At 36.3% G+C, this 466,658-nt stretch overlaps 3 protein-coding genes and 1 long non-coding RNA gene across 4 annotated transcripts; 2 read left to right on the plus strand and 2 right to left on the minus strand.

Moving 5' to 3' along the window:
• The first annotated feature begins 17,189 nt into the window (after window positions 1–17,189).
• cpo (RNA-binding protein) lies at window positions 17,190–269,633 on the plus strand. The gene is made up of 10 exons (XM_073076555.1): window positions 17,190–17,332; window positions 29,289–30,065; window positions 261,487–261,564; window positions 262,157–262,210; window positions 262,718–262,780; window positions 263,810–263,954; window positions 265,043–265,170; window positions 265,618–265,868; window positions 266,840–267,044; window positions 267,519–269,633. Exons 2-10 carry the CDS (start codon window positions 30,006–30,008, stop codon window positions 267,552–267,554), a joined length of 1,020 nt encoding a protein of 339 aa, XP_072932656.1. The 5' UTR covers window positions 17,190–17,332; window positions 29,289–30,005; the 3' UTR covers window positions 267,555–269,633.
• An 83,535-nt stretch (window positions 269,634–353,168) lies between these two features.
• Window positions 353,169–353,612, plus strand: LOC140744678 (uncharacterized). The gene has a single exon (XM_073076288.1). The coding sequence runs from the start codon at window positions 353,169–353,171 to the stop codon at window positions 353,475–353,477; it is 309 nt and encodes a 102-aa protein (XP_072932389.1). The 3' UTR covers window positions 353,478–353,612.
• A 24,974-nt stretch (window positions 353,613–378,586) lies between these two features.
• LOC140744863 (uncharacterized) lies at window positions 378,587–380,650 on the minus strand. Its single transcript, XR_012102594.1, has 3 exons — window positions 380,503–380,650; window positions 379,479–379,668; window positions 378,587–379,349 (listed from the first exon to the last, which is right to left on the minus strand). It is a non-coding gene; the product is annotated as an uncharacterized LOC140744863 (long non-coding RNA).
• Window positions 380,651–454,366: 73,716 nt separating this feature from the next.
• LOC140744864 (uncharacterized) lies at window positions 454,367–461,114 on the minus strand. Its single transcript, XM_073076556.1, has one exon. It carries the CDS (start codon window positions 460,862–460,864, stop codon window positions 455,141–455,143), a length of 5,724 nt encoding a protein of 1,907 aa, XP_072932657.1. The 5' UTR covers window positions 460,865–461,114; the 3' UTR covers window positions 454,367–455,140.
• Between the last annotated feature and the right edge of the window lie 5,544 nt (window positions 461,115–466,658).

The following is a 466,658-nucleotide window of genomic DNA, read 5'->3' on the forward strand; positions in this document are numbered from 1 at the left end:
AGCGCCCGTAGCATCTGTATCACAAATGTAAATAAAACTTATGTACTCGTACTTATGTTGTGCTCAAATACTGAAGTACCGTAGCGGGTCACGTACCAAACGTTCTTATGTAGACGAAACTTTGCCAAATACAAACTTACTCGGAGTAATAAGCTGGCGATTCAGACTGTTTTTAGACAAAGTGGCCAAATAAGGATGTTCTATCTATAGGAAATTATTTTGGTATAGTTTGTAAATTGTGAGTGACATGATTATTTTGAGGCGATTAATATTTTTGATGTTAATGTCCTTCCGTTGTTTTAGATTTCAAGTTTAGAAGTTTACAAAAGCCAATACTGTGCTGAAGTATGGATTGACAACTGAAGAGACTTTAAGAAAATTGTAAGCAATGGACATTTTGAAAAAAAATCGGTAAAGTTAAAACAAAAGATAATTTGATTTCAATATGTACTAACGCTGTTTGTTAAAGTTGTCTCGGGTTTCGTATTCAAAATTCTGGCAAAACTTGATACCACTGAGCTATCGCAACTTATTAAATAAGCATTTTATAAAACGATATAAGCACGACTGTTTATGTGTTGGGCTTACTTTATAACCGTAAGTAAATGTTTTCACATGGGATATAGCGAATAATGCTTCAAAAGTCTCAGGACGTTAATAAGATATTTTTACTATAAACATCTCAAAAATAAAATAGGCAGTTTCAATTAAAATTCTTTTTAAAACGTTACTTTCCGTGTAAAGTGTGAATAAATCCGCCTGAGCCCATCAACGGTCAGTCAACACGGGTCCTAAAAGCCTAGACATGAATATTAACCAACTGGCGTAGTTTGAAAGAGGCTTTAATTAAACTCCTATGGTCTGGTAAGCTGACAGCCCGTGGTGCGAAGTCTACACACGCCAACCTTACATGTAAGTAACACGCGTGTGCTCTGTGCTTTTTAAATATTAAAATGTGTACTATTTACCATGCGCGTGTATGCATTATACATATGTTGCAGTCCGAGTTACAAGCAAACTCATAAAACATACATAGCTCGTGTATAGAGCGGTCGGCGCCGCCGCGGCGTGTTGTGGGGCGCGTCGCCATGGCAACACCCCCTTCCTCCCTCGCCGGCTTTCAGCTGACCTGCCGACCTCTAGTGACGAGTCGTATCTGTCAGTTCTATAGGGCTTGGGCAGGTCCTAATTCCTTACCCGGCGCTACTACGCCGCGAAGTTTTTACTCTAAAACTCTTATTGTTTACTAATTAATTGCGATGCGACAATCTACGGTCGGGAGTAATAAATGACTCGTAATTTTATTACGCTGTGGCAAGGGGGCCTCGTCCGGATTTAACTAGAACGTTGGGATAATGGTCCAAATTCCTCGACTAATTGAGGCAAGTACTGACTAAAATTGGAAAGGTTACGCCGAAAGTAGCTTAACGAGTTATTACAGATTATATTATCATTGTATTAGAATATCGGTACTTTTGGTGTTAATTACTGAAAATACCTCCGACGATATTATATTGTTACGGTCTTATTCATAAAAAGTTATAGCACACTTATAACGTTGCTATAGTACGATTGTCAAAAAGTGTTATTCATAAACGCATTTTAGGCACTAAACCGTTCTATAAACCTTCTATAACTTATAGAGGCCAGAACCCTACTATAACAGTGCTATAAGGCAAAGATGGCCGACTCTCAACAGCTGATTCGTGATTACTAACCTAATTTGACAATACGTTTTTAATAAATTATGTCAATGTCCATTTTGTATACAAATTTTAAATAATTTATTTTAATATCCGATAAATAACATTATTATATCACTATTTTAAATTACAATGCAAATTTTACAAAGCTTAGATTATTAAAAATCTAGAAAACCGTCCACTTCGAAGAACATTGCACCAAAGAGTGATCTGTTTTCATTAGACTATAGGAAGCGTTATCGCTTTAATAAATCGACAGTAAATTTTATAATTGATCTCGTACGTAATGATCGTAAATTAGATCGCAGAGGTCCTGGTACACCTTCTGCCATAAGATATTGCGAATGTTTACAAAACGAAACTTAATTAAATTTAACTTTATATAATTATATCAATATTACATAAAACATTAATATTCAACCAATTTTCACTCCTTTATCTTTTAACAACTTTTGCTTCACATCTCATTTTAACAAATAAAATATTTTTAAATTCGCGGTATTTACAAATACAATGACACTGACATGTGATTTGGTTTTATCGACAACCCATTGACAAGAATGTCAAGACAGAATATTTTTTAGTACGAAATAATGTCATTTAATGATGTTTATCTATGGATATTCGTCAATTTGTTCGCCGAACTTCACTATAATGGCAACATTTTCATTTATAGTTGACTTTAGCGACACATTAGTTATAGAAGGTTTATGGAACGTTTATGAATAAGCAATTTTATAGAACGTTTTATAAGCTTATTGAACACTTTAACTAATGAGTCCTTAAAACCTTCTATAAGCATTTTTTATGAATAAGACCGTTAATCTTTTACAGAAGGCTGTATTTGAAAAAAGTGATTAACACACTTACTTTGTTTATACGAGTCGTCGTCGAGTGAAACAGTTAATGTATGTACATTCTAGTAATAGAGAGCTATAGAATTATATTTGTCCTTGCCAAAATAATAGGAACGACGAAAATACTGTATACTAAATAGCTTGTTGAAAATGAGTATATAATAGTTGTAATTACGTAAACTCGGCAAGATAGTGATGTCATGGTTCAGTAAAAACAAAATGTTTGTTTAAAGTTTACAGTATTAGGTACTTAGTTTTATAAAATGGTTTATGGTCTTGCTGTTCTACTTTGTATATTCATAATTTGTGTATTTTTTTATAACAGAGGAGTAGCAGACCAGCTTGCAGTCCACCTGATTGTAAGTGACAGAGATCTGTAATCAATTCCAGATAGGATTAGACACCTGAGGTCGACCACAGATGCGCCGCTACTCCTGAGGACTAAGCTGGAACGCCTCAGAAAAGTATGTCTCCCTTACCAAACCCTTCAAACTAAAACACAACAGCGTTTAACACTGCTGTTATTAGGCAGAAATAGGTGTGGCGGTAGTGCCGCCGGAGTCGAACCACAATTGGTTCTACCACCTTCAAAATGGTAATAAAAGTAAGACAAGGGTGTGTCTACAACTTTTTTCGTATCTTACTGCTGTGTAGTGGCGTCTTTTCCCACCAATTAAGGAGCTAATACACTAGCGATAGACGGACGGCGGATTGTTTTTTTCGCCTTTGGTCGCTAATTGTCGCAGCGCGATACGTCACTCGAATATTAGCAGCTCACTATAGCGCATGTTTTTTCTTAAAGGAGGTTTTGGGTATCGTATTAAACCTATCTGGTTTGGTGGAGTAGGGTACTTACAACCATGTCAAACGTTTTTAATCATTTAGTTATAAGGACAACAACATTTGACAACTGCTATCCAGCTTGGTTGATATCACCATGACAACTGAGGCACAGGGTTGAACGTGCTTTCCAAAGCACGAAAGTGCGCATGGTAAATGCGAGGGGTATATTATACAATTCTTGATATTATTTCACTATAAACACACTCTATGGGATAATAGTCTTTATCAAAAACTGATGTATGTGTGTGTAATACCGGTAAAAATAAAACGGTTTTAAACAGCTAACACAACAATCGAAATAAAAGTGCATATAAAAATGCCACGTTGATGATAGTAGATAATGCAGATGCTACATCCAAATCTAACCATGTGCAAAATAAGATCCTCAGTTCAATATTAATTATTGAAGGTGGAAGGACCCTTTGTGGTACGAGTCCGGAAGCACCATCGCCACACCTTACTTTGCCTAATAACAGCGGTGTTCAGCGCTGCTGTTCTTGTTTGAAAGGTGTGGTGGAGTCATAGTTATAGGCATTACGGATACGATGCGATACCATTCGATACGGTACATAACGTTACGTTATTTTCAAGTGACATAGTATATGTAAAAGTATAGTTATTCGTTGAAAACTGACGAAGATATATTTTCTACCCGTCACATCCCTAGGTTTCAAAGCGTAGTCTAGTTCTTGACGTTCTCACGGTTATGAATACTTCAGGCCTTAGGTGCTTGTGTTTTATACACCTCAGGCCCGGCAAATGTATCATTTTTGTGTCTATTTTTAAAACAAATTTCTTTAATATTCCATTCTGTGTTTTTATGTTGATTAGTAATACCTATGATGTCTTAGATGTAGAGCAAATAAACAGTCTAATAACCTGGTCGCATACTATCTACGTACATATCTACTAACTTGAAATCTGTTCAATTTACATATATATGAGCACATCACCACCATAGTGAGGAAAATGATAACGCATGTAGTAGATTTAATGGGTTCTGCACCTATTTAACACATGACGATGGAAACAATGTTTCCATGTAACATTTTACATGGAACCGTTTTACGTCATTTAATCGTTTTAATGACTTTAGAGTCATGTATAACTTTTTTTTTCTTTTCGATGGGGAAACCTTCAAAAGGTACCCGACAATGGGAGCGACGCTGGGTTATGTGGGATTTTTACCGCACTAAAACCCCCCCGGTGGCCATCCTCAGCGCTTGTTGGAGAACTCCGGGATCTTCGACGGAACACAACCGGAGTCCTCCAAGCACTATGTCTCTGCCCTGGGGGAGTGTTTGCTCCTCCCACAACATCTGGTGATTACGATGGTATGCGACCACACATACCGCCGTCCTTCCCGGGGTAGTTTACTTAACGGTTCGAGCTCCCACTCTTACCACCCGCAACCCCGGAAGCACCCTTTTAGTCGCTTCTTACGACAGGCAGGGGATATCGTGGCCCTATTCTAGTCCTGGAACTACAGGGACAAGAGTCATGTATTACCTAGAAAACTTTGTCAGTTTATTTTTCCAAAATTTAATTTTTTTACTACTTTTAAAGTGGCATGTATGTGCGTACAAATATTGACATCTATCTCTTATACATTTATATTTATCTAAACAAAAAATGGGTGATTCTGAAACTCATACAACATATTATATTTACTCGTCAGTGTAGGAGAACTTTTTATACTTTCCACCGGCAAATGAGTGACTCACGTGTTAGAGATCAAAGGGATAATTATGTAGGGAGCAGTACGTTTTCATGCAAAATTTTATGTCCTACAGAAAGGGCCTTAATTATTATCTATGCAGTTGCTTTTATTTTACATTTCATTCATTAGAAATGCGTTTTCTGTATAAAAATAAAAATAAAGCCACAATATGAGTATGATGTTTTTTCAAAAGGGCATGAAATGGTGATGGATTTTCCGCTGTAAGCAGTATTGTAGAGATTGCAAAGTGAAAACTATTTATTATAAGTATTCAATAGCGGCGTTGGTTAAGTTACATAGTAGAATAACACAACTCTTTCTCTTCTCGTGAATATCGTAGAAAGTCGTGAATTTATGGGTGTAAATCCCTGAGTTAGAGAAAATGTCTCCAAGGAATGTATGGTTACAAGTTCCCGGCACAAGGGAGGTTTTCAATATTCTTAAGAACTTCCTTAGAAGTCCTAAGAAGTCCTTAGAACAACAGGAAGCTGGTAGATTAAATATCTTACATGGGTTTATCAGAGCAACAGTTATATAATTGATAAGCTTACTTTTAAACGACGATAAAATATACAAACATGTTATATTTGTACTAATATTGTTGCAGAGAAAATTGTGGTTCCAAACGCCAATATAATTTATGAATAATAAAAGAACAGCCGGTACTTCAATAGCTAGGGTGAAAAAAACTGCATTTCGAAATAATAGGGTGAAAAAAACTGCATTTCGAAACTTTACGCAGCGACAAAGCTTTACAGGGTACAACATAAGTAGGCACATAACTTTTAATAGCAAAAATATTTAGAGTTCCCGCATAATAATCGAAAAACCGTGCCAATTCGGACAACACCGCGCGGGAAGCTCGTGTAAAATATAAAAGGCTTTCGCAAAGGATTTTATACACAAAAGGATAATTTTGCTTTTAGCTTGCACTATGTGTGCCGGCGGCCGCTATTGTGCGATCCGAGCCTTAAGCGAGTAAATTTGCAAATGAACTATTTCTCGTATTTCCTACTAGAAGTTATAAATGTAAGGATATAATCTTATTTATCTAAAAACAACGCAAACAATAAATATAGTTATTCGTAAACAATATGGTACTTTGTAAAAAAGCGGTTTACAGACCTCTAGATGAAGGTCTGTGATGCGGCCCTTATTAATAATAATAATAATCTGTCAGTCTAATGTTTTGCATTTTAAACATCTACATTTGACAATATTTACCAACTACAAACTGTCAAATTTTATTTTTATAAGGCCCTAGAAAGAGTATGGTTCGAATGAAAATTTACCAGTGCTACAACTTTTTCTAAACAATATTTAATATCACAACTTAAAGCTATTTGTGTCCTATCTGTACCCTTACCATGAGTTTTTACGTTTTGACAAATATGACTGTTTTGGTATTTGTTTACGTATTTGCCCATACAATTTCCAATCAGCGCCCCTAGCAGATTATATCAGAACTATATAGATATATACTAGCAGATTATATCTGAACACTCTGTATCTTAAATGCAGTGTAACCTCGGCTACAGTTATTTCTGCCATACAATAGAAGTATTTGCGCTGTTGCATTTCGTTTATTACTTGCTAAGTAGGTCCTCTTTTGGAGACGGGGAGAGGTTGTGAGCATAAATTCTACTTTGTAGTCAAAATTCTTAAAACCACAAATGTTTTCATTACAGCGCATATGGTAGTTTGGTTACAGTAGCTAAATGATCATTAAAAATAGCGCCAATAATAGGCGATTAAACGGCTCAAAGTTATTAATTCATCCATATTACATTGTCAACAATTGAACGAAATAAAATAAACCCCAAACGTGTTAATATTAAAGCTGTATAACATTTTGGTAGCATCATTAATGTATTAAAGCGTGCCCGCGTTGCAAATTGTTGCCTTTTATTCTGCATTGCGGGTGGTTTTTTGACATTTATCATATCGTGGCGGCCGCCGTAGCCTTAATAGGCTTTTTGGAACATTACCAGGTTACCTACGCCGTTGCCGACGACTGTGCCGCGCCTGCCATACGATATGTCGCAGTCGTGTACAAAAACTTCTACGCTCGGAGTAACCGCTCGGAATTATCCCTTTAGTCCGAAACTGAAGTTGCATTTTCTGACATTTTGATAATGAATAATAAATTAACATGTTACCATTGTTAATAGTTTTTGAACAAGGAATATTTAATACGCTTTTAAAGCGAGTCAATCTAAACTAAGTGGTTATTCTTCACGTATTTTCTTCCTTCTTACTGACGTGACAATATTCTTCTATAGAAAATTTATTACCTATACTATTTTTACTATTTTTTCTTCTAGAACGCTAGAACTATATTATGTACTTACAGCAAAATTGTCTAATGTGGTGATAGCTTGCCGTTACCTTACCGTTCCAATCCGTTGTATTTGTTTTTTTAATTTTTACGACCACTTATATTTATTTTTTAATTTGTATGACCGCTAAAAGATAATTAACTGAAAACGGATGAAATTTAGCCTATGTCACTCACAATTTAGATCATCATCATCATCATCAACCCATTACTGTCCCACTGCTGGGCACGGGTCTCCTCTCATAATGAGAAATCACAATTTAGATAAAACCAATGATATTTAATGTTTTGAAAACTGTCGAGCCGTATGAGCTGTAAGGCGTGCCAAAGAATAAGACATAAGACCGTAAAACATTCGCCTCCACAATCGGTCGATAAAAAATGTGTTTTCATACTGTCTAAAATTATCACATCAACAAGTTAGCGTAAATAACATGACAGATTACAAGCAACTAGTCAAAATAGAGAATGGCCGGTTTATTAAGCGTCCGCGGCTTGTAGCATGCTTGCGCCTGCCGTGAAAAACGGCCTACACCGATTTATCTAGTGCCCGTTTTATGTATTCGCGGGGCTTTCTGTACTGTACTCGCTTTTTGACTTCTTTTTTTAGGTTACGCGTTGCATGTATAGAATAAACGTATGTAGAAATGTGTAGAGTAGATATTATTTTTATTTTGTGAAACTGCGTTTTTTGGGTATTTTATCAAGGGGTATTCGGGCATGTTATGAATATATGAGTGTCGTTTTTATTACAGTTTTAGATTTGTATGCTGTTCAATAGGTATACGCCAAAATTATTTGAGCGACAAATTTTATTTTTGTGGCCCCGGGGTCGAACTGGAAATACTCGTAGCTCTACCACAATTATTCATTATGATATGATACTTTATTTTATGTTCAATAATATTTACATGAGATATTTCTTTATGACTTTACGGACATTTGTCACTAAATTATGTCTGTCTTTTGGAGTTTTCATTATTGTTTGAGAAGAAAATATTCTTACGTTGATCACCCGGCTGACATGTGAAATTTACATCCGTTAAATATTCATTCGTAGAAAACGTTGCGAAGTGTTAAAATAATGTTTCCCCAACAAGAAAGACTGTAACATTAATAAAATTCTTCAGCGAAGAAACGCAAAACTTTTTATTTTTTTTTACCCTTAACCTTCTTGTAACAAAGTCGGGCATTTTTTCCTTTTCCAGATAATGCACGAAGAATTTAATAAAAGCATTGTTTTTTTGAGCACACTTCGCTTTTAATAAGAAAACCGACTTTTGTTGAGAATGACTTTTTTAAATATTTTATAATGTTAATTCATTTTGAATTCTACCGTAGTTATGTCTAGGCAGTAATTAACACATACCATTTCAAACTTCTTTTTAATAATTTAGATACCTAATGAATCTCAGTTATTAAAAAAAATGAACTATTATCACTCTTACTCGTAAAAAGAAATGTCTTTTTAATAACAGCTAAAATGGAAAAATTCAACAGCCACCTGTAATCCACTAGGTGGCTGTCCACATACATTAGGTGACTACACTACAGTAGGCAGACAAATTGCCACTCCTGAGAACTAATTTGGAAAACGCATAGTCTAGAATGATGGCATGCAACTAAACACGTCACAATACAGACTTCTAATCGTGCGTTTGGACGCTGTATTTTCAGAAACGTTGATAATTGTACAGTTTCTAGATATACAGTCATATCCGCAAATTGCGTCCCATCGCCCAAAGTTGTTCAGTTTCTCTAAAAAGCGTTGCCACGAATTGCGAATAAATTATATGGTGTTAAACGTATACTCTGCCTTCTATTAAAATAATTAACATTCACCCAAAATTTTGTATCACAGCTCCCCTCCGCATTCGGGCGGCTAATATAAATCTCATTGTCGAAACTTTTAAAAGCGGGTAAGCCTCGATGCCGTACGAACCAAATCACGGCCTTCTAAAGTATATTTCACCCTTTTGACGACACATTATGTACATTTGCAGCGCGTAACGACACGGGCACGGCTCACAATTTCCATTAAGGAGACTCGGAATAGGAAAAGCCCAAAATTTATTTTGTGCATCCGAAATTGACCTGTAATCGTTGTCGGTGAAAGATGAATATGCTTTGAGGTTAAATGTCGGTTAGGTTGAATCGTTTCTGGTGCGGCGGCGCGCCCCGTGTAACACATATCGTATTAGCAAAGGACGGTATCTTGCTGCAATTAGCTTCAGCTTTTTAGGAGTGCCGGTTGTGCGTTGTCCGTCGGGCTTCGTTTAGTCGCAGCGTGTCAGATAATAAAACGCTCATATGAATATTATTACGTTTTATTCTTTGAAAGTATTTATAGACTTTGTGAACTCTACTTCTATACTTTGCATTGATTATAAATTATGCCATAAATAATTTACAGAAAATGAATAAACTTTAAAACAGATTTATATTTTGTGTACTGGAAAGTAAATAATTAATGTAAACAGCTTCTTTAATAGATAGACTTTTTGATTAGGTACGGTTATAAAACGTTACGTAAAAGTTGGGACAAAATTTTATATTCTACAAGTTTCTCCTTAAATATTTTAAGAAATAAGAAAGATTCCTCTCCGAACTATAACATAAAGATTGTGGATGAATAAATTATTTATGACACACCCGAGAGGAAAGCCGAATCCAACTAAACACACGACTTAACCGTGTGTGCGGCTGTAGGCAATATTAAGCCTGCCTGCTTATCCCGGCGAGGCACCGGGGAGGATAATTATTTATTAAAATTGTTACCATACCGCCCGCGAGCCGCGACTGTTTCACAACATGTTATTAGCTACCGTGAAATTCTCGACAGAATGTAGGTTGGCCATTCTACAGGCAACACTCAGTGGAAATAGATTTCTCTCTCAACCCCGAATACTTGTACCTACTCGCTTCAGATTAAGTAGCCAGCTGAGATTTTTCAGTGCGAATATTTCTACCTAACTCTTTTGCCTTTAAAACTGTTTGTGTAAAATATATTCTGGCGTACGTTCCGCTCGTGTCTTAAAGATATATCGTGATAAAATGGTGAAGCTAAGTTCGAGGAATACGTAATAGAATATGTTATTTAGTGGTCCTGGTTACCGTACACAGCAAACAGAGTACAATCCTGTCACCTCGCGGCTGACACGTTGTTCGTTGACGAAATATTTTAACAAGTTTATTAGCGCCCGCGTTTTTCGACTCGGAGTTACGAACATGTGTTCGTTTAGAAATTTTGGTAATTTTAATTATTAAACGTCAACGCGAGGATGCTTTTGAGTTAGTTAAAATCTGTGCAAGATGTGAAGTAATAATTAGATTAGTTTGTACTGCGTAGTATCATGTTTTCAGTTGTCTACAAACAGTAGATGATAAGTTACAAGAATTTAACAAGTCAAGTTGATAACTTGTTTAGTGGGCTCTTTTATTTGGATTTCATGTTTTAATAAACTTTATTTGCATTTAATCGCCGTTGAGGTTGCTCTATAAAAAGGATAAAATCCTCAACGATACTGAAAACAGCGGACTGAAACCTTGAAAAAATCGATAAACTTGGCAAGGCTTTACACATATTCAATTCATGTTGTAAAAGCTTAACATATTATGTACAAGGGGAAATACTGTCAGAAGTATACTCGTACGTACGACATGATAAAGTAATGGCGGTAATATTTTCCACTCTGTATTTATTGCATTAAAATGCGTGACTTTCATATACGCCCCGAATAAATAAATCAAAGCATTTAGTATGCTTCCACGCACGCTACGTTTAAATCCCAATGGTGCTATTCTTTAAGGATTGCATTGCCTATTGTTAATATTATATAGCTGTCTTTGTTCTTATTTAATTATGCCAATATGACCTCATGCGTGCTGATTTTCAACTGGTCATTAATGTTGTAGAATTAATTAGTGTGGAATTTGATTTGCTTTTGCAACTTGTTTTAAAGATTTGTGGGTATTTTATGAATGTTTTACGAGAAGGTAGTTATAAGTTGAACTAATAAATTGTATACTGTATAGATAAAATATAGATCTATATTACTAGATCCTAACAGTTTTAGGAACGTAGACCTTAGTGCACTTGAGGTCTTAGTTGTAGGGACTAATCTGTATACAGTAGACAAACAAATAAGTAAGAAAATTACTCTTGCGAAAAGATATTAAGATAATTGCCGTAATAATTTTATTAACTTTACATTTACAATAAGTATCGTAACTTCGCTTGCTTAAAACATCCTTAAATATAATCTTTTAGTAAAACACATTACATAAACTGAAAGTAAAGTAAAAGCCTTAAATAAGAGAATGAAAAACGAGCAAGAAACTCACACGATAAGCGTTTTAATCTCTTTAAGTGTTGCCAGAGTTCGGATGGGTTCGAGTCTACAACAACCTTTATATCCTAGCTGAGTACATGCGGTTTTGCTTGAAGTATAAATATTAACTTTAATTTTATGAGAGCACTAGTTTTCTGTTAGTGCAGACAGTTAGCAATATTGAAATTCTTAACGTTTCCCATCTTTCGATTGAGAATATTTACTTTAGGCAATGCTAGAGTAAGAAATTTATTCGGCAATTTAAAAGTAATACAAACCAACAAGGTTCATAAATTTTTCATAAATATATTTTATTATATAAATATAATAGAAAGAACTTGAACATAGATACTATGTTTTCGAGCTTTTTAATTAAAAATGCGTTAAGATTGGATGCATATTAAAAACTCAAGTATTAATTAGTATTTAATCACTAGACCAATATTAAATAAATAAATAAATAAACGCTTTCTACACTCACAGCCACACACTAGGATTCCCTGTGTCCTGGGTGCCATGAACACACACATAGACAAATACAAAAACACCCAGACCCAGAAACAGAAATCTAAATTCATCATTTAGATATCTGTCTGGCCGGGGATCGAACCCGGGACCCTTTGCGCGTCAGACTGGCATGGTGACCGCTCCGCCAAGCGGGTCGTCATATTAGAAAAATACTGACGATATAAAGTATATCTTACTACGATTAAATTAAATTAACCAGTATTTGTAACAAAGTTTTTATAGTTACGAGTTAAGGCTGCGCTGTGGTGCAATAAAAGCCACAACTTATTACTTTTCCACATATAGAAGTACTATTAAAAGACTGTTTTCAATTTGCTTTATTCCTCATATTTATTTACCAGTAAGTATACGTGCTTACTCAAATTACATATATGTGAGTAAATGTTCTAGTATATTCTTTATTTATTTTAAAATAAGTTATCATTTCAATACTACTCATTTCGGAAAGCAATACCTATATCTTGGAACATAAGACGTTCTAACTAAGTCTAACTTCCAGATGTTTCAAGTCTTCAAACCAACTCTATTTGACGACGTACAATATCGGAAGGATACAATTGGATAATATTATTTAGATTTGTGTTTTAAAATTTGGAATTGTGTCTAGTGATAGTTCAGATTTCATAGGATATATCTTATAAGTACAATGATTAGCAATAATTTATACGTGAATTCGTCATGGCATGTACATTTTTTAAAAATAGTGCAGTTATCTGCAACGGTACTCATACCATGAGTTTTTACGTTTAGACAAATATGACTGTTTTGGTATTTATTTACGTATTTGCCCATACAAATTCCAATCAGCGCCCCTAGCGGATTGTATCAGAACTATAGTGTCGGTAACATAACATTAAATGTCTACATTGACAAAATGGCGCTTTATGTTTTGTCTCTCTTTTTTGCGAACATGTGAGGCAGACAAAAAGACTTGAGCACTTACTTATTGTTACGTTTACTGAACGGCAAACGGAACAGAATAATGGATTGAGTAAACGTAACGTAAAATTGTGGGATGTTTTGAAAACCTATGGTCAGGGTACTGTACGTTGATTACTGATTACTTCTGTCAGCATATTGCATAATAAGACTACCCAATAATAATCGCACGTACGGTTATGTATAGGATCTATATGACTGATACAAAACCAATAAGTGTACTTCTTGCATTAGATCCATTTACTTATCTTCTATAGTCGCAGCCAAATTGTCTTCCAAAGTAGAATGGTTGTTCACTAAAACCGTTATGTAGTTCGGTAAATTTTAATATCCCCTGGTTTCGAATATACTCGTTAAACCCGAAACTACGGGAAGATCGTGCATACAGCGATAAAACGTTGCGATTGCAAACAGTGGAGTAGTGAGCGAACTTGTAAACAATATCGTAAGAATGCACAAAGAGCTTCATAGAGTCACGTTTTTATAGCAGCGACTACACAGCGCGCCTGTAGAATGGAGTTAGAATAATTATGTTGCTATTAATTATTCACAATTTTATGGTTTTTGTGTTTTTTTAAGCATCAGTAGCTTATCGCTATTATACTGTTCTTAGTTCCATTGTTACAGAGGCGTAAAAAAGTGATGATGAAAAAACAGTAATATAAACAAAAATAAAATTAATTATTTTTTAATTCCATTAACAAATATTGTAAATAATATTTTAGTGATTTAAAAATTGTTTTTATTTCCGGCAGCAGTTATACATTCTAACGCGATTTCTAAAAACTTCAAATAAACACAAGTCACTAATGAAAGATGCCCTGTTTCAAGTGTTGCTATTGCGCCGAGTATGTAGGTCATCCATCTGAGAACTGACCGCGTTTGTTGCAGCTTAATTTGGCTTATCCCTTATAAACGCAAGCACTAAAGAGCTGTGTTTTTGCCACGCCATATTATCATCTTATATATAAAATTCTCGGGTCACAATGTTAGTTACCATACTCCTCCAAAACGGCTTTACCGATTTTCACCAATTTTATATGCATCTTCAATTCAATAGGTCTGAGAATCGGCTACTATCTATTTTTCATACCCCTAAGCAATTGTTCACCCTTAACATTTTTTTATTTATATGGCAACACAACGTTTGCCGGGTCAGCTAGTACCTGTATGTAAACTGGCACGAAAAAAGTATGATTAAATTTTCCATAATACCCTTGTAGCTCGCATTTGTTGAATGCCAACAATTCGGCTACGTAACCTGGGTGCATTACATTAATTTCTAGCTGAAAGCTCGGCCATTAATTTGTGTCTAGCTCCAGAGGGAAACCACAAAATACTAGTTCCGTTGCTATTCATAATAAAACCGGCGCAAGCCGCTAAGTGCTTCAACATCTGGGCACAACGAAATACTATTATGATGACAAAGACCCGTGAAATAGTGCCGACGTACTCGTTGTTCGAGTTATATGCTCGCTTTAATTAAATACTTAATAGGTACAAGGGAACTTTTTATTCGATTCGATTTACATGCGAGCTTTTTGCTTTAGTACCGACTTTGTTGGACGTTATGAGGTATTTGTATGTGTAGCAGTGATAGTTTGTTTTGAATTTAATTTAATTTTAATTTTGAAGGTGGTACAACCCATTGTGGTTCGACTCCAGCGGTACCACCGCCACACCTATTTCTACCTAATAACAGCAGTGTTAGGCGCTGCTGTGTTCCGGTTTGAAGGATGTGGTAAGGGAGACAGACTTTTCCGAGGCGTTCCAGCTTAGTCCTCAGGGGTAGCGGCGCATTTGTGGCCGACCTCAGGTTGGAATATCTAATCCTATCTGGGGTTTACAGTAAGATTAGATATTCTGGGTATTACAGATGTCTATGGTTGGCAGTATATAATAAAAAAAAATAAGCCTCTCAATTTGCGGATGGGGGAGGTTCAAATTCGAGTTAGTATAGCTCTGATGTTTTTCAGTTATATGTAGCATCGTTTTCAACCCATTATTGGCACAATCTTGGGTCTTTTCTCAGAGTGAGATTTTTAGGCCATATTCCACCGCGCTAAAGTATTATCATTTCAGTCAATCAATGATATCAAGTAGCTTAATTCTTAAAAATAGTTATCAAAGTCTTCCAATTTGCACATGGCCTTAAACTATGACAGTATTTTGGCAAGTTACATTCCCTCGCTTATCTGTCCAACTAAGGGAAGGTCAGTAGCATACTTCACAACTCTGCTCTAGTACAGATTGTAAGCAGTCAGCTCATCTATCTACCTACCCCCTGTGATATATCACAGGCTTGTGTTCTTCATTGTTAAAGTGTAGCTCGAACAAGAATATCAGAATTTTGCTTTTACCTTTGCATGCCCTGTGGTATGCAATATCAGCAAAAAGCTAATTTGAATCGTAGTATTCGTAGTACCGTATCTAATCGTAGTTCTATGATGCCCTAATCAACCCTATTTACTATCACCGCAGATAAACAAGAAACACAATGGAAATAAAACAAGTAAATTGATTTATTTTATTTAAAAATCAACCTACCTTTATTGTTATGGCCAACCAATTTCATTATCCATGGATATCATCGTTTTTAATCAAAATTTTTCAACTATTATGATAACCTGGACATAATTTTTTCCGAGGGTCTAAGATCGGGATTTGTAATCCACCATGCATTTTGTATGGCAAGAGTCATATCCTATAACTGTGTAGAGTCTAGATAACAATGTAGAGTCGGGCCTATTGCGTTTGGTTATTAATATAATTGTATGAATTTTCATGTATCCAAATATGTTTAGATTTATAATTAAAAATAAACAAATATGAATTCATGTAAACATAATATACATTTTAAATAACTGTAAGAAAGAGGAAAGCTGTATATATTTTTGTAAATACCGACAGAAACCCACTCTCACTATTAATATAAATAATATAAAGTTTTATCGAAATTTCTAAGCAGAAAAGATTCATATTCTGGTACGCATAAATCGTAAGCCACATACACAACAAAAGTCTGGAAATTCCAAATCTTTGAAAAGTTTTAGTCTTGTCTTACAAGTTTTGTCGTTTTCATTGCAAACAGTTGCCAGCTTGTTCGTTAGGCGATTGTTATGGTTTTATTTATTTAATTTATATCTAGTACTTTTAAGTTTAGTATAAATTATTTCTTTAAGTACTTTGAACAGTATTGATCATATTTAACCAATGTACTTAAGTCTTTGACCTTTTTTTTTCTTCAGGATCAAAGTTTTTATGAAAGTATCCGTTAAAATATTCCCGATAAGGTGGGCAAGTTATGCTGTATAAAAGTGTGGGCCAAGTTATAGTGCGCGGCATAAACTAGGGTCAAACTTGTGGACGATCGATACGCAGGTTTACTTATCCACGGACGCACGGGCCGGACACGTCGCGTGCCACCTTTAATACAAAAATATCGATTTTTCCACAAAGCCGCGTCACCGCAATCAATATGGCTTTCCGCCCCATGCCTAATTACGCCCACCTACATCACGCAAACATCCGTAAAAAGCACCGTAATCATTCCGCCGGTGTTGTCTCCGTGAATATTCACCCTGAAAAATAGCGCACACTGAATCATTCAAAGCGCACAGGAAAACGCTTCATTGTAAACGTTTTATTTAATTTTCCCTCCATTTACTTTTTTATAATTTCTGCCGGGCATAAAAAACGATCCGCCGCCGCAGGAAGGGCGCATACACGCGAGGTCTGCCATATCGGGACGCACACAACGACAGGAACACCTGTCTCGGGAACGAAAGGTGTGCTCGAGCGTGCGGGGGAGAGACGACTATATGTAAAAGTGTAGCGTGAGAGTGAGAGGGCGCATGCGCGCGCAGCGTGTCGGCACGCCCGCCGCGCGTCCCGCTCGCTCGCTCGCCCGCCTGAGCGCCGTCAGTCTTTCGCGCGCAGAGGTAGCGCTTGTTTGTGCCGCCCTTTGCTCCGACGCGACCGACGCAGTGTCCGTAACTGGTGTTCGGAAAATTGTGCATGTGCGTTTTCCGACGAGCAGTGTGTGTGTTGTGAGATGTGCTATTGTTTTCTAGGTAACGGTGATTATTGTTGAAAAAAGGCGGCCCGATGCTTCGTTAATAGCTATGAACTTGTCTGCAAATTAATTTTCTGTTATTAAAATTTACGTGTATGTGGATGTAGAGTTTTTATTATGTTTTAGTAATTTTATTTGTATCAACTGCATTTATATTTAATTTATTAGTAGAGTTTTCGCTTAAAACTAGTGCATGTAGGTAACTAACTCTACTGGGTACGAATTTATGATCCGTTAATTGTTCGCGCCGGCAAGATAAGCATAACAAACTGAACGATACAATGTGTTTAAAAAGTTAAGAAATGAAAGTTACTCCAATTCTACACAAAATGCATCAGATTTAGATCCCCTAAATTGTTTTAGTAAACTTTTATAAAGTTTTTTTTGTTTAAAAACTTATGTGTATATTACTTTTGATAAACTCTACAAATAAATTACAATGTTGTTGTTGATACAACGTAAATAAGATAATAAGCTTAAATAAATAGGTAATATTTTATTAAACTTCTTTTCGAAAATTTTATTAAACTATTTTCTGTTAAACTTCAAAAAATGGTAATGGTTAAATATAAAAGCTAATACATATTTGTATAAAGAGATATCTAGATAGGAAAACAGAGTTTCTTTATCGATCAAGTAAACAAAACTTTGTTCGGCTCTGTAAATATTTAAGGAAAGCATACTTTCTGGAATTTAAATACTGTAGTAAATGTAAAAATACTGAAATTAAACAAATGACGGTAGGGGTCAATGTATTGAGTAAACATGCGAACAATTGAAATCATAATACGCAATAAAATAGCGCTATTTCTGTGAAAATACACAATAATACGATATTCAATATGTTATAATACTTTAATGTATACATAACATTTAAAATGTAAATCTACATGTACTACAACAATTAACGGAACCTATAATCATGATTATCGAAAACGTTCGATGTATCAGGCGCTTTCTGCCTTAAAACAACAGGACTTGATGTTTCTGTGTTTGCATTTAACGCTTATCTTAGAACTAATGACCTCAGATTAAAATATAGTGCAAGAAGCACTTATTGGTACTTTAGCAAAAACCACGTGAAAAATTATAGATAGACCTGATTATAAGGTCCGATGCGATTAAAAGTACATCATCTATTCCTTTGATATTGGTTAGGATTTTTCCCATGCTGCATGACATCATATAATTTACATCTACGTTTACAGTCGAACAAGTCGTTCCTTAGTTTTGACGTGAAAAAGGTAGTAGAAAATAATCGACAGTGTTCAACAAACTACTGATTAATGTGAATACACCTCAGCTGTTTGAAGTTGATACACATGGATGATTTTTCACGGTTTATGCTTGCAAATGTACTTGTATAAGACAGGTGGCTCAGTTAACTCAGTACACTCACCTGTCACGGTCGAATTCTTCTAATATTCTTAGATGTTCACGTATAAATGTCAGAAGCCGATCAAACTAATATGTTCCAAGGCTTATCTACGATCGCATTGCCATAATTTATAGTGCTGCCAATCTTGATAAGATTATAAATGAGAAATTTTGTATGAATATACACAAGTACACAAAAGAAGCTAAAATTTGTATTACAAACGCAAAACTACTAGAATTAAATAAACATTTAATATCTATTAACAATGAAGCTAGCATAGAAATGACCTATGAACTTCCATGCATATTATACACGGATAAGATTCAATAATTGATGTCGTTGATGTCAATTGATGTCAATGAGTAAAATGGATTCCTGCATAAGCGTGACTGTGAAGTTAAGTAATGAAAAAGATTAGAGGTTAATCGAATCATATTAAAAAGCACTTAGGCATTAGGTCCTTGTGCATGGTAACATAAGAGTTACTTTGATAAATTTGACTATTAAGTAAGGAAATAAAAATATGTAAAATTAATGATATCAAACAAGATGATGGTTACAACGCAATCATACAATAATTAAAATAAAAATACTACATCGTCAAAAATAAGCAAAAGTCATTTCAACGAGTTATAAGTTTAGTTTTCTCGGTGATTTTTAAATGTTTAGTGCCCAAATTAATGTATTATTAATAAAATTCTGATTCCATACATAGGTATAACTTTAATGAGTTTCTGGGGTATCTGTTATTAAAGACGCAGCCATAATGTGATTTTTTGTCTTTTCATTGAAATATATGTTTTTGTATCTCATTATTAAAATACATGTTACTCATTATGATGCAATTATTATATTTATTTATGATAAACCAACAACAGGGTCCATGCAGAAGCTGTGTTTTTATAAATTTTATCGTAAACAAATATAAACTCTTAAAGCCGTTGCTCCATCTTAATTTTAATCTACAATTCATTCTGATCCCTGCTGTAGATTAACGAAATTATTTTTGTTATCCGATTTTCCATTTAGAGTTATTTTATTTTGTTTAAATCTTATAAGATTATCAGAACACGGAGTGCATCTTTCTACAACAATAATTTTGTTACAAACATAATCAAAAACTTACTTATATCAAAATGTATTCACTCATAATATTTATTTTGTAAAGCTATGACGCAGTGCTCAGTCAAAACTCGAAAGAAACGAAGTTTCATTTGTTGTAATTTAGTAACTTTTTGTCGCACGTCCGCCTGCGTTCCTCGATTCTGTTCCACATACACCTCTGTTATTACACTTTTTTGTTGTCAATCCGTTCTTCTATACTTCGGTGCCGTAATTACCGCGAGCCCGTTTCGAATAGTCACTTGTACCAAGGCCTGCTATTGTGCCGGTTTCATTGCGTCACGACATGACAGTACCACAAGAGCGGCTATCAACGTGAACGACTAATAGTTTGGTTGTTACATTTATTACTGTCGATGTTTAGATTGAAATCTACGGTGCTTAGACCTTGGTTATACGGATTCTTATGAAATTGTCCATGTATCATGATGATTACTATAATTATTGCTCATTGTAAAATATATCAGAGCATGCTTTTCATACAAATAAATCATTAACCGATTCACGGTTGGATACGATTCTCCCAGAATGATAAGGGCTAAGGTTTGAACTCCACTTCTTTGAAAACATAATAAAGACCTCTCATGAATATACTTTTTCTCACGTTTTTTCAGTGTTAAAGTAATCGATAAATAACTATATTTATTGGGAAATAAAAATCCTATTTGTGATTATGAGCTTGCTTACTGTTTTATAAATAAGTGCAAGTTCTCGAATTGCCAATACTGTTCAAGCAAAATAAATGTCAGTGAAAATAAAATGTTACTCAAATTTACCTTGCAAAATTTTAACGTCAAAGCGGCCACATATGGAGGTATAATCTGCAAAATTGGTGTGATGGGATTTACGTCGACTACTAATTTGTTTCGTGTTTCGCAAAACAATCTGCAACATTGGTTTGCGCTAAAAATATTACTATTTTGATAGCAAAAACATACTACTCGTACGTTGCTTAACTTTGTTACATACATATCTATTTATAACATTCGCTCTTTTACGAATTTCAATGATTGTAAGAGGCTCGATTAATTTAATAAAGCAAGAATATTTTGTATCGTACGATTGTATTTTAATAAATAATACGAAAATTTCGAGCACAACATGTAAACTAGTTAAGAATAACTCAAGAGCACTGGCCGACTAACGCCCGCTACTGAGTAAAAGTAAATATTTCCCGCAATAAAAGGAGAATGCCCATTCTTGGTACTGATTTTTCTCATGCGTCAAAATGAAAGTAATATTAAAATTATTTTTTGATTTTTTTACATAATTTGTCGATCAGAATAGTTTCTTTGAACAGGGGATTCCATGTAAGATAAAATAAGACGAAATATTGATTGTTGTTCTTAAAAATTAAAATGGCGGAATTGTTTACTCGGAATTCAATAAGATCTATTAGTGTTTTGACTAATGATTTTTCTCATGCATCAAAATGAAAGTAATATTAAAATTATTTTTTGATTTTCTTACATAGTTTGTCGATCAGAATAGTTTCTTTGAACATGGGGGTTCCATTTAGGATAAAATAAGACGAAATGTTGATTGTTGTTCTTAAAAATTAAAATGGCGGTATTTTATACTCGGAATTCATTATTTTAGGTTTTTAGGATTATTTTAGGATTTTTTACCTACTACCTTTAAAAGTAAATGGAATATGTTAATCGAACTACATTATAGGTACCTACTATAAGTTAAAACCGACCATCAATCTGTCGTCGGATATTTTCGATTTTGAGGTTATGAAACATTTCGGTAAATAACTTCAGAACCCGGGTGCTGATTTAAAAATAATTATTGGTGGTAGTATCTGGTTAATTATACATCGTCCACAACAAGTTTCAATTTGATGCAACTCTGGACGGCGGTCCATACTTTCATGGGCATTGTCCTTTATTTGGGTGATTAATTAAATGGGACATGACTTGTTTTATTTTGCATGATTCTACACTGACGCTGTCAGCGTTTATTTCAAAATGTAAGATGAGCGAAAACGATGATAGTTATACAGTAGTTCTTGCGTGTTCAAATATCTTAGACGTACTTGCTATTATCAATACAGTCTGCAAATTCAAGGAACAATTTGGATCCAAGAATTTAATTTGTGGTCTAGAAACATTTCAACTAAGTCAAGGCGGCGGCGCTTTAGCTGATGTCACCGTCTCGTGAAAATTCATTCCATAAACAGGTGGTCTGTGGGTGTTCTCATCCTAAGTGGGTAAATAGGTGCAATTTAGGCCGCCGAGGCCCGCTCAGTCAGACTGATTCAACACTTCGTTGTGGCAATTAGATTCAATTTGCGGCAGCGCACTATGAATATGGTCTTGAAACCAACAAAGCTACAGTTCTTCTGAAATTAGATCGAACACTCATTACGAAACGACTCGCAAGTGTTAATTTTCGTAGGCACTTTCGTAATTAGAGAGCAGCAGAAAGAAAGTCCTACTAATAACAACGGTGTCGAGTAGAATGGAAGTTAATAATGTTACCTACGGGTCCACGACTTAATAGGTTAGTTAGCGCATTTAATTTAAGGTCGAGAAGTCGTTCGAATTACCTGCATAGTAAACTTGACTTTAATAACTTTGGTGTCGAAAGATGAAAAAAACAAACGATGTTCGTCATTTTAAAATGTTAGGGCGGTTCTGTAATGACTATGCAAAACTAGTTTGTAACATTATATCAACTTGTATACGTATGACGGCAATAATAACTGGGGTAAACCTATTTGAAATTATAGACGCTATATGTTACTTACCGCACGCGGTTGTGTCGACCAGTTTATATTTCTGTCGAAATTTCATTACGCGAATGGTTCCATTGGTCGTCGGACCGACGTAGTTAATTGAATGGGTTTGTTTTGTTAGCCACATTTATGGAATAGCGATTCGGAAACTTCACAAAGCTACAATGCATGCCATTTTAATTGGATGTGTATCATTATTATGAGCTGCTTAAAAGATGCGAAAGGTTACTTTTACCCTTGATCAACAACTGAAAAGAGTCATATTATTTTAATTAAGATTGCGTGGAAAAACCAACATCATTATTGGATCCTCAGATTACACAATCTTAGCAATAAGTCGTATAATTTCAAATGCAATGTTGTTTTTTTAATAAATATTACTTTAACTGTGTTAACAGCTTATATACATAAATACTATTATAGCAGTAGAATTTGAATGATATCAGCCGATTTTATCAGTTGCTTCCACTTAAGTTTCGACAAAGGTATTACCAACCCCTTTGCCCTTCCCATCTTCAAATAACTCTTAACAATCTGCAAAACTATTTCTTTGTACCCGACTTCAAACTTTTCAATTAAAGTACATACTCGTAGTTACAGATAACTATGTTTATGTCCTATGATTTAGCTTTTGCAACTATTTAAGGTATTTGACTAATAATATTTTTATTTCATTCAAACAAAAATTACTATTTGCAATAAATTCTTGTTGTGTAATGTCTATAACTTTATTACTCGTTATTACTTTATCTTCCATTTTTTTTTAATTTCTTTAAAAATCCATTAACATATTAACAGAAAATATTATATTGTTCCATTAGGAAAATTCATCCTCTTCATTCATGCAAGGCATAAAATTAATCCAATATAATAATTATCATAGCAACGATGTTACGGTTAATCATCTTACTTGTGAAATTATATGGCTTCGGCCTGTTTCAGTAGAATATGAATTTGGAAATATGTACTTAATTCCTTTTGTTTCAAATTCTACATTGTAATAATTTTGTTGATATCAAAATACAGAACTCATTGTCAGTACAGAAAATACAGATTATTAAAAAAAATTACACGCTACACGACCATATGACAAATAAGTATTGAAAATATGCTTTATTTGGAAATAATTTTCTACTACTTAACAATGGATTTGTATTTAACGATATGAAAACATGTGACAATACAGATTGCTGATTTCTTAATGGTCGAAAGGTTTTATGCCTTGAAGAAATGATATAAATAGATTCCTCAATATCGAATCTAGATAACTAGGTACGAAAAATTACAATTGCTTAATCGACTCAAGGGCGGGTTAAATAAAAACAATACCTTATAATTTAAGACAAACTTGTTCAGTTTAAAACCTCACGCTTAATCCGCACGGTGTCCACTTTATTAGCGGAAATATTTTCTCAGTGGTATCAAGGGATCGCTTTTTGCTTAATAAATCGTGCACTTGTCGAAGACCCGTCGATGCGATCTCCGGGGACTTAGCAGTTATAACGGATGGAGATATAGACGGATGGCGCACGAGGTGGAGCTTGTTTATCAGACCCACCGCACTGCTAATACCCCCACGGATTAAAGTATTCACTGGCTTCGAAAATATTGGAAATAGTTATAACGTTGACTGTCTTTATGTGTGTATCAATTCAGATTTTGCTTTCTTTGATGACGATGATGAGAAAATATAACTTTAGGAATACCCGAAATAATGAAATCAATGTTTGTCAATAATTTAAAAATTTATGAAAGATTATGTATTTTGAAATAAATTAACTCGTGATAACGGTGAAGTTAAAAGGATAAAGCTACATGAACGATCTCTATAATGTCCTAAAAGTTGTATGAAGTCTACAGATTTGCACTTAAAAAGTATCTGTAATCTGAATACTTATCATACAGAAACACAAAAAGACGTATAGTGATGGGCTCATAATAATCAGTGTTTACTTGGTAGTCAAATTGAATCGAATTAGCATTTTTTCTATAGTTAGAAAAAAATGATTGACAAGCAAAGCAGAAAAAAAAACCTACTGAACTGTTATTTATCTTTGCCTATTTATATATTTATGAGTGGATTAGTCATCCAATATTTACTCTTAACGTAAGAAAACCAGTTATCGTCATACGTATGCAGTACCAGTCTAATGCAACTAGTATTAGCATGCATAAAAATACATAGTAAGAATTAATTATTTAGGTATTTTAGATACACGAGCATTTGTATGGTCTCATACACTAGAACTAGTTTATGAGCCCCACCGCAGCGTAAATACACGGATGGATTAAAGTATTCAGCGGCTTTAGAAATATTGCCGGCTGTTTTCTTCGCGACTGTACTTCCGTAAGCGTTAAAGTTTGCCCATTTCGTGTAGATGCCGTATTTTACAAATAGATGCGAAATTTACGTTTCAAGATCAAATCATAGATTAGTAAAGATTACTCACTCCTAACAAGAAAATGTACCCAGTTTTGAGAATTGAAATGGTTGCGTAAAAAAGTTTTGCCACGTCTCCGTGCTAAAATGTCCCTAAAATATTTGAAATAATTATTTATTTATTACGTAAATTACGTAATTATTACGAAAATTAGTTATTTATTCGTAAATTTTCTCTAAAAATGATTTTATTTGTCAAGAATTCAACAAAAGAACTTACTAAAATAAGCTTCATTCAATTTCAAGGCGGCGAAGTATCTTTACTAATCTATGGATCAAATATATAAAATCTAATTTGTGGAATCTGCTGAAAACGTAACGATTATTGCTATGCGTGTTAAGATATATTTTACATCACGTTTGTCTATTATAGATGTATCTATATTTATAAAAACAAGTACGCAGAAATCAATCTACCTATAGATTCCCACTAGATTATAAGTTAGCTTACATCGTGTAATTAGCAGCATGCACTTGGTTAGAACGGTAAATAAGACCTGTCTGATGTCAGTGCTTGTTTGATGATGCAACACGGCAAAGAAATGTTACACTATACCTGTACGGACACGTGCTACACTTTTGATTTCGTTCCCATTTCGCCTCCACATTCCAACAAGATGACACAATGATACAGAATCGTGTGATACGGGTACCGACTAGGCAAACATTTGCATGCTTTAAAGCTTCCTCATTCAAATGTTGCTCCGCTGTTTTGAATCTAAACGGCGGAAAAAATTCAGCCCGTTTTTCACTAGATGCTAGATTCTAGAGGGTCGTCGGAAGTATGTATGATTCAACATTAATACTTCAAAAAGTGATTCTGAATAAAACTCTTCAAATAAATCGAAGCTGCTTTGATCTGGTTAGAAGACTCAAGATGTGTATGGTACTAACGAATGAATGACCTCAATAGAGAAAAATACCAAAATGAAAATTAGGTAGTCAGTATCAGCCATATGTCTACCATCTTGGATATTCATTCTTATATGAGATCGGTCATAAACGTCCATTAGTGGTAGTGACTTATTTAAAAGAAGTAGCTGGGAATTACGAGCACAAATAATGGTGTAATTTCATGTTTTTTAGAAAAAGCGATTAGTAAAATCTTCAATTATTACATCAATCTGCAAAAAGGTGTTTAATGTAAACTGAAATATAAATCTTAGAAGTCCCTACATAGCTATCTGCGATGGCAAACAAATAGTCAGAAAGATAGGCAAAGTTTGCGTTACGTGCTTGAAAATATTTGTCTAGCTGACATAATTAAGTTTCATCGCGAGATGTTCCTGGATTGCGTCAGCTGAACACACCTCACACCTCATTACTCAGTGCCTACAGGTACTGTCTAACTTCAGCTAACTGCACTTGGTCTTGCACAGCTTAATTAAAGCTACACTACATCACTTCATCTCTGCTTCCGTGCGCAATCTTTAAGAACTCCCATCTTAAACATCATCATCATCATCATCAACCCATTACTGTCACACTGCTGGGCACGGGTCTCCTCTCAGAATGAGAAGGACTAGGCCATAGTCCACCGCGCTGGCCAAGTGCGTATTGGTAGACTTCACATACTTTTAAGATTTTTTTTTTATAAATCTCTCAGGTATGCAGGTTTCCTCACGATGTTTTCCTTCACCGTTTAAGCAAGTGATAATTAATTTCTAATACGCACATAAATTTGAAAATCAGAGGCCTGGGATTTGAACCTCGGACCCCTCGATCGAGAGGCCGCGTTTCTTAACCACTAGTTTATCACTGCTCTTAAACATAATCTTAAACATAAAACTACTAAATATGCAAAATATGTACATAAATTGTGACCATGAGCACTTCATGTTAAATTAAAAAGTTATTATAGAAGATGAGAAATAAATTGAAGTGTGTTATTATTAAGTTGAACGCGATCCAAGTGATTTAATTTTTCATTTCACTCATCCACTGTATAAATTGTGAAGAGTCATGTTATGTATTGCTTCTTTTAGGGTAGATATTGATTGAGTTCAACGCTGGTTTCATAATGTTTTCACAAATCGATGTAAGAAAATATTTAATTAAGGTATCTTATTTATGATAATCGCACACGTTCAAATATATTTCCAATAAGAAAATATTAGGAACTTTACTTCTTTTGATTAGATATTATGATTAGATTTTTGAATCGCGTTTTCCGTAAGACACACATAAGGACAAGAGGTTACACTGCTCCTAGACTGTATTTCATTTACCTGGCGATAACATGACAGGATTGTTTAAATCAAATGAAAATAATAATAAAGTTAATTAACATCGCCTCAAGGTATCTAGAAGAGTAAGTTACAAAAAGCGGTTAAGTGTCAGACCACCCACAGGTAACGCTTTTGTAGCCAGAATGAACGTTCATGGTTAAAATCCAAAGTTTCTTTTAATAACTTTTTTATAATGTTTCTTTTTATAAAATCAAATAATACACCGAGGTTTTCTATTTTCCCATTAAGTCTCTACCTCATTATAATAATAAGTACTTCATAAAAACATTTGATATTTATACAGTTCAAAAAGTCTTCGAGCAAAACAATTGCCATATATGTGTTCCATTTTTTGCCATTTACGGAACCTCAAAGTACACACATGTGGTAATGAATATGTTTAACTAAGGTATAGGTATTTTGGAAACAGAAACAAGCATATTTAAATTTAAAGCGTGAGACAAGAGATGTGTTGCTTTGTTATAGAGATACATTTAAGGTTTTTTGTGGCCACCTTAGTCACGCTATGTGGCAAAAACATTGGCCTTGGCGCAAACTAGCCGATGTGGCTACACGTGACTGTTACACATTGAGTTCCTCCATTTTATTCTGCGGTATTTGTTTTTATAACGCAGATATGACTTTTCCTGTCACCAAATTTATGTCGTGCGCAAGATATATCCGGTGAGATGCTTGATATTTTTTTATAAATAAATAATCTAAGTGTTTATGATGCAGCTATAAATGGTTGCCAATTTCTTCCAGAATAAGTGCCACGGTTTCAATGTTTATTATCAGAAAGCTTTTAAAAATAATCATCCAAAAACACTTTTAAATTAGTAGCTTGGCATGAAAATTATACTTCAACTGGAAAATTGCTATTTACTTTTAAAATACCAATGTATTAAGGAAGTTAAACAATCTCAAATACCTACTGAACCATATCGACAAATTTTAATAAAATTGACACCGGCGATATTTTGAGTAACACAAATAAACATTTAGTGACAATGGACGAAATTCTTTACCGCTACTAAGGTGTAAATGGAAGTGAGGCACGCTGTATCGAAGTGGTTCTAGAATTAGATAGAAAAAATCTGGTGATATTCTCAAATAGGCCTCAAATTAGCCACTAAACCGATACATGTGATATCATCAGTCTTGTCTCTAAATTAGATCTACGTGTTTATTGCTATGAGTAACAATTTAAATGGCGGACCAACACCCACATGTGTGCAATCGTTCGTTTGACATTTTAAAATAACATATTTTATACAAACTAAAATATACTCAAGAAGCAGCGTCTTAAGAATTAGTTTAGTTGAGAGCCGTTTCCAAAATCATCGGCTTAATCACCGACATGAAGACCAAGGACGTCATAATGGCAATTAAAACTTAACTAGTTGTCTACTTATTTATATTATGCTCACTGTAGCAACAGCATACCTAAATAAAAAATCTTTAGTATGGGCAAATTTATCCCTAATTTCAACTATAACAATAGAATTCTCATCTAATTTTTTGTCTATAGACAGACAAGGGTGTAACGATAACCTTGATACAAATTACCTTACATTTTCTAGACTAATAACCACTTAAACATTCAATCCTTGTTGATTTTAAGAAAATGGTTCGACGGCATCAATTCTACACCACTTACCTAACGTCATTCGACGATTTGAAAAGAAAATACGCCGAGTCAGATTTTTATCGCGATTTTTATTGCAACCACTAGAATTCCCATTTTGTTCATTATTTTCGTCTGATATCGTAAATCTTGGTACCCCAATAAAATTTCTGAGCTTAGTTGAAATGTACCGGAGGGTACTTATCGATTTGACGTTGGAACCATTAAAGTGATTCTCTGCTAATTGGAGTCAATAAGGAAAGGAAATGTTTAGAATTATCATGGCTTTATGTGCAGATCAAACTCGTGTATCGTTGAGAATCGGGCTGCCTTTTGTGTTTATCTATTACCATATCAATGACTATGCATGAAGTTACGTCAGCACCATATTAATGTGTATTTTTTCTTCTTTTCAGGATTGGTTTACGAGCTGAGCACTAACTCAGACGAATGAGAACACAAGTGCCGAAGCGTTGAGATAATCAATAAACATTCGCTTTAGGCGCGCAATAAACCTTTATTGTAACAACGTTTAAATTGACAAGTCAATTAACTTACGTACCGCAACGAGCGTAGTGCAGCGCCGTTGTCGATGCGCTGATATCGATTACACGTCGCGTCGCGCGTGTTATCTCCCCTGTCACTGAACAGTCGGTGCTCGCCAGAGTCAAGCGACTCGGCCGGCACGCCCCGCCATAGCCGTGGATAACCTCGGCCAGAGCCCCCTACCGGTGAAGAGGCTGCACGAAGCGCTTCAGAGTGCGCAAGTGAAGCGCCAGCGGCTCTCCCCTCCATACCCCACACCCCCCGCCACCCTGCACCCTATCCATCAACTCGCCGTGCACCAGCACATCAAAGTGCAGCAGAGCATAGTTCAACAGAGCATCGTGCAGCAGCACCAGTTGAATCTGGCTCATCAGTCGCTACAGTCGCTCCAAGCTCAACAGAGTCTTCAAGCGGCGCAGAGCTTGCAAGCGGCTCAAAACCTGCAGGCAGCGCAAGGACTGCAAGCAGCTCAGAGTCCCGCGGCTACGGGCGGCGCAGGCACGCAGCAGGCGGCAGGAGCGACACAAGGCGCGCTGGTGCCGCCGCAGCAGCCTTCGCCGCGGGCCTCTTCTCCACAACACAAGAATATGGAGCTCGCGCTTTGTCAGAGCATGGACTCCGTCAACACCGCCACCACCGAGGAAGAGGTAAGATTTCAAATTTACTTTATTCGCAAGCGTGTCTTATACATTTATATTAACTCTTCATTAATGTTAAATCTATATAGATTCTAGCTTCAGTAGAAACCATTTATTTCCCAGTTCACACCCAGTTAATATTTTAACAATAGAAACTAAAATACTGGGAATGCTGTGAATGTTTTGGAATGGACTTAATGTATCGCCTTAGCGATTTATCATCTCACAATTGTAAAGTAATACCGAGGAGGCGCGGCTTCATAGCCTTACAATGGGGAAAACGTTCGGATATACAATAAGCATTCGCTAACACAATAAAAGGAAAATTTCCTCGCGACGATGGCAACTGCGATCCGAAAGATTATATTGGATACATCACAGGTTCTATTCTAGTTCTTATTGCTGTGGCGGGAAGGTCGTCTCGGTTACTTTGGTTAGTGTTTATCGATATGTCAAAAACAGCTCTAGGGGCAACGCGGCGCCATGTCACTTCCGAGGAGAGTCGCGAGTTTCCTTCAATCGTTTCGATAATCGGAATTGCTTGTATAAATTACATCTTGAAACCTTTGTTCTTTTCGATCATTTTACAGTCTACAGACAACGTTTTAATTTACCCCTTGTTTTACGTACATACCTTAATTAAAAATTGTATGATATTATGGTTGATGGCGATAATACTTATATTTGCTTGGATATAAAAACTTAAATAATATAAACGCTCGTCATAAATATTTTGTGGATAGAGCATAGTTCTATATTCACGGAGCTGAAGGAAAAGCGATAAAATCCTTAACGTAAACGACAAGGAGGCGGCGGGCGGTGGGCAGCGGTTGTTGGATGTTTCAAATAAAGTACAGACACTTCTTTAAATAGCTTACAAGGCTTGCGGTATAGATATATCAGGGCTTCGTTGCTATGTGGATAAATAATGAATAATATAATAAAGTAGGTTCAATGGTATTCTTTTACACATTATCAGTTTGTTTCATGTTTTTTGGATCTGCAAATATTTTCTGAAACAAAATTATCTTACGTTGATCCGTAAAATAAGGAGTACGTTGATAGAAAATTCTATGACGATCTGAGAAAGAGGATCAATCAAATTTTAATATTAACAAGGATGACGATAAAAATGAAGATAGGCATATGCGGATGTTGTAATGTTTCCTTTTCCTGGTAAAAATATATTCTTGTTCAGTAAATCAAGTCAGTGTTCAAGAGCAGCCTAAGCGATAAAATCCTTAACGCAAACTGCGAGGAGGCTTCAGCGGGCAGCGGTTGTGTCCGCCGAGAGCCGAGACAAATAGAGTGGGGACAGCTTTTGTAAATAGCTGTTTATACTGCGCGCTATACTTGCTACTTGTTTACCCTCTTATTGTACTTGTAAACAGGAAAAATATTGAATGAAAAACTTTTAAATACCAGTTGAAAGAAACGACAATTAGGTATTTGCGGCGTTTTTATTTAGTCCTTGGGTGTTGCGTTTGTGTTATTTGCAAATAAATAATAAGTTTTGACCTATTTCAATTGTATAATTTGAGTGATATTTCAAATATTGAGTATTTAAACTTTACTATTCATTGTTTTATATTGAAATAAAACATAATATTTACTTTATTAAAAATAAAATGTTTTAAATGGAGATAAATTTCCAAGGGTTTAAAAATAAGGAGGCTTTCAAACACCCTTTTGTTGGGTTAATCTTCCACCTCATAATTTAAAAACGCTTGTCTTTAAATGTTACTCTCAATAAAAGAAAAAAAAAACAATTGAATTGGAATCAGAACATTTCAGTGTTCTGATTCCGATATATGCAATCCGAAAATCATTGAAAATCTTCTTTGAAGTCCGTTAAACTAGAGGAAATTCAGTGAATACTGTAAACAGTAGCGGTCAGCAAGGATTTGTCGTCGAAGACAATAGAGCTTTGGTAAATAGTTATTTATTCTCTACTTTTACCCGACTGCCGAGGTTGATGTTATTCGAGCAAATGTACTCGTATGTCTAATTCTTTGACACGCCCTGTTGCTTAAAAGGCTTGACAAATTTTAAAACAAGAGGTGTCGTTGGATTCGTCTAAATTGTACAAGAGACTATATTTTTATGCAGTTCGGTTTTCTGTTTTTTTATAATTAATAGAATATTAATATTAATTAATTAATAATATTATTTCTTATTCCAATTTACAATTTTTATTATTCCCGCGCAATATACAACTCAAACGTCAAGAGCGTTCTTTTTATTTTTTAGGCTATCTCATACAATCGTACCAGCTAGTGACTGTATAAATGGACAATTATTATTATAAAAATAACACATCATGAAAATAACACAAAATAATTAGTTAAAATAATACTGTAATTAAATAATTTGAATATATTTCTAATGTAAAAATTCTCTAGTTATATATTGGGATAGTAGTACCGAGCTGTCCGAGTTTTAAGAATTCTTAATAGGATTTTTTTTAAAGAGCGGAGAAATAACGTGTCCCCAGACCACTTATAATATAGTATAACAGTTTTATTAATAGCTGTTTATGCAGCTCTTAACGTCCGATTTATGAAGAGTTGTTTATTTCTATAAAAGGTAAGGAAATAAGAAAAGTGATAAACCCCTTATACCGAAGAGGCTTAAGAGGACAATCGTTGTTTGTTGAGAGCCCAGATAGAGAGGGGAAGGTTTCCTAAATTGTTGCTTTAATTGAGGTATTACTTATCTTAGATAACGTTTAATTTGATCGTAAAATATATTAAATGAAGCGTCAGTTGCTAAATTCCAACTTAGTCCTTAGGTGAAGCAATGCGTTTGTGGTTGACATCGGATAGGATTTGTGTCCTATCTTGGGTTGATTATATAAGTTCATGAGCGGCATGACATATCATCAGATGTACTCACTCATCTGCCGATTTTAAGCTCTTTGAAATATTTATCGTACATTTAATGTTACTATACCTTCATAATATTATGTACTTCATCTATCTCATTTCGCCTATGTTCGGTATCACAAAATATAGGGTTTAGCGTCTCACTAAGAGTGTGACAAAGTAAAATGGAGCCCCTTGCTAGTGCAAGGCTAGATACGATGATCTGAAAAGTAATTGGATAGCTCTTAACATCGTATTTAAACAGAATTGTGCGTGCTAGTTAGCTCCTAGGCAGTACGAGGAATCTGTCTAATTGGGCACGTTTCATTACATTCCTGGCGTTCGTAGGTAAGTTATACAGATGTATGTATGCACTTGTGTTTGCCTGAGTATATTTACCTATGGGAAGGGGTAGGATAAGCAAACTAAACCGTAGCACCCCCGGGGACGTGCGAAACTCAGACACCGCTTTGTTTAGCTGTAGCTGTATCAACGTACTGATTCTCTATTCCACCTCTATTTACTTACGGCGACATCTTGATATACCTTGATTTTCAAATAGATTCCTTTATAATCGTAGTTAAAGATTTTATTTTAAAATGAGTATTATAATTTACTAGTGGTGCCCGCGGCTTCGCTCGCATTTTACAGAAATAATATGACATACATAAAACGGAAAATTTGTACCTACATTGGAATGACAGTGGTGCCATCTGTCGAAAATTGGTCTTACCAGCTCCCAAACCCTTTTGGGCTCTTGGACAACAACTTTGCTAAAGATCATCACTTGATCAAATGCATAGTTTCCGATTTTATAACTACTTACGAATTAAAAATTAATTAAAAAAACCTTTTCCCACGGACTAAATCGTGAATCTTAACCATTCTCAAGTCCCCTTGAACACACACAACAAATTTTATCAAAATCAGTCCATTAGGAGTTCAGTGACATACACACATAAGAAATATATATATAAAGATGGTGTATTGAAGTCTCCGAGAAAAAGTGCCTACGCACGAAATAATATGTGTACGCGGCCTTAATATATGAACTATGTCAAGTATTTTAATGTGTAAAATATTTGACTGTTTAATTTTATTGTCGCGCTTTCGTCGCGCCGTCTGCATGCAGTTTTTACATTGTTTCAAAGGGGTGTCCTGGCTTGTGGATGCCATACATATGTATGTTGCAGCTTAATAAGCCGTTCGGTAACAGCCTGAATGATATTCAGCCATTTAATTAAATAGCTAGGAATGCGACTTGGATCGATACATTTTTGGAAGGTGTAAGAACCCTTTGTGGTTCGACTCCAGCGGCACCACCGCCACACCTATTTCTGCCTAAGAACAGCAGTGTTAGGCGCTACTGTGTTCTGTTTTGAAGCGTGTGGTAAGGGAGATATACTTTCTCGAGGGGTTCATAGTCCTCAGGTAGGAATATCTAATCCTATCTGGGGTTGATTACAGATGTCCATGGGCGGCAGTAGCTACTTAATGTCAGGAGGACTGCATGCTCGTCTGCAACTGCTATATTATAAAAAAAACCTAGTCATTTAAATATAGCATTGGATGAGGTCCAGTTAGGAATACCCACAATATAACAAAACATGTTTACCTTCTGCCATTATCATATTTTGCGAATGTGGACGTTCTACTCTGTTAGTAAAGGGTCGTGTTAATATTAGTTCTTCCCTTTGCTCAAAGCTTGAATTTACATCATAGAGTTGAGGAAGATAAACAGTAATTGCCAAATATGGTCTCTGTATTTAACGTAGAGCAAACTATTTCTATCTTATTTACACGTCTGCCTCTATGCTGAGGCCCCGGTACTGGAAACCAGGCTTGCATCTTATGATTTGCTTTAGTGACAAGGGAAAACTTAAATAAATCTGTTAGGACTTAAAGTAAATTTTCCAAAGTTATGTTAAGATTTTTTTAAGTTTTATAAGAGGTTTCGTTAAGAATTCCTTTATCGTTGTAGTAAGTGATAATTTATTTCTAATACGCATATAACATTGAAAAATCAAGTGTGCTTGCTTGAAGTTTGAACGTCGAACTGCCTCACAGAGATGCCGAGTTACAATAACCAACACTAGTTAGCTATCTCTGCTACCAGAATTATAATGTATATGTTCCTATCATCATCATCATCATCATCATCATCTTCTGTTTCTATAGTCATCATTTTTAAAATAGTCCCGCCCATAGAAGTAGCTAACGTTTGAGACCCCGTCGATCATGATGACCCGTAGTTACATTATATACATTAAGCAACATACAGATAGTACATAGTAATCTTACTACATTTATACCTACAGGCGTTTGAGTAAACAAATTACATATGTCAATCAGCACAAAGACGTAGTGTAGGAGAATACTAGTACAGTAAAATATAGTAAACCCGCTTGTTAATTGGCTTCATAACCATTGCAGTTTACTGTGGCCATTGTCCGTGGCAAAGCGTGTTCGGCAAGTTAATGTTGACCCGCTCGCCTTTGATGTGAACTCATGCGCTTACAAGGGAAGGATTATGGTCAGATTGGTCGGCTTTATGTTACAGTAACTTTAGTCTTGTCTTCGGGCGGGACGAATGTTTATGTTGCCGACTGTATGGTAATTATTAGCAAAAACTAGGGATTATTTAGATTCAAAGCCTTACCAGTGTTTTGTGTGTGGTAATGAATGTCTAAATTAATATTTCTTGGGTATTTTTGATAGTCATAATCAAATCACATGGCCTATAATTGTATGGAAGCCCATATGGATGCCATATTTTGTATGATTATATAGTGACTTAATTAGCCTCAATAAGATATCCCAGGTATTTTAACCCCCTACTTATGTTGTTTTCATATATAGGTACATATTTATACCGAATTCCCTCCACCAATAAAATTAGGTGAATAATTAATTAACTTTAAAGTCTAGTTATACTAATATAATTAATAAACGTGGTAATGAGTATAAATTTAGGAAAAACACCATCGCTCTATAACTTTAATTATTAATTAACATTCAATTTATTTGAGCAGGTCTAATGAATTTGCTTTGCAATTAAACGCGTGCTCTACATTTAAACATTGATTAGTCGAGGTTTTAAAACGACGGTGGATTTTGTACGCTTCAATTTTATACAGAACTAATATCGATTAGTCAACATTTCAATCACTATGAAATATTAATGTAGTGTGTTGTGTTTTAGTTTTTTGATCAAATATTGCCTTACTTATTTGATGTAACAACGTCTTATAATTCGATGGAGCCGGCTGCACGCATCAAAAAACATGACTCATGCGGCGTTACCTCGTTCTGAGGCGTTCTGTTTGAGGCTTGAAGTGCAAGCGAGAGCGCGGAATGAGCGACAAAGAGGCACAATCGGGCTTCGCGTTCGGCAGCGTTCGACATCTGTCTCTCTCCTATTTGCAACCATTCCATCAGTATTTTCTTATGATGTTGTCACGTTCAACTATAGTCTGTAAACCGACTTTACAGACAACCGATTTTTTTGATCAAATATTGCCTTGCTTATTTGTGTAACATGAGTAATAGTAGGTAATAATATCGACCCCTCCTACGTATAATATCGTAACCCATAAAAGTACCTTTTCGTTTTTATTGCATAAATTACCTTATGTGTTTTATCGACATAAGTAATGTTATAAAGCGTATAAAATAAAATATATATACCAAATTTTATAGAGATAACTGAAGAAATGCAGATATTATGGTGCGCATTTTAGCATTTTCGAAACTTTGATACACTCTACAGTAAAGTTTTCATTTTGCAGTTACGATATTAGACGTAGCAGGGGTCGATATATATATTTATATAATAACATAGATACGTATAAAAGTAATTATATTCGATTTAGCTAAAAACTAAGCAAGCAACTTAGCGATTAAGTCATCACTTTGGTCAATACTAGAATGGGAGAGTTTTGATTCCACTGCGAGTCTTACTACGTATTTATTTTTGTAATTTCGATTTTGAGATATCAGCAGCAGGAACACAGCAGTGCCTAACACTGCTGTTATTAGGTAGATATAGGTGTGGCGGTGGTGCCGCCGGAGTCGAACTATAAAGGGTTCTGCCTTCAAAAATATACAGAGAACTCAAAAAATCCTCATAAAAATCGTTAGAGCAGTTTTTGCGTTACTCAAACAAACAAATAATTTACAGTGTTGTGAACTATAGAGAAAATACATTTGCCAACACATAAACGGGGTGTGTAGTATGGGAATAACGCTAGTTACGTTCAATCAATATGGGTAACAAATGGCGGAACTAAATTCGGTTCGAATCGCACAACAGTTTATAATTCGCCAATAATAATTCATCGTTAAGCTTATCATTGTCAGAAGTTGAACACGTATGAACAATAGTGGTGCCCGAAATGTAACTTAAGCCTCCGAGACATAAATTATACTCAAGTCTAGACGAAACAACACGGTTAACTATATGAGCTACTGCTTCGCTCAAATAACCTTAACTGCTCAATTACAGGGCAATAAAACGTTTGCTACAAGTTTTAACGATCAGAAATGTACAATGCACTCGGCAAAAAATACAAAGTGCGGTCATAATGTTTAGGTTTTCCAAATTGATTCTCAGCCAGTGTTTGGCAAAACAAAATAAAATAATCCGAGTTTAATTGTATATCAGTAGGTGCGTGAATATGCGCTAATTTTATAAACGGTCGACAAATTTTGACCTACTTTTAATTTTCTATAATTTGAAAGTAATTCAAAATATTACAATAAGAAAAGAACGCGTTTTCTTAGTCATTAATAAATAGTGTAAGCAATAAATTACAAATTACAAACGTTATCCAATTTACATTAAAGATTTTATTTTAAAATTTACTTACGCAATTACTTTTTAAATGTACTAAATATACTTTGTTGTGTTTTCATACGGCTTACTTCAGTTTTCATATTCGTAAAAGGAAAACGCAATAACCGGTCCCTAATGTTAATATTTTATACCGCGGATGTATAGGGCTGCTACATTTACAATATTCGCCTTACCGGGTATTTATTATTTTACGTATCTTGGTCAACAGATTGGAATAATATTCAAACAATTGATTTAAACTTATTTAACGAAGTTGCTGGCTAACTGAAACTTTTTATGTGTTACATATTGGCACTGGGGAGGTCTGAAGTAGGTTCTCTACAGCAATCTGTTCTCATTTAGATTAGTGAAGACAGGTACGGCAAACTCATGTCTGATATTATCAAACCGCTTAGAATGCCTCCCAAAACTTTAGTTACTGTTTGTCAGTTTTGTTTGTTTGAAATCACGGTAGAAACCAGCCACTAACAGCCACCTATGCAATTTATGATCGCGATCGATATTACTTAGCTTGTACATCACTCACTATAAACATATGCCGCGGAGCTAAACCCTCAGCATGACTAACCTTTGACTACTTTGCAAGCGAATTGTCAACGTATAGTTACTACAAATGACACAGTTGTCATAAAACTGTATTAGAATTAGGGTTGTGTTCAACGCTAAGTTATACCGTTAAACTTATAACATACCCAACCCTAAGGGTGCACGGCATCAGGGCAGGGCGCGCCGCGGCGTCGGCGTCGGGCGCGGCGGCGCCGGCGGGTCTGGCGCCCAACGTGGTCATACATCGATATACGACAGATATCACGTTATACGATTAATGATGCACTGTTATGGAGGCCAATTGAATATACACTTTGATATTGATTTCTGGTTGTAGGCGTTAATTTGTATGATATACCTTTTGTTTTGTTACTTTACAGTGAAAATTAGTGGTAAAAGGTGTTGTTAGGTTTTAACAAATACTACTAAATAATATTCTGGTATTGTTAACTTCTTTAATAATATTAATATTATATTCTTAAATAATCATTTATTTGATTTATACAAATTATAAACTTTGATTGAATTATTACGTACGTTGTTCAAATTCATGTGTTCAATGTCATTAAATTTTCAATTACATAATTATTTTATTTTTTTATAAGGAAAAGTGAGCACTTTGATAAAAGCTAATTAATTAATATTAAAAACGACAACTCTTTTCATTAATGTAAAAAGTAATAGCTATGAGGAGTTTGAGTTTGTTTGTAGAGAACGGAGCTGAATTAAATTTGTTTACACTGAGATTTCTTTGACATTGTCATTTTTTATTTATGAAATAATATGGACTTCTGAAAATTAAATTCTAACTTTACCTTTATTAAAGAAAACTACGTTTATTGTCATTTACATTCATAGGAGTCAAACCTACCCAGTAAAGCTACCTGAGCTACCTGATAGATATTTTGATCTAAAAATATTTAGCGAGCTTTATTTATTTTTACTTTATAAACTAACTTGGTAGCATTACTTAAACAGTTACGCCGTGGAAGTCGAAATACGTGTAAGTACACATAAATACAATTTTCTCTTTATCTCGCGGATTAGAAGGATTACACTCAAGTCGTGAGTCGGCACATAATCTTTATATTTCCTTTTGTTTCACCGTTTTCCCTCGAACGACCGAGTGTCCGACAGATCAGAGGATTTGTCACGTGGATCGGGTAACGACTCGCGCCACCTGTACGGCTTCGTGAAGCCTACGACTTCTTTTGTTCGTTTCGCGTTCGTGTTTGGAGTTTTCGTGGTTATTATCATGCACGGACTCGAAAAAGACGCAAAAGGAACTCTGTTTTAAAGCCGATGCGTTGATGACTGGCTCTGAAAAAGGCTCCAAAATAGGTGCGATTCTCTCATCGATTTTCGATGGTACTTTAATACGAAGCTTAGGATTACTTATACTGCTTAGACGGTGCATATCTGTGTGTATTTTTACACGTAATTTTATTCGTAGATCACAAGTAGGTAAGCAGCAAGAGCCGTAACTCTAAGCCGCAGTAATTTTGGTAATGTCTACCCTCTGTAACGTTTCCCAACCATTCTATTGTCATCATCGATGAATTATGTGAATTTTGTTTTTGTATAACGCATTGTTGGTGTTCGAATAGTGTGTATTTGTTTTGTTTTCAATAGACCGATTTAGTACTTAGTTTTTCCTTTGTTAGTGTCTTAAGAGCCACTCGGCTTGTTCAACTTGATATGAGAATAATTATTGTTTGTGTTAACGTCCTACTTACAAGTTACAGGCATTATGTATAGTTTATAAAGCACACTTTGTATTACGTCAAGTTACCTAATTTTTCGTTTTAAAAATAAGTCTTAATTTTCTATAATATTTATTGCGTGAAGGTCTCGTTACCAGTTCAGTTGTTTTCAAGATACAGGTGAGCGAAAGATAAATATAAAAAAAAGTTACTACACTTATATAGTACAGAATATAGTCATTACTCTACTTTTATTAATGTACTGAAAAGTCATACTTGGATTTACAATAAACGAAATATCTCCTGCTAAAAGTCTTCGCGCGCCAGAATATAACCATCAAACGCACGATTCCTTTATTGAAATCGAAGTGAAAATTATTACCTCACTCGAGTTCAATCGGCGAGACACTCGTCGAACGATTTTAAGAGAAGAATTTTCGCAGAGTGGAATATAGACACCTCGACCGCTTCAACAGTTTGTCCACCTAATTTGTTCCTCGGCGCTCGACTGTAAAAACAAATAGCTGCTCTCGCATTTCCCCTTTTCCGGGCGATAGGGACGGGTATACACAAACTAAACGGAGAAAAAGGACGGATAGTTTCTCCCGGCTCCGGCCCCGGAGTCGCATGAATGAGCGATTGCTGGTTTACGTTCAAGCTTTTGTCTAGTTCGAATCTTGTTTGTCTGATGTTGTAAAGAGCTGCCTTTGTAATAATTAATTGAGCTTTATCTAATGTTATACGGTTTGGGTTACTCGTAGGAAACTTTTAATTGAATTTGTTGGTCGATTTTGGCTTTTTGACGGTAGGGTGTGTGGCTTTCGAACAATTTTTAGGTAACGCTTTACGAAAGTTTCGCTTATGAATTTACCTGTCGGCAACTTTAGAAGTACGTGAACATTTCAGAGCTATTTCGGTCGTCTCATCAGGTTTACTTGGTATAATATTTATGAAAATTTCCCTCGTAGAAAATTCCTTTTCTTTTTAATTGTAATATTAAGTTTTTTTTTATATGTACCTCACGGTAGGCATACGGGCATATAAGGCAGACGGGCTACCTGGTGGAAAGCAATCACCGTTGCCTATGGACATTTGCAACATTACAGGATGCGCTTATGAATTGCTGGCGGTAAAGGAGAGCTTTTTTTGGACCTAACAATAATAAGTTCAACATTTTTTCTAAAAAATAAAACGACTCATTTCGAAGTATACCTATAATAATAAAATGCATATAAGCCGGCTATGGCTGGATGGTTTTATTGAGATAAATTTGGTCGTTGTTCAAAATTCACATCGTAATTAAGCGAACCGCACTTTACTGGACCCATATTAACACGGACGCTAAAATCTGCGCCGGTGCCTGTGGCCGGTTCAACCTTATTATGAAGGCTCGATGTCACAAACTCTACGTAAAAGTAATAAAGGCTTAATTAGGTGCTATGTAGTTTACAGCCACATTCTTTAGCCTCACCAGCTCTCGGTTAGTGAAACGATTTTGTTTACAGCGCATTCAGTATAATAATTGGAATTTTATTTTTTAAATTATTGTTGTCTTTTTGTTTTTTTTTTCAATATTGTGTTTTACGACGAAAAGTACAAAATAATCTTAGGTAGGTATTTATTATTATATTTTTTCATACGTTCTAAGTCCCCCAAACGTTACAATTACAGAAGATTTAAATGTTCTACTCGTATATATTTAAAAGGAAATCATTGGATGATTCTGGATTCGATTCTTAAGTAAGTACGTTTTAACTCTAAGTACCATGGACTTCATAGAAAACTGGAAAAAGTCTCTGTTTTTCATTTTGATTTCTCATTACATTTTCATGTTTTCTACTCACCTGCCATTTTTATTTTAATAAAAGCGAAGAGGATGCAGTCCATCTGATATAATTAATATCGCGGTCACTGCCGCCCACGACCATCTGTGAACAATTTCGCACAGTTGCTGTTCCCGATGACTAAGATGGATCGTGTCAAAAATGTGAATCTACCTAACAATAGATTATTTTTTAATATGACTGCAAAACGTATCAAATCGAGTTCGCTGAAATACTAAAATCTGCATGTAATAAAGAAAATGCTCATATGCATAAATCACATGAAAAACCCTATTATGAGACATGGACATCTGTAATCAACCCCAGAAAAAAGAAAGAATCTGTTACATTTTGAAAATCTACTCCAATTTAAAAAGATGGCTGTTATCATCCATACCTGATATGACGGACATAAGAAGCAAGCTGCTACACAAATAAATGTGAATTATGATAATTGTTGTCGACATTTAGCAAAGTTTTAGTGTTGTGTGATTTTCAAATATAAAATTATTCGTTATAAAGTTATTCGTTATTCACAAGCAAATTACCAAAAATATTTTACGTAGTTTAAACAAGATAACATAAAGCGTAAACAATTAATATAATAATAACTAACGTTTTTTAAATTTATTGAGTACTTTTGTCAGTAGAAATTGTTTTTCTGGTAATTGAATATTAGTTATTCACGAGTTTGCATATGCCTTTGGGAAATGCACGCGTTAATATTGATGTACGTGTTTTTAGAGTTCTGTACTTGAATAGAATAAAATGGTCCTGTCCGTATCGTGTCTATCCGTCTGCTCGTTTGTTTGTCTATCTGTCCCTCTATCTGTCCCTCTATCTTTCAGTATGTAACAGATGTTACACCGAGAATATTTTCTCCATCTATTGGTAACTATATCTATGAGACTTTTTTTTTTCATCGAAAACCGATTTGATTTAGATATGCTGTGTAGTTTTGAGATGAGAAATTAACAAACCGCTCTTCCTAATTTATTGGTCAGTTAATTTGTTATCACAACTCATATTAAATACTAAGCTTTTGCGTTAGATTTATGCCATGTAACACACGTATAAATTGACGGAAAATTAGTCGAAGGAACGTAGAAATTTGTTATTGATATATGACGACACGACGTTTGAATATTTGACGATATTTTGAGTAACGACACATCACTAACGACTTGTAATAGGCACGTTTTGATGTATGGTGGTACTAACGACCCAGCAGTGTGTACTAGCATTCCAGTAATGGCAGTGAAGTAATTAAGAGTAGTCGTAGTAGTAGGTATTTATTGTGCATTGTGCAAGCGACTTGGCGACGTGCCAAAGTAGACGTAAAGCTTTATGAATCAGAACAATGTATTAATTTGACGATATTTGTTGTGAGGCCCGACAAATGATGTCGTCAAGCCAACTAAATGGAGTTGTTGAAGGTGGGTTAATTTTTATGGGACAGATTAAATTGAATTAGCTTACCTGATGCAATATTAGCAGTACCTATTGTTTTCTTGAAAATTCTGATGCACTCAATGGTACCTACCATACTTGCGTAATCCAGGTTAAGGATTCTTACTTTCTTTTGTTACCACAAGACAGAAATAACGATACTTTGGTCTTGGTGTTTACGAATATGTAACACAGATGAAATAATCATATGTGGCAAATATTGAATATAATTTCATCAAAGACATCTTTTACTTTTTCATACTCGAGCTCTTCTCATGTCTTAAACGACGATGATTTACAGTTACCATTTGACCATTGAAAAAATATAATAGCAAAGTGACAACATGACTGTCAATGATTTCATAATGCGTTCTTTTATCTTTACGATGCGCAAGAGTTGAAACACAACACGTTGCGCTCACGTCATTAAGATACTACAAACGCTAGTACTACGACCGTACCTCCGAACAAGAACTAAGCTAAACGGACGGAAGGAACAATGTAAAGTAAGACCGAATGAATCGTGGAACTATAATCCAGAATGCAAGAGGAAAAACGACGCCCGCATTGTGAGCGGAAAATCGAACTCGAATGTCGCGAGACGAAAGGCTCTTTGTGCACAATCAATGGCCCCTCGATTGCTGATAACTTTCTTTGCAGTCTACAAGTTTAAGTTCCAAACTGCTCGCGGGTATCCATTTACGGGTCTACTAGACATGCTACTTTTGCTGATTCATTACTGATTCGCGTTTTGGCGACTGTGTTAATGCTGAATCGTGTTTTTTGTGTTAATTTGGTGTCTCAACCGTTCAAAAGTAGCTGCGACCAGCATTCAAGCCAGTGTGGCATTCGGAAATTCGGAAAAGCAGCTAAAGCGTTGATGGCGATGCTAAAAGTCTGCTCGGGCCCTTAGTATTTAGTTCTTAATAAATCATTGAATCCGAGATCGTCGTGAATCCACCAATATCTTATCTCTGATGACGCTTGTGGGCAAAGAATTGGCTCTATTGTTTCCGAAACAAGATTTGTAAATTAATTTGAATCTGAAATGGTCGTCACGTTCGGAATTACGTATAACTTTGTTCTTTGTTGGTTTTTAATCGAATTCCTCAAGTTGTGGTAAGAAATGTGGAATATTGAAAAGAAAACGACTTGGCAATAAGATTTAATAAAGAATAGATTGAGCTTTTCCGATACAAAAATACGTAGCGTAATATAAACGTTTTTGTTCAGCGTTTGTTAAAAGTATGGAATGGAGAAAAGGAACAATTTATCAGCTAAAATCAATATCAAATATCCTGTCGGCAAGGTAATTAAATGTCTTTTTATATGGACATGTCTGTGTAAGATGGTAAATTAGAATGCTGTCTTCCTGCTCTAATGAGTCACTGATACCCGTGGACTTCTGCGTGTCAAATATATCTGGAGTTCTGTCTTTCTATAAGATACAAATATTACGTTAATGTAAAAGTTAAACATTTCAAATAAGCTTCTCCATGATTTTTCTCCATACTACTTTATTTAACTTCACATGAAGTACGTAAGTTTACGTCAGCCTAGCGATCTCCCTCATTTGACCACCCCACCTACTAACATTGAATATTTTCCACAACAACAATCACATCCCGCCACTGCCTGAGCCCTCCAACGTCGGGCATTAGCGAAGATAATAATTCACAATCTCCCTGTTACTGCAGAAATTAAGATGTTGCCTCGTGGCGGTCACGTACACGGTCGACTTGTTTGAAATACGAAGGAGCTCATCGGTCTAGCTCGTTAAGCGTCGGAGCGTGCTTTTATTACAACGAAGCGTGCGCCGCGGATGCGACTCTTGAATATTAAACCGACGGCACTAGGTCATGCATATTGTCCCGTGGCTGGTTGTAATCGAGCGTGCCTCCGACGCCATGCACGATTCGATTAAGGTGCCCCCGACAATACCTCGCATCAATCGCACCAATCTATACTGCCTGATGAACTACAGATTACGCAATCGACAGAGGTTTCCTCTACGCCTATCTGAGTTTTAATCTTGATTTCTATTTGGTGGGCTTCCGTTTTACAATTAAGTTGTTGGATGATTGGAATAAGTAAAAAGATAGCGATTCTTGCGAATAAGACTTTCAAATTAGGTAGACTGATTAGAATACCGCAATTCCTCGTATTTGATCGGATTGGGAAATGACACAACATAAAACTTTATGTACATGCTCAGTTCTATTTGTGCTATAATCGAAAATCATTATTCTACTAATATTCCTATTTCCCAACGTCGAACAATCGTTATGAGAGTGAGCCAATCGAATATAGTGGTAATATATTCTAACAAATGTTGTCTATAAGAATTAACCGCACTAATTACTTGCGACGAGCTTACGAAATGTGCCAATTTGAGTTCAGCCCGAGCACAATACTGGATACATATTTGATCAGTTTGTGCGGTCAATTTGGTCGGTGTTATTCGATAGACCTAGATACACAAGGCTTTGTCCATATGCGTGGTTAATGATGAATCAATATGCTGTTTGAATTCTTGTTTGCAATTGTATTGATCATTAAATATTTAATTGCTTTTATAATTCATTATAATGTTTAGTTTATCCTAAATAAATATAATTATCCATTGAACTCAGATTGGTTTTCAGTTCAAAACACTATATGTAAATATTACGGTTTTGGATAAAACATTATTTTTGTATAAGAATCTATGTAGTTAAATTTATAACATGCGGATTTTGTATTACTAATGTATATGTGTATACTACATAGTATGATTACTTACGGGAATGTGGTAGATTTTTTGAGGTTACATTTTAACCTAGGATTAAACGTTTACAATCTTATAGATAACCAAAACGCTTTCATAATGCAATAGCTGAATACAATCCTGTAAAAATCAAACACGTTTCACCCTGCTGTATTAATGAACGTTCGCAAAGAGGTTCTCGATCCAACAATAAATCGAAGTGGATGCAATGCTAATTACTGCGTTTTCCTTTTGTTGTGATATTGGAGCGCGTTTTAAATGCGAGATGCGTCACATACGATCTCGGCAGTAATGATTGGAATGAAGTCATGCCACCTATAGTGATCGGATTGATCTACCTACTTTTTATTGGATGGACAGCAAACGGACGGATGTCCACGTGATGTTAAGTGTGTATGTAATGGACAGTAACCACCAAATTCGACGATCTGTCGTTGATCAGTCGTCGAATTTGGTGGTCAAATAGTGGTGGTAGGTACTTTGAAGTCAGATTTTGAGCACTATTACATTGACTGGTAAGGAAAAATATGTACAAACCTACTATTTTGAAAAACATTACTTCCTGGAACAAACATAGTTAATTATTTTGTGAAAAACAAATAAAGGTACAACATAAACTGATTTAAATGATATAAAACGCGTTTTTTTCGTTCTAATTAGGGATACAAATATTTTATTTAATTCTTGAGTAAATAATAAAATAATGACCTTGACCATAGCCCCATATTAATATTGTGAAGTAGCGAATAACATGAACACACAAAGACAAATACTAAAAATCTTCTCTGTATTGCAGAACGGTACGACGGAATGCCACTGATAAGGTCATTTAATTAACTCATATCATAAATAGTCCACATATGGAATCCACCATTATTCACCAATGTGTACTATTAATGTTTTTAATAAATCTAATCTACTGCAGTGTTAACGTATTGCAGACAGGGCTTCCGGTTCAAATCCTCCCGATAAGTAAATCCTCACGTAGCCGCTACCTGACCATATTGCCGCCCTACACAATGCAAATCCCTTTATTGATACAAAATTTTATAGAATACCAGCCCTTAAGCTTCAATAAATACCTCTAGTAAATATTTTAAACAATCTTAAATTCTTAATATTTAATAATGATTTGTAAATTTAGAATAATTAAAAAATAACCATAAATCGATGTTATACATAATGTATACTTGTAGAGACTATTGGAATAAAACGATTAACAAATTTTTAACTTTATATTTTTGTGATTATCTTTTATACATGAATCGTACCTAATAGTGAGAACCAAGTATCTAAATAGTACCTACTTTTAGTAAAATATTACTACCAATAGTAAATCACTATTACCATCGCATAAGCATGTTGATTAGTTTTTATTTCTTTATATTAAAGTCTGGTACGTCTTTTTCATAATAAAAGTCGAATGACATAAATCATACGACATACGCAACAAGATGCAAGTGTATAATTTCTCAATGATAAACATTAAGACATCATAACACGTAGCTGAGTGCAAAAATAAGCACCGATCAACATATAATGTCTTAAATGTCTCCACATTATAATAGAAAGGAGCACGAAGCTAATACAATAAAAAGGCGGACTGCAAACGTATTTACGACAATATTAAATTTAATCCGAGCATGCGTTGCGGGATCATCCGGTAGTCTTGTGCGGACGTTGGCGGCCCACAAAAGGTGCTATGATATATGGCGTATTCACGTCCAAACTTACGTGTTGTGGATATACAGAAAATAAGTGCTATTTATGAACTGTCTAGACGCTTTATAGGAATTCTAAGGTTGTCGTATATATAAAGGTTTTATTGTCATACGTAAAGACATTAAAAAGCGCAGCAAAAGTTTCGTAAAGTTTTTGTTATAATACTTTTTTTTTATTTTATTGACCTTATATTTATGTATCTTGTGTTGAAATGTTAAGCTTAAGAAATACATACACATTTTATTTATATTTTATGTGAATAATCATTACGTGTGGGTTAAAAATAATCATATAATCATTGTAATGTCATTAAAAAGGTGCGTTGAAAATACCATGTTAAATTAATATCTTAATAAATTTAAAAGCTGGGTTTTAGCTCGTATATTTTTATGACCGTACAAGTATTTTAAATAAGTAATCCATTAAAGGAAATGATGTTTGTGACGCATAAGCAAACGTTGTGTACAGTTTGACAAATTCGTACATCTACCCAAAATGGTTTGTCTTTAAACATTCCAACATTTTACGTATCGCTGCGTTTCATTATTCGTCGACAACATGAGCACGACCGTGTATTATATTACGCGCCATAGTTTCTATACGTGCGTATTAGCATTCAAACTGCGTTCTGCCTCTGTACAACGTAGGTACTAGGTAGTTAGGTACTCTCGGTGGTCACTTACGAAAGTCCACTAGCTGTTTAACAATTGTGAAACCGGAGTACGATTATATTGCATATCGGTATGCGATAATGAGTAGGTAATGTGCAACGGTCTATGTAGCGAATGTAATTATTTCGCGTAATGGATACGGCGCGTACGGTTCTGGTAATGCTGCATGGGTCGTAACGTTGGTCGTTGGAGTCCGAGTCCGTCAAGCGAAGTTATTTTTATTTTTAAATTCTTTGATTTATGTGAAAATGTAATTTTCTACACTCGCAATAATAGGTGACTTGTGCTTTTTAATATGTTAACCTAAAACAACGCTGAATCGATTTTAAGGAGAATTCGACGAAAATGTTGTCTAATTAGTTTATTATAAAAATATTTAGGGTTCCTTTGCGAAAACTCTATCCATTTATTTTATGCAGGTTATTAAATTACTCAGGCGAATACAAATCTACGGCAAATTGAAGTTTAACATTCCCGCTCAGTAAAAACAATTTAGATAAGTCACGAAACATTTTTAGTATATTTTACTACATTTTACTTATTAGGTAATATTGCCCTCAATACTTTGCCACGCAACATTGAATAGACTTATCATATACATAATACATCATGATTTTTGCATGTACGATATTGCTGATTTAAAAAATATATAAATATGCAAACGTGCCACTTATGGCCATCACAAGTCAAGTATAATAAGCCGTAACAGGTCAACATTCGCAAACTTAGTTTATAATTTATTAACAGTCCCTGTTTAGAAATTGCTATTTTTACACTAAGTAGGAAATGCCAATTAGTTGCAATTGGTGGCGCCACAAGTGCTTGATAAATAATATTAATCCGTCACTTTTATTAATATGAATGCTACGGCTGGTTGCCCTATTTATCAATCTTGCAGAAAATATGTCAAAATGAATTATGCTTATCCTGTATACATATATTCAAAGACGCTTTCTAATGTATAACATTTTAGTAATTTATGTTACAGTACAAGAAATTACTCGCTTAAGACTTTACTAACAGTATTTTTCGTATCTGTAATTAATATAAGTTACTTATAAAATAAAACTGAGTTTTTAGGGTTCCGTATTAAAATTCCATGCACCTATTACCTTATAATAACCTAAAAATCAATAAAGTTACAACTTAACCTATCAATAATCAGTGATCAATCGCTAAAATTAAAATTGCGCATAAAAACATATAAAAAAATATAATTGTCATTGTTTGGTTATGTATTCCATAGTGATTATCGCGAACATATTTTACACCGCAGCGTGTGGCGCTAAGTGAAAACTGCGCCGACATCGGGCGCGTGCGATGTCGCGCGACAGTTGGCCAGCGACCAACACTGTGTCCGCTTCATTTTATACTCTCGTCAAAAGATCTAGCTAGGATTGTTGCTTGTGATAAAATTAACTGGGTCTTAATGCAGACAATGTTATTATATCTTCAATACACTAAGATAAGTAGAATGTGTAGTACAATGTTCGAGCTCAAAGTATTATTAGATGTGTAGCTCTTTTTAACATGCGATATAGCGAAAGATGGATACGTTATTCACAGCGTCGCGTGTGTGTGACGGTAAGAGAGAATGATTCTACATGAGATTGAGTCAAAGTCTAGCGCGTGCGATGTCGAGCGACAGTTGGCGAGCGACCAACGCTGTGTCGACGTGCCCCGACTGACCATTCCGTTTTATTTTATGCTCTCGTCAAACGTTCTAGCTAGAATTGTCGCTAAATTCAGAGATAGAAGTAACAGCGTCCAAGTGCAGATACAATTATTATGTTATTGAGTCTATTAAGAGGCTTAACAATAAATTGAATAGATGATGTCGACATCTCACTATTAGCATCGCTCTTATCTCATGCGATATATTGAATAAAGCAGACGTGTTAAATGTATATTTAGTAAATGTATAACAACTTTGGTTGAAATGGTAACTAATATTTTTCGCGCTATAATATAACATCGCGAGTCATAAACACCGCTATCGGTGTGACACACAGTCTTCGCTTACACGTGAATCCGATTATCTCTTATATCTGTTGACACACAAACCCCGCGATGAATATTAAATTTACCTTGTTGTTATCAATGTGTTTGATTCAACCCCAGAACATAATTTCGGAACGGATTGAATGAGGTAAAATAATAACGAAAATCTGAATATATTGCGCTCGGTGCGTATGCGGGCGAGAGCTTATTATGTAAATTTGATCCTTTATGTATTTTGTTGATAAAACTGTAGGTACGCCGTGGTGTAGACAACACGTGCTCTGTGATTGTACGTTATGGTGCAATATCTAAGGAAATTGAAAGTAGTTATAGGCAGTAGTTATAGTAGGTAGAGTCGTGTGCTTGGCGCTGGTTAAAGAGATAACCAAATAACAAAAGTGCAAATTGATGGTACTAGTGGGTAATTAGTATAGATACCGAGATAATCATTTGCTTAAATGGCATATACTTATAAGTATGTTACGGTACGTTTTATAGGAATTAATTACATATGTAATGTATCAAAAATGTTTTCTATATCGTATCTAAAGATTGTAGTGTATACAATATTTCATTGGTGATAGGATATTGGGTATTTCGATATTTGTATAGAAAATATTTTCGTCCAAATAAATGTATATATACAATAGAAAACGTTTATGTAAGAAATAGTGTAACAGGTTAACGTTATGACCAAACCGATGACAATAACACAGTCTATAACGTGTTTCGAAAATTGAGTTCCACAATAAATATTTAAAAAAATACACATTTTTAACCCGCAAATACTCCATTAATCACACGTTCATTCATTTTGTCCTGATATAAAGGTATAATCCGTGACTCATCGTACCTTGTTCGCGTTGTATAGCGAGGATTATACGGGAAATGGAAACCTGCAGGTGCAGTTCTGGCAAAGTTTTTCGCTTTGTCGTTACGTTTATGACGACCGAGCCCGCTCCGCCACCGCAGTGCCTCAGTATGAAATATTCGAGCGCAAGTCCGCAAAATTCAAATATATGACGCAATAAACTTCGCACGACTTGATTCAATTCGAATATATACATTACTAGGCTTAAGCAAATGAGTTGAGACGTAATTTATGACGATTGCATAGTATAAACTGTAAAGTCTACCCAAACGATCCTCACTATTTCCAAGAATAATCGTTTAGATCATGAAAATCATATATTTATATTTTACACTATATGATGACGATGAATTGCTCATATGATCTGAAGTGAAAGTTATGGTAAATCAAACATTATATTTACGTCTGAAGACAAAACTTATCTAATATTAGAATTTAAAATGTTCATAGACAGCAATGTCGTTTGTACTAGAGTTATAAGGCAGCCCTTTGAATATTTTATTCTCCTGATGTTAAGGAATTTATGCACGCTTGTTCGTGAAGGTCAATCCTCCAGAGATCAGAGTAGTTTCGAATTAGGTCGGTTTCTGAGCGGCCTTAAAGCTTACACGAAACACTATTGTATTATAATAGGTGATTGTGTCGATGCATGTTGAGTTATAACACGCAACGGTGCGTCCACTCAATTGCCCGCAGCGCTCGCGTGACCAGCAGTGCGTCTGAAATTTCCCACATCGCGAAATCGAGCCCGAATGTGAGCGCGTAATTGCTTATTTGCCTCATTTCAGATTCATTCGCGATCGGTGTCCGCGGCCCGGGTAAATATGACCAATATGAAATATTCCATCGGCCGCCGTGAGCGATCGACGGGTTATATGAGTGTTCGATTGATGTTGTTGCACGCGACTCAATATTTGCATTTTTGTCGTCGTTCGTATTTATTGCAGCTTCGTAATTTATGGAATAACGGAAGCATAGAACCGTTTGGAGTGATAAAAAATATGCATAGTTCAAGAAGAATTCAAAATAACTGAGTTATAAAGGGCGCCATCTTGCGCAGCTGTCGTCTACATCGATTAGTATTACTGATCTATTTTGAGTAGGGTACATTTACTTCCACACCTTTTAAGATTGACTGGACTCCAAGAACATTTATTTTTTCTATACCACATTAATCATTCAAAAGTTCCAAATACCTCAATTTCGTGAGTAATTACTGTCCATACTGATAACTACCTAACATACATATTGATAAATGTAAAGCTATAAACCTATTCTTAAAGACCATTGTTCTGTGATTTTTAAGTACTTCTAGGTATGGGTCCTTTATTATAATACCATTATAATACCTTTACCATAATTAAGTACAGATTCGTACACATCATTCACCTTTTAGAAAGTTACGAAGTCTCATAAATGTAGGTTTCTCCACCGTATATTCCTTCGCCATTAAGACAAGTGATAACTTCTAAAAGCATGGGAAAAAATCTTATATTTGGGCTATAATACTGCTTGACTTATTTTGCGTGGCGATGATGATTTTATCAGTTTTAAAATAATAATAATTTAATATTGTAAGTTATTTTCACATCAATAAATTTCACTCCAGTGGCTGTGTCTGGCGTAATGACAGCGAATTGTGTTTGTGAGTTAAATTGTTTTAATTGTATTGCCATCGCAATATTTCTCGACGCTTGAACACAACTTTTAAGTTTGTTATTACTAATAGAGAAGTTGTGTAGAAAATATGTTTTTACATTTATCCTAATTTATTTAGAATATTTGTTTTATTAGTCTGACAAATTTATACAATTATGTTTGTTTTCTTTTCAGGTAAGACACTTGATTTTTTCTGCCTACCCTCAATTGGTAAGTTATAAGCTTATAAGATTGAGAATTCTCTACAGAAGTGGTCTAAAAATATTTTCATATTAACAAGCAATGCCTATTGGATAGAGGTAGTGTAGGTAGGTTTTGATACTATAACAGCAAACTAAAGTAAATTATACTAAGGTTCTTGTTATAATTTTTATATTCATTCTTATTTAGTAGCGGTCTTTCAAAGGTCTAATGTGTACCAACTTACAAAAAAAAAGATCTTTTAAATCGTTTAACATTATATAGGATATCTGAGTGTTGCTCATAAACACAAAAACATTATCATTTATTATATCTCAAGATGTGTCTATGTTTATTATGGACTGAGGAGATATAATATTAACCCGTGTAACATAATAATCAACATAATATCGGTAACCCTAAAATGTCAAACACATATTTGACAAAGCCGTAATAATCCAATTACAAGATCATGTTCAGATTAGAAATTAATTATTATGATTAATTATGATTATTACATATCTTAGTGGTGGATTAAATCTACATGTTTCATAATGTTCCTGTAGATGTGTGAAGTGTTTCACTTCTCAACTGACCAACGTTGTTGTATGTAACGTTAGTTCTGGTAATTCTGAGAGATGTGAGAAGAGTTACATATTGCGATTGGGCTATCAAAGGGTTATTAGATAAAGTTCCCTTTTAATAAGATTGGGACAGCGAACGAGATTGGAGTTCACCTGATGGTAAGTAGTTACTGCCGCCCATGGACATTGAACATCTGTGACCATCGCCATACGGTATAGATTCTACCTAAAGCTAATCACAGATGAGTTGTTCATCTTGAGGACTACGATAGTCGCTACCCAAGCACAGAATTGCTTCAAGCAAAAATATGTAGGTGTGGGTGATGGTGCCTCACCAGGCGAACCATAAAAAACGCTTTCTGCACTCACAGCCCCACACTAGGATTCCCTGTATCGCGGATGCTATAACACACACAGAGACAAATACACAAACATTCAGACCCAGAAACAGAAATCTAAATTCATCATTTAGAATTCTGTCTGGCCGGGGGTCAAACCCGGGACCCTGTGTGCGTCAGACCGGCATGGTGACCGCTCCACCACGTGGATAGTCATAGTATTCTGCTTTTCAAAGTTTCCAAGTTAAAAAGCTTTTAAGTTTTAGTAGTTAAAAAATTAATACCCACCTTTCAAAGTTTTAAATGGATAGACAGGATGAGTCGTTCCATTTCGTTGTGTGTTGGAAGGATTTTTTCCAATTCCATTCCAGTTTAACTACGTACGTGTATCGACGAGGTCGGGCTATGAAAAATGTTCAATGATTTTGCGTTCGAACCCACTCCACTGGTGATCAACTGTTTGAGTTGCAGAGTGCAAAAAAAGTTTAGAGCCTCCCAATTTATTTTGTTGCTTTGTGGAGTACGCTACCACAAGCTTTACGTGAACTATTTTTTTTATAAGATTGAAGTACTCGTAGCATTCGAGCATACTGTCCAACTGATTGTAATTGTCACTGTAGCCAATTAACATCTTGTAGCCATTGACGATCATATACCTAAGATGTTACTGCTGAGAAATAACACGGTCACCATTTTATTTTTGGCAAGATATAAAACTCGTGTACATACATAATTATTAGATTTTTTATCATTATCCATTAAGTATTGATTAATTTTACGTAAAGATAATAAATATCATTAATTAAAATCTCTGGACGACCTTCAAATGTTTTTATTTATTTTTATTGCCTTGTTAATTGTAACAAATTACCATTAACATATTCAGGAAGCAATAATGTTAAAATATTTGCACGATATGTCCTTGACTCAGTTTCAAAGTTTAATAACTAATTTTGAGAGTAAAGTTGCAGTTGATTAAGATTATAAAGGAAATCATCTATTTGACGCACGATTTTTAAAAAACCTTGTAAATTTTAAAGTAATGAATAATTTAATAACATCAATATTTAAAACTATTACTCTTATCACAAAGTCTATTTAACTGTATTTAATACTTTCAATTTGTGGACAAATGTTATGTACGAGCGGAAAAAATAAATATTTAAACAAAAGGTAACCCAATTGATCGTAACGCCGAATCGAAAAATGCAATCAACAATTGCGAGTACCATAACACATGACGATGCAAAAGGACAGACCGACGGCCGAACGGACGTACGAGCCACACAAAAGTTTCGCAACGTTGCCGATTTCAGCAATATTGCACAAGAACAACATTGTGTTTGTAACAATTCCCCAAGTACTCTCAACTAACACGCGTGAAATATTTCCACTAGGGATGGCAATTTGAGATCGATTAATCGAAGAATCGGCCTTTAAGGCCGAAAAAAACGATTAATTTAATCGATCTCCAGCAATGAATCGATTCAGTGAATCGAGCTTTCATCCTAGAAGATCGAAAGTCGATCTTTTCTAAGTTGTTTGAATGTATTATAAGCATTTTTTGCTGAAGGATACACATTTCAGTGCTTGTTTGGTCCTGATGAACTGAAGTCAAAAGATCGATCTTCAATTTTTGAAGAATCGATGCTTTGGGCTTCCATTTTTTTGTTAATCGATTTATTGTACTTCTATTTGAATCGATTCAAGAATCGATCTTTTTCGGAAAGAATCGCCATCCCTAATTTCCACTCCATACAGCGCACTTTTTGCATTCATTCTTCTTCGATATTATACCATAAAGCGCCTTTTGCGCTATACACACAATAATCTCACCCTATATTTAACTTTAAAGTGTGGATATGCAAAAGAAAAATCCTTTTAACGCTTCGTTGAGATCAATTTATGTCCTCTCGGGTCTGTCCCGGAAACTAGGATAGATCCGGAGAGAGACATTTTCTCCGGCTGTTAAATAATTATTGTGAATCATCGCTTTTTATATGTAAGAAAAACTCCAGACAGTAACTTCTACTTAAAGCTAATTGTAAATGGATTATACAGGCAATGAAAACGCCCCATTTAATTATGTCTGCTCTATATTCACACTTTTTCAAACAGCACAATAGTGCCATATACCTTAGTATTAGGCCAATCAATATGTAAATGTTTTCATTACATATAGAAAACTTATTTCATATATTGTAAAGAAAACGCAACATTGATATCTTTAACTTTAAAGAAATTGCAAGAGCAAAATGGTTGACGAGTTTACAGCAATATGTAAAAATTTAACGAATATACGTAATAAGTACAAGAGTAAAGTAATTTGTTCAAAAGGTATAACTTTACCTCAATACGCTTTTGTAGAGTAAAAACCCATTATACTCACAAGCTTAAGATATGATCCTCTTTAAAAAGTTAGCAGGTGTCGATGAAGTTCCAAGAAAAACGCTTCTTTGTGAGTGGTCTTATACTGACTCAGTATATTGCGTAATTATATGATTTACAACCATTTGTTAATAATTTGCCGACTTTGTACATAAAATTATCTACTCGAATTACTTCATGCGATATAGGGCTGAGTTTATTTGTATATATTTAAAAGGCATTGACTTATTAGCTATCTTTACTTACATGTCTTATTAGCTATCTTGTTACCTATTTATTATTATTGGGACTCTACCAGGAGGCAGTGATTTGGACTCATTGTTTCATATTTAAATTTTTATATATTACCTTAATCTTTATTTTTTTTGTTTCAAATATATTTTTGTATTATATTGTATATAGATTTATAGTTAGATTTTTTAAAATATAATTAATTGAGATAAAAAATAATTGATATTATTTTATTATTTCAAAATTAACTTAAATATAGATATATTAATTTTAATAATTTTGTAAATTTGTGTATGTCTTGACTTATTTTTTTGTAAGAAATGTGTTATTGTAAAAATGTCAAACATTCTGTTCGTGTGTCTCAGCTATGGATCTCGCAGTTCAGTGAATGATTTAGCACAATTGTGAGAAACAAGTGTATAATTTAATTTAGATTTCAATCTCTTTCGGCCTTAAAGCGTTGTTTAGGTTGTGGTTAGCGCTATTTGTGTTACATTGTAAAACAAAAGAGATGAATTCTTAACAATACCCACGTGAGATATGTATTTCAAGATCGCTTCGAATGTGGGTTTATTTATCTCATGTAAATGAAGTTTGATGGATACAATTGCATTTTGGTAAACAATATGTCGTTTAAAAGCGGTAAAAAAATTTAAAGGTGGTGGTACCTTTTTGGTGCATTTATGTGTGTACGATGTCACGATATCGTGGCAAAACAACCTCACATTTTTCTATTAAAAAAAAATATGATTTTGTCTGACACGATACATTGAATGTTTGGAGATACAATTGGTACCTTATGGTTTGCTTGGTGAGGCATCTTAGTTACACCTATGTCAAAAAAAATCCTTCAAAAATAAAAGTAGAGCGTTTATGTGAGGCGTTAGAAGGTAATCCTCAGAAGCAGAAAATCATAGCTGTCGATCTTAGGAAAGATTCCAGTTCTGTTTAGGGTTTATAGATATCTAATGGTAGTACTAATACGTTTCATCTAGATAAAGTTTTTGTTTACAAATAATTTCATAAGAAAAATACACCATTCGCAAACGAAAAGGGTTTTATTGATTACACATATTGCCATTGACAATAGATACGACTACACGAGGTAGGAACATGATCCCTTTTTGATCCTAGAAAATTGTACAAATACTGAGGGAATAAATTATAAAATTATAAATTAATTATATAAAGCTATAGGTGAAACTAGTTGATTCTGAAAGTCTCAGCTGTTATTAATAATCAATCTATCTATTTTTACCTATCCAGGATCGTAATTTAACAATGTCTAGTATGAAGACATTGTCAAATATCGCTCTTTGGTAGTCTAGACATTGGATAGATTGCTTATTAATATAGGGCGTAAGTATATTAGGCTTAAAGTAACGTCTTATTTATTTTACTGTGTAATCAAATAAAATTGTAATACCAAATTATAATAGTATTTCAGCCTATATAATATTTTCTTATTCTACTCTGGTACTTGTTTATACATCTTTCGTATATTATTTCTATTTATATTTCTTTCTATCTATTATTATGTACCCGTCACCCACATTACCTCAGCAATCGAACAATGGCATCGATCCACCGGTTACATTATGTGGTAACCTTGTATGACCTCGGTAATACTCGGTATTGTCAACCGAACCATTGTCATATCCAAATACTTTAACCACGTAATAGTATTAAAACATTCATTTGCTATTATTATGGTTTGTAATGTTGTTTTTTTATAATATGTAACGGTATGAACGTGGCTCGCATATCTGTAACGTCAGATAGGATTAGAGTTCTGCCTACGGTTAGCGCCAGCTGCGTTGCTTGAGAACTAAGTTAAAGCCGCTTGTATATATATTTGTAACATACCACACCGTTCAAAGATTTACACTGCAACTTTTGATATTACTGCTCGTAGACAGAATTAGGTGTGGCTGTGGTTCTTCCGACGTAGCGTCGAACCGCGTAGGGTCCTGCTACCTTCCATAATACCTATTAAACATTTAAATTTACAATTGAACTAATAATAATAATAATAATAATGTAATTGTTTATTTAAAGTAACAAAGACTTATTTATTTAATTACAATTAATTTTTTTTTGGTACATTACAATTTTATATGTAGGAAACTGCAATGGGAAATAAATCTACAGTCTACTCTATTGCTTATCATCTTCAGGATGCTGTTGGTGCTATCCCGGACACGGTACATCAGGGAGCCGCATCTTTTTCTCATTAAGGTGTAAAAACAGTTTACATGAGCTTCTGCAAACATCCCTGATGCACTACAGTACCTTGGTAGTCCCATCAGCATCCTGAAACCATTATTATATTGAACTCTAAGAGCATTGTAAGATTTTTGGGTGTAATTGGTCCAAAGGCTGCTGGTATAAAAAGACGTGGAATAAGCCTTAAATAATGTAATTTTAACTTTAGGCGTGCAGCGAGCAAACCTTCGAACTAACATGTTGACCCTCACTGACAATGCTCTTCTTTCTCTTTCAATGTCCAAATTGATTATCATGTATACAGATGTTTTTGATTATTTCTGTATGTAGTAAACTATCTAACACTTTTCCAATAATTGTCCCTAATGATATAGGTCTATAATTATTTTTATCTGTCAAATCTCCAGTTTTATTTTTTGCTATAGGTACTACAATTGTTCTTATCATGTCACATGGTAAGTAAGAATGACTTATACATAGATTAAATAATAATTTCAAGATCCTGGGTAAGTGGGGCCCTGCGTGTCGTAAATGTTCAATGCTAAGGCTGTCGTGCCCAGGAGACTTTCCTGGGGGCATGCATCTAATGACATCAATAACATTCTTTGTTGTGACTCTAGTCAACACTTTACTAAAATTGAAATCACTAATAATTTTGAAATTTGATGATCTTCGTGGCGATTTTACAATGAAATGGTCTTTAAAAACATTGGCAATATCCTTTCCATTAAAAAAGCCATTAATATTAACAGGACATACTGTTTTTTTATTACAATCAGCAGTATTTTAAATAACATTAAAATTGACAATTTTTTTTTGACATTTTTTTTTTTTTATATTTTTTTAACTAAGAAGCAGAAGTACACGTTGGAACAATAAATTGCCGACCGTCCCTAATATTAATCATACCTATAATAAGCATTCTACAAACATGTCACAACATAAATAAAGGAGACAGTACTCTCCTCCACACTTCAGATAGTCATGTAACAAATCTATTTTCTATCCTAGCAGTGTTCCAGTGACTACATTAAACTGTCATACCTGGTGTAAGTTATAAGATGATAACCATAAAGCAAGGCAAAAGGTCACTACTGAAATATTATTTTGGCGAGTAGCCCAAAGAGCCAACCAACTTATGGTTTACGTGGTCGGTGAGATATAGGGTCAGGTTTAGTTAAATATAGGCTCTAAAGGAGGTATACTGCTGGTATCTTAATTAACATTCTGATAACTTTTTACTGCGTTCTCTATGTCTCGTATATATACAATTTTTTTTTGGTTACGTGTAATATGTGTCTTTCTTTATTTAATTAGTAAAATGTAGTAGACATTTCTAAGTAGCGTTCCTTACGCACTTCCATATTTTTTTTTATAAGAGAACCCGTTCGTATAAACATAAACTCATAACAAGGTGTTAGAAAAACATAAAAGTCTATTTGTTACCTACTTTAATTAATATATTTTTAAAAGTATATTTGTTACCTAATAAGTAAGAATATAAGAACTAAGCAATTCATATATTTTTATTTTATTACAAAACAAACAGCGAAATAAAACGCACACGAAACCTCGGTATTACGAAACGCGAGAATAATATTTGGAAGTAAATTACCCAATTTTTTAATTTACTATGAATTGTTTTGGTTTAATGATTCAACACTATAGAGGATGTGATAACGGCTCATATCCGTTTATTATCGTCTATGATATATAAACTGGCAATTAAATGTGAAATTACGAGGTGAAATATAGCCACGAATCGGTCACTAATATGTTTATTACCTGAGCTTTCGCCAGCGCTAAAAGATAGCGCAGACTTGCTACTTTTAGTGCGATTTGATCCTGATGCGACTGTACATGACGGTTATAATAAATAAAAGAAGATAATTATGGTAATCACAAGTACAGTTAAGTTGAACACCTTATTGGTATTGTAAAAAGTTAAAACATGGCACACTTTTTGCAAAGTAAAGATTAAATAGTAGGTATCTGTCTAACTATTACTATACTATCGTTACACAGAGGATGTTTTTTTTTACAATATGGGAGCAGACGAGCATGCAGTCCACCTGATGGTAAGTGGCTCCTGCCGCCCATGGACATCTGTAATCAACTCAAATAGGATTATATATTCCTACCTGGAGTGGGCCACAGGTGGGCCGCTATCCCTGAGGACTAAGCGGCAACGCCTAGGAAAGGTATGTTTCCCTTACCACACCCTTCAAACCAGAATGTTATGAGACATAAATAGGTGTGGCGGTGGTGCCGCCGGAGTCGAACCACAAAATTTTCTACCACTTTCAAACTATATAACTAAAGATACATCATGTATCATCATCATTAGTCGTCTTATAAATCGTCTGTTAGCGGAAAAGAGGGTAATTATCAAATCTCAAGTGGTAACAAGCTTAAAAATCAGCGTTTAAAAGCAGCCAGTCTGCACAAGCACTAAGTGCGGAAGTTAATATGTTACCCTTGAAGACATCGGGTGCCTTCCTTGAGAAATTTACCGCTTCTAAAATCCCACCGTCTTTCCTTTTAAATGTTTCCACTCGTTACTCTTGCTTACTTGAACTAATTCGTTTTCTCGTTTTGAAATGATAGTGTACCAACGTAATAAAGGTGGGCGCTCTATTTTAATCGTCCTCTTAATGGGCTAGTTAATAGTTAGTGATATTAGTGTTATCGTGTTAGGTGATACTAACATTATTAATGGATTATTAGGGTACAGGCGTTTGTAATAAACTGTGTTGAGTAAATGAATAGAGTCCTATCACTTTTAAATCTCTACTATAATAATTATGGAATAATGAATACTGTTGCTGCGTACAAAAATATACACAAATGAGCTTTTGCCCGCGGCTTCGCTCGCGTTACGAAGTAATATTTTCATCTCCTATTTTATCCCCTTGGGGGTAGAATTGAATAAAATCCTTTCTTACCGGATGCCTACGTCATAACATCTACCTGCTTGCCAAATTTCAGCCCGATCCGTCCAGTGGTTTGGGCTGTGCGTTGATAGATCACTATGATCAGTCAGTCACCTTTGAGTTATATATATTTAGATAGGGAACATGTACTTGGGAATTAAACAAGGAACGTGACGTTGTGTATGACGTTGGTTGACAATATTACATTCGTTATCTGAAACTGCCTAAATTAATTTGATATTGCCACTCGAAATAGCCGCTGTAAGTAATTCGAGTATATCGTAAACTATTCAAACCAATTGGTAGGATAAGTATCCAATTGTTTGTCGATAATATAAATCGTTTTAAAGCTTTTTCTATTCAAATTTGAGTGTTAATTTCCCGTAATTTTTTTGTCGATGACCAAATTTTTGTGTAATATATTTTTCTTTCATCTTTTGTGTCCCGGTCATTCTTGAACCTAGATTTAGTTTCGCCTTAATGTTGATAGGTGCTTCAGGCTCCATTCAACTAAGAGGCTCTGGTTTGTACTTCCATTGTTAAAATAAATTGTTTTCTAACAAAAACGACAGCGTGGACTTCACTTTACATTGCACAATATTTCTCCTCAGCTTCGCCAATTCATATTTGTATCTACACTATTATAAAGCTGTTGTTTGTCTACTGGACTTACTTTAAATAATAGTTATTGAATTTATTGCTTACTAGTTCTTGTCCAAGCGTTCGTATGCGCAGCCCTTAACATAAAATTATACAAACATTATACCCCCATTTGAACCCCTAAGGGATGGTATATACAAAAAAAAATTCTTAGTGCATTAGACACCTGTTTATGATTACATCATAAAATAAACCTTTTGTCCAAATGTCACGATTCTAGGTTTAGTAGTTAAGATTGTGCGCCAGAGTATGATTCCGTTTTATACTTATTAACTTGTAGATATAAGAACTTCTATTTTAACGATATTGACAGTCGAAGGATTCAACAAAAAACTCATTACAAGTAAATTATTATAGAAAAGGTGTTAATGTTAATGGTTTATTCCACTAGATGCTTTATGTTATGATGCAATATAGATAAAATTAAACAAATAGACGACATTTAATAGATTCCCAAAAATATTTTAATTTTTGACGTAATAATCCGTGGACATGAAAAAAGCCGCGCGGCTAAGCGTTGTAAATAAATCCGTAACATTGGTTTCATTATCGAAATGCGGCTTAATGACATTAATGACCACTTATTTTAATTAATACACTCGTTAGTTGCATTTTTGGGTTCCGTTTTTAAACTTTATCAGCAATGTAGTGTAAAGGTGTGGTCACATGCTAGCGTAAGGGCGCGCCCACACGCGAATCCCCCATTATTAACGTTAACAATATTTCATACGAGCTCATATAATATGCAAGTGACGTGTCCACATTTATGACACTTTGTCGGCTGACACGGAAAAAATATTATATTCGTGACAGCGTTATTTAGTGGTTCCCCGTAAAGGGTAGAATGTTTAATGTATTTTAGTTTTTATCGTGCGTTTTGCCCTATATTTGGGGATAGAAATTGACGGGTCTAATGTGATCTATTTGGCGATAAGGCTATAATAATATAGTATGTACCCCTTTGTGGGTAAGATTTGAATCGTAGTAGGTACTATGAGATTCCAAAATACAGCGTAGTGTGAAAGACCGAGGTACGACTATAAATACGTTATATATAGTTTTAGCAATGATTGTTTTCTTTTTCAATAAATTATAAGTGTCATATACAAATCTAAAAAAGATTTTTTTTTACGAAAACTTCGATAGTGATCTATCTGTCAAGCGGAGTAAAAATCTTAAACATACTTTATTTTATACCGACAGTAATTTTAATACATTAAGAAAAAAAAGTTGTAAATATCCACTTTTGTTTCTGTGCCCTTGCCATGAGTTTCTACGTTTTGACAGATATGACTGTTTTGGTATTTGCTTACGTATTGGCCCAAACAATTTCCAAGTTCTGATATAATCAGCTAGGGGCGCTGATTGGAAATTGTATTGACAAATACGTAAACAAATACCAAAACAGTCATATTTGTCAAAACGTAAAAACTCATGGTAAGGGTACAGTTACTAAATTTTATCAACATGCCACTTGTACTATTTTCATTTACTACTTCACCCAGTTTCCAAGTAAGAAATGTCATTCGCGTCTGATGTATGGTGCAGTATAATATCTAAAATCCAGAATATTCGCGAACTCGGCTAATTAGATGGTGCGAATAAATCGTTACGATTATTTACGTTCAGTCCACTTGCCGGTGAGTCGTGGATCTATTTATTGAAATGAGAAACCGTGACCCCACTGAAATAGATCTCTTTAAATATATACTCTTTAAATATATATTTGAAGGTGGTAGAACCCTTTGTGGTTCGACTCCGGCGGCACCACCGCCACACCTATTTCTACCTAATAACAGCAGTGTTAGGCGCTGCTGTGTTCCGGTTTGAAGGGTGTGGTAAGGGAGACAGACTTTTCCGAGGCGTTCCAGTTTAGTCCTCAGGGGTAGCGGCGCATCTGTGGCCGCCCTCAGGTGGGAATATCTTATCCCATCTGGGGTTGATTACAGATGTCCATGGGCGGCAGTAGCCACTTACCATCAGGTGGACTGCATGCACGTCTGCTACTCTTATATTATAAAAAAAAACTTTACTGTTAAGGATGAACCCTTCGTGGGTTGGGTACAGCGGCAGCACCACCAAACCTATTGCCTTAACTGCAGTTAAGCGCTGCTGCATTCTGTACCCTTAGTATGAGTTTTAACGTTTTTACAAAAATGACTGTTTTTGTATTTTTTACGTATTTGCCCATAAATTTCGTGCAGGTTTCGTACAGGGCAATACGTAAACAAATACAAAAACAGCATTTTTTGTAAAAACGTAAAAACTCATACTAATCTGGTTTGCCAAAAACGAAAGGTCCAAAAGTATTATAGCCACACAAGCTGACCCGGCAAACGTTGTGTTGCCATATAAATAAACAAATGTTAAGGGTGAACAACCCTTATCACTTAGGGGTATGAAAAATAGATAGCAGCCGATTTTCAGACCTACTGAATATGCATATAAAATTTGGTGAAAATCGGTAAAGCCGTTTCGGAGGAGTACGGTAACTAACATTGTGACACGAGAATTTCATATGTAAGATTATTACAATGTTTGTTTTGATGCTCAGCTATTCTTAAGCTTGAGTTGCATGCGTTTAACTGTCCTTCAAACTAACGCGGAAACAACATATAAGGTACAGTAGCCGTAATGGGCGTGAAAGATTTGTAACAAAGCTATCGCCCTTGTGTGAAGTTGCATATCTTTGATAAAGTCTAATTAAACTCCACATTTAACCATTAATTCTTTTCATTGTGAAACGAAACCGGTGCCTAGCAGTGAGACAATAATGCCCATCAAAAGCATAGCAATAGAATATATATAGAAAAGTTTTGTTATTCATATAAATTACGATACTGCAAAACTATATTGAATTAACTTTTATTATTTTATCTAGTTATGAGGCGAACCGTTGCAATACTAACCCGATACGATTTATTGATCCATTGATAGCTTATCGTTTGCTTTATCTATGAAACATATAGCGAGCTTTTATATTTCAGTATATTTAAATTGTTGTCCTATGTAGCATACAAAGTAAAGAGTCGTTTGTTTGTCTGTCTAAAGTCTTCAATAGATAATATAGTAACGTTTGCTGTAGTGTAGATGTAGTTCAGAATGATTAAGTTATAGCATCTAACTATAGGTGTGTTTTTTTAAGTAATGTTCTTGAAACATGTCGGTTTAAATGTTAAATTTTGCGCAATAGTTTCTTATAAACCAAACTTGTAAATAAGCCCGAGAAAGAATTTTCATAAGGTCTTAAACGGGGATACTAATAAACGCATATATGCTGGATAAATGACGTCAATTCAATACTAAGTGTAGGTTAAAACAGTGACTAATAAGTTGATAATTTAAGAAAAATATTATGCTACATTACAATATATAATTGTCCATGTATATTAAAAAGATATAATTGCCATAAAAATACAGATGTAAAACCACATTTGCCAACTAAAATAATGCAGTTTGTATGATTATGGGATTAATGGAAATATAATTGACGTCAGGTAATTATAACACGTGGTGCGGTGCAAACTTATAAAAAAATACCTAATATATATTTATAATTCAGATGGTTAGGAAAAAATAAACTATTAGGTACTAATAGAGTTACTGTGGGATTTTTACTTTTAATTTTTCTCTCTATCTTTTAAATCTCATAGATCATACTGGATAAAATAATATGTGTTACATTAATAGGTACTTAGTATTTGCAATAAATATATTCTGATACTGTTGAAATGTATCCTACTCTATAGTAACAAAGACTACGTAACTATGTACTTAAATTATAATATGGTGGAAGTTTTTAGCTCTATGTTGTTATCAATCATATTTATTAACGGCATAAGCTAAAATAGAATAGGTAGATAGAGACCACAAACACACATGGGCGCTAGAAAGTAGCTTACGTAAAGTTTACTTTAAGTATAAAGTTTCTATATTTATATTGTTGGCTTCACTTTTGAGTTCCAAATTCATTTTCCTTTTGTCACACAATTTACTCCAAGTTGTGACAAGAGGAAATTTTAGCCGCCATAATAAAATGTACCGGACCGTTAATATAATACGAAGTGTCTTATTCAATAACGTCAGCACTCTCATCCCTATCTTAACAGGATCAATTTAAATAATTTATTTCGTTTCGTCACAAGCGCAGGTCACCGGGTAATGTGGGCAAGTTCACGATTGGATTCGACTAATTGTATGATCATTTACGACTATTGAATGCTCTCATAAACAACATACGATTTATAAGGGTCGTAAGCTTGTTGTTAAAATAATTATTGTGAATGGAGATTATTAAGGAAACAATAGATGCTTGTTTTTTTATTTTGTTTTTTATCCAATTTCAGTGTTATTTTATTTGAGTATGTCTGTCTTGAAAATTATGCTAACAGCTTGAATTAATATTCTTCAACAATCTTTAATAAAAAAAAAACTACATATTTTAAATTCAACACCGGTATATACTGGATGTAGTAAAAAATAACTGAAGGGAGAAAACTACCATCTGGTTTTCTATTTAACATAGAAATAACCGCGGAGGCTCGTTACCCCAGTCGCGCTAACCGTCAAGTTAAAGTGACTTTGTAGGAACAAAATTCGTTCGCAATCATACCCGTAGTTACAACTGACGACCCCGACAGAACCTAATCAAATATGGAAGAGGCCTGCGCCAGGTGAGGGCTCGCAGGTGCATGACAGCACTATCTGTCCCTCTCACACCAAAGGCCAACTCGGGAACCAATATCGCCGTCTCTTACGTTGACATAATGCTTTTTTCCCTCTGATATAACGTTTTTTTCGGGGGCAGATACGCAGATATGCATCGGGTTGATATACCGCGGTCTTATTTGACTTTTCGTCCGTTCGTGTCATGCATTTAAAAAAATTGGCTTTGAGTTAGTTGGCTGGGTGGTTATTGTCGTTTTGTGCCGCCCCAGTTTCGCGTGGTGTATTCGTATGGTAACTAGGCGACGCGGAACTTTCGTGTTAATTGAATTTATTTTTATTTAACTTGGGTAAACTCGGCTTAAGAGTTAATCAGCATAACGTATATGTAGAAACGTTTTTAAGTTTTGTTGAACGGTATGAAACTTTGTTTGAATATAATTTAATAATAGTAGAGGCAAAATAATGAAGTAATGAATGTTAAATTTTTTGTCCCAGAGAAATGTATCGTATACAATCTTTCTATTTGGAACTATTTATTTAATTTAAAATAGAAGTTTTGTGGACACCAACGCAGAGTCCAAATAATAAGATATTTAAAATATTACGTTTCGCAAAAATAAGAATTATTATCTCTATGACATGTAGAGTCGACCATATTTTTTTTAATTTTCAAATAAATATAACAAATCGTTTGTCAAGTGCAAATAAGCCCTTAAAGCGAAGGATGCATAGCGGCGCTATGGATATATATCAAATATCTGTGAACGGAGTCAATATTTGTACAAAGAACCCGATATAGTTGTCAAGTGGCTAATCCGGGGTGGAGGCGGCGCGGCGGCGCACCAGACCGCAGGCTCGCCGACTCTCACGATCACGAGTTTTGCTGTGACCGCACTAACCCCATCTCACCCATTGACCAATTCACAATAATTTAATGATTAAGATTTATCTTTATTATAGACTTAATCTAAATATATATAACTCAAAGGTGACTGACTGACATAGTGATCTATCAACGCACAGCCCAAACCACTGGACGGATCGGGCTGAAATTTGGCATGCAGGTAGATGTTATGACGTAGGCATCTGCTAAGGAAGGATTTTGATCAATTCTACCCCTAAGGGGATAAAATAGGGGATGAAAATATTACTTCCTAACGCGGGCGAAGCCGCGGGCAAAAACTCGTGTGCTCATATATTTTCTGACCGATATTTCTCATATAAATATCATTAGCCTTATTTGAATTGGGAGAAATTTTGGATATCGTTTAAAATGAGACCATATTGCTAAACCTATTCTTATCTTTAAGTTAGTCTCTGTATCCTTATAATAAAGAAATAATTGTTGTCACAAAATTTTATCTTAAATTCTTAATCTTAATTATTTACGGTTTTAGCACGAAGTTCATGAAAATTGTAAAAAATATATTGGACTAAGCTTATTTCTTTAATTTGAGAAGTGAATTAATAATAGTCAAGTATGGGAGTTACAAATAAGTCTTATTATACAATTTGTCCTAGTTTGTCTTCGGTCTTTCAAATTTATTGAATGACCAAAGACAACCTAGTGAATTTATATCAACACAACTTACAACAGTTCAATAATTTTACATAATCTTATAATCAATTAATCATGGACGCGCCAAATTTTTGGTCTGTCTGATAAATCTTGATTGATTTTTTATAGAAGAGGATTTAATTACCTCCTTACCATATATAAGCGTCCCACGCGTCTATTGTATTCAATTGTCTTTGATTACATGGCGTCTCCTTGGCGGACTCATCTAAAAATGTTTTATAAAAGTTAAGAATAGATTTACGACACTTAGAACGACATACTATACATAACAACCGCCAAAGGAAACAATTCCGCCTTGACATTAATTAGAACGTTCAAATGCCGTGTGAAATTTTAAATCGTTTAATTTTATTGGATTGGTTAGATTGATAATAAAATTTTGGCTAAGTATTTCGCAATAATCTCTGTGGTAATGTCGGTTAACTAGTCGAAATATCAATTTCCTTCTGAGTACCTAGTAAGTAAAGTGTTGAAATTTTTGTGCTAAATTTTTTCAACTACGTCTGTCAACTTTTTATCAATGTAAAAATATGGAAACTATTTAAACAAGATTTTGCTTATTACCTCAATACCTATTTGTCAGCGTTTTCCATCGTAAGAAGCCTTTGTTTATCTTCACAAGATTTGTTGCATTTATTAAAAAAATAGTATTAATTACCTATTAATTTGAATCTATTTCAAAATGTTTACTTGTGAATACTTTTCAAAAGTCAATTATTAATTTATATATAAAGATAATGAATATATTCCATTAAATGCCGAATGCGAAGACAGTGTGTCTAATCCAGTATGTTACTAACTAAAACTAAAACATTCCATTAAAAATAATGTTCCCGATTTAACGCTGGTGATATAGCGAGTGTGAAAACTATATGTAAACACGGGCATATACTAACATTTTTAGGGCGGCTGGTATGAGCGTCAGTGTATTGGATTTATGGGTAAAGTTGTACACGTAAAACCGTTATTTCAAAGTAAACGCAAATAAAACGTACCAGTATACAGTGCAAAAATGTCTACGAAATAAAATTTTCCTCTTACGAAATTACAGATGCCGGCAACTCCGTCTGTTTAGTACCGGATTAAGCGTGCTATAATTTTTTGTGAACGTTGTTTATCATATTAGCCTTTATTTGAGGCTTTAACTATACGAGTTTTTGGCAACTGGCAACCCCGGAGTTTCGGTGACCGGAAGTGCTTGTGGGTTGAGGCGCGGGATTTGACCGGAAGTTGCAGCCCGAGCCTGATGTGTTAAGCTTTAGTAGGGGCTTAACTGAGTTATTAATTAATGGCCACGAGTATCCGGCGCCCGGTATATGTGCGAAGTTTTTGCGATGTGGGTTTTTTGTTTGAGTTTGTTTTTTCATTGTTTTTGGTCTCTTTGTGTTTACTAACGCCAAACGCTACCTGGCGTTAATGAAGGATAATCAACTGTGGTAGTGAAAAAGTTAGCAATTGATGGATGGATTTAAGTTTTAATATTTTCAAAATCTACCAATACATTCAAAATATATGTTTTGATTAGGATCATTATGATAATTTAATTTGGTAAAATACAATTCACAACCGTGTTAATAATAAGTTAAATGTAACTCTATAATGGAAATATATTCTAAACATTTATAAGTTTACTAGCTGACCCGGCAAACGTTGTGTTGCCATATAAATAAAAAAAATGTTAAGGGTGAACAACCCTTATCACTTACGGGTTTGAAAAATAGATAGAATATTTGAAACTGTGATGGTAGCGAAGTTTGTCGAATCCAATGTGAAACATTCCAAAATCAACAACTACTTACGAATTAAAAATTAATTAAAAAAACCTTTTCCCACGGACTAAATTGTGAATCTAAACCATTCTCAAGTCCCCTTGAACACACACAACAAATATCATCAAAATCAGTCCAGTCGTTTACGAGGAGTTCAGTAACATACACACGCACATAAGAAATATATATATATATAAAGATATATTTTTAGGTCTAAAATAACATAAATGAAGCATGTAACAAATAAATTACATTTAAAATTACAGTTAATAATCTGATGTTCACATGTTCAATGTTCACATATGAAAAATAAAATGTTCAAAGTGCATAAGCTCTACTTGTTGACTCTATAGATAGACGTTGGATGAAAATGTCAGGTAGGTATTAACAGTTCTCTTTTATCGCGTGAACACTCCTCGGAAAGTGTCAGAACAGGTGCCTGACGGGTATGTCTTAAGCACATGAGTTATTTACATATTTCTGAATAAAAGTCAGCATATTCTTCAACGTAAATATGATTTATTAAGATTTTTTTAATTACTATTTTGAAATAGGTGTAGCAGGGGAGTTTGTAGTCCACCTGATATTAAGACACTGCCGCCTGTGGACTCTGAAATCAATCCCAAATAGGATTGGAATCCAACCTGAAGTTGGAACACTTCTTATAAGTACATATTATAACTATTATGTTATACCTTTGTTGTTATTAGGTAAATAGACTGAATGGTGGCGATGCCTCCGGAACTACGAAAGATCCTACCTTAAAAATAGAATTAGAAAATATAAAATAAATATAGATGACCTATAAAAGCTTTTAAAAGCTCTTTAAATTATAGTTTGCGATATTATTTTTAGAATGGACCTAAATAATTTTACCTGATAAATTCCTCTTTTAAAATATTACCCTTTATCCAGTCTGTACGAGAATAAGTACTGAATAGAAATCTGTTCATATTTTAATACTATCCAGGGTTATTTGGTTACGTGACGTCACGTTACGTTACGTCACTTCGTGTTACGACACTTGGTTTATTCCGGTGTATACCTATATTCATTTAAATATGCGGTATGAATGACACAAAATACAAACATCTCGTATTCGCGTTGGCTCTCTTGATTCACCTAATACAGCTTCACTAAAGTTTCACGTAATTTATTTATGAATACTGATTATATTTGCGAGCGAATTAAAGTTGTATTTTATGCAATGTAAATTTTGCAAATGTTATTGCACTTTCTCTCATTAAGAGGAAATAATGTAAAGTTACGTGTTCGTTACAAGTGTGTGGATGCTGCTACCAGTTATTTATTATCTTCGGATATGATCGTCATATGGTTGTAAACCTTTTTATGTGCCCATTTCATCAGATCTTCTAAAATGTTGTCGACTTCTAACTAATGATAACAATTCAGGTTATCCATCCAAACAACTATGGTCCATGTCTTACCGTACCTTACGAAGCATGGAATCGCACATATTTTATTCAGCCACTAGCGGTCACCCATCCAACCGACCGTGACGAACGTTGCTTAATTTTGTAGATTAGTTACAATATATACAAGTCGTATGCCGCACACTAAAATTAATTGCATTAATTATATTCCTTAAATTTGTCTGCATATTTTAATTGAAGTAACATTTGAGTTTGTTACCTACAATTAGAAGATATGCAAATATTATTAAAGTCGTCACTCGGGGCGAAACTGCGGACGAAAATCTAATTTATTATATTACGGTTCAAACAAATATGTTTGCCATTGTGGGATTATATATATTTCTCTGGGACTTGTTATATATGAACATCGGAAGGAAATAAATTGATCCAAAATTACATTCACCATTACAATATAAGTTTGAACAAACAAAAACCGTGGTTAGAATGTTAACCGTGTTTGCTTTTCATCAGTTAACTGCAAATTAACGGTCGCCAAGATTTCTACCAGATAAGTACTTGTCTGACTGTTAGCTAGTAGAACAAGAATGTTTATAGAGCGAGGATAATACACAGAATGTAAGATGAATCGTTTCGTTTGATTAAATATGTTACAAATGTGACTAAAAAGGTGGAAAATATACTAATGTACATTTTGCTATGTGACACGACATATATTTTGCCTATATAGTATGCCAAGTTGGAAGTAACTGCCTAATTTTAGTTTTATAGTAGACAAAACATTTGATAGATTTATAGAAATACAAAAATTTTATAATCTATAGAATATGACCGCATAATGATTTTGATAGTTGTCGTACATAAAGATTTCATCATGGACGACTGTTTATTACAGAGATATGACATAATTTTTTCATAACAATACACACAGACCTGTATAGATTGTGATAAATATATCAAAAGATTGATTTTAATGACGTTTATTAAAAACGTGAGATTTCTAAAGCAAAAATGCAATTAAAAAAATGAAATGTTCGTCAACCGCTTTCTCGCTACTAATGAGACATTCCCTCCATTCGCAAACAACGCGAGACCGTGTGTTTATATTAGCACTAATGTTACAAGGCGAATTAGTTAATTAGACATTATGATGTTCCTACGACCGTCGCTCGGTAGCCCCCGGGAAATATATCTAGCGTCATTGTAGTATGAAAGCTAGAATAATTATGTATCTATGAATAATTTATGAAATGTACACACTCAGAGTCATATGATTTCTAAAAAGCATTTTAATTTACAATGTTTGTTAGTATTTTAAAATATCGTATGATGTTGAAATACACATTTGCGTTTTCCAAATGAATAAATTACATATTTTATGTTAGATTGTAATTGAGGATATTATTTGAGACCTTGCTGGTATTATATATTCAAAATATTATATTATTTTTATAATGTTAAGGTTACTATTTAATTTATACTTAAAACCATGGTTAAAAAATATACTAAGGAATTAAATATTTAAGTAATAAGAAATTATTTTTAATTTGGTATTTTTGTTACACGGAAAAACGGTGCAAAAAATTCAATAGAATTTCTTTAAATAATGTATCTATTTATTTATATACTTAATAACAAAGTCTTACAAATATAGTACAGATAATTACATTTAGTGTTCTTATTGTTATTGACTTGTTAAATTTTTGTACATTCCAATAATATCCTTTGATTTTACTCGGCCTTCGGGAAACAAGTATGTAAGTATATCTGTGTCTATGTAGATATATGAAGTAGAGTTTGTATTAACTCGTGTATTTCGTGTTTTAATGTAAATACAAGTAAAATGTCTGAAGTTCGTAACATGCAATAATGTAATATTCAAATGTCCTTAAGGGGTTAACGAACGTACATCACGTAAATTTTATAAAGTGGTGATAAGTAGCTTAAGTTTAAGTCTTATAAAAAAGAAAGTACACAATCCTGTTACCTTTATTTTACGATAATATTATGGACATGATAGAATATATATCATGAACTCTGTCAAATAAAAGACTTAATTTTACAATTTTTATATTTTCTTATATTATTTTCGTAAAATTTTTGACTAAGTAGGTACGTCCGTATAAGGTATATGTCCGTTTATTTAACGTTGCTACAACCGACGAATTAAACAAAACTATATCTAGATACATATACATTGAGACAAACGCCATACTTTTATTTTAATTAGTAGTTTCATATTCTTGTTTGTTTGCTAATATGCGCAGTAATTTACGTTGACTTGCTCATTTTGTATTCACGGTCTGAAATGGTCACGGACAGTCATACCTGAGATAATAGAATTGTAATAAAGATAGCGTCCGCCCATAGATTAATAAAGATACTTCGCCGCGTTGAAATTGAATGAAGCCACAAACGGCTTATTAGTAAGTTCTTTTTTTGAATTCTTGACAAATAAAAACATTTTTAGAGAAAATTTACGAATAAACAACTAATACTGCGTAATTTACGTAATAAATAAATAATTATTTCAAATATTTTAGGGACATTTTAGCACAGACACGTGGCAACATTTTTTTACGCAACTATTTCAATTCTCAAAACTGGGTACATTTTCTTGTTAGGAGTGAGTAATCTTTACTAACCTATGCGTCCGCCAATAAAATTGTATGAAACATCGGTCCGATGCATTCCGCGTCAAACTAGCAGTTCACCTGTCACATTATGACAGTTTTGCTGTCGCGTTATTATGACATTCGAAGGAAAGTAATTTGAATGTACGCAATTCTAAGCTTATTTATTATTGTCTGTCCGTCATTTCTTGTTATATCCGGGTGTACTTTGTTTGTTAATTTTGTACAGAAGGGCATGAGTCTAAAATATTAATAATTTTTTTATTAGCCTACATTTGGAAATCTAATGCACGCCGAGCCGGTAACCTTATATTGTGCGAAATTGATCATAAGGTATTTTTCTATTATTTTATCTACACATCACTTATTAAATTGTAATCTGATAAGCAAACATACGGTCAACATTTTTGTAATAAAACACATACATATATCCACCTCATGTTACATTATCAATAAAAGGTGAATGTTTTATTACCCGGGGGTCGTTGGCATTTAAAGAGGGCATATGCGACCTCACCTGCCAGTAGACGATCCCCTTTAGTACCGATCACCTCCCTCGCTTGGAAATATTAAATGTTACTTGTTTGGTAAGCTGCGTTCTGTCAAGGGAGGGTTTCGACGGGGTGTTATTTAGCGCCGAACCTACACTGGGTACTTCCATCGATCAACCTTTCTAGCTTTTAATAAGCGTAATGGCTGGAACGCGTCGATGCTGACGTGGCGGTGTTTTGTTGATGTGTCGGCGTAATCATGTTGTATTCGTAATTTACTTAATTCGGTGTTGACTTTCAGCGAAGGTTACATTTTTTGTCCGCTAACTGACACGTGGATTTACTAGCTATCTTTTAAAGGACGATGTTTTTCGTACAATATGCTAGATGTAAGCCAATTCCATAATAAAGATAAATTGTTGTATAGACGTAGCTCGATTTTATATATTCGTTTTTTGTATTATACGTCGTCCTCGATTCAATGTTCTGTAACTCTAAATCATCATTTAGTTTGCTTAAACTTTTGCCAAAAATATACAAATATCTGAAATACAAAACTGAATTTCAAATAAATCTTTCTACTTTCACCTCAACTTTCAGGAGAAACTTAGAAGCAAAATATTTTCATCCTTTTGAATAGCATTACAAAAGATATAATGAAAATGCTGTATAATAGTCTATCTCCATATAATGGTTTGTTCGTAATTTGGCGAACTAAAACAGTAGCGGTTCGACAGTTTCAACAACGAGACTAGTTGAGTTCAAACTCGACTTTAACGATAACTTTAGCGAGCGTTTCCTGGTAACTGTGTAATCAGAATACTAGATAATCGCGTCGGTGACTCCGCTTAGGGCGATTACGCACACGGCGTCAGAACGGCTATATTACAATCCCAACTTTGTGGAGTGACTGTTGTCTTGATTAATCACTGGTACTTAGAATTGCTGGGTATTTATGGTAACAGAAACAGTCGGTTTGGTATTCAACAACAAGATTAGCGAAATACAACTGGACTTGTATAAGTGAATTTATCTTTTGTAGGCGTTTCGAGTTAATAATAAGAATAAGTTCTAGATAGTCGCATATTTGTCTTATCGTATAATCGTAAACAATATAGTTACCCGGCGGCAAACATTGTGTTGCCATATAAATAAAATAATGTTAAGCCCACCCCTTCAACATCCCTTATCATTTAGTGGTATGAAAAATAGATAGTAGCCGATTCTCAGACCTACTGAATATGCATATATAAAATTTGATGAAAATCGTTTCGGAGGAGTACGGTAACTAACATTGTGACAGGAGAATTTTATATATAAGATATTGTCATCGATGCCTGTCACATTTATCTTTTTATTAAATTGGTGGATAAAGCTAATGAAATATTCATTAGCTTTATCCACACTTAAAATAAATGATGAGGTTTATTGTGGATAAATAATAGAATTAATGACCGACGTGTTAACCTAGTTTGATTAAAAATATTCCCTTGCTGGTAACTTTTCTAAGCCGATAGTCGTCTTTGAATACTCAGAATTCTCACAATACATAAAACCTTAAGAATTTTATCAAAAACATGATTAAAACGCCTAGTTTGAAAATCCTTACAGTTCGAGTTATGTTTCAAGGTCTTCAACTAGTATAGATGTACGTAATATATTAGAGCACTAAGTCTAGAAACCCACTGAGTTTCTTACCGGATCTTCTCAGTAGAGGTCGCGTTCCGATCCGGTAGTAGTTTAAGAAAATATTGTAACTGACAATTTGTAAGTGCCGCCGTTGGCCCATACAAAATAAATATATTTCATTTCATTTCATTTCATTTCATTTCATTTCATTTCATTTCATTTCATTTCATTTCATTTCATTTCATTTCATTTCATTTCATTTCATTTCATTTCATTTCATTTCATTTCATTTCATTTCATTTCATTTCATTTCATTTCATTTCATTGTATTATGTAATTTTCGATGAGATCTCTAGATGTATGTAGTTTTAAAAACTACATACGATTTACGGCTGTAGCTCTGGGCAAGGACAGATTTGGAAAGGTGAAGGTGAAGCTACGGATGTTATTAAATAGAGATTTTTGAAAAATTTAGCATAGAGTTTTTTTACGAATAGTATAATATGGATATTTTATCTACCTATTAATTAGGTCGGTTGAAATAAATTACAATCACTAATATTTCCTGTGTATCATTTCTATGATACCATGGTTTACATATATGTATAAGAGAATTACAAGTAGATTTGCGAAGAGGAATATTAATATTTAAACCTACAGGTACCTCCGCCTACTTCTATAAAGTATTTTTTCGTTCATTCACTCGGAGAAGATTTATTTTTAATTATGATCCAAATAAGGTATGCTGATACTGTCTGTGAATAAAATATTATTGCTAAATACATTTTCAAGCGACTTGGTGATCGAGCGATTATTGCAGTTTAAAGAAGCGAAGTCGGGTACTACAAAAGTTTACAAATACGACCGTAAGCTGAACATTGTGTATGCGTATCGCGAGCGAATACGCAAAAGTGCATTCTTTCCACACACAGTTTCTAGGTGCGTCACGAATGTTTCACCGCGCGCCCCGAGAGGTATGCGATGCGATATGCAACGAAAAGCATTAATTTGCACGCCGCATGCGGAGAGAGTCTGCAATCTGCATCCGACAGTAACAACGACACCTAGTTACAAATAGTGATGTACAATTTTGAAAATATCGATGTGAAAGTCGATCTTTTATCGAGGGCTCGAAATTGTCTTGATTGATATTATTTAAAATGTTATATTGATTATTTATAAAATATTTAATTAACAGGATTGCTTTTGCGAAAAAAAAATATTTAGACGAACTTCTGTTTCCGCCGACTTAACCTGTTACTTTATAGAAAAAGAACAATATTGATATTTCATTTTTCTTACGATTTCATAATATTCTATCGACAATGGTCTCTATTTTGATCTAAATATCGATATTTTGGGTTCAATATTATCGAAATTTCTATATATCGTTGCATCCCTAGTTACAAGTGCGTGGATAAAGCGCCTGTCGCGAATTGTTTCGCACGCCGCCGTGCTACTTCGCAACTATATAACTAGACTAATTTAAGTGAAGTGGATAGGTAGAGCCGTGATATGTAGAGCCACTGCCATACTTATTTCTGCCTTATGACAGCGGTGTTAAGCGTTTGCGGTGTTCTTGCTGAGGTAGACACTACCTAGGAACGATCCATCTAACGCCCTTTATTAATAATCAATCTATCCAATGTTTGACTAATAAATATGGAAATAATACACTACTAGAAATTGACAAATACTTACTTTCTTGTTTTTATATGCGAATAGGTAATATGCAATTTAATATTATAATTTTTTCACGGACCGATGAGTCAGTGGTATTTTTATATCAGCTAAATTGCCACATGTCCGTGTGAAGCGCTTTATATATGTAACAATAATAATATGTTACATGATCAGTTTATTTATAAACTGTTCTAGTTAATAGTATTGTTGAACATTGGCAAAAATTGTTTTGCGATATTTTGTTGGTCATCTAGATTTTTAAATAAATTTGATACTCTTACTCTGTAGATTTTTGAGGTTTGTCAAAATTGAGACTAAGGATTCCAATTAAATTTTTATCTTAAAAACATGTTATCTTCACTTGCATAGTATGATTACAAACGGCCTTTGATTCATAAGGAAAGAAAAAAAGAAACCAAAAAATATTTTCACTATACCGTAATAAGAAAAGTAAGTATTTCCCGCATTTCATACACGTAACAAATATAGGAGCTAAGTATTGCGGCGCAACAAAACAGGTACGAACGTAACAGGTGCTATTGAACAGGGCATCTGGTCAGCCGGCTCACGAGCGGAATGAACGCCGGTCGAGATATTCGCAGTATCGCAACAGCCGAATGCACTTTCACTTGTCATACGATAAGACACGCGACGCGTACGCTCGTATGCCTATTGAGTTATATATCACGCACTTCTGTCCGCCTGGTACTCCTGGTAGTTTATGAATTTATTTTGAACGCATCGAATTTTGGGATCAAACGTAAAGGGATGAAGCAATGAAGACGAGCTCCTGACGTCTTACAATTATTGAAGAAATTTTGTAAAGGGATGAAGCAATGAAGACGAGCTCCTGACGTCTTACAATTATTAAAGAAATTCGTCACCAATTATTTACATAAAAAGTTATTTTGAAAAATCGATATAATTTTTGGAGACCCATCTAAAGATACGCTATGCTGTGCATGTAATCATTCCCTCTTTGTATGACTGTCACAATTTATTGAATTTCATTACACCATTGTATATCGGTTCATTGAAGGCGCTTACCTTCTAATTTATTCTAATAATAAAAGGCTCCAAGAGCCATTTATTATACCTGCGAGATAAAACAGACAGACAGTCACACAGATGGTCAGAGACAGACGGACCGGATGAAATTATGTCGTTTCCGTTTAAGTATAATCTACTTAATTTAAATATTTACGGGGACGTGAAAATGTAACCTCGCTTAAAGCGCCAAAAGACTAACTAACTAACTAACTAACTAACGCGGAGGCCGAACAAATACCGAATAGATATCGTAATTCTCGTAATTGCACCAGGAGACAATAAAATAGATACAAACGTAATGGGTGCAGAGCGGAGCGCACGGATCGAGATATTTACCGTATCACAACACGACAACTGAATGCACTTTCACTTTACATACGATAGGTACGGCGTGAACTTGTGAATGGGATTGAAGAAACTTGAGCGTAAACTTTAAAGGTACTTTTAAAGGTGTCAATATGTATTTAAATTTACTACGTCGTGTTCTTGACATTGACAGTCGTTCTCTGTATACGTTTATTTTGTGGGGATTCATGACAGTTATCATTTTTAATGAAGTAATAGTACTACGACTTGATTTAGTAGTTCTACTACTTGGTTTAGTAGTTGAACTACTTGATTTTAAGTTGTGAATTAGAGTAAATTTAGAGTTGTGGTTTAAATAAATAATGCTGCCGTGTTTTGGTTATGAGTGCTATAAAGTGTGAAGGTACATGAGGTAATGCTTGTTCCAGTTCTATTTTCGTTCGTTAAAGTTGATAAACTTTATGTGACTGTCTATGCTGTAATATTTTAGAAAGTAGTTCTTTTAGTTCCATAATTCTAAAACATACGGGAAAATATTCTCAAACGTAATGCAGAATGCTGTACTGTCTTTCTAACTGTTGATTTTATTTTGCCGTATATTTACACTAGCAATAATTAATTGCCCCATAAAGACATTTTCCGCTCAAACGAAATGGCGGAGTTAAAAGGAATTCTTGTTTGCTCGAAAGCAAACAGAAGTGCAGGAAGTATTTGAATTTCAAGAAAAGCAATACTCTATTTTCAATTTCCCTATTTAGTACCTTCACTACAGAGTAAGTATGCAGCCGAAAGATGCGGAAGCTTAAGGGTTATTGTAAAATCGCTTAAATCAAATTAAATTTTCTAAAGAAGAGGTAAAAATGACAATAATTGTATTATAGTGACTGTTTTGAACTCTGTACATATATGTAGTATAGGATAGTAGTGAGATAATGTCAATATTTAGTGCCTACGAGGTACATCATCGTATATTAACCTTGATGCTACATTCCTTTCATAAAATATGTTACTCGTAGAAAATTTTACTTGAAATAGGCAATGCTCTCCGCTTCTATGCGAACCAATACCGCAATGGCCCAATATTAAAGTTTTCCATTACTTTAAAAGTATCAATTTAATATCAATCGCGACTCCACCTTTAAAAATATAAACTTCACAAGAAATCCGAGAATAAAATACTTTTCTTTATTCTCGATTTTCGATAAACGAAAATCTTTTCCTCGAATCGAACCCTCCGCCAATAGCTGTCTAATATTGTGATTAATAGCCTTAATTTTTTATAAAGCGTGATAAACTGCCAAGTGTTTCGCTTATTTGATTGGAAAATTAATTTGAAAACTGGCTTTTTACGTCAAAAGTATTATAGTACCTTGGGGCGTATCGGATTTGTAGATTTTCTGTTTGGTAATTTTATAGATGTTGAACTTATTTATTATTAGTTCAATAACACTGAATTTGGAAATATGCGCAATACACATTTATGAAATACAGCAAAGGAGGGAATATTATATCGATACTAGACACACACGCCAAAGGTGGTTTTGTGTTTAAGTAGAAATTCTAGACATGTATTGCTAGAAGAAAACCGTTTAATAATATTTTAGTAAAAGCTCATCATTATAAAATAAACAAACAGATTAAATCAGACAAATAAAACAATCTGACAACGATGACAATAATATATTGAAAACAAAGTGCAAACAAACTGAATTTGATTTTACGCTAACTATCGCGTTGATTTTAATGACTGTTATTTAATTAGAAGCGTACAAATATTCAGCGCAAATTGACCGTATAGACAGTAACGGCAGGCCCGATGATCATTTGCACAGAGGGCAAACAATCAAGTGAGCTTTAACAATCAAACATTTCCATTATTCCACCGCTTCGGGTTGTAAAAATCACCTTAGCTCGGGATTTACGCACTATAATGCCGTTTCGTTTGCGAGCTCATTTATCTCTCTAGGTTTAGGGATCGTTAATTCGAGAGGGAATTAATGAAAACATCCTCATTTTGTACGCTGTTTTCCTTTATATTTAGCTTGTCTTTATTTTTAGTGAACATTTCACTTTTCAGCGATACACTTTTAGCATAATTTATGTTAATTCTTTTTCTAATTAAATCATCCACCTGTTGTACTGGTTCGGTGTCTACCCTTTTATCAGGATTATTTATGTGCGTGTTAAAATGTTAATTTACTCGAGATTAATATGTAAATATGGTTAAAGTTTGCAATATTTATTTTGTTTATAGTTAATTAAATTAATCGGTGATTTATGATGCTTTTGATATTTAATTAATTCTTTCTGGTAATGCCTTGCTTATTAAGAATAAGTAGTATTGTTAGATATCATAACAAAACATAACATCGCCCACCATTCTGCCCACGTGCTTTGCTTGAGTTACCATTCGAAACAAACAGGTACAACAGATAACATCATATTTTAAAATGAATAGAAATTCCATTCTAAGTGTTTATACGATTGACGAGATCGTAAATTATTCTATTGTTCAAGTATTTTTTTCGATTAATCAACTATTAATCAACTATTAATCGGTTAGTAATTTTGTAAAGCACTGAATACTACAATAATGAAATATAAAAGATACCAAACACAAGGGAGTCAAACTAAGTAGAGATACGGATAAAAACCGGAAGAATTACATTCGTTACGTAGGCAGTGAATAATAAAAAACGCAAGCTTGAGTACGAAAAACCCCAATTAAGCTATAACCCCAGAGATACAGGCGCATAAAATTAAAGCACGTTATTAAAAAGAGTAGCAACGGCCAAATGGACTCGATAAAGAGACGTTATAATGCGCGCCATATTGCAAAATGGCTGCCGCAAATTAGTTTACTTACACTGGGCCACCCGCTCCCTTGACCATTTCACGGAAGCGAATTCAACGTTTTGTGGCGATTTACTTTAAAAATAGGCACAGCTAGCCATGGCATTGGCCGCGGTGTATTCGTGGATTTTTTAATATCACACGAAAAACTAACCGTCTTCTCTGATTTGCATTTTTAACTCACAAAAGTATCTACTTGCGGTGTACCTTCGACTAGCGTATTCACTAAGCTGTGAAAATTAGTTTTTACAGATTACCGTTGCTTTTGGTTGTAATAGATACTGATTGTTTATTTCTTTTTGTTTCAGGTAATGTATCATCAGATCATAAATAACTATGAACGACTTTATTAATGTGTTTATTAAGAAGAAGATTACTAAGAGATCTTAGGATTTCCATAAAATAATCAGTTCTTCTGAGTGAGAGATCTTCTAAGAAATGAATAAATATTTTAAGAGAGATCTACGTATTCTACAACACATCATTGGTAAGTTCCTACTTTACATCGACGACAACATAGTAATATTAATGATATGAAAGTTCATATCGGATGATATAAACAAGCCAGGAATCGTTAGTTCACCCCATTCTAATATAAATTTATGATACCGATAAAACCAGATGTTTCACTGCTGATGTCGTATACACGTTTGACAAACAGATAGTTGTGTAATTTAGCACGTTTAATTGTGTCATCAAGAAGGCGAATAAAGCACACGACAGTAATTGCTCAGTTGAACCGGTACGATTTATCGTTATCGCGTTAAGCTAAACAACTCAATTTCGCGTCGTGACGCTTAGCTGCATGTACAATGTACATCCTCTTTCGATAAGTGAGCGAAGCGCACTGTCGGAGCTAAACTAGCGCTCTTCTGTTAAACACGTTGTTCGTCTTTTATTTGAGTTCATGCGAGTGCCTTTTTATTATTCTACAAATCTACATCCTTAGTTCTTTACCGGATTGTTTATCTTTGAAGAAATCAGTAAACTAGTTTGAAGTCAAATTGATAGTACGTAAGATTTTTTTATGGAGTTTGGAGACAGTGGAAGAAGTTTCATATTTATTCTATTTCAAAACATCCGGGTTCGATCCTCGGATCTGGGTCTGGATACCTGTAACAACTTTGTTGTACAGTAATATTTCTAGAGTTATGAATATAGAGAGAATTAGTGAAAAACAGCTATAATTGCTTTTAAAATTGGAATTGATCAGGGAAAATGCAAATCAAACACATTTACAACTAAACTGAGAAGTCGTGGTGGCATTCCTTTCATCTTAGATTACGAATACAATACATGTGAAATATTCATGGTATAGCTACTTAGATATCTCACGGGGAATATGCTCATAGAGGAAGATTAATCTAAGGGTAAGAACGTTTTATTTAAATATTTTAGCTAACGTACACTAATTCAACCCTTTCTATAAACTCTCGAAGTGTAATTAGTCTAGTTTCCTCCTATGTCCACAGTTCCTGTTAGCTAACGCTAACTGCATTTAAACTCACATATTTGGACTTATAAACGTTCAGTTTACGTAAACAAATTCTATTTCCAGTACATTTAGCAAAATGGAATGGTTTGCATAGTTATTTTTGTCTTAAAGAAACTGCTCATCAAGTAATGAACACCTACGTAATAGACCGCGCCCTCCTTCGCTCCTCTCTCGGTTCTCATCAATTGTTTCGTGTGTTTGTTTGTGTTTGTTCTCGGTTGCTTGTTTTCATAACACAGTGTCTGTCTTTGATGACGGCGTATGTTTGCGTAGCGGTCGGATTGCTCGGGAACGTTTCTTGCCTTCGAACGAAGCGCCCAATTTTTCGTTGACGTTTTGTTACATAAGTGGCACGTTGCCTGCTTCAAATAACTTTTTTTCATCTTGTGTTATACTTTCAAATTCTACTTGAAATCCAAATTTCTCGCTCCATTCTACTTATAACAATTATAATACGGACAGAGATTAAATTTTAATTTGGTAATCATTTTTATAATTAAAGCTTGGTGTTCGCAGTTTCGTGCTTGTTTACTAAATTGGTATTTTTCATAAGTAATTTGTGAAGCAAAATTAGTCTACGATAATATAGGTGGGGATATAGCTGTTACCTGGAGAAGTATTGCATACACTCGTATAAATATTATAACGGTTGTAAATAAAAATATTCCAGCTTTAAAATGCTCCCAAAAATACATGAAAAACTTTAAAAAGCAAAACCAATGGACATAATTTGAGGCTTTTCCGATCGTGTGACATGAACGTGATGAACGACCACAAGCCTGAATCAGTTTGATGCCGTTCGTGCAATATATTTGTTTGTTGCTAGCAATTAGCGTGGCACTAAAATGCCTAAGGCAGAAATACGGTCGCCGCACTTTATTGGTGGCAGATTTTACATTCTGTTTTCGTATAATAAATTCATTGTCGGAAATGTATTCCCGCAAACAATCTGCTCACCAAATTGTTAATCCCGGGGTGGGCCGGGCGCGAATTACTCGCTCGACTGACTTTTGGCCGCCGTCCACCGCATGCATCTTACCGGTCCATGCTCCTCGCATTGTTAATCCATTGTTGTTTATAGTTAGCGAAATACATAATTATTATCTAGCATGCGATGCCGCTATGTTAATTATGGAGGGCACTGTTAGACGGCTCGTAATGCTCGGTGCACACGCGCTCCACTCGCTGAACTCGAAGCGGAACGTCTGCGACAGCTAACCGCCTCACACGGGCGACTTTAAGCGCTCACTGAAATATATTCTCGGTAACTGTAGAGCGTTATTGCATAACCTCACATCTAATTTCTAGTGCACTTAAAAAATGTGATTTACCGTTCCGACGCGGAATTCCACGTTCCATTTTAGATGTGCTAGACCTGCTGCTTTTGAGTAATGTTCGTCTCCTCTTTCAACTCGTTAAAACGAGTGAAGAAGTTTTAAATACCTGTATTTCATTAAAGCGAACGTTCATTATAAAAGTTTTTTCTGAAGCATTACGTTTAATGGTAGCTACAAATTCAGTTGAACCTTTGTGACAAAATATTTCGACAAATATGGACGTTCGGTCAGATATATTGTAGTAGTTAGAAAAAGCGCAGCTGAATACACGCGTTGAGATGCTCTGTAAACTGATTGAATTCGACGGCGGCGTGGACGTAAAAACGCAATCGCTTTTGCCTCGTTTGATGACCAAAGCGACAGCATCCGTGACTAGAAAAATAGAAGAGAATAACGTCGATTTGTTTCGGTTGACGAGTACTAGAGCAGATCGTGTACGCCGCGATTGGCTTGGTGGGTCGTTGACTCGTCGGGGACTGTTGTGATTGGCTGAATGAATACCACGAGAGCATAGATAGCTCCCGTGCACCCGTTAACGCTACGCATTTTTAGTTACTTTGAGGTACACCTTTTTTAGTCGCCATCGTTGAATTTTAAGTAATAGTGCAGAATAAAAGATCTTTTAACATAAATGTAGTAGAAGGCAACTATAGGACTCAATCAAGTAAAAGGACAGCATTGTATTCCTTTGAAGTTATTTATCTACTATGATCACTGACACGCGCAACCAAGCCAGAACCCCTCTCTTCACAGTGGCCTAAGAGCTGATCAATAGACTTACATCCTAGACTCCAGTAGCAGGTACATATTTCACTTGCATATGGTATAGTAATAGTTACCTTTCCCTTTTCTGAAATAACTAGAGTTATGTTGCCGTGATCGTATCACATTAATTACAGAGAAACAGACTCTATGCAATTTGTCAAACTGTATTTGATACAAAGTAGCATAATATGCTATTAAATATATTAGGCGTCGTAGAAACTAGAACAGGTGGAGTGTTTAAAATACCATTACACTGCAGATCGTAAGTAAGACACTGGGTAATCGCTAAAGGATAAGTTTTTGCATTATTCTCTCGTAGCGAGCACTCTTCCGGTATTTTCTTCTCCGTCCGCTGGGTTGAATCCATCAAAGGATTAGGGTGGTGTCTCGGTGACGCGATCGGTTCATCGGTATTTCCTGGATGTGGAATAAATTATCCGGCACTTAAACGACGTCGTGCAGATTTCAGACACCCCCGACATTTCTGCGCGACGTTAAATGGATTCTGTTTGCTGTCATGATTAAAATTCCATGATAATTGTTTACGCGCGAAAAGGAAAGGTGAGGCAAGGGGTGGCACGTACGTTCGGGGTTACCGACCCGTAACACCTTGACACGGAATAATGTTCCCGACGTCAAAATGCCATTTATTATGTTGAATTCAGTATGTGATATTAGACGCAGAATTTTACGAGACATTTCCCTAATTGATATCACATTTCATGTTTTTGGGATTTCACATGCGTCTCGGCGTGCGGAAGTTTTGGACAATTGGCTGATGGTTGTAATAATTGGTTGGTTCTCTGAAATTATCGAAATTCCGATCGGGCAAACATGACCCATTCACGATTCACAGGAAGTCAAAGACAATATTTAAAAATCAAAAATATCAAGTTCAAGCTTAAAGATCAAGCGCATGAATAACAACGATGGGTTCAAGATAAATACGTTACTATCCTTTACATCAATTTAAACACGAATTTGAAGACGATCTTTATAAAACCATTTTAAACCCTGTTAGACAACTCTCTAGTGAGTAGACAAGCGCTTGCTTCGCGAGCACAAATCTGTTCGTTTCAATCAACATTGAGTGGGGTCCGATTTGCGTGGAGCAGAGTATGAGGTTATACTCGTACTCGTAGGATGCATGACGCGTCATTAGAGACGTCATTAAGACCTCACTTCATGTCGATGGGAGTTTGGGATGTCTGATTGAGTTTCACGACATGTATGTGATTAAATTTAGGTATTAACATGGATTTATTGCGCGTTAGTTTTCGATTGTAAAAGATAGTGTACTTTGACGGTATTTCAATATTAATTACAACATTTATTATGTTATATACATACATAATTATTGTATTATTTGTATTTTTGTCATGTAATTTAAATTAGCTCATGAAAATCATCCAAAAATGAAAGCTGCAGATGCTTTTTTTCAGATATTTGCGAATCTCACAAATCGAAATTATTTTAAAGTGCAGATAAATTTAAAATCCCCGTGTTTGTAAATCGGAAGTGTGTCAGTAAATCCGCAGTAGGTACACAAGTAAAGCGCATGGCAAGCACAAATCGGTCCGTTTCAATCAGCACAGATCGAGGGCCGACCGCCGCATTCTGCGGAGTGCCGGATTATAGAATGCATGACTCGGCAACATTAGGCACCGTCATTGAAATTTCATTTCATATGAGATTTACACGGATATGTGCGAAATAAAAAAATATTGAGTATACGAGTAACGAACAATTCGCAACAATTGGATCTTAACTGGGAATAGTGAATGTAAATTAATATGGAAACAAGGTCGATAATTAGTGTATAGTGTTGAATGAAGTCTTTTGTCAGTTATTTCTTCTGCTGTCTTCATCTTATCAACAAGCTCTTCAACCTTGCGCTGCAGACGACCTGCTGTGTCGGTTCGGGAATTTGGTCTTGCCGATAATAAATTCTTTGACAGGTGTATCTAGCCCACGGCCGCGTCAGATTATCAATCAATCCTAAGCTCATTGTTGGTGGCCTTAATTATTCACAAAACACCACGGCACTGGTCCTTGTTGGTTACCTTTCTTGTTGACTAATCCCATTGCTCAACTCCAATGTTTTGGTAGGTCAAGATCAATAGGACATAATTTATTTATTTATTCGGTAATCCAACAGAGTAAAACTAATGATAAGAGTAGGATACAAGTTGATGCCTTTAATATGGAAGATATGGCGTGTGCATGTGTAGTGTGTACGTTTGTGTGAGTGATGTGTGTGTACGTGGCGTATGTGTGAGTGCACAATATTAACAACGTTTTATTCTAAAAGTATATCCCGTATAAGCTTTTGTTTTTCGCATTGTAGATTAATATTTATCACTGCGAGCTTCCGTTAAGCGCGATATCTTCCAGTATCAATGTTTAATCAAAGATATAATGCGTTTGTATCACTGATTGACGTCACGGCGTCATTACACAGTCCTCTGGTAGCGACAATCGGTCGCTGTTTACGCGGATTTTCTCTGTTTTGCACCGTCCCAGCCGTTTCGATCAAAGTGATTCGGCCCACAAAGGCTTATAAAACGTCTACGTCACCCGAAGCCCCCAATTTTGGCATTCTCATTAATTGTAACGTTTGTTTGTGTGACCAGTGACGTTTGGGGATAACGTCTTTGTTTATTTACGCCTATGTTGTATTTGTTTTAACGTGGGTTATAAATCCATGTGGACTTATTATTTTCATGATATAAATATAACAAACAAGTGTGAAATCCACCTGTTAAGTGACCTCTGCAGACAACGAATTTCTTAAATCAACCCCAGATAGGATAAGATAACTACCTGAAGTCGGTCGCAGTTGCGTTGCTGCCTTTGGAAACTTCTTTGTGGTCTTCTTTCTTTTTAGGCAAAAATAGATGTGTAAAATATTTTACCATCTTAAACTGTATCGTTTAGTATTTCAAATATGTCACATAAATACCACTTTGCCATCTCTGTCGTTACAGCTTATTAGCGTTGCATTCTCTAGAAACAAAACATGCCTTAGGCATATTTCGTGACTGCTAAAATAAATTAACATGCATGTAGGTCACATGCCCTTTTAGCTAGGCGCATGTCAAGTTGTACGATAAGAAACACATTCGGACGCGTGTATAGGCAATCGAGTCAATGCGATTCGGTGCGCGCGCGCAGGAAAGTGAGTGGCCAGTTTGAATATGGAAGCGAGAACGCACTGCGCTGCGTGTCACCAGTGCAGTTGGGGCATAGGGATGTCTGGCCTGCCTGTGCGACTTATAATGGCTTATTATCTATACTTAATATTATAAAGAGGTAAAGTTTGTAACTTTGATTGTTTGTTTGTTTGCAAGGGCTTATCTTCGGAAATACTGAACCGATCATGAAAATTCTTTCACAATCAGAAAGCTACACTATTCACCATTCAGCACATCACTGAACAAAAAGCGGGTGAAACCGCGGGTACGGTAGTATAAAATAAGCCAAGGAATATTAGTATTTTAAATAAAATGACTAGTGCTTGTATTCGATTTTGTTCTCTTAATTTTTATCTTGAATACTGGAAAATACTGTAAAACATCGAAAAACGCTCAATATTTTTAAAATTTCATTTTTATATAGACACACACATACACAATAAAATATTTTAAACTTTTTATGTAAAACGTTTTATTACCATTAAGCATTTCAAATGATCATTGCACAAAAAAACAATCAAAGTCAACAGGGTCGAAAAACAATTTGTCCATCGAGGTTGTAATTTGTTTCCAATCATCACAGCAATTGGCCAGCCATTGACGTGGCGTTAATTGAATCAATCGTGTTCTGTTAACGGTGGTTTAAATCGTTTTATGTCCCCATTATGTCAGTGTGTATGTGTTTGTATGTTTGTCAGTCCTTGAGCTAATGCGTGTTAAGCACTCGGTGCACACATTCTACTTATATTTAAATGGTGGTAGAACGTTGTGGTTCGATTCCAGCGGCACCACTACCATACCTATTTCTGCCTATAAAAGGAAGCATACTTTTCCGAGGTATTCCAGCTTAGTCCTCATGGTTAGCGGCGCTTGTGAGGCCGAACTCGGATAGGAATCTTATCTTATCTGGGGTAGATGTCCATACAGGCGGCAGTAAACACTTACCATCAGATGTACTACCTACACGCTCGCTTGCTACTCCTATATTATAAACAAAATGTCTGCTGTTCATGATTGCTGTAAGAATATGCAGCATATGTAGTAGATAGCATTATTGGTATAACGTTTATAGCGTCAATTGAGTTTTCTTATAAGCGGTTAAATATTATTATGTCCCTATTATGTCAGTCTATACATGTTTGTAAGACCAAAATATAGTTCATATTGAGCACTTCAAAATATACTGCATATTGAGTACGCATTCTTTCTTTTTGCGTCTATTTTTATGCGCTAAGACTGTGTTTTGAAGATACCTACTATAACATAATCTAGGAGTAAAGCAATATTGATATGAATTTAATCGAATCAATTGAGTTTACTTATCAGCAGTTTAAATCTTTTTATGTCCCCATTATGTCAATATATGTTTGTTAGTCTAGCACTCAGAACTCAACGCACGAATTCTCTTTGTATGACCACTATTATTGCACTAAGACTATATTCAAAATAGACACCATACAGTATCATAGTACTCAACCAGCATTGACGTGACGTTAATTGAATCGATTTAGTTTTCTTATCGCAAGTTTAAATCGTTTCAAATCCCTATTATGTCAATTTGTATTTTTTATGTATTCATATTTTTGACAGCCCTATATCTAACGTATGGTAAGCAGTCGGCGCATTCTCTCTTTGTATGTCCACTGTCATTGCGCTAAGAATGCGTACATTGAAAATGGATACTCCTTGCTATAGGTAGGTTTAGGTAGAGACTCTTGAGCAGCGTCCAATAAAACTTTATTCGAAGGTACGTTAAATAGTAATGAGCATTGCATTAATAAGATTTTCCCATCGCTTTAAAGCTACTATTTACCTAGAAAAATAATAAGACTGATACAAGTCACACATTGATACGAGTAAGTATTGATAGTAACTTTTTCCATTTTATTAAAAGAAATTTATAAAATGCATTTTGTTATTATAAAAAAAAAAAATAAGACATTCATATATTTTTAATTTTTCGGCTGCACGCCTTTTTGTAATATGTCACTAGCTAACACGGCATACGTTGTGTTGCCATATAAATAAAAAAATGTTAACGTTGAATAAACCTAAACACTTAGGGGTATGAAAAATAGATAGTAGCCGATTCTCACACCTACTGAATATGCATATAAAATTTGGTAAAAATCAGTAAAGCCGTTTCGGAGAAGTACGGTTACTGACATTATGTCACGAGGATTTTTTATATAAGATGTATTCAACTACAAATGTTACGTGGGTTACGGTAAAATAAAGTATCTAATGACGCGTAACATAGCCGTTTTGCGTGTACACGCTATGTATGATAGATGCCTTTTAATTAATGTTAGTCATGTAGCTTCCACTTATTTGAATAAGAGAAAACCCAGACTTAGGCCGACAGCTTTTTAAACTTCTAAATTAGATAATATTAGTATCTGAACTAAAAAGAGAAAGTAACTATGTTTTATTACGAGTATTCAATGCAATATTTTTATAGATATCTATGTTGCTACAGGTAGAAACAGGTGTTGTGGTAGAAGCCTTTCAAAACAAAATAATTGGTAATTCTGTTTGTCCGAAACTTTAGTGGCTCTATTTTATGGCCCTAACAGCCTTATACTACATTTATAATCCCCCGAGGGGTTATAAAATGTCTACCGAGATTTAAGTGTAGAGCCTTCGAGACTACTCTTATTTCCTTGTTTGTGTGGTTTTATTTCGTAATCAAAAAACAGTTTCAAATTGATTCAAATAGGCCACTCAATAAAAATAAATTATATTGAGGAAAACTTTATGACTTTCGTTGGTAATCCAGAAGTCAACTTTAGTAAAATTAAAAGAGACAGACTTAACTGACCAATTTATGGTGAACACTGTGAATATAGTTTATCAAGAATTAAGAAAAACTAGTATTTGCCTGCGGCTTCGCCCGCGTTTAAAAGAAAATGATATAACATACTAACATACATAAAACTGTAAATTCGTACCTTCAACTTTACTAAAGATCATCACTTGATCAAATACATAGTTTACGATTTAATCCTTACTAATATCGATTAAAATAATCGATGTTTTAGGTCCATCCCTAGTTCCATGGATGGGGGATTTCCAGGATAAAAACTATCCTATGTCCTTTCTCGGGTCTCAGACTGTCTTTGTACAAAATTTCATTAAAATCGGTTCAGTGGCTTAGGCGTGAAGAAGAGACAACCAGACAGACAGTCAGACAGTTACTTTCGGATTTATAATATTAGTAAGGATAAGGATAAACAAATCAAATTACAAACATGTATGTACACTGCACTGCGTGTATATATATCCTTTTAAGTTTTTGTTTAAGAAAAAGATATGACATTTTCATTCTGAATAGGTTTTCATTTTATAGAACAAAATATATGACCAGCAAACTAAACGTAGATCTCAAACACCTATCAATACACGACGGTCTTACCCATCGCATCGGCGGCAAACTTTGTCGGCGTGCAAACTCATGTAAGTGCCGTTAACGAAACATATTAGAAATTACTCGCGTTACTTACCCTAATCGACCTGTACACCAACTTCGACTATCACTTTGATGCTTGTCACAAACAAGTTGGTTATGTTGGCAATGTTTTGAGCCAACTACGGACTTGCGAAGAACAGTTTTGGTTCAAACTTGAAGCTCGCGCTTATTGTTGTATTGAATGTAAACGTTGGATGTTTGAATCTATTTTGGTACGTATAAGTAAATAGTAGTTGGTATAGTAGTAGAAGATCGTAGATCTACCATTTTAATTTGAAATACTTATTAATTGTTAAGAACTATTACCAATATTAGTAGATCTAGATTACAAAGATCATGCGTTTTAGAAAAAAATGTCATTGAAAATTTATTTTGTGTGGTAACATTGCGTTTTACGATAACTTTTAACTTAAGTGTAACTTAACTTATTCAGCTTAATTTTATGTACACTTCCTTATACTAAATGTGCATGCAAAAGGAATTAATAGATAAGTGTCGATAAGCTTTTAAATATTATACGTTTGCAATTTTCTAAGTATACCGTTAAAACGAAGTAACATTTTAACAGCTTCTTTTAATTGTGCAAGAGCTATAAAAATATTTTCTTTGCCGTGTACAATGTACCTACAATAATGTGAAAAATAAGAGCTGCGTTGCTTACAAAAAGAATTGCTTCCATTGTTGTATTTACAATTGTATGTTACTTCAAGTATTATATTGGCTACAATCCTTTTATGTTTCACTACTCAGTATTGGTCTCTTCCCACAAATTGGATACCACTTGAGCATACTCATACTTCAATTGGCTATTGTGTAGCTTAGCTAATAACATTATATTTTTTGAAACGTATATTATTTGTCCGATTTATTGATAAGATTCCTCAATCTTTCATTATAACGAACTAGCGTGCAGATCACCTAATGGGAAGTATTGTATATAGATCTACCTGATGCCGACTACAGACGCTTATTGCGTTGTTACTCCTAAGGACTATGATGGTTACCTGAGTTGTGATTTGATATATAAGATAAGATACTTGAGATGTATTTTGTTGAATAGAAAATTATTGACCATAAGTCCATATGTTACTTTATACAGGTCAGCCCCGAAAACTATAAAACCATTTTCGACGGAACTGTTACTCTAAGATAAACAAATTTAGGAAGTTATGTGGGAAGGTATAATTTTGATCTCGTATACATTTGAACTCAAATGATGAAAATAGGATACATAGGCACGAGAGGGCAAAGAGAGGATATTTGATTAAATGTCACCATTTTAAAAAAAGGTGTGTTTACTTCAAATTTATATCCCTGGAATGATTCGGAGTCGAAAATGGAATTGTATCCAAAACGACGGCGTCGGAGTAAATAGAAATATTGTACAAACATTTTTACAATTGGATTTATTAAATCCTCGCCGAGGTGCGACGAATCCGGTACCAAATCTGCTTTTTATTACGTAACTGTTGTATTTACACGCGTTGTCGCTTCTTTGGCTTGTAACTGTATTGATTCGTGTACAGTACCCTTACCATGAGTTTTTACGTTTTGACAAATATGACTGTTTTGGTATTTGTTTACGTATTTGCCCATATAATTTCCAATCAGCGCCAATAGCGGATTGTGTCAGAACTTGGAAATCGTATGGGCCAATACGTAAACAAATATCAAAACAGTCATATTTGTCAAGACGTTAAAACTCATGGTAAGGGTACTGTGCATGTAGAGTTACGTATTTTAATTGTTATCGGACTTCTCTGAAAGAAGGGTCTTGTTTTTCAGATGTATATACAGGTTTGGAAATGCCTGTGGCCTAAACAGTATTATACATTTTGAAGTATGTGTAAGGCAACACCCTCCCAAGATTTGTCTTAAGAGTTTTAATGAACTATATTTTGAAAGACGGGAGTACACTAATTGCATAATGAAAATTACTAAACATTTAAAACAGTCGTTAAAAGCTTTCTGAGGCTTACTGCTTTATTAAAATAATTATTTTTAAGTACTTTAAAATTTAATTCAGACTTAGAACAATAGACTTTAAAAATATATATTCTCACGCAACTCTTAATTTCTCTTTTATGCATATGAAATTATATTACACAATTAAGATAAGTAGTTACGACAATAACCTAAATGTTTTGACTAAGAAAGTATTTCAAGTATAAAAGCACTCTGTATATTGTTCTTCCGTACCTTGGCTGAAAAGTCTACCTTAAACAAGACTCAAGTACTCAACTCGAAATTAATTTCTGAACGCTTTAAGGTTTACAAAGGATTTGTATGATATTTAAACTTTTATTTGTAAATGTCAGTCGGCTCTTTGCAATTCCGTAAACAACTGCGCTGAAATACAGGAGTATGAAAAAAAGATAAAAATCCACAATTGTACAAGAGCAATCATCTGGAACTGTAAAGGGCTATTATTTAAAGAGAGGTGAAGTAATGGCAAAGGCGAAAGATTGCGTGTGTCTCTTGCACGGCATTTTGTTCAGTAATCCAATAGTGGGGAAAGATAAAAGGGGAAAAGATAAAAGGGGTGGTTTAATGGAATTAAACAACGGCGGGAGGGGGGAGACACGTCGGTCGGCCGCCGCCGTAAGCCGGACTTGCGGAATGTCTTTGTTCGGTCGCTTTATATTTGTTTTATACGTATCTAACAGCTATTCGCCACTTAGAACAATAGATTTTTTTCTCCCGCGTCTTAAATGCACAACATCTTGTTTAGTTCACGTCGATATGGTGATGGGTGAAATAAGAATATATAAATTACAGACTTCTATATTTTTCTTTTTATTAACTTGTGATACATCTTAGTATCTTGAAATTAGATAGTTAAAGAATTAGTCCAATTATGTGATTTTTGACCTCTCAGGAACGCGACCTGGGTTCGAAAGAACCTTAAAATTAGTGGTTTTATTATTCGTTAATTCATAATTATGCGTATAAAAATTATATCACTCAATTAATGAGACGGAAAACGTCGTTAGGAAACATAAAACTTTGCTGTAATATTTTCATTAACGGTAACCCTTTTCATTCTGAGAGGAGACAGTTAACTTTATTAATGCAAAACCAACTGCTCCAAATGCTTAAAGTAACGTAAATTTGTATTTTAAAAATTGTAGCTCAAAATTGTTGGTGCAAGGTGGGATCGGAGAGGCAAGCTGGGTATTTAGTCGCCGTTAATTTGCAATAAACGGTGCCTAACACAAAGGACGCGAGACTGCCCGATTAGTGTGGTCGATTAGCACGCGGCCGAGAAGTGCGCGTCGACAATCGCCCGATTATTGTATCAGGGCTGTAACAATTTTTAAAAATATCTTTATTTTATGCTTTTCGAAGTTTTTGGTGCGCGTAGACAAATAATAAATAATCACTTGATTTAAAGATAGTGGTAACAAATTTGGTGAAACCCTGAAAGTTATCCATAATGGTGTGGACTATGGCGCAATCTTTCTTATTCTCAAAGGAGGTAACTTGATTAACTTTTAATTAAGTTCTAAAAATATAAAATTTTACACGCATGTAAAAGTTTTCTTGCGAACGTGGAAATTTGTAGGGCTTTTCGTAGTAGTATCTGAGTGTTTACATATTCATATAATTAATTTATCCGATACACTCGTTGTTGGCTCCGCCAATAAATCTGTAAATACATCCGACCTTGTACAAAAATACTTCAGTATTAATTTTATACGAGTTAAATTTAATAAAGCAGATCTCTAGCGGAACGAGCTTCGTAACTCAGGGTGGCAATCGATGCGCAATAGTTGCGTGGATAATCTCATTAGTTGAAAGCAGTTGTGTCAAGTGTCGAGCCCGTGGCGCGTCATTTGTGCAAATTGTCGGGAAACTATAGCGATTAGCGATAATTGCTCGGTTTGCCAAATTGTCGGATCTATGGACCTTTAAGGGATCGGGATGGCATTTCGCAGAAGTGTGATAAATCGTCTCGTAAATCAATGGATAACTTGCTCTGGCTACGTTGCTCACCTATGGAGCAGAAACTATTACATTTACAGTCGGAAAGGGATAATGCCATAAAGGTTTTACGAAAATTTGGTGTAGAATCAAACTAAAGTGTCAATAATTTGATAAAATTGTCATTGGATGCTTGTGCTCAGTTATGTCAAAAAGATTTTTCCAGATTAACTGCTTAGGAATATTAGTTACTAAATTTCAATTTATAACTTCAGATAATCTTCAAAATCTCTCGACACATTCTCTGCATAGCATTGGCTTAATTGACACATAAATAATTTGGCACATAACGATGCGACCACTAAGAAAGCGTGGATATATTGTTTTGACAGTGAACTTTATTATAATGTCTATTGCAGTGTGTATTATAAGACAAGTGTGTTTTAAAATTGACTGCCTTTGTTGTTTGCTATTAAAAATTGTTGTTTTAATGTTTTCGTTATGTGTTACTCTTATTAAACGTATATTAATTTCATATGGGGTACTAAAATCAATAAAAACCGGGAAGTAATTTACATTTTAAAAATGAAAAACTAAAAAATGTTTATGTGTTTACTTATACATGTGCCTCAAAAGTTTTACTAGTTAATAGTTAAAAAAATAAGATTTGGTGTCTGACATTTTGTGTGTGTGTCAGATTGGCGTTTTAATTTTGTTCGTATCCTTCTTATTTTATAAGTTGGTAAATATACATTGATCAGTATCTCCCAATGCTATAAAATTTAACTTCAATAAAAAAATACAACGATTCCTTATTATCGTGACAGAGGCAGCCCTAGCCGGTCGGGTCTCGGGCACCTGTCGCGATCATTCAACGCCGCTGCGCCAACATCTGTCGAGGGCATGCACTTTTGTCTTTTTTTATCGTTTTTGTTATTTTTTCTTCGCCTCCTTAATTGCATAGTAACGGCCGGGCGGATGAGTTACGGCATTTCGAGGATTTACGCTTCCTTTTTTAACCCTCTACTAGAACGAAACGTTTTTATGAACTGACGTCCGATCTACGTGTTTATTTTGATATTTGAGATTGTTATGATAAATACTCTGTTAATTGTGGATTACGATTTAATTATATGTACATCTGCTTAATGGCGATTATAGGAAAATTAAAATATAAATATAATATAATTATCCTTGGCTATTTTTAATTTGTCATTAATTTTGTCTATTTAAATGATATTCATTACAAATCATTCTTAACATTAACATCACAATCGATTTTTACATTTCTGAATGTATTATACTAGTCATAGAGTTGTTTTAATCTCTAAACTCTGCTACCGTTCTTGAAATTAAGTGTCCGTGCATTAAGGTCTGTCGTTTTTGAAATACCTAAATCTTATTTCCTTTAATTAATCATTGTTTCTATTTTCTCCGATTTCTTAAAAATATTTGTAAACTAATTTACTAACTACTTAATTTTACTACTTAATTTGGACTAATTCGAAATTTTAATTTCATAATTGTTTCGTACAGTAATGTCAAATTCGCTTTTGGGTTGATCCGAAACTTCGTTGATGGATGTAGAGCAGACCTCCTGTTCAGCACGCACTGTATCATTTAGCACCTTGACAGAGCATAATTATCATCAATCTTATTTATTGTATTACTAATGGCTTAACCAAATATACTTGTTCGATGACTAATTCATTTTATCGCTTACAAATATGTGCAAATCATTTAATTATATTGTTTGGGGTAGCACATATAGTAGGGGTAGTAAATATGTTTATGTACTATATGGAGGTTTTTCTTGTGACTTGATTATTTTTTTTTAATTCTTCATGCATATACTCTTATCTACACTATGCTTATTTTATTACGTTACGTATAGGTCAAGGTTAGCAATTTCTTTTAATTACTTCCGCTTAATCGATAGAGCTAAGTCTGGCGTAGATTTCATTAAATTAATCAGAAATATTATTACTATTAAGCTGACTTGATTATGAATTCGCTTGCCGAAGTATCAATTAATCCAAGATAGTAATATACAGGATATTAGGCTTGTTAAATTTCGAAAACAGAATCTAATACAACGTTTTTTACAAATCTTATTAGATATATTTAAATCCTATTTAGTATGGATAGGTAGTATTTAAACTGCAGTAGTAAGTATTATCACATATTGTGTAATCTTTGCAAAAGCGGTTAACCCTTTAGGACGTTAATTTTACTGGACGTAAATGTGATAATGGGCTATAACAAATTCGCTAACAGTAAAGCCACTTATTATGCAGCATTGGCTAAAGTTTGCTGATAATAACTTACAAAGTAAAATGTTACATAATAATAGTAAGCATGTACCTATGTATCCTTAATTATCTTTATCAAATATTATTATGATATAATAATACTTTATATTTGTATTTAATTACAGATTGAAATATAAAATATACCTATATTTTTATCATGAACATATAAATGTATCATTTGAAAATGGCCGTTGAACATTTCTAACTTGTCATTTTAAATATGTAAAAAAGGTAATAATAATTAATAAGAAAATTCTTCACCGTAATTTTATTTCTAAATTTAAAACAAATTGAATAACATTGTGTTTTAAAATTATCGTTAAATATTATCATTGTTTTTATGAGAGACAACTGTTTTCCTATCATTTATTCCGACGCAAGTCACAATATTGCGAGACGTGCTCTGTCTCGGCGGCGCAAATTTAATATTCGGTCGCCATGACAGCTATGACGCGAGGGAAGGATCAATTGAAATATTTTTCTTTTTCATGTTTTTTTAAGGTGATGGAACTCGATGGATGGTCACAAATATATCAGCTACTTCGATTTGGTTGGAATTGTAGTGTTTGGTAAAAGCAGACTGACCTGTTATTACTTAATTCTTATAACAAGCATAGCGTCTGTTTTTGACTTCAGATGAAATTCCTGATCAGTTTGATGTTGGTTGCATCCAACGTTTCAACAATGTTCAACAACATCCGCTCTGCACTGCACTGTATGTTTTACTCGGAAGGAATTTTGTATAATATGCATACTTTTTACCATACTTTTCTTAAACTCTTAATTTATAATACACCTTACCGCGTGAAACCGGACCATGTCACTAGTACATTAAATTTCCACGCACATAATTTTGCGTAAACCCTAACAGTAAATTATTTTTCTTAATTATAAAAGTTAATTAGCTAATCCAGCCGTGAAATTTAATTTAGGCAACTTTTTGCATGTTATAAAAAAGGTTATTCCATTTTTATTTTTATCTTCGTTTTTAATTAAGTAGTATCTTCTGCGAAAGTAACTCTATATTACTAGCATAAGCGGCACAGTATTCGTCATATTGAAGCTGGACGCGCGATTAAAAAGAAACGGGGACAGAATTCGAAAATCGAACGCAGTATAGCCAATATCGGAAATTGAATAAAGAACAAAGTGGCGTTCGGAAATTAGCTCCAAGAGTTTTGAATTTGGAGCGCAGAACTCGAGATCACGGCCGGAATTGCGTCAGTCGGCGGAGTTTCTCAGAAGTTAGTGTAAACTCAGTGCAAGGCTACCTGTTATTTAGGTTTATCGTGGTATCGGGCAGGTGCAGGCAATAAGAGATGTATTTGTGACTTGAAATGGATATAAATATTCAGAGTTCAGTCGGAAATTTCGTCAATTCGTGAGAACTGTTTAGGTATTGTATACAATAGCTGATTCTATGAAATGAAATTAAACGGAGATTGGATTTCTCTTAGGTATACTTGAATTAAAAATAATGACCCCATGATAGTTAATGAAATTGTTTTTGTTTAGAATACTGGGATAATAAAACAAATGAGCCACGAAAAGAGGTCTTAATTTTTGACGTGACAACGTCTTAAATTAGGTTGCGGCTGGGAGTCACTTATGAAAAAGTGTAACGCCCGGTAACGTTACGATGAGTCACCGAACGAGAGAGAGGCCCGCCGAATGCCTTGCGTCTCTCTCCCACTCAACTATGATCGGTCTGCCGCGCGCGCAGCACTAGAGAATTAGGCGCATTGAATCGGCGCATGCTTGTGTCTCTGTCTTTGTCTTTCTCGAACGTTCTTGGCGTTGGAAAAACAAGAAAGCGTCACAATACAAGTTCACACGTGTGGTTAAAGTATCGTCAGCTGTGTCTGTAGTGAAAATATGGAGTGCTTAGATTCGTCATTTATCATTTACAACAACTACAACAATAAAGGTAAATAATTGTACACTGATATTTCATTATCGTAAACTATGATTGATTGATTAATTGTTAGATTGACACAAAAGTTGAGAAACTGAGTTTATAGGTTATGTCATACTATTGATAAATGTTGATAGTGTTAAGTAAATTATTAGTTTAAAATTAATTAATTAATTAATTATTATTTTACAAATTTCTTTTGAAAAATGCAACCATTCCATCAGTATTTTCATATGACGTTGTCACGTTCAACTATCGTCAGTAAACCGACTTTACAGACAACCGATTTTATTAGTTTTTTTGACAATGTCAAGTGTTTGTTTATCAATGTGACAGATGCTTATTTATAATAATTATGTAAAGTCTTAACTGTATCTATGCGCACGATCATTTATGTGATCACAGAAAGTACAAAAGACAATTTGCACTTTCTGTGACTGTGGATTTTATTTAATGTATTTTCTTCATCTTTCTGTCAATTAGATATTACATAAATTTATTTTCTAGAATTCTAGAAATCATAATATTGCATAGTAGATGTAAGTATCTACTAATGGTATTATTTACTAATCCAAAAAATAAGATTTAATTTATTAATAGTTTCATCTTGATAATTGATTCTATACTGTTCATGAATACAACCTTCATCGAAACACAACACGTGGCGGAGTGCAACAGTTTTACATATTCGATTCGCATTCGCCACATGAGATAATGTTTGTTTACGAGTCGAGTGTGAAGACCGGCCGTTAAACATGGCGCTCGTTCAAACAGTTCGATGGTGAAGTATGCTGCTTAGTGAATGAGTAAAAGTCTAAACTTTATATGGAACTGTGCCCTTACCATGAGTTTTTAAAAAAATCCCACAATTTTACGTTACGTTTACTCAATCCATTTTTCTGTTCCGTTTGCTTAGTAGACTGAGTAAACGTAACAATAAGTAAGTGCTCAAGTCTTTTTGTCTACCTCAAATGTTCGCAAAAATTGAGAGATAAAACGTAAAGCGCCATTTTGTCAATTTAGACATTTAATGTTACGTTACTGACACTACAGTTCTGACACAATCCACTAGGGACGCTGATTGGAAATTGTATGGGCAAATACGTAAACAAATACCAAAACAGTCATATTTGTCAAAACGCAAAAACTCATGGTAAGAGTACTGATTACAACACGTGGCGGAGTGCAACAGTTTTACATATTCGATTCGCATTCGCCACATGAGATAATGTTTGTTTACGAGTCGGGTGTGAAGACCGGCCGTTGAACATGGCGCTCGTTCAAACAGTTCGATGGTGAAGTACGCTGCTTAGTGAATGAGTAAAAGTCTTAACGTTCTATGGGACTGTGCCCTTACCATGAGTTTTAAAAAAATCCCATAATTTTACGTTACGTTTACTCAAGCCATTGTTCTGTTCCGTTTGCTTAGTAGACTGAGAAAACGTAACAATACGTAAGAGCTCAAGTCTTTTTGTCTACCTCAAATGTTCGCAAAAATTGAGAGACAAAATGTAAAGCGCCATTTTGTCAATTTAGACATTTAATGTTACGTTACTGACACTATAGTTCTGACACAATCCACTAGGGACGCTGATTGGAAATTGTATGGGCAAATACGTAAACAAATACCAAAACAGTAATATTTGTCAAAACGTAAAAACTCATGGTAGGGGTACTGATTACAACACGTGGCGGAGTGCAACAGTTTTGCATATTCGTTTCGCATTCGCCACATGAGATAATGTTTGTTTACGAGTCGAGTGTGAAGACCGGCCGTTGAACATGGCGCTCGTTCAAACAGTTCGATGGTGAAGTACGCTGCTTAGTGAATGAGTAAAAGTCTAAACGTTCTATGGGACTGGTGATATATTGTTTTAACACAGAACTGTTTATGATACTAAATTATTATGATATAGGTATTAGCTAAAATAGTGTGTTTTCAAGCATGTTAGGTAAATATTTGAAGGTTGTAGTGCTCTTTGTATGATGTTGTATGTTGCTTTGTGTCCGTCTTCAGGAAATAATCTAATAATTAAACGAGGCTTAGTTTTGTTTGCGTATTATTTAACTTTGATCACAAGAATATTAATAATAATAAAGTCTATTTTTATCTGGACAATAAGAAGAATACTTTAATTACTATATATCGAACCAGTACTTTCCCATATTTGTCTCAAAATCACAACGCGTCTTATTATAATGTGGTAAAGTAACGAAAATCTTATTTCAGCGACCACTTAAAAAATTGGCTTATTTCTCTACACAAACTGCAAATATTTTTTGGGGCGCTTTAAAAATACGATAAATTACGCAACGTTATCCCAGTTGGCGTTCCGGAGACCCATGTTCAATTTAGGGGCGAGTTTTTCGGAACAAACGCCTCTTCGTACCAGCGTTTATCCCTCGGCTTTGCGGCGAAGGAAAATGCCGTAAAAATCTGCATGTCTGAGGCGAATATCTGAGCCGGAAGCCCGATAGAGACGTCACCCATTCCAACGAGACACGGATCGTGGTCCGATTTAAAAATATTCGACACTAACATCGGTCAATGATTTTCAATATGGGATTTTGCTTTTGGGGTTTTCGTACCTGTAAATAATTGAAAAGTGCTTATAATATGAGGGCGTTCAGCTTAGTGCTAAGTTTATCAAAGCATCCGTAACGGAATTTAAGTAGGACTCCTTTCCTATTTAGAGTTGGAAATGTCTCCATGGGTAAAACCATTTAACATCAGCAGGATTGCGTGCCCACTTACTTTTTAGGAGTTACCGTAATAGTACCTCAATGATGATTGGATATATCTGCAATTTAAAATATCTCCTTTTATTTATATTTAAGCAATCAGGGTGAGAATATTTACAATATAAATATTACGGTGCGATATGTAGGTATTAGTGCCATAGAATATTTGATAACGCATGCATATAAAAATATTAATTATTTTATATGTTTCAAAACGATAGAAATGCTTTCATATTTTCCTTAAAGTTGCTATAACATCATAAACATCAAGCGATCGATCTAAGGTAAATCGATTTCTCCATTTTGTAAAGTGCCTATGATTTCTTGTCATTATATGTGCGAGTATAACCACTCAACATGTGAACGGATTACGAGTAGCTAGTAGCTACACACTTTATATAAAGTACAGGAGTGAATATTACTATGGATAGCGTTTAATACTCGTATTCTTATTTGGAACTTTCTATTAAGACTCGAATTAATTACTTGAATTAGTATTCAAATAAACATCTAACACCTCATATTAAGATGATCGTGTGAACACATGATTGAACTTATAATGATAGTTATTCCAATTACACTTTTGTAAAGTAGCAGTATTTTACGCCGTTATGTTTTATTTTGAAAGATTACCAAATATATTCACAATATGCATCACACATGTCTTGATGACCATGCCTTAGGTATTGAGACTTTGAAGTAATTTATCCGTTTCATACTATGTAGCACCAAAACCATAGAAGATAACATCAAACAAATGATTCATATTACAAAAATATACTAAAAGTCACTTCCCGTCATTATTTTCATAATTATTGTTTGATGGATAACCGCTACACTAGTACTTGATCGGACGTTTCCTATAAATATACGACAGCATTCATCTTGGACACGTTCATCTTTGAAGTTGCAAACAATTTTTTTTCGCGGTCTCTATCTAAATCTAAATAGTAGAGATGTGCCGACAAATATCGAGTATTAATCGGATTTACTTTTATTGAACTAAATACTCGGCCGAATAACTCGGCTCAGTTATGGTGCGAAAATACTTACCTTTCATAGCGGGTAATGGGTATAAAGACCAAAGGAATAATATCAGAACGGACAAAAACAGTTTTTATTGAATTATAACTATCTATAAATTATTATTTTCTTATATTCGAATGTTAATTGTTTAACTTTCTTACGGTTGCTACCTTTTTAAAGGAAGAAATGTACCTTGTATAAGTGATGTTTCTGCTACGCATGTAACCTAATTGTAACACTTTATTTAAATCGAACACTCATCAGTTGAATCGGGCTATTCGGCGGAGTACGAACTGAAAAAACCCCGAATTTGCAAAGTACCGAGCAATAATCGAGTACTCGGCACATCTCTAGAATGTCTACTAAATAGTAATCAGTAGGTGTAGCGTACGTCGATATTAGATACGATTCTATTTCTATAATGTGAGCGCGACAGATAGCCAACTTTCTAGGAATCGCGGCGTTAACCGACTCGATCATTACATTTCTTGACTTTGTTGCATGCTCTATTTAGATAAAGAAAGTAAGACTAAGAAAGTTAATATGTTTATCTGTGGATAAAATGTCAAATATATTTTTATTTACATCTGTATTGAAAACAAACTATGTACCGCTAAAATATGAGTAAGTTTAAAAAATACATTTGCATTTAAAAACTGCTTTAAATATTCATTCTTAACTTTATTGTTTAAAAAGGACACATACTAAAAATATTGAGTAAGTCATAAAAAATACAATTCTTAACAGAGTTATTTAATAAAACATAAAACGTTATGTAATGCCTATACTGAATATTTTACGTACAACAGGTAAAGAGCTTACAAAGACTTTGTCATGAATACTATGTATTATAGAACCTTATGTAGTTTCCAAAGTGAGCTACCGTGACCGCTTAACATATTGCACCTCCATTTGCTACGTCTATTATGAAAAAATGTAACCCTAATTTGGAGGGTTCGGGGAAAAGTGTCACGTATCGCGAGTCTGGCGGGCGCCGGTTAGGGCCCTTCCACATTTGACTCGCACGGGTCAAAAAATTATGTTCATAATCAATTCACATCAAAAGACTCAGTACTTGGTAAACACGTACCAATAAGGATATTAAAAGATACAGTATACATACATATATTAAATATTGATACATATATATTATTAATTCACGTATATCTATATCTCTCTACTGTACGTACGTACGTACGTACTGCATTTACGTGAAGCGGATCCGCATAGACGTGGAATGTTTTCTCTGTCAATCAAAAACCTATAAGACGTACGTATTGCCGATACTGTTTTTCTTTTATCAAAATGAAATTTAAAAAGCTACTAAAAGAAGCGGGTGCACTATGATTTGTTTGACAGTGTTCTTTTAGTAGGGGTATCATTCAAATGTTTATCGGTAGTGACGAAAACTTGCGGTTGAGCATATTTTACCATCTACACGTGAATAGGGCTTACAAGTATAACTGACGTCATCCCAATGTATGTGGCGAGACCTTTAGGAATCGGTCTAGATGATACCCGTATTATATCGTCGTCGATACGAAACACACCCGATCGTTTCGCCATGTGAGCCGGATTACGCTCCATAACGTCTTGATGTCCGACATCTGTCGTATCCTCGGGCCAGATGCCTTTATATTTTTTAGTAATAGCCGACCGGAACTAGCCTTAGCTTTACCTTCTCGCGTAAGGCACTTCTTGTTAGATTCGTCTATTACAAAGTTTACTGGGTAATTTTTATAATAATTATACAAATAAAAAAATTCATTCAATTTGAAAGTCGCCGATGTGTCCCTATCTTGTGTATTGCTCTTTGTATTACTATGGGTGCCGTTCTACTAGAGATGTGCCTATTTACCAATCTATATTGAAACAGATTAATGGAGTAAATTCTAGGGTACTCTCAATTGCACCGAAAAAATGTTGTAGCAATAATATGCTGGTAAATAGCGGGTTGGTAGGCTTCACACCCTTTGAAGACATTTCAGACATTTTTGTCAATTTTATTATTTTTTTGTTTACAACAAAGCAAAAGAAGATGTTTTTAAACACGCACAATTAATAGCAAGAAAATTTTAATGTTGATAAAAATCAGACATGCGTATTCGAACCCTAATCTCCAGTTTTCGTAGTCGAATACACCGTTGGATAAGCCCGCCAGTAGTTTATAACTGCCCTACTTGTTTTTAGTATTTTCTTAGGATTCGCGAACTAAAAGGTCTCTATTATTGCTCCTCCGACCCACTTGTACGGCTCGTATAAAACAGCTGGTGTTATATCGGAAATTTCACAGCCTCTTAGTGTTACAATCTGTTGCGGGGGATTTATTCCCACTCCACCATTTAGTGTACAATTTATCTTGCCCGGTAATGTGTTCTTGCTACATGTACTTGCAAATTAACTTACTAAATGGACACTCGTTAGTGAAATAATTAATAAACCAACGTGTACTATTTACTAACATTCAACGATAAATGAGTATTATTACTAACTATTTGTAAATGTAAAGCAGTAGTAAAATTAGAAAATTATTAAATAAAATATAATATCTGTAACATTAATACAAAGTAAAGATAATAACGTATAATATGTAACATGTTTTCCAAATAAATTATTCGCAGTATGGATACCATCATAGAGTTTATAGTTCGTGTGACATTTATACCACATTAAAACTTACAATGATAATCGTAGCATAAAATTAGCGAAATAATGACCGGGTAATAAATAAACTATGATGCCATCTTGATATTTCGAGCAACAAATGCATTGGGTGCAAATTGCAACGCTATGCGTGTATCACCGCACACCTGTGCCACACATTGGCATAATGATCTGTGATGTGCTGAAATTACGTCAATTTATCGTAGTTTTTGAAGGTGGTTGTTCCGTTTTGGAAAGGTGGCGAACCACCACCATACTCGTAAGTATGCTACTGCTAGGACTAGCCACCGCCAGCTAGTATGAAACAGTTTTTCGTTTCGGTGGTAGAGTTTCGATGCCGGATGTGGACTCTTAGGCAATAACATTTTATAGGCAAATAATATTAATCGACATTTTCATGCTTTTTGTAAGATAAATATAATTAGCGTTACATACCTAAATAAACGGAATCCCAAAAATATTATTGTAAAAATATAACAATATTACTTAATAGTTTATATTTAAGTTGCAAAATATCTTTTCAAGGGATGTTTTGTTGGGTAGTTATGAATATTGTGATTTCGAAACTAAAAGACAATAAAGAAATATGTATTTTGTTAAATCATGTATGAGATGTTAAGATTTTACCAACATGTGTACACAGTACCTTGCACGATGCAATTAAAGTATGACGAATGATTTATAGTAAGTATCCGCGGTATGTCCCGATGAAAGTAGTGATGCCGCAGTTTAGATTCCGATTGCGACATTAGTTATAGAGTTATGAGGGGTCAACGAGACGTCGCGAAAATAGACTTCGAATAAACGATTCGCTATGTTCAGGTGCATTACGAGTAGGTACCTACGTGTTTTAAAGGTGCACGTGTTTGCAAGTGGTATAATGCTTTGTTGCTTGATTCAGAAGGCACCACAGCCATATCTATTTCTACCTTAGAACAACAGTGTTAAGCGCTGTTCAGATTTGAAGGGTATGGTAAAATAAAACAAAAACGCTTTTTACACTCATAGCCCCACACTAGTATTCCCTGCATCGTGGGCGCTATGGACACACACAGAGACAAATATACAAACACCCAGAACCAGAAACAGAAATCTAATTTCGTCATTTAAACCATCATCATTAGTCATCTGTCTGGCCGGGGATCGAACCCAGGACCCTCTGCCCATCAGACCGGCATGGTGACCGCTCCGCCATGCGGGCAGCAAGGCATATGAGACCAAACTCAAATACGACCTTTACCTTATCTGGAGCTGATCACAGATGGCGACAGTAGCCACTTACAATTAGGCGGACTGTATGTGATTGTGACATGACAGAATTGTGACGGAGTAGCAACGCGTATGTGATTATGTCAATGATATTTTTATGTCTATGGATTATGTAGCACTGCTGACCTATTTGGATTTAGTAGCAGGATGCAGTGACTTATCTGCGAACGCAGTTATTAATACAATCTTCCACAATTTTGATTATCAAATATTGGTTTGTGCCAATTTTGTACTATGCAGAAGTTGTCAAATGTCGATATTTGGTAGGCAAATCATTGGATAGATCGATTATTAAGAACTCTAGTAACTCATTTGCTATTTTATTATAGTTTCAATAGTTGCACATGCATCTATCGACCGTACTGTCGGACACTGCACATCGCTACACATCCCGATGTGTCCGTTTCGGTGACGTCACGCGGCTAGTTTAATGGCGAGGGACATAAAATAATTGTACCGTACTAACTTTATATACCAAGATAATTTTGACTGTTTTTAATAGGTATGCAGAAGTTGTCAAGATCAATCTTTAGTAGGCAAATCATTGAATAGATTGATTATTAATAATGGGAAATAATTTGTTACTTCATTATAATTTCAATAGTTGCACATGCATCTATCGACGGTACTGTCGGACACTGCACATCGCTACACATCCCGATGCGTCCTCTTCGGTGACGTCACGCGGCTAGTTTAATGGCGCGGGACATAAAATAATCGTACGGTACTAACTTTATATACCAAGATAATTTTGACTGTTTTTAATATGCAGGCAGATCATTGGATAGATTGATTATCAATAACGGGAGCTAATTTGTTACCTCATTATAATTTCAATAGTTGCACATGCATCTATCGACCGTACTGTCGGATACTGCACATCGCTACACATCCCGATGCGTCCGCTTCGGTGACGTCACGCGGCTAGTTTAATGGCGCGGCACATAAAATAATCGTACCGTACTAACTTTATATACCAAGATAATTTACGAACGAGTTGTAAAATTTTCACGATATCTCCTATCTAGCGGTGTAAAAATGTAACGTGTTTTTGAAATAGGAGAAAACGCGATTAAGTTAAGTCTTGCTCCTAGGTAAGTAGTATTCGCAAAGGATGGGTGTTATCAGAGACTTGAAAAAATGTAAATTTCAGAATTTCTTTGCTCAAAATATCTACTTGGAGATACAAATTTTAAGAGATTAAAGGAATAGTATTTAAGTAGGTACTTGTACTACAATTATAGGGGTTACTAGGTATTTTCAAATTCGAAATATGTAGGTTTTACGATTTTCGGGAAATGTCTATTAACGAAGGAACGATTTTTAAATCACAATTTTTCATAATCATACTAGACGATGTTACAGACGAGATATTCAACCGCTGATCGTTTTTTTAATAGAAGATTTGGATCATCTCCAACTAGAAGCAGGTGAAAAAAGAGATAATGTAATTTATAAGCAATTTAAAATCAAAATTTAGTATCAGTTTCTCGATATAAGACGTTGCTATCACACTTTACTCTATTGTACAAATAACTATAGCTTTGATAACTATAGCCTATAACCTTTAGGTTTGACTCCGGCGGCACCACCGCTACACCTATTTCTGCCTCATAACAGCAGTGTTAAACGCTGCTGAGTTCTAGTTTGAAGGCTGTGGTAAGGGAGACATACTTTTCCGAGACGTTCCAGCTTAGTCATCAGGAGTAATGGCGCGTCTCTGGCCGGTAGGAATATCTAATCCTATCTGGGGTTTATCACAGATGTCTACGGGCGGCAGTAGCCACTTACTATCGAGTGGACTGCATGCTCGTCTGCTACTCCTATATTATAAAAAAAAATATAAGGAATTTAAAATCAAAATTTAGTAACAGTTTCTGTATATGAAACGTTGCTATCACATTCTACTCTATTGTACGTACAAATAACTGTAGCTTAGTCTTCAGAGGAATAACGAAAAGCGGCGGAGGAATTTTATTCTCATTCAAAACAAATGATTTAATAAAAAATACTTGTTCCATTACCGCTCGCCCGGAGTCCACAGAGAGCCAGCCGACCGGCAACAATAAAAAGTTACGATTTAACTTAAAAACAAGAAGCTCTTTTCCTTATTGCAACACTTATTAAAAATAATAGAGTAACAGTGGAAAATATTACATCGTTATATATATTCGTTTTTACTGGTTGATTTCGGTTTTGACAGTTCTTTCTTATAAGTTTTTTTTAAAGATTTAGAGCCTGTCAGATGCGTGATGCGTCAGATAAAAAGTATTTTTGAAGTGAAAACTTCTTTAGCGACGTTGTGCATTTTTGTGACGGGTAAAAAATATTAAACTCGCGTCAGGACACGTGGCCTGATTGAAAATTCGTAAGACGGACAAGCAAACTGCAAAAGTCAAGATGTCATCTGGTGTCAGCATAGAAAAAATATGTCAATGGGTGTCATATTCATTTTTTATATATTATATTTTATTAGTCAGGTTAGGTTTCGAAAGTTTTCACTTCTGCCGGCACTCTCGGAGTGCAACCCGTTGACTTTTTTCTTTTTTAACCCATGTGCATCAACGTATTAATATCTACCGCACAAGCTGGTCACTCATGGGCCGTGCTCGCCAAAATTTTTCATAGAGGATATGATTTCGACTGCCACGACCCGTGTCTGACACGTTCATTATCTGTTGAGATAATGGATCTCTTCGATGAAAATAAATACAACACATATTCATATTATACGAGTTTGGTGATGATATTTCCTAATGCATGACAATATTTATCTCTACATCAATAAATAATATTGAAGTGTCTATCAAATCTGTCTATCTATTCAATTTACTGTTACTTTCTAAGCTCCTAATGCTTAAACATAAAAACCGGTATTTTATATTTGTCTATCTTTATAGGCTAACTTCAAAACTTCCTATCATGATTACTCGTTATATGTAATAATATTTCAATTCCTTTATTATAATATTAGTTTAAATCATCTACGTATGAGTGTAGAAAATGTTATCAAATAGGAAGTGTAAGGTGGAATATCGCATTTATCTTTTCGATTTATGTCCTTATATAATTCCCGAGTTCCATAGACACCATCTAGCTGTTTACTACACGAGCAGATCTATGTTTTTTCTTTATTATTTATTTATTTATTTCTTGTTTTTTCTTTATGATAAAGTAGAAGAAATTGAGGATGTTGTTCACCTGGTGGTAAGTGGCAATCCATGGACATCTGTATAATCCTTAGAGATAGATAGGAGTCCTGCGCAAGGTTGGCAATAGATGCGTCGATAACCATGAAGACTGAGTTGGAACGCTTCGTGTAAATTACTATCTCCTATTACATCTTTCTCTCTAGAACACATCAGTGCTTTCGTAATCGAATCGAGAGGGGCTCTACCACCATACAACTGAGAAGACTATAAGCCTCAGGATTCATTACCTAAATTCGGGGTAAAATTTTATGTTGTTGTATTTTATTTCAGATATGTTTAGACAAACAATGCTCACAACTAACAAACAGTTCTTGAAACGTAACGCCGATTTTTAAAATTCACCCACAACTAACGAACCACTTTGCATATCGCAAACTTCTTACTTTTCTCTGCAAGATAAATAGCTTCACCATTCACGTACTAATTGTCATCCATTTTTAATTGCCCTCCTCATTAAATCCGTTTACATGTACGTATATAGATTAAAATGTACTTTACAATGTCTATTGTTGGTTTAATTATAGAGACAATTGTATATCTAGTCGCTTTTTGTAGTAAAACGTTTGGGAAAGTATTGTTTTAACTGTTGAAGTACGATGCTTACTATCAACGTTTCATTAGTATCTATAGATATTTGTTTCTATTTTTTTTATATTTCTTTTTATTTAACATTGTCCACCAACGATGTGAGTTTGCTGTTAACGCATCAGTCAATGTAAGCTTATAAATAAGGCCAGTAATAACTCCAAGTCTAATCTGTCTCTTTTAAAAACTATCAACAAACAAGTCTTCATTTTATAGGTTAAGATAAAATGAAGTTTTGTTTTAATACTAAAGATATGCAGCTACTGAGCTAGATATCATCACCGCTAAGAAGTAATCATCACCACTATTGCCGTCTGATAGCTGGGGTATCGGAAGACGGTCGATAACGTAAATTAATACGAGTATTTCCAAGCATCTGATGAACATTAGTAATAGTCTCTAATATTATTTTAAGGTAAATGTTATAATAGACCTCAAGACTCCAGTTCAAACAGAACCACGAATTTAACAGACTGCTAATTCGAAATAATACTAGAAACAGCGATTATAGTGAGAAATAGTTTAACAACTCGCTAAGCTTTTTATCAGTGAGTGTTGGTATATGTCTCACGTTCGAGTACGTATAGTGTCGTATAGACCGAGAGTCGTATTCACCGACTATTCGTGTGTGTTCACTCGTTCGCGGCCGCTGATGTTTGTAAACGTTGCACTGCAATTAGAATAGGGCTTTAGATATTTCCGCTTTCTTACGACTATCGATATCGATAGTTTGCTTTTAGAGCTGTTCTTTGCATTAACTGTTGGATGATGTTATTTTTTTTGTATTTCTTGAATTTTATTTTAAAAGTAAGTAAGTATTAATCGTATTTAATGGATATATTATATGGATATTTTTGTACAAAGGTCGACGAGTGGGTTTAATAATTTTGTACTATTTTATTATGTTTAGCGGTAAGAAGCACCCAAGGCAGTTATCATCATCACTATTGCCGTTCCATAGAACATGCTTTAGAGGAACATTAAATAGTCTCGTAATGTTGTTTTCAGGTAACAGTAAATGTTTTAATAGACCTCAAGACTCCAGTTCAAACTGAACTACGAATTTAACAGACTGCTAATTCGAAATAATACTAGAAACAGCGATTTTAGTGAGAAATAGTTTAACAACTCGCTAAGCTTTTTATCAGTGAGTGTTGGTATATGTCTCACATACGTACGTATAGAGCGAGAGTCGTATTCACCGACTATTCGTGTGTGTTCACTCGTTCGCGGCCGCTGATGTTTGTAAACGTTGCACTGCAATTAGAATAGGGCTTTAGATATTTCCGCTTTCTTACGACTATCGATATCGATAGTTTGCATTTAGAGCTGTTCTTTGCATTAACAGTTGGATGATGTTATTTTTTTGTATTTCTTGAATTTTATTTTAAAAGTAAGTAAGTATTAATCGTATTCAATGGATATATTATATGGATATTTTTGTACAAAGGTCGACGAGTGGGTTTAATAATTTTGTACTATTTTATTATGTTTAGCGGTAAGAAGCACCCAAGGCAGTTATCATCATCACTATTACCGTTCCATAGAACATGCTTTAGAGGAACATTAAATAGTCTCGTAATGTTGTTTTAAGGTAACAGTAAATGTTTTAATAGACCTCAAGACTCCAGTTCAAACAGAACCACGAATTTAACAGACTGCTAATTCGAAATAATACTAGAAACAGCGATTTTAGTGAGAAATAGTTTAACGACTCGCTAAGCTTTTTATCATTGAGTGTTGGTATATGTCTCACGTACGAGTACGTATAGACCGAGAGTCGTATTCACCGACTATTCGTGTGTGTTCACTCGTTCGCGGCCGCTGATGTTTGTAAACGTTGCACTGCAATTAGAATAGGGCTTTAGATATTTCCGCTTTCTTACGACTATCGATATCGATAGTTTGTTCGTAAAGTTGTTCTTTATTTTTACTGTTAAGTAAAGTTATTTTAATTCTGTATATTTTTCACGATTATGTTTTTTGTTTCTTTTATAAGTATAATTTTGTTTTTGAAATCATGACTTTATTCATAAATATTAATTTAAAAGTATATTAATTGTATTTCTTGTTGACTGTTGGCTATGTTGTAACGGTCGAAGGTCATAAGTAGGTTTAATGATGTTATAATATTTTATTACAACCATAACGATTACTTATATTGCCAAATAAAACCTACTAAGCTAGTAAGTGATTTATTTGTAGTGGTCAGTGTCACTCAAAAAACTTAAAACAATACACCTAGGTGTTGTAATTCGCCAGTTCCATAAAACTATGGGCCTTTCGACTTATTCATGAAAACCTTGAGTTTGTCACGAACTTTCCGGATATATAGCGACGATGCGCTCTAAGATGAGGCACACTTGTCAACGACATGGCCTATTCATTCTTGCTGTAAAGAAACTCCCTCGAGGTTCCCGGTTGCCTGGTAGGCTTCAAAATAAAATGGTGCTTCTGGTTCGGTTATAGAAGCACCAATTTGGGATAAAGGGACGCCTATATTCTCTGCGTGGGCTACACAAATAAATAATAAAATAAATTAACTGAAATATATTATAAAAGAAAACAGGTGTTCGTAGTTGTGAATAAGTAATTGATGCGATAAATATTTTGAATTTGTCAACGATCAAAGTAATGTACGTGATGTAGATTCGAGCTTTGAATATATTTCTAATATTTGTCATAATTGTATGACGACTTTCATATTTGTTTATGAGCTTTAATTTCAAAACACTGTCTTAAATAATAGCCGTTAAAGTAATAATGTATGCATATTACATTATTATTATATTCAGAAAATATTATTATGGTCTAAGCAGTAATAAATAATTTATTTAATGATTATGTATGTAAATAAATTAAATTATGTATGTAATAAAATAAATAATGATTATATTTTCATTTAAAAGATTGATGTATGATAATAGTCATATAATTTTATTTTAGTAATATTGCGCATATTTGAATTCAGAGTAACTCGGAGTTTCTTAATGTTTTAATATCTGGGTGTTATTACGTAATATTGTTTTGCATATTTAATTTTATTTAATAAACAACCATTACTAATGATTTAAGTACTTAAAAGTCCTTAAAATTTATAATGACTTTATATAATAATTATTTATTTTTTATGACGTCTGAAATATTCAATGTTACTTAAATATATCCATCAAATAGTAATTTATTGGGTATCAGTAAGTACATGTTTTTTAATAAAACAATATTCACCTACATGTTACAAGTAAAAATAAATTGATTCATAACTATCGACAATATTTATTTATGACAAATGGGCACGTCACTACGTCGGCTGCCACTTCCCACGGCCCGTTTCTAATGAGCCGCGTTCAGTAGTGTACCCTAACAGAGGACGTGAGGTAGAGATTTAAAAGAATTACTACACAATAAAATGTACGAAAGCTCGTATGCTTATTTACATGAGAGAAAACATATTTTATTGTTTCTGTACTGAATTAACTGTAAAGCTGTTTTTATGTATTTCAGTTAGAAGTAAAAAAAATCACGGGCACTTACAAGTAGGTACCTATTAATATAAAAGTGACATTTTATCATGAAGTGAAACTGGCTACTTTTTCAAGTAAAATATTTAGGGTTCCAATCAAAACTGTAACAAGAAAAGAATTAGGAACAACGTAAAAACATACAATGGGAACCATACTGACAAATTCTCTTGTTGTTGCCAAAAATAACTAACTGGTACAAGTGCGTACACGAATGTTACTAATCCAATTTGTTCTGCAGTTCTGTATGCAATATTATATTTCATTTCAGCAAAAATAAAATCTACAAGCCTCTTTCAAAATTGAAACTGAAACTTTCAACCGAATTAATTTCAACCGCCGGCGAAAATTTTATTTCACTCGAAAACGTTAACTGAATCTAAACTTTTATAACTACAAGTATTCTCCTAAGTAGTGAACAAACAAACATATAATTCACAGACAGGGCTGTTCCCGCTCGAAAAGTTGAGATTTTATCAAAACACGCATAAATTTAAAGTCGGAAGTTAGTTCGAGCGTATTGCCTTAAATGCGAGCCGGAAAAGCGTCCACGGCAAATATTGCCATTGCAAAATAAAGCAAAGCAGCTCGTCCTTTGTTTGTTCGGCGCATGTTGACTGTTCCTTATCAACTATCGCCTGAACTAAAACTATGAGGTACGTCGACCCCGCCCCGTACTACGGACCCGCGCGAGTCACGCATGCGATCCATATCCCTCAACGATATGTCATTCAACTCTCAAACTCTCGCGCATCAATCTAATACTCACGAAGCTATGGTAAGATGACGGCGTTGAGTGATCGGAATGTTATTCTAAGTGATTTTGCGGAATTGGCATTAATGTTATTATTTGTATATTGTTACTAATTTCTTTGAAAAGCAGTGACAGCCAAGTTGTATAAAATTCATCCTCTCTAAAAAATGTTATGTTCGTATAAAAAATATTATCAGTATCTTATCGAGAAACGAAACGCTTGCGAGTTCTGCTTTAAAAATGTGTCAATGAAGAAAGATCGCACTTGGTCAGCATGACAGACTTTGGTCTAATCTTTTCTCAATCTGAAAAGAGAAGAGATCCATGTTTAGCTGTCAGACAGTCCACGACTAATAATATAAAGATACAGATTTATTCCAGTGTGAATAAAATTAATTGCTACCAACGAAAGAAATTGAAGGTAAACAACAAAAACAAACGGACAACATCGTGGTAGTGGTTTTAACTTTCTCGACCATTGTTCGAGTTTCCTGAGGCTGCACGGCTGAAGTGATTAAGCGCATCTTTTCGTTCGTTGTTGTTTTTTTTCAACTATTTTAAATTCACAACAGTGACTGCCTTTTAAAAAGAATAAACAGTTACAATATGTTTAAAATTGTAAGTGAAAATACATAAAAAACCGCTGTGACTCAATCGTAATTTTATCTGTTGGAAGTATGACGCAATGTGTATCTTTTGTACTTGACCCGTTCGAAAAGGAATCCATCTAACAATACAGAGTATAAAAGATCGAGAAATGAGTTTAGAAAGTGGTTCAATGAGTGATGTGGTCGTTTTTTCGAGATTGCACGATGTTGAAACTAGTCGTGGTTCGTTTCTGGTTCGATGGAGTGCCGCGGGGCGTGACGAGTTATTACATCTCGTCGATGGACACACTAACATTAGCCTTCGTGTCTTCAAGTACAGGTTTGATACGCTAGCTAAACTACAAATTACAAGTGTTACGATTGTTGCCGGACGTCGTAATCAAAACACGTTATTATGTTAATTCGTAATAATATTTGTATGAGCGTAATTGTGCACGTCATTATTTATAATGTATTCAAATTTTAGAATACTACAATCTAATATGCAATACAAAATTCTCCGTTCTAATTGCTAAATGTAGCGATAAAGAATATCAATAAACTCCAACCCCAAGTCGTCGAATTGGTGGTTCAAGTTGAGTCCGTAAGCAATTACTTGAACCGACCATCTCGTCACGAAAATCTCTTATAATATAACGGTTCACGCAGATTCTTGGGCAGCGTCAGCGGCGTCGCTCGTAGTAAAGCCATTTGCTCTAATGGTCTCTCCGTTCAACGCGTTCACAGCGTAACACCGGATTAGGTACTCGTACAATTTTCGTCCTTATTCAAACACACCAGAGTGGCTGATTTGGTACACAATATGAGTGGCATTAAACTAAATTTATGCGGTTGGCCGTACGTGTGGGATGGTTTGCAAGTTAAACAGTTAAAGAGTCATGAAGAAGTAGCTCGATTTTAGCTCACAGCGCGATGGAAGCGTTATGATCGCAATTAGTGGCGACGAAGTATTCGTTAGAGTGTTTGCTAACTTCAAAATCACGTAGACAGCTGTAATTACTTCGTTAACAACTATTTGGCTTATCGAAAGTGTATCACATTCTGGAACATTCCTGTGGAAACTTATTTAGTTGAGCGTCGTGGCTGTCCCGGCGGGTCCCGTGGTTGAAATCTCTTAACGACCATGACTCGCCGTTTTATTGTTCTTCGGTCTGATAATGACTGATGACTTTCCCGTGATGTCTTTGTTTGGGGTTGACACTGACGTGAAAATGTAATCATGGCCTGTCGCTGAGCCTGAATGCTGGGGAGAAATAAATAATGAAAACTGTATTGGTGGGACTGGAGGCGAAACAATTGCAAAAGCTGGTCTTTTGTACCAGAATAGGGGCATTAAGGATGAACGAGACAAGGAACGTGAAATAAATCGTTTGTCATTCCGATATTTTGCTTTTTAATCGTCTTCTTCATACCAAATCAGAAGAAATGAACATACTTCTTCGAGGAATACGAATCTCGTGTAAATAATATGAAAAAGTATTATTGAAATACTTTGTAGAATATTTCTATTTCAGAGTACTGAAATCATCCGATCTAAATAATATCAGTTGTAACGTCAACGAGTTTCCGCCCATGAATCTCCGCATTTATATCTTATTTACAAGAGTCTTTAATAACAGTGTTAAGTGAACACTTTGAAGATCCCTTTGATATTCGCGGAGGAGTCAGCTTATGATTTATTATTCAGTGGCCCAATGAAACATTCCGTCTAGTTTTCATCGCATTGTTTCCAGATTTTTGTACCTATCTTTTCATCATGGCTAAGTCTTGATTTCTTTTACTTTTTTTCCTAATTAGCTCTCTAGTTCGTTTCTATAAGGAATCTTTGAGATAAATTTTAATATCTATCCTTATAAAAATCTTTTTAAACTTCAATATTAAAAGTTTCATCTCAGTAATAATACTGGAAAGTTAATTAGTTAAGTAACTTTTTCCACTGTCCATATTTAATAAAAATCTGTGAAATAAAAAAGTTTTCTAAATCTTCCAACAAAAACTCCAACCGTGACTCGGATTCAATAAAATAGTTTGAAACAGCTCAAAGACACTTTTTCTCCGGTCGATGACGTCTAGTCTAGTGTTCTAATTTAAATTTTGTTCAACGCTTTCACGTTTTATCAGGTAAAAAGCATGCAAAGTGGACGAGGTCTCGTTCTAGAAGAGATTAGTCGAAGCGGTAACGGGACGTTGCAATGACAAAAACAGCATCAATTAACCTTTTTTTATTTCAATGTTCGGGAAAGTATTTCCAATGGCTCGGAGCGTCCGAACATTCCGCCCGAGAGAACGTCTTTAGTCGCGTGATTTGCTCTCGATACGATAGAGATCGATTCGTTTTGCTCGTTTTAGTCCGATTTAAATTGTATCGATGCTGGAGGCGATTAAGGCTTCCGCGCTCAGAATTAGTTGCGCGACAAGTCCGCAATTATTAGCCCTCGGGTTGTTTGATTGTCTTTTACATGGGACGGTTCAAAAGAGACCCATAAAGTATCGTAAAATAAATCGAAAGAGAAAAAAGTTGATGGTGGTGATGAACTTTTAAAAGTAAGTTTTACTAATAAAAACGTGCTTAGTTTAGAAATCAATTACGTCGTAATAGCATGACTACTTCTTAATAGTACAACTAAGCCTGTGGACAAAATTCCAACACACTCCTTCCAGTAGTTTATCGGTTATCGGATTAATAGAATTTAATGTGTTTTCAAAGTACGTTTTCGTAATCATACAAATAGCTGTTCGATAGCTCGTGATGGAGCTTAAATTTTGCTAGATTATTATAAGTGTCTGTTCCTTAATGGTCACGTAATATATAAAAGCTATGAGATAAATTATTATAATAATATTATAATTATAATTATTAATTAGTTGATATAGGGGCACTTAAATAATAAGTTTAAGTATACTTTCCTTTTAAAAAGTAATAATATTAATATGTAATCTATGAGATTGGTTAAGTATAAATAGTGGTTTCAATAAACATATTAATTAGTATGTTACATATTAATTAATCAGTACAGTTAATTTAATTTAATTACACAAATACAATTTTCATCATACTTTATGATGTTTATCAATTAAAATAAATGAAACAGTTCAGTTGTTATCAAAATTAATTTTATTATTGTATTCAAAAATAAATCTACAAGCCGTCACTCACCTTTATTACTTATCATATTCTACTATTTGTTAATCATTATTTTATAGATTATCCATCTCAGTTATTAAGTAACCTTAGCCTATTTCGCTGCCGAGATCTAAACAATAACAATTGTACTACAAGTATTGTGTTATAAAAGAACATTAAAGTGTAATTCATTACGAACAAAGAGGCTATCAGCAACATTTTAGCGTTCCGACCGCGAACAATGTAGTTTACAGTTTCCAACGCAGATGTTTAAAAAGAATCAACAGTTAACAACATCGTAAAAAAGGTCGGACATAAACAGCTACCGTTGAAATTTTACAGTCACTCTTGTTTCCCGTTCTTTTTTCTCCCTTTCGAGATAGAGTAAGCTTAAATAATGTCCAACGACAAAACGCGCTCGGATGTACTTCAAAATTACTACGGGAATATCGCCATTGAATTCTGCTGAGTTCGCAAAGACCACTAAATATTCGTGTTTATAAAATTCGCTCGAAATAAGTCTGAATTATATCGCGTTCGCTTTAAGAACTTCCAAATGAAAGATTTGATTTTCGAAGATATTTTTGGCGCTGGTTGTACGATGAACGTCCATACTTCGCATACGCTTTCAATTATTATTCTTATTAGACGAGTCGTTATGATACATCAAGGTCATATTATAATAGTACCACGTTTAATTTGTTTACTTATTCCATACAGTATTACAAGAATGCAGAGGCATTTAGACGCTAAACGTATGCAAATATTTCTGCAATTACGTTACGAGTATGTTCAAGGGTCACCTTCTAAATATTTGAAGTGATATTAAAACTAATGCATCAAATAAATAATTCGCACATCGCGCATAATAAAGAGACTAATTCGAATATTGTGTACAGAAATACCTGTGAAATTGTAACAGTTGCAAAACATTTTAGTGACTAACACACTACATATTAGAATAGCATAAATTTGTTGCGTTTTAGTCGGTTACAATGAAAAGATGCTATCGTGCGATTTGGCTTGCGGATTTTTGTTTTATGTAAATAATATCTTTTGCAATGTGAATTTTATAATGGAATACTGCGTTCTACTAGAAGTTTGCACAATGATGAATAAATACGAGCATTTTGTTTGAGGCGCTAACCTAGAATTTTATTCTCTTTTTGACACCTACCTATTTATTATACTATTGTTTATCGTTGAAGGGTATCTAGAATTTAGTTAAAGATAAATTTCTCCATATGCACAGAAGGATTCAAATAACAACTATAAAATAATGCTATGTTTAGAATTCTAGAAATCCATACAATGTGAAATTATCCTTGTCTATTTCATGACGATTCATCACGATAGGCTTAAAATCTATGCTTACCTGATATGAAAAAATGTTGTAATGTTTTTTCCAATATATAAAAAATACAATATAAATAAGTTAGAAATTATACCTTTACTCGGGTCTTTGTAAAAAATCCTAATTGTATAAAATGTAACATATTACGAGATCAAGCTTATTGTTCCTTAATATCCACGTTTACATAAAACATACAGTATAGTGTAGTCAAGACTTAATATTAGGTATAAACAAAATTATAACAACTGATTGTATCACAAGTTTATGTCTTAAAAGTCGAAACAAAGTGGTTAAACTGGCGAACAAGCATAAACTCAACCGGTAGCTTATCTCGTAATTCACCTGGCGCTTCGAACTGCGTTAAAGTCGGAGGTGTGACTGTTTACACTCAATCGGCACAAAGGGCTGTCTGCACGATTGATTTACAATAAAATCGGTGGCCCGGCCCACACGCGAGATAAATCTGTCAATGGCGGCGCAAGACGGCGGTAATTTGTCGGTGTGCGCGGGAGTGCGGCCAATTGGTAACCATCAGACGATGTTTCATATTAGCATGTATTAGCGTCGTATTGTATAAATCCTGCGCGATTAAAATTGTTACACATCGCGCTCCAAGATAAATAGACGCCAAGGTCGATACGCTATCAAGTGCATCATTGTGCATTCCACCGTGCTCTGTTTGTTATTTTATTGGAAACCATTTGAAGCATGGAATTCGATGTATGCCGTCTTCGATTCTTCGGTTAAGTGGCGCCTGCACTCTGCTGTTTACGTTGTAGGGAGTATTCGGCGTGGTGTGTCAATCAAACCGTTATTTACGACTTTATTTATGCCTCTAACATAAACAGACGATTCAGTTTTCTCGTAGTTTATAGAAAGAAAGAAACAAATGAATGAAGAGCACACTGCTGTGCTAATTAAATTATATGAACATATTTTTAATCTAAGAAATATCATAATCATAAAACTCTATATTTTTGCTGTGAATTTTATTAACTTTTTATTTTATAAAACCCAAACTTAGCTTTTTTTTTTATTAAATGTTGTTCATTTTGTTTCAGGTATGTATCTACACATTATCCGATGTCTACACCATCGCGACTGGTATGGATTATTATATTATTTTAATACATTTAACTGATAACGAATAAACTATGAATAGCCATAGACCGTACATTATGTTCAATGGCTTAGCTTTCGGTGCGTGTTTTGACATTTTCCTTTCATCGATTTTCCTACTGCGACACCGCTGCAAGCATTATATCATTTTTATATCGCTCCCCCGAGAGTTCGTAACGTCGTAGGTCCCTCTGTTCATTTGCCGACGGCACTCGGTTATGTATTTTTTATTAGGCTTTCGTAACTCCCTTACAACTTGTCTAGGTATGGCCTTATAATCCCCCTCGCGTTTTCCTTTCGCTCTTTCCAGGGACCTTATTAAAGCTAAAGTTATGAATTTTGTAAACGCGTTATCATAACGACGTAAAAATGAAGTTAGTACATCCACTTTTGTACAAAGTGGAGAATACTTAATGTAGTTACGCGTTTCGCTTTGGTTTTTATATCGCGTTTTCTGAAGTGACGTTAATGATTCTTAATATGTCTAATGATTCTTATTATGTCTTATGATTCTTAATATGTCTAATGATTCTTAATATATCTAATGATTCTTAATACAACGTCTTTGTAGCTTGCAGTAATAGATTAAAGTCACAATACGATAATCGCTTCAGTCTCCAACGTCAGCAATTGAGCGGGACAGGAGGACACTGGGATTAGGGGAGGATGTGGACGTATGACGTAACGCTAAGTCAGACGGACGTGTCTGACCACAACATCGGCCGGTCGGTACCTTACTGGCGGTCATCGGATATCTAACATATTGTGGACGGAAGTTGCATAGTATACGGTTTCACTTACAGTAACTACGGAGTGCGGTCTCGATTTCACCGAGTATTGGATTGCACCGTGTCGGTTTTGTAAGCTTGCTGATTGAGTTTCTGATTGAAATCTCCTATCATTGACGAAGTAACCATATGGACTCCTAATGTAAGGCACCTTAGCAATACGTCAGTTAAGTAAATTTTATCGAAAGTTACCCCTACACAACACACTAAATACCCTTGAGAACCCGCGTGGCGGAGCAGAAAGATACCGACTCTGGATTCGATCCCTGGCCAAACAGATATCTAAATGACGAATTTTGATTTCTGTTATGACTTTAGGTGTTTTCATTGTGAAGCACTTACGAAGTAGGAAAAATCATGACCCAATTCACTGGCAAGTTTCTATCTTGTACTCACCTGTGTATGAACAATTTTCTCTTCTGGACTCTATTACATTAATTCGTCCATGACTTTAATAAAGTATACCGCCGCCCCGACACATGTATGCCACTAATACCACTCGCAAAGCTCCACAAAGATCGATATTCAATCTATTTGAATAACGCAAGCGAAATATTTATACCGAACGATATGTATCTAAAGTTGCGCGATAGTTTTCCGTCGAGATCGCCCTTGGGACCAAGTTTTTATCGTAAAATCAACTATCGACTTTCGATCGAATTGAATTTTTTATGAATCGATTCCCAATCGTAACGGTTGTTTTACGAGTGGCAATAATTTTAATTGCACGCATTTGTTTTATCGGTGTAAACTGTATTCTTATAAGCATTGTATAGTTGTCTATTTTTATTTAAAAGGAATAGAAAATCAGTATCTAGTTCAATTGACATTAAGAGACTAAAAACACCTAGAAGAACTCTAAAAAAAATCGGTAAGGAAATTTACTTGAACTTTATCACTGATTCACTGCCGTCGTAGTTGTAAAAGACTAATGTGTTGATAAAAGATAACATTCTTGGCGAATTGAGAATCGAAAGTATAACTCGTGTAATTTTTAAAATCAAAAGAATACACGACATTTTTTCCATAGTGTTATATATATGTTATAGTGTTGCTGTGATACCTCGACCGAATCCCGAAGTTTTAACAGCTCTAAGGCCTATGTACCTACATAGACAAAATACTAACACGTAGCACCTCAAGATAGTGCATTACCTGTACTTAATGATCGTTGTCAAGATTAACTGTGAACTAGTTCAGCGGTTGGATCTGCAGCCTCTTGCCCAACGCCGGTTCTCACGACATTGGATAAAATTACAGTTATTTGCGGGCCGCTGCGTAAACACAGATAAAACGTGATTGTTACAATGTCGGTACGCAAGTTTATATTTATGTATAAATTAAATGACGCGGCGTTGTGACCTCACCGTGAAAATGCTCGTTATTACTAAGTTGGGTTATGATTGAGGTTAGGATTAATTGGATTGGATGTTTAGACACTGGTAGTTATAATGGTTATTATGTCGGTTTGTCGTGCATGAGGTTTCGGATTCGAATCCCGGTAGAAACTTGTTGATGAATAGAGATTATTTTTTCTAGATTTTTCGTAGTTTTGGTAATTTGTGTACTTGTGGTCATACTTATTTGTCACCTATGAAACGGAAATTTGAACATAATCTATTTTTGTATTTGCAACTTCCTTCAAACTAAATATAGCTACTGAATATGCTAACACGATGTTATAAAGCTTATAACAGATTAATGTGTATGGGGAGACCATTATAATTTATATGAAAATAAAGCACTCGTTTATTCCCATCATAAAGATATTGTATCAAGAAGAAAGTCCTTTGAGAATAGAGAGTATCGCTCTCCGAGCGCTTATCTCATTAAGTACCAAACAGATTTCGATAGAGCTTTAAAATTGTTATAGTTCAGTTCTTGAAGATTTAATCCTTTTTTAATCCATTGGACACATCTTCATGATATATTCGTTTAGAAACACGCTTAGAAAAATCACCAAAATTGTTTTTAGTAATTTTTAAAAACTTTGTCCCAATAATGGTATAGCTTAAATAAAATAAGCGCTCTTTAGCAAACAAACGTCTCTTCGGATGTATATAATATGTGTGCATATTAAAATGCTCTGACAGCCGATATCATATTGGCACCTTGACATCCTTAAGATGTTACCTATTAATGAGTCATTTCTCTTGAATGACTATCATTTATTAAAATAAAAATAGGACAGAATTTTGCATTAAATCCAAAATATTTATCCGAACAATATAAAAATATCTTTGTATTGTCCTTTCGGGAGCGGAACGCAACAAAATGGGACGTCAGCAAGTGTTCTGGTCCGGGGGCGGCGTGCATTGTGAGAACACTAGAACAGTGATTACTGCGCCGCCTCAAGGCCGACCATTGTTCCGCGCCGGATTCTTGCACGCAATCCTGTGTTTTCTAAGATAGATGTACATCTTGGGCATTTCATTTGTCTTAAGCCACGGCGTATCTAGACAAAAATACTCAATATTCTACAATAGCGCTAGTGTAAAAAAACGAATGTATTCTAATTTTGTTAGTTGTAAAAAGGTTTTGAGACATTTGGTTTTAAAAAACTAAACAAGGAAAATGCCAGATTAGGAGTTCCGTTCCAATATAGTCAGGAGCTGATTAAGGGCCTCTTTAAGGTTATTGTAATCAGTATCAGTCGCATGGCTAGTAGAGTTGTAACAAACAAATTGTTCAGCTGTACGCCAATATTACAAGTTAAGCTTTGCACTTATCAAGCCCAAAATATTTAGTCGGACAATAACGAAAAACCATTTGTTTTGTCCTCTCGGGAGCGGAACGCAACAAAATGGGACGTCAGCAAGTGTTCTGGTCCGGGGGCGGCGTGCATTGTGAGAACACTAGAACAGTGATTACTGCGCCGCCTCAAGGCCGACCATTGTTCCGCGCCGGATTCTTGCACGCAATCCTGTGTTTTCAACGATAGATGTACATCTTGGGCATTTCATTTGTCTTACGCGACGGCGTATCTAGTCCAATATTACGCGTGTTGTTTTGTCTTAATAAAAGCTTTAAAATATGTAAGCGAGTTAATGTGTAATGAGTACAACTACAGTGATAGGTACCACCGCGACATCTATTACAGCAGCAGTAATTGCGGTTTTGTGTTCTGGCTTAAAGGTGTAGTAAGTCAGACTTACTTTTGCGAGGCATTTTAAGAAGTTTTTAGGCCAATATTTAAAAGGGTGGTGACTGGTGACAAAATCGCGCCATATTTTCAAGTTACACTTACATGAATTTAGTTTCATTCAGTTTGTTATCACTGCTTATTAAAAACAAATAACCGCAATAGTTCTTCAATCTATTTAAAAAATGCTACATTTCACTGCTTTTCCGATAGCGAATGCCGCGAACAATTCAAAAACGTAGAAACTGAACTGTCACTGACACCGTTACGCTGATAGCCTCCACTGAATCACGTTCATCAATTTTTAATATTAAGTCAACCGGATGAAGCAAGTAGGGCGATTAATGGGGAATAAAAAATTCATCGCGCTACTAGCCAACGGTGTTTCAACTGCGGATGCTAGGGCGTGACGGGGCTATGCTGATTAGGGATGGCGATTCTTTCCGAAAAAGATCGATTCTTGAATTTCTATTCACTTGAATCGATTTATTACACTTCTGTGTAATAAATCGATTCAAAAATCGAGGCCCAAAGAATCGATTCCCCAAAAATGGATCTCTGATCTTTTCAGCTAAGAAAGGGCGATATTGCGAAAAAAGTCATCAAGCCCAGACAAGCACTGACATACGTATCCCTCAGAAAAAAATGTCTACATAATACTCGTACATTCAACCAACTTTGAAAAGATCGACTGTCGATCTTCTAAAATGAAAGATCGATTCACTGAATCGATCCATTGCTAAAGATAGATTAAAATAATCGATTTTTTTGGCCAAAAGTTCGATTCTTCGATTAACCGATCTCAGATCGCCATCCCTAATGCTAATGTATGCGCGACGGGTTAACTGTAAGGGTATTTAGAAGGGGTCGGACGATTGATGTCCAAAACGCTAATTGTCTACGTTATAGTTGATTCCTTATTTGGATAAAGACAATTGCTGCATAATGTTTGGTTGCTATGTGGAATGATTTTTAAGTTATTTGTGGTGACACTGTGGTGACCGTAGAGTAGAGCATGCCTGATGGTCAAAACAGTTACTTCTTGGTTGATGATTATGTATGATTAAGGTACATACAATATCCTTTATATCCAGAACACATTCCATTCGAAGTTGAAATGGTAAAGTCCGTGTAAAACTGCTAGTCCGCTATGAATATAGAAATAAATCGCGTCGCTATAGCAAATTGTATTACTACCTGCTCGCAACAATTTCAGAGCGGACTAGCAGTTTGGCGCGGACTATATCACACTAATCGATCTATAAACGGTGTACATACCTACATACATAGAAAAATATCAAGGTAAACGTATAACCCCTCTTTTGTATTGCGTTAAAACAATGTAATCAATTGAATGGCTTCAACACATAATCGAATCGGACACAAACGCGTGTCGCACCTTGACGACAAGCGGGACACGACCGGAAGGGAACAGTTTGGGGGCAGCCCGCTTCCGGTGGTCGCGCGCCGTTGAATGCAAAATGGATGGCGACCGTCCACGCCGCAGGTGCGGTGGTGCCAGGAAAAATAGAACGTGTGTCGGTTAATGTTAAGCGAGTAATGAACGAATAAGCATATAGTTCAATGCTTTTGCTTCATTTACATTTCTGTTTCATTTATGTCTGGCTATTGATTGATGTATAGACTGTAGAATATGAAAAAGATAAACATGTCTGTGCCATATAAAAGCGAATTGTATTTTACAACAGATAAAATTAATAATCCATTTTTTTACTAAATAGTTAATGTTTGTGTCACTTTCAGTGTTCAACTAATAAACTCAAGAATTAGTTGAAGAATTTTGGTAAACAAATACAGTGCAACCTTAATATAACGTACCTCAATATAACGACTTCCTCGATTTAACAAATTCTTCGTAATCCCCTTGAATTGTCCATAAGAGTCAATATAAAATATACCTTTACATTGCGAACATTCTTTGCGTACAACCTCTTAATAACGAATTTACAACTATCAAGAAAAAGTATTCATACCTCTAATTAACGAATTTTGCCAACCCAAAACCTTTATATAAAGTTTCCACCAATAATATAACTCTTGTAGTGAAATCCATCACGAAATTAGATTGCGCTTTGGATGTCATAACTCATACCGATGGTAAACAGACAAATATCAATGACTTTTTTTCTAATCAATGAACAAAATTGAGATTAAGCTACTATATAACCACATTGTTAATTGTTTTTGATTATTAATGTAAGAAAAAAAAATTATTATCTACCTAATTGTTTTTAAATACATAGCAAATACATATAGTAATTTGATAAAAATGTGTTATCATTTATTAGTAGAAGTTGTTCGCTATAACAAGATAAGTACGTAATATTGAGGTGAATAAAACTATTCTTTTACCTCTTTATAACGAATTTTAGACCAATCTAACCTCAACATAACAAACCTCAGTTCAACGAATTACTTGATATAACGAATATTTTCTTGTTCCCCTCCGATTTGTTATATCGAGGTTGCACTGTAGTATGTGTCGTTGAGATAAATACCGCATACTTTTGGTATCAGAATTCGTCGTAATTTTCCAGACTATATTGAATAACCATGTATCACGATATAACGTTTTTAAATATATCATTACTCTTAAAATATGAAAACAAAGGAATGCCCATACATATAGTTTATAGCGAATTTAGTTTGAGTGTACACCATAAATCATATTTTATGGTATCGTGGCCACCCAACGGCTTAGTTGCCGCGTCGACGTTTCTAATATCAACAACAACACATTTTTCACAAGATTAATGTAACCGCTAACACTACGAGTATGTATCCGCTGACCGTGACTTCTTTTATATCTATAAATCCCACGAGAACTATTTGATTTGTGAGATTCAAGCAAGCATGTATTTATCCGCGACATGGACTGCTAGCATGTTAATTTAGATTTAGTTCAGATCCGTTAAGCCGTTTTTATTCGGTATCGGACACCGAACATTCGTAGTTCGTGCTCATTTATCAATGTTATGTTGTACATATTGCATATGTCACAGCTACGCCAAAAGTAATGAAGTGGTGTTATAACAAAATCGTTAGCGGAATCTTGTCATTGTTATTAATGTATCTTGGAGATGTTATATGTACGTATCTATTAATTTGTATGTCAAAACAATTCGTTATGGAATTGTATGTCTCTGTTATCTTTTCAGTTTGATTTAATAGTACAGTGTATTGTTGATGTATTCATTACGAAAAAAAATTAGTTGTTAACATTTTTGTAATCTTTTATTAAGATTGTATTTACGATTAAAGGTCACTAATGTCAGTTTAACGCACACTCTCGTCATGCTCGTGTGACCACTAGTAGCTAATTTGTGTGGTAATTATTAGCTCTTTGGGCACTTAAGTAGCTAGTAGGTATTAGCTATTATAACCAACCAACCTAATACACTGCTGACCATGTATTTTTGTGCGTGGACCATGTTTTGTAGTTAGCGTCGTAGTTCGCTTTAACTACCAAGATTTTACCTGTTTAGATAGTGTTAGAAGTCTTTCTACAGTGACTCCATATTCATACATGTCCCGTATGTTTTCAATCTATTTGTCCCTACTTTGTTCTTCTCAAATAAGTATGGTCAGGCAGATGTACCTAGATAAAGCCTTTTAACTTAATTATCCGCAATAGGAACGCATCTGACCGATTTGAGATAACACCTGTACCTTATTTGGTGTGGATCACACATACCTATAGAGCATGTGAGAATGTCTACATATGCGTCTAAAAGTATTTTTAAGACACCAGGTGTACGTGTTTAGATAAATATAAATTACTATACTAATGTTTAAACATTCATTCATTCATTTATTCCATTTTACTCACAGAAGCACACTTACCTATAATGTTTTTTCTTCAACAAATTGGTTTAAGAAATATTTGTATTGTTTCTTTAATGGTGAACCTTGACGGGTATTTAAAAATTATTCTTTAAAATTAAATGAAAAGATGCTATGTCAAGGTAACGAATGATTTGTTAATTAATTGTTGCGATAAATATTAAGTAAATTGTAAGTTAACTTGACGTTTAAAAGTTAATGGAATAAATATTAATTAAATGGCAAAGGACTACCTCGAAAGGAATATGAAAGTTTTGCTTATATGTATTATACTATTTTTCACCATAAATAAGATTTGATTTTGACGACCCGCCCGGCGGACCGATCACCATACCGGTCTGACGCGCAGAGGGTCCCGGGTTCGATCCCCAGCCAGACAGACATCTGAATGATGAATTTAGGTTTCTGTTTCTGGGTCTGGGTGTTTGTGTATTTGTCTATGTATGTGTAGTGTGGGGCTGTGAGTGTGGAAAGAGTTTTTTTTTATTTGATTTGATTTGAACGTCTAAAGATGTGTCTTGTAATCAGCCAAGACTGATTTGGTGATAGATTCAGAATAAGAGCTGTCTCATAACAAGCAGTGTTAAGCGTCGCTATATTCTGGTTGGAAGAGTGTGGTAAAACACAGTTATATACTACAACTTTACAACGAAGTCCTCAGGGGTAGCAAACATCATTGTCAACTTGCGGTCACACTAGTAAGATCCCAATCCTATCTGGGTTTTATTATACAGATGCCTTGTCATACATATGGTCAAGGTCACATGTTATAATGTAGAAGCAAATTAGTAAAATACTGTAATATAAATTACTCGTTCTGAAAAGAGACTCGTCTCCAGTAGTACAACAGTAAGGATTGATGATCATGATGAAGACGTTAAACATAATGTTACCAAATCTAAAGCAAGCTAATCAATACCAAGGTATCTCATAAGGCATGCAATTTCCTCCACTGAAGTGAATTAGTGGGGAAATCAAACGGTAGGATAATTAAAGGATTATGTCGAATAGTTGGTAATTGAAATTGATCGAAATTAGACATATGGAATAGTGGCTGAAGGTTATTAGACGTTAACTATCCAACTAACTACTGTTGCTAGAATTAGATATTTACCTAAGTATATTTGTTGCTTCTGTTTATTGTAGCAGCAAAAGCAGTGATAGCCTAATAGTTTAAAAACTCGGCCTCTCGGATTATGGGTCCGAGGTTCAAATTCTAGGCATGCACCTCTGATTTTTCAAAGTTATGTGCGTATTAGAAATTAATTATCACTTGCTTAAACGGTGAAGGAAAACATCGTGAGGAAATCTGCATACCTGAGAGATTTATATAAAAAAAATAATCTCAAAGGTATGTGAAATGTACCAACGTATTTGGCCAGCGCGGTGGACTATTAGCTAATCCTTCTCATTCCGAGAGGAGACCCGTGCCCAGCAGTGGGACAGTAATGGGTTGATGATGATGATGATGAATGCATCTGTTCTCTGTTCTATATAGAGTTAGTTACAGATTTTCATGAGCGGCTGTGATTACTTTATATTGGATGGATTGCATGCTCATTCGCCACAATTTTATGAAAAAACTCAATATTAGCCCTTTTGAAAACTATTGTCAAGTTGTACTTGAAAATGCTACTTGTCTTTCAATCAGAAAAGTTGTAATCGTAAAAATTGACTGTTTATATTATGTTCCTGACGTAAAGCTTGATGTGGGGCACTTACTAACTAGTGCGGAGTTAAGCCGCGTATACACTGCCTGCGGTCGCCTGTTACGTAAGATGACATCCGAGCCGCAGATTAGCATGACGCTAGACATGTAGCTGATTGTGATGTAAAAATGTTACGATATCGATAAAAATATCCTTAAATTATTTCATACAAAAAATAAAAATCGTTAAATCTTTATAAAATAATTTTGTCTTCGGAAACGTATTTTTATTTAACTTTTTTTTCGACTAGCATTATTATTTTAAGAACAAAAATCTGACGAGAAAAAAATTCGCTTGGTGGCATAGGTACATACATACATACATAAATACATTTTATATTCTCGAAATAATTACCCTCCGTAGTCGTTTAAAAATAAAAAAAACTCCATAAACCTCCACTACAATGTTAGTGGAATTTTCGACAATACGCTCCAGTAGTTGGTTTATGAAATATTAAATGTAGCTTCAAATACTACAAAAGTAAGTTCGAAATAAATCCTGACTAATCGGATGATCCCGGTTTATCCGAACACGTCGGTTTGAATCAATTTTGGATATTCATTTATATCAGTTTTCATCCACGGTAATTTTCTCTACTCAGATTTATATTATTAAATACAATACACATTCGCGTGTCGTGTTTATTTAAAATTACGTTTTTAACTTTATTATTGCTATTCCTGTGCTTGTATTTCTGTTGTGTAATATGATCTACGGCTGAGGCATAGTTAGTAAGTATAAAATATAAATAAAAGTAGGATCTGATGTTCTAATTATGCTCAGATCATCTAATTAAAAAACATATCTGACGCATAGTACGATTAATCGAATGATTTACTTGTATTCGAATAAGTTGATAAAAATATTCATTTTACACCTTCAATGTCTAAACTATGCCCAAAACCACAAAATTTGACGTGAAGTCTTACCGTTGAAAGTATTGAATCAGATAAACTGATTGATGAATCGATAGCATTTGTCGATATTTATCAGCGCGGTTGTGGCACAACACTAGCTTTAATATTCGAGGTCGTAACATGACATGACGGAGCGGGCGCATGATTCACCACTGAGCGCGCGTCTCTGCGCGTGCGTCGCATAACTAGATGGAATTATACCATGTATGTGTATAGGCACTCAGCCATAGTAGGTGGAGACTTGTTATTCGTTTGCCTAAAGATAGGTATCTATATAAACATATAGATACCTATCTTTCTTTCTCCAAGAGCTAGTAAACACTAGCACTAGCACTAGTAAACACTAGCTCTTGGATGTGGTTTTGATTTTCGAGCTTTAATGAAATTCTCATTAAAGCTATAGTAACTGCGTTTTTTTAGAATTCTCTGCCATGCAGTTTCACTCATAATGTTTCCTTTATCGCAAATGACAAATGACAAATGACGAAACTCTAAGGTACACACCTCGGCCTGCCTGGGATACAAACCTCGGATCTCTCGATTGACAGATCGAAATTTCCAACCACTACGCTATCACTGTTTCTTTTGAGTAGATATAGGTTATTTGTATTGAATGAAAAACTTCATTTAAATCTGCTTCGATTTTATCGGAACAGAATTTTGTGAGTTAGGTCTAATTATAATTAGAGTTAAATGATTTATAATCAAAATGTCCTAGACCTCGTTACTAACAACGTTCCAAGTCATTTATTATTTTTGATTGTCAATAAAAATGACAATAAATTCTGCTGATAGTCACGCGGAGAGTTGGTATCCAATAAAATCATACCTATCAACGATAACATATTCCTTGAAATTCCTGTGTAGATAATAAAAACTCTAAATATGTGTCAAACAAGGCGATTAGCCCATTATAAGGTCCCTCATTCACATTTTATGTCCACTTACGATGATGTACTAATATCAAATTGTGTATAAATAATGCGAGCTGCGGTAATATTCCTCGGAATATGTTTTGAAAAAATTATTTATGTGAATATATTCAGCGATCCGTATCACATTTGTCATAGTTATTTTTGTAATAGTCTGGTAATTTTGATGGTTTTTGGTACATTTTGGGTGCGACAACACGGGAAGTCATAAATGCGATGCGATGTACAGGCTATCGTGGTTACGATGTATGTGTAACTAACGCATATAAATGTTATTCGTGTTACTCCTCAGAACTCTGCGTTTTATTGTAACAATAATTCACAGTCGATTAACCGAAGTATCAAATAATTGAGCTGGTAAATAATGCTGACGATAATCGTATAAACTTTATTTTCTCTTGCAAAATGTTCCGTTACCGTTTTCTTCCTTAGGTATTTCTAATACGATTTAAACTGGGATTTGAATCTTGGACCTCATGATACAGAACACAGATTCCAACCATTACGCTATCACTACCAGATTTATCGTGTACGAGATCTAATAACATAGTTCTCGTCATTAGATCATGTCAAATCAAATCAAATCAAAAGTGTCTTTTGTCGAAGGTTTCTAGAGTGTGACGCGGCACATTACTCGTGTCTAATTGCGTACCCGATGACAGAATAACTTAAAAAGTATTTATTTTCCGCTGTTAACGTTACGTAAATTGGTTTGTAAATACCCGGCTGATCCATTGTCGACTCACTAATTGCAAGACAATTATTAGACAGTCATAATTTTTATGGCATTTGTAGTAGTTAAAAATATTTGTCTGTTACTTTATTTCATTCACTATATTCACAATACCATAGTTCCCGTCGCTCGATCATTTCAAATCAAAAGAATATCTTCTGTTATTATCGAAAATTTATAGATTGTGACGGATTGCATGTCCGATGACAGAATTATTCTAAGAGGCTCGATATTTATTTTGGGTGTGTATCGTTACCTAAATTGGTTATGAAATGAGCGGCTCGTCATCACAATCACTTATCATCTTCAATAACTACCAATATTAGACCGTTATTACATTCCTGGTAGTTGTAATAGCTGGAAATATTTGTCCCATTGTGTACCACATTCATAATAACATACATCCCGTGATTCGATATAATCAAAAGTGTCTGTTGTCGAAAGTTTCTAGAGTGTGACGGCGCATCACTCGTTGCTAATTGTGTGCCCGTTGACAGAATTACGTCGATGATGATCATACTTATATTCTAGAACGGTACCGTATTTTATTTTTGGTGATTTGACGTAATCATATTGATATTTTGGTGGGTTTCGGCGTTACTTGCGTGTATCGCAAACCGCCCGTGATATCAAAAATGTGGTGTTGAATAAGAAATATCAATTTCCTATTGTATCTAAAATTATTTTGGAATGACATGTATGGGTTCAGTATAGGTACTCTACACTGACTTAATTTTTTAATAGCTGTTGAAGAAATATTTATATACTTGTGTGAACATTTGTCTCGTATCAGAGAAAATCGTCTGTTTCCGTAAAATATTTAGTCTGCCACGGTCTGTCGGACACATTACAGTCGGTATAAATTTGACTTTAATTGTAATGCTGTTAAATTTCGATGTAAATTGATTTTTTATTATTATTCGGAAAACCGAATATAGTATAATGACGAAAGTGTGGTACGAGATACTTCTTATTTTATTAAGTATATGTTACGTATAGTATCTAGGTCTAAAATAGAACTGACAGATTGATGTTAATGCATACGAAACATTTTATAGCCAACGACATCGCGTTGAGGGAATATCGTAAAAATAAAACTTTCATATTTTTATTAAAAATTTTATGGGTCAAGGGAAGAATTCGACACGGACGATGCCGAGCCAATCTTGTTAGAAGCTTAATATTTTAATCGAGTTTCATAGTCCACTCGTTTCACCGAGTTACTTCACATTTTCACGGACGTGTTCAATCATTCCTCATTAAGGTATCTCGACAGATATATTACCGTTGAGTATTTTTCAGGTAATAACGTTGTATTCACTGACCGTTAACATTTACAAATATGATCGTGCGGATTTATTTATCGTCTGAACTCGTTCCCAGATAGTGCAGTTATGAGTGACGTTGACTGACGATATCCATAATAATGATTTATGATACGCCTTTGTTACGCTAGTTTTCAACTATGATGCCGCTTCTTTCCGTCTGAAATGGGTAACCACGAGCGATGAATTATAGCATCTCGTCCCAAGGTTCAGTCACCCATAAATTTTACTCTGGGTTCGACATATTTACGTGAGATATGCGATATTGACTCAGTAGGCAGCAGCGCGATGGTTATTCTAACCCATTTGAATTCGATCATCAGAAACTCAAATTTAATGGCTACCTCTATCAGGTTCGAGCTATTTCCTGCATATGTTTTATTAGAAAATTATGCCAGTGAACGTTTAGACTGCAATTTTACGTTAAACCCAGAATATTTTTGAGACTAAAATAGCTCCTATTAGTTTCATTTTACAAAGAACGTTAGTGTATAGATATGGTTACAAATTGAACGTTGAAACTTGACTAGTGCTGAGTAAATTCAGAATATTTTATAGATACATCTGATCTGCTTTATAGCAATTTTATTGAATATTCGACTTAGACTTAGATAGACGCACCTGTGTGAGAATAGTTGAAGAGTTGCGAAGAAACGGAAGGTCATACTGCTTTGCAATTGTTGAAAGAATAGCCGTAGTTTGAAAGTTATCAGAACGAACTATCTGCGTCCGGCCTCCGAGCAAATCGCGCGCTCGCAATCGCAAACGCCGGCTCTGTAATCGAAACTGTTTTTATTACAATCTTTCGTAACCACGATTTAACTGTTCGTTAATATTTCGTAATGTTATCAGACCACGCTTTATTCCGTTTCATAATCATTATAAAGATCTCGTTGAAATTTTTATAATTCCGCAAAATGAACACAACCCGCAACTTCCTAACAAATATAAACTAAACTAACAATTTTATGAGGCTCGCCGGAGTTATGGTAGAAGCTTTTAGAGTTTATGTTATTATATGTAACGTGAACGTTTTACGTGTTAAATACGTTCTAAATGATTCATGGAACGTTATTTCATCTTCTAACAAAGAGACGTCAAGTGCTATGTAGTAAATGTGTTCATCCACTTAAGCGAACGCTTGTTAGGTTTCGGTGACACTTAATGCTCTAGCAATTAAGTAATTAAACACTTAAATGTATTATGATTGATGTCGATTATAAATCACATCTTCGAGCAACTGACAAACTGGGGATTGAACTTGCTAGAATGGTCCAATGCCTACAAACTGAATCTAGTAGGCAAGGATAGATTTAACGCCTACACAAGATCTGTGGAGGTTAGTAGGTGAATCATTATCTATCTACGTAGGTCATTGGAAGATATTGTAAATTTACTTCCTTATTATTGTCGAATGAATAATATGAATAAATTTTGATTTTAAAACCAATATTCTATTTGAAAGAATATAATGAGCTGAGTGTTTTTGGGGTAATTTACGAAATAGGTTTCAGATTAAACTTATTCGATTAATTAATTGATACAGTCGTCTTGGTGTTTCCCGCACCTGAAACATAGAAAACTATAAAGCTGTGGAGTCGGTCTATACCAATATTTTATTGCTTGTTTGATCTTGTAAATAATAGCTATCATATCGTGTCAGGCAGTCGTACGTGTTTTAGACGTTATTCGTCCGCGGTGCAGTTTTGTGCATTGCGCACTGATTCGCTGATTTATTTATACCCGCATACCGCCGCCACCGCATTGGTTTAGCCCAATTTCAACACTTCAATTGTTAAGGCACTATACCTAGGTATACACTGGCCGTACAACCCACGAGAAGTTTCAGCCAGGTTGAACTTTCTTTTCAATGTACCTTCGGTTTCAATGGGTAAATTGTTAATGAACTGTGGAATATTGTGGCGCATATTTGTAGCTTTGGAACTGCTGGTGTATATTTCTTAGTCTGGTTTATTTTTCACTTTTTATCAAAATTGATAAAATGTGAATTACAACTTTTGAAGGTAAAGTAACATTAAACAATGGTTTCTAAACCTTGAATGCACCTGCCATGTACGTAATAAAATACTTTGTTACTTATTTACACATCTCTTTGTAGCTTCGCGAAAACCCTCGCTCGATATACGAAGCCCTAGTGTTTTGCCGGTCACATTACAATCCCACCGTATAATACAATAAGCCAAAACGCTATGTATCATCGTCGTCACACGCCATACATTTCACTCGAACACTTCAATACGTATCCGACGCCGGAGCGACGACGTCCCCGGATTGATTAATATATCATCCGTTCACCTACTCTCGTCCCTTTTACCCCGTTTTTGCGTATCACCGTTGAAGTAAAAAGGGCTCGATTTCAATGGCTATACGGAGCGGAACATTTATCATGGCGGTAATGAATTATCGGAAAATTTCCAATAAGCTCACCGAGGTAAAATGCTTACCCACCCAAAACTCAACTGTACGTTTGGATATCAAATAAAATACGTACGAATACAAACTGTTTCTAAGATTTCTCTTGAACACGAAAATACTGAATTAAAATCATCATCTCTCACCTACTATACATGTACAACTGTCCTTAGTCATAATGAGAAGAATTATAACATACTAACATATAATCCATTCTGGCTAAGCGCGGATGATATTTCGTGACAACCTTCACAAAAAAATCGCAAAGAGTTCAGTAAAAATAAAAAGTGTGTGTGTGTCAGCTACGACGCACGATTGGAGTTTACTCCTTACGAATGATAATTATGATATATATCGAATAGAAAAAAGGGTAGGTAAATGAACGCATCTGCTAAAATGATAAGAGAAACAAACATATATCTGTAATTATTCGGATTATTTATATTACTTCAATAATGCGTATTACATAAAGTATGTTACAAAATAATATAAAATAGCGCCATCTAGTGGCAAGTTTTATAAATTGTAAGTTTGCAAGTTTATCAATCTATGTATTTTGGTTCCAAATATTATAATGGTAACTTAATATAATTGTTTATATTAAAGTAAATTTTAATATAATATAATTATTTATATTTAAAAATGTTAAACGTTTTATAACTTAAAACTTAATAATTATAATTTCTTTGCCATCTATAAAATATCCTTGTTGCAATTTACGGATGAAATTTATATGAGACTCAATAAACGTGTTATTATATGTAATTTGGATTGTTTCTGAATGTTTTATAATTCTAGAATTCATTTAAAACGTATTGCTAATTTTATATAACTTATTTTGAACATAATTCATTAGCAATAATTCTGTAATAAATATTAAATAATACTGTTTTGATTTTGCCCGTTTATCGTTGATAGATGGTGCTGATCAATAATGCATCCATTTTTATAAGTTAAATTAATATATCAGTAACTTACAAAAGCCTCTTTATGTTAAAAACTTATTTTGCTAATATTATATCTTATTCAATTGCTTACTGATTTTATATGTTACTCTTCTTTAAAAACGTTCTTAAAAGATTGTTAATCATATTATGGCGCCAATGTTCCTATTTTTCACAGTGTTTATAAATGATCAAACCTATAACTTAATTTATGCAAAAATGTAAACAAATTAGTTAATGACGTTTTAATGTTTTATATATTGCTAATTATTTTTATTGTAATAATTACTTTCATATGGGATTTGAACTTACTGCATTTTAAATTAATAAAAGCACTCTTGATTCATATTTTGGTTACCGTTACGCCTCAACTTTTCGTGTTACACTTGATTTTACTCCTCATAAAATTTCCGTACCGGGCCTTATAACTCAAATCGTTTCTTAAGGAGTAAACTCCAAATATATGTTTCAAAATAAAATGCAGTCTAATTGAACAACAAATTAAATTATTTAAATATTCAGTTTATTTAATAAATAAATATATTTTACCGTCAGCAGATGCGTCGCTACGATGAAATTTGTTATAACGGCTTTAAAATATTTAACGTGACTTTTTATTTAAGCGGTGCAGTTGTTCAGGTGATAAAGTGCGGATAAAGCGGACCTAAAATCATAAACTGCTATAAAACTCAACGCTATTGTAGTATGCCGCTATTCGCTCGAGCTATTTAAGTGAGTGCGCTGCTTTTTGTGAGAATGTTCTGATTCTAAAGGTGATAGCAGTTTTTGTTGTTTGAATGTGACGGGCCATCACTAACGCTTCAAATTCTGTCTTTGGTATTCGTAGATTTAATGTAGCATTGCTGCTTTCTGGTTTGAAGTGTGTAATAAGATAGGTATGTGCTTTGACATAGCGTATTCTACATTTCCATACTAGGGTTTAATAAATAAATTTTATTTGAAGCGGAATTTCAGTCCTATGTGGATGTGATGTCATGTTTTTATATATGTGGGTTGCAGTGCCTACTAAAAATTGACGCTGGTTTGTTAAATATATGTCATAAAAGGAAAATAATAAAATACCTTGCGAGCTATTTGAGTGAGAGTATTTTTACCGGTATATTCGAATTCACTCTAGACTGAAAGGTATTTTTGACGAGATTCAGCTTAAATCGGAATGGCCACAGTTGGAGTAATTCTTTTTGGGAAAAGTGTGTCAACCAAACAAGCTTTTGTATATTCTGTGCATAAAGATGACAAAGATTTTCCACCCGCTTTTGTCCAATTTTTTGCGAAACTGCTTTTTTGCAACAACGCTCCGTATAAAGTTGTTTTACGCGATGAGTTTGTTTAAAGTTGAAATAAGCAAGAAATTTCGCGGAACACGTTATGGCTAGCGACATGTTTGACGAGAGATGATTATATTTTTTACTGGGAATCGCATATAAAATAATATTGAGCGGGTCATCGTGTTTCAAATTGAAAGCAAATGTGTAATGTAGCATGAACTGCTTAAAAATATTCATAGTTAGGTTACGTCGACCGCTCGGGATTTACGACGGAAAATATATCCAGCCACACGATACCCGCCTTTGTGAAATCCCCACGAAAACTTGAGAAATGTAATTTTTGAGATGATGGCTTTCCTCGAGCACATCGTGGAGGACTTGGTAGAGATTCAAAGGTACATTTCGCAACATCCCCTTTAATATGGCCATACAATTCTGCGTCTTACTGCGATATGATAGTACACACGTTGAAATAAGCGATATTACTTTTTTCCCGAGTTGCGGTTTAACGAGGAAAACAAGAAAGTTTCGACCTTCCCTCGAATTGTATCGTCTTTAAACATGAGATACATGATAAGTGGTGGTCTGGATATATATGATACGCAATTCCATAATTCGCCTTTAGTATTTATACGAGTTAATAGATAAGTCCCTGGAGTTCTCTAATCATATTAATTCATTTTTGTAGTAGGTATGTGTGTTCAAAATGAGTCTGATATTTTTATACATGCATTAACGTTATAAAAAAATATGTTTACAATGTTATGTAACGGTTGTTACGGCTACATTTGTCAGTGAAGTTACTCGTGAATTTATAAGGGAAACGTTCCAAGTGAATCATAATAAAAGATAAAGGAAAAAAATATTATTATAAAGGCATTAAAATAAGTAGATTAAATGAAGTGAGTATCACGAAAACATTTCATACATCATTTTATATGTAAAAATCGACATATCGATCGTGCAACTGATAATTCTTCAACGAACAAATAGAGTCAAAGGTCGTCAAAATATTGTATATAAAAATACCTTTTCTTTTAGATAGAAGGTGCGTAAAGTACGTATACAACGGTAATAGCTTCCACCGAAATAAACAGGTACAAAGTACAAACGCCCTCATTATGTCGCCTTACAGTCTTTGCTAGGTAAGTCGCGAAAATATTTGTCAAGTGTTTTTTCTTACATTCAATTCACGAGTCCGTGAAAATACTGATAAAATATTTTTTAGTGTATCATTTACTTCTAAGGGTTGATTCGCACTTGGCAGCGCGGTAACCTAATTTTACTCGTGTTTATAGGAGACTCTTGTCCAGTAGTGGGAAAGTAATGAGTTGATGTTAGATTATGCTCTACATGCTCGTATGCTACTTCAATTTTATAAAAAAAATCAATAAATTAATTTAGATAACTCCTAGATACGAGTTATTCCGCGTTTTTCTTCGCAGTTTAAATATTTAAAATATTTTCGTAATCAGATGTGTGAGGTGTTCCTAGGATTTGTACTTCGGCCTAGAATTTGTAAGTAGCATGAGAAGCCGAAATTGGTATGACTAATAATACGACTATCACGTTTTGCTTATTTATTTTCATTTAAAGTCCACTCATAATTTCTGACAATACGTGAAGTGAATCAAAGGGTGGCTCATGGTTAACTCAATCTATGCTTGAGAATACGTACTGTTTAGGCGACAAAGCATCGTACGGGGCAGAGCGGTAGATTGTTAGCGGAGCCCATACTAAAGTTCTCCATATGAATGAAGTTCTTTTAGCTCGCTGTAAATGCAAAGCTTGCTTTCTTGATGAACTCTGGAACGTTGATGTACGAATGCGACCAGAATGGACGTGACGATCTGAAGAAACAAATCTATCATTAAATCGATCCAAGTTAATTAACTTGAAGTTTCTGGCTGTTTTCTTCAATGATTCCAGTTTCTTAAGCTTGTTTCTTTTATTCATCACACTTCATTTTTTTCCTTGGTAATATGGTTAGATCCAAATAACTTTTGAAGTATCCGAACCGAATTTGTTGGGTTTTTAATAATTTCTCGTACTGGTTGTCGTAAACAGAATGGTCGACTGTCACCCAATCATTCCCAATCGGAAAGATACTTGCACCCATCAATGATAGGTCGGTCGAACAACGAGGTATACAGATCTGCGGACAGACGCGTTAAATCTTATGCATGCACAGCATAAATATTCCTCACTTTTGCTTATGAAATGACATTTTAATTAACACAGAATATAGAACATCATTAGAATAAAACACACCGCGCCGTCTTGAATGTTTTCATTTATGAACACGAGCCGGTTCTATGTATAAATAGTCGACAAAGCGTCGCGCGGGTCAGAGGGCGGGCGCATTGTTAGCGCGACCCATGCTCGAGTGCTCTGGATGACGAGTCGCGCCTACGTGGTGACTGGTAACAAGGCCTCTCTCAACAGGTTAAGGGATTTACTGTTTCACTTTTACTATCGCGATGAAACTCAGGTTTCTTCTGTTTTCTGTGAGCTTTTAATATATGACTTGCTTCAGTCGTCATAAAAGATAGATAGATATTACTTAAGTGGTTTTTTTTATAATGAAACAGTGTTATGTCAATGTAAATAGGAATACATTCTACATGAAATTAATTTTCTCATTATAGGTGTGTGCTATAAAAGCTAGTCTGCCATATGTGTACGACAAAGCGTCGCGCGGGTCAGAGGGCGGGCGCATTGTTAGCGCGACCCATGCTCGAGTGCTCTGGATGACGAGTCGCGCCTACGTGGTGACTGGGAACAAGGCCTCTCTCAACAGGTTAAGGGATTGACGGTTCTGCTTATGCTTTCGCGATGAAACTCAGGTTTCTTCTGTGTTTCTGTCAGCTTTTAATATATGACTTGCTTCAGTCGTCATAAAAGATGGATAGATATTACTTAATAACTTTTTTTTATAATGAAACAATGTTATGTCAATGTAAATAGGAAAGCATTATACATGAAATTAATTTGTCGTCATAGGTGTGTGCTATAAAAGCTAGTCTGCCATATAGTGTATCACAAAGCGTCGCGCGGGTCAGAGGGCGGGCGCATTGTTAGCGCGACCCATGCTCGAGTGCTCTGGATGACGAGTCGCGCCTACGTGGTGACTGGTACCAAGGCCTCTCTCAACAGGTTAAGGGATTGAAGGTTCTGCTTATGCTTTCGCGATGAAACTCAGATTTCTTCTGCGTTTGTGTCACGCCTAATAAATAACATACGTCTAGTTTTAGTTATTTTTAGAGATTAGTGTAAAAGTATATACTGTCACCATGATATTAAATGGGAACCACACCAAACAAATGATAATACGTACTGAAACGCTACGTCGGCCTTACTCTACTGCTATGAAGCAGAAAACATCGAATGATGTACAGAAAAGTCGTAAATTGAACCAAAGGTATGTAAATTGACATAGTAAAACAAAATTACATGTTTTTTTGGTCAACATAAAAATTGGAGATTATATAGAGGTTATATACCTATGCAGTCTGGATACGATAGAAATCTCAGGTAGAGTAATAAAAGTGGACGCATAAAACACAAATTCCGTGCCGACCAACTTCCGTTGCGAGTCCGACGCTATTACGTCCCTTAGGGGGTACCCGCCTCTATAGTCTATGTCTATGGACGGCTGAGTTTGCTCCCAGCTAATGGTTTCTGTTGGACGACAAGTAGAGAAACGTGTGTGGGATTGCAGGCTTCCTTTTTCGAAAATTTTAGAAAATTAGGAGTTTCCATGCTTTGTATAATAGCTGAATTATACGAAAAATAACAAATATATAGATAACGCGTCTCTGAACAATTAGCAATTTATAAGCGCCGTCATATAAAATAAATCCATCACTACTCTACTTTTTTTAAACATTGCATTCTCTGCGTCTTCGTTGTATGTTGGCTGTATTATTCGAAAAATAACTTCAATGAAGATTAACCGTTTTGGGACACAATATGTGACATTTTGTCAACTTAAATACATCTCAATTTAAATCCCAGACAAACTTTATATGTAGTTCGGATATAATAACAAACTCATCGTATAAATTTACAATAGAAATGATAGATAGATCATCCATACTTATTACGTACGAATCACATTTTGATACATACAACATACCCACGTATTCATTCATTTGGACTATGCAAAGGGCGATGGAATTACGTCCGCTGGGAGCAGTATCCGCTTCTAGTCTTCCGACAGTCAAGTTTGCTCCTTACTAATGGTTTCTGCTCGTCGCACTAGGAAATCGTTTAACTATCCGAACGGCGAACGAACGCACGTGTGCGCTTTGTAAAGTTCCGTGCAACTTTTAAGCCTTTGTTGAACTTTACAGTTTGTGCGAGCTGAAATCTTCCGTTTTTTCTTGGTCAATGCTTTGTTTGTTGTATTCCTTAGTATTGAAATAAAATAAAAAATACGAGTATTTAAGCGTACTTTCATACTTATAAACACATAAGTTAAATACCAGATGATACAAAACATACGAAAAATTTCAAGGTTTTAAAAAACACGTTTATACCTAACAATACCCCACAACTCCTGCTTTGGATTGAAAAATATAATTTATTACAATGTATGTCCTTACTTACAACATGATTTGCTAGATTTATAATGGTACGACACCAGTAATTGCGGTCTACAGTAGGTACATAGATAAAAACGATGCTAGCGAGTGAGGTTCAAAAGCTTTTCATGGAAATGTTGACGCCTTTAACACAGGTCTCTGAAGGGTAAGCAAGTTATATTCAGAAGGTGCTATTTTTCACTTTATCAAAGGAAGACGCCCTTCCTTCCTGCTCCGAATGAAAGAGCCGAAAGGGGAACACGCCGTAAAACACTCCCTTCGTGGAAATCGAACCGGTGATAAATATTTGGGACATCCATTACGTAAAGTTAGTGATCGGAACTGTATTATGGTTTTGGAGAAAACTTTCATAAACTATAATTTATATACAAATAGATGATTATCTACAAATGGATGGTGACCAAATGCCATGCAACTTGGCGTATCTGAGTGTTTTATCATGAAAGTTTTAATGCTATCAATTTTACTTACCGTAACTGGCAATTTTATGACTACTGGTTATTTGGACTACTGGACATTTTATGGTTAAACTCATAAAATGTATAAATCCATGTGAATGGACTGGCAGACATAAGTTTATTATGTGAAGATTATTATAAGTAATTAAAAATGGGTTGTTGACTTTTGGAAAAAAATATTTTGATCTATTTGACCGTAAATAAGTGCATGTTTAAGATAGTATATCATTACTTTATTCAGGTTACTGAATATACTATTGAACTACGAATATAGGTACATACCTACTACATATTTTTCATCGTAAACTTTCGTCGATTTCTCTTCTCCCATCGCCTAAAGTCTAAACTAATAAATGAATGCCGAGTAAGTATTCGAATATTCATCAATTTAGTCAAATGAACATAATTTATCCTCAACTCCCCCGTCAAAGTGTATTCTCGAGACTAGTTTCAATCGCAACTCGGTCTCGGAGCGAGCTAAAGTGGTATTTTCGGCTCAACTCCACCAGATAGATCTCGACTTGACTGAAATTAATCTTCTCATTCAATAGAATAGTGACGGAAATGTATTAATGTTGTTGTGTTGTATGAACCTGTACCCTTACCATGAGTTTTTACGTTTTGACAAATAAGACTGTTTTGGTATTTGTTTATGTATTTGCCCATACAAACTCCTATCAGCGCCCCTAGCGGATTGTATCAGTACTATAGTGTCAGTAACGTAACATTAAATGTCTAAATTAACAAAATGGCGCTTTATATTTTGTCGCTCTTTTTTGCGAACATGTGAGGTAGACAAAAAGACTTGAGCACTTACTTATTGTTACGTTTACTCAGTATACTAAGCAAACGGAACAGAATAATGGATTGAGTAAACGTAGAGTAAAATTGTTGGATGTTTTGAAAACTCATGGTAAGGGTATTGTACGGATGTGAAATGGTTTAATCTCACGTGTTTCTACATAATTCCTTGGTTTCGTTGCTTTTTAAATACTGTATATAGTTTATTCTTTTACATGACTTTTGGCATATAGTAGCAGTGTTCGTGATACTATTATCTAGTTTAAAGACAAATAAGGTGAATAAAATACAAATGTAATGTAAATGAACATTGTTCGTTTTTGGACACATTGTTCAATGTTCGATATCTAGTACAAATAAATTGTTAATGTTGAACAATCAAGAGTTTTTAGAGAATTATAAATGAAACCTGTTTTTAATCCGTTTAATGGAATTCACGATGGAATCCGTTTATTGGAGAACTTATAGTTACCAAACCGAAATATGCCATTTTCTCTTTGTACATATTTCAAAATAAAAATTAGATATCAAGTAATTATTTATTCATTATTTAAACATAATTACTTCAGTTCATTGAATTTAATTAAAGTTATTTTAAAGTACTTCCTCCCTTAAAATGTGGCAAAAACAGGAAACTCCTATTTAAGTATGTCAGCACAAGTACTTCAAAGTGACATATATTTCAAATATTTCACCGCCGGGGAACCCGCAAAGGACTGCACTAAATTTCAATCTGAAAAGTTATTTGACTGTTGGTACCGTCTCGAAATCCTTTCAAACTTATTGGACCAACTTCCCAACTACTTCGCGGTTCTGAGAAATTAATAGATTTAACTACGAAGGTAGGTAAATACCTAGTTATTCGCACGTTGCGAATTTAATTTTATTTTGGACTTAGTAACTTATTATGTCAGGTTTAAAAATATGTCTATTACGTATTTTTATATTAAACTAGTTGACCCCGCAAACGTTGTGTTGCCATATAAATTAAAAAAAAATAAGGGTGAACAATCCTTATCATGGGATATGAAAAATAGATAGTAGTCGATTCTCAGACCGAAAATCGGTAAAGCCGTTTCGGAGGAGTACGGTAACTAACATTGTGACACAAGAATTTTCTATATAAGATATACACATTCGTACATATTATTCTCGTAGTTTATCAAAAATGTCATAGTATTCCTTGTTTTTAAAGTAAAATTTTAATCAAGTAAAACAATATATATTTACCAGTTTTTATATATTTTACATATTTTCAGAAAATGAGTAACATAATTTTCGCAAGTAATTTTCATTAATTATTTAATGAAAATAATAAGTATTTTTCATTAATTATTTACTACTTAGCGCTTAGCACATAAATTCCTAGACGTTCTCAAAGGTTTACATTTGTATATTGAATTCGTCGTCTGGTACCTAGAATTTATTTAAATAGTTTACCTCATCTTCTACAAACTGTTTCTCAGCTTTGTGTAAATTATTTTATATTCTTGTACCAAACTATACCTATTATATGAGCAATACTCGTATACGTATGTATTAAATTCTTTATATGACAGGTAAAATATAAATTTGTTCCAAAGTCTTCCCAAGCCTTCATTTCAACATGTTGGAAATCATAAAACGCCTGCCTTCAAGGTATCGTGTAAGCATTTTATTTGAACCGCGCAATATTGCTCATGATATTCAGGCAGGCGTTGGATTATGCGACGTCTCCGTTTCGCCTCTTTTAGTTTTTATTACTTGAGGACGTTTAAAAATAAGACATTTTTATGGCGTGGTTATAAAACGCTTTTAGTGTAACATGTGTTTACTCTTAAGGTCGTTAATTTCAACTTTGTATAACAACAAGCGGTTGATGGGTCGCGAGTAGGTACCGAGGAAAATAATTATAGCAAAGCACAGCTTGTAAACGATACGATGTCGTGGAGTATTTAAGTAATTTTCCGCGTTTCACCGCTCGTAATCAGCCCGAGCTGGGAGACTGGGTGCTTTCCCTAATTTTCGCGACGTCCTATTAACCAGGCAGGAATTATTGCACGCTCCGGAGGGATCGTAGCCTGGTTGCCTTGGCGACGGGCGTATGTGTGCGTGAAAACAATGTTTGCTGTTTCCGTCGCGGGTGAAATAATACTAGTGTGTGGTTACTACAACTTTTTTGTGGGCTCTTCGTTCTTTTATATCGGTTTTCTGTATAGCGCGTACAAAAGATTTTAATCCTTGTAAGTCTTAGTACTATATTAGACAAGTAGCACTATATTGAATTTCGATCTTAATGTCAGATTCAAATCATTTGATTATCATCCCCTGCTGGACACAAGTCCTCTCATGTCACAAAAGGGGAAAGGTAAGTGCACCTTGTCAAACTGTGGATTCGTAGATAATTATGTTTTAATTCAACATTAATAGAATAAATTACTATCATAAATTAAATAATAAAACCCAAAATGGAAGTTTCTTGTTTGTTTGTCGTTCACACATTATAGATAATGAGCAATCTTAGTAGAAACAAATTGTGATATATTTGCCGGCATTATCTCGACAAAATCTTGCGGCTAATACGACACTCGTGTTGAACTTCGTCACATACAAGATAAAATCAGAAACATCGGTAAATCGTCGAAACGGCAGTATCAAGAAGCTTAAGCCGATACGGAATTATAGGGCGGGCGGGGCGCGGCCGGGAATTGGGGATGTATCGTAAGTGTTGAGACGAGCAGTTTCTGTCCCCGACGTGCTCCCACGTAATGTGTGCTCGCTGACTCCGCGTCCGTGACGATTTGGACTTTATCTTTGGCTTGGGTTCGTTTTTTTGGGCTGTTCGTTAAGGGAAAAGAAAGCTAGTGGTAGTGATCTACACAAGAAGGATCCTTCCTATCCTTTCTACCACTAGCTTTCTATTTTATGGTATGAAGTGGTTTTGCGATCGTTTGACGGTTTGACCGGTCTGAGGCGCAGAGGGTCCCGGGTTCGATACCCGGCCAGACAGATTTCTAAATGATGAATTTAAATTTCTGTTTCTGGGTCTGGGTGTTTGTGTATTTGTCTCTGTGTATGTCCATAGCACCCCACGATACAGTGAATCCTACTGTGGAGTTGTGAGTGTAGAAAACGTTTATTTCATTTTGCATTGGGTGGAAGTACGTAGATACCATCTTTAAATATGAGGCGACTACCTGAGTTGTCAGGAGCGACAGCATATGTGAATTAAATATGTTTTTATTCTTCAGCAGACTACTTCTTTCCATTTCAAGTAGGACTCCAGTTCTATAAAGAGTTTGCCACAGATGTCCATGAGTGGGAGTGACCATATCATTAGGTGGCCTCCTTTGTTTTCTTCTTCAATAAAAAACGCTCTAGAAATAATCAAATTATGCATGCGGCAGCTTTATCGTTTCATCAATTCTAAGTGACTACTATGTAGGCTTGCTGTGGCTGCCGTATTCTGGTTTAAATTTGTTACGCGGTTTTATTTAAAAAGGCATTCCAATATAGTCCTCAGGAGTTGTAACGTATCTACGATCAACTTCAGTTGTACGGGAGTATGGAGCGGGCGGAGCACTGCCGGGAATTGAACATGTGTCGTAAGTGTTGGGATGTGCAGTTTGTGGCATCCGCTGACTTCGCATTCGTGACAATTGGGACTATCTGCCTTTCTCAAAATTTTACTATAAATTTTATAAAAGATACGGAAAGAATGTATGGAATTTCGTGTTTAGAAGGATGCTGGGTTTATTTTTTGAAGATAATGTTTATACTCATTATTATGTGTAACATTTTCTTTTACGGAGAAGAATATCATGATAAGATTAAGTTATATAATATCATGATAGTTTTCTAGCAAATTTAAAAAGTTATTTTGCCTAAACTCAATCCCTGATGAAGATTTTCCACATACCACAAGCATCTATTTGATCTTATTTAAAAAGGCCCTAACGCAGTATTTTTAGCATATATCCATTTCCAAATGAGTTGGCAACAGTTATTTCAAAAATAATCACATGTATTTGTCAGATATTTCCCCTACAGAGATTTCATTTTAATTTTCAAATTATGACTCACTAAGTACATGCTCTAGAGTCATATACATTGGTGCATGTAGGTTCGTATTTATCCTTGTTGAGCTATTCGAGTAAGGATAAAAGAGGGTAAATTTAGATATATCTGCCGCACGGGGGCGCTGTACTTCCGCGTGGGTACTCCAGTTTGAATGAAGACTCCCAGGGCAATTCGAATATCTGAAAGGAAACGATTTGATTTAGTAGATCCTAAATAGGATGATGTTAAAACAAGCTTTAGCTAAAATTATTTTACAAATTTTTATTTGTGAGACTGGGCGTTTCGTTGACGTGCCTATATAATATAGTATGTAATTATTGAGACAAAGTACATATTGACATTTAATTAAATGTAGAAAAGAAAGGGAGATAAAATACTTTTATTTAAAAAAATATGATACTGCTTTCGTTACATATTCATTAAAATTTTGTATCACTCTACCTTATTCTGCTTTATAGAAGGAGCTTATAGATGTGCTTAGGTGGCATTTGTCAGATATAATCAGGTAGGTAGACTGCATGCTCTACTTTGTATTTTTTATAATGCAAGAGTAACTCTTGCATTATAAAAAAATATAAAGTTGATAGCTGCAGTCTGCAAAATATTTCATCCGACTGATGATGATGGTTGAACCGAGCAAAATGATTGTGTAGTTTCCTTGAGCAGCATTTTTCTATTCGTAGGTGGGTTGCCATTGGCATCATAATAAGCGCAGCGCTTCGAGCTCAGAATCACATTTGAAAGCATCATAAATACATATTTGCTGCCACAGTGAGCGGATATTGGGCGGAAATTGAACGACAACAACATTGACTTTTATTGAAAGCAGCTGGAATGTATTGGCTTTACAGAATTTAACTAAAGATGCTAAGACACGTATTGTAACGTCTACATCAAAAAGAGTAGTATGTATTTTGGCGAATTTGGAATAGTAATCTCTAGAATTCCAGAAGAATTCTAGAAGTCTAGTCCAAAAATCAGGACGCGAAAACACCTCAGATTTTTCAAAACGTGGGTGATTTATGTAAACTTGTTAAGAAAGAAAAACATCAGAATACTTCATATGTGATATAAAGTTTATAGTTTTCAAATGTCCGTGCAGTAGAAGTGGACTTTAATTAAGCCATTCTTATTTTGGCTCAGAATTAAGTCCACTAAAGATACGATAATAAATTGATAATCAGATCAATTCAAAAAAATTAAAACACTGTACAGTAAAGTTTAGTTTTAATCCTACAAACAAGCGGTTGGGTATTACAGGCTTTGCCTTCGATTCATATACACAGGGTTTCTGGTGAAATTCGGTCAATTTTATCGAAAAATCACCGATTATTCATCATGTTTCTCCAAAACTATGAAATGACAGCAATTTTAATTTTTATGTTGCCGCAGCATGAAAAATTACAATGGCTGCCATTTCGTAATTAATTAAAAAAATGATAAATAAATTCGTTGGATTGTTGATAAAATTGAGCATATTCCTCAGCAATAAAGGTTCCGACATCGATGATCAGACAGTCCTGTATATAATACAAAGCTAGCCAACAATACATAAACGTTTCCATCAAACAATGATCCACTTTTTTGGTCACCTCGCCCGTCGAAAGCTGATTAATTTCGTTGGGAAAACTAATAAAAAATTAACTGACGCCAGCCCCACGGACTTGCCAATTAGACGAGGGGATACGACAAAACACTCTCATGTCCATTAAAACAACAGTCCTATCCAAACAGAACGCGCGTGTGGTCACCCTGATAAGTGACGCTGGGGTGACAATGTTGTGTCGTTGAATAATTGAGACTGTGTCCGGAATAAAATTGGATAATTATATTTTTTGAACGGTGATGTCTGTTTGACCTGGTGTACCGGACTGATATACTGTTTAAATAAGGTAATGTTGGATTTTATCTTCGATCCAAAAATATTCATTTCGTTACTTTTACACAATAAGTTTTTTAAATATTCATTCTTTTGTGTTGTTATTTTTTCTTAATGCTGATAATATATGAAGTGGAATCAATGTTGATGTATTTATTAATCGTTTTTTATAGTAAATATGACATTTATCTTTACGATTGAAACATGTATTGTACTCTTTTAAGGGAATGTTAAAACAACCATATTCATTTTTCTTTCGTTTCAACGTATACGATGTTTATAACAAGAAAAACTGAACGTAGCTCGTATGGCCACTCTGATAAGCGACGCTCGTGCGACCATATTTTCTAATTAGGAAATCGAGGGTTGTGTGCTGAATAAATTAGCTAGCTAGCGCGTCGCCACGTTATGTGGGGGGTGGCGGGGGAATTGTTTAGATTAGTTATACCGCTAGTTATTTGATGTTTTTAACTAACTTCATAAAAGTTTTGTGTAGTTAATCGACATTGCATCTGCAATGAGTGTTTCAGCTTAGTGCCCTTTTGATAGTCATTTCATATAATTATTGTCTACCTATATAAGCATAAAGGCTTGGTCTGAAATTACGAATAATTTCTAATAATTTAAAGGTTACAAAAAAATATTGTTCCTGAAAATACTTTTAGCCTGGTTTATAAAACTGTTTGTGCGCCGAAAAAATTAAAATGTTCGAGTAATATCTACTTTTCCGTTTATTCTCTGGATACATACATTTATAAGTAAAGTTACTTAGAGTTAGAGCATTAGTATATGCAAGAGATTAATCCGTTAGCTCTCTACAAATCACTACCACTAAGTAGCATAACTAAGTCTGTGATGAACTGCAAAATATGACTGCGAAAAGAAAATGGCATCATAAAAGCCCATTTCAATAAGAGGTAACGCGAGAGAGATGGGGCGAGGAAATTGTGACCTTTCCAATAAAATTCCGCGATGTATGAAATTCAGTGGAATCGTTTATAAAGTAAGCTTCATTACTTCCGAGAGCCGTCTATTTTTGAATATTCAACGAGAATGTTCCCCGCTGTATCAAACGGAGGGCACATTCGTTCATACGTGGTTTATGTAAGTACGTTAACACTAAAACCGTCTACCTATTTAGAAAACCACGGTGACGTTCAATTATTCCGTTCTAAAAGACTAAGTTGATACTTATACAAATTAATTTCTTATAATGAATATAATGTGCCCTCAAAATACGTCAGACGGTATTTAAGAGACTTAAAAGTTTATAATAGACCAATACATGAAACCAAGTAAACAAATGACGTTTTCTTTTAATAATTTTGTATTACAACACATTATTTACTTATTATATACGTACGCTAAGAAGACTAGACACAGTTCTTATTTAAGACTAGCTGACCCGGCAAACTTTGTACCGCCTGAAAATATATTTATAAAATATATTTTATATGAAATATATTTATAAAATATATTTCATATAAAATATAGCCTATTTTACTCGTGGATAATTTTGGTTTCGAATGGTGAAAGATTTTTGAAATCGGTCCAGTAGTTTTTGAGCCTATTCATTACCACCAAACAAACAAACAAAGTTTTCCTCTTTATAATATTAGTGTAGAAAAAGAGCCGAAGAGTCAGAATTGATAAGTATGTTAGTGGCCGCAGATTATGCAGATTAGACAGAAGAAAATTCAGTGATACGTTTTAGTATTTATTGACCCATTATTCATTCCGGTGAATAGTTTAGTCAACAACAAGAACGTCAGCCGGTGCGGTGCGACTTTGCAAATATTTCCCATACGTCTAAGCAGGAAACGCGGACAAGTGATATATGGCCACCCTAGTATTGCCATCCCGTAAAATGATTCATGATTTACGAGGCACGCATCGCTACCTCCGTAACATGTATGTTACGTAAGTTGTATATAAGTATATGTATGTGTGAGCGATTTGTACTAGGTGACGTAAAATTGTGATTGAAGACATCTTTAACCGACTTCAAGAAGGAGGTTCTGTTATTTTAAGTATTATACATAGATTAGTCAAGATAACTCACTCCTAACAAAAAAATGTACCCAGTTTTGAGAATTGAAATAGTTGCGAAAAAAAGTTTTGCCACGTCTCCATGCTAAAATGTCCCTAAAATATTTGAAATAATTATTTATTTATTATGTAAATTACGCAGTATTAGTTATTTATTCGTAAATTTTCTCTAAAAAGTTTTTATTTGTCAAGAATTCAAAAAAAGAACTTACGAATAAGCCGTTTGTTCAATTTCAAGGCGGCGAAGTATTACTTTACTAATCTATGGTATTATATTAAAATCGTGATCATGAATCATCAGCGAAATGAGTAAATCACTGAAATATGTTCAAAATAAAGTATTTTTATGAGACTTAAGTAACAAACGAGCATGCTGTTACAAGATTCACGACCACACATTGTCGTTTGTAATCAACCGCAAATAGGATCGAAGTGTAGCTTACTCGGTCACCCATACATTGCTATCCCTGAAGACAAGGCAGAATTCCTCTTGTAAGCATCTCTCCCTTACCACCTCCCCTTACTCTTCAAACTAGAATACAACAGCGCTTCTCATCTGTTCTTATCTAATATATAAAATTCTCGTGTCACAGTTTTCGTTGCCATACTCCTCCGAAACGGCTTGACCGATTTTGATGAATTTTTTTGTGCTTATCCGGTATCTATGAGAATCGGCCAACATCTATTTTTCATCCCCCTAAATGATAAGGGTTATTCACCCTTAACATTTTTTAATTTATATAGCGCATTATATGACAACACAACGTTTGTCGGGTTAGCTAGTAATTATGTAATAGAGGAAGTGGCGGAGAATTACAAAAGATTCGACTATTTAAAAACTAATCTAAAACATATTGTTAAAAATATAGAGGGATATGAATTTTGAGACTTTCTGTCGAATGGTTGGATTCCAATACGTCTTTGACTTCGATTTACGGTCCCTCTTAACAAATAAAAAGTAAGTATTCTTTTTTTAACGGTAAAGGAAAAATATCCTTAATATGATGATGAGATTGCCTCCTACGCTCATAACAATAGATATAGTATCGACCAACTTTTTACATTATATTAGAGACGCTTGACCTACGGGGACCACTTGTTACTACACGAGAGCCCTCACGGAGGTTTATCGATAAATCTATACGGGTTGCCTCAACTACTTTACTTGATAACTTTCTTGATAATCGTATACTAGAATCTATATTATAGCTGTAGGAAATTGAACTCAGTCTGTGATTTCAGATGGTAACCTTAGTTCGTAGTGCCGAAATTTAAATTCTGTTATGTTTAAACTTATTTTCACGAAAAGTTAGATGAATTTACTCTCCTTATTACAAATACCCGAGTGCGGAAGATAATGTTTCATAATGTCTCATTCTTTGGAATGCCCTGCAGCATATGTGGCTTGATAGATTTTAACATATGAGGTGTCTGGATTCGTCTTAAGTGGGCTAACTTCCATTTTCAGTTATTTTTTTAAACACCCGACTTTTTTTTTTTTTTTTAATACTGCGTTAAGGTAGAAAACGAAACAAAATGAGACCTAACCGTTTTAAATGACAACAACAGTTCCATTCTTATTACGGTCGATATTTCCGAACAACATACAAAACATAATACGATCTAATCCAATTCCGGCGATCTGTTGCGGGGCCGCAAAAATAATATGTTCGTGGAAATTTCGCGGGAGACGGGTCAATATACCGAGGAGATAGTTTCAGTAATAACATTTGTCGCGGAATTCGCGGTGAGGTCGGCGTAAGGACCTCCGCAGACATGCTACTTTTATTTACGTCGATTTACGATTTAGCTGTGTTTCGGGTGATGATAAATCAAATAGGCAGTGACGGATTAAGAAACTTCTCAATCGAGGGGTCCGAGGTTCAAATCCCAGGCACACACCTCTTATTTTTCAAAATTATGTGCGTATTGAAAGTTATTTATCACGTGTTTAAACGGTTAATGAAAATATCGCGAGGAAAACTGCGTACCTAAGAAATTTATAAAAAACATCACAAAGGTATGTGAAGTCTACCAATACGCATTTGGCCAGCGCGGTGGACTATGGCCTAATCCTCATTCTGAGAGGAGACCCTTGCCCAGCAGTAGGACAATAATGGTTAATGATGATGGAGCAATGTAACGCACAAACTCTGCAAGTGTTTGAGCTTCGGTCGTAGCTACTTTTGGATGTTCACTGTTGCTGCTAAATGCAAAAAACGCGATGCAGTGTTAACGTAGTCTCTACAACACACGTTTTCGATATGGTGACCAACCGCAGCAAGTTACAATAACGTACATCATAACGCACAGATACAATCGCCAAAACGCGTATCGCCGTTGCCAAAAGTAGCATGTCTGCGACGACCGTAAGGGTGAGGGGGAGGGGGTGACCGGAGTCCGGAATCAATCCACTCGCGTCAGCCCCGTTGTCACATGTCCAATCAACTGACACACTGTTCACTAGGGATCATCGGGCTCTCGGCCACCGAAGTACGAAACTATCTACAGTAACTAAAACTTAATAGAGTTTCCATTATATACTAAATCCGATACCAAGAGCTCTTGTATGTTTTTGGGAGTCGAATGTTTTCGTTCTGTAAGTATGTTTGAGGAAAAAGTACATTTTAAGGTGTAAATTACTGAAGACAGTCACGTTAACACCTTTGTCCAATTATGTAGATCATATTTATTTCGTTTAATACAATTCTAAATTGTTTATGCGCAAATCAAGTGTTCTATATAAAATAACGCTTAAGAAGACAGTTATTACATAATTTTGGCAATAAATTACAGTGTAATTAACTCGCTTTGATCAATATGTATGAAAATATGGCCATAAAGTGTAGCCTATTAGCCTACATAATCAGTAATCAGCATGGTTATGTGAATTTCAAGAATGATGCCCGACAAAATATAGTGAGGAAACATGCATACCTGAGAGATCATAAAAATGTTTCCAAGGCTATGTGTTTTCAAGGCTATACGTTTACCGGCGTAGCTGACTAAAATTTGACTGAGAGGGGTTTAGGTTAGATTAGTCCACTTGGAGACCCATGCCCAACAGTGCGCTGTAATAGGTTGATGATATGATAAAACACGACAAAAAACATAATAGATTACTTTCTATACCATTTAAAAAATACAGCTTCCCGTTACGACCATAAAATATGGAAGAGTATTTAACACGTAAGTATCGAAAATTGGAATTAATGTTAATGACGAAATAAAAAGGACTTTTCGGAGCAATCAGTATCGACGGGTCACGGCTCGTTGATGCGGGACGTTGATAAGTTCCATAAATCATCACCGTTGAGTGTCCTGATCGAGCTGATGGAAATGCTGAAAGTCGCGCAAATATGGATATCGGGATCAATTTATTGTTACACTTCAAGTCTTTATGAGATTCGTTGTTATTTTTTACATTTTTAAAATGGTAATGTGGTTCTAGTGTATGTATTATATTCGTGTATGCATGTATGCATGCATGTATGTATGTATGTATGTATTATTTGGCACGCCCTGCAGCCCAAATGACTTGACGGATTTATACATATGAGGTGTCGTTGAATTCGATTTTAAAGCCATCGGGTTTTTGTCTTCATAACAATTCTCAAGATTTTTTTGCTACATAATATGGACTATGATATAATCTTGTACTTATTAGCTTGTGTTTATATAATTAAAAATATTTTTTTATTTTTTTCAGGTAAGCATACAAACGCAGTTTTTCGAGGTACCTTTAAAATATATCGTAAGTGAAGTTTTCAAATTTTAATTTGTTATGCCATTAAAGTTATACAATATGACTTGTTATGCATACATATATATCATAGAAACAAATACAAAAGACTTTTCATTTTCATACACCAATTAGCTACAACATTTGGCGCTAACTACTCTCTTCAGCGTTATAATCGTACCTTCTCGGAGAATGAAATACCGGCTCATAGTAACATTTCTTGCTCTTTGGAATATGTTTGTCCTAAGTGTCATATCTAAGTGATTCATATCTGTGTAATAGAATTTGACAGATTCATACAAAAAAATGTACTATACTTGGAGCCACCCAACCAAAACTGTGAGTTTCTCTTCCTAAAGCGGTATAATAGTAGCTTCGTCGCTTCTTGGTGATCATATTGGCTCATAGTAAACCTGCGTAGCCATTCACTCATCATTGTGGGCGCAGTAGACTGACCTCCGGGAAGCAATTAACTGTCGTAACTGACGCAGCGTGAATGGGTTTCTGGAATATCCATACATGTTGGAATATCTATACGTCTTGGGGGATTAGACTACTAAAAGTCACCTATTTATTCCACATTGCCATTATCTTTCAGATAATTCATAGGTATTTATTAAGATTAGTTTTGAGATTATTTCAAAATCATTTGAAAACAGTATATTTTATTCAAAGTAAATAATTTACGGTATGAACGTCAGTAATAATCTATTTATTACCGCTGCAATGTAGAGCGTGCGGCTACAGAAACACAATAGAATTAAATGACGATAATTGCTAGCCATGTTAGTTTCGTAAAATTAAATGAAATAAATCTCATACCATAACACATATGGTAAACATTTAATAGTTCTGATAATACAAAAAACTTATAATACTCATAATATAACAACTGACTTACGGTTTAGCGAATCTTTCTTCCAAAAGCTCTAATGAATTTTAATAAAAGCTCGATGTCACCAAGATCCAACACATCTCAGCTTCACGCGTGTAGTCAAGTAGTGTTACCCCGCGCGGCCGACTGACCCCACAGACAATTAACTGTCCAAACTGATCTAGTGTGGACGTAAAACTAAGGTTTATTTTTATACGTTTAGTCTCTTTTGTTCTTACTTTCGTAATATCATTCTGTAGATGTAGATGCTAGTCACTATTATGTGCTGGAGACTTATTGTTTAATTTAAAATTCCAGTTAATACTTCTATTATTAAAATATTCCTTCTACATTTAGTTATTTTAGTTAAAAATAACTTGTCTAGGTATACCGATTTAAAAGGTTAGGTGAGTTAATTATCCATTCGCGACATAAATAATAATAGTCAAATAGTATTATAATGTTATTTTTTTTATATAATTTCATATTTATAAATGTGAAGGTTACTTTATCGATAAGTTACGCACACAAACGCACAAATGATATACAATTACCCATACATGTTTATGCCGTCAAACTAGCGAAGTGTATTCCCCGGCGACGGCAACTGACCCGGCAAACAATTAACTGTTCACACTGACGTAGTGTAGTCACGATACAAGGGTAGTGTTGTTACGTCACTAGTGTACCGTAGTTCTGACCCTATACTACTATATTTAAGGATTTTTTATTCCCTTCATGTTAGTGACGTCGATTGGGTTATAGCCACCCGAAGCGCAGATTAAATTTGTCGCCCGGGAGATAGATAGGTGAAATAAAAATAAAAGGTACCGCGAAAATAACAATATTTTCATAACCTTTCCAGTACAAATATGCAAAGCGTACTTTGTCATGTACCTCGCCAATTCAATTATCATGACATTTATTTTCATTTTACGCGTCGCTTAAAATATGATTTTTTAAATATGCCGCCCCCTATAACGTTCCGTCCGGGGCACTTGCACAGCGTCTATCCTATCTTACTTAGATACAATTGTCCCATATAGATTTATAAATTAAAATATATGACATAAAAAGAAATAGTAGAGTAAATATTTTCAATACTTCTATTTTAATTTCATTGCATAAAGCTAAATAAGTTCGTATGATATATGGATAGGTATGTGTATATCTGTGTAGGCGCACACGAGTGAGCACGGTGTATTTATTCCCTGGCGCGGCCAACTGACCCGGAAAACAATTAACAATGCACATTGACGTAGTGTAGTTAAAACACAAGGGTTTATTCCTGTTTAAATTCTTTGTATATTAAAGAACACAGACATTTATTTTTAATATGTTGTAATCGCAACAAATATAGTCGTGAAATTATTAAATATTTATTTATCTTTCACTGCTGTTTCTAGTTGAATTTCTGCGACATTTATTTTCCTATTCAAATGACAATAAATGCGTTAGTTCAATCCTCAATCACTCTAAGGCAAATTACACTTCAATAATTTCATGTCATTTTAATTTAATTATAACAGCAGTAGTGCACATAGTAGATGTACCTTCCGTTAAACTCGGATGCACTACATGGATCAGCGTTTGCTACGAGGGCACTCCATTGTACGGGTGAAAATATTAAATTAAATCATAAAATTATCATAAGTGTACATCAAATTCATTTTAATTTATATGTAGTAGCAGTACAAGTATACATAGCCGTAGCTCTATGCTAAACAACGTCAACGTAGCTCTTGGCTCAGCGAGACTGTGTTCTGTACTATGTAGTTAAGAAATAAAATGATAGAAAATGAAAATAATTTTACAGTAAATTCATTTCAATTTCATTATATTAGCAGTGCTACTAGGGACAGGTATACAGTTTTTGTTACAGTCGTAGCCCTACGTTAAACACGATACTACTTTGTTGAAACGGTACGATAGTAATTTGTTGAACAATATATATGAAATGCAAGAAAAATTATATAGTAAATTGTGCAATAATTTCATTATAGTAACAGTAGAATTACTTACGTTGTAGTATTCGTAGCTCTGTTAAACAACGCCGACGTAGCGCATGGCTCAGCGTTTGCTACGAGGGCGCCGCTCTGTGCGGCCGACTGATCCGACAAACAATTAACTGTCCAAACTGACGTAGTGTAGACACAATACGTAGTGACGTAGTGGAGGGTTACTTTTGAACGGGGAGACTAATGATTTCTTTTTGTTGTTCACGTCTTTGTTATTTTCGGATTGAAGTATTTAGTTTTATTTCGTGGATTTACACGTGTAGCTCAGTTGGAGTGATTACGTATAGTTTGATATTTCATTATAGCTAACTTTGTCTGATTATTCACTTGTAAAGAGAAGGATTTTTTAGCCCAAATTATACAAAATGTAAGTTAATAAACTTCACATCTGTGAGGACATTTTCATGAACACTTCGACATACACGTTTTTTCGGGTTATTTTAGTCAATCTAAAATATATACTACTTAATACTGGCATGACCTGCGATGCGAATTTGTACCCCATTGAAAACAAAATATTTATTATGACCGCATACCTTACATACATATAGTATACCAATGTCCATTATTTCATTACTATTTTAGCAAAAGTTACAAAAAACTCGTGTAAAAAACTATGTGTTAGCTTCTAATAACAAAGTTTAATGAAAGAACCAATTGGATTATTGAAGGTCGCGAGTGAAATTTTCAACTGCACACCGTTTGGATAGCGACAGAATTTTCCCCGAGGCATCCGGCCGTCCCCGGGGGCCTGAAACACCACCCGTTTGGAAAGGTAAAAGGAAAAACCAATCGAACCTATTCTCTCTACTCACTTTTGTTTAATTTCGACACGATCCTATCTAGTTACTCTCTGTCCACGGTGGCAGTCCATTCTGAACTAACGGTCTAACTTGTGAAGTGCCTAAATTACTGAGTTGTTTACTTTTTCACCTATTTCCATTTCTATTAATTCTGTATAGTAACGTAATTTGAAAACAATAAAGACTCATCAGTATTCGTTCCATTCATTTAAGGCACGTTCAAAATTGACATTGCTTCAGTATGATATACCCTTTACAATAATAAAGTGTCACAATATTGTGTCGACCCAAACGCCTCAGGTTCTAAGTTGATGATAAATACACGATCGGACGATGTTTGTCACCAGCAATATCAAGCAATATCGTTACATGTCCCTTTACTGTACTACACATTCTATGCCTCCTTATATGATGGAATCTGCAAAGTTTGGCAAAGAATAATTTGCCAAAAGCTGAGCAACGAGCATATCTTTCATATTGCTGATAATTCTTACAGTAGACTTTCTTGAATGGCAGCGTAAGAATTAATCGAGTCTTACAGATTTTTTTGAAGGTGGTAAAACCCTTTTTGGTTAGACTCAGACGTTACCACCGCTACATCTATTTCTGCCTCATAACAGCAGTGTTAAACGCTGTTGTGTTCTGGTTTAAAGTGTGTGGTAAGGGAGACATAATTTTTCGAGACGTTTCAGTTTAGTCCTCAGTAGTAGCGGCGCACGTGTAGCCGATTTCAGGTAGGATGGTAGGATATCTAATCCTATCTGGGGTTGGTCACAGATGTCCATGGGCGGCAGTGGCCACTTACCGTCAGGTGGACTGCATGCTCGTCTGTTACTCCTATATTATATAAAAATAGCTGTTAACTAACCATTCAGTGGGATTAGATTTGGTCCACATGATGTTGGTAAAAACAATGTCCTCACTTTGTCCAACAGTGGGCTATTAAAGGTTACATACGGGTAGACACATTTTCGTTTAACCTTTATCGCTCAGCACAAACTATTAGGTATTGGTGAGTCAATGGCTCCTACGTAATAAATCTGTCAGTGGAGCGAATGACAGGTCATATCCGGGGACAGCGGGCCACCGCTGTGCCCGTCTATTTTATAAGGTTACGCTCGGCATTTTGAGGCGAGCGGGGACACTGTTACAGTTTTCTGTTTATCGTTCTAAACAATGTTTGGTTTGTTACTTCGCGACTATTTTTAAAGGTTTCATAATAATACACTTTATTTTTATACGCTAATCTTCGTAACAGTTCAAGTTACTTGTATTTAATTTTTTTATGTTTGTCTATTTGATTCCAGATTGAAAGATAAAATGCATTTAGAACCGTTAGGTGTCGCTTTGGTTGATATATATTTAGTGTGGTGTGGTACTCCATGTAAATTTCTTAAAAAAATAATGTACTCTGAGTACCTCGACAATTACACGTTAGTTAAGCGGATAATAGGTTACTTCCTGAGTCAGTTATAACGGGCAGTCAGTCGGTAAATTCATCGACACTATGTACTCAATGGATATTGTAAATACAGTATAGTCGAGTACGAAGTTCTAGTAATATTCCAGATTTAGTTCAATATGTCAATGATTTGAAAAGAATAAGTTAATCGCACGATAGCTTATGTAAGGTTTTAAAAAGTGGGAGAGCTTTTATATTTTTATTCTGGTAGTACCATCGTTATACCAATTTGTGAACAGCACTCCTTTTCAATTTAGATTGGGCCGAAGTGGCCACTTACCACGTAAAGTATATATCCATTGTTCTTTTATTCGATAAAAAAGGTATTTGGACACTAAACTAATTGTTCGAAAATTGAGTGTGTCGTCGAGGGAAACCCTATTACCCGGAACACAAATCTGTCACTCAGGCGAATGACAGGTTACGTTCGGGGACAGCGGTCAGCGGCGCTATTGATTCTATTAGCCCCCGACGATGTGTATGTATAAGGACATATGAGTTCTATGGTATCCAATTTTCCGGTTTTTATATAAAGCTACTTGATCATTTTTGACTTATAAAAAGTTATTTGGGAATATTTGTGTTTGATTTGCAACCTTACTCTCTATGGATATAAATAGAGAAAAATTGGTAAATAATAAAAAGTCGCAAATTGAGAATCTGTTATTTAATTCTCTGCCGAAAGGCAGGAGTTTTAGATGTCTGATATAACGTCCATCTGCTCTTTGAATTAAATATTTAAAATTATAAATTTCACGTCACATAAAATTGATTAAAAAGTACTTTTAGTATAGGTACGTTTATATTTGATTGGCAATTCGGCATCCCTTTATCAATAACTATTCATCAAAATTGTGTTTCGATTAAAAACCATATATGCCGAAAAATTACACAGTCGTAGCTACCTTAATAATCACATCGGGTTTAGATATCAAAATGTTAATAATAATTTTAAAAGTATGATTTTAAAATGTTATATGAATACAAAAGAAAAATATCTTTCGATTGCATTGCATCTTTTTCTTTTTATACCACCCATGAAGGGCTGTAATCGCGTCTTTTTGAGCTCTCGAGACGCAAAAACGTGAACATCGTATAAAAACACGTCATTAGGTTTTATATTGCGACACTCTTTGATAAGATTCCTAACAAGGTACAGTACATTTACAAGTTAACAAGCGCTGACGATAAATTTTACCTTGTTGCTACAGCGCCGTCGACTCGCTCCAGATAAGGGAAATACTGCTTAAAAAGAGTAACACAACACAATAATTCGCCAAGTACTACTCTAATTCGCACCAGGCTTCCGTACTGTCAAATGTTCATTATATTTAACTTATTTTTATAAAATAATCATGTTAAAATATGTTTTCTTATTCTTATTTGTATTTATTATAATAGCATTTATAGTAGTAAACGGATTGTAAAAATTTTAACTGTCTTGCTAGTACGTTTTAACAGATAGATTGAAAAATGCCGAAAAGTACCGGTTTGTTGTATGGAGGACCCCTATAATATTCAACTTTATAGGGAGTCTCCATACAATAACCGATATTTTTCGACATTTTTCAACGTTATTCTATTTTTATCCTTATTTAGTATTTGTTGTTATAGCGGCCTCCGTTGTACATTCTCTGTAAAAAATTCAAGTGCCTATCTATTACGGTTCCAGAGATAGAACCCTGTGATGGACGGACAGACAGCGAAGTCTTAGTAATAGGGTTCCGTTCTTACCCTTTGGGTACGGAACCAAAAAATATATTTCAGCTTGGAACGACAAGCCGGTTGTAAATAGGAGTTTTATAATAAATCTCTACCCACTTTCAACCTTTATGCTTATTCAAAATGCCTTTTAGCTGCTAACTTAAAACTGTAATTTCAGACATTCCCCCTTTCACTTTACTCGTAATTAATTAAAAGCGCTTATTGAGAAACAAATAATGTTTCGAAATTTTTAACGTCATTACGTTAAAAATTTCGCAATTAAATCAACGGACACGAATTACCTATTATTCAGTTACGTGAATGAAATTTTCGTTTCTTTCTTCAACGTTTTCGATGGGGATTGTGTATTATTGTTTTAATTAGGTGTTGTAGATATAACTCTTCGAGATTCAAGGGACTCTTTTATGAGGAAAGCTTAAGCTCATTTCTCAAGGACTTGAGACATTATCCTAGTCATACTAGGATATCGAAATGATAACAGATGTCTATCGATGGCAGACACTATGGCATCGCAGACAGCATGTTTGTTAGCTATATTGATTTCGTAAAACATAAAAATAATCAACAAAGAACAATACGACAAACGAACGGTTTTTTTGTTTAACGACGATCCTAGCTATACTATGTACTAGTATCGTGATTATGGTGGTTAATACAGTCAGTTATATCAATCCCTTCTACGCAGTAGCGGTTAACCGCGGGGACGACACCGCGCGGCTAGCGGCTTTTCCAGTTAATATGCAACCGCTTGTAATTGTACGATCTTATCCGCCGCAATTTAAAAAAAGCAGTGATAGCCTAGTGGTCAAGAAACGCGGCCACTTGATCGAGGGTCCCAAGGTTCAAATTTCAGCTGATTTTTAAAGTAATGTGCGTATTAGAAATTATTTATCACTTGCTTACCTGAGAACGCTTAAAGAAAAAGTTTTCAAAAGTATGTGAACCAGTTAGCACTTGGCGCGGTTGACTATGACCTAATCCTTCTCAGTTTGAGAGGAGACCCGTTCCTTGTAGTGGGATAGGAATGGGTTGATGATGATGATGACCGCGGAATATGAAGAGTAGATGATGGCAGCGCGGTTAGACGCTCGTGCGTAGGAAGTGTAAGGCAACGTCCAATAAAATACTACCATTGGATATAGTCAAATCGGACGTTATATTTCGTATCACAAGTTAATTAAATTCTTAACAAAATCTCCCTTTTGCAAAACCCGTTGAATTTATTCTCGAGTCTAGTTCCGATTTCCTGTGTGCTTTAAATAGAGAATCACCGTTTGTACGAGCCGAAGTTATTCTGAATATTTGCTTCGTTTTCCATCGCTCTCTAATGTATACTGCCTTTACGGAATTGGAAGTAATCTCATTGGAATTATAGCATTTAGAATTTGAAACCATTCCTGGGCAATATATTTACGTAGTCTTCATTGAGTATGGATCTATCTACTTTATGTGTACTGTTTGATGGGATAAAGTTAGTAATGGGTTTGGAAACTTTGAACCTTATTATCTTCAAACTTTATTATTACAAAGTAAAAGTAATGATAATGTTTCGATAAATATCAGTGACAATAACTTCGTAAATTTCAGACGCTTAGTACCTGTTCACACGAACTACAACCACAGCATACTATGCCTCTGTATGTCACAAGTCACAACGCTCACAAGACTATTTTTTTTAAACAGTACTAGTTAGACACTTGAAATTTTTAGTGTTTAAAAAAAAGATGGTGGTGCCTATCCCGCCATGTACGAGTTCGACTCGTACTTAGCCAATTATTATTTTTTACCTCAACCTAGACAAAAAGCTGTAGCAATTTTCACAAATAAATATTTTAAGCTATATTGTTATTCACACGTTACTGCTTGCATACCTTTTGTTGCTGCAATTTAGAGTAGCTGCGGTACGTGTGAATGGACACTTAGTCTATCTTCGTCTAGTCGAGCAAGTAAGCTAGGTAAATAAACGACCGCCTTAGGATGCCATTTCTCAAGTAATACTAAATTTCCCCAGCGATTTGTCTCTTAGATCTCTGTTAGGTACTAAATAGTTAAAGTTACGCAAAGTTGCAGTCGTAAAGATAAAGTTACACTATTTTGCTGAATGAACATTGAAGTCATAGATGAATACATACTACCAATCCGCATTGGTGCATCGTGCAAAACATATTTAAGAATGGGGTTATTTGTTTTTTCACTAGTTATTTCTAAATCTATTAAAGCCATTCAAGTCTTATTACTGTTGATTAGAAAAGTTTCTACGTTTTTACAGAAAAACATTAAGTAAGTCAATGGCCTCTTAGTAACATTCAGTCAGATTAACTAAAATAGTTTCGGTTATTTATTCGTCTTATAAACGTTTTTAACTTTAAAATATTTCGTGAAGTCGCACTATCAGGTCGCGTTACTGTCGAGCTGTTTATAGCAGGGGTGGCAAAGCAATCATTGTATAAAAGAAATAATGTACTTATCTAGTTAATTCAATATAAACACTATTTATAGTAACGCTTTACGCCTTAAAAAGTCACAATATCACGCCAGTCACTACTTTAAACAGTATAAAATAGCGTGAAACACGCAACTGTGTCTCAATCACGGCAACGAAACGACAATTTTAAACCAATTTCAAGATTTAAACCAGTTTTTTTAAGTAATAAAAGAGCGCGCTATTCAGGGCAGCAGTTGTAATTGAAAGAATCACGAACTTCATGTATAGTGTAACCTCATAATTTTCCCTTATAACACTAAGTACGAAAGTTATTTGCTTAATTATACTGTTACTGTTTAACTCGTTTACTTAAAACAGCGCTTTTTAACCGCAACGTACTCGTACTTCTAAAGCAATTTTTAATTGAAATTAAGTTAGCACTAAAGAGAACAACTCAATTTTAACGTACTCCCCGCTTCGAGAAAAATCGTAAAGCGCTCTTCGAACATTCGTTACCTTAAAATTTATAATTCATTTAATAGTACCGCCAATATCTGAGCGGATATTTTTAGGGTTCCGTAAGAGTAAAAACGGAACCCTATTTCTAAGCCTCTGCCCGTTTGTTCGTCTGTCTGTCTATCACGGGATTGTTTCTCTTGAAACGTAATAGATAGACACTTAAAATATTTACAGAGTTTGGATTGCTATGGTCGCTATAACAAAATATACTAACAGAAAAATAAATTAAAGTTCAGGAGGGTCCGCCAAGACACGATGTTTTTCGGAAATTTCCACTTGATATTAGAGCGAATAGGTAGCAAATTTAAATTTAAACAAAGTACGTAGATGCTACAAAAAAATGCTAAAAATAAAAAGTATAAAAAATTGATGGTACGGAATACGGAGAGTATGTGAGTTCAGCTCGTGCTTGGCCAATTATTCCTCTCATTCTCCGCTCCGAAAATATGAATATTGTTCGGAGCTCCCACCTGTACCTAAATATAATGTAAGTAGATACAGCCTATTATATTCCGTGCAGCAAAGACGAAGCCACCGAATTATTCACGTAAAGCGTGTTTCTCCGAAGCTATTTCTTTATTACATCCATTCTGCTCGCTTTCCAGCCTTATTTCACATGTTTTTATTGTTCTCTAAGCTTTCCGTGGCATAAACAGAAATGCCCCGAAAGCTCCGGCCGCTATATTATTTTGTTATTAACGTTATGGCTTGATTAACCGTTGCCAATTGTTAATTACGCAAGCAAGTATTAAACATTAATAGAAAGCTGATTTTGACACCTTTGTTGTTCTAAAGGAATCGCACCGATTATTAGTTAGACTGTTTGTGTGTGTGTGTGTTTGTATCTTATGATAATTAATATATAATCAGAAATTTTAACACACAGTTTAGAAATGACGCTTGAAATATATTTAAATCAACGCGATTTGTACAATAATATTCTATTATGCTTTGTTGTTCTTTAGACAAACTATTTAGTAAAATAATAATGAACATCATAGAACTAAACGTAAAAGTATACACGTTTATTTAACAACAAAACAAAATAAATTACACTACACAAATACCCGTATATAAACATAATGCACTATTGTTACATTTACATTATGTATAATCGGATACAATAGAATATAACCAAGTATTCCATTTATGTGGAATCAGCATTGGTTGTGTAGTGGATCGATCGATATCCCCTAATTGTGGAGCCTTGTGCGATATATGATATTTGGATTGTTAGTCCTCCGACACTGATTAGAACATTCTATTAATTTGTGCCGTGTATTGTGTTACTGTCTGTTGAATATGGATGGCCAGATTCATGTTATAATACGAATTAGCGATGACAAGCCACAAACAAAACGATACTGAAGGTAATTTAATATTAAATCTGTAATTTATATAATTCAATTCTGAATTCTAGAATGAATTATTCATTTGTAAGTCAGAGTGTAATTCAATGGCTTCTATCGTTTGTCTAAATATTATTATTTGAATATTCGTAAATCAATATCGAATGTTCGTATATTTAGTTTTGGTAAATGACTCGATAAAGGATATATATTGTATGTTGCTCTATTAATTTGCATTAAGTTATTTATGTGAATGACCAACAGTGATTACCAGCTGTGAAAAAAGTGTTTAACTAATAGAGAGTTAGTTATGATTCAAGTGTGAAAGCACCCAATGTCGTAAAATTTTGAAGGGATCACAAAATTAACTTACCCGAGACGTTTCAAATTAGTCTCGAACACGAACTAGCATTTGTAGTCACTTTCGTACAAATCACCTAAATTAGATTGAGAAAAAAATAAAAAAAATATATGTACGCGACAAAAAGATAATCTCTTTTCTATTCGCTGAAAAGTCTGTTTAAAAACGTTTATAAAGTGCAGTAGCCACATTACATCATATAGATAGACTACACAAAAGATCAAATATAGTATACTTGTTTCAAAGCTCTTTGTACTAGAATATAATAAATCATTCTCTTTAAAAGTGCATCTCCAGCAAGTGGGCGCAGTTTGCATGCATTACATGTTGCGCCGCGCACGGCACGTGCTTGCATAATAATGCACTTTACGTAAACACTGTTTTTACTCCGAGTCCGCTGGAAAGATTGGTATTTCGTTCGTTTTTAGACTTTTCTACACTTTCTGGTTTTATATATACAAAGACATTAAATACAGAAGAGATATGTAAATTATTTTATTATTGACAATATATATTTTATTAAGCACTGTACACATTTTTACAACAACGTACTGAAAGATTACAGAACCATCAACTTGAGCATTTTAATTTAACTATATAAATCAAAAATCCAAAAACGCATAGAAAAATACATGAATAAATAAAAATCTTACCGTCGTTAAACCTTCTTAGAATATTCTAACAAATAATAAATATCCCGTTTTGAAGTGTAGCTTCGAGTTTCCTGCATTAAAATTAACAACAACAACCCTATATTTTCCGGGTTAAGAGTAATGTTACTCTGGGGTACGATCCATCTTTATCGGCCAAATCGGCTAAGCCGCTCGTAAGATTCGAAAAATAGAAAAACTGATTTTCGTCCTATCCTTATAATAAGAACATGAACTTAGAAAATTGTTCATTATTTTGAAGTTATAAATAAGCGATTATATTCATAGTCTATAAACTCGTAGCTACACAGGTACTATAAGGGCCTTTTCACATTATCTATGGTAAAGCTATTTTAAACCAAGATTAATAAATCATTAAATAACAGTTTGGCTTTAGATTTTAAAACTCAATTAACATTTATATTCAGTATACGAAGTAACTTATTCGGGACTTTACTCGAACATTGTAAAATAAGCTTTAAATCAATTTACTGACAAATAAACGAACGGCGATTTTAACTGAAAATCAATATTAACAGAAATTGAAATGGTATACAAAAGAATTATTCGCAATGCGTCACGCCGTTCTTATAAATAATTATGAACACTGATTTCTAGAGCCTTGAGTAGAAATATCAGCCGCTTTCTGATGAATACAAGGTCTTAGCAATGAATAATAGCTGTCGCTTAATAACAGGGCCGTAATTGCGTTATCTAGCCCCCTGGCGGGCGGGGAACCTCTGCTATCCATATTGCGTACTCTCATAATTGTCAAGAACACACTTGAATATGAAGTGATCGTAGCTAAGTTACTGTGACGAAATGTTGTGAACAGAATGTAGGCGAAAAGGTAGGTACCTCGTTTTTTCGTTAATGATGCATTGTAACTGAGCAGCGTCGAAGCTAGGGTCATGAGCGCCTTTGGCAAGATATGAAGATGATTGAGTTTGAAAATATTGACAACCATTTTTTTTTCTTTGACTTATTTCAAAAACTGATATTTTAGTTGTATTATACTAATATTCTTAATTGTATACTCGAAGTAATAATTACAAATACGTATTTTTTCTTTATGGGGGTCGGCAAAATATGCCCCCTAGTTTGCGTCTTATCAACTCCTACTTATAATACTGTCAAGCGTAAAATATATTAATCCATTTCTTTCTTTAAGTTACAAAAACTCTACTAAGACTACTGTTAAAATTGTATTCATTGGCTTTTGTATTAAACAATTTCATTAAGAGTTAAATTAGCTCGTACCTTTAATTAGAGACCGCTTCAGTCGTGAAACAATTGTCATTGAAAAAATGCGAAAATAAACGAGCAAAGTTCGTTCATTCTGCTTTAATCCCGAGTAAAAGGAGACAACTACATCGCTGCCGAAGGGAAATAGATGAGGTTAAGATGAGCCGAAGAGGGGAATTGATCACGCTAATTCACGGAGCGGAGGGAAAAAAAAATGTCGCCAATTTGTCACGTCATAACGAGGAGTGGATTGACTGCGCTCTCAGAGTGTGTTCAGTGATAAAATGATGCTTCATCCGGCCTATTGTGACTACAAATGGTAGTTATGCCTCTCGATATGGTACATTGATTTCGTATTCCGTCTCATCTTAGTAAGTTGTTTTTATTGCTTTCGGAAATTGGCAGATTTATAATGATAAGTTTCAGAAGTGGCTCCTGCCCTGCGTCCATGGATTTCTGTAATCTACTTCAGATATAACTGGATTCTTGTCTGAGATTGGCCACAGTTGCGTTGCTACCCCTCAGGATTTAGTTGGAACGCCTCGGATAAGTATACCTCACTTACTACTATCTTCAATCCAGAACTCAGCAGTTGTGTGTGAGATGTGAAGTTCCGTAAATGGCTACTAGCGCCCATGGACATTTGTAATAAATCTAGTCTAAATGAGACTAGATTCCTATCTGACCGCACGTTGATACCCCTCGGGATTAAATTGAAACGACTCGGGTAAGTATGTCTCCCTTACCATATTCCTCAAACAAGAACACAGCTGTGCGTATCATTGCCATTGCCATTGATATTAGGCAACATAGATGGCGCTCCTTGCGCCCGAATCAAACCATAAAGGAATCTACCACCTTCAAAGTGTGTTCAGTGATAAAATGATGCTACATCCGGCCTATCGTCACATACATGGTAGTTATGGATCTCGATACGCCACATTGCTTTCCCATTCCGTTTCAACTTAGCAAGTTGTTTTTATTGCTTTCGGAAATTGGTGTATATCAAATGTTTTTCCTTATGCATTACGAGGAAATAGAACAGACTATACGGAGAGGAAAATTTATGGGGCTCGTTGAATATTAGAAAAAATGTGCTACAGTTGAAGGTACAGAAAAATATCCAAGCATCTATAATTATCAAAACTCATAATTTTCTTTCTTTATATTTTATCCATACGGGCACCGTATTCGCACGCAAGATAACGCTCTGTAAGCTCGCTTAGTACGCTACGAAGCTTTTAAATTCTCATTTAACAGGATCGCCGATATTAAACAATATGCTTCTCTAGCTCCCAGTAAATCGATTTATACTGAATTATCAGGTACACCATCGTCTCTGAACCGAATTTCCTGGTAGCAAATTTTCCTATGTTCGTACCGTAACATTGTATTAGTTACACAAAAGGTTTATTCCATCCAAACGGAGCTCTAATCTACGGAGATAGAAATGATTTCGAATTGTACTCTGTTACTGCACTCGTAGGTGCGTTCAGGGGTAGGTGGGTGAAATATGAAGGCACAAAGGAAGAATCTCATTCCGTTCGTGCCCGGAGCTACGCTGTAGGAGCGAATACCATGTTACTCATATTGAATAATATGAATATACGACGGCACAAAGCAAATGACGTACGAATCTTGTTTCAAACATTCCGACTGTGCCCAAATAATTTACATTAGTAATAATATTGACGGCGTTTCACGTTTGGAATTAAATTTGTGTGGTAGGAACTTTGAACTTAGAAATTCGAAGGTGCAAGAATAATACGTGTATTACAACAGATTTGATCACATTATTTTCTGTCACTAATAAAGCAAGTGATAATCTATTTTTGATATAAATATGTCTTCGAAAATCAGATATGTATCCCTGATATTTAAGTATTGAGATTTTCTAATCGTCTGAATTACATAATATTGGGTTATCACAGCACATACGTATTTGATATATCACATTGGCCTGATACGTCACACGGATCTGATATGTTAACTTATTACTATATGTCAGTATATATAGTAATAAGTTAACATATCAGATCCGTGTGACGTGTGTGTGAAGAGACTGCTCTTTCACGTTATTTACTTTCAGGACCAACAAACAAAATCTTTCCGATCATATCTTTTTGAGTTGTTCGGACAAGCCACAACTATTTTAGTCCTCGTATGTTTCCAGTAAATTCAATCGGGGATAAAACGTTAAAATCAGATCAGTTTTGATTGCGGGGACAGAACACAGTATAGCAATACACAAGGAAACCCACTACCCTTTACGAGCGGCCCAATAAAGAAACAAAGGAACGTAGTAGTGAATCGTAAAAACAACACTAATCCCAATGTGTCCCAAAAAATCCCGCACTGAAAGTGCCCGCCTCGCGTTATACCGAAAATATTGTCCGTGTTTTGATTTATGGGCCTTAAAAGCGGCCCTTGCGCCTCGCCTCCAGTTATTGTTTTTCCTCTTTATAAAAATTGCGGTATACTTTCCCTCGGTTATAGTACGCCGATTCGAGTCAAATCTAATCTTGATTTATTCCCCGTGTGTTATTCTTCGTGGTTAATGTGCAATAACTTGTTAGATTTCTGGAAAACTCGAACGAAGTCGGCGGTATACATTATCCACATTTTTAAACTTCTATTACGCTCTAGTGTATTTTTAATGTACCTTATTTCTCGATCCTTTTATTAAAGTCAGGATAAGATAATAATTTATTCACTGCTCGTTTGTTATATTTCGATTCTAAGTATAATTAATTAAATTTGTAAATGTAAATGTAATTTGTAAATGGTTTTAGAAAGTTATTATCTTTTTGAAACCTAGTAAGGTAGGTATCACTTTGTTTTTCCCTTTCGCTTATTTTTCATCCGGTAGACTAATGGATCCCAGGATAACTGATGAATCATTGTCTTGTTTATAATAGTATTCTTTCGTGCCGCGTAATTCATCCTAGATTATTTGGGTTAAGCAGTCTAGCTAGCTACACTGACTAATGACACCCAAGAGAACCTCTTTACTTAGCTCGCCTGGTTTTTTAGAATTTTAAATGAATAAAGACTTGAGTGTTCTTTTATGCATATATCTTAAAAACTGTATGTTAATTTAGGGTTTTTAATTTTCATAAACAAAAGTACATTTTAGCTGGTTTTAGAATGCTTGGCATTTAAAGAATAAAAATAAATGAAGGAGGGTAGTGATACACTTGAAGATGGTAGAACGCTTTATGGAGCACCACCGCCACGCCTATTTTGTCCCAATAATAGCTGTTTTAAGCGCTGTTGAGTTGGCTTGGAGGGTGTAGTAAGTGATCCATACATATCCGTAGCTTTCCAACTTATTAATCATGGGTAGCGGCGCATCTGTGATCGACCTCAGGTAAGAATCTAAGATTATCTGGGATTGTTTAAATGATTAGTGCCTACCATGAGCTGTACCCACTTATTATAAGGTAGACTGCATGGTCGTTTGTTATTTCTATATTATAAAAAAATACTACGGCGTTCTGGTGTAGAGTTCACCGCCCCGTCTATCTGTTTCCGTAGTTCCCGCCTATCTGTAGTTTGTAGAGCTCTCGTATTCTGGATTGAAGTGTGTGGTAAAGAAGATACACAGTTTTGCTTATGGCACTGCAACTTAGCAAAAGCGTGTAAAGCCCCGCAGCTTGCGTAGAATCTACAAAGTTAAGCAACGTCAGGCGCGCTTGGGAGCAATAGGGGACTCTTTTAGAGGGTACGGTAATACATTGGTCCCGATTATTAGTTTTGAATAGAAGTCGTTAAACCTTCCGTCATTAATGTCCATTGGAACTGCGTGGTTAAGTAGACACGACATCGTCCCCTGCATCTCATCCGACTCTAACCGTATCCTGTAATGGGACATAAAATGTATTGCAAGAAAAGTTGTAAAAAACAGGTATAAAATTTGCCAAAAAAACTGTCGTCCTATTTTTAAATTTTGCCGCCCCTTAATAGAGCTCACTTAGGGCGCACTTAAGTTTGAAAGCTCTTCCCATAGGAAATACACATTATATACTACAAAAAAACTAATTTGTAAGATTTTGCCGCCCTACAAAAATTTCCCAGGTCAAACTGCCTCTCTATCATCGGCACGCTACGCCTCTGGATTGCAGTCCTCATACTTATCAGCAGCCCCTCAGTCAGGATACTTAAAGCCTTAGACTAGCCCTGTTCTATTTGCTGGATCTTATGATAGATATCAAAGGACTGTAGTGACCATAATATAACACGAACACTGCACTACGCGTTTGCTATTTCCTTAACATAAAATAAAAGTTCCAAAGCATCGTTGTTCATTAGCTAATCTATCTTTCGACTATGTATCTCACTTCTCGACCGTACTAATTCAATCTGTACGTTGAACTTTCGCAAAGCTCCCGCAAAATGTTTATTCCCGCTCTAACGATCGCAATGGAACCTAAATCTCAATACGAGGGTCCGCTGACTAATTACTGTTTGCAACTCTAATCTTCTTACAGTATCGCATACGTATATCTATAGTTAGTAAGTGACGCGACGCGATAAATTCCTTTGCGTAGCGTTTGTATGGACGGCAAACAAGTTTGATCAATGACGTAGTTTTCGTTTTAAACTTACCTGTTTATTTGTTTGTGGTTTTCACGTAACTGTATTGATTTCTTTTTCTACACTAATATAATAAAGAGGAAAACTTTGTTTGTTTGTTTGGTTGTAATGAATAGGCTCAAAAACTACTGGACCGATTTTAAAAATTCTTTAACCATTCGAAAGCTACATTATCTACGAGTAACATAGGCTATATTTTATACGAAATAAATTTGATAAATAGATTTTGAGGCGGTACAAAGTTTGCCGGGTCAGCTAGTTGTGAAATAAAAACAAGTAACTAGGCTAATTTTTATAGGGTATAAATGAATATTAATTATTTAATTCTAACCAGATAAGCTAATCTATTACTTATCCACCACTAACTCCTAAACTGTGATTTTAAAAGACTTTGAAACTTGCATTAACCAGCTCTTTCCGTCCTCTATTAAAACAGCAAACAAATTAGTTATATTAATGATGAAAATTAGACTTATCAAATTAAATTATTGACTTTGAATATGGAACACGAAATGAAAAAAATATATTCCACAGCTATTAATGAAATCTATAGATATAATAAAAGTTTTAACGTCCATTCTGCAACAGCAAATGCTTGTGTAAACATTTCGTGTGTACATAAATAAATTAAAAATAACGACTATTTACGGTCCTAAATCGTGTAGGAAAACGTAATAAATAAGCTAATTTCACTTATCGCGAAAGCCATTTACGTAAGTGGATCTTTTTTGTAATGTCTGTCACGGTGGCGTGGAAGTGATATAAAATGTTGAATTCGGTCCAACCCTTCCTGGCTTCGCTGTGAAGTAATTGTGTCTTTTGTGGTTTCCGGCGACGTGTGACCCTTAATAGGCTTGCGTTTTTCGCCTTTGAATCGCACCGCCTCTATACAGTTGTCGGTCAAGCGCGGCGAAATATGCGCTGAAATACAAATATTTCAGTGACATTCTTTTGTTCTTGCTTCCTTTTGCTGGGAGCCTTTACGTGTGTAAATAAATCACTTCTGCGCCTTTTAAGCTGCATGTATATTTAAAAAAATGTAAAGTATCAGACAGGGGCCGCGAAAAATAACACACTTTATAGAAAAATATTATTTTGTATGACAACGCCTTCAATATGTGACACAATGCCTTAAATGGAAAAGAAGCCTAAATACCTTTATTAATATAACCAGTTATATCAATTTATACCAGCTCTATCATTATTCTCAATCTGCGAATGTCTCGGCCGGATCTGAAATTGGACTTATAAAATATCTTTGAACCTTTGTAAAGTTGGAAGCCTTGAAAAAATATTGTCCTTGTCTATTGGAATAATATAGATTTTTACAGTAAACGAATCGTTAGCATCAATTAGTTTTGAGATCGTAACCAGCTTATGAACACCGTGTATCTTTATGAAAAACAAATAATATATACCTACACTTATCATTTCTAACATCGAGGAAGCAAAAATCATGCTATCCACTTGATAGTAAATTATCACTACGACTCTTGGACATCTGTAACTAACTTCATAAAGATCAAGGGTTCTATTTAAAGCTAATCACAGACGCATTGCCGCTTCTTTGGACTAAGATGATCGCCTCATAAGTACGAGCATAACTTTAAGTCGGCAAAAAAAAGTCACTGAATCGCAAAAATTGCTTCAATTACATGGAGGCAATACCTCCCCGGTTAAACCGTACCTACTAATTGTAACAAATTTCAAAACCTAGTACTTTAAATGAACCGTTAATAATCAAATAAATATACTCATAACTCAAGCTACACGATCACAGAATAGACGAAAAGGGAATAACATATATTCGTTTAAAATTGTAGTTACTTCTAGGCACGTCAAATCGCGTGTTACGAAAGCCCGCGAGCTCTGTAATTACGTTACATGCGGCAAATAACAGGTACATGTAACAGGGCGAAATAACTGTTATCCCTTACTCCAGTCTCGTGTACTTACACCGGCACTTAGACTTTCCTTAGATGGTTTACAGCTCGCCGTAAGGACGAATTATAACATTCCTTTATGAATAAGCGTCTAATGTTAATGTTTGGTGGTTATTTGTATAAAATTTGAAATAATATTTTTCGTAGTTGGTAGTGATAGCATCTTGAAAGTTTATCACACAGTTGGTGTTCAACAAAAAATGTGTTTAATTTCACTAAAAGAAAAGAGCCTCGTCCTTCACTTAACCACAACCGAAATGTAGAATATCACGGCTTCATCATCATGATCAATCTATCACTACCACTCTCAAAATAAGAAGGATTAGGCTATGATCTAGCACGCTGGACAAGTCCAAATGAATAGATTTCATATACCTTTGAGAAGTTTTTTTTAAAGATTTGTCACGTACGCAATTTCCCTTATAAGTCTCCCACGCCTTTAAAGCAAGTGACAATTTAAATATCACTGCTAACCTACCCTATCATGGTATGTCATGTGAATCCAGCAATGAATGGTCTGTTATTATATCAATTTTCCTTTACTTACGCTAGTTTAATAGCGATGCGGTATACTTAACCGTGTCAGTTGTGTTTGTACTCCGTCGCTAGGTGACAGCCGTCAGGTGCGTCCATACCATCATGTATTGATTTTTTATATTATATAGGAGTAGCAGACGGGCATGCAGTCCACCTGATGGTAAGTAGCTACTGCCGCCTATGGACATTTATAATTAACCCCAGATGCGATTAGATATTCCTACCTGGCGTCGGCCACAGATGCGCCGCTACCCCCCTGAGGACAAAGCTGGAATACCTTGGAAAAGTATGTCTCTCTTACTCGTACCACGCCCTAAAAATCAGAACATAGCCGCGCGTAACACTGCTGTTATTAGGCATAATAGGTGTGGCGGTGGTGCCACCGGAGTCGAACCACAAAGGGTTCTACCACTTTCAATATAATATTTATACGGTATAATTTAACCGTGTCAGTTGTTTGTGCTTCGTCGCTAGGTGACAACCGTCAGGTGCGTGCCATCCCATAATGTATTGATTTTGTTTCATGGGTACCGCACTATTTCTATTATACTGTGTTGCTTTAATGCCGCTGTATAAAGTTCGTCCTTCGACTCCGATCGAATTTATTATACATGATTAATGTTATGAATCATTTCATAGGGCATGTGGACTGTGTACCTTTCTGTGTAATAAATGAGCTTCAACTATATGATACACCTTATTTTTTTAGCTGTGAAGTACCAAATCATTCACATTAAAACGAACTTCATATGAAACAGGGATTTTATCTGAAACCGATCACAGATGTGTTGGCATTCCGGAGGGCTCCGACGGTCACTATATATTTTTGTGAGTCATCGTCAGTCAGCCCTATATCTATCCATACCCTTCCATCGGACTTCAAGGACTGCTTTAAAGTAGAAATAGGTGCGCCGGTGATACCTCCTATAAGATTGCGAAAACACTTTATCAAATTTATTAAGAAAACTAGCTGACCCGGCAAACGTTGTGTTGCCATATAAATAAAAAAACATGTTAAGGGTGAATAACCCTTATCACTTACGGGTTTGAAAAATAGATAGAATATGTGAAACATTCCAAAATCAACAACTACTTACGAATTAAAAATTAATTAAAAAAACCGTTTTCCCACGGACTAAATTGTGAATGTAAACCATTCTCAAGTCCCCTTGAAGACACACAATAAATTTCATCAAAATCAGTTCAGTCGTTTAGGAGGAGTTCAGTGACATACACACGCACAAAAGAAATATATATTAAGAAAATATAATATTAAAAGTACATAATATTAAACACATAAGCTAGCAAAAAATACATTTATTGAATAACGGAAAGTATTCCTAAGTGAACTCTCTTCTGTGATTTTCCTCTGACCCCAAAACTGTTAGTTCGCGGATCAAAACAATAGTTACAGTTCATTCGACATGACGGGAACATTAGTCGCTATTTTCAAGATTTCGGGTAACATCAAAATAAGAAAAGGGATTGGCATGAATATCTATTTTTATACACGTTAAATAACACTTATGCTAGCATTTGTACCTGCTACTTGGTACTTAAAAGCCAATGTGCACATGCAGTGGCGAGTATTTTAATCCTTTACCTACTTTAAATCATAGCATCATGGAAAATAAATTTTGAAAAGTTATTTTAGATATATTTGTTGTTTTAGGTTCTTTTTATTGCCAATGGATATGTTAATAACTTTGCTTAAAGTTACATACGAAATAGGAGTCCTATATGTGACTAGTTATAGGGGCAAAGTTAATTTAAGTATGTGTCCTACTCACTTAAAACCAAAACTAAGTACCGCAGACAGCTGCTATAAGCCAGATATCGATACCATTGTAGAACATGAACCGATGTTCACAATTTTTTCCACATTTAACCTAAAGCCCCCACTTAAATCATGGATAGACCTCATCGATCTACGAAAGTCCCGCTAAGCTGAGGGTCGAGGAATAACTTTTGGCACCATACATCACGTTTTATACGGGACTGTCCCATTTTGAACTACTCGGGGACAAGAAAATAATAAATATCCCGTTTTACTTACTTCCCGCGTGGATCTTTCAATATAAGAAAATAAATTGCGTTCACATGTTATGTTAGTTTTAAATTTATTTAAAATTTAAATTATTACTGTAGGTATATTTAAGCAAAGCTCATCAATATGTTTCGCATACTTTCATTTCCTACTCAAAATACGTTGTTATTAATTATGATCACAAAATTGCTTACCTACGTAGCAAACATGTCCCGTTTTAGAGTGTAAAGAAAATGGTCATTTCAGTTATAACCCGCGGATATTCCGTATTTCCCGTAACGAGAGCTACAAATACGCGTCGGCCATTTCTCAAACTTGCGAGTTTCGGTCGGAATAATGGAGACTTAGAACGCTAGTATGGACAATGCGTGATATGTAGGCTCTTACTGGGAACATATTTATCTTCACCGTTATTAATGGATTTGTAACAATTTTTCTATCAAGGAAAATAACGATGTATCTATGTGAAATGTTCTAGATAATTACAATTAGTTGGTAATGTGTATAAAAAACACGCTTTTTGAATGTAAGTATCTATTTTTCAAGTATTTTGGTAATATCTATATAGGGCAAGAAATAAAAAAATGTTTAATATTAGTATGGCAGATTAAGTGTGGATACTGATAGGAAATTTTAAAAAATCGTGTGCTAAACTCTTTTATAATACATAGCAAAACGTTTTTATTTCTCTTTACGATACTATATTAACTACCAAGCGTCATATTTGTTTTTTAACTTTAATAAAAGAAACATATTTTACGAATGATTAATGAAAACGGTGATGTAAAGATTAAATTGACAAAAATACTTTTGGCCATAAATACCGAGGGGCTTGTACCTTATAAGTAGTCGTTATATTTATTTACGTGTACAAATTTTCCGCCGTCATCGGTCATATAACACTGGCTTAATACCTCTATTCTTGCGAAGCGAGGAGAAAACACGAACGGGGCCCGTGTAACAAAAGAAATACCTACGGGATAAACATCGAAATGTAAGCCATTTTCACGACGCTCAAGCCGGGATATTATGTATTTTGTAAATACGTGTAGAACAATTGCGGCGTTTCATCTTAGTTGGTACAAAGTGTATTTGTTTGCGATGTTACCGTATCGGAGAGAGGAACTTTCGTTTGTTGACAGATCACGCGCGGTGGAAAACATTTGCAGTGCGTTCGCTCCCCTCTTCACGAAATTTCTTTTGTAAAACATCTCTCCCTCAGCCAACGGAAGTCCGACGTCCTCCAAACATCGTGTCGCACAATACGGTTGATGTATACGTTGGAGTATACAGGATGATCTATTAGGCCCTATCTATTACACATTTGTACTAAGGAAAATGGTTCACGAGAAAAATAAAAATGAATTTGCTTTTGATCATAAAAATGAATCGCACCGTGTAACGTGATACGAATGTTTGAAACATGGAAAGTATCACGCCATGTTTTTCCCCGTTGTGTAGATGAGTATTATGGATTTGTGTGAAATTGTGACTGTTTAAAGGTAGGTATGTATATTTCAAATTAATTTCTTTGTATTCGATTTTATATGGTAGAAGGACATGTAAAAATGCCTGTGTCACTCGCGAAATTTAAATACATCTAACGGCATCTTATACCTAATGCCAAAGAATAAGACATTCATATATACGCTCGAATAAAATTACCCTCTGCTGTCGGATCAAAAATTATCTATTCAACGAACATTTGTATGAATACATTATGTATTTAACTTTTTGGTAATTCCATTCTAACTTTGCAATTTGATACCAGGAAGAAGAAGCGGGAATATCGGTACGCCAAAAAATAATGTGAAGACGAAACATCAATATTCAGGCTTAAAAATCGCAACACACGGATACGTAGTTAATTTGGCCGACATCGTGCGCCGCTAAGTATTTCGAAGAGCCCTTTTGTTTCGCGGGCCATTGTTGCTCGCCCTCGATCCGTTGTGCGCGGTCGGAGCAAGTCGGGCGATCGAGCAAAGTTGCGAATCAGCCGAGTTACACTGACTTCGCTTCACGGTGTCTATTGTGTGACGCTGGTTCAATCTCGAATAAAACTTTGTTGTTTATCAGTCAAGAGTTTAATTATGACGGGATAATGTCTTACAAACGCGGTGGTATGTGTGTATTAGCTTAACCTCGACGATCGGAGTTATTGCCGACACATTATTCGGCTGCATTTATGCTTATAAGAGTTCTTGTAGACAATATTTCACATCAAAGTACACCAATAAGTTTATCGAAGAGCCCTTTTGTTTCGCGGGCCATTGTTGCTCGCCCTCGGTCCGTTGTGCGCGGTCGGAGCAACTCGGGCGATCGAGCAAAGTTGCGAATCAGAGTTACACAGACTATGCCTTAAGTTTATTGTGCGATGCTGATTGAAACTTAAATAAGACTTTGCCGTTTGTAAGTCAAAACTAAATGGGAGGATGTTTAATAGATATAGTTTACAATAACGATGCCAGAACAGTTTTATTTGAGACGTAAGATTTATGTTCATAACAATTTAATAAGTCAACAATTTTGTTGTTACGTAGAGATAGATTTATGTATCGGCTGGGAGATTAATAACTACAAGAGGCTGGAATACCTTTTGTCTGGAAGGTAAGGGATTTGGTTCATAATTATTTTGACTGTCTGAATACAAATAATAATTCGAATTTCTTAAATGCGCCGGTTCTATCCCTAGTTCTTACCTACATTGTTGTAAGTTGTTTAAGGCACTATAGTATTCCCTTATATAATTACATATATTTCGAAAATTAATTGTAACTCTTACCGAATAAATAGCGCAATATCCAATTACATATGAAACAATTTTCAACCGAACCTGGTATTAATATAAGCGGAGTTGTAGCAAGTCGGTCGATTGACGCAAGTTTCCTACGAGACGAGTTACGGCGGCTTACCTCCCCCCAACTTAGCAGTTGCGTGTTGCTGATTCGACCTCAAACAAAACTTTGTTTATCAGTTTACAGTTTAATTATGACGAGGGCGAAGTCTAAATGCGTACGATCCACCGACTGCTTAAGTAACCTTTTATGATTGAAATGGAGTAGCTTTTTTGTAAATTGTTAAGTAACCGTATTACAGTTCACACAACAATGTACCTACGTTACTATAGTTTTCCCTTATTTAATTATATTTCGAAAATTAATTATCAGGAGGCACGGCAGTGCCTCCGCCAAGTCGAGCCATAACTTTTAGCGGCTAAATAGTGTAATATCTAATTACATATAAAACAATTCTTCCACTGAACCTGGTATTAATGTAAGCGGAGTTCTACCAAGTCGGTCGATTGACGCAAGTTTCCTACGAGACGAGTTACGGCGGCTTACCTCCCCCCAACTTAGCAGTTGCGTGTTGCTGATTCGACCTCAAACAAAACTTTGCTTATCAGTTTACAGTTTAATTATGACGAGGGCGAAGTCTAATACATACGGTTCGCCGACTGCTTTCAGTAACATTATATCATTGAAATGGATTAACTTTTTTGTAAATTACTCAGCGATTAAAGTGCACTTTTCTTAACGGAATACTAATCACAAATATTATCGTCGAAAGTTAATGTGATTTTTCGGAGTTCGTGTGTAGTGGTACCTTCATAATTATCTATTTCTATCTAATACGAACCATATTTGCATTGCATTTTAACCTTAGACGCAAAAGTGTTCATAAGTTTGAAGCCTATATACCTAAAAGACTATGTATATTTTTTTAGTATCGTAGAAAACAGGAGGAGATATTTAATATAGCATAAATATGGTGTACAAACACTATAATGAAGGCTTATAATATAAAAATATCAGAAAATAAATGTAGAAAAAGTATGTACGAGTATACGCAATATCAGATTAATCTCAGAACAATAGATAAACATAATATTCTCTAGCAATAAATTTTGTAGCACCTTTATTACATTCATATCTCTCGTATGAGCAATATTACGCACACTCTCCATATTTACTTGTAAACAATATTTTGCTTAGTAATAAAACTAAACCAATAAGAATTTTATTATTAGATTTAGTTTTCGTAAAGTGTGTACCTACCTATCTATTTATATTTTCCTACCTTTTAGCTTTCTGCAAAATACAACTTCGAAATAGAATACATGAGCAATTTGTATTATTTAAACATAAGTATAGAATATAAAGTACACTAAAGTTTGGGTTCTATTCAAAGTAAAATTTTGTTTTTTATTCTTAATAAATCACCAAAATGCTCAACACTCGCTGCCACCTTTAGGCTACTATCCGTGAGGACTAAGCTGGAACGCCCCGTAACCGGTACTGTTACAAGGTGTTTCAGCTTAATCCTCAAGGTACTAGTCCAAGGTCCTAGACAGGATCTGGACAGTGCGTACATAATGACATCTATTCCACTTTTATAAAGGCGAAATACGTGATAAAGTTTGTGCTATCATCAGTGTATCAGTTATTCTACTGGCAAGTTTTACCTTTAAATCTTCACAGAAAACAGAAAAGCTAGCTTATTTAACAATTTAACAGCACAAAATAATAAACAGTTACGACACGAATAACTAAGATAAACAATGGAGCTCTAATTATAAGCTTCCGCTCTTCCTAACCCAATGTTTAGTTATCATCCCGAATCCCGTTTAATTCTTCTTGTTGTTTCATGTTGTTCTGGTTGTTGTATAATTGTGTACTTGATGCAATTGTCACACTAACCTGGACAAACAAACTTACCAGCCGAATTTGCATAAACATACCGTGTTCCTAATCAATGTACGACAGATGTTTGTGTCAGTGCTACGTATATATATACATTGATATTGGGATAGTTAGTTCAATATTTTTGTACTCGAATATAATTAATATAAATAAATTATGAAAATAAGTTATTTTTAATGTGTATTCTTTACAGTTTACATTTTATCGTTTTCAATTTAATAATTGTATTGTTAAAAAATATGAAAGAAAGAAAGAAGAAAGAAATAACTTTATTACGAAATGCTTTGTACACACACATAACAACGATAAATTATGTTAATTATTTACAAAATAGTGGGATATAGGTAAATAGAAAACTTAAGATACATAAAATGGCAACACATCCTAATAAAAACAAAATATATATATAATAGTTAAATAAATACGTTACAGTATATCCCTATGCTTATATGTATACATTGCATACGGAAAAGGTACTCACTCAGCATTAATGCCATGGTGTGTTGCACCACGGCGCTCGTTTTCAGTAAGCCCTCAGAGTGACTCACGGATATTCGTACAGCGAAGAGAAGTAAGGGGTAACACGTGATCAGCCGAGTTCCCAATATTTTTTTATGAATTTAATCTTATCACCAATTAGATTAAATTCTCATATATTATTACTAGCTGACCCGGCGAACGTTGTGTTGCCATATAAATTAAAAAATGTTAAGAGTGAACAACCCTTATCACTTAGGGGTATGAAAGATAGATAATAGCCGATACTCAGACCTACTGAATGTGCATATAAAATTTGGTGAAAATCGGTAAAGCCGTTTCGGAGGAGTACGGTAACTGACAATGTGACACGAGAATTTTACATAAAAGATTAGATCCAACTCCGTGTTTATACCCATTACATATTGTCCGAACCTTCAAGAAACGACTCTATGATCAGAACTAAGATATACTAATAGTAAAAGTAATTTTATAATCCATCCAGAGTAAGCCTACGCATTATGATATAACAAAACAAGACCTCGCGCCAGTAATGAATTTCTGGATATAATTATACATATAATACGTGCTTTCGTGTCTACCAGCCAAGTACTACTAAGTGTCAAAATATTTCCCACGCCTCCAACCCTGACACGGACGGCAAAAGGCTGACAATAAATAAAGCAGCGCCACCCACTAAATTATTTTAGCCCATTAACGCGACAGGGCCGACACAAATTAATCACTGGAATGACAGCAAAGGCGCTTAACACTTTACTCTTGGAGTAAATCGCTCGCAAACCTCGACACTGTAACAATAAATTTACAACCTTGTGAAGTATCAGTATTAGCTTAGCCTTGTTGACTTAACCTTAGCTTAACCATGATATGCATGGTATCCTACATAAAGATTGTAATAAAACACAACTTTTATATTTAACTAGTAGTGCCTACGGCTTCGCCCGCGTTTTAAAAAAAATAACATGACATACTGTAAATTTGAAGTGAACTGAAATTTGTACCTTCATTGGAATGACTGTCGAAAATTGGTCGTACAGACTCAGAAACCTTTGTTTGCGCATCCACAACAACTTTGCAAAAGATCAAGTGCATAATTTACGATTCTATAAAGGACATACAGACAACATTCATTTTTATATACATAGATTTTTAATACTCGAAGTTGATAGAATTCTTATTGAATTGGATCCAGCATGACCTTATGGCAGTAATATTTTAATCACTGCGTTCTAGATTGAAAGGAATAATTAAAAGCGCTTGAATTACGGTTTCAAGTTCTCAGCAATAACTCTGATTCTATGATCGAATTCAAATAGATCTCTCACTCAGGTATGTATAACTTTAGGAAATATCTAAAGTATACACTTCGTGAATTGGACTCCGATTCACGATAATTCGGACCTAAACTATGTGAATCATAGTTACTGTAATACAAAACCAAGGTGACGCTGATATAACAGAATTCATCATTAATAATTTCAGTTAATCTTAAGATTTACCGAACTTCGGCCTTTATAATAACATATTTATTAATTAGACTAACTTTAACCGGCTATTATATATAACAGCCGGATAAAGTGATTAACTTATCACATTGTCTGGACAAATTAGTTATTATATATAATAACCAGTCATTATGTATAACAGCTATTTGATCACTTTGACTGTAACATACACATATATCTATAGTGCGATTCATAATTAGGTGTCCAAAATATAAACAAAGAAATGTCATTGTCAAAATACGATTACAGGTATTGCAAACCCTAACAAATTAACAAGAAACGAAAACTTCATCAGACATCAGACTATAAAGTGCTAATATTAGGCTATTAGGTTCAACAAAAATGTATTCACTCAATTTTCCAATTATCAAATTAAATCATTTAACGTTACAAAATCGTAAAGTAAACCTCAAATACTATTAACTGCCACGAATTTAAACGATAGTTAATAATGCAGCTGAATTGATAGCTTTTACACTCCATAAACTATCTTTGTGGCTTATCCATTAATAAAATCAAATATTTGGTATTGGATCGGTTAAGAGCTGCTAATTGAAACGCGTACGTTATATATTTAATTTAGACAATATTGAATATTTGATGCCGGTATAATCCGTTACATTCATCTTTATAACGTTAATTTTGAATATACGGGTTTTAAAACAGACTACTACAGCTTATTTGAAGGATTTATTGATATTTATAGGAAGGATTCCAAGGCAGTGACACAGTTATGATAATGAAAAATGATGGGGGTATAGATACATGAAACATGCATTTTACCTGATGTGATGTGGACACTGTCGATATATGTGCCGATATATGTCATATCCAGAGAATTTCATGCTTACATTTAAAAAAGCTATGGTATATTTAAAATTCCAACATCAAAATACTTGCGTTTTATGGTGACTTAAAAATCTACGACAAAGAATAAGTACTTACTACTTGTACCTAATAAAACTTTTATTGAGCTACTGTTCGGAGAAATCACTAGATGCATCTCTCGAGTAGGTACTCTAAGGGGGAGACATAGAAGTTTGTAGGAAACATCCAATAAAACGAAGTACTCTATACGTCAGTTGCACCTAAAAAGTTTGGCCCGATGAGACGACCTATAGATCTTGTTCTATTCACAACGAATAAAGAGTAGCGAGCAAACGAGTAGAGCAACGTTAACTAAAATTAAAATTTAAAGTTGGTTTCACATTTTCTTAATTTTTTTAATGACTTATTGCATTCTGTAAAAGAAACCAACCAACCAGATGGACGGATGCTATCTGAGTGTCTTACAGTTATAAAATTGAAGAGCGACTGTAGTAGATAGTGTTTTTTTTTAAATATTCTTACGTGACTCGGCCACAGATGCGCCGCTACCCCTGAGGACTAAGCAGGAACGCCTCGGAAAAGTATGTCTCCCTTACACACCCTTCAAACCAGAACACAGCAGCGTTTAACACTGCTGTTATTAGGCAGAAATGGGTGTGGCGGTAGTGCCGCAAGAGAACCACAAAAAAGTACTTGTTTCTTAGACGAAAAAACTAAAATTAGAACTAAACTACAGGCCACGTGCAACCCGTGTTGAGTTGTCTACGTCGCCTGTGGTCATCTTTAAAATTGAGAAAAGTTTGTAACAGGAAGAACTAGGATGAAAAGTTTTGAAGGACTTCTTATTGCCTTCCGTTCTTATTTTATTGAAGAGCCTCATGCCATCGCAGCCCTCTAGAATCACTTCAAAAGTTAGCTGATTCCACATTTTTCATGTAGGTAAAAAGAATAATGAAATTATATTATTTATTACCATGAATTTTAAATAAAAATGTATAACTTTCGAGACCCTTTTAAGGTGGTAGAACCCTTTGTGGTTCGACTCCGGCGGCACCACCGCCACACCTATTTCTACCTAATAACAGTAGTGTTAGGCGCTGCTGTGTTCCGGTTTGAAGGGTGTGGTAAGGGAGATAGACTTTTCCGAGGCGTTCCAGCTTAGTCCTCAGGGGTAGCAGCGCATCTGTGGCCGACCTCAGGTAGGAATATCTAATCCTATCTGGGGTTGATTACAGATGTCCATGGGCGGCAGTAGTCACTTACCATCAGGTGGACTGCATGCTCGTCTGCTACTCCTATATTATAAAAAAAAACCTACTTAGTGTACTAAAATTAATTTGTATCAATAAGTACCATGCCTCACACGGCAATTTTAGATGGCTTATTTTACTTATAATTTTTAAATTTGTAAATAATTTCCTTTTTTTTAGTGAATATTTGTATAATATCTTGATGGTATACAAAGCGTTTATTTATTACGATGAAATATTTTTTTTTTGTTGAAAATTCCGACTTATGAAATATCTTTATTAATTGATGATTATTAATGATTGTATTACTACTATGATATTTTCCGGATTCCTAGGATTCGAACCTCGAACCGGTGGTCCTAGGTCACTAATTTTTCTTAGTTAAATTATCATTAAAGAATCTACACGTCTGTAAGTACTTAAAAAAAGCAATCATGTATAAAGTCTACCAATTCGTTCTTGATTAACGCGGTGGACTAAGGCCTAAGCCCTTCACACTATAAGAGAAGAGCCCAGTATTGGTACTGTCATAGTTTGACGACATTGACTATGACATTTATGTTGAAAATCGTTTAAATCTTATCATTCCTCTATTGTCTATCGGACGAGGGGGTATAGGTCGGCAAACTCCGTCGACTTGTCGTTGCAACTTCGATATTAGTTTGCGCGTGATCGATTTAGCCGCCCACTTTGACAGTTGCGATCGTGACAGATGACGGCCGACGCCATATCGCTCGGGTGATTTGTCTTTTACTTAAGCTATATTGGGAAGTTTGCGAATTTCGCAATAGAAACATTGCTCGACTTTCGTTTCGTTTACGAACAAATAGGGAAATAGGGTGTTATGTAATGCCAGGTTTATATACTTGCCGAGTACAGGCAAATAGAAACAAGTCGGAGTATGTGGATTACCTACTCGGTTCGCGAGTATATCAATGAGGCATAATAATATTTGTTCAAGCTTTTCTTGTTTTTGGCAATATGACGATGTAAATGTACTTAATGTAATGATATGTGATTCTCGTACATATTAGCCTATAAAAAATAAATACATTGAATGGAATGGTCGTACTGTGCCAAATTTTGATATATTCGAGACATTAATCTCATATAGCAAAATTTATATACAACTTTCTAAGTCTACATTGCTTTTTGTTATCGCAGACTGTTTCCATTTAAGGAATAGATGCTTTAAAAATATTTCATAAGATTTCAGAAGACTATGTAGAGTATAGAAACAATATGAAGCAATAACAATCTACACCCGACAATAACGCGGGTCGTGTATGAGCGTTGAAAAAAAATCTTATTTATATTTTCTTACCCTCCGGCAACTCGACAAAGCTCTTGAGTAAAGGTCTAGTGAATCTCGGGTTTCGTCGATGTTTACCGAAGGATATCCCGGGACAAACGAGTCCGGGGGCCGCCGATCCCGGGATCATGGCCGCGTTTAGGGACAACAATAGCGATGGAGACACCCCGATATCGCGATATACATTATCTTTGTTGACACCACATCATGTAAGGTCGTTTTTGTTGCCAATTTTCGCATTGTTGTTGTAAAATAACTTTAGACCCACGACCCGCTTTGTGTTCGAGACGCGAGCGGTCCTTCCATACTACGATGGCGGATGAAAATGTCCTTTTTTGTAAATTTTACGAACAAACATTACCATTAGGATAATGATGTAACCGAAATTATGTGGGTACATCCCTTTGTTGTGTATTATTAAATTATCGCGCTAATTACTGAGCTCATTTACATTGTAGCCGAATTGTTATCTAGTAATTGACCATATTAACAAACGTATCAACAAATGCGCAGTTAAATTTATCGGCAAATTTACCTACAAAACAATGTTAAAATTAGATACATTTAATTAACGTTTTTATAATATAGAAGTATAGCTACGAGTAAGTATAGTGTTAGGCGCTGCTGTGTTCCGGTTTAAAGGGGATAAGGGAGACAGACTTTTCCGAGGCGTTCCAGCTTAGTCCTCAGGGGTAGCGGCGCATCTGTGGCCGACCTCAGGTAGGAATATCTAATCCTATCTGGGGTTGAGTACAGATGTCCATGGACGGCAGTTGCCACGTTCTATCAGGTGTACTGCATGCTTGTCTGCTACTCCTATATTATAAAAAAAAAACCAAGCGCGCATGCAGTCCATCTGATGGTGAGTGGGAACTGGCGCCCATGAACACCTAGAATCATTTCCAGATAGGATTTAAGTCAGTCAAAGATGCGTTATTACTCCCCGAAGACTAACTTGGAATGCCTCATGCTTATCTCCACGCATAAACGAATAAAGTTAAAATTCGAGCCAATATTCACACATGTACGTATATACAAGGTAAACATAAAGAAGTTTTGTCGATCCGATCACACAATGTTTACCTTGAGAGATTTGCAAACACCCTTTGTGAGGAGCGGACGTGAAATAGCTACAGTAGTTGCCAGTTTATCTTTTTAAAGGTTTACAGTGTAATAAATTTGGTTTATAGTTACAGTATACACTAAACAACGGCGAGAAGCCTCGTTATCTAGATCGTTTAATCAAATGTTGAAGGCTGAATCAGTAAAGGCAAATCGACTGAAGCCAATGTGCCTTAGAAATGTTTATATCGTTGTAAAAGTTACGTGGGAAGGTTGATATAGAATCATAATACAAGTAAATCTGATGTTTTTTAACTTTTTGTAATAATAAAGTAGCAAACGACCACCTGATTGTCAGTCACTCTATTGCCACCCATGAATATCTGTAACCAATCCCAAATAAGATTAGATCCGTTTATAAGGCTGAAATAGGCACGAGGATGGTACCGCCGGGATAATATTGGTACAGAATCATAATATAATTAACTAATCTTACCTATTTAACTTACATTTGGATAATATAATAATTTTTGTTATTTAAAATTAAAAATAATTTTAAATTCGTTTGACGTGTTTGTATGAAATAGAATATTCTGTTAAACATGGAATATTATTTGTATTGTTTTGTTTTAAAATAATCTCAGCCTTAATTAATGTGTTGAATATAATTTTCAAAAAGGATTTATTATCAGCGTTGTATTAATTATCATTCAGTATCAAGTTACTCAATAGATTTAACGAAAATGTTTACAAAGGTTTACTTTAGCACCGTGTCAGACATAGCACAAACATTTGAACACATATTTGAACACATGTTTGAATACAGTGAAGCACGGATATTTGAGTATCTGTTCAAAGCTTGCTTCAAATATTTGCACTTTGCCATTTGTTAAAAAAATTAAACAAATAAGTGTTCAAACGTGTGAGCAAAGTCTTTGTTCAAATATTTGTTTATGTCTGGCACGGGCCTTACGCCAAGATTATTAATTTGATGAGCCGCATGTCATAGCTGTCACAATATATGGTTTTAAACACGGGGTCTCGGTTTATATCACCGCTAAGACAAACAATTTAAATACCAAGGTTTTTATTCTGGGTTAAGAATTCGTGTGTATTCTGGCGGATTAGGTTTGTAAAAAGAATAATTTTCGGATAATTGATAAGTAGTATATGTCACGTCCTCCTAATGGTACACGGCTTCTGCCACCCATGTATATCTACAATTGATCCCAGATAAAATTAGAGTCCTATAAGGCTGCCCTTATATGTGCTACTATCCATGAGTACTAAGACACATGACACTTGAGACATTGGAACTCAAATAAGTGTATCTCTTCATCTTTCAAAATAGAACTTCAAAGCCTCATTACTAATGTTAATACAAATAAATGTAGAATGGTTACACCCGAGTCAAATCACAAACGATTCTACTGTTTTTATATACTGATAATTTCGCTTAATCGTTATTTAGAATCCCTACGAACAAATTTAAATAAAAACGTGTAGGTTCTTGCAGGTGTGCGTGACGTTGGTCACAGTACGAAACTCATCAACTAAACGGCACTAATAGTATGGTCGCGTTTACTCGTTGACACGTCGTAAAGCGGGCAGACAATTAAGGCACTTGACCCCATTGAGGAGCGGGCTTGATGTGCGCCGTAGGGTCAATGGAGTCAACAGTCAAAATGACGTCGTTATTACGTTTTTATAGTATAGATTTAGCCGACAAGCATGGTAATGGCCAAATGTTAAAAATGCCGATAATTGCCGACGTGAACAGATTTTTGTCCCACTGCTGGGCACAAGTCACCCCTAAAAGTGAGAGGAGTTTAAACTATAGCCCATCAAGTGGCTAAGTGCAGATTAGTGGACTTTACACGCCCTTGACAATTGTCTTTTTAAGAACTTTTTTAAGAAGGTTTCCTCACGAGGTTTACCTTCTCCGTTAAGCAAGTGATATTTAATTTCTTATCTCCAATACGCAAAAAAAAATTAGAAAGTAATTAATATCTGAAAATAATTTGAGTGATATAGTTCCTGAGTGACAAATCTCGTTACAATAAAAACACCAAAACCTGCAAAGCACTTGTATTTTCAAACTTCACCTTCAAGTCATCGCTGAGTTATTCTGTACCAAGAATTCACTACATCTTCCATTCTCGCCGGTTGACACATCGTGTCTCGTAAAGCGGGAGACAATTAAGGCACTTGACCCGTTTGAGGAAGGTGATTCAAAGCGCGGGTCAATGAAGCGAGCCGGGTCAGATGCGCGGTGTTCGTGACGTATGTATGTATGTTCGAGCGGTTTACTTTTGACGGATTTGATAAAGTATTTGTTATGTTCGTGGGATGTTTTATTATTTTTTGTACCATGAAAAATTGATATGAAATACGGTGTTAATGCGAAAGCCAAACAAAACTTAAACAATCTTCCGATCAAGCAAGTTCCATTGACGCGTAAATAAATAAAGATCGGTATAAATAAATAAATATTGTGTACATTTTTACGACATCTCCCATTCTAAATAGCATTGGAGTCTTTAATCGTCACACATTCTACTACACAGGTCTAAGCCAACTTAGACCTACTTTTGACTTTTGGTACTCCAAAGGAAGGGTTTTTGATTGACCACAATCTTCAAAACACACAATAAACAATTTGCTTTGCATTGCTGTTATGAAGCCGAAATAGGTTTACCGCTACCTCTACAGTCGAACAACGAATGATTCTAATACTTTTAACTATTAAAAGTTTATTATATTATATGAGCATATTTGATAACAGTATTATGTTATAGTAAACCTATTAGATTATCAGAGTGGAACGCACTAATCAATCACTTATTAACGTTAATTACACTACGGTAATATTATATTGCACGAGCGTCTTAATTATCACATAGCTATTATACTACAACTACTCACTAATTAATCAGTGTAGGTAACTTCTTTTTAAAATTTCATAAAAGGTGTCAAATTAAATAGACCATTCACAAAATAACTGCGAATAAACTTAAACGTCCATTCGCAACAAATCTGTTTCTTTGAAAAAATACTAATGAGCGTTTCTCTTCGCTTTCAGGTAATGCATATTTGAGTTCTTGACTTACGCCGGCTATGAGCCCCGGGGGCATGAGTAAGTTACAAAAATACTTCACCTACTTTCGACAGCGCTACCCTCTCCCTCCCCTTGTGTACTCCGCCGGGTATAACAGTGGGGCTTATTCTTTTCTCGGATGAAGACATTTTTTTACAAGTTATTGTTTAATTTTTTATGTGGATGAAATTCACGCGAATGGATCGGTTTTGTCGTAAGATTTGAGCAACTTGACTAAATATGTTTTTGTTTATGGGCAATTGTGTGATACAAGCTATTTATTAACAACAGGGGTAGAAACAACTGCTTTACCTGTCAAGATTTTTTACTTTTATCTGCGATAATGCATTATGCACTTGTATTTACAATAGCTGACCCGGCAAACGTTGTATTGCCATATAAAAAATGTTAAGGGTGAACATCCCTTATCACTTAGGGGTATGTAAAATACGTAGTAGCTGATTCTCAGACCTACTGAATATGCATATAAAATTTAATGAAAATCGGTAAAGCCGTTTTGAAGGAGTACGGTAACTAACATAACACAGATAAACAATCCATAAAATACAAGGCAAATGGTGATGCTAAGCCGATTAATATACATACTTTAATTATAAAGACAAATCTGTACGTATTTTCAATAATGTATACAAGAAGTTACGCTAAGATACTTTCGAACGTTGGACCTCGAAGTCCAAATTACTTAACACAAAGTTATGAAACACCAAGTTAAACATGCTACTTGCTCTACGTAGATACACATTTGCAAATAAAACTAAAACGCCTTAACGAAATATTTTGGCTATGATTTCGGACTACACAATAATATAAGACCAAAGCGAAATGTTTGCAAGTCCGGCCGAACGCAAAAAGTTGGCAACCCCGACACAGGGCTGCCCCTTCGACAGGGGCTACAAAAATCTCATTCATAAAAGATTTGTGTATTATTGTGAGACGTATTCACAAAGTTATGTGCCCGAAAGGAATGAAGAGGAATATTCTATGTTTGTACAGAAAAAAGTGTATTTTGCGAGTCGTAGATCAAAACAGCGGTCGTCTCCCTTGAGTCGGGGAAATATTAAAATATCTGTCTTTAGGGAGCGAAAATACACGATGTAAGAAAAGATGAGGCGAGCACAATTTTGTCGATTCGATGTCCCCAATTCGTTTGCTGAATTCTTAATGGCGTCACGGGGTCGGCTCCGTTTCGTAATCGCGTCGTTTTCGTATTTAATCCGCGTTCGCCCGGCCGAGAGGGCACAGCATACCACAACACGTACCTAACGAGAATTCAATTGGTCCGTGCGAGCTCCTTATATCAATTAATAACGTATCGTTAACCTTATTTACACAACGATTCCAACTTTGTGTGCACTGTATTCGAAATATTGATTTTATGGTACGTTGAAGTCCTTAAATCCTTTAATTTATTACATATAGAATCTTGTAATGTATGTCCATATGCCTACTCTCGTACCCTCTAGATCTTTATTTTGTAGTCATCTTGTAAACTTCATGCAGATTATCTACTAAAAGGTCAGTGCCGTATGTATGACTGACTACAGATAAGACAAGAATCCAAGTAAAGATTTATAGAGATTACTTTACTTAAATTACTGTTTAACACGGAGTTTGTTACGGATGTCAATGGGCGATATTGACAATTTTTCATCAGATAGACTGAACGATCGTTTGCTACTTCAGTCTTATAAATCTTATAATTTAGTACGTATAGACAGTTAATAGTTTACCTTACAACACCCTTCAAACCAGCTAGTACCTACTTACACTGTACAATCTAATTAGTTACAGTCGAACCTCATTCTATTATCTCTAAAATACTTGATGGAAAATTGTTTCTGGCGTTTATAAATATTCCTAATTCCGAGTGTGCCACAGAGCCCTAATACCCAGCTCGTGTAATTAATCCACGCTCCCGATTCCTGTCTTTGTCCTATTGCTCGTGGATTGCCGGGGGCTCACAAAAATGTCACAACAACCCACGATAGAATTCACACAGCAATGTTTATTGAAAAACCGGCTGACTAACTTTGGCTTTATTATTTTACGTATTTATTTCAATCAATGATGTAACTGTAGGGTGGCAGGCTGGCGGAGTGCCACAAGCCCACGGCCATGGAGGCTCAGCCGAAAGAATATTTTTTAATGGAAATAAAAAATAAATTTATTCTTGAAAGTTTATTTATAGTTATTATTTTTACTTGAGTTAGGATGCATAGGAGATATTATGTTTTTAAGGTTAGCTCTTTAGTGGTAGATAAACATGAAATGTAATTAAGTATATTTAACTTTGAAGACACACACTTGTGTCACATTCGAAAAGACAAAATATTTTAGGATCAAAATCAAAAATTTGCCAAAGACCTCGTATTATAACTACCATTTGTAGGCATATGTCATACTCATATTTCGTACCGTATTTATTATTTTACATAACATTAATTGATTGATATCTATAGATAAGTGAAAAAGTATAAATTTTTAAATAAGTCACAATTGATACTAAAACCAAAGTCCTATAGACCATTCCTATTTAGACAAGCGTTCTCTTCCTAATTCCAAGTTTCATTATACAGCTCTAATTCCCGGTCCCGTGTAATTGATCCATGGTCTCTGCCCTTCCTGTTTTATTGCCTACAGTAAAACACAGCCGCGGATTGCCGGCGTCTCGCGAAATGTCACCGCGCTGAACGATAGAGTTTGTGCAGTTAATTCTATTGGACAACTTGCTTTTCCCCCCTTTGTTTTCTTATAATCAGTGGGTTGTTGTCAATGTTATGTTAAAGAATAGGCTCATTGAGATTATTTGGAGGAAGTATTACAGTATACTGTACTGTGTTTTGTTTTGAAACATGATTATAATGATTTGTTTCTGGTTTGGGTCTCTTTTGTATTTTTCGCTTATGAAGGTATTGTCATAGGTAGGTTTTTAACTTCCCTTATTATCTTCTTCTCAGTTTATCAAATTTTTGCCTTCCATCTGTCAAATTTCGATCTATGGTACGTAAAAATTGTATAGATTGATTATAAATAACTGGCGTAGATTTATGCGCTGCGCTTTAACATGAACATTGATCAGAACGTATATCAGCTCAAAATAAAACATACAATTTCTAGTCAGCATGAATGTGTACATGTACAACATCGTGCCAAGTGCTTAAAAGGATTTTCGAAAATGGGTGCATAAGGGAGCTCTCTTACGAATCAATTTCGTACAGGCATTGTCCATTAACGTCGCTACGTTAGTGAACAATGCCTGTACGACAAAAATCAAAAAATATTTTAATTATTAATAATTATAAACATAATGGAGAGTGTATTAACCAAGTGTAGCTATTTAATACTTACATTTTTTAGTATTGAAGTGAAGCAATCCCTATTTCGTTATATATTCGCTGCGAGCATCATCTGATACTCGGTAATTACCAGCCGTTGGAAATATGGAAATGGTAATGATATTAATTACGGCACCGGCTAATTTCCATGCGATATTGAAAGTAATTAATAGGGCAACGTAGCGTCAAACGCGTAAACATCAATAGTAATTTCCGTTTATACTGTCGACGCTAAAACATTGTATTTTCGCTAAACGTTTTGAGTGAACGGAATTTATATTTTCAATTGGGAGTCTTAATATTTAATTTGTACCAAAGTTCTATCTATTTTATTAAGGGTATTATTTTCCTTATATATAGTACTAGCTGACCCGGCAAACTTTGTACCGCCTCAAAATCTATTTATCAAATATATTTCATATAAAATATAGCCTATATTACTCGTGGATAATGTGGCTTTCGAATGATGAAAGAATTTTTGGAGTTTACCCATTTGTATACCAAGATTTCTTTTTGCATTCACAATGACTTTTACATTATGATTTCCCACAAAACGAAGTTATTGATTGCGATTTGTAGCTCTATTAATTCCCACTATTATCGAACTAAGTTAGGACGAAAAAGATTCCATATCCTTCCTTTAGTTTGTTTCTTTTATAAACAGTAAAGGCTCACATTTATATGATACGTATTACGTAGAAAATCCTGACAACAAAGCACAAAAGCGATTGCTTAAAAAAACAGTTTAAAGGACGTCGTTACTGAAAATCGATCCGTATCTATTCCAATCAACGCGAGTTTGTTTTGCATTTCCCTTGCACCGGGCGAGACTCGGCAACAAGGAGGTAAGAACGTAATAAAACTGACACAACAATGCGGATCACGTCACGAAGGAATTATCTCGCCGCGGCAGAGACGATCAATTTACACTGACAACGGGTGCCGTGGAAGAAGGGAATAACTCCTAAGGAGATTTTTATTTATTTACTTTGGCGTAGAACAGCGGTCTTATTTGTGCTAAGACGCTACGAAGCTACGTTGCGTAGGGCGCTACGGCGTAGGTATTCGCTAATGTTACACTAATCTGGCTTAAATATTTTTGCTTTTGGATATTTTTAAAGACATTTGTTCATGATTGCTCATGGTTTATTTTTAGAGGTTTATGAACACTCAAATCGTAATTTGTTATTTCGTGTGCCTTATGTGTGGAATGGCACAACCATGCTCTAAGAGCATTGGCACTGAATCGCGCACTTCAAAGTTGTAAAAATATTTCATCATCATAACCTCTCCTTCTCTGAATTATTTACTACCAGCTACAAATTTCTGAAACAATTTATGGTAGTAAAACTTGAAAATATTTTCAGTAGTTTAAGAGAAGTTTATGTACCCAACATGATATCGGTATCAAACGCAAGGATTTTTTGTGAAAAATATGAAAAATTAAAAAGAAATACTAAACACTCACTAAAACATTTTGTTAAAAACTTTTCTAAAATTGTAACATTGTGTACAATCCAATTTGTAGACACCGTTTATTACCAAGATATTGTTAAGTGTAAGTACAAGTTTGTATCGTAAAATTACACGAGCCAGCTGTTGGGAGTAACTCTCATATGTTTACGGTGCCTGAGTGCACGGTTGTTACACTAGCTTAAGTACTTAGCTGGGTTTTGGACGAGGGACCGAGTTTGAATCCCAGGTCGTACAGGCTATGTTTAACTTTTGTTCCATGTTTGTTTTGGGGAGTGTTTTTAGTCGATAGTTGAATTTAGTTCTTAACTAACAACGTTGCCGTGCAGGGGGGATTACGCTGAACCTTTGTTCATAATGGACTAATTTAAAGTGAACGTGTTGTGTTCTTTCAATTTAGCTCGTGAAGCATTGTAGACTTAGTATTTTTTTTTATAATATAGGAGTAGCAGACGAGTATGCAGTCCACCTGGATGTTATGTGGCTACTGCCGCCTGTGGACATCTGTAATCAACCTCAGATAGGATTAGATATTCCTACCTGAGGTCGTCCACAGATGCATCGCTACCCCTGAAGACTAAGCTGGAACGCCTCGGAAAAGTATGTCTCCCTTACCACACCCTTCAAAACGGTACACAACAGCGCCTAACACTGCTATTATTAGGTAGAAATAGGTGTGGCGGTGGTGCCGCCGAAGTCGAACCACAAAGGGTTCTACCACCTTCAAAATATAATGGTTGTAATAGAATATTTAAATTTGGAATTAAATTATGGCTATATTGACCATAATACCGATAGTATTTAGGCCATTACGTAAATTGAGCGGCTTAATTTTAGCTCGTTTGCTAAGCTTTATTTTTTTTCTTTCTTTATTTATTTCGGGGTATGGGTACTAGTTGTACATGTCAACCCCATATTACCTAATAAAATATATTTTACCTACATTTTAAATTATCCTATATTATTTACTTCTATCTTTGAGAGATGCATTGATGAATGCATAAACACATCTCGCTGTTTCAGAAAACTGCTCCGTTAAGATGCATAAAAAAGACAAAAAATCTTACCAATGTATTATGCCGCCTATCAACCGTGTGCGAAATGCGCCCAGTTTAATATAAATACTTATAGTCGTCACAATTTAATAGGCCCATTTTGACACATGCCATAGTAATGTCATTAATGTCTTAAAGTAACTTTTTAGTAGGCAGATTACGACCACGTGACGGCTGGAGCTTGTAGCTTCAAAGTATTCGGAAGAAACCATAATCGATTAACTTTAAAATAATCAAAATTTAGAATTACCAATAACTAATTATTTATCCCTTTTTCATTATAACAACAATAAAGTAATCAAGACTTTGTTTCCTCGTGAATGTTAAACCGAAAAAAATACAGTTTACGAGCGATGCGATCTTCTAAACATGATTAAATGTTTAAATTACAGTATAATGTATTTTCTTTTCCTCTTTTTATTAAGTATTTACATGATGTAAAAAATAATAATTAAATATTCTGTTTATAAAATATCAAGTAATCTATACAATATGATGTGGGGTTGTAATCGATTTGTCGTAAAAATCGGTTTCTTTGGTTATCGATTTGTATGTCACATGCTTACCGCCTAGCGATGGCATGTGTCAAAATGGGCCTATTAAATTGTGACGACTATAAAGACATTAATAATTTCGTCTTTAGATTTACGCGTATGTTAAAGAAATATTTCACACTCGAGCAAACCCATCATATCGCGGATGACGCGTATTACGCTACACCAGGAAAATACGTGGCAAGTGATAAATTTAGAATTAAATCATTGGTATTTAACTAATATTAACAGTTTTTAGCCATCAGGTGTATTTTAGTTGTTTGCCACTTCAATCTTATAAAAAAATATTTACCAATGTACTTCTGCCTACCAATCATGTGTGAAATGCGCCTAGTGTAATTTTAATGTTTCAAGGCATGTATAATTTCGTATTTTAGAGTTATGCGTACATTAAAGAAATATTTCACACTCGAGCAAACCCATCATATCGCGGATGACTCGTATTACGCTACACCAGGAAAATACTTAGCAAGAATTAAACCATGCCCACATTGGTTTTTGACTAATATTTACAGTTTTTTAAGCCATCAGGTGTATTTTAGTTGTTTGCCACTTCAATCGTATAAAAAAAATTAATAATACTTACCAATGTACTTATGCCGCCTACCAATCGTGTGTGAAATGCGCCTAATGTAATTTTAATAATTCAAGACAGGAATAATTTCGTCTTTAGATTTACGCGTATGTTAAACAAATATTTCACACTCGAGCGAACACATCATATCACGGATGACGCGTATTACGCTACACCAGGAAAATACGTAACAAGTGATAAATTGTCACAATGACGTCGACGTAATCAGGCCCGTCTATCAATCATTTCGTGAATCGACGATTTAACCCTTTGAGGTTTCCCTTATTTCGGCAACATGAATGCGAACAATCGTCTTAAAGGGCTGAATGTAAAGTTGCGCCGATTGAATTAATTCTATTGCTCTGTTCTGTTCGCGTAGTAAATGTAGAGTTTAACATTCCACTCGCGGGGAGCCCTTTTCGAGGATTTGTTGGGCCGGAGTTTGATGATTTCCCTTCACACACTTAACCCGGATTGGGTATAAGATAGAACCAACCAGATAATTTGTTTCAAACAATAAGGCGATTGTTCTAGAATTTGACTTTAGTTTAATCAATTTTGACTTTATATCTTTTTACTTTTAATGGTTATATATTATAATTTTGCGATTGATATTACTGAGAATGGTACCTGCGGAAAGTAAGTATAAAACCGCCAAATTTGGCAGTAAGGCAAATAAACATTAAAATTAAAAAATATATTGAACCGTCATCTTGCGGCGTGCGCTGATTTAGAATGATATCACTAAACTTATCATGTACTACTATTCCAACCAATCGTGTACGCAAAATTTCAGCTCAATAGGTTGCGGTTAACTGGTTTAAATTTCTAGGTTAAAATTCTGCTTACAAGATTAAATCACGAACAGAAACAAACGAGTCAAGTTAGGTTAGGTTAGGTTAGGTTAGGTTAGGTTTAAATTTCTAGGTTAAAATTCTGCTTACAAGATTAAATCACGAACAGAAACAAACGAGGCAAGTTAGGTAAAAAAGTTTAATAGGAAGAAGCTATAATACTAAACACAATCTCAGTAATTCCCCCCGCAATCTGCGAGAACATATTTTCAATACCCACCATAGCACACTAGACGGTGGTCCCCGGGGGCGCGGTGGTTTTCATGAATTATGACCGTGGAGGGTTTATCCGAGATAAAATTAAATTCGGCAAACGCTCGCCCGACGGAATTACGCTCGCTAAATTACCGGTCATTGTGGATCCGCCCCATTGTTATTGTCCCGATTATTCACGATGACGATTGTGACCCCAAATATTGATATTGATTTGAACCTCAATTTCACTATTCGTGTTCCCGTATCTGTGCTATACCTGTTTTATTTTTTGTGTACTTTTATTTGGAGCTGATGATAGAAAGTGTTGTACTATGATAACGTTATATTTGATGGTAAGCAATCTCTATCATGGCTTTATAGCAATGTGGATACCTCTGTAAATTATCTAAAATAAAGCTGAAATACTAACTGAATTTTATCTATTTCTGAGGATTAAGTTGGAACCCCACGAAAATATGTCAACCTTCCTACACCCACAAACTGAAACATAACATCCACTTAATGTCGACCATAAATGCTTCACTATTCTCAGTAACTGTGATGGAATCCTTTGCCTTACCACACCCTCAACACACACAGCTACATAAATCCACGTGTCTTAAGTGATTCCAGGTCTGTTAAGTGTCTTTTTACCATAATACTATGTGCTGATACCTATTAGCTAGCAATAAACCTAGACCCTCCCAAAATATTGTATAATAAAATCAATAAGTTTCATAACATAAAACATAAGCAAAAACTTGTGATGCAAATAGATATGTGATGAGATTTTTCACAATTCGTAAAATATATACCGAAAGGTAAACAGGTAAAAAATCGGACAATTTAAAACATAATACTAAACATTGGTTTTAAATAACAATATTACTCGCGCACTGTTAAATTCATTCATAGTATAATATTGCAAAGTTTAAATATAATTCGCTTTTAAGTGAGTTCGTTCGAATTCACATCGGTATGTCGGATGGCGGCCGCAACTTCGAAACCGTGTAGCAATTATAATAATGGGTAACACATAAAGTAAATTGAGCGGAAGTTTATTTGATTGTTCGTACAAATGTGTTTACGGTGAGTCACTTTCGACCTACATAACTAGTTACGTATGTAATTGCTATTTTCATGTATGATTACATTGTATTAGTACCATGGACCTTGCGCTAGATAAAACATAATTCCAGTTATTGTATTGCTTGTTTAGTACCTACAATGTACGCTTTTGTGAAAGGACAATTTGTAGGAATTGATAATTGTAATTATAAAAGCTACAAACTTTGTATATTGTTTTGTTACCAAAAACCTTGTACCGCTGTCGATTATAACAATTATCTTCTATTTGGGTAACAGAAACGAAACACGATACAAACAATTATGAGCGTGAAACACGAGAACTCCCGAATTGGGAGCGTGAATATTAGAGCAACAGCATTCTAAAATTACAAGTTCAATCCCGAGGAAGTTTCCCCATGTTGAAAACACCTGCGACAGTTTTCCTTAAAAGTCTCACTTATGGCCGCTACGTACGCCGGCGCCGAGGCCCGGAGTAATGGGGGGGAATAAGTCGACGTTTCTCGCGCCTAATTTGGCAACCCGACGCGCGGAATTTATGGGGGTGGGGCCTCTACAGCTTGAAATATTCGAAGGCTCCACTCGCCCGTGAGTTATGAATGAAACCCGTTAAAGAACCCGGAAAATTTTTAACGTCACCCCCGTCCCGGATTTGACACGGAACGAGATAGTCGAACGCGATTGATGCCGACATTTGTTTTAACACGACCACCGTTAGATCTCATCGGATATGTTAGGTAAAATGTTATAACTAATAGGAAATCATAAATTATATTAGATTTTTCAACGCATTCAACTTAAGTATGTCTTTGTAAGGAAACACTTGTACTCAGATCTATTTAATAAATTTTATACCAATCATCCGTTTTGAAGTATCATAGTAGAGTATGCTTCAAGTTAAAACAACCTAGTATCTAGTAGTAGTGAACCTTAGCTACGGATTCCTGAACGAGCACTTGAACTCAGATCTATTAAATTAGATTAGTACCAATCATCCGTATTGGAGCAGCATGACGAAGTACGCCTCAAGTACTCCTCCAATTCCGGGGAGAAATGCTCCGAGAGAAATGGTCCGATAGTGTGTTAAAGACTATTTAAAATCTAGTTGTAATAAAATTCCCTGTGATTTATTTTAAAGAACAATCCGTCAACAGTAAAAATCATAGTCACCCTTTTATCATAAAATAATCGTTTTGTACATAATGAATGTAAGCATACAACTGCCATGTGATTTATTTTAAAGAATATTCCATCAACAGCGAAAATCATAGTCACACTTCTGTCATAAAACAATCGGTTCGTTCAGAATTAATGCAAGCAAACGTTTAGCGTGAGACAGTGGTCGATGAAAAATGGTAAAGTGCGAAGGTTTAATGGGCACTACATCGGTAACAGGTCCGTGCGCTGTTCGCATTCAAATCTGTTTGATTTATGCGGTGCAATCGCTGGCCCCCACACCGCCTTCTCTACCCCTTTTGGCTGCGTCAAGAAATATTTAGATTTCCACTTTTTGTTGTTCTGGAATTATAGTACTGAAATTTAAGAATAATTTCAGGACGTGGTTTCGATTAAAATTTTAGACATCTTTCTATTTTCGACAGCTCTTTAACATTTCGAAAATTCAGATATAAATATGAGTAGCTTACGACGTGTTCTTGAAAAAACAATCGTAACTTCTATTCGACGTTTTTCTGTATTTATTTTGACAGCTGTTTATTTTGAAGCTGAATTGAAAGTGAATATTTAAAAAAAAACTCCAATTCTTCATCCGAAAAAAGAAAAAATAATAAAAAAATGTTGTCAATAGCTGGTGTGAACATATTTCTCAAATTCTATGCAAGGTCGATCAACAAATATAAACAAACAACTTTGGATGAGCTAACTCGACACACTTGTAGCTTTATAAGTAAACAAAAACAAAAAGTTTTTCGCAAATTATAATATTTAACCGACCGGCTTACTGTAAGCGCAGTGAAAGCGGGTAAATACCTTCGGGGTGGAAACTACAAATATAATTTCCAGTCGTGTGAATATTTAAATGTGGCTGTTGTTTACTTTAAAACGGTTCCCTCAACTGAAACATACCGTTTGGTCAGTTAGTACGTAACTCGTACCAGCATGACGTACTACGACAGTCTACTATTAACAGTTATCCGGGTTCGATTTTCGGTGAAGTGCACATTAAATTTTAGTTTCGATTTTGAATTCGTGAGAACACTCGCAACCAGTGTTTTAATTCTCAGACAATATATAAATATATATATATATATATATATATTTTTTATAACATAGGAGCAGCAGACGAGCATGCAGTCCACCTGATGGTAATTGGCTTCTGCCGCCCATGGACATCTGTAATCAACCCCAGATAGGATTAGATATTCCTACCTGAGGTTGGCCACAGATGCGCCGCTACCCCTGAGGACTAAGCTGGAACGCCTCGGAAAAGTCTGTCTCCCTTGCCACACCCTTCAAAACGGAACACAGCAGCGCCTAACACTGCTGTTGTTAGGAAGGAATAGGTGTGGCGGTGGTGCCGCCGGTATCGAACCACAAAGGGTTCTACCACCTTCAGCATGACGTAGTGGCTACTATGACAGTCTACTAATAAGAGTTATCTGGGTTCGATTCTCGGTAAAGTACACATTTAATTTTAGTTCCGATTCTGTTCCGAATCCTCACATAGGAAATGAATTTTATAATTACAATTAAATTTAAAATAGTGTAATATTCACTACAAGTAAGGCTAACCTACTTCCCAATACTAGTTGATAGGATTTGTAATGAGGGCGTTAGATCGATTTCTCTTCAATTTGTTAATGGAAGGGAACACTCAGCTCACGTTTTTATCCATGAAGGTTTAGTATCTATAGACATCTTCGCTTTGAAACGAATAGTTTGGAACCTTTTAGAGGTCCTTTTGATTTCGGATCGGTCTCTGAGTCGTGACTCTGAGGATACATCGATAATTCCGGTAAAATCATTATTCATCCTATAAAGTAAACTCTATCGGAATGAAAGGTCATCCACTATGCTAACCAAGTGTGGCTTGTTAGACGTTACATATATTTCAGAACATTATAAAGAGTTATATCGTTCATTGGGTCACGGTATAACCTGAAGATGTATATTTTGAAGGTGGTAGAATCCCTTGTCATTTGTCTCCGGCAGCACCACCGCCACACCTATCTCTGCCTAGTAACAGCAATGTTAAGCGTTGTTGTGTTCTGGTTTGAAGGGTGGAATAAGGGTGATATACTTTTCCGAGGCGTTCCAGTCCTCAAGGGTTGCGACGCATCTGTGGCCTGCTTCTCCTATGTTATAAAAAATAGCCTACGGCTACACTACATTGCGAATTAAGCCATTAAAAATCAAAGAATATATACATGTGCGAAACGTACTCAGAGTACATAAATTAAGATTCAAATTTAGTTAACAAACTTATTAGCTAAAGTCTCGCGTTAACATTGCCGTAACGACCTTACAAATCTATTTTCCGTACGGATCGACTAAAACAACCCCCGGAACACGTTTTACTGAGCGCATATCTTCGGAATCAAGTCACGTGTCGGCCTCCCAAGCATAGGTACTTTCTGCGATTGGTTGCAGATCTATGGACCAGATATAAAACTAGATAAGGAAAAAATTGAAAACGTTTTTTCGCTGGAAACGTGGCGCCTACGGTGCACGTATCATAATGTTTTATACATTTTTTAAGGAATGAAATCGTTCACTTTATGTACCTGCTATTTTAACACTAACAAAAATACTTACTTTTCCTTTAATTCGTATAAGTTCTTGTACACATTTTGGAAATTTTGAATTTAGCCTTTTGATGTAGCGTCTATGAGTTTATGTCTCGAAGTTTATATATGATTAAAATTGTGTTTAATAAACACTTCATTGACCATACAATACAAGATACTTGAGCTAATGCTTTATTAATTATATGTAAAAATGATGGCATTTAAAAAAAAAGATAATAATTATTATTAAAAAAATAAAGACAAACCTACTGAGTTTCTTACCGGATCTTCTCAGTAGAGGTCACATTCCGATCCGGTAATAGTTTAAGAAAAATATTGTAACTGACAATTTGTAGGTGCCGCCGTTGGCCTATACAAAAAAAAATATATATAATTCCATAGTATACCTAAACAATCACCTCACTATTTATTTCAATTTTATGACAATAATGTGCTTAAGTTGCTGAAGTCTAGTTTCAAACGCTTGTAACGCTAGCGATTTGGCACTCTAGTCTAGAACCTTAGCGTGTCAAACCAATACACTGAATAACCATTCAGTGTATTATATACAACCGTATATACGTTCTACACATATAAAGTATATCTTCATTGGAAGAATGTCAAACTTTACTGACAAGCGGTGCTGCGGGCAAAATGTTAGTCTTTTCCATTGAGCTGTCCTTTGGCAACCATTATTATCTTTATGAATAGATCGTAAATTTTCAAAACAATGTTCCCTTTGAACTTCGTGACTGACAAGGTTTTGAAGATTAATTGTTTCACTTCTTAGCTAACCTTTGTGTCAATAATAATTAACATTCTCTCCCTCTATGAATTACTCTCCACGTTTCGGAGTTCGGAATATATTCCCGAGGTGATACGTGTTTGTATACGAGTTATTTATAGTGTCTGTTATTTTCCAGTAATTACGTGATAGAATTGGTTATATAAGGGTCGTGACATACTGTGACATTGCGACAGTATGTCAATACATTAGCGATAACTTGTGCTGGCTACTGTCGTCGACAGTAGTCGATTGTCGTGTCGTTGTAGCCAGGTCCGCGCCAACAGCAACAGACAGGCAGTTGTCGGCTGTTGTTGGCGGTTGTCCTTTTATAAAGAAAGGTGTTGATTATAAAACATATGATATTAAGGTGTGATATAACATTAATTTACAGATAGTATTTTAGTACAATATGATTATTGTGAATACCAAGAAACTGACATATTAATTAAATATTTGCACCAATAAGGTGAAGGTATAGAAGGTATAGAAGCGTTCTTATTAAAATTCCATAAAAATTATAAATTAAAGACGATGATACGAATAGTTCAAATTAGTGAAGATACTGCCTAAGAACATTGCTTGTAGGTACATAACACAAATATGTAGTTTTGGCGTGATATTGGCATATGAAATCAGTAAAGGTACTATCACCTTCAAAGTAATTATTATATACTTAATTATACGTATATGCTTTGAATGTGAACAATATATTTGGAAATTGGATAGGTTTTGGCCTTATCTAGACCGCACAAGCCAGTCAAAGGCTTACAAATGAGTTAAGGGTTGGGACTAATCTAGCGGTTGAAATAAACCGTATTCGGGCCCAGTTAATTGCGGCTTCAGAGGTCCGATGGCAGACTTCGCAGAACACTGACCGTGTATAAATTGATAGCAGTATGATCTTTCTATCTCTGTCTCACTTTAATGTTGCTTAAAATAACGAAAAATGTCAGAGCGAGACGTATAGATTATGTTAGTGTGGTCAGTTATAAAATAATTTATTTGGCTAAATTTTGTTTATTTTTACGATGCTGATAAGATGTGTGCTATGGAGTTTCTTCTCCATAACGAAACACCTTGTGAAGTGGTGGTAGTTGTATTGACATTCACAAAGTGCTCTGTAAAGAACCTATTTTGAATTAAAAAAAAATCATTTGTATTTGATTTCATTTGAAGTAATCAAACCTCATTTTGAATCAGTTAGCACATAGTTGTAAGCGTCTAATTTTTTTCTCAATTTGTGTTTAGGCTGGCGCTCTATAGTACTCTCCTAATTTCACTATTGACATTTACATACAACTAAGATATAGATATATCTTGTACGCTTTCGTGCATCCTTATGATTATAATAGTTTTCCCTCTAGTACAGGATCCCTAGTATAGTTTTCATCATTTATTAATAACAAGCTGATTTTTCGTGAGTAGCTTCGTTTCGACAAGACGCCCAACATTTTTCCTTACAGCAATGTTGGTAAATGGTAGCTTGATGGGGCAGCAAGGATAAAATATGTTGACCGGACGAATTCTAAAAATTTATTACTAACCAAATTTTTCTTTGTTAATTATCAAGATTATTATTTAAATAACGTGAAAAAATATTTGTCCTACAAAATATAAGGTTTTTATTAAGGCGTCCCCCCTCTCCAACATGTATCATAAACAAGGCCATGAAAAATAATTACTAACCAGCTGATTTTTTTTTTATTGGCTGTCTACCATTTACATAGTCTACCGTGCACATTGTCCTACAAATTACATGGTATGTCATCTCGGACCTACACTTAAAAGTTGTAGTACTAATACTTAATGTAAAAATAATTAGTATCAAGCTGAGTGTTCCAGAATAGCTTCGTTTCAATGAGACGCCCAACAAATTCTCGTACGAAAGTTCTCGATTGTGGTTTATAACTAAAATAATAGGGATGAAATATGTTGATTTGACGAATCAAAAAAAAATATTACTAACCGAATTTTTTTTTATTAATTATCGAGACAATTATCTAAATAACGTGAAAAAATATTTGTCCTACAAAATATAAGGTTTTTTTAAGGCGTCCCCCCTCTCCAACATGTATCATAAACAAGGTCATGAAAAATAATTACTAACCAGCTGATTTTTTTTTTATTAGCTGTCTAACATTTACACAGCTTACTACCCACATTGTCCTACAAATTGCGAAGTACGTTATTCCAGTCCGCCAGTTTTATAGTTTATTTATATTATATTATAGTTAAATTACAAATCTTGTAGGATTAATAAAAGTTACCCTTTTTTTTGTAGGACATTGTTTTATTTAGATAAAAATTATATTATCCTATCACGTGATAACTTTGTCCTACAGTTACTAATAAAAAAAATAATCCTGCGGAATTAACATCTTTTCAGCGTAGGTCCGAGATGACATACCATGCAATTTGTAGGACAATGTGCATGGTAGACTATGTAAATGGTAGACAGCCAATAAAAAAAAAATCAGCTGGTTAGTAATTATTCTTCATGACCTTGTTTATGATACATGTTGGAGAGGGGGGACGCCTTAATAAAAACCTTATATTTTGTAGGACAAATATTTTTTCACGTTATTTAAATAATAATCTTGATAATTAACAAAGAAAAATTTGGTTAGTAATAAATTTTTAGAATTCGTCCGGTCAACATATTTTATCCTTGCTGCCCCATCAAGCTACCATTTACCAACATTGCTGTAAGGAAAAATGTTGGGCGTCTTGTCGAAACGAAGCTACTCACGAAAAATCAGCTTGTTATTAATAAATGATGAAAACTATACTAGGGATCCTGTACCACTCCGTTTTAACACTATATTTAATTGTTACTTTTATTTATAAACAGTTAAAAACAACAAACAAATTGCATTACTTCAACGATAAAAATAGGATAGAAATAGCAACGATATTCTTTAGATGTATACCAATGATCATTAATTCAGATGACAAAAAAAGTTTAACATTAGCCTCAGTTGAATATCCAGTGAGCGTGACTCAAGCAGTCAGTCGCAGCGGCTTTCACACAGATATGCGTTAGAGCTCAGCGCCCCGTCTGTCTCAAGTATATCTCAGGTGCGTGTCTAGCCCCCAGGAATTAGCTAGTCTTCTATGGCGGTAATTACTCCGGCTCTTCTTGCCCTCAAACCGGAACACAATTGTGCGTGCGTTGAAGTTCGTTCAGGTATGCGCATGATTACTACTATGTAAAATATCTATAATATAGGTACATAACTTTAGCAGTTTGTATATATGTATGATGTATATAATAAGTATTAATGCTGTTATTATAGGTTTCCAACATCATGATAAAAGAGTGTATCTATTTTTTAAACGTATTTATAAAAAATGGTAGTGTAAAGGTACGCGTAAAAATTGTTATGACAATTATATTAGCATTATAGCACGAGCATAAACAACAACGAAAATCTATTGTTCCATAACTAAACTAAACCATCAAAACTTCCGAACGTTTACAGCACGTTCAGGAAATAGTGCACGAATACATTAATGAAATCACCAGGTGTCTACATCCAACAACACGTAACATCATTAATGTAACAAACGGTGTCACCGGCGGGCCGCTGCACGCCAGCTAATTTTCATTCATCTCAATTTCATTGAATATATTTTACTTATCTGATACCTTGGTGTCGACGCATCAGTGTTTAAGTACATTTTCATGTGGATGTTTAATTTTGTCCACTACGTGTATGTGAAAGTATGTTTTCTAAAAGTAAACGTAAAATAAAACTTGTTATTACACTGTTAAATTGAACTAAAAACCTATCTAATAGTATGTGCATACACAACAACGTCCAATCTATTATTTCGAAACTAACGTATCAAAACTTCCGAACGTTTACAGCACGTTCGGGAAATAGTTCGCGAATGCATTAATGAAATCACCAGGTATCTACATCCAACAACACGTAACATCATTAATGTAACAAACGGTGTCACCGGCGCGCCGCTGCACGCCAGCTAATTTTCATAATCATTCATCTCAATTTCATTGAATATATTTTACTTATCTGATACCTTGGTGTCGACGCATCAATGTGTAAGTACATTTTCATGTGGATGTTTAATTTTGTCCATTACGTGTAAATGAAAGTACGTTTTTTAAAATTAAACGTAAAATAAAACTTGTTATAACACTGTTAAATTGAACTAAAAACCTATCTAATAGTATGTGCATAAACAACAACGTCCAATCTATTATTTCGAAACTAACCTATCAAAACTTCCGAACGTTTACAGCACGTTCGGGGAATAGTTCGCGAATGCATTAATGAAATCACCAGGTGTCTACATCCAACAACACGTAACATCATTAATGTAACAAACGGTGTCACCGGCGGGCCGCTGCACGCCAGCTAATTTTCATACTAAACGAGCGAGTGCATTATTAAAACACTCGGTGGCGTGACGACAGCTTTCGACCTCCCTAACCATTTAAACTTGCCAGCTATCGTCGCTGTTATTATAAAGCGCCATCTAAATACTAGATTCTAGATGCGTTCTACGTTAACAGATTAACGTGTTTTGTTACGATTGTACGTTTAAGACTGCGTTTGTAACAAACATACTACTGTTTTAGACAGAATCATATTTTTCTATACAAAATTCTACAGGCAGCACAGCACGAGTGTTTTTGACGGTTTTACGGTAGATATATGTAAATACATTGTATAGGATATTTTTTGTACCACACCACGTGACTGAACTTTGTCTGTTGATGTAAATGAATCATATTGTGGTGGACATTACAATTAATATCATCGATACAAGCACTGTCTGTTGACATGATACTGATCTACACGTACACAACAGTAAACACACTACAGTAAACAAGCAGATCTAATTTTAAATAATTTATTTCTTTATCGCAGTCAGGATGTGATTGATTTTCCATCATTGTATGTGTCTAAAATACCCATTCACAGCACAGATGGCCTAAATATAAAGTTTATGTATTCATCACAAATACTTGTTATATTCAAAAACTTTTATCATCTAAAATTATATCAAACATTTATCAATTACGCCGAAATTTCACCCACAGTTAATTCCCCTGCTTATTTTATTGGTTTATTTCGTTGATTTTAATCTGAGTTGAATTAAACACATCAAAACAGCATTAGGAGAGCGAGTCAAAATTATTTGAAAGTATCGTAATGTTTTCCGAGGGGCCATTATACGCGTACTTAAAAGCTTTCGCGGCTGCCGTCTTCGGGGAGTTCTGGAACATTCGTACCTATATTTCTTCTCTGCGGAGTCTAAGTTTGAAACAAGCGCCTTTATTCGTGACATGTTTGTGCCATCCATCTAGCCGCAACGTTTTCATAGTATGCGGAGAGCAGGTGTCAAAACTAAGAGACGTTAGGCTAATGTATGCAGATTGCATCTTTCGCTACTCACACGTCTGTGTACTGTGAATGTGGCCCGTCTCGCTCGGAGTACGAACATAACCCCATTAGCTTTACCTCGTTTGCTGGTTGGATACAATGCGGACTCTCAACGTTTTAATACTGCCACGGAACTTTAATTCCATATTACTTGCACAACTCCGATGTAGTTTGCGGAGAGTGGATGAATATTTCTACTGAAATATATGCGCGTGTTTTGTGTGATAGAATGTAGGTGCTGTCTGAAATGCATTTTTTTATAATATAGGAGTAGCAGACGAGCATGCAGTCCACCTGATGGTAAGTGGCTACTGCCTCCCATGGACATCTTTATTCAACCTCAGATAGGATTAGATATTCCTACCTGAGGTCAGCCACAGATGCGCCGCTACCACTGAGGACTAAGCTGGAACGCCTCGGAAAAGTATGTCTCCCTTACCACACCCTTCAAACCGGAACACAGCAGCGCCTAACACTGCTGTTATTAGGTAGAAATAGGTGTGGCGGTGGTGCCGCCGGAGTCGAACCACGAACGGTTCTTCCAACTTTATGTGTAAGTTGGATTATAGCCACAATAGCTCACAACAAAGTATGTGTATAAATATGTTATAGCTACAAACTCTAAGTACAGGTCAAGAAACATTTAATGTTGTAAATAAAATAATTGTTCACAATTTAATGAGATTAAGGGAAGTTACCATCAATGATTTGCAATAATTAATAACTTATTGACATTATAATACCCGTCTTATGATTTAATTTTCATTTCGGGCTCAAATAACGCTTCATGCCGCATTCCAATATTGTCTGTTTCAATATTATTATATTTAAACATGCTCAATTTTTATCGCAAACAATAATTTTGCTTGAGTATTTAAATTTATTCTGTGAACGTAATTAGCCTCGCAGAATTAATTAAATGTTTATCGAAATAATTCTCTATCTTAACAGTATTGTATTACGACAACTTTTAATGACTGCTCTGATATTGATGGTCATTAAAGTAAGTAAAGGAATCAAAAAAAATACTTGTGTAAATTATAACTATTTAGAATCGATAAGATGAAGAAATCCGTGGTTTAGCTCCAACCACCGCCATTTCTATTTGTACCTTATGACAGTGTAAAGTTCTGTTATGTTCTGCATAAAATTGGGTAAATTAGACACTCTTAGACGAACTAGGTATTTAATTGTAGTTTTCAGATGCGCCAAGGCATATGTTACCAACCTTACATAATAATTAGGTACTTCAATTTGTCAAATATATCAGTCAGAGGCATTGACCACTTATCATGTGGAGTAAATTCTGATTTGCTGCTCCAATTTAATAAAAAAATGACTATTGTGCAATAGTAATCAGAAATCCTATTAATTTGCAAATTTCCACACGAAGCATTCCCCAAGGGTAGTCTCACGGATGGCTCCACTCAGATAGGTACATAAATTATTTAGTTTTGTGAAACTTTTAAAACAAAGCATCCAAGCTTGACTGTAAAACGGCAGTAAATTCCCTTGTAGCATAAGTTTTGCTTTTGTTTCTTACAATGTACGAGTGAAATAAGATATGAAGATGGGAGAACCCTTTGGGATTCGACTCTGGAGGGATCACGGTCACAGTGTCTTGCGCCTAATGACAGCAATGTTAAGCGATGCTGTGTTCCGCTTTGAAAGGTAAGAAAAAAGAAGAGGTATTTATCTCAAGTATTTCAACTTAGTTCTCGGAGATTTCCACGCATTTGTGACCAACCTCAGCAATCTAATATCATCTAGGATTGATTATAGATTTCCATGGGCGGCAGAAGCCACTTCTAAACAAATGGACTGCATGCTCAGTTGCTAATATAATACTACTTTACTTTTTTACTCTACTTACTTTAATATAATAAAAAAGATATAAAATCGAACTGTAATTTCGCAACTTAGGCGCAAGAAGATCTCTCACGCTGCCGAAATTGCGTTTCGATTGGAGTTCCCTTTTTTAAATATTCAACAAGTGCCAAGGCACTTTTGAGACACTTTCCACAGTTGAGATGGAGCGATGCATATTTAAAACAAAAGAGCGAGAGGGGGAAGAGGGTCCGTAGCATACTTCAATAGGATAAATGGCGAGAGATGTTCTCATGTTGAGTATTGCAACTCAGTGCTGGAAATTTGCAATATTCCTCTACCGCTGAGCGTCGATGCAATCGCTTTCGCCGTTGTAAATTGCGCTAAAATTACGCGTTTAACAATATTTTCCATAAAAATACGAAGTATTCTGTCCCAAAAAGAAAACAGAAAATCATTTCTGGTACTTCTGTTTACTATGAATTTTGTCTGACTGTCTCTATTATTATTGTTACAACATTAAATCGAATATTACGAATTAACTATATCCTTATGTGATTACGTATAGAGGTCTTATAAAACTTTCACGATTTTAATTTATTTAATAATCAGACATAAGTTAATTCGTATTGTTATAAATTTACCTACATACGTATTTTAACATTACATTTGCATGCGACCTAAAATGTACACATTTTAAAAGATATTGAAGGCGAAAATACTTTATATGTTCTGTAAAACGTATCACTCAACCTATAACACAAGGTAATCAATTTGAACCGTATTAATATGTGACGTGACGTGTGGTAAATAATTTCATACTGTCTCAATAAGCATATTCGTCAAGCGATTGTGATAAACGCGTCACATCACAATAGGCTCTTGTTTATTGGGACGACACGACACGTCTCGGCCACGACACCATAGACATATATATACACGTACCTAAATAGACGCCGCGAGTTGTAAAAATTAATTTTCTGATTAATTCGTCTCAGGTCTATATCCTTATATTAAATCTATTTCAGTTGGACAGAAGAAAGTGTCTCTTTCCGAGTAAATCCGATTTAAGGTAGGGATATCAATCTGAGATAAATTAACTAATCGAAAAATCGATTTAAAAAACCAAATAACGATCTGTACAATTTGTCATCTATAAATAAATATATCTTTAAGAGATTTGCTCTCCCTTTTATGCACCAAGCAAGTACATACACTGCCGGCATTTATTTAGATACTTAATGTCTCCCGTGCCGGTGTCGTGTCGTCCCAATAAAGAAGATCCAAAGTTGCTTTGCATTCGCAATTTATCTACGGATAAATCCGACCACGCGTAAGACACCTGTCAAATGGCAAGACGGGCGCCGCGTCGTCTCCTCCCGACCATAAGCTTCTGGTAAATTAGAATATTCCCAACATAAATAAAACGGTAATTAGCGTTTAAACAAAACCCCGTTGAAGGGATACATTCAGACAATTTGTCTTCCCCCGACTTAGACCTGTCGTTTTAATTGAATAATTAAGACTCCGAACGGCGCCGGTAAAGTTTGGAAACTAAATAATCCATACTAATGGTTGCGTTAAAGTTTGCTAACAATTGAGTGATGGAGGGTTTGTTTTTATTCTTGTATACAACTATGATATGTAAGGTATCACTGTTTAGGCCCTGTTTATATCTACTGTAGAAATTAAAAGTGTCAGACAGACAAAATCATATTTTTGCTATATAAAATTATACTTAGACAGGTACGGCCGCTGTCTGTGCTGCGTAGTAATTCGTCAATGTGTATTGGCTTATTTATATGACATTGACGTATTTATACGACGAATACACAATGTATAGAAGGATACTATATCAGATATGACAGAACTCTTAATCGTAACTACAATGTAATGGTTCGACTGCAACAAAATATTCTTTATATTTTCGACTCGGGTTGGTGATTGCTACGGCTCTAAGACTAAGTTGGAACCCCTCGGACCTCGTATATTCAAATAGGAACACAGCTGGTCTTGACACTATCGTTACAAAGGCAGAAATATTTATTGCAAACATTTTTACACGAATTTATCTCCATCTTTCATCATATCTAAATAACAATTTATGCTGTTATAGTATTCGCGAGGGTTTTGAAAATTTCGCACACGAACAAATAACAAAATGGATATTTAAATGATAAACAAATACTACGAGTGTTATATTAATGCGCTAGTAACGGCAGACGGTACAGTGATAATGCATATTTAAAAATATGTAAACACATTAATCCAGCTTGCTTTGTTTGCATGCAGGGTTGCATCGTCGATGTTGTGCATATAGGGTCGGCACTATGTAAATGTTGATCGTTTATCTATTTCTAGTTTAATGTATTTCCTTTCCATGTGACCTTGGAAAAGACATTTTATTTTGTAATTCATTAATTTTTAATAAACAAAAATATGAATTCGCTGTTACAGTACAGTATTGAAACGCACAATATAAATTAAACTGTTTTGTATTAAATTGCTAAATACATATCCAGGAATCAATGAAAACAAATTATTTGAATTTTCTTTAATGTGTACCCCGTCGCTCTACAAATGCGCAATCTATTTATAAAATTATTTAAAAAAAGAACATTTATAATTCATGCAATAGTACTATATAAAAATATAGAGGCAGCCCTATTCGTCTCATTAGCACAAAGGTTGCGTGTACCGTAGCCGGACCGCACGGCGAGGCTATTCTGCAATTTGTGCCGAGGCGATACTGCCCGCAGATGGCCTACAACTGTAGTAAACTTTGCAGTAAACTTCTCATGCTACGCCGTTTAACTAACTAGACTAGACTTATACGACTTTCTCGTATATACTATGATTTTATGAGTCACTGTTATGTTCGTACCGTCTCTCTACAAACGCGCAACCTTACCAGAAAAGCAAGGTCATACACAAAATAAAAGAATAATATTAACAACAAAAATACTATACAAGACTATTTATAAAATTATTAAAAAAACATTTTTAATTAATAAAATAGTTCAAATATAAAAATATAGAGGCAGCCCTGTTCGTCTCATTAGCACAAAGGTTGCGTGTGCCGTCGCCGGACCGCACGGCGAGGCTACTCTGCAATTTGTGCCGAGGCGATACTGCCCGCAGATGGCCTACAACAGTAGTAAACATTGCAGTAAACTTCTCATGCTACGCCGTTTAACCAACTAGACTTATACGGTTTTCTAGCGTGTATTATACTTTTGTGAGCTGTATAGTCGGCGCCAAACTGCTAGTCCGCTCTGAAGTTGTTGCGAGCAAGTGTAGTCATACAATTTGTTATGGCGACGCGATTGATTTCTATATTCAGAGCCACTGATTAAATTAGTATTTTTAGTTATTACTGAAGTTTTTAAAGGGTTTAAAGTTTATGTTTATCATGAAAATTTATACTGAGAATTCGCGTTTGAAATTTAAACGTAAACTAATTTTAAAGTTGTGGGAAGCTGTATATATTGTAATTAAAATATTTGTGTGTTTACTTGTTTTATTAACAATATTTTTTTTCTTTTCAGGTAACGTAACTATTTCTGGCGTATGCGACACCACATTGCGGTATGTTATTGGAACATTAATCTCGACAGGAGCATCGTCGAAACTCGTCATTTTGGCCACTGAAATAGAATGACGATTATTTTCTAACACTTCAAAGGGGATCATTAAATGTTGGACGTGAATATATGCCACGAATGGACGAGTGGGGACGTGTGGCTCGCGCGAAAGCCACCTGGCAACTGTCAACATTAACTGCCAATTTGAATTCGTATCCGTCTAATTGGTCGACAGCTCGTTCCAAATATAAATATTAAAGGTCGAAAACGGAAATGGTGTTACGTGGGAGATTTATATGGAACGACACGGAGCGATGCGGGTATTCGAAATTAGGGCAATTTAGCTAGTGTATTTTAAGAACAAAATAATTTAAGTTAAAATGCGATGTCTCGTCTTAAACATACCCAATACATGCATCCATAAAAGAGTCTTAAAGCCCAAATAGAATTATTTCTGATGTAGGACCGTGTCGACAAGAAATGTACTAGAATACACATGTATCCAGATTTAGAGCACATATTGAAAAATTAAGAGCGATTTTTACTTGTCACGCGTGTTAACGTCCGCATGCGTGTCTCATCCATATGCGTGAATTAAAACGATGCAGTCTTCTCGCAACCAGCTTGCGTGTGATATACATCACAGGAAAGTATCTATGACAACAGAGTGCAAGTAACACGCTGCAGTCCAGCATCGCATGCGTGTTAAGAAAATGTTCTAAGTAGATGTTTTTTACATTTAGAAATTACGACACATCCAAACAAATTTATACCGATTTTATTTTACGATGTCGAGCGACAGAGTCCAAAACGAATCCACTTTTAGAACGAACCCTTCACGGACATTACTTGAATCCCTCAAATTATGTACCATATGCTTGTGTTATATTTCACGTAGACACGGGTCCGAGTAGGTAACCTTTTCGATTCCGTACGAAAACCGCTCGTAAAACTCGGGACGTATTCGCCACGTCATGAATACGTTACTTTCTTCGATCCACTTTAATAGTTAAACAGTTGAGACAACGAGGAAGTAAAGGCGTATCTAAATTGATTACCGCGGCTACCAGCGTATTTTTTATCATTGAATATTTTTTTGGTATCGCTTGGTAGGGCTCCTATGTGGTTTAACTCCACCAATATTATCATTAAATCCATTTCTGCCTTATAGCGGCACTTTTAGTTTTCCGACTGAATCCTCCAGAATAGTGAAGCATCTGTGATTGAGTTTTAATTCTTATTCTTATAACCGGCATACTTATTTTCTTCCTAATAACAGCAGTTTTAAGCACTACTGTGTTTTGGTTTGTAGGCCATGGTAAGGGCCATGTAGACCATGATACATTTGACGAGGTGTTCCAACTTAGTCCTCAGAAGGAGCAACGCATCTGTGGTCAACCTAAAGTAGGGCTCTAATACTCTCATCAGGACTACATACGTCTACTCGTATAATATAAAAGATAATTTAGAAAGACCGCCCTGGATTCAAATCCGCACGTAGCGACTCGAAAGCCGAAATTTCAACTCACCGGTTAAATTTTAATCACTGACATAGATGTCACAGGCGAAGTTATAATCTAAAATTCAGCGAATCCATGGGATGTTCTAATAACATCGTAAGTATCTCCGAGGGTCGTCTCAAGATTAATGTGTTACGGTTCCATTTTCGGCACTTACGTAAATTGTAATGTTGTTAGCAAAGGATTACTGGTGACGGACGACACACAACTCGCCTTATACTGGATTACTAGAAAGCCGATCGCTCGATCAAGGCATTGTATGCTCTATACATTTATCAGTATGCTCACTGAGAATTGAGCAGTGATAAACTAGCGGTTAAGAAACTCGGCCTCTCGATCTAGGGGTCCGAGGTTCAAATCCCAGGCACGCACCTCTGATTTTTCAAAGTTATGTGCGTATTAAAAATAATTATCACTTGCTAAACGGTGAAAGAAAACATCGTGAGGATACCTGCATACCTGAAAGATTTATAAAAAACTCAAAGGTATGTAAGGGATACCAATACGCACTTGGCCAGCGCGGTGGACTATGGCCTGATCCTTCTCATTATGAGAGGAGACCCGTGCCCAGCAGTGGGACAGTAATGGGTTGTTGATGATGATGATGATGATGATGATGATTACTGAGAATAATAGTTTATTGGTTTTTACATCGTGAAAACATCGCGAAGAAAGCTATAATCCTAAGAGTTATGGAAAAAAGATTTTATATGTATGTAAACTCACGTACGCACTCACATACGCATTAAGCCTGTATGGTCTACCTATAAGTCTATATGAGGCTGCTAGAACTAGAATGCCCTCACTGCATTTTAATGATTTTTGACCTATCTGTATTTTCGTAATTTAAAAATGTTGTATACTCCGCATAAAACTGCTAGTCCGCTCTGAATATAGAAATGAATCGCGTCGCCATAGTAAATTGTATGACTACAGCTCCTCGCAACAACTTCAGAGCGGACTATACACTTTTACTTTTCTCCATATTGTAAATCGTTTTTTGTAGTTAGGCTACTCTGGTTCTAACAGCCTCATATATGATATGATTAGTCTGCCCTGTAAAATTTTCTAAGTTCGATCCCCGATCAGGGAAAATATGTGTAAATAATAAAAGATATCGGTTCTAGGTTTACCTATGACACCTATATCGCAGAAAAACCTATGAGTATAAATTTACAAATTTAATCTAAAATGATTTCCTATATCTGTACAAGACAACAATTTTCTTGTATGGTATCATTGCTAATATCAACCTCGGATGTACATAAACGTAGAGATACCAAAGGTAATAGATAGTTGAAATTCCAAGCATAACGCAAATCGATTATCCTAACAAAACTTCCCTCCCAGTCTACATAATGGTTCCCTTTTACAATATTATCTATATCTAATCTTGGGAAATCGTAAGCACGCAAATCGGAAGATCAAAATGCGTAGGCGGTATCACAAACAAACCCTTTCGGGACCCACGATATTGGTTATCGGTATTCTATTTGCAAAGGGAAGAGTGGGCAACGGCCTTACCGAATGATCTGCTCTCATTCAAACATCGGACATTATGTATTCTCAAGTAGCGATTTCAATGCGTCTCGAGACACCACTGAGGGACTATACAGTGGATATGGCATATTGCTAGCTTGCACAACTTCATTTTACATAAATAGAATACTCTCCTTGTTGAATAGTGTTTATTGACTATCAGTAATTCGATCTCAGGTAGGCTTGCAATCCTATTTGTGACTGAATTCTGCATTCAACTTTTACTGCGTTTACTTTGTGGGTTGCAGTTATTTATTTCATAGCTCAATTTCATAAAAATATCTAGTTATGAAAATATCTCTTACAAGAATTAATGTGTTTTATTTCATCCGAAATTTTATATAATAAATACATATTTTCCCATCCATGAAATATTAAAACTAATTGCAAAAGAAAAACAAATTTTACAGGAGATACGTTGAAGTTCTTTTTTAATTGTCTTCACTTTATTTGAATACGCATATATAAAAAAAAACTATTCCTACAATTGTAATGAAATTTGTAAACCAAGGGCTCAATTGGAATAATGTTACCCACAGTGGAATCACTCAATCTGAAGATATGCAAATTCATATTTTGAAAGTCCATATTTACACTCGGTCAAAATTTCTATCACTGGAAATTGATTAAATTGAATCTGTATGTAAATATAAAGTAACTGGCATAGTTTAAGCTTATACAATTTTCGCAATTTCAAAATGTAAGTGCTTAATTTTAACAAGTTTGTCTGTCTGACTTTCTGTACTGACTAAACGTACAAACTATGCAAGTTACTTGAAGGGATTATTCCTCAAACAGGTTTTACAGCAAATAGATAATATAGGCTAATGTTTAATCTATCTTCATTTCTTCCTATTATACTTCTATCAACTTAATTAATAACAATCTCTCAAAAAAAAATAATATCGTAATCCAAGGTTCAGCGCGGAACTTGTATAAAATAAAACGCTGGCAAGATACTCATATTTTCAATTCTACTTAAGTGTATTTTATGTATGACGGAATACTTCTAATAAATGCATCGAAGCAGAAATTTAATATTTGAACAGAGATAGACGTCGGCTCTATGGGCGACCTAGTTCCTATCCTGCCTTTACACGATGGAGTTTTTGAAACTCGCTTATAATTCGTATTGCTCGTCGTTACGTGAAGTGAAAAAATCAAGGATTTTTCATCAAAGAGCTACGAGCCCCTCGGAGAAACTCAGCATTTAAGTAATGATATTAAGAGATAGCGATCTAAAAATATCGCGAATAAAGCTAAATAAAACGATGACTAACTCTGGACTGAAATCTAGAGAACATCTCTAGTTTTTGCACTAACGAAGTATGGAAGAGCATTCGAGCTGCTGTACCTACTACCTACTGTGTCCTGTAATATTATTTTGCCAATGTCATATAAATATTCTATAATGTACATTATTTCAATACGTTCGTAATAAAGTTCCCAAGCGTTTGTCAAAGGAACCTTATGTTTGTTAGAAATGTATTATTGCGTTATATGCAGGTTTTGGTGGAGATCTCGCGACATCCTGCGTTCGTTTATACGCTTGTATCGGGTACTATTTGCGACAAACACGATAAAGCATAAACGCGATTTTGCAACCTAGTCACTAGTCTGCTAAGGTGGTAAGTCGAAAGGTGTAAGAAGGGGCTACATGTGAATGGTTTTTCGTCGGCACTCCTATTATATACCATGTTAATAACTACGATGACTTAACTACAACGCTGTCATCGTTATGTTAAATATGAATGATGGCCTTACATCTACATTTTAAACATACATTTTAAAGGTGGTAGAACCCTTTGTGGTTCGACTCCGGCGGCACCACCGCCACACCTATTTCTACCTAATAATAGCAGTGTTAAGCGCTGCTGTGTTCCGGTTTGAAGGGTGTGGTGAGGGAGACAGACTTTTCCGAGGCGTTCCAGCTTAGTCCTCAGGGGTAGCGGCGCATCTGTGGCCGACCTCAGGTAGGAATATCTAATCCTATCTGGGGTTGATTACAGATGTCCATGGGCGGCAGTAGCCACTTACCATCAGGTGGACTGCATGCTCGTCTGCTACTCTTATATTATTAAAAAAAAAAAAAAAAAAAACATCACTTAGCGCAACAGCGCATAATGAGTATAGTAAATGAGACGGTATAGGCTAGTGGAAGCAATCTGTATAGTCTGCGTGTAACCACTAGAATTGTGTAGCTCGCGAGTGAGTGATATAAAAGATATATATCTTCACCAAAGAGCTAATCACTCATCAACTCCGACGGATTTGAATTATATCTTTATATCCGCATCACATGGTTTAGTTCATAGATTCAAACGATTCCGGATATAAGATCTTCTTCAACTCAACAGTGTTATACTAGCTCGCGAGTGAGCGATGAGTCAAATGAGCGACTGACTGAGAGTGAGTAGTGAGCCTGATTCGAGTCAAATGCGTTGATTGAGATATATAACAGTTACGGTTACGTATTAAACACTAAATTAAAATATTTTATTGCTAAGATTGGCTGTGATAATTCATATATAATTTCTTGCCAGTTTTGTATTAATTATAGGAATCAAAAATGTTGTCAAAACATTTTGATCTGATTCTCTGATATACTGATATAAAATGTCGCGTATCTTTACAGAGCTACTGAGCTAAAGTGAGCTATTGAGCTACAAGAGTGATATATATCACTGAGTTCAAAAGATATATATCACTCTTTTCACTTTAGTGATACATTTTGCGCAACTCTAGTAACCACCACACCTACGAGTATGTCTAGACTGTTTCCGCAGCTGCGTTTGGGTGTGTAGTTTTATGATAAGGTTTTAGCATATCAAAACGTCGATTTAATATGCTAGTCTAGCTTTGGCTTAGCTACTTGTTTTTAAAATTCATTCTGTTCGTGACTGTATTGGTACTGTGACATAAAACATGGATTACTTATGCGATTTTAAACTTCGAAATATTTCATGTTGTCACTAAATTTCTTTTGATTCATGTTAGCTAATATTTAACTGTTTGCCTGTAATGTTACTAAGGTTTAAATTATATATACTTACTAGCTGACCCGGCAAACGTTGTGTTGCCATATAAATAAAAAAATGTTAAGGGTGAACAACCCTTATCACTTAGCGGTATGAAAAATAGATAGTAGCCGATACTCAGACCTACTGAATATGCATATAAAATTTGGTGAATATCGGTAAAGCCGTTTCGGAGTTGTATGGTAACTAAGATTGTGACATGAGAATTTTATATATAAGATTTAATATTAAGGTATCTCTCCTTTAATGTTATGTTATAAGGCTCTATACAAATTATTCCACTTCAGCTTTAAATAAAATACTTATTCTATTTGAAGATGAGAGTTTCTTTATGACGTTCTTAATTTTAATTGATACGCTTGATGACGTCACTGAAAGGTATATTTTGAGTGGGTGGCCAGACAAGATCGTCATCAAAGAGAAACTGTGAGCGTGTAGGGTATGTCAAGTGTGGGGGTGGTAAGACAATGATCGTAGGGCCGACCTTCCTTCATCTACTATTCGTATAGAGAACTGTAGATAGCGAGTTATTCATAGATTTTTATGCCAGTGCCGTAAATGGATATGAGAAAATCTTTTATTAACCCTAGATAAAAGAAGAAACGAATATAAAGAGTCCTATGTGAGATCAGCCAAAGATGTGTAACCCCTGAAGACTAAGTTGGAACGCTACGTTTCGTATTCGTATATAAGTATGTACTCGTATCGACTATCAGAATACAACGACACTGATGTTATACGGCAGATATATATGATATGATACGGTGATATATATATATGATACGGTGTACTGTAGAATCGAACCACAAACGGTTCCGTCACCATAGCTTCAAATAATTTTAACACGTATAGCTCAAAATATAATATAGCCAGTATTGTCTTATAATACTGTATATGACAATAAAAACAATTGGAGAAATAATACTCCCTAAACTTAAACCTTCTTGTTTTGAGAATCCAGTTTATCAGAAATGGATTGACACCTTATACATAATGTGAATAATGTATATTATTATGTGCCACGAGACATTATAAAGAGGGCTGAGTCGCGAAGGGCGAGAAGCGAGAGGTCAAGTCGTGCCAAGTGCGCTACACGTGAGACTACTCAACACACTCTTAGGGCTAAACATCATACACTATTGTTAGAGATTTCTTCGTAATTTTCTATACTTATAAGCCTTATAACCCTGTTAAAGATACTATAAATAACACGGTGTAAAATAGTAAAGATGAAGTAGATTGACATAGCAAAGGAGCAAAGTCAATAAATTTGGCAACAATGACCACTTACCATTATAAACTTGGCGGCAATGATGACTTACTATCGGTGAATGACCATTGCCATCCATGGACATCTGTAACATGCTCAATATAGAATATAAACATAACAGCAGTGTTAAGCGCTGATGTGTTCTGATTTGAAGGGTGTGGTAAGGGTGACATACTATTCCGAGGCGTTCCAGCTTGTCAGGGGTAGCGGCACATCTGTGGCCGACTTCAGGTAGGAATATCTTATCCTATATGGGGTTGATTACAGATGCCCATGAGCGGTATACTTGTCATCGCGTGGTCTGTATGCTCGTCGGCTACACCTATATTATAAAATAAACATAATTTATTTCGGACTCATTGCTCGAAATCGATATAGTCATTTAGCAATTCTATAGAAAATCCTAGTTCTTATCAACAACAAAGGCACGTGTAACGCGTACACGTCAATTCTATTTGTTTCATCGGTGTAATATCCAGATTATAAACATGTAGGCGTTAAGGTTACAAGTGGTGTGATATGCTACTAGCCGAGTCGCTACTTATCTGTTATATTGTACAGGTTATTTTTAGGGAAATTTATTTGTAGCATGTTTAAAATAGATCACCCATTATTAGAATTTAAATAACGTTTCGCTTAATTTAGTTGTAATATTTGTAGAATTCATTAAAGTCTCAAACCTTACTAAACTCAGTGTCTTACATAAGATTTTTCCTGAGTCGTAATATTCCTTGAACGAAACGAACATACTAAGACGAATAAACAAACACCCAATCCCAAAACATAAATCTAAATTCATCATTTATGTGTCTGTCTCACCGGAGATTGAAGCCGGAACCATGCTGTCCGACCAGTATGGTGACCGCTCCCCTATGCGGATCGTCACTATATTGTCTTAAGAGACTTTTCACATGTACCATTAAATATTAATAAATACTCGAGATCAAGATTTGTATTATTAAATGAATTAAAATTAACGGCGTCAACGTGACATTTGAACATTTAACCGACGATAACCGGAGAACTACTGTAGCACTACCATGAGTTTACAAAAGTATTACTCGCTAGCGACTGCGTAAAATAAATGTATGAAAAATTGTACAGCGCCTCTGGTGGTTACTCGTAGAAGTAAAATCCGTAGTGGCGTAACTCGATACGTAAAAAACCTATCGAAATCAAATCGCTAACGAATGTCATTATGATCTATTGCTATACAAATTCGGTCCCATGAGTCATTAATTTGACAGACGTTGTCAAGAAATACCGTGACGATAGTAGTTATGTTATTCACTATCAAAATGACAATAGTTTTCTATTTACAATTTCTATAGTGGCGTTTCTATGCCAACTCATGGTAGTGCTACTGTTTTATGAAATCAGAACAGAACAATTTGCCGTTCCTGGCGACCGCAGTAAACGTTGTTATGCTACATATAGTTTCAAAACTCCTACGCCACAGAGCTACGAACGCTACGCCCAAATATAAACTCCTATAGATCGGCACCTGCGTAGATTGACCTCTCGCAGACCGCATCGTGTATGACCTGCTTTACTAACCTAAAATAGCCTATACAAAATTCTCCGCATACTTTTAAACTGAGATTCTGGATCTTCTTCAGCATACTATTAAAATGTAAATCTTAATCGTGTACTTCTAGTATGTTTTTACTATTTACTCTACTTCGGGGGTAATCTTTTTTGAGCGATTGTAAGCTCATTCTTTACCATGCCCTGTACCCTTACCATGAGTTTTCAAAACATCCCACAATTTTACGTTACGTTTACTCAATCCATTATTCTGTTCCGTTTACTCAGTAGACTGAGTAAACGTAACAATAAGTAAGCGCTCAAGTGCCGATAAACTTTTTGTCTGCCTCACATGTTCACATAAAAGAGAGGCAAAACATAAAGCGCCATTTTGTTAATTTAGACATTTAATGTTACGTTACTGACACTATAGTTCTGATACTGTCCGCTAAGGGCGCTGATTGGAAATTGTATGGGCAAATACTCAAACAAATACCAAAACAGTCATATTTGTCAAAACGTAAAAACTCCTGGTAAACTTGATGGATTTTAACATAGGAGTAACATAGAGGTGATGTTCGTCAAAATTGTTTGAGTGGCATAGATTTTTTTAACAGTCAGGTATTTATTATTACAATTATAATAATACTCTAGTACTAATGAGTACAATAGAAATAATGGTCACTAATTAATTTCACGATTCGTTGAATAAGATCTTTTCTCAGTATTTTCCGTATTATTATTATACTAAAACTTACTTATAATGATACTAAGAACAAAGGAGTCTAATTATAGAATAATCATTTATGACTTCCAAAGGCGCTTTGGAATACTTTGTTATTATTGTTATGTAGATGTGTATGTTGTACTTATCTTGCCTTTTAATCAATTTTCATTGTAGTGTTTGTTTAAATTTAATTCATTGTAGTGTTTGTTTTACGCCGCATTTTTTTACTTGAAACTAACCTCGTTTTGCTTATGGATTCTAAGCCTAGGCTTAAGGCGGTTAGTTCTAACTAAACCTACATCCCTGGGAACAGTTTAAGGACATCAGGCATAGCAAAGCAAAGCTACAATCGGTACAATAAATTCCAAATTCTGGCGCTTAATTTCTTAAACGAATTTTAGTTCACCGATGCGATATTAGCAGTCTAAAATTTTGCGTCCCAACAAGTAGTAACTTGTCCAAGTAGATGTGACTTTTTTTTTATAATATAAGAGTAGCAGACGAGCATGCAGTCCACCTGATGGTAAGTGGCTACTGCCGCCCATGGACATCTGTAATCAACCCCAGATAGGATTAGATATTCCTACCTGAGGTCGGCCACAGATGCGCCGCTACCCCTGAGGACTAAGCTGGAACGCCTCGGAAAAGTCTGTCTCCCTTACCACACCCTTCAAACCGGACCACAGCAGCGCCTAACACTGCTGTTATTAGGTAGAAATAGGTGTGGCGGTGGTGCCGCCGGAGTCAAACCACAAAGGGTTCTACCACCTTCTGACTTACCACATACTAAAAAATACACCACTGTCTCGAAAAACCAGTTACCTACACATAGGCATGAGTTATCGCGGCTCTAAATCTAGAAGTTCTATCACCATTTCTATTATGAAAAAGAAGCAGAATAAAAATTAATTCCTACAATACAAAAGCTTGAATTAGTATAAATTATATATTATACATATATTATACGTTCTTGCGCAAGAAAACTTCCACAAAGCACAAATTCAATGCGATATGACATTCATAAAGTTCTACCGTGTTGCGTGTGCGTTTTATATTAAAGTCGGAAAAAATTTTCCACTTCTAAATGGTCTGCTTATTTTGCACGCGCGAACCGCTGTTTTCATTTAGTTTTATTATATAGCCAGCTTTGACTGCGCTCACCAACCCGATGTTTAATAACTTCCTCCGAATACTTCGCCGTGGATGAGTTTTTAACGTAAGTTCGTTTTATGCGAGCGCAAACAAATGATGAAAAGTTAATATCTACGCTCCAAGTACTCGTTTGGTGAGGCGCGGATTAAATTAAAATTGGGATGATGACACGTGTGCTCTTAATATGTAGTGATAATTCAGAGGCAGATAATTCTGTACATGTAACTCTATGGGCTGGACCTGAGCTCGGAAGTACAGTACCCTTACCATGAGTTTTCCAAATCATCCAACAATTTTACGTTACGTTTACTCAATCCATTATTCTGTTCTGTTTGCTTAGTAGACTGAGTAAACGTAACAATGAGTAAGTGCTCAAGTCTTTTTGTCTACCTCACATGTTCGCAAAAAAGAGAGACAAAACATAAAGGGCCATTTTGTCAATTTAGACATTTAATGTTACTTTACTGACACTATAGCTCTGATACAATCCGCTAGGGGCGCTGATTGGCAAAATTGTATGGGCAAATACGTAAACAAATACCAAAACAGTCATATTTGTCAAAACGTAAAAACTCATGGTAAGGGTACAGATGTGTATGAGTGGCAGTGGCTACCTACTTGATAAATATCATCATCATCATCATCATCATCAACCCATTATTGTCCCACTGCTGGGCACGGGTCTCCTCTCAGAATGAGAAGGATTAGGCCATAGTCTACCGCGCTGGCCAAGTGCGTATTGGTAGACTTCACATACCTTTAAGATTTTTATCTCTCAGGTATGCAGGTTTCCTCACGATGTTTTCCTTCACCGTTTAAGCAAGTGATAATTAATTTCTAATACGCACATAAATTTGAAAATCAGAGGTGCGTGCCTGGGATTTGAACCTCAGACCCCTCGATCGAGAGGCCGCGTTTCTTAACCACTAGGCTATCACTGCTTTTAATATAAGATAAATATCAGGTAAGCTAAATGTTTGTTTGCTGCTTTCAATACCACCAACACTTAATTATACACTGGCCGTCCAAACTCAGTACAACAGTATTCATGTATCTTTAAAAAGTTCCTGAAATATGCTATAAAATTTTTCATTCGAAAAGTTCTTTAGTTGATGAAAAAGGTCATTTTTAAAAGTGGTACTTATTTAGTTTTCAAGGGTATCGTATAATGCCTCTTAATTTAAAGTAATTATTTAGTTATATCATCATCAACCCATTACTGTCCCACTGCTGGGCACGGGTTTCCTCTCAGATCGAGAAGAATTAGGCCATAGTCCACCGCGCTGGCCAAGAGCGTATTGGTAGACTTCACATACCTTTAAGTTTTTTTGTTTTTTATAAATATCTGAGGTATGCAGATTTCCTCACGATGTTTTTTTTCACCGTTTTAGCAAGTGATAATTATTTTTTATTAGTTATATCATATTCATGTAAATACGTGATGTCAACCCATTTTCCATTGAATGCTTTGAAAATACTGTTGTTTACTAAAACAGTTATGTTATTTTAGCAGTAGTCTGCCGCTTATTCTATTTTCGGATTTTATTTTTATCACAAAAACGAAATGGCGTTCAACAGTAAACAACAGCTAAACTTAGTTTTTCTTTCTAAAGAAATTTCAATGGCTTCCCACAAAGGCCACAAACGCTAAAAATATATATTAAAAGAATTGGTAGTAAAATTTATAACGTTGAAATAATAACAAACGACTTAAGTAATGTCGCCAGTTATTTAAATATTGTTGGAAATTCCAGTTTTTGGAGTTTACTCCTTAAGAAACGATTTGAGTTATAAGGCCCGGTACGGAAATTTTATGAGGAGTAAAATCAAGTGTAACACGAAAAGTTGAGGCGTAACGGAAACCAAAATATGAATCAAGAGTGCTTTTATTAATTTAAAATACAGTAAGTTCAAATCCCATATGAAAGTAATTATTACAATAAAAATAATTAGCAATATATAAAACATTAAAACGTCATTAACTAATTTGTTTACATTTTTGCATACATTAAGTTATAGGTTTGATCATTTATAAACACTGTGAAAAATATGAACATTGGCGCCATAATATGATTATCAATCTTTTATGAACGTTTTTAAAGAAGAGTAACATATAAAATCAGTAAGCAATTGAATAAGATATAATATTAGCAAAATAAGTTTTTAACATAAAGAGGCTTTTGTAAGTTACTGATATATAAATTTAACTTATAAAAATGGATGCATTATTGATCAGCACCATCTATCAACGATAAACGGGCAAAATCAAAACAGTATTATTTAATATTTATTACAGAATTATTGCTAATGAATTATGTTCAAAATAAGTTATATAAAATTAGCAATACGTTTTAAATGAATTCTAGAATTATAAAACATTCAGAAACAATCCAAATTACATATAATAACATGTTTATTGAGTCTCATATAAATTTCATCCGTAAATTGCAACAAGGATATTTTATAGATGGCAAAGAAATTATAATTATTAAGGTTTAAGTTATAAAACGTTTAACATTGTTTTAAATATAAATAATTATATTATATTAAAATTTACTTTAATATAAATAATTATATTAAGTTACCATTATAATATTTGGAACCAAAATACATAGACTGATAAACTTGCAAACTTACAATTTATAAAACTTGCCACTAGATGGCGCTATTTTATATTATTTTGTAACATACTTTATGTAATACGCATTATTGAAGTAATATAAATAATCCGAATAATTACAGATATATGTTTGTTTCTCTTATCATTTTAGCAGATGCGTTCATTTACCTACCCTTTTTTCTATTCGATATATATCATAATTATCATTCGTAAGGAGTAAACTCCAATCGTGCGTCGTAGCTGACACACACACACTTTTTTCTTTTTATATCCGCGACCTAATTTATTTTAATTAAGGAACGAACGAGTTGTTTTTTAAACTATGCCCCTAAGATGTAGGTATATTTATTTCGGTTTAAATAACTTTCTTGTCATAAAAAATTGCAAATTTTTATTTAAAAGACAAACTTAATAAGCGCTAAAACTTCTTGCATATATGTAAAAAAAATATACGTAAATTTAATTCTATTTCAATATAAATGAATTCCTTAAAAACAGATCAAATATTATGTTAAAGTTTTATCATGCTTTAATATTATTTATTAAAAAGATACATTTTCATATCAAAATGTTGTATACTGAGATATTTGTCCCACTTTCAAATATTATAAACTTGGCAACCCTACTCGCGCAGGGTCAGATATCTTCAATAAGCGACACCACTCTCCGCTACTCGAGGGATTTAAATGTCCTAAAATTTATTTCGAGTTGGCAAAATTTCAGAGATTAAATATTTGGACAGTTTTAAATTTATGTAAATACTCAATAATAATACGTTCTCGATTGATTTTGATAAGAAGCGTTTAATGTAAATTATTTCCAACTTTGAGACTTTTTCATTTAGATATCTTATTTCTCACTGTGTTCCAAACAACAACTTAATTTTTCGTGAGTTATTATTATTATACGCTTTACGAAATCTCGTGAGCAACACAAGCGGATAGCAAAGAATTTAGTGAATTTCGTGCTAATTGTTAATAATTTGTAACGCAAACAAAACGAAATTGTATTTGTATAGAAACGTTATCTCAACAACAATTAGCGCGAATTTAACAACACCCCCCAAAACGCCGACTCCGCAATATTACCGAAATCGTCTCTAATTGCGTCATTAATCTGCCGTTTCGCGACAATCCCGGCTATCATAACAACAATATTGGCTCAAACGCTCTAACTCGACGTGTTCCAGTTAACAAGCGGTGCCAAATACCGTTTCATTTCCATTAGTATGTCTCTAGGATAGGTAGAGTCCCGAGATCCATCTCATGTGAATGATGCTGAGTGTTCCGAGCCGTGTTGTTAAAACTCAAGCCGTGTCGAGTCGCGCGCGCTAATTGTCCCCTAGCTGGAGAATAACCCACCCCCTACTCTACCTAGTGCTCTACACTCCTTGTTTGACTCATTGTACGTGGAAAAAACTTATAACTGTTGACATTGAGCTCATGTACTATGCAGCGTGGGGTTAACAAGAGAACTTCCTTTATGTTTCTGTTTTAATGCGCCAACTTTGCCCACTTGTTATTTCTCTTTACTGAAGTTTTAAGATTGTGCCAATTTTTTTGGAAGTTGTGCACTCATAGTCACTAGTTGGTTACATTAAGGTAATACGTTCAGTCATAGTCTACGCACCCTTTTTATGAAAATGAGTACTTTTTGAGTTTTGTTCTTAAAGTGTACAAATGAACTTTACAGTGGGACAATGAAACAACGACCACAGTATAATCTAAAAAAAACGATTCAGCAGAGTATTTAGTACGCCTTAAACGTTTTAACTAAACCTGGTTCAGTTAATTTCGTCGAAACCGTACCAATATCGAATAGTTTCGAAATGCACTGCACCACCGCAGAAGAAATTTCGCATACGTACCGGAATGTTGATAGCGAAACTAATAAACGCCGGACAAGTATTGCTAGTTTAATCGCAGCTGCGCAAAACGCTGGCGACAAAACCAACCTCGGATCCCGTACCACAACAACCGTGCCGAAGTTTAATTCAATCGCTGTGCCTCACTGAGTGTTGCGAGGGAGGAGGGAGGGGGGCGTGAGGTGGGGGGCGCACAACATGTGGGCTGGTGGCACGCGTACACGAGTTAAACGTATAGAGGCCAAGCTTCAAACAACGTCGTGAAATGTGAACTGAAACGCTTTGAGGGCTTAACGTCACGCGAGAGATTAGTGACGATTCGTCAGAAAGAAATTAATATTCAAAGTAGCTAGCTTTATATAGTTTAGTAAATACACGGGTGGACAAAAATTAGCTAATCCTATTTAATTTTTCCTATTTTCATTGTTGTAGTATATTTCGCGCAAAATATTTTACAATCAATTAATAATAAAGTATTCTAAACTACAATATTTCTAAACACAGCTAAGACACTTGATTTAATAGGTGGTCTATTTTTATTAAATCTATAATAAACAACCTGGGAAAGGATTTTAATACTACCTCTATTAAAGCGCCTAGGCTTTTCTGACTTACCACACAATTCAAACCAAAATAACGTAGCGTTTAAGACTATTTGCCAGTATTATTATAGCGTTACTGTATATAGAGTAGGTAGGTAGAGAGGTGTGGTTACGCTGCACCCGAACATCAAAGGATTCTAAGGCCTAGTTACCCATCATATCAAACACGTTCACTAAGTATATATTTATTTTACAATAGGCATTTAAGTCCGTCGCTCTCTAACAATCTCTGTACAGATATTTACTCGTAGGAAGGCACTCGGCGGGGCGGTGTTAATTACTACTCATGCGGCAGGCCACATTTCGAGAACTTTGGCGCCCAACGTGGGCCTCGTACTTAGGGTTGCCAAATGAGAAGATTAAAATATCCGGACAAAAATTTCAACACGTCGTTTTAAAGGATTGTAGTTGTTATTTAAAAATAATGTATTTTGTTACCGCTGTCGAGACAAATCATAACGCTTTCTACTCTCTAGCCCCATACTTAGATTTTTCCTATGTCGTGTGTGCCATGTCATACACAAAGACGAAGAGAAACACACTCAGAAATTTCGTATCATCATTTAGATATTTATTTCACCATGAATGGAACCTGGAACGCACTGCGTTTATTGGTATGCTGATCACTCTGCCACGCGGCATAAATATTGCAAAAAAACTACCTTTGGCCCATTTTATCGAATACGTAAAGTGATTTTTGGTAATTTAAATTTTTATTTTTTTAAATTGACAAAATAATCTTTATGTACACTGTATGAAATTTCTGGACGATCCACATAAATCTCAGCCGTCTGGCAACCCTATCCGTACCACCATATTTATCTTTTAATACTGTTAACCGAGACCTACACAAATTGTGAATCTTGTTTGCTAAGCTCCAAATAGTTCTGTTTGATTACTTTATTCGCACAGACCATAGTTTGGAATCAATCAACGCATGAATTGACCTTCTATTGTTACGGTAATGGGATCATTTGTGTTACGCGAAACATAATGTTCGTCGGGATGAATTGGATTTGTTTATGTTTTGTGTTAATGGTTATAATTTATTTGTAGTGACTGTGTTTGTTTTGGAAATGTACTAATTATTTTTCTTACTCATTAATGTGTTATTGTCTCACTGCTGGGCACGGGTCTCCCCTTACAGTGAGAGAGGTTTAAAAAATAGTCCATATTTTATATCTTCACCAAATGACTATCTGTACGCTAGACAAGTACGTATTGGGAGACTTCACATATTTTGAGAACTCTTTTGAACTCTTTGGAAACCTAAATAGTTTCCTTACGTTATTTTTATGCACAAGAAAGTTATAATAAAAACCTCAGACACCTAGACTGGGAGGATTAATTTTAAACTAGACAATAGTTAATGTCATTTCCATTAAAACATTAAAACCGTATTACTTTTGCCAACTAATAAATACAAGAGCTTTTAAGTGAATAAATTTAATCAAAATCCGCCAAACGTTGGTATGAGCGGAGAACTAATTCAATATCGTATAAACGCGTCGGCGATTTCAATTTAAATGTTCGCAGTCGTATTCTGCATGTCCGCGTCGATACCTCAAATATTCCGACCCCTTGTTGGGTGCTAGACATCGTACCCTCAGACGGGGTGCCGTTTTTAACCAACTTTCCCTTAGCAGATGATTAATTCGTCGCGTTTAGATATGTATATTTTTGATAAAAATTAAAATACTGAAAAAATAGAATATATTTTTTTAATCAAAAACAAAAATACGTAAGAAGTAGAAGTAAAAGATTATTTTTGTCAAAAGATTATTGTTGTTTCAAAATATTACTATTTTGCGAGTATTAGTTAAGCATTAGTTAGTAGTAGCTATAGCATTTCTTTGTCTATTCCGTATTATTGTAAAGTAATACATTATTTGGATGTTTATTAAATTTTAATTACGAATTCTTAAAAATATACTAAATAATCTATTGATTACATTTATATTTACATATTTAACGGATTAGCATTGTATTATTACAAAACATTTTCATAACCAATTCGAAGTAGAACAAAATTCGACCGCAAAGTCGATCACAGATGCATTGCATTTGCTACCAACACTTGTAGACAAAGTTGCAACACCTCGAATAACACGTTTCCTATACCACCAAATTCTTGTTCGTATTAAATATTTTCGTAAAATAAAATTTTTGTTTCGATAGCAATAAATTGGCTTGGCGTCCGAAATTGAAACATTGCTAAATAGGCTATTAAGGGATCGATACCGGCCTGGCGCCTCCGTGAGTCCGTCGACATAAATTCGCATTACTGCCAAGTCTGGTCGACTTTACGACGCCTCCAGTACTTATTGGTACCGAGCCGGTGTCCAAGTGCGCCCCAAGGGTATTTATTGAAATATTGGTCATTACAACACGTATCAATCGACGCTACGACGCTAGGCGGGTACTTTATGTTTTTGTAGTGACTTCTCCATTAAGCGTAACGTAATGTAATGTAATTTAAAAGTAAGTTATCATTTTTGTGGATCAACTGATTTGATGCGAATATTGGTCACTCTAACACGTATTAATCGACGCTACGACGCTAGACAGGCACTTTATGTTTTTTGTAGTGAATTCTCCATTAAGCGTAACGTAATGTAATGTTGTAATTTAAAAGTAAGTTATCATTTTTGTGGATCAACTGCTTTGATGCGAATATTGGTCATTCTAACACGTATTAATCGACACTACGACGCTAAACAGGTACTTTATGTTTTTGTAGTGACTTCTTCGTTAAACGTAACGTAATGTAATTTTGATTACAATTGTTGTTATCAACATTACATTACGTAAAGCTAAGTTATCATTTTTGTGGATCAACTGCGGTGATGCGAATATTAGTCATTATAACACGTATCAATCGACGCTAAGACGCTAGACAGGTACTTTATGTTTTTGTAGTGACTTCTCTATTAAGTGTAACGTAACGTTGTGATGTAATGTAGTTTAAAGTTAAAATTAATGTAATGTAGGTTTTTGTGGATCAACTTCGGTATATCATCACTAGAGGGTTTATTTTTCTTACACAGCAGCAATGATCATTCAGCTCTTCAATAACGAAATTTACAATTCTGAATATTTAGAAACATTCTAGTTTTATTTAGGTTAGGTTAGGTTACGGTGCCCTTAAATTAATGCAAACCTATTTATTCTGATGTACTTTCTTGGTACTTTGTAATTAAAATAGGTTCTAGGACGTGTCGCGCGTACACCTCCTCTATTTCCCTTTGCCGTAAGTTTTTCCCGCAAGTTTCTTTTAACATGCACGTACGGAAAATTAAATGACTTGAGAAACGGGGAAGTTTTGAAGTTAATTTCGTCCTACAGATGAACTTGTAAACGAAGAAAACATCGTTAGAGGTGTCACAAAGTTTCTTCGAATTTAATCAAGAATTTCAAAGGAAAAGGAATTTTTGAGATTAAATATTTTGATAGAAATATTTAGAACGGATTCGTTTCTATATTTGGGATTGAAGTTTCGGAATTTGTTTTCTCTTTATTGTAGGATCAATTATAAATTGAAGTACTGTAGAAAACTATACGCTGTTACCTTGTTATTTGTTATTTTGTGATAGACCTCACAATAGTAAGAAATTTAGGCCTTTCGATGGAAAAATAAATTCTTCTCATTCGCCATATCTCTTTAATACAAATTATTTTTTACTAAATTTAAGATTAATGAAAAATATCGTGAAAATTCTTCATGTCTACGAAGTTTCCATATTATATTCAAATATTTGTAAACTATTCGAACATATTGACAAGAGACCCTTAAACGGTATCGGAGTAGGATTTTTTTTAGAATTAGTAATAAGTGCTCAGAATTCGAACACATTACTGGCAATGCAGTATTGACATTGTCCACATGTGATGTGACGCACTGACGTCTAGCACCAAATTCCAGACGTCGTGAGACGCTTCTGGGATATCATAATAAATATGACAAGATCGCTATCTCTACAGAATGAAGTTTATGAAGCATTCCAACAGATAAACATTGAGAGAAGCCGCGTAACCAGTAGTGCAATAATAATTGATTAAGAGTTATGCAGAGTTCAAATAAATTACTATCACTGCAGAATCGACACGTTCCACATGTGACATGACGCACTGACGTCTAAGTCCAGACGTTCGTGTGACGCTTCTGGGATATCGTAATAAATATGACAAGACGGATGTCTCTACGAAATGAAGTTAAGGAAGCATTCCAACGCGCAACCAGTACTGCAATAATAATTGATTAAGAGTTATTCAGAGTTCAAATAAATTACTGTCACTGCAGAATCGACACGTTCCACATGTGACATGACGCACTGACGTCTAAGTCCAGACGTTCGTGAGACGCTTCTGGGATATCGTAATAAATATGACAAGACGGCTGTCTCAACGAAATTAAGTGAGTTTGTTGAGTGTAAACAGGGATAATCCTTGGCTTGACTATGATTAGCATATCGCGGGAGTCGGCGCTCGTTCCCGAGGGGCATCTGCAATTTAAATCAGGGACTTGGTCGGGCCGGGCCGGCTCCTTAGCTGCGTACTCGGAATTTGAGATTTACCACGATTGGATGATTTGGGGTTCGATTTTCTGCTTGTTCGGACTGATTGTGTTCCGCTCGTGGAATTGACTCTGTGGACTTTTTTTCATGTTCAAAACTAACTTTGGAATTGGAATTAGGATGTCGTAATTGTTTTATTCAATTTGACAATTTTATGTTTTCAACGTCTTTGCGGATACAATTGATTTTATAGCACTCTGTGACCTAAACCCGCATTTTAGCCACGCATTTCTGTGTCCAAAGTAGCCGATTTTTACACCGTACGAATATTAATACACTACCCTCACAGTTGAAAAAAATAAACATAGCTATGAACGTTTCATACTTTTAAATGCCATTTAAAAATTAAAAGTGAGTAATGAGTATTTTGATTAAAGCTATAATTATTTTAATATTTTATTTTGGACGTATTTATAAATGTTTTTGCCATTGTGTACATACTAAGCAATAGCATCACTATAAGACTAACTATTGGGCTTTATCGAATTTTATTGTTTGTTTTGACTGTGTTTGTTTTATTTTCGCTACACACCATAGTAGGAGATATTTAAATTAGGAATCGTTATCAAAATTAGCCATAATACTACTCCAGTAGAATCTCGACTAAGCGACCTATTTGTTGTCGTATTTGTGGCATTCGGATTATCGAAAATTTGGATAATTGTGTTTATGAAGAAAAGCTATTTAAACCGATTTAGGTGATGTTTTTCGACTATATGTTTGTTACGTATGTATTTTTCATTCTTTTGCAAACTTAAACGACTTCATTAATTTTGATACATGATGTGTCGCTGAATTCGTCTAAATTGTGGCGATAACATAGGTTATGTTTTTAGCAATCGGGTTTTTGTTTTTTATAGTAACTATTTTGTTGCGATTTGGCGACTTTCCGGAATTTAAATGCACAAGTCACACAAAATGTGGCTGATCTGTAAGGGTTATTACAAAGTTACTTGTTCTCGTTTCACAATCCGAACAATCGCGAATATTTATAACTAAGGTCCGGATAATCGATTTTCTACTGTATCACTAGTACCTATTAGTTATGTATTAGTACATTATGTGATTGCTTATCATATGTTTCTTTAATACGCCTGTATGTAGCCTAAATGGCTTGATAGATTTAGACGTATGTGTGGTGTTAGATTTGTCTTTATCACAAGTGCAGAATAATTACTGAATTTTCTAAATTTCAATGGTTTTGGTTGTGTCACATTTTTATTACTTGTTAGTTCATAATTTTTAGTTTCAATCATTTATAAATTTCAAAATAATTATCATATTTTTTCATATTTCTTCACAAGTATAAGCGGGTTTATGTCACACGAGCTATAAAATAGTATACGATACTTGTGACAAAAGTAGCCTATTATCTGCACGGCGATTAGCACCCTCGCTGCGCTCGGGCGCTAACTTCACGCCGTGCAAAAATAGGCTACTTTGGCCACGCGTATCGTAATGTACTATTATGCTTACTGACACTTAATGGTACTACAAATACTTTAGAGTACTATCGTGAGTAACTGGTACTTATATCGAAAATCTACTTATACACTAATTAATATTAATACACCAAGAAGGTCTTAAATTATATTGTCATTTTAATCATCATAGTGGTGCAATGAATCATTTCATTATTTCACATGTCTTGTTCTGTCTGTCTTATCTTAAACATAGCTTAAGTGCATTGACCCTACAACTTTCTAACTACATATTTGAATAATCTGAAGGTAGTTTAATATTAAATTAGAGTACAAGTAGTTTAAGCAAGTATTTAATAAGACGTCTTATTGATTACTTAGTATCATACTTGTAGGGCTAATGTTCACTTAGCTTACTTATCAATCTCTGTATGAATAGTGTGGTTAAAAAGATTAGAGCCATCAATCAGATAGTCTAGCGGTTGCCGGGATCCTACTTACATAAGGTTCAAGTTTTGAGATATTGGCGTTTGAAACTAAATCATTGAATACTATCGGTTTACTTGTATACTTAGTGTACTTTACAAATATAATTGGATATCCCTAAGTAAACGATGTCTTATATAATTAAAAAATATAAACCATATTCCAAGATTTATGTAAATTGTACATTTTACAAACGGAGGGACAGTAACAATTTGTATTATAAGAATATCAATCTCCTACTTTGTTCAAGAACAAACTTCTATTGACCAATAACAAAAGAATATACTGTAGGCTTTTTATTACTAGATTCAACCCTAGACATAGATCAATAATTTATTAGCAAGTTATGTTTATTTTTTTAATGGTATATGCAGAATCTTATAACTTTCTGTCAATGGTCAAAACTGCTCAGTAACGTCAAATGGTAAGACACTCGTTATCAATATCCTATATCAATAATCAATTTAGTAAGAAATTGAAATTAATTGTATAATTTTATGAATTTTTAATATCTTACAAAAGTATGCATTAGAAATACAGACGCTTAAGTTTCAAAAAATGCAAATGATTGCCGAGGCATACGAAAATAATAAGCGAAAGTGGAACCATAAACAGAAAGTACTTTTAAATTTTGCACCACAGCACAACCTCTAAAGATATACTTGTGAAAAATTGCTCGAGATGTAGACGTCGAGTGAAGGAATTCTTTCTCCTTTCTTGCTTCGAGAATACAGAATTTAATCGACCTTATGGGAACGTTATTTATGATCATTTTCATTTATTCTCACAGCTTATTTATAAAACGATATGTTTTTGGTGCTTTTCTCGTCGGAGTAGCTTTTACTTTAATGATAAAACACTAGCTTGAATTGAGTTACAGAAAATACGTTTCAAAATTTGGTACTTCTACGTGTAAATTCGGTGTGATTACGAGATAACTTCAAATTTATATTTCACTGTGTATATAAAATACGTACATTCAACAATAAACTTAAACAAGTTTAAAGATTGTGGAACTCTTTGTGTTTTCGCCACACCAAAAAAAAAGGAAATCTATTTTAATCCTCATCGGTAAAGCGTCTCTGGTCGACCTCGGACAGGTGTTTAATCCTATCTAAGGTTGAACAAATGTCCATGGGCAGCAGTTTATTGGTACGTCAGATGTCTCACATGCTCGTATAATTCCAAAACATAAATGAAATTGTTGTGAAGGAGACGAATGATTTTGTATTGTCAATAATTATTTTTTGTTACTGAAAATTAGTATTAAAGGTATATTTCTGTTTTCATCCAACAACCTCCACCGTTTATGTAGATGTCGTAAAGCCGCCATTATTTACAAAAGAACAAAGTTTTATGTCGCGCATTTTTTACCACGCAGTTTGGCGGTTTAAAATAATGAGGAACATAAAGTTTTTTAAATTCGCTATTAATCTCCAAATGGTAGGTACTTTCTCTAAGACTTGATCGATCGCAAAAGATTAAAGTAAAATGAATAAGATTTTTCCACAACATTATATATAAAATTCTCGTATCACAATGTTAGCTACCGTACTCCTCCGAAACGGCTTTACCGATTTTCATTAAATCTTATATATTATCATATTCAGTAGGTCTGAGAGTCGGGTACTATCTATTTTTCATACTCCTAAGTTATAAGGGTTGTTCACCTTAACATTTTTTTTTATTTATATGGCAACACAACGTTTGCCCGGTCAGCTAGTCATTTTATATGAAATTCTGTCGTTATATGTCGATGAAAAGACATGGTTTAACACTCTTGGTACTTACAGGATTTTCTGTATAGAGAATGCTAAGGATAAATAAATAAATGCATTGATTAGGAACAAACGTATTTCATTATTCAGAATTATAATATAGCCCTTTTCTCCTGGCTACAAATCCAGCTTCGGATTCTCTTATCACATGGACCTGATCTGCATAATCATTCTAACAGCGTTTTTCGATTCATATAGCATTTGTAAATGTAGAAATTGTTCTCCGCTTAGTATCGTGGCGATTATTTTTTTGGCCAAGAATGCGTTCACCCTTACGGTGCATGTGAATAATATTTATTTTTCCCCTACTGCGGTGACTCATTCTATGGCACGCCCAAGAACCTAAATGGATTAATATACGAGTAGTATGAGGCTTCGTTGGATTCGTATAAATGTTGGATTTACATAGGCTACATTACTTTCCTTCAATTAATTATTTTAAAACACTATGATTATTTTTTATAATAATCACTAGTTTAAACGACTTTAACAGCATTTATTTCGCGAATTCCTCTATCACTAGACTGTCGCAGTTAAACAATTGCCTCACACAAGGGGATAGCTGAACAGATGGATATATTTCATAAGCCAGTTTGCCAACTGGTGCGAGTTCAGTAAGTTTCGGCGCCAAATTCAATTGAGGTTCGTACCGTTGTCGGATCTTAACCGTACGGAGTGTAGGGACCCAATCGCGTTCTCACCTGCAACCGGATTTGAATTTCAAATAAGATGAAACAAACCGACTCTGTAGTAATGTTGTAAGCTGCCAGGTTTATTGTGGTCGATAGTTGCAGTTGTTTCGTTGTAGTCGGTAAAATAATGTATGTATTGGGAGTAAAATCAGTGTTTACACTGTAACGTAACGTTATTATGTAAAAATAAAGGTGGTAGAACTCTCTCAGTGGTTCGAGTCGGGCGGCACCACCGCCACACTTATTTCTGCCTAATACCAGCAGTATTAAACACTGTTATATTTCGTTTTGTAAGGTGTGGTACGAAAGATATACTTTTTCGAGGCATTCTAGCTTAGATCTCTGAGGTAGCGGCGCGTCTGTTGTCGAACTCGGGGAGAATCTGATCTTATCTGGCTTTGATTATAGATGTCCATGGGCGGCATTAGGCACCATCAGGTGGACTGCCTACGTGTCTGCTACTCTAATATTAGAAAAAAAATCACGTCACTTGTTGTCGTCGTCAATCCATTACCGTCCACATCTGGGCATGGAACTCATTTCAGAATGGAAATGGTTGATACCTTTTTATATAGAACTCTGTGCGATTATATTTCCTTACGATGGTTTCCTTCGCCGTTTAAGCTAGTTATAAATATATAATTTTATACTTTTTGTTTACGTATTATTAGTACATTTACCTTTGGATCTAAGATATGCGTGTGATCCTCTACACACACCTCCTACATCCTCCCACATTGAGGATTTAATGGAAACTTAGAAAAAATAAGATTTATATTTTTAAAAGCTTTCTCCTAATAATATAATCCAATTAACAACAGATTCTTCTTTAGAACTTCTCCTTTATATTTCTACCTATCCACAGAGTACATTTCGCGGAAGTAAGTTTATTTGAGAAAGGTTAACAAAGATTCTATGAAAACATAAGCCACACTAATTGCCATAAACCTGTACTACAAAGAAGGATTTCTATGAATTAAGTAATTCATGTACTAAAAATGTTATATAAGTTAGTTCCAACCGTCTAAATTCAGTGTCGATTTATATAAAAAACAACATGACCCAATAAACCGGTATACCTACCAGAAAAATGTTTCCGTACATTCATGTACATACACCGGATAAGCTTTAGGTTTTATAGCGCCTACCGTATGAATCCCATTTCAATTTATTTTTATTCCATTCGGTATTTTGTGGTTTCTTGCTTTATATTTTTCAATGGGTAGCTATTGGAATATCGAGTAATATATACCGCAATATTTTAACTTTCAATATCGAAATGTTGCGCTCAAGTAAAATTTAGAATAGATTTTTTATTACATGCTATTCATGTGGAGTAAAATTAAAAGAAAATGAGTATTTTATTTATTTTACCACAATCTGAAAGCCATGATTCCAATTATCAAATATATATTTTTACGACGTAGAAATAGTAAAAAAACATTTAGTCCACCTGTTGATCAGTAGTAACTGTCACCCTTAGACATCTGTAATCGATCCACGGTACTAGAGTCCTACCTGAGATCAGCCACAGATATTCCTACTTACCGCATTGACAATAATCTCTTTCCCTTTCTTGGAAAGTCGATTAAAAAATAGCAACATTTGAAATAGCGCATAGAACACCCAATACTCGTACCATAGATTAGTAAAGATTACTCACTCCTAACAAGAAAATGTACCCCGTTTTGAGAATTGAAATAGTTGCGTAAAAAAGTTTTGCCACGTCTCCGTGCTAAAATGTCCCTAAAAAATTTGAAATTATTATTATAAATTGTTTATTTATCATGTAAATTACGCAGTATTAGTTATTTATTCGTAAATTTTCTCTAAAAATGTTTTTATTTGTCAAGAATTCAAAAAAAGAACTTACTATAATAAGCCACTTGCGGCTTCATTCAATTTCAAGGCGGCGAAGTATCTTTACTAATCTATAACTCGTACTAACAAACAAAAGAACGGTCACATCACTAGCATGCAATATTACCAACATAATGGCATACCTACAGATCATAATGATCACGTCGATTATGGCCGCTATTGTTATTGGAGTGAACAGGCACGATTAATTATCCATTGAACATAATTTGGGCGGACCAGTGAGCCAATGCCGTAATGGATCGCTCCGTCTGATTTGAATTGATATCGAATACAGTTGAGTGTGAACGATTGGTTCCATATTTAAAATTGCTTGCGTAAACGTCTTATTTGTTTTGATTTTTTATTTATTGCAAAATTTTAATCTGGTCTTTTTAAATTAATGTTTTTTTAAACATTATACTTAAATAAATTACTTAAAATGTTGTAACGTTTTTTAAACATTATAAAAATAACGTTTAGAAAACTTTAAACGGTATAAAAAAATACGTTTAAATGATATTTTTTTAAATAAATAATTTCTGACAAATAACGTTGAAACGTTAATTTTTCTTGTCTTGAGTTTCGTATTTTTAGCACAATAGCAATGAGCAGTTCTTAAGATTTTTGTTAATTAAGAATTGCCAACAAAACTTCTCCAATGTTTTCTATGTTACGTGTACTCGGTTTACTGTAAACCACAATACGTCTCCACGTCTCGTTCAAAGATCAAACTGGGAGTTGAAGTGAAAACGTTTTTAAGAATACAAGATTATGATTAATTGTTTCCTTCCAGCCACTTCCCAAGTTTCGTCGGGGACGCCGCGCTGTTTCGTAGTGATAAAGCGGGAAGGCATCTTTATCTAGAAACTTTTTCTTCCTTCACTGAGAGACTTGAACCCCTTTTAATAGAAATTAAACCAGTCGTCTGCCATTAAGATAACTATATACCTTCCCGCTTACCATTTAATTTAACTTCGGTCATCTACACGTTTCAGATAAAACTTACTTATTTCTTCGTTTTAAGTATTATTATTATGTAAGTTGACTTTGGAGTACATATACAAAACATATACATAAAATCACAACCCCTTTTGTATTTTCACTAATGCTTATCGCCTACCCATTAGCCGGCCTGGATTACGGGAATATACTCGTATCATACACGGCGTATGTTAAGTCTTTTAGATCACACGGTTTTATTACATCTAGATGTGGTGTAATGTGATAGGTGTGACGTCACAAAACATGAAAGACTTCCATGTTTTAACGATTAAGCTCATGTACAAACAGGAATTCCATTTTATTTTAAACTACGCTAATACAAGATACCTACATGCAATGTGGTTTTATAGCAAATTAAAATAATACCGTCACGAACAATGGGATCCTTCAATATCACAGCATGACCTTTTTGCGAGACAAACAAAATAATATGCAAAAAAGTATTACCATCTGACAGTTTCCAAGACGAAATACAGCATCTGTGAACAAGAGGCATTGGAGCAAACTTAAAATAAAGGGTTAAGTACTTAAGTAATGTTCCGAACGCGTTTGTTAACTTTCCTGTCTTGTGATTTTCTTACTTTTTGCCCCCAAACTCGCTTCCCCAGATATTTATAGTCAGCAACTTTCCCCAACTGAACCGTCGGCGACGAAATATCCTTTTAATGGGCGTCGGAGTGTCGGGTCGTCTGCAATTTAGATTAGTCCTTTAATTAAATTAACATTATGATCCCTATCTTTGTGGAGCAGGTGGTCGGCGATATTGCTCCGTTGGAGAATTCTTTCCACTCTTTCCTACCCTTTGGGACTTTAAATTGTTTCTCCTAAATTGTTGCAATGCGAACGCTCCCGTTGAAATTAAGGATTTTACGACGGCGCCCTTTTCTTAATAAAAATGGCCGGTGAAAGTGCCTGAGATAGAAGTTTCTCGTTAAATTTGTTGAGACAATCTACTTATTGTGTAAATAATGGTGCACTTTATTTATAACTTGATGTGAATGTTAAAAATATGTTAATTTTAAATTTATATCAGTGGTTTGGATTAATCGATTTCTTACATGTCTGCTCATGACTCTCTTATCAATGTTGCTTTGTTTATAATTTTTGTGTGCTTTTATGTTGTTTACAGCATGTAAAATATACAGATCTTAAGCTTCAATCTATCCTTGTCCCACTGCTTGTTACGGGGTCACCTCTCATAATGAGAAGGGTTTAGATCATATAAAATACCACTACGCTACCAAATTGCGAAAAAGTACTTAAAAAATTAACTCCTATCCTAACTTATTAAAATAATTCATCTTCTTAAAAAGTTTACATTAAAAAACGTTCAAATCGATAAACGTAAGGTCCATTGCACAGATTCTAATTGCCGACCGAAGAACCCAATACTGAAAATCATCAGCGCCGTTCCTCCAACCCCTTAACTACCGGTTTCAATTAGCTCGAACGTCTCGCTCGCTCCTCTGACAAATTTAACCGACGCTTTTCCTTTTCCAGTCTGTTAGCTAGCGTTTTATCTGTTTTTCTAGAGCGGCTGGTGGGTATTGCGGCGCCGGTCGACCGAAAAATTAGAAATATCTCTATCCGAGTCTATCGTTCGCGGCGCCGAGGAGATCGGATGGTTTCTGCGCGATTGTTGGTTTAAATATCGAATGTCTTTTCCGAGCTGCCGATTGTGATATGTTTGTATTGCGTCATGTGTGACGTTATTTAGAATTTGGATGTGAGTTTGATGTAAATAGAGACTAAAAGATTTTCTAATTATATTTTTATATTTAATTATATTTTTTTATAATAAACGAAATCGAACTTTATAGTCATATGGAGCCTCAGTGGTTCGAACCGCAAGGGATTCCACCACCTTCAATTCACCTCCAAGCTTCTAGACTAACTGACATGATTTTAGTGATAAATATTTATTCAGTACATTTTATTAAGCAGAATATTAAGCTTTTAAAACATTATCAGCAAGTAACACGTAATACAAATAGTAGAAAACATACGAGGCCCCGTATCACTTTTGTTATCTTGAAACAACACGACATGTTCGCTAAATCCGAGTCTTATCGCCGAAGGCCTGTTACCCGCTATCGGACTTGGTAAAGCCTACCTGCATTGTAATTTTGACGGGAAACATTTGAATAAAGGTACACTGTGTAGCTACGTAACAGTTTAACAAAGAGACAATATGTCCAATTGTCCAACAATCGATTTCTTTATTTCTAGAAGTTTTAAAAGTCTGCTAAAATTCGACTATTCTACTCATTTTTGTTTTGGTACTTGTATTAGACGGTAGAAACACTTTTCGTGGTTCTACTCAAGACTAACACCATACACACACAACACGTCGCGTCCCAACTTATTCCTCATATAGTGAAGCATCTGTATAGCGACTTCTATTCCTAGGAATTTTGTTTGAGATTAATCACAGATTTTCATGAGCGACAGTGTCCACTTAACATCAGGTGGAATGTATTGAATATACAGCTCTACCGGTACTATATTATCAAAAAAACTTTACTTAAAGTAAGAGCCTCGAAATTACATACCATTACACAGTGATAAAATTTCATAAAAACACTTAAAAATGAAAACCTTACTTTAGACTGTGCCCAAATATTTTTCCTTTAAAAAATCTTGGTGGCAACGTCATTAGTGTGTTATAAATGAGGGGCAAAGTGCGAAACTTGGTCTCATTCTGAGTCTCGCCCCATTCACCGCCCAAACAGCCTCCAAACTTGAATTATTGCCTCTGACATTGACGCCGCCCTAAGAAAAATTACCCCCACAAAGTAGTAAAGTTTTTGAATATGGTAGCTACACTATATAACTTTGTAAAATAAGAGTATTTGGACTATTAAACTAATTAAATACGCATCCACGTGTACCACATAAGCCAAATATTATCTTAAAAAAGACAACAAATTCTAATTTTTCTTTTTTTGTTTCAAAAAGTGTAAACGGTTGAATTTCGACCAGTAGTTCGTCCACGAAAACATTATAATTGACGAAAAAATACTGATAATTAATTACTATATTCTTCGATAAATATAAAATTAATAATTCTGCATCAAAATGCTTTGCTTCAATTCAGTATATAAAAAAATAAGTAAACCACGTAACAACAAAAGCTCGAACGGGTAAAAACATCCAACCTGAATTGTATTTATCCAATAAGAAAACACATATAGGCATTTCTACTAAATAAAAATCATATACAACCGCTCCCATATAAAAACAAAGAAGAAAGTGCGAAGTTCGATCTCATTCCGGTCTCATTTCGCGTGTAAACAGCCTGAGACCAACGATACCCGCGCGGCAGTTGCGAAACTCGTGAGTTATTGCCGCTGACATTGACGCGTCGAGAAAAATTGCCCGCGGAAACTTCGAGAAGCCGAAGAAGTTTACTTTCACAACGTTTTATTATCGCGCACTGACAACGCGCTATTGAATAGCAACGCGATATATTTGGAACCTGTTTATCGTAAAACTAACGGCGCTAAGCCCTGTTGTATTGAATAGTTGAAAAATTAAACAAATGCCGAAGCGCTATTGTAGTTAATGTTTGAAAGTTTGAAAATAAAGCCACCGTGTGGGACTTATTGTTTAAACTTTTCTTTTATTTTAATAAGTTTCCAATAATTGTTGATACATAAACTCTATGGCCAGTAGCCATCAATAAGCAATCACTTAACATCTTTAACGTGCACCCATCGCGGTGGGAGCGACTTTTTAAAAATCGCTTAACTTTCCATCATCATAAAATCGCGTTCCACGAATTACATAGTAATCGGATGCCTCATTTGAATTTCAAAACGGCGTTATGGTAATTGTAATCATGGTTTACAAACACCGAAACGCCACCGGCGGTTTGGTGTCTCATCGTGACTATCGCGGAAACCAACTATACAATCGAATTTGGCGATTTAATTGCATTATGAATTAGGCTCTAAATCGATACTGTTCCGTTATTGATTCAAGGTTTGTTATCTGAGGATGAGAAGTTACTTTGTATCACTGCTACCAAGTGTCTGTAGTTTGAAAAATTTCACATAGTCTCGTGAACATAATGGAGATGTCTCAGCTAATGTATAATTAAAAACCACATAACCAAGAATTAAATCCTGGTGATGAAATAGCCTATGTATTTGAACATTAAGGACATGTGTACATCCTTATATCATGATTTAAAGTATCGTTTATGTTTATGAAACATTAACCTTATAGAATATATATAGAATTTCTAAAATGTAATGTAGATCTTCTACATGACATTTTAGAAAATGAGAGTAGGCGTTTATAATCCCATCATATTCACCCACGTACTTGTAACAAATTACTTAATCGGTAATCAAATACTTATAACCTATATAAATTTTAATTACCAGTAATAAACGAAAACACAAATCACTATATTTACCAAAATATATTTTTCCCCGAAAAGAATGGTAGAATGAATACTTCATAAAGTCCTGATAAGAAAAATTGAAAACGAAGTGAAACAACAGATCAAGTTAAATTGGTGGCTATGGAAGTTACCGCTGATTTTCTATTCAGATGGAACGGTATTTCAATCAGGGAGGAAAACGGAAACAAAATAAGACCACGGGTTGCTACTTGTTAAATCTGTAACAAGTTATCTGATATCTCAATTGTGGACGAATACAATCGGTGGTTTTCGTACATAAACCGAGTTTTGAGTTAGTATTGCTGTTTGGGCTTATTTGTTTTTTTTTACCAGACTTGGGGCAGTAATGTTTTAGTGTATTATTTACTACCTTCTACAGCCTGTACAAGTGTACATATTAACGGATTTAAACATATGATGTGTAATTAGATTCGTCTAAATTTTAGGATATTTAAGCAACTGAGTTTTTTGTTTCTATGATAATAACTAATAGATAATTTAGGAAAGCTGTTATGGCCCTGTTCAATAATATATCTAATATTTATTTTATTATAATTAATACTTTATACTTAACACACATTATAATTATTAAGTTTTATAATTATAATTATTAAATTTTGCGGACACAAATACGTATATATCCAATCAAAAAAAACAATTAAACTATCTATGAAACCATTTAAACTTATCTAAGAAAACCATTTAAACTATCTACTAAGTTAAAAACCTTCACAGGTATTATAGAGTCATACAGTAACAAAGTGCTAATTAAAACTGCACTTGATTTGGTAAAAAGGTCAAATCTGTATCCATACGAGCGAACATAACAATAAGAGACACAAAACGTTCCCATTTCCACTCAGGTGGAAAATAATAAATCTTTGATTATTATTTTTTTATTGGCGGCTGCTAGACGGCTGACATTTAATTTCAATTCCTCTTTGTTCCGTTGTTTCGAACGTAAGAGCCTTTTTAGGGTTCCGTAACCAAAGGGTAAAAACGGAATCTTGTTACTAATCCTCCGTTGTCTGTCGGTCTTTCATAGGACTCTTGAACCATAATGGACACTTAAAATATTTACATATGTAGTATGAGGAGTATGTTTAACGGTGGCCGCTATAACAAAAATATTTTTAAAAATCATGACAACAAATGGGTAGCGCCATACAACAAACCGCTATTTTTCGATGATTTTCGCTTTATCTATCGAATCGTAATATGTAGGCTGCTCAATGGATTTACTTTTATGCCTGCTACGATAACACATTAAAATTAAAAAACAAATGAAAATTTGTTGGTACGGAACCCGCCATATGCGAGTTCGACTCGCACTTGCCCATTTATTCATTTTGTTCCATCGCCGTCCTTTTCGTGCATGTGGAAACGATAGCCCCAGTGGCCACTGTCAATAGACATTCGACGGGAGCGGTACAGTTTGATTAACTTTCTGTGTACGGGACGGGGCTGTATTCAATTATTTTTGCTTCCACGGCTAATTAGCCAATACCATGTTAATTAATTTAATGAACGAATTTACGTACAGACTACATATAGTACGGGCGCTGATATTCTCAATGGTGTCGATCGTATAGTTCGTTGAAAGTAATTAAATGTACGTTCGCATCGGTTCATACGTATTGTTAGTTCTGCCTCGTTTATAATTATGAATCGGTTTATGTTTTCAATTTGCATTTTCATTTATTGTTATGTTTGTTTTAAATTTTACTTTGCATTTTTTGGTTGTGTTGTCGTTGTGACGACTGGCTCTGCGGGAAGGTAAAAGCTTCCGGCAAATGAATTATATGGTTATGTTTTCTGTATGGATTTTTCGCTATGAATAAGTTTAATTCTTTAATTATTTGTCTGTTTAAGCAATTTTTCTGATCTTCTTTCTCTTTGTCATATTATATCCACTACTTCTGTCTCTCTAACTCTCATCGCCAAACTTGTGAAAAGTCACTAGTCCTATAGTACATGCAGTATGCAAATATGATCATAGGCTAATTTAAATGCAAATTTTAATTTCTGTAATTAATGTGATGTCACGTACGTTAAATATCGCGTCCATAGTGCCTATCACGCCTCCAGGATTTACGTGGAACGGCGTATCAGCGTATTTACGGTGCAGGTATCATAATATTTACACTTGAGCCTGAGCTACACACGGCGTATGATAAATTCGCTGTGCACCACCCCGGGTGTTTCCGCTCCACTCGGTTCGGATGCACGCCGGTGCGATCGATCGTGTGAATACACCTTTATCCGTCGTCTTTTTTTTTTCATTTTACTTTCCATTTATTTTTAGCCCTATATTGAATGTCGCTTCCATTCTCGTTTCAAGCCAGCTATTGAATATTGACGTGATACCTAAACAAACAAACGACATATACATTATTTATGAGATATTTTCGGGATTCCCAATTCGAAACTTTGTTGGCTGGCTAATTTTGTAAAATTGAAATTTATGTCATATCGAAACTATATTTTCGGCTGGACGTGATCCAATCGTGTTTTGAAACATGGCCGTGATAAGACAGAGGTCTAATAAATTCATAACCCTCAGAATAATTAAGCGATCGTAACAAATCACGCTTCCCTTTACGCCGGGATCTCTGGAGTACAATTTGATTCATTTCAGGGCGAAAGATAAATTCTTTATTAACGGCCGGAGTCTGATTGGAGAGCTCATTATTATTACTAATATTACATTCATCAGCGCTCGCAGCCATCGGTAAATTACTTTGTATGATTCGGTTAAACGTGGAATTTTCGACGATCCGATAATAAGGCTGCATATTGAGGTTGTGAATTCTCGACAATTGTATCATTGATGCGATGTTTGTTTTTCAGTACTTTTCAGATATGATTACTAATTACGACACAATACTTTAATGCAATGTCGATACAATTTACAATGCATATTTCAGTTTCAATTTAAATATCTGGAGTGGTACCCCGTTACGTTTATTCATATATTGAGGCAGTTCCTTAGACTTAGTTTTATTTCGCTACGCCATATTGTATCTATAGCCCGTTCTGTATTTAGTGACTTACATATGAGGCGACCATTTCACTCAGGAACTAGCTGTGTTTTCCATGCAAGTGCGACAGTGACCACTTACACGAGGTCGACTGCTCGGTTGCTCCTTCAATCCTATGAAATTGTCCATTAAACTCTTCAAACTGGAACACAGAAGCGCTTAACACTGCTGTTATGCGTCAGAAATAGGTGTGGCGGTGGTTGCACCGGAGTCGAACCACAACGGGTTCTACCGCATTCAACATGATTTCGTCAATGCCACAACATAATATCGTGATTATACAATAGGATATAATACGTATTTATTGTTCTACCGTTACAGGGATCACACAGTAATCCCTCTAGTTGGTCGTTCACTGTATGTATCCAGTCGATTGGTTTTACAAAACCGACCCATTGAACCAGCTCATTGTTATTGCATTCAAACGATGCGGTTCTTTGATTAGTCAGTTATGAACTAACGCTCGTTATCTGTATGGTACTTTTATGATATGTTCTACGAAAAAATGATAATTTTATTTAATTTTTGATAATTTAATCCGCGTCGTAATGGGTTGTGGAATTGTATTTTCTATGAAAACGGACTGATATACAAATTTATTTATTACACTTAAATAAAAGATACGACGATATTTTAGGAATGAATATTTTTCTTTTAATGTCCAGTAACAAGCGTATAAGCTTTATAGCAAAATGAAATATTTAGGTTGTTAAAGTCACATTTTTAAATAATATAGATTCCATTAAAATGAATAAAAAAATAACATATAAGCGTATAACGTCAAGATGTATCTGCGGAATGATATACTTGAGAAATCTTTGAAAATATATCAAAGAACTCTCAGGCAGAGTTTTTCGTAACGTTTTCCTTATCATTAAAGCACGTTACAATTGTGTATTTTATAACTTCAAAAATCAGAGCGTGCCTGAAATATGAACCACAGATCTCCAATTAAAAGGCTTACTTTTAAACTACTAGGTTTTCACCGCTCTACGCGAGCAAGAAAAGCATATCCGCTTACGCTCGCAACAAGCGTTGCCTCGAACGACTCCTTACGGTTCCCCGTAGGAAACTAACCTAGATTCCGGCTACACAAAATAATTCATAAAGCGTAACATAAATTGGCGAGTTCACTAAAGTGTCGCCCAACAGAATACTTAATACACTTTTTCGTCGCATTAATGTCAACCGGCAGATGTTATCCGCCTCCCTAGGCAGATCAAATATTCGCTTCGCTTTTGAAGTTATGAAGGCGTAAAATTGAGATAAGCTTCCAAAGGCACCATGTATTTGTTTTATTTATTTTCTCCTGTTTATAATAAACATAATAAAAAACAAACTCGGTTGTTGTTACCGAGATTTATTTTTAATAATGTTCCTTTTACCGTTGATTCTTTTTCATTTTAATATTTAACCTGAATTACTGAGAAGGCCGCCTGAAAATATTAAGCAATTTCCTAATAACTTCCATTCGTTTGGTTTGGACTTGTTTAATTTACTTCTTGTCTTATTTTTGCTCTATTTTGTCTACGGTTTGTTTGTTTATGAACAATTTTGGGACGGTTATTAAAATTCTAGTTGTTTGCCCTAATTGGAGAGTCGCAGCTTTAACCTACTTGCTACGGGCGGATTTAAGTTAAATCAAATAAAATAGCTTTTAAGCTCTACTTTACTATTTTCAAGTTTCCTACAATCTATACTTATGTTGTTGCAAATAATAATTCTCATGTGTAGAAAGTTCCCACTTCGAAAAAAACTAGTACTTACCTATAATTTTTTGTTGATGTATAGTATAATACATACACTTGATGTTTTAAGTATATTCATGTATATAACATGAATACTCTTCTTGAGTACAGTCAAGAGTCGGAACCTTACGTGTACGCAATAAAAATGGGACATCCCGCGAAAATAGGGACATGTGGTTACGCTACACGTCCATACACAGACGTAGCGAATAATGAAGTAAGGTATGACACGCTTTTGTACTTCGCTATATGTCCCTTTAGCATCAGCAAACGAATTAAATTATGCACGTACATTTTGTGAGCCTCATTAACACACACTGGCGACGTACATGCCACTTGCAACTGTCATTACAACGTACGCATATATGAAAAAAATATTCACTTTCTTTAATGGTGAAGAGTTTTCAACCCTTAGTATGATTTTTTACGTTTTGACAAAAATGACTGCATTTTTGTATTTTTACGTATTTTCCATACATTTCCAATCAGTTCTGATACACTCCACTAGGGGCGATGATTGGAAATGTATGGGCAAAAACGTAAACAAATATTTATTTTATTTATTTTAGCAGCAGTGACCATACCGGTCTGAAGCGCAGAGGGTCCAGGCTTCGATCCCCGGCCAGACAGAAATCTAAATGATGAATTTAGTTGACTGTTTCTGTGTCTAGGTGTTTATGTATTTGTCTCTGTGTGTCCATAGCGCCATACAGAGAATCCTAGTGTGGGGCTGTGAGTGTAGAAAGCGTATGAGTGTAGAAAGCATGCATTATTCCTGTTGCTCGTTTAATGCTCAAAACTTATAAGAAAAATATAAAATAGAGCGTAGCTGCATATAAACAGAAACAAATTTACAAAGTTAAAGTTTTCCCTTTGAATGTACTAAGTTTCTGTACTCCCCTATGCAAGAGTTTCCATAGGTAAGGGAACATCATTACACCAAAGTTTGTCGTAACAACTATACCCCTCTTTGCAGAATTTGTTGGTCTCGAATATTAATTTAATTTCAGTGTAATTCGAGACGTCTTTAGAACCTGGAATCATGCGAAGCTGGTATAAGTGGAAAATGTAATATTACTAAGAATAATTCAGTTTTGAATAGGAAAATAAATATTATGAAAATAAATAATAATATGACGTTGTATGTTGTTGTTGTACTTTGTTGTATTATGTACTTCATTTAATTGTTATTGTTCAGAAAAAAAACATTGTATGAAAAACGGCTAACAAACACGTTATGAAAAACGGCTATAGGTATCCACGATGAAACATTCTGATTGCGATAATTGTTGGCAAACTCCCTGCTACAACAAAAATTCCATCAGAGGTAATTTACTCCGTAAAAGATTAATTGACCCCTACATATAAAATCGTGGGAAATACGACTTACTTAGTTTCTTTAGTTATACATGTGGGCGCGCCGGTAGATAGATCTACAATGGTAGTTCGATTCAACTAATTTAACCAATATTTATAAAAATATAGTTAAAATAATTAAACGAATAAGCGTTAATGCCACCATAGTAACAATAACACCCAAGCAAAATACCAAACAGTTCAGAGCACCACCGTGCCGTGCTCACTATTGGACAACTACTGATGTGATGACAGTTGCGCGCCCCTTTTTATACCATGATAGCCAATCGTTAATACGGAGCGGTAGTTTGAAATGAATATCATGTGATTTTAAAAACGGAATATTTATATATAAAACCCACATGCATACATATTTAACGGTGGGATTATAAAGAAGAGACTGGAAAACAGATCAACCCGTAATAATTTAACGAGCATACGAGCCGGTGATCCGAGATTTACACTAGACCGCAACGTGAAAATCCAAATATTTATCTAGCGAAATCCCCGTACTCTTATGAGCGTGAGTATGAAACATAACTCAATAGAGGAGAGTGGGGATTCGAGCGTAACCGAGTGTAAAATGTCGACATGGAGGGCATTTTCAAACCGACCGGACACAGGTTCCGTTAGGGTGAAATATGGGAATGACGCTAGTGTTTCTCGTTTATACTTCGAAGGGATCGCCTAAAGAATGTGTTGAATTGATATAAAGGTAAAATACGAATTCTACAAAACATTTCTTAACTTTTGATTAGTTATGTTCTGTTGGATCAGTCATTAAATGTCTTCTAAGTTTAATGAATAGAAAAGGACTTAAAAAGTGTACATATAACTTAACGAAACAATATGTAGATAAGTATTTTTTTCTATTGCAATTAAAAGCTGTTAATGTTAAAGTGGTCACTGCTACCCACGAAAATTTAAAACCAACTCCAAATACTCACAAAGATAAACATTTTCGTGACGTTATTTTGTTTTCTATATTCTCCAAAACTAAAGGATTTAAGTATAACGTCACTATATGCTAATCGTGCATGGTCATCCAAACTTGCATGCAAAATTTTAGCTCAATCTCGATTCACTCAAAGGCAGATATTTCAATACAATCCGTCACATGACAGAAAACGACCATTACAAAGCAAGTGCAGTATACGTTATCAAAGTATTGAGACCCTTCTCTCAATTTTCTCTTTTTCTTATGAACGGAGGCGACCGAGCGTGAAATGGTCGTGACATGGAGGCGAGTTTTCCCACTGACCGGCCAGAGGTTCCGCTGGCGTGAAATATGAGATTGACACTGGTGTGTGACGTGCATATATATTGTACCCGTCGTCCGGGAAGAAGCATATTTGTGTAATTTTTGGATTTTGAAAATATTCCTACATCAAAAGTTTGAAAATAAATTTGCTTAAGTAATATGGTTTTACAAGTTTTTTATTAACTTCTAAGATAGTAGGCACAAATCTTGCAACGAAAATTCGATAATTGACCTTTGATATACATTTCAGAACGACTTATTGCCAATTGGTTATAAGTCATTGATGATACTATTCGTCCAGAATGTCCAGTCTACTTATAGTTATAGTATGGTATATATTACTACTATATAGTTGAATGTCTGTGGATGAATGTTTTGTTTGATAAAAATGTTATCATTCATGCGACACAATAACTTTCGAATTTTCTTATTATGGAACCTACAAACAGTATGTATTTTCTTTCGTAGTAAAATATTGTTCATAGTCAAAAGAGAGCATTCGGCTGGAAAATGGCAAACCTCTTTCGTTCATATTAGCGGTTATATTGGCCTCTTGCACACTACCTACTTGTAAATCGGCTTTAAGATTTTCTATTCAGTGAAATTTACTAGATATTTGTAACTTCACTTTTAAGTTTTAATTTTACTAATTTATTTGAACTTATTATATTCTATATAGTGTTACTAACACCGCTTATACTTATGGAATTGAAATGTATAAAGAATGTTTGTAATGAATCTCAAATGGTATTGAAGTCTTTCATGAGATAATTAGGTTACAATATTTAGTTAATTAAAGTGTCACTGTCTTACACGTTTTAGACTACAAAAAAGCACAAGTAAATGCTCTTATTACAGTGCGAAAATTGGAATGGTCGTGTCTCCACAGGTGCTACGAATCGTACTATCCTCATAGTAAAAACACATACGTGTCACATTACTTGTGTCTTATAACCAACTACAGAGTTAAAATAATAACCCAAATAATATGTTTGCGTTTGTTCAGTTAAGTGTTATTTACTTTAAATTCCCTGTTATACGAAGTAACTGTTCTATTATAATATCGGGAAAGTTGCTTATATTCCACAGCCAGACAAAATATTTAAAGAATATAACGTTCGAAAGTCGAAGTATCACGTAGCTACGATAGCGCTACGGGAGCATTCTGTGCGTCCGCGCGGAAAATAGCCGACATAAAGGTCCGGCGGAGCACCGATACGATATACGATGACCGCCGCCGCAAGTGCCGTGATGTCGATAAGGAATGCAGACTCCGAATGCTCCCCTATTTTTGAGGAAACTTTGCGTTAGATTTAGTGTTTTTCTGAAAATGTACAGATATAAAGTATTTTTTTGTGGAGTTATAAATTCTACCTGATGTAACAATTTAGGTACATGTTGAGTTTGTACGCCTCTGTAAATTACAATAAAAATAGGTTACACAGCAGACATTCATTTTATATTAAACAACAAGTTGCGAATGTAAACTCAATCTCCTTAATACATCCTCTTTAAACACTAACAACAAAACAAATATCACAAATTGAACTTTCACTCTAAAATAAAAATCGTAGAACATCCTTCGTTCCGGTCGCTCCTTGGAAGCAATAGCGATCCTCGTAAAAGTGAAACTCAGACGCATAAATAAAGTGCACAACAAGATGGCGCCGACGTTGGCGGCGGCCGGTGTTACCAGCAATTAATCTCCATTTCCCGCACGCGCCAAATCGCGCCGCCATTACGAGCTCTGTTTTATTTCATTAAATGGACCCACCGAATTAATGCGATGAAACGTTTACAAAAGCGGCCAAGGAATCGGGAAAAAGCGAAAGATCCCGCGCTCCTTTGTGTTCGCCTCTGATAAATGTCGATGCTTTGTGTATAACGATGGAAAAATAAAGTATGTCGGTACACAAAACAATAATAGAGGTGGTTATACAAATATTTTGGTGAATGTATAGAATAGGATTAACGCGGACTAGTTCGCTATTTTGTTTTATATTAATTGTGACGTAATTAATTTTTATTATCTCGTTTGTTACAGGTGCGGACATTGTTCGTAAGCGGATTGCCAATGGACGCCAAGCCTCGGGAACTCTATCTGCTGTTTCGAGCATACGAGGTAGGTTGAAAATTAAAATCGCAACATACATACATATGTACCTACGCGCGAATAAAAGATGTCAAAAATATTTATTAAAAATAGTGCACGTACACTCAAATATCTCGTGCCACTGAATTCTTTGAAATCCAGATACATTTCATCGCACAAGAAAGTAATACACAAAGCACCTACGCTCCCGTCACGCGACGTTCGAGAGATCTCGATTTGGATTACTGCGTCGTAAATATCAAATGTCGTGCCCCGATATGTAATATTCGGATTGAATCGATTCTGTCTACCGATAAGGGGGATTACACTCGATTCTGAGCTGGCACGGATGGCGCCGGAGGTATCAAGGTGGCTGAAGTTAAATCGGGGTTGGCTCAACGTATCGCGTGATAGCCACGGTACCTGGCACCATTGTACACCATTTTTAAATCGTCTACCCCATTTTCTCCGAAATGAAATTTGCTATGTCATAATGACATACACATTATTGGGGCGAACGACTCTATACAAACACGATTAAATTGACGATGGAATTATTATTTATGTGCGTAGAAATTAATACACTATAGCGTGTAATAACTTCCATGTTATTTTTGTCCAGGGCTACGAAGGTTCTCTCTTAAAAGTTACCAGCAAGAATGGGAAAACCGCATCGGTAAGTCAACATTTATTTATTTTCTACTTTATTTCCAAAACGTTTGGGAAAAATATTTAAGCGGTTAAAACACATACCATATATCTAAAGTTATTTGACATTTACTAAGCTAAATTATCATTTTGATTCATTTAATATCTTATATTGATTGAATTGAACTACTATTCAATTATAATTTTATCGGTCGTGATGTTTGATACTTTACTTGGAGCATAGAAAGTTTATTTTATAGTTTTTCAGCTTTCACTAGCGACTTCGTTCACGTGAAGTTACTACCAAGTTATGTTAGTAAGAGGCAGGCTAGCAATTTTCTAACTTAATGCAGGACTTTATTACAATATATCAGAGGTTGATTTTTCGTGATATAAATTTTATAACATAGTCGTCCAAAAAATTGGAGATTCATTTCTTCAAAATCGATCACGGGACTTTGTCGTAAAAGTTGACAGACTTACATATCACATCTATTAATTGGGTATGGATTTGTATACATTTATATATTTGCAGCCGGTGGGTTTCGTGACGTTCCACACTCGCGCTGGCGCGGAGGCAGCTAAGCAAGACCTTCAGGTTGGTACACCGTTACACTTGCGATACCAAAACTAACCAATTATCATCACTAAAAATGTTCTTGTAATTCCATTACCGAAAATGACTAGTTTATAGTGGCAATATATTTCGGTTTAACGATAGATCATATTTTGTGCGTTACAGATATCAATATGTAGACAAATTAGGGTTATACACTATAGATAGGAGAGGATGTTGCAAAATAAAAACAACACAATAACAAATAAAGGAAATCACTCACACACGTATATCGCTCAAGATTACACAAGTATCGCCTATTTATCAAAACGAAACGCTTCAGAACACAATGAGATGTAACAGAACGCAACGTATATATCTACGATCTGAGATAACCAGATACGCAAAATTGAATAAGCTATTTGTAAATACTAATACGAGTACAACGCACGGTGTTACTAAACCTCTTCTCATCACATGCCTCAACACAGCCAATAAAGCACTATAGTTAATATTCTCATTGTAGTCTTGATATAACATTTTCCTGATACGAGTAACCGCATCGTAAGTTATGCTAAACCCATGCACATATCAAATAGACGTCGTCGAGTTATCAAGTCGGGACCACTAAGCCGGCCGATAGCGGCGTGTGATCGATATGTTACGGTGTAAATAAGCAACTGCATGTCACTGTTTGACAGGTTTTGATGTCACACCCCCGAGCACTGTGTTCAGTCACCATAGCAGGCGCAGGCGCGAACTTCGAACAGTAAAAATGGATGCGGAAAATCAATTTCCATTCATGTCAGTTGCAATCCTCAATCTTTAAACTGTCTCGTATATTGAATGCAAAAATTCGCTCGTCGACGTTACGTTGAATTTTCAGACTTTACCAAAAAACAGTGCAAACCCAGTATAAGATCGAAATAAAATAGCAACGCCCTACCCTAACCGTTTGAGTGTCCACTGCTTCTTCTAGTGGACGTCGATCCGAAGTCCACTAGGGTCGTACGGCACCCGACTTCCATCGTCATTATATCGGAGCGCCGCACCGCTCGCGGCTGTTCACAGCAGGGCGTCCGGTTCGACCCCGACATGCCGCAAACGATTCGGCTGGAGTTCGCTAAAAGCAACACGAAGGTCAGCAAGCCGAAGCCGGCAGTTGCCACCGCCGCGCCAGCCGCACACCCCGCATTGATGCACCCACTCACTGGACGTAAGTACAGCCGAAAGCACACACCGCCCGGCGCTCGCTCGAATGCTTCCGAACCCCCTGAACTCATCTGTGTACCTGACTAATGTATCCTTGAATATTACGTTGCCTTACCTTGAAACACATCGCGAATAACGAGCGAATATTTATAAGTTGACAAGAAAAAAAAAAGAAAATGATTCAAATTAAGTATCTCAGACCTTATGGAGTGGCAACGCGTTTGTGACCAACCTAAGATGGAACTTCTGTTTCATTTCAGATTGGCTGCAGATGGGCTGCAATGGCCACTTACCATCAGGTGGACTACTAGTTTGTTATTTACATTCGCATAAAAACCCAAAAAGTGCTTTCACCACGTCCGTGTGGTAAACCACCAGAACTATGGCTATCAGTACATTAATACTTATTATACCTTAAACGCTTTACATTTACTAAATAAATCTATGTATTATTGTCTCGAGCGAACGCAAATTTGGGCAAGTATCTGTAATAGCTTACACACGAACCACGCAAGCCTAGCTCCGCGAAGCTATACTACCTGTCAATTGATCTGTTGGTTTCTTTGCCACTACTCTCAACTAATTCATCGTACATGTTTTCATGCAGAATATGTTAATGTAATTCTATCCATAGCCTTGTTAAACTTTAACAGGGACTAATTAAATTACTACACCATTCAAAGCGTGTTATTTAATTAACGTTTATTAACGAGTTAATCAAACTCGAAATATCGGTATTCGTGAAAACATGTCATGAACACACTGTAAATAACTTATACGTCAGTAGGTGTTCTAATTTCACAATGATGTTAGATTTTCAAAAACAGCTAACAAGCTACAATTTGTACCAAACATGAATGGACTTAGAAATATAACTGACAGCGAAGATACCAAAAAATGAAAATCAATAAATAAACGCAACGTAACGAAAAAAATCGAATTACGATATCTTCGAATAACGGTTTATTTGTTAAATATATTCGTTATGGTCCCTTATTATATTCCCAAGTCCATTCCATAACGACACAGCTTACACATTTCTATAGTGTGTTGGGCTCGATCACACGTAATCACATTGGATTGATAACGCAGACTTAGCGAGCCCGTTCTTCCCGGGCGGTGGCGCGGAGCTGTGGCACCATCCGCTGGCGTATGGCGGCGAGCTGCCGGCGCTCTCGCACGGGCTGGTGCACCCCGCCATCCACCCCCAGATGGCGCCAGTCCGTTCTTACCTCTGACTAGCTGCCGCCGATAGGCCACACCACGTGAGTATCGTACAAGCAAGTATTTTGGAGGAATTCGGTCTCTGCTACATTTATTCAGATTTCTGTTGTATTTTATTTTTTAGATTAGTTTACTCTTTTAAGTTTATACAAATGTTGTATTTGGAGGTTTTGGAGGAGAAAAATACTATTGCATATGCATATTTTTAAAATTTGAACTGTTGTTTCCATAAAAATGACCATAGCTTACAAAAATCAAAACCCGATTCTAATTGGATGATTGGATTTTTGAGAGAAAAGCGGACATACAATTTTACATATGTACATAGCAGCCGAATACAGAACCTCCTTTTTTAAGGCGGTTAATAAATCTGACTTTTGGAAACATTTGTAAAAATAAGTACAAACTTTATTAATAATTTTAAATCTACTTCTATATCATAGACCCCTCTGACGCTGGGCGCTTGCGTGCTACCCGCGCCGGCGCTGGGGTCGCCGGGCGCCGGGGTGCCGCCGCACGCGCCCGCGCCGCCCGCTCACCCGGGCCACCCCGCGCACCCGGGCCACCCCGCGCACCCGGGCCACCCCGCTCACCCGGGCCACCCCGGTCACCCTGCCCCGCCGTGCTCCACGCTCTTCGTCGCTAACCTCGGACAGTTCGTCTCCGAACACGAGCTAAAGGAAATATTCAGCAGGTATGTATAGATGCAAAAAATCACGCTTCGTAACGAGTCTCGACTGGAAATTTTCTTTTAGTATCGTATCAATTACATTGAAATACTATTTTTCATATCAATAAATCGTTTTTAGATTTTCAAACTACTACTATTCAAAAACAAAAGTCAAAATATGAATCAATCTCCATTATTAACTCTACGATAAATTGATAATGTGTCAATTAAATGCTTATAATTTTATTTTTAGGAATAACACTCAATTCATCAATACTTCAAATGTCTTGTTAATGAAAATATTTATTAATCTGTTTACTATATTTCCAGTCGAAACGTCATTAAACGTAATATGCATGGTAACAGAGTACGTAAAACTCGTATATAACCTAACCACATATAAAATATTCAGTTCTAGGTACTATATATGACTGTATTGTTCACAGTGCATGTCGCACCGAATATCACTATGTCGTCATTGCTGGATATTAATTTCTGTTCTGATGTGGCCAGTATATCTCACACCAATGATAAATCACGATTAATTAGAAGACTAAACGGATCCCATACATTGAACCCCATTGAATTTGTCGTTTGTGTGAGATCGATAGTGCCTGCACCCGTACCACTTCAAGCATGACATTCAAACGTCATTTATATTATCTCTACACTTTGCTACACACTAGTCGTATGATGATAGCACAAAACATCACATAATTATAATGATATAAAACATAAGTTGCACCTCTTCCAAAATTATATGTCTAATCAGTGTTTGTGCAATATTAAATAGAGCGTATATTTAAATTAACCAGACCAACTTAACACAGGGCCCGTGTTTACACAGAGTGCTATAAATGTAACGAAATGGGTATACAGATACAGAGAATTGGTTGTAAACAATTTTTGCAAAAGCGAACAAATGATAAACTGAACATGAAACACACGAGAAACTTGGGTACGAGTGCGAGCACATGTGAGTATGATGGTGACAGTTGTCCGGGATTCTCGAGACTGCGGCTGATGACGGGCGGCGGCGGCGCCGGCCCCGTGGCGTTCGTCGACTTCCATACCGCGAGCGACGCCGCCACCGCCATGGCCCGCCTGCAGGGCGCCCTGCTACTCAGCTCCGAGGGGGCCATCCACCTCGAATACGCCAGGCATAAGTTGGCACACAACGGATGGATTCTCGCACATGAAGTATGCACGCGCACCGTAAGAACCGAGAAAAGCGCACACTCCGAGTCTTCAGCGCTGTCTCGCTAACAATCGACTAACTCTCGACGACGATTGCTCTCTTTGAAGAGTTCGCGAAGTCTGGAGATGTAATAAATACGGGTGCCGGCAACTTGCGTCAGCCTGACACCGTAAAGTTTACGATATTAAGCAAAATGAAGGAGCGACTGACTCGGGGTCTGTGCTATATCAAATATCGAATCTCTAAAACTTTGGATTCCATACTTTTCATTGTTCATCATTATCGTGTTTCTACTTTGTGTCCATCATTATATGCAAAGCAATATGGTTTCCAGAGTGATAGGCCAATAATTACTAATGTTTCACCTTGCACCGCGCACAATAGATACTAAATGCCTGTTTGACGATAAATCTAGTGATGTCAGAATTTCTGTGAATTTAAAGTTTCTGTTGTTCATATAATGTTTCTATTACCAGGGAGCCAAAGGCGGAGAAGAGGGCGAACAGCATTAGCTCGTTCGTGACTCTCGGCACTTGACAACCAGCTAACTGAGGGACGCGCTATCTTGATCCTCGCATCGGAATCATACCACCAGGAGATGGAGCAACACTCACTTGCTGCAACATGTGTCACCTGAATGGCTAAGGATCAAGAACAACTACATTTGTTTGTATATACTCGTATGTAGAACAGTGGATGCTCTCATCTCCTATACATTTTCGTTACGTTTACACGCGTCAGGGTGTGGTGTGTTTTGTTAATACCAAATTTAGTATAAAAAGGTTATTTGTATTATTATTAACATTCCAGTTTTAATGTATCTCGTTCGCGATGAGAATTATTAATTGAAATCATTATTTTCCTCTAAATGTAATCTGTTTATTTAATATAATTTTATCGTGTAATATAAGATTTATTTACAACTAACTTATTGTATGAGAAAAGTTTGTATATTTGTTTTTACGAGGCCGATGTTTACAACTGAGAGGATTTGTTATTGAAGTATAGTGTAATACCAGAAATTAAACACTTTAGGATATATCTCATTCGAATAAGCTAAAAACCAAAGGTGCCCTTCATAGAAAGATTACGTTTTGTTAAATAATATTTCAAGTTGAATGATTTTAAATGAAGTTGTATGTAATGATAACGATACTTTCGTTTTAGTCTCAATAATGTTAGCGTATTTAAATGAATTTCATGACTATTTCAAATTATATTTACCTAATGCTTTCTTAGTAATTTTTATAATTAAATCACTCGTTAAAGCGCTGGCACACTAGTGTTGGTCTTACGATCCTTTCTATCTGTAAATGGTATCATTGCAATAATTGTGAATGATGTATTGACGCGATAGGACAGGTCCGCCCCTCGGACAGCAACAGCCGCCGCCGCGGCGCCGCTCGCATCGTATCCCTCGCTGTACGCCCCTCGCGGGACTCGAACCCCGGCCCTTCCACTTCACTCCACTCCACCGTCACGCTCATCTTTCTTGTGCCTTGCGGAAAACTTTTTTCCAACTCTTTGTGATTCTTTATTCGAAACGACTTCTTAGAGAACTATATCTTTACTATAATTATTATGGGTTCCTCTAGACGCTACTATTTGTATACGATGCGATACGATCGAGATCGGTTCAGTCTTGTTGCGAGAATTTAGCCTTGGCCTTATGAGAGTTAAATAACTAAGTGTAATCGTATATTAATTAGTAATAATTACTTGGCGACGAGCGCGCCATCGCTGAATAGTGGAAACGGTTATTCTATTTGCATGCTTTGACGAGCTTTTTGGTAATAATCTAATTTAAAATTTAGTAGTTACTTTTATTGTGTAACCATTAGGTGAATATTATAAAGTAGATAAGGGTATTTATTGTAGAAGTGCAGTATAGTTACATTAATATTTAATGAAAGTTATTCATACATAATAATGAAACGGTGTAATGAAGTTAAATTTACTGAAGTGTTAGGTTTAATCAAATGGAAAATTAATATATTTTTTATTTTTAGCTAGTTGACTATCGCATACGGAATGGATACTTAGTTACCTTATGTTGGGTAAAACGAGGTGACGTCATAAGTACACTTCAATGCGGTATAGCAATAAACCAAAAATAAAATCTTAATGTTTATATAGGTATCTAGTGACGTATTCTGCTGATGTAAACATGTAAAAATTATACAAAAAAAAAAGTAAAAAAAAAATCCCTGCTTAGGCTATAATAATAAGGTTTGGATATTCGGAATAAAATCTTAACGCGACAGAAATCTATGTGGTTATCACGCGAGCGATGTCGTTTTAGGACAGTAATTCCGCATGTGAATTCTTATGAGAAATCTCTTAGTCAATATTAAATAGAAATATCGTCAATTTTTGACTTAGCAAAATTTTATACGTTGTTTATAGTAAATGTAACTTTCACAGTATATATACAGTGCGTCATGGCGTGTAGACCAAAGATAAACAATATAAATAATTATTAATACTAACCTCAAAGCGTACCAAACGTGTATTTTGTAGGGCGCGTGTTAGAGCGGGTATACATTCGTATATTTTTGTCTCTGGCTTTTCGTCTTGATTACGGAAACTCTAAGGTGGTGGTGTCAACCACATATCTACGGAAACAAGACGAAAAGCCAGCAGACCATCGATTTTCATAATGTGTACCCGCTTTTAGACTGACTCTACCAGACCTGTATGAGAAATGCGAGTGAACTAGGAAAAAATACCTGTTGAATATGCTTATTTCTCCTACTTTTTCCCAACCATGGATAATGGATGGGAATTTCGAGAAGCAAAGGATTTTCACATACGAAATAAGCCTAACGAAGAATGAGAAATAGAATATCTTACTCCGCGTGAACTCCGTCTAAAAATATACGATTTAAAAAATGACGTTGCAGGCAAAGTATAGTTGACAAACTATCAAAAATTACTGTATGACTATTGAAACTGGTAAAGCATTCCTCATGTCCTCCTATATAATAAACAACAAGAGAATTCCGATTTCAGAAATGCGTCAGAAATAGCAGAGAAATCAGTATGTGAATTTCCTATATAGTTCTCAAAGACAGCAATGCTCGACTCCTGTTCTATTTAAAATCAGTTTCAAATATATTTCTCTTTTCTATTTGCTCCTACGAGTATATAATATCTTTTACTCTGTAGACCTATTAGGTTCCTAGTTCTACTCAGATTCCTTTAACAGCTCTGGTGGAGTCTCACTGGCGAATGCGTTGCAAGGCGCTGAACTTTTTAGTTCAGTTTGAATATGCTGTACATCGATTTTCGTCGTGTATCAGGGTCGATAGAGTTGTCGGCTTTCCGTGTTGGATCCAATATTTAAACCAACATTCGACGGCACGTTCTTTTTATCACGTACACTATTTCAGCAGTACGTTAAGGTTTCGCTACGATTATCTTAATGCAAATTGATGCGAACGAATACATTGGATCAAATATTTGCCCAACACGAAAAGACATGTCTTATTTAATACATAATAAATACTATTGTAACCTCTTTTAATACTTCTGTCTGTTTATTATCAATTATCAAATATGTTGTTATAGTAAATTTATTTTGACAAGAATATCAAAACTAAAAATTATCTGATTATCTTATATTCGTAATTCACTGTCAGTTATAATAACTAAGCTAAGTCAATGTTTACTTATTTAATTCGATATATAATAATATGCTAATTTGTATGTAAGTAATTGTGTAATAGTATAGTAGCGATCTCCCATACCTTCGGCGTGCGGCGCCCTTCCGCCGGTTTTCAGATACAACGAAAAGTCTGTTATTACCTTTTCTGTTGTAGCACCTTCAGTTCTGTGATGGTTCTCACAACCGACGAAAAACACTTATCAATGTTAAAAAGAACGTTTTTCTGCGACTCCGGTCGGAATAGTTTCGATCGTCGGTCGTGTAAAGCCATCACTAAGTGTGAGCGTTTTTGTCTATACCGATCTCGTGCGCCGTCCAATGCGACGCTGCCGCGTGCGGCGCGCGGGCGGCGGGCAGCGGGCGCCGCCGCCGCCATGATTCCGTCCAACAACCGTAGATAGCGAGTAAGAGACGTCCAGTGGCTGCGGACACGGCTACGTCACCTTTTGCGGGACTACTCGATACATATCATCGTGTAATATTAATGTGTAATTAGAAGTAAAGAGCGGTTTCATAGAGACGTTTATTCTGTATCCTCGTCTACTACTTAATGCAATCGGCTACATGTCACGCTAAGGTCTTTTTCGAGTTGGTTTAGGGTGTTGTCGCTTAGCAACAGAGCTACTCTCAGTCCGGCCGGTCCCGGCGTCCGCGGGTTTGCATTGCGAGCGTTTCGTTGATTTCTATAGCGGTTCTCGCGACCAGAAAGCTTTTAGTCGAGTACGGAGTATCCAGGTATTATGCACTAACCGCGCAGTCGCCCGCGACGACGGACTCGGGCGACCTGATAATAGCTCCATCCTTGCTTATTCTTCGCTTGCGTAACAATATGTCTTTTGTTGGCTAAGTATTCTCGTTTTGTTTTTATTGTAAGAGAGCATTATTCAAACTGAAGCGGTACTATTTTGTTAACGTTTACTGTGAAATCGAGCGGATTGTTCGGAACCGTCGTGACGCGTGACATTGGCCCGCATGTGATAGGGTAGAGTAGGGGTGTAGCATCGCCTTGCAAGTTAGGTTAAGTGAAACGGTATCACACAAACACCGTGCATCGGAAACATATCAATTCTGTGCCCCTTAATAAATTTAGTTAAAACTAATCTAAGAGATACATATGAATAGCGTAAAAAATAATCGTTCGGAGTATCAAATACATAGTAAGTGTTGTTTTCGTACGTTGACAAAATTAATGTGGATTAGACTGTGTTCGCAATATGGTCGTTACGCATAGTACCCGAGTAGTGTCGCGCAATTTACTTTAAGGCTTCATTTACATCTACAGGCATAGAGCGTATCAGACGCGTGGCGTGGCAGACGGCAAAGTTTGTATCGACCGCAACACAACCACGCATGCACGGGCCGTGCCTTCCAAAATGTTTATAGAAAAACATTATTTTGTCTGTAACGGTCCGTGTCTGACACGTTCAATGTCTGAACATATAAATGGGGCCTGACTCGTCGCAATAGATCGTTTTAACATTATTTTTATTGTTACTTCCTAGGCTAATTGATGATATGGCTTAATTACCAAAATATTTTTAGCTGTTCGCTTCATATTTCAGTATTAATGGTTTTGTTTTTGATTTCGGTGACAAAAATGTTAGATCGTTGCTGAAACTTATTTGTATATCGAGCAAAGTAAACCATAAAAACTATATAGTTAGTAATTAATTGTTAGATTTGTGTGACTCGGATTATTTAAAGCTTTTAGAGCAATGGTAAAGTGTTATTGTGGTTTAAGAAAAAAAACATAATGACATTGTAAAAATAGTGATAAATTTAGCTTAATTATCATTATTACAACTTTTATAGATGTTCATAAATTTTCTTTTCTTACTTCATGGAGTATTGTGGCATTGGAGACGTCATTGTTAATTCAAATAAATTTGAGCTCATCCTCAATCGAAGTTTTTATTCAACCGACATCCCTTTGAATACTGAATCGTTCGAGTCTCCAAGTACAACTCTCAACAAACTTCAATATTTCTGTATTCAATTTAAAATTACACCAACTTTTTCAATCTTCAGACAATATTTGAAACATTCGGGTTCCGTTACTGTTATAGAAACGAGTGTGCAACTCTTTATTTATTCTTGTAATATTAAAGGTTACTTAGTAAATTATAGGTGTCTAGCTTAGGATAACAAGATTAGATATAATAATTAAATGAAAGTTGAGCTTTGAACTTGCTTTGTAGACACTGCTTTGAGTACGTCCTCTTGTAAAACGAGTTTGAACAGCTGATGATTTGTAATTGTATTGTTCTTATAAATTGGTTTTACAGAAGGCGTAGTTAAATGATGGGCGAATCGCTATAAAGTCCTGATTTCGATAACTTTTAATTTGTGGCAATATTGTATTTATGTCTTTATTAGTTTTAATGCATTATAGGGTCCAAAGATTGGGAATAAACTTATGTGACAAATTAATATTCTTGTTTCTTTATCACTGAGAGTTTATCATTTTATACTTTAGAAAAATTGTTAGTTACCTGTAGTTTATAACAAAGACGAAAGAAATAATATCTTAACATTCACAGTAATTTAATTTTCATACAAATATTGTAGACTCGATCATTGTTATTGAGATCATTTTATTAGAGACATTAGAAAATCTCATCACTTAACTATAATTTATCTTCTTAATAAGAAAAGATTTGAACAAAGATTTTCACATCAATATTTAACTTAAAGCAAAATCATATTTTATGCCAGGAATTTTGGAAAATTCTTACACAAATTTCAAGAAATAGCAAAGTAACGTCTACACAAACACAAATACGGAAATTTGTTTTTATAAGAATTATTTTATAGTTTTTTAAGAAAAATAAATACTTCAAGTATGTTAAATCCTAAAAAAATAATGGAAGTAAGTATATTTAACTAACACTACATTTAATTGTATTATATTTTTATTTCAAAAATAATATCATACACTAAATACGCGTAGGGGTTTATCACTTCAGTAATTATTTGGACAGTTAGAAGTTAGAGCGACCTCATTCCGAGGCAAATTAGTGTGAATAACATTAATATCACGTTATCCCAGCTGACTCAGCTGGTGGTTTCTGTGATTTTGGATGGAAGTATTTAGGGTTGGAATCCGTTAACGCCCCTTAGTAATTATCAATCTTAACTATTTTTTATCTACCAAAATTAAAAATTTGACAATTTTTCATAGAAAAACGGACATACTTCAAACTGGTAGGAAAAAGATAAAAGATTGATCATTACTAATGGGCGGTAGAGTTCTCACGTTTGATATATTGATACACTGAAGGGGGAAAAAGATTGCTTTCAGTGCATAAAAATACAGAAAGACATTTAGGCCAAAACACTAATCTAAGCCAATTAATCAGTTATAAATTAGTCTGTTATGTCATCATCATTACTGATCCTTTACCTTAACACGGATCTGGCAAAATAAAAATAAAAATAAACCATAGTCCTTTCTTAGTCAAACATGGGTTGGTAGACTTTACAAATCTTCGAGAAAGTTATGAAGGACTTCGGAGCATGCAATTTTCTCACAATATTTTCAATCATCGTTAAAAAAGTCTTATGATTGACTTCAAAACTGACGGCGAAAAAATGACCCAGTGACCAGAAACAGTAAGGCAGCGCGGCGAGAATTATTCTACAGACGCATCGAAAGATATTATCGTAAGTATAAACTCATTTAGTCGTAAGTATTGCTTAAAAGTACATAACATTATTAATAATTATGAAATAAACATTGTGCAGCCAGACGATTCAATTATTATTTTTAATCACGATTTGGAGTCTACAGGAGCTCTTCATTTTATATCATTATAGGTCTGATCACGTTCAAATTGCAGCTTATTATTACAGGAGCGTTTATTTTATGATAAGTTAGGCAACAAATAGGTACACAAGCGACAGTTCATATGGAAGACTGACGTTGACAGTGGTTGATTGTGGCTATCATACTTTATATTTTAGACTAAAAAAATAAGAAAACTTCACGACTCCAATTCGGCGTCTCATTTGTTTGAATTATTTCAAGTAGTTTTAATTTCAGCACGATCTTATTTCCTCATATGAACAACGTTTGAATTAAAAAAATAACTTACATACAAGCGTTACACTCTTAGCTAAATACAACCTAATTACTTAGAAACTTTAAACTTCCTGAAGTTAGTCTCATACATAGCCGCTAGCCGGCTCGGTAATTATTTGGACAGTATGAAGTTAGCGCGACCTCATTCTGACGCCGCCAGCAAATTAGTACGAATAACATTAATATCACATTATCCCCAACTTATTTGGTTAACGATACACGAAAAAATCCATGCAGCATGAGATGGGAAAAAGTACGTACTCAGTAGAAATGCATTGCACGCATATTCACAAGCATAGGTAAATATTAATGAAATCATCAACCCATCCCTTTCTACTATTGATACGTGTTTCATCTTTAAAATACCTTCAAGATATACATTTAAGAATAGTTTTCAGAATGATATTATGAAGAATTACTGAGTACCTTTAATTATGATATTTTTCTATAGATAAATTGAGCGAAAGATTTAAGAGAAATAATTAGGTATTAATTTGTAATACTCACATAACATCGATAAATCGTGGTTATCTTGATAATAATAGGTAAAATACTTATTAAGAGTGGATCTAAATTTACATGCCAATATTAACCAAAAAAACATATATGTTAAGCATGTTATTTTGTAACCTACAAACATACAACCTTATTACACAAGTGTTAGGAAGTTTTATAATCTAGCTTAAACAATATACACAGTCGCTTACCAGCCTAGTAATTATAAGACAATTTGGAGTTAGCGTGACTTCATTCTGAGACTTCCAGCAAATTAGTGCGAATAACATTAATATCACATTATCCCCAACTTACTAAGTGATTCACATGATACGAAAGTACGCAAAAAGGGGAGAAAATTAATTAAACACGCCTTCTTGATGTAGTTGATTTTTACTTTATAGTTTCTTCACGTAATTACACATACAGATACAAATACAAAATAATAAAGAAATACTAAGTAAGAATATTATTTTGTATAAACTGGTCGGTTATATTACATTTCTTAAGACGAAGTTGGCTCAAAGTAATTCTCATTCAATTTCGATTGCTTGTAAATAATATATATGTTATGTTATTTGCAAAAGTAATAAACTTACATCTACATACTGAGTAAGCCTTACTTACAAATTTAGAAGTTCCTGAAACTAGTGTTATACAGTCTGCTGGCGGCTCCGTAATTGTTAAGACAATTTTGAGTTAGCACGACTTCATTCCGAGGTTGCCAGCTTATAAGTGCGAATAACATTAATATCAACACTATCCCCAAATTACTGATTGATTCACTAGATATGAAATTGTGGAGTGAATAAGAGAAGAATACAAGATAAAACTCCTTACTCATGTAGTTCATTTCCCGGTGTAGTTTCTTCATTTAGTTTATACACACAGATACTAAAATGTGAAAGAGTAAATTAAAACTAAGTTGGAATCTTAACTCGAGAGTTTATTCTATTACTTGTGAAATTTGAATTTGGAACTTTCGTTTCTTTGCGTTTACATTGCGTGTACGTTTGTAGTTACTTACGTATTTACACATAACTTACTTAAGTTTACTTGTAGTTGCGTACTATTATTTACAAAATGAACAAACTTACTACATACTGCGTAAGCCTTTTGCAAACTAAGAACTTCTTGAAACTAGTGTTAGCAACACAGTCTCCTGACGGCTCGGTAATTATTTAGACAATTTGGAGTTAGCGCGACCTCATTCCGAGGCCGCCAGCAAATTAGTGCGAATAACATTAATATCACATTATCCCCAACTTACTCAGTTGGTGGTTCACGTGATATTGTACGAAGCGAGTGAGGGTTGAGGATTAATTAATTAGGACCTTACCCTTGCCATTTATAAAATGTTACTCGTACGAGTCACTTGGTATTTCAAATAGTGTAAGCCAATTATAATAAGCTTGGTCGAGAATGTGTACTTTACATGGAAGTCATCATTCTGTTTGCTTGTCTGTTTTGGGCCCGGCAAACGTTGAGTTGCCATATAAATAAAAAATGTTAAGGGTGAACAACCCTTATCACTTAGAAGTATAAAAAATAGATAGTAGCCGATTCTCAGACCTACTGAATATGCATATAAAATTTGGTGAAAATCGGTAAAGCCGTTTCGGAGGAGTACGGTAACTAACATTGTGACACGAGAATTTTATATATAAGATATTTATGGGGGTGCTATAAGTCGTAGCGTAGTGAAAAAAATCTTAGTCTATATTGATCACCCATATATTAACTGACATAATTATTTTCAAAACTGTATGAGATTCCTCTTATCTTCTACTCTCCATCGAAAATCGTCAAGATTTTGACCATTTTCTTTCTTCTTTGAAGACTGTGCTTGCTAACACTTTTGAGTAAAATGGTCAAACAGCAATGTTAGGTGCAAGCTAATAATATAAAAAAGAAAAACACAAAACTAAAGAAATAGATAAACCATGTGCTTAACACATTTTGTAGCAAACAAAAATGTTAGTAGACACACAAACAATTTACTTAACTGAAATCACACATTAACTTACACACTTAGGTATATATAAATATAGTTTAAAAACTAAAAAACACGTTTTTATGATAAAATCAACTAAAAAGTTAAAAAATGATCTTCTATCTAGGAATCAATTAAGGAACAGTAAATAGTATAATTGTGGAAAAAGTGTGGGGCGCTTTTCGGAAACTGATAAATGGAGCAGGAGGAGATACTTTTTACTATATTATTTTATTAATTTTTAGTATATGTATATGTATATAGTATATGTATAGCGACCACCATTATGCATGCTTTATAAAAAATCAAGTGTCTATCTATTACGGTTTAAGAGACAAAGCCCTATGACACACGAACAGAGAGCGGAGGGTTTCGTTTTACCCTGTGAGTACGGAATCATAAAAATCAATCTTATAACTTGCGATGAACTTTCTCTAAGGCGCTCGAACAATCTCGCCGCGAAAATCGTGAATCCTGAGGATGTTGATAAGGACAATAGTACAAAATTATTAAAATCGTATATTGTCATCGGTTTTTGGTAATTCTTCAAAATTTTGAATTAAACTGAACGTTCGAAGTGGATAGAAATCTGTTTCAAAGATTCCGTTACATACATACAACCCAAGCTAATAAAAGCGTGTTAAAAATGGTATATTTCTATACCTGACTTTACCTAGTACCCAGTATTCCCAGTATCCTTATATATCTGCCCCAACAACAGATTTTAGAACGGTTAAACATGATCAACGAGCGTATTATTATCACTATTAAGTATTCATAACTCCGACAAGATGGTCGATAGAGCTGAGGGCTATTTAATATTTAATAGTTGAGTCTATACTAAGTAGGTCGCCGTTGAAGCTACTCTGCACAAGTCCGTTGTACTGAGATCACAGGATAATTTCAGCTAACTGAATAAACAGAAACTTCTGACTGTTTTGGTAAGAAAAGAAGCTCCTGCTGCCGTTCTGCTTCGCTGGTTTTAGAAGCCTCAAGGGTCATACAACTATAATCCATACTTATAAATAAAATTGGAGCGTCTGTTTTTGATATTGAAATAACTGCTTTTTACATACATACGGTACATACACCAAAATAACATTTTTTACCTTTTTTGTCTGTCTGTCTGTCTGTTTGTTCTGGCTAATCTCTGAAATGGCTGGACCGATTTTGACGGGACTTTTAGTGGCAGGTAACTGACGTAATAAGGAGTAACTTAGGCAACTTAGTCTTGACTATTTTTTTGTTTATCATATTGTTATTTCTTTTTAACGCGGTTGAAACCGCGGGGCACAGTTAGTTAATAATAAATTATTCGCCTACTAAAGAAGTATGAAAATTTCTAGTAGGCTGAAATTGAGAGATTTTCTAGTAGGCAAAAGTTTTGCAGTGCAGTAAAGTAAGTTTTGTAGTATCAAAGATCGAAGGTTGACAATTTCATTTTATCATTTTTCATTTTCGACTTCAGGTAGGCAAAACATTGAGTACATTTATTAATTATTAACGAACGAGAACTAAACTGTAAACTAAACTAACTATTCATCTACCTTAATACAGCATTGCAAGTAGTATTTTGTATTTTTATATACACTTCTGGGAAGGATAGAGTCATAGAAGGAGAGACTGAAGAAAGTCGGTAACAAAATATATATTGTTACTTCTAAGAACTTTAGACCGCAAAGATCTTTTCCCTTCCAAAAAGTGCCTTCTAAACACAGCGCCTCAATTAAAACTGTTATGAAGAAAGATTGTACTTATCACAACTACACAAAAATTTAAAATGAAAATCTAGTACGTAAACGAGAAAAACTTGAAATCGCAGGATAAAATAGAAAACTACGATTTCCGTACTTATTCCAATTAAAACAAACTTTGCTGCATTGAACAAGTGAGGTTAGCCAAAATAATTTCCCGGTAATTAATCTTCATCAGGCCTTTCACTACAAGAACGCTTTGCAGGCAAATTAAAGAGTTTACGTAGAATGAAAGGCTTAGCTCACTTCCACTGTATTAGGGCCGGTCCATATGCAACTTTATAATAATCTATACATATAAATGAAAATGTTTGTAAGTATGTTCTTGTACATCATTTTTTTTTTTAAATTACGTGGCTATGGAGCAGTTCGGTTTATGACAAGTATTTAGTGCCACTCATGGACATCTTAGTCAACTCTATCCAGGACTCAGAGAGTCGCCATATATCATATCTAAGACGACATCCACATTCTTCCCCTGAAAACAGAATTGCTTTAAACTAGAAGTATTGTATAGTAGCTTACACGTGGTGCCCGGTGGAACTTTACCGATTCTATTTTTTGATATATATAGAAATGTCTGTTTATTTATCTGCTATGCATTACTACATCATTCATCTTATGGCCATGTAACTTGAGTAAGGTGTACTATTTAAACACGCAAAATTATGTTTTCCTCTTTAGTAACGTTTATGGGAAAACACTAAATTGTCTAAACATTACGTTTACGTGTGAACTATCCTTTAGTTGCAAAACTCCGCATAGCCGTACTGGTTTCTTTGGGCCGCAATGTATTCTTCAAAGCTCGTAGTTTATTCAAAAGATTTAAAGCGCGAGCGCCACGAAACATTACACCGCATTTTATTAAGGTTACTATGCAGTATGAAAGTAGCATTCCTTGTGAAATTTGTATTATGGGGCTGCAACTCTATCTGCATCTTACGTAAACTGACGTAAGTCGCTACATTTTAAGGGTTTCGTATCCAAAAATTTAAAAATAAAACTCTATTACTATTCCGCCGCTGACTGTCCGACTGTCACAGAGCTCTGACTTCTAATCATAGATATATTATCCTACTGACGTAGAGACTGAGATTTCTGACGTAATAAATAAATATCATTATAATGACAAATACAAAAAAAAATTAAGCAGGGTCCCCAATGATACAAGAAACCAGTATTTTTCGGCGTCTTTCGATTTGTAACCGTAATAGACACTTTCAATTTTCTCCACCAGAATTCAGCCACAGATGCGCTGCTACTTCCGGGAACTACGAGTAAATTCGAATGTCTCGTGTAAATGTAACCTTTCAAACCAGAACACAGTAGCACTTAACACTGTTATTATTGAGCAGACAAGTATAGCGGTGGTACCTATGAAACTGAACTATGTTGGATACGATAAACCTACTACCTTTACCACACATAATATTACCTTCCTTTACATTTAAAATATTATCGACATTGCAGAGTTTAATTTATTAACGGCATTATAAATTTAGGCGTTAATTGGTACCCTGGGTGTCGATGTTCGATATGTCACAGCCTAATCCATTAGAATTAGAGCAGGACAGGAATCCAATCATTAGCCTCAATATAACTTAGCAAAACTACGTCAGATAATGAAAAGTGTAACGAAAGTAAAGTAATTAGTTTTTATGCGTACGTGAATCCGGTTAGATTTAAACTTTGAGTCTTATTTGATAATGAAGTAAAGTGCCGCAATTGTTTTTGTTATGTCTAATTTCTTTTATAGGTCCAATTTTAAAATTATATATTTGAAAAAATATTTGAGAGTTAATTGCAGTATTTATTATCTGTTTTAGCAAAAAATACAAAGATGACAACGGTTTTGCTTGAACAATAACAAACGATTTCTTAATTATGAAAATATACCTTCGTCTAAAATACAGAAAGTGACACAGTTCAATATTTTAATACAACAAAATATTGTAACGATTGCCAACGGCGATGATAGTCGTACATAAAAGTACTTTGAATATTTATCAGAGAGCCATCAGTATCATACCGATGTCAGTTTCCCAAAATATAAGTAACAATAACCAAACTATGTATCAAAGAAACGGAAACAATACGAGTGGCCGCACAATTTCCCTACAGTGCAGCCACGTTTGTTTGTAGAATTCCTTTTATTTCTTTGGTCTATCTGTCATAAAAATTGACGTTGCTACAACAAAGGCCTGTCAATTCGTGCGACATCGAAACGACGGAATATAAAACAAGTAAAACTTTATATTGGGTGTGTGTATTGTTTACTATTTACCTGTTTGCCACAAAGGATCTGTAACGCGGAATAATAAAATATGTACAAGTTTTATGTCTTTTCATTTCTTCGTTTTAAAATTTTCTAGATGATTTTTGAGTATAAATATATATTACTAGAATATAAATATTACTTAGTTTAAACGTAAAGTGTACATGCAATACAAGTGTACATTATAGTAAAATAGAAAAGCATTTAACTAAGACTTGGGGATAACAGAAACTTGGATATCTGCAAAGATAGGCAAAAACTACTTCTTATTCTAAAGTATCTGAAAAATAAGAGTGAGTTTAATTGCTTCAAGCTAACGATATAAAATTACTTCGACTACACGAACATTACTTGATTTGAATGTTTACATTGTATTTAACAACCCAATAGAATCGAAATAAGCGATAACTTCACCAAAGGCGTACTGTGGTAGCCCTTGATATTTAATATCTTTAAACAAAAGCGGTTGACGAAGTGATAACCAAGACAACTTTATCAACAACAAAAGTTAACAACACAATTAGCGCCACCCTTGCTAAAACCACAAACGCACCTAAAAAGTTTCCTAAAAACTCAAAATATTGCAAATTACCAGCCACATACAAAATTAACAATCCCGAGAGAGCTGCTTGACGTCAACCCTTTTTTGACACACACAAATGGCGTTATTTAAAGTTCGGCGACAAATTCGTGTCTAAAACAAGGAAGTTTAGGAAATCGAAATAAAACAACCCATGTACTAGTTGTAACGTGTTTCTGTAGCGAATAAAACCCTAACAACCCACTCTAAGAGGGTTCTACATGGTTGAAACCCCGGTTATGTTCCCCAAGAGAAGAAACTTTTAAAGGACTTTGTCTACTTTGCAAATTGCCTAGACTTCGTCTCACTCGTTAAACCAGTTTACAATGCGCGTATTGTTGTTTAATTTAAAGTGTTCAATACTCTAAAAACAATATTATGTTATTAAAGCAACAGTTAGTTTTGCACTGCTTTCAAAATTAGTTGATTTCAATGATTATCATACATTAGTATGATTATATTATCATTTTCTTATCATTTTGAAGGTAGTAGAACTGTGGATGGAATCCTTTGTGATTCGACTCCGATGTCACCATCGCCACACCTATTTCTGCCTCATACCAGCAGGGTTAAGCGCTGCTGTGTTCTGATTTAAAGGGTGAGGTAAGGGAGACATACTTTTCCGAGGCGTTCCAGCTTAGTCCTCAGGGGTACCGGCGCATCTGTGGCCGACCTCAGGTAGGAATATCTAATCGTATCTGGGGTTGATTACAGATATCCATGGGTGGCAGTAGCCATTTACCATCAGATGGACACCATGCCGCATCTGCTACTCCTATGTTATAAAAAATCTTGATCTTGAAGTTGATTCAATACTACTTTGTTTCCGATCTAATATATATTATTCCTAAATAAATTAATTGATTCAGTTGACGAATTAAAGATTTAAAATATTTTAAAATAAACTAACTATACTAACCGAACCTTTTCCTTACATTACATACAGTACTAGTTACTTAGTCTAACATAGCAGAATATATTCCATTTCACGGCTACAATCATCCCAACACAACGTAGGGAAGATAATACAATAGACCTTGTCGGCAAACAAATATTTATGCTGTCCTTCTCATGTCAACGGGTACCTATATGTTCTAGGATTACGATTTCTAAGCACACGAACAAATGTGTATCCAGGGATTCCAGGGCCATGACGTAGGACATCTTAAGCCCTCACAACAACAAATCCCACACTAGAAGACGGATTCGCGTCAGTTTGGACCAACCTTAGCCCTTTGATTTGACAAGTTGGTTTTAGAAGATTAGTTATATGAATATTCTATAATGACATATTTTTTGTAAATATAGATACATAGAATTTCATATACTGGAAATACTCGTAGTAAGCGGTAATGCAGTTCATCAGTTTAGCTTCAATCAAAACAATTCGAAGATATTTAGATATTTAATTCTTAATTAATAGCTTATGAATATTTCTTGATTATATGTTAAATACACATCTGTTCTTTGTATCTATAGTTATTTTTATACAAACTTGTATAACACAAACTTAAACAAAATTGAATAACAAAACATACAAGCACACTCTTCGTAATCATCAAGTGTTAATGAAACAATGTAATAAATAAAACTCTTATAAAAAAAAACTTATTTGAAACAACTTGAAATCAAACTCATCTTGAAGGTCTTGAAGTCATGTAATAATATAGTCACATAAACGGTACAGAGTAACGATATAACAATTATACGTAAGTAAGTTCACACTAGTGATTAGAAGTATTATAACTACACAAGTATCTCCGTTATTCGACTGCTCTTGCTGAAGTCTCCGACCAGAATGTCGCTCTCTGTTAATTCGAGCGCCGCCAAGGTGTCGTCCCCACTTCACCTACCCGCATCTGTTTTTAAACTGTAGTATCAAATGAGTCACTTATTACTTTAATGTAACGTTATAAAAATGTGATATCGTTAATATCCAAGCTTCTTATTAACGACGATAACATTCGGCCGTCCTGCTCACACGTTCGTCCTCGATCGTGTATGGTCTGATGCAAGAGCTGCAAAAGAAAACCAGTTGTTTAATGCCTAAGTCCAGAAGAGTTACACATTTTCTTGTAATACCGACTCGCACGTAAGAGGCCCGAACTGTTTATCAAAAACATGGCTTAAACTCTACGCATTTTCTTGCAATACCGACTCGCATGTAAAAAGCCCGAACTGTTGATCCGAACCAAGGCTTAAACTAGGTGATGTTCATATAGAATCACACTAGTTGTGTATTACCTAGGTTATAAATCTGCCCCAACAGTGTTCACCACGGATTTCTGTTGCAGGCATAGTTCATAAGGACTCTTTACATAAATGTCATATGCGCGACAGGTATTGAAGCGAATGCATTAGACCATTGTTAAATAATAAAACACACGGTCATAACTAGGTGGTGTTCATATAGGATCACTCTAGTCATGTATCACCGCAGTTTTTATACCTTGTTTACGATAACATTCGGCCAGTGCTCAACTCAAATTTACTCTAAAAATGCAATATTCACTCAATGTAATCACACCACATCCACCCAACATACATACATACATACACCCAACAATATGCATCACCAAGAGACACCCGCGAACATTACACTGCTCGAGGCATCTGCACTAATCCATCTTAACTACAGATAAATAAAAATCAAACTAAAAAAATTTCCTACACCTACAGTAATGACAACATCTAGCTGCCCACTTTACTTATGTCTGGATTCTAAGTCCAATAGTTAAATCTCCAACAACTATTGATTCGATAAAGTTACGCATCAGAATAACGACGTTAATCTTATTAGTCCATTTCGGAATGCTCAACAACCTGTTCAATAACTGTTATACTGATAGATAGATAGATCTATAGTTGGCCACTAAATGAATCTGTGCGACTCAAAATACTATTATAAAATTATTTTATTACTACTTAGTACTTCTTTTAATTATTACAATGTTATTTTATACAAATAGTTGCCTTTCCAATGTACGTCTTTTATCAACTGATGAAGCAGTATCAAAATAATAATATATCGTGAATATTTGAAATGAATGATATCAAAGTTAAAGACTAAATAATGGTAAACCATGAATTTCACACAATATAACACGTATAAGTTGTATGAACCCAATTTTTTTACGTTATTTATCACAAATTCAAATTATTTCTTTCAAAGTAGGGCCACATAACCCACTTTTGAAAGTCAGAAAGAAATTTCATTACATTAAATTGAATTTATATTCAGTTCTAATAATACATACTATTACATGAATTTCAAAATTTAATTAACAAAGCAAAGGACCCATGCGTTCACGTCAGCGACATACTTGTCAATTGTGTATGGCTTAACTACTTAACTTTTTTTTTTTTTTTATTTCTCCAAAAGTTTTAAATTAAGATTTCCATAAGGAAGTTATAGTTTGGGCTATTTTACTGTAAAAGTTATGCATTATACTAAGGAAGATTTGCTAGACTTTACGCAAACGTCGTTTTAAAAAAAAAATCAAATAATGTTATGGAAAGAATAAACATATTAAAATGGTCCGTTAATCTAAACGGAGTTTAAACAGACCTTGTCTTACATTGAGTTCCTCGGAAGCGGATTTTTTTTCCGTAGGTAGTTATCAAACGGATAGTGTTATTGAATACACACTCGTAAACTACCTACCAAGAAAAATGACTTCAGAAACCGGCCATTATTTAACTATACTTATTTGTGTCTACAACTGATAAAAGATTTTTTTTAAACACGCTTTTATTTTTGCCACGCTTTTATTAACTTGACCTGTATGTATGTAACGGAATATTTGAATTCGATTTTTACCTACTTTGAACGGTCAGATTTATTTAAAAATTTTGAAATACTTATGACATGACATGATTTTAATAATCTTGTCCGATTCTAATTTTGTCTCATCACGATCGTCAGATTTAAAACTATAACTGTTTTACATAACATGTGGCTCCTTATCAATCACAACCTAAAATTTCTATGACCTGAAAAAGGTCTATTAAAGTTGATCATGATTTTATACCAGCCAGCCAAACAAACAGTTAGTCAAACTATCTTATGATACACCTTATTACCGAACAATTCATATTTATTATATATATTTCAAACGCCTCGGCTTCACCTGACTTTTATATAGTTTGTAATAAAAATTATATTAGTGCGTAATATCTGTATAGATTATATTAATATAATATGTATCATTTACAACCAACACTCTCAAGGAGATGCTCGATGTTTCTATAGAGAAAACCTAGACATGACGCAATTGTGAACCGTATGAAATTTATATGAAAAGTAAATTATTGTATAAGAAAATCCCATCGAAATGTACCTATGCTTTTATTTGATTACATTATTATTCATTTGGCTATGATATACATATAATAAGAATGAAATCTTCACGTGTTTACATCGAATATATTTGAAAAAGAAAAATTGTCTGTTTGAAAATGCATTAAAACCAAAACTACGAAGTTGATGTCAAAAGTATACATTTTTTTTTAAAAAATTTCATGACCAGGTAATGGAGAATTCCAAATTACTAACGTGATCTTGACAGAGGGCATTGTATAATTCAAATTATATTTTGAATCCACATGAACAAAGTCGCAGGCAAGACTCGTTTTAAAAATGCAATTCAAATTATATTTTGAATCCACATGAACAAAGTCGCAGGCAAGACTCGTTTTAAAAATGCAATTCAAATTATATTCTGACTCCACATGAACAAAGTCGCAGGCAAGACTCATTTTAAATATGGTATACAAGAGACTATCTAAATTTATGTAGGCTTCAGTGACCGTTTCTCACTTAATACGTATAATAACTTAATTGCTGTAACTTGTAAATAGAACTAAGCTCAAGTTATAAAAGCATCAATTTATTATTATTATTATTATTTTACTTAAAATAATTTATTCTCAATCCCATACAAAGTGGATCCCGTTTATCATTTCGTAAATGGCTCACATAATTGATAATATCGATAGTCTAAGCGTCTCAACGTTTAAGGTACAAACTTCATTTACCAGTATTTGATAGTGCCCAATTTTCAAACCAAAAGGACGTGTAATGTGTCAAATTCAAATTGAAATTTAAAGATTTAAAATTACGAGATGTAAAGAAATATTAATACAAAACGAAACGTTGCATACTAAATTTAAAACAGACATTTAATATTATGTATAAGTGAGTCAGTCAGAAGTAGAATGGGAGATAAGAGAGATATTTTTATATATAATATTCCAAAGACCGCTGCGCATAAGTTTCTCAGTTTTCTTATAGATCATTAACTAATGTTCATTTATACTTTATGGGAGTCAAAACACAGTAGTACACAGTACTGCGTGAATTCGCCTAGAATTGATGGAAATCTAAATTTGGCAACGTACGTATGCTTCTTTCATAACAATTACGTATCAAGTATATGAAATCAAAAGGAAACTTTCATTGATTTATAAAATGAAAATGTGAACAATGTAGATGTGAATGCAAGTTTATTTTTAAATATAGTCAATTAATATCCAAAAAAAAAAAAACAATAAACCTTAAACTCATTTACCATTTCCCTCCTGGGTACACTCAGCCACTCAATACCGTGGTCGTGATACTTTTTTGCAGGCAGTTAAATATGTACCACGTAGATATTATACATTTCTGTACAATTATGAATAATCAAAATTTTGCAACTTAATAAACGTGTCACTTATATCAAGTAGGTATACTGTACTCTGTAACTGCGTTTGTTGCTACCGCATAGTCCCTTCCATACAATAATAACAAACGCATATACGTAAACCCCGTTTGAAACATTAAAAGTTATCAAAAATAAATTCAAATCTAACCTGTATGCAATTTCTGGCGTACATTAGCCTATATTAACAACCATTAGGTTCCCATATCTATAAAGCCTGACATTTAAGATTAAAGATCCTTAAAATATTTTCATAAGTACGTGTATTTCTATATATTTCAAAGTAGGTGTAACTTTAGAACAATTAGGATTTACTTTTTACACCACAGAATTTAACCAAATGGACAGATTTACCACAAGAACTGCCTTGCAAAATTACTTTTAGACACTTCTTCACAGAAAATGCACTTATTTTGAAGTAAACACCTCAGTTTACAATGTTAACAAGTAATTTGATAAGAGTAAAGTTTGTTCACAAAATTTAAGTATATCATTTTCAGAGGGTATTAACATTTCATTGAATTACTAGTCTCAATCTATCCATTTTCTTAATTCAAATGAGTTTTCCCTTACATCAACGACATTTATCTACCCCCGTTTTTACTTATTCTACCAAGATGAATTCACATATGACATAATAATGTTTTAACTCACGGTTTTTATTCCTGTGTCAAGTATGTTCGTACTTACGAATCGCCGTCCATGATTGTGAGCTGGTTCTTGTACACTTCTGATGAAATCAAACTCATCTTGAAGGTCTTGAAGTCATGTAATAATATAGTCACATAAACGGTACAGAGTAACGATATAACAATTATACGTAAGTAAGTTCACACTAGTGATTAGAAGTATTATAACTACACAAGTATCTCCGTTATTCGACTGCTCTTGCTGAAGTCTCCGACCAGAATGTCGCTCTCTGTTAATTCGAGCGCCGCCAAGGTGTCGTCCCCACTTCACCTACCCGCATCTGTTTTTAAACTGTAGTATCAAATGAGTCACTTATTACTTTAATGTAACGTTATAAAAATGTGATATCGTTAATATCCAAGCTTCTTATTAACGACGATAACAAACTCGTCAATGATCAACCCTAAAATACCAAACTTCATCAATTTTAAACACTTTCGGTCTTATTCATAAAAAATGCTTATAGAAGGTTTTAAGCACTCATTAGTTAAAGTGTTCGATAAGCTTATAAAACGTTCTATAAAATTGCTTATTCATAAACGTTCCATAAACCTCCTATAACTAATGTGTCGCTTGTTATCGTCGTTAATAAGAAGCTTGGATATTAACGATATCACATTTTTATAACGTTACATTAAAGTAATAAGTGACTCATTTGATACTACAGTTTAAAAACAGATGCGGGTAGGTGAAGTGGGGACGACACCTTGGCGGCGCTCGAATTAACAGAGAGCGACATTCTGGTCGGAGACTTCAGCAAGAGCAGTCGAATAACGGAGATACTTGTGTAGTTATAATACTTCTAATCACTAGTGTGAACTTACTTACGTATAATTGTTATATCGTTACTCTGTACCGTTTATGTGACTATATTATTACATGACTTCAAGACCTTCAAGATGAGTTTGATTTCATCAGAAGTGTACAAGAATCAGCTCACAATCATGGACGGCGATTCGTAAGTACGAACATACTTGACACAGGAATAAAAACCGTGAGTTAAAACATTATTTTGTCATATGTGAATTCATCTTGGTAGAATAAGTAAAAATGGGGGTAGATAAATGTCGTTGATGTAAGGGAAAACTCATTTGAATTAAGAAAATGGATAGATTGAGACTAGTAATTCAATGAAATGTTAATACCCTCTGAAAATGATATACTTAAATTTTGTGAACAAACTTTACTCTTATCAAATTACTTGTTAACATTGTAAACTGAGGTATTTACTTCAAAATAAGTGCATTTTCTGTGAAGAAGTGTCTAAAAGTAATTTTGCAAGGCAGTTCTTGTGGTAAATCTGTCCATTTGGTTAAATTCTGTGATGTAAAAAGTAAATCCTAATTGTTCTAAAGTTACACCTACTTTGAAATATATAGAAATACACGTACTTATGAAAATATTTTAAGGATCTTTAATCTTAAATGTCAGGCTTTATAGATATGGGAACTTAATGGTTGTTAATATAGGCTAATGTACGCCAGAAATTGCATACAGGTTAGATTTGAATTTATTTTTGATAACTTTTAATGTTTCAAACTGGGTTTACGTATATGCGTTTGTTATTATTGTATGGAAGGGACTATGCGGTAGCAACAAACGCAGTTACAGAGTACAGTATACCTACTTGATATAAGTGACACGTTTATTAAGTTGCAAAATTTTGATTATTCATAATTGTACAGAAATGTATAATATCTACGTGGTACATATTTAACTGCCTGCAAAAAAGTATCACGACCACGGTATTGAGTGGCTGAGTGTACCCAGGAGGGAAATGGTAAATGAGTTTAAGGTTTATTGTTTTTTTTTTTTTGATATTAATTGACTATATTTAAAAATAAACTTGCATTCACATCTACATTGTTCACATTTTCATTTTATAAATCAATGAAAGTTTCCTTTTAATTTCATATACTTGGTACGTAATTATTATGAAAGAAGCATACGTACGTTGCCAAATTTAGCTTTCCATCAATTCTAGGCGAACTCACGCAGTACTGTGTACTACTGTGTTTTGACTCCCATAAAGTATAAATGCACATTAGTAATGATCTATAAGAAAACTGAGAAACTTATGCGCAGCGGTCTTTGGAATATTATATATAAAAAACAATCTCCCATTTTACTTCTGACTGACTCACTTATACATAATATTAAAGGTCTGTTTTAAATTTAGTATGCAACGTTTCGTTTTGTATTAATATTTTTTTACATCTCGTAATTTTAAACCTTTAAATTTCAATTTGAATTTGACACATTACACGTCCTTTTGGTTTGAAAATTGGGCACTATCAAATACTGGTAAATGAAGTTTGTACCTTAAACGTTGAGACGCTTAGACTATCGATATTATCAATTATGTGAGCCATTTACGAAATGATAAACGGGATCCACTTTGTATGGGATTGAGAATAAATTATTTTAAGTAAAATAATAATAATAATAATAAATTGATGCTTTTATAACTTGAGCTTAGTTCTATTTACAAGTTACAGCAATTAAGTTATTATACGTATTAAGTGAGAAACGGTCACTGAAGCCTACATAAATTTAGATAGTCTTTTGTATACCATATTTAAAATGAGTCTTGCCTGTGACTTTGTTCATGTGGATTCAGAATATAATTTGAATTGCATTTTTAAAACGAGTCTTGCCTGCGACTTTGTTCATGTGGATTCACAATATAATTTGAATTGCATTTTTAAAACGAGTCTTGCCTGCGACTTTGTTCATGTGGATTCAAAATATAATTTGAATTATACAATGCCCTCTGTCAAGATCACGGAGTACGTTAGTAATTTGGAATTCTCCATTACCTGGTCATGTAATGTTTTTAAAAAAAATGTATACTTTTGACATCAACTTCGTAGTTTTGGTTTTAATGCATTTTCAAACATACAAACCGACAGACAATTTTTCTTTTTCAAATATATTCGATGTAAACACGTGAAGATTTCATTCTTATTATGTGTATATCATAGCCAAATGAATAATAATGTTGTTTAATAATGTAATCAAATAAAAGCATAGGTACATTTCGATGGGATTTTCTTATACAATAATTTACTTTTCATATAAATTTCATACGGTTCACAATTGCGTCATGTCTAGGTTTTCTCTATAGAAACATCGAGCATCTCCTTGAGAGTGTTGGTTGTAAATGATACATATTATATTAATATAATCTATACAGATATTACGCACTAATATAATTTTTATTACAAACTATATAAAAGTCAGGTGAAGCCGAGGCGTTTGAAATATATATAATAAATATGAATTGTTCGGTAATAAGGTGTATCATAAGATAGTTTGACTGACTGTTTGTTTGGCTGGCTGGTATAAAATCATGATCAACTTTAATAGACCTTTTTCAGGTCATAGAAATTTTAGGTTGTGATTGATAAGGAGCCACATGTTATGTAAAACAGTTATAGTTTTAAATCTGACGATCGTGATGAGACAAAATTAGAATCGGACAAGATTATTAAAATCATGTCATGTCATAAGTATTTCAAAATTTTTAAATAAATCTGACCGTTCAAAGTAGGTAAAAATCGAATTCAAATATTCCGTTACATACATACAGGTCAAGTTAATAAAAGCGTGGCAAAAATAAAAGCGTGTTTAAAAAAATCTTTTATCAGTTGTAGACACAAATAAGTATAGTTAAATAATGGCCGGTTTCTGAAGTCATTTTTCTTGGTAGGTAGTTTACGAGTATGTATTCAATAACACTATCCGTTTGATAACTACCTACGGAAAAAAAAATCCGCTTCCGAGGAACTCAATGTAAGACAAGGTCTGTTTAAACTCCGTTTAGATTAACGGACCATTTTAATGTCTTTATTCTTTCCATAACATTATTTGACTTTATTTTCAAAAACTACGTTTGCGTAAAGTCTAGCAAATCTTCCTTAGTATAATGCATAACTTTTACAGTAAAATAGCCCAAACTATAACTTCCTTATGGGAATCTTAATTTAAAACTTTTGGTGAAATAAAAAAAAAAAAAGTTAAGTAGTTAAGCCATACACAATTGACAAGTATGTCGCTGACGTGAACGCATGGGTCCTTTGCTTTGTTAATTAAATTTTGAAATTCATGTAATAGTATGTATTATTATAACTGAATATAAATTCAATTTAATGTAATGAAATTTCTTTCTGACTTTCAAAAGTGGGTTATGTGGCCCTACTTTGAAAGAAATAATTTGAATTTGTGATAAATAACGTAAAAAAATTGCGTTCATACTACTTATTACGTGTTATATTGTGTGAAATTCATGGTTTGTTTACCATTATTTAGTCTTTAACTTTGATATCATTTATTTCAAATATTCACGATATATTATTATTTTGATACTGCTTCATCAGTTGATAAAAGACGTACATTGGAAAGGCAACTATTTGTATAAAATAACATTGTAATAATTAAAAGAAGTACTAAGTAGTAATAAAATAATTTTATAATAGTATTTTGAGTCGCACAGATTCATTTAGTGGCCAACTATAGATCTATCTATCTATCAGTATAACAGTTATTGAACAGGTTGTTGAGCATTCTGAAATGGACTAATAAGATTAACATCGTTATTCTGATGCGTAACTTTATCGGATCAATAGTTGTTGGAGATTTAACTATTGGACTTAGAATCCAGACATAAGTAAAGTGGGCAGCTAGATGTTGTCATTACTGTAGGTGTAGGAAACTTTGTGGTTTGATTTTTATTTATCTGTAGTTAAGATGGATTAGTGCAGATGCCTCGAGCAGTGTGATGTTCGCGGGTGTCTCTTGGTGATGCATATGGTTGGGTTGACCCAAGGCATCGAGTACCTTGAAGACATTGAGTGAATATTGCATTTTTAGAGTAAATTTGAGTTGAGCACTGGCCGAATGTTATCGTAAACATGGTATAAAAACTGCGGTGATACATGACTAGAGTGATCCTATATGAACATCACCTAGTTATAACCGTGTGTTTTATTATTTAACAATGGTCTAATGCATTCGCTTCAATACCTGTCGCGCATATGACATTTATGTAAAGAGTCCTTATGAACTATGCCTGCAACAGAAATCCGCGGTGAACACTGTTGGGGCAGATTTATAACCTAGGTAATACACAACTAGTGTGATTCTATATGAACATCACCTAGTTTAAGCCTTGGTTCGGATCAACAGTTCGGGCCTTTTACATGCGAGTCGGTATTGCAAGAAAATGCGTAGAGTTTAAGCCATGTTTTTGATAAACAGTTCGGGCCTCTTACGTGCGAGTCGGTATTACAAGAAAATGTGTAACTCTTCTGGACTTAGGCATTAAACAACTGGTTTTCTTTTGCAGCTCTTGCATCAGACCATACACGATCGAGGACGAACGTGTGAGCAGGACGGCCGAATGTTATCGTCGTTAATAAGAAGCTTGGATATTAACGATATCACATTTTTATAACGTTACATTAAAGTAATAAGTGACTCATTTGATACTACAGTTTAAAAACAGATGCGGGTAGGTGAAGTGGGGACGACACCTTGGCGGCGCTCGAATTAACAGAGAGCGACATTCTGGTCGGAGACTTCAGCAAGAGCAGTCGAATAACGGAGATACTTGTGTAGTTATAATACTTCTAATCACTAGTGTGAACTTACTTACGTATAATTGTTATATCGTTACTCTGTACCGTTTATGTGACTATATTATTACATGACTTCAAGACCTTCAAGATGAGTTTGATTTCACGCTAAAGTTAACTATAAATGAAAATGTTGCCATTATAGTGAAGTTCGGCGAACAAATTGACAAATATCCATAGATAAACATCATTAAATGACATTATTTCGTACTAAAAAAATATTCTGTCTTGACATTCTTGTCAATGCGTTGTCAATAAAACCAAATAACATGTCAGTGTCATTGTATTTGTAAATACCGCGAATTTAAAAATATTTTATTTGTTAAAATAGGATATTAAGCAAAAGTTGTTAAAAGATAAAGGAGTGAAAATTGGTTGGATATAAATGTTTTGTTAAGTTTCGTTTTGTAAACATTCGCAATATCTTATGGCAGTAAACATTGTATTTCAGAAGGTGTACCAGGATCTCTGCGATCTAATTTACGATCATTACGTACGAGATCAATTATAAAATTTACTGTCGATTTATTAAAGCGATAACGCTTCCGAAAGTCTTCGTCGTTTAAAGAAAACGGATCACTCTTTGGTGCAATGTTCTTCGAAGTGAACGGTTTTCTAGATTATTAATAATATCTAAGCTTTGTAAAATTTGCATTGTAATTTGAAATAGTGATATAATAATGTTATTTATTGGATATTTAAATAAATTATTTCAAGTTTATATACAAAACAGACATTGCCATTTAAAATTTATTCAAAACATATTGTCAAATTAGGTTAGTAATCACTAATCAGCTGATGAGAGTCCGCCATCTTTGTCTTATAGCACTGTTATAGTAGGGTTCTGGCCTCTATAAGTTATAGAAGGCTTATAGAACGGTTTAGTGCCTAAAATACGTTTATGAATAACACTTTTTGACAATCGTACTATAGCAACGTTATAAGTGTGCTATAACTTTTTATGAATAAGACCGTTGATATTTTACCACTTATTTTCGGTACAACATTGACACACTTTTACCGATTACTTCAGATTGGAGTCGGGTTTATTTTATATTATAAGCTTGTACGTCCGTCCGGAAATAGAGCTTTGATCCGTAAAATGATAATTTAGTCGCTTCGACATGTGAAAGACATATCCCAGATACATATCGAAATATCACACGGTTATCGAAACTTATGCAATACGAGTGTTTTTACTTTTAAATATAGTTTACTCTAGTTAACGCAATACAAACTGAATGCAGTACCCTTACCATGTGTTTTCAAAACATCCTACAATTTTACGTTACGTTTACTCAATCCATTATTTTGTTCCGTTTGCTTCAGTAGACTGAGTAAACGTAACAATAAGTAAGTGCTCAAGTGACGATAAACTTTTTGTCTCCCTCACATGTTCGCAAAAAAGGGAGACAAAACATAAAGCGCCATTTTGTCAATTTAGACATTTATTGTTACGTTACTGACACTATAGTTCTGATATAATCCGCTGATTCGAATTTGTATGGGCAAATACGTAAACAAATACCAAAACAATCGTATTTGTCAAAATTTAAAAACTCGTGGTAAGGGTACAGGACCATCTTTTGAAAATTATATAAAAACGTGGTTGCATATAACCCAACACACTTAATGGTATGTGTGTATGATAAAAGCGCCTGTAGCGTTCGTAGTGTTGCCAGATCAAATCTACCTAAGAAACGGAAAATGAATGCTTAAAATTTACCATTTCAGAACATAAGTATTACGTATCTGTATGTAATGTTTTAAAAAATAGCCTTACGATAGATATCATATGGACCTTATAATACTAATTAGACCTATTAAACACTGGACATTTTGGGTACTTGGACGTTTTGCTACTTAGATGTTTTGATAGTAAGGCCATAGATTAGTAAAGATACTTCGCCGCCTTGAAATTGAATGAAGCCCCAAATGGCTTATTAGTAAGTTCTTTTTTTGAATTCTTGTCAAAAAAACATTTTTAGAGAAAATTTACGAATAAATAACTAATACTGCGTAATTTACATAATAAATAAATAATTATTTCAAATATTTTAGGGATATTTGGCACTGAGACGTGGCAAAACTTTTTACGCAACTATTTCAATTCTCAAAACTGGGTACATTTTCTTGTTAGGAGTGAGTAATCTTTACTAATCTATGAGTAAGGCATATTTTTTTTAAATAATTTACATAAGATTAAATTTTTAGTAGCAATAGTTTAGTTTGTTTATCTAATTTCGTTCGTTATTCTAGTAATATGATGAGTCCGTAATATTCCGCCGAAATCTAATGATTATATCCGAAACCATTTAGTTAATGAGTCCTACGAAACCTAAAACCGAATTTCCGTGTATTCCATAATTCAACTCCACTCTTGCATAATATGTATGTGTCAAAACAAACTTAAATTAAGTATGTAACTGAAAACAGTTTGTACTTGTATAACATGCCAGAATAAGACATCAAACGGGAGTGTCGCATTCACAAAGTTCGCACATAAAAGTTGAAGCTTTCGTATTTAGCACCAAGCTTCCATTTGGTGCGAAACTAAATTAATGTAATGTGTTTCATTTTTTCGCGAAACATTTTTCAAATACATGTCTGCGAATTCGCTGGTGGCTCTACCTGCGTGATTAATATTATTTAGTTTCTATATTAAGCCTAGTTTGAAAGGTGTTACGCTGTTTATCCACCGCCAGCGTCATCGAGCCGATACCGATAATTAATGATGGCGCCGAAGTAGCGTACATACATTTACTATAGTTCTTTGTCCATCGCACGTCCGTCACCCGAGCACCGTCATCCCGGCCGCCCAATTTTGACGGGCCGATGTGCCGGCAATATAAAACACGTTAAAACTTGTCCACTGCCGTCACACGCGTGACAGCTGGAACAAAATTAACGGCCGATATCGGTCGCGATGGGCAAACTATCGCCGTCACGACATATTAAAATCGGCCCGAAATAATCTCGTTCTCGGTATCGGCTCGGTGACGGTGCGGTGGACAAACGACCTTAGAGTCAGCATGGTTTCGGAGTGGGACCACCCATTACAAGCGTCAAGTAGTTCTGCAGCATGAAACAGCGTGTGCATTGCGTCTGACTTACATACGAGGCGACTAACATAGTCTTCAAAAGTGATAACACATTTGTGATGAACTTCTGGTAAAACCTGTCTTATATAGGAGTTGGCCACAAATGTCCGTTTGTTCATAGCCGGCGGTGACAACCTCGTGGACTGCAAGCTCGTTTGCTACTCTTGTCTACATTTTCCTAGGTATTAAAATTGCTTGTGTACTAAATTAGCTTCGAACAAAAAATCTTAAAATTTATCGAACTTTTATAAATAACTAGCTGACCCAGCAAACGTTGTGTTGCCATATAAATAAAAAAATGTTAAGGGTGAACAACCCTTATCACTTAGAGGTATGAAAAATAGATAGTAGCCGATTTTCAGACCTACTGAATATGCATATAATAATTTGTGAAAATCGGTAAAGCCGTTTCGGAGGAGTACGGTAACTAACATTGTGACACGAGAATTTTATATATAAGATAATTTTCAAGCTATAAGCATATCATTCATTCATTAAAATTTCTGAATCATTGTTTAAATAAAAAATGTAATTTCCTGTTTATTCCATGAGATAAGTATTAAAAACCCTAATTTTCCGGCGTAAATAAATTCACACGAGAGGGTTTATGAAAAATCTGCCGCAGTAATTGTCGACATATCGTAAAAAAGGTCAGACAGATACTGTAAAACGGAATCGAGCGCGTGTTGAATTTTTTATCACGCCTTCCATCTTGTTGCGACTGTTGTAGGGATGTCTCTGTCTCTTTGCATAACTGTCTGTATTGTTCCGTTTCTGTAGGTATGGAAGCCCGCATCCCTAATTTGTCTGTGTTTTTATTCATGGTTAAAAGAAAAAAACAAAGAACATTTTGTGAACTGATTTAACAGATTATATACTCCTTTGATTACGCTGCAATATTAAAGAAATATATCACAAAAGTTTAAGGCATTTAACTCCTATTTTATCACGCCTTCTATATCGTTGTGGCTGTTGTAGGGATGTCTCTGTCTCTTTGCATAACTGTCTGTATTGTTCCGTTTCTGTAGGTATGGAAGCCCGCATCCCTAATTTGTCCCTGTTTTTATCTAATTACATCGTAAAAATAAAATAAAACAGAGAATATTTTATGAACTAATTTAACAGATTATTTGTGACGTTGCAATATTAAAGAAAATAATATTATTAAATATTTCCGCGTTCAATTCCTATTGAACGATGTCTCTGTCTCTTTGCATAACTGTCTGTATTGTTCCGTGGGTCGGTTTAGCACTTCTGTCTGTATCAATATAATGTTAGTTTTATGAAAACACATAGTTTACAGGCATTATTGGTAATGATCCCGTAAGATAATTAATTAATAGAAAAAAAACAAGAATAAACTTTAAACAAGTTAAGACAATGAATGGCATAGGATTGTTCTGTCAAAGCTACAGTGTCTGAACCGCTGAGTAGATTTCCTTTCGACGTAAGACATGACGTATCTTTGAAACCAAAAACATTCAATAACATTCAATATCAAATTTTTCGCTAATGCCTTAATCCCTTTGCTTTCGACTATGTCATTGAACTGAAAATATCAGGGCGACTAAGCTTTCCTCGGCATCGAAAGTTGCTTGAAGCTGAAGAAGAGGAAAGCTTAGTCGCTCCGATATTTTCATTCTAAACATTTAGATGGTCAATATATAATGTTTATAGTGTGAAACGTGATAAAAGATTATGTGAGAATATATTGAAAATAACTCTTTAACCATATTAATCTTTTAATGCGTTATATATTTTATAAGTTACATTTTATCTACGTTAAGTTTTAACACTGTTGTCTTAGGGTATTTAAGCCATTACATTTTTCTATGACTGTTTTATGATACTACAAAACCCTCTATTCAGAGCGTATCGCGTGACACGGTGTCATGTCTCCACGCTATAAAGTGCAGAAATATAAAGCGCACTTGTAAATATACATTTGGGTTGGAGAAATACAAATTTCTAAGCTAACTGCGACATATCTGTCATGTGATATTAGTATTTGTAATTGTAATTGTAATACATACAATTTTTATTTAAATATTTACAACAAAAGTAAAACAGATTCTAATTTAAGCGAATTTTGAGCACCTTCCTCGGACTATTTTTTATTGGATTCCTACAGCATAAACGTTCATATATATTAATATTAAAACAGAATTCGATATGTTTATGTCAGAGTTAAATTTAAACATTATTTATATTCTGACTATACCGTAGTTACATCGTAATTTACTGGTTAACCCAAATAACTTTGGTTGTCTAAACAAATAGGGGTGAGATGCGGGATTGGTTGCTAAAGGACTCGTTTAACCAAAAAAGAGTTAATAGTAACTGCAGCGTTAAATGAGAATCGCTTAATGTAATGATCATGAAAATTTATAAGTTTATAGTTTGACGTGTGTTATGGAACGTATGAACGTTATGGAATTAATTGCATGCTATACTTCCTACATGTAATTGTATAATTATGGTAGGATACAGTAAAGTCATTGCTATCGAATGATATAAATGTTAGATTCATCACCCAATAAGGACCTACACACATAAAAACGATGCGATGCGGTGCCGCTGCGTAAAGCATTTAGCGTTGCGGTAACGCGTAGCAAGACGTACCTCTACCGAGACCATTTTTCAAGCAAACGCCGGAATAACGTGCCCGTTGAACGACGCAAAACTCTGCGTTACGACAAGTGGCACCGCAAGTCTTCCAACAAAAAAGTTGTTACCCACATTTTAAACATTCCTGTAAAAATAACTATCGTTGTCCTATACTTTATACGACACGCGAGTAATAAAAGGCAATAAATCATCAAGTTATAGTGACTACATCAAAAGGAGATGACTAGGATTCTGCGTCATGGCCCACAACTGACCCAATTACACTACCTAATTACATACAAAGTTGGGAAAGACGCAACATTTTACACTTTGTCATCATTTGTTCCCGAAATTACCTTTTGCTACTCTGCTGTTTTATCACCGAAATTTTCAACACTATGCTAGCAATTTCCATTGAAAATTATGTGTAACAAGAATAATAAATTATTAACAGCAACCAGCTTTTTTTTTGTTTACGAGGGGGAAACCTTCAAAAGGTACCCTATGCCGTGGGAGCGACACGGGGTTATGTGGGATTCTTACCGCACTAAAACCCCCCCGGTGGCCGTCCTCGGCGCTGCGTAGAGGACTCCGGGATCTCCAACGGAACGCAACCAGAGTTCACTTGGCGTGTTGCCCCGTCGGGCTCCGACCAGGTGAGCTTGTAACTCACCACACCATCTGGTGTTCACGACGGTATGCGACCACACATACCGCCGTCCATCCCGGGGTTGCTGGCCGGGCGGTTCGAGCTCCCACTCTTGCCACCCGCAAACCCGGAAGCCCCCTTTTAGTCGCCTCTTACGACAGGCAGGGGATACCGTAGCCCTATTCTGGTCGCGAAACTACAGGGACAAAGTAGATACCAGCTAGCTTACATATAAGGAGACTGTTTTAGTCTTCAGGATTGACAACGCATTTGTGATCAGTCTTCAAGTTCTATATGGAATTGGTCATAGATTTATCGATTAGATTGCATTCCGTCCACCTGATGGTAAGTAGCCTCTGCCGCTCTGGGACATCTGTAATTAACCCAAAGATTAGATTAGATTCCTACCTGAGGTCAGCCACAGGTGAGCAAATATCTTTAGTGTAACTCCTAACTCCTAAGTAACCGCTCATGAAATTTGGCCACCAGCGGTCACCCATCCGACTTCTGATGACGCCTAACTTTGCTTCACTTTGTTATCTACACAAGCCACGGGACTACGCGCGTTTAATAATAAATTAGTTAACTTCTATTATTATCTAATTAAATTTTGTAATTTGACTAATAATGAAATTCCATAATTGACAGTCATTTGTTTACCGTTTACTCATCTGTTTATAATTTTAACAATGCGTCCAGACGCCATTAATTCCAGCATTAATTAATCCACCGAAATTCACAATTTAGTCTATTAAATTACTACAAAGGTAGGTAACCTTTGTTTCAAAAGCTCGAACTAACGTTCTAAAAATATAATTTGTTAAATCACCGGTTTTTACGTAACAACAACGAAACTATAATCAAGATACGAGTATATTATTAATAGTTCTTGGAAGATATTAGCTTTAAAAAGTTACTAATGCTATTAATAGAAGCGAGGGATCATTTCATCAAAAAATATCGGCAGCAATTGTTTTTTTCGTAGTTTGTAATGCTAATGTACATACGACTAGAGATAGGGGTAGACAGATTTATTGAGAGGAGGGGGTCCAACAGCAGTGGCGTAGTGGTCGGGGAAACGTCGGCTAGCCTTTGATCATAAAATCAAAATGAAAAATACTTTAAATTTCATTTTAATCAAATCCAAGGACAAGGCAAATGGACTACCTGGTGAGAAGCAGTCACCATTTCGTATGAACATTGGGAACTACAAAGAAGTCGTCATCCTATCGCCGGTGATCGCTTGTTTTGCCTGTCTTTTAATATTATATTTTTAAATTTTAAACTTAATTGAGGTATAATATTGCGGTATGTATGAGTTTATTTATATGAATTTATATATGGGTATATATAAATACATATATATGTACTTATAATATATACTTATTAAATCATTTTATAATGTATTATTTCTTACTCGTAATACATATTTATATATCTGCTGTTTTCATTATTTTGTCGTTTTTATTCTTTTGTTGCTTTGTAACACCTGCTTCTCTACATCCAGCCAGGGTTCACTGGTAGAAGTGAGTGGGTGACTGGTAGAGTGCCATCAGGTATTATGTTTGCCCTTTTGTACATTTATTTTTAGAGGTGATACAAAATTTAAATAAATAAATAATATTATAAGAGAGAATAAATGCGGTTTACAGCATGACTGGAAAAACTTAGCGTATCCATTTTTGTTTTTGTATCCGTTACCGCAAAATATTGGCGTGGGCGTGGCTTGTAGAGGGAACGAAAACACGAATCATTGTGGAAATTATAAAACAATAAATACGATGAAAAGCTGACTCGAAGCCGGGCTCAAATTGTTTTCATTGCGCTTTTATTGCTGTAATCAATTATTTTAAATGACTATTCAATATTGAAAATATTGTTTTTGTAAAGATTCTTGATAGTGGGTTGGTGCGTAAATATTTATATTCAGTATGATTAATGATTTCCTGTGAAAGAAATAATGTAATATATTATTTTAAAATGCCTTTCCGAAAATAAAGTACTACTTGTATGTTTTCGCATTAAATGTCACAACAGATGGATTTGCTCACTTTGTACTCTATTTATGTTTCTATATAGCTATTATATATTATCTATATATATATATTATAGTAAACGTAGATGTCTTTAACCTTTTCCTTAGGATTATTAGTTTGGCAAAGGGAGATCTCCCGCTGGGCTAGGTGATCATACCGACAGCGGCCGTACTTCGGCAGTCTCATGTCGGAGTCGTTTCTTGATGGGCGGCAGTTCTTTGTGTCGGTAGAGGGCTACGAGTCCGACCCCCGCCCCATACGTACAGGAGTCCCGCAGGGCAGCTGCCTCTCGCCGCTCCTCTACTCCCTCTATACCAACGACATGCCCCACTCGAGAGGGTCACCTCAAAGAGTGGGAACACGATGCCGTTCTTGCGCTGTTTGCGGACGACAGCGCCTACTTCACCAATTCGCGCAGCCCCGAGTTGGCGGTCGCGCGAAGGATCCCCTGACCATCAAGGGGAGTCCGTCAACCCCACTTGAGCAGCGAGAAGACACTCCACCCCAAAACCATTATTCTGAAAGTCCGCCTAACGGCGGAACATAGCACCGGGGGCAGTTGACCCCTTGAGAATTGCCCGGGTAAAGAGGGAGACCTCGAGACCCGTATACCCCACTCCTGGAGGCCCTCGGGCCACAGAGTAGGACGCCCATTTTAGGTTCTCAGGTCGGAGCCTGTATAGAAAACTTCGATAGCGTGATTCAGAATACTCGTGGCGCCATCTCTTGTCGAGTAGCGGGAAGTCGCTACATTCGTATTATTATTGGCCAAAAATAGAGTTTTACCGTCATTTCCGTTTAGGTTGGTGTGTTGGTTACCGCAATAAAACAATAATTACAGAAGAGAAGGCTGCTAATCATCTTTTGCATTTAATTAAATGATTTCCTTTCTACGCATTCACAGAAGAACAGGGTATTCTGGGCCGACAATATACGAGTCCGTATTAATAATAGATAACAGTTCTGCAAAATATGTGTAACAACAAAAAACATACTATATTGTAGAGCTAATTGCAGGTCGTATGCCTGTAACGTAATCGGTACGAAATTAAAAACAAAAAACTCAAAACAGAAATAAATAGCAGCAAAAATATTTTAAGGCCATTTTGTACGTGCCTGACGTCATCAGGGAGGTGTCTCGTTTAATTAACCGGCGCACTAATACTATTAGGTTCGGGCAGCTGCAGAAATCACGGGAATTTACAAAAACAATAAAACAGAGCAGAGTCCACGAAAGCGAAGTTAACTCGAGCGCTTTGTTTACATGTTCGGTCGGATTTCAAATTGTAAGCGAGCCGGTGTTTTAATTAATTCCGTATTGAAAATCACTTAGCGGTGCAATTTCAGTTTCCAATTATGTTTGTCTCCTTACTCTATTATGATCAAGATATGAGTGAACATTCATTGTTAATTAACAATAACATACTAACGTCACGTATTGGTTAAGTAGCTATATTGTTTGATTGATAAATGTATTTCGATATAACTCATTTTTTTTTAAATCTTACCACTTGATGTAAAATAAGAATCTTATATGAAATCGCCAATAATGTAGATCAAAAGTACTTTTAGGCTACTTAAAAAAGTTACTTGTACTCTTACTATCTTTAATAATGCCCACTAAAAGGTTTTCTGCCGAATAATTAAAGTACACCTTTATATACTTGGATGAATTACGTGTTATGTCGTTTTTTTTTAATAATCGTTGAACTTAAGTGCCATTTGCAATGAAGAAGCGATAAAACCAACAAGAGACTAACAATTTACGACTTTAACAACGCTGGTATACAACAGCGTCATACTAGTATATCCCATACTACCCAATACTCACATAAATTAAGGCATAGATTAAAAAAGCTTTAACTTGAACGGTTAAGCCAAAGAATATTGGGAGTAAGAAAAACGTATGTGAAATAACAAAGTTCGGGTTCCTAAGACCAGCCGGTGCGGAGGTGAAATGTGGTGGGGTGCGAGTAGGAATAACAAGTAGCGTGGTACCGACTAGTACTGCGCGTGTAATGGAGACGTGACGTCACGTGCGGGTACGGTTCAACGCCGCCCGTATCATGAATAACTATGTATGTAGGACATATATTAAAAAAGCTTAAAATTCAACGGCTAAGCTAGAGAATGTTGCGAGTAAGAAAAACGTACGTCAAATAACAAAGTTCGGGTTCCTAAGAGCAGCCGGTGCCGGGGTGAAATGTGGTGGGGTGCGAGTAGGAATAACAAGTACTAAACAAGTAGTGTGGTACGATAACCGCACCCTAGTACTGCGTGGGTGATGGCTATCGTGACGTCACGTCTGGGTACGGTTCAACGCCGCTCGTATCATGAATAACTATGTATGTAAGACATATATTACAAAAGCTTAAAATTCAACGGCTAAGCCAAAAAATGTTGGGAGTAAGAAAAAGCGTACGTGAAATAACAAAGTTCGGGTTCCTAAGAGCAGCCGGTGCCGGGGTGAAATGTGGTGGGGTGCGAGCAGGAATAACAAGTAGCGTGGTACCGACTAGTACTGCGCGTGTAATGGAGACGTGACGTCACGTACGGGTACGATTCCACGCCGCCCGTATCATGAATAACTACGTATGTACGACATGCAAAACTTGAATACGGCTAACGGCTTACTTCATTCGACAATTCACAATCATCCAACTAAACACCACACAATAAGCGATATTTATCAATCGTACTAAGTTCATGTTACTCGTTGTTAATAGTGGTGCGAGGAGGAATAACAAGTAGTGTGGTACGATACCCGCACCCTAGTACTGCGTGGGTGATGGCTATCGTGACGTCACGTCTGGGTACGGTTCAACGCCGCCCGTATCATGAATAACTATGTATGTACGACATATATTAAAAAAGCTTAAAATTCAACGGCTAAGCCAAAAAATATTGCAAGTAACAAAATCGTACGTGAAATAACAAAGTTCGGGTTCCTAAGAGCAGCCGGTGCCGGGGTAAAATGTGGTGGGGTGCGAGCAGGAATAACAAGTAGCGTGGTACCGACTAGTACTGCGCGTGTAATGGCGAGCGTGACGTCACGTGCGGGTACGGTTCAACGCCGCCCGTATCATGAATAACTACGTACGTACGACATGCAAAACTTGAATACGGCTAATGGCTCCATACTGTTACGAACTATACACAATCATCCAACTAAACAGACAATAGATGGTAATTACCAATCGTGACATATTCGTGTTAGGCAGGTTATTAATAAAATCAATATATCCAATGTTTAGCCGACCATAACAACCCCAGTATACAACAGCGTCATATATCTCACATAACTCAACACATACATGACCTAGAGCATAGATTAAAAAAGCTTAAAATTCAACGGCTAAGCTAGAGAATGTTGAGCGTAAGAAAAAGCGTACGTGAAATAACAAAGTTCGGGTTCTAAGAGCAGCCGGTGCCGGGGTGAAATGTGGTGGGGTGCGAGTAGGAATAACAAGTAGCGTGGTACCGACTAGTACTGCGCGTGTAATGGCGAGCGTGACGTCACGCGCGGGTACGGTTCAACGCCGCCCGTATCATGAATAACTACGTATGTACGACATGCAAAACTTGAATACGGCTAATGGCTTACTGTATTCGACAATTCACAATCATACAACTAAACAGACAATAGATGGTAATTATCTATATGATGACTGACGCAATGTTCGCATAAAGCCCATTGTTAATCAAATCTATCTGTACGTTTTGCTGACCAAAATCCACATTTAACAGTTTCTGTCTATAAGAATTATACTACAAATACTTTCGAATATAAACCCGATGGCTTCTTATCACGGACAACATTCCTGTGCTTTTTATAATAAGTTATTTATCAAACATACCAATTTGAGTATCAAAAAGAAGTTAAAAATAATTAACATGCAGAAATACAGCAACGACACAAAAATACTGTAAATTGTTTAGTGTGGTGTGTTGAGTTGCCCATAGACATCTATAACCAATCCTAGATATGAATACTATCTGAAGTCGTTCACATATGCGTTGCTATCTCTGAGGACTGAGTTGGAACGCCTGCTAGAAGAATGCTATATTCCAGTTTAAAGAGTTGTTTCAAATTAAGTACTTAACACTGCTACTCGTATTAGACTAAAATAGGTGCGGTGATGGTCCCTCGGAGTTGATCCACAAAGGTTACGATCCTTCAAATGCGTGAAGATAGAACCAAGCCCTAATTGAAACGTTTATCCACGTAAAGACTCGTTGTAAGGCTTTAAACGATGATCATAATGCGGGCCTGAACCGTCTATGAATAGGCGATAAATAAAAATTGCCGACCAAAAACCTTTAGCTTCAATCGCAATCCATTACGAAATGCAAAAAGAGAAGCCTATTTAGTACCGCTTCGGCGTCCAATATTTTCCCCTCGCTAAAAAATTGCATCACTAGCAATCGCCCAGCATATTGACACTATCTGAACGAAAAACAGAAAAACACCCAGCCTTATCCACAGTGCTGGCGTGTTTTAGCCAGGGGAAATAACATGAAAACAACCCGTAAGGTAAGGTATTTAAGTACGATTTTTTAAATATACTCTGATCTTCTTATTGATCATCAGGGTATTCTTTTATTTTGAAGAATATGGAGGTATTTTCAGAGCGTAATAATACTAATAATTGGCCAAATGCAAGTCGAACTCGCACATAAAGGGTTCCGTAACACCAACATTTTAATTTTTGTTTCATTTTCAGTATTTGTTATTACAGTAGCCACTCCGGCGGCACAACCGCCACACCTATTTCTGCCTAATAAGGGTGTGGTAAGGGAGACATACTTTTCCGAGGCGTTCCAGCTTAGTCCTCAGGGGTAGCGGCGAATCTGTGGCCGACCTCAGGTAGGAATATCTAATTCTATCTGGGGTTGAATACACAAAAGCCACTTACCATCAGGTGGACTGCATGTTCGTCTGGTACTCCTATATTATAAAAAAAAAGAAGGCCACGAAACAAGAAATCCGTGGTATTCCGTGGTTTAATTATGATTTCCAATTATATTACACTCTCAAACGATATTTTAAACTTTAAATCGTAGTGATTTTTATAAATTCCACACAATATTTTTCTAACAATTATTTCTCGTTGTAAATTCCACTATCAAAAATCATACCAAATTATTAAGGTATTCATTTTTATTATACTCAATAATCCCTACTTTATATTCACTTATGGATTCTAAGAAATAAAGAAACTAATGAGGCCTTTTTGGTTGACTTCAAAGCAAACGATATGTTTGTTCAATATAAATGCTTTATCGCGAAAACTTCCCAGAAACGAAATATAATTATTTCCTTTATTATTCCATAATAAGCGCTCTCACATGATAATGTTTATGAAACATTCATCCATTTTACTTTATGAACAATACCAAAAATGTTTAAATTGGTTCTTATATAAATATACTAGCTGACTCGGCAAACGTTGTGTTGGCGTATAAATAAAAAAATGTTAAGGGTGAACAACCCTTATCACTTAGGGGTATGAAAAATGGATAGTGCCGATTCTCAGACCTTCTGAATATGCATATAAAATTTAGTGAAAATCGGTAAAGCCGTTTCGGTGGAGTACGGTAACTAACATTGTGACACGAGAATTTTATATACTCGTATAAGAAGAAGATAATATTATAATTTTTATTTTTGACATTTACACACTTAAATGTTTTAACTAAAATAAATTAAAGTAATATAAAAAAATAATGAAATAATATAACTTTATTTTAAATTAAATATAAAAAGCTACATCTAAATTGCTGTCCCTGGGATGAGTTCCCAGAATGCTGGCAACATTCCCTCGTTGGATAGCGAGGCTAATTCGCTGTCCGAGGTATGTGCCAGCTCTCTGGTCATTCGTTGACTCTATCAACCGTTTGGACAGATGCTTAAAAAATAATCTAGCATTGGAACCCCACGGCCCCAATGTTTCAACACCAAATGGCAGAAATATGTAGTCTTTAATAAGATCTGCATATTTCTGCAACTTGCGAATTTCAGCGTCGGTTGCCACGACACCGGCTGCCCTGGAAGATATGTGAATATGAGAAGGTGCCAGTGTGTCCACGCAAGTAGCGTCCCACACAAGACACCTTCCATTCTTCCAGGGAATAAGGGTTAAACCATCAGGCTTCTTGCCATCGCTACGTACTAAACCATTCGGCTCTAATTGAGCCGGTACGTTAGCAGTGACAAGAGCCCTCCGGATAACGTCATTTAAAGCCGCGTGGCGTGATAGACGACCGGCGCTGCGTTGACAAGACAGGCCGTGGAGGCCCAAACGGTCGACTTGAGCTCCACAAGGGCAACAATGTGGATGATTTAAAAAAGTACCTAGTCGAAGGCCCACTGCTGTAGAAAAAGAAGTATTGTCCAAAAGCGTTCCTAAATTAGCAGAGGGAAGTGCTTGCAACCAATATCCCGATTCTCGAACAGAAACTGCAAGGAGACGAGCTCGCTCGACTGGATTTTGACTTTTATTTAAAAGCTCAGAATGAACATGTTCACAGAGTGGCTCGTCCCATTGCCTTTTCTGAACTTAAGGATTCCGGAAGTGATTCGCCAGAACAAACTGCTAACCAAGATTCCTTGGCCTCTGCACAGTAAGATATTTCCGAAAGACCTAAAGAGGAAAGAGTTAGTTTCTGAAATAATAATTTTGTACTGTGTGCAGAAGACAAAAAAGCTGGCAATGCAATAGAAGAAATTTTCCTAATACCAAGACCCCCATACCGAATTGGCAAAGAAGCTTGGCACCAGGAATTTTCATTTAAAGAGCAATTTAGAATTTTAACTAAACAATCCTGAATTAAGGAATCTATTAAAAATAGGTGAGACGTATGTTTCCAAATTGGGGAACATCTCAAAAAATATGTGAATTTTGGAACAAATAAGCAAAACCGGATAATATGATAAGCCACATGTGAATTAATTTTGCTAAGTCGTGAAGAAATATTTTCAAAACTGGAAATTTGTTCATCAAGAAAAAACGGTATAGACTCTTCTAATACAGGTGAACCCAAAAGGCGAAGAGACTCTTTATTTAAAAGTTGAATATTTGGAGCCAAAGTTTTAAATTTGTCAATAATATTTTGTTTTTCCAAATTGAGAAAAGAGTCTGGTATATAAAGCTCACATTTAGAAAAATTTAAATCTAAACCTAAATTTTGAAAATTTTGAATAAGAAATTTTAAATCGTCAAAAACTGTCATTGCTTCGCCTCCAAGTGTACCGTCGTCTAAATACCACATATTCAATTTTGAATTTAGTGCCGAAATTATAGGTTGTATAGATAAACTAAAAATTGCAGGGCCAAGTGGATCACCCTGTTGACAACCTACAGAAGAAAGAATTAAATTATCCCGAAAAATTAAATTAGAAGGTGAACCGTAAGCTTGCCATAAAAATGGATAAATTTGAGGAATAATTTGATTAGCTTCTGCCAAAAATACATCACGTCTAACAGTATTAAACGCGTTTTTTACGTCCACCTTAAGTACCACACTTTTATTATCGTTAAGCATATAACTTCTAAGACTGTGTACCGCAGCTTCACATCCTCCCTTAGATCCAAAACCTAATTGAACGGGTTCTAATTTATCTTGAAGCTTAGGGAGAATGTGTCTGCAACATACCTTAGAAGCTATACGCCTAACAGTATTACCAACAGCTATTGGCCTAATTCCACCATCCTTTTTTTTTAATGCACATAGATTTGCTCCATATAAAATACTAGTAATATCGGCATTGACCTTACCAGAAATCATTAGATTTACAAGAGCAGTAATGTCATTCAATAAAACTTTTCCAGCCTCGCCCGTGGCTCCACATGTAAGGTCTTTAAAATGTTGGGGAGTCAGACCATCGAGGCCGCCTGCAGAACCAGGTTTGAATGACATAACTGCTCCTAGTATTTCTTTAGGAGCAATTTCCAGTACATTACAATTTTGTGGTGGATTGGCGTGGACTGGTGCGGAAAGTGCAGGATGTTTAGCTCTTAAGGCTAAAAGTGTTTCTGGAGAATCAGGAGCGATAACATCATTGGAAAAAAGCAGATCTGCAGCACCTTTAATGTCCCCATCACCTACTTTTTTTTCAACTTTATGGAAAATGGAGTTGTTGTGAAATGGTCTTTGAGTGTCATCATGGTTTAAAATGCCGAAAGGTCTTGAACAATTTTGTTTTAATTTTTGTGTTAATGAAAGATGTTTATTTGAAGAATGAGCGGCATGAAGAAAAATGTAAGAAAAACTGAAAAAATTCTCCCAGCTACGGACAGAGTTTTCCTTTAATATAATCTTAATACAGTCTGACAATTTAGATGCTATGCTTATTCGAGCACCTCTTGGAATGCGATTTATTATAGGAACTGATGATTTAAATTTTGATAAAGTTTTCCAGAAAGGTTGACTAGGTCCAGATGATACGTTAATTTGTGAATTAAATGAATTGTGTTGTGAATTATTAGACGCATTTGAGACCAAAGGTTTAAATTTATTATGGGATTTTCCAATGTGGATATTTAATCCTTTTATACCTTTAAAAAATCTGGTTTGAGAGCAATGTGGACATTGAATAAGGTTCGCAGACCTACCGTATTGGTTGGAAACACTGCCAGATGTCGAAGGCACCTGCGACATAGGCTAAATAATAAATAAATTAAAAATAATAAATGTATATACAATTAATATCAACTTATGAATAAAAAATAAAATTAAGATTAGTTTCTATTTATTAAAATTAAATTATATTTACATAAAAAATGCACACTTTTAACCACACACTTCTTTTTATCTTTTACTACTTTAATGAGTATATTATTCATGAGTATATTCCTATCCAGATTGACACCTGTACCCCTAGGCAGTGATGAGACGAGGGGAACTCTGCAATTTTATTGTAGGCACACACTTTTCAAAATACTGTATTTGGTCATATTTTTCATCAGGTTTCGCTTCGATACCGACTTCTTTTACAACTGAATGCAGAATTAGTTCAGATTCTAATTCCGCTGGTGAGAACGAAGCTCCACAACAAGAAAACAAGTCCTTTATCCCGTAACAGAATAAATCTCATAAAGATTTATAATTTTAGTTAGTTATTTATATTTAAATTCAAAATTAATAAAATAATAATAATTAAGATAATTAAAATCTATTTAATCTTCCTTTTTTATAGGTTATGCTAAATATAAGTTTTAATTTCGGCTTGCGTAATCAGTAATCATTTACTTATTTCATATTTTGGCAAGGAGGTATCTTATTTTAAGGTCCTTATAAGTAATTTCTGTCTATTGACATATTATACTAAATAAATAAATAATATTAGAACCAAAATGAATATAAGATACCAAAAGTCCGATTTAGATTCGCGCGATCTCTATGCCATTCCAACCTAATCTAACCCAGCCTTAATAAAATGTTTAGGGCATTGAACGTCTCCGGTTGCGTTCCGTAGGAGATCCCGGAGTCCTCTTGGCAACATAGAGGACGGCCACCGGGGGGGTTTTAGTGCGGTAAAAATCCCACATAACCCGGCGTCGCTCCCACGTTGTCGGGTACCTTATGAAGGTTTCCCCCTCGTTAAAAAAATAAAAAAGGGCATCTAACGTGACCTTTAATAACCATGTTTATCATTTTGATTGTATCCTTGTGAAACTTAACAAATTTCGTGAAGTGGGACAGTAATATGTATACAACTACGAGTCTTCAACCACAACTTTAATCGACAAGTTTTCAATAATATTTTCGTTGCATAAAATATATCATTCAGATCGCTCTGAAATAGCCTTGAGCTAAAATGCGTAATTCAATCTAATCACGAATTCCTGTAACCTTCATATTCCAAACAACAGCTGGCAAAACATTTCTTTCGGATATTAATAAAATGTAGAAGCAAAGCGATCGTAGATTATTACAAAAGGTCTTTGACCTCAAAACATTTATACTAAGTACGTACATTATTTTTTATTTCCATACTTTTTCTATCTAATAAGGTAAATTGGAAAATGACTGAATAGCTATTGCTGGAGCTTCTACTAATAGTTGAACTTATAAAGACTTAAGTGAATCAAATATTAAATAATATATACCATATACATTGCTCCTAACATATTTCTATTAGAACCTTGAAAAATTAAGTACTAAAGATCCAAATTCAGAAGCAAGCTACAAAATTATATAGAGAGTAATGTGATTATAAAATAACATAGTTTCTTGTGCAGATTTTCAACGAACTCCAAAAAGATAACTTCATTGACAAGAGTCGAAATATTTCAGAATATTATGAAATATAATTTCCAATATGAAATCCGCTCTGAAAACGTTCCTGAAATCCCTGTTTAAGAACTTCACTGATTTCATTCGTGAGATAAAAACAATAGAGTATATTTTTCCGTGGAGGCACAGTTTTCTTCGATAAGCGAATTCTGCTAATTCCGATTCGCATGTGCTTATGATTGCTACTTTTATTTTTTGGTATTTCCCTATTGGGAAATATAGAGCTAGCAAGACTTAGTTTGGGCAAGATTGATTTTGAATTTTAATGCACATTTTTTATTAAAGAAGTAGCATCGTAATGGTAATTACCGTCAGGTGGACTGATCTGCACTTCGATTAAGGGCAATAACTGCAAATGGACATCTATAATCAACTTCCGATAAACTTAGAGTTTAACTTGGTTGGCTACAGATTCATTGCTTTTCCTGAGTACTGAGTTGGAACGCCTCTTATAAGTGTCTCTTCTCACACTCTTCAAACGAGAATACCGCAGCATATCCTAATAGTTTTTTTTAAACAAGATGGCCTAAATACACAATAGTACAAAATAACGAAGAATACCCATTATAATACAAGGGATGTACTAACAAGGAATTTAAAACAAAGGGCACGAGGACGTTCCTAAAACCGATCGTACAAAGCCCTTCCGTTTCAAGTCGCACAGGCACTCGAAAGGGCGTATCGCAAATTAATTACACTTCCATGCCTTTTTAACTCTACACAAGCCAGAGCGAGTGGTGCGCAATCGGCCCTCCCTAATTACCGCCAGTAAAAACTAATTGCGAATGGCTGAGTCACTAGACTACGGAGTTGCAGAGGGCCCGCTACGTAGAATTGAATCGGGTTTAATTGAAATTCGGATTTTTCTATTGAGACTTTTGAAGGAAATAAAACGTTTTTTGAGTGAGTTCATTTTCTGTTTAAAAAACGGTTTCTGCGCTTTTAATGCCGCATAGTTAGGTTAGCATAAGTTTCTAAAAGTATACATAAATATATCGCTAATATTAATGTTAATTCGTGCCATGATTGCTATAGGACCATGGATACACGATACGCTAAGTTGATTACACAGTCACTCAAACCAAAGCATAATATCGAACCCCAAACTACAAAAAAAAATTGCATATTGTGTAATATTTTGCAAGTAAGAAAAATTAAATAGGTAACGAAATTTTCATTAAAATTACATGCAAGCGCATTGCACTTTATTTTCTAGTGCCTTCTTTAAAATCTAATAATCTTATCTAATAACATATTAAAAACTTACTTAATAAAGGCAAATAATACTAGACTAATCAAGGCATTAACCGTATACCAGAGCTAGTCTATGCGATACGTACTCCCACTAAGTACCGCCCGCCACGCCGCTCTTACACCCCTGTTATGTACTCGCCAATTTGTGACTAATGCGCCTACTGTTTGCCGCGCGGTATTGCGGACGTGCGCGTATTTTTGGCGTATTCGTAATTTTGCCATCACAATCGATACTCACAGAGAATACAAATAGCCGATTTTGGCGTGTATCTACTACTCGTATAGTGAGATAATATGCTCATGTAGGATGCGAAGGTTTATATTGTTAAATAACGGTTCAGAGATCTTGTTCTAAGATGTTTAATTGTATATATTTTACGTGTCACTTGTATTAAATTAGGTTGCATTTTAGTCAAAAGTTTGTTTTATTTACTATTTGTACTTTACCATTTGCTTCTCTTAATAACGCAAAATGTTGTACAATGTCAACAATGTTGTTGTAACTATGACGATAAGACTTACTTAAATTCAAGTCATTTGGGTGTTCTTTTTTTTTTAATTAGACCTATTTTTGGCGTATTCGTAATTTTGCCATCACAATCGATACTTACACTGAATACAAATATCCTAATTTGGCATACTTGTAGTGTTATAAATTGGTTATATAAAATGCAAAGATTTATATTGTAAAGTAACTGTTCATAGATATTATTATAAGATGTTTTAATGTATTTTTTTTATTTTGTAATAATATGTACAAAATTCGGTTGCATTTTTTGTTAAAAAAAAATTGATCATATAATTCCGACAAAATTTTACCATATCGCATATACAAGGTAATCAATTAGGTCTTCTGTGATACCTTTGACAACTTGGAAAAATAAGGGCATCCAAGTTTGAACGCATAAAGCTATGTAGGTTTGGTCGGTAATAAAAATAAACTTCGACGGTCTGTGCGGGGCTTATTTACAAAAATACACCTATTTTTGTCTAGTATTGGATAAGCTTATATAACCCCATTCTGGTTTAAAGGGTCATAATGCAGAGTTAGTATTTTTAAACAGAGCATTGTAGTGAGCAGAGATAGTAATGATAAACAATTAAGTACTTCGCCTAAGCTTTGTAACAACATTTTTTATCTTTATACAGGGTTACTGAAAATTCGATACATTCCCTTGGAGGGGTAAAAGTAGAGCTCATTTGCAATAGATTTTGTCATTAAGTACCCTAGCCGATAGTGATTTGTTTTTGAGATATTCAAGTATTTGTGTTTTTATTTCTAAACGCCGATTTCAGGCAAAAAATAAGATACTCCTAAGTGAATGTCCTATTTTGATCCTATTTTTGTACATAATCTTATACCTAACATCGCAACACTATTTTTTAATAATTTGTACGACACACTCCATACATCTTTTTATTCAAATTCACTCTGAAGTGGAAATAAAAAGGGCTTTTGTATTAAACCCTAGCAAATTCACCTTCATAACGTGAAGTTTAAGAGTACTACTACAGCGTATTGTCATTTTAAGGAAGTATTGCGATGTTAGGTATAAGATTATGCACAAAAATAGGATCAAAATAGGACATTCACTTAGGAGCATTTTATTTTTGCCTGAAATCGGCGTTTAGAAATAAAAGCACACAAACTTGAATATCTCAAAAACAAATCACTATCGGCTAGGGTACTTAATGACAAAACCTATTGCTCTAGAGCTCATTTAGCTCTACTTTTACCCCTCCAAGGGAATGTATCGAATTTTCAGTAACCCTGTAGCTTCAAGAAGATTTACATATAAATGTCTATTGAGTATTAACCTAAAAAGATACGAGATACAAATAATACATAAAATTCAATGTGTTCAAATATATAAATACTTGAATTAAAATGTAAAAATACAATAAAAAAATAATAAACAAAACAACAAAAACAAACATTAAAAACCAACCATAAACTGTAAATAAACCAAACCAAGCAACATCACAGAACTAAAATACTGAAGCATCTTAAGAAACTATTTCTTTGAATAACAGAAGAATTTCTCCGTCTCCTCAATTATACGGTAGCGTTTCCACCGATAAAATAGTTCAATCAGTGTTTTTTATTCCCGGCGCTATCTGGCGGACCTGTTGCATCTCCACCCAGTGACCACGACAGATGTCTTCGGTTAATCGATAATCGATACCAAGACCTTGTTGAGGAAGCTATAAATTATCCGTGTTACCGCAAGCAAGTGTGATGGCTAATACTGCGAAATACAACGACATCGTTTGTAGTGTTAAAATAAAAGTAATCCATTTTTATAAGCTTTTATTTAACTTGCAATGTATGTGTATATGTTTATGTTTGTTTATTCCTATGTAATGTATGCATGTATGTGGAATCGCAGAAATGGTGATAATTATTTCTTATTTTATTTCCCAGAGCTAATGTCAAATACCACGTACATTGTTTAAACTCTCTCACTGACTTCTTCAATGTTGCTACTTTTACCAAATTAAACATCTCGTCATAGTTGCTATATAAAAATGAAAATAAAAGTGAAAACTAAATCATATACTAAATAGGTGGTATTTGAAGGTGGTAGAACCCTTTGTGGTTCGACTCCGGCGGCACCACCGCCACACCTATTTCTACCTAATAACAGCAGTGATAGGCGCTATACCAAATAAGATCATCGCTTAATTCGCACTAAGTTACTGCGAATTAAGCGATGATCATATTTGGTTTAAAAGGTGTATGGAACAAATGCACGCATACGCTACTCACGGCTGTTATTAATAATTCAAGCCAATATTTAGCTAATTTCTAGTAGGCAGTGTCAAATTTCAATCGTTCATAGGGAAAATTTGAATCGATTGATGATGGTCGTAAGTCCTAAAACGTTGCTATCTTTTTAAGTCTTAAGTCAATCCGATTTTGTGTTTATTACAAATGTCGTAGAGTAGCAGTGACTACTGTTAAAGGATTAATAGTTCAACAAATTTATTTAATTCTTTGGTTAACAAATTTATTAAGTTCTTTAGTTCAACAAATTTATTTAGTTCTTTAGTTCAACTTATTTAGTTGTTTAGTTCAATAAATTTATTTATAAATCAAGTCGTAGGGTAACATTGTTATTTTCCAATTAATTCCCGTCCTTAAGAAGCTTCATTGGCGATCGCAAAGTGAGCACGCACTGCTATTGTTCAGCGACACATAATGTAATGTGACAATGTTATTCAAATGCTTTTGAGAGGGAGCGTAATGGAGTGACGTGTTTTATTCATCGTTCTTTTGTGCGAATCGTATGAGTGGAAGATTTTTATACGTACAAGTATATACCTAATAGGTATATTCTACACACCTTGGACGGGTATTGGTAAGTATATTAAAAAAATCAATGAACAATATATGTACCTATATTAACATAAAACATAAACATAATTATGTATTTTAAATAAATATTAAAAATAATACATAGCTTTTACTTTGTGAACTTTGTTTTCAAATTATTCTTATATGCAGTATTTCTCTAACAAATGAAACAACACATTTTTATTTTAAAAATATCTTCATATGTAAATTATAAAATCTCTCAAAATAAACATAATTATATACCTTTTAAAACATGACATCAATCGTCTCTACATTAGTCTCTAACTGCAATAAAAACGTGACACCGCACACAAAGTTTACCCAAGCAATTTCAGGCGGCTTTCTTTCGGCATTCCTTATGTAACTTAAATTAACCGCAGTAAACGGTCAGCCTAAGGCGGCTGTTGTGGCCACCGACCAAAAGGAGCGTGTTTTCTCACAAACAGAGAGTGGAATAAAACCAACACAATTCGGAGCTTTGACGAAAACAACTTCAAAAGACAGATTGTCTCAATTAAATTTAGGGTAGGAATTATTTGTTCGTGTCCTCATAGTCTGGTTGTGGTTTTGTTGAAGCTTCTGTTGCGACAAAAACTTAGTTGATAAAGGACTGAAATTTTGCTGATGCTCTTATTTATCGTAATATAAAATCTACAAATATATTTAAGTAGTGGCAACTCGCTGGGCACAATAGGAATAGTAAGGTATTACCACGATGATCTGTCATGCAAAGGTATTCATGATAGATCCTAAAACAGCTATTTTTCTACTCCGCGTGTACGTGTATGATATATTCTTCAATTTAAATAAGACATCATTCCTTCTTAAAATGGTACCTATGTGTCCTCCTAATACTACTGATACTAGTTATCAGATATATCCAGTATATACTAGTAAAGCGACTTCACAATTTTTTAACAAGTTTCCTTACCGCACCCATTACACAAAAATAAAAACAGCAATGAGAGAACTTCTGTACTATAAAAGTTATGAGTTATGTAAACGTACATGTTTACATGAATAATACATAATTTTACATAAATTAATTTTATTGTAACAACTCATATATTATGACAATACATCTAATTTCCAAAAGTACCGACCCTACCTACCCTCCATTCGACCACTTAAGTAAGTTAGCTTCCGAAAGTTTTGAATAATCCAATCTAGATGGCATAAAGCTAGAACAAGGTCATATCATAGTAGCCATCAGCGCTACAAAGAGCTGATCTATTATTTAGAACTAGCATTACACTAGGATCGCTAGAGGGGTAATTCAGCGGAGGAACATTGTCTTTGCTGTCATGTTCTATCTACGGAATAGATTAGACGTCTAATTAGCTCAAAGTACCTAGTATGTAGCATCGGAAGGATGCAATGTTTATTTAACATGAATCGTTCAAGAAGAGGTAGATTTTCAGTGATAGCCTAGTGGTTAAGAAACTCGGCCTCTCGAACGAGGGGTCCGAGGTTCAAATCCCAGGCACGCACCTCTGATTTTTCAAAGTTATGTGCGTATTAGAAATTAATTATCACTTGCTAGACGGTGAAGGAAAACATTGTGAGGAAACCTGCATACTTGAGAGATTTATAAACAAAATATCTCAAATGTATGTGAAGTCCACCAATACGCACTTGGCCAGCGCGGTGGACTATGGCCTAATCCTTCTCATTATGAGAGGAGACCCGTGCCCAGCAGTGGGACAGTAATGGGTTAGGGATGATGAGATTTTCTGTTGCATAATAATCAATATCGTCGTTGCGCGTGCAAGACCGCGGAAGAGCAGTTTGTAAATACCGCGGAACAGCAAAAGGTGCAAATTTGAAATTTCGCGGCTACAGTACCCTTACCAGAAGTTTTTACGTTTCGACAAATATGACTGTTTTGGTATTTGTTTACGTATTGGCCCATACGATTTCCTAGTTCTGACAGAATCCGCTAGGGGCGCTGATTGGAATTTGTATGGGCAAATACGTAAACAAATACCAAAACTGCCATATATGTCGAAACGTAAAAACTCCTGGTAAGGGTACACATCCTTAACGCTGATTCGCATATACTACTTCTTACACAATTTGAGTTAGCTAATAAAAAACCTTAAATTTTAATCAAAACAATACCGCGGAACAGTATTGCGTTTGAAGTTAGCGACAAGCCCGCGTATTCACGGAATATCACCTGACTCTATCATTGACATAATTATGCCGTTAGTCACACTGAAGAAAAGAAATTGTTGAACCCAAAATTCATTGAATCATTAAACAATTTTATTGAACCTATGCAGTATCGATCGAGGTTTGGACATTATCGAAAATATAACGAAAAATGATCCATATCATAAAGTGGTGAATCATTTACCATAATTAATCCGTCGTCATTAAACTAAATAGATGTACTTTATAATATAGTTGGCGTTATTCTACTTGAAAGTCATGTTAGATAAAGTCCTAAGAAATAGTAAGTTGTCATATAGTTTGGAAAGTGTATGAAGATAATGCGCATAACTCTGATTCGGATACACATACTTAGAAATTAATTTTATGAATTTTATTTTTAACCTTCCTTGATTTATAGTTCCTTGGTACAAGTTACTCACACAATAGAAATAATAAAAGTAACTTACAATATCATTTTATATTTCACGTACTTAGTTTATAAAGTTGAACTAAGTCACTTGACGAGTTTAGTATTTTTTGTTGAAACCGTTTTGCCCGTCAATAAGTTAATTGAGAACTTTCAACCGTGAAGAAAAAGTTGGAAGTAACGGGCCTTTAACTAACTTTGCTCTTTCTTTGATATTTATAACCAGCTTCCGTTGTCGACTTCGCACGGTTTTTTATTTTTTTTTGATGAAACCTTAAATTTCTTACTTACGAAGCTTACACCGCTTCCTGTAAATTCTGTAAATGGGATTGAAGGAGCAGAATATTCAGTAACATAAACAAATATGAGTTCAGTATAGAGCTATTCCCAGTAACAATTTATTAAGACAGCATTGTTTACTAAAGCAACGGCCAAGACAAACGTCGATAGTCCTGAAATGTTGGTTTACAATTATAAAGTTGTTGATAGCGACGACAGGAACACGATGAAGTCATTAACAATATTTCATTACTTCATTTGTCTTAATGAATCAACGGAAAATATAAAAATAAATAATGTTTTAACAGAACAAAATCAAGATTTTAAGGGCATAAAAATTAGTTATTTTTCAAATACAGGGGGTATTTCAAAGTATCTATAATAGGCTAGTTGACTAATATCAAAATAAGACACTAGGTACATAGTTAATTAAACATATATTCAAAGTACTTTAAATATTTCGATGACCATATAGACAGTGTCAATATTTTATTTTTACCCTGAAAACGTTAAAATATAGGCGTAAAAATAAACAACCACGATAGGAGTACACGCGATCCTCATATTATCCAATATTACCAATTAAAACAATAACAGATAATTTTATACTACTACTACCAATAATTGTAGGTATTCATGAAGTAGTTTAGCAAAACATGCTTACGGAAACAGCCTTAGCTAGATAAACTTACACTTAGTTGTTGAACTTCCTGACTTAAGACCATAAAGCTATTAACATAAAACGCTATTACAGGAACGTTTGTGGGTTAAGCATAGATATTAGTGGATTTGCTACATGTAAGCGACGTTGCAAATATATGTGCAATGTGTGACGTTAAGGGGATTGCCGTTTTAGGATATTTTTAGTAAAGAAGCTTCTTCTCCATAACGAAACACCTTGTGAAGTGGTGGTAGTTGTTTTGACATTCAAAAAGTGATCTGTAAAGAACCTATTTTGAATAAAAAAAATTGATTTGATTTGATTTGAAGTCCTATCTAGGGTTGGTCACATATTATGACAATTGGTACCAAGGAGACCATGGTAACGATAAGGCTTACTTTATTTGTATTTATTATTTATTTATAGGTTTATGATCTTCGGGTCTTTTTCGGTGTGATAACTTTCTACAGTCCGAATTTGTCGCTCTCTTATTCTTTATTCGATTTTAAAATCACAAATGTTTAAAAAGATATGATCAAAATATCTTATAAAACTTTAATCAAAACGCCATGTGTATATGTCCTTTCAACACAATTTTTAAATATGTATCGAAAAAAGCCAGTTAGTTGTCGCCCTTAGTTTGTAAACAAAAGATTTTCCTCAAACTAACCCAAGATACATTTCATATTTTAACCATAAAATTATTTATATTTACTGCCTCATAATACAAGCGTGCCCTAACGAACTCATCTGTTTTCCGAAAACATAAAATGGACGTGAAATAAAATCCTGACAATGTAGGCCGTAAAATAGGTTGGATTTTTATAACATATTGTGTGGACATAAATCCGAGCACCTGGTTATGAGTTACTGCCGTGTCCAACAATGTTCCGAATTAAATCACTCGGCCAGCTATAGAAATATTTCTTTTTAATATAAAAGTAGCAGACGAGCATGCAGACTGATGGTAAACACCAGATAGGATTAGATATTCCGATCTGATGTCAGCCACAGAAGCGCCGCTATCCCTGAAGACTAAGCTGAAACGCCTCGGTAAAGTATATCTCCCTTACCACGTCCTTAAAAATATTTTTGTTAATAATTATTATAAAAAGATCACTTATGTAGTTAATATATATAGGTGTTAAGGACCAAATAGAAGTAAAACATAGGCCGTAAAATGGGTTATATTTTTATAACATATTGTGTGAACATAAATCCGAGCACCTGGTTATGAGTTACTGCCGCGTCCAACAATGTTCCGAATTAAATCACTCGGGCAGCAATAGAAAGCACTACGTCGTCCATTTTGAAGACGGACGAGAAATAATGATGGTGATGGCGAGGTGCTGACAGAAATATGAACTAGCAAGACTTAATAGACATTTATATGATGCAATCTGTAATGGTATTACAGCATAAATAAGTGGTGTAGGTAATACGCCGTCTCATCGTACTAAAGGTAGTTCAAATCAATCAACATTGATCGCAGTTACAAACCTTTATCTGTAGTAGTGTAAGGGTATGTTTTCATTACAATACTTTTTAGTTAATTTATGTTAATAAGAGTCTATTTAATTGCTGGTGAGAAGCAATGTAGCGGGAAACTAAATAAAAAGAAAGAAGGATATTATGTTTTTAGAAAAATAAGATGTCATGCAATGAATTGTCAGAGAAAATAAATAATGCAGTTGTAATTGAATCTTTTATTACATAAAATAGTATTTCAGGAATGATGAGCTTACAGTAGTTATAAGAATAATATTAAAAATGAATTAGAGGACACATAATAATATAATAATAACTTTTTGATGTAATGGGCATAAGTTTGTGTGCGTATATATTTGTACATACATATGTGAAGTCTACCAACTTTTAACTCTTAGCCTTAACCGTCCTTGTTCTACGTTCCTATGCGCAGCAATAAGACAACAGTGTGTTGGCAATAATGAGAAAAAGTAATCTAAAATCAGAGAGATTTATCAAATTATATTCTTTGTTTAAGTGAATGGAATAGAAATATCAATAAAAATACTTTTACTCTTATATATCCGTGATATGAGTGATCAAAAGAGAATTACTAAGACTGTTGGAAATATTTCAGGCGTAATAAACCTAATTTTTAATGCACAGAGAAACTACAACATAATATATAAAGCTAAAATAATAAACTTGTGTATCAATTCGTATGAACGTCTTTACAAAGATTAATAAAACACCTTCAAATCTACATAAGGGAACCATTAGTTAAGATGTTGTTTTTCAAAACGAAATGCAAGGGTCAACCGCAGGGGCTTTGGTTTCTGGGTCCCTATTTTACGTCAATTGGGTCAAAGCATCGATTACGAAGACCCTTTAACTGTAACATTATAGTCCACTTCGATTTAATTAACCTGTCAGTCATATTGAATTTGCGTAAGTGCTCTGTGATTTGCGTAATAGAATGATTGGTATTAGAACTTTTAGAATAGTATTTAAAATGAAGAAATGTGGCGATGGGAATCTAGATCGATTTAAATAATGCAAATTGGTATAAAAGTTCTAAAAACAGTCTTGTCCAAAAAGATTAAATTAAAGTGAAAAGCCAAATTATATCTATTAAAGCTAAAATCGTTTACATTTTTATTCAAATGTAACCACTAAAACACCCTTATTTAGGAACTTTTAAAAATGCTCAATACCTATATAATGTTACATATTAAATGCATATAAATATCGAATGTGGAACGTAATGCCGATTAAAAGAGAAAACATTATGATTGATTACATTCAATCAACAAACTTAACCAATAACTTAAGTGTGAATTCAAGCAATTCTCCTATCATGTTAAAATGTCTATTACACTCATATTAATATTAATCCTCATTTAAATTACCCACTCGGTGTGTATTAACGAAGCCAGCCTGTGCAAACGAGGTCAATTATAAAAGATTAACCAAATGAGTCATCGGAAAGCTGAAGCATAGTTGGAAACGCTCTCGTTCCTCGTTGGTCAAATACGTAGTACGGATACGGCTGGAAACTTTTTAATTAGCCACTACCCGTCGTATGTCGAACTATTATTGTTGCAAATCATGACTTAGGTTTTGTCGACTTTTAACCTATAGGTTTTGTGGAAACGGTGGTAGAAACGGTTTTGACCGGTACAACTAATACTAGTTATACCCGCTCGGACTGTATAGTAGCTATCACTGCTTTACCTATTTCTAAGAAGTTCTTATGTTTCGGGTTAAGGATGTGGATGCCAGCTGACTTACAGATGAGGTGACTGTTTTAAACCTCAAGAATGGGAGAACATTTGCGATCTTCAGAACCCTATTTCTATATGGAGTTCGTAACAGACCAGTTGGATTGTATACTCGTTTGCTTTTAATAAAAAAAATATACTTCCTAAGAGAAAATACATTTTTAATAATAGCATATACCACTAAAACTATAGTCATTATAACTATCACATTTCCTAATGTAAGGTAAACAGACACAGTTATCTCGAGTTTTTCCTTGTTTGAATTAGAAAAATGTTTTATAGGGAAAGTCAAACACTGTAACCCTTCATATTTACCCCACATTTCTTTTATTTACGTTTATTTAAGGTATTAAATTACTATCTGACATTCATTTGACTGCACAAGGGTTTAATGTCATTTCATAATCATATACAACATTATAATGTCTTTCTTATTATCTGACTAATATTTTAATAAATATAATTATAAGTTTATATATATTACATAATAATGTTATGTTATGAAATGATTTATGTATGATGATATCATTATGTAGAGAGGGTCTAAATTGACCCTGAAAGGGAAGGTATGACTGGACCTTTTTTGAGTTGCTTGACTTCACGGGGGCAAAAATATGCCCCCAGATATTATTTAATAATAACTAAAATAATAAAAACTGCTTTACATTAAATACATAATATTGACTTCGTATAAAAAGGGTCTCTCGATTTCACATCCAAGTCCCTTTTTTAAGGTCAGAAGAAAAGTTGGTCATAGAACCTATAATTAAAGGCTATAAGGCTAGATTTATCCGATATAAAATGTCACAGAGCTATTTATACTGGCATTATTCTCAGATAACTGGTAATAAAAACTTGCATCACCCACGCACATTATACGAGTATAAAAGTATGTATGTAATTATATTAATGAAAATGGCATTTTTATTTTTACCTGAAATAGGTACGCAAGTTGGTAAGAACTTGAAAAAAGTCGTTATAAAAAAGAATGTCCTAAGAATTTTTTAATTTTTTTTATTTTATAGATTTGAAATTCGGCCTTCAATCTGAGAATCAAATCACATCGAGGTTCAAATCACAGGTATCCTTCGACTTTTTGAAGTTTTGTGTGCATTAGTAAGTATACTAATTATCATTTGCTTTAACGGCGAAGGACAACGTCTGGAAATCTATATGCCTGAGAGCTTAAAATGTCAGCGAGGTAGACAAAATTCTGTACCATACCCTGACCTGTAAGAAAACACGTACCAAGCAGTGGTCAGATAATACTCTACTTAGGATTGATTACGCCTGGAACCGCAGTGGCCTCACCATCAGGTGGACTGCATCTTCGTCTACTATTCCTATTTCATAAAAAAAAGTATTATATATGTCGGAGAAAACACGCTTAAGACATCAAAGGTCAGTCAGTAATTCAGTAACAATAAAATAAGTTATCATAATGAGTCTGTCAAGTATATAGCAAAATAACCATAGCGATCAAATGCGTTAATTAGGTAAACCGACAATTTCGCATTGGAGATGCGCCCGAGTCCGTGTCTCACGGTAAACTACCCTCATTCTCGAATACGACTCTGTCCGCATGGCGCACCTTTTTTAAGTAAAAGTGACGTCATGGCGTCTACCTGATAGATAATAAAATTAGCAATCTTATCAAACAACTATATCGATATCCACGACATAAATAACTCAAACTTTGCAATATTAGATAAATAAATTGTGTAAGCCCTCTTTAAATTTACCATGTTTGGTTTGTCCAAACTCTCTTCCTGTGTAATGTTTTAAAACAACCACAAGCCACAAGCTTGTAGGCTTAGGAAACTTCCCGAAGATAAGTCAACCAGTTTATTTACCAATATTGGACTTTCACCGGAAGGCTACGATGTAATTTCGTTTTATGTCCTTTAAAGCAAAGTTAGTCCTGTTATATTATTTTACATTATTTTTACGTAATATTTATTTTAAACATATGTGTATTAATTTTAAACACATTTGAAATGTAAAATGTTTTAGTGCAAAAGAAAAGATAATTTTATTATTACTGTAGTCGTTGTTACTGCTGAATAATTATTGACAAATTGAGACTCAGTTTGTTGATAAATAATAAATTATTTGATCTGTAAATAAATCAGATTTAAATTTGTTCTAAATCTTAGGTCGTTGCCAAAAAACCGATTATATAAGTATACCTAAAAATAAACACAATATTTTTTCTTATTCAAGTACCCACTATCCCTTATCTACACTAATATTATAAAGAGGAAAACTTTGTTTGTTTGTTTGGTTGTAATGAATAGGCTCAAAAACTACTGGACCGATTTTAAAAATTCTTTCACCATTCGAAAGCTACATTATCCACGAGTAACATAGGCTATATTTTATATGAAATATATTTGATGAATAGATTTTGAGGCGGTACAAAGTTTGCCGGCTCAGCTAGTTATCGATATATGCTAAAAAAAAATATTTTTATAGCCAGACTACCTAAATATACACATAATCTACATATATAAAATAACACAACACACGTATGTTTTTAACAAGCCGTTTTATAACGCTGCCGCAATTTATACAACAAATATTGCGCGGACGTGACTTCGCCACGTTTTTACAGCACGAATAAACTGTAAATCTTTGTAATATGTTTGTTTTCCGTAACATAGCGACTAATTGGGCTATTTTTAACTAAATTAAATTAATGATTGTGTGTAGCCATGTTTCAATCTATGCCGTACGTTAAGGAAATTAATAAGCATTAAAATTATATAATAAACTGTAAAACATTTAAAAGCAGTGATAGCCTAGTGGTTAAGAAACTTGGCATCCCGATCGAAGGGTCCGAGGTTCAAATCCCAGGCACGCACCTCTGATTTTTCAAAGTTATGTGCGTATTAGAAATTAATTATCACTTGCTAAACGGTGAAGGAAAACATCGTGAGGAAACCTGTATACCTGAGAGATTTATATAAAAAAAAAATCTCAAAGGTATGTGAAGTCTACCAATTCGCACTTGGCCAGCGCGGTGGACTATGGCCTAATCCTTCTCATTATGAGAGGAGACCCGTGCCCAGCAGTGGGACAGTAATGGGTTGATGATGATGATGAAACATTTAGTGCCATCATATAAACAATGGTTAATACAATAATACGTGTTCAGAATTACAGTTTTCCACCAGTACTTCAGAGAGGCTTATTGTAACTTTGAAGGTGGTAGAACCCTTTGTGGTTCGACTCCGGCGGCACCACCGCCACACCTATTTCAACCTAATAACAGCAGTGTTAAGCGCTGCTGTGTTCCGGTTTGAAGGGTGTGGTAAGGGAGACAGACTTTTCCGAGGCGTTCCAGCTTAGTCCTCAGGGGTAGCGGCGCATCTGTGGCCGACCTCAGGTAGGAATATCTAATCCTATCTGGGGTTGATTACAGATGTCCATGGGCGGCAGTAGCCACTTACCATCAGGTGGACTGCATGCTCGTCTGCTACTCTTATATTATAAAAAAAAAAAAAAAAAAAAAAAAAAAAAAAAAAAACCAAGAGGACAACCCACGCCTCCTCCAAATATGTGAAGAGCCATGCCCAACTGTGGGACATAAAAAAGATTTCATACTTAAATTATGTGAAGCCAAAGATACCGCTAATAATGAATCTAAGTATATTTAACTATTTCTCGTTACTGCAATTACATTTCTTGTATAATCATATTTTACTCAAGGTTTCTAAAATAAGCCAGTATCAGAGCGCATTACATGAATACATGCATGCATTACTAGAATACGTGCACACACATGCATGCAATACATGAAAACTTAATAAATGCCAATAAACGGAATGCATATCATTTATACAATGTACTTTCGATCCGGGTTAACCCGTGCCGTGATACAAAGCGTGCGAGAATCACGTTCGGCCAATATTTGCTGTAAAGTTCAGCAACAGTGTTCTTTGTGCCACTTCTGTTTTATTTTTTACACTATTACATGCCGGATTTTTTACTGTTACATTTTATTTAGTTTACATACATTAAATTAGTTTTGATTACAAGACAGTAAAAAAGTACTACATAATTATATCGATTTTATTTCTATTTCGTTAATCTGAAATTATTTCTAATTTATTTCTATTTCGTTTTTTTTTTTTTTTTTTTGGCGCCCAGATGTAGGTGGAAAAAGGGCTGACCCTCTACGGAGAGGGAGGAGTAAAAAATGCATCCAAGCACTTACAGGCCGCGACGGCCGGTGCCTGCGTCGTGTGGGGCTGAATGAAAGGTCCTCCTGAAGGGAGGACCATCCCACTAAAAAACTCCTTTAAAGGCATTCGTCCAAGGGGACCGTACAGCCGACATCGGATAGCGACCTCTCGTTGCGGACCGAGAGGCGCTAGCGGCGCTCCCTAGAGAGCGACCGCTGGATAGATGACACTGAAGGTGTCAACGTATCGTGAATAAGACTAGAATCGTCGGGAAGACGATTCTCTATGGAGAGTTGTACGCCCCTGTGGGCGGCCAGAAGATTCTCCACATCGGTGGAGAGTTTGTTAGGAGCGTCGGTCAAGATATTTCTTGGCCGACGGCAATTGTAGCGGGTAGGAAGAGGGGCAGCATAGTCCGCTGCACCCTTGATTAAGGGGTTGGAATGATTTTCTGAGCGGACGAAGAACGCTTCAGAGAATTGTCTAAGGACTTGTTGTATTGGAGCGAGCTCCAGGTCGCGGTGGAGGTCAGCGTTCCTGACATACCAGGGGGCATTAAGTGCCCGACGACAAAAAAGATTTTGTATGACCTGGAGTTTGTCTAGGATGGTGGGATTCGCGTGAGCGAAGACTGGAGAGGCGTATGTTAACACCGGTCGAATGCAAACCTTATACAGCGTTCGCTTATTCCTGGCTGACAACTTGCTGTGTCTGCCAATCATGGCGTTGAGGCGGCTCATGTAAGAGCGGGCGGTATGGGTGACCTTAGAGACGTGGGGTCTAAAGGTGAGGCCCGGGTCAAGGGTAACTCCTAGGTATTTTACTGTGGGCCTCCATGGAATGGGGGCCCCAAGTAATTTGACGGAGGGCAGGTTGTTTAAGCGCCTGCGTTTGTGGTCGAAGCGCATTGCGGAGCTTTTCTCGGCATTGACTTCGATGCGTCATTTCCTAAACCAATCTCCTAACTCGTTGACCGAGCGTTGGAGTTTGGCGAGGACAGATGACTCCTTTTGCCCTTGGATGTAAAGAGCGGTGTCATCGGCGAAGAGTGATAGCTGCACCCCATTTTTGGGGATAGGAATATCGTTGGAGTACGATATGAATAATGTGGGAGCGAGCACTGAGCCTTGAGGGACTCCGGCTGTTATGGGGCGTGGTGAAGAGAGGATACCTTCGTGCCTGTAGCGGAAGGTTCTGTCCTGAAGGTAGGAAGCCACGATGCGGACTAGGCGATCAGGAAGACCAGATTGGTATAGCTTGTATACCAGTCCTCCATGCCAGACTTTGTCAAAAGCCTTGGCGACGTCGAAGAAGACTGCTAGTGTCTTGTTACGTCTTGGATAAAACCCGCTTGTGATGTACTCGACAATGCGGTGGACTTGTTGGGGGCACGAGTGCTGGTGGCGAAAGCCAAATTGGTGAGGAATGATGAGTGGGGGAGCATCTATTGGGAAGAGGTGCCCTCTTATGTGAACGAGGATCACCCGTTCGAAAACCTTGCCCATTGCATTGAGGAGGCTAATGGGGCGGTGGTTGGAGGGAATATGTTTCGGTTTCCCAGGCTTGGGAATACCGATAACAGTTGCTGTCTTCCAGGCTGTTGGAAAGAAGCTGAGGTCGAGGCAGGCATTGAAGATAATGACCAGAAGGGTCAGTACCTGCTCGGGGAAGTGTTTAAGCGCCAGGTTGGAGATACCATCCGAACCTGGGGCTTTGCGAGGTTTCAAACCGCGGATGACGGTCCGGACCTCGTCTGTAGTGATTTTAATGGGAGCAGAGGTGACAGGGAGAGAGATCTTTTTAAGGACCTCCTCCTCCACCTTGTTAATGTGGATAGGGTCGCACGGTTGAGTGCTGGGGGAGCACTGCGCAGCGATGCTATCTGCGAAGCATTCGGCCTTCTCGGTGTCCTCGAAGGCTATGCTGCCGTCGGGACGCGTGAGAGGGGGAGTGCTAGAAAAGGCTTCGATACGAAATCGTCTAGCGATTTTGTAGAATGCCTCATGAGAAGGTTGGATATCCTCCATGAGAGAGTTCCAGTTGGAGTCCCTCAGTTCGGCTAGCCGGGATCTGACTTTCCTTTGGAGGGCGTTAGCGCGCCTCCTTAGGACAGGGGTGGGATACTTAGCGGCCCATCTGAGGGCTGCGTTCTTAGTTTGGATTAGCTTCCTGACCTCGCGAGGTAGTTTGCGGTTCGGGACCTCTACCACCTTCGCGTTGTCATGAAGCGAAGTCTGAACTAGCTGGGTGAGTGAGTTGACCGAACTGTCTATTTTGTCCGTGCTAACAAGGTAGCCTGGGGGAATAGCATACGGTGAATCGGGGGCCTCTATGGCCGAGGTAAGAGATTTCTCGTACCCTTCCCAGTTGGTGAAGGTTTTCGAGGAAGTATGGGGAGTTGGATCATAGGGACCTAACTGGAGAGAGACTGGACGATGGTCTGAGCCCAGATCGTCCAATGTTTCGATCGCTCTTGTATTGAGCGCGACGCCTTTGAGTAGGGCGAAATCCAGCACGTCGGGTTCTTGGTCTTCCCGATCGGGGTAGTGGGTTGGCGCTATTGGAGAGAAGATATCAAAGTCCAGTGCGCGGGAAATGGTTAGGAGTTTATTACCGTTGGTATTAGTCAGACGACTGTTCCAAACGGTATGTTTACAATTGAAATCTCCAAATAGTACGACAGAGTCTCCGAGCGAGAGGAGGGCCTCCAAGTCGCTTTGGAGAGGGACTTTATGGGCGGGGAGATAAATTGAGGCTATGATCAGGGACGGGTGTCCTGTCATGCCTAATTTGCATATGGTGGCTTCCATGTTGGTGAGCTTGGGTGTTTCCAGAGGGGTGCAATGGAAGGATCTCTTGTAGTAGATGGCAGTGCCTCCGCCACGACGGTCGTCGGCTCTGTCATTACGTACAAGCGCGTAAGAGGGGAGACTTACGCCTTTAAGGGAGGGCTTGAGGAAAGTTTCCTGAACAAGCAACAGGTCGATGTCCCTGTTGCGGATGAACTCTTTGAGTTCGGGAATGCAAGGCTTTAGACCTCGTGCATTGAAGGAGATAAGCGAGACGCCTTTAGGTTTTTGACGACCGGGACGAAGGGGTTGAGTATGAACGTTACTCATTGAATAGATTTGAACAACGCTAGGTGTTCGGAGTAGATGGCGATGCGCTCCGCCTGGCTGGCGTTACGCATCTTTTGGGAGACGAGTATGATCTCGTCGAGGTCCACGCCCTTAACGCAGTCGACAAGGAACATGATATGTTCCCTTACCGATGCATCTTGGGTGGGACGGGGAGTGGGAGTGGCCTTAGGGGCCGGGGTTGGTGGGGCGGTCGCGGGAGCGACTTTCCTCCAACTCATGGGAGCGGTTGGGGTTTTGGAGGCCCCTAGCCGCGGGAAATTAGTCGAATTGACCGGAGGTGGGCCTGCTTTCGAGGGCTGCTTTTTGGCAACCTTCTTTTGAGCGGGACGGGGGGCTTTCGGGCAGCCACGGTAGTTAGCCGGGTGCCCGGAAGTGGTGCATAGCACGCAGGCAGTAGGGGACTCGTCTTCACGAGTCCTCTTGCACTCACGTGTGGCGTGGGGTTCGAGGCACTTGACGCACCTTGGGGGGGCAGTGCAGTTAGCCGCTGCATGGCCGTAAAGCTGGCAGCGGTGGCACTGGGCAGGGTAACCACGCTTGTTAGGTGGTTCTACCTTGATCTCAGAAAGGCCACAGATTGTGAGCTCCTTCTCCTTGAAAATGTCCTTGGAGGACGGGGTCTTGGCTAGAATGGCCAGGGCTAGAGGGTATTTGACCCCGTTGCGGTTGTACAACTTGTGTACACCTTCCACGGGGAACCCTTGGTTGACTAGATCCGTTTGGATCTCGTCGGTGGGAAGTTCGTAGGGGAGACCCCTAAGGACCGCTTTGATTTTGCGGTCCTCTTCCAATGCGTACGTGTGGTACGGGAGTTGTAGGTGGGTTAGGAGCCTAATGAGGCTCCTGAAGTCCTCTGTGGTGGGGCATGAAACGCGAATAGAATCGCGAAGGTTATGTGCCTTGGTGTAGTGGATCTTTCGTTCCTTGAGGGTCTTGGAGAAGTCGGACCATTTCGACTTATCCCTGAAGAAAATGTGTGGGGGTGGTTTGCACTTGGCAAGTGCCGGTTCGCAGCGCGTGGCTGGCTTGGGGGGCTTAGCCGCGGGGGTTGAGCTCTGGGGCTCGGTGGAGGCTTTTGGCACGGGGGCCAGAGTGGAGGCTTTTGGCACGGGGGCCAGAGCAGGGGCCGCTGGGGCTGGGGTGGCTTCGATAGAGGCCTCGGAAGAAGTCTCACTTGTCGCCTTAGCGACGCGTTTGACCGGTCGTTTCTTGGTCTTCTTCGACTTGACCGGGGTGAAACCCTGGTCGTCGTCGGAGGAGGCGGCGGAAATAAGGGTGTTTTCCGACGATTCGTCGGAGGAGGCGGGGCGTTTCAACGAGATGGCGTCATAGTCCATCTCGTGTCTCGGGGTGGCATCAGGGGATGCGGGTGAATCAGTAACGGACAGGGGATCCGTTACGGACTTTAAGGGCTCGCAAAGGGAGCGGAGTTTGACAGCGTCAATGGGGCGATTGAGCTCCTTGCTCAAGAGGGAGGACAGAGCCTCGAAAAATCTATCCGTTACCATGTAGGCCATGGTAACCAGGGATGCCTCCCTGCCGAGGCAGGGAGCTAACGGGGAGGGGGAGGGAAATGCAATTACCCCTAAGGGAAAGTAACTGCTACCGTCACCCTTGGGATAGCCCAAGTGCAGTGGGATCGGGTCTGCCGGTTTCTCTCAGGCCGAGAGGTCTGAGAAGCGCACCGGGTCAACGCTAGCTGGTTTCGTTGGCACCGTTAGGTATCCACCAACTCAAACGCGTCGGGACGTGAGTTTTGTTTATTCCCAATAAATTGGCAATAAACAAAGCACGGACCGCTATCGATAATATCGAGTAGGCGAGAACCGGCCGAAAGGCCAGAGAAAATTCTGGGTTAGGAAACACTAGAGCGCGAGCAGGCGGGGCTGCTCGGTCTGGCGTTCAAACGCAGAGTGTCTATTTCGTTAATTTGAAACTCTTTTTATACTCATACCTCACACAGAATATAGTGTGACTGAAACTTACATATTTTTATCGTGTAAAATATGTATTAAAGCTAGATATTACAGTTTTACAAGGTTTGTTACATATTATAAGCATCAAATTAATGAGCATATAGCTGCCCTTAAAATTTCGGCCCGAAATACTCATAAGATACAAATTCTACTTGCTGAGATTGGTTACAAATGCTTTGCGATTTTTGAAAAACAAAATGTGACTCGACGTGTATGTAAAAATGTATTTTTTCACTCTGAAAACCATAATAGAAACGTCATCATTATAATACAATACCAATAATCGCAATGCATATCATTTATACAGTGTACTTTCGATCCGGGTTAACCCGTGCCGTGATACAAAGCGTGCGAGAATCACGTTCGGCCAATATTTGCTGTAAAGTTCAGCAACAGTGTTCGTTGTGCCACTTCTGTTTTATTTTTTACACTATTACATTGCACACTAACTTAAAATTTAATACGTTACATGATAAATTATTATGTTATATTTCGTTAAGTTTGCTAATGTACTGCGTTTGCATTGATACTACGAGTACATAGCATACACATAATTATATTGAACAGTTTTAGTAGTTAACCTATAAGTGTTATTTAAAATAGGACAGAAGTAGTAGTATCTGCTGACATTGATCACAAAGTTACTCTTTAAAGACTATGTAGTCTCTGAATACTATGTTGACTGAAGACAGGGCTAACTCTTCATAATTATTAGAGCATATATTTTCCTTATCTCACATTTCTCAACTAGAAAACAAAAATTCTACATCGCCAATATAATACAAAAAGTGGAATTGTAACGGCACTATTTTTGTTCAATATAATTTCGTACGCCATAAAATCCAAATTAAATAAACATTACCATTAGAAAAACAAAGTTATCAAATTAACCCTGAAATGTTTCCTTTTGTTCGACCTTAAGGAAAACACAAAACTGTTGAAAAGACTTTCTAACTTACAATTTAATCTAAAGTTATTCAGGAAAACATTTTATCAATGGAAAGCCAAGTTTAAATGGAATGGAGCGTATTCACCGCAGGTCAGTTTTAGAAGCATGAAAGCCTTTCGTATTGCATTCAGATCTCGTGGGAGACATTAAAAAAGATCCGTAACCGGAAAGCCACAAAGCGGAAGTCAACTCGCTTAATATTTTAAGAACTGACCGAGTATTCTACAACTCTATTCCATTTAGCTCAGTTTTGTGGAATTATTATAGCGAGGAGTGTGAATTGCACGGATGGTAAGTCACTGTCGACCATGGACGTCTGTAATATACTCCATAGAGAACAGTGGTTCTACCTGTAGTTAAACGTTGCGACTCTTGAGGAGTAAGATAGTTACCGCATATTATGTAAGTCAGCTGACATCCGTAGTACGTACCCTTTCACCGAAACGAGAAACCTGTATAGCGCTAGAAATTGATGTACTTTGTTCAACTACACCCGATCTTACTTATGTACTTAGAAAATTTTATTATACAGGATATATATTATTATTATATTAAAAGACTTTTTTATTATACAGGAGTAGCAGACGAGAATGCAGTCCACCTGATGTTAAATAGCTACTGCCGCTCATGGACATTTGTAATCAACCCCAGATAGAATTAGATATTCCTACCTGACGTTGACCACAAATGCGCCGCTATTCGTGACGACTAAGCTGACGCCTCGGAAATGTACGTCTCCCTTAGCACTCCCTTAACACCAGAACACAGCAGCGCTCAACGCTGCTGTTACGAGGCAGAAATAGGTGGGGAGTCGAACCACAAAGGGTTCTACCACCTTCCAAATTAGGAGTCTATGTGAATACCTGCTCATTTTAATTTTTGTAGGTACGATATGTGTATCCTTTGCACCATTGTAGTACGTTGTATAGAACAGTTTTATTCATGAAGTCGGGTGGCCGGCTCAACGTTTTACGATCTTCGGTTTTCACCATGTTCGATTCCAACACAAATTCTTGTTTTACAACCGCACAATAAAACTGGGTGCTTTCATAAAGTATTTCGTTATTGTCTCCCAATACATCCATAATTGGTTAGGCGCAAAATTTTGTTAATAATTGTGCTTTTACGCACAACTTAGAAAGATAAAGATAAGATATAAGGAAGATAAAATTTGTACTAACTATGTTTATAAATTGCAATACAAAATTATCCGACATTTAAAATAATAGCCAATTTTGGGCTGGGAGCTTATTAATGATACCAAAATATAAATAATATTTTTATTATTTTTGCTTGTGTTCTATTTGTATATCTCTACAGATTGGAAAATAACTATAAATAAGCAGCTTCACTGAAAGATGGAAAATTTTACCAGAAGTGTTTATTTTACCTTAAAATTACTATTAAATGAAACATAATGGGTACTTATAAAATAAAATTTGTAATATTTGGTACTGAACAAGGAAACCCTGGCATATGCAAGTCCAGCCACATGTGGCGTTACGAAATAAAGCAAGCTTTAGAGGTTGTAATTTAAGCGAATATTCCGGCCCCATGTTGGGCGCCATTCGTTTCTCTGCTAATAAACAACACGTTATTTTCTCCTTACTCTCATAAACCTGATAGATAGGCGACTATAATACACGTTATTATTTTGTTAAGAAATTTCAAGTTGACAAAATTAAACTTACGAGTTCATGTTGCCTTAGTTTCAAAGCAACAAGACAGCTCCATAACGGAACATGTTGTAGCGAGGCTTTCTAGCGAAGTAGAAATGAAAAAGACAGACAGAATGGGGTGTATTTTATTCACGAGCCGCCAGCGAAGCTATCAGACATGTCCAAACTTTGCTGAGTGCAGCTAGCTTTATTTCCGTTTGACCTGTCTCGTTCGACGCTATTCCAGGAATACCACGGCCAGACATGTTCGTTTCGCCGACAACCTATGCAAGGCTGACAGGGCTACCTCGCTGCAGCAACACGGTTCTGCACTTCCGAATCTGAATACTTAATTGTGCTTATTTTGTCGCGCGACTGACTAATTGATATAGCAAATTGGCGGACGGGAACTTACTAATGGAACAGGTTAATTTTGTACAGGTATACTGGAACTACTATTTTTGAATATATTTAATGAAATTCAGACATTGATTGGACTGGTGATGGATTTGTAAGCATAACATTTTTCAGACAGGTTTATTGCAATACAATATACATATAAAAAGACATTTTTTTTTAAATAACTACACATGACAGATTGTCAACAAATTTCGATCTTTGGTTGGAAAAATTAGATCAATTACTTATTAATAACGAGCATATGTTGGCAAAACCGGGAATAAAAGCTTGTGATTGTAAAAAAGTAAAATACTCAATATATTAAAGTACTCGTAGTAATCCTGGTATAAAGTTTATGATAAGGCAGTATAGCATGTAAGGTCTAGCAACTTACTTCTCTGAGTAGTTTGACTTATTAAACAATAAATGTGTTGGGGTGCATTCTTGTTTTAGCTTAAAGATTATACCTCTCCTTGTGTTACAACATTCTTGAGGAGCTGCTTAGTTTAGGAATGAAGGGTATTGTCACGTTAACATGCCTACATGAGGTTCAGGTATGTATCAAAGATATCACAGCTAGTTTGTGTAAACCATTCAACTATTGGACTCCTGTATATTATATTAATTATATTTGAAATTAGAGGCAGTATCGTTCGACCAGGGAAGTACAATAACCACACTCATTTTTAGCATGAAGCAGTTTTGGGTTGTTTTGGGTTGTGAAAGGGTTTGGATGTCGGCGAACTAACATATGGTTCACCCATATAAGCGATTTAATCCTCTGCAGTGGCAAAGCATTTGTGATCGTCTTCAGGTAGTTAGGTCAGTTACCATTCGCCATCAGGTGCAAGCTCGGTTACTACTGCAATCTTATAAAAAATGTCTCAAGACCTACAATTAGCACCGATGGAATTCATTCGTGTTAGAATAGGATTACTATTCTATAATATAAATTAAGTACTTTATTTAAATAAAACAAGTGGACAGCACGTTCATTTAACTACTTTAGTTTTCTTTCATAGCTTAAAATAAAAATTGTATACTTGTAAAAATAAACTTTCACTAAAGTAGCCATTTTACACCTACAATTGAAACCTTCTTAAGGTAATAAAAAGAAAAAAATAAAATTGTGTTACTCGATTGCAGTGCACTTTTGTATTCTTTGTTTCGTAGTTTATTTCATGCATTTCTAAGGCCACGGGCTACGTGACGCGAGCTCGATACGACTGTCGTCTCCTTTCATGAAATATTTTCAACTTGACTTCGTGCTTTTATGTTGTGTACCGTGAAGTCGAGTACATCCGCTGAATTTGGGCTTTAAGATCATTGTTTTTAAATAACCTAGACAACCAATAAATAGACATAGGTAAATAGATAAACATAAGCGATAAATTTACTATAGTTAAGTATTTTGGAAAAAACATCAGTTTTCTTTTTTTTACCCGATAGCAGAGTGACTTTTTTTCGCGTCGGGTTTTTGGTTTTATAATAATTATGTTTATTTTAATAATGAGGCACATATTCACATATGTATATACGCAAATTTTTTTAACCATTAATGCGCGCATAAATAAATAGCATTATAAGCAATATGCAATGCATAAAGTGCACAGAAACAAAGTAATGTTAAAAGTATGTAGTCTCTGAGGACTACGATGGAAACATTTGACTGAACATTTTGTTATGAAAACAGATATTCTTTTACTAGAAAATATGGTACAATAAATAAACAGTATGTCAGTTTGATTTGTGGAATCAATGGTTAGGTTGACCACCCATTTGCTAGGATCGCTTTAGCAATTCAGTTTTTGTCCATTATTAATAAGCAATCTATCCAATGTTTTCCAATTAAAAAAAATCTAAACTTTCTTGAAAATTAACTGCTATTAAAAATTTACAAATTTCATTCTTTGGTAGACATTAAATTTATTGATCATTAGTAAAGGGCAATGATTAAATTATCTAATTCTAATCTAATTCGTATCTCCAAAGCGATTCAGCGACACTTTAACTATTTATGTATTTAGTAATTTATGTGCTTTAGTACATATATACAGACGCGTATCCGATAAATTGTTGTCCCATTACTAGTATCTACACAATTAGAAGATGCTGGATAACCAACACCGACTTCGTGTCCTCCGAAGTAGGGAAGCGCGTGAAGTTTCGCCACTAGCGGTCACACGTCCAACTCCTGGTGGCGTTCGCTGTTGCATAACTTTCTCGATCAGTTACGATCAATGTTACTGCAGTAATATAGTGAAATTGTTTATCAAGCAAATTAGTTATTTTTAGGATTAATTCTGGTGAGCTGATAAAAAGATATGATTGCTATTAGGCAGACGGGCCACCTGACAGAAAGCAGTCATCGTCACCTATAGAAATTTGCAACACCAGAGGAGTCGCCACCAGAGAAGGTCTTACAGCACCTTTCTTGAAGGACTCCATGTCATAGCAATGAGTGCCCTCCGGAAGTACCTCAGGAGGAAGTTCATTCCACGTCTTGCAAATTTGTTTTAAAAATGATAAAATCTGGATTGTAATATTATTAATATGTAAAAATACGCGAAACATAATAGAAAAATATCATTGATTTAGTGGCACTTACTGGTGACTTATTTATTTACTATAAACAGTAAATAATAACCGTAATAATATAATAGGCTTTTGAAAATATTTAAAAATAAAAATATATATATTTGATCCATTTGTTATGCATCTCTATTTAATTTATAATACATATTTTGTGGTGTTTTAGAAGATATTCTACCAAGACAGCGTCTAAACTTTACTTGGACCTTATGAATATGTAAGTAAATAAGGTCCGAAGATCCTTTTCCGGCGTGCCTCCAGAGACCCATACAGTCGGAACCAGAGCTAACTTAAGCCTAACTTACGTACACACTAGTCTCTAGACGAAACTAACTCCTTACTTAAATATTTATTAAACTACAGAAACTTAGGAACTGTGATGTTTTAACGAATATGACATATTTTTACGACTGAAGAAGCAAACGAGCTTACGGACCACTTGATGGTAAGTGACTGCTGTCCATAGACAATACAATACAATACAAAATTCTTTATTGTACACCAACTAATACATGAAAAATATACATAAACATAATGAAAAGTACAACAGGCGGTCTTATCACTTAAAAGCTATCTCTTCCAGACAACCATAGAGTTGTTGAAAGAAAACAATACAGATGCAAGAAATACAGGGTCCATTGCTGTCCATAGACATTTGTAGCCAACTCTATATAAAACATGGTCTATAGAACTTTGTACAATTTTGTATTCATTTTAGACATAATTTAATACACAGTTACTGTACAAATTAATTTTGTACAGTAACTATATAAAAATATTTTACACATTAAAATATTATGTCTGGTAAACGTAATTCTAATTGCCTAATACTATTGTCTAATTGTTTGCCCTAAAAATATTAAAGTTGGCCAAAGCTAAGTTGTGTCTTCATCGTTTGAGATTATCTCACTCCTGAAATAATAAAATAAAACTATTTCTTGGTCCAATTTACAAGTTTTATTATCCATATATTAGTAAAGATTACTCACTCCTAACCAGAAAATGTACCCAGTTTTGAGAATTGAAATAGTTCCGTAAAAAAGTTTTGCCACGTCTCCGTGCTAAAATGTCCCTAAAATATTTGAAATAATTATTTATTTATTATGTAAATTGCGCAGTATTAGTTATTTATTTGTTAATTTTCTCTAAAAATGTTTTTATTTGTCATGAATTCAAAAAAAGAACTAATAACTTCTTACTAATAAGCTGTTTGTGGCTTCATTCAATTTCAAGGCAGTGAAGTATCTTTACTAATCTATGATTCCCGCGCACCATACAACTCTAACGTGAAGAATGTTCTTTTTCTTTTTTTTATGCAAATACATACAATGGTGTTACGCATACAGCCAGTGACTATATAAATGGGCACTTATTATTATAAAAATAACACGAAATAATTAATTAAAATAATACTATAATTAAATAATTTGAATATATTTCTAATCGGACGGACCTTTGTTGTGCATAAAATAATATTATGAAGACATTTCGTTCGAACACTGGAAGATGAATGTTTAATCAAGCTGTCATTCAATGACGTTAAAATACGTCACGGCGACTTTATCTTGACAAGTTCGCGGGAAACTTGAGACACCTGTCTCACATTTCGATGTCGGCTTTCTTGTCTACTTGTACATTTTTGTGTACGTATTAAGATGAAATGTAATGAGTTCGTAAGGTTTTCAAGATAGAGTCATGAAAAGTTTACATTGTATTTTGTCACACGGGTATTAAATCATCTTCCAACGGTGCCTAAAATGTTAACATCGGTCATGCCATTTGGCGCAGAGCGTGCCAATAAAAGAAGAGACATCATATCTACCATCATTTGAAGGTAAGACCCTCTATTCGACTCCGGTGGCACCACCGCCACACCTAATTCTGCCTAATAACAGCAGTGTTAAGCGCTGCTGTATTCTGGTTTGAAGGGTGTGGTAAGGGAGCCTAACTTTTCCGAGGCATTCCAGCTTAGTCCTCAGGGGTAGCGGCGGCTGTGGCCAACCTCAGGTAGGAAACCTATCTTACCTGGGGTCGATTACAGATTTCCATGGGCGGCAGTACCCACTTACCACCAGGTGGACTGCATGCTAGTATTTAAAAAAAGAACTCCAATATTTAAAAAAAGGCAACAAACAAAACATTATCTTATGTATTCGGGTAAAACGTAGCATATTCATTATAAGCTGTTTCCCAATCAGCAGGTGTACGACCTAATACCAATACTTCGTTGGCTCCGATTTCCCAGTCGTAGACCTGCTCGGTATTGGCGGTGAACTCTAATATTCGTACCGCAGTTCATTCATCTAAAATCAGTGTAGCGTAAAAAAGAGCGAATGTGCCGTCCCGGTCGAATAAACACTGCGAATGAAAAACCTCTCGATTGAAATGTTTATTCAAACACAATGGGATATGTGGATTAAACTTTTTATAAAAAACGCGTCGGAATTTCCCATAAAGTGCACTACCACCGACATTTTATTGATTTTATCTAGTTTTATTTACCCTCTGAATGAGCCGTGAGTAATCAGATACGTTTGGCTGCACTATTTACATCGTTTACTTTCAAAGAATTAACTTTTTATAAAATAAGAGTAGCAAACGAGCATGCAATCTACGTTATGGTAAGTGGATACTGCCGGTCGTATACGTCTGTAGGTAATCAACCTCAGATAGGATTAGAGCTTTAGCTGCGGTCGGCCGATGCATTGTTATGACTGAAAACTAAGTTGGATTGTAGAAGAATAAGGGAGAATATATCTGATTTTTCATTTAACATAAATACGAGGAAAAACGCTATTGACTCAATTAGTCGACTAAGTAAAAGATAAACCTTTTATAATTATATCATCATACATTTAAAACACCACACGAAAATTGATGACGGTCAACAACATTCAGCAATAATATTTATTCATGGGGTATCTCCAATGAAATTTTAAAATCAAGCTAATTATTTTTAATTAATTCCAAGACCTTTATTATCCGCCTTTCTCACCATAATTCTTTCTTTTTATCACGAATACGCCCAATTAAATATACATACAACCAGCATGACTTTTGAAAATAAAATGTTTTACATAGAATGCTACAAAGTATAGTAATAAATGAAGCCTTACAAATGAAATTAGAGATTTAATATCTCAGTATCAAATAAACAATAGATTGCCATTTGTGCCAATTAGTGACCGTTAAACGGCTCTTAAAGCCATCTTGATGAAAAGCTAACAAAGCGGCGTTGTTTTTGTAAGTTTTAGTGAACTTAAAAAGTCCGAGAAATTACTCCCAATTAATTGATTTTGTTACTCAAGGCTTAATATTTAAACCTAAAAACTAAAATTAGGCGGGTTTGCATTTTTTTCTATTTCTTTAGTATTGTACGACCCAGCTCGAGGCCAGGAAATATTGTGCGGACCAGCTCGAAAGCCAGACCGAAATTGTAGGTATACGGGCACGGCCACGTAATCCTAAGGGGATGTAGTGGACTGTATGGTGTATAAGAGGTATGACCCAATCCTCGTCTTAGCAGAGAGTAGATAAAACGTGGAAAACAGGAGCGAGAGGGCGCGTACAGAACGAACGTAGCTTCTCGCGGGGCGTAAGACGACGCCTGTTCATGGGACTCAAGGAAGTAAGGACAGTCTGATCTTCATGAGGAGTAGTCTTTGCACTTCACAATTCACACGCGATAGCACGGCTAGTCCACGTGGAAAACAGGAGCGAAAGGGCACGTACAAAACGTCTGTAGCTTCTCGCGGAGCGCAAGAGGACGACTGGTCGCACGAAGCGAGATTGACAAGACAACTCTGGTGAAATATTTACATCTACCCATCTAATGTTGACAAGAATTGAACAAATATTATGTTGAAACTGGCATAATATAATACAAATGTGATAAAATAATAAGTTGTATGTAGCTATAGGCGACATATATTTAAAAAAACGTCATTCCAAATATATGAATTTAAAAAGAGTTAAATTTCTGGTAAAGTCTGTGATTGACCTTAACGTTAAAGTTTTCTTCCAATTCTTTATCAGTGTGTATATCGATTATATTATGATTATGTAATTATTATGTTTTTAAGACATTCAGTGGCAGTATTTACTGTAAGATATAAGGACTAAAGATAGATATTGGGTAATGAAATTGAAATAAAAGGTTTAATTTATGTAACAAAATCTTGCAAAAAATTGCGGCAAATAAACGGCTCTTAAAGACGTCTTGATGCAAAACAAATAAACTGGCAATGTTTTTCTAACGGTCAATAAGCGAGCAGTCCGGTCAGGAAAAGGCCCGTACTCCCAATTTCCGGTTTTCGTCGCCTCAGGGCTTATTTTCTGTATTTGGATCAGAGTGTATTAAATACCTTTAACACGCTTTCCGTAATTATTATAACAAGGCTTTATTGAACTTGATATGTTAGTTTGAATTTTAAAAGTAATAATTAGTTAGACATAGAGATTGAATAAAATTATAAAATTAGATGTCGAATTCTGCGCACAAATGTTTGAGATTTGCACTAACTAACGCTTTCTACACTTACAGCCCCATACTAGGATTCCCTGAGTCATGGGTGCCATGGACACACACATAGACAAAATCTAAATTCACCATTTAGATATCTATTTGGCCGAGGATCGAACCCGGGACCCTTTGCGCATCAGACCGGTATGGTGACCACTCTGCGACGTGGGTCGTCCACTAATTAAGAAACATTAACCGCACTTAGACAAATAAACTGACAATGTTTTTCTAACGGTCAATAAGCGAGCAGTCCGGTCAGGAAAAGGCCCGTACTCCCAATTTCCGGCTTTCATCGCCTCACGGCTTATTTTCTGTACTTGGCTCAGCTTGTTTTAAATACCTCTAATACGCTTTCCGTAATTTTCATTTTCTTTTTTCAAGACCTCTTTATATTAATTTCTTTACATTCACAGGTTTATTCTAAGTTTATTAGAGTTTAAGCTTTACTGCTTTATTTATGTATTAATTAAGGTATGACTATTTATTCAAACTTCTTATATTGAAATATGAGAATGTCTTCGTATAAACACCTTTAAATATTTTATAAAAATATAAAGAGTTTGCTAATTGTACGAGCCAAAATATTTTTTGAAAAAATAACACCACCACAGCATTAAATTTGTCTAATATTACAATATTACGCCATATCAAGGAACTAATTTATTTTTATGTAGTACTCTCCGTAACAAATTATGGAGAAGGGACCAGAATAGCCAACGTTAAAGAAATGACTCGAAATACCTAGGAGCAACTGTCCGTAAAATAGTTTGGCGTCCGCCTCTTGAAGAAAAACCCACGAAACGGAGGGTTTAGTGGCGAGGGATCCTTGACTGACGCTACACAGCCTGTTAAACAATTTAGTGCTCCTCACAAAAGGGCGACCTAATAATCTCTAAGTTATACACAAGAATATCTACGAATGTAACATATTCTTAGTATTTTTTAGGCTTTCTTATCAAAAGGGTAAATTCTATATTAAGTACTAAGCCTCTTTGAGTAATCTGTCTATCCGTCTGCCTGTCACGAGACTCTGTCTCTTGAACCGTAATCCTTGAACTCTTAAATTTGTTGCAATATAAATAAATAAATAACGCTTTCTATACGACTATGTATCATGAATTTGCAAGCACTTGATCCCAGAATATAAATCTAAAATCAACGTTAAGATGCCGCATGACCAAGAATTGAACTTGAAACCTTGTGAATGTCAGACCGATGTCTAAATAATGTATAAATAATGCTGCTCCACGCAGTCTATCCATAAATTAATTAATATAACACACAAATCAGAAATGGAAACCACTCTACTATGACACGCTTTATATTAAACGAGCTTTTGCCCGCGGCTTCGCTCGCGTTACAAAGTAATATTTTCATCCCCTATTTTATCCCCTTGGGGATAGAATTGATCCAAATCCTTTCTTTGCGGATGCCTACGTCATAAGATCTACCTTCATGCCAAATTTCAGCCCAATCCGTCCAGTGGTTTGGGCTGTGCGTTGATAGATCACTATGTCAGTCAGTCACCTTTGAGTTGTACATATTTAGATTAAAAAAGCAAAATAAATTGAATACAAAATCCCACATACGAGTACATAAGCTAATAACGGCACGAAACCCAACCGAGCGCCCATTCGAGTAGAAAAACGGAAAGAGCGGTGTAAACAAAACGGCCATTACAAACATCCTTTTACGAATCGATTGGGAATACCGCCCCATCTCTTCCCCAACAGGAAAATTCCATTTTCCGATACAAAACTGAGAACAGACGACAGACCTAAATACCTTGTAAGTAAACGAAGCGCAATAAGTAAATAGCCGTCTCTGCTTTGAGGCAATTTCAAAACAAACCAGCGATGAAAAAGTCTAAACAATTCTTAACAGATTGATATTGTTTGGAAATGTTTCGCGGTTTCTCTTTGTAGACAGACGTAACTTTATTTGAGTATAAAACATTGTTACCATTTGCGACGGAGCAAGTTTTACTGGCTTAGGAAATAAGTGTACTCATTTTATTTGTATTATTAGAGTATTTACTTTGAGTGTTTTTTATAATGTTGAGTAGCAGATGAGCTTGCAGTCCACCTGATGGTAAGTGGCTACTGCCGCCTATGGACATCTAATCGACTTCAGATAGGATTTAATATACCTAACTGAGGTCGGCCACAAATGCGCCGCTACCCCTCAGGACTAAGCTAAAACGCCTCGGAAAAGTACCTATGTCTCCCTTCAAACCAGAACACAGCAGCACTTAAATTAAACTTGTATTATATACACTAATATTAGTTAAATAAGTACTATTTAATAACATACTATGAAACAAATAACACTCTAAAATTCGATTAAACTTTATTTTCGTGAAATAAATTAAAAACGGAATTTTATGTTATATTTTTATTGCAAAAATGTGCAGTTTTACAGTAGTGGTGATACATAATAATTATGTTTTACCAAACATTAATATTTATTAGTCTTTAGCGTGACAAAATTATTGGTAAATATATACTTGTTTTAATTGATGAAATCAAATATAAATAAACATACAAGTAGCAGTATCTACTTAAAAAGGTCCCGGGCCAAAGTGCGGCGGTGGTAGCAAGCTTCCTGGCGGGTGATGTGGCGGCGGCGGTGGTCCAAACGGGTGATGCGGCGGTGGCGGCGGACCATGCAAGTGATGCGGGGGTGGCGGATGACCATGCGGGTGATGTGGCGGTGGCGGATGGCCATGCGGGTGATGCGGGGGTGGCGGATGCCCATGCGGGTGATGCGGGGGTGGCGAATGGCCATGCGCGTGATGCGGCGGTGGTGGATGGCCATGCGGGTGATGCGGCTGTGGCGACATTCCTGGAAAAAATATCTGTGATAAAAGTTACCAGTTTATTTATTACCAGTAAAGTGTCTTCCAGTTTTATATGTAATTCACATCAAAATACCATAATATTCAATATATTTTTATAAATAGATATTTTATCTACACTAATATAATATTATAAAGAGGAAAACTTTGATTGTTTGTTTGGTTGTAATGAATAGGTTTAAAAAACTACTGGACCGATTTTAAAAATTTTTTCACCATTCGAAAGCTACATTATCTACGAGTAAAATAGGCTATATTTTATATAAAATATATTTGATAAATAGATTTTGAGGCGGTACAAAGTTTGCCGGGTCAACTAGTTTTTAATATAGATAAATTAATATTTGTCAAAACTATACAACGAGGAAAACCACGACTTATTAATTATCAATACCATTGTTACATGTTAAAATTGCGGCCTAAATTTGGCCTAATTCACTAATATACACTAGATAAATACTTAAGAATATTTACTCACTTTAAATATTTGTTCAACTTCAACTAACTCCACAGTCTGTATGCATAAAAGCAATAAAACAATAGATGTTATATCGATCGATACATCTAATCTTTTGATAAGTGTAATAAACTGATTATGAAACAAGTATTAGTAATATCCATAAGTCACATATATATGTACCTATAAAATGTTCATTTTATGTGTGTAGTCCTAGTATTACTCACATTACGTATTTTAAAAATCATCGTTATCATTGAAAACACAACTATACGATAAAATTTATTAGTAAGTGATACGACAACAAATACAATTGAAGTCCCTAAAAAATTTCATGAAAGGACAATGCCCACGAAAGTATGGACCGCCGTCCAGGGTTGCATCAAATTGAAACTTGTTGTGGACAATGTATAATTAACCAAATACTACCACCAATAATTCTTTTTTAGATCAGCACCCGGGTTCTGAAGTTATTTACCGAAATGTTACATAACCTCAAAATCGAAAATATCCGACGATAGATTTATGGTCGGTTTTAACTGACAGTAGGTACCTAGAATGTAGTTCGATTAACATATTCCATTTACTTTTAAAGGTAGTAGGTAAAAAAAACCTAAAATAATCCTAAAGACCTAAAATAATGAATTCCGAGAATAAAATACCGCCATTTTAATTTTTAAGAACAACTATCAACATTTCGTCTTTTTTTATCTTAAATGGAACCCCCTTGTTCAAAGAATCTATTCTGATCGAAAAACTATGTAAAAAAATCAAAAAAATAATTTTAATATTACTTTCATTTTGATGCATGAGAAAAATCATTAGTCAAAACACTAATAGATCTTATTGAATTCCGAGTATAAAATTCCGCCATTTTAATTTTTAAGAACAACAATCAACATTTCATCTTATTTTATCTTAAATGGAATCCCCTGTTCAAAGCAACTATTCTGATCGACAAATTATGTAAAAAAATCAAAAAATAATTTTAATATAACTTTCATTTTGACGCATGAGAAAAATCAGTACCAAGAATGGGCATTCTCCTTTAAACTAAGCATTTTCTACAAATTAAAAATCAAAACTGCTTACTCAAATTATTTTAAACTAAGTTGTAAACCGCCCGCGCTTCTCACGGATAAAATAGAATCTCTAATGTCTATTTTTTTTCTCAGTGAACTATCAGGTTTTTGAAGGTGTTAGAACCCTTTATAGTTGGATTCCGTCGGCACCACTGTCACACCTATTTCTGCCTAATAACAGCAGTATTAAGCTTTGCTATGTTCTGATTCGAAGGGTAAGGTAAGGGAGACATACTTTTTCGAGGCGTTCCAGGTTAGTCCTCAGGAGTAGCGGCACATCAGTGGCTGACCTCAGGTAGGAATATTTAATCTCATATGGGGTTGATTACATATGTCCATATGTGTAGATGACATAAATCAACAACAAGATCGTCACACATAAGCCTACTTAAATTACTCATTTAAACTTTTCTCACGATTCACTTTTTCTATCAGTGAAGACCGCATATTAATCCATTCGGTACTCTGTATCATCAACTCAGAATGAAAAGGAACACGTTCCTCATTAACACGTTTTTATTAGCTTGGGTTGTATCTATGTATGTATGTATGTAGCGTAATCTTTGAGCTCAATTTTCATCCGTTTCTAAAAGCTTGATGAATTTAAAACTTTACACACGTATCAAGGACCGATGACAAAGCAATCATTTCATAACAGTTTCCTATCCTAGACTAATTAATACCCCAATTTATAAGTTGGTCCAGACTATAAATTGAATAATAAATAATAGTTTAAAAAAGAAACCTAAAAAACACGCTTTTATTGCTAATCGAACTAAAAAGTAGAAAATAAATCAATCAATCATAATGAATTGCCTCAAAATAAAATGATAATAAAATTTAAATTATTGAAATAATAATTCAATTCAGAGTAAAAAGCGTGTAGTATTTAATATTTAGTTATGGTTACTTTCTATTAAACCGAATGAAAATTAACTGGTAGCGTGTGCCATCATAATAAATATATGTTCATCCCGCAAAATGTTATACTCATAGAATCTTCTAAACTATAAGTCCAATTTACATGCTATAAAGAGCAAATTTTATCTACAATGAACGCTTGATTTTTTGAAACGTATTTATTTTGATAAGGATTAATATTTAGTATCTACTAAAACCATTTTAATATCAACTTAATTTTTGTCTTCTTTTTAAATCACAAAAACAGTTATTGTGGAGTACGCAACGAAGATAGACATATGCCGTCGCGGGATTACTTGTAGACCTTTTTAAAGTGTACAATATAGTAGAACATTATTTTGATTTATCTGGTAGGGTTCAGCCAGTGTTTGCAATGTAAGCACAAAAAATATGTTTATTTACGAAATCTATTAAAATTATCAGTGTTTTTGTACTATGTTATGCATATACTATACATACAAACGTTCCTGTTGAATCACTCTATCTATTAAAAAAACTGCATCAAAATCTGTCGCGTAGTTTTATATATTTAAGTAAATATTGGGACAGAAAGCGGGAAGTGACTTTGTTTTATAATATGTAGTGATGCCTGAATTACGCTTAACATCAACACATTGTTTATTGTGTAAAATGTTTTTTTATTTTTTTGTTAATATAACGGACTACGTCGTTACAAATGAAGCACGATTTTGTTTTTAAATAAGTTATTATAATTTAAAGAACTATAAGGAAACTAAAATATACATATATGTACAGAATATTTATTAGCATTAAAATATCTGAAATACATATTAATAGGTATGTGTGGTAAACATGGTAACTATGTGGTAAATAATCGAGTTATCAATATTAAACATTATGGTAACTTGGTTTTCACATAGGCAATGCTAAATCGTCAAACTTCACAATAATAAAGTTATTAACTTATAGTAGGAATGATATTCTAGGCATAAAAATACATTGTTAACTGATTCGTAAAAAAATAATGCTACTTTCAACCACTGTTATTAAATTAATCACTTATTCATGGTCGTATGGTATTGCTGGTTATGGTGGTGGCGGGTGCGGTGGTCCGTGCGGAGGCCCATGCGGGGGATGGTGTGGCGGTGGCGGATGGCCATGGGGGTGGTGTGGCGGTGGCGGATGGTCGTGGGGATGCGGCGGGTGGCCAGGGAGTGGCGGCGGCATTTCTGAAAATTAAATTACAAATAGAACGTAGGCGGTCAATACTTTCAACCTAGTATGTTGTAAATAACAGAACTTTTGTAATGGTAAACAATAAGTTATCACGTAACGTTAGGTGGGTTTTAGTACACAAAATAATAATATTTTTCTTATACGAACATATATATAAGAAAAATAATGTTGATCAATAAATATTTATTGTACGTACGTAGTTTCCTACTGAAATATTTTAATAGGTACAAATATAACATGTGTGTAACACATTCACTGGAAGACGGAAAGTTGGCAGGAGAAAAAAGTCGTGGTTACATAACATCCGAGAGTGGACCGGAATAGCCAGCGCCGCTGAGCTATTACGCAGTGCTAAAAGCAAAGAGGGTAGCAAGAAGCTGATAGCCAACCTTCAATAGTATGGAGAGGCACTTTAAGAAGAAGAAGAACACATTCACCTATCAATTAAAATACGTAACTAAGTCAATAAGGATTTGTAAAAGATGAATCCATTTCAAAAGATTAAAAGGTTCAAAATCCATTTTCAAAAGGTTAAGCAACTAAATATTAAGTAAAAACAAATATTACCTTTTTATTTTGGATTGGTGACTGGTAACTGATTTCCTAATGGATTACTCTACTATTTATATGTTCGCGGTCCATCAGATCTTATCGTATCAATAACCGAACGATTGGCTTTGGTACCATGTCGGTACCTATTTTGTAATATCAACTCGCTCCTGCCCAACACTTAGATAATACGGCTTAATCACCCCATAAATGTGGTATTACTAACGCTAATGCAAACTATGATTAATAGAACAATAACAATTACCCAAATTGCCCAATATTATTATCTGTACGTCACAATATGGAATAAACATTGGCGAAATTCGTATACTATCGCTACCGTATCATATTTGCCTTATAATCAAAATACAATTGTATCCAATCATAATCATAAGTATTTTTTTTAATATAAGAGTAGCAGACGAGCATTCAGTCCACCTGATGATAAGTGGCTACTGCCGCCCATGGACATCTGTAATCAACTCCAGATAGGATGATAGAATACCTGAGGTCGGCCACAGATGCGCCGCTACCCCTGAGGGCTAAGCTGGGTCGCCTCGGAAAAGTCTGTCTCCCTTACCACACCCTTCAAAGCAGAACACCTTTAAAAGTTGTTCAAAAGTATCCGTATTTCTCGTGATATTTGTCTTAAATAAATAAAAAAATGTATATCAGAAGCGCTCATAGTTGTCAACCCATAAGTGTCCCATTGCTGGGCACGGGTCTCCTCTCACAATGAGGTCATAGTTCACCGCGCTGGCCAATTGGTAGACTTCACATACGAGTATCTTTTCTCAAAGGTATGTAAAAACTTTTTTTAATATCAGGTATGCAGGTTTCCTCACGATGTCTTTCTTCACGGTTAAAGCAAGGGAATATTTTTCTATTAAAAGGTCTCGTTTCCAGGTGTTCTACAGAGTGTGTAAGCTATGCTTTATCAAAGGGGTTCGTGATAATTACAGGGGGAACGGATTCGGGGTCGAGGTGGTAGTAAAATATTAAAGTAGAAAACTGAGTAATAAGTAAGTTTTGTTCAAAAATTCATTAAATATTTATGTACCTGTTATAGTAAATTGTGCCGAATTAATCTACTAGTGATAACGTGTAATTCTAAAAACAGGAAATACTTTTTTTATTTCGCCGATAAACACAATGTTTTTCTGAACTATTCCCACACCCCGCGCCCCTTAGTATTGGTTAGAAATGATTTCAGTGTTATTGTCTAAAAATGTTAAAGTTATTATCAGAAATCTATTTAGTTACTATGAAAGCCACAAGTACTCGTATATGAAATACAGCAGTTAATTACCGGAACAGTGAATCATACAATGTTTGTAAAGAATTACTTATATACCAGAAATACCTATATACTCAATTACTCACGTGTCGAGATCCACTTAAATCCTTACGTGTTATCATTTCCACGAAGCGAATCGATATCAGCAAGATTACGAATGGACAATCGATAAAAACACCCCACATTTTTTATCAGTTCCAGTTTTATACGAATACTAAACACGCGAGCTATCCAATTTGTTTTGAAAGGATACATAGCTTATCAGTTCTTTGTGTAACCAAATCTAAACAGGTATTTTATTTTTTACATTTATTTTGTTCTATTTTATAAGAGATCTAAATTGAGAGAGAAGTGATTTTGAAGGTGGTGGAAACCTTTGTGATTCGACACTGCAGGCGCCATCGCTACACCTATTTCTACCTAATAACAGCAGTTTTAAGCGCTGATGTGTTTTAATTTCATGGGTGTAATAAAAGGAACGTAACCGAGGCATTCTAAGTTAGTCCACCAAACTTCTTTATACTTAAAACACAGTAGCTTAACACTGTTGTTTTAAGATTGTAATAGGGCTGGAGGTTGTGTCTTCAGTGTCGAACCGCGGAGGGCTCTACCTTTATGTTACCAACTTTTAGTAACAAATATCAACAATATATTGTGTTACAGTTTTGAAATCAAAATATTTTTTACAAACGTATATAAATGTGATAAATTCGTCGGCTAAATTCAAGATTTACTTGACAATAATGTATATATTATTTGGCCGGCTATTAGAACCTGAGTTGAGTTGAGCGTGGTTTCATTCCACTAATGCACGATGTGGATTATTCGACGTTACATTTAGCTTTAGTAGGTCAACGAATCCGGTCATCATCTGATAAATCACCTCCATTTCAAAGCGGTTCTTTATGTTACATACGAGCTTCTGCTCCCAAATTCGCCTGCGTATTGATAAATTTATTTATACATTTTTAAGATTCCTAAAATATATTCATTCAAGCACGACCATACATATGTTACAGCTTTTGAGTACAAGGTTACCTCTTACTTATTCATACTCTTCAAATCACTACAATTTATTACTGTTTTTGTTAAGCAGAAAGAGATAACAGGATTACTTTTAGGCAATTTTAGAAATGTTTTTAATAGTCCAGGATAGTTGAATTTAAGAGTTACGAGTTTAACAGTTACGACAGTTGAATTTAACAGCCACATACTCGTACATGCAAATGCAAATGTTAGTGCGTTATAAAAAGCATTCTTTACAAATGATCAGAGTATAGGTGTACTGATGTACCGTTTACTTGTTTTAATGCGACCAAAATTAGGTCTTATTTCCTGCTTCATTTAAATTTAAATTTCGTTAAAGAAACTAAAATGACTTAATTTTTTCAGCAATGCCACCACCTCATTCGATGCCATGCGGACCCCACTGTGGGACAGGGTACGGCTGCGCGCCCCACTGCTACCACCGCAATCAAGTGATGCGGCCACCACCTCACAATCCGTACCCGCCCCACCACTACCCACCACACCACCACCCGCACCCGCCGCCGCACCACCCGCCGCACCACCCGCCGCACCACCACCCGCCACCGCCGCATCACCACCCACCACCGCCGCACCACCCGCACCACCCGCCACCACCACATCGCCCGCCGCACCATCACAATCCCAATTGGATGCCTGACTCAATGCTACGTTAAGACTTGTAAGATCTGCGTTAATGTAAGGACGCTCCTTCAACAGAAATGTTACCTGTAATGTAACCGTTCAGATTCGAGCATTACATCAGTGAGTAAGAAGAAGTGGCCATTACAATACGCAACCCGTAATGGTACAATTTGTAACATTGCAGTATTGTAAGAATCCGTGACATTGCGTGACGATTTTATTTTAAAATACATACGCAAATTTGGATTGCTCAATTAAGCGAATGCTCGTCAGTGAGAGATACGGTATTGTGACGTAATGCTCATAACCGAATCTTGGATTTTTACATTACAGGCGAATGTTCAGGTGAGGGAGCACCTTAAAGCTCTTGTGACAATTTTTACGTTTTTGTATATTATGAAAGTAGGTATAATCGGTTGATTAACTAATAGTTTGCATATTTTTCATATATTTTCCAAATATAGGTATGTCGACAAACTACAGCCACTCTACCTTATGTGGATTACAAAATCAGTGTTCTCTTTTATTTTGCAATTATTTTACCTACGTTTTGTAATGCGTGGAGTGTTCAAAACACAACATTTATCAGATCTGTATCAAAAAAGGCCTATCTGTGATAGAGACCCATTTACATATTGCGTTATATATGTTTATATATTATGATATTGTATTGTAAATAATGTTTTCTGAAATTAAATCTGCTATCAACTAACAAATCGTTATTTCATTTTACAATGTTTCAAATGTTTTTACTTATTTACAAGAAATAAAACATGAACAAAGAAATAAAATATAATCTTAATAAATTAATTTCTAGATTTCACAAAAAAAATGTATTAAAAGTTATCAAATTTGTAATTAACATTCCGATTAAAATTAATTTGTTTTTATCTTATCATACATTTGAAGAACTAATCTCAAGCTTTGTTATTATTATAGGTATTTTTAATCAAACTAGCATTTGCTCGCACTATTAATAAAATAAGTGCGCAAAAAAATATGTCATTCAATTTATTGGACTCTAAGTACAAATAAATACATAAAACGGATTGCCTAATCCATTAATCATTACTTCCAGGGTTAAACGGCCAGTCAGTAACCCTTTCAACTTTCCATATATCTTACTTCACAAAAAAGCAAAAAATATAAAATTTTATATTTGTACACAAACTGAGGCCGTCCCGACCAATTTATTTGCGACAAGTTACTAGTTTCAAAAAGTAATCAACTTAGTAATTATTTCGTCGTTTTCTCCAAGGGAAATAACTAGAAAGCAATCCGCGTCCTTATTAAGAAAGTTTTTCCTTATAACAAGATTACGTACGCCACATGTGTTGGATAGTAGTTGGTAGTTCGTACAAGTGTCGTGAGTCAAAAAGGTCTAATATCTTTTACAAAATTTCTAGACCACAATCTGATCAATAGTTGATTTACTGTGAGTCTTCGCGGGTACGACTACCTTACTATGTAGATTAAGTATAGAATTTAACTATATAAGAGTATCAGACGAGCATGCACTCCAGGCGGACTGCATGCTCGTCTGCTAGTATTAGCCACTTACCATCAGGTCATTTGTAATATTGTAATCAACCCCACATAAGAATATTGCCAATTGGAATATTTACTACCGGATCGGAACATGGTTACGTAAAGACACCTATATAATCTTGTTCAGAACTTCATATAATTATTATCTTCAATTTGTTGATGAAATAGATAAAATAAAACAAAAGCGTATTTTGCTTTACCTTTTTAATCTTATCTTAGTAAATTGATAAAACATGTATTGCAAGCCAATTTGTAGGTAGAATGAATCATTGCTTCAATCAATAACAATTCTAATAATTTCGATAATGTAATTTTTTTGCGTACCAATAAACACGCAATAACATTTCCATGACTAGAAGAAAAGTAATCGAATGTATAGTCTGATTCATAATTAGGTGTCCAAAATGTAAACAAAGAAATATAATTGTCAAAATACGATTACAGGTATTGCAAACCCCTTACAAATTAACAAGAAACGAAAACTTTCACAAACTCAACAAAAAACAATAACTTAATAACTGCACACAATTAAAAAAAAACGCGCAATGAATACTAGAAACGAATAATATCCCGATTGTGTTACCATTATCACAATTTAATTTTCGACCATAAATCTTGTTTTTTATTATTATTACTGTATGAAATAAAATTTAATTAATATAAATATTGGAAAATGTGAATTGATTTTAATTTATTTAGATTATTATTTTATTATCATTGTATTCATTTAATTTTGTCAAAAATAAGAATCTATCATTTGAAACATATTTTCTTGATAGGTCAACACCTTTGTTTACATTTTGGACACCTAATTATGAATCGGACTATAGTTATTATAACACTTACCACATAAAGTATCCTGTAAATGTGGTAATTATAACCAATTGTATAATTTTCATCCTTCGTCCGAAGTTCGAATCAAATGTAACTCACTTCTGATTTTTAGAAGTTATGTCGGTAGTAGAAATTAATTATGTTAGTAATCTATACTAATATTATAAAGAGGAAAGGTTTGATTTTTTGTTTGTTTGTTTGAAATGAATAGGCTCCGAAACTACTGGACCGATTTTAAAAATTCTTTCACCATTCGAAAGCTACATTATCCACGAGTAACATAGGCTATATTTTATTTTGGAAAAAAATAGGGTTCCGTAAGATATTTCAGAAAAGTTACTTATATTGCGTACGCTGCCTGAACTAGAACTAAAAGATAGAACCATAAAATGTTCTAATTAATTGTAGATCTTTAGAATATAGATTTATTTTATGATGTAGATCCGCAATAAGAACTGATTTTTTGATATTCCACCGTTGAGGGGGTTAAATAGGGGTTGAAAGTTAGTATGAAAATCCGTCAATTTTAAACTAAACTCGATGATAATTCAAATTTAGCTTACTGATTTAAAATAATAAAAATCTAATTAAAGAGTTTTTCCAAAATCAACCCTTAAGGTGGTTAAATAGGGGTTGACAGGTTATTTTAAAATTTGCCATTTTGGAAGTCAGCACTGTGAAAGTTAGCCATTGCCTTACTGGTTAGATATAGTGCAACTTTAATTCTACCGTTTTTGGAAAATCAACCTTTACGTGGGTTAAATAAGGGTTGTAAGTTTGTATGAAAGTCCCCCAGTTTTAATGTAAACTGTATAAAAATCGGTTGAAAATAGGGATTGAAAGCTTATTTTAAAATTTGCCAATTTGAAAGCCAGTACTATGAAAGTTAGCCATTACCTTACTGGTTAGATATAGTGGAACTTTAATTCTATTTAGGGGAAATCAACCCTTATGTGGGTTAAATAAGGGTTGTAAGATTGTATGAAAGTCCCCCAGTTTTAATGTAATCTCTCTGAAAACCGGTTTTTGGCTTTTCGGTAGAAAATAATTAAATACCTATTTCATTATTTCTAGAAAATCATCCCTTAAGGTCATTTAATAGGGGTTGGAACTTTTTTTTATAATCCGTTAATTTGGAAGGAAGCATTATGAAAGTTATCATGAGATACAATGTAGCATCTGAGTCATTGTTTTTATTAGATCAACCCTTGAGACGGCTATAAAAGGGTGTACGCTGTATGCCGTTCTATTTACTCACCTGTATCAGCATTTTTAGCTCACCAGAGTGGTGAGTACAAATCAACCCCATCAGGGTACTATAAGTAAAGAAAGTTTCTTTAAAAACCGTTATTGAAGTTATAATTCTTTTGGCGTGTCTGGATAAAGAACAAAGTGCAGAGAGGTTTAGTGTAGGGCGATATTCTACGGGCCGCCGTAACGTATAACGTTTTTGTTTAATACTAGCTTTCAGAAATTAGCTGATGAAATATTTATTGATACATATGTACATAGGAATGTTTTGATAAAATAATTGTTATAAGGTATATGTATTATACGTGAATCTTTTAGGTTCGAAGTTAGAAACGAAATTTCCGACAGGTCTGTTCACACGTAAGCACAACTACACCACAATGTGAACGGGTATAAATGTCATATATGATAATGCGTAATTTTATTCACATGGAGCATTTTGGTATACTGATTACATCCCAACCACTTGGATACATTGCTTGCCGACATTTTGTTCTTGCCGTGGGGTATAGTTGTGGTTATACGTGGATTAGTGATGGTGAAGTGGTAGACACATAGACTTTGGATTAAAATTTTGGGCTAGAACAGAGCTAGAGTATCCCCTGCCTGTAGTAAGAGACTAAAGGGGGACTTCTGGGGTTGCGGCAATTTTGGGAGCTCTATCCGCCCAGCCAGCGACGTTGAAAAAAACCACTGTATGTGAGGCCGCTTACCTTAAGCTAAGCACCAAAAGTTGTGAGGGTTTTAGTGCGTTAACAACTTGCCATACGGTTGACACCAAACAGTTGCCATACGGTTCCCATGAATACGTTTGTGTTTTGTTTTTCACATACCAAGGGATAGTTATGATTTTTGCATAGTGGTTAGTACTTTATGGATCGGAGAATAACACGGACGGTTCCTATGAAATAGTGTAAATAATGATTATTGTATCCTACATGAAACTTATATTTTAACGAAATTTAATTACAGGCCACTAATTAAAGTTTTAGTGTATGTTTCTGAAGAAACCTTGACCAATTTAGGTACACAGTGACGAAAAAATTATGAAATAAAGCAATTACAGTTATTTGTATGTCATATTCTATTTTTGTACGCGGGCGAAGCCGCGGGTTCTGCTAGTAAGGTATAATAATATCGAGAAAGGTGGAAATATTATAAGGAACCTATACCCAATAATATATACTCGTGCGTATATTTGAAGGTGGTAGAACCATTTGTGGTTCGAATCCGGCGGCACCACCGCCACACCTATTTCTGCCTTATAACAGCAGTGTTAAGGGCTGCTGTGTCCTGGTTTGAATGGTGTGGTAAGGGAGACATACTTTTACGAGGCTTTCCAGCTTAGTCCTCAGGGGTAACGGCGCATCTGCGGCCGACCTCAGGTGGGAATATTTAATCCTGTCTTGGGTTAATTACAGATGTCCATGGGCGGCAGTAGCCACTTACCACCAGGTGGACTGCATGCTCGTCTGCTACTCCTATATTATAAAAAAATACTCATAGCAAAGAATTGGTGATATTAATGATGCATAACTTGGAAAATCACACGCATTACATAAAATTCCATAACATCCAACCATAGCATGTTTGAAGGTGGTAGAACCCTTTGTGGTTCGACTCCGGCGGCACCACCGCCACACCTATTTCTTCCTAATAACAGCAGTGTTAGGCGCTGCTGTGTTCCGGTTTGAAGGGTGTGGAAGTAAGGAAGACAGACTTTTCCGAGGCGTTCCAGCTTAGTCCTCAGGAATAGCAGCGCATCTGTGGCTGACCTCAGGTAGGAATATCTAATCCTATCTGGGATTGATTACAGATGTCTATGGGCGGCAATAGCCACTTACCATCAGGTGGATTGCATGCTCGTCTGCTACTCCTATAATATAAAAAAAAAAATCTGACTATATTATTTGAGACACCGTAATTAGCATGACTTCTCCTTAAGTATATTCTTGATAAGTATTATTGATTTACAATCGTATCAAAACATTAAGTACCTATTACCAACTACCTAATTACGAAGAATGGCCACGTGATTCACCTGTTGTACGACATTTAGGCAGACTACAAACGTTCAAACTGTAACTTACCTACTAATATTATAAAGGCGATCTTTGTAGCGGCGAGAGTTTGTAGGAAGTGCACAAAATAATGCTATAAAAAAGCTTTCTTCTTTAATAGTCCCACATTCGTATTTTTCTTAATCTTAAGAGGCTTGGACACATACAAAGATGAACACACTAAAACCTAGACCCAGAACAGAAATTTAATTTCATCATTTAGATAGATATATTAGACAGATTGTCTAAGATCGAACCTAGGATCCATAGCATATTGCCTGCTTAATTGTTAATGATTCGATTATTAAAACCTCATTTATATCTAAAACATTTATAAAATTACTCAAAAACTACGTATATCAATAAGTAGTAGAATTTTATTGCGATTTTTTGACTTTAAGTGAGACTTATAAGACTTTAAGAAGATTGAGGCCAGTGGTTGCATTCATTAACTAAGTTTGTAAATAAAGTCTTAAGTACTTACTCTGCTGGTTTGTTGCACAGCTGTAGTTTTCATAAATACTATTTAAATTGTAAGTCAGTTAAGGGGTCGTTCAAGTATTACGTAAGCAGATTTATTACAATTATTTACCCCCCCATCGCCCTTGTCAGCAAAAGTAAGAAAAGCTCTTACCCGTTCCCCTATGCTTACGTAATCATTATTCAATTAATGTATTGTTTTTTTTTATATTATAATTATAATGTTATAATTATAATTTTTAAAAATGCCTAAACGTATGCATGATTTGCGGGAATCCCCGAAAATGCGATTCGCTTTCAAGTAAAGCCAATGTGAGGGTTGCCATTCGTGTAAACAAGTAACAAACTACCGCTGACGTATCATCATCTAGACTCCCCTACCCCCCATGTCATCCAAAATAAGCAAAGCAAAGACCCCCCGCCCCCTAAAAGCGCTTACGTAATACTTGAACGACCCCTAATATAAATAAGAAAATAGATCGCGTATAATTGATGTATACGCAATTGTAAATGGAGTTTATTATGTTAAAAATATGACGATAAATACTCATAGAAGTAGTTGAAGTGCAAACGGAACTGTCACTTAATTTAGTCACCTAATTTTATAATATAGAAATAGGAAAAGAGCATATAGTGTACCTGATTACAAGTGGCTACTACTACCGCTGTAATCGAATCCAGATAAGATTAAGATTCCTACCTGAGGTCGGTCACAGATGCGTTGCTGAAATCTAAATTGGAACGCCTCGGATTAGTATGACGATTACCCTTCATAGTAGCACATAATACTGCTGTTAGAAACGGTGGTGGTGCCCCTGGAGTCAAACTACAAAGGCTTCTACAAAAGGGTTCGGTTACAGACACCAATGGAGTCTACCAAGGGTTTCAGAAGCTCATGTATGTATATAAATAGTTGCAATAACTATTTTATCCACCCCAATCTTTAAAAGATAAGATATACCAATTACAGAATTAACAAAATAATAATAACGATAGACATGTGAAGTTATCAGCTTATACATGTTATAGATGGTATATTATGTTATTACTAGTAATGTAAGACTACACTTAGATTTTTTTCCTTATAGTACAATATAGGTTAAAAGTAAAGTTGCACCCAAAAACAAGTAACCAATTTCCTAACCTAAAACCATTAACTTTGGAGTAATAAAACCGCAAAACGATTACATTTAACATTAACGAGAAAGCTACATGTAAATTGAAGTACGTCCATTAAATAATTTACGGCGATCCATCGCTATCAATCGAGGAGCAAACGCATAAATAGTGAACACGTACTCGTAACATCACTTGGCTGTAGGGTTACCACATTTCAATTTTTTCTTTTAATTTATCTAACCATGTATAAATTCACTTATTATACATGTAGATTATAAGGCCAAACCATAGATTAGTAAATATATCTCACCGTCTTGTAATTGAAGGATGCCACAAATGGCAAACATAACGATGGCTGACGGTTTTCCCGTTACGTCTCCGACTGTCATGGTGTAATTCACGCGGAACAATGCCGACATGTACAGCTAAATGGTAACACGAAATCGAAGAAAAAGTGCGGAGAAATATCGTTTCATTCGTAAATGTTCTAAAAACTACATTTTTTTATATTTTTCAAACACGAAAATAGATAACAGTGTCAATTTCAATTGTTAGCACTGGTTACATTTCTTTGTTAGGAGTGGGCAATATTTACTAATCTAGGGTCCAGACAGACAATATTATTATGCTGTAAATAGATTTTTTTATATATAACATATAGCAGACGAGCATGCAGGCCACCTGATGGTAAGTAGCTACTGCCGCCCATGGACATCTGTAATCAACACTAGATAGGATTAGATCCTACCTGAGGTTGGTCAGGTCACACCTTTCAAAACAGACTTTTATGATGCAGAAATAGGGGTGGCGGTGGTGCCGCCGGAGTCAAACCACAAACACATTTCAATATTTTCTTTTAATTATCTAACCATGCATAAATTCACTTAAAATATTTCTCTTTCAATAATAAATCCATTTCCAGAAAGAATTTCATGTAGATTATAATTCCAGACAGACAAATTTATTCTACTGTAAATAGATGACACGTTGTTGTCATCCAAAAACAGTCAAGATATCTTTTTCTTAATGCTATAATTACATATTTGAGAGGTGTATTAAAAATATATACGAGTAGTTAAACAGTACTATGCTCCAGTATATATTTTTACCACCTCCGTCCTCCATATACTTCGAATTCAGTATATAGATACAAACAAGTTTTGTAAATCAGTCATTATTGTTAGCATATGTAAAACCGACATAAAAATACATCTAAAATAAGTCAGGATCAGTTGATATTAAATATTGTTTTGTAATTACTGTCAAATCCAGGTAATAGCCATATAAAATCCACGGAATTTTACAACAATACCACTTTATGTAAAAAAATCCTCGTGGCCGTTTAAAATCTGGTGGTCGGTATTACAATAATACTTGTTATAACAAAAAATATCCTCGTTTTCATAATCCTATCTCGGTTATATTTTTTCTAATGATATTAGCAACCCTAACCAATGCAGTGTTGGTCGTGAGTTACGGTTATGGCGGCCACTTCCGGTGGCTCGTGCCCTCCAATATCCGGTGGTTTTTCATCATATGTTTTGATTTTTTTTATAAATTATTTTAATCGCATTGTGCAGTTATTTTATGACCTTAAAATAGGAACATTTGCGCCATAAATATGAGTATGAAATACATTAGTAGTTTCCATATTTAAATTAAAGCTATAAAGAATAGCCGATGTCGTATGCAAGTCTCCACGGAAACATCTGTCCTCATTTCATCAACCTCAATTAGAAACGGAATTCTATCTCATGCTTCTCACAAGTATTCCCCGTAAGGAATAAGTTGGGGTGCCTCATACAAGTCTAATCAATTAATAATCACATTCTTTAAACCAGAACACAACAGCGCTAAACACTCTCGTTATTAAAACCTCCCATTCAACTGACTTAAACATTAATATATTTTTAATTTATATAGATAAATAAGCATGCAATCCATCCGATGGTAAGTAGTCACTACCGCCCTTGCTCATGTCTAACCAACTACACATATGACAGGGGTTGCTTATGTTACTTGCACTCAATTATAGATGCAGTCCTGAAGACTAAGGTCCTCACATAAGAATCACAACCGTAATAATACTTTCTAGTAAAATCTTTATACAGCATCACACGAGCTACTGACGGTTATGGCGGACGTCCACTTCCGGTAGCCCTTGCCCTCCAATATCCGGTGCCATGAGGCCAGCTGTCGGACTTTTTATCAGCTTTTTTTTCATACTTCCGTTCTATCTTTTCTATACTGACAATAGCCGAATACTCAGTTGGTATATTTTGATAAAATAAATCCTGAAAATGTATTCAATGTTTTTCAAAAGGTAGGTATATACAAATATGACGTATTGTAAATGAAATTCTGGAGTATCCAGAAAAGGATTGTGAGGCCTCAAATCTTACAGCAGCAGACATGCAACTTTTAACATCGGCAATTAGCGATTAGGCGACTTGCTACTATTGATTGAGATATGAAAAACTTACGTTTTTGAAACTGTACCCTTACCATGAGTTTTTACGTTTCGACAAATATGACTATTTTGGTATTTGTTTACGTATTGGTCCATACTATTTCCAAGTTCTGACATAATCCGCTAGGTGCGCTGATTGGAAATTGTATGGGCAAATACGTAAACAAATACCAAAACAGGAATATTTGTCAAAACGTAAAAACTCCTGGTAAGGGTCCTTATAGAGTGCACTAATTATTTTTAGCGTGTGGTACATACTGTCGTAATCGTAATCTAAAGGGAAGACAACTCTAAAAAAAGGGTTTGAACTTTTTCTAAGCGTCAAATGTTGTCCCGTGGATCTGCTATCTTATAGTCGGTGCTTCTAATAATTCTACGGTAAGCCACTAGTGAATGTATAAATGCAACATTTTTTCTTTACTTTGTACGTATATAGTTGAAACCTTACATATATAGCTCTTTGATTGATCGATAATCTTAAGACCTTTGGGGAGAGTCTGTTTCGCTATAAAAGCTCTTAAAATCTTACAACAAACCATTAGCAAATAATTTTTGTCATGTAACGTTCGAAAACTGAATATAGTTTTGGATTTCAAAAAGTATTTATCTGACACTCCAGCTCCAAGTGAACACCAACTTCAATTTTAACTGTAAATCCTATTTCAAAGGCCGAGTAATGCAGACAGAGCGCCAAAATTGCTTTGAAAATATAACGAGTGTGTTCATGAAACACCTATTGGAATAAAAACCAAATAAGCTTATCAGTGTGACATTTAAGAGGAGTAGAGAACTGGGAAAAGAGGAATGCAGAACAGAGATTCAAAGGTTACTAAAGGTACTAAAATAAAAAAATGTAAACTAAAAAGTTGATTAGCTTTTAGTGCGATTGTTTAGAATGTCAAGTTTTCTCTACGCTTTCCTCGGTTTCGTAAAAAAAGTATTTCGTATTCTATATTGGTATATTATTAACCTATTAGTTGATAGGTTGAAGACTGCTGTGTTCTGATTTTAAAGGTGTATCAGGTGACGACTCTTTCTTGTCTTTATATTAGTACGTACCTCGTATTTCTTTATGATAACGAACGTTGGTACCTCGTTATTAAGAAGAAACGTACCTACTTAGTCCTGAGGCGGATTAATTGTTTAGGCAGAATTGACTAAAATCGACCAGTGGTACTAATAGTACCAGTGACCACTCACTACTATATCAATACTAAATACTACGATATTTTTATGAATAAATGTGTCCAAGAAAATTGGGTATCCATTTCTCAACGTATTATAAGTACTTATACAAACAATTTATTAAGAGCTCAAAAAGGGCTTTCATAATTTGAATAAGAATAACAAACAAGGTATCTTTTCACATTTCTATTCATAAGTAAGGTAAATTAAATTTGACGAAACGACCCTAACTGACGAAGAGCGTTATAAATTTAATAATCTGCTACGTTGTACAGGAAAAATATAGGAAGCGTCTTATTACCGTATTTAATTTAACGTCGACTCGTTTTTGTCCCGGTTCTAGACGAGTCGCTTCTCTTAGTAAGAGGGATTTGGGCTATAGTGCCCCCCGCTGGCCAACTGTATGTTGGACTAAGTTGAATGTGGTAGAACCCTTTGTGGTTCGACTCACACTACCGCCACACCTATTTCTGCCTAATAACAACAGTGTTAGGCGCTGCTGTGTTCCGTTTTGAAGGGTGTGGTAAGGGAGACACACTTTTCCGAGGCGTTCCCCAGCTTAGTCCTTAGGGGTAGCGGCGCATCTGTGGCCGACCTCAGATAGGAATATCTAATTCTATCTGGGGTTGATTACAGATGTCCATGGGCAGCAGTAGCCACTTACCATCAGGTGGACTGCATGCTCGTCTGCTACTCCTTTATATCGCTACCTGCTACTCCTATTATATAAAAAAAAACTTGGCAGGAGTGCGTATTGGACCAATGTACACTTGACCAGAGTGCGTATTGGACTAATGTACCTACACTTGACCAAAGTGTGTATTGGACTGATGTGCCCTTGGTCAGTGTGCGTATTGGACTAATGTACACTTAACCAGAGTTTGTATTGGACTAATGTACACTTGACCAGAGTTCGTATTGGACTAATCTACACTTGACCAGAGTGCGTATTGGACTAATGTACACTTGACCAGAGTTCGTATTGGACTAATGTACACTTGACCAGAATTCGTATTGGACTAATGTACACTTGACCAGAGTGCGTATTGGACTAATGTGAACTTGGCCAGAGTGCGTATTGACTAATATGCACTTAGCCAGAGTGCGTATTGGACTAATGTGCACTTGGTTAGCGTGGTATACCAATACTATTCAGACTTATGTAACAGTGAGGCTTAGTGGTTAAATAACGGTCTCTCAATCAAACGTCCAAGGTTCAAATCTGAGCCAATTAGAGGTGCCATAGATTTGAGCCACGGGTTCCGCAATTTAAAAGCTGCATTTAAAGCCACTATAGCTACGAAGCTTCTAATTGTCGTATTTAATTTAACAATTATCATGAAATTGTATGAATGACTGAACCTACATATGTTTAACCACAAACAGAATTATGTGGAAGAACAACTCATATTGTTGTGGTTTATACAAAAGCATTTATTAAAAGCAAAACACCACAATATTTTCGGCATTTAAATATTTTATTGATGTGAAGCAAAAATTTTAAATGATAAAGTTAATTTCTGAAACGATTTTATATTCACGGCATAAGGCCGTTACCTCACTAGCGTTTGCCGAGCGTTTGTCTATGCATCATGTACATAAACGCATTGCTTACGAATCGTCTCTACATGGTTCCGTTACATGTTGTACAATCATGCTCAAAATCTATTTTCTATACAGTTTAATAAAATAATATGTTATTGATTAGGCAAGATATTTTATTTTCCGTTAACGTAATTTGGTTTAAGTACCCAAACGAATAATAGTGTTTGTGGGAATCCATTTGGTCATTATTTGTATGGTGTTTGTTCTCCAACGCTTGCTGGATTATGCGACTCTACCGTTGCGTTTGGCACGCGCTCTCCGAATGCCGCATTCGCGCAGTCTTGAGAATCGCTAGTAGGGTAACAGCCTAGATTGATGCAATACTTATTTTACAAACAGCAAGTGAATGTTGACAGACATTTATTTATGTGATATATCAAAAGAAATTTATATACAAATAAAACCTTTTACGACACTTTGATGAAAACAGAAAAGATACATTAAAGTAAACAGTACCTACATACGTGAGATGAAATAAATAATATAAAAGTTAAATGAAGGCTCACTTCAATGACATAAACAGATTTTTATATGATAATTATTTAAATACATTTTATTCATATGAGTATTAGTTATGCAATTTATAAATACAAATCTTTTTGGGGCTGGAACAAAAACATAATAGAAAAGGCATATCGAAGTCGTTAACTCATTACTGTCCCACAGCTGGGCAGGGATCTTCTCTCAGAGTGAGAAAGGTTTAGGCCATATTCCACTACGGTTACCAAAGAAGAATTGGTAAACTTTACGCATCTTAATGAACATTTTTATAGGTACATATGTAGTAGGTTTCGTGATGATATCTGCTTTCACTGTCAAAACAAATGATACACACTAGCTTGATAAGCTCAGACGTGCCTGGGATTCGAACCTCGAACCCCAATATCTTAAACCTTAGGCTATAACTTATTTCATCCTTTAAAGCTAACTGAAAACATAATAGAAAAGCATATTAAAGAAAACAGAAATAACTCGCCCTCTGACAAGGCGCGCGTCTCCTCGCTTAAATATTTAGGTACGTTCCCCGTCTTGATAACCCCTTTAAACATTTAAACTGTAACCCCGTCGTGCGTAAGAAACGACGCAATTTACATTATCAAAATTTAGACAGGTACGCAAACAAGCTTCGTAGTTATAGCTGCTACACCGCTAGTTTACACTTAATTACACTGAAGTTTTAGTGTTCCGTGTGTTAATTTTCCTTTTTTATCCGACTTTTATTCCGACGTTTTTTGGCCGTGTGTATGTATGTCTCTTTCTTTGACACACCCTACAGTTCAAATAGCTTGATGGAGTTTAACGTATAATGTTATTAAAATTTAGACAGGTACGCAAACAAGCTTCGTAGTTATAGCTGCTACACCGCTAGTTTACACTTAATTAAACTGAAGTTTTGGTGTTCCGTGTGTTATTTTTTCTTTTTTACCCGACTATGGAGGGTAATGTTTTTCGGGCGTATGTATGTCTCATTCTTTAACACGCTCTACAGGTTAAATGGCTTAATGGAGTTCAATATATAATGTTATCAGAATTTAGACAGGTACGCAAACAAGCTTCGTAGTTATAGCTGCTACACCGCTAGTTTACACTTAATTAAACTGAAGTTTTGGTGCTCCGTGTGTTAATTTTTCTTTTTTACCCGACTATGGAGGGTAATGTTTTTCGGGTGTGTGTATGTCTCATTCTTTAGTACGCTCTACAGCTTAAATGGCTTGATGGAGCTTAAAATAATATGTAGTGTTGATGGATTCGTCTAAATTGTGAGAGTGACATAAGCTAATATGTTTTTAAGCTGTCAGATTTTTTGTTTTTAAATATTTTTCTAGTTACATACATAGCCTTCATACATACATACCCTTCCCCAAAACGTAACATTGCTTCTAGCCAAAACTTATCTTGTGTTATATGTGTGCAGTATATTATTAGCACAAACATAACCTTTTCTAGTAGAAGTTTGCGCTATCGCTTTTAGGATGTCGATATCTAAACTTGAAAGGAGCAAAGCCGAATAAAGACGTGGAAGGTTGAGGAAATATTTTTCAAAATCTCCCATATCTTCTGGCTCTGGCACCGATTATCATTTATTCCGCTCTATAGCTAACTCTTAACGGGAAAAACTGCAGCTTTCCGGAAAAAGTATTTGAGGTCGTTCTTTGTCCACGAACTTTAAAATTGAATGATGAAGCTTTGCGGAAAATATTACTGGCGAAGGAACATTCGAAATTTTCGGATTTTTTCAATAATTCAATTTAAAGTACGGTTTTTATACGACAGAATGTTTACAATTTTTAATGACGTTAATACAATATCCACTCTTGTACGACATTGCAGACAAAAATATAGATAGCTCACTTTTTTCGTAATTTTGCAATAATAATTTAAATTGTTAACGAGGATGATAACGAATAAAGTAAAAATAACAAAGTATACTTTGATAAATATTCAATTAAATTTCAAACTGACTATTTTAACTGTAGATGGTAGTTTAATCGCACAGGGTTCAATCCTCTAATTATTTATGAAAAAAATCTTATTATGAAATTGACAAAAGTTTTTACCTAATTAATTAAGTCAATATGACGACACGTTGCGAGTAACAAGTATAAAAGTGTTTCATTATGTATATTAAATTAATTTTAGAAAACCTGCAACGAAAACACAAAATTTGCAATCGAGCATTAACACGAAGCGAGGTCAAAAATTAGAAGCATAACATTACCCGAACACGTTTACATTACATTACATTACAACAAAGGCAACCATAACGGAACCCGAGTACAAGCTTACTCGCTATTCGAAGCGAATGTAGAATTAGCCTTAACCCAAGAAAACTTGCAATTTCAGCAGTAAAACACAGGTCAAGTGCGTACCGGGCTCTCGCAATTAGTGTTCCGCACACATCATTACCTGCTATTACCTGCTATTACATACAACAATACCACCATTCCTCTTTGCAATTATGTGAAAAACCTTGGGCTTGTCATTGACAGCAGTTTGAGCTGGCGTGTACAAGTCACCGAGCTGAGCCGTAAGGTAAATGCCACTCTACAATCCCTATATCGGCTTAAAAAATTTCTGCCGCACAAAACTAAAGTCGCGCTAATTCACAGTCTCGTACTGCCTATTATCGATTACGCAGATGTGTGTTATCCAGACCTGACGGATGAACTTCTTGATAAGCTAGAGCGCCTTCTTAATAATTGCATCCGATTTATTTTCAACCTACGTAAATATGATCATATCTCTAAATATAGACGTCAGCTTAAATGGCTAACTATTCGTCAAAGGCGTAATTCTAGGATTCTCCTGGTTCTGTATTCTATTTTACATGATCCAGCTTCTCCGTCGTATCTAAAGGAAAATTTTCAGTTTCACTGTTCGTCTCACGACAGCGGACTACGTTCGTCTAGAATTCTCAAAGTCAATATTCCACCGCATAATAGTGGTTTTTTCCATTATTCCTTCACAGTACAGGCGACACTACTTTGGAACGCCCTGCCCGAAAACATCAGAAAAGCCACTCGTAGGAACACCTTCAAGAGAATGGTTCGGGAGCATTACCTTCGCATGTCCTCCAATACTTGAGTCTTCCAATTTTCCTTAACTGACTGTGTTGTATATATTTATTTGTATATATTTTATTTGTATTATATATTTATATATTATTTATATTTATTATTATTATATGTAGATATTGTATGTTTTTTTTTTTTCTTTCTCTTACAGTTGTATTTCTTGTCTATGCCTACCACATGTTATCGCCATCACCCAGGGTCGACTGGCAGAGAATGCCATTAGGCATTAAGTTTACCCTTTGTAACCCTTAGTTTAAGGTGTACAAAAATAAATAAATAAATAAATAAATAAAAAATCATTATTATAAAAATGCCTCCGCCTATTCCGATTAAGGCCATGTTTTTACCGGGCACTGCCCGCGCCCAGGCAGTCGTATACTGAAAGATATAAATATGAAAGAAAAAAATATATAAATGCAGCTTAGCTTATTTATATTGGGCTCTAGTTACCGAAGCTGCATATATATTGAATTCTGAATGTGTAAAATAAACCGAGAATTTTTCTTGCGATTTTATATACCAAAATTTAAAACTAAGTGTGATGATACTTGCTGCATTCACACGTCAAATATACATTCTACAATATTCAACGTCATGATACTAAAATGTACATGACAAAGATAGGCATCGCAGAAATTCCGTTAGAGCGCCGTTTTCCCAATTTCGATACGGAATACTAAAACGAGCGCAACACAACCGCCCCCCGCACTTAATTAAAAATTTCACAACAGGTTGCTTCCCTCGGCGTTTGTGGAAAATGAACACCGGTGCAACTCCTGCTCTTAACAATAGGTACACAAAGCCCATTAAAGCCGAGAAAAATAAAAGTACGGGAATGAGATAAAATGAATTGTTTCTGACTTTCGATTACCGAGTTGAAATGTCTTACAATAGTGATGTACTGCGATACTAATTAATGTCGACGATTTAATTACGAAAGGTAGCTTTAAATGAAAGAAATACCATTTTCAGTTTTATGAGCTGGTATTTTTATAACTACATTTTTACCTTGATATTTCATTCGCGATTTCATTGTGTTTTTGATGGATCGGAATGAAATTTTTGGCGAAAATAAATCTCCGCTCTCCATCCATATTAAACGTATCCTCAACTAGTTTTGCCCGGGACTCCGCCTGCGTCCATTATGTTTTCTTTTCTTAGTAACTATATTAAATACCGTAACGCCTGTAAAAGCACAGATGCAAAACCAAGATTTTGTGTTTATATAAATTGCAGAAGTACACATATACTAAAACGGAACAAATAAGAAAATTGATTATATTAGTAACACTGTAGTTAAATAAACACGCACAGTATTTATATACACTATAATTCATATATATGTCGGGGGCAGGTCTAGGCGTTAAAAGCGGATGACGTAATACCAGATGCTGGCGGCACCTGCACCGGACGACATTCCTTATCGCCTTATGACCCATCTACCTGATTACTTTACCTGCTCTTCCTATAAAAAGGGTTGAAACACTTGATCAGTACGCATTTGGTTTGGATGCGTCTCGGTGCACGGATCGCTGTCTGTTTCAATAGACTGTCCTAGCCCTCGCTATGGTTATTTTGCTATATAGTAGACTTACTGACTATGATAACTAATTCTATTAAATTATGCGATGCCATATACTTGACCGACTGACTATGATAACTAATTTTATTATTACTGAATTACTGTTCCCCTTAATGTCCTAATCATCTTTTCCCTACATATACATGGTCTGACGCGTGGAGTCCCGGGTTCGATCCCCGGCCAGACAGATATTTGAACGATGAATTAAGATTTCTGTTTTTGTGTTTTTGTCTGTACGTGTTCGTGTACATAACACCCACGGGACAATACAGGGAATCCTAGTGTGGGGCTGTGTGTGTAGAAAGCGTCTTTTTTATAAAGCGTCATGTCGTTCTTTGTTACTTTCAACTGGAGAAACCTAGTAGGTTATCTATATGCAACTTAGCAATGCATTTCAATGCAAAAAACTTTCTGTTTATTTTTCCTTAAACCTTAATTTGTTTGATGACATACACAATAACACAATAATTGTGTGTAACCGAAAATAACTTTACTGAAATGAAATTTCTAGGAATTTTATAAAGAATATATTTTATATTGCGTTTTGTTTTTGTAGGCAATTATTTCCTGGCCGTCATTTATGTGCCGTGATGCGTGTGTGTCTTTTATATTAAGAAGTGACGTAGTTATCTACCTACATATGTGGATTTTAGAAAACTTATAGCCCGCTTTCTTTCTTAAAATATTTATTAAAATATAAACATCATGTAAAATTATATACGCCTTGAGCATAAAATGGTAACGTCACTTAAGAAATGCGCAAAGAAACTTTGGTAATAAGTTGGTTTCCAAGATTATGTTACATGGGAAAAAGATAAAAGAGATGATTAGAGATGCCTCTAATATTGTTCTATCAAGCAACCTTATATATAGGTACCTTTAAAGAAACATTAATATTGCGTAAGGCAATACCGAAGGATGTGATTCAACTTGTAAGTTACAACAAAGAAAATCGTGTACAATATTGCGCGTCATTCCGATGCAAATGGCGCATCGCTGAAATATGCGACGCCAAATGAAATCATAAATTCCCGTAAATACGAAACACCGGGTCGGTATGCTTCGCGACGCCCCTGTAACCGCTTACTAATAGTTTTCATTCTTCTATCCTGTTTACAGATTTTCACATAGATAAGTAGCAGAATAAATTTGTTTATTTTATAATACGAAACTTTGATTACGACGCGGTGGCTCGATCCACGTAATGGATTCGAAATATGGAAAATAAAGAAGTCGAATAAACGCGTATCGTAAATATTATAAAAAATTGAAGGTGGTAGAACCCTTTGTGGTTTGACTCCGGCGGCACCACCGCCCTACCTATTTCTGCCTAATAACAGCAGTGTTAGGCGCTGCTGTTTTCCGTTTTGAAGGGTGTGGTAAACGAGACAGACTTTACCGAGGCGTTCCAGCTTAGTCCTCAGGGGTAGCGGCGCATCTGTGGCCGACCTCAGGTAGGAATATCTAATCCTATCTGGGGTTGATTACAGATGTCCATGGGCGGCAGTAGCCACTTACCATCAGATGGACTGCATGCTCGTCTGCTACTCTTATATTATAAAAAAAAACAAGTTATAAAAAATTCAATATGTAACATTTCACCACTACAACGCTTAATACTTTGCAATTTAATATATACCTATCTCTTAACAATTTTACTTACACCGTTGTAATACCTTTGTAACGAGTATTCATACTCAAGCAAAAACGAACAAAAGCATTCTTAATAACTTCGTAGCACTGCAACCGCTTATAACACTGAATGGGGAAACGTGGTGACTATAAAATAGATAATTCCTTTTACATCCTCAAGGGTGGAAACCGTAAATTATATGCACCGATACGAAGCGCGGTAATTGAACAGGGGGTTAGGCACGGCGATCGATCACGCACGTGGAACTATGTTCGACGTTCGCAATTCCAATATTGCCTTCTAACTGGCCTTCCCTTAAATTACTTCGATTTTGATTTTGATTTATCGTACTACTTATATTTCAGTGATTGGGAATAAAATATATTTTATGTTCGAAGAAGCGTGAACTTTTTTTAGACTTTATTGATTTATTTTTTTATGCTTAATTTAAAGTTGGATTTTTTCGCTGGGCGAACACATCATCCCATACAAACAAACTATTAAGCAATATATTCATCTCATAACCTTGTATAATACGAGTGAAATAAGATAAGTAAGATAAGACTTTATTGATGTGAATAGAGTTAGTTTAGTTTAGGTTGGGAAATTTATTCACGTAATTTTAGCTGATGATGCTTTTTTAAAAAGTTATTATTTTCTAACGGACAGAAGTAGCTTAGTATGTAGGTATGTAGGTTTTCAATTTAGATAATCATTCTCTACAGCGTACTTACGCCTTTGAATACCGTTATTTTTTGAAAATAAAGGAAGACACTTCTATATTCTACGTGAAAGAACAAAAGGTGTGAAACATGACTGGATTTTTAATTGACGTACGTACATGAGCTTTGTATGAGGACAATAGGCTGGAAAAGCTGGACTAGTTTTAGCCTACTTTTTGTTGTTTTTTCTAGTACTAACACAAATAGGAAAGTTAGTAATACCTTTGTGGCTTGACTTTAAAGGTAGTGTCGCTGTAAATAATATTGTTTCATAATAGCAGTATCTATCAAGTACCGCTGTGTTATGATTTAAAGTATGTCATAAGACCGACTTACGCAAGAGGTTCCAATGTAGTGTTCAGGGGTCCAGAGCATCAGTGACTGACCTCACATCGGATTTCCGCACTATTTTTGAAGTATTTCCAATTATATTTTGAAATCAAGTAGGTACGTAGTTTTATGGAAAGTACCACATTCTCGTTTACAGCATGCATGAAAAAAACTGCATGTCTGCTTGAAAATGTTTAGTATGTTCGTAAAACATTCCAACCAAGCATAGATATAGACATAGTAATTTTACATGATTTTCGTTGTGGTGAAATAATTACCGCAAAACGCAGCTACATGTCTCTGTATGAGGTATATGGTTTTGTGGCATACTTGGTGAACCACATTGTAGTGGTATTGTCGTGTGTCGGTCAACTGGGTCCGTTATAAACCACACTTTGATTTCATGATATTACAAAGTACAAACGTAACCAAAACCGTAAAACTAATGTTTGGTAAATATAGAGCTTATGCAATTAAAATTGTCAAAACTCTAAAATTTGGTATTTTCTAAGTATTTATCGCTTTTGCTGATAATAAGCAGTGTTTGCAAAGACGGTTCTTAAAAATATGATCATAGAAGACTTACGTATAATCTACAAGCCCTGAAGTCTAATTCTATTTATACCTATGTATTTGCTGTTTACGCCGCGCTTCGCAGTCAATAACCGTAATAAAAGAGTAACATGGGAAGATCACACAACTGCATACCCTTTTCTGTAGCGACTTCCCGCAATTTGAAGTGATGGCGCCACTAATATCTGAAACACGCTATAGAAGTTTTCTCAAAATTTCGTAAGACTGTTAGAGCATGGCCGCTATCAAGATATAATTAACTGCACCTTTGCACACATTTCCCTTAATCACCTCCTATAAACGGTTACAAGAAGAAAATGATGGGTGCTACGATAGATGAATTACATATAAGGGCGCTTATACAAGGCGTTAATTTCAGTACTCCGAATTCAGTCTTGCTAGACAGTCGTGTCGACTGATGTCTAGTCTATGTGACAGACACCACTTAACATCAGTTAGATGACCGTTTGCGGTTACATAAAATATCTACCTAACAAACCAGACAAATGCAAATTCATGTAATTCAGTCTACGCGAACTCAATCTAATATAAATGATAATTTATACAATCCCGCTCTCTTTGCGCTTTCCAACCCATTCAGCAATATTATGTAAAAAATGACATTTCTTGTAATACGAGTTTTTTCATTTTTATTATACCCAGCGAAAAAATCTAAGTAAGTTTACTTCAGTTATTCGGTGTAGTGCTGGTGTATTTTTTTTCCATTTTTGCAGAAACACTAAGCATATATATTTATTAATAGGCTATGTTGTAGTATTATTTTTTACTTTTCACCTGTCGATCAAAGTCCCAAATACATGAACAACAATTAACTTTCCAAAATTGATTTTTAAGATAGAGAGAAGCAACAAAAAATGTTTATTGTTTCATCATGTACATCTGTAATCAACCTCAGGTAGGATTACATATTCCTACCTGAGGTCGGCCACAGATGCGCCGCTACCCCTGAGAACTAAGCTGAAACGCCTCGGAAAAGTATGTCTCCCCAACTACACCCTTCAAACCAGAACATCAGCACTTAACACTGCTGTTATGAGATTTAACCAAAATATATCAACAAGGATTATATTATAATCTGGTTTGATATTGTATCTGATTTGACATTCCTATTTGATTGACTGACAAGCCGCAGCAATGAATTATCTGTTCATGTATATCCTGTCTATTGTTATATTATCATCGAGGCCCAAAATTAGATCATACATGATGTGTACGAGTACATTATTTTGCAGTATACAATATACATATCATCTGAACTGCAACCACAATATTCATGAATACAGTTATTTATATAGAAACAATACTCTCTAGATTCAACATTATTAAAGACATACCATGTAACTCTAACTTGGGCACTAATTCTCCTTTAAACAGAATTATTAGGGAATAATAATTTCTGGACACCACACGTAGCCTTAAAAATGAACTTTTTGCAACCTCTAGATAACATGATAATTAATTGTGTTTTAATTTTTTTGATATATTTTTAATTGTATGCTTTGATATATTTTGATATATGTTTGTCATTTATATTAATTTAATTTTATGTTTATATAATTTAATTTAACTTAATTTTTGTGTAATTTGATGTCTTGTTTTCATGCTGCCTTGCCTATAATTAATCTAGCACTTTCCTTGGACTTTTGTGTATTGTGTAATTTAAAATGTAAAGGTGTAATGAATGTTGGCAACCTTTAATAAATAAATAAATAAATATTACTTTTTAATAGTTTTGTCAGGGTAAAGATTGCCTTCGAAACAAAAATTAATTTATAGCTGCATTGTCGATCATTATTATCTACGATTAAATTATATTACACCTAATACTCCCACACGCCTACAATTGTCCAATTTAGGCCGTAGTCCACCGCGCTGGTGGAGTGCGAATTGGTTAAAAAAATATTATATCAGATACATTAAAATAATTTATAGACAAATTAAAATAATTTATGAAATATTTCTATAGCTAATATCTATTTTAACTGAGAACAGACTTTCTAATTTAAGATAAGATTTATCGTATTCAAACTGTGAGAGAAAATGCTTTTTATACAGCCAAGAAAAACCAGCCTAGAGTCTAATATAATCCATTTTTATATAAGACAAATATTATTTTTATTCAGTAACTTTAGCTAATATTTTAGAGCAACAAAATCTAATAAAGATTATTAAATTTCTTAAAGAGTAACGGCTTCCCCAAAGTTTAATAAAATCATCTTTCGCGCCTCTAGCTTGGGTTCTGCGAATATTACGTTATGGCAGCTTCCCACGGCTCATGATTCTACAGATTAATGGGACCAAGGACGGTCAAAGTCAGCCACAGACAAGTCAAGGATCTTCCAACGATGTGTGGAGAATCATCGTTCTTGAAATTTGAAGCCATTAATTCCAAAAGTAGAAAAGAACAGACGATGGTTTTCCCACAGGAACATTACGGCGATATTACGGACTAAACAACCACAATGTGGGTTGTTCAATCCGTAATATCGCCGACCGTGGAAAGGCAGTAAGTAAAAGGTACTCGTAAGTAAGTATTGTTACTAATTAAGATTTAAAAACAGTATAAGTAGCTTATCTTTTTACAAAATCAGATAATTAATTTAATTTATAAAATATAATAAATAGTACAAAATGGATACAGTTTTTGGGTATTATTATAATGAATGTACTCCTCTTTATTTCCATAAAATCTTTCAAAAGATAGAAATGAGGAAGAATAAATGAAAACGACAGAAGACAGTGTCACGCAAACAATTTTGTAAAATCACTAAAGCGTAGCTACTTTGAACAAAGTGTTTCGTTGAAAGGAATTCAATATCGGATTCAATTTTATTGTGAAGATTAAGAAATGGCACGTCCTATTCATTTCTAGTTTAACAATTTTATTTTATTTCTTTCCTAAGAATAAGGTTTATTTTTTATTTTACACAGCACAAAGATTATGTTTTCATATTGCATACTTAAGTACTCGTATTATTTTAAATCTACTCTATATTAACCTTTCATAGATATGTGACTTATTATTTTCGTTACCTTTCAATGCCGCAATAGATTTGACTCTACGAAGTGGAAAACAGAATTGAAAATTATAGATAAGCACCGCAATTATATTTTTACGGTCTTATTCATAAAAAATGCTTATAGAAGGTTTTAAGCACTCATTAGTTAAAGTGTTCAATAAGCTTATAAAACGTTCTATAAAATTTCTTATTCATAAGCGTTCCATAAACCTTCTATAACTAATGTGTCGCTAAAGTCAACTATAAATGAAAATGTTGCCATTATAGTGAAGTTCGGCGAACAAATTGACGAATATCCATAGATAAACATCATTAAATGACATTATTTCGTACTAAAAAATATTCTGTCTTGACATTCTTGTCAATGGGTTGTCGATAAAACCATGAAGTTATAGGTAAATATGGAGAACACACTTCGAATACCTACTTGAAGCAAAACCTATGTATCACCATCTCGCTCTCTGTGGGCAGACCCTCTCTGTCTAAGTAGGGTAACCTTTATTTATTTTTTCCAGGACATAGCTATAATTGTTGCTTTCCATTTATAGGTTTACAATAATATTTATATAATTATCTACATCTCATTATTACTAAGACCGAGCCCCTAAAGATTATAATATAGATCATGATAATTATGCATGCGTATAGTAAATTATGAAAGAAGCTGTTTGTTAAAGTGTGAAAGTTTAGATGTTTCTGGGTTTGTAAATTTGGCTGTTTGTCATTAGTCTAATCACGCAGAAAGTGCTGGGTCGACATGGACAGAATTTTTCGCGGAAATAGATCATGACCAGGACATAGGTTTAGTTACCGCGGCAATACGAAATGAATGACTGAGATCTGTGCGGGCGCGAGAAATAGACATCATTTTACAACAACTGGTACTAAGAGACCAACCCAGAAATTGCGAAAAAGAAATCAGATGTTTCGTTAATTTTGTTGAATAATGTAACATAATAAACAGCTATTTTTTTACAAATTTCTGGGTTAGTCAGTGTTAAGGAGCAGGAGTGGTAAGGAGGGTGTTAAGGTGTTTTTTAACTCGTGTGCTATTTTTAATATTACGTATATATATTATACGGGAATATAATAGGAACGGCAATATATAAAAAAAAAACAAAAACATTTTCGAATTTAAAATCATATATTATATATTTTTTTATTTATTATAAATGACTAAATATGATTGTTCTGTGTAGTTTCTGTCTCTTACCACGTAAATCTCGGAAAATATTTTCTTTGTGGCTCTTTAAGTGAGCACGTATACGCATTAAAAAAAACGAATGAGCTAATTGTTTAACTATCTTAGTTTCATGCAAATCATTACATTGAATGGAGTCCGTGATCGGATGGTTAAACATTTCCTGCAACAGAGGAGTAAAATATTGTGATACGACATTGATTTATTTGTTTTCTATGTTATTTTCTCCAAGTTGGCCCATCAATTTAGCTCGTTGAAAAATTTTGTCACAATATTTTACAATTTTGTAAGCTGCTACCGAAGGAAAATAAAGTTTGCCTCGGTTCACAATTGACGTAAATGAAATAAATTTATTTATAATCAAAGAATATGAATGATCTGTTGGCGGATTTTTAAGTGTTACTAAAGCATTATAACAATGTTCACAAGAAACGCGGGTAAAAATTTGTTTTACAATGTAACTAGTTATATAATATAAAATATTTTCCTGGTATGGACTAGTATGAAATGCGTCTAAATTTTGAAACACATTTTCAACACTGTATTTTACTGAAATGGTCTTCAACATTGCAGCCAGCACTTTTAACTCCCATTTCCTTATGTGGAGAATTACTTTTATAAATAGTAGAACTAGTGCTTGGTACAGCCAAAGCAGCTGTTGGCACCATAGACTCTTCATGTAATGTACTTGATGTCTGAAAATTATAATATGATTATGTATTTTACAAAATGTTGCCTTTTGTCATAATTATATTTGAACTACCATTATTTATAAATACTTATGTATATGTAATATAGGTAATTAAATTAAGTGACATTTTTACCTTGACTGGTGATATTATTTGTTGATTTAATAATATAGTAGGAACTGCTGTTGATTTTAATCGTCTTGTTTTTAAATCATAATCTGTTTCTTGAAAATGCAAATTGCAAATCCTTGCGCTTTTATAGAACTTCATTTTCAATGGTACAATGGATAGCCACAATTTTCTTCGAGTATCATTTTGAGGAAATCTAAAAAATAAAATATTTATGGTTTTAATGTTAACTTATTAACATATCAGAATAGTTATAAATAAAAATTTAATAAAAAGTAATATAAATAGTTATAATAATATATCAATCAATCTGCCTAGCCTTTACCCAACTATCTTGGGGTCGGCTTCCAGTCTAACCGGATGCAGCTGAATTGCATGGAGCGAATGCCTATCTGATCTCCACAACCCAGTAACTGGATAATACGATGCCCCTTGATAAGACTGGTTGTTAGACTTTTGGGCTTCTAACGACCCGTAATGACTGGCAAAGATCCACGATTTACAGCCGGGAACCCGAGACCAACGGCTTAACGTGCTTGCCGAGGCCCGGAGGATTCTCGGTATGTAAAGATGGTCATGGTCACCCATCCACGGACGAACATCGGCAAGCGTAGCTTAACCGGATGGATCGACCCGTGTGGCTGGTATTACTTAGCCACGAGCTCCTTATTATATAATAAATTCAATATTATCTAAAAAAATAGTCTGCCTTAAGAATGGAGAAGAGTGTATGCAATAACTAAGTAACCTAGATAATTAGTTAAAACTGTTAAGGTCCTATGGTCTACGGAAAGTCCCAGATATATCCTCATTATGGTCACACTACTGCAATACTTCGTCATGTAAACAAAATAAATTAACTTCCAAAAAATCAATGAAATTCAATGTAAATGTATTTGATCTTGACATAGTTATCTTTTACAATTATTTTGAAAACACTGGTTAATCGATTTAGGAGGAAATTATGTGAAAATACAAAGAAATATGTTTACAATGATTCGATGTCAGAAATCAGGGTTTAAACACTTACGCGTGAAATTTTATATCACCATTTGGACACCACGTACTATCGCAACCACTCACAACACAACTTTGCACCATTTTTATTAACTATAACAATGTTTAACGCGAAAAATCTCAAACCAAGCTATGAACCGAAAAGTAAATAACCGCCATATTGCACGATTTATTTTGGCACATAGGGCCAATGTTGCCACATTACCGAATCCTTAAGAAATGGGATTATAATTCGTTGAATTGCCAATCCAGATATGCATACGTGACCTACGATTTTGGGATTTTCAATTGAACTAATCATAGTTCAAGTATTTATTTAAAGGTAAATTATTTGACAGTGTTTAACTTCTGGTTAGGCTAATTCTAAGTGTGGTGACTAATTCTAAGAATTTTCTAGGAGATTTAAAGAAGAAGATAGCAATACTATAGTCCACACTAGAAAGAGAGGTCGGCCCACAGAAAGCGGGATGGAGATACGTAGGTATTTGCCTCAAGATTTTGTTCTAAGTCTGGCCTCCATATTTACCTATAACTTCATGGATAAAACCAAATCACATGTCAGTGTCATTGTATTTGTAAATACCGCGAATTTAAAAATATTTTATTTGTTAAAATGGGATGTGAAGCAAAAGTTGTTAAAAGACAAAGGAATGAAAATTGGTTGGATATTAATGTTTTATGTAATATTGATATAATTATATAAAGTTAAATTCAATTAAGTTTCGTTTTGTAAACATTCGCAATATCTTATGGCAGTAAACCCTGTATTTCAGAAGGTGTACCAGGACCTCTGCGATCTAATTTACGATCATTACGTACGAGATCAATTATAAAATTTACTGTCGATTTATTAAAGCGATAACGCTTCCTATAGTCTAATTAAAACAGATCACTCTTTGGTGCAATGTTCTTCGAAGTGGACGGTTTTCTAGATTTTTAATAAACTAAGCTTTGTAAAATTTTCATTGTAATTTTAAATAGTGATAATATAGTAATGTTATTTATCGGATATTAAAATAAATTATTTCAAGTTTGTATACAAAATGGACATTGACATAATTTATTAAAAACGTATTGTCAAATTAGGTTAGTAATCACGAATCAGCTGTTGAGAGTCGGCCATCTTTGCCTTATAGCACTGTTATAGTAGGGTTCTGGCCTCTATAAGTTATAGTAGGTTTATAGAACGGTTTAGTGCCTAAAATGCGTTTATGAATAACACTTTTTGACAATCGTACTACAGCAACGTTATAAGTGTCCTATAACATTTTATGAATAAGACCGTTATTGTATAATTATGTAATTATATAGATTTCACACTGACAAGAATTGAATATTCGTATCGCTAATATACGAGCAACAGTGCGTCGCGAACGGTCGACGTCATTCACTAACCACAGTTGGTACCAGCAACCGCCAGCACTTCCCTCCGACCGTCGCCGCCTATCCTCAACGACTGAAGATAAAACACGATAGCCGACAGCAAGAAGTGACTGTCACCACACGTGGGTGATAGCCAGGCCAGTCGCTACACATAACTGATAGCTGCACCAGTCGCCGGACTGTCGACCTTGTATTAGCTTATATTCGCTCGTGTGTTACCTCCTTTAAGCTATTGAAGAGACGACTTATGCGAATAAACCACAGTTGCCAGCTTATTTTATAAGGCGCTGGCCTTTAAAGTGATAGAGAGGAAGTGTAAAATAATAAATTAGGTTCCATCCAAGGATTAGGCGAAGTCTGCGTCGAGCGCGTCCGCTCCGGGCCGCGCTGCGCTACAAATGCAAATCTAATGCGGCCATAAATCGTCCCCCTCTCCTGCGCATCCCCACCTCTAAGTAGCAGAACGTACTGCGAATTAGTATCGATTAGCGACGAGAATTTCAATCTACCGTATTTCGAGCTCCTAGTAGCCGAGTCAGATAATGTCTTTAGTATGTCTCGAACGCGCTTGCTAATGACCCCCGAGGCTTAGCGATGTGCACTGTTTAATGCATACGAATATTTTAATGCGAAAGTTGTCTTTGTTATATTACCTTGAAATCTGAGATTTTCTATAGAGATTGCTTTGTATCCTTAATTAAAATAATTATATACAGCGTAGAAAATAATTACGTTGGATACCCACATAGACGTTGTCTTTGATAATTTTCTATGTTCTCGATACAATACCAAATTATAATGTGATAATAATCTTGCCTAACGTTGCTTATTGTTTACCTTAGTAAAGCCTAATAACTTAACTGAGATATTATGGCATAATAGTTATCAAATCTACCTTCCTCGAGGCAGTCAAGTTAAGCACATATTGGGAGTAAGGCCTGAGCGTTATCTCGGAAAATCGCAATAGTCACATTGTGATTGGGGCCTAAGGGATTATCTATTTGCTGAAAGATAGTTTAAAATATCAATTAATTATTTCTTAAACTAACTATACTATTGCAAGAAATACAAGTGCGTTTTTCGACTCCGCAGTCACCACCGCCATATGTTTTTGTTGAAGGGTTCGGTAAGGGAAAGACCCATGTAACAGATGTTCCAATTTAGTGCCCATTTTCGAAGCCACCGATAGGACTCCAATCTGGGTCCAACCCCATACAGGTACCCATGTGCAGTAGTTGCCATTTATTCTCTTAACTGCACGCTAGTTTGCTACTTCTACAATGTAAAAAGAAAATCACTGTATTCATAGTCTCTATTCTTAATTTCTTACACTATAGGAGTGCGTAAACTTTTAAGATATTCGATACGATTTGGTACTTTTATATTTACCATAAATTATTTAATGCACAAAAATGTTTCTGTATAACAGAAGAATCACCGTATTTAACGTTGAATTTCAGTGAGACATTAGGGAAAAAGTGCTCTACCACGGTCATAATTCTAGGTTTTTGTCGCTACTTTTCTCCGTGGATGCTAAATAAGGAGTGCGAGAGATGTACGGGACCCGTCGGAGTCCTGGGATCTCAGTTGGGGGCTCCGCTCGTCACTAGGGTTTCCCAACTTAAGGGTTTTTCCCGTAATTTTAGGAGGAAAATAAATAAAATGAAGCTTTTAAGGGCCTACATTTTAGGAGCTTTTTTAATACTTTATTTATTTAGGAAAAGGCTACCTCCTTTTCCTTAGTGTGACAAAAATAATGGTCGTTACAAGATAATTAAAATTCGTAGTCTACATTGTAATGAGTCGATGAAAATAAAATCTTTTAGGGAGTTTTAACCCGACTTAAGAGGGTTATATTTGGACTTTTTAATAATTGACTCATTCTTTGGCAGGTCTTACAGCTAAACGGCTTGACGAATTATGGTATATCAGGTATCATTGGATCTAAATTGATGGAGTAACATATGCTTCATTACTTCCCTTTTCTGTTAATTATAAATAAGCAGCAATTTTGGTTTTTACAAACAAGTTGAAGTAATTGTTACAGAATTTGTTTATCTTAACTTTAGAAATAGGGGTAATATAATTTCAGGAGTTGGTAACCCCGCGTCGCCGACCATCCTCGCATTCGGCATACATTACTCAGGGAGTGCGCTTTCTACGAAATTAAATTTTGATGGCTGCTAGGATAACGTGGGGAAAGCAGATTTTTTATAAAAGTAATTTATGAAATGCCATTCGGTAATGCTTATACATTTTTCAGCGAATAACAAAATAAGTTAGACGACCCCGTTAGCTTCGCTGCGATTTTAATGTCTGTCTGTCTTGTGTTGAAAATTCCATACTAATATAAATAGTTGCGAATAAAAGGGCTTTGTTAAATGTATACTATGTATAATTATACTGAAATATATTCGTGTTTGACACTATTTAACTCAGCTTTTTTTGTCATTTTATGAATCGTACCTGTATATTTTTAATAAGTACTCGTATAATAGGTACATATAATATTGATTCACATAAGCACCATTACATAGTCCACCATATATGTATGAACATTTTCAGCGCAGTGGTCAGACAGTGAGTCTCGTTCACATAGACTAATACTCAATACCTGGCTAGCAATGTTTTATTTATTTATTATATAATTTTGCCTTTTTAACATTGGGTTGATTATTTCATCGCATTGATACGGTCGCTGCGACTAAAACGTTTCTTAGTTGTCTATGTAACTTCACTTGTCAACTTTAAGATCACGGGCATAGATTAGTAAAGATACTTCGCCGCCTTGAAATTGAATGAAGCCACAAACGGCTTATTTTAGTAAGTTCTTTTTTTGAATTCTTGACAAGTAAAAACATTTTAGAGAAAATTTACGAATAAATAACTAATACTGCGTAACTTACATATTAAATAAATAATTATTTCAAATATTTTAGAGACATTTTAGCACGGAGACGTGGCAAAACTTTTTTACGCAACTATTTCAATTCTCAAAACTGGGTACATTTTCTTGTTAGGAGTGAGTAATCTTTACTAATCTGTGATCACGTTATACATAGTAAAGGCAAAATTCTGGTATTCCTTGAATGAAGAACACTAGTCTGAGTCATTTAACAGAGAAAAAGTCTGTTATATAATATTTTAAGCTCTTTTTAGAATCCTCTTATTAAATAAAACCTCGAGAACATAATCGTCGGGATAAATCAACATAATCACGTTAAACGTGTGTACATTAGTAAATAAGCTCTATACAAATCCTCGCCAACATTTGCATAATATACGTTCAACACGAAAGAAATTAAATGCGTGCCTCTTTATACTATTTTGTTGATATTTAAATCCAAAGAACGGCTGCGAGCTGCATCGAGGCAGAACTAACAAGTTTCTAGGAATTAATGTCGCTCCTAGTAGTGTTGTTTTCCATTGCACTGTGAAAAGTCGACGAAAAAAATAAACTTTGCCTAGCTCTACGCGACTATGCAATGCGTAATGGGATTGAAGTAAATTTTACATAACGCTTTTCAATTTTTACGAGTTTTGTTTTTTTCGTGTGTTTTATTCCGGTGTGATATAATTATGTTGACAAGGGAAGAATAATCTCATTTAAAGTTACTCTTTATGTTAAATAGTTCCAAATATAATAAGCTTATATTGTTATACTAATATGACTACTAAATATACTCTTTAGACTTTCAGTGATGAAACAGTACTCAAGGAAGAAGTAAAATAAATAGATAAAGACACCATGTCGGACACAATGTCCTTAATAAAAATAATATGCAAAACTTTCACCGTAAGGAAAATGTCTTTTAATAAAGATTTTTCCAAATACTTATTGAACACCATGATAAAAATAATTATTGTAACTATCTCATTTTTTTTTATAATTATTGCCTCATAATATTGTTAAGTATATTTAAGTCGGAAGCAATGGAAAGCTCTCCCGGAAGGCGCAAAATGTCCTCTCGTAGTCGGCACTTGGGGCCGCAGTCCCATATTTATCCTTACACAGCGCCTAGACTTAGAACTTACTTAGCGTGTTTGTAACAAATTAGCACTAGTTTATAACTGTCTATGTACAACGTATATCAACATCAAACAATTTAATGAGTTGTAGAATGTAGATGTAGTGTTAATAACTGTTTAATCTTCTGATATACAGGCGTCTTGTTTTCATCTGCATCCCTTTATTGTATCCCTTTATTGCTGGGCTTGCGCGTCCTCCCAAAAGGACTAAGGACATAGTCTTGCATTCTCTCACTAGCTAACTTTAAGAATTTATTTTGAGAACTCTCAGGCATGTAGGTATTAGCACGTAGCGTTCTTTCACCGATACAACGTGATATAATAATTTATTTTTAATACTTAGTATTATGTACCAAACTAGTATTGAAAACTCATAGGATTAAGATATGAAAACGATATCCCCGAAATGTAAAAATTAATATTACTTGGCTCATCATCATGACTCTCGAATTTATTGTAAATGCATTTCTATGTACTATCTAAATTCATGATAATACTTATTTACTAATATTACAAACAGACAGACAGAGTTAATATCGGATTAACTCTGTCTGTCTGTTTGTCTCTTCTTCAGGCCCAAACCACAGAACCGATTTTAATGAAATTTTATACAAAGACTGAGACCCGAGAAAGGACATAGGATAGTTTTTATCCCGGAAATCCCACGGGATCTAGGGATGGCTTTCTAAGATCGATTAATCGGAGAATCGATGATTTGGACTAAAAAGTCGATTATTTTAATCGATATTAGTAAGGCGTAATCGTAAACTATGCATTTGATCAAGTGATGATCTTTAGCAAAGTTGTTGTCCATGAGCCCACGAAGGTTTCAGAGTTGGTACGACCAATTTTCGCCAGATGACCCCTCTTTCATTCCAATGAAGGTACGAATTTTCAGTTTTATATATGTTAGTATGTCATATTATTTTCCATTAAACGCGGGCGAAGCCGCGGGCAAAAACAAGTGATAATATAAACCGTTATCAATACATCCTGAATATAATGGAATCTATTGATAGAAAACAACCTAATAGTGTTATAACACTGGGTCGATGCTAAAAATATTTTTTATTTGCATACAAAGTATAAGAATAAGCAAAACCGACAAACAACTCCACAAACGAGGTCTCGATGAAAAAGTTCGTTCCGTCGATGAGAAAGGAACAGCTACGTAATTTGTTAATTCGGAACTATCCATGAACCCATCAGCTTAGGCCGTCAAAATACCTCGGTACAAAGTTAAGTCTTCTACTCAAAGCTTCTTCAACAACGTCTGTTACTTAACCAATTTATTGGGGCACTTTGCGAGTTCGTTAATCTACCCCTTTCATATGCCGACGCGAACATCGGATGCCTTGTGCGGGGGGCGCGGGAGTTCAATGTAAATTTGTAGTTTCTTTATCCGCTAAGATTGATGAAATTGTCGCATGACTAGGGTTAATACCTACTCCAAATTATATTATTCTGAATTTCGCTTATCACTTACAAGCAACGTAATTCGTGTTTAGATCTGATAAGAGGGGCACGAACGATAATGTACACGATACATAGTTTTTTCACCTTTTATTCTAACAAAAGGTGCTTAAAATATTTTTATTAACACTTAAGTGCCCAATTAAATAACATAAAGTATCGTTATTTCGAATTTTGGATAAAAATGGTTCATTATAAATGTGCTTATAAAATAATGTTATATGTAATCAGACAAGTGCGAATTGGTTAACTTCACCTTTTTTAAAGAACTCTCTGGCCGTTTCCTCCCTATGTTTCCCTAACCGTTATGACATTTAACAATTCCTTTCTATGTAACTTTTCTTTTACAAGTGATTCGTGACCAGGATTCAGCCACAGACTCCCTATTGAGATATTGACAACATGAAAAGTTCAAACTTAGACAGAGATTACGCGTGAAACAATTTACGTAGTAGGTACAGTACTTTTATAACAAAAATAGATGTAGCAAGTCAAAGTAACGAGTGAAATAATCATACATCAGGACGTTTGTGGAACTAAAGTCATAGTGCTTGTTCACGGCACCCATAACCTTAAAAACCTTTAAAGGTGGTAGAACCCTTTGCGGTTCGACTCCGGCGGCACCACCGCCACACCTATTTCTACCTAATAACAGCAGTGTTAGGCGATACTGTGTTCCGGTTTGAAGGGTGTGGTAAGGGAGACAGACTTTTCGGAGGCGTTCCAGCTTAGTCCTCAGGGGTAGCGGCGCATCTTTGGCCGACCTCAGGTAGGAATATCTAATCCTATCTGGGGTTGATTACAAATGTCCATGGGCGGCAGTAGACACTTACCATCAGGTGGACTGCATGCTCGTCTGCTACTCCTATATAATAAAAAAAACCCTTAAGTAAGTTTTATGAAAATTTGAACACACTTAACATAATCAGATAACTTGACGACAACTTAACTTTCAGCCATAGTTCAGTATCTCCATTAATATAATTAATTACACCAGTCGTTTCGTCCCCAAAAAGTTGATCAATGTTTATAAATTTTACGGCTAATGAGAGTTTTCGACTTTCCTGTGTAACTGGGCGAGAATATTCGAAACTTTTGACTTGTTTCGAGTAAATCACTGTGAAATTTACACCGTCATTTCTCTATTGAGAATATGCTCGAAGTTTTTAATTTTTGACATTTTAATTTAATTAAACGTGGAGATAAATTAGGACTATTATAAAGTTATATTTTCATGTAAGCTATTGTTTGTGGGTTTCCTGAAAATAATGAAAAACGGTAGCAAACCTTTTCCACCTCTGCTTAAATGTGATATACTTTTCAAAAGGAAAGACGAAAAGATTTTTCAATCACATTAAAGTCAACTAAAAGTTTTTGGTACTACCTATGCATAATTGTAAATATTCCTTTATTGCCTTTTTAAAGAAAGGCCGTGGTTTGACTCTTGATTGGTTAGCAGAGTTCACTTTTAGTCAGTGTACATGCGACTGCCGCCGATCGTCGCTACCTGTTGTCAGCGACTGTTTCCGGCGCGGGTTGTCGCTCGCATTAGCTCTCTTACTTATAAAAAATGGATTCAAGACGAAAATTAATAAATAAATTAAAATTATACTTTTCTATCTCATTTATATCTGCTAGGCGACGTCTATAACTATATAATATGTGGTGAAATTAGTGTATAGAAATCGATGTTATTGTTATACAAGCTATATTTTGCACTTAAGACACTAGAACAGCATAGTATAATCCTGACTTACCTATCCTTATATCGAAGACGTATGACTTGCTATAAACTATTAATGGCTTACATCCTACACAGAAGGACTAGCTGTTCAATCTCAACGTTACCTCCGTAATGCGTCTAGAGTCGTCAATAAGAGGACTAGTGTAAATGGGCGGTATTGCACGATGACGGAACAATCCTCTTGAGAATATTAACAGGATATATCGAGTATACCAAAGACACTGACAGTTACAAGACTCGGTACTAAATCTCGGTACTCAAAACTAAGCTCTATTGTAATATTAATTAGCAGGTATTCAGAATGAAGACCACCGATTCGGATCGTAAATTGATGAATTGAGACACTAAGTCTGAAGACACCAAATAGTTATAGATTTCCAAAGGCTTCCAGGGTGATTTTAAATGTGACGGTTTTTTTTAACTGAGAGCAAGGTATTGAAATAAACATAAAAGTAAATGTGAATTTGTAAAACTTATAAATTAGAAAATATTACTGAATCATACACAATACACTCGCTTATATTATTTGGTCAGAACAAACTATTATAACTATATTTATTATACCATACCACTTATGACTCAGAACAAAAAGTTTTTAAACAAAACTGCAAAAGCTAAAATTCTAATTTGGCTAAAATAACGTCAGAGCACACAGCAGAAACAAAGGAAAAGTGGCTAAAACACAACAAAACTTTTATTCTCCAGACAATCCGGCCAAGTAAGCTGTTGTTACAGACTAAATAAATTGCTGGATTTTTTAAAGGCTTTACGCGTTACTGTGATCAATGGGGAAGCTTTGCAGGTTGTAATGGAGGATTTTCTCTGTCTCACTCTTGCTCAGTTGCTTTCCGATGTCGCTATCACCTTTATTCCCTGTTGAAGCTATTTTCCAAGTACCTCAAGGAGCCGGCTGTCAATTCTTGTTAGGGAAGGTATGGTTGTTATAAATTTGTTACCGGCACCGCTAATTTGATTGATACGATGTCATTATGACCCTAAGTAAGATGACAAAGACGGAAAAAAGGTCAAGTGAGAGTGAGAGGATCCTTATTAAATGTAAATTCAGGTTACGATATTATTGATTATTTGATATTGTTATAATATTTTAAGCAGTTTTATGCGAAAGAAGTATAGCTTCACAAATACTATGTAATTTCTTACTGCAACTCTTTATATGTACCAATGCCGGGTACGACTGTCCCTAAGGGATAAAGCGGCTGCTAAATAGGATCGCAGTCGTCATGAAATCAAGTAAATTAATATTTATTAAAGAAACAACGTAAAGTCCATTATAATCTAAGATATTAAATGCAAGAAGCTACAGAGTGGACGTTGTCGACTCATTACCAATTAGTTAGAATTCATGATCCTTTTTCTCCCCTTATCCGGGCTATTGCTACCATGAATTTGAATTTATTTGATTATAATAAAGATAAACCACAATACAATACAATACTCTTTATTGTACACCAGATTTATAGTAACAAACAAAAATACAAAATAAACATTAATTAAAGGTACAACTGGCGGCCTTATCGCTAAATACCGATCTCTTCCAGGCAACCGTTTACAAATAGGGAGAAAGTAATATTGTATAAAAAGAGATCCAGGGTAGGGGTGGGGTGTACATGAGTATAATGTAGCGAGAGTCATATTTTAAATATATCAGCAGCTACAGTAGTAAAGAATGGAAGAAAAGGAGAGAAAGAGGAGAATACATAAAGTAGGAAATAATAGAATAGTATAAAATAACAGAGTAACTAGGAAGCAGATTATAATGATAGATAAAATTCTTTTACCTGATTTTTAAAAGAATCCAGTGACTGCGCACGTCGGATAGTAATTGGTAAGGCATTCCATAGGCGCACAGCCACTGCAGTAAAAGATTTACTAAAGAATGATGAAGAAGAAGAAGGAGTTAATAGGGAAAGGTTTTTATTGGAGCGCAGTAAATGTGTATCGTGAGACCGATACAAGTAATGGAAACGCTCTTTTAAATAATTAGGTGTGTTAGGGTTAAACAAGATGCAGTATAAAGCAGAAAGTATATGAGTATTCCGACGAAGGCGAATTCTACATCGCAAAGTATCCCGTTAATTCCAAGATTTCCATTAGAACTTGATTTGGCATATGACAGGACGATGCATGGCGCTGTAAGATTTTTGGCTGCATGACAATTCCGTTGTCACTCCTATAAATATTTATCTTAACTGGCGTCCTTTCAAGATTTAATTTCCATAAGAGATACGGCGAAATCTGCAACGAGGAATGCTCGTGGAGAGAAATTGTGGCTTTCTACTGAAAAATAAGTAACTGGCGTGTCAAGAGATGTTTTCCGCGCAGTACGATGAATTTAAGAACTTTGGAATTTAATATGTGACACAGACTTAGTTGAATTTTGAGTTTTACGTTGTTATTATTGAATTGCTTGTATAATCATGACTGAGCTCGTCGTAATTCGTTTCCAGAAGCACAACCACCATACTTATTTCCTATTTCTGACTAATGACAATAGTGTAGCTGTGCTTATTGTTGCTATTTTTAAGGAAAATACTTATACGAGGCGGTCCAACTTAATTCTCAGGGGTAGTAACACATCTTACCTCAGGTACATCTCTATAATCCTATCTGGGGACCATATTATAAAAGTATATAAGTGACCGTTATCTGAGGGAGGTTAATGACTCGAAATACAAGTTACCATTAAAAAACGCCTTATTCATTAAATCATTATAACTTAAGTAATGAAGGTGGTAGAACCCTTTGTGGTTCGACTCCGGCGGCACCACCGCCACACCTATTTCTACCTAATAACTGCAGTGTTAGGTGCTGCTGTGTTCCGGTTTGAAGGGTGTGGTAAGGGAGAAAGACTTTTCTGAGGCATTCCAGCTTAGTCCTCAGGGGTAGCGGCGCATCTGTGGCCTACCTCAGGTAGGAATATCTAATCCTATCTGGGGTTTATTACAGATGTCCATGGGCGGCATTAGCCACTTACCATCAGGCGGACTGCATGCTCGTCTGCTACTCTTATATTATAAAAAAAAAAACTTGCAGCTATTTTCTATTTTTGTCTTAATTAATTGTAATCATACATACATACACACACAGCGTTGTATAGAAATAAAATTAACCAATTCCAAACTTATATTTACATTATAGTATACAGGTAAATGTCCCAAATAACGTACCCTGTACGAGGTTTATTAATAAAGCCCAAAGCATTTTAATGGCACGTCTATCATACGTGATGGAATGATTATGTTTTCGTAGGAGCAGATAATTCCCGGATAATTTATCAACGAACCCATTGACATGTCTATACTAAATACTGACAGCGGCCGCGTTCACACCTACCCATGCATAGAGTAATGTTTTCATAACCAAAATGTTGTAAAACACCCTTTACATATCGAAGAATAAAGTCCAGATTTCCATTTTAACCAAGTATTTTATCACCAGCTCTAAAGATACTATCGACGTACCTGGATATGTTAAATTAAATTTTATAGTTATAGTAGGAAAGTTCAATTTGGTATAGTTCTCTGGTATTAAGGGCAGGATTGATTGGACTCTGATTTTGCGTTAGACCCTCGTATCAGACTTAGTACATGCTTAATTAAACTGTCAAACGTTAGAGTCCGTGAATTTCAATACTATTTACGTTTGGTTGCTGAGTTTTATTGATTAATCATTACTGTCACGGTGTTAAAGAGAAAGGTTTTTAATCAAAGTTACCGTATTTTACTACCTGATTGAAAAAACCTATAAAAATATTTTTTTAACATTAGTAGGTATATAAAATCTACTACTGTCATGTCTGCGTTTTCATTTGGTTCCATATACATTTCGTACAGTACATTATTGATCTATATAATTTTTTAATAAACTTCATAAAATGTACAATAGTAATTACTAAACATAGTAGTAACTAAGAATATATTAGACAATAATCATAATAATTGATGATTGATATTTTTGTATTGCTTTCTTATCTCGTTTTATAGATGTTAAGTAAATAAGTGTAAGCAACATATTTCAAAGTTGGGTTTTTTAATTGTTGTACAAAATAATAGTCAGTCCCCATAATTATAGCGAATACATTTATCTGCCGAAATACGGATGATATAAACAATTCATTTGTAGGCACTCCAAAATCTCCAATAACAGAACGTAATCACATTGAAATAATAATATACATTCGAACTGTAAACAAAGCGAACCTTTTCATTTCACATCTCAATTCGGAAACATGTTAGTGAAGTAGACATAAGGGCTGCAACAGACAAGCTACTTTTACGAGTAACATCCGCGATTGATTTACCTTTTTTAGGAAGTTACACACGGCGATTAAATGCTGCACGCGTTTAAACGCCAAACGCAACAACTTTTTAACGCTTCAAATTAAATAAAAACATTTTATTATAAGACGATTCTTTACAGAATTTATTTTAGAGACCAATAATTTAACACCACTTCGTAAGATGTGTTGTTAAGATGAACCGGCGAAAGAAACTCCATAACTTTAAAAAAATAATTTTAGTTTACAATGACAAGACAAGGCTAATGGAAGATGTGGAGCTAGAGCTACTTTAGACCACACGGTTTTATGTGTTAAATATTCATTTATTTTAAAGTCCGCTCTTTTACAGAGCGTAGCGCGGTAGCGGTAGCATAATGTGATCGCTGTAACGCGAATTTTCAATACGGCGGCCGAACGCAGCAAATCGTAAAAACGTTATGCAGTACCAATACAACCGCAAAATCGCAAATCGGCGTTTTTGTAGCATGTCTGCAAGGACCGTTAGTGAAGTAGACATAAACTCGCAACCCGCAATTGATCAATACGGTCAATTCAGACAACAAAAAGATGAGTGCTAGTATCTAAACGCAAACATAGAAATGTTATATTATCGCTGGTTCTGTATACATTTTAATTTAGATACTGAAAAATTGGAAAAGTATAATGTAAACATGTTTTTAAATTGATCTACCTTACCATGAATCATTTAAAATGATCCATGGTAAGTTTATGATTATATAAGTACTTATATAAACTACTTATAATAAGGGTCACGATAAGTTTATAAAAGATTCTATTTAAGTTTTTATACGGGTACTATTTTAAATATAACCTCAACTTTTTTCAAATCAATTTTGATTTTGATCGTTCATATAGCGTGGTCACAAAATATTTCGAGATACATTTATGCTTAACCAAATTGTAAACCAAACTTGTTCCATTGGGCTCTTAGACACATTAAAACTAATAAAGATTTTTTGAACTTTATACAATTTCGATATTGCGATTCAAGCTAATTTTTATCTTAGGTTGTATTTTATAAATGTATCGTATTACTTTATTAACATCCTGACATTTAATACGCGTTTTCTTATTTATTTCTGTATTTGTCACAGCGTATTTCATCGTAGTTTCCGAGAAATCTCCCAGGGCTCTCGCGGAATCCTGAAAGCCGTTTTAATTACTTAGAATCAGAGTCGGTTCCAATGGCCGACGCAAATAAAAAGGCGCTGCCACACGCAGCCGCAGCGCTTTGTGCGGAAACGCGCAATGCGCTCAGACCTTAGAGTAATTATGAAGTATAGAGCGAGCCTTCTCGGGTATGAACGGTAGGCACAGGTGAGAACAATATAACTATGCGTGTTGCTTATAATCCGCTTTCATCTTAAGGTACAATAATTCAAAAACAATGGATAGAGTTCGATGACTTCGTTATTTTAGGAATAAATAATTCTGGTGAAATGTAATTCGAAAACTAAGAGTATGTTGCGTTTCACAACTAAACTTATCTGAAACACCTATATTACATCTGCTTTTGATTCGAACCAAGGTTTTGTTGGCATGGACGCACTCTATGCTAATTCTTACTCTAAGGCTGAGACTCGCTACCAATGTACCAATGTAAACACGCTCTCAATTGAAAGCCTGTTATGCAAACTCATTTGGAGTGAAGCGTCATGGCTAAATCGTAGAAATTTCGATGCCACTATACTATATATACGGGTAATCCAGGTGCAATACTCGTATTGTTGATTCGTTTAAAGAAGTTAACTATTATTTATTTGATTTTTGTTAAGTCTACCAATGCCAATGAAGTCTGGCCTTTGCCACTTCGATAGACTATTTTCACTTGGACAGGAAAGGCATGGCCAGCAATTAAGTAGTGAATAGTTCATGACTGAAATAAATAATTCGCCAGATATAGATATTCGAGATATAGCCATGTGACAGACGGACAGACGGACAGACAGCGAAGTCTTAGTAACAGGGTTCCGTTTTTACCCTTTGGGTACGGAACCCTAAAAATGACTGATGATGATTGTATTAATAAAAAAAATACAATTGACTAATGATCTGTATTGACCATTGATACGAGTATTAAGGACGTTGATTACGATCCCTTTATTAAAAAAAAACACATAATACACCTGAGTTTGGATCATAGAAATACATATGCGAACCAACTTCCCTTCAGTAGATTCACAGCAAATTGGTTATGACAGACTAACATACAAAACTTTAATATGGAACCCCAAAAAATGATTAACGATTTCAAGATAAACGTACAAGATTACCTTCGACTTCACAAATTCAAGGAGCTAATCAAAGCACTAAAACAAAATCATTGAGCAAAAGCGATATTTATAGCAAACTCGGCAACTTTTCCAGTCGCGCTAAAAGCCGTAATCAACTGCATAGCTAATAGCGCCGGCGAATGTAGCTAAATATACAGAGTCGCTGTCGGGGCGAGTGGCAGAAGCTAATTAGGCACTTCACGCCGAAATAACCTGGTGTATTAAAAATTCAACGGGCAAAGTGCAGATCGGTGTCGCTGCAGTCTGGCTGCATTTAGACGTCGACCGGACGGCCAGACTCGATGCAGCCTGTCGCTCCCCAAATAGATGTTTCACGGATGGGCCAGGAGCTATGGAAAATTTAAAATTGTTTTCCTTATATACAGGGTTATATAGGAAGAGTTTCATATCTAAGGTTTTTAGAAGCCAAAAAAAAATTCAGGTTTCATTTAGTCAGAAAAAGTGTTGTCCTATCACCTTGCGTAGTAAAATTATTACTCGATGCCTTTCTTCCCTGTCGTTTGCCAGACTTTGATGCGAAAGACCCTAAATAATTGGCAGTGGAACAGTGTATGTGGAAAGCAACTTGACATTCGCCCGCAGAGGCTCTATCACAACTACATTTTTTTTACAATATAGGAGTAGCAAACGAGCATGCTGTCCACGTGATGGTAAGTGGCTACTGCCGCCCATGGACATCTGTAATCAACCCCAGATAAAATTAGATTTTCCTACCAGAGGTCGGTCAGATCCGCCGCTGCCCCTGAGGACTAAGCTGGAGCGCCTCGGTAAAGTATGTCTACCTTACCACCCTTCAAAACGGAACTCAGCAAGCCTATTTCTGCCTAATAACACTGCTGTTATTAGGCAGAAATAGGTGTGGCGGTGGTGCCGCCGGAGTCGAACCACAAAGGGTTCTACCACCTTCAAATATCTTGGAACCGGTGAAAGCTGCTGAACAAACTATAACATTTTTTTAATGCGTATTCACTTTATCTAATAATTCCATCTTAGACCTCAGATGAAGCAATCCACCTGTAATCGACTTCTGGTAAGATGTCTATTCTATATGAAATGGGTTACAAATTCCGATGGTCGGCAGTGACAACTGTATTAGATGAATAATACGTGATAACTCAGAGGTAACCTGAATGTAACACATATATTTACTATAGGACGAAAATCACGCTCAACATTAAGCAATATGTGGATTAAAGCATTTTAATCGCCCTATCTCCTGCGCTACGTACGAATCCAGACATTTGAAAATAGCGACCTGTAAATGTGAAAATTGATTTTGACATATCCCGCTTTGTCCATATCTGAACCTCGTAGAAGCTCTGTATAATGCAAAATCCATTTCCCAATTTAAAACCATTAGACTGCTGCAAATAACCTGACATGTGAAATATTGGCTTACGTTCATTTCCACTTTAATATTTAACTTTGACTTGAACTTTGATTTATATTTTCGCTTCCCAGAAAGAATTGTTTATTCCGCTTTAGAACTGTCAGACTGTTAGGAAATAAACTTTGTGAAAAGCAATTGCTTAATTATAACAAGGAATATTAAAGCGTTTGCTTTAAGAGAAATATAAATAATGTTATAACAGTTTTGTTTAGGTGTATGAAAACAATTATTTGTGTTAAACCACAGTCGAAAACATATCGATGTGTGTGCTATGATTATATTGATAACAATATGTTGAAGGTGGTAGAATCCTTTGTGGTTCGACTCCAGCGGCACCACCGCCACACCTATTTCTACCTAATAACAGCAGTGTTAGACGCTGCTGTGTTCCGTTTTGAAGGGTGTGGTAAGGGAGACAGACTTTTCCGAGACGTTCCAACTTAGTCCTCAGGGGTAGCGGCGCATCTGTGGCCGACCTCAGGTAGGAATACCTAATCCTATCTGGGGTCGATTACAAATGTCGATGGGCGTCAGTAGCCACTTACCATCAGGTGGACTGCATGCTCGTCTGCTACTCCTATATTATAAAAAAAATGTTTAACAAGTTTAATTACGTTTATACACGTTTAACGATTAACACATTTTGCACAAAAAACCACCAACTATTTTAACATTCTGCCCATTAGTATTTTTATTGCCAATATTTTCCTGGGAAATAGATGGTCAAAAGGAACAGAAACTTTGGTGTTGTTTTTTCTTTAGAAGTCGAAGAAAACTTCGACAAAGTTTCGACTGAGGGATATTTATTTAATGACCCTACTTTTGTTTTACAAAAACGGTTTTTCTCGAAGGAAAATTAAGTTTTTTGGTGGAAGACCGAAAAGTGTAATGATTTGAGATGTTTCAAATAGGTATCTTAAGCGCAAATTGGTAGACATTGGTAGAATTTTTCTCTTCCTAACATCACAATTTCTAATTATGTTTTTCTTTAGGTTAATTAGGTCTAATAGGAGATGAACATCTTCGAATCAAACTTAGATCTCAAATTACTGTCATTCATACAACCAGCCTATCTGCCAAAATACATTTATTCCAGTCAACAGTTGAATGATAAACAAATGTAAGCAAAAGTATTACATGCAAAGTTTGTGGACGCATCGGCAACTTATTTCCAACGGGCGACAACGGTGGTAAGAATTGATATGATGTTGCTCTTGCGAGTTGGGGAGTCGACGTAGGATCTTTCAAACTTCTTGCTTTCATTGGTTTGTTGTGCCTCGAACAGCATGCCTTTCCAAACTTTCTCCTACATCGAAAGAAGTCTTTTATCCATTGTGCATACATTTCTGCATGCTTATTGAAATTCAAATCGGTCCCAAATTTTTGAAACTGAATATTTATTTAACAGAACTTTTTCTGTTCATTGTTTCATTTGATATTAAGTGAGCATTACCTATGGATATTTGGAACCAATATAGATGGTGTCTCAAAGACGATCACAAATGCATATCGACACCTATAGAATTATACAATATACATGTGTCTACCTTATTGCCTTTTCACAAATACAACAACGTACACATCACTGCTACTCTTCCGCCACTTAATCTTTAATGTCGTAGATCCTTATTACTATTCATTTTTCCGCCATTCTTTTGTCTCCAAGATTCTTACTTGTCAAAAGATTATCTTAGAATTCCGCCCATTAACAGAAAGAAAGAATTTTTAATTTAAGTCCACCGTGATTCAGTGTACAAAGGCTAATGATGTTTATATCTCGTTTTATCAAATTAATGGCGGGTTTAAATAAAAAGTAAATTGGATTTGTAAGGGGTGCATTTAAGTGGCGTTGTAAATCTTACTTCCTTTTGCGATAATGTTTAACATTTTAGAAGTTACTTGGTAATATCGTTAAGACTTATTTGAAGGCGATTAACGGCTGATCTATCCTAATGCTGGGCACAAGATTTCTTGCAAACATAAGTTGTAAGAAATGTTGAGTTTCGAGTTTTAATAAGTTCTTAAACATGGTGCATTTTTTATTTCGTTTCGTTTCATTTCCTAAATTGTTTCCTTGGCAAGTAAAATTGGGACAATTAACTTCTGAGACGCTAAAGTATTAAAAAAATCAATCAACCAAAGGTACGCTAAGGCTTTGAACCCAAACCGCGACGATAAGCCACTGGACTATCAACGTCTAAATAGTGCTAACGTATTGTCCCTGGCTGGACCAATAGCCCATTAACCGGATCATCGAATGAAATTTACTGTTTAAAGGCTAAAGCGATCGATGAGGTAGAAGCAAGGAGGGCTTGTGAAGTTAGATAATTAATTATAGCTTCATAATGCCTCGGACACGCCGTTATCGGGCCCCTGAGCGTCGTTGCTAGAACGTCCCATATAACGAATGCCCTATTGAATTTCGGTTATACCTTTTTGACTTACTACCAAAATGGATTAGCCGTATAAGGGGAATTTTATGGCCTACGTTGCGTGATCAAACTGCGTATACGACTTTCGGTACGGATCTGCGGTAGATAACGATCTTAAAGAAAAACGGTGTCTTGTAAGAATACCTATAAGAATATGTTGAATTACAAATATAACACATCATTCGTTTAAAGGTTTATCCAGTTCCCAAATGTTTTTCTATCCTTTAATAGTTTGGCATTACTATTTCTTAGAAAATAAATAAAAAGTATTTTTCTTTATTATTAAGGAGGTAAGATTTTTTATTTATCAGGTGAAAAAAGGAAATAAAGTTATTTTTTTTATCAACCTTTGAATATTTCAAGAATTAAAATCGAATCAATCTAACAGAGGGTTCGGTATTACTCTGAGGGTTCGGTAACTTCAATAACTTGAGAATGAAAAATGTCAGCGTGTGCTTGACTGGTGTAGTCTCGTAGACAAATCACAAAACTAACTTAATATTGAAAAAAATATTTTAAAAACAAAGATAGCTTCGCTAAACTAGTAATTATTGAAGACACGAATAAAAGCTAGTATGCTAGTATAAAAAACAAACACCTGACTGATGATTTTTTTTTTATAATATAGGAGTAGCAGACGAGCATGCAGTCCACCTGATGGTAGGTGGCTACTGCCGCCCATGGACATCTGTAATCAACCCCAGATAGGATTAGATATTCCTACCTGAGGTCGGCCACAAATAAGCCGCTACCCCTGAGGACTAAGCTGGAACGCCTCGGAAAAGTATGTCTCCCTTACCGCACCCTTCAAACCGGAACACAGCAGCGCCTAACACTGCGATTATAAGGTAGAAATAGGTGTGGCGGTGGTGCCGCCGGGGTCGAACCACAAAGGGTTCTACCACCTTCAAATACTCTTTATAACCTCCGTTGAAATCTTTCAAGCCGTTTGGGCTGGAGGACATGCATTTGAACGTGGAAGGTGGTAGAACCCTTTATGGTTCGACTCCGGCGGCACCACCGCCACACCTATTTCTACCTAATAACAGCAGTGCTAGGCGCTGCTGTGTTCCGGTTTGAAGGGTGTGGTAAGGGAGACAGACTTTTCCGAGGCGTTCCAGCTTAGTCCTCAGGGGTAGCGGCGCATCTGTGGCCGACCTCAGGTAGGGATATCTAATCCTATCTGGGGTTGATTACAGATGTCCATGGGCGGCAGTAGCCACTTACCATCAGGTGGACTGCATGCTCGTCTGCTACTCTTATATTATAAAAAAAAAAAAAAAAAAAAAAAAAAAAAACGAAAAAAACTACCCTCCGCATTCGGCTAAGAAATAACTTTACTCGAATGTTACATAGCTTTGAGTCTATTATAATGAATTTCATATTAAAATAATTGTTTTAATTAGGTATACAAAAAACTTCACTGGTAAGTTAACTTTTTAAACTTTTTTGTAGAATGTATGTGAAATTTTATGCTACGTAATTCCGTTATAAGACGAAAAATTTATCGATGCGTCTGTAGATATTAGCCGGCAGCAATTTGTCAAAGGCCGTCAAACAGAAATTAATATTCCTTAAGAATTAGAAAGCTATTAACTTACAAATTAGCCATACTTTTGTATAAGAAAGTGATTTCCTTGCTGGAATAAAAAATCTAATTTGCATTGTGAAAATTATGTTTTACAAATTACTAAGTAGTGATTTAAGTAATTTTAAGCATTATACGTAAGAAAAAGATGATTTGAGAGGTATAATTCGACGGGGAAGGCATTACTGCCACACCTATTTCTAGCCCAAATCAGTTCTTTTTTTCTGTACGAGTGTGGCGACCGGTTCACAAACATCATCATCATCATCAACCCATTATCGTCACACCGCTGGGCACGGGTCTCCTCTCATAATGAGTAGGATTAGGCCATAGTCCACCGCGTTGGCCAAGTGCGTATTGGTAGACTTTACATACCTTTAAGTTTTTTTTGTATAAATATCTCAGGTATGCAGGTTTCCTCACAATGTTTTCCTTCGCCGTTTAAGCAAGTAATTTCAAGGACAATTAATTTCTAATACGCGCATAGTTTTGAAAAATCAGAGGTGCATGCCTGGGATTTGAACCTCGGACCTCTCGATCGAGAGGCATGCATGCATATTTCTTAACATCTAGGCTATCACTGCTTATTTCTTATTTATGTTCACAAACATAAAAAAGAAAATTAATCTAAGTACAAGCGTCGGTAAAACTTTATAATCACCACTTTAAATAAAAAACTAAGTGCCTGTTTGCTTATGTTTCCGCCCAATTCATAAAAAAAGAAAAGTAAAAGGAGACAGTGTAATCTTAATCGTGATTAGTTAGACTTAACTGGCAATCTCAACCATAGGCCAAGAGCTGTTTCACTGCGTCTCTCCACTCCCAAATTAGCCGTAAGTATAAATAAAAGATTGTTTTAAATTATTTACTTTACTTGGCTTTATATTTTTTATTTCTGACATATAAATATTCCAAACTTCCTAATTCGCAGTGTCTTATAATACGTACTTATTTTTTGCATGCTTGAAGTTCAAAAAATATCATGTTTTTTAATAACAATATTATTTAAATAATCTAACCTTCGGGTCAGACATCTTACACAAACAATTATAAAGTCGTGGCATATCTGAGCATATTGTCTTCTAATGTATGAAAGGTCTTCAAACAAGTGATCAAACTTAGTCCGGCAGCAATAACATTTTTAAACCAAAAATTAAAAATATATTTACACCGCCTCCTTTAAGTTGTCTTTCTCCGCGGAACGTTATTTTTATTTTACGTTATTTAAACAGGCTTAACAAAAATTATAAGGTGGTAAAAGAAAACGGGGCAACGCAAATGGCAACGTGTTTTATCTACATCGTGAGGGAATTAACTGGCACCTCCGAGCCGAGGTACCTACTTAGCTCCGTAAGCATTGTTACATTCTATTACCCCACCAATTGTTTGTTGTGCACGAAGAATATAGGTAAAATATTGATTTAAATAAAAACGGAACCCTATTACTAAGCTTTCGCTGTCTGTCCGTCTTTCACAGGGCGCTATCTCTAGAACCGTAATAGATAGACAATGTAGATAGAAATGTTACAGAACTTGTATTGTTATGGACGTCATTACAACAAATGCTAAAAATAAAAAAAAATGTTTAAAAACAAAACGAAATCACCCTAAAAGAAACCGTTATTTTGCAGCATTTTTCATACTAATTAAAAATAAAAATATGAAAATTTGGTGGTACGGAAGAAATCGGTGTGCGTGTTTGACTGACATTTGGCCAAACATTCTATTTTGTATATATAGGTTTACTTTATTATCTACAGAACATGTCGTGTGCCTAGAATATTGCCCAGAATAGAACGCTCCCTCTTCCTGTGGAAGTCGTAGGAGGCGACAAAGGGATTTATTTCAGGAAATGGGCACTAAGTTCTTTGAATGAATTTATCCATTTATAGCCACCACTAAGCATATTTGACAAACGACATAATAAAACTAAGGGGGACCTCGTAATGTCTAATAAGTTACTCGTATAATCGTCTTTATTAGTATTTATATGATATATATGATATTTTTTTAATTCTTATATTTTATCTAAAGAAGTAAACTTCAGGTTTAAGGCAATTGTGATTAAAAATATATATACCTGAAATCAACCTTATAAGATTAAGGTTAACTTGAAATTCCAAAATGTCTAATAGTCATATGTAATACTATAACAAAAAGTAACGTACTAAGGAATTTTTCGTGAAATATGACATATGAAATGAAATGTTTATTTATTAATGATAACATTCGTTTTACACATTCGTAGAAGCTACTTTGTAAACATAAATAAATGTATACTTGTGTCAAGCAGCCCCACTCTACCATTACACATACATTATTATAATAAACAATAGACTGAGAGATCTAAATTGATTGATAATACAATATTATAAACTTGATAACAATGATCAAATTAAATTTAAATTTATAACAGTACCAAATTATTTAGCATCTTGTCGTGTGTGTGTGTGCGCGCGCGTGGCGTCATCATATGGCGTCATCATATGGTATTTCACTGCTTTATTTGTATATAAATAAATCTATTTATTTCAACAGCAGCCAGTAGCAACTAGCAATGGACAAACGTAAAGGCAAACAAATTAGCCGCCCGCATCTTGTTCGCAAACTTGCTGCAAGTTTCTTCTGATCAACTTAGCTCGCAGCTTCCCAGTTACGGCTTAATTGCAAGATTGATATCATTAGCCAGGTTATTTAAATTTATAACTCGACGAGATGATTATGTTGAAGCGAATTCCTTCGCTCTTATGTAATATCTTTAATTTGGACATCGGTATCTTATATTGGACGTAAGAAAATTATCTATTAGTAAACTAGTGGGACCCAGCAGACGTCGCCTAGTCACAAAAGATAATTTTAGATCTTAACGACAGCGTCGCCTAGCGTCAAACACTATACAGGATAATTTCAAGCAAGAACCAGCCATACATATTACGGAAAAATACATTGAAATCGGTTCACCTATATTTGTACCAACGCGTGATATTTATATCTCATGGTACACAATATTTTACTATTCCAATAGAACATGATAAATATTAATACAACGCTTCAACTGTATTCTAAATCCCAATAGTAAAGAACCAGCCCTCAAGTCAACTGTGTTATGTATCAAAATATTGAAACAAAATGACGAAGTTAAGAGATATACAACAAGTTATTCGATATATTGGCATCAATTCTATATTCTTAACTCACGTGCGATTTATTTACGGGAATATCCGTTGTATTTTTTTTTAATCAAAGTAGCTAAAGATGCTTCTTTTCCTTTCGTTCAGGGCTATCTATCTAATGGTAAATGGCGAAAGCCTCCCTAAATTGAAATTTGATAATTTCTAATAGACAGATATGGTCAATGAAACGAAGAAGGCTTTGCTCTACAAACTACTACCTTCATAATATTAACAACTCAATCAGTTTCAACATCAATATTACAAATTGTTCTGTAATGTGAAGTCCATTGGCACTCCTGAGCGATATTGCTCTTAACTCGAGTCTACTGTTGAATTAATTATCAAGAGACTAGTCGACCAGAAGTGCTAGCTTGCCGAATGTCTTCGAAATAATATGTATGATATAGACACAATTATTCCACATCATATTGCCGAAAACGCAAATTATTGTGGAAAATTAAATAGGTATTAAAACCATTAAATTACTCATTTTAAGTACATTTCAAGTGTATGTAATATATGCATTATATAATAATGAAGTGATATAATACTAAGATATTTAGTTACACGTCACATATCCTTTAAAAATTCAACCTCATCTTGCCTTTTTTAAATCATATAAGTCTTTACTTATAAAATCTAAAGATTATAAACATGTTTAACACAACCAATGATCATATACAGTTTATTATACTAAAGATTTGTAATTTCTATTTATAACACTGCGTATTTCATTGACTCAATTTAGTATTTAACACAAGTTACATCTTGTCGTAACATCTTGTCGTCGTGTGACTTAAGGATTCTAGAGTGTCTCTTGTAAACAAATTAATTGGTCAAGAAACTTGAAACTTGTACCTACATAATGTAGACCTTGAAGAGATGAAATCAAGAGGATAGTTCAATAACAGTTCGCTGCAAATAGTCTTAGTAATTCACAACCCTTACCTTTGACCATTACAGGTTGAATATCCGATTTAAGGCAAAGGAATTTAATTGGTTGAGTAGATTACAATATACAATAAACCGACAAATTAATCCGAACAATTTATTAATTGTACTTTATTTATTTAAATAAACTTAGAGAAGATAGATAGTAGATACATAAGTAAAATGTGTCTATAGTAATCTATAATTTGTCATAATACAACGCCACAAAACGTAATTATTATTACTATGTAGACATAATTGTACCAAAAACCATTAATCATTCATAAGTTAATTCTGTGCGAGACTGTGTTTGCGGATCCTTGCGGATTTCTACCTTATAGCTATAATATTTTTGTATTCTAGCTTAAACAATAGAAATATAGAAAGACAATCTTACACAAATTTGTTCTTTGGAACAGAATGTATAGCTCATTTCAATTTGGTTGGTAAAGGTCACTAAGCATTGAGCGAATAACAATTAGTCTTCATTTTGTTCTTCTGAAGGTGGTAGAACCCTTTGTGGTTCGACTCCGGCGGCACCACCGCCACACCTACTCGTATTTCTACCTAATAACAGCAGTATTAGGCGCTGCTGTGTTCCGGTTTGAAGGGTGTGGTAAGGGAGACAGACTTTTCCGAGGCGTTCCAGCTTAGTCCTCAGGGGTAGCGGCGCATCTGTGGCCGACCTCATGTGGGAATGTCTAATCCTATCTAGGGTTGATTACAAATGTCCATAGGCGGCAGATGCCACTTACTATCAGGTGGACTGTATGCTCGTCTGCTACTCCTACCTCATCAGTTTACCTAACATCTAACCAAACACTACAGCATTCCATCCTACTTTAGTATATCACAAAATAGCTTATTAACGTCGTCACCGCATATATTAGGTAATTAATATTTCATATTTAATTACGTGTAGTGCAGTCGTTCCAAGTTAAAGGAATCGACAGGCCTGTGGGGAAATCAACGCGCGCGAGCCTAATTCAACCTACAGGCTTGCTCGGTGTCATCTCATTTTACATACATTACATACATTAGCCGGGGTACCCTCGGTGCAGTTGTTATTAGGGCTCGAGGCTCTGTAATTTTTTTCTCGTGGTTTTGAAATACATTAGGGTAATATCTGTAATGTTTGATTCAGTTCTTATACATAATGTTTTGCGCTTTTAAAACGTTAAGGTTAATATTGTATTATTTGATTTATTAGTTAATTGTATCAGGGGTTACTTTGCGGAAATCCATGCTATTAGGTTAAGATTAAAACTACTTCGCAACAATCCGCTACAAATATGTATGATGGTATATACTTTAAACCATTACCGAACTTAACGATTACCCGTCGTAGAGTCAACTTACCCTGATGATGCTCCGTTTTGGAGCGAAACACGTGTTGGTGGTGGTATGTATGGTGGTGTATATTTTTAATTTTTGCATCTGCACGCATCCTTTGAGGGAGGGAGGGTGGTACATACTGCATGGTTTAAAGTATATACCATTATACATATTTGTAGCGGATTGTTGCGAAGTAGTTTTAATCTTAACTTAATTTGATTTATTATTACAAATTATTGTTGCTATATGTAAGTTCTTGCGTTTAAGGTGATTTGCTAGTAGTAGCTTACATTACCGATGATACGTTATGTAATGAAAAATGATATCTAATATTTTTGGAAGCTAACCGCTTGGCCACAGCCAACAGCGGCCGTAAACGAAGCCTTATTTTTTAATCGTTAACATATTAATGTTGTTTTATTTTGGGAACTGTTTTGGTCTTTTTGTTCATGTTTATTTATCATTTAGATGCAGTACAGTACATGTATACATACATGGGTAGGTCTTGGGAACGATGATTATATCGATAAATAATAAATAATCGATGTTTCAGACCGGTGTTGTACCGAAGAGTAGAAGAAGGAATTACGCTTAATATTCTATTTAAATTTTCTGTTTAGTTTTAAAAAACAAAACCGTAAAATAACGGGAACCAACGAGCCTAATTCAACACAATCTAAACCAACCCGGTGTCATCTCATTTTACATACATTAGCCGAATAACCCTCTCGCTATGTGCAGCCTCATTAGTAGGGTTGGGTCATTTGTCAGCTGTGGTAATTAATGCTAAACAAATAAAACAAGTGGTTGTGATTTCGGGCTCCCTTTTATTCATATCTTTTTGTTGAAGCCTGAAGATAACAGCTCAATTACGAATAAATCTTTTTAATTGACAATTTGACAGTTACTTTGAAGAACTAATTTCGCAAAGTGATGCAATCTTCAGCATAGTTCAACCCGCACTTGACTGTTATTTTTATTTATTTATAATGTGTCCTAATATTTTGTATAAGATAGTATCTAAAGGCAGTGTCAATGGTATAGCAATTAATATCATCTGTGACTATTTTCAAATGAAACTAAAGTACCTATTTTTTGGGAATATGAGTTACGACTTAAATGACTTTAATTTCAACGAATTGCCGATATGCTGCATGTATTATGTTTTGCTGTAATTCTCGTAATTATAATCGACGTCTTCTTGAAGGTAGTAGGTAGAATGTATAAATATAGTCACATAGACGGTACGAAGTAACTATATTACGATTGCACGTAAGTAAGTACACACTAGTAATCAGTCTCCGAACAGAATGCCGCTCTTGACATCCCCACTGCATCTGTGTTTGAACTATAGTAATCAAATGAGTAACTTATTATTTTAAAGTACGATTATAAAAATGCGATTACGTTAATATCCAAGCTTCGTATTAAGGACGATAACATAATACTTCATTATTTTTCCTTGGAACTGTTATAAAGCTATTTAGAAGCAATACATTGAGTACGAAGTAATGTAATGTCATATCTATTTCATAATAATTGAGCGCGCGACTTGTAAAATTGGCACTTCTGACATCGCACACCTTCCCAAGGCAATTGCTTTAAAAGCCTCGGAAAGTCGATACAGTATTTTATCCGCCATTATTGCCGGTGACTTTATATTTAATCTACAAAATGTAGCAGCTATTTCAATTATTATTACAGATAGTATCTGAGCAACAAAACATTTATAAGTGTTATCGTCGTTAATAAGAAGCTTGGATATTAATGATATCACATTTTTATAACGTTACATTAAAGTAATAACTGACGCATTTGATACTACAGTTTAAAAACAGATGCGGGTAGGTGAAGTGGGGACGACACCTTAAAGGCGCTCGAATTAACAGAGAGCGACATTCTGGTCGGAGACTTCAGCAAGAACAGTCGAATAACGGAGATACTTGTGTAGTTATAATACTTCTAATCACTAGTGTGAACTTACTTACGTATAGTTATTATATCGTTACTCTGTACCTTTTATGTGACTATAAGATTACACGCCTTCAAGACCTTCAAGATGACTATTATTTAATATCAGAAGTGCTCGTGAAGAATCCAGCTCGCAATCATGAACGGCGATTCGTAAGTACGAACATCCTTGACACAGGACTAAAAACCGTAAGTTAAAACATTATTTTGTCATATGTGAGTTCAATCTCGGTAATAAGTAAAAATGAAGGTAGATAAATGTCTTTGATGTAAGGGCAAAGTATTTGAATGGATAGATTGAGACTAGTATGTTGAAAACAAGATATAATTGATTAATATAATTATTGTTGCTATTATAATTGGAGGCTCAATTTAAAAATATATATATAGTACAATTGTGCATACCGATAATTCTTAATACTGGAACGAATTGTCCTAATTGTTACATAAATTAACTAATAATTAAATGATATGTTAATACCCTCTGAAAACAATACAAACTTTAATCTTCTCAAATTACTTGTTAACATTATAAACTGAAGAGTTTACTTCAAAATAAGTTCATTTTCTGTGAGTGTCTAAAAAAAATTTTTGCAAAGCAGTTCTTGTGGTAACTCTGATCATTTGGCTATAGTCTGTGGTGTGAAAAGTAAATCCTAATTGGTCTAAAGGTACACCTACTTATGAAATATATATAAATACACCAACTTATGAAAATATTTTAAGGGTCTTTATTCTTAAATGTCAGGTTGTATAGATATAGAGAGGCATATATGGGAACCTAATGGTTGTTAATATAGGCTAATGTACGCCATAAATTGCATACAGATTAGACTTGTATTTATTTTTGATAACTTTTAATGTTGAATCAACTAGATTTACGTATATGCGTTTGTTATTATTGTATGGAAGGGACTATGCGGTAACAACAAGTGCAGTTACAGAGTACAGTATACCTACTTGATATAACTGACACGTTTATTAGGTTGCAAAATTTTGATTATTCATAATTGTACAGAAATATATAATATCTACGTGGTAAATATTTAACTGGCTGCAAATAAGTATCACGACCACCGTATTGAGTGGCTGATTGTACCCACGAGGGAAATGGTCAATGAGTTTAAGGTTTTATGTTTATATGGATATAAATTGGCTTTATTTAAAAATAAACTGGCATTCACATCTACATTGTTCACATTTTCATTTTATAGATCAATGAAAGTTTCCTTTTGATTTCATATACTTGATACGTATTTGTTATGAAAGAAGCAAGGAGTACGTCGCCAAATTTGAGCTTTCCATCAATTCTAGGCGATCTCGCGCAGTACTGTGTACTACTGTGTTTTGACACCCATAAAGTATAAATGCACATCAGTTAATGATCTATAAGAAAACTGAGAAACTTATACGCTGCGGTCTTTGGAATATAATATTTAAAAAAAAAAGTCTCCCATTCTACTTCTGACTGACTCACTTATACAGAATATTAGATGTCTATTTTAAATTAATTATGCAACGCTTCGTTTTGTATTAATATTTCATTACATCTCTTAATTTGAAAACTTTAAATTTGAATTTGAAACATTACACGTCCTTTTTGTTTAAAAATTGGGCACTATCAAATACTGGTAAATGAAGTTTTGTACCTTAAACGTTGAGACGCTTAGACTATCGATATTATCAATTATGTGAGCCACTTACGAAATGATAAACGGGATCCACTTTGTATGGGATTCAGAATAAATAATTTTCTATAAAATAATAATAATAATAATAAATTGATGCTTTTATAACTTGCGCTTAGTTCTATTTACAAGTAACAGAAATTAAGTTATTATAAGTGAGAAACGGTCACTGAAACCTACATAAATTTAGATAGTCTCTTGTATACCATATTTAAAATGAGTCTTGCCTGCGACTTTGTTCATGTGGATTCAAAATATAATGTGAATTATACAATGCCGTCTGTCAAGATCACGGAGTACGTTGGTAATTTGGAATACTCCATTACCTGGTCATATAATGTTTTAAAAAATGTATACTTTTGATATCAACTTCGTAGATTCGGTTTTAATGCATTTTCAAACATACAAACCGACAGAAAAAAATTCTTTTTCAAATATATTCGATGTAAACACGTGAAGATTTCATTCTTATTATAGGTATATCATAGCCAAATGAATAATAATGTTGTTTAATAATATAATCAAATAAAAGCATAGGTACATTTCGATGGGATTTTCTTATACAATAATTTACTTTTCATATAAATTTCATACGGTTCACAATTGCGTCATGTCTAGGTTTTCTCTATAGAAACATCGAGCGTCTCCTTGAGAGTGTTGGTTGTAAATGATACATATTATATTAATATAATATATACAGATATTACGCACTAATATAATTTTTATTACAAACTATATAAAAGTCGGGAGAAGCCGAGGCGTTTGAAATATATATAATAAGTATGAATTGTTCGGTAATAAGGTGCATCATAAGATAGTTTGACTAACTGTTTGATTGGCTGGCTGGTATAAAATCATGATCAACTTTAAAATACCTTTTTCAGGTCATAGAAATTTTAGGTTGTGATTGATAAGGAGCCACATGTTATGTAAAACAGTTATAGTTTTAAATCTAACGATCCTGATGAGACAAAATTAGAATTGGACAAGATTATTAAAATCATGTCATGTCATAAGTATTCAAAAATTTTAAATTAATCAGACCGTTCAAAGTAGGTAAAAATCGGATTCAAATATTCCGTTACATACATACAGGTCAAGTTAATAAAAGCGTGGCAAAAATAAAAGCGTGTTTAAAAAAATATTTTATCAGTTGTAGACACAAATAAGTATAGTTAAATAATGGCCGGTTTCTGAAGTCATTTTTCTTGGTAGGTAGTTTACGAGTATGTATTCAATAACACTATCCGTTTGATAACTACAGAAAAAAAAATCCGCTTCCGAGGAACTCAATGTAAGACAAGCTCTGTTTAAACTCCGTTTAGATTAACGAACCATTTTAATGTGTTTATTCTTTCCATAACATTATTTGATATTTTTAAAAAAAAAAAAAAAAACGACGTTTACGTAAAGTCTAGCAAATCTTTCTTAGTATAATGCATAACTTTTACAATAAAATAGCCCCAAACCATAATTTCCTTATGGGAATATTAATTTAAAACTTTTGGTGAAATAAAAAAAAGTTAAGTAGTTAAGATTATTGCACAATTGACAAGTATGTCGCTGACGTGAACGCATGGGTCCGTTAAGCTTTGTTAATTAAATTTTGAAATTCATGTAGGTAATAGTATGTATTATTATAACCGAATATAAATTCAATTTAATGTATTGAATTTTCTTTCTGACTTTCAAGTGGGTTATGTAGCCCTACTTTGAAAGAAATAATTTGAATTTGTGATAAATAACGTAAAAAAAATGGGTTCATACAACTTATTACGTGTTATATTGTGTGAAATTCATGGTTTACCATTATTTAGTCTTTAACTTTAATATAATTCATTTCAAATATAAACGATATATTATTATTTTGATACTGCTTCATCAGTTGATAAAAGACGTACGTTGGAAAGGCAACTATTTGTATAAAATAACATTGTAATAATTAAAAGAAGTACTAAGTAGTAATATAATAATGTTATAATAGTATTTTGAGTCGCACAGATTCATTTAGTGGCCAACTATATATCTATCTATCTATCAGTATAACAGTTATTGAACAGGTTGTTGGGCATTCCGAAATGCACTAATAATATAAGATAAACGTCGTTATTCTGATGCGTAACTTTATCGAATCAATAGTTGTTAGAGATTTAACTATTGGACTTAGAATCCAGGCATAAATAAAGTGGGCAGCTAAATGTTGTCATTACTGTAGGTGTAGAAAACTTTGTGGTTTGATTTTTATTTATCTGGAGTTAAGATGGATTAGTGCAGATGCCTCGAGCAGTGTGATGTTCACGGGTGTCTCTTGGTGATGCATATGGTTGGGTTGACCCAAGGCATCTAGTACCTTGAAGACACTAAGTGAATATTGCATTTTTGGAGTAAATTTGAGTTGAGCACTGGCCGAATGTTATCGTAAACAAGGTACAAAAACTGCGGTGATACATGACTAGAGTGATCCTATATGAACATCACCTAGTTATAACCGTGTTTTTTATTATTTAACAATGGTCTAATGCATTCGCTTCAATACCTGTCGCGCATATGACATTCATGTAAAGAGTCCTTATGAACTATGCCTGCAACAGAAATCCGTGGTGAACACTGTTGGGGCAGATTTATAACCTAGGTAATATACAACTAGTGTGATTCTATATGAACATCACCTAGTTTAAGCCTTGGTTCGGATCAACAGTTCGGGCCTTTTACATGCGAGTCGGTATTGCAAGAAAATGCGTATAGTTTAAGCCATGTTTTTGATAAACAGTTCGGGCCTCTTACGTGCGAGTCGGTATTACAAGAAAATGTGTAACTCTTCTGGACTTAGGCATTAAACAACTGGTTTTCTTTTGCAGCTCTTGCATCAGACCATACACGATCGAGGACGAACGTGTGAGCAGGACGGCCGAATGTTATCGTCGTTAATAAGAAGCTTGGATATTAATGATATCACATTTTTATAACGTTACATTAAAGTAATAACTGACGCATTTGATACTACAGTTTAAAAACAGATGCGGGTAGGTGAAGTGGGGACGACACCTTAAAGGCGCTCGAATTAACAGAGAGCGACATTCTGGTCGGAGACTTCAGCAAGAACAGTCGAATAACGGAGATACTTGTGTAGTTATAATACTTCTAATCACTAGTGTGAACTTACTTACGTATAGTTATTATATCGTTACTCTGTACCTTTTATGTGACTATAAGATTACACGCCTTCAAGACCTTCAAGATGACTATTATTTAATATAAGTATTTTTATCGTCTGGAGAAATAAAGGTAACAATATCGGCTAAGCGTTCCATTACATATTTATCTGTATTACATTTTAGTTTTGACGTTTTTGATATAAGAAAATTAGAAAATGTAATACATTTATTTTTCATCTACTGCAGCTACTTTAACAAGCCTCTTTCGCTGTTCTTTATTTATGAACAATCTTATTTTTATCATCAGATGATTATGACATTGTAATCGAAGAGTTTAATGAAAGTGTATTATCATAGTGATTAAATATAATAAAATCAATTGCATTGAGGTAAAATTGAATTTTAAGATTAATTTTGTTTCAATACATAGTAATAGTAAGAATTATAACCGCTTTAAAACACTATAACAATACCAACTCGGGACTAAACCCTCTCCAAATATAAATTGCAATCGAAAACAAACTCAAAAAGATTTCTCATCAATTCCTCAAGCTTTGACAACGTTCCCCAAGTGCGTCTCCTTCGAGTTTCCTCGGATGAAATACGATCGTAACTTTCTTTCATTACATCCCAAATATTGTTAAGAGTGTGAAAACAGTTTTACTCCTCGAGTACGTACTTTGCAAACTCCATAAAATAGGAATCCCTGTTATTTTTATGTTGGAACTTTCCATCGCAACAGTTCAGTGAATAGGCCCTTACATGAGCCTACGATTACCTAAATAAACAAACTGCATTACTGTTTAATGTATTACTTTAGTATTTTTAAATAACGTGTTATGACCATATATGCCGTTAAAATTACGAGGATATTCTTAAAATCCCGAAAAAACAAAATGTATATTGAGATGAATTATGAAAAAGAGAAAGATCCTCATACCCTATGAGGATGAGGAGGAGGAGGAGGATGAGGAAAACATATTTTTACTTCGGAGAACCGGTAAGGTAATGTTTTTACATGAATTTTCTTAAGTAGATATAAGGTTACTCAAAGCAAGTACCTATTTGAGCAACAATATTGTATTTCTAAATGGAATTTGTTTTATAGATATTTATATAATTTCTAATATTCGTTATAAAAATAGTAAATATGTAAGATTTAATAGTTTTATAAGAGAGAAGAGAAGAGAGAGAGAATAGTAACAGTTTCCACAAAAATTTACATCTCGAACATTGTATTGTTCAGGCCATAGACAATAAGTATATATGAAAGTCTATGAATTTAAAACATGATTCTATAAACAATAATGGGTTTACGGTTAGTGATTAACAAAACAATAATATAAATCTATGATTATAAATAATTAAATCTATGATTTATATTATTTGCGTGTACTTAGCAACCAAAATTACTTGTGCTAAAAAATATTAGGCACTTTTACCACCCATGCTTGTGATATGTGGTCATTCCTACCTTCAATATCGTCAATACCTACCACAAATTGAGCGTTCCATACTGATCGGATTACCAGCGTCTGTTTATACTATTAATAGCCAACAATTATAGCCGGATTGTCAATTAAATCAGTAGAAAGCGGTTTAATCCGGGTCGGATGCTGGACACAATTATTCATCAGTATAAATCCGGGTAATCCGGCCATATTGACCGGTTGGTGGCACGCGCCCCTGCGTAGTGAGTTCTTTGCCCAACAATAATTATTATTTCAGACATCGTATATACCTCTATGTTGTCTCTCTAAACTGCGCTACTAACGCTATCTTTAGGAATTTAGCAACATAGTCTGACATCAAAATAAATTAATTTAATTTATTTACTACTACTTAAAACAAAAAAATAATATTTTTTTATTCTTGTCCGCCTGTTAATCTGTCTGTAAAAAATATCAGTTGACCGAAACTTTAAAGATAAAGTCTGGTAGGTAGAGTTCTTTACAAAAAGTAGCAAAAACTATCTTTTACACCAACAATACACAATAAGGGCTCCTTCGTAAACAACAAAAACCTTAAACGAACAGTTAACAAAACCGAAAATGGTATTTTTTCATGATTAGTCTCTCGCACAATAAATCCTTGTACTTACCTCAATTCATCAAACTAATCGACGTATCATAAGAGGTCATCACAGTCGTAGCTAGATCAATAGAGAACAGTTAGGCAAAGTCAGACTTGATGTTAAACACAATTATTCATCAGCAAAAGCCGGATAATCTGGCTATATTGACCGGCTGACGACGCTCGTCCCCAGTGTCAGTCCTTATTTGCGAGTCAGTAATGATAATGTGAGTGCCTGTATACAGCTCCTCATTGCACACATTTCCTAACTAGAACACTGCGATACTACGCTGGACTTCGGGGTTTCATTAAACAGATATGTGTTAAACACAATTATTCATCAGCAAAAGCCGGATAATCTGGCTATATTGACCGGCTGACGACACGCATCCCCAGTGTCAGTCCTTATTTGCGAGTCAGTAATGATAATGTGAGTGCCTGTACACAGCTCCTCATTGCACACATTTCCTAACTAGAACACTGCGATACTACGCTGGACTTTGGGGTTTCATTAAACAGATTTTTGTTAAACACAATAATTCATAAGCAAAAGCCGGATAATCTGGCTATATTGACCGGCTGACGACACGCGTCCCCAGTGTCAGTCCTTATTTGCGAGTCAGTAATGATAATGTGAGTGCCTGTACACAGCTCCTCATTGCACACATTTCCTAACTAGAACACTGCGATATTACGCTGGACTTTCGAGTTTCATTAAACGGATTTGCTTATTAACTACGAAGTTCTACGTTGCAAAATTTTAAATGGCAGTGGAATGTAAGTTACACATAAGGAGTTAATCAATTATCAAATTATTACATACTAGCTGTGCACGGCTTTACTCGCGTTAAATAATTAGATACTTTTTTATTATTCGACATGATATATAATCTATGTTAATTTGGAAATTCCTATCTAAATATAGTTTTTTTTTTTAAATCGGTCCAGGTGTTTTTGAGTTCCTTTTTATAATAATAGTGTAAAAGATACTAATTAAATCTGTATATTTAAAAATTACTCTTCTTTCTTTTTCCCGCAAGATGGAAAAGTAGTAAGAAAATTCACTTGTTTTTCTTACACAACGTGTCTTTTTATATATAGGTATACGTAAGTGTTATTTAGTTTATCCCCCAAAATTCTCACGGGAAATATCACACAGAGCTACTGTAACATGAGACCAGGTTTAGCTAGTTGTATTTAATATTATGTACTTAAATTCAAAACTTTAGGTAACATTAGGTAAGAAATTAGGTCTCTTGATCGAGAGGTCCGAGGTTCAAATCCCAGACCTCGCACCTCTGACTCTTCAAAGTTATGTGCGTATTACAAATAAAATATCACTTACTTAAATGGTGAAAGAAAACATCGTGAGGAAAGTTGAAAATCATAAAAAATTCAAAGGTTTGTGAAGGGTGGACTATGGCTCAATCCTTCTCATTCTGAGAGAAGACCCGTGCCCGGTAGTGGAACAGTATGGATCGATGGTGATATTTTCATCGTGTTACAAAATACATATAAAGATCACGCATACAATACCCATACATCGCTTGGCACAACAGTGTACAGAATCAATTAACATTAAATCAATAAACATTCGTCCATGAACCAATTTTGTTTTTATTCGCGCTCTACTTTTTTCGTTCGCTTTGTCGAACATTAGAGTTGTCCATTCAATGGGAGAGTTCTATTGAACTGTTGAAAAATGTTATTTGGCAAACGAGAGTGTAGTCATATATATTACGTAAATAATGTAGATATTCATAAAAAAAATTAAGTTAGATACTTTATTCAGAGATATGTAAATACTACTTTCATTTTTTATTAAAAATATAATAGTCGTTCATGTTTATAAAAAAACTTATAGAGCTAATAATTTACCTAGACAAAGGGTAAATAAATTTTAAACTCTGTTCTAATGTTTACATTTAAGTTGAAAGTTACGATATAAAGCACATATTATGTTTGTGTATAACAATAACATTTATTACAAAAACAGAACCCCAATTGCTTATAAATGGAGCCTAAATCAGTCCTACGATTTAGACGTATCTGACGTCACCTGTCTGACGTCACCTATCTGACGTCACGACGTTATATATTAAGATTTGTTAAACCGTTTTGGTTGTAGGCGTGCCAAAAATACATACATACGCCTAAAAATATTAGCCTTCGCAAACGAGTAAAAAAATCTATAAGTAGTATAAAATATCTAATATATATAATATTTTGAAGCTGATAGAACCCTTTGTGGTTCGACTCTGGCGGCACCACCGCCACACCTATTTCTGCCTAATAACAGAAGTGTTGGGCGCTGCTGTGTTCCGTTTTGAAGGGAATGGGTAAGGGAGACATACTTTTCCGAGGCGTTCCAGGTTATTCCTCAGGAGTAGCGGTGCATCTGTGGTCGACCTCAGGTATCCTATCTGGGGTTGATCACAGATGTACCTACATGGATTGGCAGTAGCCACTTACCATCGGGTGAACTGCATGCTCGTCTACTACTTGTATGTTATAAAAAAAAAGATATAATAGGTATAAAATATATATATAAGAGTCATCTGCTCTTTTTTTGTATTTAGAAAACAGACCTAAATGTAATCTGTATTATTACGTGGGTAAAAAACATAATTATATAAATACTTACATACTGTGAAACATTTCTGAAAGATGGAAGAAAACATCTCCAATTGTCATAGAACTCGTCAAAGCCGATTACGTCGGGTCGTGAGATTTGATCTGTTTAGTTAAACAACGTTTGTATCACATTCTTACGGAAAAATAACTTGGTATTACCGCAAACATGTAGTCGCTCTTTATTTCCTAAATGTATAATGGAATGGGGAAAATTTATGTTGGAACGTTCTATACAAAACAGTAGAATTGAAGTGTTATTCAAGACAAAGCGCATTTTTAACGAATCTTTGTTTCAAGACAGGCCTAATACCAAAATATAAAGTACTGTTTTTGGTTTCTTCTGTATACACGGCCTGATCTTGAATACTAAAGACTGGTTTTGGATAGATTTTTAGTAAATTCAAATTTCAATTTAATGTTCAATGTTAAATTTAAGTTATTTATTTATTTTATGTTCAATTTAAAGTTTCAATGTTCACGATTACCTTTGAGAATACTTAGACGAAAAATAGTTACTCAAGTTTGTAGACAACGCCCAATATTTTATTTACCTGTGATAATGATATATGTAGAGATATTTACATACCTATTTAAATACTGATCTGAATAAATTAAGTGAGGAGGTTTCGTTATCACCACACTCACACAATATAAACGAAGACCCCTCTTTATATGTCCCTATTAATACGACGTAGACTATATAGCTGAAATATTTTAAACATTGGGAAATAAACGTATTATGACATTATTACTCTTCAATTACTCTTCACTGTATCAACACATTTTATTTAATAATAAAACACAAAACACAAGGAAGCAAGTGTTCGACTCCAGAATTTTATAATAGAATAACTTATTGTTAGTTCATACTATCTTCATACAGATAAATAAAAGATAACGGAAGTCTAGCAAGGAAGGCTTTCTAGCTAATGGCCTTAAAAATATTTCATTTCTAGAATTGTTTCGAGTCAGGAATACGCCAAGTGACAGTTAAACTGATGTGTTCTGCAGCGAAACTGGAAAGTGTACATTTATTAAATGTCCAACTTAAAACGGAGGGCGGGATCAGTTTCTGAATTAGGTTTGGAATGACTTCATATAATTTGAGCGATTTATTTTCACGGGATGGAAAGTTCTATACTTGTAACTACTAGTAGCTGCCGTTATTAATATTACCTACTAGTGATTGATAATGGTGGAATTTCGACCATAAATATTAATTAAACTTTAAGATTTTTTTTATGACAATAGTTAACTTCGCAAAAATATCTTTTGAAAAACGAATATGAAAGAAATACCGAAGTACATTTTATTTGCCCATATGCATACTAATAGATATACGAGTATTCCTTTATGTGTATTGACTTAAGTCTAGTTCATATTTTTTCTTACAAGAACTTTCTACGTATTGCTCTTTAAAGGAATTTACTTACAAGCACAGATATGTTAGAACTCGGGGCCATCTGATACGGCTCTCAAACTTTCTTAATTCGTAAGGTGTCAGCTGCACACACGCTGTGCAAAGTTCAAGTTCTTTAATAAAACTTTAAGTTGTTATCATAATACGTGGTCATGTTAATAATTACAACAAAGAGGTAGTAGAATTTTATTTGTCCCTATAGTTTCGGGACCAGAATCAGGCTGCGGTATCCCCTGCCTGTCGTAAGAGGCGACTAAGAGAGGGTTTCCGGAGTTGCGGGCAGCAGGTGGGACTTCGAAGCGAGCGTCAAGCTCACCTGGGCGGAGCCCGACGGGGAAACTCGCTAAGAGGACTCCGGTTGCGTTCCCTTGGACATTCCGAAGCCCTCTACGCAGCGCCGAGGAAGGCCACCGGGGGAGTTTTAGTGCGGTAAGAATCGAACATAAGCCTGCGTCACTCCGACGGCACCGGGTACCGGGTACCGGGTATTTTCACTGTTTTCGAAGTGTCGGTATCAATAGCAATACTTTTTTTATAATATAAGAGTAGCAGACGAGCATGTAGTCCACCTGATGGTAAGTGGCTACTGCCAACCCATGTAGGTACATCTGTAATCAACCCCAGATAGGATACCTGAGGTCGACCACAGATGTACCGCTACTCCTGAGGACTAAGCTGAAACGCCTCGGATAAGTATGTTTCCCTTACCACACCCTTCAAACCAGAACACAACAGCGCTTAATACTGCTGTTATTAGATAGAAATATATGTGGCGGTGATGCAGCCTACCAGATCAATTAAAATACTGTATTCAAAATTGACTTCATTTATAAGATAGTACAGCTACTAACGTAGTAAAAATATGACTGAAGAAATTTAGTTTTTACAATCGTATTTGTAAGTAAAGTTATCTTCAACCGTGTCTCAATTAAGTAATTGAAATGCTTCTTAATGAGGTTAGTCAGTTGGTATAAACGTTTTATTTGTTTTTCATTCTAAGCCCGAGCTAATTAATGGCAGTGACGTCATCGAGGACTCAGAATTGATTGCAGAGAACAAGCTTTATTGGAAATCCTATTCGAGAACTCCAATTGTAGGAATGCTAGGAAAATGAGGAGGAAAACATTATCTGACTTAAGCCGTTTTGAGACAATTGCTTTTAAAGAAAGATACTGCTTATTATAATTTTAGATACGAAATAAGATGACAAGAAAGGCAATATACAATCTAAACTATATAATCAGAATAAAAAGTCACACCTTTTAAATTTCTTATTCGGTAATTTCTATTGTAGCCGTGCTCCACACCAGTAGGCAGACAGACAGGTAGTATAAGAAAAAGAAGAGAAATTGTAAATGATATAACTAACTTCTCTAACTAATATAACAGTTACTTGTCTCTCTAATATAAATGTTAAATTAAACAATAAGTATTTTGGACATAATACATATGATTAACATATTAATAAATCCAAACGTTGTATTTATATTAAGCGTAATGCTTATAGCAAGGGAAAATAATTTTACCTTGCCATTAATTCAGTACAGTTTAACATTAACACAAGCTGAGTACAGAATACGAAAACATTATACAACGAGCCCGTGTAATGTGTACGTACGGTAATTCTTTAAGTATCACATTAGCCACTGTAATTAGTCCCTTAGGGCTATTTGCCCGCACACACATAATACGCTTTGTACCACTACGTGACTAGACTCAAGGAATTCTTAAGCTCCCGATCTGAGAATGATTCCAAATGTTTCACAAGCGAAACGAATGTAGTATTATTTGTATAAAATAAGAGTAGCAACTGAGCACGCAGTTCTTTTGAAGGTAAGCGGCCACTGCAGCCCATGGACAGCTGTAATCAATCCCAGATATAATGAGCCTGACCTAAGCTCGGCCACAGATACTTTACTATCTCTAAGACTAAATTGGAACGCCACGGTTTCTCTTCTCTTACCCTTCAAACCAGACCACAAAACTGCTTAACACAGCTATTTTTAGGGAGAAACAGGTGTACCGATGGTGCCTTTAAAGTAGAACCGCAGTATTCTACCACCCTATATTACGTACAATTACATGTTCAATTTGCAAAAAAATCAAAGCTCAGATCGAAATTAAATAAACGACAAACTCTAAAATAAGTCGAAAAATACATAGTATTCGCTAGTTAGAAAATCGATGATTAAAAAAGGCAGTTTGAACAGTTCACTTGAATAGTTCATTTATTTAATTCAACAAATGTACAATATTCTTGAATAAACACAAAGAAGTTTATATCCAACTTTTGCTCGTCTAAATAATACCTTTACAAGTTCTTTTCTGAGAAATAAAAAAGTTGCACGTTTTGTAAATAATAACTGCTTAAGTTTCATAACAGGTTTCATGCTGCGGTGGTTACAGATACAACGCGAGGATTCACGTACTGGGATGAGTGGGCTGTGTGTGTGATGAATACCTCTTATGTATGCACAGACTTTATTTGACATAAAACAACGTGCATTGGTACTTTGTTTAAAAAGATATGTAGCTCCCGTAGCGTCTTGGTTGGCGATTTTAAACGTGAGTAACCCTTTTATCGCTTATTCAATTGCAATTACACTATAAAAGAGGCTACGGTAAAAGCCAAGTGGACTGATGAAGGAGCAGAGAAATCGCTGGGCTCAAAACTTCAGACATAAGTGGTGAGAGCAGTGTCATCTAATATGTATTGTATGTATGTTATCTAATAAAGTAATCATCAACCTCACACTGGTATGAAATAATTCAATCTTATAAGATTCAGTGATGATTATATTTTATCTACATATTAAGATTGAATTATTTGATACATAATTATGAGTTTCTTGTTTTCCAATAAAAAGGTTGAAGCTCTATTACACCGCTCTGACTAAGGGCTCGAACACAAAACTGCGATGCGACGCGATGCGAATTCGCAACGCAGAAAATTGCGATGCGAATTGCTGCGATGCGATATCGTGCGGCGTAGCGTCTCTCAGGGTGACCAACAACAACAACCACTGTGCGATGCGAATCAATTCGCAAGTTCTTGCGATGCGTCGAGGGAGCTCGCAGATTTTTGCGATGCGACGTCGCATCGCAGTTTTGTGTACGAACCCTAAGTGCAGATTGAAAAATAAACTGAACCATACCCAAACATACCAAAATTTATACCACTAGACTATCACTGCTCGCTATTATAAAAATAAATAGTAGCATAAGTATTTCACCGTAGTAATTGACCCCTGAGGACCGCACGTCTTTCTACACCCGTAGGGTTGCCAAAAAAAAATAATTCTTATTTATTTTCAACCAGATAATTTCTATGTTATACACACAGATTTCATCCGAAAAATTTACGTTTTTAATACAGCAAGATACAAGTGTTTTCAAAACGGGATTTGTAATAAACCAAATTTAAAAATACTTACGGTACGGACGATATAAGGTTGACAATGACACTACTATAAAAATCAAACAATAAATAAAATTTTATTGTGTTAGGCGCTGGTGTATTCTGGTTTAAAGGGTGTGGTAACGAAGACATACTTTTCCGAAGCATTCCAGCTTAGTCCTCAGGCGCATCTGTGCTTCAGACAGGAATCTAATCTTATCTTGGGTTGATTATAGATGTCTATGAAAGGCATTGGTCACTTACCATCAGGTGGACTGTATGTCCGTTTGCTAGTTCTTTATTATAAAAAAATATCAAATATGTTCAACTAAGTTTGAACCTGGCAACCCTATGCACATACTGCGCAACGCAGCGCTACGTGACTCGACTTTGGAAACACCATTGCTCGCATGGTTGACCTTTCAAAGGTTCGCATTTGTAGATTATGGGTTTTTAAATAAAACTCCAACTTGAATCTTCAGTTCTTTTCTTCTTGTTTTTATTCCGAGGCGTACACACTTTTCCATAGGTCGTGTGGGGCTGACTGAAAGGTCCTCCTGAAGGGAGGACCATCCCACTAAAAACTCCTTTAAGGCATTCGTCCAAGGGGACCGTACAGCCGACATCGGATAGCGACCTCTCGTTTGCGGAGCGAGAGGCGCTAGCGGCGCTCCCTAGAGAGCTACCGCTGGATAGATGACACTGAAGGTGTCAACGTATCATGAATAAGATCAGAATCGTCGGGAAGACGATTCTCTATGGAGAGTTGTACGCCCCTGTGGGCGGCCAGAAGATTCTCCACATCGGTGGAGAGTTTGTTAGGAGCGTCGGTCAAGATATTTCTTGGCCGACGGCAATTGTAACGGGTAGGAAGAGGGGCAGCATAGTCCGCTGCACCCTTGATTAAGGGGTTGGGATGGTTTTCTGAGCGGTCAAAGAACGCTTCAGAGAATTGTCTGAGGACTTGTTGTATTGGAGCGAGCTCCAGGTCGCGGTGGAGGTCAGCGTTTCTGACATACCAGGGGGCATTAAGTGCCCGACGACAAAAGAGATTTTGTATGACCTGGAGTTTGTCTAGGATGGTGGGATTCGCGTGAGCGAAGACTGGAGAGGCGTATGTTAACACCGGTCGAATGCAAACCTTATACAGCGTTCGCTTATTCCTGGCTGACAGCTTGCTGTGTCTGCCAATCATGGCGTTGAGGCGGCTCATGTAAGAGCGGGCGGTATGGGTGACCTTAGAGACGTGGGGTCTAAAGGTGAGGCCCGGGTCAAGGGTAACTCCTAGGTATTTTACTGTGGGCCTCCATGGAATGGGGGCCCCAAGTAATTTGACGGAGGGCAGGTTGTTTAAACGCCTGCGTTTGTGGTCGAAGCGCATTGCGGAGCTTTTCTCCGCATTGACTTCGATGCGCCATTTCCTAAACCAATCTCCTAACTCGTTTACCGAGCGTTGGAGTTTGGCGAGGACAGATGACTCCTTTTGCCCTTGGATGTAAAGGGCGGTGTCATCGGCGAAGAGTGAGAGCTGCACCCCATTTTTGGGGATAGGAATATCGTTGGAGTACGATATGAATAATGTAGGAGCGAGCACTGAGCCTTGAGGGACTCCGGCTGTTACGGGGCGTGGGGGAGAGAGGATACCTTCGTGCCTGTAGCGGAAGGTTCTGTCCTGAAGGTAGGAAGCCACGATGCGGACTAGGCGATCAGGAAGACCAGAATGGTATAGCTTGTATACCAGTCCTCCATGCCAGACTTTGTCAAAAGCCTTGGCGACGTCGAAGAAGACTGCTAGTGTCTTGTTACGTCTTGGATAAAACCCGCTTGTGATGTACTCGACAATGCGGTGGACTTGTTGGGGGCACGAGTGCTGGAGGCGAAAGCCAAATTGGTGAGGAATGATGAGTGGGGGAGCATCTATTGGGAAGAGGTGCCCTCTTATGTGAACGAGGATCACCCGTTCGAAAACCTTGCCCATTGCATTGAGGAGGCTAATGGGGCGGTGGTTGGAGGGAATATGTTTCGGTTTACCAGGCTTGGGAATACCGATAACTGTTGCTGTCTTCCAGGCTGTTGGAAAGAAGCTGAGATCGAGGCAGGCATTGAAGATAATGACCAGAAGGGTCAGTGCCTGCTCGGGGAAGTGTTTGAGCGCCAGGTTGGAGATACCATCCGGACCTGGGGCTTTACGAGGTTTCAAACCGCGGATGACGGTCCGGACCTCGTCTGTAGTGATTTTAATGGGAGCAGAGGTGACAGGGAGAGAGATCTTTTTAAGGACCTCCTCCTCCACCTTGTGAATGTGGATAGGGTCGCACGGTTGAGTGCTGGGGGAGCACTGCGCAGCGATGCTATCTGCGAAGCATTCGGCCTTCTCAGCGTCTTCGAAGGCTATGCTGCCGTCGGGGCGCGTGAGAGGGGGAGTGCTTGAGAAGGCTTCGGTACGAAATCGTCTAGCGATTTTGTAGAATGCCTTATGAGAAGGTTGGATGTCCTCCATGAGAGAGTTCCAGTTGGAGTCCCTCATTTCGGCTAGCCGGGATCTGACTTTCCTTTGGAGGGCGTTCGCGCGCCTCCTAAGGACAGGGGTGGGATACTTGGCGGCCCATCTGAGGGCTGCGTTTTTAGTTTGGATTAGCTTCCTGACCTCGCGAGGTAGTTTGCGGTTCGGGACCTCTACCACCTTCGCGTTGTCATGAAGCGAAGTCTGAACTAGCTGGGTGAGTGAGTTCACCGTACTGTCTATTTTCTCCGAGCTAACAAGGTAGTCTGGGGGAATAGTATACGGTGAATCGGGGGCCTCTATGGCCGAGATGAGAGATTTCTCGTACCCTTCCCAATTAGTGAAGGTTTTCGAGGAGGTATGGGGAGTTGGATCATAGGGACCTAACTGTAGAGAGAGTGGACGATGGTCTGAGCCCAGATCGTCCAGTGTTTCGATCGCTCTTGTATTGAGCGCGACGCCTTTAAGGAGGGCGAAATCCAGCACGTCGGGTTCTTGGTCTTCCCGATCGGGGTAGTGGGTAGGCGCTGTTGGAGAGAAGATATCAAAGTCCAGTGCGCGGGAAATGGTTAAGAGTTTCTTACCGTTGGTGTTAGTCAGACGACTGTTCCAAACGGTATGTTTGCAATTGAAATCTCCAAATAGTACGACAGAGTCTCCGAGCGAGAGGAGGGCCTCCAAGTCGCTTTGGAGAGGGGCTTTATTGGCGGGGAGGTAAATTGAGGCTATGATCAGGGACGGGTGTCCTGTCATGCCTAATTTGCATATGGTGGCTTCCATATTGGTGAGCTTGGGTGTTTCCAGAGGGGTGCAATGGAAGGATCTCTTGTAGTAGATGGCAGTGCCTCCGCCACGACGGTCGTCGGCTCTGTCATTACGTACAAGCGCGTAAGAGGGGAGACTTACGCCTTTAAGGGAGGGCTTGAGGAAAGTTTCCTGAACAAGCAACAGGTCGATATCCCTGTTGCGGACGAACTCTTTGAGTTCGGGAATGCAAGGCTTAAGACCTCGTGCATTGAAGGAGATAAGCGAGACGCTTTTAGGTTTTTGACGACCGGGATGAAGGGGTTGAGTATGAACGTTACTCATTGAATGGACTTGAACAACGCTAGGTGTTCAGAGTAGATTGCGATGCGCTCCGCCTGGCTTTTCCATACAAAAACTTTTCCATACAAAAAGGCGAGCTTAAGTACTTATTTTGGGTACCGCAACAGGCGCAGGCTCAGTCAGCAACCGCGTCCTATTGCCGTCCCTTTCTAACATAGCCTGTCTTACTCTTACAATTCTATGCTTACACTCTATTGCTATCCTACTCTTACAAATCTATTCTTATTACGTAGGACTTATATCTATTGCAATAAAATGTCTTATTTACATAGTCTTAATTACATACACAAGTTACATTAATCAACATTTACATTTAAATTCTTAGGCCGTTGTCGTCCGTAATATTCTCCCCCCGGCGTAGATTCTTCGAAGCCTCCTCCATCTGAAGGACGGCAAGCTTCGTCGCTGGCCTCTGGAACACACCTCCCTTTGTGCGGACGTCTGCAGACCGGACGATGCCATCAGGTCCCGGGTGAACTCGCTCGACGACTCCTCTCGGCCAGGTATTGCGGGGTAAGGCGTAGTCGACCACAATTACGAGATCGCCTTCCCGCAGTTGTGACGCCTGTGCGTTGGACGGCCCCCGCGGAATGAGCGTAGGCAGGTACTCTCGCAGCCATCGCTGCCAGAACTGGTCCGCCAGTGCCTGCGCCCTTCTCCACGTGCTGCGGTCCGCCTCGGTGCATGGCCCCGTCCGCGGTAGCCCCGTCGATGAGCCGATGAGGAAGTGATTCGGCGTTAGTGCTTCCTCGTCCTCGGGGTCCACGGAGACGTGCGTGAGCGGTCGCGCGTTCACGCTGTACTCGGCCTCGGTGATTAACGTCTGCAGTACCTCTTCTTTTGGCGACTTTTCTTTGAGCGTGGTGCTTAGTGCGGTTTTTACTGAACGCACTAAGCGCTCCCAGGCTCCTCCCATGTGTGGCGCCCCCGGCGGTATGAAACGCCAGTCGGTGTTGTACTGCAGACCGTAGTCCCGTAGTGCTGCGATCCATGCTCCGTATGTATTTCTCAGTTCGACGTCGGCCCCTCTAAAGTTAGTGGCGTTGTCGGAGTATATGACGCGCGGCCAACCCCTTCTGGCGGCCATCCTTCGCAGCGCCATAACAGCTGAGTCCGTAGAGAGCGACTGGACGATCTCTAAATGAATGGCCCTTGTGGTGAGACAGGTAAATAGTGCACACCACCTCTTTTCGTGTCTTCGTCCGATAGTCACCGTTAGGGGCCCGAAATAGTCCACGCCACAATAGGTGAAGGCGCGGTGCCCCGAGTCCAACCTCACTTTAGGTAGGTCTCCTTTCGGTGGTGTCGTCGGAGTCGCCTTGTACACGCGACAGTATTGACACGCTCGTGCTACTTTCTTGACTGTAGGCCTCAAGCGCAGTATGATGAATCGTTGACGGAGCTCGTTGACGACTCGTTTGTTATTCGCGTGTCCCGCCCGGCGATGATAATGCTCGACAAGCAGGTGAGTAAAGGGATGCTGCCCGTCGAGTATTACCGGCTCATTAGAGTGCGTTGTAGAATAGAGCGCACCTATACGGCCTCTTGCGGTTATTAGCCCGTCGTTCAATACTGCGTCGAGCCTTTTAAATTTGCTGTGTCGTTGTAGCGGCTGGTTGTGACTTAACCGCGCTAAGTCTTCGCTGAAGGAGTCCCGCTGCGCGCGTTGAAACCACCGTCGTTCGGCCGCTTCTAAGTGTGACACTTCTAAGTGTAGAGTCTTGTCTCTAGATCGAAGCTTCTCGACGAATAGCTGAGTAAGTGCCGTCGCCCTTATAAGCTTCAGGTAACTGGAGAACCTTCTAATGTCGGGTAATGAGTCGTTGCGGTCCGAGTCCTCTTCTGAGACGGTGTAACACGTCTCCCCGGTCTCTTCACCTTCCCCGTTCTCCGTAGGCCAGTGCTCTTCTGTGGCTCGTAGGAATTGCGGTCCCGTGAACCACCGGTCCCGGCTGTCGATCCCGTCGGTTTGAAGCCTGGTCGCATCGTCGGCTACGTTGAGTGTTGTAGGCACCCATCGCCAATCCTCTGTATGTGTGAGCTCGGCGATCTCAGCTAGGCGATGTGAGACGAACGGCGTGTATTTTTTCGTCTCGTTTCTTATCCACTGAAGGACGGTGCGGGAGTCACTCCAGTATATGACTCGTTTGGGTTTCCAACAGCTGTGCTCCCTGACTATAGTGTTAGCCATTCGTGCCCCGATTAACGCAGCTTGGAGCTCCAGTCTCGGAATGGTTAGTAACTTCAGTGGAGCCACCTTCGCTTTGGCCATTACTTGTATTGTTTCTATGTGATCGCCGTGTGCGATCCTCCAGTAGGCCACCGTAGCGTAGGCTTGCTCGCTTGCGTCGACAAACACGTGTAACTCGATGTGAGTTTCCGGCGTTACGTTGTAGCTATAGCACCGCGGTATTGCTAGTGCTGAGACATCTGGGAGTCGCCTTATCCACTCGTCGAATAGGTTAGCGTCTTCAGATGGCAATTCCTGGTCCCAATCAACCTTCTTGAGCCACAAGCGTTGTAATATCATCTTGCCGACGATCGTATATTGACTGATAAGCCCCAGTGGGTCGTACACCGACATAACCGCGCTTAGGGTTTCGCGTTTAGTCGGTGCTCTCAACCGCAGTCTGACCTCATCGGGAACCCTCTTGATGTCAGTGTTGAAGGTGAGGGTGTCGGAGCTCGGGTCCCAGCGCAGCCCCAATGTCTTTTCCTTCTGGTGTGCTGCTAACTTTACATTCGCGCTTTCAGACTTCTTATCTTCGGGTATGCTAGCTAAAACTCTCTTGCTATTTGAGTTCCATCTTCTTAAGTTGAAGTCCGCTTGTTGATGGATGTAGGTAACTTCGTTCACCATTTTAATAGCCTCCTCTTCAGATGGGAAACTGTCTAGGTAATCGTCCATGTAGTGTCGCTCCTTGACCGCCGTGGCCGCCTCTGGGTATTTACTTTCATAGTCGACGGCGTTGCGGTTTCTTACGCTGTGAGCGAGGTATGGCGAACTGCTGGCTCCGAATATCATGGAGACCATTTTAAATCTTCTCGGAGGGTCCGTAGGCTTGTCCCTCCATAAAAACATCTGTGCCGGTTGGTCCTCGTGTCTGATTTTAACCCTAAGGAACATTTCTTCGATGTCCGCTGTGACGGCGATTCTCTTTTCTCTGAACCCGAACAATATTCTTGTGAGTGAAGCTAGTAGGTCGGGTCCTTCTAGTAGGAAGTCATTGAGACAGACTCCCTTCACCTTAGCCGCCGCGTCGAAGACCATTCTAACTTTTCCCGGCTTGTTGTGATTGGTGACGGCGAAGTGCGGCAGGAACCATTTTACGTTGCTATCCCTTTCGCTGCCGTCGCATTGCACCGCGTAACCCTTTTGTATAAGGTTAGCGATCTGAGCCGCGTATTCCTTTTTAAACGCCGGCTCCTTAGTCATCCTCTTCTCGAGCGTGTGTAGTCTCTTAAGGGCAGACTCGTAGCTATCTGGGAACGTGGGGTTATCTATCTTCCAGGGCAGACCCACTTCGAAGTGGCCGTCCTTTCTTGTGGCGGTCGCTTCGAAAATGTCGTTGGCTCTCTTCTCATGCTTATTAATTTTTTCTTTAGTCGATACGCCAAGCGGGTCCACGTCGAAATGTGACTCGACGAGCTTCTGTAGTTGGACGTCGCTCGCGCAGATGTGAAGTACGGCCGCCTGGTCTTGATAAATCGATTTCCTGGGTACCGACCCGTGCAGTACCCATCCCAACTTCGTTCTCGACGCGGCGGGTTCATTTCTCTTGCCGGCGCGCAGCTGTCGCGATATTATTAGATGCCAGTTGTCGGCACCTATCAATATGCGAGGTCGAGCTTCTCCCTTACTGATGCTATCTTGTACAACTCGCAGGTGCTTGTACCGTTCTAAGTTGTGCGGTACGCGTTGGTGATGTAGCTGTAGTCCTTTTACTGTGCGGGCTGTCACTAAGTAGGCTTCTTGTTCGTGTATCCCTTTGACACGAACCTTGACCGCTTCGCTGTCGATCCTTCTCTGATCGTTAATACCCCTTATGTTCAGAGGTCGATTCGGTCCGCCGTTAGTGAGTTGCTTCGCTAATTCTTCGTCTATTAGCGTCACAGTAGACCCTTCGTCTAGGAGGGCGTACGTATTTACCTCCCCCCGTGGACCGCTGAGTTTCACCTCGCAGGTTTTGAGCAGTACTGATGTAATAGGCGACCTCCTTGTCGTGACGCTCATTACTAGCGCGGCTGCTTAGTCTTCCCTGCCGTCGTCCGGAGTGCTCACTGTAGTCGTAGACTCCGTTACTTTTTCTTTATGTAGTAGCGCGTGATGTTGGTAGGTACATCCGTGGACTCCGCAGGCCTTGGCTTTGCATGTGAACCTGCTGTGCTTCCTTTTCATGCATTTGAAGCACATCTTGTTGTCCTTTGCCCACTTCCATCGCTCGTTGACGTCGAGTGCTTTGAGTTTATCGCACTCAGTAGTGTAGTGTCCCCCAGTTGGACACATGAAGCATTTTCTTTCTTCCGGTTGACTTTCCCCCGCAGTGTATACGCCCTTGGTAGCAACCCGCTTTGGTGCTACTTCTCTTCTGACGGGTACCGGAACGCTTCGCTTCGTTGTGTGGGTGTACCTTATCATAAGGTCCGCTTCGGCCATTAAAAACTCGGAGAGTACTATCATTTCATTATCTTCCATGATGCGTGCTTCGTTATTGGCTGCGTACTCCGCCCATTTGCTTATGAGATGAGGACTCAGTTTGTCCATTACGTCTCGAACGAGTAGCGGGTTTCGTAGGTAGCCTCTTCTATCTATACTTTTTATCGTATAGACAATATTTTGAATCTTCACCGCGAACTCATACAGATCGGTGCTCGCGCTCCCTAATTTCGGGATCTTTTTGAGCTCTTCCATGGCCCGATCTATTATGAATTCCGGTCTTCCATATTTCATCTCTAATGTGCGCATGATGATATCTGGGTTAGATGCGGTGAATAGCTGTGACAGCACGGTTTCTCTCGCTTCCCCTCGCAGGCTGTTTCGCAGTCGAAGGAGATTTTCCGTTGGAGAGAACTTAAAGAGTCTTGTAGAATCTTCCATGGCGGCCTTATACGGTAGCCACTCGGCGACGGCTCCCGTGAATATAGGTAGTTCCGCTGTTTGGCGAGGCAACGGTCTTGAGGCGACTAGTTTTTCTAAGGTGTCGGCTAGCCGTTGAATGCCTTGGAATTTCGCGTTCTCCCCCCGTTGCTTACTAACGGGAGGGCGAACCTCTTCCGGTTCTTCCCTGTATTTCGTCGCCGTTGGTTGTTCCATGCTTCTATCCACCCAGTCTTGTACCCTTTCGTTGCATGAGCTCGCCGCATATTCAGATTCGGCTTCGATTGCAGTCATTTCGGCGGCTAATCTCGATTTGATTAGCTTTTCTTTCATAAGTAGCCGCTTCTCTTCTATAGCCGCGAGTTCTTTCTCCGCTTCGTATTGTGCCATCTTCATACGTGCGTCGATGCTTCGCTTTGAAGTGTTACTGCGAGCGGTGTGTGCCGGCGACGTAGGTCTCCGCACCGGCGATGTAGGTCTCCGCACCGGCGATGAAGTTTCACGCCTTGGTGGCGTGCTAGCTGGTCGTGCAGGTGGCCCCATGACGGACGTCCGCGTTGACGTCGCTGGTGCTGTCTCTCTCGCCCCTTCTGGCGGAGAGTGCTCCATCCTTTTTTCTTGGGAATTTCCTGCGACCGTCGACGGCGACTGCGGAGAATCTTCATAAATTCGGTGTAGCGATGGCCCTGGCGCACCCTTAGCGCCCGGGGCTGCTTCTGACTCGCTGTACCCCGACTCGGAGCGAACACGACCCCTTGTGTTCATTGCGATCGGCGTATTCATCTTGAGTCTTCTTTAAATCCGGCTTCTCGAAGGACCAATGTAGATTATGGGTTTTCAAATAAAACTCCAACTTGAATCTTCAGTTCTTTTCTTCTTGTTTTTATTCCGAGGCGTACACACTTTTCCATACAAAAAGGCGAGCTTAAGTACTTATTTTGGGTACCGCAACAGGCGCAGGCTCAGTCAGCAACCGCGTCCTATTGCCGTCCCTTTCTAACATAGCCTGTCTTACTCTTACAATTCTATGCTTACACTCTATTGCTATCCTACTCTTACATATCTATTCTTATTACGTAGGACTTATATCTATTGCAATAAAATGTCTTATTTACATAGTCTTAATTACATACACAAGTTACATTAATCAACATTTACATTTAAATTCTTAGGCCGTTGTCGTCCGTAATAGCATTCCTCGTGAATTAATTTTAATCTTAATTATCTACCCCTGATTTTAAGAATACTAATAAAATGATGCACGTACCTAACATAATAGATAACATCCTTGATAACAGTTGATGATTTTTAGTGCTCCATCTTCTCTCAACCATTTCGTGTTTTTATGTTATAAATTTCAACAAAAAACTTACTTTTAAAATGTTTATAATTTATGAATTTATAAAATAAATATACCTAAGAAATTCATTGATAATATTGCACGTGGAAGATCCTAGATTGATTCACTTAACGCTATTGAAACAAAATTAAACTTACCTATTAATCACATCTCTACATTGCTAATATTTTATCACATAAACTAATTTTCTACTATTAATGGTAGCACACCTCATGTGACAGTGGATATTTTTCTACCAAAAAATCAAAACAAATTCGCTACGTACTGTGTACCCAATTCTTATTCCAATTTTAATGGCCTACAGTACCCTTACCATGAGTTTTTACGTTTTGACAAATATGACTGTTTTGGTATTTGTTTACGTATATGCCCATACAATTTCCAATCAGCGCCCCGGGCGGATGGTGTCAGAACTTGGAAATCGTATGGGCCAATACGTAAACAAATACCAAAACAGTCATATTTGTCAAAACGTAAAAACCCATGGTAAGGGTACAGTTAACGCTACACGCTACAAGCCTCTACACATACGTAGCTCCGTAGCTCCGTAGCAGCACGTGATCAGATTTTAAAGAAACCCAATAACCCACGCTATGGCCTGCCGATCATCCGGAATCAATTTCAGATTAAATCTAAGCTCCGTACCATAATCTTTGTTATTATGGCGTAAAACGATATTTTCTCTAACGAAAAATGTTATCTAGATAAAACAGCAGATTTATTAAAGTATTTGAACTGTTAATATACCGTAATGATACTTTTTCGTCCTATGTTAAGATGGTTATTCTTCCCTTTATATGCTTAATTATGATTAGTAACAATTTACATAAGTACTGCAATAAATAGTACAAATACAGTGTCAACAGTATTTTCCTCTGCGATAAGAATACTCGCATTGTACAGGCAAACGGTTAATTATACAAATATTTAAATATTTAGTTGATAATCATTTCTAGAACTGCTATAATAGATCCTACAGGGCTGCTTCTACTTACTAGAATATAAAACTCGTAGATTATTTTCAAAACGTGACTAGACTTGATAAAATAGATAGCCCGCTCGCATATCCCGATTATCCTGAATCAATATCCTATTAAATCTGAGCATGAATCTGAAAATAACGCTCATAAAACATTTCAAATTGCATTGAGGTCCAAGATGCAGACCATAGTATTCAATTATATTTATTCGCTCTCAATGGCCAATTTGTAAGTTGTACGATTCAGCTCGAAGACCAGAAAATTTTGTACGATCCAGCTCAAAAGCCAGATCGAATTTATAGGTATGCGGGCACGGCCACGCCATCCTAAGGCGATGTAGTGGACTGTATGTTATATGATTGTAGGAGGTATGACCAATCCTCGTCCCAGCAGATGAGTAGATAAAACTACCAACCTTGCCTTCCAAGTCGATCAGGACTCGAATGCTGTCACGGGTGATACGCACGGCGCTGTCACAGGGCTCTAGGAAGCAACCACGGCCTGATCGTCCTGAGGAGTAGTCTCTTTGCCCTTCACAATGCATACGCGGTAGCACGACTAGTCCACGTGGAAAACAGGAGTGGGAGGGCACATACAGATCGTCTGTAGGCCCTCGCTGAGCGCAAGACGTCGACTGGTCACACGAAGCGACATTGACAAAACAACTCTGGTGAAATATTTGCATCTACCCACCTAAAGTTGACAAGGATTGAACATAAGTCCATTATTTCTCAAAGCGAATTTAAGTAGCCCTTGAGTTCGGTTACCAATAATATTATTCTAAAGTACACTATTTTTTTTACCAATAGATACAATTATAATAAAAAACCAAATCAAAGAATAAGTCACGAGTATGATATAATTTACAATTTTGGCGACTTAATAGATTATTTAGTTTGGATGCACCAAATAAACATTTAACTTCACATAGCAATAATATCACATGGAATTAAGCGATTATATATACCAACAATGATATAACATGATTAAATATTAATAGAGACGACAATAATTTACCCGCCTGATTACAAGTGAATTAAGATAGCGCTCTTAGTTCATATGCAGTAATATGTACAAATAACACACGTATACTCATTGCATAATGCATTCCCTTAGCTATCTATTCAATTTAATGAGACCTATTCATTAACAAATGCTCATTCACATCCCGCCGAGTCAGGCTTGATGAAACGGAATTATCCGATAGCTCAGCCGTAGTTCTCTCGTCTGGTTTGAATTGAGCTTCGTGTGCAACAAGGCAACATACACAACATTTACATGTAAAATAGGACATTATTAAGCTTGTGTGTTATGTTGTAGTTGAATGCCATTATGCTTTTAGTAATAGCGTCTAAACTAAACATTAAATCTTCAATTTGGAGACCACTTAAACGTCTAATAAATCTTAATTACAATTTGACATCTTTATAATTATAGAGCAGTTTTTCTTTGTGAACCAATTATTCTTTTTTGCTATCTATTGTAATTTCGATTATCTAATATTCTATCGAGAAGTCTGGATTTCGACTACTGGACGAAGACTAGTAACAATAAAAGTAATATACCCTTTTCATTCCTTTTTATTCGATTATTCCGAAATACGATTAACGAATAACGATTAAGTATGTACGTAATATTATATTAGCCATGAAACCATACATTTAAAAGAGTATTTTCGAATGTCTTGATAATTTGTATCAAGTCATGTACTTGATAATTTGCAATTCAAGTGTCAATATCTACTGGAAGTTGACGCATAGTAATTCGGTATACGTATAGTCGGTAATTGATTATAGTAATAATATCTAAGACCCTCCTCTAATTCAACCCGCAAACTGTTTGTAATTAATCCGCCCTACCGTTTGAAGATGCTCTACTACGATGAAATGAAATAGGCTGTGGTGTAAGTAGGCATATCGTTGCTTAGATTCTTGCTCAACATGAAAATTGGATCTTAACAAAAGAAATAATTAAATACATGGGTTTTATACTAATTAGACTATCGTATATACATAAGGACTACAGGGACTATTATGTGATTTATCTTATATTACTTTTATATTTTTTGGTCCACCTGTTTATATGTTTTGGTCAAGGTTGTGCTCATTAACATCACACAACCTTCGGTACGTTAGACGAACAATCATAGAAAAGTTAATATCTGAAAAAATACAGCGATTTAAGACAAGAGCTTCAACAGCGTAAGAGTAAATGGAGAAGACTAAATTAGACATTTCCTTACTAAACATTTAAAGGAACTGCTACACTCGGCACTTATAAGGCATACCTAATAGTGTGTCTAAGGTACCGTCGCAATCCAAACTTTTACACCACCTTCCACCATTACATAGGCACCTAAGTATAGGTTTTATTACAAGATATCCATCTATTAGTATTTTTAAAGTTTCTTACCATCAAACTGATTTAATTATTTAAGTTTATGTAACTTGTAAATTATGGATTAAACTTTTGTACTTTTAACTAAAAGCTCTGGAGTCGTTTTATATACTTTATAGAGCGAGTTCGTAGGAGATACTTTTAATGCTGTTGTGGGTACTTGTTGCAGGTTGATAATAATATTTAGTATCGGTAGTTGGTATATCTTTATTCGCTTTTTTTTTTTTTTTCTGAAAGGTCCTCCTGAAGGGAGGACCATCCCACTAAAAACTCCTTTAAGGCATTCGTCCAAGGGGACCGTACAGCCGACATCGGATAGCGACCTCTCGTTTGCGGAGCGAGAGGCGCTAGCGGCGCTCCCTAGAGAGCTACCGCTGGATAGATGACACTGAAGGTGTCAACGTATCATGAATAAGATTAGAATCATCGGGAAGACGATTCTCTATGGAGAGTTGTACGCCCCTGTGGGCGGCCAGAAGATTCTCCACATCGGTGGAGAGTTTGTTAGGAGCGTCGGTCAAGATATTTCTTGGCCGACGGCAATTGTAACGGGTAGGAAGAGGGGCAGCATAGTCCGCTGCACCCTTGATTAAGGGGTTGGGATGGTTTTCTGAGCGGTCAAAGAACGCTTCAGAGAATTGTCTGAGGACTTGTTGTATTGGAGCGAGCTCCAGGTCGCGGTGGAGGTCAGCGTTTCTGACATACCAGGGGGCATTAAGTGCCCGACGACAAAAGAGATTTTGTATGACCTGGAGTTTGTCTAGGATGGTGGGATTCGCGTGAGCGAAGACTGGAGAGGCGTATGTTAACACCGGTCGAATGCAAACCTTATATAGCGTTCGCTTATTCCTGGCTGACAACTTGCTGTGTCTGCCAATCATGGCGTTGAGGCGGCTCATGTAAGAGCGGGCGGTATGGGTGACCTTAGAGACGTGGGGTCTAAAGGTGAGGCCCGGGTCAAGGGTAACTCCTAGGTATTTTACTGTGGGCCTCCATGGAATGGGGGCCCCAAGTAATTTGACGGAGGGCAGGTTGTTTAAACGCCTGCGTTTGTGGTCGAAGCGCATTGCGGAGCTTTTCTCCGCATTGACTTCGATGCGCCATTTCCTAAACCAATCTCCTAACTCGTTGACCGAGCGTTGGAGTTTGGCGAGGACAGATGACTCCTTTTGCCCTTGGATGTAAAGGGCGGTGTCATCGGCGAAGAGTGAGAGCTGCACCCCATTTTTGGGGATAGGAATATCGTTGGAGTACGATATGAATAATGTAGGAGCGAGCACTGAGCCTTGAGGGACTCCGGCTGTTACGGGGCGTGGGGGAGAGAGGATACCTTCGTGCCTGTAGCGGAAGGTTCTGTCCTGAAGGTAGGAAGCCACGATGCGGACTAGGCGATCAGGAAGACCAGAATGGTATAGCTTGTATACCAGTCCTTCATGCCAGACTTTGTCAAAAGCCTTGGCGACGTCGAAGAAGACTGCTAGTGTCTTGTTACGTCTTGGATAAAACCCGCTTGTGATGTACTCGACAATGCGGTGGACTTGTTGGGGGCACGAGTGCTGGAGGCGAAAGCCAAATTGGTGAGGAATGATGAGTGGGGGAGCATCTATTGGGAAGAGGTGCCCTCTTATGTGAACGAGGATCACCCGTTCGAAAACCTTGCCCATTGCATTGAGGAGGCTAATGGGGCGGTGGTTGGAGGGAATATGTTTCGGTTTCCCAGGCTTGGGAATACCGATAACTGTTGCTGTCTTCCAGGCTGTTGGAAAGAAGCTGAGATCGAGGCAGGCATTGAAGATAATGACCAGAAGGGTCAGTGCCTGCTCGGGGAAGTGTTTGAGCGCCAGGTTGGAGATACCATCCGGACCTGGGGCTTTACGAGGTTTCAAACCGCGGATGACGGTCCGGACCTCGTCTGTAGTGATTTTAATGGGAGCAGAGGTGACAGGGAGAGAGATCTTTTTAAGGACCTCCTCCTCCACCTTGTGAATGTGGATAGGGTCGCACGGTTGAGTGCTGGGGGAGCACTGCGCAGCGATGCTATCTGCGAAGCATTCGGCCTTCTCAGCGTCTTCGAAGGCTATGCTGCCGTCGGGGCGCGTGAGAGGGGGAGTGCTTGAGAAGGCTTCGGTACGAAATCGTCTAGCGATTTTGTAGAATGCCTTATGAGAAGGTTGGATATCCTCCATGAGAGAGTTCCAGTTGGAGTCCCTCATTTCGGCTAGCCGGGATCTGACTTTCCTTTGGAGGGCGTTCGCGCGCCTCCTAAGGACAGGGGTGGGATACTTGGCGGCCCATCTGAGGGCTGCGTTTTTAGTTTGGATTAGCTTCCTGACCTCGCGAGGTAGTTTGCGGTTCGGGACCTCTACCACCTTCGCGTTGTCATGAAGCGAAGTCTGAACTAGCTGGGTGAGTGAGTTCACCGTACTGTCTATTTTCTCCGAGCTAACAAGGTAGTCTGGGGGAATAGTATACGGTGAATCGGGGGCCTCTATGGCCGAGATGAGAGATTTCTCGTACCCTTCCCAATTAGTGAAGGTTTTCGAGGAGGTATGGGGAGTTGGATCATAGGGACCTAACTGTAAAGAGACTGGACGATGGTCTGAGCCCAGATCGTCCAGTGTTTCTATCGCTCTTGTATTGAGCGCGACGCCTTTAAGGAGGGCGAAATCCAGCACGTCGGGTTCTTGGTCTTCCCGATCGGGGTAGTGGGTAGGCGCTGTTGGAGAGAAGATATCAAAGTCCAGTGCGCGGGAAATGGTTAAGAGTTTCTTACCGTTGGTGTTAGTCAGACGACTGTTCCAAACGGTATGTTTGCAATTGAAATCTCCAAATAGTACGACAGAGTCTCCGAGCGAGAGGAGGGCCTCCAAGTCGCTTTGGAGAGGGGCTTTATTGGCGGGGAGGTAAATTGAGGCTATGATCAGGGACGGGTGTCCTGTCATGCCTAATTTGCATATGGTGGCTTCCATATTGGTGAGCTTGGGTGTTTCCAGAGGGGTGCAATGGAAGGATCTCTTGTAGTAGATGGCAGTGCCTCCGCCACGACGGTCGTCGGCTCTGTCATTACGTACAAGCGCGTAAGAGGGGAGACTTACGCCTTTAAGGGAGGGCTTGAGGAAGGTTTCCTGAACAAGCAACAGGTCGATATCCCTGTTGCGGACGAACTCTTTGAGTTCGGGAATGCAAGGCTTAAGACCTCGTGCATTGAAGGAGATAAGCGAGACGCCTTTAGGTTTTTGACGACCGGGATGAAGGGGTTGAGTATGAACGTTACTCATTGAATGGACTTGAACAACGCTAGGTGTTCAGAGTAGATTGCGATGCGCTCCGCCTGGCTGGCGTTACGCATCTTTTGCGAGACGAGTATGATCTCGTCGAGGTTCACGCCCTTAACGCAGTCCTTAAGGAACATGATATGTTCCCTTACCGATGCGTCTTGGGTGGGACGGGGAGTGGGAGTGGCCTTAGGGGCCGGGGTTGGTGGGGCGGTCGCGGGTGCGACTTTCCTCCAACTCATGGGAGCGGTTGGGGTTTTGGAGGCCCCTAGCCGCGGGAAATTGGTCGAATTGACCGGAGGTGGGCCTGCTTTCGAGGGCTGCTTTTTAGCAACCTTCTTTTGAGCGGGACGGGGGGCTTTAGGGCAGCCACGGTAGTTAGCCGGGTGCCCTGAAGTGGTGCATAGCACGCAGGCAGGAGGGGACTCGTCTTCACGAGTTCTCTTGCACTCACGTGTGGCGTGGGGTTCTAGGCACTTGACGCACCTTGGGGGGGCAGTGCAGTTCGCCGCTGCATGGCCGTAGAGCTGGCAGCGGTGGCACTGGGCAGGGTAGCCACGCTTGTTAGGTGGTTCCACCTCGATCTCAGAAAGGCCACAGATTGTGAGCTCCTTCTCCTTGAAAATGTCCTTGGAGGACGGGGTCTTGGCTAGAATGGCCAGGGCTAGAGGGTATTTGACCCCGTTGCGGTTGTACAACTTGTGTACACCTTCCACGGGGAACCCTTGGTTGACTAGATCCGTTAGGATTTCGTCGGTGGGAAGCTCGTAGGGGAGACCCCTAAGGACCGCTTTGATTTTGCGGTCCTCTTCTAAAGCGTACGTGTGGTACGGGAGTTGAAGGTGAGTTAGGAGCCTAATGAGGCTCCTGAAGTCCTCGGTGGTGGGGCATGAAACGCGAATAGAGTCGCGAAGGTTACGTGCCTTGGTGTAGTGGATCTGTTTTTCCACTAGGGTTTTAGAGAAGTCGGACCATTTCGACTTATCTCTGAAGAAAATGTGTGGGGGCGGTTTGCACTTGGTAAGTGCCGGTTCGCAGCGTGTGGCTGGCTTGGCGGGCTTAGCCGCGGGGGTTGAGCTCTGGGGCTCGGTGGAGGCTTTTGGCACGGGGGCCAGAGTGGAGGCTTTTGGCACGGGGGCCAGAGCGGGGGCCGCTGGGGCTGGGGTGGCTTCGATAGAGGCCTCGGAAGAAGTCTCACTTGTCGCCTTAGCGACGCGTTTGACCGGTCGTTTCTTGGTCTTCCTCGACTTGACAGGGGTGAAACCCTGGTCGTCGTCGGAGGAGGGGGCGGTGATGAGGGTGTGCTCCGACGATTCGTCGGAGGAGGCGGGGCGTTTTAACGAGATGGCGTCAAAGTCCATCTCGTGTCTCGGGGTGGCATCAGGGGATGCGGGTGAGTCGGTAACGGACAGGGGATCCGTTACGGACTTTAAGGGCTCGCAAAGGGAGCGGAGTTTGACAGCGTCAATGGGGCGGTTGAGCTCCTTGCTCAAGAGGGAGGACAGAGCCTCGAAAAACCTATCTGTTACCATGTAGGCCATGGTAACCAGGGATGCCTCCCTGCCGAGGCAGGGAGCTAACGGGGAGGGGGAGGGAAATGCAATTACCCCTAATATCATCTATATTAATTGCTTTGTCGCGTTTTAATAAGTTAAATAGCAGCGCGTACTTCATCTTTGAATATACATAGATGGTTCTTTTTGTATATCATTTTTTGGCATATGTTGTGTATAAGGTCGACTATTAGAGAAAAGTGATATGAAGTATTTTGTCATACATTGACGATTTCCTTAATTTCGGTAACAATCACATTCACACTATTAGAATCCTCAATAGCCCATGTTCTGGATTTAAATTGATGGGTTATACATCGGATTTTTTAAGAGATCTTTTATTTCAAATCGAACCTTTTCTTTAGCTCTCCGACGAAGCAATATACAATACGCCAAGTCTCACCTGACATCCAATGCTGATGTTTGTTGATTTTCATAGGTTGTGTCGATTGTAACGCTTGTTTAATATGGACTTTTGCATTGTGCCAGAGTCCATTGGAGTCAATTTATATGACTATAACTTTATTTTGTTTTATTTTACTAAAAACCGAAAATACCGAATATCCCGGTTTTTGTGAAATTAAAACCGGTATTAATAAGACGTAAATTTGGCCCGGTATCCCGGTATTTTCGAAATCTCGAATACCGGATTGCGACCCCTAGTGGATACCTAACGGTGCCAACGAAACCAGCTAGCGTTGACCCGGTGCGCTTCTCAGACCTCTCGGCCTGAGAGAAACCGGCAGACCCGATCCCACTGCACTTGGGCTATCCCAAGGGTGACGGTAGCAGTTACTTTCCCTTAGGGGTAATTGCATTTCCCTCCCCCTCCCCGTTAGCTCCCTGCCTCGGCAGGGAGGCATCCCTGGTTACCATGGCCTACATGGTAACGGATAGGTTTTTCGAGGCTCTGTCCTCCCTCTTGAGCAAGGAGCTCAACCGCCCCATTGACGCTGTCAAACTCCGCTCCCTTTGCGAGCCCTTAAAGTCCGTAACGGATCCCCTGTCCGTTACCGATTCACCCGCATCCCCTGATGCCACCCCGAGACACGAGATGGACTTTGACGCCATCTCGCTAAAACGCCCCGCCTCCTCCGACGAATCGTCGGAGAACACCATCATCTCCGCCGCCTCCTCTGACGACGACCAGGGTTTCACCCCTGTCAAGTCAAAGAAGACCAAGAAACGACCGGTCAAACGCGTCGCTAAGGCGACAAGTGAGACTTCTTCCGAGGCCTCTATCGAAGCCACCCCAGCCCCAGCGGCCCCCGCTCTGGCCCCCGTGCCAAAAGCCTCCACCGAGCCCCAGAGCTCAACCCCCGCGGCTAAGCCCGCCAAGCCAGCCACGCGCTGCGAACCGGCACTTGCCAAGTGCAAACCGCCCCCACACATTTTCTTCAGAGATAAGTCGAAATGGTCCGACTTCTCTAAAACCCTAGTGGAAAAACAGATCCACTACACCAAGGCACGTAACCTTCGCGACTCTATTCGCGTTTCATGCCCCACCACCGAGGACTTCAGGAGCCTCATTAGGCTCCTAACTCACCTTCAACTCCCGTACCACACGTACGCTTTAGAAGAGGACCGCAAAATCAAAGCGGTCCTTAGGGGTCTCCCCTACGAGCTTCCCACCGACGAAATCCTAACGGATCTAGCCAACCAAGGGTTCCCCGTGGAAGGTGTACACAAGTTGTACAACCGCAAAGGGGTGAAATACCCTCTAGCCCTGGCCATTCTAGCCAAAACCCCGTCCTCCAAGGACATCTTCAAGGAGAAGGAGCTCACAATCTGTGGCCTTTCTGAGATCAAGGTGGAACCACCTAACAAGCGTGGCTACCCTGCCCAGTGCCACCGCTGCCAGCTTTACGGCCATGCAGCGGCGAACTGCACTGCCCCCCCAAGGTGCGTCAAGTGCCTAGAACCCCACGCCACACGTGAGTGCAAGAGGACTCGTGAAGACGAGTCCCCTCCTGCCTGCGTGCTATGCACCACTTCAGGGCACCCGGCTAACTACCGTGGCTGCCCTAAAGCCCCCCGTCCCGCTCAAAAGAAGGTTGCTAAAAAGCAGCCCTCGAAAGCAGGCCCACCTCCGGTCAATTCGACCAATTTCCCGCGGCTAGGGGCCTCCAAAACCCCAACCGCTCCCATGAGTTGGAGGAAAGTCGCACCCGCGACCGCCCCACCAACCCCGGCCCCTAAGGCCACTCCCACTCCCCGTCCCACCCAAGACGCATCGGTAAGGGAACATATCATGTTCCTTAAGGACTGCGTTAAGGGCGTGAACCTCGACGAGATCATACTCGTCTCGCAAAAGATGCGTAACGCCAGCCAGGCGGAGCGCATCGCAATCTACTCTGAACACCTAGCGTTGTTCAAGTCCATTCAATGAGTAACGTTCATACTCAACCCCTTCATCCCGGTCGTCAAAAACCTAAAGGCGTCTCGCTTATCTCCTTCAATGCACGAGGTCTTAAGCCTTGCATTCCCGAACTCAAAGAGTTCGTCCGCAACAGGGATATCGACCTGTTGCTTGTTCAGGAAACTTTCCTCAAGCCCTCCCTTAAAGGCGTAAGTCTCCCCTCTTACGCGCTTGTACGTAATGACAGAGCCGACGACCGTCGTGGCGGAGGCACTGCCATCTACTACAAGAGATCCTTCCATTGCACCCCTCTGGAAACACCCAAGCTCACCAATATGGAAGCCACCATATGCAAATTAGGCATGACAGGACACCCGTCCCTGATCATAGCCTCAATTTACCTCCCCGCCAATAAAGCCCCTCTCCAAAGCGACTTGGAGGCCCTCTTCTCGCTCGGAGACTCTGTCGTACTATTTGGAGATTTCAATTGCAAACATACCGTTTGGAACAGTCGTCTGACTAACACCAACGGTAAGAAACTCTTAACCATTTCCCGCGCACTGGACTTTGATATCTTCTCTCCAACAGCGCCAACCCACTACCCCGATCGGGAAGACCAAGAACGCGACGTGCTGGATTTCGCCCTCCTTAAAGGCGTCGCGCTCAATACAAGAGCGATCGTATTTATGACCTATTCTCCCAATTATAAGAAGATTTTATTAAAATATAGAATATATCACATAAAAACTTAACGAAAAACCGGCACACAAAGGCATAGTCTTCGCATGTCGACTTTATTTACATGTAAAGACAATCTATCTAACTTTAGATTGATAGTGCGTATAAATATTTTGAAAGAATAAATCCTGAGGATTATTTTAATATATAACACTAATACATTAAGATGATAAATAAATTAATACTTACATTTTAAACAAAGAGTTCTCAGTCACTTCACAACACTTGACATACAGCTTGTAAACAATTATTTTTTTTATTCTTGCTGTCACCCGCCATACTGTTTTACCCAGCCAAAGACGCGTTATTTAAAACAGATCCATCTAGTGTAACATTCGTAAAACTCTTTGAAACTTGCTACAGACAAAAAATCGTTTATAGTGAACAAGTCAACGAGGCTGCCATAGTCGCCTTAACGCTTAACGCCAAAAATTTTTGGGCGACTATAGTCGCCCACACGTTTGAGTGGACTCGTCTTCACGAGTTCTCTTGCACTCACGTGTGGCGTGGGGTTCTAGGCACTTGACGCACCTTGGGGGGGCAGTGCAGTTCGCCGCTGCATGGCCGTAAAGCTGGCAGCGGTGGCACTGGGCAGGGTAGCCACGCTTGTTAGGTGGTTCCACCTTGATCTCAGAAAGGCCACAGATTGTGAGCTCCTTCTCCTTGAAAATGTCCTTGGAGGACGGGGTCTTGGCTAGAATGGCCAGGGCTAGAGGGTATTTCACCCCTTTGCGGTTGTACAGCTTGTGTACACCTTCTACGGGGAACCCTTGGTTGACTAGATCCGTTAGGATTTCGTCGGTGGGGAGCTCATAGGGGAGACCCCTAAGGACCGCTTTGATTTTGCGGTCCTCTTCTAAAGCGTACGTGTGGTACGGGAGTTGAAGGTGAGTTAGGAGCCTAATGAGGCTCCTGAAGTCCTCGGTGGTGGGGCATGAAACGCGAATAGAGTCGCGAAGGTTACGTGCCTTGGTGTAGTGGATCTGTTTTTCCACTAGGGTTTTAGAGAAGTCGGACCATTTCGACTTATCTCTGAAGAAAATGTGTGGGGGCGGTTTGCACTTGGCAAGTGCCGGTTCGCAGCGCGTGGCTGGCTTGGCGGGCTTAGCCGCGGGGGTTGAGCTCTGGGGCTCGGTGGAGGTTTTTGGCACGGGGGCCAGAGTGGAGGCTTTTGGCACGGGGGCCAGAGCGGGGGCCGCTGGGGCTGGGGTGGCTTCGAAAGAGGCCTCGGAAGAGGTTTCACTTGTCGCCTTAGCGACGCGTTTCACCGGTCGTTTCTTGGTCTTCCTCGACTTGACAGGGGTGAAACCCTGGTCGTCGTCGGAGGAGGGGGCGGTGATGAGGGTGTGCTCCGACGATTCGTCGGAGGAGGCGGGGCGTTTGAGCGAGATGGCATCGAAGTCCATCTCGTGTCTCGGGGTGGCATCAGGGGATGCGGGTGAATCGGTAACGGACAGGGGATCCGTTACGGATTTTAAGGGCTCGCAAAGGGAGCGGAGTTTGACTGAGTCAAATGGGCGATTGAGCTCCTTGCTCAAGAGGGAGGACAGAGCCTCGAAAAACCTATCTGTTACCATGTAGGCCATGGTAACCTGGGATGCCTCCCTGCCGAGGCAGGGAGCTAACGGGGAGGGGGAGGGAGATGCAATTACCCCTAAGGGAAAGTAACTGCTACCGTCACCCTTGGGATAGCCCAAGTGCAGTGGGATCGGGTCTGCCGGTTTCTCTCAGGCCGAGAGGTCTGAGAAGCGCACCGGGTCAACGCTAGCTGGTTTCGTTGGCACCGTTAGGTATCCACCAACTCAAACGCGTCGGGACGTGAGTTTTGTTTATTCCCAATAAATTGGCAATAAACAAAGCACGGACCGCTATCGATAATATCGAGTAGGCGAGAACCGGCCGAAAGGCCAGAGAAAATTCTGGGTTAGGAAACACTAGAGCGCGAGCAGGCGGGGCTGCTCGGTCTGGCGTTCAAACGCAGAGTGCTTTATTCGTGCTGATTTTCTTCTTCCCGGGCCAATTCTGGCCCCGAAGGTTTCCTTTCAAGGCAGAGCCTTCTAAGGAGGGATCTCCCGCTGCCTGTAAAGACAGGCAGGTCGTTGGGGTGGTAGCCAGAGGGTTTTTTTTTTTTTTTTTTTTTTTTTTTTTTTTTTTTTTTTATTATTATAAATATGTAGATCAGTATATATATGTATATGTTATTAATTTTTTTTTTTTTTTTTTTTTTTTTTTTTTTTTTTTTTTTTTTTTTTTTTTTTTTTTTTTCCCTCTGGCATACCTGTGGTCATGGTTCTTCTTGTAGTAAGTTGAGCCGTGGTTCTATGGGCACATGCCCATAGTGGTGTCGTAATAGGTGAAGGTCAAGTCCGGTGGGGGCGGCACTCTTGAGTGCCGCGGTCTTCTTGGAAGCTTCTCATGAAGCCCCGACGTCCGCCGGCGGGTCCCGCGCCAGGAGATCGCGCGGGAACGCCCTGCGGTCCGGTGGACGAGCGTGGAGCGGCGCCAGATCCCGCAGGTGCGGGAATCGCGCCGCATCGACACGCTCGAACATCTTCGTGGCGAGGCGGCCGATGAAGTCGTCCAGGCTCTCGACTCGTAAGTCCCTCTGGATGACTGTGTTCCTGACGTACCACGGCGCGCCGGCTACCTGCCGCAGCGCCCGTGATTGAATTATCCGCAGGCGTTTGCGCTGCGGTTCGCTCACGAGCGCGTACCAGGCCGGCGCCGCGTACGTCAGGCGGGGTCTTATATACTGCTTATAGATGCACAGTTTCACACCCAGAGGGAGGCTCGAGGAGAGCACTGGCCGAAGGGAGAAGCTGGCCGCTCTCGCGTTTGCGATGACGGCATCCACGTGGGGCTTCATGGTGAGCTTCCAGTCCAGGGTCACGCCCAGGTACTTCGCCCGGGCGGACCACTGGATGTCCTGTCCGTTGAGCTTCAGAGTGGGGTCGTTTGGCGAAAAGCCGCCAATCCTGACCGCTTGGGTCTTCCCCACATTCACCGACAGTCTCCACTTGGAGAGCCAATCAGGGAGGGCATCTAGGGCACGTTGCATCTTCGACGCGGCGTGTCTGGAGTTCAGTGATGTTGTCACATACGCCGCGTCGTCCGCGTAGAGGGCGAGTAGAGCCCCCCCTTCCGCCGGAATGTCGTCGGTGTATGTGGAGTAGCAGGCCGGTGAGAGGCAGCTTCCCTGCGGGACTCCAGCTGCCACGGGGTGCTCGTTGGATGGCGTCCCGTTGACCACCACTCTGAAGCTTCTGTTCTTCAAGAAGCTGGAGATCACCTTGACGATACGCCTGGGCGCCGACGACTGCGAGATCTTGTAGAGCAAGCCGTCGTGCCAAACACGGTCGAACGCCTTTTCCATGTCGAGGAATACTGCACACGCTCGCTCCTTCTTGTTCAGGGCGGCGGTGAGGTGGTGCAGCACCCTCGACAACTGAAGAGTCGTTGAATGTTCCGGCCGAAATCCGAACTGCTCCGGTCGGGGTGTCAAATGTGGTACCATGTGTTGCAGCAGGAGCTTTTCAAACACCTTCGACACGCACGGTAGAAGTGTAATGGGCCTATAGCTCTCAGGCTTCAGGGTGTTCTTCCCCGGCTTGGGCAACATAATGATGTGCCCAATTTTCCATGTGTGCGGGAATGTCCCCGTGCGCAGGATGCCGTTAAAGAGGCGCGTGACGGCCACCACCGTCTTCCTCGGAAGTTGGTGGAGCACCGTGTTGGTGATGCCATCTGCGCCGGGAGCCTTTCTGGCTTGAGTCCTTTCAATCGCACGCTGGACCATGCTCGGGGAGAAGACGACGGGATCTTCATCTGGAGCTATAGGCTGTGCGAGGTAATCTGCGAGGTGTTGCTCGACTGCTGCAATGTGCTCCGTCGCTTGTGACGGGTTCGGCCGGAACTGGCGTTCTAGGTGTTCGGCGAAGATCTCTGCGCGATCTTCCGCCCGGTATCGAGGCGTACCGTCCGCATGCCACAAGGGGCGGACCGGGGCCGGGGAGCGCGACATCTGTCGGCAGAGTCGATGGAGGGAGGGCCAATCGTCGTAGGCCTCCCCTAACCGGGTCTCCCATCTCTCGGTGGCATGCGCTTCCAACTCGACCTTGAGCTTCTCTGTAGCTCGGTTGAGGAGAGTCTTCTGCGTCGGGCATCTCGTCTTCTGCCAGCTCTTCTGGAGGCGCCTTTTATGGGCTAGAAGTTGGCGGATGTGGGGCGGCAGTGGGGGCAGTCGCCCGCGCGCCGGTAACTCTGATGTTGAAGCATCCAAGGCGCCCCGAATGCTGGCGGTGAGGTCGACTGCGAGTTGGTCGACATCTCCTCCCGTGCAGATGGGTCGAGTTGGTGTGGTGATCTCCAGTTGCTCCTTGAAGTGAGTCCAATCCGTTTTACGACGTGGCTTCGGTGGTGAGACTCTAAGTGGTGTCTTCGCCAGGACCAGCAGGACGGGAACATGGTCGGACCCCATGCCGTCTAGCAGCGACTCAGGTGCGAGCTGTACCCCTATTCCTCGGAGTACAGCTATGTCGATGACGTTCGGCGCGTGGGTCTGGTTGTCAGGGTAATGAGTGGGGCACTCAGGGCCCCTCACCTCATACCCGTGGCGCTCGGCGTCATCGAAGAGGCGTCGTCCGTTGTGGCATGCAAAGTGGCTGTTCCACCCCGGATGTTTCGCGTTCCAATCGCCGGCGGCTATGGTCGAGTGCGGCGCGTCCAGCAGTGTGTGGACGTCGGCCAGCTCTAACCTGCCGCCTGGCGGCCGGTATACACTGAAAATCCGGAGCGGGGTGTCGCCGAAGCAGACCTCGATCCCGAGGGCCTGCAAGCTGGTCAGCTGCTGAGCAGGAAGGGGCTGGTGTACAATCCTCCTACGGACGAGCACCGAGAGCCCTCTGTAAGGGCTACCTGAGTCGTTAATCTCGTCCTGGCGGTATACGTTGTATCCTGGAATCTTAAAGAGGTCCGACGAGGACAGGAGAGTCTCGGAGACCAAAGCCACGTCGATGTCCTGTTCCCGCAGGAGGAGTCGGAAGAGCGCGGCCTTCTTCTTTAGGCCGCGGGCGTTCCAAAATAGTATGCGCAGGGGCTTACTATCCATAGTGAGCGGACATACTCGCTATGCCGCTGCGGATAGCTGGCCCCGTGTCGTGGCCCTCACCCATAGCTGAGATCACTTGCTGCAGCATCTTTGTGAGGTCCTGCAGTACCTTCAACTGTTTACTGCAGGCCTCTTCGCTCACCCCCTGGCTCCGCTCTGATCTACGAGCGGGAGCGGGGGTAGGAGCGGGAGTCTCTGATCTCGGCTGCCTCCTGGCAGCAGGTGCAGGTGCGGGTGGGGCGGCCGAGGGGGCGGCCTTTGCCTTCTTCCCCCTCCTCCTCCGACTCTTTACTTGAGCCCCGCGAATCGTTGGCCCGTTGGCCGGGGCCATGAGGGAGCCCTCGTGCTGCTCCTCCACGGTCCTCGGCTGAACGGGAGCCACCGATGGTTGCGTCCTTCTCATCTCTGCCGGCTTGGCAGAGAGGGCAACCGTGCCAGCGCGCTTGTTGCGCGCTTCCCGCCGAAACACCGGACAGGATGTGTGGTTGGCGGGATGCGGTCCGCCACAGTTCGCGCAGGTCGCCGGTTCTTCGCGCGGCCTGGGGCACTCATGGGCCGCGTGCTGCTCGCCGCAGCGCACGCAAGCCAAGTGCCGATGACAGTTATGGGAACTGTGGCGAAACTGCTGGCACCGGTGGCATTGGGGCGGTCCCTTTTTGCCGCGCCATGCCTCCACCTTGATGCCGGGCATGCATAGCATCTCTCTGATTGCATATATGCCCGGCAGGAGGTCCTCGGTCCTCTTCATGATGGCGAGGAAGATGCAGCCGGGCCGTCCTCCACGGGCCCGGATGGCGCGGACGTATTCAGGGACGTATCCCATCTCGCGGAGCTCATCCTGGATCTCCTGCGGGTCAGTGTCGGCGGGCAGCCCCCTGATGGCTACCCTCACGCTCTGTTCCGCGGGCAGGGAGTAGGTAAACCAGCTGATCCTCTCCCGTTTCTCCAGGTCTGTTAAATAGGCTTGAATCAGCCGGTACTCTCCTATCTCCTTCGGGGAGAAACGTACTCCCTGCCCGAAGGGGCGCGCGTTAGGTGCTCTACCCAGCTTCTCCTTGAGCACCTTAAAGTGATGGTGCCAGCTGGGGAGCTTCTCCACGATGAGCGGAGGGAAGCGAGTCTTCGGCGGCTCTTGCTGGCCGGCAGAGGGGGCTGCTGTGGGCGGGGGTCCTACCGCTGCTGCGCTGGTACTTGGCTGCGGCGACAAGGTGCGCGGCTGCGGCGGCGCGGCGCGTGGCGCGCTTGTGGTCGCAGTCGCGGTTGCGGTCGCAGCGGGCTGGGCGGCTGGCTGGGCGGCGGGCTGGGCGGCAGTTTGCGTTGCGCCCGACGCTCTGTGCGGGTCGGTGCGCTTGGCGGTAGCCGCGGGCCGTTGGGTGGCCTGCGGGATATTTGAGGGGCGTCGGGCGTCAGGGGCGCGCGGCGCTGCAGGGGTCTCCCTGGCTAACGGTGGCGGGCGCGGAGCGCCCGCGGTCACCGCAGCGAAGGAGCTGGGAGCCGGCGTGGGCGTGTCGCTGGTCGTGGCGGTCGGTTCCGGGTCCGGGCGAGGGCCTGGGTCGGAGAAAATCCGAAGTACCCGGCCTCTCAGCCGCGGATCCCGGATGGTGGGGCGCTTGATCACCGAGGAGGCGGCTGTGGCGTCCTCTTCGGGGCTTCTTTGGCGCCTCTTCTGGGCCCGGTCGGCTCGGTAGCTGTCCCAGAAATCTTGGACAGCAGCTACCTCCGGACCGGGGGCCTTCTTCGCGCGGGTAGCGGCAACAATGAAGTCAAGGAGGGTATCCTTGACTTCATCGGGAGTGATGTCCTCCCGGAGGAGCTGCGACCTAACCAGCTCATCATACTTCAGCCTGGTGCCGGGAGAAAACTCCGACAGCCAGACCGGGGTATGTGGCGGTGGGCGCTCGACTCCGGGTGGCGATGGTGTTGTAGCCGCTCGCACCGGGCTTACCGGCGAGATGCGGGGCGGCGGGAACGCCGGGCGCGACGGACGCGCGACGGCTGCCTGTACAGGCGAGGGCGTCGGCGTCGGCGTCGTCGACCCTTGGCGGCTGGTTCCGGGCCCGCGGGGCCCGACTGGGCGCGGCGGGGCGGGAGTCACGGGGCGCGAGGGTCCCGGCAGCCGCGACGCGGATGGGGGAGTGCGCTGCACACCAGTGAGCGACTCCGCCGATCCGTGCGTGGGCGGCGCAGGGACCCCCGACGTCGGGGTGGTAACGCCACTGCTACGGGCGCGGCTGGCGGCGCGCGCGGTCTCGCTCCTGCGAGTGCCGGAGCGACCGCGGGCGCGCGATGAGTCGCGCTGCGGCAGGGGTGGCGCGGCTGGGCCGCGGGCTTCATCTTCTGTGGGCATCACGCCCTCGCTGTGCGAGCGCCGCAACCCTGTAGGGGGTGCGGCGCGGGTGCGGTTTCAGCGGTGATCCCCTCAGAAGTCCTGAATCCTCCGGCCTTTCTCTTCCTGATATCGCAAGATATGAGGGTAGAGAGAAGAAGGTTTGATGCACACGGACGAGCGTAGATGGCGCGCGATGCAGCAATCCGCTTTATTCGCTAAAAATGCTTATTAATATTTACAAAAATAGTGATACAACTAGCGGATAACCAGGTAGCACTGCTGTGGGAGAAAGACGATGTACTGCTGTCTTGCTTCAACGGTACACCGTTATTCGTGAGGCATTAGAGCGAGATGGTGAATGGCGATGTTCCATGAGTGTGAGCGAGATGGATATGGAAGGCTATAAATATCGCCCATTCGCTCTGCGGCCCTCAGTCGCCGCTCGGCACGCGTAGGCGCTGGCGTATGTGTTGTATCCCACACTGTGAAACAACAGGTTGGTAACTCGTAAAACATATTTAGGTATTTAGTGTAGTTTATATTTTATGTTTATGGAACAAAGGAAACTTTCTACGTTAAAGAGCTATAAGCAAGATAATATGTGTACGTGTAGATACTATAATAAACAATTTTACTAGTGTACCTTCTCGTTTATGCTTAGTAAGAAGGTAATGAAGGTATAACAATACAAATTAACCAACTAAAACTATTTAATTATCTGCGGTATTTACATTTTATACTCGGATCGTAATCAAATTAAATATTACCTGCCCATTGTTTGTAATTCCAGCCATGGGCACTACATATCAAATTTAAATTGTATTAATGTTTAGGAGATTTCTAGTTAGGTTAGGTTATATAAATAATAAATCTCCGACACTTAATTGTAATGTTTGTACACCCGACTGCGGATATTTTATAATATTATCTCTCTTGGAAAACTCTTAAGATTTAAAGTGACATCCCAACTCACTTAAGTTTTTTTATAAAAAAGACTTAAATTCATTCTTCGAGTCGTTTTTTTCCGTCGACAAAAATTAGGCTGTTCTTAAGAGCCACGGGCGCGAATGCAAATCCGATTTGAGTAATGAAACGAGACTAATTAAAAAGTCGGAAGGGAAATTGTGAGAAAATAAGGCCCATTCGAGATGATTTTAACGCCATTTCAAAATCACGAACCCCTATTTGCTTCTTAAAATTAGCGAGTTGGCTTACTGTCTGTACTTAAGTAGGTTTTTTTTTTTTTATATGTAGGAGTAGCAAACGCGGGTGCAGTTCACATTATGGTAAGTGGCTTCTGCCGCCCATGGACATCGGTAATCAACCCTAGATAGGATTAGATATTCCTGCCTGAGGTCGCCCTCAGATGCACCGCCACCCCTGTGATGTAAGCTGGAACGCCTCGAAAAAGTATATCTCCCTTCCCACACCCATTAAACCAGAACACGGCAGCGTTTAACACTGCATCCGCCGGTGATGCGGCCGGAGTCGAACCGCAAAGGGAACCTTCAAATTTTAATAGGTTAAAGTTGGTTGTCCCTGTAGTTCCGGGACTAGAATAGGGCTACGGTATCCCCTGCCTGTCGTAAGAGGCGACTAAAAGGGGGCTTCCGGGGTTGCTGGCGGCAAGAGTGGGAGCTCGAACCGTCCGGCAAGCAACCCCGGGAAGGACGGCGGCATGTGTGGTCGCACGCCGTCGTAAACACCAGGTGTGCGGGAGGAGCGTAAATTGCAAGGCAGAGCCCGACCGGGGCATCGCGCTCGAAGGACTCCGGTTGTGTTCCGTTGGGGATCACAGAGTTCTCCACCAAACGCTGAGGACGGCCACCGGGGGGGTTTTAGTGCAGCAAAAATCCTACATAACCCGGCGTCGCTCCCACGTCGTCGGGTACCTTTTGAAGGTTACCCCCTCGAAAACAAAAAAAAATGGTTAAAGTTGGTCCATTTAACTACTTATTAATATAGAAGCGTGCATAAAAAGTTGCGTGTGTTAGAAATGTCGAAATCGCGTGACGCTGTTTAAGTAAAAGCTTGTTGTGAGTAGTATAACTCGCCCACATTATTACCAGCTAATGTGTCATTAAAAATAAACGACCTACAAACCTTTCCTTTTAGTTCACCAACATTCTAAATCCTTAAATAAACCTTTTCTTCTGTAAAGTAATGAATTCATTCTTTATTCCATGTTTTTATATTTGAAGGTGACCCTTTGTGGTTCGACACTGGAGGTCACACCTATTTCTGCCTTATCACACCTATTTCTGCCTTATAACAGCAGTTTTAGGCAATGCTGTGTTCTGGTTTGTGGCAAGGGAAAATACTTTTCCAAGGCATTCCAACTCAATCTTAAGGGGCGGCCAACTTCACATGACAATCTCATCTTATCAAGGGTCATTGTCCATGGGTGACAGTAGTCACATAATCTAGTTGACTGCATGCTCGTTTCCAATATAAAAATAAAAATAATATAATCGTTCTTTGGCGGTCGGATAAAAATCATAGAAAAACGCTAAGAAACCAAAGTGATCAAGTTGAAATGACGAAGCTAAAAGTTATAAGCGTACAATAACGATAAAGAAATGGGCAAATGCTCAGGCAATCATAAAATGTACATGAGTTTCCGTCACGCAACCTGATTAGTGTGCAGGGGCACATTACTATAATTGCTGGGTTGGAAGAATTGAAATCCCTTGTTTTACTCTTGTTCCATTTATTCCTTTGTTCCATAGGTCTATTGCCAGTACTGAATGAAAATTTGAAAATCTGGCCTATTTATATCCCCGACTCAAGTACCACAACTAAAAGCAGGTTTAGGCAGCAATATAGGCATTTTGGCCAATTACAACTATTTCCCGTTATTCTATGTCTAAACCTGTACGGACCTGTACGAACCTGTTCAAACTGTGGCCTTGAATCGAGGATTCACAATAATAATAATAATAATCTATTTAGTTTGTTTAGGAATTTACATATTTCTATTTAAACTTCTATTAAAACCTAAACTATTGCAAAACCTATTATAATTGACACCTATACCTATGCCCTATAAACTATTACGAAATATTTATTTTAATACATTTACAAAACTTAAACTATTATCTATTTTCCCTATTCTATTAAATCCTATTATATACTATTAACAATAAAACATAAGTAAAACACTATTCAAACATAATAAAAACATCAATAAATTACATTAAAAAACTATCAGCTGTTTACGTAACTACGTCTTACTGCTATGATCAGCTGATCGAGTTGGAGTCAGCTGTTTAGCGTCGGCCATTGAACTATACAATATTAATCAGCTGATCGTAAGTTACGAATAATGAAGTCTTTATTTATTACAACTTATGAACTATTATGAACTATAAATTAAGTAAACAATTTCAAACTTATAATTACGTCGAATCTTGAGTCAGCTGTTCGCGTCGTCCCGCACATTTCTCCCGCCGTGCAGCTGTGTTGCATCTTCTGTCGGTGCTGGGGCGACGTCTTCTATAGGCAGCACTACCAGCTTCCTCACTGGCCGGCGTAGAACTCCTCCCTTGGTTGCCACGTCGACTGTTCTTACTATGTTGTCTGGACCCGGAAATGTTGCGATGACCCGACCTCGAACCCATATGTTCCTAGGTAGGTTACTGTCCAATATTTGTACTAAGTCGCCGATCTTCACTGTTGCCCCTCTTCCGTGGGGCTCCCGCCGGTGTTGAAGCTCAGGAAGGTACTCTCGAAGCCATCTTGTCCAGAATATGTCGGTTAATCTCTGCGCGGCACGCCAGCTGTTTTTGCATATGGTGTCGCGGTCGTTGAACTCTCCCGGGGTCGATACTCTTCCGTTCCCGCCGAGTAGGAAATGGTTCGGTGTAAGCGCTTCTGGGTCCTCGGCGCTCACTGACACGTGGGTGAGAGGTCGGCTGTTCACTGTATATTCCACCTCTGCCAGGAGCGTCGTGAGGACTTCTTCTGCTGGATGTCGTTCGTGAAGCGTTGCTTGCAGTGCAGTTTTCACGGAGCGCACGAGCCTTTCCCACGCGCCTCCCATGAAGGGCGCGCCAGGTGGGATGAATCGCCACGAGATGATCTTCTTAGCAGCCTCCTCCGCTGTGGCTGCGTCGATCGCCTGCCGTAGTTCCTTGTCAGCGCCCCTCAGGTTGGTGCCGTTGTCCGACCATATTTGCGCCGGACGTCCACGGCGCGCCATCATCCGCCGGAGCGCCATCACCGCAGAGTCGGTGGTGAGCGATGCTGTAACTTCTAGATGAATAGCACGTGTGGTTAGACAGGTGAAGATAGCTACATACCTCTTCTGATTGGTACGCCCGACTGTTACTGTAAGCGGCCCGAAGTAGTCGACTCCTGTGTATGTGAAAGGTCGCTTGTGATGTGCCAAGCGACACGATGGTAGGTCTCCGGTTCTCGGGTACGGCGGTGCTTGAGTTTTCATGCGGCATCTGAGACATTGTCGTATTATAGTGCGCGTCACCGGACGTAACCGTAGAACCCAATACCTTTGTCGACACTCGTTTACCGTGGCCTCGACTCCGCTGTGGTGCATCTGTCTATGGATGCTGTGTATCCATAGTTTGACTGTAGGATGGTCACCGTCCAGCACCATGGGGTTCTTGACCTCATTTATGACGGCTTCTATTGCTTCGATGCGGCTTCGGAGTCTCAGGGCACCATTTTCATACTTGACACTTAATCGATGTAATCGGCTATCTCTGTCTATAGGCTTCTGACGTTTCATGTTATCTATATCAACCTGAAATGAACTTTCTTGCGACGAACGCATTAATAACTCTTCTGCTTCTCGGAGGAGTTCTGCGGGCACGGAGATATAACACTTGGCTTGTTCTATTTTTCTATGCTTTACCTGTGGAGCCACCGGTGTCTTCTTTTGACGTCGCCAGTCGGGGTCCGCTTGAGCGTTTCGTCTAGTCCTTTTGTAATTGACCCGCTGTTTAGACGTCCTGCAAAGCTGTATAAACTGTAAAACCCTTGCTGTAGTGAAACGTAATCTATCCCAATTTGAAAATCTAGACATCTCCGGTAGACCTTCAGCCAGCTTCAGACCTCGTTCTGTTACTATGTTGTGTGTTCTTTCTTCACCTGTAGGTTCTGATGGATACGACGCAGAATTTTCTATTGGCCAGGTGCTCGAATCCTCGTGTAGGAAGTCCGGTCCCCTATACCACCTGTGGTTCTTATTGAACCCTATTGGGACATTTCTTGTGGCATCGTCCGCCACGTTGGACTTCGTTGGCACCCAGCGCCACTCACTTACCTTTGTACCTTCTTCTATAGCCGCTATGCGATGTGCCACATACGACTTGTAAGAGCGCGAACCAGCCTTGATCCATGAGAGTACTGTGCGGCTGTCCGTCCAGAACGTTCTTGAGTCCGGTTTTCGTTGATGTTCTTTAACGACGGCGTCGGCGAGGCGAGTTCCCATCACTGCAGCTTGTAACTCTAACCTAGGTATAGATGTTAACTTTAAAGGTGCCACCTTGGCCTTGGACATAATTAGTGATATACTGACGTCGCCGTTGGGTGCCGTTGCTCTCCAATACAATACCGCTGCGTAGGCTGACTCGCTGGCGTCGGTGAACACGTGGAGCTGAAGGGATGTAGCGTCGCTGTACTGTAGGTATCTTCTTGGTATTGCTATATTCGAGAGGCTTCTCAAATGTACCATCCAGTCGCGCCACTGTTCCGCTATGTGATCTTCTATTTTCTCGTCCCACGATGTCCCACGCCGCCAGAGTTCCTGTAAAATCTGCTTAGCTCTTATAGTAACTGGTGAAGCAAAGCCTAACGGATCAAAAAGCGACATAACTATACGTAGGGCTTCTCTCTTCGTCGGTGTTTTCCCATCTATAAGTTCACGAGGCACACGCGTTAAATTGAGGTTGAAGGTAAGTTCGTCTGTATCCGGTTTCCATACGATTCCTAACACACGTTCCAGCTGCTCTCCCGCCTTATAGAGTTCTATGTCCTGTGACGACTCCTGTTCCCCTAGTGCTTGTAGTAGCGCGGGCGTATTGGACTTCCACTGTTTCAACTCGAAGCAAGCTCTTCTGTGTATGTCACGCACGCTTGAAGTGATACGTATGGCTTCTTCGAGGCTTCTAAAGCTGTCCAGGTAGTCGTCGACGTAATGCTTCTCTATAATGGCGGAGGCTGCTTCTGGCTCGGTCTCTTCATACTTCTTAGCGTTCAAGTTCTTGACGAATATTGCTGTTGACGGCGAACTTGAAGCTCCGAAGATGAGTGATGTCATTCTATACTCCTCGGGTGGTTGATCGTCACGACGGTTCCCTCGCCACAGGTACCTAAGAGCGTCTCTGTCTTCTGTTCTCAACTTCACTTGCATGAACATTTCCTTAATGTCAGCTGTTACTGCAACCATATGCTGTCGGAACTTCATCACGACCCCTGGAAGTGATTGCAGTAGATCTGGACCTTTCAACAGCAAGTCGTTGAGTGCGACACCCTTAGTCTTCGCTGCGGCGTCGTGTACCACTCGGAGTTTATCTGGCTTCATTGGGTTCACTACCGCGAAGTGCGGTAAATACCAAGTTCTATTGGGAGTCTTCGTCCTCGGTGCAGGCTCGGCGTATGCTTTCTTGATAAGCGCGTCCATCTGTTCTGTATACTTCTGTTTTAATTGAGAATTACGGTCAAGCTTCTTTTCTATGTGCATAAGACGTGTCAACGAGTTGTCGTAGTTGTTAGGCAAGTCGACCTCTTCTCTTTTCCATAGTAGAGCGGTTTCGTATCTTCCTTCTTCTGTTTGGGTTGTACTTTTCTTTAATATACGTAAGGCTTGCTCTTCAGGGTCCGACTGTGGCTTCTTTGGGTTGATGCATAGCGAGTCCATTGCGAAGTAATGCTTCATGAGATCTTCAAGCTTATCTTCCTGCGGCGCTTCTGTAATGTGTGACACGAAGTTAGCGGTACGTCCAATAATTCGGTTGTGGCTTCCGTGAAGTACCCACCCAAGTGGCGTGAGAGACGCTACCGGTTGGTTCTTCTTTCCCCTTCTCACTCTTGATGCTAGAAGGAGATGCCAGTTGTCTTGACCGATGAGTATGGTAGGCTTCGCATCTTCATAGGAAAGTACGTCGCTAAGATCTCGCAAGTGTTCACATTCTTCGATCTGTTGTCTTGCTATTTCCTGCGGCGATACGTGCAGGTTCTTGATAGTTCTCGCTTGAATGCTTGCTGTGTGGTTGTTCAACCCGTTGAGTGTGATGCTAACTCTTCTTGACTTTGTTTCAGCTGTTTTCAACTCGTTGATTGCTTCTATACGTAGTGGGTCGATGGGTCCCTTTGCCCCTATTTCGTAGGCAAGGCTGTCGTCTATCAGCGTAACTGTAGACCCATCATCCAATAACGCGTAAGTGTTGACCGTATTCTTGGGACCTGTTGCCTGCACCGGGATTATTTTCAAAAAGGTTTGCTTCTTTGTAGGTCTGGCTGTAGTCCACGCGGAGTTAATGACCTCTGTTGACTTCTCTTCTGTTTCTGCCTTTTCTGTTCTGTTGAAGTGTAGTAACCTGTTATGAAAATACTTACAACTATTAATACCACACGGCTTCGTTCGGCAGTTGTGAGTCTTGTTTCTGAAGCGTAGACACCGAAAGCATAGTCGTTTCTTCTTTGCTATATCCCATCTTGTGCTTTCGTTTGCTTCTTTAAACTGTTTGCAGTCCGTCGCGATGTGACCTGTTTCTTCACATACGGGGCATTTCTGTATAACTGTAGACTGCTTTTCTAATACTGTATGTGTCTTCTGAGGACGTCTATTACTATACATCGGCGGTGCCATCTGTTCGGGGAGTGCATAGGGTCCGCACAGCTCAGCTTCTCTCTTCATAAATTTTTCAAACTTCAATAAGTCAGGCTCTTCTTTCGGTTGTGTTGCAGCAAAGTCGTAATATCTGTAACGTAAAGTAGGAGTAAGCTTGTCCACCATTACCTTAGATACCTCCGGATTGTAGAGATAGTAGACGCATTTCAATGCCCGAAGTGTAGACACGGCGTTTGTAACCTTAGTAGAGAACACGCAAATATCCCTAGGCGACTCGCAGAGGCGCGGCAGTGTTCTCAATGTGTCTATTTCGGCCATTGCTATCATCTCCGATCTACCGAATCTCATTTCCAAGGTCTTCATAACATCGGATGGGTGCGCGTTGGTGATCAATAAGCTTTCAACTGCTTCCTTAGCTCTTCCTATTAGATGTCTTCTTAACCTATTAATATTTTCTACCATTGAAAAAGACTCTTCTGTTTCCATATATGCTGCTCTAAAAGGTAGCCAGTCCTGATAATTACCGTTAAAAGTCGGTAATTCAACAAACTTTGAGGACCGCTGGCTAGCTTTGATGGCCTGTGTTATCGCTGACGTAAGTTGAGAGAAGTCTGGCTGCGCGTGGACTCCCGCCGGTGCTTGAGCTCCCGCCGTTGTATGTACTCGCGGATCTGGTTGGGTATGGTGCGCTGTACTATTATTCTGTTGAACCGGCCTTGTCTCTTCCGTGATGGCTTCTATTTCGCGGAGAGGTAGGTGCGGCTCGTCGGCTATGGCTAGCCTCGGTTGCGCTTGCTGTTCCAACCATTCGTCGACCCTGGTGTCGGCTTCTGTTTTTGAGTACTCGGAGACGTCGTCATCGTCGTCTTCTGCTTCTATAACGGCGAGGCGTGCTGTTGCAAGTTCCACTTGCAGACGTATAAGCTCTTCTTTGGCCTTGGCTATCTTGTAAGCCTTTGTCCTTGAACGCGTGGATCCGGCGCGTCGACTCGGAGCGCGCGAACCATGCTGACTATGTGCTTCTGAAGGCTTCTGTATTACTGTCGGTGAATCAGTACTGGCGGTGAGCTCGACGGGATTCTTGAAAATGGTCGCAGCCGGCCTGGCCATCGTGGTGCCAGTGGCCACTGACGCTACTGTACCCTTCGTCGTGACGGACGTGTCTGTAGCGGAGGTTCCCCCAGTAGTGTCGGTTGCGGTGGTTCCCGTGGCCGACGTTTCTGTTGTTGTGCCCGTAGCGGAGGTCCCAGTGGTCGCGTCAGACGAGGAGGGCTTCGTTTCCGTCGAGTCTCGGCGTTCTTTTCCCACGGAGCGTGTGATCGGCATTCTTCTTGCTAATACACAAAAATGACAATTGGAACGATAATATTACTTACTATTCTTCAATTTCTTCAATATTCGGCTTTCGAAGGACCATTAAATGTGCAGGGGCACATTACTATAATTGCTGGGTTGGAAGAATTGAAATCCCTTGTTTTACTCTTGTTCCATTTATTCCTTTGTTCCATAGGTCTATTGCCAGTACTGAATGAAAATTTGAAAATCTGGCCTATTTATATCCCCGACTCAAGTACCACAACTAAAAGCAGGTTTAGGCAGCAATATAGGCATTTTAGCCAATTACAACTATTTCCCGTTATTCTATGTCTAAACCTGTACGGACCTGTACGAACCTGTTCAAACTGTGGCCTTGAATCGAGGATTCACAATAATAATAATAATAATCTATTTAGTTTGTTTAGGAATTTACATATTTCTATTTAAACTTCTATTAAAACCTAAACTATTGCAAAACCTATTATAATTGACACCTATACCTATGCCCTATAAACTATTACGAAATATTTATTTTATTTCATGGTGATCTGAAATATAATTGAGAATTACAATGTAGTATCCTTCTTCCCACTCGTCGGCATCGCGATTGTTTAGCCTTTTAAAAACAAAAAAGTTCAAAGACCACTGACACTGCGTATGACAGTGACAGTTCCCGATTCCTCACTTCTTTTTCGCGCTTCCAAGGCATCGTGATACTATTTTTTCAAAGTTTTGTTAAATGTGTATAGTGAAGCAAAGCTAGTGAAAAAATGAAGAAAATGGAAACTAGGAATGAAGAATCACGTCTGCGTAGTTGTAGTTGCAGTAGCAGGAATTTACGAAGCAATTCTTCGGATTGGATCACCGGTTCAGAGGTTACGTACAAATTACTCACCAGGTATGTAAGAAAATAATGTATTATTCACCTTTTACAGTATGTGTGCACGACTATAAAAATGCCTAAATAACTAACATATGCTCAGAAAGAAACTATATTGTTCGAAAAACTTTCTCGTAACTACAACCTCAAAAGTATTCACGCACGCCAATCTCGCTGTTGCACGTTACAGACACCAAACAGTGCTCATATTCGCCATTAACCGTAAGATGCTTGCATTGTTATGCATATAATTTAGCAATTAATGGTCCAAATATAAAATGCACCCGAGCCATTGAGTACGAGATACTCGTTGCGTCGCTTTGTCGACACTAAATGGTTCCCACGCTCACCATTAAGCACGAGATGCTGGCCCTAACATTTATATGTGGCAAATGTTCGAATATTCAAAGAGTCACAACCGTCGAGTACGAGATACTCCTAGTGTTACTTTTATGACACTAAACGGTTCACTCATTCGCCATTGAGTACGAGATACTCGCGCTAACATTTCTATGTGGCAAGTGGTCGAATATACAAAGCATTAGAACCGTCGAGTACGAGATACTCCAAGTGTTACTTTGTTGACACTAAACGTTTCACTCATTCGCCATTGAGTACGAGATACCTGCGCTAACATTTATATGTGGCAAATGGCTTGAATGCTTCCATCACTAGCTATTGCACTAACAATACACAGTATAAAGCATGAATGATTTATAAGCACCAAGCTAGAGCTGCTACAACACAAGTTTATGCCAACCCTGTTATACCAACTCTGACAAAATAATTTTCAGAACCAGCTATAATTTCAGGAATCATTCATGGAGTTATTGCAAATAGCAAAACATATTTGTAACTATATGACAAAACAGTGTCCTAACAGAAATGGAAAATATTATGTCAATATACTGGGACAACGAGTGAATACAATAATATCATCAGAGTTCTCTAAAATTGGGAGGTATGTGTGAAGCAACTGGATGAATGACATATTCCAATGAGAACAGAGGAAATCAACCTGGTACATTTTGATGCTCTTCTCAAAAACACTTTAAGTAGTGCTACCTATAAAGGTCATAATAGGAAATTTATGCTCCACCACAATACACACGATAAAAATATGTGCAATACATGGTGGAGAACAGAAAATAGAAATCATCACATTGCTGGTGTGTTAACCCAAAACAAATATAACCCCGTGCATATAAGAATCTTATCAGGATTCACCGCACAGCATGATGCTCATGAGCTCATGTAACGGAATCATACTGAAGACATTGAAACTCACTTAGCTGCATTACAAATGATAGAAGACTAGCTATCTTATCAGAAAACAATGTCTAAAATAGACATTTGTGACATAAATGTTTTATGCAGCACCCCGTTGCCAATTTGAAATTGGTTGAGATTGGTTGTTCCACACAAATCAATTGTGTTATATGATATTAAAATTTAATATATGGCGTCAAGATAAAAATCTTACAACATTGATGACAAAATTATTTTTGTATACTAGTTAATCCAATGCTCGATCTCAAATGGTAATAGATGTGCTCTTCACATTATCACATACACACTGGTGTATATACATGACAACTGTTTCATGTTAACCTGAAATAGAACATAAGGCATGCTCTCTCAAAAGAACCACTTCAGGAGGACAATGATTAAGCAAACAAGACTCCGGCTTATTGATACTGACACATATCTGTCCAATATATTTTAGTCACATGTAGAAAGAATACTATAAATATCTCATATATTGGATCCAGCGTCTGAAGTCCTAGCTTTGATAGTAGCATTCTGTGTTAATACCTCAACACAATTGACCAGAGTTCATTGATTTGTTATGGATACTCTATAGTTCCTACTCAATTTCAGCTGTTTTATAAGCAAATAACAGGTACCTATAGATGGCTCAAAGTAAACAATATTACATGGGTTATATTGTAGTACCTCTTACTCACATATATACAAATTATGTATAATAAAATTTAATCAGTTACCAGCTATATAAAGCTGTTTGATTTGATATCTTGTGGGCTAGGTATATGAATATCCGAACATCCAGATTAGATGTATTTCAAGATATTGCGGATTTCAGGAAATACTTGTATTATTAAGGTATAACTCTAAGGAGATTTGTATCAAGGAGTACAATAAGAACTATAATGCACCACTGAATTAGTGGTACAGAGTACCTACTTAAAGTCATTGAGCTTACATAATATAAATATTACTCTATTATATATAGATGTAACTTGAATTGAAGTTTTTAAATTATCTATTTAATACACTGGTTTACAGTGATAATCAATCCAGAAGTTTGGAGTTGTCTTTGGACACAAATACCTTTATGATTTATTCTAAGGCCAGGTACTATAACAATACCTGCAATACTATAACATTACAAATGTGCTAAATAATAAATGTCCATACTTGTAAATAATTCAAAAACCTTGTTTAGTATTACTTATTTATGTGGCATATGTGACATAAATGCAAATATGTGAATGTCAAGAGTGAACTTTATGTACAAATGTGAGAATTTATACAAAATTAACATTTTGAATTTCGTTACACTTATCTTTCAGTGACTCAATAGGAATAAATACAGTAATAATTAAAGGTTTGGAAGTTCAGTCCACAAACATACGGTTAATTATTAAATATCTGCACATATTTTTCACTTTTACTGTACATAACTGCTTAAAATATGAGGTTGATCATCATGAAAAAATTTACTAAAGATTGGTAGTACCTATGTAATGTTCTACAACAGAAGCCTGGTACTCCCAACATTACAAAAAGCAATCAAATAATAATATATTATTTATATTGTTGCTTAAACATTTCCTTCAGCAACACCGGGTTTATACAGAAACATGCATCATACATTTATACACCAGTCATCAGGTCAACAAATAACACAGCTGTCCATTAATCCTGGAATAAAGACAAGCATAATATGAGAATTGCTATTGCACTTAAGCCTTCATAATGTCTATGTTAGTTACACTAAAACTGAAATTGTTATCATTTCATAATGAAGCTTAGGCTAAGGGTAAATAATGTCCACCATGGTAATATGTGACACATTATAAATGATATAAAATTAATAACAATATTAAAGGTGGTAGAACCCTTTGTGGTTCGACTCCGGCGGCACCGCCGCCACACCTATTTCTACCTAATAACAGCAGTGTTAGGCGCTGCTGTGTTCCGGTTTGAAGGGTGTGGTAAGGGAGACAGACTTTTCCGAGGAATTCCAGCTTAGTCCTCAGGGGTAGCAGCGCATCTGTGACTGACCTCAGATAGGAATATCTAATCCTATATGGAGTTGATTACAGATGTCCATGGGCGGCAGTAGCCACTTACCATCAGGTGGACTGCATGCTCGTCTGCTACTCCTATAATATAAAAAAAAAAAAAAAAAAAAAAAAAAAAAAAAAAAAAAAAAAAAAAAAAAAAAAAAAAAAAAAAAAAAATATCATGTGAATGGCCAGCCATTATGCAGCCAGCCATATGATATCTTCTTTGGGTCTTTTATGCCTAGTGTGTATACCTAGATGCTCTTATAAAACATAAAACAACAAAGAAAGTAAGCTGCATGTCCAATCAATTTTCAAATGTAAATCTAGCATCCCTAGAATTAATAGGAATTCCTTAGGGGTATGTGTGATGAACGTTACTATATAGGACACACATGGCAGACATCTTGCCTGGAACAAAGAAAACTATATTATATATATAAATTATTATTATAATTATTATATATAGAAGATTTATCTACTTTCCTTTTCTTAAAGAATTAAGATGGAGAAAAATGTGGGTAATAACTTTATAATTTATCACTGTCAGAGCTGTAACAAGAACCAGTTGTGTTAGTAATCATTACAGGCTAAGTAAGCCAGAACCCCATGGAAGTTATAAAATATTTGACTTATTAAAACTGAATTAATCCTGGGAATGCTCAGCATAAATACTTTTGAGTAAAGATAAGCTTTTCTGGTCTAGTCATGAATGGGGTTTGAAATAATGATATACATAAATACTGTTATGAAAACTGATATCAACTTATACATACACATAACTGATAGTTACACACATTTTTAGGAAAAGATGTTAGATTGAAAGTCAGATTGGATTTCAAAAGGAAACGCATCATAAGCTTTCCAACCAACCATATAGATATGTAACTTTACAGAGGGCATGCATAAGCATGGTACAGCAAAAAGTATAAGTAACTTTTGCAAATCCGATACATACCTATAAAAACAGGAAGTCATATAAAACTAAAATGTTTCATTGATCTAAGAATGATCATGTCCCTCTAGAACATGCACACTAATATAATGGTATACCTACAACATAAAATATAAATTTATCTCACATGGGGCATATATCCTCCCAAGATCAAATCAAATACCTAATACATAATTTGTCAATAAATAATAATTAATTACTTAATATTCACATGGGATGGCTTCCTATTTTAATAATATTGGAATACATACAATGTACCTAGTGGTACATATAAGTATAGTATTATATAAAAGTACATTATTATATAATGCACATCACATATGAAACATATTTATACATATATTGCTATATAGCAAAGGAAATAGTATTATTTGTGTCAATAAAATTGATCAAGTAATTCATTCTACACATAATTATGACATACTATGGAGGGTAGAAAACATATTTTCGACCTTGTATGCATTTATTTTTTGCAAGGTGCAAAAGCTTGAATTGAATAATCATTAATACTGACCAAATTACAATATTACTATTATTATTATTCTTGGCCAATTCTAGTAATAATATATTTAGAGAAAAATATTGCATTATTATTGCACTGAATATCATTTCATCTAATTCAGAGGGGAATCTCACTTAGTACTATGTGTTTCAGAA

Source organism: Epargyreus clarus, unplaced genomic scaffold (assembly GCF_041222505.1).
Source record: "Epargyreus clarus isolate Ecla_fem2 unplaced genomic scaffold, WU_Ecla_fem_2.2 ptg000009l, whole genome shotgun sequence".
NCBI lineage: Eukaryota > Metazoa > Arthropoda > Insecta > Lepidoptera > Hesperiidae > Epargyreus > Epargyreus clarus.

Coding starts and splice junctions, on each gene's coding strand:
- LOC140744678 (XM_073076288.1), top strand. CDS start 353,169: ATGCCACCACCTCATTCGATGCCATGCGGACCCCACTGTGGGACAGGG.
- LOC140744864 (XM_073076556.1), bottom strand. CDS start 460,864: ATGCCGATCACACGCTCCGTGGGAAAAGAACGCCGAGACTCGACGGAA.
- cpo (XM_073076555.1), top strand. CDS start 30,006: ATGGAGCTCGCGCTTTGTCAGAGCATGGACTCCGTCAACACCGCCACC. Junction 263,955..265,042: donor GATGCACCCACTCACTGGAC/GTAAGTACAGCC, acceptor TTGATAACGCAG/ACTTAGCGAGCCCGTTCTTC. Junction 267,045..267,518: donor GATGGATTCTCGCACATGAA/GTATGCACGCGC, acceptor TTCTATTACCAG/GGAGCCAAAGGCGGAGAAGA.